General features: G+C 41.3%; 5 protein-coding genes and 1 long non-coding RNA gene across 28 annotated transcripts; 2 read left to right on the plus strand and 4 right to left on the minus strand.

Annotated features, from left to right (window-relative positions):
* Positions 1–10743: 10743 nt before the first annotated feature.
* On the minus strand, positions 10744–80116 carry RALB (RAS like proto-oncogene B). Of its 5 annotated transcripts, none has more exons than XM_070581096.1 (6): positions 80068–80116; positions 74199–74310; positions 26854–27018; positions 18901–19109; positions 15351–15528; positions 10744–12339 (listed from the first exon to the last, which is right to left on the minus strand). In XM_070581096.1, the coding sequence occupies exons 3-6, from the start codon at positions 26965–26967 to the stop codon at positions 12220–12222; spliced, it is 621 nt and encodes a 206-aa protein (XP_070437197.1). In that variant the 5' UTR covers positions 26968–27018; positions 74199–74310; positions 80068–80116; the 3' UTR covers positions 10744–12219. The 5 variants fall into 5 exon arrangements, with proteins under 5 accessions (XP_070437197.1, XP_070437194.1, XP_070437195.1 ...); XM_070581093.1 differs by lacking the exon at positions 80068–80116 and adding an exon at positions 78414–78579; XM_070581094.1 differs by lacking the exons at positions 74199–74310; positions 80068–80116 and adding an exon at positions 78414–78597.
* A 136-nt stretch (positions 80117–80252) lies between these two features.
* TMEM185B (transmembrane protein 185B) lies at positions 80253–86081 on the plus strand. Its single transcript, XM_008541204.2, has one exon. The coding sequence runs from the start codon at positions 80783–80785 to the stop codon at positions 81833–81835; it is 1053 nt and encodes a 350-aa protein (XP_008539426.1). The 5' UTR covers positions 80253–80782; the 3' UTR covers positions 81836–86081.
* A 39108-nt stretch (positions 86082–125189) lies between these two features.
* EPB41L5 (erythrocyte membrane protein band 4.1 like 5) lies at positions 125190–243541 on the minus strand. Of its 14 annotated transcripts, none has more exons than XR_011528659.1 (26): positions 243221–243436; positions 236600–236787; positions 228127–228231; positions 216137–216179; positions 215110–215188; positions 213650–213694; positions 213415–213467; positions 210490–210610; positions 210266–210353; positions 209399–209487; positions 206651–206720; positions 201382–201551; positions 200221–200327; positions 198911–198938; positions 194419–194461; positions 193906–194021; positions 164865–165028; positions 161628–161725; positions 155077–161499; positions 150133–150261; positions 146670–146734; positions 142322–142412; positions 140494–140568; positions 136555–136596; positions 136065–136195; positions 129794–130138 (listed from the first exon to the last, which is right to left on the minus strand). XR_011528659.1 is itself a non-coding variant. In XM_070581100.1 (26 exons), the coding sequence occupies exons 2-26, from the start codon at positions 236777–236779 to the stop codon at positions 130072–130074; spliced, it is 2418 nt and encodes an 805-aa protein (XP_070437201.1). In that variant the 5' UTR covers positions 236780–236787; positions 243221–243436; the 3' UTR covers positions 129794–130071. The 14 variants fall into 14 exon arrangements, 11 of the variants coding, with proteins under 11 accessions (XP_070437202.1, XP_070437204.1, XP_070437203.1 ...); XM_070581100.1 differs by having other exon boundaries at positions 136065–136192; positions 161278–161499; XM_070581098.1 differs by having other exon boundaries at positions 161278–161499.
* An 18644-nt stretch (positions 243542–262185) lies between these two features.
* PTPN4 (protein tyrosine phosphatase non-receptor type 4) lies at positions 262186–482397 on the minus strand. 5 transcript variants are annotated; one of them, XM_070581110.1, is made up of 27 exons: positions 481662–482397; positions 428439–428593; positions 391671–391778; positions 370742–370784; positions 370565–370643; positions 366362–366406; positions 366041–366093; positions 365555–365675; positions 362654–362741; positions 349886–349974; positions 330855–330918; positions 323469–323641; positions 316098–316166; positions 310310–310435; positions 308125–308283; positions 299602–299761; positions 295456–295539; positions 295308–295364; positions 290103–290259; positions 286752–286918; positions 285852–285942; positions 285706–285767; positions 281774–281920; positions 279939–280067; positions 276855–277003; positions 275452–275587; positions 262186–270038 (listed from the first exon to the last, which is right to left on the minus strand). In XM_070581110.1, exons 2-27 carry the CDS (start codon positions 428574–428576, stop codon positions 269952–269954), a joined length of 2781 nt encoding a protein of 926 aa, XP_070437211.1. In that variant the 5' UTR covers positions 428577–428593; positions 481662–482397; the 3' UTR covers positions 262186–269951. The 5 variants fall into 5 exon arrangements, with proteins under 5 accessions (XP_070437211.1, XP_070437210.1, XP_070437212.1 ...); XM_070581109.1 differs by having other exon boundaries at positions 370565–370664; positions 481662–482355; XM_070581111.1 differs by lacking the exon at positions 481662–482397 and adding an exon at positions 452906–453252.
* An 8210-nt stretch (positions 482398–490607) lies between these two features.
* On the minus strand, positions 490608–506859 carry LOC139076751 (uncharacterized). 2 transcript variants are annotated; one of them, XM_070581114.1, is made up of 9 exons: positions 506518–506859; positions 502354–502468; positions 501825–501983; positions 501143–501210; positions 500113–500177; positions 495706–495782; positions 495219–495405; positions 493848–493979; positions 490608–490948 (listed from the first exon to the last, which is right to left on the minus strand). In XM_070581114.1, exons 1-8 carry the CDS (start codon positions 506538–506540, stop codon positions 493897–493899), a joined length of 777 nt encoding a protein of 258 aa, XP_070437215.1. In that variant the 5' UTR covers positions 506541–506859; the 3' UTR covers positions 490608–490948; positions 493848–493896. The 2 variants fall into 2 exon arrangements, with proteins under 2 accessions (XP_070437215.1, XP_070437216.1); XM_070581115.1 differs by lacking the exons at positions 490608–490948; positions 493848–493979; positions 495706–495782; positions 500113–500177 and adding an exon at positions 494243–494491.
* A 1002-nt stretch (positions 506860–507861) lies between these two features.
* LOC139076750 (uncharacterized) lies at positions 507862–512922 on the plus strand. Its single transcript, XR_011528660.1, has 3 exons — positions 507862–508956; positions 510616–510773; positions 512738–512922. It is a non-coding gene; the product is annotated as an uncharacterized lncRNA (long non-coding RNA).
* The last annotated feature ends 59307 nt before the right edge of the window (positions 512923–572229 follow it).

Here is a 572229-nt window from a genome sequence, read left to right on the forward strand (position 1 = left end):
GTGTTAAAACTCATATAGAAAAGTCAGTAAGTGTACTGTTTCCAGTCTTGAAGAGATGGAACATGAGAAAAGCTTAAAGAGCATCCAAAGAATGTCAATTTAAATCATTAAACAAACCGAAGTATCGACTTGCTAGAGGAAGGGAATCCTATGAGGAGCTTACAGATTTTACTGCTATGATTTTTGCCGCTGTGTGAGCTTGAGCAAATTCCTACCCTTCTCTGAGTCTCAGGTTACAGGCCGTGATGCTTTGACTCTGGAATGCCAGGGACCCTTTGGAGCAAGTGTCCAGAGGCACTTAGCTATAGAGGCCACCATGCTCTAAGCTGGGTGACCTTGCCCACTTCTGGCTAGAGCAACCTGGTTGAGAACTGACCCAAAGGAAGCCATCCTGGCCCATGAGGCCTGTCCTACTCTGGAGGGTGACTAGCCCACTGTGGTGACAGAGCCTAAGGTGGCCTCAGTGACCGTCTCCTGGTGTTCACATCTACTTTTGTGTGGTCCCCTCTCCTTGAGTGTGGACAGCACCTGTGACTTGCTTCTGACCCATAGAATACCATCGATGTGATGGGATGTCACGCCTGTGATACACTATGTGGCAATTTACATTCCATTACAACTTGCTGGCCTCGAAGGAGCCAGCTGTCATGTCGTGAACTGCCCATGGAGAGGTCCACATGGCAGGGAACCATGAGAGGCCCTGGAAACTGAGGGCAGCCTTTAGCCAACAGCCAACAACAAGCTGGAACTTTTCACTTCTATAGCTGCAAGGAAATAAATTCTGCCAACAACCCAAGGAAGCTCAGAAGTGGATTCTTCCACTGTTGAGCCTCCAGATGAGAACACAGCCCAGCGGACACTTGACTCGGTTATGCTGCACCCAGACCCTGAAACGCAGAATTTGTGAGATAACAAAAGTATGTTTTTTAAGCCAATAAGTTTGTGCAGCAATAGATAACTAATATACCCACCAATCAAGGGTGTCCAATGTTAGAGGCTGAACCTGAGATGCACAAAGAACCAGTCAGTGCTGGCAGCAACAGAGCAGATGCAGCAGACGCGAGCACAGAGGGACTGAGTCACAGAGAGGAGCTGGTAGCAGGGAAGGGAGCATGTGGTGTCTGGCCCTGAGGGGACTCATGACAGCTTGTTCACCATAGTCATGAGGCATTCTGGACAAGATTCCAGTTCTACACAGGGCTGGCTTTCTCCTAATCCCCCCACCCCCACCCCCATTGACTTCCATCTTCCCCTGAGACCTGCTCATCTCCCTCTGGTCTCTGTCTCAGATGGTGTGCCATCAGCCTTCCAATCACCCACAGCAGAAACCTGGAAATCATCATGGATTCCTCCTCCTTCACCCCTATCCATCACAAAGACTTTCTGGTTTTACCTCTTAAAAGTATCTCAACTCCAAAAGGTTCTCTGTTTCTCCTCGGCCACTGCCGTAGTTCAAACTTTCACCTTCAAATGTCTCAACTAGTCAATTATGATCTCACTTCCTCCAGTCTTATACTCCTTTTAAAATATTGCTAATGGGGATATTATTGTGCACCATTTTACTCAGCATCTACTATAAGCCAATACTGTACCTATATTTATACACACACATGCTCATTAAAGACCCTAAAAAGGAAAGTGTCATTATCCCCATTTTAGAGATGAAAAAATGATGCTCAGAGAGATTTAGGAATTCATCAAAGGGCACAGAGCTTTGTTGCTAAGCCAAGACTTGAGGCCGCTCTACTCAAAACCCACCTTCTTTCCTCAAGCTGCCCCCTACATACAAACAATCCCGATAACTCGGCCTGGCGGGTTCTGTGGTCCTGCCCTAAGGATGAGGCCCTGCAGGCAGCAGGGGGCGAAGGAGGGATCTGACCAGAGGTTTCTTGGACCTCCTTGCACCATACCAGGCACAGCCACGGCCCCCGGTGCCATCTACTCCAAACCTGATCTGACAGGCCACTCCCCAAAGGCGCTTCAAGAACTGAATTGAGGCCCCGCTCCACGATGTGACCTCCAAGGGCTCGCCACCCCTGGCCTCCCCATTCTCCCATCAGGAAGATGGAACCTTTTGTAGTTCCCTAGACACAGCTAGCTGCTTCACTGCTCCTCCTCATTTCACTCAGATTCTCTCTTTGTCTTGAACAAACTTCCTCTTTTCTTTGCCTAGTTCTTTCCTTTTTCATCCTTCAAGAAATCTCATTATCACCTCCTCCAAGAAGGCTTCGTTCCTTTCCAGACAGGGTTATTTATTCCTCCACCATTCTGCATAACACCAAATGCGTACAGCTCACGCAGCATCTTATTGCATGATACTGCACGGCGATGCTAGCATAGCATGTTATGACACGATATGACTCTTGTCAGTGTATGTGTTGGTCCTCCCTCAGGGCTGTGTTCCATTTTGTATCCCCAGTGCTTAGCTGTGAGCTTGGGACAGAGTAGGATGTTGGTTGAAGTGATGCCTTCTGCCCATGAACTAACCAGCAGCAGCAAGAGCACTCATCGCCACAGCACTGGGAGTTTGTAAGCTGATGAGAGCCAAGGCTCATGTTATTTATCATTAAAGCCCTATCATTACCCACTTCCGCACCCACCCAGCACAGGAATTTCCACAAATACCTACTGGATAAATATCTGTCACATAACTGACTCTCCTTTACCTACCCAGGAGCTTGCTAGGCTCACGTCCTCCTACCAGGGAGGAAAGTCCACAATCGTCTCTGACAGCCCCGTTCACTCCCACGTACATTTACTGTAAATGCGCCTAGAGGACATCTAGAAGCCTCTGGATATAAAGCATATCTGGGAGCATTTGGAGCACACCTGACAGAGGTGGAAGAATGACCTCTAGTGGTCCTCGCCGGCTTTGTTGGTCCAGGAAGCACTGGAACACAGAAGAGTATTTTCAGTGGGAAAAGATGCAGCAATTCAAAGACGCTACTGACTAGAAGAGCACGTAATGGTATATGAGGATTCTGGCAATCACAACAGAATAAACAGCCACAGAACTGCACGGTAAATATTAAATATACCTCTTTATTATTGGTAACACCCACCTAGTGTAGCAGTGAATAGTAAGTATTTTATAAAGGTTTTTTTAAACTCTATGAAATTTTCTTTAAAAAAAATCCTCCCTCCGAAGAACCATTATTCTGCAATAAGAGAATCTGAAAGAAATGTCTGTTAAAACCAGGGCTCCAATTCTACAAAAACCGTGCAGATGAACTGTACATAGCAGCACATACACTCTCCAAATATGAACGCTTGGCTTACCCCAACCTGCCTTTTTCCCCAAAGCAATTTGTTATACTGGAAGTTCAGAAGTGATCGAATCAGTCTTATTTGGCTTATTTTCTGATTTGATTGTCTTTGTGGGTTTTTTTGGTGGAAGGAGGATGGCACTTGTTTTTTCTGTTGGTTTTTTTTCCTTCCTTTTTCTCCCCAAAGCCCCCCAATACACAGTTGTGTACTGTTAGCTGTGGGTCTTCTAGTTGTGGCATGTGGGATGCCGCCTCAGCATGGCCTGATGAGCGGTGCCATGTCCGCGCCCACGATCCGATCCGGCAAAACCCTGGGCCACCGCAGCAGAGCGCGAGAACCCAACCACTCGGACCCCGCACTTGTTCTTTTGATGAACAGGTGGAGCAAAAAAACCCCTTTAGATCCTTTTGTTAAACGGAAGTTTCTACCAGAATTATTTTCTCCCTGATTAAGCTCAGAAACAAAGTTCATGATGAACTTGCACGGCAACATTAAAATGTAAGCCAATTTCCTCTAGGTGTTTGCTGAACTGTGTGGTTATAAACCCCAGGCCCTCTGAAATATACTGAGTGTTCTCTTCACCACAACCTAGAGACTCTCTTTCAGGTAACTAACGTGCTCAGTGCGACCTGGGCAGAGCGGCTCTACCACACACTCAGCCCACAATTCAATCCTGGACGCGCCATACGTAATACCTTAGGGAAGCTGCTCTGAGCCTTCGAGTGCAATCAAGGCACAGCAGAGCAAGCCCTACCTCCCTCTAGATTAGACACCTACAAAGTCTACATAATCAATGTAAAAGCAGTATAGCATGCCACGCCCACCAATAACTGTTATGAGTTTCAGGTTCACCAAGATGTGAGTTTCACATATCCAACCATCTTTCTTGCACACCTTATATGGGCAGGCACTCTGCTAGTTAACTCTTACGGTACATGTACGTTACACACACATTTCAAGAAAGGACTTAGAAAGAAACGTCAATTTTTAAAACTTCTTTCCAGTCACAGTTGAGTGATCTCTTACGTCTCTGATATATAAAGTTCCTTCATCCCATAAAAGGGAAAGATTGCTAGAAAGTTGTTGTAAACCCAGCCAGGATATGGAACCCAGGGCTCTCTGTCACCACTTTAGTCAGTTTCCTGTAAAAGGACCTGTGGCATTGGTGTCCTCTTCTAAAGACAAAGCCCTAATGGGGCTTCTCTGTAGAACGTGCTGAGCCACGGGCCCCAAGGAAGCCCCACGGAGACCCTAACCCTGCCCAAGAGGGTGGTCGGTGGGAAAGAGGAGCACAGACAGCGAAGCCAGATGACAAGGAGGGTTCGAAGAAAGGCAAGATAGAGACGCTGAGGAAAGAGAGACAGTATCCAGAGCAGGGGAACATGAAAAGCCTCTGAGGCTGGCACTCGGGGCGGTCATGACGGGCCCAGGGCTGCCGCGCCCCGTGTGGGCATCCACACGGGAGCATCTCTGTAGGGCGGTGGCCCGGAGAGCATGAGTAGAACTTTATCAAAAGTTGGAGGAGAAGATTGCAGACAGGATGAAGTGCATGAGAACAGGCACAGAGTGATGGGGGGACGCGCTTTGCAAAGTTTTGATTTTTACAATCACCTTGTGAGGGCGCCGTAACCATCTCCATTTTAGAGATGTGCCCAGTCACAAAGCTAACACAGGGAAGAGCCAAAATTCAAACGTAGGTATGGCTGATTCCAAGGCTGGGCCAGTCTCCCCTACACCAAGCATGGGGACTGCCTGGGAAGAACGAGAGTGCTGGTGGGCCAGGGCACATGATGAGAGGACATCCAAGGTCGAGATGGGGTGAGGTCACGGGGCGGGGGGTTTGACAGGAGCAGTTCCAGAATTCCTACTGCTGGGGGGGGGGGGGCGGTAAGGGACTTACCTTAAAGGTGCATTTGCGTAGCACTGACGCACCAGGACTGTAACTCAGGTTACACGCTTATTTGAGGCCGTTCCATCAATTGTTTTGAACGCTGGCTAAATCATTTGTACTTACTTCTGCAGACAATGGGCAGGGACACGGTCTGGGGGGCTTTAAGCCAGCTGCTAAGGCAGGGTGCATCCAGTGGACTGGAACGGGGAGAGACCTGAGGGGGAAGACCGCTATGACCACCGGACCACCGATGGATGACTGGCTATCCCCAAAGTGCGTGAGGTCAGGAAAAAAAAACAGAAGTGACGGAGGAGAGGAAAGTTAAAAGTAAAAATTGAAAACCTGTACACTTTGGAGGCTTCCGGGGAGGAGGACAGAGAGGCAGCAAACATTAAGAAGAGGGACGGCTAGCGCATCAAGACAGAAGCTAAGGTGCGAGGATAAGCTGCGGATACTGGAGAAACACACCCCGGCCAGACTTGCCAAGACCCGCGCTCTAGCTCTTGTTTCACTCCGCCTCTTGCTGCTGGTCCTTAAAAGAGCCACCACTTTAAAAAAAACACTTTCAGGGCTCCATCAAGGCTACATGACTTTACATTGGAACTATTTAATTCAGTTTAGCAAACCCTTAAGACCCTCCAATGACTGATGTGCCTCAAAGGATCCCCGAATCGGCAGATTGAGCAGCAGGAGTATGGAGCGTGGCTGGAAACAGTGAGATTAACTAGAGGTCTGTCCAGGAAATAGTCCACCCCACTCCAGAGGCAAGCACATTTCAAAAGGCAGGACAGACAAGAAACTACTGCTTCACATAGCAGGTGGTAAACCCATCCCCCAAGAGATAAAAGACGAAAATACACATGGGATCAAAACAGGCTGAGGGAAAATCCATGACTCCCTCAGCGTTAAAGTCGATGGCAGAAGACACCTGGCCAGAGCCAGGTCTGGCCCAAATGATGAGGTCTGCACTCCTGCAGAACAGGGATTGCCACAGTCCCCAAGCTCAAGATGACCGCTGCACCAGCTCAAATCCACGTTTCACTCCAACCTTTATTCAACATTACTGGGCGACTTGGCCCGTAAGAAGTTCATCAATTTATCCTTTTGCTTCCCGTGCTACACTCACCTTGAGATGCATTCGGTTTAACTACTAAAAGTAATTAAGTTTGTTTTAAAATATAAAGTTGATAGAAGCCAACTTTCCTAAGGATGTTGAAACTCAAAAATGGCCAGATACCTGGCCCTCCTAAATGCCACACGAGGAGACTGGTGCTGCAGTCAGAGAACGAGAGAAGGGCTGGACCATGGAAAAGCAACTCCGCCCAGGCAGGGCTTCACTCCCTGTCGGGGCTGAGCACGGGGCTGGCAGCACCTTCGCAGCCTGGGGGCGAGATCAGTCCTCAGCTCTGCCACGCTGCTGAGCTTCTGAGACACAGTCAAAGGCCACGTTCCACTGTAAGGAATTCCATGTGTGGCAGTAAATCACCCAGCAATACTTCCGACAACACTGTCAGGGTAACTGAGAACATCAAGTTTGGCGGCACACGGCGGAATGAGCGGAAATTACTAGTTAGCTACACTAGGTCAGAACACACCCTGGTGTTTAAATTTGACAAAGATGCGGGAGGGGTGGTATTGGAGGAAGTATCCTTCACAGAGAAGACTAGCCATAAACCCAAGGGCCCACATCAGTTTTAAAATTTTTACTTCTTCCTTTCCAAAAGTATTCAAAAAGTGAAACTTATGTAGGAACTCGTAAAGAGAAGTAGCCTGTATCAGCAAGATGCATTTTAAAAAGCAGCATCGCCAGGGAGCAAGGCAACAGACTGGCTACAGTTGGCAAGTAGGATACTCCTAAACCCGCTAACAGAAAAGTCTATAAACTCACTCACAGCACAGGCAAGTCAACTCAGGTGTCGTGACCCCACTCCTGTGGGCAGCACTGCATCTGTCACCGGGGCTCCTCTCTCTAAAGAAATGGAGTGCCCGGGGAGAACCAAGGAGGCCAGCCTGGCAGGTGCCCCCAGAGCACACCTCTGGTTTAGGCGTTAGGGCACTCCAGCGCCATGGCTGGTTTTCCACATTCACTCTACAGTCAAACCTGATGCTGTACAAGCCCCACTCACAGACAGGGAGCTCCTGGACCATCTCTCTATTTCCTCCTAAGTATACGGCTGGACAGCCAGGGATCACGAGAGGTTTGGGGGAAAGTGCAGCTTAAATAAGAATACAGAACAGAATAAAGAGGAAAACTGAACGAAAATTAAATAAAGGTCACTGTGGGACTAGAACGTTAAAAAGATCTAATATCTTTTGAAAGTCAAGATATTGAGTCCATGAGGCCAAGAAGAGTTGCCATGAAAAAGGAACAACTGGAGACAAAGGAAGCTTTTGTTCACACACACACATAAATAATAAGCTAGAAAATACAACTGATTCCACTAGCGTAAGCTTCACGAGGGCAAAGAATTTCGTCTGTTTTGGTCACTGCTGTATCTTCAGACCCTACACTAGAGCTTGGCAAACCACAGGGGACGAAAAGGGTGGGGCCAGGAGGACGACTGTGAGAGAAAATAAAGACGGAAAAGATGAGGCAGGTATGAAGCTGCAGGGCCAAAAGCTGGTAACAGGAGTTCTGCGAAGAAAGAACAGAAAACAGAAGAGAAGAATTAATCAAAGAAATTTCGGAAATCTGTTTCTAGAGCTGAAGAGATGTGTCTTCACTACAGACTCTACTGAGAGCCAGGCAGGATGACTATGAGAGACCCACATTCAGATCCATCGCCCCGTCACTTGAGACACCACAGAGAAAGAGAAGGTCCTCCCGACTCCAGAGCGAGGGGGAAAGCAGAGCCCCCAGCACAGAGGGCTGACAGTCAGAATAACGCCACCCTTATCAGCAACAACAGATGCCGGAAGACAAAGCCTCCCAAGCTCTGAGGAAAACCATTTTGAACCCATAATTCTATTCCAAGTCAAACTAGAACTAAACAAAGGCCAAAAGTAACAATACTTTCGTACATACTAAGAGACTCTCAAAGTCTCCCTCTAGTGCAGCCTTTCTGAAAATCTACTCTAGAAAAATGAGGGTGAAAACCAAGACAGGAAGATGCACGACTCAGGAAACCGGAATTAGCCCAAGTGTCCCAGGAAACAACACACAGGTCGCAGCAGCGCAGCAGCCCCAGGAAGCAGCCGGCAGCAGCGAGGAGAGCATCTTCGGAAGAAGGATGGACGCAGATCCCAAGCAACAGATGAAAGAGAGAGTGGCATCAGGGACAAGAGAGCACACAATTATTCTCTCCACCAGAAAAAACCAACCAAACCTCAGGAAAACTGGGAAGACGCGGGGGATAGATACCGCACGGGGACGAGTCCGAAGCCGAAGCGAGGGGAAGCGAGTGTGCTTCAGGCGACCGGCGGAAGAGCCTGCAGCCCGGACACCTCGTGCTCCTGTGTGTGGGGACGCCAGGACTGTGGAGAGAGAGACAGGGCCCACCGCACGGTGCAATGGGCCATGTTTACCTAAGTCACAAGAATCCAATCCCTGCAGACTGGTAGTCAACTTTTAGAACTAACCTATAGATAAGCAGGAAAGCTGGAATTATGGTCACAGATGGCACAGTCATGCCATCCACCTTGATAATGTAAAAGTAAAAGGTGTAACAGGAGGGAGAGTTGGCAGAAGGGGGTCAAGATGAAGGGCAGGAGTGTTAATATGCTCGCCTTTCAGAGTGGGGAGCTGAGAGACGCTATCAAGAGTCGATCGAATAATAAGCAGAAGTTTACATGCATAGTTTTAAAAGGTGCAACAGTCACCAAGAGAGGACTAAAACAGTGATATTACTGTCGAAAATGGGGATGGGGTGAGGGGAACAAGTGAGGCAAATCCTCATCTACTACAGCAAGGCATCACTGGGATTGTTAGAAGTTGAAAATCAAGAAATAAGGGCGTAAGAATAGTATTTAGAAATACAAATGATCTGAGAGTAGTTGGATCTGAGAGAATGGTTAACCAGGACTTTTGAGGAACAGACCTGGGCTGGGGAAGAGCAAGACTAAAGAGCTTCCATTACAAGCAATTCTAGACCATAAGAATTGTAAAGCACATGCAGTTACCCTTTCGATTAAATAATCGTAATGAATTTTAAAAATAAAAATATCAAAGTCAAGATTACTACTATAACATTAACTGGATACATTAGTATTTCCCCACTATTAATACTTATCTACCATTAAGCTTCTGTGGTATTTTATCATAATGCAGCTTCTAGACCAACACAGGTGAATTTTTTATTTCAGTAGTCACTTAATTTATATATCTTATTTCACCTAATCTAAGACATTCAGTTTTTCCCACATTTTTATGTCATTGAAATCAGGATGGATTCACTTATTTGGCAGGGTTTTTTTTCCTAGTAGTACATAAACTATGGTGTCCTACAATCAATGGTATCTCAGATTTGATGAAATAGGATGCTTGTAGGAAATTATACATCTAGGTATTTTCTCCCCATGTCACTTTATGAAATCACAGATTGTCACATCTTTTTCTCTTACTCTACCCCTCTCTCCTTATACTCCAGCCATATGCTGGTCTTTGGGGTCTTTTCCTGAACACCTTCGGGCCTCTGGACTAGCTGTCCTCTAGCCTAGAAAGCTCCCGGCGGCCACCTACTGGCTCCCCACGTGGCTGGCTCCCTCAGGTCACACAGTCCAGCTTCACGTCACTCCCTTGGAGAAGCTTGTTGACTACTGAACTGAAACCAGCTCTACCGCCCAGCAACATTTCCTACCACATTCCCCAGTTTTATTTTCATCACAGCACTTAACCCTGACATCGTCATGGAGTTGTCTGTTTCCTCACTCAAGCACAAGCACCAGGAGAGAGGAGCTCTGGCCCCTCATATTCAACACACACCCCAGCACCTGGAACACAGCCTGACACAGGAGGTACTCGAATGTTTCTAGAACAGGTACTTTAGAAAAAGAACCCTGGGCTGAGGGACACAATATCTAATCACTTAGCAAGTTAAATATGTTTCAAATTTATAAATAACATTGCTTTGTTATTTTTCTATGGAAAAGAACCTTATATGTATAAATTGGTTTGTTAGGAAGGTCCATTTCTGATTGCTATCCAGCTAACATAATTTTAGAAATATACTAATAGCATATACCAAGATAATTTCCATAGCATGAAACAAGTCACACCACCTTTAATTTATTTGTGCATATTCCAAATGCACTTGTTCTCGACTGGAACTGATATCAAACAGGTGGCAAACCAAAGTGAAAAGAAAAAGGTTGTTCCAAAAATTTCAGGAGCATGGTTACCTTCAACTTTTTCATTTTTAAGAAGAAAGAGAAGTCATCTCTCCCAAAGGATAGACGAAGTTAAAATTACCATTTGTACTTATAACTTTATTGCCACAGCCCAGTTCAAAGGATTAACTGAAATAAAGTTTGTCTGCTATTGCAGAACATCTAACAAGAAATGAATAATTTACTGTCAATTTCTTTAATCCCTGCATTTCACATGTATGACAAAAGGATAAAATAAAAAGGCTGAAATCCTGAAAAAGTGTATTTGTCTGCTTTTTTTTATTCAAAAAAGCCCATGATTCTTTGGGAGGAGATACAAGATTGCTTTCCAGTCAGACCATAATTTCTGCAATTTCTGTAATAACCTTAAATTCGAAAGGTTCCTGCTCTCCCCACCCCAGTTCACTTTTGGCACCTATAAGTGAAATGTCACTTCTGAAAAATGGGGGGACATGTGCTGAATACTGGGTTTTTATCACAGAACTCCTTTCCTGATGAAAAATTATCTGATTGCTGAATTTAGAATATTGATACAAGAAATAGTAACAATATCTCATCAATAAAAGTCTTTGACCAATTAACTATATGGCTGTCTCAGGAAAAAATTATATTCTAAACAGCAACCAATTCTCGGAGGTAAAGGGGCAACGGCTTATCGCATCCTTCCCCACTCCTAACCCTAAATTTAGAATTACGGGGCAATCCTACGAGAGGTAGCAGATGTCTGGCGCAGGCTCTGGCTTCAGGACTTTGGAACACAACTGTTACTCATCACATTCTTCAGAAGAACCCATGTCACACTGAAACAAACAGAGAAGAGGCCCTCTCAAGCTCCAGGTGCGGAGAGGGGCTGACGGGACCCTGATTTCTAGTGGAGAAGGAGGGCCTACCCACCTGAGGGACAGCTAGCAGAGGATTTAGCCAAAGAGTTTTTCTTTAAAAATTTGATTAGAAAAGCTTGTCACTTATATAGTATACTACTCGAGTCTTCACTTAATCTACTAAAAAGACACTCCTACACAAAAATCAGGATGCTACAGGAGAAAAATAGCCAACAAAGACTAAAATTGGCCAATACTTAAATATGAAGAATACAACTTTCATCTTTCATATGTGAGGAGGGATTGATGAGCTGGTTATTGACCTATCCGGCCCAATTCAAATTTATTTTATTAGCTGTGCTTCAGATCCACAGGGTGTTGCCAAGAAACTTATCAAAAAAAAAAATCTCTGAATTTCTCAGTGTCATTGGAGCTTAATGGGTTTTTCTGAGTTCCACTGTTAAACTGGATAAAGGCTGGGAGGGCCTAACCCCACCCCCTTCTCCCAAAACCTAATAAAATAAGTCATTTTGTATTTCAAAACAAAAGATGGTAATGTTAGAAAACCAGGGGAAAAAATAGCATGTTATGACAGTCCTTTTCCTTTTTAATGAGCACTTGACCATTTCCCACCTACAGCACTGGAAGCGTGAGTGAATTTCTGGCAGGGACGGAGGGAGGCGGGAGGGAGGAGGAAACGCTGAAGCCTCCCCACGGGGCAGCTGGGCCACTGCAAGGACAAGGGCTTCTTTCTTCTGCCAGCCGCTGATTCACAAACACTGTCCCCATTTAAAGAAGAACGCGTGAAGGAAGCTAGGGAGAGCAGGGGACACACCAAGGAGTTGTCTGTGGTCTCCTTGGAAGGAGCCCGCCCTATGTCCTTAGTGGAGACGACCTCATCCATCGCCTTGGCATTCACAGTAAGCAGCATCTCTCTTTAAAACTTTTCTTGTTCTTGCTGCTTTTCTTGCCATTCTTGTCCTTGTTTTCTGACATCTTCTTTGCTCTGATTTCTCTCATTAGGTCAAAGAACACCTGGGGTGGGAAGGAAGGAGTGAAAAACACAGGGAGGAAAAAGCCATTTAATGATTTGATGAAGCAATTCATCAAAGTAGGACATGTAGTTACATTTTAAAGTATAAAGCCCAACATATCTGTATTAACCACATGCCAAAATTTTTCTAAACCAAGTGCCATCAAAAACAAAAGGTGTAGAGCAAATAAAAATAATCAACATTAAAAACATATTATCAGGGCCAGCCCTGTGGCCAAATGGTTGAGTTTGTGTGCTCTGCTGTGGCAGCCCAGGATTTGCTGGTTTGGATCCTGGGCATGGACCTACACACTGCTCATCAAGCCATGCTGTGGCAGCGTCCCACATAGAAGAACTAGGATGACCTACAACTAGATATACAGCTACATCCTGGGCTTTAGGGAGAAGAAAAAAAACCAAAGCAGAAGATTGGCAACAGATGTTAGCTCTGGACCAATCTTCTTCACCAAAAAACAAACAAACAAACAAATATTCTAATTATGCAAAGTAAACATCTCTGCTCACATCACACTGTTGTCAGGTCAAGCTGAGGACAGAAGCATCACACAGTTACTGCCATTCAACAGCTTATTTCAGAATGATAAAATCTCTCGCTATGATAAGTATGATGAAGGCTAAAACATCACAGAACAGATCTCTAAGTGTGTGAAATTTGCAAATGTTGATACTGACAATAGTAATCAGACTTTCTAGTGCTTCCAACCACCAGAAAAGGTTGAGGATGATATGAGTATCTGCTACTGGGTGCTTTATTGTGTACCACTGTACCTTATTTAACTCTCCTATAGACCTGTAAAGGTAGGAACAGCATTCTGCACGACAGCTTGCCCAGCATCACTCCACAACAGTGGACTTGGGAACGAAGTGGGGTGGGGAGAAGAGGGGCGTAAACTAAGCATAACAGAGCATAAACTAAGGCTCCTGCACTATGAAATTGGGGAAATGGAGGAGAGACGTCCTGTCACGCCACCCCTCCCCATGTACACCCCCACTCTGATTCTCAGGAACTACCACTCCTCCCTTCCTTGCGATGTTAGCTGAAAGGAACTTTATCAAGAGCTGGTAAGACTTGTCCTTTGAATGCCAGTGTGTTATTTAGATAGGGATTATCATTTGTCACAATAGTTTGGGTTTTGCCCTCTACCACCAGCAATCATGCCAAAGTACTGATTATGCCCAAGCAGACAAAATATGCCTCCTACAAGGGAGCACTTCAGATTTCTCCTAGGGATGACGGAGATGGACAGCGTGAGACTGAGTGCAAGCTTTATCTTTGGATGTTCCCACGAAACCACAAGCTCCTTTTATTTTCATAGATTCACCTTTTTCCTGACGAAAAGCAAGATCAAGCTTTCTGAATGTGGGATTCCACACGCATTTACCACCAGTTCCAGGCACAGAGAAGGAAGCCATTCAAACTGACCTCAGCACCCCACCCACAACAGCAACAGTGAACAGCTTCAAATGTAACAGGTTTTCATTTTTGTTCTAACGCAAAAGGCAGGAGGGGAAGAATGGAGTGTGTCCAACTTCAAATGATGACAAAGTTGTCCATCAGCTGATCTTACCAACAGCTGCTTTTCGTGTAAATTGTTTACAAGGAATACAATGCTGCCAGTCATAAGATTCTGCTGGCTCCTGTTTGGCCGGTCAGGCTGGTCCAGTGGAGGAAGGGGAGAGGACAAGCTGTGTGCAGCCCCCCAGCCCCACTCCAGCCCACCAAAAATACACCTCGACAGCGCCATGCCCAGAAAGCCTTCCTGATGTTTTCGCAAGAAGTATGTCTGGATTCCCTGTGTTTTCTACAGCTAGGAATAGTGTGATAGAAAGAGAGAGATTTAGAATAGCACAGGAATCAATAGAAAGGTTGAGAAAGAATATGAAGAAAAAATAGCTAACACGTCAACCCACTTCGTGTTGCAGACTACAACTAAACAGACCGATGCTGCCGCAGGCGTGGCCTTGGGGTTCTAAAACAAAGCCCTTCTATACCAACAGTCCAAACGCGACGTCCTTCCAGCATCACGTCAGGCTGGAGTAAAGCTTGGTTACAAATCTCTCCCTCTTCGGGTAAGAAGTAATGGAGAATTATTTCTCCATAAGAAAGAGAAACATAAGCAACAATTTGGGGGACTCAGATGCTGATGCTGCGTAACACAAAGCAGACATATCCGGTGCGCGGTGGCCAGAGCGAGGTGTGTCTAGATCTTACCAGAGCATGGATGATGAGGTGAGAGCTAATGAACGAGGGGAAGCCAGAGGGGAAGCCTCATCTTTAAGGGTGTCTATTTTAGCTGTGTGGCAACCACTCTGAACCTTAATATTTTTTAAAAAGGCCTAACAATAGCAATCACTTGTAGGTGCATTTCCAAATTGTCTATGGTCATCATTGTCAAGGTCATCTTTTCCTTAGCTTCAGAGATTTGAATGAGAAAGTATGCTGGGGATGGTAAGAGAGAGAAAAGAGATCCCTAGAGTTGATTCCAGAGAGGAAACATTATTTAGAGACTAAGTTATAAAGACAGAACACCTTGGCTCTGCCACTGGATACTAAGGTGAAAAGAAATAATCGAACCAATAATTCAGTGAGAGCAAAATCAAGAAACACCATGTTTCTTTGGGGAACCTCCTAAGGACCAGCCCGACCCGGCCAGGCCTGCTCCTGCAGAGCAACAGGCTGTGGAAGATGAGCGAGCACAGGGAAGTACTTACCTCCATCCTCCCAGCTCAGCATTCACAAGCCAATGGCCTCATCCTGCCGTACTTCCAAGGGCCATGCCAACATTAAGCATGCTCTGACAAAGGCTCACGACACAGAGTGAAAGGATCCTGGGTTGTTTTAATCCAGGGTCATACACTGCTTCTCAGTACAATGGCTTAGACATCTGGGAAAATCAGTCCTCCCCTCGTTTCCATGAATGGTTCCCTCAAAACCAAATAGACGAGGCCTGTCTACATTCTCTGTGGAAACTCACAGAGAGCGCGTGCCCACCTTGTCCACGTTGGCCCGTGTTTTAGCCGACGTCTCCACGTACTGTACGCCCCACTCCTCCGCTTTACTCCTAGCCTCCTCGATGGGCACCTGCCTCCGCTCCTCTAAGTCAGACTTGTTTCCCACGACGAGCAATGGAATTTTATCTTCTTCAGCCTTAACGCGGAGGATCTGTTCCCTGAGGCATAACGTCAAAAACAAAGCAGCTAAGAAAGCAGGAATAAGAACGCAATTTGGTTGACTCATCTAAAATATAAGGCTTTCCTAAGGCAGAAGAAGAAACTGCTACACTTAGGGTATGTTCCAAGGAAGCATAAACTAGACCAGCCTTTTCAAAGTCTGGTTCTCGGCTGCCCGCATCAGAATGACCTGGGGCGCTTGTTACAAACGCAAATTTCTGGGCCAGAGCAGCCCTACAGAAGTGAATGTCTGGATAGGAGCCCAGGATTCTGCATTTCAACAGGGTCCCCAATTTATGCTTAGGCACAAAAGAAAAGAACAGGAACCACCTGGAAACCTCTGAGACAAAAACAAGCTAAAAGAAGTATCTCCATACACAAAATGCTTCATCGTGGGATGACTTCTTTGTGAGAATAAAAGCTATGAAATCCAGTATTTTTCATATGGAAGGTGGCAGTCTAGCAGCAGACAATGAAATCGATTCAGTGACTCACAACCAGTAATTTTTTTTCCTCAGTGAAATAGAATATTACAGAATAATCAATAGATTATAGAAACATTAGAGGGAATCTCAAGTGGTAAAGGTAGGTATGGTTTTGTGAGACTTCTGTTTCGATTATCTCTGTCTGTGTGTATGCACCCGCCTCCCAAACACAGTTTCCATTTAGATGCAGCAGGTGTGACGCGCAACAGACTGGGCTCACTTACGTTCAGCAGTAATCGCATTTTAACGTGCGTTATTTTCCTACTACATAGTGAAAAAAAATCCAAGGCCTATGGAAAAGTACTTCAAAAACATATTCTCTGAAACAAACCATTACCTGTAGCACATTAAATTTTACCTCTACTAAAAATAATCAGCTATCTAAAATTATTACTCAAAACCAAATATTAAAAAAATTAAATATTCCACTTCCATTATTTTGGTCCAGTGGGAACATTTCTACTGCTACATTCCAATATATTCCAAAAAGAGACCCCTTCAAAAGTGAATTTTGTGGAGATCTGCATTGATTTTTACGATACAGGGTAACGTTCCATAAAAATAAAAATATTTTAAAATTTTTCCATACAGTCAATTTAAGTACCAGATGTCAAATATTTCCAGAAAAATTAATAAGAAGAAAAGAAAGTAGCTGCTTGGAAACAGCCTCTAAGTAGCTTTGCTATACCCTGCATTTCAACAGGGGTCAAAGATCTTGAAGTTATGTGATCAGTATAAGCTATGAACAAGAAAAACAGAGCTTTCTGCCTCATTACTCTTGCAGAGGCACGTAAAATTACCTCATTAACAAACATATTGACACAAAATGGAGTAGCGAGTTCCGGTCTCTTGTAACAAAACTACGTCTCTAGTTTATGGAATATTGTCCAGGAAAAGTTTCAAGGAAGATAGAGTGTATTAACGCTCGGCGTTATGTTGGGGCCTTTCCATAAATACAGAAATGCTGTTTCAAAACTGCTAATGGGCACAAAGTAAAGTGACTGAGTTTAACCACCAAGGCTCAGATCACCCACCTCCTTGCTTCTGGTCCCAGTGACATGAGAAACCTGGCCGGCTCTGGGCTTTCATCCAAACGTCCAGAGTTCAACAACGAACCGCCCTCGCTGCCCCTTTTAGGCAGTCATCTGCCCCTTTGCTTCTAAGCATCCCTGTTCTCACGTAACAACCAAAACTGTCCTCCGAAAATGAGATGAGACTCCGCTGCCATGAGACTCCCTGAGAACACATGAACATCATCTGTGGGCATGTGGTGAGCCGGGGCGAACGGACGAGGTGGCCTTGTCTCGTCTCTGCAGACGACTGTTCCCCTGCCCAACATTTCCTTTCTCAGTGAGTCATGGGCGATGGGAAATAAAAGGCTCAGGACAGAGAGGAAAAGAAGGTCGTGTGTCCATCTGTCCTCCCCTACGCGCAAGGAGGCACAGAAACAGGGTGGTGTAGATGCAAACACAGTTATGATGCACAGGCTCTAGCCACATACAGGACACTCTGTGTATGTCAGAAAAGTCTGAAAACCCACAGGACTTCTCATAAGGTGTCCTAGTCATTTAACTGATCGACACACACACGATCGAGCCAGAGAATTTCGACCTCCAACCGTCGAAGGCCTGACACTATGAAGCATAACAGCTGAGCACCACCTCGCTCCCTTCCACTCGCTCCCTTCCACTCGCTCCCTTCCACTCGCTCCCTTCCACTCGCTCCCTTCCACTCGCTCAGCCGGCCGAGTCCAGCCCTGGGCTTCCGTGGCGCACTCACTGCCGCCTCCTTCCACACCTCGGCAGGTATTTACCTTCTTCATCTTCACCTTTGGTTGATCATCTTAAATTCTGACCAGAACTTGCTAAAGAATGAAAAAGAATGACTGGTTTTTTTCCTTTTTAGTTCCCTGTTAGACCCTACATCTGGTTCTTAAAGTGAAAAAGTCATCTGGATAGATATGTTTATAAGGAGAGTAGATGAAGAAAGAAAACTGTGTAAGAGAAATGAGCCGGGCACGGGGTAAAAAGACAGACACCCTTCCCATTAGAACTCCCAGAAGGATGCCTAACGGCTTTCTTTATAACGAGATGAACTCAAGGTATCTTTAAGTATCGCATTTTAAAATGAATTATAGCAGTTATTATCTACTCGCTAAGTAATCACCTTGTGCCTACACTGTGAGAAGGCCTGGGGACATGACACTATGGGTAGCCACGTTCCTGCCCTTACAGAATTTACAGCCTAAAGCATCATTTTATTTCATTTCATCAACTGACAAGCGCATTTTCAGATAAAGAAACAGAATCTCCAAAGCTAAGTAAACTTGCCCAGGGTTACAAAACTGCTAAGTGGCAGGACAGGCATTCAGACCCAGCCTGTCTGATTCTAAAGCTGCCTTCTCTCCACTCAACTATGCCACAGTCCTTACAGGAGCAGCCAGTGGTCCCTCTGACTCACATCTTTCAATCTCCTGACGTTTCATAAACCTCAAAACAGATCAAAATTGTTACTTTTCCAGCAAAATTATAAAAAAGATAAAGACAGTTAACTCAATCACTGTCTCTCAGGATTTACACAAAAACTAAATTACAGATTCCTGAGTATATGGAATGGCTTCATTCTCTTATGAGGGACAACAGACTCTTAAGATAATCTATATCCAGAAATGACAAAACAGGGAAGCCCTAAGAGATTATAACAAATGCTGTTATAATGTGCCAAGATTCAAAAAGCCCCAGAAACTTCTTTAGACAGAATTCTTCCTAATAACAAACACAACCCTCTACTGCTATGCTCAGCCCCCAACTCCCGCCAAGCCTGAGACACAGGACAGGAAGGCAAAACGCCTGGCGGGGGCTGGAGGCCCTCTCCCTCCAGACGCACCTGAATTCGGCAGTTGCTGTGAAGGACTCGTGCTCCGTGATGGAGAACACGAGGAGGAAGCCTTCGCCACTCCGGAAGTAGTTGTCGCGAATGGCTGCGTAGTCCTCCTGTCCCGCCGTGTCCAGAATGTCTATCTGCACTTCCTCTCCATCGAGAACCACTTTCTTCCTGTAACTGTCGGCTTTGGTAGGTTCATAGTCTTCTACAAACTGAGGAAGTAAAGAACATTGTCGGCAATTAATGCACTTTCAAGGGGAATAAAATCTGCCAAAAAATAAATTTCAACATATGGGTACTTTGCCTATCATCAACTGATTATTTATTGAGTGCCTATAATTATCACACTGTGTGTAAGGCACTATAAAATAAAAACAACTCCTTATATAATACTTCTGTTCTTTACTGCTCTCGGTTCTACTACTTTTTATTGTGTTTTTAAACAACAAGAGCAGATATTCCCATTTTACAGATGAGGAGCCCAAGCACAGAGCAGAACACCTGGCAAGATTATTGTCAGTATAAAATTTAATACAAACACCAGCAGGGGTGAGAAACAGGAGCTCTTATTCATAGTCAACAGAAGTACAAAATTCATCAGAAAAGTAATTTGGGATGACATACCAAGAGGCTCAAATAACTACAACATGATAAACTCCAAATGGGTTAAAGATTAAATGTAAAAAATAAACCCCTCAAGGACTAGAAGAAAATGTGGGTGAAATTCCTTCATTACCTTGAAGTAGGGAAGGCCTTTTTAACTATGACTCAAAATCCAGAAGCCATGTAAGAAAAAATTGGAATCAATGCAAGTTCCCATCGACTGCTGATCGGATAAAGAAGATGTGATATACACATACAATAGAATACTACTCAGCCATCAAAAAAAGACAAAATCGTCCCATTCGTAACAACATGGATGCACCTGGAGGGTATTATGTTAAGCGAAATAAGCCAGACAGAGAAAAACAAACACTGCATGATTTCACTCATATGTGGAAGATAAACAAACAGACAGACAAAGAGAATAGTTGAGTGGTTACCAGGGGAATGAGGCTAGGAGGTGGGCACAGTGGGGGGAGGGGAGCACTTATATGGTGACAGGCAAGTAATAATGTACAACTGAAATTTCACAATGTTGTAAACTATTACGAACTCAATTAAAAAGAAAAATTAACTCAAAATGTATCAAAAACCTAAATGTAAGAACTAAAACTATAAACTCTTAGAAGAAAACATAGGTATAAATCTTTATGATCTTGGATTTGGCAATGCATTATCAGATATAACATCAAAAGCACAAGCAACAAAAGAAAAAATAGATCAACTAGACTTCATCAAAAGTTAAACCTTTCACGCTTCAAAGGGCACCATCAAGAAAGTGAAAAGACAAGCCACGGAATGGGAGAAAATATTTGTAAATCATATATCTAATAAGGGACATGTACCCAGAATATATAAAGAACACTTAAAACTCAACAATAAAAAGACAAATAACCCAATTAAAAAATAGGCAAAGGATCTGAACAGACATTTTTCCAAAGCAGACACACAAATGGCCAATGAGCATATGAAAAGATGCTTGACATCATTTGTCATTAGGGAAATGCAAATCAAAACCATAATCAGATACCACTTCACACCCACTAGGGTGCTCTAATCAAAGATGGACAATAACAAGTGTTATTGAGGATGTGGAGAAACTAGAACCCTCATACTTTGCTAGTGGGTTTGTAAAATCGGGGAGCTGCCATGGAAAACAGTTTTGCAAGTCCCAAAAAGTTATACATAGAGTTATCATATGACCCAGCAAATTTTATGCCTAGATATTTACCCAAGAAACTTGAAGACATATGTCTACACAAAAACTTGTACACGAATGTTGATAGCAACATTATTCATAATAGCCAAAAAGCAGAAACAATCTGAACATCTGTCAATTGATGAATGGACAAATAAAACATGGCATGTCCAGACAACGGGATATTATTCAGTCATAAAAGGGAATGAAGTACTGATTGATGCTACAACATGGATGAACCCTGACCAATTATGGTCCATAAAAGAAGCCGGACACAAAAGGTCACATATTACATAAGCCTATTTACATGAAATGTCCAGAACAGACAAATCTATGGAAATACAAAACAGATTTGTAGTTATCATGACTGGGGGAGGGGCAATGGAGAGTGACTGCTGACGGGTATGGGGTTTCTTTTTGGGTGATGAAACTGTTCTGGAATTAGATAGAGGTGATGGTTGTACAACTTTGTGAATACATTGAAAATCACTGAATTGTACACTTTACAAGGGTAAATTTTATGGCATACAAATTATATCTCAATTTTTTAAAAAAAAAAGAATGAGGTACTGATTCACACTACCACATGGATGAACTTTCAAAACATTATGCATAGAGTTATCATATGACCCAGCAGAAAGAAGCCAGATACAAAGGTCACATATTGCATCATTCCACTTACAGGAAATGTCCAGAACAGGCAAATCTATACAAACAGAAAGTGGTTATCAGGGATGAGGGGTGGGAGCGGGGGAAGCAGATTTGAGGAATGACGCTAATAGGTAGGGTTTGGGTTTCTTTCGGAGTGATGAAAATATACTAAAATTATATAATGGTGATGGTTGCACATCTGTGTGGATCTACTAAAAATCCTTGAATTATACACTTTAAAAGGGTGAATTTCATGGTATGTGACTTACATCTTAATAAAACTGTAATATAAATTTTTTAAAATTGAATTGAAAATATGGGCCCTTTGAAGAATACTCTGAAAAAGAGCTTTGTATTGCCAATTAACAGCTTCTAGTTCAAATGATTTTAAATCTAAAAATAAAAATACTAAAAGATTTTTAGTATTAGATCCTCATAAATTTGTACCAATAATAGACTTAAAATAGAGAAAATGTGAAAATTTGCTTATGCTTCACAAGTGTCCTTTTAACTCCTCAAAGAGACAAATATACGACTAAAATACCCCACCACCAAGTGCCAGTCTCTGAATACCACCAAAAAGCATCTCAATTGCACATGTCTGAGCTTTCAAGGTTAAAACCAGCAAGAGTTCGTTCCACCGTCTCCTTTGACACCAGAAGTCAGAACGTCCTGATCCGAGCATCTGTCGGTGCAGTGAACAGTGTGCTTATTATCAGAATATTAGATTACAACCCTGATGCGGACATTTTTCCACTAAAAACACGAGATCCCCAAAGTCTTGGTATCTGTTAGGATGAACCGTTCTCCCGGCCTCGCAGGGCTGGCGTGATTCAGTTTCAGATGCTCAAGACACACCAGTCCAAGATGGGCTTCCGCAGCCCCTTCTCACCGAGCCCCGCCCACGCTGACTCCAACGCGCCGCCCGTCTGAAGCCTTGCTGCCAGTCTCCCCATCACCAGCCTCACTTTCCCAGAAATGGCAAACAGTTTAAAAAGTCAAGTGTTTTACGCCAAGAACAAAAAGGTTAAAATCTCCCTCTGATTTTTCCCCAAGTCAGAACTTTGACAAAAATAGAGACTTTTGAGACCATGGCTCCTTCATAATCCAATTTTCATGACAATTCTACCATATAAGCTAACCTGTTTTAACTAAGGGTAAAGCCTTGGACCAGGGACAGTGTGAGTGGCCTGTGAGACTTGAGGCACCGGCACCCCTGGACGGGACTCATCTCCTTGTCCTTGAATCCGGCCGGACCAGCCGCCCTGTGAGGCAGGAGTTACCACACCTGGCCACACGTCAGAATCGCTGGGGGAGCTTCAGAAAATGAGATTCCCAGTTCTCAACTCCAGGAACCTTATTCAGAAGGGGTTTTTTAAAAGATTCCCCAGGAGATCCTACAATCAGCTAGGTTTGGAACCACTGCTAAGGGCTCTTCAAGCTCCAGAATGATGACTCTGGAACTATACTGTCCAATACGGCAGCCACGCTTCAAGCACTCGGTAGACACAGATATTGGACAGCATAGACAGGGAACACTGTCATCATCACAGAAGGTTCTATCAGTCAGCGTTGTTTTAGAAAAACGGTCAAACACTTCCACAAACACACATCGCTCAGCGCCACTCTCTCCTTGCTCTGGTTTTACCGTACCCTTTCTTCAGGAACTGCTGCTCTCTCGTCCTCAAATACATCAGCTCACGAGAAAAACAGACTAAGATCAAACAGAGCTTTCCCTTGCAGCTCTGAAGGAACTAAGAAGAAGAGAAAAACTCTAGATTCTTCTGCATGCATCTCTCTCCCCTCCCTCTTGTCATACACACACATAACAAACATGCACAATAAAAATGAAAACTCCCGACTGGACTCGCCGAGTCCCTCGCGGTGCCAGCGGCTGTGCTGAGCAGGACGGATCCCAGTCTGAAAGCTCTGCCTGCAGTCCAGGGCTTCTCGACAGCAGCACTGCTGACATTTTGCTCTGGATGACTCTCTGTTTTGGGGTCTCTCCTAGGCGCTCTAGGATGTTTAGCAGCACTCCTGGCCTCTACCCACTAGGGGCTGGTAGCATCTGCCCCCAAAGCTGTGACAAACAAAAATACCTCAGACATTGACAACCATTCCCTGGGGGACAAAATGCCCTTGCCCGTCTCCACTAACAAACTGCCCCTCCAGTCCTATCTCCTCCATCTCAATCCCTCTCCTCACCCTCTGTTCTTCCCCAGCCTCTGTTATACAAGAAAAATAAGGAATTGTTAGTAAGTACATGTTATTAAATAAAAACAAACAGACTTCCAAAACAGATTACAAAACTTGCCTCTCTTCTTTTATAAAAAATGTTTTGGGTAAATTAAGCAGATTCTGCTCAATTTCCCCACTCCGGCTCCTAGTGTAAGATAAAGAAAAGCAAGCATCAAAAACAAAAGCTTCTCATTATAAGACATAGGGGTATGACCCAGGAGGAGATCAAGGTTTTGGTGTGCAGCTTGCTCATCTTGGGGTCCCTCTTTAAGAAAAGAACACAAAATTACCCATATAATATTGGATATAAAAGCGAATATCTTGGGGGCCAGCCCCGTGGCCGAGCGATTAAGTTCACGCACTCCGCTTCGGCGGCCCAGGGTTCCCCCCGTTCAGATCCTGGGCACAGACCTAGCACTGCTTATCAGGCTATAATGAGGCAGTGTCCCACACAGCACAACCAGAAGCAGTTACAACTAGAATATACAACTATGTACGTGCGGGGGGCCAGGGAGCGGTATTTGGGGAGAAGAAGCAAAAAAAGGAAGATTGGTAACAGATGTTAGCTCGGGTGCCAATCTTAAAAAAAACGAATATCCTTAATGAGAGAAGAAATCATAGTCCATTATAAATTTTGTGTGAGTGTGAGGAAGATTAGCCCTGAACTAACACTGGTTGCCAATCCTCCTCTTTCTGCTTGAGGAAGATTGTCACTGAGCTAACATCTGTGCCAATCACCCTCTACTTTATGTGGGATGCCACCACAGCGGGGCCTGACAAGTGGTGCTAGGATTGTGCCCGGGATCCAAACCTGCGAATCCTGGACTGCCAAAGCAGAGAATGAGAACCTAACCACTATGCCACCAGGCCAGCCCCATAAATTTTTTTTTTTAAAGATTGGCACGTGAGCTAACATCTATTGCCAATCTTTTTCTTCTTCTCTCCCCAAAGCCCCCCAGTACATAGTTGTATATTCTAGTTGTAGGCCCTTCTGGTTGTGCTATGTGGGACACCACCTCGAACCGGGGAAACCCTGGGCCACTGAAGCAGAGCGAGCGAACTTAACCACTGGGGCCAGCCCCCATAATTTTTTTAAATGGACAAATACTGTGGCGAACACACCTTCAGGTGACCTCAGTCATGCGCTTGTACAGTGCCCTCCCCTTGAATGCAGAGGAACCTGTGACTGGTTCCAACCAACAGAATATGGCAACGCTGAGGAGATGACCACATGATGACATTTCCTTGCGAAAGAATCTGTCTTAGCTAACCAGAGAGACTCTCCTGCTGCCTTGAAGAAGCAGGCTCCCACAGCATGAACTGCCTGGGGAGAGGGCCAGGAGCAGAGGCCTGTGGGTGAGCTCTAGGAGCTGTGGGCCTCCGTCCTCCACCCGCAAGGAACTCAACTCTGCCAGCAACCAGGGAGCCTGGAAGAGGACCCGAGCCCCCGCTGACCTTGCAGCCACAGCGACACCCTGCCTGCAACCTCGTGAAACCCTGAGCAGGAGCCCAGCTAAGCCGTGCCAGACTCCTGACCCCTGGAAACTGCAGATGACAAATGAGCGTTGTTTTAAGCTGCTAAATTTATAGTAATTTGTTACACAGCAATAGAAAACTAATACAAATAACCATTTAACAGCACAAAATCCAGCAAAATAACATATTTTTATTAATTAACTACCTGGTATCACTCGAGAATAGCTTCCTACCTTTGTCGGTCTGCTGTATACTCTTTGATTATCTTGTGATATGCCAAATGATTTTCAAATATTTCCTATAGAGAATTTTAAAAAATTGTGTTTCTTCAAGCATAGTTGATCTAAATTTCTCTTTATTGACAGAAAAGTTTTTTCAGCTTCACAACTACTTGACAGTAAAGAAACTTTTAGGACTATTGGCAAATTTAGGAAACTTCTATTGAGCTTCCCTGTAAGAAGCTGTAAAATCTGGAAGAACTTTCCAGATCCGTCTATAGCTCCATATGTTTTAACCCTTGTTTCTCCTCCACTGCGTGCACACTTTCAGCGCCAGGTGCCAAAGGCCACGTTCAGACCAGGATGCACCCCTGGCCCTACATTTCACATCACAGTGCCAGGCGAGTCAGCACAATGGGCAGTAGGACTATTCCTGGAAGCCATTCCTACACTGGGACAGCCGGTAATAACTTAACCATATGCCAAACTAACTCCAAACTACATAAATACATATCACTAATCCCCAGCTGAACACATCCTTAATTCAACTTCCCTCAGCCAGATCCCAAACATGCCCATGGCCACCCCACCACCACCCAACATAAGAAGAAGTTGGGCGGAGGGAAAGTCTAGTGAAAAGAGATAACAATCTTAACCAGTTGTGGTTACCATATCTTTCTTTCACAAATTTTGTAAGGCATGTGCCCACGGGAGCATGATGTAAGTAAGGGGCCCTGAAGTTTAAGCTCCAGTCGGAACACTCGGCCAGCCATGGCCATACCAGCAAATGGCCACCATGCAGGACACTTGTTGCCACAGGAATCAAGACTGTGTTGTCACAATGGACTCAGCACTGCTGCATTATCCACATTAAGTGATGTAAATTTTGAGCAAGGATGGCGCAAGCTTTACCTTGCTGCATGGGAGAGCTACAGAGAACCACATGTCTATCACTTTAGAAAAGATTAAGTCTCATGACAACTTAGCGCTCCCTTTCAATATCTCCCAAAATTGACTGTCACAAAGCTAAGTATCTGACTTGTTTTTTAGAAATATCTGTATAAAGGTCCCTCCCTCCTCCCCTGCTCCTTTCAGAAAGAAAGCTCTAAGTACAGTCATGTGTCACTTAACGATGGGGATATGTTCTGAGAAATGCATCACTAGGAGATTTCGTCGTTACGCAAACATCCCAGCGTGTACTGACACAAACTTAGACGGGATATCCTACTACACTCCTAGGCTACACGGTACTAATCTTATGGGACCACAGTCATATACGCAGCCCCTTGTTGACAGAAACGTTGTTATGCAGCACATGATTGTTTAACAATGGAGATAATGCAAGCAGGGACCCCTCACACGCTGTCGGAGTTGAAATTACTTATTGAAGATCAGCAATCCAAATCTTATGCTGGTTAGAACCCTATAAAGCTCTTCAGAAACCACCTTAACATAAATTAGTCCCGTGATGCTCTATGCACATGGGGGAATGGGCACGTGAACACAGCTGGGGAAGGGACACTGCTGCCACAGACTCGAGGCTGAAGGCAGCCTGTGCCCGGCGTGTCTTACCTCATCATACATGAACTGAAGCGTCAGGGCCGACTTGCCGACCCCTCCACTGCCGACCATGATCACCTTGTGCAGGGCCAAGGAGCTCTGGCTCTTACTCTTGTTTGTAGCCATCCTGCTGGTTTTCTGAGACTGTGACCCACCGACGAAGACCCAGTTGAAGAGCTGCCAACGAAAAAGACACACTTAGAAGGAGTTTGCTTTCTACCCAAGTGAAATCAAATGCACTCCTCATGCTCCAGAAAAGCCTAACCCAGACATTCCAACAGAGAAGGAATTCTTCTAGGCTCCAGGCAGAGATCAAAGCCCTCCAACAACTCCGAAGTCACTGACCACAGCAGAGCCAGAGCGAAGGCAAGACGAGAGAGAAGAGATGGGTGCAGGCATCCAACGCCCACCCACTGTCCTGGAGAACAACCCCCACTGAAAATCAATACCTCCTCAACGCTGCTTCTCTGAGGTGGAGTGAGCAAGGAGCTCCGAGTCCCAGCTTCCTACACAGACCCCACGGCATCTGGTGCCACAGAGAACACCGGAGCTCCAAGAGCTCGGACTCCATCTGCCTATTCTCACCCCTCTCCTCCCCTTGTACCTCTGCCTCCCAGCACACACACACAGCCCTCCACGTGGACTATGGAGGCCATCTGAAAAAGGCTAAGTATGATGTGGATTAAGGCTGCCCCAGCTAGAGAAGCCCAAGGTGACCTGGCCTACATGCCAAACTATTCGACCCAGTGGACTTTTTTTATGGTATGAATTAGGACCACCCCAGGGAGAGAAGCCCGGGGCATCCTCAGCTATATGCCGATCTATATGGCCAGATTCGTATCTAAAGTTATATGATCGCACAATAACCAGACCCCATCTGCACTGAAATCATTTAATGACTTTTTACATCATCTTTTCTTTTCTCCAGTAAAAATAAGTCACGTACCCATGCCTTATAAAATTAGCCCTAACCCTCAACTCGGGGCAGCAGCAGGAGCTCTGACTGCCCGTGGGTCCTGTCCCCATGCACCAGCTCTGCCTGCCCATGGGTCCTGTCCCCATGCCAGTGGGGGCAGCAGCAGCTGCTCTGCCTGCCCATGGGCCCTGTCCCCATGCCAGCGGGGGCAGCAGAAGCGGCGGCAGCAGAAGGTCTGACTGCCCATGGGTCCTGTCCCCATGCTATTCCACACTATTCTCTAAATAAAAGAGCACTACTGCCAGATCTTGAGAGTCTAAGAAATCTTTCTTTCGACTCCTCGGCTCACCGACCCCGCATCAAGTACATGCGTTTTTTATAATAAGTACCCCTTCATGACACTTGACAGAGTTAAAAGGAGAACTAAATTATTTACTCCAAGAATATTTAAAGTGACGAACTAAAATGAGTTACACTTTTCTAAAATAACAATCTATTAGTCAAAATCAGTTGAACATCATCAGAAGTGAGACAAAATGAGTGGAGCACCCTGGAACTGTGAGAATTATTACAAATAAGTAAATTTAACAGATACCTGGAACTTATTCTAACCCAGGTGCCAATTTTTATTTTAACCGATTTGTATGGAAAAATCTACGTCACATATACCAGAGTAAGGAAAAAGGACATGGCTTGGGTGCCTCATGGGCCCGAGTCTGGCTCTGTCCTGTGAGCTGTGTGGCCTAGAGCTAGTTCAATTTCTCCAAGCCAGTTTTCTTATCCGCAAAAACAAGTAAACCACCTAGCTTGCAGGATTCTTCTGAGGACTGAATGAGACAGCATGTGTGAAAGGCCTAAGCACAGTGCCTAGGACACGGCAAGAACTTCATAAAGGTTGCTTTCCTTCCCATCAAATTTTAAAAGGATTTTTTTTCTAATTACAACGTGACAGGCTCCTATTTCCATTACTGCTGACAAAGTAACTTGAAAACACCCCCACTAGAAAGGTCAATAAATACACAAATCATTGGGCAAAATAAAACAGGCCTGTTCTAACTCAGTGGTTCCTGTCCTGGGCTGCACAATGGAGTCAGCTGGGGAGCTTTAAAAACATCCTGACGCCTGGGTCCCACCCCAGAGATTCTGATGGAATTGGTTTGGGATGCGGCCTGGGCTGAGCGCTTCTAGAAGCTTCCCAGGTGATTATAGTGTACATCCAAGGTTGACGCACAGCTGAGCCCAAAAGAAAGTGAGAAATCCCCATGCTGGGGTGAAAAAAATCAGGGCAGTAGAGCTGACGTTGCTGCAGTTCCGGACAGCTGCTGCTCTCGGTAACGTAGGATTAACAAACACAGGGCTACGAGAGCAGGCACCCAAGCCAGGGGGGCGTTAGAACCAACTGAGAACTGAGAAGCCAAGACCCTTGGAGGAGCACACCTTCAGGAACAGAATGGACTGGAAAAATGTGTCTACCACCAAGGACGATGACAAGGAGGCGTATCTGCCTGAGCCCCGGCTGTAGGGAAGTGCACCGTGAAAACCTGCAACCACAGTGCTCCTCCAAAGCCAAGAAATTAACATTTTTCATGTTAATGGAGTCCCCGGCTAGCCACATCGAGGCAGAGCGCCCAAGAAAACCCCTCTCGGGCTGTCACAGTTAAAGCCCACACCCAGGAGCCCCCAGCGCCACCCCATGAAACACCCGAGGAAAGCCCAGCATCCACAACGAGCGGGGCTTTCCCGACGGCTATCATAAAAAGTATTATTGGGTCATTTTTAACAAAAGCAGATCAAAATGTGAGAAAAACAACATGATCAAAAGACCGGAAGCTCAACAAGAACCACTCTCTGAATGTTTAAATCATTTTTTTAAGTATTTAAAATGAAAAGAAATAAAACCACAGGGGAGGGAAAACTACTGTTTTTTCTCTGCCCATCTTTGGTTCATTGGCCGGGGCCCTGCAAATTAGACCAAGAGAAAGATTAACACGAGAAAAACCAACGGAAGCCTATTAACACATGCATCTCACATATACACAGACCTCTGTCAGCAGCAACTCAAAGCAATGGTTAGAACTTGGGCTTATATAGCTTCTTAACAAAAGAACAATACGTTTCATCGAGAAGTGAGAAGACAAAGGAAAGGGCCTTTGAGCTTCCAGGGCGGCAAAGTGTGAGAAGGTAGATTTATGGGGTAAACTAATGGAACAGGAGGGCTGTTTAGCAAGATTCGCTCCGCAGATTCCTCTGGGGCTCCGGGCTGATGGGTGTCTGGAGTTGTCTCCGGTGATTAAGAACTGGCCGCCCTTCCTGGGAGAGAGGCGGCGGGCAGAGAGCTTTTCTCGTGTCATCACCACGGAAATCAGTTCTGTGCACGGCCCTGGGCTGCCGTGAGTGGAATCCCGTGTCCGCCTGCTCTCCCCCCTTACAGGGGACCATCAGCTTATGTGCTTCTGCCAGGCTTTCTTTCCACACCCCCTTCTCTAATTATCTGCTTTTTAATAAGTGTTCTAAGCAATTAACTAGATAATTAAGCACATTTGAATTGTGACTAAAATAGAATAAATGGGATAAGGAGCAAGCCTCCCCAAAAGGCTTCAGTTTAGGAAAGTGAAACTGCTTTTGGCCTAATTTCTGGTCCACACTTTCCCACAGCGCTGAGGTTAGTGCCCGAGGTTAGACCTCCAGACCATCAACCTGTCACGCGATTCCTCTGAAGCAACTTTGTTTCTATGAATTATTAGTTCTATAAAAATGGAGAAATAATTTTCCAGGTGGGTGGAGCCCTTTCCAACACATGTAGAAATATCTAACTCGGAGCTATTATTTTCAAAAAATAAAGTCAATTCCTCTAGAAGAAACCAGAATAAATGAGTTGAAGACTATTCAACAAATCCACAGATATTTGCTTAAATATCTGTGCTCAAAGCTCAAAGACTGGAATAGCCTTGGTGGATATTTCCAATCCACATAACCGCTTCCATCAACTTGACTGGATGAAGGGAAAAACAGGAGACAGGCAGAAGGGCCAGCCAAGTCCCCGCCCCCCAACCAACCCTGGAACCTAGAAATGCCGACCTGCAGACTTCCATTGTTGGAGATAATAAACTCCTACTTGTTTAAGCCACTGTTAGTCTATTTATCATTGTTATTGTTTTTGTTTACACTTGTACTGAAAGCATCATATGAACCGAGATTTGAAGGAGTTAACTAGTTAAAGAGAGGAGGAGAAATACCAGGAAGAAAAAACAAACAGCAAGGCTTGGGAAGTTAGTGTTGATGATTTAACGTTTATAATAGATATGCCTAGCCATAAACGTGTTCTTAAAAAATAACACATGTAACAATAAACGTGTTCTTAAAAAAATGTTTTCCCCAACATTTTGTTATGAAGAGTTTCAGACTTTCAGAAGAGCACAAAGAACTATACAGGGAGCCCACACGGCCACCACCTGCATTCCTACAGGGAGCCTGTTGCTCCATGCGCTTTATCAGGAACCCTGGCATCTGGCATTCCTCTACCTACCCTCCAAGCCGTCTTATTTTTTGGTTCATCTCCATGTAAGCTGTAGACATCTGTATATTCACCCTGAACTGCGGCACAGACATCCCTTGTTTACAAAGCAACTATACGCCCCCCCACTGCCTCTGCTAACTATTTCAGAGCTCCCTCTAAGGTCTTGCAAACCTCCTAATCTCTTCAATGAACTGTGTGGGTTCACAGCCAATCACGAAAGCCACAACACAGACCTTCCAACTAGGGGAATTTGGGCCCATCACACCAAGTCCTGGCATGGCTCTCCCCTTAAGAGTCAGAAGTCTTTCACAGGGGACTGGAGAAACCTACCAACAGACCCTTTAATATGTCTCGACCTACTGATAGGAACGCTCTGTAGTTTCATTCATTTTTGTCCAAAAAACATTGAAGTACTACTTCGTCATGCCAAGCTGTGGGTCTCTGCCCTTAGAAAACGCAGTCTCCTAAAGAAAGATATGTAAGTAAAACATTTTAAAATAATTTCTCACATGCAATGATAATGATGGCACAAGGTATAATGAAAAGCACAATGAACTCTAGGAAAAGAGAATTATGAAAGGCTTTAAAGTTGAATAAGAGTTCACTCAGCAGATGGGGGTGAAAGAGGGGAGCTTCCCACGCATAACAGAGAGCACGTGCAAAGCAACAAACGCATGAAACATCACAGTGGGTCCAGCTATCACATCTTATTGAAGCAAAAAGTATAGGCTGGGGAAATGACTGGGTGATGAGTCCCACAAAGATAGACACGTTCAAATAAAAATGGGCCTGACATGCCATCTCAAGAAACTTATCCTAGAGAAAATGGGGAGCCACTGCAGCCCAACTTAGCTTAGAAAGCATTGGACGGATAAGAATAAACATATACCCTCCAGTACAGAAAAACAAGACACTCCAAACTAAGAAACCTTCTTAGATGGCATGGCAGAGAGGCAAGAGAGCTGGGAAATGCTTTTTCTATGTAACATTCTATGATACGCTAGTATTAGATAGGGCTCTCTATCACTCGGCATTAATTCAAGTACCAGAATGCATATCCATCTGAGAAGTAAAATTCGGAAAGCAAATCACGGTGTATAACCATGCAAGTGTGTGTTAGGAGAAGGGAGGTGGCCTCTACTGAACGACAGTCCCATAGGCTAATATCGCCATTAGTCCTTTGTCAAATTTCAGCTAGGAGAAAATGAGTTGGTAGGTAGAGTCCAAATGCCAGCTCTGTCTGTATCACAGGGGTGTAATGAAAATCAAACGAGAATTTGAAAATGCAGAGGAAAACTTACTCCTCCAGTCCCCTCATAAAATTCAAGCGTCCTAGTAATACGGTACACAAAAGCACATGGAAAACCATCAAATTCTATGCACCTGCAAAGAACTGCATTTCGCACTCTTTCTCCAGATAGTATGATCCGAAGGTAACCAATAGGCTATCACTAATAGGCCATAATCATAATATTTGAGTTTCTCAAAATATTATCCATGTTTTTAATCCTTTAAATAACAATCAAAAAGGAAAGCAATCCTAAATCTGGGACAATTTAAGCAAGCAAAATAATTAAAGACAGTAATGAAAACAGATCATTGAAATATTAGGAATTCATGAATCCATACCTACAATAAATATTAAACAAGGGAGCAGGGAGGCTCTCGCTTGCCGTAGAACACCCAAGGCAGACTGATAAACTTACAGGGTGCACCTAACTTGGAAAATCAACATTTTGCAATTATCTTTACTAGAAAATTGGTTCAGACAAGAATCATCAATAGATGCTAAAGAGGAGACCTGGGTCAGAAACAGGATATTTGCACAGTGTTAAAGTGTCTCCATTGATTACTTATGAATCAGAATCTGCATTTTATCAAGCAGCACCACACCAAGCGTCAAGGCAAATCCCAATTTTCATACCACTTGCTGTTACAATCCATATTAGGAACAACCCGACCTAAATTAGGGTCATGAGGGATGCTCCCCCAAAAAACAGCACTCTCAGATATGAAGTAACACAGGAAGCAGCAGATTGTAGGGACTGAAAATGCTGAATAATGAAAAAGTAAACTGCGGTGACACTGTCAACTGAGGACACGTCATTTCACTAGCATTGAAAACAACATGGAGTCTTATTTCTTAGCCAACACCAAATAATTATATGACAAAACAGACCAACTAAGGGACTGCATATATGAGTGTGCCAGTGCTTGTAAGAATACATGAGTTGACAGCACCTCCCTTCCTGCATTGACTCCCTACATCACTGTCATTTTAATGACACAATACAATCCCACGGTCATCTGTAAATAGTCTCACAGGCACTCCTTGGGCAAAGAGGTGGTGTCTCATTCACACATGTCTCTCCTGGACCTACAACTCTGACTCACATTGTGTCAGAGACCTAGAAATGCCCAGAGAATGAATAAAGGATGAACGAGTGAACAAAGGGTTTTAGGAAATAAAAATGAGGACACATTTTAAATAATTTTCCATAACATAAACCACGCCACATTTCTATCAATGGTGTTCTATTGTGAACACGGACTCTGGAAGGTAAACCATTAAAGCAGCAGCCATCCCCAGAGGTTCTTTTCATGGTTTAATAATAAATGCTATTAGCTATAAAAATACTAATAATTTTAAAATTCACATGCGCACACACACATGCTCAGGAGCCAATTTGAAGAGACTGGTAAAGATGGACAATTAAAGATCAATAAGATAACTGCCATGGATTGAAATACATCAAATTTGTTCACAACCATACTAAAATAGCACCTTCTTGGTCACCCTTGGAGAAGCAGTGAAACAACTCATTATTTTAAAAATTGGTAAATACAGGGAAAGAATTAAAAGTGCATCTTGCTTCTCCAATACAAACTGTACCACCAGGTGAACCAAATAACAGATGAAGCAAAGTTTCCCTTTACAAAATATTCTGAGAAATCAAACAATAGAATTTGGGCTATCATCATTTTGCAACTCCTCATGAATTAAAAAATTCAGGCACTGAGCATCAGCAGCTGCTAACATTACAAAAAAACGAGACAACCTGACATTCTAAGCATCTTGAAAAAGAAACATACCCATCAATGATGTAGTCTTGCCAAAACAGCTTCTAAATCTAGCTACCAATTTACCAGAGATACAGGAGACAGAGGAGTATGTTGGACGTCACCACAGAGACACACCATCAGCAATATACAAGCTGTAGGAAGCTCAATGGAATCTGCCACCCAGTTTCTTAAACAAATAAATTGCAAGAAAAAAGAGAGAATGAGAGGAAGCCTATAAATTATGAGACCTAAGAGATGTATCAACTGATTGAAACACACAGATCTTATTTGAATCATAATTTGAACACACACACACACGTAAGAAAATTGGGGAGAGTGACATCAGCATCATGGTGGAGTGAGCTATACTGGTGATCTCTCCCCTCCACGACACAATAAAAAAGACATTCATGCTCCAACAGAGGACATCACACAACACAAAAGACGTCTGAGAGACCCATACAGCCACACGTCAGAGGGCAGAGAGGCTGGAGCCCCCCTCTGAGGAGGTGGAACGGAGTAAGAGAAAACTTCGCTCCCTCCCCAAAAGACTACAATCCAGGACTGCAGGAGGCCTCCAAGAGGGAAGGAAGCGGGAGGGAGTGCCTGTTAGCAGGAACATCAAAGATCCCCGAGGTCCCTTGCAGCCTAGGGGAAAGCCCCTACCGAAGTGAAAGATAAGGTGGGGGGTGACTTCATCAAGCCAATGCCCCAAGAGAGCAGATAGTAAGGGCAGAGCAAGAAAACCCTGAGAGCACACAGAAGAAAGCGCCCCTCCCCTCCACCCACCCACACCTGCCCCAGTGCCTGGGATCTTGGATGAAGGCAGAGGGCTCAGAATACATGGCTCTTGACCTCCACCCAGCGGTGACAGGCGGTAACTGGGACCAAATAATACCAGGATGTGAAAGAACACACCACGCCCTCTAGCAATATCAAAAATTATATTAAATCTCCAGACCAGAGAGAAAATGACAAGTACCCAGAAATCAGTCCTGAGGACACAGAAATATGTAACCTAAATGACAGAGAATTCAAAATAGCTATCATCAAAAAACTCAAGTTAAAAGAGAATGTAGAGAAACAATTCCACGAGTTCAGGAGCAGCTTCACCCAAGAGATTGAAACTGTAAAGAAGAACCAACCAGAAATATTGGAGATGAAAGACGCAATGGGAGAGATAAAACATGGATTCCCTGAATGCTCAAGCAGACACCCTAGAGGAGCGAATCAGCAAAATCGAGGACAGACATGATGAAATGCTCCAGATAGAGGAGAGAGAACTAAGACTAAAAAGAAATGAAGAAAGTCTCTGAGAAATATCCAACTCAGTTAGGAAATGCAACATAAGAATTACAGGTATTCAAGAGGGGGAAGAGAACGAGAATGGAGCAGAAAGCTTGTTCAAAGAAGTAATAGCAGAGAACTTCCCAAACTGGGGAAAGGAGAAGGAAATCCATGTAGGAGAGGATATCAGACCTCCTAAATGTGCCAATGTAAAAAGACCTACTACAAGGCATATAGTAGTGAAACTGGCAAAAGAGAAGGAGAAAGAAAAAATACTAAGGTCAGCAAGGCAGAAGAAAATAACCTACAAAGGAACCTCTACCAGGCTTTCGGCGGATTTCTCTGCAGAAACCTTACAGGCTAGGAGAGATTGGAATGACATATTCAAATCTTTGAAGGACAAAAACTTTCAGCCAAGAATACTCTATCCTGCGAAAACATCCTTCAGATATGATGGAGAAATAAAAACTTTCCCAGATAAACAAAAGCTAGGGGAGTTTGTAGCCATGAGACCTCCCCCCACAAGAAATCCTCAAGAAGGCCCTCATACCTGGAAAAAAAAAAAAAGGGAGAAAAGGGTTACAAAACACAGAGTAAGGAAATAAATAGGTAGACAAAATCAGAAAATTGTAGCTATACATCAGAACAGGTTAGCAAACACTCAAACGTAGCATTAAAGATAAAGGGAAGGCAAACACCAAAAACAAAGACAATCTTGTCATTTTATGCACAAACTCACAACACAAGATGGAGTAAGATGTGCCAAAAACAACTTAGGAGGAGAGGAGGAAAGGGACTGAATTGGTTTAGTCTAAGGAAATAAGAGGCCATCAGAAAATGGACTATCTTATCCACAAGATTTTGCATACAAACCTCAAGGTGCCCACTAAACAAAAAAGCAGAACAGAGACATAGAATAAATAAGAAAACAAACAACCCAACATAAAAAAGCAAACTGAGGATCTGCAAACATTGACTGGATTTGATAATATTGGGGAATTATTGTAAAAAAAATTTCCAGGGACTTCATTTAACCTTATTACAAACTAAGTTAACCGACATATGGGATCTGCTTCAAAGTTACCACGGGGAAAGAGAGTGAGTTTGGAGAGAGATGAAATAAGATCAGCCATAAATCGATAGTTGCTGAAGCTGACTGATGGGTATAAGGTAGTTCATACTATTCTCTGTGCATCTGTATATGTTTGACAATTTCCACACTAAACAGTTATAAAAAATAATAAAGACAAAAATATAGGTGCCTGGGTCCCACTGCCCTAGAGATTCCAACTTAGGAGCGTGGAGCCCTGGCACCTTGTTCCTAGGCTGTCCAGATGACTCCAATTCACGACTAGATTGAAAACCATTCCATTAAACTTTAAGCCCTTTGAGAACAGATTCTGTATTTTGTTGACCACTGTCCCACCCATTACCTATTGCATAAAACATACTTAAATATTAATTAAATGAATTAACTAAGGTTGGAGCCATTTTCAGACCTTAACTCTCTAAGAAGTAGAATACTCACCTGGAGAGGCCCATGAATCTACCTTCAAATGGAATGCTTATTTTCTAATAACTACTAGTTGACAGTCTCACAGTTAACAGTATGTCACCACCTTTGTTTTGGCAAGGGCCATGGTACGCTGCTATCCTATGAAAACTGACTCACTTTTCATAATCTGACTCAAAATTATTTTTGTGAGTTTTCCAGTATCCAGATGGAGATGATGAAATATCATCACTCAACTCTCTGACGTCGTCCCTAGAGACGGTCTCTTTATTTTTCACTCAGCCCATCAAGTGAATGCTTTTCCTCTTCACATTTCCCTCCTAACTAGAGAAACTTATTCATCATACAGTCCTCTGTTTATCTTCTGTTCTTCAAACTTAAGTACAATCATTTTCATATCTTCACTCTAGAAATAGGGGAGAACCCTGAGTAAATGAGAAAGAAATTTTTTAAAGGACTGGTTGTCTTGGAAAAGCATAGAATTTTACCAAAGATAGGACAAAATAATGAAGATTTAAAATGATATGCTCACTTCAAATAATGAAATAAATTTAAAGAAACAAAAAAAAGATTCTGATTTGAAAATGCAGTCTTAGATTTTCACAATTTAGAAGAGAACAGAAACTCTAAAGACCAGGAAACAGATTTTTAAAATACTTTATCAAATTCTATCAACACCTAAATTTTAATTTTTACTAAATCAGGTTTGGGAGATTGTTACTACATTTGTAGCAACTTTTTGCAATCCTACCTCAAATAATCCATAAAAAGAAATGGATAAGCCATGTTACATCTAAGTTCCAACTGAAACACTTGTTTTTTGTGGATACACTCACAGAACTGAACTATTAGTTTAGTTTCTTGAGGACAGTCCAGTCACCAATCTTTACATTGAGAAAAAAAGTACTAATTGCTCCATCTTCTCTCAATAAAACCTAGAAACTGAATTCAGGGCAATTTTTTAAAGATTTGCTTAAACACTCCAAATCTTCCATATTACGTGGGGAGAGAAAGTATCTACGGCTGGATTCCGTATCTCCAGATCAAATGCTGTCAAACCCTATTTGTCACCCCTGTACAAGGATGGGCACGCATTTTCATACACTGTTTTATTTCTTGCCATAAATCACTAAAACTTCTCTGCAGCCCTCCCAACTCTCCTCCAAAAGAAAAAAGCAGAAGACTCCTGAAAGTAATAGACATTAAGAACGATAACAGCGAAATGAGTTTAAACAAGATTTCACTAAATAACAAGTTACAGTTTTTCCAAATAGGTAATTTAAGGTACTGTCTGCCGAGCAGCCCTCTCCTAGAAACTGCTCCCGTCTGGCATCCTCATGGTCATTACAGGAGACGGGGTAGGAGGCGGGAGAGAAGACACACCAGGTTAGTATGCGGCTGCATCCCTCAGGGAACTGACCGGTCCCAAGGAGGACACGGGACCCACCCAGGGGCTACAGCCGGGGAGGGCGACCCAGGCGGAGGGGAGAGCGTGGCGGCAGCACCGTGCATGGCTCTTTAGACAGCGCACTGCCCCGTCCAAAATGAAGGGCAGCTCCTCAGCACCAGCTGACTGCTGGGATTTAGGCATGTCAGACTTCTGATTTTTTTAGGAGATGCCAGAAATTCGGATTTTTATGTGAAATCTCCCTTTTTAACTGTTCAGAACTAAATCGATTTTTAAAAGCACTGTGAGCAAACAAAGCATGTCTGCAGGCCACTCATTTTTACAAATTGACAGCTATGTGTTTTGCCAAGTAGTAAAAGCTGATCTACAGCAAGGAGGAGACAGAGCCAGCACATGGAGAGAAACATTCAATAGCCTTGGCAGCCTGAGGGGTGCTGGTTCCAGCTGCTCCTGAGTCCCCGCTGTATACTTGGCCTTCCTTGGCTTGGTTCCTCATTTCTCCTCTGAGTCAATGACATACGCTGGTACCCTCCCAGTAAATCCCCCTTTGTGGTGTGAGCTTGGTTACCTTACGTTTCTATCACTTCCAGCCAAGGGAGTCCCAAGCGACTGCACGTACGGCTTTGAAAATACACACAAAATTCACATCCCAGGAATCAGACCAAGACAGGGCCAGGGGAAAAAATAGAATAACACAAAAATACTTCATTCTGAAAGGATAAAGCATGAACTCTACACCTAGCAACTCTAGCGGAGGGTGCCTCCAGGGAATTCAAATATTCTGCCCCCTTGTTTGGTTAGGACTTGTCCACAATGAAAGAAACCCCAGTTGAAAGTAGTAGCTTAAGCAAAAAAGTTACGGATTGGCTCACACATCCACATGTCCAGGAATACAGCGCGCTGCAGGGGCTCACATGAAGTCTCCCGAATGCAGGGTTTCTCTCCCCATCCCTAGTCTCTGCCTCTCCAACCTCATCTTCCCCACCCACTGCCGCCTCCCGACCCCAAGCCTCTTCACAGTCAACACTCACAAACTGAATTCCTTCTCTGGAGGGTTTCAGCTTCAGGGTCACTTCTTTTTTTCATTTTTTTTTTAAAGATTGGCACCTGAGCTAACATCTGTTGCCAATCTTTTTTTTTTTTTCTGTTCTTCTCCTCCCCAAATCCCCCCAGTACATAGCTGTATATTCTAGTTGTGAGTGCCTCTGTGGCATGTGGGACACCACCTCAGCATGGCTTGATGAGTGGTGCCAGGTCTGCACCCGGGATCTGAACTGATGAAACCCTGGGTTGCTGAAGCACAGTGCATGAACTTAACCATTCCGCCATGGGGCCAGCAGGGTCACTTCTTCAGAGAGGCCTTCCTGGACCTCTGCACCCCCACCAGGCCCCTCTCGAGTGGCTGCATCCAGACCTCTGCTTCTTTCACTGCGCTGATCATGCCTTGCAATTCCTTCCTTTTCTACTTACTGAATTTTTGCTTATTTTTTCCACTACAATCAAAGCTCCATGAGGCAGCTATCAGGTCTGCCTTTTTCCCTCTTGTATCCTTGTACTGTAGGAATATTTCCCTATATTATCATATAAATCAGGCTGCAACCTAAATAACATGAATTTTACCCAAACTATGGTCACCACAAAATCTAGAATAAAGTGTAAATTTAACACTTGGCTTCATCCATATCCTATTTCCATTACGTATGGTCAAAAGCCTAAAAAGTTTAAGCCACTATTTCCTTATCTCAAAAGCAAAGTCTGACAACTGGATAAGAGTAATTTATATATATACTTATATATATACACATGTGCATATGTGTGTGTGTATGTGTGTGTATATATATATTTTGCTGAGGAAGATTTGTCCTGAGCTAACACCCACTGCAAATCTTCCTCTTTCTGTATGTGAGCCACCATCACAGCATGGCCACTGACAGAGGAGTGATGTCAGTCCCTGCCTGGTAACTGAACCCAGGCCACTGAAGCAGAGCACGCTGAACTTAACCACTAGACCACTGGGGCTGCCCCTAATGTATACTTTTTAAGCTTTGCAAATTTGTCACTAAAGAATCCGAATGTCTTAAAATTGTTAATATTTATCTGAACTTATGTGAGGTTATTGTTATTAGTTATGACATAGGCCCTTAAAACACACATTACCAGACCAACCAGCAAAGTAAGTATATTTATTAAGCAGGTCTCAGAGTAAACAAAAAACTGTATGTAGCCTTCCTGGTTTGGTATTTCAATGAAATATGCAAAGTCCCTGCAGTTATACCAGAGATGTTTTTTTAAAATTAGAGCAACCTAGTATTTATAAGAATCTCATCATTTCACCCACCGATTTAAGTAAGGATCTCTGAGGGCTGGCCCTGTGGCAGACTGGCTAAGTTCGCACGCTCTGCTTCATCGGCCCAGGGTTTCACCAGTTCGGATGCTGGGCATGGACATGGCACTGCTCATCAGGCCATGGTGAGGCGGCGTCCCACATGCCACAACTAGAAGGACCCACAACTAAAATATACAACTATGCACGAGGGGGATGGGGGAGGAAGAAGATTGGCAACAGTTGTTAGCAGGTGCCAATCTTAAAATAAATAAATAAGGATCTCTGAGAGGATTTATGATCATTGGGTTAGTAGTCAAGCAGCAATGATTCTTCTGAACGACCATCTCCTGTGTGACTTCGCACTCTCAGAAAGGAGCACGGGCCCTTGCAGAGGACAGCAAATGGAATGGCCAGGTGACAGGAATAACATGCAAGTGGCTCTGGGTCCTGCTGGTGGCCGGGCGACGACTCCGTATCGGTTAGCTCAGTCTCTCAACAGACACACGCTCGCTAGGGCTGCTGCTGAGCCGCTGTTAAATCTATCTACTAAGTGAAGATCCTCCGGCCCGACGTCTCTATTTGGTAAATCTGTATTTTCTTACTGCTTTTCATTAAATGGAGCAGTCCAGTAGTCTCAGTCCTGGCAGGAAACAGCTTGAGTCATCACAGCTCTCCGAGTTTCTCTTTCTATACACTCAGCCTTTCCTACACACACCAACTCAAAGAGGGAAACTCCGTTTTCCCTTCCTCGGGCAGCTGCTATTGTCCTTAGCACCAGGGAATCGGATATTCTCACATTCTCATACGTGTATGACTCAGTTTCCAGGTCTACAAAAATAAGGAAGTTGAATTAAATGATCTAAGTTCCTTTCCAACTTTTTGCTGTTTTTTTCTGAAATCAGATCTGCAAAACAACTTAAATTAGCCCTCCCGTGTGCCTAAGGAAATTTGTTTTAGGTATTTCTGTTCCCTAACGAATATCTTTATCTATTCCCTGCCCCCCTAAAAAAAGTAAATTAACAAAAACAACCTAAATGATCTCAAACAAAAGACAGAAAGCTCTGAAGTCGCTCATCGCAAGCACCCTACCTCTGGTTGTACGTCTAGCACCGTTATTTCTTCTGCCAGGACTGCCCTTCCTCCTGATGCAGGCTCACCGTAATTAACCCTCACCTTCAACGTTTCCTCTCCCACCTTCCCAGATCCCCTCGCCACAGGCGACCCGCCCCGCCCAGTCTAAGTGGGCCCCCATGCCTGTCAACACTGCCCCTGGTGCACTGGGGTAAACCAGTGAATTCCTCCCAGGTGAGGCTCGTCGCTTCCACCACACTGAGAGTGGCCTGATCACCTTCGCGTGCCCAGCGTGCCTGGTGCTCAGGAGATGCTCAAACCTGGAGGATGAAAAACCAAGTTCTCCATTTGGGTTGGGAGGCCTCAAGAGAACAAGCGGTAACTGGTAAACTCTGAAAAGTTAATTCACTTATCTGATGACTTTCCTGATCTACAAAGCGATAAGAAATAGTGGGAGGTAATTTGCAAGCTCTGAATTTTTTTTTTCCATATATAGTTATTTCTGCAATAAAGTCCTTTCCCACCATAGCTCCACTCCCAATGGCATCCGGCGATTTCACTGGCCTTGGAGAGGTCTACCAGCTTACAGACTCGTTCCCTCGACCCGCAAAGGCATCCAGCGATTTCACTGGCCTTGGAGAGGTCTACCAGCTTACAGACTCGTCCCCTCGACCCGCAAAGGCGGCCTGGGAGACAGCAGAGCTACTGCATCTCTCGACAGCTGAAGTCAACTGGGAACTAACATGCATGTTCCTGTTCTGAACGACTTGTCCAAATAAAACCCTGTCTAAAGATGTGCCTCTACTATTTCTATTTCCACAGCATCTACTAGGACATCACACACACTCAAACAGAGCTTGTATAACTTGCAAGGTCACTTAACTAGTCACTGGCAGGGCTGAGATTGGGACCCCAGCAGTCTGTCTTCAGCGTCCACACTCTGAGCCGCTACACTTGGCTGCTGCACTTGGGGATCTGAGTGGGGAAGACCTTCAAATATGGTGTTAAATACTGAAATTTATATCAATGACACAGAACTATGGGTCAGAAAGCTCATTAAAGAGACAGAAATGCATAGGCAACCACAGCACAAGTCCTCAAACAAAGACCCGGGAGGAAATGTACAACAAAAGCGGCTGTTATCTACCCAAAAGAACTGAAAGTGGGACTTAAATAGATATTTGCACACCCATGTTCATAGCAGCATTATTCACGACAGTCAAAAGGTAGAAGCAACCCAAGTGTCCGCTGAAAGACAGACACACAAAATACCACATATCCATATAATGGAATATTACTCAGCCCTAAAAAGGAGGGAAATTCTGATTTAAGCTCCAACATGGATGAACCTTGAGGACATTAGGCTAAGTGAAATAAGCCAGGCACAAAAGGACAAATACTATATGAGTCCACTTAGAAGAGGTACCTGGAATGGTCAAATTCATAGAGATGAAAAGAGGAACGGCGGTTGCCAGGGGCCAGGTTGGCAGAGGACAGGGAGCTAGTGTGTAATGGGCACAGAGTTTCAGAAGGTGATGATAAAAACGTTTTGGAGATGGATAGTGTGGTGATGACACAACAATGTGAATGTACTTAATGCCACTGAAAAGCACGCTTAAAAATGGTTAAAATGGTACATTTTATGTTCTATATTTTACCACAACTTTTTAAAAAAGTAATTATATACCAACTACAGTGTGGGAGAGAAGAAAAAACATTCAACTTGAAGTCTGTAGTCAGCCACTAGGAAGCTAACAACCTTGGGTAAGTTACTTTTCTTGGCCTCAGTGTGATCCATAAAATCCACAGGACATCGATATCCTCTAGGCAATTGTGAAGATTAAACGAGAAAAGTCCTCATACCTGGCTCTCAGTAAGTACTTAACAGGTTTTTGACTATCACTCTGATATTCGAGAAAGAAACTGGGCTGGGAGGCAAACCCAAGCTAAGGCAGGATGAGCTGCCAGCCCTTAAAGAAGGAAGAGATAAGGCAAGGGAGATTTCCTCGCTCAGACTCAGCCCCGGGACAGCCGTGGTGACACCTGTCCAGAGCACTGCATCAGGAAGGAAGAGGACTGGCTTCGGGACCTGGCTCAGCCACTCGATCACTTCATGTCTAGGCAAGTCCCTTCATCCCACTGGGCCTCGATCCTCCACCCGAAAAACAGCGACAATATTTGCCCAGCCTATCTCAAATAGCAACCGGGGAGGAACAAATGGGAAACACACACCAAAGGCTCAGAGAGAGCCTCAGAGAGCATCTTCAACATGGAGACAAAGGTAGGAGTATCATCATCATCAAGAAAGGTCCTTTAGACCCTTCTTTCTTCTCTATCACCCAAAAAGATGCATCGCTCGCCTTCAGAGCCATTACCAATGGGCACTTCAGGACCTGCCCTAACTCTCCCCCAGCAGCTCCTGAACTTTCTCCAACAGAAACGGTCTTTCATTCTCTTCTCTGCTGTGTCAGTGTATGAAGCCTTAGGAACCAGCACCAGGAAGCTGCCACCTCCCAGCCAAGATCTGAGAACCACAGCGCTAAAACAGGATCCACCCCTCCCAGAGAGGGCGGCATACTGCTGAATATCCCTCACCGAGTCACCACCGGAAGGGCGGGCGTCCCCACTTGTCCCTCAGTCCTAGGATCTCACCCCAGCAGAACAGCCTCCATCCCCCAAAATGACTGGCGAACACCAGGTAACTCTTCAAGACACTCCACTTCTTCTAAGACGGTTCCTCTACCTTCTGGCTTCCTCTGAGACTTGAGTGTACCCAGAGGGCACCACATTTTTACTCATGCCCTGTGCCTCAGGGCCAGGAAGAGATAAGTGTCCTTCCTCCCTCGCCACTGTCACTTTCAATCCAGCATTTCCCTCAGTCCAATTATCTCCTCCCTCCGCTTGCAAAAGCCCTATCTTTAAGGCTTGGGTAACACCCTCCTCCCACCTTGCTGCCATCATCTCTGGACCTCCTCACCACTTCCTTCATTTACTGATGGTACTTTCTTCTGGTTCACAGACTTCCTTTCTATCCCATCTTCTGTCATGCTCCTCAGTGACTTCGATGCTTATATGGATGATCTATCCAAGAGGTTGGCCTCTCTCAAGTCCCTGACCTTCTCTTCTCTGAAACCTTTTTCCTTCATTCCACCTAGTACTGCTATAGTCGTACCCTGAACTTGCTCATCCTCAGAAACAGCTATCTCCTCCAACCTTCCAGCCTCTGCCTCCAGCCTCCCCATTCACTTGCTCGAACACCTGCCTAGCGCAATGCTCTGCCTTCTGGAGACTTGCAAGCACAGGCCTTCAGCACTTTATCTCTGTGCATCAACGCCTCTGGGCTCCACTCCCTCCTCCACCTGCTTGGACCCCACAGTCCCACATTATAAGAGCCCTCTTGCAAATACAGTCACCCCCCCTTGCTCCTTTCACTGTTCTTTTCGGCACCTGCACCGAGCAAGCGAATGTTGCTGGAGAGGGAAAGAAAATCATGCAACCAGCCTTATGAAACTTCACATTACATGCATTCAAGATCACAAACTAGAAATGGGCATTCACCCTGCACTTCCTAGAAATCTCACTGCGCTCCTCCCCACGCCTTCCCTATGCTCACTCTCGACAGATGACCTTACCTCATTTTCCCAAACCGAAGCCATCAAGCACAAACTCCCTCACTGCTCCTCCTCCAGACCTACAAACCTACCAGCATCCATGCCCATCTCCTCCTCGAATCCAGGTACATGGGGAGCATGCTCCTGTTCTTAGCAAAGGCCAAGCCCGCCACACAGGTTTTGGACTCCACACCACCCACACCCCCAGCCCAAGAACATCATTCCAAGAACATTATTCTCTTTTTCCTGCATCATTAACCACTTTACCTTTCTACAGGATCATCCCCAACAGCATACAGACATGTTCTATTTAATCTTCATCCTAAACACACACACCCCTTTGATGCCCATACGTCTCTCTAGTTAGTCACACAATTTCTCTATAGCTCTGGTGGTTATCTACACCGGTGCTTCTCAAACTTTAATGTAGATACAAATTACCTGGGAATCTTGTTAAAATGCACTCTCTGATTCAGTAGGTCTGGCTTGGAGCCCAAGATTCTGGACGGCCAACCTACTCCCACATGATGCTCCTGGCCCAAAGACCCCACCCTGAGTAGCGAGGCCCTGGGTTTCCTTCCCTCACATCTTCATTTATGAAATCATTCTAATCTGGCTTCCTCCCACAGCATAACTTCATGGAAACTGGTCTTGTCAAGGTCACCAATAAACTCCATGTTGCAAGCTCCAATAAAAACTTTTCTCTTTCTCCTCTCCCATGCCCTCCCCCTTCTAAAAATGAGAATGTAGCAACTGTGATAAAACTTTGCCTGCAAGGGGGAAGGCCCCTAGTAGGCCAATTCAAAGGTCACTCCCAGCATCTCCCTCCAGATACCGTCCCTCCTGGCACCCAGCACCACACTCTCCCACAGAGCTTGTTCTTTCTCCGGCAGCTCGCTCTCAGCGTCCTTGGCCAGGTCTTCCTCCTTTACCTGGCTTCTACCTGTCAGTACTCCTCAGAGCTCTAGCTTACGCCTTTCTCACCTCTATTACTCTCTCCCTCAGCGAGCTCATCCATTCCAGCAGCTTTTGATGCTGCTCCCAAACTTTTAAAACACAGCCCAGGTCACTCTCCTGACCTCCAGACTCATATTCCTCTACCTAATTGCCACTTCTCCCCATCTGGGTGTCCTGCAAGAATCTCGAACTTAACACTCCCAAAATAGAACTCTTGAGTCTTGCCCACTGAAAATCTGCTCCTTCTCCACTATTGCCCATCTAGCAGTTACTAAAGTAACTAGTCATATCCAAGTTACTACTGAAGCCAAAACCCTGGGAGTCACCTTTGATCCCATGCCTCTCTCTGGACTCAGTGTATGACCAATTCCACCAATTCTGTCTCCAAAACACATTTCAAATCCCTCCGCCTCTTCCATCTCCTCTGCCACACCCTAGTCCCAGCCACCAGCCACTGCACGGCCATGACTTCCCTGCCTTGTCATTGCCACTTTTGCCCCTCTTCAACCTATTTTCCACACAGTACTGAGAATTTTCTAAAAATGCAAGTCAAGTGCGCTTAAAGCCCTTTAATGGCTCACCACAAATATTCACCTGGCCTAGGAGACCCTACGCTGCCCTTTCCCCAGGCAGCTCTACCTTCTCTCAGTCCCGCGAATAGGCCAAGCGCTTTCCTACCTCGGATCCCTTTCACATGCTCTACTCTCTTCTCACATGAAGCAAGAGGAAGCAACCTATAGTCAACAAACTGAAGACCCTTGCGGCTGCCCGGAGCAGAAAGAAAGAGGTGGAGTCTAGTAAGAGATGAAACTAGGGAGGAAAGTAAGGGCCAGATCATTTAAGACCCAGGAGGCCCAGGAGCTTAGGGATTTTGGACTTTCTCACCGAGAGCACCAAAAAGCCATCAAAGCGTTTGAAGCAAATGGGTGACGTAACTAGACTTGCATGTTAAAAAGATCATTCCAGCTATAGTGTGGAAAAAGAGGGGCCCAGAGCAGATGTGGGAGACGCAGCAGGCCAGAGACAATGATGGCCTTAGGGGACAGCAGTGGACACGGGGAAAGTGACTAGATTTTAGAACTATTTGGGAGGTTGTGATACTGTGATTTATAAGAAAGATATATTTGGTCAGACAGATGACCAAAATACATTTCTCCTATGTATTTGGTTTTCGTCTATAGTTTCTGGCTCACAGATCCCAAAACCCTTAGAATTTCCTGGGTTTTCGTTCTTCCTGAGTTCCTGAAAACACTTCAAAACCATAGAGGTGAAATAGGTGTCTTGTTGTTCATAACAAGCTCGTTCCACCACAACTGGATTTATGCTAAGGAGATGACTTTTGGAAAGCACCTAAGGGTGGGGGCTGGCTGCCAGGGCAACCAACCTTGAATAGAGGTTTGCACATTTCAGTCCCATCCCCGATTTCTGAGGAGGGAAGAGGGGCTGGAGGGGAGGGAAGAGAGGCTGGAGGTTGAATCAATCACCAGTGGCCAATGATTAATCAATCAAGGCCAGGTAATGAGGCCTCCATAAAAACCCAAAAGGAGGAGGTTCAGAGAGCTTGCAGGTTGGGGAACCAGAATACTTCCACGTGCCCCCATGCTGGGCCCCAAACTCCACAAGGACACATGCTCTTTTGTTCTGGACCTCGCCTACGTATCTCTTCATCTGGCTGTTGATGCAGATCCTTTAATATCCTTTGTAATAAATCGGTAATCTAGTGAATAAACAGGTTTCCTGAGTTCTGTGAGCCGCTCCAGCAAATTAAGCACCTAAGCAGGGGGTTGTGAGAAGCTCCAATTTACAGCCTGTCGGTCAGAAGTACAGGTAACAACCTGGTCTTGCAACTGGCGTCTGAAAACCAAGGAGAGGGTCATGGGAACCTCCAATCTGTAGCCGGTCAGTCAGAATCACGGGTAACAACCTGGGCTTGCGATTGGCATCCAAAGTGGAGGGCAGTCTTGTGGGACTGAGCCCTTAACCTGGGGATCTGAGGCTGGCTCCAGGTAGTCAGTGCCAGAATTGAGTTGAATTGTAGGACACCCAGCTGGTGTCAAAGAATTATTTGGTGGTATGGGGAAAACTCCCCCCACACACCCCCCACACTGGAATTGGGTGTAGAACCTTTTTAGAAGTTAAAAAGTGGCAGAGGGGCCAGCCCAGTGGCATAGTGGTTAAGTTCGCGCACTCCACTTTGGCGGCCCAAGGTTCACCGGTTTGGATCCTGGGCACAGACCTACACACCACTCATCAAGCCATGCTGTGGTGGCAACCCACATAGAAGAACTAGAATGACCTACAACGAGGATATACAACTATATACCAGGACCTCGGAGAGAAAAAGAAAAAGAGGAAGATTAGCAACAGGTGTTAGCTCAGGGCCAATCTTCCTCACCAAAAAAAGCATACCTTAAAAAAAATGCAGTGGGATTTACTATAGTAGATACAAGCTCTAAAAAGTAAGTGCACCTGCATTTTAAAAAAATGGCAGAACTCACTGAATGAACAGATATAATTTGAGATTTTAAAAAGGCTTAATATGCAAGTAGGAGCAGAGGTACTATGTTGGCTAAAATTCACTCCTAATAACAGGATCAGCTAACCCGCAATAAATGACTGACCAGCAATCCCTTCCTGTTTTTATTGGCGGAGGGGTGTGGAAGGAAGGAGGGGGCTGATGGGAGAGGTAGGATGAAAGAAAAGAAAGAGGCTACCTCATAGATTAGGGCAGCGAACGGGAAAAGGGCCAGAAATAGGAAGAAAGGAAATGCAAATTGTGCTGACTCTAACAACCTTCAACTGGGTTGGGATGCAGAAAAGCGATTCTCAGAAGACTTCATTTTCTGACGTTACAATTTAACATGACTTATGAAATCTCTTGTTATCAATACGCTTGATTCAAAGGCTATCTGTTATACGAAAATACTAGAATCACAGAATTTTTAGAGATGGCAGGAAACTTAGAGGTCATTTAATCAGGCCTCAGGCTCAGGACTCCTCAACTCTTCTCTCCACCTATAGACACTTTAGAAAAAGTTCATCCGGAAGCTAAGAGAATAAAGCCCTTCTACCCAGGTGGATAATTAAAGTGTATTAGGGTTTCAAAAGAGAAACAAGGAATTGCTAGACAAATAAATATTGTTCAAGGACCTAAAATAATTCGGGGAGCGGGGAGGGCTTAGGTCCTCCAAGATTTTTTCAGCTACTTTGCCAATGAGTTTTCTTTTCAAAAATACACAGATGATTAATGACTATTTTTAAGCTGTTCATCAAGGAGATCATTTTGGCAATAAATTTTTACCAATTTGCTTTAGGGTTCAAAAAAAAAAAAACTCAGCTGTTCCATTTGGTTTAGAGACCAGTGAGATTTGAATTTCTAATTTCCAAAGCTACTGCATATTTGGCTAATTAATTCTAGCATCTGACAATGAAGACCCAAAAGAAAGAACATAAAGTTTCAAGTATAATATTAAAAGTTCTAGAAAAGTAAAAACTCCAGCTGCATTTTAATCTCCTACACATACTTCAGTAAGTATATGAAACAAAGATTTTCTTAATAACATCTGGTCTAAACCTTAAAAAGCAGCTCCCCTCCTATAGTCCCCTCCCACATCGTACCAGGTTTGGTCTATGTGTCGGTGGAAGTGATGATATGTCACCAAGATAACACTGTTTCCATCTTGATCATCCTCTTTCTGTCTGTCTCTCTCAGATCACTTGCTCTGGGAGAAAGGTGGCTGCCATGTGAAGAGCCGTATGGACAGGCCCACGTGGTGAGGAACTGAGGCCAACAGCCATGTGAGTGCGCCATTTTGGAAGAAGATTCTCCAAACCCAGTCAAGCCTTCTGATGACTACAACCTCAGGAGAGACCCTGCACCAGGAGCACGCAGCCAAGCTGATCCCAGATACCTGAACTTCAGAAATGTATGATTAATAAATGTGTGTTGTTTTAAGATGCCAAGATTGGGGCGATTTATTGCACAGCCGTAGAAAATTCATTGAAAAGAGAAATTTTAGAGGTAGCCAGCCACAAAGGACCAAACTACTATATTTCCTTCAGCTCATGCCATATCTTAACTAAAATTAAATAGCTTAGAATATTTTGAATCAGACCTAACTTAATATTTTCTATGTCACTTCCCAATCTAGAGGGGCTAAAATGTACTACATATAAATTGCTCACAAAGCGTTAACAAAAGCAACAGCAACAATACACAGTCATGCCTTGCATAATGACATTTCAGTCAGTGACAAACCACATACGACGGTGGTCCCACAAGATTAGCACCATAGAGCCTAGTGTGCAGTAGGCAGTACCATCGAGGTTTGTGTAGGTACACTCTATGATGTTCGCACAAAGACGAAATCACCTAACGAAGCATTTCTCAGAACACATCCCCATCATTAAGCAACATGACTGTATTAGCAATTATCAATTAATAGCACCTTTTCCTGCATTTAGATTTCAATTTAAAAAAAAGCAAAAACTCCTCAAAGATACATCTACGACCATAACAGAGAACACTCAGGAAAATTACAAGCAGTTACCCTTTTTTTAGAGTATCATAAACTTGAAATTGAGAACTCGCTGGCATTTTGTAGTCGCTGTAGTAACCACACATACCTTTCCTCTTTGACACCCAGCTCCCACATTCTCTTCAGCTTTCTTTCTACTCTCACCCATCCAAAAGCTCATACCCTCTTGCCTACTGGCCTACTTTTTGGAAGATCTAAGAGTATGTACACGTATACACCCATATTTGTATTCCTAGGTGCCAAAAGAACTGAGGACCTAAAGGAAACACCTCATGTCAAATCTCCAAGGCCAGATACTTAGCTGGTATTCGCTGGATCAGCAGGTCTGTGCCAAGCAGACAGCTGATGCTCAATAAATGTTAGTTTCTCTCCACCTCCTTACCCACTCCACCTCCCTCTACTTGATTAGGGAAGAGTTCTATTTTCGCTGGTACTCTGATCTCTTTAATTCAGACATCTCAGCAATACGTATTCACTTTAAAAAAAAAATTCAAGCGTCTTGCATATCTACCAGCAGGGGCTATTTGTTTAGAAGTAACGGGAGCCAATGAAAAATGGGACTTTTTCACATCATCTTGAGAAAAGTTACACTGGAAACCTCAGAAGAGTTCACCAAGATCTCTTCCAACAGTGTAGTTCTGGGTTGTTATATTGTCTCCAAATTTAGCTTTCAGAAAAGGTCTCCAATGATGTTTCTAGCTTACATAAATTCCAGGAGTGGATAAGAATTTAGTAACTGAATGCAAAGAGGTATTGTGGGATTGGGTGATGTGGCACAAAGGATTATGTCAACTCTCTAGTTTAAAAATTTCCAGAGTCTGAAGCCATCTTCAGCCAAGGCAGGAACCTTGGAGAATTTAAGGCAAGAATTCAGAACTTTTCCACTGCTTCCACCTTCCACCAAGACCCATTTAGATCCCATTTAAGGCTCTCATCCTTGTTTTCCCATCTTTGTGTGTCTAGGTCCCATATTCCCCAAATATAGCTAATAACTTATACCCCTGCTTTTTTCCCCACAAAATCCTGGGAAGGTTCCACTCCTCAAGCACAGGGAAATCTTGCTGAGATCTCAGATAAGAGCATTTACTGTTCCAATGGGAAAGGAAGGAAAGAGCAGATGTGGTCAGAAGAAAACAGACTAGCTGACACGACTAAAACCATACACCAGGGATGTGTAACCCTGGCCTTATTCCCACTCCTACCTCCATCCCACCCCAACTACTATAAAGAACACCTTAAACACTCCTTATTTAGTTTAATCCTGGCAAGTAGGATAACTATTATCCCCTTTTTACAGCTGTGGACTCCGCCGCACAGAGAGGTGAAAAGCCACGCTCTAAATCACCACTGATCATTTCAGAACCAGCATTAAACCTGGGTCTTCACACCCTGCCCTCCTGTTCTTCCCAATATTCAATGCCACCTTTCATGGTCACCCCATTTCTGAGAACTTCGATATTCTAATTGTATTGCTTCAGGTTTAAGGAACATTAACTTAACCTGTTTCGAGCTGCGACATCCAAGAATCCTGCTGCTTAGGACGTGGGTCATTTACCTATCTAAAAGACACACTACCCCTCTGATACTCAGTGCCCACTATCTATCCCTAAACCTTAACAAAAGGAAAGGAGGTTAGGAAACTAGGACAAAGCAGGAAGGTCACTGTTCTAGAGGGTTGCACTCAAGTCACAGATAACAACTGAACAATCAGCTATGTCTCTTCCATTGGCAATTCTCAATCAGTCCACCGACGCAAGAACTTCTCCCCAGAAGATTCACCTGATAACAACATCAAAGTTCCAACGTTTCCAGTATTCTCTTGAAAATTAGCACAGAAAGGACACTGCTCAAGCAGTCTGGGCACAGCTATGTCTGCCACTAGCAGTTCCGAAGCAACCACGGCAACTTTAGACTCGTCAGAGGGCAAGAGGAGAGGCGCTGCAGCCTGCGCCAGGCAAAGAGTTCAAGTCCACGGTGCTTTCCAGCAGAAGCCACCTTCGGCACCAGCCCCTATCAGAAAGGAACGGGGACCGGGGAGCCAAAAAACTTTACGCTCATTTGCAAGACAGCACCGAAAACAATCAGACCAAACAACTTTTGGAACACGGCCCCCAGTTCAGCCCAAGTCCAAGTTCTTAAGGTACTAATAAGTTTTTGCAACACTTGTGGCCTTTACCCTGCCCACAGCGGCCACTCAGGGACTGAGGAAGTGGACCATCCTCGGGCTGGAGGCCCGAAAGGGCAGGAAGTGGAAGCAGAGGCCATTTGTGGGAAAAGGGAAGGAGCGGCGAGAAGGGAAAGGCTGGGGCGCCGCCCCCATCTCCTCAGCCCGGAGCCAGTCTGGGAGGCCCGGGGGCTTTCTCCAGAGGACCGCCCGGAGCCGGGAGGGGCCGCTGCCCCGGCGTCGCCCTCCGCCAGGCTCGGGCGCGACGTGTCCGGCCGCCGGCCACAGCACGGGGCGGCGCACCCTACTTCCCCAGCCCGCGCCCCACCCCGCCCGGGGGGGCCCTGCCAGGGCGCGGACACCCTTACCTGCGACCTGTCCCGCGCCGCCTTGGCCGTCCGCACCAGGCCCGCAGCTCTTAAACCCGCCCCGCCTTCTCCTTCGCCTGCTCGCGGGGCCGGACCCCAGCCGTCCCCTGCCGATTTGTCATTGAGTAGCCCCGGCTCGCTTCCCCACCCCGAGCGCGCCCCCGGCGTCGCCTAGGCGACCCTGCCTCTCGAGAGCGCGCCCTCTCTTCCGCTCCCGCCCTTCCCTGGAGGCCACGCCCATCGAGAGCCTATTGGCCAATCCAAAGCGGAGCTTCCTGGCCTCGGGAGGCTGGGGGGGAGGCTTCGCCAATGAGAAGCCGCCTCGCGTGGGAGAGGCGGGCTCGGCGTGCCTGCCCCGCCCACCTCCGTTTCCTTCTTTTCTCGGCCGGACGCGCTGCACGTGACCGCTGGTGCAGTGGAGGAGGCTGGAGCTGGGCTGGGGACTCTGGGCGTGGGCGGGCGGAGGGCGCTTCCCGGGTGGATTTAGGTCAGGGCGAGGCCAGAGTAGTGGAAAGCAAAAGGGAAGGACGGACCTGATATAGAGAAACCTGGGAAAATCACGATATAGCACGCGAGTGTCGAAGGGTCCAGACGGCTGTCGGGACTCCGTCCAGGAGCTCCTAAAGCGGGAGCTCCGCCTGCCGCCACGACTCATTTGGCTAATAACATCCCATTAGCAGTAATGGAGTTACTTGACCAATGCCTAGAAACAACTTGACCCAGGTCACATACAACGGCCAGAATCCTAACCCCAGCGGTAGCCTTGCGGCAGAAAGTGCAGTAGGCAAGCTCGTGGCCAACAGACAGGTTTTTCTCCCACAACCTGACTCTGTCATCGTCCTCCAAAGCCCAGAAACTCTATTTTGTATCCAAATAGGGCTTCACCTTGGGTTGATTTTCCTAACTAATCACTCCTTCCTAGAACTGAATCCTCCCCCCGGCCTGCTGCTGTGCCTCCGCAGGATTTGTGGCCCCGTTGACCTCCTCACTCACGTTGTATCGCAATTAATGGTTTAAATGTCCACCTCTGTAATCTCTAGGGAAGGAAACTATCTCTTGTTCAATTTTCTATCCACAGCATCTAGCACCGTGTAATTAATTCTTTCCTTGTTGATAATTATACACTAGGATACATATGTATTATATGAGAGGCTTTGTGTCTTAATTAGATTGCTGTGTCTAGCAACTAACAGGTCCAGGCCCTCCACCAACAGGTGTATCAAAAAAGCACAGAAGCTTTACTTTAGTCTTAAGTAACTGGCTTAACAAAAAACATGTAACCAGAAGAATATCCTAGTGAATAAAGAGAGTGTCTTTTTTCCTATGGAGTAAGGATTAAGTGCACAGGTTTGGAATCAGGAAACATGGCTTCAAAGGAGGGCTCTGCCGTACAACTAGCAGTTAATTAGAAAGTCACTTAGCCTCTGTAGGCCTCAGTTTCCCCAGGCGCCCAATGGGAGCAGTACCTCCACACTGTAGGTGTCAAGATTTAAATGCGATTACCTGTAAAGCTCTCAGTACAGCACTAGGAGCTTGATGAGTTCTCAACAAATGTTAGCTTAAACTGTGATTGCCACCAGACACCAAGATGTACACTCAAGCGTGCTATAACCAACCCAGGGACAGCGTGCCCTCTCAAGGCCTGTTGTATCTGGGAGTGTGCAACACCACCATAGTGCAACCAGTGCTGTGTGCAGCCTGGTGGAAAGGGCCTGCTCTGGTGATGCTGTTTTATGAGTGCAAGTTTAGACAGGAAAGCTGCCTGCAGCGGCCCACCCAAGGGAAATGAGTAGTTCAGGGAACAGGATCAGGGTCACGGACAGACCAGGTTTCCTGTCCGCACAGCCCCAGGACCCACAGCAGGCACAGGAGGTTTTCTCACCTTTCCTGGGCTGTATAACTGCCATTCCTTTGTATTAGTTAACGGGATGTTACGCAGGATACACTGGGCTTTTTGAGAAATGCTACACTCATTCTCTGCCTCCAACCCCCACTGCCTGCCTCTAAACCTCAGCCCCTGTACACTGAGGGATTCTATGAGAACTCCACCAGTAAGATCATCCACTCAGCTCCTGGACATGCCAGGCCCTAGGTGAGTCTGGCAGATGCAGAGGGGAATGGCAGGACCCTTTAGGAGGGGCTGCCTCACCGAGGACACAAGCCCAGGAGCATGCCCCACCAGGGGAAGAGCAGTGGGAGGCCAGCGGCCACGGCTGCCACTGGGATTGCTCATACTAGGTCTCAGGGGATATTCTTGTCTGCTGAGCTTCTCCTGTGGGAATTCTGACTCCCGGCAGAGCCAGGGGCTTAAGCAGCAGGAATACAAAATCCCCAGCAGGACTCTGTAAGGTCCCTCTAACCCACTGCAGCTGTGGAAAGAACATTCTAGACACTCTGCCCTTCAAAAGTATGTACTGAGTATTGTGTGAGTCTGTAGTGCTGTTTGACAGATATTTCCACTTCTCTCTCCTGAGCACTGGGTAGGATTGAACTTCCTGGCTCCCTGTGGTTGTGTGAGGCTGTATGACTAGTTCTAACCAGAGACTTGTGAGCACAAGTGACACATGAATCATTCTTGGGCTGGAGAACTTGTTTGCTAATGCGAAACCCTCCAGAGCTCTTGTCTCTATGGGACAGTCACTGGAATGTTTGGGAGTGTGGCTGCTGCTTCAGCCTGTGACCCTACAATGAGCACAGAGTCCCTGTCAACCTGCGATGACATTTAGCACGACTGAGAAACAAACCTTTGTGGATTGAAGGCGCTAAGATTTGGGAGTTGTTCTTCTCTGCCACCTAGCTTAGCCTGCTCTGACTGCTACACGGCCCAAGTGCACCAAGCTGGGGACACAGTGGTGAACAACTCGGACAAGAGAATAGAAAATAACCCAAGGAACAAACAAGCAACTCAGTAATTACAAATTGTGTCATTACAAATTACTTGAGATGGAGTGGTCAAAAAAGGTCTCTCTTGGAGCTGGCCCTGTGGCGGCGTAGTGGTTAAGTTCACACACTCCGCTTCGGCTGCCAGGGTTCACCAGTTCGGACCCCAGGTGCGGACTTATGCACTGCTTCTCAAGCCATGCTGTGGCAGGCATCTCACATATAAAATGGAGGAAGATGGGCATGGATGTTAGCTAAGGGCCAATCTTCCTCAGCAAAAAGAGGAGGATTGGTGATGGATGTTAGCTCAGGGCTGATCTTCCTCAACAAAAAAAAAGTTCTAGTTAAAAAAAAAAGTTCTCTCTTAGGAGGTAGCATTTAAGCTAGGACCTGCAGGATGAAAAGGAGTCAATCTTGGAAAAAGCTGGCAGTGAGGGGAAAGAGAGGAGAGTCTTCCTGGCAGAGGAGAAGCATGCGCAAATTCCTAAGGCAGAAAAAAGCTTGGTATGCTTGAGAACAGATGGGAGGCTGGACAGTGCTATGAGCAGGAGGGGAGAGCGCGGCCACAGGAGGGTGGAGATGGGGGTGGGAACCAGACTATGTGGGGGCTTCTAGGTTATGATAAGGAGATCAGAATTTATTCCAAGTGTGACGGGAAGCTACTGACAAGGTTCAAGCCAAGAGGGCCACATGCTTTGATTGAGGTTTTAAAAAGACCACTCGGGCTGTTGTGTGGAGAATGGGCTGCAAGGGGCAGATGTGCGAGTGGAGATCAGGAGACCGTCCCTGGAGTCCGAGAAAACGAGTCCACAGGGCCAAGGCTAGAGAGGGGAATCGGCCCTCGGTGACGGGAGATTTGGGGAGACTACAGGAGGAAGGGAACAAGAGAGCTGGTGACTAAACCAGCGGCCCTTCTGCCAGATCCCAGAGGAAGCAGAGGCAAAGCACCAGAGGTGCTGTGACCCCAGGGAGATGGGTGCTCAAGAGCCAGGCAGGAAAGGGGGTGGGTGTGGAGAAAACGGCTGACCAGTTCCTCGAACATCAGCCAGCCCTGGAGACGCGATCCCCTGAGCTGGCAGGTTTATCTAAATAGAGGGTATTATTAGAAAGAGTCTGACGAGCTCCGACATCCCTGTGGGCGTTTGATACTTGGTGACCACCTCGATTAGAAAAGAAAGGAGCTGCCGATCTACAGATGGAAAAATTTAAAAAGCCATTCTTGCCCACTGAAGGTTATGGGAAGAATCTCTTGTAAACAGCAGAACTAGATAGAGCTCATCTTCAGCGCTTTGGTCCTCTTTCTATTCTGTTTCCCCACACTCAGTGCCCAAATGGTCTCTGTCCACCTTCTGCCCTCTCATCCTGTTCTCAGGAACGGGTCTCATAGGCTCATTCACACGCAGGAATAAACAACTAATGACAGCTCAGAGGGAACCCACTTCTTCCTGGGCATTTGTATCATCCACTTGATGAAAACCTAATCCTACACTAGGGGAAGTATGGGGGGTGGGGAGCAGAGATCTTGAATTCCTGCTACTAGAATGGAGTGATTTATCCCTCCTCAGGAGCAGGTTCAAACCCCCAAGTTCTCACTCAAGGCACCAGGTGGGGTAACACATTGCTGGAAACCTCCTCCAGACCCTGGGCAGCCCCATGCCTTCTTTTCCTTGCAGCCTTCTGCTGGCAGCTACCAAGAAAAGCCCCTGGTGTTTACTTACTCCCAAACATATCCAGAATCTTGACCATGGTGCTCAATTTAGTTATTGCCACTGAAAAAGACTTAGTGGGGTTTTGAAAACCACTTTTGCCATGTGTTTTATTGGGAGCTTCTCTTTCCCCACTACCATATTTCTGTGTGGGCACTACAGTCCCAGCCCGCGGGCGGAACTAAGCAGACGGTCCTGGAATTGCTCTGCTGGAAAGAAAGAGGCCCAAGTAAGTAGCTAGCAGATGAGCTTTCCTCTTCCAAAAGAAATTAATCTACCTGAGAAACACATTCGAAAAAAATGATTCATTTCTATTTTAAATTATTGAATTCGCTGGACTTATCTTTCTGCCATCACAGCTTACAAAGAGTTATCTCCCAGAAATAAAATCCAGTCTGTCTTGTCACTGAGTAATAAGTCTTCATCATTATCTCCAGTCCCCGCTCCATGCCGGCTCATGGTCTCCCCTTCCAGCTTTGTGGAACGGCGTGCAGCGTACTTCCGAAAATCTGCACGGTCAACAGCCGCCACAGACCTGGTACTGACCTCCAGATAACCAGATAAAGCCCCTGCACGGTGACAGCTGCAAAGCACTCGACTGTGAGATAAAATGAGATTCCAGTGTCTAGATTCCGTGCGGAGCTCTCCCCAACGTGAAATATTACCCACAGTCTCCTGGGAAGCCGGCCCCATCTGACAGCAAGCAAAGACCCTGTCAGCCCCCACTCCCTCCCCAGCCAGCGTGTCCTCCTGACCTCTCTGCAAGGTCTTCCCTGGACGCTGCCTCCACCACGAATGCAGCCACGCCTGGCCTCCACTACAGAACGCCTCCTCAGCCTCCTTGGTGACTCCGTCGCCCCTCAGACACTGGAGCTCCTAAGGGTCCAGTCCCAGCCACCCGCCCTTCCCTTGGGAACCGCATCTACACTTGCGTCTCACCCATCCAGATCCAGTCCCCAGCCCAGGTGTCGTCCTGATCCGTAGAGTCAGCAGTTCTGGGTGGCAAGGCAGAGACAAAGAGGACACAAAAACTTGAGTTGGGAAGAGGGATAAGGAAAGAAAGAGTATTGGCTGAAGGCCTGCTGCCTTCAGTGCCTGGCACTGTCGGACACTTGCCCTTTGCTCTCGCGTGAGCCCTCACAGCAGTCCCTCAGAGCTGCTATTCCTCACTTTATAGAGAAGGACCCAGGGCCTCAGGGGCCAACAGGTCACAGAGGACTAAGGAGGAGAGCCCAGAGTCAAACCCAGGCCTAGAGCTCAGCCTTGACTTGCTCTGCCCTTGGCCTTGTGCAGCCAGAGCATTCCGATGGCCTCCCACTGTGGTCCAGGGCTCCCAGACTCTATTCACGGCCTGCCTGCCTGGCACTTGAGACTGATTCCAGCTCCCCAGGGAGAGGCTGGGACTACATTTCAGCTCAGCCCTTCTCACTCCTCTCTCTGCCCATCTCTCAAGCCCACGCCCCTCCCACCTTCACCTCTGCCCCAGCAGGTAGGGAAGGGCAGCACCACCCACGACGGGAGCTGGTCCCTCAGCTGACCCCTGCGCAGCCTCTCTCACTCTGCCCTTCCCACCCACACCTGCCAAATCCCTCCCTGGTGATTTTTTTTATCAGCAACATTTTTTAAAATGTGGTGTTTTTTTATGGCCAGTCCATCTCTTCTCTGCATCTGCTCCAGAGAGCAGGCAAGGCCAAAGGGTCGGAGGTCTCAGGAATGCTGGGTGGCCCCTGGGGGATAAGGAAGCCCTGAGCCAGGAGACCCCTGCTTTGGAAAGAAAGCAAAACTGCTATCTGCAGAGTCACACACCCAGGCCCTAGGTCCTCTTCCTGAAGCAAGACCACCAAAACATTAAAATGCACATCTCCAGAGGGGCCGGGGCACAATTCCCTTTCCTGGAATACATTTTTCTGAGAGTGTTAATTCTTTAGAATGGCCGAGAAGACATTTGGCAGACAGGAGCAAAAACAAAGGAGCAGTGAGGTCCTTGTGGCATCTGGGGTGGGAAAGCAGCATCCTCTGCAGGTGCCCATGGAGGCTGGGCTGCCACCAGGAAAGCTCCAGAGGACAGGGTGGCCAAGGTCACACTCAGGCATGGGGGTGCATACAAAGCCTACTTGCACAACCTGTGCAGGTGACAAATCCAGCTTGACACGCAGGGCTGTGAATGGTAGGAAGCAATTTTCTCTCCAGGTAGTTGTGCAGGAGCAGACGCAGGGCGCAGCCCAATGGATAGGCCAGTGGCCAGTGGTCCATTCCTGCTCTCTGCTCCCCCAGGCCTGCTCCTCCCTGCCTGGCCCTCAGACAGGTATGAGGAGAGGCCCAGGGCTCAGGAGGCCCCAGGGACATGTTCGGGCGAGGTGAGGCCGTGGGGAGCCTCTCAGCTGAGACGGGGGTCCACCCCCCTCTGCAGTTCAGGCTGACACCATGCCAGGTCCTGTGCAAGCACTTTACAACATTGTTTCGGCATCCTTCATTGCTGCAGAGTCTAGAGGGAGGGGTGATTTCCCCTTTACAGATAGGTCAGTCAGAGTGGGAGGCAGCCCATGTGGGCCTCACAACAAAATTCAGGCTCTTTATCCCTGTTTCTGCTGCCTTTCCACCCATGGCTGCAAAGCTGTGTGACCTTGGACAAGTTACCACCCATCTCTGGGCCTCGGTTTTCTCTGTACAGTGAGTAAGTCTCAAGTCTACACTGAGCGCCTGCTATGGGCAGGAGCTGTGCCTGGCACCAGCTGTCAGGGAAGAGCACCTCTGAGATCCTGCACTCTCACCCCTCCTGGGGTGGGCACCTGACAAGATGGAGATCCCTTGGGACTCCTGGCCCCTCACTGTTCTTGCCCCCCAGCTCATCGCAGCCTGAAGCCATCTCCAGGAACTTCCTTGGAAGAGTGGCTGGTGTCTAAATGTCGAGGCTAGAGAATCTCTCCCCAGATCACCTGATGCTGAAACACAGGAGATCAGGTCCTTTGGGGAACCAGAAGCTACATTTGATGGCTGTTTTCAGCCACTCACACTTAAAAATGAATTCCTTTAATCCCTCCTAGCAACTGAGATGTTATACATCAAAGTACCTGCTACAATGTATGACCCATAATAAACCCCAACAAATACTTGTTAATGGATGGATGGATGAGTGGGTGGGTGGATGGATGGATGGATGGATGAGTGGGTGGATGGGTAGATGGATAGATGGATGGATGGATGGATGGATGGATGGATGGGTGGGTGGATGGATGGATGGGTGGGTGGGTGGGTGGGTGGGTGGGTGGGTGGATGGGTGGATGGATGGATGGATGAGTGGGTGGATGGATGGATGGATGGATGGATGGATGGATGGGTGGATGGGTGGATGGGTGGATGGATGGATGGATGAGTGGGTGGATGGATGGATGGATAGATGGATGGATGGACGAGTGGGTGGATGGATAGATGGATGGGTGGATGGGTGGATGGGTGGATGGGTGGGTGGGTGGATGGATGGATGGATGGATGGATGAGTGGGTGGATGGGTAGATGGATAGATGGATGGATGGATGGGTGGGTGGATGGATGGATGGATGGATGGGTGGGTGGGTGGGTGGATGTGTGGGTGGATGGGTGGATGGATGGATGGATGAGTGGGTGGATGGATGGATGGATGGATGGATGGATGGATGGGTGGATGGATGGATGGGTGGATGGATGGATGGATGGATGGATGGATGGATGGATGGGTGGATGGGTGGATGAGTGGATGGATGGATGGATGGATGGATGGATGGATGGGTGGATGGGTGGATGGATGGATGGGTGGGTGGGTGGATGGGTGGATGGATGGATGGGTGGATGGATGGATGAGTGGATGGATGAGTGGATGGATGGATGGGTGGATGGGTGGATGGGTGGATGGGTGGGTGGATGGATGGGTGGATGGATGGGTGGATGGATGGGTGGATGGATGGATGGATGGGTGGATGGATGGATGGGTAGATGAACGAGGGAACAGTTGGAGGATTGTGACTAGGAGGCTCAAGGACAAGGGAATGTCATTCACAAACTGGGGATGCCCTGGTGAGGTAGGTCTGAAGTAGTGGACATAGGAGAAGGGGCCGGGCATCCAGAGAGCTGTCTGCCGGGGGGCTGGAGGAGGGTCTCTCCCAGTAGGAGATGGGGAAGGTGCACACAGAGAACAAGATGCCAAATCTGGGATGCAGATCCCAACATGTTGACAGTGCCAGTCTCCCACTGTCAACAGGGGAGGCTCTATAGGGCACACAGAGCAATGTCAGGCAAGCAGCCCATCTTACTCACACCTGGTAATTAGATCCCCTGTTGTCTGTCTGGTCAGCTTACCCTGGCTCAACCCAAGGCTGCCTTGGGTGTCTCAGAAAAGCTGTGATGGGCTGGGCCTGGGCCTTGATGACCAAAGTCTGTGGCAGGCCTGGCTTTGCCTGAGGCCAGCAGGTCCCTGACCTGGAACACCAAGAGCATCCATCCATCTGCCCACCTCTCAGTGGGCAAAGCCCCAGGGCTAGGATTGCCACATCAAATACAGATGCAATATGGTGGATACACCATACTACAAATTGTTCATTGTTGACCTGAAATTCAAATTTAACTGGACTTCTTGTATTTTTATTTGCAAAATCTGATGACCCTACCCAAGCCCAGGGATCTCTGGGTGGGCAAACTTCAGTGGCTCCCACCCTCTGACATCGTCAGATCCCCCAGCAGGCTTGCTGAGAGGGGACGGCTGAGTGGCAGGCCCAAGAACTGGCTCCCGGACAGAGGAGCTCCTCCCAAGGCATGCACGCATGCCCCCAACGAGAACAGCTGGGGGACTCAAGTGGGTGGTATGTGGCAGCGCTACCCCTCAGGGAGGGGGACGGAGGGAGTGCCCCTCCAAGCCCAGCTCCTCTGGACCTCACAGCCCCGCTCCTTCGCCACTGCTCCCTGCAGCCCCTCTCCTAAGGAAGCCTACCAGCCTGGACCCATTCATTCCCTCAGGGTATAAGGAAGGAGCACCTGTTAGGGGCTAGGGTGACAGTGGTGGATCAGCCATGGCCACCAGCTTTATCCAACGCCAGCTCCTCCTCTAAGAAGGCCTCTCGATGACTCAGGCCTCTCTGATCTGTCCATACATTTTCACAACCAGTCACACAGCTCTCTGTATTCTTCTGTTGTCTTGTGTGTAGAGGGCCCCCAGCTGAAATCCTAAGACCCCAGCAGACTGAGTGCCCAATGCTACAGTCCAGAATGACGCAGTGAAACCCCCTCTCACCCAGAACATAAAAATGATTAAATCCTGGCCTGCCATGTCCTAGCTGGGGAGCCTTGAGCAAGACGTGTCACACCTCTAAGCCTCAGTTTCCTTGTTTGCAAGGAGGGAGCCATCTCATGGAGGTTGATGGGGGGCATTAAAGAACAAAATGCAGGGGCCAGCCCGGTGGCATAGTGGTTAGGTTCACATGCTCCACTTCAGTGGCCTGGGTTTGTAAGTTCAGATCCTGGGCATAGACCCAGGCACCACTCATCAGGCCATGCTGTGGCAGCATCCCACATACAAAATAGAGGAAGATTGGCAGAGATGTTAGCTCAGGGACAATCTTCCTCACAAAATAAATAAATAAATAATACAGCACAAAGAGCCTGGTGCCACCCTTGGCCTGTAGGAGACCCTTGGTCCGCGTCTGTTTCCTGTATTTTATTTTTTTATTATTTTTACCTGTGGTAAAATATACATAATATAAAATTCACCATCTCAACCACTTTTAAGTGTACAGTTCAGAGGCATTAGGTACATTCACACTGTCATGCAACCACATTCCATCTCCAGAACTCTTTTCATCCTGCAAAATTGAAACTCCATACCCGTTAAACACTGACTCCCATCCCCTGTCCCCCAGCTCCTGGCAGCCACCGATCTCCTTTCTGTCTCAGTGAATTTGACTGCTCAGATGCCTCATATAAACGGAATCATGCAGTATTTGTCCACTTGTGACTGGCTCATCTCACTTAGCATAACGTCCTCAAGGCTCATCCACACTGTAGCAAGTGTCAGGATTTCCTTCTTTTTTAAGGCTGAATAATATTCCATTGTGTGTATATGCCACGTTTTGCTTATCCATTCCTCAGTCGATGGACACTTGGGTTGTTTCCACCTTTTGGCTGTTGTGAATAATGCTGCTGTGAACATGGGTGTGCAAATATCTCTTTGAGCCTCTGCTTTCAAAGCTTTTGGGTATATGCCCAGGATGGAACTGCTGGATCATATAGTAGTTCTATTTTTAATTTTTTGAGGAACCTCCATACTGTTTCCCATAAAGGCTGCACCATTTTACATTCCCAGCAACATTCTCCACAACCTCCACACACTTATTTTCTGTTCTCTGACAGTAGCCACCCTGACGGATGTGGGGGATTGTGCCCTCTGTTTCTGGACCCTGCTCTCAGCAGGCACTATGTGGATGTTCATCCTGTGAACTGGATCCTGTCCTGGGCTTTCTCCGCTGGTCCTCTGGCTCCCTGGGAGGCAAACAAGGGCTGCTTCTCTCCCTGGGGGGGGGGGGGGGGGGGCGGGCAGGACCTCGGGTCTTGTGGCTCTCGGGGATTATATACAGCTAGGGCCACATTAGTCCACCCTCTGGGACAGGCTCAGGGAGTGGGGGGGAGAGTAGGCACATAACACGGGGTCCTCACCACTGGCTAATCACAGCTCCTGTGGATTTCTCTGCTGGTGTATCACAGCTGACATGCCCTGTGAGCTCTGACAGGGCCAAGGACAAACACAGCCCTGTGACTGATGGAGTCTGGGTCCTGCGGCTGCTGATTCCTTTCCAGCTTTCTGCTCTGACTTTACGCCCGCTCCTAGTTCCCAGCAGAGAGGCCTTCCCTCTTCCCCTGGAGCTCAGCTCTCATTGTCTCACCCAAGAGCAGAGTAGGTGGCAGCCTGAAATCTCACCGTGAGGGAGCCATCTCCAAAGGTCCCCAACACTCACCCATGGTGCCTGGAAGCCGACCTCCCACTGACTCAGCAGCACGCACAAGAGAAGGCACGACCAGAGAGGCTGGGACCTGAAGATGGCAAGCTCTGATGGAGGAAGATCTGGAATGACCTAGGACAAGACTGGGGATGGCAGGCCTCTGTATGACCTGCTGTTCCTCCCATTGAGGGGGATGCTTTAACATGGTTTTGGAGCTACAGAGACCTGGGTTCAAATCACAGCTCCATCAATACATGCTGTGTGACCTCAGGCAAACCTTTCACCTCTCTGAACTTCTTATACCACATCAGCATGACAACACCTGAAGCACAGAGTCACCCTGTGGCTTTTCAGGGCAATCTGGGCCCCACTTACTGCTGCAGGGGGATAACATCCACCTGATTGGCACTGTTTAATACAGAAACTCTCCTCCTTCCATCCCCACCCCCCAGCTGCTGAAATCCCACACACATTTAGACCATCAGTGGCAGGAGCAAAACATGAGATCAAAGGATAACAGCCTGCCTTCTTCTGACATGAGCTGGCTTGTTCTTAAGGGAAAAAACAGCCCCCTCTGCTGCCCCCTCCACTCCACCCTTCCTTTGTGTTTGGGCTTCCAGGGAAACAACCGGGCCATGGTGGTTTCCGTCCAGGATCCTGCCTCCCTCCAGAAATTCCCCAACGGCTGCCAAGCCCATTGATAAGAAAAGGGAACGATTTCCAGAAAGAGGTCAGCACATTTGAGAGACTTGTAATGGAGGCAATGCCTCTCCCATGTGCCGCATGCCCCCCCCCCACCCCGCTGCATACACAGGCACAGGTCACCTGGCCCAGGCTCTCACTAGCACGTGACCTCCTAGAATGCACCGAGGGGCAGATAAACTTCAGTGAGGCTGAGATGGTCGCCTCCTCCCCTGCTTGTTGCTGCTGCCCCTGCCCCCATCCCTGGGCATCAGGACTATGGGGACTGGAGAGACAGGTATGAGGCACCCGCGATACACTCGGACTGGGAGACACAAAGATTCTGGCATTCGACAGCATTCATTTAACGATTACTTCTTGACCCCAAACCAGCTGCCAGGTTTGTGCCGGGTATTGGGATACAACACACCCTGTGGGGCGCAGGGATGGGAGCCTAGAGGAGTCTGAGGCCGTCTTTGCCCACCCTGCCCTCCTCCCAGACCCCATGCTGCTGGTGTTCAAACCCTCCACATGCTCTGCTCACCTGGAACTCAGCTGAGGGAGCAGCGGGAACCCGAACGGAAGAGCAAAGTCCGTGAAGGAGAAACGCCCAGTCGAGGACGAGCGAGGTGTTCAGCCTAGAACTTGATTACAACCACGAATGCGAGGAAGCAGGACCACACGGGGAAAGGAAAGCTGGGAGTTCTGGGGGGGGACCCAGCCATCTTCCTTAGTGGGGCCGAGTTCAAGACAACTCCAAAGAGCGAGTCAGAATTTTCCACCTTTTACTCCCAAAGGGCTCCATGAGGCTGCAGGGGGCAGGGAGGCCTGGACCAGCTCTCTAACTCAGTCAGGGCACCTGCACACAGCACCCCCAGGGTCAGCACCCTCCTCCACCTCCTCCCCTCCGGGATCTGCCTCTCCCCGCCCACTCCACACAGAATCAAGACCCGGCGTTGCCCCTTCACCACTTGCAGTGACTTTGCTGCCTCCGGATAAAGTCCAGCTCTCAGCCTGCCCACAAGGCCCAGGTCGCCAGCCTCCTCCAGCTGCTCAGAAGCCCAGCACCAGCCTCTTCCACCTGCTGCTCCCCCAGTCATTTCACGCCCTCCTCCTCCCACCCCACTGCCTCCCCCCGTGTGCTCTACTCTTTCTCTACTCATCCTTCAAACTCAACCAAGTAGAGGGCCTTCCCTGCCGCCCTACCCGCTCCCCGAGAGGTAAGGTGCCCTCCGGCTTCCTTCTGCCCCAGAGGATGGGGACTGCATCTCACTCTGTATCCCCATGCCTGGCGTAGAGAAGGGAAGGAGTGAAGCATTTATTGAGAAGCTACTGTGTGTGGCCACTTTCAGGAAGGTCATCTCAAATCATGTTCACAACAAATCCACAACACTGTATTGTCCCATTTTACAGGTAAGGAGAATGAGGCCTCAGAAGAAAAGCAGATTTCAGAGGACTTCAGAGCAAAGAGTCATCATAATAGAGTGAAGTAAGCACCCAGATGTGTCCCAGGAGAGGTGGCGCTTGAACTGAGCTTGAAAAATGAAGAGGATTCTGGCAAACACAAAGGAAAGGGAGAGACAAGGAAAAGGAGGGCATTCAAGGAGGGGTGCTGAGAGAAACGAAGGCCCAGAGGTGGCAAAGCCCAAGAAGTGATTGGCAAGGCTAAACAGGGCTGTTTAACAGAGGAATCGGGACATTCTTAGAAAACTCCATCAGCAGCAGAAAGCCTGGAGTGACAGGAAGACACCCGGCCTGCCAGGGAAACAGGGAAGTTTCTGCACAGGGCTGGGCAGCATTTTAGAGAATGGTAATGCTTGCTGACAACCTCCACATAGAGATCCCTTCCCAGGAGGCTGAGGGAGAGACCCCAGAACTCAGCTCCAGAGATGCTCTGGGATGCAAACCCACGGTTACCACCCGTCCACAACTCACCTCTCCTCCTCCTGGGAGCCCTCCAGTGCTGAGTGCTCCTTACCTCGGCTTCCCTCAGCCCCTGCTCTGGTCTCTCTGCGGCTGGGCTCACACACTCAGGGAAGTGTGTGTGTGTGTGTGTGTGTGTGTGTGTAGCTGTGTGCACACGTGCTTGTGCTGGGGCAAACCAAAGGTGGGGCCTGTCTGCCTCTTTCTCTGGGATCTGCACGCGGCTCTGGCTCCCAAAGCTCAGCTCCCGGACTGGCTGCAGCAAAAGGCCCCAGCTCCACAGTCAGCCGGGGGCACACGCCCCTGAATCTAGAGAGTGACACAGAAGTCTTCAAGGAAACAAGGCCCTGGGGAGCCCCGTGCCCCGGTACACCCCCACTGCACTCCAGGGAGGGCACGGCTAAGGGAGGAAGAGGTGTTGTGGGGGGCCCGTCCCCCTGGGCAGCAGCCAGCCCTGCGCTACAGTCACTGCACACAGCCTGGCTCTTCCGTCTTACAAGCGATTGAAGATTTGGCCAAACCACTGGTCAGACACATTTCCCCCCAAGCCCCATATTAATTGGTTTTTGGATTCTACAACCCAAACTGCCGAGCTGGAACTCCTGGGTGTCCCACAAGGGCTTAGATGTGGAGGCCATGACCCTAAAGCCAAAGCTGTCAGACACCTGGGCTGCACCTGCCCGTGCAATGAGCCTGGGAAAGCAGCTCTGCGGGCTGCGCCCGAGATGCCCGGGCTGGCGGGTTTCCGAGCCCAGGGAGACCCTGTGGGACGGGCGCCCGGCCAGCTGCCCTGGTGGCCCCTAATGAGCGGATGTGTTCTGGTTACTGCACCTGAGCTGGAGATCCTGGGGCTGCCTGGGGCTCTGCAGCCTCTGCCCTCCCCCTGCGATGGTTGGGCCCAGCCTGGCCCCAACAGCTCCTTGTCTCATCGGCTCCAGCCTGACAGAAGCAGACAGAGGAGGGCAAAGCTGCTTGCTGCCCCCCTTCTCCATCCCTCCCTCTCTGATCTTCCTCGGGAGAAAGGAGTCGATCAGGGATTTTAGTTATGTATTCTGACATCATGCTTGAAGCATAGAACGTGTTCAGTAAATGGTCCTTTCTCCTCAGCTGGTGGTGGGAGGTCCTGTACTGATGGTTCAAAGCTGGACTCCGGAATCAGACCAGCTGTGCACCCCGGCTCTGCTGCTTTCCAGATGTCTGAGCTTGAGCAAGTCACTAACCATTCTGAGCCTCGTGGTCTTCCTGTGCAAACATGTGGACAATGATAGTAGCCACTTCACGGCCTGCGACAGTGCCTGGCTCACAGTATGTGCCACGTAGTGTTCAACATTATTTATCTTAAGCAAGGAATCCAGCCATGTCCAAACGAGGGACTGGGACAAAATAAAAGCTCAAATCCAGTCTTAGGGGCTGGAGACACTGCACCCCGATCACTGCCTCCACCTCTCATTTCCATCTAGAGATGGGATCCTGGCTCTGAGAAGCAGTAGACAGTCCCACGTGTGACTCCCAGTCCCTCCTCCCTGTGGACCGCGGCAGGAAGTGCCTCTGTCACCCAACGGGAGTTAGTCTTTAGCACAGACCCCAACAGGAAGTAACTTTTTTTTTTTTTTTTAGGATTTTATTTTTCCTTTTTCTCCCCAAAGCCCCCGGGTACATAGCTGTGTATGTTTAGTTGTGAGCCCTTCTAGTTGTGGCATGTGGGACGCTGCCTCAGCGTGGCTCAATGAGCAGTGCCATGTCCGCGCCCAGGATTCGAACCAACGAAGCATTGGGCCGCCTGCAGCGGAGCGCGCGAACTTAACCACTCAGCCATGGGGCCAGCCCCAGGAAGTAACTTTTCCCACCAAAGAGGTAACAAAATCATACTCCCTTCTCCAAAGCTACATACAAAATGCTGATCTTGACAGAGGTTAGAATGCAGCTTCCAGAAGACCTCTGTCCAATCCCAGAGAGAAAGGGATGAGACTGGTGAGGAGGGCTAGCAGCCAGCAGGCAGCATTCCCCACACTCTGTCGAAGGGAAGCAGTGGATGAGACTGAAGACAGCAGACTGCTGTAATAATAGCCCTTCTCTAGACAGGAGAGCAGCTGCCTCTCCGTTACAGAAGTTTCGGAAGGCTTCCCACGCGAGAACTGGTCTGGCGCTTCCCCAGCCCACACTCAGCCAGTCCCCCAGCACAGTGGGTTCTAGCACCACCCCATTGTATAGTAAGAGAAAAGAGAGGTACAGTGGCCAAGCTGTTTGCCCAAGATCTCGCAGCCAGGAAGCAGCAGAGGTGGGATCCAGAGCAGGGCTGCCCCGCATACAATCCAGGCTTTAAATTACAACTCTGCCCTGCAGACAGGCCAGAATCCACCCCCATGGGCGCCAGGCCAGGAAGCAGCCTCACCAGCGGACAGAGAGCAGGACGAGAAAACAGAGGCTGCACAGCCAGGTACGAAGGAGCTGGAAGAAGCAGTGCCTAAGACTATGCCCCTTGCCAGCTCTGCTGAGGGTATTTGCTTTTGGGGAGAAGGACATGAAGCCTGATGCCTGATATGTGCACCTAGAAGCCAGACTTCAGACGTGTGCCCGGGGAGCCAGACCCGACCTGGCTCTAACACCCTGTTCTCTCCACCACGTCTCCTTTGATCCCCATGTCCAAGTGGGGCGATGCAGGAAAGAAATGAACGGGTGATTACATCCAGATGTTTATACTGAAAGATTTGGACAACACAGCAGCCGTTGCAGAACCCTGCTCATGGGAAGTCTGCAAAATCTGCTGGTTGTTTTTGTGCTATCCATGACAGAAACATGATGTCAGTGCTCAGACCAGGGTCACAAGAAAAGGAGAAAAGCCAGCTGCTTAGGAGGGGGTTACCCCTCACCTCTCTGTCGGCCTGGCCACTGGCCTTGTGCAACCTGCGCCTCCTGATTGCAGTGATCTGTGACGGGGGGAGCAGGGCCTCACAGCCACCGCCTGCTCTCCCAGCACCTTGCCACAATCTTACTCCCCTCACTGCCTAAATTGGTACACCAGAAAGGGGGTTCTGATCCTCACCTCCTTTCACTCAAGGGCAATACACACATTTTTTAATAGTTAGAAATTGGGGGGGGCCTGCCTGGTGGCGCAGTGGTTAAGTGCGCACACTCCGCTTTGGTGTCCCAGGATTCACCAGTTCGGATCCCGGGTGCGGACATGGCACCGCTTCACACGCCATGCTGTGGTAGGCGTCCCACATATAAAGTAGAGGAAGATAGGCACGGATGTTAGCTCAGGGCCAGTCTTCCTCAGCAAAAAGAGGAGGACTGGCAGCAGATGTTATCTCAGAGCTAATCTTCCTCAAAAAATAAATTAATTAAATAAAAAGAAATTGGTAATTTAGGAAATAATTCTTTTAAAATAACTTCTAACCAGCCGTGTGGCAGACACCCTGTGGTGTTTTCTTAGTTGTTGTCCAAGCTGAGCATCAGCAGAGACATAATCCGTCTCATTCCCTGCGCCACTGGAGGGACGAGGTGGGAGCACAGGGACCTGGGTTCAAACCCTGGCTTGCAGAGTCGGGTGGGTGCTTGGCCTCTCTGAGCATCAGTCTCCTCCCTGGAAGGTGGGCAAACCCCTCCCCCCACACACCAGGCCAAGTAAAGGGTCGCTCTGCTCCCCCAATCACTGCCATCGTCATCATTCCACTAAACAGTGAAAACTGATTTGTCTCCCCCTTTTGAAGCCCCTTTCGGCCCAAAGGGGAAAACTGGGCCCTCTATTTACTTCTAAAGGTGTTCTGTTTGTTAATTAAAAAAAAAAAATCCTAGGTGTTCTTTGTACCTCTGCTCCCCACACACCATATGATTTATGACGACCCCTTTTGCTGATCCATCTGTTGTGGTGGTGCTGATGGCCGTAAACCATCTTTATGGAGTTTTTAATCACCCACTTAGAAACTGTAAAATAAAACCTCTTTCCTCAACCCCCTGCTCTGTAAAAGCACTCGGAGTTCAACAAATTACCTGTCTTCACGGGGGAAATCTAGTCATGCTGGGCTTGCAATCGGAATTCATTAGGTGAACAGTAATTCACCGCCCCGAAGGCCCCCTAGATAAAGCCGGGAAGTTTATAGCTGTTTTGGGCAATTTGGAAAGAAACCCAGCGACGGTAAATAATTTTTATGTTCTTATGAGAGAAAAGTGTAAGAGCAGCAGGAGACCCGCAGAGTTCCACATTCTCGCCTGGGCAGGAAGCTGCTCTGTGAGAAGGAAGGGCCTGCTCTGTCTAGGTTTTAATCCTATAATGCATCCCCAGCCTCAGAGATGCATTTTCAGATTAGATTCAGCTGATACGTGGGGAGAAAGCATCCTGGTCTCAGAGGTTAGCTGTTTCCTCTCCTTGCAGACGACCTCAGGTGTGGGGCCCCGGAGGCAGCCCGAGATTTATTTCTAGACTTAGTGGTACCAGCTTGTGGTTTCGTCGCATGAGTCAGCACTGGAGAGACCTCGTATCTCTGATGAAAGCAAGAGATGAGCTCCGGACCAGACATACTGATACGACCTCCCACAGCGGCACAGGGCATTGGTTGGGGATAGAAACACAAACTGTGAGGGCTAAAAAGGCTTTTCAGGGGCCACCTGGCTGATGGTTCTGAAACCTGGCTGCATGCTGGAATCATGTGGGGAACTTCAGAAAAATGTGGATTCCAGGCCCCAGCCCCAGGCCTCTGACTTGGTAAGTCTGGGTTGAGGCCCCGGAATCTGCCTGGGTTTAACCAGCAGTACAGCATTCAGACTGCATTTGGAGACCCCTGACCCTTCAGGCCCCCGAACTTATAAGGCAGAACTGGGCCCAGGCTGGAGAGTGAATCAGATGCCAGTCACCTGGTCGTTTACTTTAGTTATATAACTGAAGTTCTCCTCTAGTTACACCCCACCTGACTCCAACACCGATCAGACAGGGACCCCACTTCCCTGCCGGGAATTCTCCTCTCCAGCAGCCGAACGGGGGAGAGGGAGAGAGCAGAGGAGCATGTCCATATGTTGATCACCTGCTAGACGTGCCAGGCCCTACAGCTCTATTACTCACCTCCATCCTGTGAAGCAGACATCACTATCCCCATTGTACAGATGAGAACCTAGCTTCAGAGAGCCTGACTCATTAGGTCAAGGACACACAGCTGGTGAAATGACAGAGCTGGATTTGAAGCCAGGTGGTCCCTTCTTGGGCTCATGCTCTAATAGACCCGGGGTCCTCTCAGCATTGGTCTGGTTCAGAGTTCTGTTACAGCCACAGCACAGCCTCCTCCCCTGATCACCCAGCTGGCCCAGTTGTCACCCTACAGCTTATTTTCAATGCTTCTTTTTTCTAGTTGACTTTTAATTGGTTTCAGCCCAGTGACCTCTGGTTTGCTCTCTGGCTCTTTCAGGGTTGTTCAGTGTTTCCTGTTTGTGCCCTTTGTGTGGCAGACTAATCAGGCCTCAGGGCCGGGGCCCAGGAGACATCTGCCTACAACAGCTGACCGATGAGCGAATGGCTGGACGCACATGTGTGGGCCCAGCATCTGCCCAGACACCCAAATCGATGATCGCCATTGATGCGGCAACGGGTCTGGGGGTTAGAAGAACAGAAAGAAGCTGCCATGGCCACAGGAGCCCAGGAAGCAATGAGCTGAGGCCAGAGAGAGGGGCCGGTCAACCTGGGCCTTGAAGGGCGTGGTGAGGCATTTGGAGTTTGTCCTGAGAAGTGAGAAGCCACTGAAGCTTTGATGCAGGGAGTGCGCACTCCTGTGGCCTGTGTCACCATGTGGTGCCGTGTGTCTCCTGTGCTGCTCAACCGACAGCCCCTTAAAGGCGAGAGCCGCACACTGTTCACAAGGTAACTCCAGGGTGTGGCTCTGAAGGACACTCAGAGACATTTACTTTATTTGTTTGTTTATTAGTGTTTCCTACTTTGTACCAGTCAATGAAAGAATGAAAGGCAACCCAGAGGAAAATTAGGATGAAAATTTCACAACTTGTTCTGCCCCAGTAAACCATCAATCATCCAGGTCGCACTGTCTCTGAATTTACCACAAATCCAGGTGCAAGCAGAACTGAGGATTACCTTTGTACAGAAAAAAAGCTTTTGTTGAGTAAATTAAGAGGGCAAACAAGAGTGGAAAGCTTAATTCACACGTGCAAACTGCTTAAAATATTTTAGTAGCGCCGACTTAAACACAAACCATTGATGCTTGAATTGCCTACAACCCGTTTAACGATATTCTGTAATTCAGGAAGCTTCCCGCCCATACCCCCAAAAAGAATAGTTTGAATTAATAATATTTGGATGCCTCAGTTTAGCAGGTCGTAACATTCTGAGGTGATTGTGATCAACCCCGAATAAACCACTGACCCCACGTGTGCACACTCACACACGTCAAAACCAGCCCGTTTTTAACTGACTTTTAATTTTATGCAGCCCTACACCTGAGAAAACTTGTGGTTTCAGCCTCTTTACCTCGTTAACGTTAATTCTCCACTTTTTTGGAGTTTTCCAGACTGAAATCGCTCGACCAGCTCTGCCAGTTAAAGGCAGATTCGTAGCCAACTTGTGGTGGCACTGACTGTTTCTGCAAAAACACAGAAGAAAGAAAACAAATCAGCCTCTGAAAACACGGGCTTTATTATCAAGGGTCTTCAGAATTTTCATTCCTTCAACTGGTAATGTGATTCTGGGAATTAACCTAAAGAAAGCATCTGAAAGAGAAGGAAGCTGTGCGTACTAAGAAAGACCACAGTGCTGCTTATCTCAGCAAAGAGCAGCAATAATCCCAAGACAGCCACGGAAGGGGTGAGTGAAGCGTCAGACAACCCTGTGAGTAATATCGTGCAGCCATTAAAAAGACACTCGCAACGTGTTCGTGTTAATCTGAGAAATGTTTGTATTTCTAGAACTTCATCACATTTAAGACACTACTGATTATAAGACACGCCACTATTTCAAGAACCACAAAGGAAGAAAAAATACCCGGGATGGGTTGTCTAACAAGAGGCATCTAAGTAAAGCTGGGACCCCAAGGGCTATTCCCTCCATGTAGGGGGAATGATAACAGCCCCGTCAGGCAGAAATTGTGTGTCAGCCTTGGCCCCGGGTGCAGGGGGGGAAGAAAACCGTCCCTGCGAACACGAAGGAGCCCGAGCCCGTCCTCATACAGGATGGAGTCTGAATGTGCACTACAGACATGGTCTGAAAACACCTCAAGCAAATGTGTAACTGAATTTAAGTTTACTGTACAATCCTCTCAAGTGGGCAGTGCCCCCAGGTGACTGTCGGAAGCAAGTAAGACTCCCCTTTGGAAGAGCTGAATTTCAGCACAGGCTGACGGCACCTGTGAAACACCAGCAATCTTATGTGCAAGCTTGAGATGTCCAAATGTGAAAATAAGCAAGCCTCAGAATTAATGCTAAGCAAACAAGCAGAATAAAATGGCATGTGGGCAACAACATGTCTTTGCAGAGATGACCAACTGGAAGGGAATACACTAAAATGTTAACAGTGACTGTCTATAGGTGGAAAGGGCTTTTTTAAAAATGACTCTGCGTTTTACAGATTTTCCTAAAGCGAGCATGTATTTAGCGACCATATAAGAAATAGGAGAAATAAAACAGGGTGACATAAGTAGGGTCGGGGATGACTTCAAGTGGGGTGGTCAAGGAGGACTTCTTGGAGGAGGTGACAACTGAACTGAGACAGGTCCAGCATGGGAGAAGTTGTAGAAACTGTTCACTGTGGCATCCTATGTCAGAACAGGGCCTAGGTCACAAGGCAGATGCTTGGAACATATTTGTTAAATGAATACATGAGTTAAGGAAAAGCTGCTAAGTCTCAAGGGGTCCCAACCAGAGTCTGGCTCTTCAAGGAGGGGTCATTCTCACCGGACTGAGCCCATAAACAGGGCCAGGATACCAGCTGGACCAACAGGAGGGCTCAGTAGAAAGTCTGTAGCCTCCCGTTTAGCAGAGAACCATGGCCAGGGTGTTGGGCCTCATTCTATCCAGTCTCCCCATCTGTGACATGAGGTTAGTGCCTTTGCCACCACAGCCCCTGAAAGTCAGCTTCAGATGACACAGTGCAGCCTGAGGAGCTGGTGGGCTCCCGGAGGTCCTCACTCAGGCCCAGGAACACCTCCCTGCAAACCCGAGACAGACTGGCTTTAGACAGGCTGCCCTGTCTCACGGGGCTGACCTTGCTCCACTGTTCAGCACGGGGAAAAGATGCCACATCAGCTCCAGGCTTCCTGCCCGCCTGTGCTTTCCTGGATCCGCTTATTATGTAGAGGCCTGTGCTGGAAACTGTGGATCCAGAGTAGATGCGGCCCTGCCCTTGGCAGAGTCACAGTGCCCTGGGACAGTCAGATGAGCAAACACAGGATCCCCATCTCCTGTGGGGTAAGCCCTGGGCCGACCACACGGCAGAGAGGACAGGCCCACAGACGAAGGGACACCTCATCTGTGGCCAAGGCAGTAACAACAGCCACCAATGGGATGGGATAATTGAGCATAGTCCGGGTTTTTGTACACTGTTTCATTGTACCCTCACAATTTTCTGAGGTTATCTCCATTTCACAGATGGGGGCTGGCGCTCGGTCACTTGCCAAGGTCACAGAGCTTGGAGACAGCAGTGCCAGGATTCACACCCTGGCCTTGGGGTTCCAGAGTCCATGGGCACACTACCACACTGACGAGTGTGTGTGGGCAGCGGGGGAAGCACGGAGAGTGGGGAGGAGGCTATTGCAGGAAGAGGTGAGCGCCTGCTACGCTTAGGGACTGGGGGCCCAGGGGTAGTGGTGGGTGCTGAGGCTGATGCAAAGGGCCAGGAGCTGTGGCTTCCTCATGAAGAAGCTGATGTGAGCAAATCCATAAATGGGTCCTAAAGGGAAAATATCCCCTGGGCTTTCTGTACAGGTCATCCCCCTGCCCCAAGACCTACTCAGGACATTCAGCAAGGGGATCCCAGTGCTGTCCCCCTGGTCTGTGTATAGAGGGCACTGGGGCAAGGGCTCTCTTTGGAAACCCAGCTCTCCCAGAGCACTGGCCCCTCACGGTCAGGCTCTCCCCTTGCTTAGAGTAGGAGGAGCTGCGCTGGGCCTGACAGCTGGTACTGTGCAGGATTCTAAAGATGTCCAGCATTCCCACCCGTCCACCCTGGTTATTCAATCAAACACTAATCAAGGTACTGCTGTGAAGGGACTTTGCAGATGGCATTAAGGTTACTAATAGGCTGCCCTTAAAATAGAGATGATCCTGGATTATCTGGCTGGGCCCAATGTAATCACATGAGCTCTTAAAAACAGAGAAGGCAGAAGAGAGATGCAGCAAAGCGTCGAGTCTCGGAGAAATTCAACAGCCTGAGAAGGACTCGACCTACCGTTGGTGGCTCTGAAGGAGGCGACAAGCCAGGAGATGCAGGTGGCTGAGAATGACATCCACCTGACAGCTAGCAAGGAAATGGGAGCCTGAGTCCTACAAGCATGCAACTAAATTCTGCCAACAAACTTGGAAGCAGACTCAGCACCGGAGCCTCCGGAGGGAACGCAGCCCGGCCAACACCTTGACCTTGACCTGAGACCCAAGCAGAGCACCAGCCAAGCCACCCTACGCCCAGACCCTGAGTTAGAGAAACTGGGAGATCATAAAGGGGCATTGTCCTAAGTGGCTAAGTTTGTGGCAATTTGTTACACCAGCTATTGGAAACTAGGAACTGATACGTGAGCTATCTGAAAACAGACCACCTGGCTGGGGAGCGGACAGCACAGGGCCTGGGATGCTGGCCATGAGAGGACTGAGTCTAGCGCTGGTTCCACATTGCTCAGCGGAATGAGGAAGGAAGGGAACCAGTGGATCTGGACAAGAGTGTCACACTCATGAGTAGAGTCAAATTAACTCACTCATCCACTCGAGCGACATTTCTCAAGCACTTGCTATGACATAAGCACTGGCTGGGTGTCTGGAACGCAAATCTCATGGGGAGAAAGATGGCCAGACTCAACCCAGTGACATGAGTCCCGTGATAGGAACAAAGCCCCTGATGCTGGGGAAGGTCAGAGAAGGGTCATCAGTCCACCGGGGGGTCAAGAAGGTTTCCCAGGGTCTGAAGCCCTGTCTTGGGTTTTGGCCATCCAGGAAGGAACGAGGGTCAGGGTGTGTGGGCCACCTCTGAGGAGAGAAGAGTAGGGCCATGGAACGCAGAGGCCACGCACAGCACATTCACGGGGAGGTCAGCAGATGGGCAGGAGACCCCAGGAAAGGGACAAGGGACTTGGCCAGCAGGTGGGCCAGGGAGAGCTCAGGAGGGCTCCCAGGTCAGAAAGGGGAGTTAGGAATGAGGATGCTAAGCAGTTGGGACATCTCAGGACCCTACGCACCATGACTCGGGAGAGGCAGGCCTGCCCTGGTGGGCGAGAGCACCCACACCACCACACGCCCTCCGTAAATGAATGAATTTACACTTTGTGTACCAGCCTCATGGGCAGCTCAGTCATCACACCTGGCACACAGCACACAGTCCATGTTAGCTTTCAAGGTAAATGTAAAGACATGAGCAGGTCCCTGAGAGACAGACCCCATCAGAGAAAACAGCAGAGGAGGGTGTCCGAGGTACAGACTGGGGGTCCAGCCTGCAGGCCCGGGAAAGCCAGCTGAGGGGACGGCAGACAGTGGCTCTAGCACAAACCTGGAAGCAGGCTCTGACCTCCCGCAGCAGTGGGGCAGCAGGGCCACAAGGCACCTCAAGACCCCCTTCCTGGATGAGGAGAACCAGGCGCTTGTCTTAAATGAGGAGCTCTAGAGCTGGGAAAACACGCTCTGCAAAGCTGGCAGCAGAGGCCCTGAGGTCATGTGGCCTCAGGGAGGAGACTGGGGAGGATTTCCGACTCTCTGCTCCTGCCTCCCTGCAGAGCTGCAGGCAGGCCCCTCCCCACCTCACCCTTTCCTCTCCCCAGTGTGGTAATATTAATAGCTCCCATTTCTTTAAATACAAAGTGCTTTCCAGGTATTGAGTCATCTAATCCTCAAAACAATCCTATGGGCTTTTATCAGCCCACTTCACAGTCAGACTGATACAGCGCTTTTGAATTTTCAATTTTGTCTTAGCTGAGAAATTCCCTCTTGAAAGGAAAGATTAGAGCAACGGTGAATGACGGAAAGGGGTTGAGGGAGAAAGGCTGGAGCCGCCCTTAGCTGACATTCCCCCACAGTGACTCCCCAGGGGGAGACCCAAGGGGCCCTGAAGGCACATCCTGCAAGATGAGGGTTCAGGGTTGAGCCCTGGGTAGCGGCAGGGCTCACTCAGCTGGGAGTCCCTCTCCCAGGACCACCCAATTGCCCCTCGCTGAGGTGGAAGCCGGTAAAGTCCTAGGGAGATCTTTGAGGGCTGGGACTGTCCACCCCACCCCACGTCTCATGAACATCCTGCTGATGCTGACCTGGGGACACCCAGCTCCTGGGTCTGGACCAGGGCCCTCACTTCTCTCCAAAGAAGCCCTTCCCTGTTACCCCATGGAGACCCTGACAGCAGACCCATTCCTCTGAGGGCCTCCCCTCCCAGAGCCCAGGGTTTGAGTGCCGGTACTCCATACCCACTGCAGGGGACTGTCCCGTGTAGGGCCGGTGGGAGCTGAAAGGCAAGAAGCTTGAGCAACCAGGGCTCTCCTGAGCAGAAGAGTGGAGAACAGAAGGAGGAGTCTTCCAGGGTCTGCCACCCTGGCGAGAGAGGGGCCCTGCTGACCTGCTGGCCCTCGGAGACCACTCAGGCCGGCCCCCAACTTAGCCCAGGAAGCTGAGGCAAAGACAGAAGAGGGTGAATTGACCCAGCTTTCTCAGCTGGTGGGTGGTAGGGCAGGGCCTGGACTAGAACCCCAATTTCTTTAACTCTGGTCCAGTGCCCTTTTCCCAACATTGTCCTGTGAGAATCAGACTGAGGCATTCAAAATGAGGATTAGGGGTTTAAAGTCTAGAGCCCTCAATCTGGGTGTCCATTCTGCGCCTAACCTGCCGGGTGAGCCGGGGCAGGAAGCACCTGCTCCCCGGGGCTTTGCCTAGGGGCTCTGCGGGGTCAACCACCCTCCCCAGCACCCGCCCGCCACTTTTGGGATGAAAGGGGCAGGTGTAAGACCGCCGCCGCGGCCTCAGAGCCTGAGAAGTGGCCGTCGCTCCACCAGGCGGAGTCTAGCCCTGGAAGCCATGTGTTCCAGGCAAAGCCCCCACTTCACCCCATACATCAGAGTACCGGCACCCACTCCCTCGCTCGCAAACTCCCACATTCGCCTGGCCCCGCCTTCGCTCGTGCCCACGCCGTCCTCCCACCGCGCTCACGGCGCTGCAGTCACCTCGGGAGCCAGAGCCCCTGGGTCGGTTGCCGGCGAGGGTGGAGCAACCGCGGCGGACCGCCCCCACCCACCCCGACCCCGCCCTCCCCCTGGGTCCCGCCCCCACCCGCCCCGGCCCCGCGCGCCTCCTGGGCCCCGCCCTCGGCCACGCCCCCAGCCCAGCCTCCCTCCTGGGCCCCTGGCCCCGCCCCAGCGAGGCCCCGCCCCTGGGCCGGCCAGGAGGATGTGAGCTCACTCCCGCCTCCCTGCCCCCGCCGCCGCCGCCAGGAAGCGTTCGCCGAGGTCGTGGCCCGCTCGCTTCCAACGGGCCGGCCAGGAAGTCAGCAGCGCGCCGGGCCCCGGGCCGGAGTCGCCCGCGCCGTCGCTCCCGGCGCCTCAAGCAGGAGCTGCCTTTCAGATGGGTACGGAGTGAAGGCGGGCGGCGGGGCCAAGGCAGCGCCGGGCCCTCGGTCATCGCACCGCCCGGGCCCGCGGGCCGCTGGGAGAGCGCGGGCGCGCACGCCACGCCCACCGCGCGTCCTACCGGGCCACGTGACCACGCACTCACGTGTTCCGGCTTTTGGCGCCGCGGTCGGACCCTCCTCCGGGCCGCCCTCGGCCGCTGCCCAGCGAGAGCCGACATAGGCCGCAGGCCAGGCGCGGGAGGCGGCGGAGACGCGGCGATCGCCGAGTAGGGCCGAGCATCAGGCCCGGGCGCGCGGGCAGCAGCCTCGCCATGAACCCCAGGGGCCTGTTCCAGGACTTCAACCCGAGTAAGTTTCTCATCTACGCCTGCCTGCTGCTCTTCTCGGTGCTGCTGCCCCTCCGCCTGGACGGCATCATCCAGTGGAGCTACTGGGCTGTCTTCGCCCCCATATGGCTGTGGAAGCTCCTGGTCATCGCCGGTGCATCGGTGGGCGCGGGCGTTTGGGCCCGAAACCCTCGCTACCGCGCCGAGGGGGAGGCGTGCGTGGAGTTCAAAGCTATGTTGATCGCCGTGGGCATTCACCTGCTGCTGCTCATGTTCGAAGTCCTGGTCTGCGACAGGGTGGAGAGGGGGACCCACTTCTGGCTGCTCGTCTTCATGCCGCTCTTTTTCGTATCCCCCGTGTCCGTGGCCGCCTGCGTATGGGGCTTCCGACACGATAGATCGCTGGAGCTGGAGCTCTTGTGCTCTGTCAACATCCTGCAGTTCATTTTCATCGCCCTGCGGCTGGACAGGATTATCCACTGGCCGTGGCTAGTGGTGTTCGTGCCTCTGTGGATCCTCATGTCGTTCCTTTGCCTGGTCGTCCTCTATTACATCGTCTGGTCTCTCCTGTTCTTGCGGTCCCTGGATGTGGTTGCGGAACAGCGAAGAACACACGTGACCATGGCCATCAGCTGGATAACGATTGTCGTGCCCTTGCTCACTTTTGAGGTTCTGCTGGTTCACAGATTGGATGGGCACAATACGTTCTCTTATATCTCCATATTTGTCCCCCTTTGGCTTTCATTAATAACGTTAATGGCCACGACATTTAGGCGAAAAGGGGGCAACCATTGGTGGTTTGGTATTCGCAAAGATTTCTGTCAGTTTCTGCTTGAAATTTTCCCATTTTTAAGAGAATATGGGAACATTTCATATGATCTACATCATGAAGATAGTGAAGATGCCGAAGAAACATCGGTTCCAGAAGTTCCTAAAATCGCTCCAATGTTTGGAAAGAAGGCCAGGGTAGTTATAACCCAGAGCCCTGGGAAATATGTTCCCCCACCTCCCAAGCTTAATATTGATATGCCAGATTAAACTTATTTCCTAGAGAGTGCCCACAAGAGGAATAGAAACCACACGCACACACACTCCACCTTACTTCTGCCTCTGTTTGTCCGTCCCAAATCTAGAACTAAAAACAGGCTCTAAACAGGATCATCTCACGCCTCGTTTGAAATTGACGCCTATCGGTAACTCATCAGCATGTGCTGTAGCCGTAGGTTATTTTCATATATGGCTGTGTGTATGTGTGGTGCGTGCACATGTGTGAGAGAACTTGCTTTCCAGGTTGGTGCTTAAGGAGCTAGCTGGGAGCAGGAAGTTGAATTTGTTTTAGTAGGTCTTCAAATGGGATAACTACACAGCTGGAGGTTTTTTAAGGAGCACTATATATATCAAAAGTATTGTTTTAAAAAGTATTTTTATACACTGCTAGCCTAAAATTGTATTTCAGATTGTGCCTGTCGTGACATAATCAATAGCAAATGTAAAGAATTCTCTTTCCCACCACTTGTTTATAAACCTCATAGTTGTTATTTTTAGTGTTCCTACTGTTAAAATAGTTTTTCCTTGGGCTTTGTTGAGACTGGTCTTTAATAGCCTAATAGACGGGTTTTTCTAATGCAGTGACTCCATGCATACATGGTATTTATGTGAATATTTTAGCAATGTGATATGTTATGTTGAATTCTAGTTCTGTGCAGTACAATGCATTATGTTAAAGTATTTTTTTAAGTTTGTATGTGAAGCTGTATGTTTCCCGCAGATGTCCTTAAAGATTGCTTCGAACCTTAATATGTACCTGGTGTGGGATGATACCAAAGTAGTAGGCATGAATATAGGGATTGAAAATCTCAAGGATCTTAACATTCAGGTGTTAAATGACTCGGTCAGCACAGTTTTAAGGTCTCTCTTAGAAGCAGCAGCCACCATCCTTTGGGAACAGGTGACGTGCTCCAGCGTGGTGCCAGGCCATAAAGTGACACTGTTATTTAGCACCTTGAATTTTTCCCACACAGGTAACCGTCTCTTCGGGAACAACCAAAATAAGCAACAAGTGGTTGTCCATTTCTAAGAATCTTAGAACATTAGTTGGCCATAATATAAATATTACTTGTCATTGGAAAGTTCGAGAGAGTGGCTTTAACCAAAAATGGCCCACAGGATCAGGTATTCTTTTAAGGTCCAAACTTTTTGATGTGTCAGCAACAGAGAAATAATAGTTCAGGTTATTTTCTAAATAAGTACAATGTTTCTTTAGGTACTGGAGAGGACAAAAACCAGATCCTGGAAGAAGAACGTTCCTCTGCCTGAGAACAAATAAATATTTTCAAAAGGAGGTTAAAATGAAAAAGAAGATTGGTATTACTGGGGAGAACAGTGGAGGGAATCCATTTTTATTATTAGCAACTTAGTAGAAATGATCTCTCTTGGACTCCATGTGAATTAAGTAAATAGTTTAATTTCCTTGGTGAGGGAGCGTACCAGCAGCAGAATCCAGCCTTGGGCACCTGAAAGCCTAGGGGGGCTGCAGCTCAGTTTAAAGAGCCAGGACGAGCCAAATTCACACACACACACTGCCAGTTTACACCAGCCGTGAGCATGTGGGAAGCAGCCCTGAGCAGCAGTGGGTGTGACATTTATTTCTCAAAGAAGGATTCATTCATTGAGTCTCTCAGATATTTATTGAGGACCTACTCGGAACCAGACATGGTGCTAGGAAGTGCGGTACATTAGAGAGCAACACAAATGTGGCCCCTGCCTGCACACACACAGTGGACAATTAAAAGTGCTCAGGACAGAGCCTACCTGGGGGAGGGAACAAGAGCAGGGTATGCAAAATGCCTGGAAGGAAGCTGCTGGCCTCAGGGTGACCTTCTCTGGGAACTTGAGGCCCCTCGGTTTTCAGGAGCCCGGTGCCCCGAGTCACCCCTCCACCCCCAAATAATATCTCAAAGACATTGACTTACGCTTGAGGAAGATGAGGAGTGGAGGCACAGGCTGCTGGAGGGGTTGAAGGGCGGGTTTCAGGGCAGCAGTGGGATCGCCAGCCTCTCCTGGCTACATTTTCAGGCCAGGGGGCTGTGGGCACCTGGAACAATCCTAACCTGATGGGTCGCTCTCCACGGTCACCCAACCCATCTTATCTCCTCTGCCCCAAGGATTTGGAGAGCCAGCGTCTGAATGTGATTACAAGCTTTCTCACCCAGACAGGTCATCCCCTGTCAGACCTCTTTCCTGCCCCAAGACCATTAAGGAAAAACAGCAGGAATGACAGGTTGTAGAATGTGGTTTAGTCTGTAAAAGTTAATATAAGCTCAGCTGTGCCTTGGGATTTACCTAATTGCCATGCAACTCTGACTGTCCACAGTGTTTAGCGCATGTCAAATTCTGTAACTAGTTTGTTCTATAAGATGATGTATTAGTTTTTGCTGCAAAGCAACCTCAAAAATCTCAGGGGCCTACAATTACAAACTCGCGCTTTGGGGTCTGCAGGTTGGCTGCGGTGACTGTACTCCAGGCCGTGGATCTGATCGAGGTCTGCTCCACAGTGCGTTCCTTAGTCTCTTTTGGGTCCCAGGTGAAGGCATAGCAATCCCTGAGGCCCTTTCTTTCTCATGGCAGAAGCACAAGAGGCCAAACCAAACGCTGCGAGCACAAATAGAACCCCTGCTCACGTGTGACATGTGAAATGTACCTGTTCTGTTGGCCAAAACACAAGGCCACGCCCACCCTCAGTGGGGTGAGCCAGTACACCGCCAAGGCACAGTGACACAGTCTGCACGCATGCTGCAAGGTAGTTTTAAAGCCTGGAAAGGAATCTCAAAACTTGTGGTAGATCGTGAATTTTTCCCCCTCTGCTTTACAAACATTCCATCATTTTTAAAAGTTAATTGTTTAATATTGTAGTAATAATTAGAAGGGAATCTGTTGGGGGAGGCCGGGGGTCTGGAGTGAGATGGGGAAGAGTGTGTCTTGAGACGCATCTGTAAACTGAGGAGAGGCCAAGGAGGCTTCGCGTGGGACAGCTGTGTGACAGTGCCGTCCTCCAAGGCCTTCTCTGGGCAGCTCTGCAGGATGCTAGGAGAGCCCAAGCCTGGGCACAGGGAAACCAGCCAGGCAGGAGGAAGAAGCAGGGTCTAGATAGGCCTCGGCAGCACGCTAGATGAGGGAAGAAGCCGACCCTCCCAGCAAACGTGAGAAGGTGACATTCCTGGCTCAGTAAAGGGAACTTGGGGGATCCAGGGAGCTCGCAGACTGACGGGAAGGCTGACGTCAAGCTCAGCCGGCACGTAGGGGTCAAGAGAAGTTGTGCTGCCAGAAACTCAAGCAAGTTCGTACCGCAGGGACCATTTGGTGTGATGCTCCAGCTGGTTCCCCACCCCTGGCCACGTGACACTGCCACCAAAATAGAAAATGCTACCAGTGTTGCCCCTGCTGCCATGAGTAATTCCTCAACTGTCTCTGCCAGGAGCTCAAGATTAGAGTACCAGAAGGGGGGATATGACTGGGCAAACCTCAAATATGCATCCTTCTGCGGCTTCCAGAACAGGAGAGGAGACTTTGTCTGCCTCCCTTAGCTCTAGCAGGAGGAGGTAGGACTCTGCTAAAACTCACTCAGTAGAGGATTTGCCCGCAAAGGAAGGGTGTTCGGATGCTGGGTTACCAAAGATAATGACAAAGTCACTACACCAAGTCCCTTGGCCATCTGACGTACATTCTTCTTCCCACACTTAGACTTCAGAAGTACTGCTTCCGTCCAGCATAATACAACCGGCCTTGCAACACAGGGTGGCTCCTCCCTTCCCGAAGGAGAGAGGAGATCATCCAAAGCTGCTTCATCGACCACTTCATCCGACTCTTAATTGAGGATATTTGGTGTCTCTTCCTCCTCTCGTTCTGTCGTGGTTCACTCTGTACGTTTTGGAATGTATGGATTAAAGTTCACCACCACAATGTGCCCCCAAAGTGTGGTCCAGGGGCCCCAGGCGTCCGCGAGGTCCTCCCTCCCCACCTGCACCTCCGGGAGAAGCCAATTCACTTGTCATTCTTGACTCAAGACTACGTGCCTGCAGCAGGTTGAACGCAGGAGCAGATGTGGGAAAGCAGCTGCCTTCTATGAAGCCAGACATTCAGAGGTTTGCAAAATGCAAAAGCAAGGCCACTCTTCTACTTCCAATTGTTTTTCTTTTGGAAAATATGGTTATTTTTCATTTAAAAAAAGTTAATATGTAATGGATTTATTGTTTTTAAATGAATTAATAAATATTTTTTAAAGTTATTGGCTTTAATTTCTACCATGGTAAGTGTTACTATAACTCACATAAACAAAGGCTTGCTGGGATCCTCAGCAATTTTTAAGAGTGTTAAATGGATCCCGTGGACCCCTTTGGACTTTGAGGACCGCTGTCCTGTGTCAGTGGGCGAAAGAGGGAGGAAGGCAAATTACAATTGAGTGAAATATAGTAAAGTCCCTATGACACAGAAAGGAAGGAAAAATAGGTCCTCTCCCTTCTGCGACAGATAGCGGGATGGCCTCTCTCCTCTGCGACTCCACGTTCCCGTTGCCCTCCGCTGGCACCTCCCTTACTTGGGTTATTTAACCCAGTGGGTCACTCACACCTTCATTCCTGGGGGCCTGAGCCCTTTGCTGGTCCTGCTGGCATCTTTCATTTAATTTCGGCTAGAGCTAGGAGGGGCCCAGGGAGCTCCTGCATCCTAGCCTTAAGCCTCTTCATCTGGCAGCAACGCCGTTCCCCCCTGACAGTCCATCAGAAGGGCAGCTGTGTTGGCTGGGGTGGTTGGTCCTGACCACCAGGAGGAAGTAGAGATGGACAGTCACTCCCCGAGAGCTCACAGGCCACCTTCTCTCTGTGTTTTCAGGATATCCTGTTTGTTAAACAGATTACTGAGGGGCAGGGCAGGGGGAAGTGGGTTTTGAAACCTCTCTCCACCACAGCAGCTCAGAGCTCTCTGGCTCCCCTCTTGGCCCCTCTGCCTCTGCCCCCACCCTATGTGGCACGGCCCCTCCCCCAGGCTCTCTGGCTCCCCTCTTTGGCCCCTCTGCCCCCACCCCATGTGACATATGCACACACGCACACCCAGGCCTGAGCCACAGCCAGACACCCGGGGGCCTCATGCTTCCTCCTACAACGTGAGCAACATTCTGATGCAGAGTCTGGGGCCACGTGGTCCATCACATCTCTTGTCCCACCCCACATCCTCGCTGGTTCCCTCACAGCCCTGTCACAGGGGCCTGCCCTCCTGGACAGGTGCCTCTCCCCACCCCCACAAGTGTCACCAGCCCTCATTCCTCTTCTCCACACCACGACCCTCCTCCTCTGTCCCCATGTCAGCATGAGCAACTCTAGAGCTGAAACATGCGTGGCTGAGGTCTCATCTCTCGTGGCCACTCTGGCACTCTGACCTGGCCCTTCCAGGCTTTAAGCAAGGGCACTGAGTAGTATGGGAGGTTCAAAGACTCTCCCACCAGCCTGGGACTTTTCCGGGAAGCCAGTCCCCTCACACGCTGAGAACCAGCCACCAATGAGAACAATGGGCCCCCCTCCAGTCTGTGGCAGTGGCCGCAGGCCAGTGCTGATATCCAGTCAGGGCTGCCCCTGACCACCCTGCCAGGCTGCCCTGCCACTCCCTCTGCCACCGCCCCCACCTCCCACTATCCAGCATGTTTAATGACAGGATTCCCTGTTTTCAGAGGAGGGACCCCTGCTGTCCTGGTCGTTAAATATTTTTAACATCACTGAAGGCCCTTTCTCTACTCAAGGGCTGACTTGCCCTTCTCTTGGTTCCAGCTCTGCTTAGCCTCACACTCCACCCTCGACCCCTGACTGGCTCTTGTTCCCTTGCATGGGCCACTGCAGCCTGGTCTCCTGGCTGACCCTGAGGACCAGGCCAGACTCTGCCCGAGTGCAGAAGTGCGTGCTGTGACCCACAGGGGCTCTAGAACAGCAGGTGCACCTCCAAGAGCTGGGCGATCAGGCCACAGCCACCCAGCCCCAAGTCCCTGCCTCAGGAGGCCAAAGAGGGTCGGAACATCCAGTCTGGGACAGTCCCTGATGGCCACCATCCTCCCAAGAGGCTTCAGGCAGAAGTCATGGATGGGGAGGTGGGGTCTTGCCTGGGATGTCCCCGAGGCCCTGCCAACCCAGAGACTCTGCTTGAGGACCCTTGGCAGGTGAGAAGGGGGCATTTCAAAGCAGGCCATATGGGCCACCCAACGATCCACTGATGGCCTGGGCCAGCCCCAGGGGTCCATGGGAGGGAAAGGCCCAGAAAGGGAGAAGGTGCTGCCCTCTCCCTCAGGAGGACAGCATGCCCCCGCAGCACAAGGTCAAGTGACAGTCAGCCATGTGCCAAAAACATACTGTCTCAGTCAGCTCAGGCTGCCGTAACAAAATCCCATAGACTGGGGGACTTCAACAATACAAATTTATTCCTCACAGTTCTGGAGGCTGAAAGTCCAGGATTAGGGTGCCGGCATGGTCAGATTCTGGTGAGAGCTCTCCTCCTGGCTTGCAGACGACCACCTTCTTGCTGTGTCCTCACATGGCAGGGAGAGAGGACACAAGCTCTCTGGTGTCTCTTCTTCCGAGGGTCTTAATCACATCCTGGGGGCCCCACCCTCATGACTTCATCTAAACCTCATCACCTCCCAACGGCCTCATTTCCCAAAACTGTCACATTGAACGTAGGGCTTCAATTATGAATTTGGGGGGACACAATTCTGTCCATAGCATGCACTAAGCACAAAAGACCCAAAGGCAGGAAACCAAGCCTGACCTTCGCTCAACTCACATTCCCTGAGCTCCTACTGTGTACCGAGTGCGGTGGTGTGAGATAAGAGAAAATATATGTGTATTGCTCTCTGACCCCGGTTCCTGGCAGGAGCTCCTAAAACCCTTGTAAATTCCTAAGTGATAAGAGCACTGGGAGCATCTCTTGTTCTAATGAGGTGATGCCGAGTGGGCTCCTGGATGGGGGCTGGTCACCAGAAAGACCAAGCCATGATGAGAAGCTTGGAATTTTCAGCCCACCTCTCATTCTCCAGAGAGCGGGGAGAGGTGGGAAACAGAGTTAATAATTGATCATGCCTAAGTGAAGAAGCCTCCATAAAACCCCATAGCACAGGGGTCAGAGAGCTTCCAGGCAGGTGAACACATCCACGCCAGGAGGGTGACGCACCCCAGCTCCACAGGGACAGCAGCTCCTGCACTCAGGACCCTCCCAGACCTCCCTATGCATCTCGTCATCGGGCTGTCCATCGTACCCTTGATCACACCATTTAGTAAACTGGGAAAGTGTTTCCCTGAGTTCTGTGAGCCTCTTTAGCAAATTAACCAAACCCAAGGAGGGGAGTCGTGGGAACCTCTGATCTACTGCCAGCTGGTCAGAAGCACACGTGATTTGTGATTGGCGTCTGAAGTGGGGAGGGGCGCAGTCTTGTGGAGCTGAGCCCTTAGCTTGCGGGGTCTGATGCTATCTCCGGATAGTAGTATCAGAATTGAGTCGAATTGTAGGACACCCAGCTGGTGTCACAGAGAATTGCTTGGTGTGAGGAAAAGCCTCCACACATTTGGTGACCAGAGCGTCAGGAATGAAGTATCCTGTGTGAGGAGTGAAGGAGACTCAGAGGGAAGAAAGACACGGGTGGACTCAACTGAGGTTTTCCAATACAGGCGCGCTCACCACAAAGGAGACATGGCCACGGCCCTTGAGAAATTCCCAGGCACCCACAGGCCTCCTAGGCATGGGAGGTGATACAAACGCAATGACATGGGTGCTGGGGGAGCAGGGAGGAACTCCCTTAAAGCCAGCAGGGCCTTGGGAGGGCTGCCCCGGGTCGGGGGTATGGGGCAGTGCTTGAGCGTGATTGGGGCCAGCCTGGTGCAGACACAGAGGTGTCCCAGCATGCGCTGGCCCAGGACTGTGGAGAAAGGAGGAGAGCTCAGTCAGGATGCCTGGGCGATAATTAATAGTGACTTAAGCAATAAGCACAGTGCCAGAAATACAGAGGCAGAGTGACCGGTGAGCAGGTCACAATGCATCAAGGAAGGCTGGCCTCCCACCCTCTCTCCTGCCGTTCCCATCCTCAACTGTTGCCGATATCTGCCCAAGGGTCCCCCAACACAGCCGCAGCTGTCACGTATGGATGAGGTGATGGGCAGCAGACGGAAGCAGTAGTTCCCCTGCGTGTCTCTTTTTATCAGGGAGGAAAACCCTTCCCAGAATCTCCAGGGACTCTTCCTTCATCTGACACTTAGAAATCCCACAGGCATGGCTCTCAGAAGTCATCTCCACATCCTAGAGCCAAACACAAAACACAAGGGGTTCTGGGAAAAAGACCTCTGGTCAGGGGCTGGGGACCTGGCTGCCCCATAGGAGCCACGTGACCTGGGACAGGGCACTGACCTCTCTGAGCTTTGGGGGTCCACTTTGTAAGATCACCAAGGTCGTCACCACTGTGAGCAAGGATGACCTGAGACACAGGCAGCCAGTCCGCCTCCCGCGTCCCTGAGTGGGGTTGGACTGCCCTGTGAGTCTCCCACCAAGCACCCCCACTCAGTCCCGGGGCAGCCCCTCCAGTCACACTGGCCCTCAGGCTGCAGCTGCTCTGGCAGTCCGCGTGTGTCAGAGCCCCCTGCACTTTGTGGGCTGGCCGTGGAATGGGCCGTGACCCAGGCCGTGACCCTCACAGGCTTCCCCACACTCTCCGTCCCCTGGCGGGAGAGCAGCTGGCCCGTGCTTTGCTCATGTCCATACCCCGCTCTGCCCGGAGCCCAGCAGGCGATCAACACACTGTTCTGGAGTGAGAGAAGGAAACTTGGTGTGGGCCCTCACCTTGCCTCCCTAGGTGACTCACCAACAGACACACCCCCAAACCTTGGCTGCCAGGCCAAGGAATGGAGGCACAAGCCAGAGGCAGCTCACCTGGGACGTAAGTGTGTTAGTTTCCTGTAGCAGCCAGAACAAAGTACCCCAAACTGGGTGACTTAAAACAGAGATTTCTCCTCTCACACTTCTGGAGGCTGTGTCAAGAGGGCCATGCTTCCCCTGAAGGCTATCGGGAAAGTCTTTCCTTGTCTCTGTCCTAACTTTGGTGGCTTCCAGCCACCCTTGGCATTCTCTGACTTCTAGCTGCGTCACTCCAAGCTCTGTCATTACCTGACCTCCTTCCTTGTGTGTCGACACAGGGCGGCCACTGAGAGTGGCAAAGAGAGGGCAAAGGTTCCGAGGCCATGGGAGGAGATGGGCAAAGGCCAGCCAGAGCCACCAACACATATGTGCCAGGCACAACCAGGGGACCTCACTGTGTGTTTGACCCTGGGGTTGGAGGGCGCATGGAGCTGCAGCAGGCATAGCTCTAGACCCCCAGGGCTTACTGCTTCAACCTCCAAGAGGCCAGCCAGAGGCTGCAAGTTCTGTTCCAGGTCCCAGCAGAAGAACAAAGCCTGGAGCCCTCTCAGCATGTCCTGGACCTCCCACCTCCCTGGACAGAGCAGCCTCTGCTGGAGGGACACGGACCCTTTCAGCCACAGGTAGCTGCAATTGGGGCGGAGGCCTGGGCTGGCCCTCTGACCGCTGACCGCTGAGCCGGGCCTGGAGTCTGGCAGCCCACTCCTCCGGACTGCCCTGTCCACCTGTTGGCCGTGGCTGAGACCTCTCGGCCGCTCCAGCTGCCCCCAGATGTGGGTCCTGGTTGCCCTCCACCCCAAGGGCCAGCACCCTGCCCTCCTTGTCTCTAGAGCAGACACAGGCAGTCACCCTGCAGGCCTGGTGCCTTCGCTTCTTAGCGGCCCTCTCATCCCAGTGGCGCCAAGAGGCCAGGGTTAGCAGAGTGCAGTGATGTGCCCAGGCAGTGCAGTGTGTGTGGGGACCTGGACCCACCCCAGCAGTCCTTCCTACCCCCCTGTCCCCAAGGGGACCCACAGCAGGACTGTCCTGCTTGTCGTGGTGTGCCAGTTGAGCTCATGTCAAAGGCCTAGGAAGAGTGTAGGAAAGTGGTGGCCGGGGACCTGGTGGGGAGGAGAGACTATGCCTGCCCAGACGAACAAGCCCAGGCAGGAAGTCCCTTGGGTCAGCCAGCTGGCTCCTGCTGCCCCCTGTGACTTGTAGGGGCTGGACTGACTTCCTGTCACTCTAGCAAGTTCACCGCCAGCCCTCCCCACTCCAGCCCGGGGTAGAAGCTGAACAGCACTTTCAAGGAAGCCTCCTACGGACTCGAGTGACAAGAGCCCTCCCGGAGCCTCTCAAGCCCCGTCCGTCCGCCCAGGTCCCTGTAATGGCCCGGGCATGAGCGGTGGGAAGGTGCATTAATCCCCATTTGATCCTTCAGTTCTGAGATTGAAGGCCTCTTTCCTCCCGGATCCCCAGGGGACAGCTCCCTTTCTGAAAAACCCACATTGACCAGAATCACTTGTGTGATTTCTGACTTCCCCCAAAGTCGCTCTGGGAGGACGGGCACCCCTGCTTTGGAGAGATTGGCTATTCGGTGAAAATCCACGTCTTTTTCTCCATGAGCTCAGGAAGGACGTGAAGTTTCTGCCTCCCCATTCTAAGTGACTTTTCTGACTGCAGTGTGGATTTCTCAGTTTGGAGATCTTTAATATGATCTTGGAGTGATCCATTATTTTATCTTTTTCAGTTAATTTAGTGTGCCTTTGGTTTCTTTTTTCTTTTTCCAACAGGTTTCAAATAAGTATTTAGCTCAGCCACGTAGACTCATTTCTTTAAACCTGCTCTTGGCTCGTCTTCTAGGAGGCCTCCACCGTAACATCCAGCCCCAGCTCCCCAGCTCCCCACTTTTCTTTCTGGGTCCTGAGTGTGCTCCTCACTCTTCCTTTCCATCCTGTGGCTCCTTCTGCTCCCTGAAGATGGGAATTGTCCTCCAAAGCATCTTCTAGTCTTGTCTACTGTTCTTTCTTTCTACCGATTTTGAAAGCTGTTTTGGTTACAGCTCCTTGAAATGGAATGCGTTTTCATCCATCTTCTCAATCTTTCTGGTAAGGCTAGCCATAAGCTCAATGAGTCTGAATACCTAGATTTTTCATCTTTCAGGTCTTTTCGAAAATTCTCTGTTCTAAACTCAACTAAAAGGTTGGAGTTTTTGAGCTCTTTATTTATTGTCTCCATTGTTTGTGTTTCCTTTAAAAAAAACCAAGAAGTTTATTATCTTACGTGGCTATAAATCCCAAGAGAGGACTGACTTCATAGTCATAGTTCACTGATTCATTGTTGCTGCCTTTGTAGTGGCTTCACCCTCAGCCTGGTCACAAGACGGCCACAGCAGTTCCAGAGGCCAGGTCCAGAGACATTAGTTATGTTCACACTGTTGTGCAACCGTCAAACTATTTCCAAAACCCTGTCATCATCCCAAATAGAAACTCTGTAGCCATCAAGCAGTAACTCCACATTCCCTTCTCTCCCCAACTCCCTGGGAACCTTGATTCTACTTCCTGTCTCTATGAATTTGCCAATTCTAGATATTCCAGATAAGTGGGATCCGATAACATTTATCCCTTTGTGTCTAGCTTATTTCACTTAGCATGTTTTCAGGGTTCATGCATGTTGTAGCATATATCAGAATTTCACTCCTTTCTATGGCTAAATAATATTCCATTGTATGGTTACACCACATTTTGTTTATCCGTTCATCTGTTGATGGGCATTTGGGTTGGGTCCACCTTTTAGCTATTGTGAATACTACTGCAATGAACGCTGGCACACAAGTATCTCTTCAAGTGCCTGTTTACAATTCTTTTGAGTATATAGGTGGGAGAGGAAGTGCTGGATTACATGGTGATTCTATTTTTAGCTTTTTGAGAAATTGCCAAACTATTTTCCGCAGTGGCTGTACCATTTTACATTCCCACTAGCAATGTGTTAGGCTTCTAATGCTCCACATTCTTGTCAACACTTTATTTTTTTTATTATAGCCATCCTAGTAGATGGTATCGTATTGTGGTTTTGACTGCTTCCCTAATGATAAGGATATTGAATATCTTTTCATGTGCTTATTAGACATTTGTATATTTTCTTTGTAGAAATGTCTATTCAAGTCTTTTGCCCATTTTTAAATTAGGTTATCTTTTTATGGTTAAATTTTAGTTTTTCATGCATTCTGGATATTAATCCCTTATCAGCTATGTGATTTGTAAATATTTTCTCCCATTCTGTAGGGTATCTCTTCCTTCTGTTAATGTCCTTTGATGTACAAAAGTTTTTAAATTTGATGAAGTTCAATTTCTCTATTTTTCTTTATTTTTCTTTTTTTGTTGCTCATGCTTTTAGAGTCATATCTAAAACTCCATTGCCAAATCCAAGGTCATGAAGATACATACCTAAGTTTTCTTTTAGGAGTTTTATGGTTTAGTTCTTATATTTAGGTCATTGATCCACTTTGAGTTAATTTTTGTGTGTACTGTGAGGTAGAGATCCAACTTCATTCTTTTCCAGGTGGAAATGCACCTGTCCCAGCATCATTTATTTAAGACTGGCCCTTCCCCATTGAATGGTCTTGGCATCCTTGTCAAATATCAATTGGCCGTGATATATGGGTTGATTTCTAGACTCTCAGTTTTATTTGATTGATCTATATGTCTATCTTTATGCCAGCACCACACTGGTTTGATTGCTATAGCTTTGTCATAAGTTTTGAAATCAATGTGCAAATCCTACAACTTTGTCCTTCTTTTTCAAGACTTTTTTGGCTACACAAAGTCCCTTGTAATTTCTTGTGAATTTGAGGATCAGCTTTTCCATTTATGCAAAAAGAAGCTGTTGGAATTTTGTTGGAGATTGCATTGTAGGTCTCTTTGAGTAGTATTGACATTTTGACAATATTACGTCTCCCTGTCCCTGAACAGATCGTTCCACTTATTTAGGTCTTTTATATCTTGCAACAGTGTTTTTTAGTTTTCAGTGTAGAAATTTTTCATCTTCTTGCTTAACTTTATTCCTATGCTATTGTAAATGGAATTGTGTTGTTAATATCTTTTTTGGATTGCTTTTGCAAGTGTATAGAATCACAATGCATTTTTCTGTGTTGATCTTGTACCCTTCAATTTTGCTGAATTCATTTATTAGCTCTAGTAGCTTTCTTGTGAATACTGTGGGGTTTTCTATATGTTGTATTATGTCATCTGCAAATAGAGATGGTTTAACTTCTTCCAGTTTAATTTGGATACCTTCCACTTCTTTTTCTTCTCTAATTTCTCTGGCTAGAACTTCCAGTATATTACTGCATGGCAGTAGTGAAATGAGCATCCTTGTCTTGTTCTTGATCTTAGGAGGAAATCTTTAAGACTTTTACCATGGAGTATGATGTTAGCTGTGGTTATTTTCTATATGGCCTTTATCATGTTGAGGAAATTCCTTTGTAGTTTTCTGAGTGTTTTTTTAATCATGGAAGGGTGTTGGATTTTGTCAAATGCTTTTTATGTCAATTGAGATGATCATGTGTTTTTTTCTTTTATTCTATTAATGTGTTGAATTACACTGATTTTTTCGATATGGAACCATCCTTGCATTCCTGGGATAAAACCCACCTGCTCGTGGTGTATAATCCTTTTAATACGCTGTTGGATTCAGTTTGCTAGTACTTTGATATGATTTTTGCATCTATATTCATCAGGGATATTGGTTTGTAATTTTCTTTTCCTGTGATGTCTTTATCTAGTTTTGGTATCAGGGTAACATTGGCCTTGTAGAATAAGTTAGGAAGTGTCCCCTTGTCTTCTATATTTTGGAAGAGTTTGAGAAGGACTAGCATTAATTGTCCCTTAAATGTTTGATGGAATTCACCAGAGAAGCCATCTGGTCCTGGGCTTCTCTGTGTTGGGAGAGTTTTGGTTATTTATTCAATCTCCTTACTAGTTACAGATCTATTCAGATTTTCTATGATTTCTTCATGATTCAGTTTTGATAATTGTGTGTTTCTAGGAATTTGCCCATCTCATGTAGGTTATCCAGTTTGTTGGCACATAGTTGTTCATAGCATTCTCTTATAATCCTTTTGATTTCTGTTAGATCAACAGTAATATCCCCAGATTCATTTCTAATTTTAGTTATTTATATTGTCTCTCTTTTTTTCTTAGTCTAGCTCAAGTTTTATCAGTTATGTTGATCTTCCCAAGAACCAACTTTTAGTTTCATTGATTCTCTCTCTTGCTTTTCTGTTCCCAGTTTTATTTATATCTGTTCTACGCTTTATTATTTCCTCACTTCTGCCAGGTTTGGGTTTAGTTTTCCCTTCTTTTTCTAGTGTCTCAAGCTGTAAAGTTAGGTTATTGATTTGAGATCTTTCTTCTTTTTAAATGTAGGCGTTTACAGCTATAAATTTTCCTCTGAGCACTGTTTTTGCTGTATACAACATGTTTTAGTATGTTGTATTTTCCTTTTTATTCATCTCCATGTATTTTCTAATTTCACTTGTGATTTCTTTAAGCATTGGTTGTTTAAGAATGCATTTTAATTTCCACATAGCTGTGAATTTTCCTATTTTTCTTCTGTTATTGATTTCTAGCTTCATTCCATTGTGATAAGAGAGAACACCTTGTATGCTTTCAGTCTTTTTAAATTTATTGAGAATTGTTTTGTAGCCTAATATACAGTATGCCCAGAAGAATATTCCACATGCTTTTTAGAAGAATGTTTATTCTGCTGCCCTTGGGCAGAGTGTTCTATAGATGTCTGTTAGGTCTAGTTGTTTTACAGTGTTGTTCAAGTTCTCTATCTCCGTACCGATCTCCTATCAAGATGTTCTATCAATTATTCACATTTTCAGTCATTATTTCGTCAAATATTCTTTCTGCCCCTTTCTCTCTATCTTCTTCTGGGACTTACACAGTGTATTGAAGTCTCCAACTATTATTGTAGAACCGTCTATTTCTCCCTTTAGTTCTTCATACATTTTGTTTCTTTTCTTTTGGCTTTGTTGCTGGGTGTGTGTATGTTTATAATTGTATTAGCTTCTTGATGCGTTGACCCATTGCTCAATATACAATGTCAATTTTTGTCACTTGTATCAGTTTTGGACTTAAAAAGTCTATTCTACCTGAAGCTAGGATAGCGACCATAGCTCTCTTCTGGTTACTATTTGCACGGAATATCTTTATTCATCAAGTGAATTTCAATCTATTTATGTCTTTGGACCTAAAGTGAATCCCTTGCAGACAGCATATGGTTGGATCATGCTTGAATTTTTTAATCCATTCTGCCAATATGCCTTTTGATTGGAAAATTTAATCCATTTACATATAAAGCAATTATTAATAAGGAAAGACTTCTGCCATTTTGCTACTTGTTTCCAGTCTATCTTATCCATTTTTTATCCTTCATCTCCTCCATTACCGCCTTCTATTGGTTCTTAGTTGGTTATTTGTAGTGAACCATTTTGATTCCTTTCTGATTTCCTTTTTTGCCTATTTTTAGATGTTTTCTTTGTGATTACAGTGAAGATTACATTTAATATCCCAAATTTATAACAATCTACTTTGAATTGATACCGACTTCACTAGCATACACAACCACTGCTCCTACATAGCTCTAGCCTACCCCCCCTTCGTGTTGTTATTGCCACAAACTACCTGTTTATACATTGGGTGCTAAATAACATTGATTTATAACTATTTTTTTCTGTGTTAGTTTTTTTCTATTTCTTTGATATACATGAAAACTTCAGTTCAAATGCTAATTTATTTTAATTTTTTTATTGAGGTAACATTGATTTATAATATTATATAAATTTCAAGTGTACGTCATTGTATTTCAATTTCTGTGAAGACCACATCATGTTCACCACCTGAAGTCTGCCATCCATCACTGCAAACATGTGCCCTTTTATCCCTTTCCCCCCACCCCCTTCCCCTCTGGTAACCTCCAACCTATTCTTTGTGTCTACGTGTTTGTTTGTAGTTGTTTTATCTTCCACATATGAGTAAAATGGTACAGTATTTGGGTTTCTCTGTCTGACTTATTTTGCTTAGCATAATGCCCTTAAGGTCCATCCACATTCTCAAAATGGTAAGAGTTATCCTTTTTGTTGCTGAGTAATATTCCTTTGTTTATATATATATCGTATCATCTTTATCCATTCATCCATTAATGGGCACTTAGGTTGTTTCCAAGTCTTGGCTATTGTGGATACTTCTTAATGCTACAGTGAACATAGGGGTGCAAATATCTTTTCAAATTGTTCTTTATGTGTTCTTTGGATAAATACCCAGAAGTGGTATAGCTGGATCATATAGTAGTTCTAGTCTTAATTTTTTGAGGAATCTCCATACTGTTCTCCATAGTGGCTGCACCAATTTACATTTCCACCAGCAATGTATGAGGGTTCCCTTTTCTCCACATCCTCTCCAATACTCATTTCTTGTCTTTTTAATATTAGACATTTTGACAGACGTAAGGTGATTTCTTGTAGTTTTGATTTGCATTTCCCTAATAATTAGTGATGTTGAACATCTTTTCACATGCCTGTGGGCATCTGTATACCTTCTTTGGAAAAATGTCTGTTCTGTTGCTCTGCCCGTTTTTAAATTGGGTTGTTTGTTTTTTGTTGTTGCGTTGTATGAAATCTTTATATATTTTGGATATTAACCCCTTATAGGCTGTATGATTTGCCAATATCTTCTCCCAACTGGTAGGTTGTCTTTTTGTTTTGTTGATGGTATCCTTTGCTGTGTGGAAGCTTTTTAGTTTGATGTAGTCCCATTTGTTTATTTTTTATTTTGTTTCCCTTGCCTGAGGAGATGTGATATTCAAAATGATACTGCTAAGGCCTATGTTGAAGAGAGTACTGCCTATGTTTTGTTCTAGGAATTTTATGGTTTCAGGTCATACTTTCAAGTCTTTAATCCATTTTGAGTGAATTTTTGTGTATGGTGTAAGATAATGGTCTACTTTCATTCTTTTGCATGTGGTTGTCCGGTTTTCCCAACACCATTTATTGAAGAGACTTTCCTTTCTCCATTACGTTCTTGGCTTCCTTTGTCAAAGGAACGGTCCAGAGATGTGTGGGTTTATTTCTGGGTTCTCGATTCTGTTCCATTGATCTGTGTGTCTGTTTTTGTGCCAGTACCATGCTGTCTTGGTTACTATAGCTTTGTAGTACATTTTGAAGTCAGGGAGTGTAATACTTCCAGCTTTGTTCTTTTTTCTCAGGATTGCTTGGGCTATTTGGAGACTTTTGTTATTCCATATAAATTTTAGGGTTCTTTGTTCTATTTCCATTAAAAAATGTTGTTGGGACTTCCATAGGGATTGCATTGAATCTGTAGATTGCTTTAGGAAGTATAGACATTTTAACTATGTTAATTCTTCCAATCCATGCGCACGGAATATCTTTCCATTTCTTTGTGTCTTCCTCAAGTTCTTTCAATAATGTTTTATAGTTTTCAGTATACAGATCTTTCACTTCTTTAGTTAAATTTATTGCTAGATATTTTATTCTTTTAGTTTCAATTGTAAATGGGATTGTATTCTTGATTTCTCTTTCTGCTAGTTCATTGTTAGTGTATAGAACCACAACTGATTTTTGTATGTTGATTTTGTACCATGCCACTTTTCTGTATGTGTTTATTATTTCTAACAGTTTTTTTGGTGGATTCTTTAGGGTTTTCTATATATAAAACAATGTCATCTGTGTATAGTGACGCTTTTACTTCTTCCTTTCCAGTCTGGATAGCTTTTATTTCTTTTTCTTGCCTGATTGTTCTGGCTAGGACTTCTAATATTATGTTAAATAAAAGTGGCAAAAGTGGTCATCCTTGTCTGGTTCCTGTTCTTAGAGGGATAGCTTTCAGTTTTTTGCCATTGAGTATCATATTAGTTGTGGGTTTGTCATATATGGCCTTTGTTATGTTGAGGTACTTTCCTTCTATACCCATTTTATTCAGAATTTTTGTCATAAATGGATGCTGTATCTTGTCAAATGCTTTCTCTGCATCTATTGAGATGATCATGTGATTTTTATTCTTATCCTGTTAATGTGGTGTATCACGTTGGTTGATTTGCAGATGTTGTACCATCCTTGCATCCCTGGAATAAATCCCACTTTATCATAGTGGATGATCCTTTTAATGTATTGCTGTATTCAGTTCGCTAATATTTTGTTGTGGTTTTTGCATCTGTGTTCATCAGTGATATTGAGCTGTAGTTTTCTTTTTTTGTGTTGTCCTTGTCTGGTTTTGGTATCAGGGTGATGTTGGCCTCATAGAATGAGTTAGGAAGCGTCCCCTCCTCTTCAATTTTTTGGAAGAGTTTGAGAAGTGTGGGTATTAAACCTTCTTTGAATGTTTGGTAGAATTCACCAGGGAAGCTGTCTGGTCCCGGAACTTTGTTTTTTGGGAGATTTTTGATTACTGTTTTGATCTCCTTACTAGTGATTGGACTATTCAGATTCTCTACTTCTTCTTGATTCAGTTTTGGAAGGTTGTATGACTCTATGAATTTATCCATTTCTTCTAGATTATCCAATCTGTCTGTGTATAGCTTTTTGTAGTATTCTCTTATAATCATTTGTATTTCTGTGGTGTCTGTTGTAATTTCTCCTCTTTCATTTCTGATTTTATTTATTTGAGTCATCTCTTTTTTTTCCTTGGTGATACTAGCTAAAGGTTTGTCAATTTTATTTACCTTTTCAAAGAGCCAGCTCTTAGTTTCATTGATCTTTTCTCTTGTCTTGTTAGTCTCTATTTCATTTATTTCTGCTCTGATTTTTATTATTTTCTTCCTTCTACTGATTTTGGGCTTCATTTGTTCTTTTTCTAGTTCCTTTAGGTGTCTTGTTACATTGTTTATTTGAGATTTTTCTTGTTTCTTCAGGTAGACTTGTATTGCTATAAATTGTCCTCTTAGTACCACTTTTGCCGTATCCCATACATTTTAGTATTTCATCTTTTCATTTTCATTTGTCTCCGGGTATTTTTTGCTTTCTCCTTTGATTTTTTCATTGACCCAATAGTTATTCAGTAACCTTTTGCTTAATCTCCACATATTTGTGACTTTTCTAGTTTTCTTCTTGTAGTTGATTTCCAGTTTTATACCATTGTGGTTAGAAAAGATACTTGGTATTATTTCAATCTTACGTTTATTGAGACTTGTTTTGTGAACTAATATGCAATTTATCCTGGAGAATGTTCCATGTGCATTCAAAACAAATGTGCATTCTGCAGCTTTTGGGTGGACTGTTCTGTATATATCTACTAAGTCCATCTGGTCTAATGTGTCATTTACAGCCAATGTTTCCTTATTGATCTCTGTCTGGATGATCTCTCGACTGATGTAAGTGGAGTATTAACGTCCTCTACTATTATTATGTTACTGTCAATGTCTCCTTTTTTTTCTTCTTCTCCCCAAAGACCCCCGTACCTAGTTGTATATTCTAGTTGTAGGTCCTTCTGGCACTGCTACATGAGATGCTGCCTCAGTATGGCTTGATGAGTGGTGCTAGGTCCATGCCCAGGATCTGAACCGGTGAAACCCTGGGCTGCCAAAGCAAAGTGTACAAACTTAACCATCCAGCCACAGGGCCAGTCCCTAAATTCTCCTTTTATATCTGTTAATATTTGCTTTATGTATTTAGGTGCTCCTATGCTGGGCACATAAATATTTTCAAGTGTTGTCTCCTCTTATTGGATCATTCCCTTTATCATTATGTAATGCCTTCTTTGTCTCTCGTTACCGTTTTTGTTTTAAAGTCTATTTTGTCTGCTATAAGTATTGCTACCCCAGCTTTCTTTTCATTTCCATTTGCGTGGAGTATCTTTTTCCATCCCTTCACTTCCAGTTTGTGAATGTCTTTAGGTCTGATGTGTGTCTCTTGTATGCAGCATATAAACGGCTTTTGTGCTTTTATCCATTCAGCCACTCTGTGTCTTTTGATTGGAGCATTTAGTTCATTTACACTTAAAGCAGCTACTGATAAATATATACTTATTGTCATTTTGTTACTTTTTTTCTGGATGTTTTTGTAGTTCTTCCCTGTTCCTTTATTCTTCTATTGTTCTCTTCTTTTGTGGTTTGATGGCTATCGTTAGTGTTATGTTCGGACTCCTTTTTCCTTTTTGTGTGTGTATTTTTTATAGGTTTTTGGTTTGTGGTTACCACAGGGTTCATATGTGATAACCTGCGTAAATAGCAACCTATATTAAATCGATAGTCTCTTAAGTTTGACCTCTTACTAAGAGCCCTACACTGTTACTCTCCCCCCACGTTTTATGTTTTTGGTATTGTATTTTACCTGTTTTATTTTTGTATATCTCTCCACCTCTCATCATAGATAAGATGAGTTTAGTACTTTTGTCTTTTGACCTTCATACTAGTTTTATAGGTTGTTGACCCACTACCTTACCTGTATATTTGCCTTTATCAGTGATATTTTTTCTTTGATTTTCTTATATCTATTTTTGGTCTTTTCTTTCCACTTAAATAAGTCCCTTCAACATTTCTTATAAGGCTGGTTTAGTGGTGATGAACTCCTTTAGTTTTTGCTTGTTTGAAAAGCTCTTTATCTCTCTTTCCATTCTGAATAATAACCTTGCTGGGAAGAATATTGTTAGTTGTAGGTTTTTTTCCCTTCAGCACTTTGAATTTATCATGCTACTCCCTTCTAGTCTGTAAGGTTTCTACTGAAAAGTCAGTTGATAGCATTACGGGGTTTCCTTTGTATGTAACCTGTTTTTCTCTTAAAGATTTTAGTATTCTCTCTTTATCTTGAATTCTTGATATTTTAATTATAACGTGTCTTGGTGTGGGCCTCTTTGGGTTCCTCTTTTTTGGTACTTTCTGTGCTTCCTGTGCCTAGATGTCTGTTTTCTTCCCCAGATTAGGGAAGTTTTCAGCTATTATTTCTTCAAATAAATTCTCTGCCCTTTGTCTCTCTCTTCACCTTCTGGGACATCTATAATGTGGATGTTAGTGCTCTTGATGTTGTCCTAGAGGTCCCTTAGACTGTCCTTATTCTTTTTAATTCTGTTTTCTTTTTTCTATTCAGCTTGGCTGATTTCCTCTACTCTTTCATCCAGCTCACTGATCCATTCTTCTCTGTCATCTACTCTGCTGTCAATTCCTTCTAGTGAATTTTCCATTTCCATTATTGTATTCTTCAGCTGTGATTGGTTCTTTTTATATTTTCTAATTCTTTGTCTAAGTTCTCACTGTGTTCATCTATTCTTCTCCCCAGATCAGTCAGCATCCTTATAACTATTAGTTTCTACTCTTTATCCAGTATATTGTTTATCTCTGTTTCATTTAGTTCTTTTTCTGAGAGTTTGTCCTGTTTCCTTATTTGGAACATATTCCTTTGTCTGCTCATTTTGTCTACTTCTATGCATTAGATAGATCAGCTATGTCTCCCAAACTTGGAAACACAACCTATGTAAGGGATGCATTATGGGGCCCAGCAGCTTGCTCCCTTCTCATCCCCTGTGCCAAATGTCCCAGGAGTGTCCTCTGTCTGGGCTGTGTGTGTCCTTCTGTTGGGTGGGGCTGCTGTTGCCGCAGGTACATGAGTAGGCTAGGCTGGCCCCCAGGCTGACTGATGGTGAGGCTTGGCCATGTGTGGTTGCTACGGGCATTTTATTGGATAGGGAAAGCCCCGGGCACAGCTTGCTGCAAGTTTGGTAGCGCACAACTACTGCAGTTTTGCTAGTAAGTGAGTCAGGCCCCCAGTGTGGCTGGTTACTAGGCCCTGAGGCACACAAGTGCTGCAGGCCCCCTGGCACAGATCCTTGTGGTACTTGATTGTCTCTATTTTGGTGGGTAGAGGGTGGGGCAGGCTTTCCCTGCCCTGTATGGCTGTTTGCGATGGCCAGCAGTACAAATCTGCCACAGGCCCACAAGGCCACCATAGGGCCACATGGCTGCTGCGGGGCCACACAGCCACCGTGGGCTTGCAGGTGAGCAGCGTTGGTCCCTGGGGCAGGCTGCCTGCTAGATGGCTGTGCTTGATCACCTCGGGTGCTCTGGCGGGCAAGATAGACCCCCACAATCAGTCTAGAGGAAGGATTCCAGTAGTACTGCCAGCCTCCATGTCAGCACGACCAAACTGCATCACAATAGTGGCTGCCTCCAACGTCTCAGTCTCTAGGGGGTGGGCCCAGCTGCCGCCTGCCTTTCCAGGATGCATTCCAAGCCTAGTAAATGAGTCTCTTTTACCAATGGACTATGCACTTTTCTATCTGTTTTTGTGCTGGTTTCTGTGTTGAGTGAGTCTGTGTGTGGGCCCTTTAAGAGCGGGTTTTTCTTCCCTTAAAGTTTTATAGTTGGCCTGAGCATGTTCCCCACAGGTTGTCAAAGCCAGGACGGCCAAGCATTATGGGAGCTCATCTCTTGTGCTGGATCTAAGGGCTGGGGCACCCAGTGTGGAGCTCAAAATTCCTGCTCCTCCAGGAAAAGCTCATACCTTGCAGATTGCTCAGGCCATGAAATGCTGTGGCTAGTGTGTGGTTTTTTCCTTAGTGGGGTTGTTTCTGGCTTCTGCCACCCCTCTCTGTGTGGTCCCTTGCTGTGGAGGTTTTTTTCACCCCATTTCCAGATGCTCTCAGAGGAAATTGTTCCACAGGTAGTCATGGTTTTGTTGTGTCCATGGGGGCAGGGGAGCTCAGGATCCTGCTATGCTGCCATCTTCCAAAATCCCATTCTGTTTTCTTGTTGGACCAAAATTTATGGGATGTGCCAAGATTCCAGGAACAGAAGAAGGTGTTGAGCGGCACCAGGAGATGGCATTAAATTTAGCCATAAATGTAAGGGCTCCAGGCCCTCAGCCCGTTAGTGGCCTGCTTCTCTGACTCTACCCTGCTTTTAATAACCCTAAAGCGGCCTCTAGGTGGTCAAGTGAAAGGAAGAGTTGCACATCTCTCACTTTAAATCAAAAGCTAGGAATAATTAATCTTAGTGAGGAAAGCATGTTGAAAGCCAAGATACACCAAAAGCTAGGCCTCTTGTGCCAAACAGTTAGCCAAGTTGTGAATGCAAAGGAAAAGTTCTTGAAGGAAATTAAACGAGCTACTTCCATGAACACACATATGATAAGAAAGTGAAACAGCCTTATTGCTGATATGGAGAAAGTTTTATTGGTCTGGATAGAAGGTCCGACCAGCCACAACATTCCCTTAAGCCAAAGCCTAATCCAGAGCAAGGCCCTGACTCTCTTCAATTCTATGGAGGCTGAGAGAGGGGAGGAAGCTGCAGAAGACAAGTTTGAAGCTGGCAGAGGTTGGTTCATGAGGTTTAAGGAAAGAAGCCGTCTCCATAACATGAAAGTGCAAGGGGAAGCAGCAAGTGCTGATGGAGAAGCTGCAGCAAGTTCTCCAGGAGATCTGGCACAGATAATTCATGAAGGTGGCGTCACTAAACAACAGATTTTCAATGTAGATGAAACAGCCCTATATTGGAAGAAGTTGCCATGTCAGACTGTCACCGCTAGAGAGGAGAAGTCAACACTTGGCTTCAAAGCTTCAAAGGACAGGCTCATTCTCTTGTTAGGGGCTAATGTGGCTGGTGACTTTAAGTTAATGCCAATGCTCATTTACCATTCTGAAAATCCGAGGGCCCTTAAGAATTATGCTAAATCTACTCTGCTCATGCTCTATAAGTGCAACAACATAGCCTGGATGACAGTACATCTGTTCATAACATGGTTCACTGAATATTTTAAGCCCAGAGTTGAGACCTACTGCTCAGAAGAAAAGATTTCTTTCAAAATATTACTGCTCGTTGAGAATGCACCTGTTCGCCGAAGAGCTCTGATGGAGATGTACAGTGAGATTAATGTTGTTTTCATGCCTGCTAACACAACATCCGTTCTGCAGCCCATGGATCAAGGCGTAATATCAATTGTCAAGTCTTATCTATTTAGGAAATATATTTCATAAGGCTAAAGCTGCCATAAATAATGATTCCTCTGATGAATCTGGGCAAAGTAAATTGAAAACCTTCTGGAAAGAATTCGCCATTCTAGATGCCATTCAGAACATTTCTGATTCATGGGAAGAGGTCAAAATATCAACATTAACAGGAGTTGGGAAGAAGTTGATTCCAACCCTCCTGGATGACTTTGAGGGGTTCAAGACTTTGGTGGAGAAAGTAACCGCAGATGTGGTGGAAACATAGCAAGAGCACTAGATTGAGACGTGGAGGCTGAAGATGTGAGCGAATTGCTGCAATCTCATGAAAAAGCTTTAATGGAGGAGGAGTTGCTTCCAATGGATGAGCCAAGAGAGGGCTTCCCTGAGATGGAATCTACTCCTGGTGAAGAAGCTGTGAAGACTGTTGAAAGGACAACACAGATTTAGAATATGACATCAACTCAGTTGATAAAGCACCAACAGGATTTGAGAGGGTTGAATCCAATTTTGAAAGCAGCTCTACGGTGGGTAAAATGCTATCGAACAGCATCACATGCCACAGAGAACTCATTCGTGAAAGGAAGAGTCAATCGATGTGACAAACTGCATTGCTGTCTTGTTTTAAGAAATTGCCACAGCCACCCCAGCCTTCAGCAACCACCGCCCTGACCAGTCAGCTGCCATCAACATTGAAGGAAGACCCTCCACCAGCAAAAAGATTACGACTCACTGAAGGTCAGAGGACGGCTAGCATTTTTTTAGCAATAAAGCATTTTCTAATTAAGGTATGTATATTCTTTTAGATGTAATGTTATTGCACACTTAATAGACTAGAGAATAATGTAAACATAACTTTTATATGCACCAGGAAACCAAAAAATTTGTGTGACTCACTTTATTGCAATATGCACTTTATTGCGGTGGTCTGGAACCAAACCACAATGTCTCCAAGGTATGCTTGTACTTTTATGTTATTGGGTGAAGTGTTTTATGAATGTCAAGTTGATTGATAGTGTTGTCCAAGTTGTCTATATCCTTAGAGATTTTCTGTATACTTGTTCTGTTCTCCGTATAATTGGTAATTATTGAGAGAGGGATTGTTTGTGTTGATCTCAGCCTATTGATAGTGATGCTTATCAGCTAGGAACACCTGGGGGCACTCACCTGGGCCCATACTCCTTGTGGTGAGCCCCCCCAGACATTCCCCACCACCGCCACCAGGGCCAGTGTTGTGTCTGGACCAGCCCTTGTGGTTCTCATTATGATTCTAAGACACGCTTCAGCAACAACCATCAGGGAACTTTGAAAAAACAAGGTTTATTACTCACAGGTCCTGCAGGGTACACAGCATGCCCAGAGCCACACAGCAATGCAGGTAAAGGGAGAGGGAGAGTGGGACCCAGGCTTCTGCCTTTATTGAGGTCAAGAGTGAGGTGCCTAGCGTTTCCTAAATTCACTCTTTATGGGTGAATTTAAATCATGAGAGTGGGAATTAAAGTGTGGGAAGCAAAAAGCAGGGTCACTCAAGCAGTCAGATCTAGGTTACTCAGGGGTCTCTAAAGGGGGAGCTTCGAGGCGGGGCAGTCTGGCTCTTTATCTAATCATTTAGCTGGCAATATGTTTATTCAAGATGGATGTCTTTGAAATGGATGCCACAACAATCAAAAGCTTATTGTCAGCCACTTACACCACAGGGGGATCGAAATCTCTGACTATAATTGAGGATTTGTAAATTTCTTTTTGCATTTCTATTAGTTTTTGCCTCGTGTATTCTGAAGCTCTGTTGTTTGGGGCATACCCACTCAACATTATTACATCTTGTTGGTGAATTCACTCTTTTATCATTACGTATTGTCTGTCTTTGTCCCCGTAATTTTTCTTGTCCTGATTTCAGTGTTTTTTGTTTTATTGAAGTAGAATTCACATAGTATAAAATAAACCATTTTAAAGTGTATGATTCATTGGTATTTAGTACATTCGCAAGGTTGTGCAACCATCACCTCTATCTAGTGCCAACAGTCTCATCGTCCCCAAAGGAGACCACATACCCATTAAGACATCAAGCACATTCCCCCACCCCCAGCTCCTGGTGACCACTGACCTGCTTTCTGTCTCTATGGATTTACCTGATCTGGATCTTTCATGTTAATAGAATCATACAACACATGACCTTTTGTGTCTGGTTTCTTTCAAGTAACATAGTGTTTTCAAGGTTTATCCATGTTGTAGCGTGTATCAGTACTTCATTTCTTCCCGTGAGTGAGAACTGTTGCATTGTACAGATATGCCGCATTTGGTTTATCCATTCATCCACTGACGGACATTGGGCTGTTTCCACCTTTTGGCTGTTGTGAATACTGCTACTGTGAAGCCAAGTTTGCCTTTGGTGCCTTGCGTCTCAGATTATTTTTATTTTCTGGGCCTTAGTATCCTCAGCTGCTTCGAGGTCCTCTGCCACCGTCATCATGTCTGCTCTCCTTTGACAAGGCCCCAGGCTTCCAAGCAGTCTGATCCCCTCCCAGCCTACCCACAGACACACGCAGGCCGGGGAGAGGTTTACTCCTCCAGAGGAGTGGGTCTTGTCTGTCACACTAAGCCTGTATCCCCCAGAAAACAACTGATGAAAGAGGAAGCTTGTTAAGCCAAGTAAATCTCTAACTCTTTTTTGCTTTTTAAGCAATATGACAAGAGAATGAAAATTACACACATTTCTGTAAGCAACTATTTTGACCCTTTAAACTCAAATTCCATAAACTCTGTTTCTCAGAGCTGTTTCCATTCATCCACTTCCAAATGCTCACTTTAGGCCCCCCTAAGTCCCCAGCAAGTGGCAGTGGAATCCTCATACAGTTTGGTGTCACTGACTTTGATTTGTCCTAAGGGGGCCAGTTTTACTCACCATTGTTTTTCTTCCATCAGTGCAAATGCCAGCAAAGTGAAGGGAGAATATATTTCAATATCACTATACAAATAGTTTTGACCTCCCGTATCCCCAGGTTTCCCTGAGCCAAACTTTGAAAACATCTAGATTGAAGCATCTCAAAGCCAGGGACTGAATTGAGATTCTCTCCATATCTTCTTAGCATGTTTCTTAAGCCCGTATGGGCTGGGGCCCCCAGCAAAAGTGCAATAAATAAATGCTGGCTCAAAGGTTGGCATCTCCATGATGCACGTTTTAGGGAACAGCATATGAATGAAGGCTCTGGAGTTTGGGGAGTTAATGGCAAGAGCTCAGAAGCCTAAAGCCAGACAAAAACATTACAAGAAAAGAAAACTATAGACAAATATCCCTTATGAATATTGATGCAAAAATTCTCAACAAAGTACAGAAAGCAAAATTCAGTAGCATATTAAAAGGATTATATACCACAATGCAGCAAAGGCAGTCCTAAGAGGGAAATTCATTGCAATACAGGCTCACCTCAATAAGCAAGAAAAATCTTACATAAACAACCTCAAATGACACCTAACGGAATTAGAAAAAGAAGAACAAACAAAGCCCAAAGTCAGGAGAAGGAGGGAAATAATAAAAATTAGAGCAGAAATAAATGATATTGAAACAAAAAAGACAGTAGAAAGGATCAATGAAACAAAGAGTTGGTTCTTCGAAAAAATTAACAAAATCGACAAATCCTTAGCCAGGCTCACTAAAAAAAGAGAGAGAAGTCTCAAATAAATAAAATTAGAAACGAGAGAGGAGAAATCACAACAGATACCGAAGAAATACAAAGGATCATAAGAGAATACTATGAAAAACTATATGCCAACAAATTGAACAACCTAGAAGAAATGAATAAATTCCTAGGCTCATACAACCTACCCAAACTGAATCAGGAAGAAATAGAGAATCTGAATAGACCAATCACAAGTAAAGAAATAGAAACAGTAATCAAAAGCCTCCCCAAAAATAAGAGTCCAGGACCAGACGGCTTCTCTGGAGAATTCTACCAAACATTCAAAGAAGATTTAATACCTATCCTTCTCAAACTATTCCAGAAAAGAGGAAGATGGAGCACTCCCTAACACAGTCTACGAAGCCAACATCACCCTGATCCCCAAACCTGACAAGGACAACACAAAGAAGGAAAACTACAGGCCAATATCACTGATGAACATAGATGCAAAAATCCTCAGCAAAATTTTCGCAAACCGAATACAGCAATACATCAAAAAGATTATACACCATGATCAAGAGGGATTTATCCCAGGTACACAGGGATGGTTCAACATCTGCAAGTCAATCAACGTGATTCACTACATTAACAAAATGAGAAACAAAAACCACATGATCATCTCAATAGATGCAGAGAAAGCATTCAACAAGATCCAACATCCATTTATGATAAAAACCCTCAATAAAATAGGTATAGAAGGAAAGTACCTCAACATAATAAAGGCCATATGTGACAAACCCACAGCCAACATCATACTCAACGGACAAAAACTGAAACCCATCCCTCTCAGAACAGGAACAAGACAAGGGTGCCCACTTTCACCACTCTTATTCAACATAGCACTGGAAATTTTGGCCAGAGCAATTCGGCAGGAAAAAGAAATAAAAGGAATCCAAATAGGCAATGAAGAAGTAAAACTCTCGCTGTTTGCAGATGACATGATCTTATATATAGAAAACCCCAAAGAATCCATAGGAAAACTATTAGAAACAGTCAACAGCTACAGCAAAGTTGCAGGGTATAAAAGCAACATACATAAATCAGTAGCATTTCTTTTTTTTTTTTTATTTTTTCCTTTTTCTCCCCAAAGCCCCCCGGTACATAGTTGTGTATTCTTCATTGTGGGTTCTTTTATTTGTGGCATGTGGGACGCTGCCTCAGCGTGGTCTGATGAGCAGTGCCATGTCCGCGCCCAGGATTCGAACTAACGAAACACTGGGCCACCTGCTGCAGAGTGCGCGAACTTAACCACTCGGCCACGGGGCCAGCCCCAATCAGTAGCATTTCTATATGCTAACAATGAACTAACAGAAAAAGATCTCAAGAACTCAATCCCACTCATGATCGCAATAAAAAGAATAAAATACCTTGGGATAAATTTAACCAAGAAAGTTAAAGATCTATACAACGAAAACTACAAGACCTTCTTGAAAGAAATCGACGACGACATAAATAGATAGAAAGACATTCCATGCACATGGATTGGAAGAATAAACATAGTTAAAATGTCCATACTACCTAAAGCAACCTACAGATTCAATGCTATCCCAATCAGAATTCCAATGTCATACTTTACAGAAATTGAACAAAGAATCCTAAAATTCATATGGGGCAAGAAAAGACCCCGAATTTCTAAAGCAATCCTGAGAAAAAAGAACAAAACGGGAGGCATCACAATCCCTGACTTCAAAACATACTACAAAGCTACAGTAATCAGAACAGCATGGTACTGGTACAAAAACAGGTGCATGGATCAATGGAACAGAATTGAAAGCCCAGAAATAAAACCACACATCTATGGACAGCTAATCTTCGACAAAGGAGCTGAGGGCCTACAATGGAGGAAAGAAAGTCTCTTCAACAAATGGTGCTGGGAAAACTGGACAGCCACATGTAAAAGAATGAAAATAAACCATTCTTTTTCACCATTCACTAAAATAAACTCAAAATGGATCAAAGACGTAAAGATTAGGCCTGAAACAATAAGCCTTCTAGAAGAGAATATCAGCAGTACACTCTTTGACATCAGCTTCAAAAGAATCTTTTCAGACACCATAACCCCTCACGTGAGGGAAACAATAGAAAGAATAAACAAATGGGACTTCATCAGACTAAAGAGCTTCTTCAAGGCAAGGGAAAACAGGATTGAAACAAAAAAATAGCCCACTAATTGGGAAAAAATATTCACAAGTTATTTATCCGACAAAGGGTTAATCTCCATAATATACAAAGAACTCACACAACTCAACAATAAAAATATCAAACAACCCAATTACAAAATGGGCAGGGGACATGAACAGACATTTCTCCAAAGAAGATATATAGATGGCCAATAGACACATGAAAAGATGCTCATCATCACTAATCATCAGGGAAATGCAAATCAAAACTACACAAAGATATCACCTTACACCTGTTAGAATGGCAAAAATATCCAAAACCAAGAGTGACAAATGTTGGAGAGGCTGTGGAGAAAAGGGAACCCTCATACACTGTTGGTGGGAATGCAAACTGGTGCAGCCACTATGGAAAATAGTATGGAGATTCCTCAAAAAGTTAAGAATAGAAACACCTTATGACCCAGCCATCCCACTACTGGGTATCTATCCTAAGAACCTGAAATCAGCAATTCCAAAAGTCCCATGCACCCCTATGTTCATCGCAGCATTATTCACAATAGCCAAGTCATGGAACCAACCTAAGTGTCCAGCAACAGATGATTGGATAAAGAAGATATGGTATATATATATATATATATATATATATATATATATATATATACACACAATGGAATACTACTCAGCCATAAAAAAGGACAAAGTCGTCCCATTCACAACAACATGGATAGACCTTGAGGGTATTATGTTGAGTGAAATAAGCCAGACAGAGAAAGACAAACTCTGTATGACTCCACTCATAGGTGGTAGTTAACATATGGACAAAGAGAACTGATCGGTGGTTGCCAGGGGAAAGGGGGATGGGGGGAGGGTACTAGGGGTGAAGTGGTGTACCCACAACATGACTAATAATGATGTACAACTGTAATTTCACAAGGATGTTAACTTTCATAACCTTAATTTAAAAAAAAAAGTAAAAGGATTATATGCCACGACCGAGTGGGATTTATTCCTGGGGAAAGGATGGTTCAACATACAAAAATCAGTTAATGTAATACACCACATCAACAAAATGAAAGAAAAAACACATGATCATCTCAATTGTTGCAGAAAAAGCATTTGACAAAACTCAATACCCTTTCGTGATAAAAACACTCAACAATGTAGGAATAGAAAGAAATTGCCTTAATATAATAAAGGCCATGTAAGTAAAACCCACAGCTAACATCACAGTCAGTGGTGAAAGACAGAAAGCTTTTCGTCTTGGTCAGTTCAGCCTGCTATAACAACTCATCATAGACTGGGTGCCTTAAAAAACAAACATTTATTCCTCACAGCTCTGAGCTTGGAGGTCCGAGATCAGGGTGCCCGCATGGTGGGCTCCTGGTGAGGGCCATCTTCCTGCTCGTGCGCTCACCCGGCCTTCCTTGGCGTGTGCAGCAGAGAGAGCTATCTGCGACTCTTCTTCTTTTTATGAGGGCGCTAATCCCACCATGGGGGCTCCACTCCCATGATCTCATCTGGACCTAATCATCCCCTGAAGGCCCCAGCTCCTAACATCATGGCATTGGGAGTTAGGGCTTCAACATGTGAATCTGGGGGACACAGACACGCAGGCCTCAGCACTTTTACTCTAAGACCAAGAAAAGACAAGGATGCCCAGTTTTGCCACTTCTATTCAATACTGGGAGTTCTAGCCAGAGAAGTTAAGCAAGAAAGAGAAATAAAAGGCATTAAATTGGAAGGGAAGAAGTAAAAGTGTCTCTGGATATCCACACGCGAAAGAATGAAGCTGGACCTCTACCTCACACCATATATAGAAATTAACTCCAAATGGATCAGAGACATAAATGTAAGAGCTAAAAGTGTAAAACTCTTTGGAGCAAACATAAGGCAAAATCTTCATGACATTGAATTTGACAATGATTTCTTGGTTATGACACCAAAAGCACAGGCAACACAAGAAAAAATAAATTGGACTTCATCAAAATTAAAAACTTTTGGGGTCCAGCCCCATGGCCTAGTGGTTAAGTTTGGCACACTCCACTTGGGCAGCCAGGGTTCAGTTCCTGGGCACGGACCTACACCACTCGTTGGTGGCCATGCTGTGGCAACAACCCACAAACAAAATAGAGGAAGATTGGCAACAGATGTCAACTCAGGTCAAATCTTCCTCAGTAAAAAAAAGAAAAATTAAAAACTTTGTACATCAAAGGACACTATCAACAGAGTGAAAAGGCATCCCATAGAATGAGAGAAAATATTTGTAAATCATATATCTGATAAGGGATTAAAATCCAGAATATATAAAGAATCCTAAAGTTCAACAACAAAAAAACAAACAATCCAATTTAAAAATGGACAAAGGATTCGAACAGACGTTTCTCCAAAAAGCGTAAAAATGCCCAATAAACACATGAAAAGATGGTCAACATCACTAATCAATAGAGAAGTGAAAATTAAAACCACTTTACACCCATTGGGGTGGCTATTATAAAAAATTAGACAAACAAAAACAGGAAACAGTAACTATCGGTGAGGATGTGGCGAAATTGGAACTCTCGTGCGTTGCCGGTGAGAATATAAAACGGTGCAGCTGCTGTGGAAAATAAAATGGCGGTTCCTCAGAAAGAATGACATGTGCTCCTGCGATCCCACTTCCGAGTGTAGACCCCAAAGATTTGATTGCAGGGACTTGAACAGATATCTGCACAGTGTTCATAGCAGCATCGTTCACAATAGCCAAAAGGTGGAAACAACCCAACTGTCCCTTGATAGGCGAACGGAAAAACAAAATGTGGTAAACACACACGATGGAATATTATTCAGTCTTAAAAAGGAAGGAAATGCTGTCACATGCTGCAAAGTGGGCGAGCCTGGAAGACATTGTGCTAAGTGAAATAAGCCCGTCACAAAAGGACAAATACTGTATGATTCCATTTATGTGAGATACTTAGGGCGGGCAAATTCATAGACAGAAAGCAGCCTGGCTGCGGCCAGGGGCTGGGTTGGGGGCGGGGGGGGGGGGGGGGGCGGGAATGGAGAGTTAGTGTTGACTGGGGATGGAGCAGGAAAATGAAAAAGTTCCGCAGCCGGACGGTGGTGATGGTTGCGCGACAATGTGAATGTGCTTCATGCCACTGAGCTGTACACTGAAAAATGTTTAAAATGGTAAATCTTACGTATACTTTATCCAGCTTTTTAAAATTCTAATTTAAATTTTTTAAACAGTCAAAATTTACATTACTTATGTTATTTATATTTTATATTTCTATTTTAAATTTATATTAGATTACATAAATTTACATTATTTATATTTTACTACATAAATTTTTTTTTAAATAAAAAACTTAAAAGAGCCCATTGGAGAGTCTTCTGGTTCTATGTGTTTTCACCACAGGTGTCTTTGCCGCAAGCAGTTACTGCCACAAAGATTTTCACCGCAAATACTTTCCCTCAAACAACTAATTGGCTGTAAAGGCAATTTTGCCATAAAAGTTTTTTTTTTTTTTAAAAAAAAGGTTGACAGTTTTGGTTTTATTTGGTTACAAACACGCATCCTAGTCTTTGTCCGAAGCTGACGCCTCTCAGTGTAGGGAGAGCATGCGTCACACTGAGCGAGAGACTGGAAGACGGAGTCTAGGTAACAGCCCACCAATTAACATCAGTCCTCGGGGCAGCACTGCCACGAAGCTACACGCTTTTAAATATGCAAATATCTGTATTCGAGCATGTTGTGTTTTCATCTCTCGCAGTCAAGTCTTCCGAATTTTGTCATGACGTTTCACGTTTCACCCTGTCTTTTTCCGTGTCCCTCCTTCGTTAGTCCCGCGCAGTCGCCCTCAACCAGGGAGCAGAGCGCAGCCCGGCCGCGCGGGGGGACAGCGGGGGGCCGTGACGGCCGACGGCAGGGCAGCCGCGCCAGCCGGGCCCCGAGAAGCGCGCAGCGCGGGCCGGCCCTGCACGGGGCTCGACGGGCAGACCCCCGCCCCGCCCCGCCCCCCTCGGGGAGCGGCGGTGACTCGGCTGGGGCCCTCCAGGGAGCACGGCCGAGGGCCCGAGCGGGCGCCGACGGTTCCCGAAGCGGACCCAGAGAGGGCGCCCTCGGCCTCCGCGCCTCGCGGGGGCCGGGACTGGACCGAGCCGGGGCGCCGGCCCCGAGTGCCCGCCCTCCTCTGCCGCTGCGGTCCGGGGCCGCCCCCCACGCTCCAGGGCTCCGGGTTGTGGCGGCGACCGGCGGCGTGTGTCCCTCGAGCACCTCCCGCCGCTCAAGGCTGGGCCCTCGGGGGTCCGCCGCGCTGGTGCGCCCGGGGGTGTTCTCTGGGCCTCAAATGGGGCCCGCGGACCCGGGTGGGAGCGGGAGTCCTGGTTCTGGAAAGCTCGCTGCAGCCGTCACCTCGTGGCAAAAGCATGTCACGACCAGGCGGGCCTGGCTCCCGTCGGGTATAACGCGGGGATCGCTGAAATGGGCGGTGGGAGCGGGAGCGTCCTCGCAAGTCGCGAGGGCAAGGCCGCCAGTTTGCCTTTCGAAGCGGGGCCTGAGCCTGGTTCTCACGGACGATCAGATGCGAACCTGGAGCTCCCTTAGGCTGTGGTGAGCCCTCCTTAACGCTGCCACCCCTTCCTGCCCAGTGACTGCCGCGGTGGCCTTGCCCGTCGGGCTGTCGTGAAACTCTTTGCCGCGGGAACATCCGTGGGCGTGTCCCAGTCCGCACAGGAAGGTCCCAAAGCACACCGTGGGCATGTCCCTGGGGCGGGGCCCCGCTGTCCGCTCCTGGGGGCCGTGTCGACAGTGGGAGGTGGGGCGGGACGCGGCACTCCCGCAGCTTCTCTCCAAACCTAGTCCCGGCGGGCCTCGCAGGGCCTGTCTGTGGACATTCCTGACCCACAGCTTCCCTCGGACAGTGACAGCAGAACTGCTTCCTCTGCGTGGCTGCCAAACAGGCCACCTCCCTGCCCTGGCCCCAGAGTGGACGGCGGGGCCCCAGGACCCTCAGGGCGCCAAGCTCCCCCAGGCCTCGGTCTGTGCGCCCTGGAACGCAGAGCCCAGCCGGCCGGGGAAGGCGGCCTCCCAGCGACTTCCCCTTTGGCTTTGCGGCCAGACGATGGGAAAGGCGCTCCTTGTGTTTCGGAAAGCCTGCCAGAGTTCCCGCCCTCGGGGAGGGCAGCCAGAGGGGCAGCTCAGTGCCCCACTCCACACCCCTGGGTGTCCACACTAAAGAGAAACACAGCCTTCTGAGACCCACCTGCCCCTGTGACTCAGTGACAGAGAGGGACATGCCCACCAGATAACCTAGCAGCCACGGAAGGGAGGTACCTCCCTGCAGTTTCTGCATAGGGGTCATCAAACCCACTTTTGCATTCCAGGGAGTGACCCCGAGCTTCCCCCCCACCAAGTCACAGGGCGTCCCAGGCGTGGGGCTCAGGGTCTGACGCCCGGGGCCCTCAGTGTGCTTGTGCCTTCTGCTGTCGGGCATCCGCTCAGCACCATTCCTGGGTTTGAAAGGGCTCTGTTGTTGAAATTGTTTGCTTCCCTTGTGTCAGCGTGGGTGGCAAGGAGATTTGGGCCCTGGTGGAGACATGGGACGCCCTTGCACAGTATGACCTGGCACCTGGGTGTGTTCCCTCACTACCTGTTGAGTGCCCCACTCAGGAACCAACTGCCCCTTGGGATGGGAGAGGCAAAGTTCCACCGCCTGCCTTCCTGGCCAGACATAACGGCTCCGCTCCTGAGATTGTGGGAACCCAGGACCCAGCAAACAAACAGGTCTGTCTGACAGAGCAGACTGTCTCCGTCTTGGGGACTCATGAGCTTCTCTTGAGACCTGGCTTTGCCCCGAAGCCTGGACTCCTGGGGGCAGATGTGCCCTGCCTGGATGGAGAGGCCTGGAAGCCCAGGTTCTCGCTGCCGCCTCACTTCCCTCTGGGCTTTGGTGGTGGCAGAGGCTTCAGCTCCTGGCCACAGCTCAGGGTACACAGGGCAACGTCAGACGAGGCTTCCGGCTCTGCTCCAGGCACAAGTCCTGTTCTCAGTTCAAAGGTCTCCTCCCAGGGCCTGTGCTCCACAAGGCGGGGCGTCCCCAGGGCAAGAGAGGAGTGCAGGACATAAAGGGGAAAGTGGGAAAGTGACGGGGGTGGTGACCTCCAGGGATGGCCTCGCGCGTTCTTGGGGCGCAGGGCCCTCTCCGAGACCAGGTGAGAGCTCTGGGAGTCCCAGGCAGGGTCTGACTTCAGGTGCTCACGGCACTCCATGCGCCGAGCTGGGTGGTGCTCTGGGCATCCGAGGACGCTGAGGCCGCGCGGGCAGGCAGGGGCCCGAGGGCTGCACTGGCGGTCACAGACGAAATCCGAGAGCCCAGGCCACAGGCCGCCACAGGCTTGGGTGCGATGATGGGACCAAGGTAGGGAAGTGTCACCGCACCCTGGCCAGGCGGGAACGGCCCCACAGAGACCCCTTGGCAGACTGTCTCTGCCCCGCCAGGGCACTGTGGGACCTGCCGTCACTGCTTGGAGGGCGTTCTTGGGACAGTCTCAGGTAGCAGCTCTCTGCCTTTGAGGGAGGATTTGATGTTCTGAAAGAACCAAAAATCATTTAGAGCCAAGTCCAGGGAGCAAAGCCTGGATCCAGCTGTGAAAAGCTGGAGTTGACAAAAATAGGGGTAGATGCCAGTTTTACTTGGGCCTGCGGAGAAGGGAGGAAGGTGCGATGGAGAAGGGAGCTCCAGAATTCTGAGCAGAAGCCAGAAGGAGGCAGGACTGTCAGCGTCGGGTCAGCACAGCCTCCGGGACCACAGAGGGCACCGTCGGCGTGGACTCTCCATGCTGGTGGAGGCTTGTGGGGTCTGCACGCTGACTGGAGAGCCCGGCGCAGAGGGGATGTGCAGCAGTCATCGGCCGAAGTGACAAGACAGACCCGGAGAAGTTGGGAAGAACACATCGGTATGAGTCTCTTTATGAGAAGTTCCAAAGCAGATGAAACCCAGCCCCGCAGTTGGGGAAGATTGACCGTGGGACGGGACCTGGGGTGTGATAACAGGAGCTTCGGCTTGATAGTAAGGTGTCACGCTGTGCTTGCATGCCTGTGCACTCCTTGGTATGTGTGATAGATTCCATAATAAAGAGTTTTTAAAGTCCTTTTCTGTTTAAAAAAATTTGGCCTGAGACTCACAAGTCACACTCATCACCTGCTGGAGAGAGTGTGGCAAGCGAGGACCTGGGGGACTGAGCTGTCTGCAGGCCTGGGCAGCTTTCCCCGAGGGAGGGGGCTTACTGGCTACCACCTGTGTAAACCCAAAGCCGGGGCAGCCGCTTGGGTCTTGGGGAAGAAAGCAGGAGAGTGGCAGCCTGGGGGGTGTGGGAGCGGGGCACAGGGCTGAGGACTGGGGCAGAGGAAGAGCCACAACGCCAGCTCCGGGTGGTAGAGAGAAGACTGGGAGGCTACAAAGATAGGGCCCCTAAGACTCGGCTGCAAAATAGGCGCGCAGTTCCTAGTCCTAACGACCCCTGCCCCGTGCCTGCAGAAAGGGCCAGGGAGGGCCTCCCGTGCCCAGGGACAGCCCTGTCTTGGGAGCTTCCCCTTCCTGGCAGGGAGCTATCTTCTCTCTCCTTAAAGGTGATTAAACTGCCAGGGCACGTCTGGCCAACACCCAATTCCATAATATTCTCTCTCACTTTCCAGCGTTTCCCACACCCTGCAGGGGCCGCTCTCCTGCAAACTGGAAGTGACCCTCGGAGGAGAGAACTTTCCTACTAGCTGGACCCGCCGGGTCTTCTCAGTGCTGCAGCGCCTCCCTGTGGTCACCAAGGACATCACGGCCTAGGAGGTTGCGGGGATTTCCCTGGTTGCTGCCAGCCGTAGGACCCCGCCCCCCAACAGGTGTAGACAGTCTCCGCGGAGCCCTGGAAGCATCTCTGGGCTTCTGCTCTGCTCCCACAACAGCGCTGCGGAGGGGGCTCCATGCAGGTCACTAGACTCACCCCGACTTCCAGGCTCTGCAGGCAGATTCAGAGGTTGGCGTGACACTGCTGAAAGGGTCTCCGTTGAAGATCTCACCAAGCCCTGTCCTCAGATACTTTTTAAGGTCTGGGGCCCAGCATCCAGCCTCAGGAGCAGAGTCGGGCTAGCGTGAAATGAGAGATGCATAGGGTGCAAACTAGAAGGAGGCGCTTACCTGCCGGGTTGTGCAAGTGCAGGCTGGGCACTTGTATGACCCCAGGAGCAAGTGCCTCAATTTAGCACCCTCTGCACCTCACTCACCTCACCCTAAACCCAGCCTGGCTCAGAAGAAAAAGAATCCTGCAAAAGCGTGGGCCTTCGCTCTTACACTGAACTGCAAAGTAGGTCGGCTTTGAGGGGGTTCGCTGAGGCAGGGCTTTCCACCCCATCCCAGGAATGGAGCAGGGGAGAGGGCGGCTTAGATGGCAGGCAGCTGTGGGGTGATGGGAAGTGTCAAGGCAGAGGTGTAAGGGCTCAGGACAAGAGCTCTCAGGACCCTTCTTGAGAAGAGGTAGACAGAGAATTCTGAGGCTAGCCCAAATCAACCAGGACTTCCTAAGGAGCTGGGCCTGTGTTCTGGCTCTGCCTGAGACAGACCACAGCACATCCAGGTTCATACTTTGACTGTGACAAGTACTGTGTCCCCAGACACACTGCTTACTGCCTCCCATTGTCATTAATAGGCTCTTCACTGGTATCTGAGTGATAACAGCCCTCGTGCGGAGGCTGGGACCCCTGAAGGAGGCAACCTACACATTGCAGTGAGCGCTGACACCCCTGGGGCTGAGTCACAGGAGGCGGGCACAGTGCTTCCCTGGGAGGGCTCAGGGGCAGGAAGAGCAGACAGGGGTCTGGGCAAGTGCAGGGCTGGACAGGGTTTCCCAAAGCAGGGCAAGCTCACCCCGGGGCTGTGTGAGATGGCTTTATGTGATATACTGGCAGACCACTTTTCATTTTAATAATTGTGTTTATTTTACTACATATTAGCAAGACAATAACCAGCCCATCACAACTGTGATTTACATTTTAGGATGAAGCTATGTAAAAGCAAGTTGATGAAAAGATAATGTAAGGATAAATACTAAGTAGCTAACACACACATGTGGCAAAATTGTGAAGGTGGTCTGTTAGTACACTGACAAGTTGTCCTGGTGTGCCCAGGACTTTCCTGGTTTTAGCATGGAAAGTCCCATGTCCCAGGACCCCTCTCAGTCCCAGGCAAATCAGGATGACTTGTGACCTGTGTGTGAAGGCCCAAAGTTTGGGACATGCTGAATTCAGGCGCTAGAGTCAAACAGACTTGGTTCAACTCCTGGTCCAACACCAGCTACAGCCAGACTTCCTGGCTCCCTTAAGAGCACAGAAGTTGTGGTAAGGAGTAAATGGGGGACCTCTAAACCAAGGCCTTACAGCCTCCATGGAACAGAGTGGGTGCTTAATCAGTTCAGCATTCCTTCACCTGCGTGCCAGGCAGCGTGCTGGGCGCCCTGAATGCAGCACAGGACAAGCTTATATTATCAGAGAAGACGGTTAACAAGTAATCACAAAAGGTGGTGACAGTGGGAATGGGCTGATATTGGAGTGCACAGGAGGACATCTGGAAGAAGTGACGTGCAACCTGAGCCCTAAACAAGGATCCTCAAGGCAAGGGGCCTGGGGCCACCAAGTTCCCACCAGAACAAGGGAAGGCCCCATCATGAGAGTGAGTGCAGGCTACCCAGTGGAGTGGGAGCAGCACAGCCACCGGCCATGCCATGGAAGCCACCAACGGAGTGTGGATTCTGTGTTGAGGGCACTGGGAAGCCATTAAAGCTTCAACGGAGAGGAGGAACGTGACCTCACTTCTGGCTACAGCTGGAAAACGGCTTCACCTAAGCGAATGCAGGAAACCACCAGGAAGGCAGCTGCAGGAGCGCAAGCCAGACCTGCCTTGGTCAAGGGGTTAGCTGCAGAAACGGAGGCATTTCAGAGATAGACGCCACGGGACGTGAGGGCTGATGGGACATGGGAGGGGAGCGAGAGGAATCAGGGGCAGGTAGATAGTTCGCTGAGATCAGGCCTTGAGAAGCAGCCATTTGGGCATGTGTGGGGTGGGGGGCTTTGTTAGCCACTTTAAGTTTGGCTTAAGATATGCCGAGTCTGAGATGCGTGTCCAGCATCCAAGTGGAGCTGGGAGGGGGTCCAGGAAGAGATCTGGGTCGGAACTAGGGCTTGGGGGGCATCAGCACACAGGCGGATTCTACTGTTAACTCATTTAACCTTCACACCATGAGGCAGGTACTAGTCTCACCCCATTTACAAGGACAAGGCAGAGGGGCTGATGGATGAGCTTCCATTAGGGCATATTTGTATATTATTGTAACTGAGTAAGAAAACATATAAAACAGTTGGCCTAGAGGATTGTGTTCTTTAATATTCTAAGCTGGGAACTCTGTGTGCCTTCAGGCCTTTAGTCAGCATGTGCTGGGCTTCTACCCTGGGCCAGTGCTGCAGACAGCTGGGAGGGGAGCCAGCAGTTGTCCAAGTAAAGCCGCCTCCCTCTCTCTGCCTTCTCCTCTCCCAGTACCTCCTCCAGCCTGACATTCCCAACATCAGTCTAGAGAAGAGGCTTCCAATCTGAGGCTTCCTGGGGGATCAATGAGCACGTGGAATTGTAGGCAAAACTGCCTGAGTGTCCATTTGCCAGAGAGTCCTTAGCCTGAAAGCAGACTAAGAGCCAGGGCATCATTCACAATAGCCAAGATGTGGAGACAACCTAAGTGTCCATCAACAGTGAATGGAGAAAGAAAACATGCTATATATACACAATGGAATATTATTCAGCCACAAAAAAGAAGGAAATCCTGCCATCTGTGACAACGTGGATGGAGTTTGAGGGCATTAGGCTCAGTGAAGTAAGTCAGAGAAAGACAAATGCTGCATGGTCTCACTCACATGTGGAGCCTAAAAAAGCCAAACTCACAGAACAAGACAATAGAATGGTGGTTGCCAGGGGGTGGGGGAAATGGAGAGAGGTTGGTAAAAGGATACAAAATTTCAACTATAAGATGCATAATGGCCAATAAACAAATGAAAAGCAATAGGATATATATAGGAGAGGAAGCCATTTGGTGTAAAACTAATTCAGCCTGACCTTGTTTTGCCAAAAGAGCCTCACATGGCCTGTCGAGCATGCATTGTACCTCTGCTTTAAACATTTACTATGTCCCAAAGACAAGAATGAGGCCCTTAAAGATAAGAATGTAGCTTTCTCCCATATCGGCATTTCTTTAAGGATAAGCATTCTCTTCCTGGAAACTAAGGATTAATTACCGACTTGGTATGCTCAGCTTGTGACCACTGGCCTGCTGACCACTGACCTGCTGTGCCAGCTCAGCATCTCATGACAGTAAAAGAGATACTCCTGTCAATGTGATGTATCCTCTTTGTTCCAAGATGGTATATAACCACTCCGTACCTCCCACTTCTTTGGTGCCCTTCCTTCCTTGGGGAAGGCAGGCCCCGGGCTAGGCCCTCCTCAGACCTGGCTCATAGTAAACTCACCCCAATCTTATCGATTGATTATGGATTATTTGCATCGACATTTCTGAGGATCAGATGTAAAACGTCATTCTTTTAAATGTTAATGATTTTTGTATAGGAAAAAAAAGAACCAGTGGCAAACTGTGTGCGAGCTCCCTGGGGACGAGTGGGACTCTCCCTGTCCTCTGTCTGCCTCTGTTTGCACCCGTCCTCTCGGTTTGCCAGCAAGATGATCCTCTGAGCTCCTGAAGGGATGGACAAGTGGGATTTGGGAGCACGTGGGCAACGTGGGGAGATCCTCCCGAGGCAGGGACTAGTGGCTGCAACCTGGGAAGAGGAGGGGGCTGTTCCAGGACCTCTGGGGCCCTGAAGGATGGTAGAGGTGTGCAGGTCCCTCCAGATCCGGGTTGGGGCCTTCTTTTTGAGAAGGCTTTTGCCTGGAGCCACAGAATCTTGAAACGGATAAGCTGCTCCCGGGGACATTCTGGAACCAGGGAGGAAGGGCCTCAAGGATACAGCAGAAAAAGCGAGACTACCCTTCGTGGCAACTCTGATGTCGAGAGCCAAGACAAGTAGTATGGACGGAAGACAACAAAGGAGAGCGGGGAGACAATGTCCTGGAAGCCAAGAACTGAATTCCTGGCCCTGGCCCTCCGACCTGGGGCAAGTTTCTTTTCCTCTCTGGACCTGTTTCCTGATCGAAGCATTGAGGAGCTGGGACTAGGTTATTTTGAAAATCTATTTCTGCCCCAACATCCTGATTTCCTAGCTTGAGAGCATGAGCTAGCCCTTATTTTTGCGTGGTGCACGTGATGTGTGAAGGGTGCACTACACAGGGCTGGGGAGCACCCCCAGTGCACGTGTGGGCCGGGCCACCCTGCTGTGGACAAAAGGGCTGCTCTGCACCCCTGTAGGTCTCTCCTCCAGGATGGAGGCCCAGAATCTAAGCACGGTGGGGTTGAATGTCTGCTGGGACAGATCACCCTAAGCCATCACACTGCCACCAAACCAACACTGACGTCTTCCCAATCTGAGCTCCGCAGCCACCCTCTTCACCCCTCCTGCCTTTTCTTGGTGCTGACCACAAAAGCCCTCTCTGGGTAGCATGCTGGGTTCTTTTTGTGGTGGTTTCGGCAGCCCAGTATCCATTCTCTTCCCTTTGGGAATCCATGGCCTTGTCAGGTGTCCTGCCCTCCGGGGCCAACATGTGGGCACACGACCCAAGGCGCCAGCCGGAGCTCCCTGCCTGGGGAGCAGCAGGCAGAGGCCAGGCTGTTCCTCCCCTTCACTTCTGCCCGCCTCCCGCCTTCCTGTGGGTTCAGAGGAGTCACCATCTCTCTCCAATGAATCGTTGCGCTTAAGCTAGAGTGACTTTGGGTGCTTACCGCCAAAAAATCTTTTAGGAGAGCTTCCAGCACAGGTGACCGAGCCCAGGTTCCTGCCGCTCCCTGCACATCTTCAAAGAGCCTAAGAAGCTTCTTGTTTTCCAAGGCCCATGGCTGCCTGTCTTGTAGGCAGAAGGGAGAGAAGGGGAGAGGGACAGACGAGACTTCTCAGAAGCCTGGCGGACTTCCGGTGGTGCCGGATGCCTCTGCCCAGCAGAAGTCCTGAAATCAATACGGGCATCACTGCTCTTTGCTGGGACCGCGGGCGGTGGACGCACACCTGGAGAAGGCTGGGGTGGATGGTGGAGGCACACCTGGAGAAGACTCGGGCGGCAGGCGCACACCTGGAGAAGACTGGGGCGGCGGGCGCACACCTGGAGAAGGCTGGGGCGGCGGGAGGCGAAGGAGAGGAGTGGGAGGACATCTCCCTGCCCTCTAGAGGACGCTATGTCGCACACAGAACGCATTATTTCAGAGGAAGGAACAGAGGCGCAGGTGTGTTATGTAGTTCACTCAAGGTCCCGCGGGTGTGAACCAGCAGAGCTGTGCTTCTGCTGTACATGCTGCTCCTGGAACGACCGCTGTGCCTTCCAGAACAGCTGGCCATGACCAATGAGGTCTTTAAACTTCGAAAACGCCTCTACTCTCAAATTTACACCATACCTACTAAAATGAACACTGAAAACCTTGGGGCTGCTTCTCCTCGGCCTCTCATTAACAACAGCTCCACCTAACAGCTACTCTGAAGTAACAATGCTGCTGAGGAGAGAAAAAGGCCAGCAAACAGGTATTACACTTCCAAGAAACTGAAACAGCTCACAAAACATAAATGTCTCACAAAAGCTTTATTTGTGGTCACATCTACAGTTCTCATCTCGGTATACAAACGACTCACAGTTCGGGGCAGTGCTTCTAATACAAGTCATAACACTGTGGGGCTCACTGAATGAGTAGTGCACTTGATATAAAAATAAATTACAATTTAAAAGCTACTGCAAAGCTTTACACATATAAAAAGTAAACACGAAATAGTTAGTGAGGTCCTCATGAAGATAAAAAGAGCAAGGGATCTGTGCTAAAACGCATCGCTGACGAAGAGAAATCCTGGGAAGTCACTGAGTTGTTGTCTCAAGCAATGCGATAAGGAGATTTACGGCTCCTGTCTCTTAGAACTGGAAATCATCACAGCTCTACCAACATGTTAACACAGCAGAGTGAGACTCAGGGCAAGTTTCTATAATCCAAACAAACCCTCACCCTGGGCGCTAATAGGTAGGAAAAGTTGCCAACTTTCCTCTGATCATTCAAGAACCAGAGTGTTTAAATTTTTGAGAGGGAAATAGGACAAATAATATAGAAATGTACGTTGTTCAGTCTGCATAAGATTCCATGTTTCTAAGCAACTAAAAGGCTGAGGGCAAAATTAATCAGAAACGGTGAGACCCACGACTGACCTTGTCCATGTGTGAATGAGGATCTAAAGATGTCAGGTGCCTCCAAGCAACGGGCAACGCTGCAGAACTCTGAACACCTGCCTGCCTCCCAGGGAGCCACTCTCCCCTACAGAGCTGGAGATCGGGACGCGCACCTGTTTCGTGAGGCTTTCTGGAACCCAGCCATGCCGGCTCACTGACTCTGGCCTATGCTGCTTCTGTGCTGCAAAGCAGAGGTGACAGTAAAGTGTTAACTCCCTCTGCTCTTTACAGAAAGTCTGCTGACCCTGCTCTAAAGGAGCAGACAGGAACTGTGCTTCTCAAGACCCTTACTTACAGAAAAATATCAAAGATTTTTCTCCATGTAAGTAACTCCCAAATAATTCAGCTCTAACAAGGTTTCTGACATGATACTGAGCTTTCATCTTGGGCTCATCTAGGAGAAGTCAGAGGCCCCAGTTTCAGCCAGAACCGAGAAGCGTAAGAGAACAAGCAGTCCAGACGCAAGGAACAACCGGGGCTTTCATCCTTAACTGTCCACAGAGCACCCGTGATTGTGCAGGAGCAGATAAAGGTAAAGACAAAACATTAGCAAACTATAAGAAATATTTTTTAAAAGAATTTTTTTGGGGGCCAGCCCCATGGCTGAGCGGTTAAGTTCGTGCGCTCTGCTGCGGCAGCCCAGGGTTTCGCCAGTTCAAATCCTGGGCACGGACATGACACTGCTTGTCAGGCCTTGTTGAGGTGGCGTCCCACATGCCACAACTAGAGGGACCTGCAACTAAGATATACAACTATGTATTGGGGGGGGGTTGGGGAGGTAAAGCAGAAAAAATTTTTTTTCTTAAAATAAACATTTTAGGAAAACTGCTAAGGGCATGTCTAAATTTACCAAGATCAAAGGAACCTAAGCATTCCTCTGTTCAGCAGTGTTTCCTGAAGGACAGGAATGAAAGAACAAGAAGTCCTTCCTGCGGATACAAAGGTGATACAACTGACAGTGAGAAATAGGATCTCACTGATTATGTTACAAGTTCTGAGGAACAGTATAGGGCAGAAAACTGAAACTGCCAATCTTATTTTAAACCAGCAGGCCGCCTCTCCCCTTCCTTCCAGACTGTACAAAGGACTGATCTGAAATTCATCTGCAGCTTGCCCAAGGCCGGCAGCAGACCGTCCACTGCTGAGCGCTGTGCTAAGTGTACTAGAGCTGTGCACACGGCAAACCATCCAAGAGCAGCAGCAGCAACACTGGAGCACAGGCGACAGACCAGTGAGGCGACGGGAGAGGACGGCAGAGGTGCCACCACTTTCAGCGCCCGCCTAACCCGGCTCACAGTCACAAGTTCTATTGTCCTTCTTCCTAACGAGTTCCCAGAGTAAAATCTGGTCCTGGAAATCTGGAAAGAGTAACCACAGGGCAGTTGAGCCTGTGGCTGAAGCAGCCTTCGTTTGTTTTTGCCGCTCTGGGTCTGTTATCTCAGCCGTAAAGCTGCCTCCAATGGAGGACGGCTAACCGCTCTCTAGCTGGAGCACTCAAATAAACCATTGTTCTTGCTTTCTTTTCAAACATGTTCTCATTACTCCTGACTTAATTGACTTGATTAAACGTTGCCAATATTTCTTTTTAGCTATATTGTACCATGGGAACCTCATCTGGATACAGAAAAACTTCCTGCCTAACTGGCTGTCCTTCTGAACAGACAGTAGGGCTATTTAACCTCATCTGAGGATCTGAGCTTTACTTAATTTATCAGATGATTCAGATGTGCAGGCAGATTCTAACCTCTTGTAATGGGGTCCTCTGCCCTGCAGGGCACCAGCCTATAGTGCCTCCACAGCTGTTCCTCCTTTCCCGCTCCTCCCACTTCAGTGAACCCAGTCTGCCCTCGTATCCAGTATCAGCTCCAATGACAGCATCCTTTACCGACTCACAGTGCTTCTCTCTCCTGCTCACAGAGACAGATTCCCCCCTTCCCCATCTGACACATTCTCAGTATCCTCAGCCCTGCCCCTCCCTCCCTCCCATTCTCAATGAGCAGAACAAGATGAGGTTTACATCAGCTCAGAGATGGCACCAGCAGCAGATATGACAGGAAAGTTACACCTAACAGGTCTCTAATCTGTCAGGGCCAAGTCCCTGTTAAAGTATTAATTTCCATGTTTACCACTTCATGTCAGAACATGAGACAAAATTTCCTTTTAGCTTGAGACTTAAGCGAATTTTAAGAAAGTCCCTAGCAATATTCTGAGTGGCAAGAACACAGGTACCTGAAGACACAAAGGTTATAGAATATTCTCAACAACTTAATTCCTAAATTCTAGGAAGTTTAAAAGGAGGATGGTGCTACCTCCTAAACTAGATGGGAAATTCAGGCTTTCCAAGCTAGTAATGCCCTCGCTGCTTTGTGCTTGGAAGCACAACCTAACCTTTCAGTGTATCTAGGGTTGTCAGGACACTGAAAACGTGATGTCCAGTCCAACATGTCCTGGGTCAAGCCCCTGGTTCGGGGTGTCCCGTACAGCTGCTGGAAAATTTGTTTTACAATTAAGAATTGGCAAGAGCTCCACCAGTGAAATCTACTAGCTTAGCACAATGGCTAAGGGGAAGCAGCCAGCAAGAAGTGCCAACTTTCTTTCCTTCAGCAAAATAGTTTTGTGCAAAAGTGGTTTCCAGTCTGCACAGCTCCCTGGGAAACAGCACAGGATTAAAATTCCTCAGCTTTCCAGTCAGACACTTGCGTGTGTTTGCCTGAGCACATGATTATGCTAAAGGGAGCCCAGGATAGTCCAAACCATGGAATTTTAAAGATCATAAAACTGGCTGTTCTTTTACGCTGAGCCGCATACATTAACACTCAATTATACACACATCACAGGGCAGAAAACTAAAAAGCAAATTCCACGAGGAATAGTATAACATCAGTCTTGAATAACAGGGATTAACAGTGGCTTTACCTACATGGTTTCCACGTCGTCCTCACTTCCAACAGCAACTGAGGTCTACCTTATGCATTCTAAAGTTTTAAAGCTAAAACAGTGTTTTTCTGGGTGTTGAGATCGTGAATGGTTATTTTTATACTTTTCTCTATTTTCTATAATGAGTATTTACTACTTTAATGTCCAGAATTTTTCTATACAGACCAAAAGTGATGAGGAAATTCTAGAGAACTTTAACACACAATTTCTAATGTAGTGTGAGATGTGAGCTCTTTCAGTGTGTTGTGTACAGTTTCGGACACAGTAGGTGTTCAAGAAACAAAATGCCCCCACCCCGACTCCCTATTTCTGTCCTGGCATTTTTGTTTTGTTTTCTTCATTTTACAAGCTCAAAATTTATACTAAAAGGAAACGGAGCCTATGTGCAAACAGGTACCGTGTGGAGCACTAAAGCCACAGACACTGTTGTGCTGCTCCGTCAGGGCCTGAGCCTAGAAAGGCCTGCGCCCCCGGCCTGCTCAGGAAGAAGTGTAGGCATCTGTGGGAAACGGCCCAGGGTCTCTCGAACCTACCCTGGCTCCTTCCAGGCTGAAAAGTCACAGAATATGTGTGTGGTGCAAGTCAGTGCTCCCTGTGGGAAGGAAAGGCTGAAAAAATACAATGCCCACTTGATTTCTCTGTAGTTCTTCTCAAGATTTATCTTACCTTTATGTCAACTTGAAGTATTAAGATAGCCAGTCCAGTGAGAAGTCAAAAGAATGGGAGACATTTGAAAACCCTCTGTATTCTAAACTTCTCTTTAGTATTGTAATTATAAAAAAGTTAGCCCTTAATACCTACACATTGTCCTCATTAATTCCCTAAATTCTTTATTTCCAGGTAATGCATGAAAAATGCAGTTTCTCTAACAGGCCTTGAGAGGAAGGACACTCAACCTGATACTAGAGAGAGAGAACAAGGCTGTTGACACCAGAGACAGCCTAGCTACGAAGGCATCCTGAACAATTACAACCACTAGGTGGAGCCAAGGGTTTGAAGGAAACCACAAGGAAAGTAATTCCCTTGTTTCAGGAATTTACAACTTTAATAAAACTATAGAAAGCAAAAGACCAGATACCCTCATTTGGGCAAATATGTAGCATAATTAAACCCTTCCAGTTGGACGGAAAATGTAGCTGTTTTTTCATGGAGTTGAAGTCAAATGTAGGTGAACGTTTTTACCCACAAGTAACAGACAAGCTCCTGAATCCAACATATTCCAGTGGAACCTGATTCCAGGACGGACTGCTGGAGAGTGCTAGGCATTCCAGTTACAGATGGCCAAGAGGCCATCCCTTAGAGCTCAGTCGTCAGTAAACACTTCTGCTTCAAGACGGCTTCTTCGGCCAAGGTTGGAGCAGGGCTGAAAGGAAGAAAGTATGAGAGTTATTCGATGAAACCATCTAGGGTGGGAGCAACATGCATTTCTCCGTAAGTGCCACATGAAACACACTGAGAGAAAATTACATACCTAAATGACTACTTTGTAACACCTAATTTAGCAATGAGGCAGTCCGCAGGAGGCAATTTTCTAGATAACTGATATTTATTTCATCTTGAAATGAGATCTAAAGATACTGATTTCCCCTACTTCCTTGAATAAAATATACCAAACAGTTGCTTAACCATATCTTAATGAGTTGGGATTATTATCAATATCAAGAACAGTACTTTGCTGAGCATGGCAGCAACCTGCTCAAGAAACACCATGGTAAGTAGGCTGCTCTGTGCTTTACAGCCCAGATGGCTGTGTCAGTTCCCACACCAGTAATCTGCTTTGTTAGAGCTGTGTGAAAAATCAAATATGGGCTTTGCATGAGGGCCCAAGAGTCTCTGCCACAGGTAACGAGCATGAACTTAGATGCAAGGATGTAATGACATCTATTTTGGTTTTATAAAAACTTAGTATCAAAATAGATCGTTCAGAGGACATAGACTAAGATGTCAAAAGTACTAACAAGTTTATAAATGAAACACAAGTCAGTTGCACTACTCCTCTCCATTTCTACCAGATAGACTCAAACACTTTCAACTGTCTTTTTCTGGTATTTTCCATGGCTTTTCTCTATCTCTGGTTCTCAAAGTGTGGTCCCGGGAATCTGTTATAAATGCAAATTCTTAGGTACCACCCAGACACACTGAATCAGACACCCTGCGGTTGGAGCCCAGTAATCTGTGTTTCAACAAGTTCTCCAGATGACTCTGATGCACAACTAGCAAAAGTCCTAACTGTTCTAAGTGATGCGTTTCTATAAGGATCTCCTCCTACAGACTGTGAAGGCTTAGCGTTCTCACACCCCACTCACCAGCTCCACAATCCTTCCATCCTATCTTTCAACAGTTACATCAACAATTTTGACCATATTCAGTCTTTGTTGTAATTATATAAACACTTTCGTGATATTTTTTTCTTGCACAATTTTTTTCTCCTGGACTGAAAAACTATCTCATTTTTTGTAGTGACTGCTTGCTCAGTTTCTATACTTATCTCTCATTTATCCCTAACCTTGCAGATAAAACCATGGATCTCTTCTCAGTACGTTCAGACATGTCAAGTAATTTTAAAATTTGGGGTGGGCGATGTGTTTGTATTTTTCTTGCCAATATCCTGCCCAGACTCTAAACCCTCTTCAGATCTGTACAGGGTCCTTTCTAGACCTACTGGGCAGGTGCCACCCTGGAACTTCCCTTCACCTTCCTCCTGGTAAGTTCCTGCACCTCTCTGTTTCCTGGGTCCCATATCATCATCTTTCTTGGATAATCACCTTGTTTTGATGGACCACACAGCTTTCTGAGGAAGACTGCATAGAAGTATATATTTTAGAGAAATTCTACGTCTATTTATTCTAATCTCACACTTCATTGATGGTTTGGAAATAAAACTCTAGGTGAAATATGATCTTCCTCCAGAATCCTGAAGGCATCGTTCCACTATCTTTAGTTTTCAGTAAAGTCTGCTGTCATTCTGATTACGGATCCTGTGTATGTACTCCCCGCTCCCCGAAGACTTACATCCTCTCTTAACTCTATGGTGTTCCTTGGTGCTGTCTACTTTCATTCTCTGTGATGCGTATTCAGAAGGCCCATTTAATCTAAAAAGCTCCAGTACTTCTGTTCTGGGAAATCTCAATTCCTTTCTTTGACAATCTTCTCACTCTTATTTACTCCGTTTTCCTTTCTGGATATCCGATGATTCATACATTACATTTCCAAGACCAATCCTCCAACTTTCCTTTCTCTTCCAGTTTTCATCTTTTTGTTCTACTTTTTGGGAGATTTCCCCAATCTTATCTTCCACACATTCTGTGGATTTTACTTTTAACGTGGTTAATAATTTCTAAGGTTGCTTTGTTTTCTGTTCCTTTTCTTTTCAATTTCCAGTTACTATTGCATGGATGCAGCATCTTCTCTCTCACAATGCTATCCTTTTGTGAAGCTTTTGATACTCACATTGCCTTTACTTCCTCCTTGTTTCTTTTTCCGTCTACCCATTTTGGTCTTAAACATCTGATAATCTCTGGCTCTCTTCACATTTAAGAGGGAAGCACCGGGATGCAGCTTGGAAAGATGTGCAAGATATGGGAAACAGAGGCAAAACTCATTAACTAATGGGCTTCCAGGTAGTTACTAGGCAGATTTCCCGGCATTTTCATCAGGGGATCCACAAACATTAGTTTCTGTGGGCCTTTTCTTTGTGGTTGGTCAGTTTCTCTAGAATGATCCTCTTAATTTCTCACCTGAGACATTATACATGGCTGACAGCATTCTGGAAGCTGAGAGAAGGCAGGCTGGGCATCTCACCCTTCAGCGTGTGGACTTTGAGCTAACCTCCCTGTCTTACTCTAGGCAGAAACTCCCAAATCCAGAGCCTCTGTGGCCCAGCTCCTCCCAAAGGAAGCCTCCAGAATCATGCCAGGATGGGTGGGGAGGTAAGTGTCCAAACGGGTATAAATACTTTCAACCAATCCTCACATTCTCAGCCCCACCTCATACTCCTATCTTCACAAGTATCTGGCACCTCTAATTCCTGAGCCTTTCCAGGGTTCTGCAGTGTGACTTGGCTTGCTTTTTATTTTCTCAGATTCCACTCCCTCCCCTTTTCAGGCTTAGATTTCAGTCTTCTCCTCTCTGCTACGTTGGCTACCACTTATCTGCTTCCAAAATTTGTTAAGTTCTCTCAATAGCTGTTGTCTCCTTTCCTGTACTTTGTCCTTATGGTTTTATGCCTTTAAAATAAAATTTTACAGAAAGAACACCCAAAATAAATTTGACTCTGTAGAGATGCAACCCAGTCATTTTTTTAAAAACATTTTATTGATTATAACATACATAATATTGAAGTGCACAAATCTGAGTTTATAGTTTGATGACTTTTTGCAAATTGAACACACCTTTGTAATCAGCACACAAATCAAGAGACAGAAAATTATTAGCACTCTTCCAGTCACTAACCACCTCAAAGGTAACCATTATTTTCATCTCTAAGAGTTGTGCTTCTTTTTCAACTTTACTTTGCTTACCATTATTATGGTGAGGAGACTCTACAATGATCCCCAATGAGCCCCACCTCCTGGTATTCATACTCTTATGCAATCTCTTCCGCTTATGCATGAGCAGGACCTATAATTTGCTTTAACCAATAGATTATAGCAAAAGGAACAGGGGGTCACGTCTGAGATTAGATTATACAAGATTGTGGCTCTGGCTTGCTAGCAGACTCTCTATTGCCTTCTTGGTTTGCTGGCTTTGATGAAATAAGCAATTATGGTGGAGAGGCCTACATGGCAAAGAGTGAAGGTAGCCTCTGGCCAAGAGCCAGCTAAAACCTGAGGCCCTCAGTCTGATAGCCCTTCAGGAACTTAATTCTGCCAACAACCACGACTGGAGATCCTTCTCCAGTTGAGCATTCAGACGAGGACCTAACCCTGGCCAACATCCTGATGACAGCCTTGTAAGACACTCTGAAGCAGAGGACCCAGCAAAGCTAGGTTGAGACTCCTGACCCACAGGAAATGAAATTATAAATGTGTATTGTTTTAAGCTGCTAAATTTGTGGAAATTTGTTACACAGTAACAGATAAATGATACAATTATGTTTATGCAATTCATCTGTATTGCTACACTGCAGTTGTAGTTCATTAATTTTCATTGCTCTAGTCTAGTACTTATCTAGTTGACTGCTAATAAGCTTTTGGAATGCTTCCAGCTTAGGCTATTATGAACACAGCTGCTATAAACATTCATCTACGTGTCTTTTGATGGACATATATTCGTATCTCTATTGGGTATGCACATAAGAATAAAATCACTGAGTCACTGTGTATGTTTAACTTTAGTAGATATTGCCAAACCTATTTCCAACAAGGTTATTCTAATTTACAGAGTTCCAGTTGCCCCGTATCTTCACCAACCCTTGGTACTCCATGTCTTTTACACTTTAGACATTCTGGTAGTGTGTAGTGGTATCACATGGTGGTTTAAATTGTAGTCCTCAATGACTAGTCAAGTTGCACACCGTCCCGTATGCTTACATGTCATCTGGATATTCTCTTGTGAACTGCCTATTTGAGTATTTTGTCAATTTTTCTATTTAGCTTTTTCTTACTGATTTACAAGAGCTCTTTTTATAATCTGGATGTGAATCCTTTGTCAGAGAGAAAGAGACAGAGGCAGAAACGCGGGGAGGGTGGTGCAAATGTTTTCTCCCACTTTGTGGCTTCCCTTTTTGGGTTCCTGAAATTATATCTCTTGATAAACAGAAGTTTTTGATATAATCCAAGTTATCAAGTTTTTCCTGTATGATTCAAGTTTTTTGTGACCTGTTGAAAAAATCTTTGCCTATTTCAAGGCCACAAGGATGTTCACTTATATTTTCTTCTATAAGCTTCATTATTTGATGCTTCATATTTAGAACTGCAATCCATCTAGAATGGATTTTTGTGTATGATATGAGGTTGGGTCAAGATTAATTTTTTCTCTCATGGATGTTCAACTTGTCCAGCTGATTTACTGGAAGACCTTCTCTCCCCCCAGCACTACTGCATCACTTTTTCATAAATTAGGTAACTGTATATGTGTGGGTTTGTTTCTGTACTCTATTCTGTTCCACTGATTTATTTACTGTTTCTTATTTTCTTTGAGGTATAAGCGACAGATGACATTAGTTTCAGGTATACTACTTGTCATTTTTGATCTGTAATTCCTTTATGACCACTTTGCTTTGGGAAGGAGTGGAGATGAGCTCTTCTTTCATGCGTAATTTTCATGTGGAAGTCCTTAAGAACTAACATTTTATGGTGTAAACTCAATTACAAAGCATTATCACCTGGGCCTCTGCACGTAACCTCTAGTTTCATAGTGGCAATTACTAGACATATAAGTGTTTAGAAAAATAACCTATTACATTTGTATTAACTGCTATTTGACAACTACATGTGAGCTCCCCAAGGAAGGTCCCACATCTGTATGTTCACTGCTATCTTCAGTGCCAGATACAATCAATGCGTGGTACATAACAGACATTCAGTAAGTGTTTGCTGAGGAATAATTTATTACTTCAAAGACTGTGGAGATAAGAGACAACAATTTTAAAGTGAAACTCTAAAATTTCTCTCAAGTTAATCATCTCTAGTAATTTTTTCTCCCTAATTAGGAATTTTTTTCTCTAATTAAGAAAGCATCTACTTCAACTGACCCACATTCTTAACACTAGGAGGATACGAGAAATAGAAGACATAATCAGGGAAAAGTCTGAGGTGAGAATGAAGGAATTATAAATCTTTTGCAAAACAGACACAGTTGTGGCCCTAACAATTAAAATCTGAAGAACTACATGCTGAACAAAAGCTCTTCTGAGGCCAGTTTCTGTCTGGCAAGCAGGACGCGGCAACGGCCGTGTATCAGGTTTCAGCAAAAGCGCCCCCCTGTGATGGCCCACCTCGCCCTGAGCGTGCCTCTCCACCTTACTGATGGACAACATGACAGTGAAGCAGGGAAGGAGAAGATGGAAATCAATTTAAAAGATAGACATTTTTAAAGATAAGCTGTTAACATTTTTAACAAATACTTCATAAAAAAACCATGATACAGTCTACTTCAAAATTTTGTAGAAAATTACAACTGACAAGAAAAAAAAAACTATTCTAAATAATAAACAGAAAAGATTTATCAAGTTTCAATTAAGTTGCATTAAAGAAGGACTGACATTATTGCTTTAAACATAATTAATTTTATTATTTTTTCCTCCTAACAGATGCCTAAGAACTACAACTGAGAAAGAATTTCCTCACCTGGTCACAGCGTCCACCAAGAACGGTGCCGGGGGAGAGACCAGCGAGACCACCTCTCTGTCACCACGTCCCTCCTTCCCTGCCAAGGACGGTCCCTTTCCCACAAGTCCATCAGGAAGGACTGTGCTCTGCTGAGGGAGACACACAGCATGTCTGAGCAGAGGTGACACCACCTACCCAAAGGTCAGTACTTTGGCTCCAAGTCATCTTCTCTAATGATTACAATAATAAGGAAGATGATTTTAATGATCATGGTTGGTTGGTTGTTTTTTACCATCCTTCGCCTTAGATTTTTATTTTTGTTTTTGTCAGCATCCTTAAGCATTTATAAACAGAAAAGTCATATCACCAATTTGAAGCCATTAAGTTCAGTTAAGAGAGCTTTGAGGATGACCCCACATTTCTAAGGAAAAACAAGAGCCTGGTAATCTTTTAAGGCCTCACTCTGAAAGGGTAACCAAAAGAAAAATTGCAAATATCATTAACTTACTGGCACAATCCACCGGGGTATGATCATGGAGGCTGAAGATACCTAAAATAAATTTTATATTGTATTTATTTTTAGAGAAGACTGACTTATTTTTTTACAATTATATTCATAATGCTTTCTTCTACTGTGAAACGCATGGGACGGAGGGAGCAGTTCTTAATGGTCCCCTTGAGCTGACATGGACTTCCAAATCCAAGATCCTTTTCCACAACACAGATGTCATATTTAACCACTTAAGAAACCGTCATAATTTTGAGACTCTCTTTAATCTAAAAATTTACTACTCCAAGAATGCTACTACTTTCAGTTCAGAATGTGACTTTCAGTTCATTAAAGAGGACTCTTCCCCACCCCGGGACCCAGTTTAGCATTTTATTTTCTGAAATTTCAGTTCATTACAAATAATAGCTTGCTTGGCAGCACGCTAAACAATGTATTGTGACTAATTCAAATGAATATCACAAAGGAAGTACACAAAAAAAATCTGTTTACATACAGGTGATTTGCTAATAATCATGCACGCATGTAGAAAACAATAACAAAAACACCCATATTGCTTCTGACTCATAGGGCCTTTGTTACATTCTTTTTAATGTTTAATTTTCTAGATCTTATTTCTATGTGTAGAACTCCCCCTATTTTAGACTTAGACTAGTCCTTGCACTGGTGGCCTTAGATTCTGATAAGAAAAAATTAATATTAGTCCAGGCCTTGACTTATATTAATATTTAATAATAATAATATTCTTCTGGACCACCAAAAGAATAAAAATGCAAACTATGACTTTCCCACCAATATTAAGAAAACACACTTTTACCATAGGAAACAAAACAGAGAAAGAAAGAGAAAAAAATATATATGGTAAAAGTAAACAAAAAAATGGTTTGGCAGGGGGCCAGCCTCGGTGCACAGTGGTTAAGTTCAGTGCACTCTGCTTCGTCAGCCTGGGTTCGTGGGTTCAGATCCTAGCACCAACCTACACCACTCGTCAGCCATACTGTGGCACCAACCCACACACAGAGTACAGGAGGACTGGCATGCATGTTAGTTGAGGGTGAATCTTCTTCAAGCAAAAAGAGGAAGAGTGGCAACAGATGTCAGCTCAGAGCAAATCTTCCTCAACAACAACAACAAAAAATGGTTTGGCAGAAATGAGTCCTATAATAACCATAATTACAGTAAATATGAATGGATTAAACTCAATCAGAGGATAGGGACTCTCAAATAAGATTTAAAAAACAAGATCCAACAAAATGTTGTTCACAAAAGGTCCATTTAAAACCAACAGATACAGAAGGCAATACAAATTTAAAAGAAAGCTAGGGTGTCAATTTTACATCAATCAAAGGGAAATTATGAGAGGAAAAAAGGCAAAGGAAGACACTTTAAAGTGCTAAAAGGAGCTCGAGAAAGTGTAATTACCATGAACATATACGCGTCTCACAGCAACATCATCAAAATACACAAAACAACAAATGACAAATCTAGCAATAGGTGAGAAATGGACTAATCAATAATTGTAGACAGATAGTAAACACACCCTAGAAACTGATAGAATATTTAAGAGAATCAGATTTTAATAAAAGAATTCAGCAAGTTTGCTAGACACAAAATCAAGTTATGAAATCAATAGCAAAAAATTAAATATCATTCACCAAATCAACAAAACTATGAAGTATTTAGGATTTAACCTAACAAAGAAAACAGAAGACTTATAGAGAACATTTAGACACTCAAAAAAAGATGAGAAAATAGAGATATATATCATGTTCATATTTACAAAAATGTCAGTTTGCTCCAAAATAATCTATAAAATTAATATAAACTCCATTAAAGTGCTGAATTTTTTCAGAAAACGAGAGACTTCTTAAAGCCAGTTTAAAATATAATAGGAAAAAAGATCTCATTAATAATAGCACAGAAAGCATAAAGGATCTAAAAATAATGAAAAAAGTATAGACATATTGGGGAGCTATAACTACACAACTTTGACAGGAGATATAGGAATGAGAAAAACACTGTATTCTTGGATAAGGAAACAAACTATCATAAACCTATCAATTGTTTCCTCGAATTTATGAATTTAAGTATTTACAAATAAAAATTCAAAGGATTTTGGAGGGGGTAGCACTTGAAAAAGGCATTCTAAAAGTCATCCACAAGCAAAAATAGCAAAATAGCTGCATCGTGACATGGGGCTGGACCTAGCACATATCAAAACCAATTAAAATGCTACAGTTATCAGAGGAGTGTTACAGTTCTAATAACTGACAAATCTCTAAGTTCAATAGAATAGAGAGCCCATAGGCAGAATCTAAAATGCATAATATTCTAAATTTTTATTTAAAGTAAAGCATTCCAGGGGGCCGGCCCAGTGGCTGAGCGATTGGATTCGAATGGTCCGCTTCAGCGACCCAGGGTTTCACTGGTTCTGATCCTGGGCGCGGACATGGCACTGCTCGTCAGGCCACGGTGAGGAAGCATCCCACATGCCACAACTAGAAGGACCCACAACTAAAATATACAACTATGTATGGGGGGCTTTGGGAGAAAAAGGAAAAATAAAATCTTTAAAAAAAATTAATAAATAAAGCATTCCAAATTTGTAGGGAAGGGAAAACACAGTGATATAAAAATTTTTTAAATCAATTTAATTTTCATCACTGTATCATCTACCCTCTTATGATACAGAATATACATGCAATAAGTGTTATGAATTGGGCCCCAGGGATTCCTTCTCCAGGCTTCAAACCATCTTGCATCAATCTTACAGAAGTTACCTCTTGTGTCTATACTAAGGATTATTACGGCTCCATATTGCCACTATCCCTTTTATTTTCTGCCTATTCACTTTCCCAGACTTGTCATTAATTCTTATCCTTTGGTAAAGTCTCTTTGTTTATTCATCTAAGCTGGTGGTTCCCAAAGGTGGTTCCCAGACCACATCTGCATCACCTGGACCATGTTAGAAATGCAACTTCTCAGGCCCCACCCCACACATACCAAACCAGAAACTCTGAGGGTAGAGCCTAGCAATCTGTGTGTGTGTTTTTGAGGAAGATTAGCCCTGAGCTAATTGCTGCCAATCCTCTTCTTTTTGCTGAGGAAGACTGGCCCTGAGCTAACATCTGTGCCCATCTTCCTCTACTCTTTATACATGGGATGTCTGCCACAGCATGGATTGACAAGTGGTGCCACGTCTGCACCCAGGATCCAAACCGGTGAACCCTGGGCCACCAAAGTGGAACGTGCGCACTTAACGGCTGCACCACCGGGCCAGCCCCGTAATCTGTGTTTTAATACACTGTCCAGGTGATTCTGATACACACCCAAATTTGAGAACTAATGACCTAAGCGAACATCCAGCACCACAGAAAGAACCACCTGTACTTCCAAGCCTTTGGAACGACATCTAATTCCTACAGCAATTCTTGTCACCTGACTCCTAACGCACTAAATGAGTTATTTGTATACCTTTCACCCCAACTAAAAGGAAGTCTCTGGATGAAAGGAGGTGTTTCTTATTTGTATTATGGTCATGTACTTTGCACAGTCTCTCCCATACTGCAATAACAATCAATATGTTCAATGCCAACCATTCTTATGCTCCCACCTTTCTGTAAATTCTTTCAAAAGATTAAGTATGTCCTTATTGTCTTAACTCTTTAGAAGCTGGTTTATCCCCATGTTTCTGCTCATGTTATTTAATATGGTGCTGAATTACAAATATATTAACATGTGGTTATATACAGCAATACACAAATTCAAACTGGTGGAATTTTCCTGCAGAAAGGCAATGCTAAGGGGTTACTGAAATGTAAACTCTTATTAAATGAAAAGTTTTACTAATTTGTTAAAAAAGGCAAAAATTGGAATCTAGCAGGAACATTTTTCAGAACAGAAATTTCTTTCCATCTTGCTGTTTTAAAGCATATTTACCTGAGGTGTGACTGTGTGATCAATTAGATTCTCAGTTAGAGATAAAAGCAAGGCATCCAATTCATCTGTAGCATCCTACAGAAGACAAAGCATCTAAAGTTGTTAAAGGACTCATTAATCATCAGACTAAATTCTTTCCATATCCTCTCAATTTATAATTCTCACCCAGGCCTGGCTGGTGTTAACCTTTAAATGAACAGGGACATTCAGGAATCATGGTTATTAGTGATTCCACCTTGGCTTGGTGGAGAACCTAGACCACAATCAGAACTTGAAAGAGCTAAAGTGTTCTGTGAGTTTTCATATAGCTGTTCCTTTTGGTGAGACAAAACTTGACTAGGGTTAAGCCTGTCCTGGCTCTTGGACTAGAGGAGAGAGGTAAAAGGTTCGGCACAGGAGACAGTGAGTAAAGGAGAGGCCTCAAGTCCAAATGCTTCTTTATCCAGACACAAGAGTGCTTCACTGTTTGCAAAAGAGTACAATATGAATGAGGCCCCATAAACATTAATTAAGACTTTTTATTTAATTAGTATTTGAAGCACCTTATGGAAGATGCAGTTCTGCACTGGAAAGTGTGTGTTTGTGGGGGTAGCAAGAATTTAAAAAGTATAAAAGATAAAATTCCAAACTGGAAATAAGAGAATTAAGTATTTAGGGTGTAGCACATAAGGAAAAAGACCCTTCATTTATACAATTCTATCTATCTGCCTTCAGGCCATGGTAAATCTCCTATTCATGTTCCAACAATCAATTTAATTTTAATCACACACATGAAAAAATTGTTCTCTCTCTTCTCACACCTCCCTCCTTCTAATCCCACCCCCCCACCATGGCCTGGGTGAGTGCCCGCAAAACAGCTTGTGCATATCTCCACCACAACATACTAAAATTCTCTCTCCCAGTGGACTATAAGCAGTCTGAAAGAAGAGGCCATGTTTCATCCATTTTTGAATTTTCAAAGACTAGCATGCTGTCTGGTACATACTATTTATGCAATAAATCTTTGAACTGAATGTCGTTCTCTGTTGTAAAAACATCTCAGGTTCTACTTAACAATTTTCAATTATCAGTCAAAGATGCCAATATATCTTTTTATAATTTTAATTAGCAAAAAGGAAGCTATTGATGACAGGTATTTTAGGCTGTTTTTTTTTTAACCCTAAAGTCTGAAAAGTTATACACCTAAATATTAACTACATGTTGTCTTTAGGTAGTAGGAATACAAGTGATTTTTAATTTTTTCTTTTTACAAAATATTTAGTAAATTTCTACAATAGATGTGCTTACATAATAAAAGAGCAAACTTGTAAATGTTCATTTGCAAGGATAATTTTTCATTTAACTTGCAAATTAGAACATTCCCTGGGCAGTGACCTGAGTTTCTATGACTTCTAAACTGGTGAGGGTGTGGCAAGTGGACACAGGAAAGGCAAGGGCTGCAGTGAGCTGGTTATAGTGCAACACAATGATGGGTTGCTGCTATTTCAAAACATTTCATTTCAATCAATCAATCTTTATTTAGTGCCTACTACACACCGCGAACTGTTAGAGAGACTAGGGAAGCACAGCCAGCATCCAGAAAACAAAAATACAAAGACCCCTCCAAAACAAAAACACCAACAATAACACAAATAATGGAGAGGAAATTCTCAGAAACTCTTGTGAGAGATTTGACAACAGGGTTCTCCCTAGAGAACTGGGGCTCCCTGCTCTTCTCATAGCTGAAGTTCTGGCGTCAATCAGAAATCACCAGATGTCCGTGGTTACACTATAGGATTTAACTCAGTAAGGTCTTTAGAGGAAACTTAAAAAGTGAAAGCACAATTACCTTTAGAACAGAACCATTCTCTGCAGGTGTGGTATGCATCAGAGCAAGAGAATCTTCAAGGAGGGGCACATTACTCTCATTGAATACAGCACTGGGAAGAAAAAGATAAATTCACATCACAGAGGACCTTAAAACAGGCATAGGCAGCATTTTCAAAGAAAGGGCTTAGGAAAGAAGAATAAATTCACAAAGGGGAAGAAGAAATGACAATCTGTGAGGAGCATGACGGCAGCCAGCGCTCACTCATGTGCCTTTGCGAAGCCCTTCCCCATCTATCACATAAGTCTTCACATCCAAGTCAGCCTCACTCACAGGTGGATCAAAATGGTGGACAACTTCACCTTCCTCCTAAATCTCACTGAAAGGACAGAAAAGAAAGACAGAAACACACAAGAGACACATCACTAGACTGATTTTCAAAAGCTGTTATCAAATACACGAATGGGAAAGCTCAGTGGAACAGAAATTATACAGAATATGTGAGATACAGGAGACCGGTCGGGAAACCCAAAGGAGAGGCCGCCATTTAAGGACACAGGCTGGAGAGCTCTGCTGCAGACAGTGGAGGCAACATCTAGAGTACTCCATATGTTACAACAGGACTAGCCAGGAGAGAGGTGCCGAGACTCCGTTACCCATAGGCCTGGCAGTAATGACAGGGGCATCTAACCCCAGATAAGAATAACAAGAATAGGAGCAGTCTTACAGACGGCTTCAACACCAGGGAGGAAAGGGGAAAAACCTACAGCTGACTGTCATCCACCAAGATAACACATCCAGAAGGAAATCCCAGTCCTCTCCAACATCACTGAAAACGTACAAGCAACAGGAGCAGTTCCTGTCCAATCCTACAAGGAGACTAAGAAAAAAAATGAGAAAAATCCTAGATTGGAAAAGTCAGACATAATTAGTGAAGTGGAAGCGAGTACTGTTGCATCCACAACACTGAGGCAAACAGAGGCAAAGAGATGAAAAATAAGAAGAAACAGTTACTGGGCTGGCCCAGTGGCATGGTGGTGAAGTTCGCACGCTCCACTTTAGTGCCTAGGGTTCGTGGGTTTGGATCCCAGGTGCAGACCTCCACACCGCTTGTCAAGCCATGCTGAGTCAATCAATATAAGAAACAGTGAGCATTAAAAGGAGTGAAATGTGGGGCTGGCCCCGTGGCCGAGTGGTTAAGTTCGCGCGCTCCGCTGCAGGCGGCCCAGTGTTTCGTCGGTTCGAATCCTGGGCGCGGACATAGCACTGCTCATCAGACCACGCTGAGGCAGCGTCCCACATGCCACAACTAGAGGAACCCACAACGAAGAATACACAACTATGTACCGGGGGGCTTTGGGGAGAAAAAGGAAAAAATAAAATCTTTAAAAAAAAAAAAAAAAAAAAAAAAAAAAAAGGAGTGAAATGTGCTTTACAATGAATTCTCTCAACCTTTCAAGAAAAGATTAGTCCTGGGTAGTTTACACTGTGTAGAATATGCAAAGAAGCAGATGAAAAGCTTCTGCATCCATTCTGCTCAGCATGTGCCATGACCCAGCACAGCAATTCCAGTCCTAGGAATTCCACACCCTAAAAAAATCCTCACAATATATGTGTATAAGGAGGAACATACACAACATTAATTTGGAATAAATATTTGTCCATTAATAAAAGAACGAATAAATTGTGGCTGACTCATTAATGGCAGTTAAAAAAAAGGAACCAGAAGCCAGTTCTAAATGGTTTAGTGGTTAAAGTTCAGCGCTCTCACCCTTGGGTGGCCCGGGTTCGTTTCCCGGTCGCAGAACCACACCACTCGTCTGTCAGTTACCATGCTGTGGTGGCACCTCACACAGAAGAACTAGAAGGACTTACAACTAGGAGATACAACACACACTGGAGCTTCAGGGAGAAAAAAACATATCTTTCTTTAAAAAAACGAAAAAAAGGGGCTGGCCCCGTGGCCGAGTGGTTAAGTCCGCGCGCTCCGCTGCAGGCGGCCCAGTGTTTCGTTGGTTTGAATCCTGGGCGCGGACATGGCACTGCTCATCAAACCACGCTGAGGCAGCATCCCACATGCCACAACTAGAAGGACCCACAACGAAGAATGTACAACTATGTACTGGGGGCTTTGGGGAGAAAAAGGAAAAAAAATAAAATCTTAAAAAAAAAAAGAAAAAAAAATGAAGGAACCATGGATAATTTTTTAAAATTCAGATATGTCAAAACAAAAACCACTGAATTGTACACTTTAAATGGGTAAATGGAATGGTATTTGAACTGTATGTCAATAAAGCTGTTACTACAAAAACAAATCTCTAAAGAAGAAAAATGTTCAACATCATTAGTCCTTAGGTAAATGAAAATCATAACCACAATGAGATACCACTTCATATTCACTAGGATGGGTATAATTTAAAAAATGGAGAATAATAAGCAGTGGCAAGGATATGGAGAAATTGGAACCCTCATACATTGCTGGTGGGAATGGAAAACACTGTGGCTGTTTTGGAAGACACTTTGGCAGTTCCTCAAAAAGTTAAAGATAGAGTTACCACACGACCCAGTAATACCCTTCTTGGGTATAGATTAAAGAGAAACGAAAGCATGTCTACAAAAATTCTTGTCTGTGAATGTTCATAGCAGCTTTATTCATAACAGCCAAAAAAGAGTAACAACACAAATGTCCATCAATTGACACAAGAATAAACAAAATGTGGTATTATCTATACAATGGACTATTATTCAGTCATAAAAAGGGGTGAAATGACAATACTTGCTACAATATAGATGAACCTTGAAAACATTATGTCAAATGAAAGAAAGCAGATACAAAAAGCCACATAGTGTATAAACCCATTTATATGAACTGTCCAGAGTAGGCAAATCCTATATAGACAGAAGGGAGAATAGTGCTTGCCAGTGCTAGGGAGAAAAGGAGGAAGGCAGAAAGAAGGCAAATAGATATGGTGCTTCTTTTAGGGGTGATGACAATATTATGGAATTAGATAGTGGTAATGGTAGCAAAACTTTGTCAATACACTAAAAAGCAAAGAATTGCATACTTTTAAAGGGTAAATTTTATGGTTTGGGAATTACAACTCAATAAAGAAAGAAAAAAGGTCTAAATCTACTACAGCAAAATGTGAAGATGTGGCAAAGCCTGATACTTGGAACACAGGTATGTATTATATAATTGCCATAGTTTTCTCTATGCCTTAAATATTTCATTTTTTAAAAGGGGATACAGTAATAATAATTTAAAAAGTGTAGAATGGCATGGGGAAAAAAGAGACTAACAGAAAAGGAAAAGGGCCAGAAACAGACCTAAGTTTACATAAGAACTTAGTATATTTTAAGGGATGCACTTCAAATCCTGGGGGTACAACAGATTATTCAAAATGTCAGCAGTCATTTAGAAAAATAAATCTGGAAGTAAGCTGGAGTATATTGTAGGCTCTTTCCAGTTTCAAGAGTTTAATGAAACTAGGCAGTCCCATCCCCACTATCTTCTCTTGACAAAAAAAATTGTGATGAGGTTATTCTAAAAGGCTCAAATAATAATAGAATCTAAAATGTTGTGGGCCAACTGATTTACTGGAATTAAATACAAGGTTAAGTTGTAATTCCAGTTTTACCCTGATCACCACTTAGTATGTTTGTTGAGCACTAACTGTAAAGTCCTATATACAAAGCGTGCTACAGGTTTAAGTACTATATTGATTATAGTATCTGGAACTGATATGAATAAGCAGAAAACTTTTCACCAAGTTTTGAATAATGAGAAAAGAAACAGCATTCACTGATTCAGTAACATTTAGCACCAACTAAGCACAGAACACTGAACACACAGTGATGAACAAAGCAAACTGGCACAGCGCAGGGAATAACAGTCTGGTAAGACAAATAAATGGCGTAATACTCACTAAAGAAAAGAGACGCAGAGGAAACTTGGAAAGAACAGCAAAGAAATTTGACTAATGTGAGAGCCCACAGTGAGAAAGTTTCTAAGAACAAGGCCACTGTGATGACAGGATGGCACTAAAGTTAACTGCCATACCTAAGAGAAGTAATATCCATTCCTCACCAGGTTTCTTATAAGATTAAAAATATCTTTAAAGGTTGTTTTTGCTCTGCAGTTTGAATCAGCTGAAGAATGAGAAGGTAGAGAGACTAATTAGGAGTATCTTCAAATAATCTAAAACTAGGGACTAAGCAGCTACGCAATGGACAGAAGTATGAGTTCAAGCTATCTTTCCAACAGACATCCTGAACCCATGTGGTGACAGACCGAGGAAGAGGACAAAAGACCCCAAAGAAGCTAAGAGGAAAAGAACATCAATTTAATTCAGTCTACCCAGAACGGTACCTGTTGGTGGCAGCATCCTGACCTTTGGCATTTTTATGACTTAATAAGCTACCTTCTCTTGTAACCTAAGAAAATGAAATCATAAAAAAACATTAAATCTTTGTTGAGAATACTAAAGTAACAAGAAATTAACAATTCTTTCCAGTAAGAATGGAAATACCAGTCTGCTTCAGTTCCAGAAAGAGGGAATCAAACCATACCTAGAAGTAGCAGTACTTTACCCAGTGCAATCCTATCCCATGCCCAGATAATACTCCAGGCCTTCACTCTGATATAGTAGTATACAAAGTCACAGGCTTGACCAGACAGCTCTCAATTACTTTAGACATCAAGTTGTGTTAGTCAACATAAATAGAATTCCAAAAGATTCAATGCCAGAATTTTTCAAATTTACATGATAAAAAGAAGAAAGAGGGGCTGGCCCAGGGGCTGAGTGGTTAAGTTCGTGTGCTCTGCTTTGGCAGCCCAGGGTTCACAGGTTCAGATCCCAGGCATGGACCTACACACTACTCATCAAGCCATACTGTGGTGGCGTCCCACACACAAAATAGAGGGAGACTGCCACAGATGTGAGCTCAGCGACAATCTTCCTCAAGCAAAAAGAGGAGGATTGGAAACAGATGTTAGCTCAGGGCCAATCATCTTCACCAAAAATAAAAAAGAAGAAAAAAAAGAAAGAGATGTTGTTTTTTTATTTGGCCTTTTATTTTTCCCCGAAACCAAGAAATATTTTAGGAGGTAATTCTAAAAAATTTTTCTCAAGAGGTTAGTTTTTTCCTCAACTTTACTGAGGTATCATTTACATACAGTAAAACACACACATTTTTAATGTACAGTTTGATGAACTTTGAAAACTACATACAGGTGCATAACCAACACAATAATCAACATATGTAACATCTCCACTACTCCCAGAATGTTCCCTCAAGGCTGCCAATGCAATCCTATCAAAAACCCTTAGACATGGCAGACAATGATCTGTACTTTTTCACAGTTTCATATAAATGGAATCATAATACCTATCTTTTGTGTCTACCTCTTTAGAGTAGCATGACGTTTCTGAGATTCACCCATGGCGTTGTATGTATCATTAATTCATTTCTTTTTATGTGCTGAGTAGCATTCCTGTGTATGAACATGCCACAATTTATCTGTTTACCTATTGATGGACATTTGGGTTGCTTCTCGTTTTTAGCTATTACAAATAAAGCTGCTGGGAACGTTCGTATACCAGTATCTGTGTGAACTTACATTTTCACTTCTTTTGGATAAATACCTAAGAGTAGAACTCCTGGGTTATATGGTATTTCTTTTAATACATTGCCAAACTCTTTCTTCCAGTGCGTATAAAATTTTATATTTTTGGGGACCAGCCCAGTGGCACAGTGGTTAAGTGTGCACGTTCGGCTTCAGCGGCCCGGGGTTCGCTGGTTCGGATCCCGGGTGCGGACACGGCACCGCTTGGCACGGCATGCTGTGGTGGGCATCCCACGTATAAAGTAGAGGAAGATGGGCATGACGTTAGCACAGGGCCAGTTTTCCTCAGCAAAAAAAAAAGAGGAGGATTGGTGGCAGTTAGCTCAGGGCTAATCTTCCTCAAAAAAAAAAAAAAAAATTTTATATTTTTACCAGCAGTGTGCGTTGCAGGACTCTATCACTGCCAACATAGGGATGGTTAGTTTTTAATTTTAGCTATTTCAGTGAATGTGTCTTTTGCCATGAAGTATGATGGTACCTGTAGATTTTTTCGCAGATTTCCTTTATCAGGCTGAAGAAGTTCCATTCTATTCCTAGTTTGCTGTGAGCTTTTATCATGAATAGGCATTGAATTCTGTGAAATGCATTTTCCATATGAATTGAGACAATTTTATTTTTTAACATGGTGAACTATACTGGATTTTGAATGATAAACCAACTTTTTTCCTGAGATAAACCACCTGGTCATGACATACTATCCTTTTTATAAATTGTTGAGTATAATTTGCTTATATTTTGTTAAGGATTTTCGCGTCTCTATTCAAGAAGGGTATTAGTCTATAGTTTCTTTCCTTATAATATCTTTTTCTGGTTTTGGTATTGGGGTAATACTAATCTCATAAAATGAGTTGGGAAGTGCTGCCTCCTATTCTATTTTCTGAAAGAGTTTGTGTAGAATTGCTATGATTTCTTTCTTAAATGTTCAGTAGATTTCAACAATGAAGGCACTGGTCCTGGATTTTCCTTCATGGGACAGTTTTTAACTGTAAAATAAAATCTGTTTAATTTAGGGCTATTAAAGTCAAAAAAGATGCAAAAGTATAACTGAAATATAAGGTAATGACACCAACAATTACTACCACTGCTACGACAACTTGGAGCTTCACATCGGTGACCAACACTCACTAAATGCTCATTATGTGCCAGGTGCTACTCCAGGTCCTTTATATTTATTATTATTATTAATATTATTATTATTAGTAGTAGTAGTATTAATATTATTATTATTCCATCCTTGCAAGCTGCCTTCAGGTAGGTACTGCCATTATCCTTTCTTTAAACATAATTAAACTGAGGTTCAGAGAGATTAACTGACTTGCCAAGTCAAAAGGCTAGTAGGTGGTAGATAAGAAATGGGATTCAAACTCAAGCTGTCTGATTCCAGAATCTATATTGCCATATTTTATATTTATTTGTAAATGTAAATATTATGTTTTCTGTTTATATTGGGGTAAAAGGGTAGATAAAAAGCATAAATAACATTCCTCAAGTGCTCTCAGTCCTGTCACGGCTTGTGCCTGGGGACAGGGCGGTAAAATGTGTCTTCTCAACAGCAGGATACTTTGAAATCCTAGCTGACAACCTGACTTGGTGAGACAGGCTTCTGTCCTGGTTTTAGTTTGGAGGACAAGTTTGAAAGTTAGGCAGAACCCAGGAGAAACTAGAGCATGGATGACATAAACTTCATAGAGGTTGGTCCCTACCCACCGCATCATTTACAATATCACAGCCAACTCTTTCCCCTTATAACAATCACTCCTGTTGCTAATAACATTCTAATTTTGCCAAGTTGGGGGTAGACGTGGGTGAAAAGTAGCAGACTGATAAAGAAAGACCTAAAATCACTGACTTAATATTGACAGGAACCTAAAAATCACTAGATTTTCTGACTATAATAGTGGCAAAGATTAGGGACTCACTTCTATAGGAATTTGACTTTTTTTTCCTTAAACTTCTTACACCGTGGAACGTCTTTACTTTCACTGTTTCATCCCAGGACTGACCCCTCTTAGTGTAGCTTCTATCTAGAGCTGAAGGCACGCTGCATGTTGAGCAGGCTTCTTGGTACTACTCCGTCTCTCCCATCACTAGCTAGGTCACGCTTGCTGAACAGTCACGTATTTTATTGGTACCTCAGGCTCTCTCTGACTCTAAGTCTCAGGCTCTCTTCACCTCACCAGGACCATCTGTATTAAAGGCAGCTTACCTTGTGCACTGCTTCTACTTGAGCCTTCAAAATGTTACTCTTCAAGTCAGGAGGAAGTCTCCTGACATTCAATCCTGGGCTCTCAATGGCATTATTAAGATATTTCTCAGTCAACTTCACCACTTCCTCCTAGATGTTAAAAATATACTGTAAGCAACTCTGACAGGCCATAGTTATATGGAAATAGAAAAGAGACTGACGACGGTTCATATTCAGACAACCAGGAAGTCATGTATCTTAAGCAGTCATATCCTATTCCAGGAATAGTCAGCTCCTCCATGTAGTCTCAAACTAAGGCTCAATAATCACATACGTGAAATACAAACTGCCAGGGACCTCTAGAAATCATCTAGCCCAGTGTCCTGTCTTTCACCAACTGAGTATCTGACTATATCATCCAGGACAAATGCTTGCATTAACCTCTCACGGAGAATGTGTGTCATTTGCTATAATTAATTTCAACTGAGGTTTAGGTTAGGCCCTAAACAAGCTAATCCCTGTAATTCTGGAGCTGTTACCAGATAGACGATTGTGTTTAGGGTTATGTTATACAGCCAAAAAACAGGTCACCCTCAGGTATAGACTAAGGAAAAGGATAAAATAAAGCACAAGTCCAGTCAATGAAGATCATAATTAAAACACCATAAATATTAAGAAAAGAAATAAAGGGGAGGAAGCAAATTAAGAAATGTTTAGGGGCCGGCTCCGTGGCCAAGTGGCTAAGTTCGTGCGCTCTGCTGCGGCGGCCCAGGGTTTGGATCCTGGGCGCGGACATGGCACCGCTCGTCAGGCCATGTTGAGGCGGCGTCCCACATCCCACAACTAGAAGGACGTGCAACTAAGATATACAACTGTGTACTGGGGGGTTTGGGGAGATAAAGCAGAAAAAAGAAAAAAGATTGGCAACAGTTGTTAGCCCAGGTGCCAATCTTTAAAAAAAATAAAAAATGTTTAAATTATCTGCACTACAACTGACATTTTACTTAATTTAAAATGTATGACAATCAATAATAACAACAACAACTATCATTATTACTACTATGGTTGCTATTTAACACTGGTCTAAATAACAAACTCACTCTAAATTTTTCTTAGTCTCAGAAACAGCTTTTGGTCTGTAAAACAGGCTAGCTGCCAAATATGGGATTACATATTACACAGCTCTTTCAGGTCTGAAAAGATTTAATTAATATGCTTATTCTTTTTTTTTTTTAAAGATTTTATTTATTTATTTTTTTTTCCTTTTTCTCCCCAAAGCTCCCAGTACATAGTTGTATATTCTTAGTTGTAGGTCCTTCTAGTTGTAGCATGTGGGACGCCGCCTCAGCATGGTTTGATGAGCAGTGCCATGTCCGCGCCCAGGATTCGAACCAACAAAACACTGGGCCGCCTGCCGCAGAGCACGCGAACTTAACCACTCGACCACGGGGCCGGCCCCTAACATGCTTATTCTAATTTGGTGTTTTTTAGTGTGGTCTCCACACTTCTGCCTCTGGGTGGGACCCCAAAATATGAATGTTTAACAAGCTTCCCCATGTGAATCTGATACATATAAAAGTCTGAAAATCACTACTTTGGAATAGACTCTATTTATGCTTGTGACCTCCTAGTCTTCAGAATGGTTCCTATTAACTGAAAGAAGTCTCTATGTCCTTTTTAAGTCATGGCTAGTTCATACCATATGATCCAGCAATCCTACTTCTGGGTATATATCCTAAGGAAACAAAATGACCATCTCAAACAGATATCTGCTCTCCCATGTTCATTGCAGCATATACACAGTAGCCAAGATACGGAAGCAACTTAAGTGTCCACTGACCAATGAATGAAGAAAATATGGTGTGTGTGTGTGTGTGTATATAATATTATTCATCCTTTAAAAAGAAGGAAACCCTGCCATTTGCAACAACATGGATGAAGCTGGAGGGCATTATGCTATAAGTGAAATAAGTGAGACAGAGAATGACAAATACTGCATGGTATTAGTTAACATGTGGAATCTAAAACAAGTCCAACTCATAGAAACAGAGAGTAGAATGATGGTTGCAAAAGCTGCGGGGGTGAGGAAATAGGGAGAGATCGGTAAAAAAGTACAAATTTTCAGTTATAAGATAAATAAGTTCTGAGGCTCTAATGTATAACAAGGTGACTAGAGTTAATTATACTGTCCTATATGCTTGTGATGAATAAATGAAAAACAGTAAGATATACTGGAGTACATGAGGAAGCCATTTGGTTTAAAACTAATTGGGCCTGACCTTGTTTTTCTAAAAAGGCCTGACATGACCTGTCGAGCATACACTGTACATCTGCTTTAAACATTTACAATGTTCCAACGCTGAGAATGATGTCCTTAAAGACCAGGATGTTGCTTTCCCTCCATATCAGCATCTCTTCATATATAAGCATTTCTTCCCAGAAACTAAGGATTAATTACTGACCTACTAAGCTCATCTTGTGACCACTCATCTGCTGTGCCAGTAAAGCATCTCGTGACTGCAGTAAAAGGGATATTCCTGTCATATCTGATGTACATTCCTTGTTCCAAGATGGCATATACTCAGTCTGTACACCACACTTCTCTGGAGAGCTTCCTTCCTTGGTCAAAGTGTTATCCTGGGCTATAGTTCTTAAAACTGCCTCATATAATAACCAAAGCAAACAAAAAGGTAACGTGAGGTCATGGACGTGTTAATTAATTTGATTGTAGGAATCATTTCACAATGTATATGTCTATCAAATCATCATGTTGTACACTTTAAATATATTACAATATCTCAACAAGGCTGGAAAAAAATCATGGCTAGTTCAATTGCTTTGATATTTTCTTTTCAGAGCCAATTATACTGCACATTTGAGATTATTTATTAATCATTTATATTTGCACATTATAGGATTCTCAGAGCAACCTGCCTCTGATATAAGCAGATATTTCTTTTTCTGCCTACATTAAAAACAAAAACAAGAATTCAACAACCATATCACAGGTAAAAGTAGAAATTGTTACCATCTTTCTGGAAGGCCATTTTGCAAAAGTACCAAAGGCTTTAAAATTATGCCTGTACTTTGACCTCACAATTCCACTTCCCAGGAGAACAATCAAAGATGATCGCAGATATTTATTTATAAGACTGTTTGTCACAGCATTGATTATTACGGTGAAATTTAGCAACAATCTAAATGTCTAACAAGGAACTGGGTAAACACAATGACAACGCATGCAATCTAACTATTGTCTGTAATGTGTCATTGAAATAAAGAAAGATGTTTATAACTGAAGTTTTAAAAGCAGCGCCGGGGCTGGCCCCATGGCCAAATGGTTATGTTCGAGCACTCCACTGTGGCAGCCTAGGATTTTGCCAGTTCAGATCCTGGGTGCAGACCTAGCACTGCTCATCAAGCCATGCTGAGGAGGCGTCCCACATAGCACAGCCAGAAGGACCTACAACTAGAATATACAACTATGTGCTGGGGGGCTTTAGGGAGAAGAAGAACGAAGAAAAAGACGACTGGCAACAGATGTTAGCTCAGGTGCCAATCTTTAAAAAATAAATAAATAAAAGCAGCATCACTGCATTCTTACTTTAAAAATATATCACATTTAAATGTTTGTAAGTATATATCTCTATTTTCTTGATGTTTATTATTTTTTAATTGAGGTTTATAACATTACATAAATTTCAGGTGTACATCATTATATTTCCATTTCTGTGTAGATTACATCATGTTCACCAGCCAACGACTAATTATCATCCATCACTATGCAAGTATATATCTTTAAAATGTTAATTGTAGTTATCTCTTAGTAATGAGACAGTGGAAGATTCATAATTTCCTACTTTTTAAAGATCTGTATTTTCTATAATTATGATGTATGTGTACAACAGAAAACAATTAGTGTGATACAAGTTGAATGTAATAGCTTTAACACATTTTCACTTTATTTTATTATAGCACATAACTCCAGTGGCACCAAGTTACTATGCTGCTGGTATGTCTGCTTTGGATGGTCAAAATGTGGCAAACCGAAGACCAAAATAATTAAAAGGACACCCTGATTCCTGAACACCCCAAATTAGACGTGATCTGAAATGCCTGTCAATACACAAGCTCTACTATAGAGCCGTCTTCCACTGTGAGAGTCAGCTTAGTCAGGAGCTAAAGCTGATCCAAAGTCTACCTCAGTTCTCAACCAGAATGCCATTAGATCCAGACCTGAAACTGCTCTTGAACAGTCTTGGTGAGGAAACGTGAGTATATTTCACTGAGCGTTAATAGAGTCAAACAACCAAGGTAGAGAATTCGTGAAAACAGTAACTCCTCAACCCTCAAATGGTACTTTTCTACACAAAGAGGCCCTAATTCTGAGAGCTCCTTCTTTAAATGCCTCAGAAACCCTGAAACTGTTGAATTAAAAAAAAAATTATAGAAACCTCTTAAGCAAAGTGAAGTTCTCTTTAGTTTTAACCTTAAAGAGATGCAAGGAATTATTTTAAGGTTGCCTATGGTTCACTCTTTTATGAGTCATGGACCTTTTGGAGAGTTTAACAAAATTTGGATCCACTTTCCAGAAAAATGTATAAATGAATCAAAGACAAGAATATGTATTCAATTTCATAGGGTTTAAGGCCCTCCTGTGCATATTCATGGATAGATCCATGATCTACAACTTATGAATTCTGCTTTAGAAGATTAAACACAATTTACCCTTATATTTTTAGTAAACACACACAAAGGTTTTAACCACATTTTATAAACTGTTTCTTCCCCTTAAACTGTTTAATGTATCTAAATGAAGCCAGAAGAATGCCTGAGATCGTGACAAAAGGGATATGAACTTTTAGAGCTAGTCTACTATATAACTAAAAAATGCTAAGACACCAACAGCATAACAGCCTAATTTCCAGAAAGAGAGAATGACTTAAAAATTATTTTTTAAGAAACCTGCACTAGGGGCCGGGCCCATGGCCGAGTGGTTAAGTTCGTGCACTCCGCTTTGGGGGCCCAGGATTTTGCTGGTTCAGATGCTGGGCGTGGACATGGCACCGGTCATCAGGTCACGCTGAGGCGGCGTCCCACATGGCACAACTAGAAGGACCCACAACTGAAAAATATACAACTATGTACTGGGGGATTTGGGGAGGGGAAAACAAAAAGCAGAAAAAAAAGAAACCTGCACGAATGATATTAGTATAATATTAGTAACTATTCTTCAAGCTGAAAAAGTCAAGGCAATGAAGGGTAGTTGAATATGCCAAGCCAAAATATACCACTTTGGCATAAGGACTATTTTGAGCTGAAGGCAACGGAGAAGCAGCAGATGCAAGAAAAACTCTCTATCCTCCCCCTATTTGCCTAAAAGCAAGACATATATTAACAAAAGTGCCCCTCTTCCCCTCTCCCAAGAAGAACAAAGACTAATCCCTGGAGACAATTTCAGGTCCTTATCAATGAAAAGCAAAGACTTAAATCCACATAACAAAACTTACTCTTGTTTACCAGGCTTTCCCCTTGCAACCTTTCCATAGGTGGCCTCCCTTCCACCTCTCTTTCTTTTGACTTTAGCTGAAGATAACACCTAAACTGGAATTCTAAGCCACCACTGAGAGTTACTAGTTTTTCCCCGGGTGCCTCCCTGTATACATGGGGTATACATGCTAATAAATTTCTGTTTTTCTCTTGTTAATCTGCCTTTTGTTACAGGGGTCTCGGCCAAGAACTCAGAAGAGCAGAGGGAAAATTATTTTTCCTCCCTTACAGCAATTATTACCAAATAGGAAACATTTGCCTTTGCATTCATAAAAAGTATTTCTATTTACTAGTTACATGATATACAACAGTTCACTGATCCCTGGAGACGTGTGGCCTTTGCATAGCTATCTGAGTATTTTCTATTTCCCAAAGGGAATTTCGACCTATCATCACACCCTCTGTGTCCCAATTGGGGGTAGAAGGAAAGAAAGTAACTACTTGTAGAATCAAACTAAAATGGAGTCACTTATGTCAGGGACAAAATGGAAATGGTCAAGGCAGGTGCATAAACAAACTTAACCTAACCTTACAGGAATTTACAGCTCTTCTCAGAAATCAGCAGAAGACACCAGCCAATCCTCAAATGCCAACTCCATTCACGCCATCTTTGGACTTCCTTGTTGCCCTGACTCAGTAATCTTGATCCAAATAAGATAACTACCAGGTAACCAATCAGTTGGAAAAACCAAATAACTTTCATATTTATCCCACAAAAACCCCTTGATCTGTCAGCAACTCATTGCTCCCACAGCCTTAAGTTTCCCAGCTTGCAGGTTGAAACTCTTGCTACAAACTCATCTTTCTACTTTGTTTTATTCAGTATGCAGAGTTTGGTTTTTGACATTTTACTTTGTTACACTGTGGGGGACTGGAATTGGCCATCCCAAGACATGTCTCTTTGGCATGAGGATTATTTTGGGCTGGTTACTTTTAAAAATTGCAGACAGGAAAGAAACTCTGAAAAGCAGAATTTACTTACCCTTTATTACCATCTGTAAAGGTGTCTCCCTCTCTGTACCAGGAAGAAGGAGGGATGACCTTATCTCTAGAAACTCCCATCAAGGCAGAAGACAAGGACTTAAATCTGCATAACCTTACCCTTGTTTACTGTACTTTACTGGTGATCTCCCATAACTGACTCCCCCACCCTCAACATCCTCCTTTGTCTTTAGCTGAGGGTGGTATTTAAGATGAGAACTTTCACAATTTTGGCAAGTTGCTCAGTTTGCTTGAGCCTCTCCCATGTATCTATGTTATAAAGCTTTGTTTAATTTTCTCCTGTTATTCTGTCTCATGTGAATTTAATTAGTTTTCCAGCCAGAAGGACCCAGAGTGGGTAGAGGAAATGTCTTCCTCCCCTACAACACCCTTTTATGGTCTGTATAAAAGCAAATCAAAAGGGCAAAATGACAAAGATTACTACAAATCATATGCAGTGGCAACCTGCAGCTAAACTAAATTCCTAAAAATCAAGAGAAGGGGTCAGCAAAGCATAACCTGGAGGTCCATCTGGCCCACCACCTATTTTTGTAAATAAAGTTCAGTGGAACACAGCTCTGCTCATTCCTATATGGCTGCTTTTGTGCTATAATGCCAGAGTTGAGTAGTTTTGACTGAGATTGTATGGTTGGCAACACTAAAATATTTACTATCTGACACTTTACTGAAATAGTCCACCAACTCCTGGTCAAGATAACACAGTTATCATGCCCTACTTTTAATCCTTTACCCTAAAAAGACTAGTTGCTAAAGGCCACACATATCTTAATTGTGCCTCGTGTCCTCACTAACAAATGCATTTAGATTTTGTCACTTGAAGCATTTTTAAAATTTGATAGCTGATCAAAGAACAAGAAAAGAATTATTCCTGAAATGAAATTTGAAGATAAAGAAAACCCTGGAATTGTCTCAGGTAATTAAGAAGAGGAAGGTAATTGAACAATCTATAGATCTTGACACAGAAGAAGCCCTAAAGAATTTTAAACACATAGGTCAAGCACAGAAACGGAGTAAGTTTCCAAAAGGAGGAGGCACCAAGAAAGAGGCAAGAATCCCAACAACAACACTTAGAATCATGGCATCTCGAGGTTGGAAGGAATGATCAGTTCATCTAAACACCAAAATATTCCAAAAGGTCATTAATTTAGTCTTAACCTGAAGAACTTCCCAGGGTGGAAAACTTGCTGCTTCCTTGGAGCATCCCATTCAATTTGCAGGTAATTGTTAGGAAATGCTTTCTCACACAGAGGTGAAATCTGCATACCTCTAACATACTCACGGACCTTACCTGTTCTCTGAGGCTATTAAAAAACAAATTACATTAACTCCTCTTCGATATAATAGCTCTTCAGATATCTAAAGTGCTCTCTCCTGAGATTACTGATCCTCAGAATAGTTTCAAGACCCTTCACCATATAGTTCCTTCTCTTCCTAAACTGCTTTAGTTTTCCTAAATCATTTTTAAAGAGTGGTCTCCAGAAATAAATATAATAATACTGTGTTTGGACCTCCCTTTTAAAATTCTTTCAGGTAACACAACAAAAAAGCTGTTTTAGCAGTCACGCTTCATATTGCATTTACATACTCTTAAAACAATTTTTTACACATTTCTTTTACATTCTATCTCCCTATCCTAATCCTATATTTGTGTCAGACTTGTCACAACATATAATCTTAAATCATCATTCTAGCCTGTCAAAGTCTTCATGGATCCTGATTTTGCCTTTCAAGAACTGTACTTCCCAGATGTTGTCATCTAAAAATTCCATTAGCGTAGGAGATCTGCAATAGGAAGTGGTCACTGGAGAAAGCCATTTGCAGTACTGTGGGGCTTGGTGGGGCAGGTCTAAGTTTCTTGAGAGCCAAGACTTTGTCATTCTTCTGTGGATTCTACAAAATATTTATTGTTATATCTTACAAATAGCAAACAATAAACAGGTTTGTAGAACTGAATCAACAGTGTATCAGGATCTCAAGTGACTCTATCAATCCTGGCTAATGCACATGGTGGGGGTCAGAACCAGCCACCCCAAAATGTGTCTCTTTGGCATGAGGATTATTTTGGGCTGGTTACTTTTAAGAAACTGCAGACAGGGGAGAAGCTCTGAAAAGCAGAAGTTACCCTTTGTAAGAGACATTTACATTTGTAAGGGAACTCTCCACCTGTAAAGATATCTCCCTCCCTGTACCAGAAAGAGGAGGATGACCTTCTCTCTAGAAACTCCTATCAATGGGGAAGACAAGGACTCAAATCTGCATAATAACCTGACTCTTGTTTACTGTGCTTTTCTGGTAATCTCCCATAACGGACTTCTCCCACCCCCAACATCCTCCTTCGTCTTTAGCTGAAGATAGTATTTAAGGTAACAGCCTCTGCCATTTTGGCGAGTTGCTCAGTTTCCCTGGGTCTCTCCCATGTACACGTGTTATAAAGCTTTCTCTGATTTTCTCCTCTTATTCTATCTCACGTCAATTTAATCTGTAGCCCAGCAAGAAGGACCCGGAGGGTAGAGGATTTGTCTTCCTCCCCTACACAGGTCTCACAAGGCATGAGATTCCTCTAACCTGGGTTCTCAAGACATGAGTTTGAAGTCAACTCTGCTGTCAGAAGTGCTAGCTAGTCTGAGCCTAAGATTCTGTGGCTGGCTTAGAGCTTCTCAATCACACAACTCTTACGGCAAATCACTGAAAAACTGCTACTTTGCTTTAGAACAATGTATTTTACTTATAATAGGCTTTTCATCCTAAGATTAGTTAGTAAAGCTGATATTAAGACTAATCTGCAATAGTAGAGGTAGAGAAATCAGACTGTATTAAAAATGTGTCACATAACTAAAACATGCATCAACTTTTACACAACACTCTGCTTGAAAAGAGTTAAAGTAGGCAGTCAGAAGCCCTTTATCAGTGCAACACTGTATTTCCTTGTTATTCCTGCCTGGTATTCAGTACTAAGCCCTTACTAAATATTAGCTATTATTTTTTCTAGCTACATGAATATCAAAATGTTCCCTGAGGTCATCCTGTCCTTTACCTAACTCACTCTTTTACTCCCTTTCCTATCCTGAACCCACACTCCTCATTTTTTCAAGGCTTCAGGACTAACTTAACAGATTCTCTGCTGCAGATGCTCAGTTATATTATAGCAAGATAAGCAGGGAATTTTACAAAAGAAACAGGTAGCTGTTCCATGGATTTCCATGAACTCCCTTCCAGTATAACAGACAGTCACTCCTCTTCTCCTTGCCCCCTCCAAGATTCACCAGGCTTTATTACCCCTTTAGGTTCATTCCATTAAATTTTTGTCAAATTAACTGCTAACCATCTAAAGATTTCAACTACCCTTCTGTCTCTGACCCTGCCTTCCCCCACCTTACAGAGACAGTAAAAGAACTAACAATGTGAAATCAAACAGACCGATATATTTGAAAAATACTGAGGGCTCAAGAAAACGAAAGCCCTTCTGAAATTTAATTAGCTTCTAAAAGATATTTCTAAGAAAAAATATACTAGAAAAAAAGACTTTGGATTCAAAAGGACAGTTTTAACAATGATTATGCAAGAAAGAAGAAAATCACTCTCTACTCCAGACTGGTCTCTGAAGAAATTCCAGTTAGTTATCCAAGAATGAGAGAACACTGGACATCAGCTGTTCCCCTTTCTTCTTTAAAACCAAAATAAAATTCATTCAATAGATCCTTGTTATCGATTGTCTATATATAGGGAAAAAAGGGTGCCTCCAAATCATTACCTAAAATTCACTCTTCCATTTAGTGGGGACATTTGGTAGCTGATAGGATTAATTATTTTTATCTCATTTAAATTATTTTAGTTATCCCTGTAAGTTATTTAATGTAGAAATAAATTTTTTTTAAATTATAGTCAACTAACCGAAGTTTAATTGATTTAATTAGTATGCATCCCCAACCCCCATGCCTAAAGACCTCCAAGGGTACAGGTTGGTGAAAGCTGTGAAAGATAAAGCTGACGTTTCTGAGGTTCTGTTCTCTTCCTTGTTTACACTACAGAGCAGCTCTCTTTCAAACAAATCCTATAATTTCAGAAGGCTTTTGCCAAGTTCTTCAACTAAATCAAGTCCCACCGAACAGAATTAGAGAAAGGATGGGCTGATTCAAGATAAAAGATTTAACAGTCTTAACACTTTTGACTGTGTTTAAAAAAAAATTATGAGGGGCCAGCCCCGTGGCCAAGTCGTTAAGTTCGCATGCTCTACTGCAGTGGCCCAGGGTTTCACCGGTTCGGATCCTGGGCGCAGACATAGCACCGCTCGTCAGGCCACGTTGAGGTGGCGTCCCACATGCCACAACTAGAAGGACCTGCAACTAAGATATACAACTATGTGCCGGGGGGGATGTGGGGAGAGAAAGCAGAAAAAAAAAAAAAAAAGAAAAAGATAAGCAACAGTTGTTAGCTCAGCTGCCAATCCTAAAAAAAAAAAAAAATTATGAGATTACTTTACAGTTCTTAATGTTGCTGCCCAAGTTTCCCTCTTCACTCCTAAACATCTACAATTTCACCTTTTTAAATGAGAAAACAGTTGTATGAGAGGTCGGCACAGACGGATTTCCCAGCAAAGAAAAGAGAAACTATTACCTTTGCAGGCTTTTTTTTTCTTCTTTTTCTTTTTTTGGTGAGGAAGATTGGCCCTGAGCTAACACCTGCTGCTAATCTTCCTCTTTTTTTTCTCCCAAAAGCCCAGTACATAGTTGTATATCCTAGTTGTAAGTCCTTCCAGCTCTTCTCTGTGGGATGCTGCCACAGCATGGCTTGATGAGCAGTGTGTAGGTCCGCATCCAGGATCTGAACTGGCAAACCCTGGGCTGCCAAAGCAGAGCACACAAACTTAACCACTATGCCACTGGACTGGCCCTTTAGCTTTGGAAAGAAAAGATTTCTGGGAGGTCTGGAGATGTAACAGGTACACAAAGGAGAAATCTGAATACCTGGTTGTTGATATTAACATCAATGTTGGGACGAGAGGACAGCAATGGACTGTTTTCCATCTCAAGGTGTTTGAGCTTCTCTGAGGCATCTTTTAATGCTGGAAAAAAATGGCAAAATAGCCTCTTAGTCTGCCAGGCTGACATAGCTGTGGACTTCAAATTTGCTTTTTCCAACACCAGTTACCATCAATTAAAGGTAATAATCCAGACAACCACAGAATAAATATATTTTCTTCCTAAAACCAGTTAACTCTCCACTAATCTGATTAAGAGTTAACCTAAACAGGAACACTGCCCTGTATCTGCACCACTCCTAAAAAGCCCATGGACATGGAATCTTAATAGCACGTGTGGTTAAGAAGGCTTACCAGCCAAGATTGGAAGAAAAGGCAGACAGCACCTGTGACATGATCCTTTCTCCCATAACCACAACCCAAACAGCTCCTGCTGAACCTCAGTACTGTGCTGTTTTCCTTCCTTGGCCCTGACTATACGTGGCCAAAAATGAAACTTAAATGGAGCAAACCAATGAAGGACATGTATTTATTCATTAATTGACTCAACAGATGACATATTGGTAACATCAGGTGTGATGCAGGAGAAGCATTTTGTTTTCATTATGTTCCACCTCGCTGCAAAACACATTACAAATGAAGTCCTTGAAGCACTGAAAACATAATACATTAAACACAATTCAACTTATGAACAATATTTACATTAACCACTCTGTAATAATCTTATTTTGCAGGGACTATTTTGGTACGAGTCTGAATTTTTACACTGTTTCTTGATTGTAAAAAGCTGTTGAATGCCTAAAATTTGTATATAATCAGGTAGGAGAAGGGAGGAAAAAACTATGAAGTCAATTCCTCCTGGTGAAAGGGATCTTCTACAAGTGTCCATCAATTAACTCAGTGGATCACTCCCTTGGCTGCACATTAGAATCGGACGTGGAACTTTTAAGAAATACTGATTTCCAGAGCTGACTCCACAACAGTAAAATCAGACTTTCTGGAGGTAGTTTTCTGGCACTGGTAGTTTTAAAAACTCTCCAGGTGATTTTAAACAACCCAAGCTGAGAATCACTAATTCAATACTTTTCAAAATCTTCCATACTCATTTATTCACTTAATTACCATCTCCTGGTTTTCTTATGCTTCAGATTACTTGGTACTAAATTTTAACATGACGATGCTGAGACCACAAATGCTTCAGCTTATGCTGATAAATTAATACTGCTGGGTTTGGGGTATTTTGGTTGAAATAAAGCCTCTTCTGCTACTTGTTTGGCCGAGGAACATCCTGAGACTGTAGGATAAGACGTTAAAAAAAGTTACTATTTATAACTATTACCTATGTGAATCAGGATTTTGACATTAAAACCGAAAGAAAATACAGAATAAACTGGATACCAAGATTATAAGACCTTAATTCTTACCATCAAAACACTAATTATTTTTATTGACTTTGAGCAAATATTATAAATCTGAACTGAACAAGTCTTACTAATGAAACCCTCACACTACGGCAGAATTTCTCCTGCCACAGCTTTGAACAGTATTTAAGCACTGTCTGAACGCCTTCTGTAACAAGGGGCTCACTCACCAGTAGGTATCTAGTTCTGATTTACCACAGAAACGTTAAAAACACTCTTTCTTATACTGATTCCAAATCTGCTTCTTCATACTTTCAAATTGCTGATCCAAGATTCACCAATAAAGTGAGATAAAATAAATTCTTTGATACGCCAGACTTTCAAACATTTGAAGAGATATTACGTCTCATTTGATCTTTTCTAGGCGTCCCTAGTTCACTCCACATGTTCTCCAAAACCAACACAGATCCCTGGGAAGTAGGCACTAAACCAACGTGGTTTGCTAATACAACACTATTGCAGCACTGAAAGGATTGTTTAAAAACTCTGAATTCAGACAACGGACATAAAATGGAATGTAAACAAAATCAATACTGCCATCTCTATAAAGGAGACTTTTTATTTTAGCCCTGGAAATACTCTCTTAAGTTAGTCTTGCGTCTAGCTGAATCTAAATCCTGATAGCCTTGGTTTGTTGTCTTTCTAGTGACAAAGAGCAACCATTTCTAACAAAAAGTAGAGTCCAGGGCAGGGCTGTGAAAACTGGAAACTAACCAAAAGAAATTATTGCAAAGAAAGTTCATGAGAAATGGTAATGGAAGGTATGAAAACAAGAAACAAACAAACAAAAACCCAATAACTAACTACTACCTTTAAAATAATCAAATTAGAACATTTTTCTGAAATTATTAACATAATAAATCAGTTAATTTTTGTTTCCCTGACCTCAGGTTTGTAAGCACAGTTTAAACATGGTAGATGTCAAACACAACCATGACATATCAGAACATTTGTTTAAGTGTGTATTTGAAAGGGTTACTGAGAGAACAAAAGGACAAATTTTTAACATCAATTACCAATAGTCCTTCAACATGTTCTATTAACCAGAAGCACTGCATAACTTTTCATTAATCCATTTGTAAATTATTAAATAGCACTGCTGTATTCTACGCTCTTCAGAGAGAACAGCGTACTCACTGGCAATTTCACATGAACTGTTAAAGATGACGTCTGATTTGAGCGACAGAAATCAGAATTGCCAAGAGTCACAGGAACATGAGCCACTGTTAAATGAACACACATTACACTGAGATCCAACAGGAAGCTCCTGCTTACAGTTTATGCTTTAATACCAAACTAAACTCACAAATATACAGAGATTTTCAATGGGCAATTTATTGTTTCCTTTTAGTATTTTAAAAAGTTAAGGAAAGCAGCATTCTTTCTGGATTATTCATTTTTGTGGATCTGGGCAACAAAAGTTCTCATCAATAACAAAATGCTTTCTAGGAGCTAATGGAATGTCCAAACATTTACTCAATCCTGTGCCTTAGAAAATCTTTAAGGAAAAATTTTTTCTCTCCATTTTCACTCAAGAAACAAAGTAAAAAGCAAGTCTGAAAATTCATAAATGTTTGATGACTTATGAATAATACAAATGTTTGATCGTCTCAGTTATGTGATCTTAACTATTTCAATGGACCCTTAAGCCACAAAGAGGCAAAAAGCATAACTATTCTACATTAAATTTTAAAATTCAACTACTGCATAAAATATTCTTGGAGCAACTGACGTAAATAGTTCATTTCAAAGGAAAGTAAAATAAAAACGTGTCGTCGACATTATAGAGAACATTTACTTACTCCCACATTCAACTTCGGGTTCCTCTAATCCAGTTTGCCCGGCGGCTATGTTAATATCATCTGGCGCTTGGGACGTCTCCATAGGGTCGGGTGCCCCAATTACATCATCAATGGTTGTTTCCAATAAGTCTGGACTATCTAGCAAATCAATATTCAGAGCCAAGCTATAAAGGCAACAGAAAACTTACTTAGACCAAGAAATTTATCATGAAAAGAACTTAAAATACTAACAAAAACTTGAGCTGAAAAAAAAATTCGTGTAAGTGTTCATAACCCAACTGGTTTATTTATCTGTCAAAACCCTTTGGGCAGATAACTTCTCTTCTAGCCAAGATGGAGTAAAAGGGACTGGATTTAGCTTTCCACCTGAAATAACCTAAGGGGAAAAAAAGAAACTATTTTCAAGACATTTAGACATCAGACAACAAAGAGCAGTGATTTTGAGATTCAGGAAACAAATGAAGTGAGCCCTATGATTGTCTTAAGACAACTTCCATGCCGTGGCACAGAGAGGGTGAAATGAGGCAGAGCACAGAGGGCTCCCTTAGTTGAGAAGATGGCACTGAGGGTCCAGGAAGAGCAAGGCAGTGAGAGTTCACAGGACAGAGTTTCAGCTAGGAGAGAGCAGCACTTCAAGGAGAGGATCCTGGAGGCCTGCAGAGGGTCCCCTCAAGTATTCAGCAGAGTAGTGATCAGAGAAAGTGTGAGGAAGCTCCCCGAGGCTGCAGAAAAAAATTATCCAAAAGGATTTCCTCCCCCTGTTTGGCTGGGGAAAGAACTAGTGGCACTGACACTGGGCCACAGCGTCTGTTTCCACAGACTGTAAAAACACGTAATTCACAGGGCATTGAATACTGAGGAAGGTCTTGCCTCAATAGTGGGGAATAATTAACCCAGGCTGAGCATGGCAATAGACTCACCTAGCTTATCATAAAAGTAAGACCTGAAAGGGTCAACTGTTTCCAAGTAACTGAACTGTGTTCCAAAACAAAGCTCAAGAAGATTTAGAGGAAAACAAAGTTATTTAGCACCCAGAAAAGTAAGTTTCACAACATCAACCATCCACTCAAAAGATTACCTACCAGGAATGCAAAGAGGCAGACAGATACATCCCATACGAAGGAGAATAATCAGTCAATAGAAATTGTTGTTATAATGAGCAGAGAAAGATATTAAAACCGTTATTTCAACTGTATTCTGTATGTTCACAAAGTTAAACAGAGAGGCCAGCCCGATGGCCAAGTGGTTAAGTTCGTGAACTCTGCTTTGGCAGCCTAGGGTTGCGCCAGTTCAGATCGTGGACACAACCTAGTGCTGCTCATCAGGCCATACTGAGGCAGTGTTCCACATAGCAGAGCCAGAAGGACCTACAACTAGAATACACAACTATGTAATGTAACTATGGAAGAAGAAGGAAAAAAAAAAAAGGGAAGATTGGCAACAGATGTTAGCTAAGGTGCCAATCTTCAAAGAAAGGAAAGATTAAGAAAAAAGATAAACAGAGACATGGAACATATAAAAAAGACCCAAATCAGGGCTCACCGGGGGGGTGTAGTGGTTAAGTTCAGGCACTCCACTTTGGCGGCCTGGGGTTTGTGCATTTGGATCCCGGGAGCAGACCTATGCACTGCTCATCAAGCCATGCTGTGGTGGTGTCCCACACACAAAATACAGAAAGATGGCACAGATGTTAGCTCAGGGACAATCTTCCTCAAAAACAAAAGACCCAAATCAAACTTCTAGAGATGAAAACGACGATATTTGAGATGGAAAATAGATCGGATGGGATGGATAGCATATTAGACCTTAAAAAAGATAACTTGAAGGCACAGCAACAGAAACTATCCAAAATAAAATACACAAAGAAAAAGAATCCTCAAAAATAAAATATCAGTTAGCTGTGGGACTTCAAGCAGCCTACTGTATGGATAATTAGAGTCCCAAAGTAAAAGTGGAAAAGAACATACATTTAAGAAAATAATGGCTGAAGTTTTTCCAAATTTGATGAAAAGTATAAATCCACAGATCCAAGAATTTCAATAAACACTCAACATGAAGAAGAAACACTAAATATAAACTACAAACAAGAAACATGAAGAAAACTACACCACAGCACACCATAATTAAACTGCTTAAAACCAATGATAAAAATAAAATCTTAAAAGCAGTCAGATATTATATGTTAAAAGGAATAACAATAAGAATGACAGATTTCTCATCAGAAACAATGCAAACTACAGGACAGTGGAGGAACATCTTAAAAGCACTAAAAGAAAAAATTATCAATCAAAATTTTATATCCAGTAAAAAAAGCTTTACAAAACAAAGGAAGACCTAGGTATATACTAAAGAAAACTGAAAACATCCACCCTCACAAAAATGTGTACACAAGTCTTCAGAGCAACAGTACTTATAAGAGCCAAAAAGTGGAAACCACCCAAATGCCCACCAACTGAGGAATGGATAAATAAAATGTGGTCTATTCACAGAGTGGATTCTAGCCAGCAATAAAAAGGAGTGAAGTACTAACACATGCTACAACATGGACGACCCTTGAAAACATAATGTTAAGGGGAAAAAGCCAGACACAAAATACCACATATTGTATGAGTCTATTTACACGAAATGTCCTTAATAGGAAAATTCATAAAGACAGAAAGTAGATTTGTGGTTGCCAGGCACTGAGGAGGAGTCAGGGAGGAATGAGGATTGACCACTGTGGTGTAGGGTCTGAAATTAAGATTCAATATTAGGTCCTGCCCTGACATCCCTGCATCTCACAGGGCCCCCAAGGCCTAACTGCGAGTTCCGCTGCTCTCACCACATACACCCCTGATCCAGTGGAAAAGGTTCCCCATCCAGCTAGTTCTGCTATCAACTGTATCCCACCAGGTTCATTCTACCAGGTTCTTCACCTAACAAGTTTCACTTCGCTGCCAGCCTGTGAAATTCTTCAAACAAGCCAATCATACCCTCTGGAAGAAACCAGGAGTCACGTCACCCTTATGTAAAGCCCGCCTCCCACAACCATGTTTGCTCACTCTGCTCCCAAGTCAACACCTGTGTGGCCCTGTACGTTGTAGCTATGAGTATATGTGACTAATCAATTGCTATCGATCTCATCTGTCCAGTGTTGGGTGTTGTGTGTTCAGCCATCTTGCAGTATCTAGGGTGGGGAATTCCTCCCTCACCAAAAGGGTGCATAGGAGGTGATCAGAACCACTGCTAATGGGCATGGGATTTCTTTCGAGGGGGCAAAAATGTTCTAAAAGCAAATTCTGACAAAGGTTGCACAATCCTATGAATATACTAAAACAGTGAATTGTCCACTTTAAATGGGTGAATGGTACAGTATGTGAATTATATCTTAATGAGGAAATTTTTTTAAACACAAAAACGTTGTTACAAAAGAATTCATGACTAAAAGATTTGAACTAAAAAAATGTTAAAGGAAGAGCTATAAGCAAAAATAAAATGAACAATGAACAATATATGATGGGGTTTTTAACATTTATAAAGTTAAATGCCTGACAAATGAGATACTGCTATTCACTCACTACAATGGCTATAATCAAAAAGAGAGAAAATAACAAGTGTTGAAGGGGATGTGGAGACACTGGAATCCCCAGGCATTTCCACTCCAGAAAACAGTTTGCCAATTTCCTGAAAAGTTAAAATATAGATTTACCATACAACCCAGCAATTTTCCTCCTAGGAGTCTCTCCAAGAGAAACCGTACCTTATGCCCAGCCAAAGACATGTACAGGAATGTTCATTACACTACTCACAGCAGCCAGAACATGGAACCAACCAAATTTCCACCAACTGTTGAATGGACAAACAAAATGTGGAATACCCATACAATGGACTATTTGACAATTATAAAAGGAACAAACTAGGATACATGGATGAACCTCAAAAACACGCTAGGTGAAAGAAGCCAGACATAAAGACCTGTATATTGTATGATGCCATTTATATGAAATGTCTAGCAAAGGCAAATTTATAGAGACCGAAAGCAGATCAGTGGTTGCCTGAAGGAGTGGAAGCTTAGGAACGTGACTTAAGTGTAAGCCAGCATGAAGGAACTTTTGGGGATGATGAAAATGTTCTAAAACTGGATTGTGGCAATGATTGTACAATTTCACACATTTCTGAACATCACAGAATTGTATATTTACAATAAGAGAATTTTATAATATGTAAAAATGTCTCAATAAACTTGTTCCAAAAACAAAACACCTTAGCCAAATTTAGAAAGTAGGAAGCACAGTTTGGAAAGTTGCAGGATACAAGACCAATATATAAAAATCAATTGTATATCTAGGCACTAGCAATGAACAACAGGAAACTGAAATGAAGAAAACAATTCCATTTAGAAACCCAATGCATTCCAAATTGTAAGTTTTTTAAAGAACAAGACTCTCAACCCAATTCATCTGCTGTAGGAAAGCTCAAAGGTCACAGATTTTTATTTTGTTGATCTAATACTGAGAGCAAAGGAAAGGAAGTGCCATTGTTTAAAAGGCTCCATGCTGTCCTAGAGGAATGAAGGCCATACTTCAATTACATACCTTGCGTCTAGGACTCAAGTAAGAAAAAATTCCTTTGAAAACTGTTAAAAGAGATAGTACGAACAAAGAATTTCTGTGCAAGTCAAGAGATCTGTGCCCCAGTCCTGTCTCTGCAACCACCTACACTTTACCTTGGTTTCCAAAAAGTGTTCTACAGAGCCCAGAGGAGTCCACAGATACATGCGAATGACTTATTTACAGGTATGGAAATGGTGACTTTCTTATGGGCATTTTTATTTGGGATTCCCAGGTGGATTTAATTTGAAGGGTTTCTTAGCTAAAATTCATTTGGGAACCACTGGAGTAAAGGCACTTCAGGCACTTTTCATCTTTAAGACTGTAACAATCTATTAATGTAAAATCATCTCATCAGCTCATTTTCAAGTCTTTTTTTTTTTTTTTTTACTGGTCCAATTGTTATCCTCCCTAAGCATAAATCAGTGTCTCTTGTAGGGCTCTCTCTTTTTTAATAAGGATAATAACATCAAAAGAAGAGCTGGTGATGGTGAGAAGAGATGAAACAAAAATGTTAGCCTGTCAGAATTTGTTGAAGTAGGTTGATGAGCATAATGCATATATTCTACTACATGCATTTTTGAAATTTTCATCATACATTTTTAAAAATATGGATACTAATATTTGTCGGCCAAAAAATGTGAGAACTGTTGGGAGTTCATCTCCTATGGTCCTAACATGGGCACATGGCAGAAAATATTTTTTCAACTACATACCACACGTCTTAGTCTGTACAGACTGGCTTTAACAGAAATACCACAGACTGGGTGGCTTATTAACAACAGACGCTTATTTCTCACAGTTCTAGATGCTGGGGAGTCCAAGATTGGGGACTAGCAGATTCAGTGTCTGGTGATGGCCCACTTTCTAGTTCAATGACCATCATCTTTCCACTGTGTCATCACATGGCTGAAGGAGTGAGGGATCTCCCTGGGGTCTCCGTTATAAGGGCATTAATCCCATTCATGAGGGCTTCTGCCTTCATGACTTAATCACATCCCAAAAGTGTCACCTTCAAACACCATCACATTGGGGATTATGTCTCAATATATAAATTTTAGGGGGACACAGTTGTATAGTCCATTGCATTAAAAAAAAAAAAAAAGATTGAGGGAAGATCCAAGATGGCGCCATGAGTAGTCCTCTTTGTCTCTCCCTCTTTGAGTCTACAATTATTTGGACACTCATTGCTTAACAAAGGATATCCAGATAGCATCTCAGGACGTCTGAGAGACCCATGCGACTATACACTGGAAGGCAGACGGACTTCCCTCTGGGAGGAGGTGGAGATAGGTGAAAACTCTCCGACCCCGACCGAACAGCCTAGTACCTGCAAGCGGCTTTCTTCCAACGGACACCCCCAGAAGAGCAACTCACACCTAGGGCAGGAGCGAGCACACACCAGAGGAGCGACAGTGGAAACAGGTGACCAGAACCCTACCTAAACCCCCCGCAATTACTCCTAAACGCAGAGGGAAACTCTAGAGTTACACACTTGAGCCCGCGGGGAGAGTCTCGCCCCACCATTGGCGGGGAGATCCCGCCTGGTGTCCACGGCGCCCAGAGGGTCCCAGAGAGAATAACAGAGGGCGTAGCAGCCCCCCGGCTGCCACTGCCTGCACGGCCAGGCAAGGGATTGCCGGAGATCTCGGAGAGGACTGGGGCTGGTGGAGCTCCAGAGGCCGGCTCCGCGGCCCGGGGGGGAAGCTCCAGAGTTCCGCCCGGGCAGCAGACAAAACTCTCTGTCTGCCATTAGTGGAGGGGCCACGCCCAGCATTCACCAACACCGGGAGGGTCCCGGAGAGGAGAATATCAGGCAGGGCAGCAGCTGACCAGCTACCACTGAAATCAGGATCTCCGGCTATCCCCCAGTCAGGGCAAAGGGCTCCCCGAGTTCCTGGGGAACAGGACTAAGGCTGGGTGGAGTTCCAGCGTCCCGGCTCCGTAGCCTAGGGGGAAACCCTACAGGCTCACAGCAGCCTCAGCAAAAGCCTCTGCACAGCACTAGTAGAGAGCACCCATCCGGCAGCCACAAGGCTGGAAGACCCCGGGACAAAAGTAGCATAGCTAGGTGAGCTAACCGCAGACTGTAGAAGATGCCAATAGCTCTGCTGTGACCCCATAGTGGACAAGTGAGATTTTGTGGGTGCCGACAGTGATGGAGTGGCAAATATAAGTGATCCTACCCCTGGCCGCTGGAAAAGCCCACCACACCGTTGCATACCCCAAGGAGGGAGCACATCTAGGTGGGCTGCAACAGTAGGCACCAGCAGCCTGAAGCCCCGCCCCTGACGGTCCCCACGGCAGAAAAGGGAATCCAAAGGACCACTGTGACTACGAGGAGGGGCCCAGGCCCAGTTAGCAACTGCGGATAGGGTTCCTGGTTGGTGCAGTATAAACAGCTGCTCCCCCACCACACCAGCAGAAACAAGTGGAAGGAGCAACTAATCTCTATCTCTATGTGGAGGCACAAATCTACAACATCAAGCAATATGAAAAAATACATTAAATCTCCAGAACAGAAGGAAAACAACAAATACACAGACAACAATCCCAAAGAAAATGAAATATATAACCTAAATGACGATGACTTCAAAACAGCCATCATTAAAATACTCAATGAGTTAAGAGAGAATTCAGATAGACAACTCAACGAGTTCAGGAGCTATGTCACAAAAGAGTTTGATACGATAAAGAAGAACCAAACAGAAATACTGGAAATGAAGAACACAACAGAGGAGATTAAGAAAAATCTAGATGCACTGAACACTAGGGCCGATAATATGGAGGAAAGAATTAGCAATTTGGAAGATGGGAATATAGAAATGCTGCAGGCAGAGGAGGAGAGAGAAGTAAGACTAAAAAGAAATGAAGAAACTCTCCGAGAAATATCAGACACAATTAGGAGATGCAACGTAAGGATTATAGGTATACCAGAGGGAGAAGAGAAGGAGAAAGGGGCAGAAAGCCTATTCAAAGAAATAATGGCTGAGAACTTCCCAAATCTGGTGAGAGAGATGGATCTTCAGGTGACAGAAGCCAATAGATCTCCAAACTTTATCAACGCAAGAAGACCAACCCCACGGCATATAGTAGTGAAGCTAGCAAAAGTCGACGACAAGGAGAAAATACTAAGGACAGCCAGGCAAAAGAAACTAACCTACAAAGGAACCCCATCAGGCTATCAGCAGATTTCTCAGCAGAAACTTTACAAGGCTAGAAGAGAGTGGAATGATATATTCAAAAATCTGAAGGACAAAAACCTACAGCCAAGAATTCTCTACCCGGCGAAAATATCCTTCAAATACGATGGAGAAATAAAAACTTTCCCAGATAAACAAAAATTAAGGGAGTTCATTGCCACAAAACCTCCTTTTCAGGAAATCCTCAGGAAAACCCTCATTCCTGAAAAATCAAAAAAAGGAAAGGGGCTACAAAACGAAGAGCAGAGGAGATAAGTAGAAGGACAACAACAGAGAGTAGCAGCTCTTCATCAGAACAGATTAAACCATGGGACGAGAAACAAAGGAAATTGAAGAAAACCGGAAAACAAGACATAAAATGGTAGTGGTAGGCACCCACATCTCAATAATCACTCTAAATGTAAATGGATTGAACTCTCCAATCAAAAGACACAGAGTGGCAGGATGGATCAAAGAACAAGACCCAACAATATGCTGCCTCCAGGAAACACACCTCAGCCCCAAAGACAAACACAGACTCAGAGTGAAGGGATGGAGAACAATACTCGAAGCTAATAATGAACAAAAGAAAGCAGGTGTTGCTATACTAATATCAGACAAGGTAGACTTCAAAGCAAAACAGATAAAGAAAGACAAAGAGGGACAATACATAATGATAAAAGGGACTCTCCACCAAGAAGACATAACACTTATAAATATATACGCACCCAACACAGAAGCACCAAAATTTGTAAAGCAACTCTTAACAGAACTAAAAGAAGACATCAACAACAATACAATAATAGTAGGGGACCTCAACACCCCATTAACACCAATGGAAAGAACATCCAGACAGAAAATCAACAAGGAAATAACAGAATTAAATGACAAATTAGACCAGATGGACTTAATAGATACATATAGAACACTTCATCCAAAAACAGCAGGTTACACATTCTTCTCAAGTGCACAGGGAACATTCTCAAGGATTGACCATATTTTGGGAAACAAAGCAAACATCAATAAATACAAGAGAGTTGAGGGGCTGGCCCCGTGGCCGAGTGGTTGAGTTCACGTGCTCCGCTGCAGGCGACCCAATGTTTTGTTAGTTCGAATCCTGGGCACAGACATGGCACTGCTCATCAAACCACGCTGAGGCAGCGTCCCACATGCCACAACTAGAAGGACCCACAATGAAGAATATACAACTATGTACCGGGGGGCTTTGGGGAGAAAAAGGAAAAAACTAAAATCTTTAAAAAAAAAAAAATACAAGAGAGTTGAAATAATATCAAGCATCTTTTCTGATCATAATGCTATGAAACTAGAAATCACCTACAAGAAAAAAGCAGAGAAAGGTGCAAAAATGTGGAGACTAAACAACACGCTTCTGAACAAACAATGGATTACTGAAGAAATTAAAGAAGATATCAAATATTCTCTGGAGACAAATGAAAATGAGAACACAACATACCAAATCGTTTGGGATGCAGCAAAAGCAGTCCTAAGAGGGAAATTCATCGCAATACAGGCTCACCTCACTAAACAAGAAAAAGCTCACATAAGCAACCTAAAACGACACCTAACAGAACTAGAAAAAGAAGAACAAACAAAGCCCAGAGTCAGTAGAAGGAGGGAAATAATAAAAATAAGAGCAGAAATAAACGATATTGAAACAAAAAAGAGAGTAGAAAGGATCAATGAAACAAAGAGTTGGTTCTTCAAAAAAATTAACAAAATCAACAAACCTTTAGCCAGACTCACCAAGAAAAGAAGAGAGAAATCTCAAATAAATAAAATTAGGAATGAGAGAGGAGAAATCACAACAGATACCAATGAAATACAAGGGATCATAAGAGAATACCATGAAAAACTCTACGCCAACAAATTGAACAACCTGGAAGAAATGGACAACTTCCTAGACTCCTACAACCTCCCCAAACTGAATCAGGAAGAAATGGAGAATCTGAATAGGCCAATCACAAGTAAGGAAATAGAAACTGTAATCAAAAACCTCCCCAAAAATAAGAGTCCAGGACCAGACGGCTTCTCTGGAGAATTCTACCAAACATTCAAAGAAGACTTAATACCTATCGTTCTCAAACTATTCCAGAAAATAGAGGAAGATGGAGTACTCCCTAACACATTCTATGAAGCCAACATCACTCTGATCCCCAAACCTGACAAGGACAACACAAAGAAAGAGAACTACAGGCCAATATCACTGATGAACATAGATGCAAAAATCCTCAACAAAATTCTGGCAAACCTAATACAGCAATACATCAAAAAGATTATACACCATGATCAAGTGGGATTTATACCAGGGACACAGGGATGGTTCAACATCCACAAGTCAATCAACGTGATACACTACATCAACAAAATGAAAAACAAAAACCACATGATCATCTCAATAGATGCAGAGAAAGCATTCGACAAGATCCAACACCCATTTATGATAAAAACCCTCAGTAAAATGGGTATAGAAGGAAAGTACCTCAACATAATAAAGGCCATATATGACAAACCCACAGCCAACATCATACTCAATGGACAAAAATTGAAAGCCATCCCTCTGAGGACAGGAACAAGACAAGGGTGCCCACTTTCACCACTCCTATTCAACATAGTACTGGAAATTTTGGCCAGAGCAATTCGGCAGGAAAAAGAAATAAAAGGAATCCAAATAGGTAATGAAGTAAAACTTTCACTGTTTGCAGACAACATGATCTTATATATAGATAACCCCAAAGAATCCATACAAAAACTATTAGAAATAATCAACAACTACAGCAAAGTAGCAGGGTATAAAATCAACATACATAAATCAGTAGCATTTCTATACACTAACAATGAACTAACAGAAAAAGAACTCAAGAACTCAATCCCATTCACAATCGCAATGAAAAGAATAAAATACCTTGGGATAAACTTAACCAAGGAAGTGAAGGATCTATACAATGAAAACTACAAGACTTTCTTGAAAGAAATTGACGACAACATAAAGAGATGGAAAGACATTCCATGCACATGGATTGGAAGAATAAACACAGTTAAAATGTCCATACTACCTAAAGCAATCTACAGATTCAATGCTATCCCAATCAGAATCCCAAGAACATTCTTCACAGAAATTGAACAAAGAATCCTAAAATTCATATGGGGCAACAAAAGACTGCGAATTGCTAAAGCAATCCTGAGCAAGAAAAACAAAGCTGGCGGAATCACAATCCCCGATTTCAAAACATACTACAAAGTTACAGTGATCAAAACAGCATGGTACTGGTACAAAAACAGGTCCACAGATCAATGGAACAGAATTGAAAGCCCAGAGATAAAACCACACATCTATGGACAGCTAATCTTCGACAAAGGAGCAGAGGGCCTACAATGGAAAAAAGAAAGTCTCTTCAACAAATGGTGCTGGGAAAACTGGACAGCCACATGCAAAAGATTGAAAATTGACCATTCTTTTTCACCACACACCAAAATAAACTCAAAATGGATCAAAGACCTAAAGATTAGGCCTGAAACAATAAGTCTTCTAGAAGAGAATATAGGCAGTACACTCTTTGGCATCAGTTTCAAAAGAATCTTTTCGGACACTATAACTCCTCAGTTGAGGGAAACAATAGAAAGAATAAACAAATGGGACTTCATCAGACTAAAGAGCTTCTTCAAGGGAAGGGAAAATAGGATTGAAACAAAAAAACAGCTCACTAATTGGGAAAAAAGATTTACAAGCCACTTATCCGACAAAGGGTTAATCTCCTTATGGAGATTAACATATACAAAGAACTCACACGGCTTAACAACAAAAAAAACAAATAACCCGATCAAAAAATGGGCAGAGAACATGAACAGACATTTCTCAAAAGAAGATATAAATATGGCCAATAGACACATGAAAAGATGTTCCTCATCGCTAATCATCAGGGAAATGCAAATTAAAATTACACAAAGATATCACCTTACACCCATTAGATTGGCAAAAACATCCAAAACCAAGAGCGACAAATGTTGGAGAGGTTGTGGAGAAAAAGGAACCCTCATACACTGTTGGTGGGAATGCAAACTGGTACAGCCACTATGGAAAACAGTATGGAGATTTCTCAAAAAGTTAAAAATAGAAATACCCTATGACCCAGCCATCCCATTACTGGGTATCTATCCTAAGAACCTGAAATCAGAAATCCCAAGAGTCCCTTGCACCCCTATGTTCATCGCAGCATTATTTACAATAGCCAAGACGTGGAACCAACCTACATGCCCAGAAATTGATGATTGGATAAAGAAGATATGGTATATATACACAATGGAATACTACTCAGGTATAAAAAAAGACAAAATTGGCCCATTCGCAGCAACATGGATGGACCTTGAGGGTATTATGTTAAGCGAAATAAGCCAGTCAGAGAAAGACGAACTCTATATGACTCCACTCACAGGTGGAAGTTAACATATTGACAAGATCTGATCGGTGGTTACCAGAGAAAAGGGGTGAGGGGGGGAGGGCACAAAGGGGGAAGAGGTGTACCCACAACATGACTAACAATAATGTACAACTGAAATCTCACAAGGTTGTAATCTATCATAACATTAATTAAAAAAAAAAGATTGAAAACGTCATAAATCAGAAATGAAATAGGCCATTATAAAAGAATCTTGAATTGTCTCAATTTTTGAAGAATAATGGTTAAAAGGTACCTGTGTTATGAGTTGAACTGTGTGTGCCCCCCGTCCCAATCTGACATGCTGAAGCCCTAACACCCAGTACTTCAGACTGTGATCTTATTTGGAAATAGGATATTTGCAGATGTAATTAGTTATGATGAGATCATACTGGAATAGTGTAGGCATTTATTTTATTTTACTTATTTATTTATTTTTTTGAGGAAGATCAGCCCTGAGCTAACTACTGCCAGTCCTCCTCTTTTCGCTGAGAAAGCCTAGCCCTGAGCTAACATCCGTGCCCATCTTCCTCTACTTTATATGTGGGGTGCCTACCACAGCATGGCTTGCCAAGTGGTGCCATGTCTGCACCCGGGATTCGAACCAGCAAACCCCTGGCCACCGAGAAGTGGAACGTGCGAACTTAACAGCTGCACCACCGGGCTGGCCCTAAGGTAGGCATTTAAAATCCATTGTAACTGATGTCTTCATGAAAGGGGGGAATTTGGACAAAGACACACACAGAAGGAGAGCGCCCAGTGAAGATGAAGGCAGAGATGAGGTGATGCTTCTGCAATCCAAAGACTGTCAGCAAACTACCAGAAGCTAGACGAGATGCATGGAACAGATTCTTCCTCATAACCCTCAGAAGCAAGCAATCCTGCCTACACCTTAATCTCTCAGACTTCTAGCCTCTACAACTGTGAGACAAAATCTCTGTTGTCACTCAGTTGTAAAGGCAGTCCTAGCAAACTAACACGTCTCACGTTCTAAAGATCTGAGCAAGACTTATTAAAAGAGACCCTAAATAGCAACCACATTATTCAGGCCATAAAAGCAAAGACAAGGGGCCGGCCTGGTGGTGCAGCGGTTAAGTTCACACGTTCCGCTTCTCGGCGGCCCAGGGTTCGCCGGTTCGGATCCCAGGTGCGGACATGGCACCGCTTGGCCAAAGCCATGCTGTGGTAGGCGTCCCACGTATAAAGTAGAGGAAGATGGGCATGAATGTTAGCTCAGGGCCAGCCTTCCTCAGCAAAAAGAGGAGGATTGGCAGTAGTTAGCTCAGGGCTAATCTTCCTCAAAAAAATAAATAAATAAATAAATAAAAGAACAGCATCTATTGTAGAGAATATCAGCAGTTTTCTCCTACAACCACTTTCTGTTTAGAAACAAAGCCAAAACATAACAGGATTCATTCATTGCCTGTCTTCCATTACAACCATGGTTATAAAGCCCAAGAGTGAACGATCTTTCCTTGCTTGCTATCACACCCTTGCATTTTAGAACAGGCTGGGGTTATCTGAAGGTCACTTACGTCACACTCTGTGCCGCTGTTACTGGAATAGTTAACATCAGATAAAATACCTCTCCTGACTGAAGCTTGCCCGCAAAACCACGTCAGGATTTATCTCTGTTTTCTGATACTTTGCTACACAGTGACAGAAAACAAAACACAAATAAACCTGGCAGCAGTGCACAATAACCGCTTAAATAAACTTACTGCACCCCCTCATCTTCCCTAGGGAAATATGTAGGTCATTTAAGTGGAACATCTATTGCCCTTTCACCAGGAAAGATTTATTTAACTGCCCCATTGAAATTTGCAAACACATACGGTTTTACAATCTACAAATAAGCAACAGTCATGAGAGAATAAAAAAAGTAAAGTATAATTTCATAAAAGCAAGTAATTCATCCCTGAGCATTCCATCTTCTATACAAATAAATTACAAAATTTAAATACTGTGCACTTTATCTTTTTACTTTCTCTAAAACAGAAATACCTAATCATCCTGGTACAAGAGCTGTTACAAACTGAAGACTATATAACTGTCACTGTGCTTTGTTTTCAATGTGTACAATCTGCCTCACATAGGCAGAGACAAACATATACAATGTAACACAAAATTAAAGGTGGTTGTTTGAAAAGACTAAATAAACAGACACACTTCCAGGAAAAAAAAAAACAAAAAACCAAGAGACAGAATTTCAGATGCTACAGATAAAGAAGTAAGAGAATATACTATTATACTTAATTTTAAAAATGGGCAAAGGATGTGAACGGACATTTCTCCCAAGGCATGCAAATGGTCAATACACATATTAAAAAATACATCCAATTTTAGCCCCCTGAAAATGCAACTCAAAACCACAATAAGACACCACCCTCAAAACAACAAGGAAGAGAGGTTAACAAAATTCCTGGTGGAAACGTCAAACGGTGCAGCCACTTGGGAAAACAATCTGGCAGTTTCTCAAGATGTCAAACATAGTTATCATATGACCTAGCAATTCTACTCCTATGTATATACCCAAAAGAACTGAAAACATGTTAAAAAAAAAAACAAAACCCCGGGGCTGGCCCCGTGGCTGAGTGGTTAAGTTCATGCACTCCGCTGCAGGCGGCCCAGTGTTTCGTTGGTTCGAATCCTGGGTGCGGACATGGCACTGCTCATCAAACCACGCTGAGGCAGCGTCCCACATACCACAACTAGAAGGACCTACAACGAAGAATATACAACTATGTACCGAGGGGCTTTGGGGAGAAAAAGGAAAAAAAATAAAATCTTTAAAAAAAAAAAACCAACCAAAAAACCTGTACATGAATGTTCATAGCAGCATTATTCACAATAGCCAAAAACTGGAAACCCAAAAGTCCATCAACTAACAAATAACAAATAAAATGTTGTGTATTATAGAAGGGAATATATTAAGCCATTAGAAGGAATCAAATACTGATACATGCTACAACATGGATGAACCCTGAAAATACTATGCAAGTGAAAGAAGACACAAAAGGTTACATGGTATGATTCTATTTATAGGAAATTTCCAGAATGAGCAAATCCACAGAGACCGAAAGCAGATTAGTGTTTGTCAGGGCCCAGGGCAGTGGGGGGGGGGGGGGGGGGTGAGAACAGGCAGCAACTGCTAATAGGTAAGGGGTTTCTGGTGGAAATGATGAAAATGTTCTGCAATTATAGTGGTGATGGTTGTACACTTTTGTGAACACACTAAAAACTAAGAAATTGTGCACCTAAGTTTTTAAAAAGGTAGTACATTACATTTTCAGTCTGTGGCTTTTGCCAATGTCCTGTACACATCCATTTCTCAAGAATGTACAAAGGAATATGTAAACCATTGTCTCTTCTATCCATCCCGTTCCTTTTCACGGATACTTACCTGTATAAATTGAAGCAGTTTGTCTTGTGGACAAACTGCAGCATTTTAATTTGTTTTCACTCATTTAAAGTAGTACATGCTAGCTAAGAAAAGCAATCAATGTCTTCCTTTATTCTCACTCTCTGAAAATTTAGTTAATCTATCCAGGTCCATTTTTTGTGTACTTACAAATACGTGTACTTACATGGTTTGATGGGTTTTACAAAAATGGAAACATACCTGAAACACTTCACTTGAGTTTGTAACTCCACAATGCATCACTGACATACTCCAGTAAGAGCACAGGTAGAATTTTCCTCATTCTTTAATAATTACATGGTATGAATGCAGCATATTTTAATTATCCAGTCTTCCATCAATTGACATTCATTCTTCACATTGCCTCTAGAGTTATCTTTCTAAAGTAGACCTGCTATCACACTCCCTTTTACTCTCCACATTCTAGGCCCCACCAAGCTTTACATTGTAGGAAGTCAGGACAGCAGGTAATGGTCTGGGCTCCAGGACCAAGCTGTCTGAGTTTGAAGTCCAGCCTCACCATGTACTAGCAATGCGATGTCAGACAAGTTACATACCCTTATTATGCCTTAATTTCTTCACTGGCCTAAACACCTTACAAACTCCTTTAGGGACTAAATGCTTTGCTGGAATAAATGTTTACTGATATACCTCCAGAACAATGCAGGCACAGTAGCACTCAAATTTCAGCCATCGCTATTAATATACCACCCCATGAATTCTGCACTCATTACTCAAACCCCATTCATCATTCCTCAACTATACCTTGCACTTTGCTACTTTAAAATTTTCTTTTGCCATCACTCTCTTATTTCATAATGAGTTATTCATCCAATGCTCCTGATTCTCTGTGTCCTTCAAAATCTGATGCAAATGTCAGGAAGCCTTCTTTGTTTCAACCTCTTCTACCTTTCTACAACCTTGCATACCTAATGACTTAGCGTTCGCACCAGTTATTTGTAAAAACAACTTGAGTGTAAATTTCTTGAAGCCAGGGACAGCATTTTGATTATTTCTGCATCAAGTGTGTCAAGATGTGCTTGGCATTCATGCAGTCAATCAATCAGCTAGTATTTATGGAGTGCCAAGCCAGGCACTGCTCTGGGTATAGAGGAGTAAACAAAATAAACACTCTCCCTTGACGAAGCTTAGGTTCTATTGAAGAATACAGAGATGACAAACAAGTTAACATAAGAGTCGTAAGGTGAAGTGAGGCGAGAAAAAATAAAGCAGCGTAAGAAGAGTAGGAATGCAGAGGAGGCTGGGGGCCTGTGATTACTCCACAGGGAGGTCAGGAAAGACTTCCCTGTTAAGAAACCTGGAGGCATCAGAAGGAACCATAAGAGATTCAAATGAGGGATATCTAGGCCAAAGTAAAAGTACAAAGATCCTAAGAGGGAACACACTTAGAACGTTAGAGCAAGTCTTTGGAAGCCAGTAAACAAGGTCAAGATTAGCAGAAGAAAAGGAGTCAGAAAAATCATGTTTTTGTCAACACGAGGATTTTGAATTTTAGTTTGTGTGAGATGAGGATCTCTGGAAGGTGTAAGAAGAAATGATGTGATCTGACTTATAATCACCATGGCTGCCAAGGAGATGAGGAGACAGTAGAGGATTGAGGGCATGGCTGGGAGACCAGGTAAAAGGAAAGAAACCATAGCAAATTGAAACACAGTGGGAGCAGGAGAGATAGTGGCGGATTCCAGATATATTTTGAAGAAAGAACTTAAGAATTTACTGACTAACGAGTAAAGACAAAGTGAGGTCAAGGTGATCATTAGGCGCTAAGCTCCAAGCCAGCGTTTCTCAAACCTTAGTGTGCGTCAGAGTCTCCAGGAGGGCACGTTAAACAGACTGTTGGGTCTCACCTCTGGAGTTTCTGACTCAGTAGGTCTGAAGTGGAGCCTGAGCCAAACTGCCTACAGACAGGAAAAACAGAACTGCCCATTACTGAGCTAGCAAAAACTGCAGAGAGAAGAAAAATCAGGAGCTCAATTTTAAACATATTAAAGATGGCCCAATATCACCTCTGTGGTATTTTCCTCCAAAATCCATGGCCAATCATAGGAAAACATCACATCCACCCAAATTGAGGGACATCCTACAAGGTATCTAACCAGTACTCTTCAAAAGGTTGCCAAAGAAATGGAATGCCTCAGTGTCACAGATGGAAGTGGACTAAAGTAAAATAGATCTTGGATCAGATTCTGGAACATTTGTGGAAAGACTGGGAAACCTGAATGAGGTCCACAGTCTAATTAGTGGTATTGTACCAATATTAATTTCTTGTTGTGATAATTATACCATGGTTATGTAGGATGTTAACAGTGGGGGAAGCTAAGGAGGGCGAGTGTGGGAACTCTGCACTGTCTTTGCAACTGTTCTGTAAGCCTAAAACTATTTCAAAATCAAAAGTTTTTAAAACTTCAGATGCCTGTATTAGATATCTAAGTAGAGATATTATATAGGCAGTTGGACATGTAAGTCTGGAAACAAAGAGGTCCAGGCTGATGATATATAAAGTGGGAATCTGCCAGTGTACGGATGGCATTTAAAACCATAACACTAGATGAGATTACCAAGGAAATGAGTTGTTACAAAAAAGGTGCTAAGATAAAGTTTAGGGGGTTAGGGAGATAAGGAGAAACTAACAGGAAACTAAAAATGATGGCTAGTGAGGTTAGAAGACAACAAAAAAGAGTAGTGTCCCTAAGCTAAGTGAAGAAAGCATCTTTTCACTAAGAAGTGAGCAACTGTTTTGAATGCTAATAACTTGACTGCAGCATGACCGTGGGATTAGAAATGTGGAGGTCATTTATAAACCTACAAAAGCTATATTGGCAGAGCAGTAACATAATGCTAGTAGTTCATGCAGAGCTTTTGTATGGATTTAAGCAGTGCCCCTCCTGATGACACTTTACCTTCATCTCCTGCAAAACTGACATAATACACTGACTTTATTTAAACAAGAAATTTAATGCCATCTGCTGGAAAACCACTGTTATAAATATGTGATCACTGTCCTCCTGAAAGTGGCACTCCTGTGCAGTCACAACCCACACAATCATACATAATAGCTTAGACGGCAGAGACAATGTCTGATTAGAACGGGTTGAAGACAGAATGAGAAGAGAAAAAGAGGAGACAGAGAACATAGAAAATTCTTTCAGGGCAGGGAGTTTTGCTATCAGTGGAACAAAGAAATGGAGGAATAGCCAAAAGAGGAGGTGAGTTCAGGGAGGGTTTCTTTTTTTAATGATGTGAGATATCACAGGCTATTTCTGTGCTGACGAGAATACTCCAGTAGAGAGTGAAAACTGACACTACAGAACGAGAGGGGAGAGGGGCCGGCCCTGCAGCCGAATGGTTAAGTTTGTGCGCTCTGCTTCAGCGGCCTGGGGTTTTTGCCGGTTCAGATCCCAGGTGCAGACATGGCACTGCTCATTAGGCCGTGCTGAGGCGATGTCCCACATAGCACAGCCAGAGGCACTCACAACTAGAATATACAACTATGTACTGGGGGGCTTTGGGGAGAAGAAGAAGAAAATAGAAGATTGGCAACAGTTGCTAGCTCAGGCGCCAATCTTAAAAAAAACAAAAAAAAGAGAGAGAGGCTGGCCCGGTGGCGCACCAGTTAAGTTAGCACGTTCTGCTTCGGTGACCTGGGGTTCACCGGTTAGGATCCCAGGTGGGGACACGGCACCACTTGGCACGTCATGCTGTGGTAGGTGTCCCATATATAAAATAGAGGAAGATGGGCATGGATGTTGGCTCAGGGCCAGTCTCCCTCAGCAAAAAGAGGAGGATTGGCAGCAGTTAGCTCAGGGCTAATCTTCCTCAAAAAAAAAAAAAATAGAGAAGGGAGCAACGCTTAAATCACGTTCTTGAGTAGCCGAGTCAAGATCTAGGAGACAACCAGAAGTGGGCCTTAAATAGGAGCATGGACAGTTCATTTACAACAAGAGCAGAGAAAGCAGAATATATAGGACTCAACAGAAATAAGTTAATTGATAAGATGGGGGGACTGTACAGAAGATCTCTTCTGGTTGTTTATTTTCTCAATAAAATAGGAAGCAAGGTCATTAGCGGACAATGTGGAGTGAAGAATGAGAAGATAGTGGTTTGAAAGAGGATAAATTACTGCCAGCACAGTGGGAAAATGAATAGATTAAGGAAACGTGATACGATTTCAGGCAGGATGGAAGGCCCACTTGCGCTCAGTGGCCACAATTTAAAGCGAGACCATTCAATAATGTTGCAATTCACATTTGCCATCTACATGCACAAGAGAGTTGGACGTAACCAGACGTGTACAACAGAGGAAGAGTCAAGAAATTTGAGGGTACACGCAAAGGAGTAACTATAAGTGATTGTGGCTGAGAAGTGAGGAACAAGCTGGTGGGTATTCAACAAATAACGAAGTGAATCAAAAAACAGGTATCAATATAAGACTCCCAAAACCTTTCACTGAAAAACTTGCAATGATTGTTCCAGGCCTCCTCACCAACTCCAAAGTACTCAGACTGACATTCAATGCCTTGCCAACCTACTCAAATACTTTTAACTGCTATTGCTCCATATCTGTGAAGTTCCCATCAAAGTGATAACCAGGACATTCTAAACCTTCCCAGATCTTTCTAAAGACTTCCAAAGGTTTTGCTTATGGTATCCCCAGAAAAATATGTAAGTTGTTAAACATAGGTCTTATCTCCAAACTCCCAGAGAATTTATAAATTAAGTACTCCCTAAAGCTAATGGCTCGGCTACAAAAAGTAGCTTTGTCACAAGAAATTCTTCTGTGTAATGGTATATATTCTAATGGTATTTTACATCCTGGGATATTTTCCATAATTTCCCTGGATACTCCTCTATCTAGTTCCACAAGACAAATTATGCCAGCAATCATCTTCCTATTATCATCTCATCTTTCATTCTTTCCTTTTACTCCACCTCTAATAAATTAAAATATTTTTCACTTAACAATCAGTCATTGGTCAGCAGACCAGACCTTTACTTAGGAATCTGCAACTTCTTACAAATCCTACCCATACACTCGTATGTCTCATTTCTTTTCTATTAAAATTAGTTTAGAACAAAACAAACAAGAATTCCTTCAACAAAATAAATAAGATCTGCAGCTGTGGAACCAGTTTTTAAGAGGAGGAGGTACAGACTGATTACAGCACTAAGGGAGTCTGCAGTCACACTCCTTGGAGAATGTTGTTCTCCGAGACAATCTCCCTTCTCCACGCCAGGAAAAACAAAACGTTGGGCAGGTCTCAGGAACAAAATGTAAAAAGTTCATTCAAGCACCATCACCTAGAATTAAGGCCACAGCTTGTTGTTAGGAACAAAAAGGCTCAGGTAATTATCTAATAATAAAAAATTTGGGAGAACAATCCCTTCAGGACAAACAAGAACACTTGTTCTTCTGCTTCAGTATAAAAATAAAAATATATCGTCAAGCCACAGAAAATTTTCTTCCCTTTCACTAATTTCTTTTGAAATTTTCTCTTCTCTTCACTAATTCTCGAAGAAGGTTAATATTACAATCCTCCCCACCAGCCCAAAAGAGATGAAAGCAACTGAAGTGTATCACACGTCAGCAATAGTCAAGAATTGAAGAAAGATATAAAGTTACGTAACACATTTTCCACTGAAAGTGAAGTACTTCTTGTCCTAATATCTAAACCACCAAGGTTAACATCAACTGAGCAAGAAAAAATTCTCACAACGATTTCATGTGACTAAAGTAAAAGTTAATTTATATAACAGAGGATGATAAATTTTTATGTTCTTCAAAAAAAGGGAGCTGAGGAAGAATACTGTACCTAAATTCACATGGTTCATAATATCTAGAAAGAATGTGACAAATCACATTTTACATATGAGACAGAAGTACAGAGAGAGAGACAGACATAAAGAGAAAGAGAGAAAGACAGAGGTTTCCCCACCACAGAGGTATCTTCAAATTCTATCCTTTACATAAAAGCATCCCACATGCAAGCATTCACAATTCTGGAAGGTATAACTGATGATGTGATATAATTTATATTAAAATATAGGAAGGAAGTATGTGGTAGTAAAAAGATTCAGTGGTTATTAGCACAAGATGATTTTATTTTTACAAATCCATATGACAAGCCCTATATACCAAGGGTACTGAAAGCCTAACATATACAAAATAAAAGCAACGAACTAAGAGTAGGCCCCAACCAAAACAGTTAAATTACCATGTACTCAAACGATTACCACTCCCACCAACAGGCATGCTGTACTAACATGGGACAGCCATCTCCCAACTTTTTCAGTTTACATCTGTGAATATATATGGAAGTAAAAAGGATCAAAGTTGAGGTCTAGTCTTCTCATGCCTGTGAAGCCAGTCATTTCCACAATACTCTTCTTCCTCCTGAAATCCCAAAACATGGTAGTCCTCCACTCCTTACCCTCTTCATCTATTTTCCAGTTTTGGCAAGATAGAAAAATGAAATGTGCGACATCAGGACACATAAATGTGATAAAGCAAGGTTATCAATCAAAACAATTATTAGCATATCAACCAAGAAAATATGCAAAAATCCAGAGAATAAGAGAAACTACCATAACTAAGGCTCAGCTAACTGTCTTACCCTATGAAACAAGCTGCCTCCCTTTTCTCCATTCAGCAGACACTTTGGTTCTATATCTTGACTTATTTATATGGCACCTTTTACATCCTGGGCAATTTTAACAATAAAGATTCACCCAAGTGTTAAAACTAACAACATTTTCTGGGTCAGCACTTTAAATAAATAAAAAAGTCTCCCACCCAAAAAGATTATTTGAATTATACTGATGATATTACAATACTAGAATGTTTGTATACTAGTTGCTTTTTAAAATATAGACAGTATATACACAGCAAGACAAATAAAGTTGTTCTTCTCTGTAAATTCATTTAAAAGTACATCTATGACTACCCTGTCAAACTCACAATTGTTACATTATACTCAGAAACAGGTAAACGCCTTTGAAGTGGTTTTCCTGTCAAGAGAAATAATGACCTTAAGAGCTCATTTGTTTTCATGTGCGAAAGTGTGAAGGTCACTAGCTTTGCTGTATTTCCGTAAATTTCTCTGTCTATAAAAATGCAGTTAAAACACAACCAACCTAACTCAAGATGCTAAAATTAATTATGCTAAATAAAATTAGCCAAAGCACTGACATTGAATCACATGACCCTGCAGTTCTGTGCAGATAAGTCCCTCTAATCAAAAGGAGAGTGACCAAGTAAGGTGCTTCTGGAGGATATGAGTTCCCTCATGTAGGATGTATGATCACTGATCCTTTAGGCATAATAAAGTGCAGAGTATAAAAAGGCTGGTGACTATTTGTTTAATTTAGGTTGAGCTATCTAAGTAAATTCTTCATAGCTCTGGAAACATATATATTCATCTTGAAAATAGCAGCAAGAATATTCACACTATTTGAGATGAGATCCTGAAGCATATAGCTACTTCTATAAAATAGACAAATTTGATTCCACTACCATCCAGTCTTAGCCCTTAGACTTCTCCATCCCCTTTTTGCCCCATCATCCCTCCAACCCAATTTCTATCATCAGTAATTTGAACTATTCTATAACAAGTATTATATAACACAAAACTATTATATAACAAATGAATTATTATATAACAAGATTTTCAAAGAAAGAAAAACCATGACGTGATTCTTCTTTCACTTAAATGTAACAGTATTGATTAACTCATTCTAAGTAAGGAAATTACCACTTTCAAGATAAAGTGAAGATCTTAGTCTTCAACTACAATCCTTCCATTTTTCCCAAAGTTAAGATTCTGCTAAGATACATACGAGGCATTTTATCAGCGGTCTCACCTTTGATTTCAAGATTAATTTTAAAGTGAGAGAAGTCAAACCTTGGGACTTTCTAAAAGACCAGAAAAGCTTTGTCATTATTATGCTTCTTTGGTTTCTACTATAAAAGAATAGGTTCTTAATCATATTCACTCTCATTTTCTTGAATGGCACAAACCAGGGCTTCTTTGCTTTCAAAATGTTATGACTCAAGTTCCTTTCTTTTAAGAAAGAAATCACCATCGACAATACTTGACAATTATAATCTGAGTTATGTAAAGTCTAAAACAACTATGAGGGACATATGTCAGTGGCCATTTTTAAGCATGCTAAATGATGACAGACTGATAGAGGTAGAGAGCTGGGCTATTTAAGACAGGGATCTGTTCATATTTGCAGGATGCACTAAAAAATACTTTGAGCATTCATCCTTCTATATACAATTGTAATAAACTCACAAATTGAAACCTGCCTATAGGTTTCAATCCCTAAATATTACTTAGTTCTGCTTACTTATGTCTTCTATCAACAAACTGTATTGTATTTGCAACCAACAGTCCAGTAACAAAGCCCTCGGAAACCTTTATCTTTGTCTAGCAGAGGAAGAAGACCAACTTCTGAGGTGAGCAGGACAGTAGATGGGTTAACCCGAGTATAATGAAGCTTCATTATCTTGAAGTATTATGAATTCTCAGACTATGAAATATCTTCAAATTACTATTACATGGTTTAAAGTTTAAAAACTGTTAGAATTTTAAAAAACTGTAAAAAGACAAAAGAAATGCTTTCCTTACATCAGTTCCCATTATATCAGAAATGTACTTTTTCCAGCTAATTTGCCCATATGAATTAAACCAAAGAGCTTAGATATTACATTCTGAAGTTCATAAAGGACCAAAACCAGAAATATATCCAATCCACTTAAAAGTGATATAGTTTTGGCTTCAAAATTTTATTTTGAAGGTTGTACAAGACCAGATTATGGGGCTATTGCAAATCTGGGAAATCTATCAGATGTAAGAGATGAAAGAAGAGAGAAAAGTGAAAAGACAAAACTAAATACATTTTCCGTTTTGTACAACCATTCAGCAGTAACGTAACCACTCAGTTAACCACTGGCTGACGAATCATGCAAAAGTAACCATTCAGATTTCTCTCTACATGAATCACATTATTAATGTGATTTCTAGATCTTTTGGTAAATTAAAATATATGTGTTTACTAAAGACTAAAAGTCTCTTTAATTAAAAATTACATTAATTAAAATGATAGTATCTTAGGCACTTAACTGAAATTAAGACATGGGTCACTCTAGAAGTATTAAAAATAGTGTGTAAGAGCTGTTTTATAAAAATATCACCAAGGCTGATACATGGAACCTGGACATGCTTCCGAGTGTGGTTTTAGTGTGTCTGATTCTTTTAACCTCAATCTATTGGGAGGGCATGGGGGTGGGTGATAATGGGGAGCTTGTTCACAAACACAAACCTTCTCCTGAGACATCTTCTGAGTGATGTGTTAACATGTTAAAAGTATGAAAAACCTTTCCAAAATTACAATGATATACATACCCTTTTCAACACAAAAACATTTATCATTATCATTGACGGCATACGGCTTCTTCAGATCCTTTTCCCTTTCAGAGAAGAATTTAATTACAAACGACACTACACAACTAGTAACTTAATATAAAATAACTTCTCCCAATTTCTCCTAATGTGATCAATCCTCTATAAACACTAGAAAACGTATACCATCAAGTTTTATACCATCAACTGTCATGACAAAGAGTCCCAATGCCTAAGAGGCTTAACACTCATATCTCAGTCATGGCTGCATGGCTGGGAAAATGAACATCATGATGGACTCCTGCATTCTTCACATTGTGTTCATGGACAAAGTCAGTGTAGTTTCTATATGCAGGCTGGGGTGGGGACAAGGCCCTTGTGTTCCACTGGTTTCCACCACGTTGACAGCAGTCACTGGCAGCAGAGAGCCTGGATGGTTGGGGAGTGGGAGGGGAGGACAGTTAGTCAATAGAAATAGGAGAAAACATATGTGTTTCAGAGGTAATAAAGGAAAAAGGCGATGAGACCAGCATGCACCACTGCTATGAGTAGTTATCAGCATCTACTCCATGCAATGACAACATTCAAGAATAACAAAGGAGAGGAATCCACAAAGCTACATGTAGTGGAAAACGACAATACGGAAATACATGTAAGTAATAAAGAGTCAGTTAAGCAAATTAAATCAAGTGCAAATTTCACAGAGAACAAGACCCTCTGTATCTGTTCCTGATGTTACTATCAAAATCAAAGGCTGAAACGTTTGAGGTTCTAATAAGAAGAAAAAAAATTTATAATCTATTTAATTTAAATATGTGAAAGGACAATTCTACATAAGGACAAAAGCACACAGAGAAAAGGGCAATTGTGAAAATTATTCCCCGAATTAAGTGATTACACAAAACTGAAATCCAGAAAACAAACCAGAAAGAGCAATAAAAAAAATCTACAGGAGGGCAGGCCAGTGGCATAGTGGTTAAGTTAGCATGCTCCACTTTCTCAGCCCAGGGTTCACCAGTTTGGATCCTGGGTGCGGACCTGCACACCACTCATCAAGCCATGCTGTGGTGGCATCCCACATACAAAATGAAGGAGGACTGGCACAGATGTTAGCTCAGTGACAATCTTCCTCAAGCAAAAAGAGGAGGACTGGCAACAGATGTTAGCTCAGGACCAATCTTCCTCACCAAAAGGAAAAGAAAACTACCTTCAGAGGCCATGTAATTTCACATCAATGTTCCATTAACAATTACAATGGAGATTAACAAATTAACAATGGAGAATCATTGTTCCTTCTATAACTGAAGTTCACAGAACCTCAGAATGAAATTCAACAGGTACAGATACTGAGATTGTAAGCCCTCTCCAAGAAACAGTTTAATAAGCATATCAGATATCTTTTATCACACAGCGGTATAGAATAGGCCTAGAGAACTATGAGTGTGAAACATGCATACAAGCAGCAGGGTTAGAAAAGATGAGAGTCCTCCAGTAGAAAGAAAACACTCGCCAAGGTTCACACACACCAAGGTTTTGTGACATGGCAAAAAGGGCAGCACGTATTTAGAACAGCTACAAAGAAAAAAACCATCCCAATTACAAAAGAGGTCTAAGGATGGATTTTTAAACATAGTATTTTTCTAACTCAACCAAAACATGAATCTTCCACCTTTTTTCCTTAGGGAAACTGAAAAGAAATTAGCTGGAAGGATTTTTCAGGACAAACCTGAAAGACGTTTTTTTTTTTTACAATAAAATCACCTTTTTTCCTTCAACTAAAATATAATTTGTTCATCAGATCTAACCCATAAAATTCATGGCCATCAACATAGGGTCTCTGAAAATTTAGGAAATTAAATTTGGTTTATGTTCTCCCCTATATAGGCAAAATTTTCCAAATATTATTCAGTTTTGTTTTTGTTGTTGTTTATAAACAGTTTATGGATTTAAAATACACAAATTGTTCCTCAAAAGGTGATATTTAAACATTGGATAATTCTAAGTTACCAATATACTAAATCATTCACTGAAATAATGGCATCATTTAGAAGATTCCAGCAAGGAAAAGCTAAAGAATTGAACAGGGTAGGTTTAGAGTAAACTGGTTAAAAGTTATCTGCCAGAAATAGAATACTCCATTATTCTGCCCAACTGTTCAAACCTAGGGAACATTTCTAAATTTTGTTACTTTATTACTGTCTAAGGGAGGACTGTTTTATATTCATTTAAAAGTATTAACAAGAATCAAAGCATGCAAAAACAAAGACTGAAATGCAGAACGCATTTTAAATCAAGGCTGGAGAATTCATTAGCTCCAAGACACATTAGTCCTGAATTCAGTTCCATGCCATGCTGACACACACTGAGGCCACTAGGTTTTAAGGATCACCACTTTACTCCATTTCAGCAAAGGAGGTCTCAGCACAACTATATAAAGGAAAGAGACACAGCTCCAAATTTTTCATTTTTCTTGAGATTCAGAACTCTCAGGTTCAATGTTCTCTCTTTCTAAAAGTTACAGCAAAGGAACTGAGTATTGCCTAATGAATCAAATTAAGCAGATTTAAATATGTACCCATTAAAATTGGAAATCTCAATAAAGATTTAGTATCATAACACACGATGCAAACAAACCAGACTCTCATTCCATATCACTATAAAAGGTAATATGTATGAAGGGATTCTTCAAGTTGAAGGCTCAGAACTATGTTTCCTTGCCAATAGGACTTGGTTGGTGGTAATATCAAGAAGATAAAACATAGCTGCTTCCTGGAGCTGTGTTTTCAGTAAGAAATCCAAGAAACTCTTTTTAATGGCTTAAAAACATGAAATGAAATTCGACATTGAGAAGTCTCACTGTTACACTTTAAGTGTGTGGCCACATGCACAAAGACACAAAGTACTCCCATCACACTTTCAAGTAGAAAGGGAAAAAAAAAGATAAAGGGAAAAACAAGAAAAAAAAATCTCCTCCATCTTAGAAACTAGTCAAGATATTTGGAACTGAAGTAGAAATATTCCCAACCATCAAGAGCAAAGCACCTTGCTGTTAGTTAAGCCAAAATGACAGAGAAAAACAATCACATAGCAAAGACTGAAAATAATCACCAACCACTGTTGACCCACCACCATCAAGGAAGAACCGGTTGCACAGAAAGCTGACCAAAACCTTGAGATCACCACAGAAACTCATTAGATTTCAGGTATTAAACAAACTAAGAGCAAGAGAAAAAGAGAAAACATCCTATGAATTATCAAAGTTCATTTCATAAATAAACACAAAACTTGAACAGATGATGCAACCAACATGACCATTCAATCAAATAATTAATTCCCATGGAGCCCCCCAAGCCACAACCATTTATTTGGGAAAGGAGGAACCCCACTGATTAACCCCAATAAGCCACAAAGTATTCATATTTGTGTACTTATTATTAATCTAAAAAAAGACCTTGGAAATCTAAACAAATGACAATCTTTCCTGTCGTCACATTATCTCTCCATCCCCAAAAATGGAGTATTTCATGCTTTGTTTTATCGGACTATAATCATGTTTCCCTTTTGGCTTTGTCTTCGGTCTTTAATGAAGAAAATACATCCAAAGCAGTAGCATCATGTTATGCGGAATAACATGTAACCAACATATCTTCCTTAGGGATCTGGGAAAAGGTTCAACTGACTGGCACTGAAGTCTTTTTCAACAGAGAACCACCTACCACTCCCAGATCACGCTAACCAAACTAAGGAGAGCTGTCTGATGTTCTGCATTTAAACAAATGCACTCCCTTCTTCATCTATATTCCTTATTTTCCCCATCCCAATATGACTGCTCAATAATATGCTTCTTTTCATCTAACAAATATGAATAATTTGCTTTCAATCATATTTAAAGTACTCTAAGATTATGGCTGGGAATTTGGAATACCATTAAGCAAGCAATATTTTATCTTAGTTTAAGGAGTTAACAAACCATTTCCTGTCACGCTGGTCTGTTCCAGGACTCCTGGGAAGATTCTCTACCTCCACCAGCACAGGACCAGAGGGAATGGAAGGGTTCACAGGCAGAGCAGATTTCACTCCCCAAGGCTTTGGAAACAAATTACAAAATCATGCATTTTGCTAAGATGATAGATCTCTTCACCAATAAATAGAAAATTAAAAAGGAGTACTATTTACATAGTGAATAAATATAATATAAACAAATGCTTGATCTTATATACTAAAGATAATCTAACTGAATATTAATATTTTATTCATTCTACAGGATTTATAGGGACAGAAAATGTTTTATAGAGCACTTCTTCTATTTACATCTCAGAGAATAAAATAACAGAGAGTTTCACGTCATTGACCACTTTACAGGTAAGAAAAAGAAAATGCAAAAAAGCTTTCCCAAGGTTACACCACTATGAAAAATTCAATACTACTGTTTGTCATTATTAACTACAGTGTTCTAGTGGTTAAAAACTTAATATTGTCTTACCTGTTGGGAGCCATTACTTTGAGTTGAAACACTATTATGGACACTGTAATGGGGGAAAAAAAATCTATTAAAAAGTCATATATGAAGCTCTACAGGTTCACATCATAAGACTATACATACACTAATGAAAGTAGTTTATTTTTGAAGACATTACTTGTTTTGTTTCAAATAAAGAAAAAATTACTGTTGGTACCTAAAACTAAGAACGTAAGATACCCAGAAAACATCTGCTTTTATAGGCAAACACTTGCTTTTCTACAGTATGCTCATTTGATATTTCCATATACCTATATTTTAATTATGCTTTAGACATGTACTTCACTACTAATCTCGTTTATTCACAGGACTGTATCTGTCAAAGATCGCAAAACAAAGATAGCAGCACAAATGATTCCTTACATTCAAGGCAGTCAGCACAAACACCCACATAAACTTACCTGTCACTTCTTTTGTACACTCCTACCCTGTCAAGATTTCCTAGTGGAAGCAACAGCTTAGCGTTTTTTAACTCAAAAGACCTTAGTATAAACTTAAAGTTAGAAACTTCTCTGTATACCTTTCCTTCCAAATGAATTTATAAATTTTTCTTTCTTTGGGTGAGGAAGATTAGCCCTGTGCTAACAGCTGTTGCCAATCTTCCTCTTTTTTTGCTTGAGGAAGATTGTTGCTGAGCTAACATCTGTGCCAATCTTCCTCTATTTTTCTTTTTTGAGGAAGATTAGCCCTGAGCTAACATCTGCCACCAATCTTCCTTTTTGCTGAGGAAGATTGGCCCTCAGCTAACATCTGTGCCCATCTTCCTCTACTTTATATGTGGGACACCTGCCACAGCATGGCTTGATAAGTGGTGTGTATGTCTGTGCCTGGGATCCGAACTGGTGAACCCTGGCCACCAAAGCACAGTGCATGAACCCAACCACTATGCCACCGGATCGGCTCCCTATAAATATGTTTTTAAAAATTTATTTTAGGCTGCACTCATCTCCCTTTATGCCCTCAAAAAAGCACTTAAAAAACTCAACCTTTAATACAACAAAATAAATAGAAACAAACCTCAAGGTGGGAGGGAGGAGGGCAAAGGGGGTGACTAGGCACATGTGTGTGGTGACAGATGGTAATCAGTCTTTGGGTGGTGAACATGATGTAATCCACACAGAAATCGAAATGTACTGACATACACTTCAAATTTATAAAATGTTATAAATCAATGTTACCGCAATAAAACATACATTAAAAAAAAAGAAAACAATTATTAAGAAAAACAACCCAAATACATTTTCTGTAGATTAAAAAAAATAAAAAGAAACAAACCTCAGAACAGCTAAAAAAAGAGAACAAATATTCAATGAAATAAGAACTCAAAGATGAGATATTACTACAACAAAATGAGGGGGAAAAGGGGAGTCAGGCGAGCAATGAAGTGGTTAAGTTCGCAGCCTCCGCTTCAGGGGCCTGGGGTTCATGGTTCAGATCCCAGGCACAGACCTACTCACCGCTCATCAAGCCACACTATGGTGGCATCGCACATACAAACTAGAGGAAGACTAGAACAGATGTTAGCTCAGGGCCAGTCATCCTCACCAAAATAAATAAATAAATAAAATAAAAATTAAAAAAATAAACGAAAGGAAAAAAAGTTTACTAACTTCAGACCTTCTAACATAAGCATAATTAGTACCCTGAGGTAAAGAATTCAATGAAAGTAACTGAAAATACGCTCAAAGTTATAAAAAAAATTCCTTGAAAGTGAGAAAATAATCTACAGATTTAATAAGAGCACTGTGTTCCAGGAAAATGAGAAACAGAATTAAATACATTCAATCTCTTATTGTTAAATTACTGATCTTCAAGGATAAAGAAAGAATACTTCAGGAACCCCAAGCAGATCTAAAAGCAAATCCCTGCCACTATCAGGTTGGCACAGACTTCTCCACAGCCACGGCCAAGATGTCATCCCAGTAAAAGGAAACGGGCAAAGCTTCTCACACACTCTGAAGACAACATCCATGAGCCTTCTTAGAAGAATTAAAGCAAAACAAAAACCCAGTGATGATGAAAGACAACTAACTAAGAAAGAACTCACGAATGAAGACGCCTTGCTAAAGACGGTGGGTGATTCTATCTGATTTTTTATTAACTACATAGCTATCACAAGCTGGGCCATCAGAACCTGCGCTACCGTCACCTGGGTTCAAATGTGCAGCACCACCAGCCCTGCTCTCTGAATCTCCGGTTCCTCTTCTCCACGATAACGTTAGGAAGATTAAAGGAATTAATACTAGCAAAGCACAAAGAAGAGTGATAAATAAAACTAACTGACAAAAAAAGTTACAAAAAATATTGCTTAGTGTAGATCTGCTGCCAAGGTAATTGTAAAGAATATATCTATGAGGCATGATTTCTTTCTACTAACCATTTTCCTCTTCCCAGAATACATTATGCTCGTTTAAGTAATCCATAATCCCAAATATTAATGAAATTTTATCCAACCTGCCTGGTATAGAAATTAGACTCACTACTCCATACGATCGCCTGGGTTACTCTCTGAAGCTTTTTCCTTTGACTGGAATAACTTCAACAGGTGATGAATAAAAGATGAATAACAATGTAAGAAAAAAAGTGCTTATAATAAGTGATGTTAATTGAATCATGGCTCTCTGTTTACAAATAATCTGAAATGCAGAAAGCACGATTTTCTCCTAACTACACACATTCTTTCACCTCCACTAATATGAAAGCAGGAACGAACATGTCTCAATACTGACCTAATCCAAGCTTCCCCTTTTAAAGGGCTCCCTGCAACAACTGACCCCTTTTGCTTTTAAACTCCCTCTATCCATCATGTCCTCCACCATTTCTTCTTTTCCTCTCGTGTCTAAGATTCTGTCCACTAAGCCTGCACAAAAAAATACGAATAACTGAAATGTGAACTATCCTTTAAAATGTCACCTCTTCTTAAAATACTTTATATTAGTCAACATTCACAAGGGAGTAGTCAGAGGAGAAGAAATTGTACAAGGAAAATTCCCGACATCAGCCAATTTAAAAACCTGTTATTCAAATAGGCACAGTATAAGGTCAAGAGGCTTTTTAGGTTAAATAGTTGTGCTTTTTCAAACAGTGCTGTTTCCCACGGTTCACTGGAGCAAAACTCTTCAGGCAAACAAACTACAACGGCAAGAATGAAAGGGCAGTCACGCAGTCCAAGCTCAGGTTCCCTCAGGCACTGTCAGCAGCAGTGCTGAATGACCTTCAGCAGAGCTGGGACTCCCTCTCGGAGTTCATTCCTAAAAGTTTATTCCAATAAAAAAATAATGAAGTATCATGACTTAAATATCCCATTTCTTCTGTGTTTTCAAGAGCCAAAAGCATTACTCAAGAAAAGACAACAAAATTTAGTTATTAAAGTTAAATTAATCTTAATTCTAAACATAAAGACTACACAGTCATACTCACTTTCTGGTCAGAAATGTATATTTCAAAAAATTTTTAAAGGAGGACAGACTCTTACAAACAAAGCCTTAATTTTTCAACCACCCGTCAGTACTTGAATACTTTTTCCACATTTCTGCTAACTGCACCAGGTTATCTTCTTGACTTTCAGCTGTAATATTGTCCCAGCCCCTTTCAGGAAAGCAAGACATGATCCATTAAATGAACAAAAAAACCAAATAAAATAATTTTAAAAATACAGAACACTGCTAACAGTTCTAACTTAGATAAAATGGACAAATTCTAGAAAGACACAAACTCCCAAACTGACTCAAGATGAAAAATGAAATCTGAATAGACCTATAACAAGAAATTGAATTAGGAATTTTAAAACTTCACACAAAAAGGAAGTCCAAGCAAGATGGCTTTAATGGTGAATTCTACCATACATATAAAGAATACAAATTGTTTACAGACACCTCCCGAACAAGAGGAAAGAAGGAAACATCTCCCAACTCATTCTGTCAAGCCAGTATTACCCAGACACCAAAACCAGAAGACGACAGTACGAGAAAACCACAGACCAATACTTTTGATGAATAGACACACAAATCCACAACAAAACACCAGTGAACCAAATGCAGCAACATATAATATAGAGAAGGACATACACCATGACCAAGTGGGGTTTATCCCAGATATAAAATTAACTGCTTATCTGTAAATCTACCTTTGTTCTTTGAGCTCATTGTGCGCAAGGACCATAATTGATTCATCTTTATATCCTGAGTCACACGCCAATAACAAATGTTTGTCATTCTCATTATAAATAGCACATCCACCCCCACTCCACTCTTTATTTCTCCAAATTGCTTCATTTTTCTTTGTGTCAATTTTATCTGGCATTACATGTTTATTTGTTCTCTGCAATATCCCCAATGCTTAGGGACAACTTAACATTTTGGTAGGTCTTCAACAAATATCTGTTTAATTAATGACACCAAGTACATAAATTCTAAAATATTCTATATCAATTCCTAAGTTGCAGGACATTGCTCACCTGAGTTCTTCAGGTTTTGCTGTACTTGCTGACAGAAGAAAAAAGAGAACATCTCATTAGTTTCCTCTTACATGGCAAACTGCTTCACCATTCATAAAAGCAAATCTGGACTAATTGTTTTGTAAGCCCTGTTTCCCAACTATAGATTTAAAAACCTTCCTTTCATAGTGTTCTAGGGTTCACATCATTAAAGTCAATAATGACAACTATTTCCATTTTTGAAATAATCAGTAAAATAAGCACGCATCTTTTCTTTTACAACAGATATCTGCCAGCTTCCTCGTGTGACCTGAGCAACAATGAAACGTGGGAAGTAAGGAGTGTTAGGATTTTAAACCACCACATATTGAAGTGGTTCATTATTTGATTCATAGCCATACTAAAAATTATGAATAAAAATCAGTTTTTTAAAAAACTGATACTGCCAAACATCAGGTCATGGCAGTTATTTCTGGACAACTGGTAATGACCCTGACACTACACAAATTTAAAATTCAATCTGTATTTTAATGCAAACTCAGATTCTAAACCAAACATAAGTTTTAGTTTATTTGTCAAAGTAAACTATGCTTTTTTTTTTTTTTTGCTTTTTCTCCCCAAATTCCCCCAGTACATAGTTGTATATTTTAGTTGCACGTTCTTCTAGTTGTGGCATGTAGGACGCCACCTCAGCGTGGCGTGATGAGTGGTGTCATGTCCGTGCCCAGGATCTGAACCGGTGAAACCCTGGGCCACCGAAGCGGAGTGCACCAACTTAACCACTCAGCCCCAGGGCCAGCCCCTATGCTTTTAATTACATAATTAAAGTAACAAATTAGCAGGTAACATTTATGAACTTGGAAATGTCTATGAATGATGTACACTGAAAATTAAATTTAAAAACTGTATTTAACAGAATCCTTAATAATATTATAATATGAAATAAATTTTTACTTAAAATTTATTCAGCATATACCAACGTTGGTAAAAGTCCCAAGGGGATTTGAGAGATTACTATGAATGAGATCTAGAAGTCAAAAAGTGAAGGGAAAATGCTACTCTACAGAACTAAAACAGTTCACGTGAACAAAAACTGAACAACTCAGAATAGTGTCCGAATTGGGATTAACATGAAGTTTTACCCTCAGCAATAATAAAGGCAATTTTTTTCCCTTGTGTTTTATTAAATTGATTATGCCAGAACCAAATTCAATAATACTTTAGTTGACTGGCACAGACTCAAGATTCAGCCAACTTCCTCTCAAGTAAACAATACCAACACAGGAGGAACTGTCAAGGAAGAAAAGTCCTGTGAAACGGTTGCATTTCACCTTTCATTTGTAGAGTTCGTCGAGAATATCGTTTGCTGGGTCTTCTTTCAAAGGATGTTGATCTTCTTGCTTTATTGGTTTTTGTGGTCTGATACTCAGTTTTCCCACTAAAATAAATGAGGCATATTAACAGGAATAAGAGAATTTGAGGCCTCCAGTAATCAGACATAAATGAGAGAAAGTCTACATTGAGGTTCTCCTTAAAAGAGCCATCCTAAAGAAACTACTAATGGAAATCTTGATGTCTCTCTTTACCATATCATTCTTTCACTCATTAGGCTTGTGTGAAATATGCAACACACAAATTATATTGCTTTTTCTTAAGCATGCACATCATCTAAAAATAACTTAAATAAGTTTGGAGTACCTGTGCTTTTATGGAACTTCCTTGCCCTCCCCATCCACACTTCTCAATCAAAGTGTGCAATTAACTCAAGATTCTCATTTACTTTTTCTAATTGTAATATACATTCCAAATCATTTTCCAGAAATATTTAAAACTACCTCACTCTCCTTAATTTCCATTTAAATTCTATGAAGAAAATACCTCTCCACTTTTAATATAAGTAGAAAGAAGCTCTCTTACATGAATCCCACACAATCGACTTGCCACATTATTGATATTATCCATTCCTTCTTTAAATCATACAGACTGATTCTCACCGTATGCTGAAAACTCACAATCAATCTACTCTCAGGTAAACCAAAATATTTGTAATTTATCACCAACAAACAAACAAAATCTATGAGAATAATGAAACCACATTTATAAAGGACCAGAAATGTTATCCAGATTAATTTCCCACTCAGTGCAGGATACCCTTCTACTATGTGGTAGACAGTTATTGGTTAGAGACTCCCTAAACATATAGATACAACTTTTGCTACATGGATTTAAATCAGGGGTTAATTAATACATAAAGTAAATGTCAAGAGGGATATAAAATTAATTACACCATTACAATATTTTCTTGTCTATTCAGGAAATTACAACCAATAACAACAGCACTTTTTCCTTTTATTCTGGCCAATGGAAAACACTGGCAAATCACTTTATTTCTCCATGCCTTAGTTTCCACACCTGTAAAATGAGAGGTTGGCCTAAATTTTTTGGCCTCTATAAATGAATTAAAGCTATAGCAAGCAGCTGTTAACATTAACCTATATCTAAATCGTGATCCTAGTCGAATAAATCCCGATCGATGGGAACCCTTCTGGACGGGGCCTCGGAGGCGGAAGAAGGCATGGTGCTCCACAGCACACTTCCATAAATGTTTGCACGCTTTGGGATGATCCAGTCTAAAGACAAATGTATGCTCCTGCTCTTTGCCCTGAAAAAGAAAAAAGGATGTAAAAATAGGTAATTATTAGATCAAACAGTCCCATCCCATTACTCAGGTACAAATAAAACCACAGCAATACCAAGAATCAAATAATAAAGCATCTGGCTTGCTCCCTGAAACCCAGACACTCTTTATAGCTACCTACATAAAAAGGCAGAGTTGAAGTCAAGCTGTCCATTTTCTTAGCCAATGTAAAAATATTCCTAAGAGGGTCCTCTCTATGTGTGATCTCGTTGCTCAGAGAAACATAAAATGGGCTTTATCTGCCATACTTTGGGATAAATGTACAATTATAATTTAAAAGTTCATATAAGATCTGGCAATATAGTTCAACAGACTTAAAAATGTCTACATTTTTGTCATAGCAACCATAACCACAGGAATCTACCAGTTAACATTCACAGGTACTTTTCTAAAGATTTCACAGGAGCTGCTTCAATGAGTAGATACTATCATTAGCCCCATTTCACAGATAAGGAAACTGAAGCTCAAGAAAATAAGCCCAAGGTCACAAAGCTAGTAAGAGAGGAAACCAGAATTTGAACTTAGTCATTTGGGCTCCAGAGCCTATGTTTGTAATAACTAAGGTACACTGTCTCTCTAAGGAAAAAGATTTTCTAAACACCAAAATTTACACCCAGAGACTTTCTTCACACTCTCATTTATAATATTAGAACTTGGCAAAAAACATTTAGTCCAAAACAAGAGAAATAATCAAGTAAATAATAGTATATTTAAAAACTATACAGAGATAAATGAACAAAAGATGAATGCACTATTGTTTTTTCATACTATAGAATACTATAGTGGGGCCAGCCCAGTGGCATAGCAGTTAAGCCCAACGCACTCCACTTTGGCAACGCAGGTTCAGATCCCAGGCACAGACCTACACACTCATCAAGCCATGCTGTGGCAGCGACCCACACGCAAAGTAGAGGAAGATTGGCACAGATGTTAGCTCAGGGCTAATTTTCCTCAAGCACAAAAAAAAAAAAAAAAGAGGAAGACTAGCAACAGATGCTAGCTCAGAGTTAATCTTCTTCACCAAAGAAAAAGAGAATTTTATATATAGGTTAAAAATCAATGAACTAGATCTACATGGCTATATCCGTTTGGGTAAAATAAGCAAGGGCTGCAAAAAATCCAAATATATACGATCTATGTAAATTTTTAAAACAATTCTACCATGTGTTATGATGTGTTTATATCTGGAAAAAGTTGGAAAGTGTGAGAATGATATCCTCCAAGAACGATGGCCAGTTATGGGGAAGAAAGGTATGAGCTGGGAGATCAGACCTTAGCTGTATCAAATTTATTTTTATTAATTTATCTATTTCTAAAAGATAATTCTGAAGCAACAATGCCAAAAATGTTAAATCTAGATGAGTAAAATGGATACCAGTTTTATAATTTTTTGTACTTTTCAGTATATGTTGAATATTTTCTCATTTAAACTACTTTGTCATGTAAAATGTTTTATAAACTCTATGTAGTTTCTCCATGACCTTGATATAAGCAAAAATTCTTAAATTTCAGGGCTGGCCCCGTGGCCGAGTGGTTAAGTTCGCGCGCTCCGCTGCAGACGGCCCAGTGTTTCGTCGGTTCGAATCCTGGGCGCGGACATGGCACTGCTCGTCAGACCACGCTGAGGCAGCGTCCCACATGCCACAACTAGAGGAACCCACAACGAAGAATACACAACTATGTACCGGGGGGCTTTGGGGAGAAAAAGGAAAAAATAAAATCTTTAAAAAAAATAAAAAAAATTTAAAAAAAAATAAAAAAAAAAAATTCTTAAATTTCAACACACAAAAAGTATTGATGACAAAGAAAAAAATTTATAAAGTGTATTACATTAAAATTGAAACCCTCTACTTATACAAAAGATACTACTAAGGGAGTCAAAAGGCAAGCCAAGGATCAGAAGATACTTGCAACACATATATCTGACAAAGAACTGATATCCAGAATATGTAAAGAACTTCTTCACTGAGAAAAGAAGCTCATTACCCAATAGAAAAGTGAACAAAAGACTTGAACAGGCACTTCATAAAAGAGAGTATCTTAATAGTCAACAAATATACAAATAAGTGCTAAACAGTCATCAGTGGAATGCAAATTAAAACCATAAAATGATTCTACTACCACAATGGATAAAATGAAAAAGAGAACACCAACATTAGCCAAGAAAAGAACAAACGGAACTCTCACACACTGCGGGTGGGAACGTAAACTTGTCTGACACTTTGGAAAACTGATGGTCCTCACAAAAGTCAAACACAGGCGTCTCCTAGTGCTCAGAGCAGCACTCTTCTTAATAGCCAAAAACTAAAAATAACTCAAATATCCGTCAGCAGGATGGATAAGTAAGCGTGGTCTAGTCATAAAATGGAATACTATCTATCAACAAGGACGAGCCCACTACAACCAGTCACCGCAACAGCTGCCGCTCACAACTACCACGCTGAAAGAAAGACGCAGACACCACGAGAACATTCAGTCAGGCTGCACTTACATAAAGTCCAAATACAAGCAAAGTCTAATCTTATTAACAGTGGTAACGTCAGGGGAGTGGTTGCCCTTGAGGACTGGACCTGGTGAGGGCACAGGGAGATCCTACAGCTCGGGTACTATTCCATTTCCTCATCGGGGTGCTGGTCATACAGGCGTAGGTGAAAATTCAACAAGCTGTACACTTATTTTCACACTTATCTGAATTTATGTTATACTTCAATAAAATTTACCAACAAAAACTGCACATAGGAAAAAAACCATGGGAAAATGTATACCTCAAAGTAGGGAAAACCTTTCTATGACACAAAACCCACAAGCCATAAAAGACTGATAAATTCACCTATTTAAAGTGCATGGTAAAAACCATGATAAGCAATATTAAAAGACAACTGTAAGATAAAATATTTACAATTTCTATGACAAAGGTCAAAACCTGTAAGAAAAAAGGCCAACAACCTGAAAGAAAAATGGGCAAAGGATATGAATAGACAGTTTGGAGAAAAGGAAATTCAAATAACTCAAATGTATAAAAAGATGTTCCATATCACTCATAATAACAGAAATAAAAATTAACCTAAAATGAAATTCCATTATCACCTTTCAGATAAAAATGTGTTTACTCCCTCTGAGGAAACAGGTTTGTACACCAATAAATAGTGGAACTCAATAGGATCTCTCTATATCCAGGACAAATGCACATAACCATTTGAAACACCAAATCTACCTCCAGGAAATTATCCTATAGATACTTGCCAATCTACAAATTAATGTATTTACAGTGAATAAATGTCAATTAACTGAGAATTGATTAAATAAATTATGGTACATCCATACACTAGAATATTAAGTAGTTTTATTTTGTTTTCCTTAATAAGAATGAAGAAGTACTTTATGCACAGATATGGAAAAGATTCCAAGTTATAATGTAAAGTTAAAAAAAAGGTAAGTAGAGAATAGTATATAAGCATAATAACTTTTGTATAAAGAACTGATACATACATTTGCTTGTATATATGTATAAAACACCTTCAAAAATACATCCAAGAAGCTACTATTGTATTAGATCAAATCTAAAATGTCATTCGGGATGGCCCAGTGGTGTAATGGTCAACTTTGCACACTCCGCTTTAGCGGCCCAGGGTTTGCCGGTTCAGATCCTGGGTGCAGACCTATAAACCTCCCATCAAGCCATGCTGTGGGAGCATCCTACATAGAGGAACTAGAATGACCTACAACTACAATATACAACTATCTACTGGGACTCTGGGAGGGGAAAAAAACGGGGGTCGGGGGGGACTGGCAACAGATGTTAGTTCAGGGCCTATCTTCCTCACAAAAAGAAGAAGAAAAAAAGTCATTGTTAAGATGCACAATTATTTTATGGCCCAATAAGGACGAGTGTCACCAATTATGACCATGTTTTCTTATCACATAGAATTATAGTTTATTCTTCTTGAAGGATGATCTTTAGATTTAGATACAAGTATCATTTAATCACATATGTGCTCACATAAAAAGGAAAATATTTGTAAAATAAGTTATTTTTACATCTGAAATCTGCCTCTTCTGAATCATTTTCAACTCATTTGTTGATGATATAATGATCATCCCTTGTGCCATCAAAAGATTTCTTTTCAAAATGCTCTATTATTGTCTTGATTTTCTTCCAAAGTGTGTGATAAGGCAATCATTTGCATGTATATCAGCAGTAAAACTTAAAATTTATCACTGTTTCATCTAATTTTGAGAATCTTCTTTTTTCAGTTCTGCTTGGTCATTCTCACACTCCACTGTGCATACCACCAATCTTTGTAACATTCTGCCCAATTTGCTTTTACCTACATTGGTCTATAGTATGTACATGTTTTTTTCAAATTTATTTCTTTGTATGCAGTAAAATTATTTTTATTTTCTCATAATTCTGTGAGTTTTGACAAATGCATAGTCTAGCAACCACCACCAAAATCACGACACAGAATAGTTCTCACTCCCACAATTCCCTGTGCTGCTCCTTTTTAATCAAGCCTCCTCACCCCCCTAAGCTCAAACAATTGGTGATCTGTTTTCCACATCTACAGGTCTGCCTTTCCCAGACTGCCACAGAAATGCACTCAGACAGTCGTATCTTTTGAGTCCGACTTCTTTCACTTAGTGTACACATTTGAGATGCATCCACGTTGCTGTGTTTATCAATTAGGAACTAGATTTAACTGCAAAAAAACCGTAATCCTTATTTTAGTAGGCTTTATTAAAAAATATTACTAGGTCGATCTTTTTGATTAATCTTTTTGATCAGGTACTAAACAGATAAAGTTATTTAAACGTAACTTTTTATACACGAGATTTATTTATCAATGAAGAAACAAGAATAGTCTACATTATCTTTAATCTTAAGGGCAGAAAACTGTATTTTTAGGATGGTGTGACTTGAAGCAGGAAATTTTTTAATTAAATTATTAATTGTACTAAGTTCTATGGCTCTGTAAAACAACAAGGAACATTTCCTCTTTTAGAGACTTAAGTTATCACATAACATAGTCATTGTTAAATAAATAATGCAATACAATTCCTACCTGATCATCATCTTCTACAACCACCAGGGTTAATTTATTCTTCTTAAAATCCAATCTGGTTATCTTGGGCCTATAACAATATAAGAATAACAAATAAATGTCCTCTAAATTAAAAAAAAAAATTTTATTGTTACATTAAGCATATTAATCACCGAACTTCTGCATTGCAAATTGATTAAGAGGGTAAACATAAACTGCACTGCCCATCAAAAAAGCCTCCAATCTAAAAAATAGTTAAGATGACAGAAAAAAACATATTTCAAATGCAATACTTCTAGCAAAATTGATGCTGCAAATATATCAGGCATTAAAAATGTTAAGGAAAAAAGAAAATGAAGCAATTCGTATATATATTTCACAGGCCCCCAACTATGGTGTAAGAGATTCTCCAGGCCCAGCATTAAAGCAGCAGCACAGGAAGTGGATACAGGAAAGACTACCAAGCCTTCTAAAAGGCATAAAGACACACAAATGAGCGATCAGGGCCTTCAACTCTATTCTCTATAGCAATCTTGGTTTGAAGAAATACATCTTTAGCTAAAAAATTTTTTTCTTTAAAAATCTCACTTTATGGCCCATTTTCCAAGTCTATCTCCTACCTCTACTAAAATTCTAAACAATCTACACCACATTATAACTCTGTACTTCTATAAACTGTGAATGTCAAAACAATGCAACTCTCACTAATTTTTAAACATAATTGTAAAACATACCTTGTTTCCAAGAGCTGTACTAAACCAATAAGTAACTAAGTGTACTAGGTGGAGGAGGAGCAAAGATCTAGCACTTATTTAAGTGTAACAAATACTTACATAATGCGCACTAAGTGTCAGGTACTCTTCTAAATGTTTTACATGTATTAATTCAACTGAGTCTCACAACAATTGTATGAGGTGGTATACAAATGCTTTCTTTATCTCCCCGCCTCAGCATTCTCCGGCCATGAAGCCTGTTCCAACTGCCCACAGGGCAAGCTGGAACAGTCAGAGAATCAACACTCAAGGACTGGGTAAATAAACACTCCAGCTCCCTCACCCATCGAGGGAGAATTATAAAGGTGTTCCACTCAAGCCTCTCCAAGAGTCCCTAGCAGGGACACCTCAATGCAAAAATAAATCAAATAAAATCAACTTTTTGAGGAGAAATCATTTTCAACCTAAAATCCCATTCTCAGCCTAATTATCAAGAAAGCAAAGCAGAAGAATAAACTGTGTTAAGGCACCCAAGGATTCAAATAATTTACCTCTTACATCCTCTTCATAGGCAGTTACTTGAGGATATACATCAGTAAAAACAAAAGCAAAGAAAGAGGAAAATATAGGAAGACAACAAAGGATCTTAGCTGAGAAAACAGGAAAAGGAAGTCCCAAGACAAAAGCTGTAGAGCAGCCTGGAGAGCAAACAGTTCCAAGTGGAAAAGAAGAATCATTGAATGCAACCCCCAAGAATTCGAAAGAGCTTACGGAGAAGACAAAAGCAGGTAACTAAAAAGGGATGTAAAGGGATGTGTGGGGTGCATGAGACTGAGGGTGAGTAAAGAACTTGAGAAAAAACAAAAAGCTATACAGAGAGGAAATGCAAGCCTGTTTGTGAGTTCAAGGATTTCAGGGCTGATCAAGAGAAAGACAGGACCATGAGACAGCAGTATTGCACAATGAGCTTTATTCAGAGGTGTTTAGGCAGGGTTGCATGAGAGGGGAAGTCCTTCACAGGAGACCTTCCAGAGGTGGCAGCATAGGGCCACCACAAAGAAGAGGGCACAGGAACGCCCAGGAGAGAGGAGGCTTCTATGTCTGGTGGATGGCATTCAGCAGCAAGGGGGGAGTCTGGGTTAGAGAGCTCTGAAGGGCATTAGTGGTTTGGGGTCTTTTATTGCTACAGGACTTGCGTCATCTATGGCTAACAGACATGGGGTGCAATTTGTAGTGGGATATGCAAAACAGGCAGGCTCTAAATGGCTTAAAATATACTCACGGGCTATATTTAAAGTAAGTGGATGTGTAAGCATTTGAGTTTGGCACTGGCGGGCTTTGAGTTCAAAGTCCTAATGTGCTGTGAGGACGTAAACAACATAGGGGCCGAGACACAGCGGCCGTCTTCGGCTCACGTATATGACACCAGTACACTAAGTTCTGCGCCTGTTCCGACACAGACATCATACTGTAAACACTCTTTCCGGATTTTCAGATTTTAGAACCAACCAGATAAAACATGAAGAACTTAATTATAGTTATGAAGTCCAAGAAAAATCCATCCTTGATGTAAAAGTAAAATGCAAATTTAATTTAAAAGTATGGATGATAGAAGTTGAGACACAGAAAGAGAAGCACAGCTTTAAAAGGGGGGGGTTAAAACAGGGGGTAAAAGTGTTAATATCTTCCTCTTACACAATATAGAGTAGAGAGCAACTGAGATTGTGGAACAAGAAATACTAAAAATAGTGACACAACTACATGACAGGACAGAGTGCCCATGTGAACATTTAATAACTATAGAAATATTTCTATTAAGACCTATTCTGATATTCCTTGAGACTAACGGAAAATATGGATAGAAAAGTTTTGAAAAATTGTCTCTTGGTGGGGGGGACTAAAGATAGGAGTCTGAAAGGAAACAGTTGCTTTTCATTTACAAGCTTTTCAGAACTATTTGATTTCCAAACTCAATGTCACGTAATAACTTGATACAAATGTTTTTACTCATTAAAAAAACAAAACAACAAGTATCTTTGACATTAACTCTGCTTACCAAAAAAATAAGCCAATTTTGGTCTCTCCTTCAAAAACAAGGACTCCTGTTGGGGTTAGTCCCAAGCTATAGTCATTCCCATCTCTAGCCTAATTTAAAGGACAGCAAAATGTGTTAGCTTTATTTGCATAAAACAGGTTTCACATTTTCACACAACTGTTTAATTATATTTTCAGATTGAATGATATTAATTATATAGAGACTCATATGCAAGGTATTTTCAACAATTAGAGTACCCCAAAATAACATTCTCAGGAAGATTTACACATACATTTAGTTCAGTGCAACACTAGAGTCTGAAGATGTGTCTCCAGTGAAAATAGGTATGTACAGTTCCACTACAAAGAATGCTCTTTCCAGGCTCTTTCCATATTCTACTAACCACTTAAATCACAAATTCTGAAAAAGCCTGCCTTTCTGGGAAAACTTAGCTATTTAAACTAGAAATAACTTAAATCACTACACAAGCTATACTTACAGATTATCAAAGTCCTCTCGAGCTATAAGTTTTCAACTTAGTTTCCTAAATTATTTTTATTTTTACAGAGCCTACTCAGGTTAAGTGATATAAGATGATATAAACATGAAATGAAAGAACAAGTGGTTTGAAAAACAACAAAAAAGAGAAGAACAGCTTAAAAGAACAGACCTAGCTTTCTGGAGATTCTGATTGTTCCTCTTCTTTCTTATAATGAAACGATATGAGATTCTCATCATTCAGTACTTAATCTCAATGTCTATAACACATCCAAAATATCCCATGCTAAACTATGCAGACTCCATATCCTCCCTCAGACTGAAAGATTCCAGTCACCTTGAATCTTGAAGGAATAAATTTTTTAAAAAGCATCACAACACAGTGCTCACCTTGACCACATGCATATCAACCCCATACATTTCTAGCCATTTGGCTTTATTCAGATAATTGGTTTCAGCTTGTGCTGGTGTCTGACTTCTGAAATTTAAAAAACAGTAATTTTTAAAATAATAAATGTCAAATGAATTCTATACCAAGTATAGAAATAGAAAAAACCAAATATGAAGTCATTACTGTCATTATGTTAAAGGAAGTGTGATCAGATATCAAGTACCTGCATTCCTTCCATTTCTCAAACACAGCCAGCTCCATCTCTTCAGTCTGAACGGGCACGAACCTGAACTCAGACACAAGGTCAGGGCCGTGCTCAGCAAGATCACAGTCACCAAGCTCAGCTACAAACAGAAGTTCCACAACATTATATTTTGTTAATGAGCTTATTCCCTGCTGAATCTTTCTTCAAAACTCATTTTACTAATAAAAATTGCTAAGAAGATTACAAAAGATTCTTTTTTAAACTACCAGGAATTCAGAACACCCAGACCTTTCCCAAAAATAAATCTAGCTTAGTCTTATGACTCATTTGTTTGTACACAAATCACACATTTGTGATTAGTGGTGCGCTTTCAATTAAATGTCTTTCTCTTAATTTATTCATAGCTTATAATGCTTAGCTTCTGAAAACCTCTTTCCAGACTTCCACAGAGAAATATCTTTTGATCTTATAATGAAGAATTTATTTAGCAATCTTTAAAAAACAATTAGCTGGCAATTATCAAGAATCTAAAAATGCACAGAACATGACATCATATACCACTGTAAGATATCATCTCTGTCCCTCCTGGAATTTTAAATTATCAATCCTAAAAAGATAACTGAAAAAAAAATTAATAAAGAATACTTGAGGAAGGAAAGCAGGAGGAAAAGAACTGGACAATGCGCAAACACGTACTCATCTGTGGCTACCTCTGAACTGTGCGTTTAGGGAAGAAGAGAAAACAACAATTCTAATTTTCTATACTTAAGAAATTTTTCCTTTAAAAGAATATTTTACTAATAAAAAATTAAAATATTTCCATTTTGATTAAAAAAATCCAGCTGCACAGAGAAAAAGTACATGAGAACTATCTTGCGATAATAATAAAAATGGTAACAACATTATTTATTGAGCACCTACTCTACACAATGGACATATTACAGATATACTGTCATTTAACTTCACAACAAGCTTGGAAAATATTTATTATCATGCCCACTTTATTGTGAAGAAATTGCTCTCTTGTCTGAACCACAATATCTTGAAGAAGCACCACAGCAAATCTGCTATGTAACGTTGCTCAGGATATATACTAAAACAGTAAAGAAGGGGCTGGGCCAGCGGCATAGTGGTTAAGTCTGTGCACTCCGCTTCAGCAGCCCGGGGTTTGCAAGTTTGGATCCCAGTGCAGACCTACACATTGCTCATCAAGCCACACTGTGGTGGCATCTCACATACAAAATACAGGAAGACTGCCATAGATGTTAGCTCAGTGACAATCTTCCTCATCAACAACAACAAAAATAAGTAAAGAAAAATTGAACGAGAGTGTGAGAAAAAGGTAATAAAAATTATTCTGATAAAATATAAAATCATAAATGAGAAACAAGGAGCTCATTTTATAAAGATGACAGTAATACTTCAGCAACTTTATTCTTAAAGACCTTAAGAATTAGGAGGATCTGGTAAACTATTAGACATGGGACAAAGTGATTCATTAGATAAAACATGAAGTTTGGAGGAATCATAAAAATAATGGTGCCGTGGGTGAAAGAGAAAGTAGGGAAGAGCTTTTATTTAGGAAAATAATATGACACGTAAGGTTAAGAGATAACAGAAAAGAGCCACAAGCATGAATCAAACCAACAATTATTAAGTAAGCACTTCTTTGAATAGTGTTTTGTTATATACACAAAAATGCATAAAAATCATATTTCCAAGAAGCATATACTTTAGCTGTCATCAAACTAACAGAGAGACAGAATATATGAGGCAATAAATGGTGTAAGACAGATACTGAAAATGACAGCTTTTCAGTATATCTGAGTTTTAGAATTAACCACCTCATACAGGAATAAAATGTAAAAGTCTACTTTCAAGAAAATATGCATGCAATTATATACTTCTGATTATTACAACGCTAGAGGCACAACATTTCCAAGCTTGTATCTAGCTTGGAATACATATTTTCTGCACATGAGAAAACAAGTTTTAATTTGTAGACAGGCTAGAACAGTAGATGGAGGCAGGTAGATAATTTACACTAGTGGCAAATTTTTGGAGGACAGAAATTTCCTCCAATCACCAATCCCTCTATCAACAGGAAAGTATGCTTTCTTAAATAGCAGAAGCACAAAAGCAGCAAAAATATTAGGTTTACCATAAAATGTAAAAATTTAGTCTTATTAATATCTAGACAATGGCAAATACATACTACGGATCTTAGAGGAATTGGGGATAAATATGGAATCACCAGAAAAGGTATAAATTAATATCTTGATTAATCATTCAATATTTTTATTTTTATTCTAGTATATAGAGAAACTCCAAGAGAATCTTTCTTTCTATTTTGTGAAGAAGGAAAGAAATTATATTCTTACTAAAATGTCAATTTTTCAGAAGAAAATATCTGAGTTTAAGAGTATCTGATCAGTGTAACAAGGAGGTATAAAAGAATAAGTTTTTCATTAATCCTATTTATTGGAAAACACTCTTTTTATTCGTAACATAATCACCAGGAATTTTTAAAAACACTCTAAGTATTTCTCTCACGGATTCATTTATAAGACTACCACTAAAGAAAGCAAACCATGTGGCTATTTCAACAATTTACTCATATATCACTGTGTTCTTTTTAAGAAAAAAAAATTTGCTGAGGGCCCAAATATAACATTTATTATGAAGTAGACTGCAATTTTTGCTTGAAAATAAACAAAACTAGAAGTGGAAAGGGGGCAAATAAAGTGACAGGGAAGAAAAAGAAGGCAATGTTCTAAAACAAGTGAAAGTAAAAGTCAGAGTCAGATACTGATACAAATTTACACAAAAACAGTAGTGATTCTTTTCTTGTATATTACTTTGAATCTTTTTAAATTCTTTAACTAAAAGCACACAATAAAAAAGTACACTTTACTCTTGACAGTCAACATAAGAATTGCTTACCTTGCAGATTATAAGCTGCCAACTGAACTGCTGTATCAAAAGGACACTCTAATCTGAGAACAAAGCACAAATTTGTTAGACAAGTCAATTTCACAACCTTAATTTTAAGATAAATGGAAATAATACATATTTTATGTTGACCATTTCTTTTTCATAATTAACTATAAACTTATTTTTCAAAATCATTTTCAACTACTCAAGAAAACGTGGTTTACCTTAAATAACTAGTACTCACTTTCCACTGAGAATATCTTGCTTTAACTGAAGAACAAATAAATACCTAAGAAAAATAAAAGTCACAAATTTAATAGAATAAATTTACTATCAGAAATAATTCCTTCTGAATAAAGAAGAAACTTTTTTTCTTTTTTTTTAGTGAGAAAGATTGGCCCTGAGCTAACATCTGTGCCAATCTTTCTCCATTTTTTGTATGTGGGATGCTGCCACAGCATGGGTTGATGAGCAGTGTGTAGGTCCGTGCCCGAGATCTGCACCCACGAACCCCAGGCCACCAAAGCGGAGCACAAAAACTTAACAACTACTCCACCAGGCCAGCCCCAAAACATTCTTAATTACAGAATTTTACCCACAATAGTCTATAAAGAAGAAAAGAACATAAAGAGGCAATAAGCATCAGAAGGATGGTAGCATGTCCACAAGATAACAGCAGAACACAGAGTATAGTACGGGCACCAAAGGTTTAAAGCAAATCATGGAGAATGAGCTCTGTGATCTAACTTAATTTGACAACACAGCCACCTCATATGTGAAGGGACACAGGCACGTACATAACGAAGGATAACAGCTATAATCTCATTGGCAGAGTGTTCAAGTCAAAACCCTTCTAAAGGGACTTAGCAACTCAATTTTTTACTTAATAAATAGTATGTGTGCAAGAGTCATGGATTTACAATATAGAGTCAATGAATAAATACCAAGGAGGCAGGACAAAATAAAAATAAGTGTGTATGATCTACTTAAAGTTTACCCAAAACTATTCAAACCAAATCAGGATCTAACATGTTTCATTAATCAATGGCACCCGAATAGGTAAAGAAAGTCAGGAGCCAACTTGAATAAATTCCCAGCAGCCAAAGATAGATCATTTTGAACATGAATAAACATAATATGGAAAAGTATTGAAACACTTCAGTTCTGTTTAATATCCATGAGTTGATAATGACACTTAAAAAAAAGAAGTCACTAGTTAGCTCTGGAGGATGCTAGGGAATCAACTCTTCATTTTGAAAACTGATAAAAGAAAAGAATCCTACACATAAAAAACAGTGCCCCCTGGGGCTGGCCCCGTGACCGAGTGGTTAACTTCATGTGCTCCGCTTCGGCGGGCCAGGGTTTCGCTGGTTAGGATCTTGGGCACGGACATGGCACCGCTCATCAAGCCATGCTGAGGCGGCGTCCCACATGCCACAACTAGAAGGACCAGCAACTAAAAATACATAACTATGTACCAGGGAGCTTAGGGGAGAAAAAGGAAAAATAAAATCTTAAAAAACAAAACAAAAAAAAAAACACTGCCCCAAAACGAAATTATTGTCTAAGGTCTTGTTACCGGGGCAAGGAATCCATTTCACCAGCTGTCTATAAACTGGAAAGAACTAAAAAGACAATCTTCCAACATCCTAAGCTAGCCTGATCAAAACTTCACCCATGTACAACTCTAGGTGGTGGACTTACCGGGTTAGTTCTTCACGAAGATTATTTGGTTCTGAGGAATAAAATTTAACTCGAAGATGCAGACAATAGGGTGAGCCAACTGCCATTAAAAAAAACCAAACTTTAATTTTTTATGTAACTAAATAGTAAGGGATTTTCAGCCAGTAAATCTGTCAAAATCTACTGAAGTGGAGATAGAAAATAACAGGTTACTGTGGCAATATTTCAGGTTACCTCATAGGCTTAATTAAACCTAAGATGAAAAGATCAATCAGTGGACATTTTAAATGTCCCATCATATAGTACTATTGCAATCTTCTGTCCTCCCAAGAACAGACAGTGCTAGATTAATTCCAACAGTTCAGGGCCAAATGCACCACATAAAAGTCTCAACCATGCTATGTAACAACCCTAAAAACCCGCCCGGCTGTGTTTCTTGAAAGCATCAGGAATGCATATGACGTGGCAAACCCTCCCACATACTGTTCAATTCACTTCATCTACTTCACTAAACCCTATACTCTCAGTGGTCCCATTATTTTGTAAAGGCAAGAGCTGACGTACCCTGAAATCTCTGATTCTACAGATGACAGACTAGATTATGGATTGGACATGGGTATTTTCCCCTGACCACTGCCAGGAATAATACTGACATTTTATGTGAACTGCTTCATTTCATTACTCTTAATTTTAAACAGTTACAACCTTAAAGTCTCAAAATATTTTCTAAACTAGCAGATGCCTAATAGGAAGATTCTAATATAGGTAATTAATAAATAAAAGTTAAGCATCTCACAAGAACTCAATCTCACTCACAAGCTGCAAGGCTTTCTCCTGGAAACAAACTGCAAGGCATCTGAATCTAGATTTCCATTAATCCTACATAACTTAGGGGGTGGGTTTATATATCAGACTGAAATTATTTTCGTAAAGTAGAGATGCTAATAAATTCATCTGAAAAATGATTTATGTTTTTACTATTAAGAATCAGAGTTTCTAATATCTAATTACACATAATAATTTAATTTACATTTTTTTCACCACTTACTTTTTACTTGCTTTTTGATGCTTTTTGTACCATCCAACCAATGCTGAAAACAAAAAAATTCAGATGTTAAGCAGGTGATAGAACTTAACTTTTTTTTTTGGAGGAAGATTAGCCCTGAGCTAACATCCGCCGCCAATCCGCCTCTTTTTTATATGTGGGATGCCTGCCACAGCATGGCTTGATAAGCAGTGTGTAGGTTCTCACCCAGGATCTGAACCAGCAAACCCGAGGCTGCCAAAGTGGAATGAGTGAACTTAACCGCTGCACAACTGGGCCGGCCCCAGAACTTCACATTTTAATTACTAAAAGCTAATTCTCATCCTGCTTTTGTTGATAACCACAAAGAAATATTTCACAAGAGAAAAACAAAAGTGAGAGTGAAAACAAGAGGGGGGAGGTTACCTGCCCAATATCCACAGCAAGCTTATGACACTTTGCTTATGAGCAAAAAAGACCTAAAACCAGATACACGACTTTTTAAAACATTTCCTCTGTTCCCTCAGTAACAAAGATGATATTCTAGACTTTGCCCTTAGTTTTCCTCACTGTTCCCCATAAAATGACTCTTTCAAAACTGTTAAAATTAGAAGAAAAGTAACCTCATATTCCAGTGCCTGGTTTATTCTTGTAATAAAAACGTAAGATTTATTAACAGATCATAACCAAAATACAAGTGAAATAATGTCACTTAAATTTTACAAAATTGATACTACTCCGAAGTAGTACTCTTTGAAAGAGCCTGCACAATAACATTAGATCTCTCTCATAACCAAGGCCCTATCTATTACACGGAGCAGTCTTTGCTCCTTTGCTTTACAAACAAAAAATGTTAAAATTGTGACTAGCAGACTTCACGCTTCAAGAGTAAACAGGCTTTTCATTTCTGTAACCTCTCCAATCTGAAATGCCCATAACACAAACAGACCTAAGAAGCAATTCCAGAGCTTCCACTGATAAACAATTCCCAGCTCACTTCTCATTATTAATCCCCCTACAGGACCAAGTCCTAACAGTGACAGGATGCACTCACCCAGCTAAGATATACTGACTATGCTCTCTCCAGCATGCTTACAATTCCAAGCACCCTAACCGAAAGGAGTGCCCTCGTGCCAGTTAACAGAGCTAAGGAATCCAGTTTCAGAAATCCAGATAGGCAAAGAGTGGGTAAACAAGGCTGCATTGTTAACAGACTTGTAACTGTTTGCTTTTCTTGCCAATTATTTGCTGAGCCTCTTCTCTCCACTCTCTCCCAAGATCCAAAAGAGAAATTCACAGAACTAGCAGTGTGCCAGCATAGCACAATGTGCCAGCATAGTACTTGTGCTTGTTGAAATAGGATGCTCAGTAAACATTTCAAAAGGCAATTAAATACTATGCAGTATTTCTCTGGATTCCAAGTGTGTAGGCTACTTAGTCATCTCTCATCTTTCAATAAATTCAGTTGGACATCAACTTTTAAGCATATTTCAGTCTAGCAACTGTTCCATTTTACACATCCCTCCATTAAGAGAATGCTAGGCCAGCCAGTGAGCAGAACACAATTCAATCTATTAGCAGAGAAGATTTCAACGTGGACAGCAAAAAGTCCACTCATCAGGCCAAGCCCAGCAACCAAATATCCAAAAATCCCAAACTTAATTGTGCTAAATACCCACTCCAGCCTGATGCCAATCATATACTGGGTATAAGATAAAATCAGTTTTCACTCCCCACTGGGAGTTGTCCTATCTTCAGGTTTTATCTACTATACTCCAATAAATTAACAAATGTATGGCTGGTCCCCTGGATAGCCTCATGTAGCTAGGTTAAGGAAATTCTTGATACACCACAGTGAGTGCAAATGAGCACAACTCTTCCAGGAGGCAATCTGATCATGCCTTAAAAATAACTGTGTCTTTGACTCAGCAATTCCACAACTAGAAATCATTATGGATGTATGCAGATTTACTTACAAGGAGTTACATCAAAGAAAATTAAAACAATCTATGTATCTAACAATAGTGAACTGGGCAAAATACTTAATGTATTTAATTATTTATTAAATATTTTAAATAAATATTAATTAATTAAATATGATAGAACACCACAGCAACTTTAAAAAAAGGGTAGCAAATACTTAAGGATCTGGAAGAGTGTTTACAATATATTGTTAAATTTTAAAAGGCAGGTTACAAAATAGAATTGTTCTGTCCAAATGTAAAAATTTGAATATATAAACATGCATTATCTGAGCTAGCCCTGGTGCCCTAGCGGTTAAGTTCAGCACACTCTACTTCATGGCCCAGGTTCAGTTCCCAGGTGTGGACCTACACCACTCGTCTGTCAGTGGTCATGCTGTGGTGGTGACCCACACATAAAAAGAGGAAGATTGGCAGATGTTAGCTCAGGGCAAATCTTCCTCAGGAAAAAAAAAATGCATTTTCTTTTGGACAGAGACAATCTATAACAAAACAGTAACAGAGATGTTATCTCTAGGTGGGTGAGATTATTGGCGATAATTTTTCTTCCTCGTGCTTTCCTATATTTTCAACTTGCTCCACAATGAGCACATATTACTTAAAACAATAATCATGGACCCCTTTATTTTAATATTTTATATTAGTAATATATTCACATGGTATAATTTTTTGGTAATATTAAAAGATTATGGTGAACAGTCCCTCCAAGCCCTGCAATAGGCCACCCCCATGTACCCAATTTCTATCACCACATGCAACCCCTAACCCCAAGATGCTACTGGTTTCTGATTCCTCCCAAAGTTTCTTCAAACAGAGAAGGAAAAAAAAATGTGTGTGTGTGTGTTGGTGAAGAGTAAAAGACATTAACAATGGACTGAAAATCAACAGGCTAAATATAAATTTTGATAGAATAAACTTTGAGGCATATAAAGAAGGAAACATTAATATAAGATAGACCACTTACTATTTCAAGAACCATCTACAGTCTTCCGTAGACAGTCTTAACTTAAATTATTTCGTGTTTAAGAACATCTAGGGCTAGTCTCATACACATACTTTTAATCGCTAATTTGTACCCTACTATTCTAAGAAGCACATTGAACATAAAATCATCCCAGTGAGATAAAGGACCAGAGGTTTCTTCCAAGTAGGCTTTTTAGTCTCTTTTCTACCTGCATGTTAATAATAGCTACTAATATCTGCGCTCTCTTAAGACGACCCAAAACTCAAAGCATTGAGTATATTTTAAAATGAAATTTAGGAGCTGGGGGAGTTCTGGGTGACGTTCTTCTGGGGAAGAGTTCATGTTTGCATATTCTCAAGTCTGTTTTCTTTCATCTCCTCCACATTCCAAGCCCAGCGACTGGAAAATTCAGAGCTCAGAGACAGGCACTGATAGTATTTTCCTTGAATCAGGGTTTTTAGGAGCTGAGTTTAAATTACACTAGAAGATAAAGGTGAGAGAATGCAGATACAGATTCTTGGATGCTTAGCGTGAAACTAATATGGTTCTCTTTCCCCATTCGTACCTGAAGGAGGAAACAAACTCCCTTCTAATTTCCTACTTCTAAGTTTGGTTGATAAATTTAGAAACCAAAGGATGTGGAAAGCCACATTTCTTTCTATCTTATTGAGCTGGGCATGAAGGAACAATTAAGAACTCGTGTCGGGGCCAGCCCGGTGGCACAGCAGTTAAGTTCCCACATTTTGCTTCTCGGCGGCCCGGGGTTCGCCAGTTTGGATCCCAGGTGCGGACATGGCACCACTTGGCAATAAGCCATGCTGTGGTAGGTCCCCCACGTATAAAGTAGAGGAAGATGGGCATGGATGTTAGCTCAGGGCCAGTCTTCCTCAGCAAAAAGAGGAGGATGGGCAGTAGTTAGCTCAGGGCTAATCTTCCTAAAAAATAAAAAAAAGAAAAAAAAAAGAACTCATGTGTCTTAAAATATAAATAATATGTAATCACAAATACAACTGACATCACTAAACCAAGGAATTATCTAGGGAGTTGCCAAAACATTAACATATACACACCCTCATCCCCGGCCTTATAGCCAAATACTGTGTAAATAGCTCTTCAAATGAATGATTCCTGACTTCTAACCATCTACACGGCTCTACTACAGAAATGCACCACAACTTTTGCTCAAAGAGCAAAGAGCTTAAAGCAGAGAAATGTTAACCACCTCTCAAAACAACTGCCTCTGCAAAAAATAAGCATAGAGGCTTATGATCCAAAGTAAAGGATTGCTTTAAAGCAAATTTTAATATTTTAAACAATTGACAAATGTTAAAAAAAAATCTATGCTACGAAAATGAAGAATCAATACATTGCATTGCTATAATCTAACTGAAAACTCTTCAATTTAGTCTAAATTTCATTATAAACTCTTCCTGGGTGACTACTTTTTTGGTGTTAACAGTCTGTGTTATAAGACATTTCAAGTGAAGACTAAGACGAACCATTAAAATATATTTTCCACCATGCCTTTCTGTGTATTATTAGTATGCCCTCTTAGGATTCTTAAAAGTCAAACTCATAACGGAAACGTAGTTGAGTCAGGTGGGTTATACATTCAATCTCCAGAGACAGAGCAGATAATCTATTTTGGAAATACAGTTTTTTGCAGGTCCTCCTTGTTTAGCAAATATATGTTTGCATGTATATTAGAATATACATATCTATTTTACATAGACATTATTTATTTCCATATATTTTTCACTCCCCACTACTGTACTGAATCTTACTGTTTGTGTCAAGTTCTCAGTTGAATCCCAGAGCACAGTTCAATCATCTGCCAACAGTGTTAATTCTACCTCCTCCTTTCCAACCGTCATAACTTTAAAACTGCTTTTGCTGGTACATCTATTATGAAACTAAATAGCAGTGGTAATAATGGGCCTCTTTGTCACCTTCCTGTCTTTAGTAGGATCGCTTCTATTGTTTCTGTATTAATCTAGGGTTTGGGTTTTTTTTTTTTTTCATAACGAAAAATCGGTATAGAAAGAGAGCAGAGCCACTGAGCAACCACCAAGTCTCTTCTTCATGGGTGCCACCTGTTGAGCCACCCATCTGCTCAGCACCCACCACCACCGCTGGAGATGGGCACACCTTCCAAAGCTTGGCTAGATCTACACAGAAAGAAGGTCAATTGTGTATAGGCCAGAGTCCATTAGGTTTATTCAAGGTGTCCTGGGGCTAGGAAGAAAGGGCTTAACAGGCCACCAAAAACCACACGATGAGAATTCTAAACTAGAGTATTCGCTGCACAATCTCAGATGAGTGAGGGTCAGCAAGCCAAACTGACACCTCACATTATGCCTACAGTAGCTGAATTGCTGAATTCTAAAAGTGGAACAAGAACTGCCTCTTCCCTTGGCTCAAGGATCTTAGATGCGCTATCCAGGGGATCCACTGCTGCAGCCTCCAGGTATGCATTTGTCAAACTTTTACCCAATGTTCCACTAGACAATGAAGTGTTTTCTAGCCCTCAGCTTTAGATCTAACATCCTTGTTTCCATTTCCACTGAATGCTGTCTTTAAACTAAAGGCGATAAACTTCAACTAATCAAGTTATTCATCTTATTTTCTTCTGTGGTAAAGATTTCAGTTTTGATCTTTTTTTGAAAGTAGTTTCACTTAAGTATGTGATAAAGCAGTAACAGCACAAATGGTTAGTTAACCTGTTCAGAATTGGCACACATCCCATCAACACACATTCCATTGCCAAAAGCAAGTCACATGGCCAAATATGGCGCCAAGAGAGCAAGAAAGTATAATCCTGTTACAGTGAAGGCAGGAAACAATCTCACGATATACCACATATGATGAATTATATCAACTGATATTGAATCATCCTTGCAGCTCTAAGAATAAACTCTACCTCACCATAATACATTATTTATACTTTTAATAGGCTGAATACAGTCTGTTGATATTATATTTAGGATTTTTACACAGAGAATAAGGGAAGTTTAAAATATATATAAAGAGAATATAAGCTATCAAATCAATTTAAGAAAAAAGCAAAAAAATAATTATCACTGACATGTTAAGAATTCTTTTTCTTGGGGCCGGCCCAGTGGCGCAGCGGTTAAGTTCGCACATTCCGCTTCTTGGCAGCCTGGGGTTCGCCAGTTAGGATCCCGGGTGCGGACATGGCACCGCTTGGCACGCCATGCTGTGGTAGGCGCCCCACGTATAAAGTAGAGGAAGATGGGCACAGATGTTAGCTCAGGGCCAGTCTTCCTCAGCAAAAAGAGGAGGATTGGGAGCAGTTAGCTCAGGGCCAATCTTCCTCAAAAAAAGAAAGAAAGAAAAAATTCTTTTTCTTTCTTTTCCAAATACTAGGAGAAATACTACCTATGTTTCTCTTTTCTGAAACAAGACATAAGTGTCTACAGTCTAGGTAACTCATTCTTTAAAAACTTGATTGGACCATTTAAAATTCTAAGCTCTAAATACAAAGTCTGAAAAACTTCACCAAGCAGAGATCAAACATATAGGTCAGAGGATTAAATCTTGGTCCTGAGACATATTTTGTTTGGCCCACACTATATTTTTCTTATTCTTTTAAAAAAATTTATTATTATGAAATATTCACAGGAAGTTGCAATGATAATAGGGAGAGGTCCGGTGTACCGTCCCCCACCTTCCCCCAATGCTTACATGTTACATAACTATAGCATAGTATTAAAATCAGGAAAGTGACAATGATACAATGTGTAAATGTAGTTCTATGCCATTTTATCACACATTTACATTCCTGTAACTAATGCCACAATCAAGATAAAAGAAATATTCCATTATCACAAAGAGTTCTACCATATTACTCCTTTACAGTCACACCCACACCCTATCTCCAATATCATTAAACCTCGGCAACCATAAATTTGATCTCTATCTCTAGAGTTTTGTCTTTTCAAGAATGTTATATGAATGGAATCATACAGTATGTGACCTTTTGAGACTGGCATTTTTCACTCAGCATAATGCCCTTGAAATCCATCCAAGTTGTGTGTATTGACAAATTTTTCTTTTTTGTAGAATGAATGTATGACAGTTTGTTTGATCATTAACTTACTGTAGGATATTCTGGATTTTTCAAGGTTTTTGCTATCACAAATAAAGTTGCTATCAACAATCACGCACAGGTTTTTCTGAGGAAAGAAGTCTTCATTTCTCTGGGATAAATGGCTATGCATACAATTGCTGAGTCACATGGTAAGTGTATGTTTAATTTTTTTAAGAAACTGCCAGATGGGGCCAGCCCAGTGGCGTAGTGGTTAAGTTTGCACACTCTGCTTTAGGGACCCAGGGTTCACAGCTTCAGATCCTGGGCACGGACCTAGCACCATTCATCAAGCCATGCTGTGACAGCATCCCACATAAAATAGACAAAGACTGGCACAGATGTTAGCTCAGCGACAATCTTCCTCAAGCAAAAAGAGGACGACTGGCCACATATGTTAGCTCAGGGCCAATCTTCCTCACCAAAAACAAAGAAACTGCCAGACTATTTTCTACTTATACACCATACCCCAATACATACCATACTACCATACACCAATGTATGAGAGATCCAGTTTCTCCACATCCTCACCAGCATTTGGAGTTGTCACTATTTTTCATTTTAGCTGTTTTTAATAGATGTCTAATAATGACATCTCATCAAGGTCTTAAATATCTCTTCATGTCTTTTATCCATTTTCTAACTGGACTGCTTGTTTCCTAACTGTTGAATTTAGGAATTCTTTACATAGGCCAGATATAAATTCCTTGTCAGATATGTGGTTTGCAAATATTTTCTCCCAGTCTGTAGCTTGGCTTTTTAACCTCTGAACAGGGTCTTTCTCAGAGTAAAAGGCTGTAATTTTGATAAGGTCCATTTTATCAATTTTCAAAAAATGGATGTTTTTGTTTTATTTTTGAGGAAGATTAGCCCTGAGCTAACTACTGCCAAGCCTCCTCTTTTTGCTGAGGACGACTGGCCCTGAGCTAACATCTGTGCCCATCTTCCTCTACTTTATACGTGGGATGCCTACCACAGCATGGCTTCCCAAGCGGTGCCATGTCCACATCCAGGATGCGAACCAGCGAACCCCGGGCACTTAACCACTGCACCACTGGGCCAGCCCAAAAAATGGATCATGTTTTTGGTGTCATGTCTAATAACTCTTCTCCAAGCCCTAGGTCACAAAGACTTTCCCCTGTGTATTTTTCTCTAAGTTTATAGTCTTACATTTTATGTTTATGTTCGTTATCTATTTTTGTACAAATACAAGGTTTAGGTCAAGGCTCACTGGTTTTACCTGATATCCAATTGCTCCAGCACCATTACTGAGACTACCCTTCTTCCACTGAATTACCCTGGCATCTCTGTCAAAAATCAGTTGGCCACACTTGTGTAGGGCTATTTCCAGGTTCCTATTTTGTTCCATTGATCTACATGTCTATTGCTCTGCCAATACCACCCAGTCTTGAGTACAGATTTATTTTATAACTCTTGAAGCTGGGTAAAGTGACTCCTCCCACTTTACTCCCCTATTTCAAAACTGTTTTTAGCTATTCTAGTTCCTTTGCCTTTCCATATAAATTTTAAAATAATCATGTCTATATTTACAAAAGATTTTGCTGGAATTCTGACACAAATTGCATGAAATCTGTATATTAGTTAGGGGAGAACTCATCTTTACTTTGTTGAGTCTTCTAATCCACGCACACAGTATGTCTCTCATTTAGCTCTTTTTTGATTTCATCAGCCACACTTTTTAAAAGAAATTTAAGCACGTTTTTTTTAAAAAATGGAATATTTAACCTAAAACTCTAGATTTCCAGCTTTTCTTTAAAGACCTGAAGATGAACCCAGCAATGTTATTCGGCAACAAATGGCTGGAGCTAGGTAGTTCTTGCTCTTCTCTCTCGTTTTTGGAGGGAAAATGATAGGCTCCCTAGTTCACCACCATTCCTCTACCAATCCTTTCTGATCTTCAACAGTCTGTCACATGTCAGCTATGATTTATCATCATGCTGTATTTCTCTATATCTATCTCTATCGAAAATGGGAAAAGAAAACATATCAAGCATACAGCATTTTCTACCCTGCCTCATCCCCTTTGGAATCTACAATTACAACAACATGGTAAATATGACAAAGAGATATGGAAATCACTGGGTTAACTTAGTTTAAATAGATGATCCTGGCCAAAAAATCCACTTGATCTATCAAGTTCACTACCTTCACCAATAAAGTGAACTATTTGTAAACTATCAATTTTGTTTCACTCTGGTGTTAAATCTGGCCACAAATAACTGAAAATCTTCTCTATGTTTACTGACATAATAAAATTGTTATGCAAATAAGTGAGTCAGCACTTTGAGGATATTTAAAGTGCTATCTAGAGTTCATTTTTAATAGCCTTCATTTACCAATTATTCTTCTTCCAGCTCAACTCATATAGAGTAAATTAGTGACAGCAAAAATAGAAACTAAGTACAAGTAAACCTATACAAATCTAACCTTAATGCCTAGATTTCTGGGCATTGGCAGGGATAAACTAGAACTAAAAAGAGTAGGGATTAAAAGTTCTAATGCTGGCTTTATCAAAAACTTATGACCAAAAGGAAGGCACTATGTGTATCAAATGATGGGGAAAAATATCACTATAGAATCTAGTAATTCAGAAATTGTTGATATTAGCAAAGAACAATTAATACAACTTAGCAATGGCTATATGTCTATTTCTTTCCACAAACTTTTTTTTTTTAGATTGGCCCTGAGCTAACATCCTCCCTTTTTTTTCGCCCCAAAGCCCCAGTACATAGCTGTATGTCCTACTTCTAAGTCCTTCTAGTTCTTCTACATAGCATGCTGTCACAGCAGAGCTTGATGAGTGGTGTGTAGGGGCACAACCAGGAACCGAACTGGTAAAACCCAGGTCGACGAAGCAGAGCACATGAACTTAACTACTAAGCCACTGGGCCAGTCTCCCACAATCTCTTAACTATCTTTTCTTCCTCTTTTTGCTTGAGGAAGATTGTCCCTGAGCTAACACCTGTGCCAATCCTCTTGTATTCTGTATGTGGGATGCCACCACAGCATATCTTGATGAATGGTATATAGATCCGTGCCTGGGATTTGAACCCATGAATCCCGGGCCACCGAAGGGAAGCATGTGAACTAAACCACTATGCCACGGGGCCAGCTGCTTAAATATCTTAAGAAACGGAAAGAAACTACCTGAAATTTAACATTGGTATACTTCTACCTCTTTCCCCTACAACTCCTCAAAAAACAGGAAGCTATGGATTATCTATCCCTAAAATCACTCTTCACTGATTGTAAGACTTTAACTCCATTATTCTAGAGATACAGTTGAATGATATTAAACTCAACAATCAACCAAGCCTTCATCAAATTAAGGAGCAAACCAGAATTGAATTCAATAAATGTTTTGTGTGTCTACTACATGCTGGGCAACAGAGCTAAGTAAGACTCATTCTCTGCTTTTAGTAGGTTTAATCTAATAGAAGAGAGATAATACTAAAAAGAAAAATTTAAAAAGACCTCCTATATAAACTCTACCCAGAGATCAGAACTCTGAAATCGTGGGAAACAGCTTGGGAAATTTTTTCAGGTATATGTATGCGCATATATCCAAATTTTTTAAAAACAGAAAAATTCAATTATACCATTTTGTAACTTTTCAGAGTTTACATCATTTCATGTCAACTAATATACTTAAAAAAAAAAACAGCATTTTTAATGAGGTACAGAGTATTCCATCAGAACACGTGCCAAATTTTACCTAACGAATATCCTGTTGCTGAATGCTCACACTTAAGTTTTTCTTAACTGGGGGGGTGGGGGATGGAAATCCAGGGGAAAGAGTTACAGCTAACATCATTAACAGTTGTAAATTCAACCAACATGCTCTATAAAGAATGCCAGCTAAGGTATTCATCTCCAAAAGATGTGGGTTTTTAAAGTATCTTATAGAGGTATTCCAGTTCACTAATTAATCACACCAAAACAAACAAACAAAGCCCCACTCTAAAATGAACCTGAGAATTCTTATTGTAGATATTGTTCCTACAGGTCTAGATACGCCCATTGTGTCTAAACACACACACACACACACTCCATCACAGACTTCCAGAAAACAGGGCTTCATGTCTTGATATCTTTAGCTCTGTCCCCTCCCTCTCCCTGCTACTGTGAATGTCCTATTCCAGGCCTTCATATGACTTTAATCCCCAAAGTGTTTGCAATGACTCTTTCCGACTTTCATCTCTGCCCACTCTAAATAATCCTACACATATTTCTATAAAAAACTTTCTGAAGCAAAATATAACCTCACTGCTTGAAAAATTCCTAATCCCAATTATTAGAGAATAAATATTGCCCATTTATTATTTAATACTTTCAGTATTCAGTTGAATGATATGGTCACTAATCCACCTTCCAATCTTATCTACTTTCTGTCAAATACCCTCCTGTCAAATCCTAGTGTAGTACTCAGTTCTTTGGAAAGCCTCCAACTTCCTACCCTATTACATATGCTGTTATCTCACTCCACATACACACATCACAGAACATCTCTTTATAGATACAGAATCCCAGACCTGGAAGGGATCTTACAGATATCCTAGTCCTCTCAGCCTTGATTTAAATTAGAAACTTCTATCACTTAACCAAGAGCCACAAAACTCCCAATCTAGCACTCTTTCCATTACAGAGTGGTTCTCAAACTCTAGTCTGCTGAACAACCAACCAAGTGGTTATTAAAAACACAGATTTCCAAGTCTCATCCGCAAAGTTCATGCTCTAGTAATATAGTTTAGGGCCAGAACTCACTTTTTTTTTTAACAAGCACTTCAGGTTATTCTGAAGTAAGGGGTCAAAGTTTCAGACCATAAGAAGAAAACTACAGGAAAAACAGACTGCAGTAAGAATATGTAGCCTTTAGCATATCATCTGAAATTTTCCATTTCTGCCCCCATATTGGAACCTCCAAAAAACAGCTACTCACTGCTACTTGTGCGGAATCCATAAATCTCAATCCAAAATAGTCACTTTCAATTAGGTCCAAGTGGTACATAATCTGATCAAACAGCTCTTGTCCTTTGGCTTTTTTCTGAAATAGTAAGAAAACATATTAATCAATAAGTGGCTCACAAGATCAACAAGCCTGAATTGAAGATGGTCTTAGTTATATAAGACCTCTTAAAAAAGCATTACTGGCAATACCCAAAGTATAACCATGTAGCAGGCAATAGGTAAGATATTACAGCTTCCCAATAAACCATTTAAGGCAAAAAGAGAATTTGTGATCTATACACGCTTTCCTGGAGAGTGTTACTTCCTATCAACCAACAAATACTACTTTGTACCTAATGCTCTGTGTAAGCAAAACTCTTATTTTGTCTTGTCAATTTTTAGAGTCCCTACTTTAAAGGAGCTTTATAATGTAATTGGAAAACGAAAACTTAAGTAAAAATCAAGTGGAATTAACTACACTTGTCAACAGATTTTAGACAAGAGATAGTCACAGAGATTAGAACCATCAGTGAAGACTTACAGAAAATCAGTTTTACGCCAGAAAAGAATGTAAGGTAGGAAATAGCAAAAACAAAAATGGCAGGTGGGAGGGAATATGAGACAATGAGAAAAAGCACTGTCATCAACGCAGAAGATACCAAACTGGACGGGGTAATAGCGAAGAAACTTTATGGAAAAAGCAGTTCTCAAAGTGTGGTCTCAGGACTCCTGAGGGCTCCCCATATCCTTCTAAAAACTCCACAAGGTCCTAGGATTCTCCTCACGTACCTCAACCAAAACAACACACTGCAACACAGTGAACGCAGAAGCAGGAAAGAGTTAGTTTTAAGTATGCTGTATTAAACCAGACATTAAAGAGGTTTACGAAAGTGCAGAAAACAATGCTACCATTCTCACTAAATTCTTTGTTGTTTAGTAAAATAGTTATTTTCCATAAAAATCTTGCTTATGTTAACACACAAGGGGTATATTATCACTGCTTTTAAATTAGCCAATAGATAAATATTTTTTAAATTTTTCAGTTTTAATTTCTAATATGGTAACTATCAAGAGATATAACCCACATAAGCAAAAGCACTGTTGGGATCTCCAATTTTTAACAATTTTCATATATACGCTATCCATGCCCCTCCTCCCTATATAATTTTAAACCATGATTTAGGGTACTTCTTGTAAAAAAAAAAAAAAAGTATATATACGTATATAGATTTTTTTCTTACTGAATCATCAGGTTCTGCCTTTTAACTGACAACTTGGTTTCAACTTGTCGTTTGCTTTTTCTGCGCTTCTTCTGACATCCTTTCTTTTTGATAAATAAAATTGTTATCCACATATCCCTTTATCAAGACAACAACTTTACCAGGCCCTCATGTCCCTGATCTCCCCTCCACCCAATCCTCATCACATTTTATGGATATACTTCCTGTATTTCTTTTCTTTGGTCATGCCTAATTCTTTTAAGACAATTTTTACTTTGGAATTTGATCATTCTTTACACGTCTCACATGTGTACATTACACATATCTAGTAGCTTCTGCTACATCTGTTTCTCCACTCATTTGAGTTCTTCCTCCAGAAATGTTCTCCATGTGAGACTTAGTATGCTAATCTTCAAAGGTCTTCTATGTCCAATAATTTTTTTTTGAAGAAGGAGAAGATTAGCCCTGAGCTAACTACTGCCAATCCTCCTCTTTTTGCTGAGGAAGACTGGCCCTGAGCTAACATCCATGCCCATCTTCCTCTACTTTATACGTGGGGCGCCTACCACAACATGGCTTTTGCCAAGCAGTGCCATGTCCACACCTGGGATCAGAACTGGCAAACCCTGGGCTGCCAAGAAGCAGAACATGCGAACTTAACCTCTGTGCCACCAGGATGGGCCCTCTGCAAGAATAGTCTAACCATGTTCTTATACTTGAATGACACTTGGTTGGATATCAACTTCAAGGTTCAAAGTTATTTCCTTTCAATACTTTCAATACTCAAAATATATTACTCTATCATCTTCTTGCAATCCATGCTGCTGTTGTAAAGTGTGATGGCACTTTTAATCTTGTAATTAATTTTAATCTTGGTAGAAGAGAAAAAAAAGAAGACTGGCAACAGATGTTAGCTCAGGTGCCAATCTAAAAAAAAAATTATACACAATTAGCTTGGACACAGTAAATATGAGTGCTATTCTTGCACTATAAACAAAATGCTAAAGAAATGAAGTTAAGTCTGCCTGAAAGTACTGAAGGCTTCAAAGGAATCTGCATTTGAAATTGGGCTTGGAAGAGTTAACAGAACTCTGCGACCCTAAGAAAAAAACACAATGAACAGTTATGAAATCTTGACAGGGTATGGTGGAGTTGAGGAAACAGACAAGAGACAGGGAGGAGGAAGAAGACAAAGTGGCAGAAGCTGCCAATGTGATTCTTCCTAAAACTGCAAAACAGACACCGCTCTGATCTTTAAAATCCTTTAATTATTCCTCTTCCTCTACAGACTAAAGTGCAAATTCTGGGGCATAAAATAGAGTCTTTCCAACATGTTCCTTGCTTACTATTACAACCTCATCTCCTGTCACTCCAGCATTTTTACCCCCTAATAAATTTCCCCAAAAAGTCATGCTTCTGAGCCTTAGCAAAATGCAGTTCTTTCTGCTTAGAATGTCCTTTGGGTCTCTAAAGGACTCTTGACTCTGGCTTCTCAAGAATCAAGACATCTGCATTACCTTCCAATAGTCCTGACAGAATGAATCCTCCTTCCTCTCTGTACTACCTTATAATGTCAGTTAGGACAGAGTCTACGCGAAAGTATAGAGCTGTAAAATAGTCTACCACGTTTGGGCAATAAGAAGAAGGTCCAGTGTGGCCAGAGTACATGGAAAATGGATGTGAGATCCTTGATTCCAGGGGCACTGTCTTATTTACTTTTGTATACTCTTTCACTTTGCAGCTACTGAAAACGAACCAAGTGGAAAAGGAAACGTGAAAACAGATCTGTAGAGCTCTGGTTCACTAAACATTCCATTTTCAGCTGCATCTAGACCAGCACTTGCTACTTAAACTATTCTTTTCTTTCTTTCTAACAAATTATCCTATGTCACACCTCTTTCAGGCCCAGTTCTCACTTCACATTCTCTTTTCTGAAGACTAAGACCATCAATAGTATCTTTCCATCAGCATTCCATCTTTTTCAGAATAAGATAGCAGTCTTCCTAGAATGTTCCTCCTACCATCTCCACCTGTGTATATGAAACCAATTCCTAAGGAACATTCTTTCTATTCATTCAAACAAACTCAGATCTCCCTTATGCAGTCATTCTTTAGCTGCTATGTTATTTCCTTCCTGCCTTTTACTGCCAAATCTCATGGCAATCCCCCATTTTCCCTTCATGCACTTCCTCCAACAACTAAACAATATTTATTAAGCACCCACTGGGTATAAGGGACTATAAGAAGTCCATCCAATAAGTCTTTTAAACCCTCTAAAATCTGGCTTCCAAACACATCATCCCACTGAAGCTCTTTTCTCCACTTCATCTTTTACCCCTTTCTCCATAACAGCTAACCACCATCTCATGATCTTCCACACAATCTATATTACCCCCTCTACCACAGTTAAAACTATATTGTGCTCATTTCTAATCTTCACCGTATCCCTGTACTAAGCATTCATTCTGCTACAATCTCCCTGCCACTACTAGTCTGCAGTCCCATCATTTTGCACTTTCATTACTGTACACTCTCCAAGTTGCTTTTTATCCCTGACAATGAATCAAACATACCACCTTTACATTAAACCTCTATGTCATTTTTATCATATCTCTTGACCACTAAAAAAACCTTAAGTGGAATAAAACACAAATATACAAAAATTCATGCATTCTTTTTCTAAACAGCTTTGAGATATAATTTGCATACCATACCATTCACCTGTTAAAAGTGTACAATTGAAAAGTGTATGTTCTGACCGTCATATCCTCGGGTTCCACATCCACTGATTTAACTAACGACAGATGGAAAGGCCTACAATGATTGTGTCTGTACTGAACATGTACAGATCTTTTTTCGTCATTATTCTCAACAATACAGTATAACAACCATTTACATAGCATTTACATTGTATTAGGTAGTATAAGTAATCTAGAGATGATTTAAAGCACACAGGAGAATGTGTGTAGGTCACGTGCAAATACTACGCCATTTTATATAAGAGACTTGACCACCTGTGGATTTTGGTTCCTGGGGGAGGAGGGTCCTGGAACCAATCCCCCGCAGATACCAAGGGACAACTGTATTCACAGATACGTACAACCATCACAATTACTTTTAGAAGATCTTCATCGCCTCACAAAGAAACCTTGAATCCTTCAGCTATTGTGCCCAACCACCCTTCCCACTGTCCTCTCAGCCCCTATCCCTCTGCGCTAAGCAACCACTAATCTACTTTTTTTACCTATGGATTTCTCTATTCTGGACTTTCACATGAATGGGATCATATACTATGTGGTCTTGTGTGACTGGCTTCTTTCACCTACCATAATGCTTACAAAGTTCATCTATGTAGCATGTACCAGTACTTCGTTTCCTTTACGGCCAAATAATATTCAACTATATGGATATAACATTTTGTTTACCCATTCATCTGCTCACAGCCATCTGGGTTATTTCTCTCTTTTGACTATTAAGAATAATGCTATTATGAACATCTGTGTACAAGCTTTTGCATAAACCTCTCTTTCCAGTTCTCTTCGGTATATACCTAGAAGTGGAATTGCTGGGTCACAGGGTAACTATGTTTAACCACTCGAGGAACTGCCAGACTGTTTCCCAAAGCAGCTGCACCACTTTCCATTCCTGCTGAAAAAGGAACTGTAAGACTGTTCAGATTTCTCTACATCCTCACCAGCACTTAACATTGTCTCACATTTTTATTTTAGCCTTCCTAGTTGGTATGAAGTAGTATCTCACAGTGGTTGTGATTTGCATTTTTCTGAGAACTACTAACGTCAAGCATCTTTTCATGTGCTTATTGGTCATCTGTATATCTCATTTGGAGAAAAGTCTATTCAGATTCTTTGCCCATTTTTAAATTGGGTTGTCTTTTTATCATCGAGTTGTAAGAGTTCTTTATATATTCTAGACACAGGTGCTTATCAGATATAAAATTTGCAAATACTTTCTCCCATTCGGTGGGAGAGTCTTTCAACTTTCTTGATGGTGTCCTTTAGGTGCACAAGTTTTTAATTTTGATAAAGTCCAATTTATTTATTTTTTCTTTTGTTGTTCATGTTTTTGGTGTCATATCTAAGAAACTGGTGCCAAATCCAAGGTCATGAAGATTTATCCTCTTATTTTCTTCTAAAAGTTTTACAGTTTTAGCTGTTACGTTTAGGTCTTTGATCCATTTTGAGTCAATTTTTGTATAAAGTGTGAGGTAAGGTTCCAACTTCATTCTTTTGCACGTGACTATCCTCCAGTTTTCCCAGGACCACCTGTTGAAAGGCTAATTTTTCCCCCACTGAATGGTTCTGGCACCCTTGTCAAAAATCAACTGACCATAGATGAGCGGGTTTATTTCTTAGTTCTCTATTCTGCTCCATTGATCTATGTGTCTGACCTTGTGCCAGGAGCACATCATTTTGATTACCATCGCTTTACAGTAAGGCTTAAAACTGGCAAGTGTGAGTCCTATTCCTTTGCTCTTTTTCAATGCTGTTTTGGCTACTGTAGGTCCCTTGCAATTCCATATAGATTTTAAAATCAGCTTGTCAATTTGTACAAATAAGTCAGCTGGTATTCTAGTGGGGATGACGTTCAATCTGTAGATCAGTTTGGAGTGTACTCTCATCTTAATATTAAATCTTTCAATTAGTGAACAAGGGATGTTTTCCCATTTATTTAAAGGTACAACTATACATGGTCTATAGAATTTAACTACATACATATCTATGGAACTTAAAATCCTCAGCATATTAGCAAAGTAGGTATATCAAAAATTACTATCAGTTAATCAAATATTTCCTACTAATTTAAAGGAAGATGCAGAGTTTTACAAGACAGGCTGTTTATTAAACAATGCTAAACTCAAAAATCAATCAAAGGAGTTACTGTGGCATTTCGAAAGAGAAAATTTAAAAATCAGATAGTTAGAAATTTCTCCCTGATGCCTTTATCACTCACTGAAAGGCATTCTCACTGTATTTAGTTCTTTAAAACAAAAAAAAGAGGTAGAAAGTATTTAAATTCTGCCCCCAGTTCTGAGAGGAAAAGAGAGCAGAAGGAAGAAAATGACCATTACTACTTGGTATATATTAATTTGAAGTCTACAGATTTAAATTACTCTATTTAATCACAGATAATCCCTTACATATTGCCTGAGCAACCATCCTAGTTCCACGCGGGCTTACTATGATCACTAGTGACCCTAATCCTAATGGGAAATGAATTACATGCTTCATTCAATTCCAAAATCAATTCTAAACCTTCTTTCAGAATCATACTAGACTGGTTGAGACGTTAAATCAGAAAAAGAGAAAATCTTTTCTTTTTAGAAATTAACATTCCTCTGGTCTATTTTTTTTTCTTTAGTAAGGCAGGTTAGCTGGCAGACCAATGCCCATTTTTTATCCATGCAAGCATGAGGAGTTAGTTTACTAACTCTAGAATTTCACCTGCAGAGCTGAAAAGGCAATTGTTCTATCTCTCCAAACAGTCAAATCTAAAACTCTTGGTTTCTTCACTGCAATTGTCTGCATGAGCGGTCAGGTAGCATTTCTGGCCTTGATCAAGTATCACATACACCCTTACTGAGCATACTAAGCATAGGAAACTATTTTATACCAGTCACTAGCCATTTGTTCCACTACTTTAAAACTTAGTGCTATTTCTCCTCCACACACACTGCCTCTTAAAAAAGCTCCTTTACAAACTCTACTTTCCTAGTATCCACCTCTCCATCAACAACCTTGAGATTTCATACTTTAAACATTAGGTAATAAGAAACTTCTTTCCGGTCTCTTACACAGCAATCTCAAGCTTTTCACTACATACCTAATGACATTTTAATGGAATAGTAGACAAAACTCTTAAGGTACTTATCAAATAAGTAATGAACATGAAAACTATCCTCACAAAGTATCACATATTAGAAAGTCTCACAAACCCTCAAGAAGCCCTTAACGGAAGAAAATTTAAATGCCTTAAAGTTTTCCAGAATCAAAAACCCTAAAAATGTCCAGTCTAATGTACAAAGATAATAAATACTCATAACGATGACTTCTGAACACTTGAAGAAATCCTGCATCTCTGATTAATTTTATCACATTCCATTATTTTAAAAATGTGTAAGGGATCTAGTACATTCTAAATTATTCAATTAATCAGAATATCCATTTAAACAAACTCTTCAATTCCTTAATCTCTCACTCTGAGTCTAAGGCCTTCCAGAGCCTAGCCAACCACGTACGATAGCAGCACTCAGGCTATCACCGCACACAAAGAGACCCTATTGCATTTTGGGTACGTGAACATGTGCTAAAAAAAGTTTGTGAAGAGAGAAGACAGTGTGGAATATCCAGTGATGCTTACACCAAGTTGCACCTTTTACAGCTTAATTATGTAAATCTTTTAATGCAAAATGAAGACATACGAAAGAGACTTGGTCTCAGTAAATAGCTCAGAAAGAAACTCAATTCCCTCAAAACCATATAGTACCTCCTCCTCCCCTCAAAAAAGGGCTTGTAAGGAATAAGTCAACCTCTTTCAAATATGTTGGATTGTTTCACACTGCATTATGCCTAGGTATTTGTAACCACAAAAAAAAAACTACCCAAAATTTGAAAAGAATTACAACAAACTGTCCTGAAATAAAGACTACAGTGTACAAAAAACCTCCCCTGCAAACTACTTTGGGAACAAAGAGATAGGCAGTCAGAGCTGAGAGGTATGAAGAAAGTCTTTTTTCTTACTTTGTTTCATTAAAATTTCTGCAAGTACACCAAACTGTTGAGGAAGTATTTGTTTTCAGAAAAGTGAGGAGTGTTTTGAAAATTAAGGAAAAGTACAGAGAACTAAAAGTCTTACAGTATACATATAAGTATCATTATTGGTCCCAAAGATTTTCCTTGTTTTAATAACTGCTCTACAAGGATTGTGAGAAATCCACTAAAGTACACTACGCACTGCCATCATAAAGAACATATATAAACACAGACACAAATGACTTGTGCCAATAACTGCCCTACCATTTAAATGTTTTAGGTAACTGCCACTAATCCCAGAGAAATACTACCATTCCAGGTACCTAAGGTTACCTGATGCACGTACCTGTCTGTTACGATGCCTGATCCATACTAACCCATATTACCTAATCCCCCAGTAAGTTATCATCAGAAGGCTCAAACGAAGAAAGTCATCTCATACAGAATTTCCAAAAGGTCAGCAAGACCTACATACCGGCAAGTCCACACTGACATCAGTCCCATCCAGGAGGGACACCCGACACGTGATGATGGACTTCGAATCTCCAGCTGCAGGAATGTGGGTGGCAGCTCGCTGAGCTTCTCGGAGTCGTTCCTTCTCAGCATGTTTACGCATTGACCGACGCCCAAGCGTTCTACGCAAGAAACTCAGCATTTTTGTCTCTATAAAACCAGACAGAAAAAGATATCAGAAGACTCTCCACAATCTGCAGTCAGACAAATGGTATTACTTAGAAAAGTCCTGTGGACATTAGCAGATACGCTATTAAAAAGGGCTCCTGGTCAAGTAAATTTGAAAAAACGTAATTAAAACTGGCTACTTTAATTCAAAATTTTTAAAGACTTTTACATAAAATAGAGCTATGAGGGGCTGGCCCCGTGGCTGAGTGGTTAAGTTCGCGCGCTCTGCTGCAGGCAGCCCAGTGTTTCGTTGGTTCGAATCCTGGGCGCGGACATGGCACTGCTCATCAAACCACGCTGAGGCAGCGTCCCACATGCCACAACTAAAAGGACGCACAACGAAGAATACACAACTATGTACTGGGGGGCTTTGGGGAGAAAAAGGAAAAAAATAAAATCTTTAAAAAAATAAAAATAAAAAAAATAGAGCTATGGCTTAGAGCATTTCTAAACTTACTGGACTATTTTAGAAGGAGATGGTCTGGGAGGACAGGGCAAAGATTTATGAAGTTCATCAGGTCTTTTGGGTCAAGGAATTCTATGTACAATAGCTGTATATCCCCACAAACATGAGGAGATGATGTCACACACTAAGGTATCCTTTGACGATCATAACAATCCTAAGTAGTTCCATTTTTTTTTCTGAGCATTCATGATAAGAATACAAAAATAATCATTTATTTCAGCTACAATACAAATATAATTCAAATACTTTAAGTTTTTATCAGCTGATTCTACTATCACTTACATATTTTAAATTGCTACCCAATTCTTTATAAAAGTCAAATTACTTTAGTGCTATTTCTTTCCTTATCTCTATTAAGAACATAAAGGTTAATCAAAATAATTAGGGGCTGGCCCCATGGCCGAGTGGTTAAGTTCGTGCGCTCCACTTCGGCAGCCCAGGGTTTTGCCGGTTTGGATCTTGGGCGCGGACGTGGCACCACTCATTAGGTCATGTTGAGGCGGCGTCCCACATGCCACAACTAGAAGGACCCACAACTAAAATATACAACTATGTACTGGGGGACTTTTGGGAGAAAAAGGAAAAATAAAATCTTAAAAAAAAAATTAAAACAGGTATTAGGAATTTTTAAAATATAGCACACATAAAATGGAAACACCATAAGAACCACCTTGCTAACCTAACGTCACACAACTAAGAGAGTTTGAGAAAAAAAAGTACATACTATGTAAGTAAGCCAACAGATAAACAAAAAGACAATTATTAATTCCTGAGAAAACAAGAAGGTGTGCAGAAAAGAAAAAGTAATCACAGTATACTACACGACTCAGCTAATAGTTTAAATAGTCATAATACTATAAACACTAAATAGTGATCTCACCATAACTATAAAGTAACTACAATTGAGAGGAGGTGTATAGTAGAGGTAGGTGTGGACAGACAGCTAATTCCTCATCTTGCCTAGTGGGAATTCAGATAATTCCTAAACACATAATTCCTAAAACTAAAAATAAAAAAATAGCAATAAGAGAATGTTATTTAAAATGTGAAAGTGGCTGCCTTGAGGAGGGAGCAGAATTCAGGAGAGTGCTGTTTTTCAAAAGAAGCCTTCAGATTAGACAACTCTTTCAACTACAAACATTTATAAACTCGATAAAAATAAAAGCTAATTTTAAATACGATCACATCAAAAAATAAGTGCCTATAAGTTGAAGATTATCATAAACACAAGTGTGAATATTATAAGTATGGACATTCCTACATAACTGGGTAAACTGGCAAAGCCATGATATTTGTCATTTGTACATTCATCTGTTCAAAATCCCAAGGAAATAACTAAAATTTTAGATAGCTTTCCAGTTTACAAAGCACTCATACATAACATCTGGGCCCAGTCTCTTTCTCTCCAGGTCTCTTTTCAGGCATTGCTCCCTTTGTACCTTGCTCTCCTGTCTCATCTCAGCTGCCCATGAAAAGTCATACTTGTTATCCCAGACTTGTAACGCCCTTATGTCAGAGAATCCATACTTATTCCTTTTAACTCAACTCCACCTATATCTGCCGAGAAACATTCTATGATACCCAAAGTTAGTCGCTCCTATCATCACACTTCCATTGAACCTTGAAAATATTTTACTGCTTCACTAATCAGACCTTAATTCTTCATGTACATGTCTGTATCCTTGGTTGTAAGCTCCTTGAGGACACAATTCCCACTTTGAATAGCTAGCTATCGAGCACATTTCATCATCAAGTACCATAAATGTTTAGTAAATAATTTTAACTTCTTAGAAAAACTCCCCAAAGCATTGTCTTATTTTGATGAGTAAACCATTTCAAACCATTGCCCAAGTCCATTATTTAATAAATAGTGAAGACAGGGGTTCAAATTCTGATTTTCCGACTCCAAATCTTGGTCTCTTTCTACATCATAGAACTATTCATGTAAAACTCACATTTTAGAGACAAGAAATAAATTATCAAAGATTACAGCTAAAAAGAAGCTGAGAGAAAATACAAACACAAAATGTACATGATGAATTTTTTTAAAACTTAATTCAACTTATTCAACAAACAAATTGCAAGGTGGGAAAAAGAGTTCAGAGGAAACTACAGATTAAAAGAGACAAAATACATATCACTCAATCACAATATGTGGACGTATTTTAGACTCTAACTCAAACTTTTGTTTTAAGTTGTCAGACGTTGTGGGAAGCTGGGTGAAAGGCATATGCTAACTCTGTACTAGTGCTGGAACGTCTACATAAGTCTAAAGTTATTTCAAAATCAAAAAGTTTCAGAAGTCACACATTTGTTGGTATACATACAATAGATAAGAAGTCTTGTGTGACCAGCTGACGTTTTAAACTAGATGCATTTGTAAACATGATAAAAACAAAGGCTGAAATACCAAAATAAATACCAACATATTAAAAAATAATTCAGCAGCTATAAATTGAGGATTATACCCTCATTTCATAAGTATGCATACTCCTATGTAATTAAGTGAACTAGCAAAGCCATGATAATTGTCATCTGAACTTCCTAAGGACATAAATTATACATACACACATTTGACTGACTGGATCGTTAAAAGAGTCCTTCTCTCAGATACATCTTTTAAGATACATACTGAAATATTTATAGAAGAAATGATGTGATGACTAGTATTTGCATCAAAATAATACAAGGAAGGGAATTAAGTGGGGATAAAGGTGAAACTAACTGGCCAGAAAATTGGCCAGTAACTGAAGCTGCCTGATGGGTACACGGGGGTTCATTACACTCTCCTGATTACTTTTTCGTACATGCAATTTTTCCATATTGGGGGAAAAAAAGGCTTTTCAAGAGAAAAAAATGTTCAAAATGCACTACAACTTTGCAGTTCCTAGGAAGCAAATGAATTATAAAACAAGTTTTCTGACTTAGATTTATCCTACACCTTGAAAATAAAGACTCAGTATACAAGTAGAGTTAACCTCCTAAGGAACAACACAGCTTCTTTCACATTTAGAATTTTAAGAACTATGCATTTTGAACTATAAAACCCAGTGCCACAAATAACAAGTTCTTTTTACAAAAATATGAAAGCAATTTACATGAAAATAAATTTCAGATGGATTAAAGATTTTAAATGAAAGAAAATGAGAAAGTCTTAGAAGGAAACAATAGTATATTAAAGGGCTTTTAAAATTTGCAAAAAGAATTTTTTGAAGGATTAATATGCAGTTTAATAAAGAACTATCACAAATCATTAAGATAAACAACACAACAGAAAAAACTGGGCAAGATATGAAGAAAAAGTTCTAAAAAATAATACGTAATGAAAATACTCATTAAAAAGATGTTCAACCTCACCAGTAACCAAGGAAATCCAAATTAAAAAATAAGATATTGTCTGTCATTTAAAAGACTTAAGATAGCCAGTGTCGAAAAGCCATCGCCCTCATACAATGCCCTCCTTGAAAGAGGATTTGACCACACTATCAAAAATTTCCAGGGCCCCCAACCCCAGTGGCCGAGGGGTTAAGTTCCTGTGCCCTGCTTCAGTGGCCCAGGGTTTCACTGGTTCGGATCCTGGGCGTGGACATGGCAGCGCTCGTCAGGCCATGCTGAGGTGGCATCCCACATAGCACAACCAGAGGGACCTACAGTTAGAATATACAACTATGTACTGGGGGGCTTTGGAGAGAAGAAAAACAGAAAAAAACCATTTTAATGTGCATACCCTTTCACTCAGACTATTTCTGGTAGGTTATCCTAAAGAATTAGTCCCACAACTGCTCCAAGTTGTAAAAAACAAGGATTTTCAGGGCATAACTGACTTAAAAATTTAAATATATCCATCAACATGCAAGTAGTTAAGCAAATTTTGGTACATACAATGGCATACAACACAGCTATTTTTAAAATACAGTTGACAGACACTGACAAAATTTATAAGTGAAAAATGAAATCAGAGAAAAATGAATACAGTTTTATCCCAAACTGGGGTGGGATATATACGTACACATACTTATATTTTAGACACACACACACAAGGACTAGAAGGACATGAAGACTGTTACAGGAGGTTATCTCTGGAAAGGATCATGTCGAGGTACCTACATCTTCTATATAAGTACCTATGAACATGTCGTAAGAGTTTTTAAAAATTTATTGTTAAAAAAAGTTTTCCCATATTCACTCTTTTTCCACCTCTACCCCCAATGCCACTCTCCAGGCTGCAGCAGTGGGTTTTTAGCAATCACAAATCTGATCCCTGTTGAAAAATCTTTAACGGCCTTGCTCCCTGACCCAGCTCCTCCCACCCGCCTGACCCTTCCTGCAGACCTCTCCCAGCTGCTCACTCTGCTCTCCTACCCCTTCTGCTCAGCCCAAGAATCTTTTTCACTGCAGGCCTTCTTGTTTTTTTCTGCATTAGCTGACCATCCCTCTGGAATGCTCTTTTCCCACTTCACCTCTCCCCCACCCTCTCCCACTTCCTCAGAAAAGCATTCCCCCAGACTCCTGAATCCACATTAAGTGCTCCTTTTAGTACCTTAGCCTTTTCTTTATCACCCTTAAGGAAACTGTCATTAAACAGCCAATAGTTTGTTTATTTCTTTTTTGCTAGGTCCTTCCCCAACTAGGACTCAAGCCCTAGCACCTATTCTGACTTCTTCACGACTATGACCTAGCCAGCACAGCAATCTGCATATTAAGCGCTCAATGAAGAATTTACTTTGACACTAAAATGATACAGTGGAATTTTTGGATGGTTGGTTTATATGGGTTTTTTTTAAAAAACTGGTTTTTAATCTGTGACTTCTAATTTTTTGGCAATGAAATAACAAGAAGGGTTTCCCTTACAGCCATAAAAACATAAAGAGAAATAATCCGTTTACTACTCAAATTAACTGAAGTTTTTTCAATACATATCTAAAATTCAAAAGTTCGTCATGAAATCTATCTACTCTCACACAGAACCGGTGGCCGCAATCTTTGGTAAGCAATAGTTTTTTCATAAAGCAATATGCCAACCTACAATAAGTGCCATAAAGATATTAATATGTGTTATCCCAGTAATCCCGATACACAAAATGTAAGGGAATAACTCAAGAGAAATTACACACACCATTTTCTAATGAAGTTTATCCACAAAAAAAAGAAAACTCTCCTAACTAGTTTATCTGTACAAATAATCCACTATGTTAGCTAGGGTTCAGCAACGTGTTAGTTATGTTAGAAAGGCAGTTATGGGTTATTTTTTCCCGAATTCTTAAAAAAAATACTTTGGATATTAATTTAAGAAGCTGTCAAACGGTTTAAAAGACTTGGGTCTTCTTGCTCTTAAGTAAAATTCACAAGACTCAGTAACCATGAAGACAGTGGCAGGTACAATTAATGTTTACACGCGCAGGAACCCATCATTAACACGCCCCCTGCCTCCGCCCGCGGCGGGGAGGCCCCCGCAGACCCCGTCGCCGCGGGGCACACACCTGCCTCGCGCAATTTCCGAGTGGCTCAAGTTTTAGTCAAACGCAAACGAGCCCCAAAAGGACACTCGGGCTTTTGTTCCGAGGCCGTGACATGGGCTCGAGCGGCGTTCCCCCCTGGGCCCGCCCCGTCCACCTCGCCGGCTAACCCGCCCGGCCGGAGCGAAGGGCGACCCCGGGGGGCCGGCCCGGGCGGCGGGGGCGCAGGCACGCGGGAACCGGCTTCGCCCCTGGCGCCCGCTCCGGCCGCGCCGCCCGGTATCGCCCGAAACTCGGAGGCCCAGCCCATTGGCCGCCGCCGCCCCTCCCCTCGCGCGGGTTTAATGTTTTGCCGGCAGCCGGGACGCGGGGGGCGGCGGAGGGTCGGGGCGAGGCCGCCGCGGGAGGAGGGTCCCGGGGCCGCGAGGGCGGCGAGGCGCGGGGGGAGTCGGGGGCCGGCTGCGCGGCCGGAGCCGCCGGGCCCCGCGCTTACCTGGGCTGGGGGCGGCGGTGCGGCGACGAAGGGGGCGCGGGGCGCCGGCGACCCGACCGGAGACGGCCCGAGCGAGGCTGCGGGGTGCAGCTCCTCAGGAGACGCGGAGAAATGGCGGCCCGCGACGCGCCCACCTCACGTTAATCCCCCGGGGCCCCAGCCGCCCGCGGCCCGCCCCTAAAAGCCCCCTCTAAGCTCCGCCCTCGAGGGCGGGGCGCTCCGCTCTTAAATGGGCAACGACACCGCCCCGGAAATCGCCGGACTGGGCGAGACTTGGGTTAAACCGGCGATGCCCGGGGAGGCCGACCTGCAACCAGCACCTGCGGCCCGGAGTCGGCAGCGGATTTAAAGGGGTGCTGCCGAAACCCAGCTCTCGCTGCTGACCTCCGCCCTCGGACGGGGTGCGCGCCCGCAGGGGGCCCCAAAATTAGTCGTGTCACAAAGGCAGCTTAGCTCTGTGGGAGCCCAGCATCAGGTGCTGCTAGATTCATTCACCCATCCGTTCAAGAAACTAATTCATTCAGCAAAGATTTACTGCCCTGCTGTTCCAGGAACTTTCAATCTAGTGAGGAGGAAGGCGGTAACAAATGTGTGTTAAACAGAGATTGTATCGGGAAGAAAAATAAAGAAGGGAGCGGGAAACAGGAGATTTCTATTTAATACAATGTGGTCAGGGAGATCCTCTGTGACAAAGGGACATTTCATCCATTCTTTCTACAGATAATTTATGGAAGTGCCTACTATGGGCCAGGCTGTGTTTTAGACAGTGGAGATACAAAGGATAACCAAAACAAACAAAAATCCCTCCTGCAGCTTAAGTGCTAGCAGGAGAAACAGGAAATAAATGAGGTAAATTAGTAAAATTAAATAAATAAAAGTAAATGCTATCTTTGTGCCATGAGTGGATGCCGACTCCTAGCGCCCCTGTGCACGGCAGAGTGGAACCGTGCCCGACTTGTCGCGCCATCCTCTCCCCTCCCTGCGCTCTATCAGACAGCGCTCTGCTGCTGTTCACAGGCTTGTCAAGGCCAGTTTTTCGGAAGTAGGTGGCCAGGTCCTTCTTCCTGGCCTGTCTGGTCTGGAAGCTCCGCTGAACCCTGTCCGCCATGGTGACCCTGCTGGTATTGGAAATACAGGTGGCCTAGCTTCAGCATCCCAGCAGCACGCAGCCGCCACAGTGTGACAACCGACAGACCTCAGACGGGGCGTGTGGCTCCCTGAGCGGAAAGGAGCCGGGCCTCGGCGGTGAGAGCGCCGAATCTCGACCACTAGACCCCGGGGCTGGCCAAATGCCATGGCAGGCATTGTTAAGTGATGAAGAGAAAAATAAACACAGGGAATAGAGAGAGGGAATGGGGGGCCGGTAATTTAGGTAGACTGGCTAGGTAAGGAGGAGGCGGGTCTCAATAAGAAGGTGGCCTTTTGAGAGAAGACCCGAAGGAGGCGAAGGAGGCGAAGGAGGGCCCCGTGGAGGAGCGGCAGAGGGGCAGGCAAAGGCCCTGCGAGGTGCCCCCGGGCCTGCTCGGAGAGCCAGTGTGGCCGGAGGTGAGGGGGCTAAGGGGAGCGTCCTGGGGGGTCAGTCAGAGGGGAGACGCGCGTCAGGGGAGGGCCGCGGGCGGGCGCCCTGGTCACAACGCCCAGCGCTGCGCGGGGTCAGGGAGTGTCGGCGGAGGACCCTGCTGGCTGAAAGAAGAGGCAAACATCATCGCCCCTTTTGGAGATTTGGCACCGCCTGTTCCTCCACCAGCCCCAGACTTCATAGGGGGCGTGGCAGGGACAGCTGGACCCTGCTCCCCCGGCGTCGGCTGGGCAGCTCCCCCGGGGCGCGCGGCGTCCCAGCTGCGGCGGCCGAGCCAACAGCGAGCTCCGCGGGGCCGCGCTCCAGCCGGGCGGTCGGGCGGGCTCAGCCCTCGCCAAGAGGGAACACTGCAGCTCCAAAGCCTGGTAAGGGAAATGCCCAGAAGTCACAGTGTCGCTTCTGTTGCCAGTTACTGGTCCACGCAAGTCACAAGGCCAAACCAGTTTCAAGAGGGACGGGAACCAGATTCCACCTTTTTTTTTTTTTCCTCCCTTAATAGTCTTAGAGAAATTTTCTTTCTCTACTTTTTAAGAATAGCCTATTGAAGTATGTCACGTATGATACAATTCGCCCATTTAAAGCGTACACTTCAATGACTTTTAGTACATTCACAAAGTTGTGCAACCATTACTACAGTCTGATGGTAGAACATTTTCATCGTCTCTCATGGGAGAGCAGCCTGGCATGGAGGGATGGGAGGAATTGTTGGGGGTCATCTTTGCATCCTTAGCTCAATAAAAAAGCCGTGATGATGCTATGAGATGGAGGGAAGTGGAGGACACGTAGATGAAACAAGAAAGGGCCATGGGTTCAAGCTGGGTAAGTAGGTACATTAAACTATCTTGTCTGTTTTATGTATAGGATTAAGTTTTTTCCATAATAAAAAGCTTTTTAAAAAAATACTATCTGGGCCATATACACCTTGGAAAACTTTTGTGTCTCCCCAGGGGTCTGATTACCCCAGTTTGAAAACTGTACAGTCTTGTGTGCCATCCCCTTGGCCTCAGGGCTGTCTCCCTCCAAGTATTACCCAGGGTTTGCACCTTTGAAAGCTATAGTGTACGTTTTCTGTTTACTGACCAATAATGGAAGCATTTTCTGTCCATACTTATAAACCTACGTCACTGTCCTAAACTGTTGCATCCACCAGTGTGGAGAAAGCATACTCTTCTCCCCTTCTGTTCAGCTGTTTTCCTACCTCCTGTCAAGGGTGGGGTTGAGGGAGGCTGTGGATGAGGTGAGAGATACAGGTTGAGAAAGGTGATTACAGGCTGAAGGAAATATAAAGACGTGGGGGAGGAAGACGGGCACATAAGGACCTAAGTCACAGTAAGTTGTTTGTGCTCTAATCATGGAAAGATTATTCCTAATGACAATGAACACTTTCCGAAATCTTCTCTCCCGGGGATCAGGGCCCTCTGCAACATCCCTCTGTCGTGGTAAATCAGCCCACTAATCGGCTCCCCCCAGAGATGGAGAAGTCTCTCTCCTTGAACGCAGCCAAATTAAGTAAAAATGTATTTGGCTGCAAATAATAGAGAATATAATTAACTGTACTTAAATAAGGAGTTTATTTTTCTCACATAAATAATCTAGAGATAGGTGGCTGCCTAACGTGGGTTCAGCTCCTCAACAATACTGTAAGGATCCTAAATTCTTACTCTTTCTGTTCTGCCATCCTTAGCAGGTCGAGTCTCATTTTTATGCTTCTAGCCTACAGACCACAACAGGGCTGCAGCATCTCCAGCTGTCTTATCTGAATTTGAGAAATGAAAGGAAAGGGGGAAAAGACCTTCTCTTCTTGAAGCCTTGTCTTTTAATTCATGGAGGGAAGTCCTACCACCCCCGTCTCATTGGCTCGAACTAGATGACCTGCCCATACTTAGGCAAATTACTGACCCTAGGAAAGGGAATACTGTGATAGGTTTAGACCAATCATCATTCGCTCTCAGAGTCTGGGGGGGGGATCTGCTCTCTCTGAGATCAAGGGTTCTCCACTAACTTCTTGAACTAATCCAATCTCTGGTAGCAGGAAAGAGGGGCTGTTGCTGGGAAGAATGACTGTGGGTCGGCTATACAGGGTGCCTACCACGATGACCCTCTTTTGGTGGAATAGTCCTGGCTCATGGAAAGATTTTCCTTTATTGAACTAACACCCTCACCCTAGACCTCCACTTCTATCCCAGGTCCTGGTTTGCTTCCTGGAGCCACACAGAAAGGGATAGATCCAGGTTTTGTGGGTTCTGAAAATCATACAATTTGTCGGGGGGGGGGGGGAGCTCTTTAGGTGAAATAACATATTTAAGGAATCAGAATTCGGTGCAGGTCGGGGGCCAGGCCGCCCTGTGGCCGAGTGGTTAAGTTCACGGCTCAGCTTCAGAGTCCAGGGTTTCCGTGTTCTAATCCTGGGTGCAGTACAGGGCACCGCTCGTAAGGCCACGCAGAGGTGGCGTCCCACATGCCACAAGTGGAAGGACCCACAACTGAAAATACACAACTATGTACCAGGGGGCTTTGGGGAGAAAAAGGAAAAACAAAACCTTTAAAAAAAAGAATTAGGTGCAGGTCTTGGAAGGGGCCCACACAAATAAGCAGCCCTAAAGCTTAAATCTGATTATCTTCATGGTAAATCCACTTCTGCCCCCAAGAAGAAATGTAATCCCTCTTTCACATCACAACCCTTCAAATAACTGAGGACATTTGTCCAAGTCTGCAAAATCTTCTCCTCTTGTTCTGATTGCCAAGCTCTTTGCTGTCTTGGTCAGCTTCTCGGAATTGGTCCACACTGGTGGGGCCATTCATGCCAAGGTATTCTGAGCAGAGTGGAGCAGAGTGTCAATGAGATTCAGTCCTCCTAGACACTGAAGGAGTCCTGCATTCCAGAAGCCTCCATCAAAAAGAAAATACCCTCAGGAGAGTGGGTATCATGAAGAATTTGTTTATCAGACACTGGATTGAAGAGAGCACTACCTATTCAAAAAGTGCACACAATAAAATGAATCAAAAAACAAAACCAGTCACCAGGAAACACCACTCAAAGAAAGATTTTTTTTTTTTGCTGAGGAAGATCCAAGCTAACATCTGTTGCCAATCTTCCTCTTTTTGCTTAAGGAAGATTGTTGCTGAGCTGACATCTGTGCCAATCTTCCTCTGTTTTGTATGTGGGTCACTGCCACAGCATGGTCACTGATGAGTGGTGTAGGTCCGTGCCTGGGAACTGAACCCAGGCCACTGAAGCGGAGTGCACCAAACTTAACCACTAGGCCATGGGGCCAGCCCCAGAGAGAGAATTTTATTAGCATATTACAAAGAGTCTAGGCTTTAGTTTAGAAGCTAAAAGATCTAAAACAACTTTAAATTCTGTCAAATGAGGATGAGACCACCTTTCTCACAGGGTAGTTATGAGCGTTACAGAAAAAAAGTGATCTGAAAATGTTTTCCAAAGTACACAACACTACATAGAAGGTAAGATAAATTTTACAAACCAAGGAACAAAAATACCTGGGTGCTGATAATAGAAGATGAGGGTCTCCTAAAATCGGGCCATGGCCTGGGCCTAATTTTGTACAATTTGGTAGTTCCTTTCACCCAGCTAAATCTTTCCTGCACCAGAATCTCACGTTTGAAAGTCCCGCCTTCCTCTCTTTGCAAGTATTCCTGGAAGGAGTAAGACTTTAAACAAATTCATGCCATATAGGCTAACTGAACAACACCTTAAAGGAACTGGGGGTCGCCGGGGTAGAGGTATGTAGAGAGGGGACGTGGAAGGGTGAATTGAAGACAAGTCACTTCTTTCTCCAAAGTACTCAGGCTTTCACTACTACTGGAGACTCAGGGCAAAAGCCTCAGCATTCATCTTCCGTGAATCCATATTTCATGCATCGCTTTGTTCAGAATTATCTGAAACAGAGCCCTACTGATCTGGTGGCCTATGTTCATTCTTTAAATTGATAGGAAGAAAACTTCAGAAAACCTTGGATGGGTCCAGGCAAGTTCATTACATTGGGTAATAGAGAGAAGGAAGTGAAAACATTTTGCAAATTAGGTTTGCCCAGTGTGAAACCACAATGAGACTCAGTAAAAGGGAAAGGAAGGAGCCGAGCCTCAGTGCTTCCAGAAGTTAATGTTCATGAGTCACCTGGAGATCTGTTAAAAGATTTAAATCTCGGGTGGGGCCCACAAGCTTGCAGTTTGTTCATACTGCTCATTAGTGGGCTACATTTTGAGTAAGGACATCTTTAGATGACCTGTGACTATTGCCTGACATCAGGGCCTGTGAAGGTATTAGGATACCATATAGTAGAAAGGTCAGTGGTGACTGCCCTGTCACTAACTCACTTGGACAAGGATTCATCTTTTCTGGCATCAGTTTTATCATCTGTAAAATGAGGTAATTAGAACACGCGATTCCTGAGATCTCTTCCAGATCTTAAAATCTGTGATTCTATACCTATTCCAGTATCTAAGAGGATTTCATTTAATTTTACGTAAATCAAATACACACAAAAAATCTGAGTTTAGATGTATTTTAAAGTTAGAGTTTTCTTAAAAAATAAACCCAAGAATATACAATGGAGAAAGGAAAGTCTCTTCAATAAGTGGTGTTGGGAAAACTGCACAGCCACATGCAAAAGAATGAAAGTAGACCATTATCTTACACCATACACAAAAATTAACTCAAAATGGATTAATGACTTGAATGTAAAACCTGAAACCATAAAACTCTTAAAAGAAGATATAGGTAGTACTCTTTGATATCAGTTTTAGTATCTTTTTGAATACCATGTCTACTCAGGCAAGGGAAACAAAAGAAAAAATAAATAAATGGGACTACATCAGATTAAAAAGCTTCTGCACAGCAAAGAAAACTATCAACAAAACGAAAAGATAATCCACCAACAGGGAGAAAATGTTTGCAAATCATACATCTGACAAAGGGTTAATTTCCAAAATATATGAAGAACTCATACAACTCAACAGTAAAAAAATGAACAACTCAATCAAAAAATGGGCAGAGGATATGAACAGACATTTTTCCAAAGAAGATATACAGATGGCCAACAGGCACATGAAAAGATGTTCAACATCACTAAGTATTAGGGAAATGTAAATCAAAACTACAATGAGATATCACCTCACACCATCAGAATGGCTATGATTAGCAAGACAAGAAATAACAAATGTTGGAGAGGGTGTGGAGAAAAGGGAGCCCTCACATACTGCTGGTGGGAATGCAAACTGATGCAGCCACTATGGAAAACAGTATGGAGATTTCTCAAAAAATTAAAAAATAGAATTACCATATAATCCAGCTATCCTACTACTGGATATTTATCCAAAGAACATGAAATCAACAATTCAGAGATTTATGCACCCCTATGTTCATTGCAGCATTGTTCACAATAGCCAAGACGTGGAAGAAACCCAAGTGCCCATCGACTGATGAATGGATCAAGAAGATGTGATGTATATATATACAACAGAATACTACTCAGCCATAAAAAAAGACAAAAGCATGCCATTTGCAACAACATGGACGGACCTTGAGGGTATTCTGCTAAGCAAAATAAATCAGAGAAAGACAAATACTGTATGATTTCACTCATATGTGGAAGATAAACACATAGATAAAGAGAACAGATTAGGGTTATCAGAGGAGACGGGATTGGAGTGGGGCGACAGGGATAAAGGGGCACATATGTATAGTGACAGACAAAAACTAGACTCTTGCTGGTGAACATAATGCTGTCTATACAGAAACTGAAATATAATAATGTAACCTGAAATTTACATAATGTTATAAGCCAATATGACCTCAATAAAAAAAATAAATTAAAAGAAAGAAATAAATAAACCAAACCTCATGTTTCCATTAGAGAATTTTATCATATTTTAAATGCCTATTTTCCAAAATGTGATTTAAAAATCTGAGGTCGGGGGCCAGCCCAGTGGTGTAGCAGTGAAGTTTGCACATTCTGCTTTGGCGGCCCGGGGTTCACCGGTTCGGATCCTGGGTGTAGACCTACACACCACTTGTCAAGCCACACTGCGGCGGCATCCCACATATAAAGTAGAGGAAGATGGGCACGGATGTTAGCTCAGGGCCAGTCTTCCTCAGCAAAAAGAGGAAGAGGATTGGTGGTGGATGTTAGCTCAGGGCTAATCTTCCTCAAAAAAAAAAAAAAAAATCTTAGGTCAGGTTAAAGTAATGACAATGATTTTTCAAATAATTTCAAACACATAAACTGGTACCATTCCTTTTCTTGGGAAGGGGGAAATTTTCCCCTTCCCTTCTTGGTTCTTTTGGCTGATCAAATAATTAAAATGACATAAGACAGTTTAAAAGGGAAAAATCAAGTTTAATTAGGTACCCACAGGAAATCCACATTAATATAAGAGATTTCAAAGACAGTCAGGCAAAATGAGGTATATATGTCATTCTGGACTAAAAGAAATGGGGCAAGGGTCTGGGATTTCAAAGGGAAGGAAGGCAATTCATGGAAAGAATGAAAAGAGTAAGTGTTTGATAAGCAAATGTTTGCTGGGCCATCCAAGAATAATGGGACACAGAGAGGACTTAGATTAAATGGGCCTTGCTAGGTTCCTCCCCGTCTACCACACCTAGTTCATGTTAGACTATAGTCACCCATAGTGATGTCTCCTTTCTGGAACAGGACCTCTATCTAAATTCTTTTAAAGACTTTATTTTTTTCCTTTTTCTCCCCAAAGCCCCCAGGTACACAGTTGTATATTCTTCGTTGTGGGTCCCTCTAGTTGTGGCATGTGGGATGCTGCCTCAGCGTGGTTTGATGAGCAGTGCCATGTCTGCACCCAGGATTTGAACCAACGAAACACTGGGCTGCCTGCAGCGGAGTGCGCGAACTTAACTACTTGGCCACGGGGCCAGCCCCTATCTACATTCTTTTAGGCAGTTAAGGGGAAGGTCAAAGTTCTCCCTGAGTCTTTTTTTTTTCTTAAAAATAATCAGCCTAAAATAATCTTTATGCCAAAGACACATATTTTGGGGTACAAATTCTGCTCCCCTACACTTTAAAAATGACTTCTGTCAAAGAATTTTGAATTTGGTTGTAGAATCAGACAGACCTGCTCTAGTCTCTGCACCCCCATTTGATAGCTACCTAACTTCTGGAAGGAAACGTCAACTCTGAGTTTCAATTTTCTTATCTATAAAATGAGGCTATAGTTGTGAGGATCAAATGCCATGGTGGGAAATGTGCAGTTGAGGGACAGTATAGCCTATTCTCAGTTCTGCTAACGCCTAAGAAAGCAGTGGGAGGCTGGTGAGAGATGAAGCTGGGTATTTAGGCAGGAACCACTTCACAGGTCTCTGGCTTTTCTCAGTGGTAGTAAATCTTGATCCTCTGAGGGTGGACGTGGTTCCTTGCAACAGCCAAAAGTCAATCAGAATACAATTGGGGGAATGTGTTGAAAAACAAGGCGTCTAAAAGTAAGGTAAGTGAAAATGGCAGAGTAAGAACCTCTAAAAATTCTCTCATCCAGAAAAGCAACAAAATACTCTAAAAATAGTCAGAATCAACTCTTTCTTCAGAACTCTGGATATTAGCCAAGGGCTTGCAACAATCCAGAGGGTGTTTATTCAAGAAAAATAGCTGACTTTTGGTAAGAGCAGTGAGTTTTGTGGCATTTTAACTTGTTCTATTCTCATCTCCTTCTTCTCAGTTCCACTGCAGCCTTAAAACTCAGCAACTAGCAGCCACTTGAAGGAGCAGAACAGTCAGAGCTCCTTCAAAACTCCATGCTTAGAGAATTGTTGCTATGTCACTTGTCTAGTGATTCACTGGAGGACCTCATTCACAAGGTGTTTTTATTTGACCTGACTCAGAGCTCACTCAGGGCAAACAGTTTTTTTTCCTGGAGGTGTTTGCTGAAAACAAACAGAGGCAATTGTTTAACATTATGGATGTCTTAGACAGGGGATAACAGTTGGAGTAAACAACAGGCCAATAAAAAAAAGCTGAAAATGAAAAGCTGGGAATGAGATATCTGTAGAGGTCTTTGAAAAACTCTGACATATTTCTGGAATCTAAAAGGCCTCTTGCATGCATGGGACTATGTGCATACCCAGTTCTAAGAACACGTTCAGGAAAGTTCTGAGAAGGCTCTCAACTCTGGCTAACCTTGAGACTCTATTCAATCAGGAAGTGAAGGCTAAGACAGAGTTGTAAACTGCCTGGCAGAGTGCTAAAGATGAGCCACAACACACACACACACAGCCCCTGCACAAAGATTGGAGACTTATTAGTTCCAGGCATTTGAGGAACTCTCCATCCAGTCATTAGGTGATCACTAAGCTAACTTGAACAAAGATGTCAGTAGCTATGTATGATTAAAAATATATATATAGACTTCACAGCACTAGTTCAGGAAAGTAATTAAACAAACAAACAACAACAACAATAAAAAACCCTGGAAAGACAGAGAATCTGATTTTCAGAGTTGTCAGATTATATCTTTTAAGATGTCCAATTTTCAAGAAAAAATGTGAGACAAGCAAAGAAACTATGGCCCTTACACAGGACAAAAAGCAGTCAATATGGCTGTCCCTGAGGAAATCCAGCCATTGGACTTACAAGGCAAAGATTTTAAATTAGCTATTTTTAAATATGTTCAAAGAATCAAAGGAAACCATACCTAAAAAAGGAAACTATTAGACTGATATCTCACCAAATAGAGAATATTAATAAATAAATAGAAATACAAAAAAGAAAGAAATAGTGATTCTAAATTTGAAAAGTACACTAACTGAAATGAGGAATTCACTGGAGTGATTTGAGTCGGCAGAAGAAAGAACCAGTGAACTTGAAGATAGGTCAATTGACATTATTCACTTTGAACAATAGAAAAGAAGAAGAATGAAGAACAATACACAGATTCTCAGAGACATGTAGGACACTGTTATGAGTTGAACTGTGTCCCACAAAAGATATATTGCACTTCTAAACCCCAGTATCTATACATGTGACCTTATTTGGAAATAAGGTCTCTGAATATGTAATCAAATTAAGATGAGGCCATTAGAGTAGGCCCTAATCCAATGAGACTAGCATCCTTATAAGAAAGAGAAATTTGGACAAAGAGACAGATGCCCACAGAAGAAAGACAATGTAGACACAAACAGGGAGAAGATGGCCATATGATGACAGAGGCAGAGATTAAATTGACGAACCCAGAAGTGAAGGAATGCCCAGGATTGCCATTGAACATCAGAATCTAAAATAGGTGAGGAAGTATTCCTGCCTAATATTGGATTTGTTTAGTACCAGTTAGGATTCCATTTTACATCCACTCTTGGCATTTTAAAGAAATCATCAAAAATTTATTAGGAGCCTACTATATGTCAGGCACTGTTTTAGGGCACTTGGGGATATAGCAACGAGCAACACAGCATCCCCACCCTTCTGGAGCTAACTTTATGGGGGGGAATTAGACCATAGGCAAAATAAATAAGTAAAATATATATGTCAGGTGCACAAGTGAAACAGGAGAAGAGTGCTGATGAAACAGATGAAGAGTGCTGGGGGGAGGTGGCTGGCAAATTTTTTTTTTAATTAATAGGGTTTTTTTTGAGCAGTTTGAACTTTACAGAAAATTTGAGGACAAAGTACAGACAGTTCCCATATAGCCCCTTACCTCTCCTCCCCGCCCCATACCCAGAGTTTCCCCTATTATTAACGTCTTGCATTAGTGCAGTACATTTGTTACAATTGATAAGCCAGTATTTGCACGTTATTATGAACTAAAGTCCGTAGTTTACTTTAGGGTTCACTCCACTTGTCATACGTTCTATGGGTTGACAATTGTATAGTAACATGCATCCACCATTACAACATCATACAAAATAGGTTCACTGTTCTAAACGTCCTATATAGCTCAACCTATTCATCCCTCACTCCTCCCAAAACATTGATTTTTTTTCTTTTGAGGAAGATTAGCCCTGAGCTAACATCTGCTGCCAATTCTCCTCTTTTTGCTGAGGAAGACTGGCCCTGAGCTAACATCCGTGCCCATCTTCCTCTACTTTATATGTGGGACGCCTACCACAGCATGGTGTGCCAAGCAGTGCCATGTCCACACCTGGCATCTGAACTAGCGAACCCGGGGCTGCCGAAGAGGACCGTGAGCACTTAGCCGCTGCACCACCAGGCCGGCCCCCCGCTGATGGTTTTTACTGTCTCTATAGTCGTGCTTTCTCCAGAATGTCTTACAGTTGGAATCATACCATACATAGCCTTTTCAGATTGTCTTCTCTTACTTAGCAATATGCATTTAAGTTTCTTCCATTGTCTTAGTCAGTTCAGGCTGTTGTAACAAAAATACCATAGTCTGGGTGGTTTAAACGACAAATATTTCTCACAATTCTGGAGGCTGGGAACTCTGAGATCAAAGCACCAGCAGATCTGGTGTCGGGTGAGAGCCTGCTTCCTAGGTCTAGCCAACTGCTTTCTGAGTCTATCCTCAAATGGCTGAGAGAGTGAGCTGGTCCCTTTTGCTTCTTGGAAGGATGCTAATCCCATCATGGGGGCTCCACCCACATGACCTTATCTAAACCTAATTGCCTCCAAAGGACCCACCTCCTAATACCATCTCCTTGGGGATAGGGTTTCAACACATGAATTTGGGGGACACATACATGCAATTGGTAACATTCATGTCTTCTAAGTGGCTTGATAGCTCATTTCTTTTATTGCTGAATAATATTCGATTGCATGGATATACCACAGTTTATCCATTCACCTATTGAGGGACATCTTGGTTGCTTCCAAGTTTTGGCAATTATGAGTAAAGCTGCTAGAAACATTTGTGTACAGGTTTTTGTGTGGACATAAGTTTTCAGCTCATTAGGGTAAATATCAAGGATTGCAATATTGCTGGATTTTACAGTAAGAGTGTGTTTAATTTTGTACAAAAATGCCAAAATGTCTTTCAAAGTGGCTTCCCGTTTTGAATTTCTACCAGCAATGAGTGAGCGCTCCTGCTGCTCCACGTCCTCACCAGCATTTGCTGTCAGCTTTGGATTTTAGTCATTCTTAATAAGTGTATACGGGTATCTCATTGACTTAATTTGAAATTCCCTAGTGACATATTATGTGGAGCTTTTCATATGCTTACTTGCCATCTGTAGATATTCTTTGGATGTCTGTTCAGATATTTTGCCCATTTTTAATTTGGTTGTTTGTTTTCTCATTGTTGAGTTTTAAGAGTTCTTTGTATATTTTGAATACCACTTCTTTAACAAATATATGTTTTGCAAACATTTTCCCCCAGTCTGTGGCTTATCTTTGTGTTCTTTTAATGGTTCCCTTTGCAGAACAGAAGTGTTTAAAAAAAACTTTTTTTAATTTTAAGATTTTATTTTTCCTTTTTCTCCCCAAATCCCCCCAGTACATAGTTGTATATTTTTAGTTGTGGGTCTTTCGAGTTGTGGCATGTGGGACGCCACCTCAGTGTGGCCTGATGAGTGGTGCCATGTCCACACCCAGGATCCAAACCGGCAAAACCCTGGGCCACCGAAGTGGAGTGTGTGAACTTAACCACTCGGCCACAGGGCTGGCCCCAGAATAGAAGTTTTTAATTTTAATGAAGTTCAATTATAAATGTTTTTGCTTTCATGGATTGTGCTTTTGGTGTTGTATCTAAAAGGTCAATGCCAAACCCAAGGTCACCCAGATTTTCTTCTCTGTCATCTTCCGGGAGTTTGATAGTTTTGCATTTCATATTTAGGTCTATAATCACTTTTGTATTAATTTTTGTGAGAGGTGTGTTTTAATGGGTTTTATCAGCCTATTAAAACATTATTATTATAAACCTATTATATACATTATTATTCAGGTACAGTAAGACCAACAGATCAGAAGATGATTGCCATTTGAAAGACAGAGTTCCAAGAAACTTTATCAGAGTTAACTAGCCCAGACATGCTCTGTAGATTTTATGGCCCCTTCCAGCTGCTACAAGTTGATAACTTTGTTCTTTTGAGTTCTTTAGGAATGTGATGACCCCCGGGCAGAGAGTCTGTGTGACAACCATCATCAATGACAACTGAAAGATCAGGATATAGGGTGTTGCTTCAGTCTCTGATGGACATCCAGTGAAACAAAAGACCATCAGGAACTAAGACCAGATGCCTCCCCCACCCAGAGACCAGCCCCGTACATAACTGGCCTGTAGTCTTTGTTCTGTAAGTTGGTTTTTTCGGACATTAATCCACCATCTTCTCCCTTGCTAGCAAGTTATAATGAAAAACCCTTTGTCTCCCACCCCCTTGCCTGTTGACTATTGGCATGTCTTTCGGCGGGCAGACAAACCCCGTCTTGGGTGGTAACAGCTAACATCTGTGCCAATCTTCCTCTACTTCATATGTGGGTCGCTGCCACAGCATGGCCAATGAGTGGTCTAGGTCTGTGTCCCGGATCTGAACTCACAAACTGAGGCTTCCGAATTGGAGTGTGTGAACTTAACCACTAGGCCATGTGGCTAACCCCTAGATTCATCTTTGTTTTTTTTTTTTGCATGTGGCTATCTAATTTTTCCAGCACCATTTGTTGAAAAGCTTATTATGTCTCCTTTGCTCCTTTGTCAGAGATCAGTTGACTCTGTGTGGATTTATTTCTGTGCTCTCCATGCTGTTCCATTGATCTGTTTGTCTATTCTTTCACCAATACCACACTGCCTTTATTCCTGTAAATTTATAGTAAGGCTTGAAGTTGGGCAGTGTTGGTCCTCAACTTTGTTCCTCTCCTTCAATATTGTGTTGGCTATTTTGTGTCTTTTGCCTTTCATAGAAACTTTAGAGTTAGTTTTCAATATCCATAAAATAACATGCTGAGATTTTATTTTGATTGCATTGAAACTTAGATCAAATTGGGAAGAACTGAAACCCTCACTATGCTGAATATTCCTATCCATGAACATGGAATGACTCTCCATTTATTTGGATCTTCTTTGACTTCTTTCATCAGTTTTGTAGCTGTCCTCATATAGATTTTTTAGATATCTTGTTAGATATATACCTAAGGCATTTTTGTGTGTATGTGTGCTTATATAAATGATATTATGTTTTTAATTTCAAAATTCAATTGTTCATTGCTGGCATGTAAGAAAGCAACTGACTTTTCTATACTAACCTTGTGTCCTATAAACTTGCTATGATTGCTTATTAATTCTAGGAGTTTTTTGGTTGACTCTTTGGAATTTTCTTTATAGACAATCATGTCATCTGTGGAGAAAGGCAGTTTTATTTCTTCCTTTCCAATCTGTATACCTTTTATTCCCTTTTCTTGTCTTATTACTTTAGCTACAACTTCCAATATGATGTTGCATATGAGGGGCAAGACGGGACATCCTTGCCTTCTTCATCTTAGCAGAAGAGCATCTAGTTTCTCACCATTATGATATTAGCTGTAGATATTTTGTGATTGTTCTTTATTAAATTGACAAAGTTCCCCTCTATTCCTAGTTTTCTGAGAATTTTTTTTTTTATCATGAATAGGTGTTAGATTTAGTTAAATGCTTTTTCTTAATCTACTGATCATATGATTTTTCTTTTCTTACTTGTTGATTTGAAAGACTCCATTAACGAATTTTTGAATGTTGAAACAGCCCTGTATACCTAGAATAAACCCCACCTGATCATGGTGTATAATTCTTTTTGTACAGTGTTTCACTCAATTGGCTAATAATTAGTTGAGGGGTTTTTTTGGTGAAGGAGATTGGCCCTGAGCTAACATCTGTTGCCAATCTTCCTCTTTTCACTTGAGGAAGATTGGCCCTGAGCTAACATCTGTGCTGATCTTTCCTCTATTCTGTATGTGGGTTGCTGCCACAGCATGGCTTGATGAGTGGTGGACGTCCATCCCTGGGATCTGAACCTGTGAACCTGGGCTGCCGAAGCAGAGCATGCCGAACTTAGCCACTATGCCACCCAGCCCTTTCATTTCTAATATTAGCATTTGTCTCGTCTCTCTTTTTTCCTAGTTAACCTGGCTAGAGGTTTATCAATTTGATTGATCTTTCAAACAACCAACTTTTGGTTTTGTGGATTTTCTCTATTGATTTCCTGTTTTCAATTTCATTGATTTCTGCTGTAAGTTTTATTATTTTTTTCCTCTTTTTTCTTTATTCTGGCTTTCAGCAATTTGATTATGAAATGCCTTAGTAGTGGTATGAGTGTGTGTGTTTATCCTCCTCACAGTTCACTGAGCATATACAATATGAGGGCTGATATTTTTCATCAAATTTGGAAAAATTTCTGCCAGTATACCTTAAAATATTTTTGTTCTTCTTCTTCCCCTTCTTTCTGGGAGCCCACTTATTCATATGTTAGATCCCTTGATATTATCCCATGAGTCACTAAGGATCTGTCCATTATTTTTCTTTTTTCTCTGTGCTTTATTTTTTATAGATTCTATTGCTGTTTTCAAGTTTACTGATCTTTTCTTCTGTAGTATTTAAACTGCTATTGGATCCATGTGAAATTTTATTTCATATATTGTATTTTTCTTGCGTAAAAGTTCCATTTTGTTCTTGTTTGTCTATTTGTTAGAGGGTAATTTATTATTTTTTTAAAGATTGGCACCTGAGCTAACATCTGTTGCCAATCTTTCTTTCTTCTTTTTCTTCTTCTCCCCAAAGTCCCCCAGTACAATAGTTGTATATTCTTGGTTGTAGGTCCCTCTGGTTGTGCTGTGGGATGCTGCCTCAGCATGGCCTGATAAGCAGTGCCGTGTCTGCACACAGGATCCAAATTGACGAAACCCTGGGCTGCTGAAGCAGAGTGTGCAAACCTAACCACTTGGCCACGGGGCCAGCCCCTAATTTATTATTTTTAATCATGGTAAAATATACATGACAGAAAATTTAGCATTTTAACCATTTTTAAGTGTACAATTTTGTGGCATTAAGTACATTCACAATGTTGTGTAACTTTCACACTATTTCCAGAACTTGTCATCACTCCAAACAGAAACTTTGTACCCGTTAAACAATAACTCATTTTCCCTTCTTCCCAGGCCCTGGCAACCTCTAATCTACTCTTACCACATATAAGAATTTGACTACTCCAGGTACCTCGTATAAGTGGAATCATGCAATATTTGCCCTGTTCTGTCTGGCTTATCTTACTTAAAATGCTTTCACCATTCCTTCATGCTGTAGCATGTATCAGAATTTCATTCCTTTTTAAGGCTGAATAATATTTCATTGGGGGTATATATTATATTTTGTTTAACCATTCATCTGTTGTTTTACAGTTAACGTGTTTCCACCTTTCGGCTATTGTGAATAATGCTGCTATGAACATTATTGTAAAGTATCTGTTTTAAGTTGTTTTCAGTCCATCTGAGTATACATCTAGCAGTGGAATTGCCAAGTCATATAGCAATTCTATGTTTAACTTTTTGAGGAACTGCAAGACTGTCTTTCACAGAGGCTACACTAATTTACATTCCCATCGGCAATGCATGAGGGTCGAAATTTTTCCAAATCCTCACTAATACCTCTTATTTTCTTTTTTTTTTAAAATTAAAGCCACCTGGATGTGTATGAAGTGGTATCTCATTGTGGTTTTGGTTGGCATTTCCCCAATGGCTAGTGATGTAAGCATCTTTTCATGTATTTATTGGCCATATGTATATTTTCTTTGGAGAAATGTCAATTTTTGTTCTTTGCCCATTTTTGAACTTTTAAAATTGCTTTTGTTTTAGTTCTAGGAGTTCTTGATATATTCTCTATACAAATCCATTATCAGATACATGACTTGCAAAATTTTCTTCCATTCTGTGGATTTTTTCACTCTTGCCAGTGTCTTTGGTGCACAAAAGTTTTTAATTTCAATGAAGTCCATTTTTTTTTGTTGTTGTTGGTCATGCTTTTGGCGTCATATCCAAGAAATCATTGCCAAATCTAATGTTATAAAGATTTTTCCCTAAATTTCCTTCCAAGAGTTTTATAGTTTTAGCTCTTTAGGTTTTTTTAATCCTTCTCAATTTTTGCCATTCTTTTGCCAATGGATGTCTAGTTTAACACTTTGTCAAAAAGACTGTTCTTTGCCCATTGAATGGTCCTGCCGCCCTTGTAGAAAATAATTTTGTGACCATATATGTGAGGACTTATTTCTGGGATCTCTATTCTATTCCCTTAGAGAACAAGAAATACAAGGGATCAATAAAGATATGAAAATCCACTTAACCTCCTTACAGAAGAAATGCATGCCAAATATTTCACTTATGGGATGAGCAAATAAAGGCTGATATCAGTTCTAATAAGAATGCAGGGAAAGACATTAAGTTTCTTATGCTTTGGTGGAAGCATAAACTGGTATAATCTCTGCAATTAGACAATATTTATTGAAATTTAAAAATGCAGGTGCCTTATGACCTACCAATCCTACTGCTGGAAATTTACCCCACACATATACTGGCAATGATTAATGAAAATATTTGCATGAGGATTTCATTTGAGTATTGCTTGTACAGTATAAACTGGAAACAAGCTAAGTGTGCATCAGGAAACTAAATTATGGATATCCATATGATGGAGTAGAAAGCTAAGTGATTAAAAAGAATGAAGTAGCCCTGAATATGCTGATATGGAAATATTTCCAAGATGATAGAGCAAGCTGCAGAATATATTGTACAATCCCTTTGACATTAACAAAATGTCTATGTACACAGAAATGCAAGCACACACATTTCCTCCTCCCAGATGAAAATACAAGAAATTTGACAGAGGTTGCTATTGGTTTGAGGGCATTATTCTTGGGGGTGGGGTATGGGGAAGGGGCTTTCAGAACTTCTCTTGGATCTTCCTTATACTGTGTGAATTTTTATTATCATGTCCATAAGAACAGAGTCATGGTATAATCAAAAATCTTTACTTTTGCCATCTTGCTTTGTTTATTTTTAGATATGAAATTACTTAAATATTAGTATTTTCTCTAAGAACTTATTTTCTTTCAGATGAAAAATGGCATTCCTAACTGCACTTGGGGAAGATACGAGACAAGCTGACTTCAGGCACAGAAAGAAAGGTCCTTTATTTTGCCTAACAAGGTCTTACATCAGGCATACCAGAACAGAGGGACTGGTGCTGGGGGAGGAGAGCAATCGAGCAGTGGCCACAGTGAAGGAGGAGCTTCTTAAGACACTCTTTAATGTTCTAAATCCCTTTTAGTTCCTTACTTACCTGCCCCGACAAATACAGCCACTATGTGAGCCAGTAATTCTAGAAATAAATTTTGCACTTAGAGTTCTCCTGGTCCCTTCTGATCACCCATTCATGAACATAATCATTGTTTGAAAAGCTCCCCCCAAAAAACACCCATCAAATGATCTTCAAAACTCCTGTATTTAAATTACTAAAGCACATCTTTATTTTGCAAGTGAACAATTAAGTCACAGCTAGAGTTTTTTCACGTTTGTACCTGAACAACCATTTCTCAATCAAAATGAAATGTGGCCAACATAGTATATGTAATAGCATTTCACATAACATAGGTCGCTCTTAGGACTAAAACAGTTTCAATGCAAACCAACATTTTTATCCTGTTTGCTGTTAGTATTCAAAGATTTTTTTACATGAATTGCAGGAATGCTAATGTTTCACTTAATCAAGACAAATACACAAGGCCTCTCAAGCACACAGCAAGCTGCACTGGCAAATGCATAGTGATGATTTCAAATTACCCAGTGTTGACCAAATTCAAGCTTACACATTTTAAATAAACCCTCAGCTTCTTTGCCTCTTAATTATGGGAACAAACCATATGGAAAGAGATATTTGTGTGAAATAGGGGAAAAAGTTCAAAAATTAAGGAGCTAATTCCATTTTGCTATTAGGTCAGTACAATCAAACGTGAAATGGCAGAAAACGTAAAATTCTATTTTAATTAGGAAATAAACTAGATTTTTAACTAAGTGACTTTTTGCCCTTCATATGTACACGTAGCACCTGTTACAAGAAAAAAAAAATCCCAAAGTAAAACACCCTCTACATAGAAATAATTATTTTTAAAACTACTACTTAAAAATATCACTGATGAGTGTATATAGTAAACTGTCCTGACGTTAAGCCTACACTGTAGAAAATAAAGACTAGCTTTTCTTATTTGAAAAGATGACAATACAGACTCTAACCGCAACATCCTGATGCTGCAGGAACACTGGGTGGGACAGTTCTCACTTTTTGAGCAGATATATTCTATTGATAGAAAACAAAAACAGCTTAATGTAAACTGCTTTTAGTCTCTTAAATCCTGCCCCTTGACACGTATATAAAGTGTCAGGATCTTGCCCCCTTCAGCTTACTAGTAGTACAGTACTGACTTACGCCCCAGGTACAATTCAAAACTAAACAAACGAACTTCCAAGTATTCATATAATGGTACAAAATTGCAGAGCAGAAATGATCATCGTAAACCAAACTTGTTTGAGGGTAGCTGAGGGAACTGAGTCCAGCAAGACAGTCTGCCAGGTAGCCTTTATTGTACTAAATAAACTACAGAAAAGTGGCAAAGCTCAAGTCACACCAGCTACCTTTTAAATATCAAATGATCAAGAGATCATCGTAAAGCATTTAAACTTGGGTCCAATCCAATTAATTCTACATATTAATCCATTAAATTTTTTCCATATTTACAAAACTCGTAGATTTTACTTTTAAATGTATAAATTAAGTCAGTAGTAAGCATGAAATAAAGTGCTAGTATTTGAAATTCAAAAAATCAATGTCAGCACTGAAATTTGACCTACTCTACAGTATACAAGAAAAAAGGAATAATCTTATCAACTCACTGAAAGTTGGGAAAAGATAGGTGCCAGAGAATCCCACATTTGGGCTGAAATTTTCTTGCCCAGGAAGGCAAATAATTGGAGCACTACAATTCAGGAATAACAACTAGAAAATTTCTTTTAAAATAAAAGGTAAAATGGGCTCAACTGTGATTACAGTGGATTTGGGGAAACCACATATCACTCTCCATTTGGGTCTAAGATTGTAAGCAGGGCTGAGTTTCCTTGATGGCTTTGAGGTTATCACAAGTAATTATGTTAAATTTTGGAAACTCCCAGGGTTGACGGGGCCTGATACTAAGCTTATAACAATTGTTAACAAGAGTTAACGAAGGAAGGTATCACCTTCTAGTTGTTCAGAGTATTTACTTCACAAAGACTCTACTGTAAAGGGATACCAATGATTTTTTACAAGTTGGAGGGAAGGAAGCAGGGGTCAAAATAATGAAGGCCCCAATGAGTGAAGTTTAATGAGTGATAAATAATGAATACCACCTTTTCAAGAAACTGTTGAACAAATTAATCATGCCTAAAGATGTTGGTTTAAATGCAGGGTTTTCGGTTGTTTTTTTGTTCGGCTGCATTAATAAACCCTTAAGCATATAAGACACCAGTGCTACAAGTCAGAGTTGGGCTCAGCGGTCCTAGCTGTCCAAGATCTTGAGAATAAAAAGGCAAAACGATCTGTCAGGGGCCTCTGCACGTATTCACTGTGCTGAGTCTCAGGCACGGTTTTCTGGCTTCAGATAGCACTTTCACAATGATGTCCTCATTTGTAGCTTCCAGGGACAAAGCCTGAGAACTTTCCTCCATGATAAACACACACAGCAGAATGTTCACCCTCACATAAAAACACCCTTCCACACTCCAGAGAAGTCTAGAATTCAATTATTTTATACTTAAAAACAGTATGCACAAATTTTCTTGAAATTCTCTATTCTAGAGCTAAAACAAGGCAAAATGAAGAACAACGTACATTATATGTGAAATATGCTTCAATAACAATTGCTTGTTTATAAAGAAAATTACATTTTTCTTCTAAAATTGCATTATGTATAATGAAATACACTCTCCTTTCCTGCTTTTCAATCCCTCGCTGACTTTTTTTTAAAACAGAATATCGTCAGAACTAAATCATAATTCTAATAACATTTGAAAGATACATTCATTTTCTTTACAGCATGAAAGACATACAAATATCATCTTTTCCTTTTTAAACGAAGTAAAAGTTATGTTTCAATCTTTTGTCCATACAAAAATATTTTCTCTATCATTTACACAATAGATAGGAAAATTGTACAGTGTTTAACTAAAACATTTATGAGCATAACAAGGTTTTCAAACATTTCCATTCTTGTATTGGAAATTTTAAAAGGTTTCAAGAAGTAAAACATCTGACCTTTCTCCTAAAACTGTAGCCTTTAATTTGCAATATTGCTAATTATCTTTCACTGTGTAAATTAAAAAATTGGTTTACTTATTTATGCACTGAACCACATCTAGTCAATGTTGATAGATTGCATCCCAGTGGATACTACTTCTGGCTGCACATTTAGCTTGGATTACTAAAATAAAAATAACAACGACCATAAAACTTTAGAAATCAACAAACTGCAGCAGAAAAACATACAAATAAATAGCAGCAAATTTAGATATGGAAATAGAAATAACTATTTGGTGTCGACCTACGACAACTTCATCAAGATTATAAAAATAAAATGTCTAATTTCTGGCTGAAAGAGGGCTTGTCTGTCTTTGATAACGGTGAAAGGCCTACTGTAGTAATTGCTATGAAGAATGAAGTCTGCTCTAACAAAAACTGTGGTGATGATGGCTGCAGGCATTGTAAAGTATATTGAAGCAAAAAAAATACAACTTAGGGATTCATTTCATGGACTCTTTATAAAATTGCTGAAATTATCTATTAGTTGTTAGCCCTCAAAATTTTTATTACGTAAATTCCTTTGTATCTGTATAATTTTCTAAGAATTTTCTAAAACAGTTGTGTTGTGTGATCACAACTTGTGAACACACCAATAAATCTTTGCCAACAGATCAGTAATTCTGATATTTGATAAAATTAATCCAGTGGTTTTCAATAACATAGCTATCTTTCTGGCAGGAAACAAGACACACGAAAAATGGTTGCAGAAATTGTAGTTGGCTAGCTGAAGCACATGTGAGAAGTAAGCAATGTTGATATAAGGTAGTTACACTTTGTTGATGTAGCAGCTTTTACATAAAAGCAAGCTGTGGCATAATTTATCTTTGTCTTGTCAGAGTATCAACAGATGTTCATTCCAACAAATATTTACCATATGTATTTACTCTAATCGACTTAAATGCAAATTCACCTGAACTACAAAATTACTACAAAATAAAAGAAATGTAAACATATTCCACATTATTGTGGTATAAATAATTTTTATGAATTCAAAACTACTTTGGCAACCTTACCACCAGAATATTTTAAATATTCTAAACACAGATATTAAATAGAACATTGTTAAAAATTCTTGTTTCTTTCTCCCTTCCTGATAAGATTATAAAACAAGTAATGCTTTAATTCTATTAATGTTCACATTATAAACATAAATTATTTGATTTAAGTGGACATATATTCTAAATCTTAGTTCTATGTTTTAAGCGCTTTTAAAAATTAGTCTTCTAACTTGCATTTCAGAATGTTTCATACTGCATATACATCAGCCTAAATATCACAAAAGCTTATGTTCTATCAAGGAAGCAAGATTAGCAAACTGAGTTGGGTGCTAGTTAGGATCACTTTTTAAAGCCTACTTATTTTCTAAATTAAGTGACATCGTCTAAAGTCCTCATAGTTACTAAGTGAAAACACTGCCTGAGTATAATTCTTGAACCGAAATAGACTAAAGTTCACAAGAATGTATGATATTCACATACGTTGTCAAAAATAGGAGAAAGTGAGATTAGATAAAATCTTTCAGGTTCCTTTCAGCTCTCAAGTTATAGTACTTCTAGTGGAGATGGGAGACTTTTGCTCAAATATCTGATTAGACCTGATCAGCCCTGCCAACAAATTATAAACAACTCTGTAATTAATATAATCCTTTACCTCTGTTTGCGAGCATTTGCCTTTGTGAAACACACAAATATGTGAACACACAAAAGTATCTCTATGTTTATATATCAGTACTTGAAGCCTTCAAGCAACTGTCTTAAGGGCTTAACATACCTTTATACATTTGAAGTGTTTATATATAAGTTTTCTCTTTACTCTTAATCAAAATGACCAACTCCCCACCCCTCAACTTGTGTTAGCAGGCTATACAAAAGAAATTCTTTCTTAACGCTGTTCTGTCTCTATTTTAGACGGATGCACTGGTTTAACAAGTACTACCAATTCTGCTTGTGAATGTAAAGTCTATTCCAAAATATTCCACATTCTATGCACACAGTGCTGACGCAAATCAGGTGCTCAATAAAACATTTGAAATGAACATAGTAAAATCATCCTAAATCAGAGAGTTAAGATTTTCACAAACATTTCCTGGCACTGACAAAAGCCCCATGATTCACCAATATCTATTTCCACTTGTGAGAATAACAGAGAGCACTGATTTCTTGAGTGTGTGTGGGGAGCAGGGGTGCAGTTTGGTTGCAGGAGGGGGAGAGTAGTTTAGATACAAGAAATTTGGCATTTTAAACACACAATATTACACTGATATGAATGGAATCTAGAACTACTTGGCAAATGAAAGCTAGGATTATTTCTAGAGCCCTATTTAGACTGATAAACAGGTTAAAGAATTCTCAGGTGTAATGGATAAAGTCTTATCTGTGGTGTGTGTACAGGGAAGCATAATTAGCATACATTCTAATAAGTTGTGAAGGATAGTTTCTTTTAAATTTAAGATCCTAATAAATCTTTAGTGCCTTTATAAAAGGATCTTTTCTGTACATAAAAATACTGACAGAGGGTAGCTCCCAGATGAAAAATTCATATATGAGAAATTTAAACATAAGTCTAAACTTCTAATATATTATCATTTAAAGACAGGCATTAATGATTAAAAAAGGCAGCAGTGCTCATTGCCAACAAATTGTTAGAGTTGCTCTCAGAAGTGTAAACAAAGCCCTAAATTAAAGAACATGCCAACCATCACACTTCTCTGCTTCTATCTGTATGACTGTATCTTTTTAATCTATGGCTGTCATGTTCTGTCTATATAGTTAGAACAGGCAGATTTTTAAAATGCAGGTGAAACACAACTGCCGAAAGCAGTTATTAATCATGTAGACCCCCAACATGATTTACCTTTTCATGATGTCACACAGCAGCCTCAATTACATTTATCTGTTGGTAGAAAACGGAATGTTCAAATAAGACTACTTATTTACTATCTTATATTGTCTTGACTGTGAAACCCAGAAATAGATAAGAGAATCTCTTTGATATAATGGTTATGTTTACTTTTCTCTTTAAAAAAACCCAACACTATTTTAATGCAATAATTTATTTGGTATCTTGGTTATTAATGTTTAGGACTTAACTTCCTAAAACTTATGATTATGAATTTTGAATATTCAAAACAACATCATTTAGATTATACTCAAGATTTTAAAATGTACCTTTTTTTCTTCTCATACTAAACGGCATTTCAAAATATCTACCATTCAACTCTAAATTTTATCAAGACTATACAGAAATATTCAGAAACCACTAGTAAATGAATCTATTTTAGCCATAATCCATATAAAATAATTGTGTTATATAACACTTCAATAAGTGAGCAACTTTCCACTTATATTAAAACAGGGCAATTTTAAAGTTCTCTCTCTCTGTAGACTTAAAAATAAAACAACCTGAAGAGGAGAATGTACACACCCTTAAAGGGAGTCAGACCCTCCACCAGGCCAGACGGTCCAAACTCTCCACAGTAACATGCTGATAACTTCAAAAGCATCTATCAACTGGAGTAATTTAATTGTACACAAAAATGACAAGAAAACCCTCACTTCAGTTATTGAGGGATTACATTTAGAAATAAGTCAACAACGTTTCATTCCTCGTTTGAAGTATCCCAACCAATAGACCAGTGTGAACAAAGCTTGATATGAACTGAAATTAATGCTGAAGGGTAATCATTTAGTTAGCGATAGAAATAAATCACAATTAATTGCTCTAACTTTAGCTTAGAGTATCAATACATTTAACTTTAATGTGCATATTAGATGCCATTTCTAAAGTTAGGGATAAAATAAATATGAAGTTTGAAGAATAAAGCCTGTTTTGACTTGAGCTGCTAAACTGTAAGCCTTGTCCCTCAGGAAAGGAATGTGACTGTGAACAATTCCACAGCAGCAGAGCGCTCACTCGGTAGAAGACAAATTATCTTTGCTTCCTGTGGCAAAATACAGGAATGAAGAAATAGAATTTCCTTATCCTTCTTTGACTGCATAACTCTCAATACATGGAGCTATTTTTTAGAACGTGAACTGATTCAAAATGCTTAAAAATGTAAATGTACAATATACATACACACCTCCTAGTGGGGTCAAATGAGTGCCTTTTCATTAGACATACAAAGACGTCTCAAGGCACTTAAGGGGTTAAGACACAATGCATGCATTCCTTTACATCAAGTATGTGAAATCACATGATTTGGAATAAGCCAACGTTATGATAAATATAAGTTACATTATTAAATTCAAGAAAATTTGTAGATTCATATTTATACTTTCTGTAAGATGCTGGTAAATGGACAATGTGCAGCATTTCCTGGGAAAAGCAAATTCCACCTTTCTTCTTGCGAACAGCAGGCCTCTACAGGGGAGTGTAGGGAAAGACGTGCTGCATCCATAGGCAGTGTACTGGCTAAATATTGAGAATGATATTGCTAAAATTTTAAAAATAAAATCTGGTAATCAGTATAGTAAGTACATGAATCACTGGAAAACACCAGAGCTGACTCCTGATGTTGACTTCTTTTTGCTTTCAAGATACAGGTTTATCAATAGAGATGATAATTCTGAGCCTTGTCTGTGGCAATTCTCCCAGAAGCGGACTGCATGGCGCCACCACAGAATTGCATAAATTACCCTGAACACACTCAGTTAGTCACTATTTGTTCGGAGCAAAGCATGAAAGTCTTCACACACATCAATTACAGATTTTGAGAGAGGGACTTTTTTTAAACATAAAGTGCAACAGTGCTGAAGTTTTCAGTTTTTGTTAGTTCTTCATTGTTTTTGTTTAGATGCCATTTTCCTGCAAGCAGTATTATGGCACAGTGAATATAATGGAAAGTGGTTTTCCAACACGTATCCCAGACTTTTTGCTTTCTTATTTATTTGATGATGATGTTAAGGGTTTAACAAATCCTTCTTCATAAACTTTCAAAATAGCTTCACATACAAATCTGTATTGACTCTGAAAAATAAAATATAAAAAATAGAATTGATCACAAAAAGCAGAAAGCAAGAAAAATGACAAACATCTCTCTTGGCTTGCTTATAAAAAAATGAAAGTAAAACTGCACAGAGGTATCACTTCTCATCAACAGACTGGCAAAAAATAAAAAAGCCTGACAATATTCTGTTGGCAAAACTCAGTCATATATTGCTAACCAAGATGTAAAATACAACTCCTATGGATGGGAATTTGGCAGCATCTAACAAAATTACATCAATTTATCTACTGACCCAGCAATCCCACTTCTAGGAATGTATCCAAAAGATAAACTTTTAGGAAAAAAATTGAAAACATATCTTCATAAATGAGGCTATTCACTGCTGGATTATTTATAGTAACAAAAAAGTAGAAACAATCCAAATTGCCATCAGAAAGGGACTGAGTCATCCGTGGTACATCCTCACAGTGGAATAATATGTAGTGGTGGGGGGAGGGGGAGGGCGGGTGGAATAAAAGTCTATAGACTACTACAGAATGATGGCAGGATGTTTTGTCAAGTAAAAAGAGCAAGGTAGAGAAAAGTGCATACAACATATTATCTTTATAAAAGAAAGAGCGGGGAATACAAATATTTATGTATCTGCCTCAATGTACATGTTAAAAAAAAAAGGCCCAGCCCAGTGGCATAGCAGTGAAGTTCACAAATTCCACTTTGGTGGCCCGGGGTTCACCAGTCTGGATCCCGGGCATGGACCTACACACTGCTAGTCAAGCCATGCTGTGGCAGGCGTCCCACATATAAAGTAGAGGAAGATGGGCATAGATGTTAGCTCAGGTCTTCCTCAGCAAAAAGAGGAGGATTGGCGGTGGTAGATGTTAGCTCAGGGCTAATCTTCCTCAAAAAAAAAAAAAAAAAAAAAGCAGCAAGGGAAGGAAAAATCATTAAAACTGGTTTCCTCTAAAGGGAAGAAGGGAATAGGGCGCATGAGACAGAGAGACTAGACTTGACTGAATATACTTCCTTCTTTTATATTTTACTTTGAAATCATATAAATATACCCCATAATTAGAACATTAATTTAAAAAATCTCTATAAATTAAAATGGAGAGTTGTTGTTTAATGGGTATAGAGTTTTAGTTTTGCAAGATGAAAACATTCTAGAGATTGTTTACACATCAGTGTGAATATAATATAAACACTGTTAAATTGTACACTTAAAAATGGTTAAGATGGTAAATTTTATGTTATGTACTTTACCACAATTAAAAATAAAAAATCCACTATGTGTGAATATAGATACAAAAACCTCAAGAAAATATTAGCAAATCAAATCGAGCAACATAAAAAAGAATCACACCATGTACAAGTAAGGTTCACCCCAGAAATGCAATGTTAGTTTAACATCCAAAATCAATTAGTGTAATACCATCATTAACAGAACAGAAGACGAAAACCACATGATCATCTCAATAGATACAGAAAAGGCATCTGACAAAAGGATACCTTTTCATGATGAAACACTCAACAAACTAAGTAACAGAGGAAACTTCCTCAATCTGATAAAGGGTATTTATAAAAAAACCCATGGGTAACATGACACTTAGTGGTGAAAAACTGACAGTTGTCCCACCAAGATCAGGAACAAGACAAGAAATGTCTGGTTTCACTACTTTATTTAACATTATACTGGAGGGTCTAGCCAGGACACTTGGGCAAGAAAAAGAGAAAAGCAGCAGATTATCTCTAATTGCAGATGACATGATTTTGGATACAAGCACACCTTGTTTGATTGTGCTTCACTTTACTGTGCTTTTCAGATCTGCATTTTTTACAAGACCCTCTACCAGCAAAAAGATTATAACTCACTGAAGGTTCACATGATGGTTAGCATTTTTTAGCAATAAAGTGTTTCTAAATTAAGGTATGTACATTGACTTTTAAACATAATGCTATCGCACACTTAACGGACTACAGTACAGCGTAAACATAACTTTTACATGCACTAGGAAACCAAAAAATTCGTGTGACTCGCTTTATTGCAGTGGACTGGAACTGAACTCACAATATCTCCAACGTATGTCCGCATAGAGAATTCTAAGGAAGCCACTTTCATACACAAAAAACTACGAGTTAATAAATGATTTCAGTAAGGTTGCAGGATATATGATCAATATACAAAATCAACTTTATTTCTATACCCAAGCAATGAATAGTCTCAAAATGAAATTAAGAAAACAATTGCACTTACAAGAGCATCAAATAGACTAAAAAATTTAAGAATAAACTTAATAAAAGAAGTCAAAGACTTGCACATTGAAAACTACAAAACATCATCGAAAGAAATTAAAGACCCCCGTTAGATTGGCAAAAACATCCAAAACCAAGAACGACAAATGTTGGAGAGGTTGTGGAGAAAGAGGAACCCTCATACACTGTTGGTGGGAATGCAAACTGGTACAGCCACTATGGAAAACAGTATGGAGATTTCTCAAAAAGTTAAAAATAGAAATACCCTATGACCCAGCCATCCCATTACTGGGTATCTATCCTAAGAACCTGATATCAGATATCTCAAGAGTCCGTTGCACCCCTATGTTCATCGCAGCATTATTTACAATAGCCAAGACGTGGAACCAGCCTACATGCCCAGAAACTGATGATTGGATAAAGAAGATGTGGTATATATACACAATGGAATACTACTCAGCCATAAAAAAAGACGAAATTGGCCCATTCACAACAATGTGGATGGACCTCGAGGGCATTATGTTAAGCGAAATAAGTCAGTCAGAGAAAGACGAACTCTATATGACTCCACTCATAGGTGGAAATTAGTATATTGAGAAGGAGATCTGATCGGTGGTTACCAGGGAAAAGGGGGGGTGGGGGGAGGGTACGGAGGGGGAAGCGGTGTACCCACAACATGACTAACAAAAATGTACAACTGAAATCTCACAAGGTTGTAATCTATCATAACATTAATAAAAAAAAAAAAAAAAAAAAAGAAATTAAAGACTAGCATAAGAATAGACATACAAATCAACGGAACAGAATTTAAAGTCCAGAAATAAACCCTTACATTTGCGGTCAACTGATTTTTGAAAAGGGATCCAGAGACAATTAATGGGGAAAGAATAGTCTTTACAACAATGGGACCAGGACAACTGGATATCCACATGCAGAAGAATGAAACTGGAATCCTACCTCAACTCAAAATGGATTAGACACCTATATGCGAGAGCTAAAATATAAATGTGTTGGGAAAAACAGGAGTAAATCTTTGTGACCTTGAGTTAGACAATGATTTCTTAGATATAACACCGAAAACATGTTACCAAAAAAAAAAGATAAACTGGACTTCATCAAAATTAAAAACTTCTGTGTTTCAAATGACATAATCAAGAAACTGAAAGGACAGCATGGAAGAAAACATAGATCTGTAAGGGACTTGTATTCAGAAAATATGAAGAACTCATACAACCCAACAACAAAATGACAAAAAACCAAACTGAAAAAAGGGCAAAAGATTTGAACACACAGTTCTCCAAAGAAGATATAGTAATAATGGCCAATAAGTACACGAAAAGATGTTTGATATCACTAGTTATTAGGGAAATGCAAATCCAAACCACAGTGAGGTACAACTTTATATTCATAAAACAGCTAAAACAAAAAAAGATAGGTAGTAACAAGTGTTGATAATGATGTGGAGAAAATGGAACCCTCTTACACTGCCAGTGGAACTGCCAAAAGGTACAGCCGCTTTGAAAATAGCCTGGCTGTTCCTCAAAAGGTTAAACAGAATTACCACATGACCTAGCAAATCCACTTCTGGGTATGTACCATAGAAAAATGAAAACCTGTTGACATAAAAACATATACACAAGTATTTATGGCACCATTTTTCATAATAGCCAAAATGTGGAAACAATCCAAATGACCATCAACAGATGAATGGATAAACAAAATGTGGTATATATCCATACCATGGAATATTATTCAGCCAAAAAAAAAAAAAAGGAATGAAATACTCACACAGGCTACAGAATGGATAGTCACTTAAATATTATGCTAACTAAAAGAAGCCAATTACAAAAGACCAGACTATATGATTCCATTCAATGAAAGGTCCAAAATAGGTAAACTTATAGAGACAGAAAGTAGATTAGTGGTATCCTAGGGCTGGGTCCTGGGGAGGCTGGGGAAGGTATGAGGGCAAATGGGTATGGAGTTTCTTTTTGGGGTGATGAAAATGTTCTAAAATTAGACAGCAGTGATGGTTGCAAAACTGTGATATACTAAAACCCACTGAACTGTAAACTTTAAAAGGGTGAATTTTATGGTATGTGAATTCTATTTCAATGAAACTGTTCTAAAATAAAAAAAGACGATTTATATGAGACAACTGGAAATTTGAATACTGGCTATTTGGTAATAGTAAGAAATTATTGTTAAATTATACTTAGGTGTGATAATGGTATTGTAGTTTTGTTTAGAAGGAAAAACACTCCTTATCTTTTAGAGATATACACTAAAATATTTATAGACGAAATGGTATGATGTCTAGGATTTGATTCGAATACAGGGAGAGTAAGTGGTAGTATAGGTGAAACAATATGGCAAATGTTGGGTCTGAGTACTCAACATAGTGTCCATTATATTATATTGTCTATTTTTGTGTTTCAAATTTTCTGTGATTAAAAGCTAAAAATGGCACACACTTATTAGATCACATAGGTCAATTCACTTCAGTAACCTTAATGCCACCAACAAGGCTAAGATTTGACAATGACTTAATATAAAAAATAATCTTAACATTAACTCTAAAATTTCATGATTCCCCTTTTGATTCCTGGAACATAATTCAGTGTCAGTGTACAATACAATAAGTCAGTGACTTAATCGCTATGATATTTTTGTTTTTGTTGTTGCAATTTAAGTTCTTATGTAAAAAAAGAAATGCCATTTCACCACAGCTGTTCCACTGAAAGCAGGTCTATCAAGATTCTCCAGTTCACTGACACCGTTGTGCACAGCATTCCACTTGACTAAGTAACACGAGGCGAGTTCCTCTGAACCTGTTTAAACACTCAAGAGTTAACATGCTAGCGTGGTGTTGACAAACATTTTCTGTAAAAGACCAGACAGTAAATATTTTAGGTTTTGTAGACCATATGGTGCCTGTTGGAACTTCTGAACTCTATTATAGTGTGAATGTAAACAAATGAGCATGGCTGTATTCCAAGAAAACTATTTACAAAAGCAAGTGGCGGATCAGATTTGGCTCATGGGCAGTATTTGCTGACCCCTGTGCTAGGGATTGTTAGCTCCTGGCAGGAAATTAAAAAGATAAAAATATGGTATGGAATATATATCGATAAAAATCATCACGTTGAGAATACGCAATTGTACATGAAGTACAGTACTTACAGGTGTTTGGATCATCATGGCTCGTTGATCTCTCATTGTTCTTACAATGTCTAGTGGATAGACTGGTTGATTGCATTCAATGAGACACATGGCTGTTTCCATAGTAATAAGAACCCCGGTTCTTCCAATCCCGGCACTAAAATAGATAAATATGGGGCAAAGTCTTACTGATACTACTCTGGTAAACAACTTGTGGCTTTTGTGCAGAAAATTAAAGTAGTGAATCATAACATAGTAGAAGAACAATTTGATTTTAACGGTTGATAATACAAAAGTAGCAAGCCAACTAGAAAATATTTTGAAAATTGAAAAAATCTTCACACTTAATACAGATTAAATGGTTTGCATCCACCCGTTCCCCCATTGTTAGTCGTAAAAATACTATTTTAAAAGAGTTACGTTTTAGTTTTTGAAATCTGAACAAGGTATAGACGCTTATTGGAGCAACCCCCCTTTAAAATGTGAAATAATGGAATTACAATAATAAATCATTAACAAATGCACAAAATATTTTACACTCTCAAATCAGTTTTTAAAACCAAATTTAATTTTAATTAAGCTTTACTATTGAGATAGTCAAGAACAACTTTTTGAAGCATTCTCTGTGAATAGGGCTATATTAGCTATGGGGAACTTGGGATATGAAATGGCCAAATGTGTTCACCATTCCTGCCATTTTGCCTCTCAATATTTGGTCTACAATCTGTTTTGATAATTTGAAAGACTGCTCTTAATAAGTGCTGGAAAGTTTAAGGATAGATACCTCAATACATCCTCTGACTAAATCATTTAATAACAGAGGTGGCCAGGATGGGGAGAACATAATTTTTGTCTTCAAATCTCTGGGTCAGTGACAGTGAAGGCTGGAGTCATTGTATTCAGTCCTTTGAAGGCAGAAGGGGGCCTGAGTCTGAAAGGAAGGGAGAGCAGCCTACCACTGTTCAGCTGAAGCTCTTGGAAGCGGCACATCGTGTGATGGTATTGGGTGGGGCCATTCCAAGAGAGGTGAAAGTACTTGCCCACTGTCCCCAGAGGGGCCACAGGCCCGGAAGGAGTACCGTGCTGGGAGGGGGAAATCTAAACCTGAGGATGAAACCTAAAAGCCTACAATATTGTATTTCACCAAATATAAGATACCATCAATTGTAAGACATCCCAATTTCAGAGATGTTAAACTATGAAAAAGACAATCTTCTAAGAATGAGTGCAATAAAGGATTATTTTTACTTCTTATGACAAAATTTCTGCCAATCACATGTTGGAACGTACCTTTGCTTTCTACGTTCAGAGCACAGCTTTGAGTTCTAATTATCATAGTTACAATCACAACTGAAGGACAAAATAAAATATGTATTTCCTTTTAAAAATGACATATCTAGCCAGATGTTCGATCATAAGAATACCTGCAATGAACAACAATAGGTTCTTCCTTGCCAGCCCTCTTACTTCGTACGTGACAGACAAAATCCAGAAAGTCACTTGAATCATCAGGGACTCCATGGTCAGGCCAGGCTATGTACTGGATCTGAGTAAGCTGACGACTCTCATTTTTCTAAGTGTAAAGAAAAATTATTTACCTTGACTTAGGAATATCTTTAAAATATAAATAAATATTCGTCTTTTTTTCTTTAAAGATTTTATTTTTCGTTTTTCTCCCCAAAGCACCCTGATACATAGTTGTATATTCTTAGTTGTGGGTCCTTCTAGTTGTGCCATGTGGGACGCTGCCTCAGCATGGCTTGATGAGCAGTGCCATGTCCACACGCAGGATCCGAACCGGCGAAACCCTGGGCCACCGAGGCAGAGCACGTGAACTTAACCACTCAGCCATGGGGCCGGACCCAAGAAATCATTTTATAGAAACAGTTATATCCATTTAAGCTCCAGCTACCTGGATCATTACTGTTCCTATAACTCAATTTCTATATTTGTAAAATATTTTAAAGATGATAATCAAGTAAACAAGCAAAAACAAGATCCAGAGAAATGTTTAAAAAAAAAAAGCTAAAGAACTGTTAGTGAGCAAAACTGGTAAAGGGAAAAAATGTTTTTATGAACAAAGTTAAGTTAATCCTAAAAAACACAAGTGAAATTATGGAAATTAGGAAAATAAATTCTCAAAATAAATGTAGACTAAAAACTGGAGATCATAAAAACACTAAGTCAAACCAGGGCTTAATTCTTTTTTGGAGTCAGGATTGGTATAATGGAGAAAATAAGATATTGGAATTATATATCGCCATTCAAATTTTCACTCTGCTAGTTAAGGCACTTAATATTTCAGAGCCTCACTTTGTTCAACTGACAAATGAAATAACACCTATACCTAAAAGAGACAGTCTTATGTTGAAAGGGTTCTATGAGAGGACCTATAAGCCACCCAGTTAGCTGTTTGGAATTATATGCTCAAGAAATGGGAGCTATAGACATTCAACACTATAAAATCTATCTATTGTCATTTACATTAAAGGAAGAATCCAGAAAAGACCATGAAAGAAAAAGGTAATTAAGAAATGGACTAATGGAAAAATTTCTGAAGAGACTTCAGTATAATTTGATAGTTAATCTTTCAGAATTCTGTAATTCTGTAAAATGAACTAAAGATATCTAATATAGACTACCTTTATTAATATTAACATAAGAATTTAATGCTACTAATAAATCTACAAGAACAGGTAATGTAAAATAATACTCTACTAAATTTTGGGGCAGTGTCTGTCTGTCCGTCAGTCCATCCATCCACGTACGTATTTATGGTGGCAAACTTATATTCCTATTTATGTTTGGCTCAAACTTCAGAAACTAATTTGTGTTTTCAGAAACTAATTTGAAACTAAAGCATAGTTCTGAGGCACTCAGGGTTTGCAAAGAAAAGCTACTACAGTATATAAAACTGCCATGGATAATCTATAGGTGAAGTACAATAAAGAGACTACGCCAAAGATAGAAATAATATTTTATGGAACCATATACAGCCCGTCTTTCACATCTATTTGGGAAAATGAAGAACTCTCTTATTGGCTTGCCTTGTTACATTAGACCATGAGCTACACAGTCTAGGTCCCTAAACCCTACATTCATTCTGATGGACTCTCTAGGCCATTAAGATTTTGAAACTTTCTATTTAATTTTTTATTTTATGTAACTTTAGCTTTATTGCATGTCAGATTCCATTAATATAAATCAGCACAACTTCTAGCTCCTTTCCTTTTGGTCAGTAAGGCTCTGTCTTGCTGGGCTCCTTTAATCAAACTCAGGGAGGTGGGTGGAGGGCGGGAAGGGATATGGAGTTCTCGTTTCTTAACCATTGATGGGACAGGCCTGGGACTTCGTAATGTCAACAAAAATCCCTGGAATACAAGAATTTAGTTAACAAAGCTTTACTGTTTATACATTACCAGAGAGATGCTGCCTTTGGCAGCAAACTGTAAGTTTGCTCCGGGAGAACAAAGGGAGGGGGGCTGCCTTTTATAGAAAAAGTTTCTGCCCAGGCTCCCGCTCAGGTGTGCTTATGCAAATAAGTCCTGATTGGTTGGCACTGGCCACAGTTTTACTGGTTAGGTCCAGGTGCCTGTTAGGGACTTTTGTAAAATCAGAAACTTTGGCAGAGTCAAAAGCTTAAGAGTGCATTCTGTGGCTTTTCCAAGAACAGGGTATGCGACTGTATCCTGGTCCCGTCATGGCCACTCGACTCCATTCTGTTTTTAGGTTCCAGTTAGCTACAGAGTCCATCTTATTCTCAGGGTTCTCTTTTTAAAATTTCATTTTGTTCCACACTAGCAATCTTCTAGTCCCCTTCAAAACCAAAGGTGGCCAGCAGGGGAATACCCAGCTGCAGATAGTGCAAGTGGGGTGCACTGTCTCCAGCAGTCTGACAGGACTGGCAGCGTGCTGCCCTCCACACACATCTCCCAACTGGGTTAGTGAGGCAACATTTATTAATCAGTTTCCATTTCTGGCTCTCGATTTGGAAGCCAAGGGGAGTGACCCAGGTGGCAGTCAGAAAAACTAGCAATTGGGAAACTGTAATTTACCTGCTGTCAGAAGGTCCTGCCCAGAGGTTTTCCTACTTAATACTGAGGAGACTGTGAAACTGCTCTCCTCTCCTCTTTTAAAAAAGGGGAATAATTTAATAGCTTTCAATTGTTCTTTCCATCTCCACAGACGTACTTTACTGATATAACTTGGAGGAAGAAATCTTTATAGCAAAACACACCCCTGGTATAATTTTTATGAATAGGCAGAGTATTAAGAGTAATAAGTATTATTTGCTAGATTCCTTTTTTTACTGACCACTCATATTTACCTCTAGAGATGGGAAATAGATTTATTTTAGTAGGAGAATATACTTCATAAGATTCAAAAGCATCCTAATTAATTTTTAAATATTTCCTAGTAACCAGGAATCAGACGAAAAACATTTTTAGCTTCCAAAGCCTTCACCTTGAATATAACAGATCTAATAAATGGATATCCTGCCTTCCTACCTCTTGGTTAAATAGTGTCATCTTCCTGAAGATACATGCAGTGTTTCCTTCTTCTGAATGGCAGGTGACTTGGTAGCATCCATAGGATGAACTTCCTGTGGGTTCTGGCCAATACTGGTGACACTTAACCTGACATCAATAGATTTAAGAAACATATATAATTTAGGTTCTCCAATTTTTTAAATGTTTTAATTTTAAAGAACTTCCAAACTTAACAGAAAAGTTAAAAGAATAATTTAATGAACTCTCATATACTCTTCACCTAGATCTGCCAACTATTAACATTTCTTCTTTGCCAATTTTTTTCTCACTGAATCAATTACTACCACGAGGGTGGCAAAATGGTGCACTAATTTTGATACTTTTTAAATTTAACAATGAGAAGGAATCCTCAACCAAAATGCCAAATGCAATCCATTTATTTTCATAGTTAGGGTTTTTTTTTTTTTTTGGTGAGGAAGATTGGCCCAGAGTTAACATTTCTTGACAATCTTCCTCTTTTTGCTTCAGGAAGATTGTCTCTGAGCTAATATCTGTGCCAATCTTCCTCCATTTTGTATGTGGGACACCACCACAGCATGGCTTGATGAGCAGTGCCATAGGTCCATGCCCAGGATCCCAACCTGTGAACCCCAGGCTGCTGAAGTGGAGCACACGCACGTAACCACTACGCCACCAGGTGAGCCCCAGTTAGGATTTTTTTAAAAACAGGTTTACCAACATGTTAATTCATATGCCATACAATTCACTCATTTAAAGTACACAATACAATTATCCTCACAGAGCTGTGTAACCATCACCACCATCATTTTTAGAACATTTTCATCACTCCCAAAAGAAATCCCATATGCTTTAGTAATTGCTGTGCATTCCTCTATCCCACCCTCCTTCCCCAACTCCAGACCTGGGCAACTGCTAACCTACTTTCTGTCCTCTGATGGATTTGCTTATTCTGGATATTTCATATAATGGAATCACACCTATGTGGTTTTTGGTGACTGGCTTTGTTCACTCAGCATAATATTTTCTAAGTTCATCTGTGTTGTAGCATGTGTCGTTTTTCCATTCCTTTTTATTACCAAATAATATTCAACGGTATGAATATACTAAATTTTATTTGGTGCATATGCACTGTTTGTACTTTTTGGCTATTATGAATATACTCCTATGACCGTTTGTGTACAAGTTTTTATGTGGACATATGTTTTCAATTCTCTTGGGTATACAGGAGTGAAACTGCCGAGTTATAGTAACTCTATGTTTAGCCTTTCGAGGAACTGACAGACTGTTTTCCAAAGTCGCTACATCATTTTACAAACCCACCAGCAGTAAAAGGAGGGTTCCGTTCTTCCACATCCTCACCAACACTTGTCATTATCTGTCATTTTTATTTTAGCCATCCTACTGGATATAACATGGTATCTCATTGTGGTTTTGATTTGCATTTCCCTGATGACTAATGACGCCAAGCATCTTTTCATGACTTTATTGGCCATTTGAATACCTTCTTTGGAGAACCATTTATTAAGATCCTTTGGCCATTTTTACATTGGGTATTTGTTGTTGAATTGTATGAGTTCTTTATATATTCTAAATACAAATCTCTTATCAAATGTATATATTAATCCATTTAAATATAACAATGATATTAATAATGGCTAACACATCACATTTATTATGTTAATCATAGTTTTAAGCACATAACCACGATGATTTTAATCATAACACCACAAGAAAGGAAGTTTACAAAAAAACCTAAATCAACATGAATATTTTGACTATACACGTAATTTGAAAATAGCCCAAGCAATATTTAAGATTCAAGTATGACTTACTCTGCCACGTTCAACTTGTGTGGTCAACATTACAACCATGGAGGAGCCTTGTTCCCAAGTCATCTGCCAAAAATCTGTACAGGTGTGGGGTAATGGCCCTTGACAAGCAATGTACTGATTTATAATGCTAGAAGAAGGGATTTCCATCTAAAAAGAAAACGACACAAAAATAAAATCTTTTGCATTATTACTTTTTACTATGATCAAGCATATGAAAATCATCTACTAAATGATAACTGAATACAACTAATCTCAATAAATTGAAAAGTCAGTAAAACAAATCCTTATCAACACTTTCTTATTTTATCTGTTGAAGAAATTTCTTGGAAATGTCTAGGAGTTATATTTACCTTTCAATTAATGGAAATAGGAATTTAAATATTTTCCAAAGCACTACTATGGTTTTAAGAGCAGTTTTACAGAGAACCCTATTTCAGAGGCAGAAACTTAGTACAGAAATAAAAAATATTTGTCTCTAAACACTGGTAAAATTTGTGAGGAACAAAAATTATGCCATTTGTTTTCGTTTAGATTTTACATATAACATAAAAAGACACTAGAAAAATGTTTTAAATTCATTATCTTCAGAAAGAAGTAAGATCATGAGTATCTGGGGAAGAAGAGAAGTCATCATCCTACTACATTTCGAGATTGAATTAAAAACAGGAAAAGGTGACATATTCACATGGTAACTGGAAGAAAACCAAAGGGTGAATAGACTAAGAAGTCTCCCTCCCATCCCAGCCTGGTTTATGCCCAGGAGGGCAATTCTTCTTTCTAATTTCCAATATATCCTTTCAGAGATATTCTATATATAACACACAAATGTACACGCAATACTATCTTCCTTTTTTTCTGTAAAATGGTAGCATATAATGTTGTTCTGCATCTTTTCCACTTTATCTTTGAGATCATGTCAGATTAGTACATAAAATTTCATTCTTTTCAATGGCTCCACTATATAAATATATCATAATTTATTTAGCAGACGTTTAAGTTGCTGCTAATCTATTTGCTACCATAAACAAGGCTGCACTGAAAACTTTTGTAAACCTAACATTTTTGTGCACATGAAGAAATATATTTGTACGGGCAACAGGAAGAAATGAGAATGCTGGATCAAAGTGTACGTGCACTTAAAACTTTGACAGATAGTGCCAAAATGTTCTCCAAAGAGGTTGTACGATTTATACTCCCACCAATAATGTAAGAGGAATGCTTGTTCCCTGATAATCTCCTTAATACATCCATAATCCCTTATCCACAGTTCTGAAACTCCCAAAGCTCTGAAGTCTAAGTTTGTCTCTTTTTTTCGTACACCTGACCAAATGAGACCTGACTGGACTCATTTGACAGCAATATCTGACCCAAATTGATCTAAGACTATTTAAAGTCTTTATTAGTCCCACTTAGTGGAAATATCCATAGTTTGCTGTTGAATATCAATACATTCATTACAGGATAAAGTCCCACAGCTTATGGAGGACGTTACTTATTACAGTACAGGGTTTATGCACTGAATAACCTCTCAAAAATACAAAAAATTCTGAATCCCAAAGCATACGTAATCCCTAGTTTTCACATAAAGGATGTAGACTTGTATATGGTATTATCAAACTATTTTCCCCTCCCCAAAGCCTCAGTACATAGCTATACACCCTAGTCGGAGGCCATTCTAGTTCCTCTATGTGGGATGCTGCCACACCATGGCTTGATGAGTGGTGCATAGCTCTGTGCTCAGGACCTGAACCGGCGAACCCTGGGCCACCAAAGTGGAGTGTGCAAACTTAACCACTCGGCCAGAGGGCTGGCCTCCAAACTTTTTGACACTTCAATCTAATAGGTGAAAAATGGTGATTCCTTGCAGCTTTTTTTGAGGAAGATTAGCCCTCAGCTAACATCTGCTGCCAATCCTCCTCTTTGTGCTGAGGAAGACTGGCCCTGAGCTAACATCCATGCCCATCTTCCTCCACTTTATAGGTGGGACGCCTACCACAGCATGGCTGGCTAAGTGGTGCCATGTCCGCACCCGGGATCTGAGCCGGCGAACCCCAGGCCGCCAAAGGGGAACGTGCAAACTCAACTGCTGCGTCACCGGGCCGGCCCCTCCTTGCAGTTTTGATTTACATTTTTTTTGTGAATTAAGTTGAGCGTATCATTCACTTAACTGTTTGGTTACTGTTGTCCTCATTATTCATGGATTCTGTATTTGCAAATTTGCCTACTTGCTAAAATTTATTTGTAACCCCAAAATACTTGCAGGGCTTTTGTGGCTATTTACAGACATGTCCAAAGAGGTAAAAAATTTGAGTCACCCAATGTGCACATTTCCAGCTAATGTTGAATAAAATGCTGTTTTGTCTTCTTGTTTCTGCTCATATTGTAAACAAGTGTCCCTTCTGTGGACTGTTTAGTCCATGTTTTTTGAATTTGGGGACTGGTTGTTGGTGATTTCACTGTTTAAAATGGTGTCCAAGGGGAGTGCTGAAGTGCTGTGTAGGGCTCCTAAGTGCAAGGAGGCCATGATGTGCCTTATGGAGAAAACACGTATGTTAGATAAGCTTCCATCCAGCATGAGTTCTGGTGCTGCTAGCCTGGGTTCAATATGAATGAATCAACAATGTATATTAAATAAGGTATCTTTAAACAAACAAGGTTATGTACTGATCAGTTGACAAAAATGTTACAACTAGAGGCTTAGAGGAACCTAATCCTCTATTTCCCCTTGGAGCAATGATTCAGTATTTGAAAATTCAGTGTTCATAATAAACTATAACTACCACAAAGAACAAGATGACTGTATTTACAAAAAAGTGATATATTTGGACTTTGAAAAAAATAACCTGGGGGTTAGTGTTTATATGAAACGAGACTGGCCATTTGTCGACAGTTCTCCAGCTAGGTAACAGGTTTATGGCAGGAGGGCTCTTCATACAATTCTTTCTACTTTTGTATAGATTTCAAAGTGGCTGTAAATATTTTTTAAATGTCATTTGTATTTCCTTTTCTATGAATTGTCTTTGCATGTTTTCCATTATTTTCATTGGACTGTTATTTATTTTTCTTATTCATTTATAAAGCTCTTTGTATACACCGAAGAAATAAGCCCTTTGTAGTATTTTTTAAATTCAGTTTGTCATTTGATTTTAGAATTTTTAAGCATCGCCCAAAATTAAAATGTTTATAGTAAACTTTATATATAAAATCTTTTCTTTATAGCTTAGACATGTGTCTAAGCCTAGAAAAATCTTTGCCTTTCTGAGATTTTAAAAAATAATCACATATTTCCTCCAAGTACTTTCATGATTCCATTTTTTACATTTATATTTTGATATATCTAAAATGTATGTTGGCATCAAGAAGGGGTAGGTGAAGTATTTATAGATAAATGACATAATGTATGGATCTATTTCAAAACAATCTGGATGTGAGGTATAGGTGAAACAAAGCTGGCCATGAGTTGACAACTGTTGAAGCTGAGTGATGTGTATATTCATTTTACTTTTTCCTCTACTTTCGTATTTTTGAAATTTTCTGTATTACAAAGTTAAGGAAAAAAGTAAGTAATAATCCTTTTCTCCCACCAGAAGGGAGCAAAAACCTCCGTACAAAGATATGTTCTAGACAGTTGACCTAACCAATTCACTAGATAATCTGTTTTATCTTCAATGATTTAAAAGGCTGTTTCTATCATAAACAAAATTCTAGTACTTAGTTTATTTCTGGACTAGAGTATTCTATTCCACTGCTCTATGTGTGTATTAACACGCCAGTACCAAACAACTTTTTAAAAATTGTATAATATTTTTCAATTGTCTGAAAGTTTTAATATTCTTTCAAGGTTAGGCTTTTAACAAAAAGGGATAAATCTCAGATGTTTACAGTGGCCCCTCTTATTCCAAATGACAAAGGCATAATAAAAATAAACTTACATTTATATAATTTGCATTGATATAGTCTTCATTACCCTTTAAAATGACCCGTGTAGCATCATCTGAAAAAATTCAAAAGAAAGAATATTTTAATAAATTTATGTTAAAAAGATGAAACTTAACATAAAGAGATTGTAGATACTTACAAGGCGAAATATCTCTGTATCTATTTTTGGAAATGTTCTGAGGTAATTTGGCACAAGACATTGTCATTCCAGGTTTTTTCCGATATAGTTGCTAAAAAAAAAAAAGTATAAGACGAGTCCAGCAAGTCATCAAGAGTTTCTGTTTTGATTTCAGACTTGTTTCTACGCTAACAAGAAACAGGTGTTTTCCTTTGAACATCTTAGCTATACAACAACATACCTGAGGTTAGCAGCGTACTGAACCAGATTTGTAAAGCTGAATTCTGCATAATTTCTGACATGAATTATAGATCACATTTTGAAAAACGGTAAAACAAGTGAAAACAATTTTGCTTACAGTAAAAGTTTTGAATAACAAACCTGCAGAAAACATTTAGCTTTCATCTCATTTGGAGATGTTTAGAGTATATGAACCAAGAACTTTTTAAAAGAAAAACTGACATGCCCCAAATGTTTTATAGTCACTTATCTGTAACATATACTTCAGAACAACAAATATTGATGACGGCCAACTACACTGACAAAGATTAGGGAAGGAGTAAATATGAGAAGGTACAAAAGTGATTTTCCTTTAACTCAGGATTTCTACAATAGCCTATTTTCCATCTGTCACCTTTCATAAAAACAGAAATTTTAACTGCAGGAAAAAATTTAGTTTGATGACATACGTATAAAATCTCCCTATTCCTCTCTTTTAAATAGACATCTATGTATATGACCACAGCTAGTATTTTGGGAGCAATTTTAAAAACTTTGCATGTTAGAACTCTTTTATGTCCAACATTTATCAGAATACCATTTTAATTTATAAATTATAACTGACAGTAGATCAGGCAGTTAAGAAACCATGAAATCAATTAGAAAATGTGGGCAAACATCTTTCCATACAGTATTACTTACATCAAATTGTGTCAGAACCGTCCCAGTGATGAGCCCCTCAGCTAGCTGGCTCATTGACTCCCGCAGGGAATGGTCATCCTGATGGACGTTATCCAGTGGAGTTTTCTCAGGAATGTACTGGAAGTCTGGCTCATTTTCTAGCTTTTCTTCCACTACATCATATACAGCTAAAAAACCAAAACCAAAACCAAAAAAGCCACATGGAAATTGTAATGAATTGGTGAAAAGAATTTACTAAAAATGTTCTTTAGTATTCATAATTCATCAGATCTGAGTCTGCTGCCACCGTGTAGAGACAGAATGTGGCTGTGGAGTTGAAGAACTTTGCTGTACCTTTAGGGAAAAGAAGAGTTCTTGGAAATATTGTTGAAAATGTCTATAACTTGAAGAGACATTAAGAAAAAGAGGAGCTGTCGAGAAGCAGCTCTGAACAGACCTGCCCTTAATTTGTGGGACCTAGGGCAAGAGTACAAACAGACATACACGTCTTGATATGAAAAGTCACAAAGAAATTGAATAGAGTGCTAAACAAAATATGTTTTAACCTCTTTCCTTGACATACCTACAAAACAACCTGGGAGGCCATATTTCAAATGAGAACTCTATGCAAGACTTCATGGTCATATAATGTAAGGAGAGCCAGACCCTAGACTCTGGCCTATAGCTCACCCTGCTTCTCTTCCCACCCTCAGCTCCACTCATTAACATGGAGGCCTATGAACATATGCGTGAACCTCCCAGCCCATACGTAAGCTTGTTCTACACCTCTCTGCAAATTGCTGCCTCTCAGTCACCCTGTTAGCCTAGGAGTACATATACCACGTGATCCACCCTCGGGAGTATGGACCTGGGAAAAATGGCCACACAGGTCCAGGCAGTGGACTCAGAATTACTTGAACAGAGAATTGAGGGTTATAAAAAAGTGGTCTAGAAAGGAAGGTGATGGCTTCACAATGCCCCCTTGGTCCTGAAAAGTCCTGACCCCCATGGGGAGAGGTAAAGCTGAAGGAGAGCCAGCGTACAGCCCTCTAGAGGGTGGGGCCAAGTTAGGGGCCTCTTTTGCCCTTGTCTAGGAGAGCTTTTCCTGGTCAGATATGTATGCACTTTTAAGAAGAATAAATTTCTGAAATGAAGAATGAAAAGACAAAAATGTATGAATGTATTTTGCCTAAGGAGAAATAAGATTTAAAGTGGAAAAGACTAGAAAAACAAAGAGCTTGTTTTTCTAGTTTTCTACTATTTTTGGCAAATATAATTAAAATTTTGACTATATGTTATTTTAAACAAAAATCGACATGAGAGACCCACACTGAAAGCAACTGGAGGCTCTAGTCCAGATTTTGACAATAAAACAATATTAGAAAGATCTTTTGCCAAGAAGTAAGCCCTAGGTGGGATCCTCTCCTAATTTAAAATATAAATGAGGTAATTTGGAATTGCAAAAAGGCATGGCTTTTCCATTATAGGGACTTTTGATCATATTCTGGCTCCGTACTAGTCATGAATTTGTGAGCAGATAACTGAATGTCTTGGTGCCTAAGTGCCTTCAAATATAAGATTGAGATCATTCATCAATCTCATTGGATAGCTGAAAGAATAAATGAGAATATACAAAAGAGCCCAGGTGCATGGAAACCATTTAATGACTGTTAATATTATTATAATTATTAAGTTCTTTAGGATCTGTTATCAAGAGAAAACAGAATAAATTGAGAGAATATTATTCTTAGTATAAAATTAAAGCTGTTTTATGTGACAAAAATTCCTAATAATTAATCACCTAAGTATCTGGTCTAAATGAACGAGCTCCTTGAAAAGTAAAAAGAGAATGCCTTGCTCAAGTCCTTTTAAGAAGAAAGCCAATTCTAGACCATAAATGCAGAAAAAACACAAAGTAGAGAAGATAAAACGAGTATTTTCTTTTATTCATTAAAATAAATGAATTTATTTTTGTATACAAGAGGCAAAAATGAGTTTTTTTTAAAGATTTTATTTTCTCTTTTTCTCTCCAAAGCCCCCCAGTACATAGGTATATACTTTAGCTGTGGGTCCTTCTAGTTGTGGCATGGCCTGATGAGCAGTGCCACGTCCACATCCAGGATCCGAACTGGTGAAACCCTGGGCTGCCGAAGTGGAATGCGCGAACTTAACCACTCAGCCACAGGGCTGGCCCCTGTATTTTTTTAAAGGAATTTTCTTGCGCAATTTTGCTGGGTTGGGTGTGTGTGTGGGAATATGCAGAGTTCTAACTACATTTTACTTTCCTAGGTTATATATTCAAGAACTGGCAACATGACATTAACCAATAATTACTCTTGTGGATAAAACTATGATTAATAAACTGTTCAGAACAAAACTAGATGTCTAATGCTGGGATATAAGCATTTAAAATTTTTTTCTCGGAGGAGAGTGATAGAGTGTTGAGGGAACTTGAAACAATGCTGAATAAACACAAGCTAAAGGATCTGGGATCGTTACACTGGAGAAAGGGAGGGGGTATCTGGTAAAAATTAGCTATTGTTGAAAAACTGAAGGAAGAGGGATTGAACTTATTCTGCAAAGCACAGAGTGACAGAATTAGGAACAATGGCACTGAAGGAAGATGGATGTTTAGTTCACTTAATAGTTCAAGCCATCCAAAGGGGGACGGACTGCTTCAGGAGCCACTGAGTGCTCCACACGGGCAGGACGTTCTTGAGGCTGTTGAAGAGAAAATTCAAGTAACCAGCAAAGGAGCCAGAGCTTATGGTATTAAGGTTTCTCCAAATCTGGGACTCTGACTATGAATTAAGAAGCCAGCTGTCCAGATGAGGAGATGACATCATTAGGCTAGTGAGCATTATCTACAGAAAACACAGACAGGAATAAGAAAATTAACTACAGCTTGTTTCGGTGTTTTCTAAAAGTGAAACAGAGTTCAAAAGTTACTCATTCATTCAACAAGTTTTTTTATGAAGTCACTACTACGACCACTACCACCACAACCGCAGCTGGGGGAGAGGGAGCCATTTTAGCTACGGCAGTCAGGAGAGAAGGACTTCCTGAGGACATTTGAGCAGACACCTGGATAAAGTGAGGGTATAAGTCATACAAAAATCAAGAACAGAGTTTTAGGCAGAGAAACACCAAGAAAATTGGCATACAAGAGAGGAGAGTGAGCAAGGCTGAGTTAGGTATGCAAAAGGGCCAAGAATCTGGATTTTATTCCAAGTGTTAATGGAAGCCACTGTGCTCTGAGTAGGAAACTGAAATGACACAACTTACGTTTTAAAAAGCCCACTCTGGCTGCTGTGTCTAGTAGTAAACAACAATGAATTATGAAAAATATCCAGTGCTACAAAGAGGACTTACCGTTAGGTCGAACTAGAAGTACGAGTTCCCCAGAATCTCTCTCACAGCTAGCTTTAATAAACAGGACAACCTGATCATGAGTATGTTCTGCAATGTCCTGACCATTGATCAGTACAACTTGGTCCCCTTCATTCAATCGAGGGACACAGAGGTCAGCCTGTAATGTAATGCAAATAAGGTTTCAGATCTGCACATGGCTTTCTGAAAGGAAAGCACAGGAATTTATTTTTATAGATTCCACAGCAGGAGAACTAAAACTACATACAGAATAGCATCTATCCATTCATCTAGCAAAAAAAAAAGTAGAAATCTAGCTTTCCCATGACGATACCCATTTTTTTTTCTTCTTCATTCAACTTTTTCCCTGATGCCCTATTATATGGCTAGACATCCAGATAAGACTAATGATTTCAAAGTGCATAGATACAGGCAGCCCTTGCTTTGCACTGTCCAGATGAACACAAATTTCAGTTATCACAGTTTAGTTAAATAACACCAGTCTCCTGACAATATGGTTCAAATTTCAGTTACCACAATATATTAACTGTGAATAATCGCATAAAGTCAAACTGTGCCGCTAGCTTGTCTAAAAATCACTACATAAATAATAGACACACATCATGATCAGTGACCGATCACATCACGTCTTTCAAAGTCTCTTGGTGATTTGCTGCTGTGCATCTGTTACTCAGTTCATGCAGAGAGAGCAAAGCATGTACTTTTGTTGTCTCTTTGTCTGCCAGTGATAAACCTATGTAAAAAATGAATAATCGAAAGACGGAATTGGCCAAAAAAGTTAAAAGTGCAGTAAAGAAACAAAAAGTGATACTGCTAGAAGTGAAATTCAAATTGAACATAAATAGAAGAAATAGCTGACCATGGAAATATTGACACTACTACTGTTTGAGAGACTCTAGATGTGCAGGAAAAGAAATTTAATGAAGGTGAACTTAACATAAAAGATGACAGTGGCTGTGACTAGAAGGATGAAGAAGATGTCCTGGAGCAAGTGATGCTGGCAAGACACTTATTAAAAGAACTCTTGGAGATATTTTATAAGAAAATACAAAGGACAAAATATTGGGAGTGGATTCAAATTTAGAAAGGATTATGACAATTTGCCAAGGCAAGAAAAAATGCTCACTTTGTATTTTAAGTTATATGACAAGAAGGAGACAGGCACTGTTCAAACTACTTGTGGTAAATCTTCACAAAGAAATAAAGCACTTTAATTCCCGATGTTTCTAATGTTTTGAATTACAGGATACTAAATCAGTATTAGTTTTAGTATTTTTCATTTCCCTATACATTTACAAGAGAAAGTAAGAGAGATTTTAAGGTTTTAATAAAAAAATCCCCATTGATTATTAAGATCACTATGCACAGTTTCAGCTTGTGAGAACTGTCCGTATTTTACTGAGAAAACAAGTAATTAAGCTAAAAGTGACAAACAGAAAAATGGACAGCATGTTTCAGGAACAGAGCAATGAGAACACATGTAAGTCAAGTTTGAAGGATGATAGGTTACAGAGAGAAGGAAATGACGGGGTTGGACCTTACAAAAAAGGGAACTTCCTCTGGCAAAGGCTTAAAGAAATGAAAACACAACTACTCAAATTCATTACAAACACAAGGTCAATAAAATCCAACAAGGTATTGTCAATAGAGGAAAGAGCACTGGTCTAGCAGCCAAGTTCTTCCTCTGCTGCTTATAAACTGTGTCATCTTAGACGCTGGAAACTCTGAAAATGGAGCACATATCTGCTCTAATTATTTCATTGGGTTGTGAAGATAAAAATGAGATAATTCAATGTGAACCATTAACATTTGGAAAATTCACATTTAAGGTTATAACCATTCTCTCTAGTTGCTTCTTTCTTTACTTCTTGTAGTGGAGTAGATGCCATTCAGTAATTCCTCTGCACTAGCAGCATGATGCTTTTGTGCACCAATTTGATCCCAAGTTTTTGTAAATGCCTTTCAGGTACCCAAAGAATCGTAAATTGGGAGGTGTTAAGGGTACTGGGAGAAATGTAAAGGGCTATAGCAGAATGAGTTCTCTTCTCACCTTACTTTATGAATAATGCAGTTGGTGGAAAGAGGAGGTAGTCTACACGTTAAGGAGAGGATAGCTAGGAATTCCTCTTACTGTACCTTGCATACATCTACTGATACTTCCAGTTCAGAGATTGTGGCTAACAGGGTGGTATATTTTCCAACAGGCTACAATACGCAGATTTTTTTTTACCCATTATCACTGCAGGGAACTTTCTTGTACTTAATTTGCTTTTTGTAAGGCATGTTTACAGTTTTTAATTTTCATTTCATTCTGATTTGCAAAGTCTAGATAAATTGTATACTAAAATGAATTTTGTTGGAGCAACAGCTATTGCCTCAAAGGTGATCAGATAGGAAGAAAAATACGACTTCAATTGGGAATTATTTTATCCATTTCAAAAGGTGTCCAATATAAAAAATGACATTAAAATATCTGAAACCCTGTCCTTTCCTCCCAATCACCTAAAATGACTTTTCCAACTGGAAGACTGTAATGGTCTCTAAATTAATAAAATAATATAAAATGATAAATTTCTAGAGTTTTAATTTGCTCTAAATTCAGCCAATATTTACGGAACACAGTTCTACATGGCAGAAAGGAAAAATCACCAATAATGTGTATAGCTTAAAAAGAAAATTTAGAGTCTCAAAATTCTGTTTGGAAATGAATCTGTCTATATAAAGTTTCCTGAACATCCTTGACTTTAACTGAAAACTACCCACATTCACTGTTCAGAAAATCAGTATTTCTTTTGTGTCATTCACTGACTATTACAACTGGAAAACAAATAAAAAAAGGTTTATAATCTTTTCTAATTATAAGCATGTTTCCTAAAACATGCTCATTGTCATGATTCAGACAATTAAAAAAAGGGAATATAGACATGATAAATACCCAAATACCAGTAATTTCAATACCAAGACAAAACACTGCTAATATTTTTAGCATGTTTCCAGACTTTTAAAATGCACACAACTCACATAAAAAGAAAAAAAACTGGATCAAACATAACATGTGGAATTACAATATGCATTTTCCATATCATCTTACGAACATTTTCCATACTTCTATAGAGCCACATCATTCATCATTTCAATTGCTGCAAAGCCAACGCATAATTGCACCAACTCTAATGATGTACATTTTGATGTTCCTTCCAATTTTTAACTGTTTTAAACAATACTATAGCGAACATGCTTCTGTATCCTTTGTTCCCTAGTCCAATTGTTTCATTACAGGTAATTCCTAAAAGTGCAACTGTCAGGTTGAAAGATAGCTTATTTTTGATTTTAAAAAATTTTAGTTTAAATTTTTGTTTTTAGCAAAGTTATACATCACACAATTTAAAGAGCTGAGTAGGTCTATAAGATTATTAAGATAAGAAACCATTTCTTGTATTCCTCCCTACCATCTCCGCCTCTCTAGAGGGAACAAATTCTTTCAACATTTTAACTACATCTTTTGTATTTACCTCAGTGTCTCTAAATATTCCCATTTTGTTTCTTCTCAGTTTTCTATTTTAGACATTATCTAACTCTCTACTTGATAGATGAGAATTTAGCAGTCCATCTCCTCATCTACAGTCCCAAACAGTTACATACTTCCCATTAAATATATACTAAATAATTTTGGACTATTTTCCTCCTCTTTGTCCCCACCCTTTACATGCATAGTAGGTTCAAGACTCATTTCATACCTCATACCCCTGTCCCACACCCTCTGACCACAAGTGATTTGTTTAAAAGATGACATCTGATCCAAGCTGGATCTATGAAGGGTTTACTTGCCAGGAGTCTGTAATTTGGACTGAGAGTTGGGTTGCTGAGCTGGCAATATAAAAAACTGGAAGTTACTGCTAACCATATCCTAACACATGGACTTAGGAGAATAGTGGTAGCTATTCAATTTCTATTTAGCAGAGATTTAGGACTCACAATCTTATTTGAAGGTAGAGTGTGTGTGTGGTGGTGATGTTACAGGACTTGGCTTGAAGCTTCCACCAAGTACACTGTTTTTATTTAGACTGTGTTGTGTTTGGAGTGACTTGAGAGAAGTGGCTGATTCAGTGTACAAATTGGTTTGCTCTGAGAAAGAAGAATGGAACACTGACATAAAAAGAAACAGAGATACAAAATATAGAGTCTTGATTTTTAAAATTCTTTCTAGAGGTCTAACTGCATTCCTGTCCTTGGATTTTGTGAGATGCCTCTATTGCTATATGATAAATTTTGTACTTATGCTTAAGCCAGGGATATTCCAGGAGTATCCTGTTATTTGCAACCAACAAACTCCTTAAAAAACCAGAACCAAAACTACCTATCATGATATCCTTGACCAATCTTGACCGCGATCTTCAAAACAACTTTGAGGTTGCTGCAAAGCACCAAAAAAAAGCATAACTGCCCTTTTTCTCTCAGGCTGCTGGTTCATACATTTCCCAGGACAGAGAGAGAGTTAAATGACAAAGGGAGCTGACTGAAAAGTCCTGGAAGACCATTTAGGTAAAGTAGGCAGCAACATAAATGGGAATTTGAAAGCAATATTTGCTACATATAAGAGCAATAAAGATAATGCACCCACAAAACTAATTAAGAATTGTCCTTATGATGAGCAGACAGTTCATGAATGCTGAAGCTGGAGGGGGGGTTCATCACAATGGGTACAAATAATGTTTTCTCTACTTTTGTTTACAATGTGTATAAATAAAAAGTTTTAAAGTGTCCTTATAGGGAAAAAAAATCACTAGTACCATTTCTATTTGAAGCAAAAATTTTAAACAGAAAGGCAAATGGCATGTAGGTAAAGAATTCTAAATCAAAAAGCAAGCAAACAAGAAAGCAAAACAAAAATTATACCTCTGCCATTTTGCTATTTAAAGTAGTTATTTTGATAGAATCTATTAATACTTTAGAAGGCTTGGAAGTCATAAATAGCTTCTTTGTAAAAACAAAGATTTTAAAAACTCTTATATAGACAGGGAATAAATAAAAACTAACTTCCTGGCAATTTAAGAGATTTAGCCAACAACGTGATAGTTGACAAATTAACAGAAATGATTAAATTTCTTCTTTTATTTAAATGAATAAAAATAAAATAAGTATATATTCTTGAAAACAGGATTGACTTGCAAGATTTAGATAACTCACAGGTGTTCCTGGCGCTACTCGGGACACGATCACAGGCATCTTCTGATCATATCCTCCCTTAAACAGAGCAAGTCAATTATTAGTCAAATATTACCAAAATAGGAACATCTTAATTTAAAAACTGAGGACAATATAAATTCTAGATTACCTTTACATTGAATCCGAACCTTCCATTTTCATCAGGTTTCATTCTGATGAGAACAAGATTATCATGTGGAACACCACCATTAGGCTTAAAAAGACAAAAATAAAGAGCTTGTGATTTTCTTCACTTATAATCTATCCTTCAGATATACATGAAGCATGTCTTTTGTATGTTGCTATTATCTGTAGCACAGGAATCATAATTTAAGTTAAAATGTTAATTCAGGAAAGTAAATTTTGACTAATAACCTGCAGTTACGCCAACTAGATACATTCTCTCATGTCTCCTTGCCACTGCACGCTAGACTGTAAGTGTCAAGAGGAGCAGGGGCTTTGCTAATTAATTAGCCACAGCATCCCTAGAACCTGGCTCAAAGCTTTGCACACAGCAAGCGCTTGTAAGTCTTACATGAATTCACATTACTCTTTTTTTTTTTAAAAGATTTTTTTATTTTTTCTTTTTCTCTCCAAAGCACCCCAGTACACAGTTATGTACTTTTAGCTGTGGGTCCTTCTAGTTGTGGCATGTGGGACGCTGCCTCAGCATGGTCTGATGAGAGGTGCCATTTCTGTGCCCAGGATCCAAACCGGCAAAACCCTGGGCTGCTGAGACAGAGCACGCAGATTTAACCACTCAGCCATGCGGCCGGCCCCACTCCTTCTGTTTTTTTAAACCAGCTTTATTGAGATATAATTCACATACTACACACTTCTATACACATACTATTCACTCAAAGTGTATAATTCAATAATTATTACCATAGTCACAAAGTTGTATAAACATCACTACTATTTAATTTTAGAACATTTTCATCACCTCCAAAAGAAACTCTGTATCTATTAGCAGTCATTCTTCACTCTTTTGCCCTTAAGTTCTATTCAACCACTAATCTATTTTCTGTCTCTATAGATTAGACTGTTCTGGACATTTCACATATATGGAACCATATGACATATATGGTCATTTGTTACTGGCTTCTTTCACTCAACACGTTTTATGCTTGCTCTTTGAGGAAAAGTATATGGCTAATTCTTACTTATCCTTCCAGACACAGCTCAGAGATGATCACTTCTGGGAAGTCTTCCCTTAACTCCACAGCTGCCTTAGTTATTTTTATATACTTGCTAATTCCCTATAATCACTTCTAATTATAGAACTTATATTGCCTTCAAATTGTCTTCCTATTTGCTCTAAATCCCATCCCCTCTTCCATATTCAAGGATATTGCTATAGCAATTCTCTACCCTCCTGCATTATCCATTTCCCCCATCCTTCTGGGAAATAGTACTTCTCCCATTTAAAAAAAAGAACTCTCGGGGCTGGCCTGGTGGTTAAGTTTGGCATGCTCTGCTTTGGCTGCCCAGGTTCACAGGTTCAGATCCCAGGCATGGACCTACACCACTCATCAGCCATGCTGTGGTGGCAACCCACACACAAAGTAGACGAAGACTGGCCACAGATGTTAGCTCAGGGAGAATCTTCCTCAAGTAAAAAGAGGAAGATTGGTGACAGATGTTAGCTCAGGGCAAATCTTCCTCAGCTAAAAAAAAAAAAAAAGAGAGAGAGAGAGAGAGAAAAAGAAAGAAAGAAAAAGAAAAAAGAAAAAGAACTCTCTCTGGACTCCACCTCCCCATCCAGCCATCCAGCCATCCAGCCATCCAGCTCCTGCACCATTTCCCTCCTTCCTCTTGCTGAGGAACTTCTTGAAAGAGTTGTCCACATTTGCTGTCTGTTTCCTCAAATCCCATCCTCTTACAGTCAGGTTTTCACCCCCAGTACTCCATCAAAACTATTCTAATTAAGACCACCAAAGATTTTCACATTGCTAAATTCAGTGTTCAATTCTCAGTCTTCATCTTACTTGACTTACTAGCAGCATTTGACAAAGTTGGTTATTCTTTCTGTGACTTTCTTCCTATCAGCCAGCTCACTAGGTTTCTTCCTACCTTTCTGTCTGCATTGTCTCAAGTCTCCTTTGCTAGTTTCCTTCATCTTCCTTTTAATTTGGAGGACCGAAGGCTCAATTTCTAGAATCTCTTATTTAGCTATCTACACACACCCCACTTCCTTGGTGATTTCTTCTTCTCTCATGGTCTTAAATGCTCTTTACATGCCATCAACTCTCAATGTTATAACTCTAGCTTGGACCTCTCCCCTCAACACCAGAATCATTTCTCCAAATGGATCTCTAATAGACAGATATCTCAAACTTAACATGTCCCAAATTGAGCTCCTGATATTCCTCTCATACCTGCTCTACTTGTAGCCTTTCACATCTCAGTAAATGGCAACTTCATCCTTCTAGTTGTTCAGGCCCAAAACCTTGCTTTTATCCTTGATTTCTCTCTTTCTCTAGTACTCCACACCCAATCCATCAGCATATTTTGTTAGCTCTACCCTAAAATTATATCCAGAATACAGCCAGGTCTTATTCCTTCCACTGCCACTACCCTGGTCCAAATCACCATTGCTTGCTTGGAATACTGCAAAACCTCACAACCAGTACTGTACTTCTACCCTGCTTTCAGTTTTTCAATACAACAGCCAGAGTGATACTGTTAAAACTTAAGTGGCATCATGTTATTTCTTTCCTCAGATATGTCCATTTGTTTCCTAACTCACGGAAGGCTAAAACAAGAAATGTTTACAAGACAGCCTTTACAGGCCTTCTCCTGTACCTGTTTCCTCCTCTTTGGCTTATTCTGCTCTAGCTACACTGATTCCCTTGGCGTTCTTTGACCATATCAATCATACTCCTGTCTTTGTATCTGCTATTCCCTCAGCTTACCTGCTCTTCCTCTAGATATCTACATGGCTTATCACTAAGTCCATGTCTGGCTTCCACTATCTAAAATTGTAACACTCTACTCTTGAAACTCCCTGGCTCCTTCCTGCTTTATTTTTCTCCCTAGCATTTATACTACTTAATATGCTATATATATAAATTATTTACCTTGTTAACTGTTTGTTTCACTTCTATCCCAAGAATGTAAGTTCCCTGAAGGCAGAGTTTGCTTTTTTTTTCTATTTTATTTCATTACATCCCCAGAGCCTATATCAATGCATGGCACATAGCAGGTATTCAATAAGTAATTTTGCATGAATGGAAAAACAAACTAGACTGTAGATTATTTAACAGCAGGGACCATGTCTTACTTGTCTTTGTATTCCCACTACCCACCAAAGTATCTAGCACACAGAAAGACCTCAGTAACTACAAACCAATGAATGAACGCATGAATGAGTAAAACCTAAGAATCACCACACTGGTAGCACTAGGGTTGTCATTCCCTTTTGATTAAGGATTCTGATCTCTCGTTGATGTACCTACAGTGGTGGAGCACTAAGTGTGGGAAAACAGAGTGGCTGCTTCTTGCTTTTCAACTTAGATAATGTGGGAGGACTATGGGTGAACACATGAGAGGGCTACAAGTGCAATGGCCACCAGAAACTTCTGACACTGCCAAGACCTGCCATGGGGTCTCCTGTCCCTGCATCTTATTTCATTCCCTGATGTCCCTTTAAGTTTCCTGAAACGTCCCATATCTCTGTCTGTCCTTATACTTCATGAACACAGTGTATTCTTAAAAAATACTGACAACCTCACTTTTGGTTTATTTATGTCTACTTGAGAAAGCAATGAAAATTCATAAATCAGGGGATTCTAACAATTTACCATTTTTTTGTGGTAAAAGCATGTTGCCTAAGGCAAAAAAATCTTTTATTTATTTTCAGTCTTTTCATTCTCAAAACAATTCATAAATGTATTTTGTAGAGGAGAGTGATCATATACTCCAGGGACCTGTACTCAATTTCAAAAGGTTGATGAAAATGATAAAGTCTCTATACTCAGTGAATTACATAATGACGTTAATGGTATTTAATGGATCATTAGCATTTGTTCTGGAAATGTGTGTTTTGCAAGACTAAAATCAACATAAATTTGTTAAGAATTAACTTCTAGAGCAATGAACACTTTATAAATGATGATAAAAGGAAATTCCATAATTGGGTTATATCATGGGCAAACATTTGACGAAAAAGAGAAAGTATATAATTTACAGATAAAATATGCCACTGTAAAAAGAAATTTCATTTCTGATTAAAAAATTTCAAGGAAATGTGAGAATATTTGAAGAAGCTACTTACAGTAGATTTTTCAGGGGAAGATGGAACATCAAATGTTTCATTAATATGGTTTTCTAGATCTTGTTGAGAATGTGAATAATGAATTTGGTTCCAACTGTTTTTCTTCGATTGTTTGGGTGGTAAAGCTGGAGGCTGCCCATCTCCAGGTGTCTCTTGTGATCTAGAAAGGAAAAAAGGGAAAAGAATGAATATTTTGGAAGTTGTCTTAGAGAACTGTTATTTTAAAAGCTAGGGTCAAGGAACTGAGACATTTACAATCTCTAGTAGGAGACAAGCTTTAAACACCATATTTTTGCAAGTGTTACTGTTTAATGAAATTCTTAACTTTGAAAATTTAAGTAGTGAATTTAATTTCCTGCTTTATCGAAGCTATAAACAATTCTACATAAAATAAAATATACTGCCAGGGTATTTCTATGAAGATATATATTAATCTACTATTAACAATGCACACACCCTTCCAAAAACCTTTTTGAAATTATTTCAGTGGAATCACATGGATAGCCAGGGAATAAGGCAGGCAAAGAAAAATCGGAACTGAGAGTTGAGCTGCTCCATAGATAAAACACCTGGTACAGTCTAGAGAACTTAAGTGATTGGCCCAACTTGTTTAGAGATAAAACACGAATGAAAGTAATGAATTCAAATGTTGCAACAAGGACTAGAATCTGAGTAAGAGTGCTGAGATCACTGAAGAGACAAAACTGGATGAGACATTGTTAGAGTATATGATTTGAGGAGAGGAAGCAAAAATCCAGTTAACAGTAGAGAACATAAACCTCAATCTGTGGCAGCAGGAATTGATATAAAAAGAGCTGGGTATGATGGGGAAGCTTCAAAGTAAGAAGTGTAGTTTAAAGAACACGCACAGTATATGTAATAACATTACTTGACAGTTTTTCACAAAGGCCAGAAGGGGGAACCAGCAATTCAACTTGGACCTAGGAAGCATGCAGCCATGGAAGTTGTGGAGTTGAGGAAATACACAAGGGGAAAATAGTTCTTGAGTAGAGCACTGACCATCATTGGGGTCATTATTTACCTCTGAGGTGGCAGGAGGTCCCTTGGGGGAAATAAACAAATTGCTGTCCCACCGCCTAATGATAGGTAAGAGAGTTGACTGCTACTGTGTCAAGCTGCACAGCTGCTGCCGTAGTACTGAGGCACCGATTTCACCCAGTTTCTGCTTATTTTTGTTGACTAACAACAGATGCCTAAGATGCAAACTGTAAGGTCTTGAGGAAGCAGAACTGTATTAGATTATATTATTGTCCAAAAATTGTTCTCCACCCTTCCCTGGTTGACATCAGGCTTGGCCATATGACTTACTACGGCCAATGAAATGTAAGCAGAAGTGGTATGCATCACTTTTGAAAGGAAGCTTTAAGAAACAGCTTGTGATTCATTATGTTTCTCTTCATCCTTGGCCATGAGACAAGCCATATCCCGAATAGGGGCTGCTGTCAATCTAGGTCCTAGGAATATGACGCGGAGCAGAGCCACAGTCAATCCATGATATACATATAATAAAAGAAAGAAAGAAGCTTTGCTGTTGTTAAGTCACTGTAAATTGGGGTAATTTGCCACTGCAGCATACTTTAGCCCTAGATACTGATTCAGAGATTACTGCCAGAGTGGCTCTTGGACACATGCTTCTCCCTTGGTAGGGAAGCTGTGAACTTATTTAGAGGCTTGCTGCTAGATACCGGGTAGACATGGGTAGTGAAACTAAAAATTTGATTAGTGCCAAGGATGTCAGCCAGGGTTAATAATGAATGGAGTAACTGTATGGTCCTCCAGGGAGCTTTTCCTAAGAGAGAATATAGTCCTTCTGAAATTTAATAATCTAGTATAAAATATAATCACTAAACAAGTAGGTAAACAATAATGCCTACTCAGCCCAGGTTTCTACATAGAAGTCTTCAGGGCACAAAATGCTCTAAATTCTGAGAAGTCTATAAAGACTGCATCAGAGAGCATACCTATCCTTTTCAACAAAAGCTTCTTTGAGGTCTACCTTGATGGCCAGGGATACAGGTCCCAAACATACTAGTTTTTCTTCTGCTAGTTTCAACTGACAAGAACCCAAGCCTCTAAGATTCAACACATTCAAGTGCTGCTGGTCCAGGAAAATGTTCCCACAGGTTAGAATAGAGACATGTACCTCAACCACGGCCTGCTGCAAGGGATTAGGACAGATAAAGATGGACATCCTTTGGTAGAGCCTCACAGATGTGACATTTCTAAAAAGCAGTATCAAAAGCCTTCACGATTTTACAAAAACCAAAAGTCACTGGACTCCATTTATATCAATCAATAGGTCTCATCCCTTACTTAGGGTTAAGTGTAACCACTTAGGCAAGGTAAACAGAAACTTTTTTCTCGTTTTGCATACAGTTGTCACATTCAGGAAGCATTTAACCTAAAATCTAAAGGTATGTAGCGAAGAGTATAAGGTTGAGATGAGATGGAAATGGAGTCAGAGCAACCGTCTTTATTCCCGGTCTGGCTAACAGTCTAAAGAAGTGCCAAAGTATACCACGGGGACAAACAAGTCTAATCTGCAGTGCAATATCTAAGTAAGCCAAACCTGGTGGGTACACGTGTAACAGTGGCAATGCTCAGCTACAAGAGAGGGACAGTACTGACATCATGGGACATTTTGCTAAAACTGCTGAATCTGAATTTCTGGGGTTAAAAATTAGGTATGTATTAGTCAAAAAAGCTCCAGAAGTGATTTTTTTTTTTTTTTTAAGATTTTATTTTTTTCCTTTTTTTTTTTTTCTCCCCAAAGCCCCCTGGTACATAGTTGTATATTCTTCGTTGTGGGTCCTTCTAGTTGTGGCATGTGGGACGCCGCCTCAGCGTGGTCTGATGAGTAGTGCCATGTCCGTGCCCAGGATTCGAACCAACGAAACACTGGGCCGCCTGCAGCGGAGCGCACGAACTTAACCACTCGGCCACGGGGCCAGCCCCCCAGAAGTGATTTTTATTATGCACTTCCAATTAGAAATCACTGTCCCAGAAGAGTGGTTGCAAATTCATGGCTTGTGGGCTAATTCTGGCCAACATACATTTGGCCCATCCATTGTTTTTGTAAAATGTTGAGTTAATTGATTACATTTCATACATTTACATTTTAACAAATCTAGATTTCCAGAATGAAAAACCTGGAAGCTCTGGAAAGCATGGACCTGCATTACAAGTTGTCAACCAATGGACAAAGCCAAGTTGTAGCTGCTGCATTTAGTCACCAGCATTCCAATCTACACAAATCCCACCCAGCGTTACCTGTCAGATTCCAGTTGGTATTTGAGCATAACCTCTCCTTTAAACATTCAAAGTCTGCAGGAAGACACAAACAAGAAGAGAGCCCAAGCATATAGGCTCAGGGCGGGATTTAAGCGAAATTCTAAGGAAAAGGTGAGGAGAACAGAGTGTAGACAGAGGATTAGCCAAGATGTAACAGAGGAAAGGACAATATAATTTTGGATTTCAGGACAAGGGTTACCTTGCCTTCTCTCACTGTTTTATGTAACTTTCTTGTTAAAGTAACTTTCAAAAGAGTGGTGCACAGGCTCTCCAGATGCCTGAATGCTGTAGAGTAACGGTTAGGCTGGTCTGGGGAACTTTTACAAACTATGCGCTCTTCCAATAATCTCGGTAAGTGTTTCTTCCCTCTCCCTGTTTCCAGAGATGGATGGCAGGTAAGTATACTGCAGCTATAGCAGCCCAGGGACCTGCAATTAGTCTTGCTGTGACAAGTACAGCCTCTGACACAATGCATCCTCTGAGTCCCCATGGCTTGATACCTCCTTCCATCTGTACTCTCTCTGGTTCTTTGATTTCCTAGTCCTAGAGCAGCCTAGTATTTGCAGGATCCATAAGATATTGCTAGACTTGATCAAGACTAGCAGGGGAATTGGGTTAAGCTGTGTCTTGATGAAGTTATCAGTGTCAGTAGCTCAGAAGGGCAGAGGGAAGGCAAATCCTTGAGGACTAAGCAAAAGGAATTGATGAGGTATGGACAAAGCTGTGGTTACTCATTAGATGAGACTAGGATGGGACAGTCCAGGAAAGAATGGCTCAGGAGAATGGATTTAATATTTGAGGATTATAAAGTCTGCATAGAGTCTCTCGTGATTAGGGACCTAAGGAAAAATTGAGAATTTGAGGAATTTCTCATTGTGTTCAGCCAGACATCCATATTTCAAACATGCAGAAAGATGAATGGTTGATAATATCCTTAAAAGCTGCCAGTATATATCCCAAAAAATTAACTGAAAGAAGTTACATAATTATTATAGTTAACATCGACTAAGCACTTTTTCTTCTGCTGAACTATGCATCTCATTACATGCTCACAGCAATCCTATGAGGTAGATATTATCATCCTGTTTTTACACGTGAGGAAATCGAGGCTTGCAGAGATAAAACAACTCACTCAAGGTCACACAATGAGAAGTGATAGAACCAAGTTTTAAACCTAGTCTGATTGCAGAGATTGTGCCCTTAACATATCTTATAGTTGCAGCTCAAGAAATAACTGCAAAAAGCAGGAGCAAAGTTATTTTAATCAGGGGTTTCCAAACTTTCTGTAGTAGCAGACTTTTTTCTTCAAATGAAATGCTTCTCAGAAGCCAATTTATAAAATGGACAAAGCTAAGCAACTCTTCTACCTGCCGGGATCTGAAGCCTCAACATAACTTATCGGAGCATATCTTGAACACAACTATTTTCTGTTCTTCTACTTTGGTTACAAGTGGTAATACTGCTATATTTTAAATTCTAATAGAAACTACTTAAATGAAAAGAATGCAAGATCAGTAGGGATCAGGGCTCTAACAATATCCATATTTACTTTGACAACACATTTCTAACTCAATAATTTTAATATATTTAATAATTTGCCTAAAATGATCCAAATGGGGACAGTTGGGAACCAGGGCTCAAAACACATACTGTTCAAAATTTACCTACATAAAAAATTCTGTGGACAAATTACTACCTGTGTTAACTTTTGGATGTTAAAAAAGAGAAAGGGGAGATAGGAATATACTTCTAAAGACATTTCAATGCCCAATTTTCATATTCGTTTTTTTTTTTTAACCACAAATAATTTGCTTATCTTAAACTTTAGACGTTTTGGAAAACGTTAAGGGAAGAGCAAATAATGAAAATGTTACGCTTAAGAGCATTTTGCTCTTAACAGAGCAATATACTATAACATAGTAGCAAAAGATGTGTTAAAACTGTCAAGCCAGTCAGGTGGGCACTTTCCTGATTCACTTCAGTTCAGTCAGCTTTAGATTTCCTCGTGAATGACTCAACAACAGCAGTGAAAGCAGCCTGTTCTGCAGTCAGAGTAGCCTCTGCTGCTGCCTTTAGCAATCTGCATCATAATGAAAAATAAAATCTCAACCACCCAACTCACACGCTTGGGCTTTTATGTTCCTTTTCTTTACCTCAGGCACATGGTAAACACCACAGTAAGAACGACAGATCTTCATCACTATAAATTTTGCCATTTATAAAATGCTAAATAAACATTGTTTTAAACATTTCCAGGTCTATACAAAAGTTGTGATTATTCGGTAGAAATACCAAGTGTCCCTGTTACATATTAGTAAGAGCGTATTAACATTTGTAGTACGAATTTATTAAAATAAACACCTGTTAAGTGTTTTAAAATTAATTTAGGGCTATTCTTTACCTTAGAAAATCACAAGCAGTCTAGTTTTCCAAGAAGCATTTAAAGAAATGAAGGAAATGGTAGACTGTGCTTTCAATTACCCCTGCCAAAAATGGTAACTTTATTCTGAGCAGTACAAACAACCATCTTATTTGTTTCCACAATAAACACATCTGCGATTTAGCAGCGTTTTCTCCTTCAGAAGCAGGCGACCTTACCCAGTGATTGGAGTCACAACTCAGGTTTCACCTTAAAGCCCCTCTCCTCACTCAAAAAACAGGGAACTGGCAAGATGATCTCAAGATCTATTTCAATATGTGTTGAAATGCTCTGCGCTTAATTCAACATATTGTTTGAATTCCTTTCACATTTGGTCAGCGTAGAAGTAAAGTCTATGGATTCTATGTTGCAAAATACTTTCTCTAAATTGCAAAATCAATCAATCAACAAAGCCTTGTCCAGGACACAAAGTTCTGATGGCTGGCTCAGGTAAGGAAGACCTGTTTTAGTTCTGCAAATTGGGACAAAGTACTGTAAGTGTGGCTTTCTCATCACAAAACAGGGATTATGTATCTTTTCTATTTCACTGAGTTCTCCGGAATAGAACAGTGAGATAATTTATGAAAAAGCCAGTTGTAAACAACGAATGGAAGTTAGTTTACCATTAAGTTTGTCTTTTCAGATCTCTCTCACTATTCTTAAGGTTAAAACTGGCTGAATTTCAAACACAGTGCTATATTCGAAACTGAATACAAACATGTAAGCCTCATAAAACACACGTCTAAGGAGAAACCCCCAAGCTTCTGAAGTTCTTGGGGATCTGGGAGGGGGAGCAAACACTGTTTGGTTCCCATCTATCCTGGACTTGCTTCTCCACTTCAGGTAAGGAAATCAGAACACAGGTATTTCAAGGAGGTAAGTGATTTTTTGGGTTTGTGAATCTGTAAAATTTACATATGGAAATACTCAATGGTATGTGTATGTGTATGTGTGTCTCTCTATGAAAAGGGCCCTTGAGAAATAGATTAAGATAACTTGGTTAGGCCCCGGGAGTTAAGACTGTTTTATTCTGTATAAGATAGGCTTTTGAGATTCCAATACATGGTTTATTTTTATGTGCAGAAACTATGTCATTTTTAAATTCAATCAATTAACATTTCAATCATATTCTTAATTACTCTACTTTTTAAGGTTTCAGAATTAGAAAATACATGATTATTAAAAAATGAAACAAAAAGTTTAGAATTCTAATTTTTTCTTTTTTTAAAGGCTTTGTCTTCAGGGGCCGGCCCAGTGGTACAGTGGTTAAGTGTGCATGTTCTGCTTTGGCAGCCCAGGGTTCGCTGGTTGGATCCCGGGTGCAGACATGGCACTGCTTGGCACGCCATGCTGTGGTAGGCGTCCCACATATAAAGTAGAGGAAGATGGGCATGGATGTGAGCTCAGGGCCAGTCTTCCTCAGCAAAAAGAGGAGAATTGGCAGCACATGTTAGCTCAGGGCTAATCTTCCCCCCCAAAAATTAAAGGCCCTGTCTTCAGGGAGCTAATTTTTTTTTTTAAAGAGTGGAACCTGATGTCAACTTTTTTGTTTTTTGGCTTTTTCTTCCCAAATCTCCCCAGTATATAGTTTTATATTTTAGTTGTGGGTCCTTCTAGTTGTGGCATGTGGGATGCCGCCTCAGCGTGGCCTGATGAATGGTGCCATGTCCATGCCCAGGATCTGAACTGGCAGAACCCTGGGCCACCGAAGTAGAGGGTGCGAACTTAACCACTTGGCCACAGGGCTGGCCCCTAGAATTATAATTTTTAAAGTAATAAAATATTAAATTTCCATCAATCCTATCTCCTGTCAACTCATTTTCCACAGGTGTCACATTCTTTTTAATATATACACACAATCAAAATGTTTTACCAAGATATGTTACCAAGACTAAGCTTCCACTCATCTTAATAAGCTCAGCTACCCTTCCCTGGTTGGGCCTACAGTGAGGACAACCATGGCTCTTATGTAGCTTGTGACATTTCCCGGAGCACCTACAACTAACTGCTGGGCTGATTACTCCATCTACTCTTCCATCCATCACTCTCAGACCTACCCTTTCTTTAACCCTGCTCACATTCATTATATTTTATACACCTTTTTCCTTAACAACTAATTAATTTTTTTCCCATCTGTGTATCCTGTCTTTTACTTTTTTTCTAATTCTTGCACTGTATTTTTACTTGCACATGAACTAACTGCATTATATAAACCAATAAATCAAGATATTGCATATTAATGTGAGGGTAAGCATGTTGTGCATTAATTCATGGGGTACAAATACTGAATTATTAAGTTGAATTTACGTATCAGTTTGCAATATGAGATAGGAATGAATTTTAGAAATGATGCATGCAAACTTTCTGTAACATTTTCAGTGTAATGGTCATCTTACTTAGTTCTCCATTGCTACTCAATTTTCCCAACCCTGCCTATTCATCCCTTTGGTTCCCTTCCTGAAAAATTTTAAGAAAATTCTACCTTTCACTACCTTACTGCCTGACTGCAGTGCTACAGTATCTGCAGAAATATTTAAATGTACGCACAAAAAGTTCAAGAACATACTGAGTCAACAAAATAATAACAGTGATTTGTTGCGGGGGAGGGGTGCTGGGGGAAAGCACCCGGAACTCTCAGGGCCAAATAAGCACATTTACAAATATTTAAATTTTAAAAATCTTGCATAAATAAAATTTTGTATCAAATCCCCTAATTTGTCAGATTATTTCAAATGAAACAATTTCGGGCATTATTATTTATAAGAAGCAAGCTAAATGAGAAAAGGTCTTACGGTGACGATTCCAGAACGATACTATTAGCTTGCGTTGAAGATGGAGATCTGTGATTCACAAATACTTCGCTTGGGGAAGCATGAACCACATGGTCTACCAAATGACCAACTGAAGACGGTCGTAACCGGGTTCCCTCTTGAGTGAATGCAGAATTCCGACTACATGAAGAGGAAGAAAAACTGAGTGAAAATACGCTTTAATTCAATTTTCTCCAGTTTCTTAATTATATGATTGCATTAGAAAGTGGGCGAGTGTTTTTAAGACTAATCACGTTGACTAAGCAGAGTCTCTGACACACTGTCTTCACAGTGTGGTGTAAACAGAAAGAACACAGAATAGGAAGTTAGAGATCTGAGCTACAGTCAACAATCAGCCACAGGGATTTTACCTATTCGATCGTCTGTTATCTCTACCAAACTTACTGTTTCTAGGTTTTAGTCAGGACAACTTTGTGTCTTAATCAGCATTTATAAAATAAAGGAATAGAATAAATGATTCAGTAATAGCTTCTGGTCTGAATTATTTTTTGATCCTTATAAAAGTTTCCATTTATAGGACTTTCTTCAAATCTTAGGAATAAATACTGAATAACACATTTCCCTCCTCATAAGTTACATGAATTATTATTGTCATTACTATTATTAATTATGACAGCTAACATCTGAGCACTTATGTGCCAGGCATTGTTCTGAGCAGTTTACATATATCACCTCATTTAACCTTCACAACACTACAAGAAAGACACTGTGAATATAAATGTAATTTTGTAGATGAGGAAAATGGGACAAAGAGATTGACTGACCTGCTCAAAGTCCAAACATACAGTGACTCCAGGGCCAATGTTCTTAGCTACCACACAGTATTTTCTCTTTAGAATTTAGAACAAAACAATTTTTTTCAGATCATACTTAAAATTGTTTCATTAACCAGAAAATTTAATCAGGACTACTGCTAATTAATTAATTCAGTCAACTGGCTTAAATTTCTTGTGTCTTCTATGACTTGCTATAATTGTTTAGTGGTACTGGTATCAAATGGAGAAATGGCTGGCTAGAAAAGGGACCAGAAAAAGAAGGTTCTGGATTTTCTTCAAACAAGCGGATTAACCTTTGAATGTATGCAGTCTTTTATAAAGAAAGATGATTTATCAATTTCCAATTAGCAAGATAGAAACTTTTGAGTCTATTTTTTTTTAGTAGTAAGGAAGAAACCTAGGTGTTATTAGGTAACATTTTGTGAACCAAAGCATTTATGTATACTCTTTACTTCCAATATGGTAGAACTTTATTCTTGGGCTGACAAACGCACACCAGTGACATAATTTTTAGAATTTAGAGCACATTTATTGGATATTAATGTGTATAAAATATTTCTAAAGGAAGACTTCTTCAAATATTATATTCCATATCAAAATTCAAATATTTTGTGTTTCAATCTTTTGGGTTAACAAGGTCTGTCAAAATGCCGACATACATTTGTTTACCATTATCCTAATTACTTACATATATTACATACAACACATTTGTTAACATTATAAAATTAAGATAACATCATTGGCTAGTACAAGTTTATTATCTTATTATAATTACACCAAAGCACACAGTTTTTGTGAAAAATGCTAGAATGAAGTACATACACAGTAAGTGGTGTATAACACAGTGCTTCTCAGCATAGCTTTGGCTAAACTTGTGGGAAATGACATTGGAAGTCCATTTTTCTAGACCACAGAGAGTGGTAGAGCAGTGGGTTGGGGTAGAAGCTTAAGTAAGAGAATCACAATCACTTAGCATTTTCAACAATCTATACTCCCCTAGAAATTCTACTGGAGATCTACATGTAAAAGGAATATACCAGCAACAATCATATTCCCAGATTTAAGTCTATGAATAGATCTTGATTAATTGACTTATTGGCTAGGGATCCTTACTGTCAGAAAGTCAACTCTGTAGGAAAGTGAGCATCCTTGTTCAATGCTCTAGTCCCTCATTCGCTGAGGCCATTCCATACCACTTATGCAATGAGCTGCACACTAAGAGGAAATAATGCTCTGGAGCAACAAAAACCATGTTTGACCAAAAGATTTAAATATAAAGATTTACGTATTTTGATCTTCAGGCAATGGAAATATATAGCAAATAATTTAGAAATTAGCAAAATGTATACCTGATGTTAGACTGTACTTACTGATTAGGAGTTCCAGGTGGAGATCGCGACGGAAGGCTTTGTGTTTCTAACCTGTCATCAGATATTGAATTTCTGCTTACTACTTCCCAATCCATTAACTTCCGTGCCAAGGGCTTACTTGGAGATCTGTAGAAATAATTTAACACATAAAAATTTTATTTCCATACCCCAAACTAGGAACCAAATCTTAGAATTTGTCTTAATAGATCATATTCTAGATGGATAAACATAAAGAGTTTACTGTTAATGCATTTGGAGGCTATTTACAAAATAATTTCCTAAGAAAATAAATTTGCTTTATATGAAGAAGGAAGGAAAGATAGGATAGGCAAAGTGAAAGAGAGAATAGGAAAGAAGAGAAAAAGAAAAGAAACAAGAAAAGGAAGGAGAAAGAAAAAAAGCAAGGGAGCAGTTAGTTAACAAAAGTTTTCTCAGGTATTATCAGCATTATAGATACTGCCTACTCCTATTCCAGAGTTTCTCAAATTCTAGCTTATCTTGGGATGTATCAAACAATTTCTAGCATATTATCTCCTGAATGTCCTTACATCTAAACTCTGATCCTCTGCCTCAATGAGGACAGGGAAAAAATGATAATTATTTATATGACATTTTATTTATAATTTTTTCCTTTTTATATATAGTAAGCCAGTGGATTGCTTTTCTTTAAAAAAAAGACATTTGGGAGGTTAACTATTCTGTCTTTTGGTGGGGGGTGGGTAGAAGAATCTTTTATTATCTATCTACATACTGTCAGCTATCATAGGGATAAAGAAGAGAACTAAGTGATCTTTTCAGAAAAGATATTGATCTTTGCAGAGATCAGAAACCCTCAGAATTTTAGGTGCGTCAACAACTAAAGTCTTTTTTATATATAAATTCAGATAGTGGTCAAAATTCATGGAAAATATATGACATCTATTTGAATGCTTAGCTTTTTGACATGCAGAGTAACACGGAAGGTAATATAATGAATTAAACTATTTATATAAAAATACACAATAACTCATCTTGTAAATTGACAGTTCCATATTTCAGTAATAAATTCACTGAAGCATATAGGAATAGACTGAACTAAAAAGCGTGGTCACATTTCAGTAATAAATTCACTGAAGCATATAGGAACAGACTGAACTAAAAAGCGTGGTAACAATGACCAAGAGTACTCCATAGAATTTATGTACATAGTGGGAAGCATTAAAATAATGATGAGTAGGAACCCTGAATCGTAGTTTTGATCTTCCATTAGACAAATGACTTTAAGTTTCAACATCTAAATATCTAAATCTACTAGTACAATGTATGATCCTAAGGTCCTTCCCTACCTCCTGAATTTTATGATTTATGAGTATCTAAATTTTCAGTGCAATTTAGTCTATTAATTTTACTAAACCACAAGTAACTTAAATTATTTATGAATCGAAATCACACAAGCGCCCTATCATTTCAGGTATTCATAGCCAAAACCTTTACAGTTTGGCCCAGTGACATCTCCTTAATTTAAGAACATTCAATATTTTCTAAAAGAGTTACAATGTTATCAATTAAGGAAAAAAGGCATCGATTCAGATTTCATTTTTCATAAGTGAATTCAGAGTAATTTAAGCATGAACATTTTCTATTATCCTGAGTTTAAACTGCAGGATTTTCTGAATTGAAGACAACTCAGGACACCATTTAATCCAGCTCCCTCACACGGCCGTGCAAATATTCTAATCAGTCACAATAAAATGAAAATAAAGTATATTACCTCAGGCATTAGATTTTTTAAATGAAGCTTATTAAAAGAAACCTTAGTATGGCTCTTCTATTAACACTAATTCTTAATGTTAATAGACTATTCTTTCTCTTATATTTAGACTACTAAATGTAAACTGTAAGAGTTCACTAACCACAGCCAGGAGACCAACTACTTTCATTTTTTAAGAGAGGGAAAAAGTCATTTGAAGGAGGAAAAAATAAAGTCATACTCACCTAGTATAAAGCGTCAGAACACTTTACTGTTGTTAATAAACTAAACAGGTTGGAAATGCTTTGCATTTAAAACTAAATTTTAGGTACTTTATTATATTAACAGTTTTAACCTCAGAGACCCACCCACTCAAGCTTGCTGTCTATGTTTCCTGTTGAGTGTGGAAATTTCAGAGAAAAAAATACCACACTTCATCAGTGTGTCTGCAATGTGGTAAATTTATTTTCTGACCATGGTACCTTATTTTTCTGTTGCATGGGAACATTCTTTTGCTTTCTCTTAGATATTATATGGCAACTGAAAAAGTATGAAAGCAATTCAAAGAGTTGACATATCAGAAAAATAAAGTAAATTAACTTATTTATTACTGCTGGGAAAAAAGACCTCACATGAAAAGTTCAAGAAGTCTTTTCTTTCTATTTATACTGCCAACTAAAATTCCAAGTGGACAAGAACTGTGGAATTCTCTACTACTTTAACAGAATAACTTAATTCAATAATTGCTAAAATCTTTATTATAGAGTATTTTGGTAGATACGCATCAGGTCATCACAATAAGATTCTGATATATTATAAAAAACAACCCCAGAAAAGCTTAGTATTTCACAGCTAACAGGATCATTAAAACAGTCCTATTAAAACTTTGTCACAGCTGATGACTTAGTTCAAGGAGGATTCATACAATACCAGCATAACAAAAGAAACAAGGCAGTTATTTGGGGCTTACCATATTGGAATTTTAGCTCTAGTAGTCACTGAATAATGCATGTTTGTTTTATAAAAGAGCCTGTTAAATAATTTCAGGTCCATAGAGATGTAGGCAGTGGGCCCCTGGGGGCTGGCAGAGCCACCCATACTTTCTGGAGTGTCTCTTCTCCCACCTGCCACCTGAACATTCTTTCCTTAAATAAAGATCTACCCCTTGCCACAAAAACAAAACAAAACAAAAAACAATTTCACATTTTAATAATGCATATACAAAACGAAGAACTAAGATGCAGGTATATTTGTATATTTCCCAAAATTTGATATGATCAAAATGCTAAAACATTAACACTTATAAAGAAAGTCATTTGCATGATATTAACATTAATATACAAATGCACCTATGATTTGGTATTCACATTAAGACATCATACTACAAGATAACTAATTATCAAATCAATTCAATATTATATCAAGCAAGAAAAAAGTTAAGTTTGCTGTTACGAAAAGAAGAAAAAGGTGTTAAGTATTTTGTTATGGTGTAGTTTTAACAGCAAAGAATCAGAAAAATATTTATTTTGATATGAAAAAGTCTGAAAGAAGTGATGAAATTAAGTTATAGTACTAAAAACTAGAACAAATATATTTTAAATTACAGCAATGAAGTTGATAAGAAGTGCTTAGTGCTTTCTAACTGGAATCAAGGCTATCTAAGATTGTGAAAGGGAGGATTCTGAATTAATTTCAGTAGCTGTGTCTATTAGGGTAGGCATCTCTGTGTTCTGTCTTTTTTCCTCCCTTCTGAAATAACCTATCCACCGATTTATATTTAACAGAGAATAGACACTATATCCATCATAAACGTAGATGCCAAACATATGTACTCTTTACTTTAAGGACTTATCCTCTCCAAGCCATTTTTTTTTTTATAAAGATTTTAGTTTTTTCCTTTTTCTCCCCAAAGCCCCCTGGTACATAGTTGTGTATTCTTTGTTGTGGGTCCTTCTTGTCGTGGCATGTGGGACGCTGCCTCAGCGTGGTTTGATGAGCAGTGCCATGTGCGTGCCCAGGATTTGAACCAATGAAACACTGGGCCACCTGCAGCAGAGCGCGCGAACTTAACTGCTCGGCCACGGGGCCAGGCCCTCTCCAAGCCATTTTTACTGAATTTAAAAAACATCTACCACGTCAGAGAGATTAAAAGAGCTGGAGCTATGGCAGTGAACCAAGCAGACACAACTGCCCTCATAGAGCTTACACTCTGCTGAGGGAGACAGACAAAAAACAAGACCATCTCTCACATTTCCGAGACAGGAAAGGAGTCAACATTCACCTATCTCATAGCAAAAACTGCTCTGCAGAGGTTAAAAGTGTGGGTAAGAACCTGGAATGCCTAGGTTAGAATCTTGCTTACATCCCTTACTATCTATACAATCTCAGGCAAGTTATTCAAACTTGCTGTGCTTAGTTTTCTCATCTGTAATGGAATTTACCTCATTGAGTCATAGTGATTGTGAGCTAATATACTAAAATTGCCTGGCAAAGAGAAGTACAAAACAAATGTTAGCCACTATTACATTACATTAGATCTGGTCAACCTCTTTCCACTCACATCCCCGTACAGTTGATCCTATCACAGTAGCCAGAGTAATTTCCCCCAACCCCCATATTTTTATTATGGAACATTTTAAACATAAATAAAGCAGAGAGAATAGTTTAATAAACTCTGCGTACTCAGGACCCAAGTTCAACAATTATCTTCATGGTCAATCTTGTTTCATCTCTACCACTTACTAACCCTCTCACCCCAATTACTTTGAAGCAAATCCTAGAAATCATATGATATTTGTAAATACTTCAGTTTATCACTCTAAAATATAAGAACTCTACCAGATTTTTAAAAATGCATGAGTTTATATCCCTTTCATGCTTTTAGCCCCCACTGGCTTCCACTTAAAACCCAAAGTCCTTAACCAATTCTAACTTAAGGTCATAGAAGTTCTGGCTGCTGCCTACCTCCCCAACCATCAACTCTACCATTCTTGCTCGCTTTGGTCTATTATCAGTCTACTCTTCCTGACACATGGCTCAATCCTTTACTTATATTAGATATCTGTGGCATCACTTAGAATTTAAGCTCCACGGGGCCAAGATGTCTATCTTGTTCTTCATTGTATTCCTAGGGCCTGAAACAATGCTCAGCAGAGTAGGTCTTCAATAAATATTTGCTGCCACCGATTTGGTCATTCTTCCTCCTTCAGAGCTCTACATCTGAATATTTAATAATCTATTAGATAATTCTGTTAGAGTGTTGCTCAGGCATCTCAAACTAGACCTGTGCCAATTTAACTCCTTTTTCCATTACAAATTTGTTCTTTCTACTGTATCCCGTCTATTTTATGTCACTCAAATCTGACAGTATTTCCAGATACTACTGTCTGTAACACTTCCATCCAATTGGTCAACAACTTCTGCTAGTTCTACCTACAAAATGTTCCCCAAATTTGTTCCGTATTCTCCATTTCATTGCCAATGTTTTAGATCAGGCCTTCATTATTTCCACTTGGATTACTGCAGTAACCTTCTGACTGGTCTCTGAGTACCCAGTCTTTACTTCTAATCCATTCTTTATCCTTGCCCATAAAATTATTTTCTAAAACATAAATCTGATCATGTCATTTCACTTGTTAAAAAGCAAACTGGCTACAACAGATTGTAAAAAAATGAAGATAACTAAATGGCACCCAAATAAAAACCAACTTACTTCTTAACAATATGATACGGAAACGGGCTGGATAATGTACGAAAAGAATCATTATTTTTCTGAAAAATATTAAAAAAGGGAAACAAAGCTTCCAACAAAATGCGGTATTAATAATATAATATTTGATTCAGCCTACAGAGCTACAAAGCTTGGCACAAGGTTAATTTAACTCATGCAAAAAAAAAAAAAGAATAAATTAGACAAACTATTTCATTATCCCCTCAACATAATTTATAGTTTAACTAAAGAAAGGATCAGGTGATGATTCTGTAATCGTGTCTGGAAAAAGAGTTTTAATAATTTTTTCTGTTAAAAAAAATTCAAATACTGAAATAGAAGTGGCTTACCTTGCAAATACCCTGTCTTTATTTGCCTTTTCTTTGCCATACTGAACTGACTGGACTTCAGTTCTCCCACTGAAATACATGAATATGCACAATAATAAAATCTTAAAGAAAATTATAAGATAAAATGACTATACACAACATGATTATATTACAATTTCATAAGAGACAAAATTTTTTAGCAGAGAAAAGGGAGAAGAAGTTAAGAAAGAAAGACTGGACTACATTCCAATTCTACCTGAATGGCTGAAGCTTAATTACAGTTCTTCCATTTATGAACAAAGATGTGTTCCATAGACACTTCATTTTCAGATACTTCTTTATTTGAGAGTGAGTATGAGAAATAATTTTGCATGAGAGGAATTCTTCTCTGCTAAGCCCTGGAAAGGCATTCCCTCTAGACTCAGAGATAGGTTGCTATGTCCCAGCTCATCTAAGCCCTGCCCTTACTCTATAGGCCTGTGGTTTAGCTAGTGTCTCTACTGTTCCTTAGGAAGGGCCCGAAACATCTTGATCTTGAAGAACTGTTCTTTCCTTGGGCAAGATTTTCTTCCTTGTCTATTGGTAATGATCATAGATATGAAGACTGGTTACATCCTCAAATCCTTCCATGTCCAGACACAGGCAACTCCGGATTTTTGTATATAGGAAGGAACTAAGAACAGAAATATGGTTGTGAGTTGGGCACTATAGGGAATTTGTCTTGAAGCTGATTTGTCTAGCAAGCACATTGTTTATGCACGGGAACTGATCCTCCTCCGTGGTACACCAATGTGTTCAGACCAAATTTGTTAATAAAAACTTGGTTCTCAGATAATTGGTTACTTGACATGTCACATTATTTAAGGGTGGATGAACATAAATATCTAGTATATCAAACACAACCACTTACATATGTAGATATCTAATACATATAAAAGCAGCCAAATATAGGTTTCTAAAGCTAAGCAAGCAATTTTAAGACCATCTTCTATGGAAAAGTATAGATAAATGTGAATACAGCATGTCTGTTGAAGTTTCAATGGAAAAGTCAGAAACATTACCATGATTTTTAAACTTACCCAACTTGAAGTTTCTTAAGAAAATATATTTCCTCTAAGAAGGATAAACTATACTTGCAATTATGAACAAGGTAACAAATTAAGGTTCACCACTGTTTTGTATTTCCACATTAGAACAATGACTTTAATCGCCTGGATGTTTTGGAACAGAGATAATACAAGTGTGTGTATGAGGTGGTTGGTAGAGACAGTAACAAATTCTTTGATATTCTGCATTCCATATCTCAGTCTAAATAATATTACATTTTAAGTATTACAATAGTTGTAATATTCATAACCATTGCTTATTCTGAGGAGAAAAAACCTATTTATTTAATGCATACCATTAGGGATAGGACCGTGTCCAAATAAACATCTGACATGCTGCCATTACTACTTCACTTACAAAATTATTAATCATTTTGATTATTAAAAAGTGCTTTGGATATGTTTTTAAAGTTCTCAAGGACTACAAAGACAAAACTTCAAAACTATAAACATATATGGTTTACTTATATACACTAATTTAATTTAATGTTAGTTGAGCTGTCATAGGTCTCAATCCTGTCCTTCTGTGCTCTGCTAAGTTTTGTAGGAGGCTGTGAGTCAACAAACTCTATCTTCTAGGTTCCTTTGCAAGTTGACTCTCTGCTAGGTTCTGTATTTTTTCTGGTGGGAGATCAGAAAGCAGAGCAAGTCAAAAGCAGGAGACTGACAGATGCTGCTAGCTGCTATAACAATAGTGGGGCCAGGACACAGGGAGAAACAGGACCTTATAGACGGTACCATCCCTGATCAAAGCAGATCCAGAACTGAAGTGACAGTGGCTGTAACATAATGCAGTGGCAGGTCTAGGCTTGCGGACTCCAGCCCAGAAGGAATACAAGCTTCTGATTCTTAAGCATTACCCATTCTTCCTGTTTGCTTCTCCAAAACTCTACTTCTCCTTTTGCTTTTCCAGCCTTTCTAACATCTGTTTAACCAATTCCCTCAATTAAATTGCTTTTATTTGAAAAATCAAAGGGGCTTTCTATTTCCCTGACTGATGCATTAATTTTCCAATGAAGAGGACTCAAACGGTTGGATTAATAAGTTGAATTTCATAATAAAAATATAAAGATAAAATTGAAATATGAGGGAGTAATTAAAAGTTTGTATTTCATATTATCTATAATATTATTCTTCAGGGGTTTAGTATTGTTATTAGAACAAAATGCAAAACTGTACCATAACCTAAGAACACTAAATTCTGACAGGAAGATACTTATCTTTAGAATAATGAGAAAATACCAACTGGTAAAAAAATACATATAAGCTTATTATAAAGAATTCAAGCAAGATAGAAAAGCATAACAAAAAGAGGGGAAAAAAACCCCAAATTTAGTAGGAGTCTAACCCCTAAGATATAATCTCCATATGAGCAGGTAAAAATCATTCTGAAACTACATACACATAGAAAAGGCTCCAAATATAGACATAATTCTATTACAATGTGATTATGCTACATATGCCACTTTTAATGAAAACGACACTATACTGATTTTCCCTGAACTAAAAGAAAAAGACCACCATTCATTAAAAAAAAAAAGAGAGAGAGAGAGAAAACATTAGGAAAACCTTAAGGAGTTGGTTATTAATGTTTTCATTTTTGTTAATGTGGAATCTCCTACTTCCACTAGTCCCTTCTTTCCTCTTCTTTCCTTAGTTATATTATTACTTTTACTTTGTCAAAGTTTATACCATTTTAATTCTATTCTATAATCATACTTCTCACATTGTCAAGGATTAGTTCTATATTGAAAGGATTTGCTTTTACTGAAATTCTTCTTGAGTCATTTTGATTTATCCCTTGAATGGCTTAATTTTACTATTAAAAGATTTTTTTCAAGATGAGCTCACAGATGCTATATTCCCTGAGGTTTTGTATATTTAATTATGTCTATCAATCGACTTTAGACTTGAAAGGCAACTTGGCTAAGTTTAATAGCTTTTGGTCACTTTTTTTTCTTTAAGACTTAGTATATGACAAAGGTGGCCCATAAGCTATATATAAGTCTGAAGAAAAATTTTATTTGATATTCACAGAATTTGAAAATATATAATGCAAACTGATAAGCCTTTAGCTCAAGGCTGGTCAGGGAAAAAAGAGAGAAATCACAAGTTACTAATATCAACAATGAGAGAAATGACATTACTAGAGATTCTAGAGATATTAAAAAGATAATAAGGAAACATTATAAACTTTATGCCAAAAAATTCAACAACTTAGACAAAACAGATAAACTTCTTGAAAAAATGTAACTACCAAAGCTTGCTCAGGAAGACAGAGAAAACCTGAACTGCTTTATATCTATTAAAGAATTTGAACATGTTGTTCAAAGCTTCCTATAAATAAAACCTTTCCCCCAGATGGATTAATCCGTAAATCCTATTAAATTCAAAAGGAAATAAAACCACTACTGCAGAAACTCTTCTAGAAAATTGAAAATGAGGGAATACTTCCCAACTCATTCAATGAGGCCTAAACTACCCTGATATCAAAACCCAACAATTACATCACAAGAAAACTGCAGAGCAATATCCTTCATGAACATAGATGTAAAAATTCTAAACAAGATTTTCACAAATCAAATAAAATAATACATAAAAAGAGTAATAGATCACGACCAAGTAGGGCTCATCCCAGGAATGCAGGGTGGTTTAACACTTGAAACTCAGTCAATGTAATTCCTCATATAAACAAACCAAAAAGAAAAACCATATAATCATTACAACAGTTGCATAAAAAGTATTTGACAAAAACCAATATTCTAACCTAATAAAAGCTTCCAGCAAATGAGAAATAGAAGGAACTCCCTCAACATGCACGATATAGGCATCTAGGAAAAGCCTACGACTAACATCATACTTAAGAGTGAAAGGCTGAATGCCCTCCCCTAAGATAAAGAACAAGACAAGGATATCTGTTCTCACCACTACTATTCAACACTGTACTGGAGGTTCTAGCTGGGGCAATAGGAAAAGGAAAAGAAAAAAATCAGAACAGAAAGGAAGAATTACAATTGTCTTTATTCTCTAGGTAGAAACTCTGCTGGAAGCTACAAAAAAGCTCCTAGAATAAGTGAGGTGAGCAAAGTTTCAGGAAACAAGATCAACATAAAAAAATCAATTGCATTTCTATCTAATAGCGATGGACAATCTGAAATTAAAATGAAAAAAGGCCATTTATAATAGCATCAAAATATGAAATAATTAAGGATAAATTCAAGAAAAATGTAAAACACCTGTACTCTGAAAACTATAAACACTGCTGAGAGAAATAAAAGATGACTTAAGTAAATAAAAAGATACACTACCAGAAAACTCAGTATTTTTAAGATGTCAATTCTCCCGACATTGATCTATAGTTTCAGCACAATCTCAATTAAAATCCTAGAATTCTCTCCTGTATAAGTTGATCAGCTAATTTTAAAATTCAGATGGAAATGAAAAGGCCTTATAACATTCGAAACAACTTTAAAAAAGAACAAAGTTGGAGGACGACTACTACCGGAGTTTAAGACTTATTATAAGTCCACAATTAAGTCTACACGAATACAGACACTTGATTTCCAACAAAGGTGCAAAGGCAACTCAGTGAAGAAAGGGTAATCTTTTCAACAAATGGTGTTAGAATAACTGTATATCTATATGCAAAAAACTGAATTTTAATCCACACTTCACAGCATATACAAAAATTATTTCCAAAGGGATCACAGACTCAAATTAAGAGCCAAAACCACAAAACTCTCAGAAGAAAGTAGAGGAATAAATCTTTGTGACCTTGGGTTAGGCAAAGATTTATCCATAAAAGAACAAATTGGTAAACTGAACTTTACCAAAATTGTGCTCTTCAGAAGACACTAGTAAAACGAAGATAATGACAGGCATTGATGAGAATGTGATGGAACCAGAACTCTCCTACACTGCTGGTGGGTACGTAAAATGGTACAAACTGCTTTGAAAGAACGATTGGCAGTTTCTTGCAAAGTTAAACATACATCTACCATATGATTTGGCCACTCCACTCCTAAGTATTTAATGAAGGGAAATTAAAGCAAACGTCCATTCAAATACTTCCACATGAATGTTCACAGCAGCTTTATTTGTAATAGCCCAAACCTGGAAACAACACAAACTGGGCAACAACCCACTTGATATCCATAACAAAGTGAATGGATAAACAAATTATGGTATATTTATATTCCACAATAAAAAGACATGAACTATCAATACAGGCAACAACATGGATGAATTTCAGAATAACTTTGCTGAGGAAAAGAGGCCACACTAAGAATATATATATATATAATATATATGCTTCAATTGATATAAAATCCCAGAAAATTCAAACCAATTTATAGAGACAGAAAGCAGACCAATGGTTGCATGGGGACAAAGCAGCATGGGAGAAAGGGGTTAGAGAGGGGTATGAGAGAGATTTTTGGGGTAGATATGCTTGATATCTTGATTGTGGTGATGTATTCATGGATGTATCTCTCTCTCCAAACATTAAATCTTAAACTTTAAATATGGTGGTTTATTGCATGTCAATTATACCTTAATAAAGCTGTTAAAAATGTACAATCTGTCAGCCCCCAATAGCCTGAATGGCAGGTGTTGCTCCCCTCCCCACCAATATTTTTTCTTATTAGATTGTTCTTGAGCTTGGAGCTTGTTTTTATTATTATCTATGGTTGAAATTTCATTCTGTTTCAGTGGTGATTTTCTCCCAAATTGGTTTCTTTAACCGTCTTTTTTATTTATACTCCTCATGACTAGATTTTCTGTTTGCTGTGGTATAGTTTGGGTAAATTCCCTTTTTTTTCTCATCCTATCTGAGACCTGTTTGAATTATAGTTGAAGGCTGGTAACTACATTCTATTAATTTCTTTGTTGCCCAAGTGAAATGGTGTGTGTATATTTATGTGTATGTCATATTTTCAAAGACAGAGGGAAGAAAGAGCTCTGATTAAGTGTAGCCCTTGTATATAACCCTGGTGGTCACTTAGTTAGGAATTAAGTTTACTGAGGGAATACTGTTATGGTCTGTACTGTTCTTTCATTGGAGATTTCTTCCGTCCCTGCTGAGATTTATTACCAATAGATAAAGCTTTTTGATTTTTCCTTGACTTTCACCATTGGTCTAATACTCTATTTACCTTTAAATTCATAAGTACTACCACCTTACTTTTCCCGAAATTGCTTTTAGGAAGGTAACAGGGGAGTTAAACAAGAACCACGTTAAGAATCTGCTGTGCTTTGTTGGTGGTCAATATTTTCCTAATTCTATTTAAGTGTTGCTACTGAAATTTTTGGGCTACCTTTACTACTTTTCTTTGGGTGGGGGGGGGGGGCATGCATTTTTAATAGAATATCCTGTACTAAGCTTTATGCTGTAATTTTTTTCTGAGATTACAAACTGGGCATTTATAAATGTTTGAGGTTTACAATATATATCTTTTCTGGGCCATATCTAAATATTTTCCTCATGAATATATAACATGAGTTAATCTAACAGATAATGGTAAAAGGTTTTATTTATTGAAGATGGAAAATCTTATTTTGTGAAGCAGAAACAAACAAAAATAAATAACACTTGTTTTACCAGAAGATCATGAATGGCTTTTTCTATGTGACTCTTACCAGATTCCATTTAAAAACTAGTTTTCATGGGTCTTTCAAGAATTCCATAGGCAAAACTAATTAGAGCTTCTTCATATTTATAGTTATCCCCCAAAGACTGCTGTCTTCAGGAGAAAATAAAAGCTATCAAGAATAAATAATAAGACAACTTTAGGAAAAGGAACTTGGGGTTATTGTTCAATGACCAAATCTGATTTTGCACAATAGCTGTTTTGAACTCTTTACAATAAAGGGTTTGACAACTCATACACAAAAAAAGCAACGTAACTGTAAGCTCATGCAGAAGAGATCTTGGTTTTTACAAATCAAAGTTTCTTAGAACAAAGAAAAGTTTTATTGTAAATATTTAACAAAGACACCAATGGAAATGATAACATGTCTAGAATGTAAATAATTAAATATGGTTGATTTGCTTTAGAAATTAATGACCTGGAATATAGTCAATGGAAGAGGTTTCTCAAGTCTAGTTATATCACAAGAACCGACAGAACATTTTGCCAACAGAGACAAAGGGGCCACACTCCAGGGAGATTTTTGACTTAGTAGGTATGTATGAGTAACCAAGATTCCATGGTTCAATAAACTAGACCCTTATTTTAAACGGAGGAAAAATCCAACAATAAAGCATTAATGCATAAGCAATACTTACCAATACCGGAATTTTGAACCTAATGTAAAATAATGGGCAAAAAAATTCTTTTGAGGTGGAAGTGGTCTGTCCAAACGAAAGAATGTGTGATGTTCTACACATGCTTTCCACAAATTTTTGCATGCTCTGTAATTCACCATATTAAATCCCAATAATGTTTCTCTAGATTCATGCTGTAATAAATGACAAAATGCAGAGAATACCAGGAAAAGGTCAGGATCTAATGCTCCATTTAATTCACTCTTTACAGATAAATATTCTAGTCAGTAATATTACATCTCGTAGGAACTTTTACTTTAGAACATAGTTAGAAATAAGTTTAGAAACTGATATACATCTGTTTTAAAAAATCAGTAGCTATAATTCTGTTTCAAAATATAATCCTGGCCCATATACTAAACTTTAAGATTATCACATCTTTCAATATCTCTAAATTTATAAATCTGTGCAGACCGCAAATAAGTAAATAAGAATATTCAGCACTTCTGAACACTTTATGAAACTCAAATTTTAAAATAAGGAGCAATAGAAATTACTCAGATGGAGAAAGTCAATACCACATGATTTCACTCATAAGTGGAAGATAAAAACAACAACAACAAACAAACATAGATACAGAAGAGGGGAGGAGGGAAGGCAAAAGGAATAAAAGGGCACGTGTGCGGTGACAGATGGTAATTAATCTTTGGGTGGTGAACATGATGTAGTGTACACAGAAATCAAAATATAATGATGTAGACATGAAGTTTATATAACATTATAAATCAATGTTTATCTCAATAAAAAAATAGAGCAATAGGATAGAAGCATTTCTTTAATTTTTCTCTAAAAGTCTGGCATAAGTTACTATTTAAATAAACAGTTTCATTGAAGTAAACTATGTATCACAAGGCATACATGTCATAGTGTACAGCTCTGATTTTCACATTATGAATGCAATCATTTAACCTCCAACCAGAAAAAGAAATATATTGTTACTAGCACCTCTGGAGTATCTTTTCTCTCCCCTTTCTAGAAGACTACCTCCCCAAAGGTAATTACTCGTCTGACTTTTATCACCGTAGATTGGTTATGCTTGTTTTTGAATTTTATATACAAAGAATCATACATATGTGTCTCTAGGTTTGACTTCTTGTGTTCAATATTATATTTCTATATTCATCTATATAGTTGTGAAGCACTAATTCGCTCATTTTCATCCTACATAGTATTCTATCATATGAATATACCACAGTTTATTTATCCATTTATTGTTGACAGACATTTGATGTTACCAGTTTGAGGATGTAAACATACTGCTGCCATGTATGTCCTGTATGTTGTCTGATGCACATTTCTGCTGTTGGATCATAAGATACACACATGTTCACCTTTAGTAGATAATGCCAACAGTGTTCCAAGATGGTTAGATCAATATGTATTCCCTTCTACCAGCAGTGTGTGCTCTACATGCTCTCCAATGACTGGTTTAGCAATCTTTTCATTAAACTATTCTGGTGGATGTGTAAAAGTATCACATTTTGGTTACAATTTGCATTTTCTTGATGATTTATGAGGTTCAACACCTTTTCATGTTACTGGCCATGTGGATATTCTCATTTCTGAAGTGTCTGTTCAAGTCAGTAGCATATTTTTGGATTGGGTTAGATATACAACCAAGGATGTGCGGGGGGTGTGTGTGTGCGCGCGCGCACGTGCATGTGTATTATAAACATATTCTGTGCTCTTTCACTCAATGATGTCTATTGATGAATACAGTTCTTAATTTTAACATAGAGCAATTATTGACATTTTAAGGTTAATTTTCCTTCTATGGTCTGTTAAATCTTTGCCTATCAAAAGGTCATGAAGATATTTTCCATAATTAAAATACAGTAAAATGGCCATGTATAAGTATTAAACTACTATGTTAGAAGATAATATGCTTAAAATATCACCTCTCAATCACCAGAGAATTCCTAATTATGTTTGACAGCTGCTTGCTATGCACTAACAAATACAGTTCACATGTTATACCACATACCATAAACAATGCAAAATGACAGAGAATGTCTTACAAAGAGTATGAATGCAGTAATGCTCCTACGTGGAAGTAAAATCTAAGATGCATGTAAGTCATGTCGTTCTGTGTCCCTCATACCCCGTGAAGTGAAGGTGGGCACCCAGGTTTGAGATTGCTGTCTGGGGTGGAGGGGGCACAGCCACACTTGGCGCTCATCCCCCAGGGATTTCTCTCCGTACAGTGGCAGAGCTGATGGGGTACAAACCTCAGGACCTGATTGAGAAGACTCTGTACCACCACGTGCACGGTTACAGCAACTTCCACCTGCGCTGCACTCACCACCTGTGTAAGATGCCACAACGCTCAGCACTGGGACAACTCCAGCGCATCCTGGATCACCCCAGGGCGGGGCGTGACTTTAGTCTACAGCCTGTGGATGGGTGGGAACCCTCTGAGTACGGTGGTATTTGAGGCCCTGCTGGTGGCTGCTCCAACCCTGGGCCCCAACTTGTTTCTCTAACATCTGCAGGCAGCTCGCACAAGGCGAGGGCGAGTTTCTGGACGGAATCCTCCTGGGAGGGGTCTCATTCTCCTATTCATATGCTTCGCCCTACGCAGACCTCACTAAAGACGGAAACAAAAAGTGAAGCTAGCCCGCTTGGCTCATGTGCATTGACGCCCTTGGCTTTTCATACAGTTTTGCTTTGAGCTGAAATCTCTCGGGAAAGGGAACATGAGCAAAGGAGTTCAGCTGCCTAGACCCCACCTTCTCAGTTAGAAAACAGTATTGGGGAATCCTTCCAATTTAAGTGTTTCCTCCCTTGCTAATGGTGAGGGACCAGAGGATTCGAAGCAAATTAACAAGACAATCAATTCACTTTGGGATAAATTCATCCTGTCTGGCACGATTATTAGGGCTCACAGGGGACCTGCACTCCTACCCCCAGGGATTGCATTTGGGGCTGATCCAGAGTGAGCTCATTCACACCAGTTGCCTTCTGCCTCTCCATCAGTGCTGGTGAAGGGGTAGGCAACCACCAAGTACTACAGGTTGCTGGCAAAGCATGGTTGCTGGGTCTGGGTGCAGAGCTATGCGACCATCATGCACAACCAGCCGCTCGTCCAGGCCACACTATTGTCAGCGTCAACTAAATTCTCATGTGAGTGCAAGCCTGCCACCTCTCTGCCCCTCCACGCGATGCTGGTCTCCATGAGGGTGGAGGTGGTGGGCACAGTTGGGTTAGTTGAGTCTGGGGACCACTGGGGACGCTGATTTTGACGCTGGGTGCTGGCTGTGCTGTGAGGTGGCAGCCTGAGCACTTTCATCTTTAGAAAGAGGCTTCCTTTGTTATATTCTGGAGAAAGATTTAGCAGTTTTTCCATTCACAGTCTATACATGCTTTCTACTCTCTCTTAACCTTTTAAGTGAACTCTCCATCAAATAAAACTTAATTCAGCAGAAAGAAAAAAAAAAAACAGAGGAAAGGATCCGATATACGGAGTCATTTATGGTTAATAAACAGGACAGCTGTTTCACTTTTTCAAATCCGGGTTAGAAGTCTTTAATTTTAACCAGAGTCTCCAAACAAAGTTAAGAGTTCTGAGAGAGGGATTCTTTCCCTGAACCACAAAGGGGGTTTAAGTGACCAACAGGGTCTGACTTTAACTTCCAGAAAGCAAAGGGACTCGAGCTACTACTGCCAGTCTTGGCTGGCACCCAGGCCCCGCATGCTGTGTAACAGAATCACTGGGTGAGGAGCCGGCCTCCTGGTGTCACCTGTGGTGCGGCTGGCTGGGCAGCTGCGGTGGCCACATTTGAGCCTTATTCTTTCCAGAAACAATAACTGTTTACTGGTTGCTGGTGTGGCCCTGCAGGCTGATCATGTGGCCTGGTGTATAGCTGGTAAAGAAAGCACGTTCTGTATAACGTGTGCTAAAGCTGAATGGCTGGCTCAGGGTTGAAGGCTTTATGAAGAACTCTTTTGTGTGTGCAGTTCTTTTTTTGCAGAGGTGCAATTTCTTGTGCTTTTAGGAGACCTCAGGAGTTAGTTACTTTGGAAGCAGTGACATCCAAGGAACTTAGCAGAAATGCTATTTTGACATTAGGAAGTTGGTTAAGGGGTGCTATTTGGAATCAGACTACACTATAGGTGATGAGGACTAGATTCATGCTGTGTCTTTTATTTATTTATTTTTTTGTGAGCAAGATTGGCCCTGAGCTAACATCTGTACTAATCTTCCTCTATTTTATCTGGGATGCTGCTGCAGCGTGGTTTGATGAGCGGTGCTAGGTCCACGCCTGGTATCTGAACTGGTGAACTCCAGGACGCCAAAGCAGAACACAGGAACTTAACTACTATGTCACTGGGCCAGCCCCCATGCCATGTTCTTTTAAATTGCTGAATTAAATACGTAGTAGTTGGAAATGTTATGCTTGGCAATAAGACTATTTACTTTGTGCCCTGTTTTTTTTTCTTTTTTGGATGCTATTACTGTCTTTCCAAGAGGATTCACACTGATTTTTCAGTAAGACATCCATTGCCTAACGTGAGGCCCACCTGTATGCCTCTGTTTAAGGTTAACTGAGTTTTTTTTTTTTTGACTAATTACAATCCATCACCACACAAATGTGCCTAATCACCCTGTTCACCTTCCTCCCTCTCCACTTCCTCTCTGGTAACCACCAATCCAATTTCCATCTCTATGTGACTGTTGTTGTTTTTATCTTCTACTCATGAGTGAGATCATACAGTATTTGACTTTCTCCCTCTGACTTATTTCATATAGCACAATACCCTCAAGGTCCACCCATGTTGTCACAAATGGCCGGATTTCATTGTTTCTTATGGCTGAGTAGTATTCCCTTGGTGTATATATATTACATCTTTATCCATTCGTCCCTTGATGGGCACCTAGGTTGCTTCCAAGTCTTGGCTATCATGAATAATGCTGCAATGAACATAGTGGTGTGTGTTATCTTTATGCATTCGTGTTTTCATGTTCTTTGGATAAATATCCAGCAGTGGAATAGCTGGATCGTATGGTAGTTCTATTCTTAATTTTTTGAGGAATCTCCATACTGTCTTCCATAGTGGCTGCACCAGCTTGAAATCCCACCAGCAATATATGAGTTCCCTTCTCTCTATATCCTCTTCAATACTTGTTTCTTGTCTTGTTAATTAAAGGCATTCTGATAGGAGTGAGGTGATATCTCATTGTAGTTTTGATTCGCATTTCCCTGACAGTTAATGATGATTTGCATTTCCCTGATAGTTAATGATGCTGAACATCCTTTCATGTGCCTGTTGGCCATATGTCTATCTTCTTTAGAGAAATGTCTGTTCAGATCTTTTGCCCATTTTTAAATTTTATTTTCTCCCTTTTTGAGACTTTCCATACTTCAAAAAGCCTATATATGATTTTGACATTCTACCAATTGTATTTGGAATGAACAAAATTTTTCCCTACACATTTTGTAAATAATAGACACAAAATGTTGTATTCAGATATAAGTAGTCTATTAAGTTTGAGTATTTAAAAATAGAGATGTTTCAGAAAGAAAACATTAACAAAGCAACATTATGCAGAGTATGTCTGTGTAGTCTTTAATCAATTGTTAGTTGACTTTTGTTGCTGATGTTACCTGCAGCTAAACACATTCCTAATGATACACCACCTCAGAGAATGGCTGTGAGGATTAAACGATATAAAAATGGTTGGTATATTACCATGCACTTGGTAAGACCTCAATAAACGTTCGATAATATAACTATTATTATTACTACTAATAAGAATAGTACTAAAATGGGAAGAAATTAGAAAAGTTGACTTCTACACTACCTTCTACCAATATAATTAAAGTAAAATACTTATTTCTTCTCTAGTTTCTAGGTAAGATTTATCATGTTTCATCCCTCTAAATATTTACTAAAACATGCACAAGAATGGTCATTAGCAGTATTAGTCATAATAGCCACAAGCTGGACATGGCCAAACTGTCCACAAACATAAGAACGAATAAAAAGGGGCCTGCTGGTGGAGCAGTGGTTAAGTTCGTGTGCTCTGCTTTGGTGGCCCAAGGTTTGCCGATTTGGATAGCGGATGCGGACCTACTTGCTGCTTATCAAGCCATGCTGTGTTAGGTGTCCCTACATATAAAATAGAGGAAGATGGGCACAGATCTTAGCTCAGGGCCAGTCTTCCGCAGCAAAAAGAGGAGGACTGGCCGTGGATGTTGGCTCAGGGCTAATCTTCCTCGGATTAAAAAAAAAAAAAAGAACGAAAAACTAATTTATGGTATATTCCTTCAGTAGAATACCACACAGCAATGGAACAAACTACTGCTATGTGTAACAACTTGGATGATTTTCACAACGTTAAGGGAAAAAAGGCAGACAAAAAGAGAACATTCTATATAGTTTAATTTTTTAAAGTTCAAAAATAAGCCAACTAATCTATGATAATACAAATGAGAATAATGTTTACCTTTTGGGAGGGTTAAGGACTGCAAAGTGGGCATCAGGTCCATTAGGAATAATACCAGTTTCTGGGATGGTAGTAACGTTCTACACATTGACATTGTATTTTATATACTTATCAAGCACTATACTCACTGTCTGTATACTATTCTATTTCAATAAAACCTCTCTTGAAAAAAAATTCTGTATTTTGTGAGCATAAATGATCATAGTCACTGAGTAGATTAATATCCTTAAATAAAATGCAGCTGATTCAAATACATTTCAAAGGTTTCAAATACATTTTACATACACTTCATCTTGAAATCTGCACTAATTTGTCAAGATTTCTAAGAAATAATGTAAGTGAAAGGATAAGGTTAGTTTAACTTGATGAAACAGATAAAATCAATTACAACATGAAATTCTTTCCAACAATGTACTCTCCATGATAACTCAATGTGTTGTATTTAGTAAGTAAAACGGACATTATCACTCCAAGACAAGGGGGAAATGTACTACACGTTCATGAACTAGAAACAAAACTAAACACTCAGGTTCCCTGAAATGAAATGAACTTATATATGTAAGGAAGTGCTGTAGATTTAGTAGAAAGAAGAAAAAGGACATATAAAATGTTCAGTTACCAACCTATGTGAATGGGCCCTAAGGACTGACAATGAACAGCACGATTGAGGTCAGTTTCTCAGTTTAAGAGATAGCAAGTTGGGTATTTAGAAGAGCTTTAAATCAGAACCACAGAAACACTGGGGAAATAAATACACTGTGTCATAAAATGTGAATTATTTAACTCAGTTGGCAGCTAGCAACAGCATTAATAACACTTTTACTTGCACTAAAAGTTGTCATGAATGACTAGTCATTTCTTAAGATTTCATTTATATTAATAATTAGATCAACACTCACCAGTTCTTTTCTAAGTTGAATAAAAAACTGTTTGCACTTAAAAGAAATTTTTACAATCTTCAACCTAGATAGAAAAGAGAATGAATTGGAGTATTTAAAATATTGGATAAAGAGGGAAATATTTGTAACAAATTAAGAAAATAATTTAAAAGATAATCTTTTAACTGTATGTTCAGCAACATGTAAACATTTAATCATATATACATACACACATTACATAAAGAATCTAAAGTTTTGGGTGCTTTGGAAAAATAACTATAATCTATTTGGTCAACTGAGGAAAGGTTTATCAGGATATTTGCTGTACACTATATATTTCCCAATTTTATAGCTATAGAAATAAATAAAAACACACGTCACAAATTAAAATTTCAAGAAATACCAATAACATAGTTATTTACTCTTTAAAACTAGAAGTAGGTTTTTGGTTCTGCATGTAAGGAGCTTGGAAATCACCACTCTATCCTAATAACAAGTAAAAATAACAAGTCAATAGACTGAAAAAAAATCAACAATTCTTCTTGGATCCACAAGAAAGGGGAGGGCACAGGGAAAACTGCTGCACCCCTAAGACTTGAGAGACCAACAGGTGAATACAGGGACTTGTAGCTTACCAGAGCCGAGATTCACGAGCAGAGGCTGCCAGAGGAACCAGAGCAGGGGTAGGAAACCTGAACTGTAATCTACGAATCATCGGAGCTCAGTGTGTACAACTCAAAGAGTTGAAAACTCCAGGGGGACTCCTTCACAGCGGGGCCCCCACAATATTGTGAGATTTACCTCCAGAAGCTCAACCAGATTTCCACAGTAAATACCAGGGAAAAATACCCTTGGGTTTCTGGGAGTGGAGGGGGAAAAGGAACTATTTGGAAATAAGCCAGAGCACTCTGTTCTTAGTAAGGTCTGACTTTAGGGGAAATTAGTTAACCAGAGCATAACCTGCTGGGGCATTATCAGAGCCTAACTAACGTGGGGAAGGGAAATACCCACCCACAGCCTACTCTAGCCATCCTGTCCCAAATAAGGGGGGTGGGGGACTGAAAAACACTTGTGAAGCTAACAGTCCAGGGGCACAAGCTCACTAAAACACGAAGAGCCAATCATAGGACTACAGAATGCTTCCCCTCCACTGACATCACCACCACATTACTAAAGGCCTATTTACAGCAGTTTCTTTTACTAAGATATCATGTCTGCGAATCAAGAAAACAATTACATGGCATACCAAAGGCAAAAACACAATGTGAAGAGACAGAGCAGCATCAGAACCAGACACGGAAGGAATGTTGGAATTATCAGACCAGAAATTTAAAACACTATGATTAATATGCTAAGGGCTCTAATGAACAAAGTAGAAAGCATGCAAGAACAGATGGGCAATGCAAGCAGAGAGACAGAAATACTAAGGAAGAACCAAAAAGAAATGCTACAGGTAAAAAACACTGTAAAAGAAATGAAGAATGGGGCTGGCCCAGTGGTGTAGAGGTTAAGTTCATGTGCTCTGCTTCAGTGGCCTAGGGTTTGGATCCCGGGTGCAGACCTGCACAGCACTTATCAGGCCATGCTGTGGCAGTATCCCACATACAAAGTGGAGGGAGACTGCCAACAGATGTTAGCTGAGGGCCAATCTTCCTCATCAAAAAAAAAAAAAAAAGAGAGAGAGAGAGAGAAAGAGAAAGAGAAACAAAGAATACCTTTCATGAGCTTATTAAGACTGGACACAGCTGAGGACAGAATCTCTAAGGTAGAGGATATAATAATAGAATCCTCAAAAACCGAAAAACAAAGAGAAGACTAAAAAAGGGACATAATATCCAACAACTGTGCAACAACTACAAAAGCTGCAACATAGAGTAACATATGGTAATGGGAATACCAGAATGAGAAGAAAGAGAATAAGTGATATAAGAAATATTTGAACAATAATGACTAAGGAAATTTCCCAAAGTAATGTCAAACACCAAACCACAGATCAAGAAAGCTCAGAGAACACAAGTGGGATACATGCCTAAAAAACTACACCTAGACATATCATTTTAAAATTACAGAAAATCAAAGATAAAGAAAAAATCTTGAAAGAAATGAGAGGATAAAACATCTTACCTATAGAGGAACAAAGATTAGAGTTATGGCCAAGTTCTCAGAAATGATGAAATGGTAAGAGAGAAGAGTGTAGTATTTAACGTGTTGAGAGAAAAAAACCCATCAACTTAGAATTTTGCATTCTGTGAAACTATCCTTCAAAAATGAAGGAGAAATAAAGACTCTCTCAGACAAACAGAAATAGAGAATATTTGTTTCCAGTAGACCTGCCTCACAAGAAATGTTAACAGAAGGAAAATTACACAGGTCGGAAAGTTGGATGAACATAAAGAAAGGAAGAGCACTGAAGGAGGAAGTGAAGGTAAAATGAAAACTTTATTTTTCGTATTCTTAATTGATATAACAGATAACAGTTTGCTCAAAATAATGAAAGCAACAATGCAATTACGTATGATTATGTAAATATAAAATGGATATACACACAATTATCTACTTATGTTTGCTTATCTATAAGTGAAATGAATGACAGCAACGATACAAGAGACAGGAGGAAGAAATTAATGTTATCTTATTATAAGGTACACACACTATCTGTGACATGGTACATTATTATTTGAAGGTAGACTTGGATTAACTTTAAACGCATATTGCAAACTCTAAACCACTAAGTAAAAAACAGAAGTATAACCGATAGAAGGAAGAGAAAATGGAATACAAAACACTCAATTAAAACCAAAAATGGCAGAAAAAGAGTGAAACACAAAAACAGAAACAAAGAGCAAAGGCAAAAAACAGAAAACAGTAATGAATATGGCAGGTATTAATACAAACATCAAAACCCTTTGGAATGTCAACAGTGTAAATGCCTCAATTGTGTAAATGCAGCAATCAAAAGACAGATACTGTCAGAGTGCATCAAAAAAAAGACCCAACTATATGTTGTCTACAAGAAAACTACTTGAAACTTAAAAATACATATAGGTTAAAAGTAAGGGATGGAGAAAAATATACCATGCTAACACTAATCAAAGGAAAGCAGGAGTACCTGGGGATGGAATGTACAGCATGGTAATTATAGTTAAAAATACTGTATTGTATATTTGAAAATTGCTAAGAGAGTAGAATTTAAAAGTTCTAATCACAAGAAGAAAAATGAACTATGTGTAGTGATGGATGTTAACTAGACTCACTGTGGTGATCATTTAGCAATATACACAAATATTGAATCACTATGTTGTACACCTCAAACTAATATCATGTTAATTATATCTCAGTAAAAAATAAAAAGAAAGCAAGAAAGCAAGAGTAGCTCTAATAATTTCAGAAAGAACAGACTTCAAAGCAAAGAAAGTTAGAAGGATAAAGAGGGGCATTACATAATAATAAAGGGGTCAATTCTCCAATACATTAAAAATTTTTAATGTATATGTGTCTAACAAAAGAGCATCAAACTACAAGAGGAAAAAACTGACAGAAATACAGATGAATCCACTATCACAATTAGAGACTTCAATACCCCTCTACCAGAAAAGACAAATTCAGTATGCAGAAAATCAGTAAGGACACAGTTGAACTCAACATCACCATCAATCAAATGGATAAAATTGACAGCTATAGACTGCTTCACACAACAGGAGAAGAGACATTTTTCTCAAGCTCATATGGAACATTCACAAAAACAGACTACACTCTCAGCCATAAAACACACCTTAGCAATTTTAAAAATTGTACATCACATAACGTCTGTTTTCAGAACACAATGGAATTAACATAGAAATCAATAACAGAAGGAATACAAGAAAATCTCAAAATATGTGGAGATTAAACAACATGCCTATAAGTAAAATACGAGTCAAAGAAGAAATTTCAAGAGAAATGAAAACTTATTTGAACTAAATGAAAATGAATATACAACATATCAAAACTTGTGACATGCAGCAAAGGCAGTGCTCTGCTTAGCAGAGCTTAGAACTATATAACACTGAATACATATATAAGAAACGAAGACCAAATATCAATAATTTAATTTCCACCTTAGAAAACTAGGGAAAAAACCTGAATCCAAAGTATGAAAAAAAAAGAAATAAAAATAATAAGTAGGGTGTAAATCAGTGAAAATGAAAACAGGAGATCAATAGAGACTATCTATGAAACCAAAAGGTAGTTCTCTGTAAAGATAGCTACACTAAGAAAAAAAGAAAGAGTACACAAATTACTAATATCAGAAATGAAAGAGCAGCCATCACTACAAATCCCAGTAAAATTAAAAGCATACTAAAGGAATACTATGAAAAAATCCATGTCCACAAATTTGACCATCTCAATGAAAGGGACCAATTCTTTAAAAGACACAATCTGCCAAAACTCACACAGGAAGAAATATATGATCTGGATAGGCCTCTATCTATAATAGAAGTTTAATTAATAATTAATAATCTTCCCCCAAAAAGTACACCAGACCCAGATGCGTTCACTGGTGAAGTGTACCAAAAATCTAAGGCAGCTATTATATCAATTCTCTACAATTTTCCCTCTTTTTTTGGATGAGGAAGATTCACTTTGAGCTAACATCTGTTGCCAATATTCCTCTTCTTTGTTTCTTGAGGTAGATTAGCCCTGAGCTAACATCTGTGCCAGTCTTCCTCTATTTTGTATGTGGGTGGACGCCACAACATGGCTTGATGAGTGGTATAGGTGCACACCTGGGATTTGAAGCCGTGAACCTAGGCCACCGAAGTGGAACATGCCAGACTTAACCACTATGTCATGGGGCCAGCTCCTACAATCTCTTAAAGAGAACAAAGGCAGAGGGAATACTTCTGAAGTCCTTCTATGAGGCCAGTATTACCTTAAAACCAAAACCAGACAAAGATACACAAAAAAGAAAACTATAGAATATTTATGACCACAGATTCAAAAATCTTGAAACAATTATTAGCAAATCAAATCTAACAATGTATAAAAAGAATTATACATCAGGACCAGGTGGGATTTATCCAAGAAATGCAAGGCACTTTGAACATCAAAAATTAACAAATGTGGGGGCTGGCCCCGTGGCCGAGTGGTTAAGTTCACGCGCTCCGCTGCAGGCAGCCCAGTGTTTCGTTGGTTCAAATCCTGGGCGCAGACATGGCACTGCTCATCAAACCACGCTGAGGCAGCGTCCTACATGCCGCAACTAGAAGGACCCACAATGAATATAAACTATGTACCGCAGGGCTTTGGGGAGAAAAAGGAAAAAAATAAAAAAATCTTCAAAAATTAACAAATGTGAACCAACACATTGAAAGACTAAAAAGGAAAAAAAAATTACATGATCATATCACTACACACATTTGACAAAATACAATACCCATTCTTGATAAAAACTCTCAGTAAAGTAGGAATAGAGGAAAACTTTCTCAACTTGATAAAGACTTTCTACAAAAAACCTATACCTAACATCATACTGAATGATGAGAAAATATAAGCTTTCGCACTAAGATCAGATAAAAAGCAAGAGTGTCCTCTCTCACCACTCGTTTTCAACATCAGAAAGGAAGTCCTTGCTAATGCAATGAGGCAAAAAAAGAGAATGAAAGATGTTCATATTGGGAAGGAAGACATATTTGTTCACAGATGATACGATCATCTATGTAGAAAACTCAGAAGAACTGACAGAAAAACTCCTGAAACTAATAAGTGATTACAGCAAGGTTGCAGGATACAAGGTTAAGAATACAAACGTCAACCACTTTCCTATATACTAACAATGAACAACTGGAATTTAAAATTAAAAACACAAACCATTTATATTAGCACCTCTAAAATGAAATAGTTAAGTACAAATCTAAAAAATGTGTACTAGAACTATATGAGGAAAATTACAAACCTTTGACAAATGAATCAATGAAGAAACAAATGTAAAGATATTCCATGTTTATGTATTTGAAGAATCAATATTGTCAAGATGTCAATTCTTTCCACTTTGATCTCAGATTCAATGCAATCTCAATGAAAATCCAATCAACTTATTTTGTGGATATTTATGAACTGATTCTACAGTTTATAAAGAGAAGCAAAAGACCCAGAAGAGCCAACATAATACTGAAGGAGAACAACAAAGTTGGAGGACTGATGCTATCCAAATTAAAGACTTACTGTAAAGCTACAGTAATTCAAGACAGAGTGTCAGGCCTACCTCAACAAAGAAGAAAAATCCCAAATAGACAATCTAAAAGTGCACCTAAAGCTACTGGAAAAAGAACAACAAACAAAGCCCAAAATCAGCAGAAGGAAGGAAATAATAAAAATCAGAGCAGAAATAAACGAAATAGAGACTAAAAAAACAACAGAAAAAATTAAGGAAACCAAGAACTGGTTCTTCGAAAAGATAAACAAAATTGACAAACCCTTAGCTAGACTCACCAAGAAAAAAAGAGAGAAGGCTCAAATAAAATCAGAAACGAAAAAGGAGAGATTACAATCGACACCTCAGAAATACAAAAGATAATAAGAGAATACTATGAAAAGCTATACGCCAACAAATTGGATAATCTAGAAGAAATGGATAAATTCTTAGAAACATACAACCTTCCAAAACTGGAACAAGAAGATGTAGAACATTTGAATAGACCGATCACCAGTGAGGAGATTGAAACAGCAATTAAAAACCTCCCAAAAAATAAAAGTTCAGGACCAGATGGCTTCCCTGGTGAATTCTACTAAACATTCAAAGAAGACTTAATACCTATCCTTCTCAAACTCTTCCAAACAATTGAAGAGGAGGGGAGCCTTCCTAACTCCTTCTATGAAGCAAACATTATCCTGATAGCAAAACCAGACAAGGACAACACAAAAAAAGAAAATTACAGGCCAATATCACTGATGAACATCGATGCAAAAATCCTTAACAAAATACTAGCAAATCGAATACAACAATACATTAAAAAGATCATACATCATGATCAAGTGGGTTTCATTCCAGGGATGCAGGGATGGTTCAACATCTGCAAATTTATCAACGTGATACACCACATTAACAAAATGAAGAATAAAAATCACATGATCATCTCAATAGATGCAGAGAAAGTATTTGACAAGATACAGCATCCATTTATGATAAAAACTCTAAATAAATTGGATATAGAAGGAAAATACCTCAACATAACAAAGGCCATATATGACAAACCCACAGCAAACATCATTCTCAATGGAGAAAAACTGAAAGCTATCCCTCTAAGAACAGGAACCAGACAAGGATGCCCACTGTCACCACTCTTATTTAACATAGTATTGGAAGTCCTGGCCAAAGCAATCAGGCAAGAAAAAGAAATAAAAGGGATCCACATTGGAAAAGAAGAAGTGAAACTGTCACTCTTTGCAGATGACATGATCTTATATCTATAAAACCCTAAAGAGTCCACTAAAAAACTTTTAGAAATAATTAAGGAATGCAGTCAAGTTGCGGGATACAAAATCAATGTACAAAAATCCGTTGCGTTTCTATACACTAACAACGAAGTAGCAGAAAGAGAAATTAAGACTATAATCCCATTTACAATTGCAACAAAAAGAATAAAATACCTAGGAATAAACTTAACGAAAGAGGTGAAAGATCTGTACACCGAAAACTATAAAACATTGTTGAAAGAAATTGAAGACGACACAAAGAAATGGAAAGATATTCCGTGCTCTTGGATTGGAAGAATTAACATTGTTAAAATGTCCATACTTCCTAAAGCAATCTACAGATTCAACGCAATCCCTATCAGAGTTCCAACAACATTTTTTACAGAAATAGAACAAAGAATCCTAAAATTTATATGGAACAACAAAAGACCCCAAATAGCCAAAGGATTCCTGAGAAAAAAGAACAAAACTGGAGGTATCACACTCCCCAATTTCAAATTATACTACAAAGCCATAGTAATCAAAACAGGATGGTACTGGCACAAAAACAGACACACAGATCAACAGAACAAAATTGAGAGCCCAGAAGTAAACCCACACGTTTACGGACGGCTAATATTAGACAAGGGAGCCAAGAGCATAGGATGGAGAAAGGAGAAACTCTCCAATAAATCATGTTGGGAAAACTGGACAGCCACATGCAAAAGAATGAAAGTAGACCATTCCCTTACACCATGCACAAAAATCAACTCAAAATGGATTAAAGACTGGAATGTAAGACCCGAAACCATGGGACTTCTAGAAGAAAACATAGGCAGTACGCTCTATGACATTGGTCTGAGCAGCATATTTTCAAGTCCCATGTCTGACCGGGAAAGGGAAACAAAAGAAAAAATGAACAAATGGGACTACATCAAACTAAAAAGTTTCTGCACAGCAAAGGAAACCATCAACAAAACGAAAAGACAACCTAACAATTGGGAAAAGATATTTGCAAACCACATATCAGATAAGGGGTTAATATCTAAAATATACAAAGAACTCATACAGCTCAACAACAAAAAAACCAACAATCCAATTAGAAAATGCGCAAAAGATCTGAACAGAGATTTCTCCAAAGAAGAAATATAGATGGCCACCAGGCATATGAAAAGATGCTCAACATCATTAGCTATCAGGGAAATGCAAATCAAAACTACAATGAGGTATCACCTCACTCCAGTCAGAATGGCTAAAATTAACAAGACAGGAAACAAGTGTTGGAGAGGGTGTGGAGAGAAGGGAACCCTTGTTCACTGCTGGTGGCAGTGCAAACTGGTGCAGCCACTATGGAAAGCAGTTTGGAGTATCCTCAGAAAATTAAGGATAGATCTACCATATGATCCAGCTATTCCACTGCTGGGTATTTATCCAAAGAACTTGAAAACACAAAGGCATAAAGATACTTGCACCCCTATGTTCATTGCAGCATTATACACAATAGCCAAGACTTGGAAGCAACCTAGGTGCCCATCAAGGGACGAATGGATAAAGAAGATGCGGTATTTATACACGATGGACTACTACTCAGCCATGAGAAATGATGAAATCCAGCCATTTGTGACAACATGGATGGACCTTGAGGGTATTATGCTGAGTGAAATAAGTCAAAGGGAGAAAGTCAAATACCATATGATCTCACTCATAAGTAGAAGATAAAAACGACAAAAAAAAAAAACAACAAACACACAGCGTTGGAGATTGGACTGGTGGTTACCATTGGGGAAGGGGGGAGGGCAAAAGGGGTCATTAGGGTCACATGTGAGGGGATGCACTATAATTAGTGTTCGGGTGGTGAACATGATGTAAAGTATCCAGAATTTGAAATATGATGTACATTCGAAAAAAATAAAAATTAAAAAAAAATTAAAAAGACAGTGGTATTGGTGACACAACTGACAAAACAGATCAATGAAACAAAAATGAAAACCTAGAAACAGACCCCCATAAATACAGCCAAATGATCTTTGAGAGGAGCAAAGGCAATACAATGGAGCAAAGACAGTCTCTCCAACAAATGGTGCTAGAACAACTGGACACCTGCACGCAAAACAATGAAATTAGACAAAGACTTTGCACCCTTCAAAAATTAACTGAAAATGAATCAGAGACCTAATCGTAAAATGCAAAACTACAGAACACCCAGAAGATAACATATGAGAAAATCTAGATGACTTTGGGTATGGTGATGCCTTTTTAGATATAACACCAAAAACATGATCCATAAAACAAATTGATAAGCTGGATTTCACTGAAATTAAAAACTTCTGCTCTGTAAAAAACAGTATCAAGCAAATTAGAAGAAAAGCCACACACTAGGAGAAAACATTTATAAAAGAGAAATATGACAAAAAACTCTTATCCAAAATATACAAAGAACTGTCAAAACTTGACAATAAAACAAAACAACTTGATAAAAAATGGACTAAAGACCTTAACAGACACTTCACCAAAGAAGATATGCAAAAGGCAAATAAGCACAGGGAAAGATACTCCACATCATATGTCATCAGGGAAATACAAATTAAAACAATGAGATACCACTACATACCTATGGAATGGCCCAAATCTAGAACAGTGGTACAATCAAATGCTAGTGGCAATGGGGAGCAAAAGGAATGCTCATTCATTGTGGTGGGAATACAAAATGGCATATCCACTTTGGAAGGCAGTTTGGCAATTTCTTACAAAACTAAACTCACTTGGTACCATATGATTCAGGAATTGCACTCCTTGCTATTTACTCAAAAGAAGTGGGAAGCTATGTCCACACAAAAACCTGCAACGTGGGTATTAACAACAGTTTTATTAATAACTGCCAAAACTTACAAGCAACCAAGATGTCCTTCCATAGGTGAATGGATGAATAAACTGTGGTACATGCAGACAACAGAATATTATTCAGCTCAGAAGGAAATGATGTATCAAGACATGAAAAGTCATAGAGGAAACTTAAATGAGTATTACCAAGTGAAAGAAGTCAATCAGAAAAGGCTAAAACTGTAGGATTCCAACTATATGACATTCTGGAAAAGGCAAAACTATGGAGAAAATAGAGATAAGTGGTAACAGGGGTAAGCAGGGAGATGATTAGGCAGAGCACAGAGGATTCTTAAGGCACTGGAACTACTCTGTACGGTATTATAATGCTGGATAGATTTTATTAGATATTTGTCCAAACCCATAGAGTACATAATACCAAGGGTGAACCCCAACATAAACTACAGACTCTGAGTGATTATGAAGAGTCAATGTAGGTTCACCCTTGGTAAAAAATGCACAATTACAATGAATAATGCTGTTAATGAGGCAGGCTGTTCATGTGTGGGGGCAGGGGATATATGGAAATATCCATACCTTTCTCCAAATTTGGCTGTGAATCTAAAACTGCCATAAAAAAACAAAGTCTTAAATAATCAAACAAAAACTATAGGCAATATTTGAAGAAAAAAATAAGATTTCAAGGTTTCATGCAATGACCCTAAAAATATTTTGCAGTAAGTTAGAAAAGCATAATGATTTTTTAAATTTACCTTTCTTCTTCTTCTTTTGTTTTTAAAGATTGGCACCTGAGCAAACAACTGTTGGCAATCTTTTTTTCTTTTTCTTCTTCTTTTCCCCAAAGCACACCCCCCCAGTACATAGTTGTATATTCTAATTGTGAGTGCCATTGGCTGTGCCATGTGGGACACCGCCTAAGCATGGCTTGATGAACGGTGCTATGTCTGCGTCCAGGATTCGAACCAGTGAAACCTTGGGCAGCTGAAGTGGAGCACATGAACTTAACCACTTGGCCACACGGCTGGGCCCCTTTCTTCTTATATACAACTCATATACTGCTATAAGAGGGGAATTCTCAAAGCTTCATTAGTGTAATCAATATCAGCAAAATAGATTTGCCTCCTTTTATTAACCTTATAGTAAGTAATACTCAGGGTTTTTTTTTTTAACCTTCAGACCTTTTTTAACCTTGAAGCCAAGAGATTCTATCTTGAATCTTGGAGTGACATGAGCATCATGATGGGAGCACGCTCTTCCTTTAGACCCTCCCCCCAAGACAGAACGAAAAGGACACTCATAAATGAACAAAGGACATTCACACAACACAACAGACATCTGAGAGATCTACGCAGCCATATGTCTGAAGGTGGAAGTGCTAGACCCCTCAGCAGGCAGTGGAAAGAGGTAAAGGGATCTCCTCTCCCTTCCTGAATGGCAGCAATCCAGGGAGCAGGACCATGTGCAGATCTGAGAGGACGGGGGGAAAGGGCAGTGGTACGCAGGAACACCCTCACTCTTGGAGTTGCCTCCCAGCCCATGGGAAAGCTCCACAATAAGGAGGCTAAGCAATCAGAGCATGAGGGGGCATCTTCACCAAGCCAAGCAGCCAAGAAGGGCAGACAGCGAGCACAGAGGGGGAGCACCCCCAGGATCATACATGTGAAAGAAGGCGCCCATTCCCCTGCCTGGCAGACCTGTTGGCCAGGTACATGTGAAAAGCAGCAGTGGCCAGTGGACAAAGACAGACAGGCCCTGCCAGCATAGATTCCAAAGGACAGGAACAGCTTCCAGGGATCACAACAGGCTCAGAATACACAGCTCCTGCCGTACACCCCCAAGTCAGTGGCAGCAGGTGGAATCTGTGATCAGATACCACCACCAAATGATGGCACAAATCCACTTCATCAAACAGTATGAAGAGATATATCAAGACTACAGACCAGAAGGAAAATGACAAGCACGCAAAAATCAATCCTGCAGGCATAGAAATTTACAATCTAAATGACAGAGTATTCAAAATAGCTAACATAAAACAATTCAATGAAAAGAAAACTCAGAAAGACAGTTCAATGAAATCAGGAACAAAATCAATGAACAAATGGAATTCTTCATAAAAAGATTGAAACTCTAATAAAAAGCCAATCAGAAATGTTGGAGATGAAAAACACCATAAATGAGATAAAGAAACATCCAGGGTTTGTCAATAACACAGCTGATTTATGGAGAATAGAATTAGAAATTTAGAGGACAGAAATATAGAAAAGCTTCAGATGGAAGAGGAGAGAGAACTAAGACTAAAAAGAAATGAAGACATTCTCGGAAAAATATCCAACTCAATTAGGAAATGTAGCATAAGGATTATAGGTATTCCAGAGGGAGAGGAGAGGGAGCAAGGGGCAGAAAGTCTGTTCAAACAAATATTAGCTGAGAACTTCCCAAACCTGTGGAAAAGCTGGAATTACAAGTAAATTAAGCCAACAGAACTCCTAATTACATAAATGTAAAAAGACCTCCAAAGCACATAGTAGTAAAACTGGGAAAAGTCCACCTCAAAGAAAAAATATTAAGGGCAGCAAGACAGAAGAAGAAAACTTACAATGGAACCTCTATCAGGCTTTCAGCAGTTTTCTGAGGAGAAACCTTACCAGGTAGGAGAGAGAGGAATGATATATTCAAAATTCTAAAATAGAAAAACTTTCAGCCAAGAATACTATATCCAGGGAAAATATCCTTCAGATATGATGGAGAAAAAAACTTTCCCAGATAAACGAAAGCTGAGGGAATTCAGTTCCACAAGAGACGCCCCTACAAGAAATGATCAAGAAAGCCCTCATACCAGGAAAAAAAAAGAGAAAGGGTTTACAAAGCCTTGAGCAGGGAGATAAATTGGCAGACAAAATCCGAAAATTGCAGCTCTCTATCATAACAGGTTAGCAAACACTTGATTATAACATTAAAGATAAAGGGAAGGAAAACATCAAAAATAAATATAATCTTGTCATTTTAACCACAAACTCACAACACAAGATATAATAAGTTGTGACAAACCTAACTTATAAGGGCAAGAGAAAAGGGATGGAATCAGCTTAGAATAAGGAAATAAGAGGCTATCAGAAAATGGATTATCTCCTCTATGAGACCTTTTGTAAAAACTCATGGTAACCACTAAACAAGCAGAACAGAAATACAAATGACAGATAAAAAGAAAACTGAGAAAATCATCAAAGAATTACCAAACTGAATTGGTATTCCAAAATACATGGGAGAAGAAACAAAGGAAATACAGAACAACTGGAAAACGAGTGATAAAATGGCAGCATTAAGCCCTCATATATCAATAATCACTATAAATGTAAATGGCTTGAACTCTCCAATCAAAAGACACAGAGTGGCAGGATGGATTTAACACAAGACCTGGGGCCAGTCTGGTGGCACAGTGGTTAGGTTTGCATGTTCCACTTTGGTGACCCAAGGTTCACTGGGTCAGATCCTTGGTACGGACATACACACCACTTATCAAGCCATGCTGTGGAGGCATCCCACATACAAAATGAAGAAGATTGTTACAGATGTTAGATCAGCAACAATCTTCCTCAAGCAAAAAGAGGAAGACTGGCATCAGATGTTGGCACAGGGTCAATCTTCCTCACCAAAAGAACCCCCTAAAACCAAAAACAAATAAAAACCCAAGACCCAGCAATATGCTGCCTCCAGGAAACACATCTCAGCTGTAAAGATAAACAGAGGATGACAGTGAAGGGATGGAAGGCAATACTCCAAGCTAATGGCAAACAAAAGAAAGCAGGGCTTGCCATACATATATCAGACAAAGTAGATTTCAAGACAAAAAAGACAATGAGAGACAAAGAGGGGAAGGATATAATGATAAATGAGACACTCTACTAAGAAGACATAACACTTATAGATATTCACGCACCTAACACAGGAGCACCAAAGTACATAAAGCAACTATGAACAAACCTAAAAGGAGATATTAACAACACAATAATAGGAGGGGACATTAACACACCACTTACATCAATGGATAGATCACCCAGTCAGAAAGTCAACAAGGAAATAGCAGATTTAAACAAAAAATTAGACAAGATGGACATAATAGATATACATACAAAATCCATCACAAAACAGCAGAATACATTCTTCTCAAGTGCACATGGAACAGTCTCAAAGATAGGACAACAAAGCAAGCCTCAATAAATTTAAGAAAATTGAAACAATAACAAGCATCTTTTCCGATTACAATGCTATAAAGCTAGAAATTAATTACAAGGAAAAAGCTGAGAAAGGGACAAAGATGCGGAGACTAAACAACATACTATTGAACAAGCAATGATCATTGAAGAAATTAAAGGAGAAATAAAAAAATATCTGGAGACAAATGAAAATGATAACATACCATACCAACACACATGGGATGCAGCAAAAGCCATATTAAGAGGGAAATTTATTGCAATAGAGGCTCACCTTAACAAACAAGAAAAATCCCAAATAAGCAATCTCAAATTACACCTAACTGAATTAGAAAAAGAACATACAAAGCCCAAAGTCAGCAGAAGGAGAGAAATAATAAAAATCAGAGCAGAAATAAATGCTATTGAAACAAAAAAAGCAGTAGAAAGGATCAATGAAACAAAGAGCTGGTTCTTTGAGAAGATAAATAAAACTGACAAACCCCCAGCCAGACTTACAAAGGAAGAAAAGAGAGAAACCTCAGATAAAAAAGTTAGAAATGAAAGATGAGAAATAACAACAGACACCACAGAAATACAACGGATTATAAGAGAATACTACAATAAACTATATGCCAACAAAATGGACAACCTAGAGGAAATGCATAAACTTTTAGACTCTTACAACCTTCCAAAGCTGAATCAAGAAGAAACAGACAATCTGAATAGACTAATCACAAGGAAAGAGATTAAAACAGTAAGCAAAAGCATCCCAAAGAATAAAACCCCTGGACCAGACAGCTTTCCTGGGGAATTCTACCAAACTTTCAGAGAGGATTTGATACCTATACTTTTCAAGCTATTCCAAAACATTAGGGAAGATGGAACACTTCGTAACACATTCTACAATGCCAACATCACGCTGATATCAAAGCCTGACAAGGACAACACGAAAAAGGAAAACTACAGGCCAATATTGCTGTTGAACATAGATGCAAAAATCCTCAATAAAATTTTGGCTACCCGAATTCAGCAATACATCAAAAGGATCATACATCATGATCAATTGGTATTCACACCAGGGACACAAGGGATGGTTCAACAACTGCAAATCAATCAACGTGATACACCATATCAACAAACGGAGGAATAAAAACCACACGATCATCTCAGTAGATGCAGACAATGCATTTGACAAGATCCAACAGCCATTTATAATTAAAACTCTGAACAAAATGGGGATAGAAGGAAATTATCTCAACATAATAAAGGCCATATATGACAAACCCACAGCCGACATCATACACAATGGGCAAAAACTGAATGCCATCCCTCTGAGAACAGGAACAAGACAAGGATGCCCACCATCACCACTCTTACACAGCATAGTACTGGAGGTTTTGGCCAGAGCAATTAGGCAAGAGAAAGGCATGAAAGGAATGCAAACAGGGAGTGAAGGAATGAAACTCGCTGTTTGCAGACGACATGATCTTATATATAGAAAACCCTAAAGAATCCATCAGAAAACTAATAGAATAATTAACGACTACAGTAAAGTTGCAAGGTACAAAATCAACTTATAAAAATCAGTTGCTTTTCTATACTCTAATAATGAACTTACAGAAAGAGAACTCAAGAATACAATTCCATGTACAATTGCAACTAAAAGAATAAAGTACCTAGGAATAAATTTAACCAAGGAGGTGAAGGATTTATACAATGAAAACTATAAGACATTACTGAGGGAAATTGATAATGACATAAAGAGATGGAAAGAGATTCCCATGCACATGGATTGGAAGAATAAACATAGTTATAATGTCCATACTACCCAAAGCAATCTACAGATTCAATACAATCCCAATAGAAATCCCAATGACATTCTTCATGGAAACAGAACGAAGAATTCTAAAATTCATATGGGGCAACCAAAGACCCCGAATAGCCAAAGCAATGCCGAGAAAAAAGAACAAAGCTGGAGGCATCACAATCCCTGACTTCAAAATGTACTATAAAGCCCTAGTGATCAAAATAGCACAGTACTGGTACAAAAACAGGCACAGAGATCAATGGAACAGAACTGAAAGCCCAGAAATAAAACCACACATCTATGGATAGCTAATCTTTGGCAAAAGTGCGAAGAACACCCAATGGAGAAAAGACAGTCTCTTCAATAAATGGTGTTGGGAAAACTGGACAGCCACATGCAAAAAAAGGAACAATGTAGACCATTATCTCACACCATACACAAAAATAAACTAAAAATGGATCAAAGACTTGAAGATAAATCCTGAAACCATAAAACTCCTGGAAGATAATATAGGTAATACACTCTTTGACATCCAACTTAATAGGACCTTTTCGAATACCATGTCTTCTCAGACAAGGGAAACAAAAGAAAAAATAAACAAGTGGGAGTTCATCAGACTAAAGAGCTTCTGCAAGGTGAAAGAAACTAGGATCAAAATAGACAACCCACCAATTGGGAGAAAATATTTGCAAATCTGACAAGGGGTTAATCTCCATAATATATAAAGAATATATAAGGAACTCACACAAATGAACAATTAAAAAAACAAACAGCCTGATCAAAAAACGGGCAGAGGATATGAACAGACATTTTTTCCAAAGAAGATATACAGATGGCCAATAAACACATGACAAGAGTTCAACATCACTAATCATCAGGGAAATGCAAATCAAAACTACACAAGATACCACCTTACACCTATAAAATTGGCTATAATCACTAAGACTAAAAATAACAAACGTTGGAGAGGGTGTGGAGAAAAGGGAACCCTCATCCATTGATGGTGGGAATGCAAACTAGTGCAGCCACCATAGAAAACAGTATGGAGATTCCTCAAAAAACTAAAAATAGAACTACCATACGACCCAGCTATCCCACTACTGGGTATCTATCCAAACAACTTGAAATCAACAATCCAAAGTAACATATGCACCCCTATGTTCACCGCAGCACAATACTGACAATTAGCTAAGACATTGAAACAATCCAAATGCCCATCAACTGATGATTGGATAAAGAAGATGTGGTGTATATATATACAATGGCATACTACTCAGCCACAAAAAAGACAAAATCATCCCATTTACAACAACATGGAAGGACCTGTAGGGAATTATGCTAAGTGAAATAAGCCAGACTGACGAACACCAGATGATTTCACTCATATGTAGAATATGAACAAACATATAGACAAAGAAAACAGTTTAGTGGTTACTGGGGGTGAGGGGTGGTCACAGCGGGGGAAGGGGAGCACTTATGTGGTGATAGTGAAGAAATAACATACAACTTAAATCTCACAATGATGTAAACTATTATGAACTCAGTAAAAAAATATATATATATTTTACAAAAGACTGTAATTTTGATGTAGTTCATTTCACCAATTTTTTATTTTATGGTTCATGTTTTTGTGAGCCTATCTAGGAAATTTATCTTTATTTTTTTAACAAAGTTGTGCAAATTTTCTAAAATAACTGCTTCTGTCATTTATATTTCTATTAAAGTGTTGTTCAAGTGACTAATTACAAAATCTCATTAAACAAAAATCAGGACCAAATCTTTTAGGAGATAAAAGAGAAACAAATTAATACAATATATTTCTTTTTTATCTCTTTCTTCCCCTGAAGAAAATCATTGCATTTATTGTAAAAGAACTGAGTTAGTTATATTATATATAGCCAAGATATAGGATCAATGTGATTTTTACAATTTTCAAGTTATCCCCTTAAAGGGAAGTAGCAAATGCTACTTTTCCTTTTTCCTCATTCTGGGATGCAGAAGTGATGGTGGTGAGTTACTCTGGACAATGAGGACAAAGAGAACATGCTAAGGACAGCAGAGTAATAAGACAAAAGAAACATGAGTTTTAAACCCCATGGAGCCACTATACTTTCCTAGTACCAATTTAAACTACGGTAATAGTGGGTCTTTGTTGAAGCAACCATGCCCACGTTCCAAATAATAAATGAGCACCCCAGTGAATGCCTTTAATGAAATACTGTATTTAAAGCAATTAGCATGGGGCAAGACACAGAATAAACATGATAATATTAGCTATTATCCTATAGTACAAATTTAGAGATTCTCTAAGATAAAAAAATTTGTAAAGTAGTATTTTCTATAAGTTAAACAATTTTTTTTTTGAGGAAGACTAGCCCGGAATTAGCATCCACTGTCCATCTTCCTCTTTTTGCTGAGGAAGATTGGCCCTGAGCTAACATCTGTGCCCATATTCCTCTACTTTATATGTGGGACGCCTGCCACAGCATGGCTTGATAAGCGGTACATAGGTCTGTGCCTGAGATCCAAACCAGCAAACCCTGGGCTGCTGAAGTGGAGCACGCAAACTTAACTGCTACGCCACTGGGCTGGCCCCTAAGCTAAACAATTTTTGAAATAAATAATTCAACTTTTTGGGTATCTTTTGGTAGATTCCAAGTAAGTGGGATAAAGTTGCATGACAACATCAATACAGTTCAACAGCCAATTTCTTTAATATGAATTATTATATTTTCTAATATAATGGTAAAAGCAAAAATACTGATATAAGTTCTTACCATGGAAAGGTGTTCATTCGTACCCTGTTCTTATAAATCAGAATTCCTCCTGACATCACTCCAATCATAATTTCATTGTTACTTTGATCCTTCAAAAAAAGAAAATGACAAGATCTACATTACTTGGGTTTGGTTGTTAAAGATATATTTAAAAAATAGAATTAGGTTTTTTATTTTACACAATGTGACTTTTTTAAAGGCAACACATAATTGCATAACATTTACAAACCCATATGGTAATTTTTACCTCACAAAAATAAATGACCTACTTCAAATCAAACTAAAACTTTGCATTAGTAAAATCCATTAATCTAAAGCAAAAATGATCGAGGATTTCCCACAGTTTATAACTGGGACTGACTTTGAGATAAAAAAATCAAAGGTCTTCTCATCTTGTAGAACGATGAGTTAGTATTCATCCAATTCTAAAACTATTAGGATCCAATCACTGTATAAATATGGCGCTAGAATTGTAAAAGTCAATAAAACACGGAGTTCAGGGGTTGGTGAAGGGCAACCTGTAATAAAACAATATTTCCAATATAATGAGAAGTCCTATAACTAATATAATACAATAAAAATATGATGGGAGTATAGGGTGGGGAACAATTGCTGGAGAGCTGGAAGACTCCAGAGAAGAAAATTCAAATTGTGCTTTGACAAATGAGTTTTCATACTAACTGATCCAACTTGAATAGCTAACCTGCATTAATGAGAAAATGTATAGAATTACAATACTTTTCTCAGATGCTAATCAACCTTGAAACAGTTTTGCTTCTTGACTTGAAATATTCTACAGTTAAACTAATATAGCAATAATGCTTTTACCCAGCACTTATTTGCTCAGAAGACAGAAGTGATGAAATATAATCAAGATTTTATAATTGTCTCCTTAGAAAAACTGCTTTAAAATGTACTTTCAGTAATTTATAATTAAATAAAACCTTATTACATTAACCTATTAGGTAGGATAATATATAATAATTGGCCAAATACAAGTGTATTACTAATTTGTCTGGCTGCTCACTTTGTTTAGCAATAACCAGCACCACTGTACACTATTATCAGAGTCTTAAATCATTTTTTAGAGGACATCAATTAGAAGTTTGGACCAAGACGGAAGATTGAGACTAAAAGATAGATTTAATACATGCTCCCTTTACTCCTTCTGCTCCTAATCTCATAAAACATCAGAGAAGATATGTGAAAACAGAAAGAATCTATAACACTTGAAAGCAATTCATAACACTTGAAGGTATGTAATCAGGCATTTTGAGGAATCTAAAAGACATAAAGAGGGTAAAATCAGAGTATGGAGAGAAAAAAAGAAAGAATTACAGAAAACTACAGCCCAAACTACACACAAAAGAGCAAGTTCCACGTGGAGGTAGAAGAGAAGCAAAGCCAAGAGATACAAGGCCAGAGACAGTGGATAAAAGACATAAAGGGAAACAAACTACTGTCAGGGTGACGGAGCAGCTCAGGTAATTAGCTCCCAGTAATCCTACAACCCTGCCGCGTCCGGGATGAGATGGAGGACACAGAAGTGTGTGCAGCCTTTCTTAGTTGACTTTTGAGGGTAATACGCTTACACTTAGCCAGTCATACTAGAGAGAATATGTTTCATATTCTTTGATTATAAAAATTTGTGACCAGCTTATACCTATGGAACTAAGAGTAAATGATGACTAAAAGGGAGAGATTAGTGTATGCAGTGGCTATATGATTTGACAATGTACATTTAGAGCAATCGTTGAAAGAAAAAATATCAAGGGAACAGAGGATAATATTTACAAAAAAAATTTTTAACTGTAATAATTGATATGGTGATGTTACTGTTTTAAGTGTAGTGTGGGATAAAAACAAATAATTATGGGATATTCTAATTCTAGAATCCCTTGAGTCCTCTAGAATCAAAATATTCTGTTTATCTCAATACACATATATAGAGACAAATATAGATTCCAACTCTATACACTTAAGAGTCCTAGAAACAATGACCAAACCAATAAGAATGAGCATTCTTAACACAGATTGAGATTTTGAAATACCATTTTCCATTGAAAGAAACCAGGGCTGGGGCCGGCCCTGTGGCCTAGTGGTTAAGTTTGGCACGTTCTGCTTCAGTGGCCCAGGTTTGGTTCCCAGGCATGGACCTACACCACTTGTCGGTGGCCATGCTGTGGCAGCAGCTCACATACAAAATAGAGGAAGACTGGCATAGATGTTAGCTCAGGGCAAATTTCCCTCAGCAAAAAATAAATAAAAATTAAAAAAGAAACCAGGGCTTCTTGAAGAAAGAAAGAAACAAATAAAACATCTTAAAATACTCGACAGCATATTAAAGACTACAAATGTCATGTCAAAAGGTCTTAAGGGCTAGGAGTCTTAAAGAAGATTCCAAGTGGCCAGAGATGCTACAAGTTGAGTTTCAATAAGAAAAAGAAATATAATATATTGAAACCTATCAGAAATGTTTAATCCATGAATTCATGATATTATTTAAAAAATATATTTGTATAACTTCTTAGGACGGCAGGGAACCAATTCATTACCTTGGAAACAGGGCAAATAAAAAGAAAGAATCAAACGCTTTCCCTGCCTCCCCTATGTGAACTGTATCACTGGGTAAACAGATAATAAAAGGGGAGTGACTCCTATAAAATTATTCCAGTGAATACATAAAAACAAAAAGATAAAATTTGGATATTTCTATTTTGCAGCCTCCAATGAATAAGTATCCAGGCACTGAGCATCAACGACTGCTAACATAAAAAAAAAAGTGAAAACTGGACATTATGTGCCTCCTGATAAAAGAACACAACAAAGAGCACAATCCCCAAACTGATCATGCTTCTAGACGAAGTTGCCGATCTACAAGAAATACACAGGACAGCAGAACATGTTGACGTGCACCATGAATATGTGATCAGCAGATTCAGACTGTGAGAAACCACAGCTGCCACAGTCCAGTTCCTTAACAAGAAAATTCTAAGGAAGAGTAAGGAAAGGAGGGATTAAAAGAGATTTAAAATTATCTAAAACAAACACAAAAAGCAAGACCAAGCTATAGTATCTAGGAAGGCACACTTGGATGATAAAACCAAAAAAAGATACAACGCAGGAAGGGGTTGTTAGTGAGACAAGGTACAAAGAGGTTTCTGGAATGGCGGGCTAAATTCTACTGCTTGACCTGGGTGGTAGCTGCACATGTTCACTAAGATATACATCCTTGATCTGTGTTTTGTTTTACAATAAGTTAAAAACAGCACTGTAAGATGATGAGATCTAGGATGAATATGAATAGACATTCCAATATTTCCCACCCGTACCTCAATTGTTCATTTCACGATCCTCTGTAGGCCCCTAACCCCTGGTTCCTTTGGAGACCACTACTGTATACACAAACTAATTAGCCAAGACTACTTAAATATTCTAGCCTCTCTACTGTCACTTGATAACAGGACACTAACACAAATCCACTAAAATTTTATGGTGCTGTGGATAGGAGCAACATTAATTTTAAGTGCTATGGGGTAGCTATTAAAATAATTTTCTTAATCATCTGTAATTATAAAAAAATGTCAAAACAATATAGAACTATTAAGTAAGAAGTAAAAGAGCACTCCTCACCTTCTCTGGCTCACTCCCCAGAGACAGATACTATTAACACTTTGGTGTATATTCTTCTAGATCTTTACAGTTATATAAAATATAAATACATATTATATAAAACGATACAATTTCCTTAATCAACAAAAACTGGGATATATTATTCTGCAATTTTTCTTTTACACTTAGCATTTTGTAGACACCTTTTCGTATCAATACATATACTTCTAATTCATCAATTTTAACTGTTGCATATTATTCAAAAATACGGATTTATCACAATTTCTTAACCATTTCTCTGTTGATTCATTTAGAGTATTTCCAATTTTTTAGTATTAGAAACAATGCTGTAATAAAATCCTTGAACACATTATTTAAAGCATCTCTATAAATACATAAATATATTTTTAAAGATTTTATTTTTCCTTTTTCTCCCCAAAGCGCTGCAGTACACAGCTGTGTACTTTTAGTTGTGGTTCCTTCTAGTTGTGGCATATGGGACGCCACCTCAGCATGGCTTGATGAGCCATGCCATGTCCGTGCCCAGGATCTGAACTGGTGAAACCCTGGGCTGCCGAAGCAGAGCTTGCGTACTTAACCACTTGGCAACCTGGCCGCCGCCAATGAATATTTTAAAGGATGGAGTCTGAGTAATGGAAGTGACCAAAGATTATATTCATATTAGTATTTGTACTCCGAAAGGATAATACCAAGTTATATTTCAACAATGTGTCAGAATGTCCATTTTCTACACTCTGACCAAAAATGGATATTTTTAATCCTTTGAATTTTTGCTAATCTGATAAAATTGTATCTTCTTGTTGTTTTCATCGTTATGTTTTAGGGTATTAGGGAAAATCAACAATTTTTCATAATATTGGTCATTTGTATTTCTCCTGTTAAATGCTCATCTCTGTTTTTCCTATATTTTTAATTATATGTTTTAAAAAATTATTCCTTTGTGGTAACTCTTTAACAGATATGAATATTAAAAATATTTTCTGTACTATATGTTGAAATTATTTTCTCTTTTACCTTTTAGCTTTAGATTTTTTCCCCATATATCATTAGTTTAATTTTGTGTGTGTGTGTGTGGAAGATTAGACCTTTGCTAACTACTGCCAGTTCTCTTCTTTTTTGCTGAGGAAGCCTGGCCCTGAGCTAACATCCGTGCCCATCTTCCTCTACTTTATATGTGGTGATGCCTACCACACACAGCATGGCGTGCCAAGTGGTGCCATATCCGCACCTGGGATTTGAACCTGCGAACCCCGGGCTGCCGAGAAGCGGAACATGTGAATTTAACCGCTGCGCCACCAGGCTGGCCCATAAAATTTTTATGTTTGTAAACTTCCAATGTAGCCAGGCATAAAGTTAGGCATAATATACATTCAGTAATGATTAAAAAGAAATGTTTGTGTGCTTTACATAGGCGTAACAGATTATGTAAACTCAAATTATTAAGTGAAAATGAATACAAGTAATGATCTACTGACACTTTCATAAAGATGCCTGATACAAAAAAAATCCAAAAAGAAAAACCAAAAAAAGCTACGTTTAGACAGGTCATGATGAGTGATAGTACACAGCAAAATTATGGGAAATCACTGTGTAATCTGAATACTCGAGGGTAACAGAGGTAAAGTCATATATATAGCTCCATTCTGAGAGAAGAGATCCTTTCCTCTGTTTCAAGGGACTATATTTTTTAATTATTTGATTATTCTAACCAATCTGGCAAAAAATCTTCAAACACATGCAGGTTAAAAACAAGGTTTTGGAAGAAGCTATAAATTCATTCTTAAATAAAGAAACAGACATATGATCAAATTACTTAACTTCTCTGTGTTTCATTTTCCTCATGTGTAAAGTGGAGATGATAATACTTTTTCCTCACAGGGCTGTTGTAAGGATTAAATGAGATTAATATACATAAAGCCTTAAGACAGGTGTCAAGAACTTAGTAAATGTTATATAGGTATTTCCTGTTATTATTATCCGTGTCCTGTACAGCTAAATCTCTCAAAATTACTGTCCTCACAGTCCTTCTTAAATACTTTCTAAATAGCCTCTGCCCTTACCTCCAAAACTGCAAAACTGCTCTTACAAAGTCAGCAATGACTTCCAAACTTGTAACTCAGTTCCCATTTGACATAGTTGATCATAACTGATTCACTTGGCTTCAAAACCATGTTTTTGAAAGGCTTTCTTTCCATCTAGATGGCTGCATCTTCGTGGTCTCCTTTCTAGGTTCCTCCTCATCTCTCTCACCTCTAAACTTTCAAGTATTACAGCTCTGAGGACCTCTTCTCTTCAATATCTACTAGATAGTTCCCTCAGTGCTCTTGTTGGCTCATCTCATAGCTTTAAACGTTATCTACAACGTGACAATTCCCAAATGTATACCTATAGTCCAGATCTCTCCTCTGAACTCCAGTTCCACATATAATCATTGCCACTTAATGACAAGGATACGTTCAGAGAAATGTGTCTTTAGGCGATTTTGTCATTGTGTGACCATCGGACTGTACTTAAACCTAGATGGTATAGCCTACTGCACACCTAGGCTACATGTTACTAATCTTATGGGACCAGCATCGTATATATGGTCCATCGTTGACTGAAACATCATTATGTGGACCGTGACTGTACTGAACTGCCTACCCTTCTTCATTTGGATTTGTAGAAGTCTTATAAAATTTAATGTGTCTGAAGACTAATTCCTGACCCACCTCCTCCCAAATCTGTTTCCCTCTCGTCTTCCCCAACTTAGTGAATAGTTACTCCATCTTTCTAGTTGTTCAGGCCAAAAACTTTGGAATCATTCCTGAACCATTTTTCTCTCACATCCTATAGCCAATGCACCAGTAAATGCTGTCACTTCCACATTCAAAATATATACAGAATCTGCTTACTTTTCACCACCCAACTGCTACAACCACCATCATCCCTCACCTAGAACACTGTACCAGTCTCTTAGCTGGTCTCTTCCCTTAGTGCCTTAAAGAATACTCTCAAAACAGCAGCCATTGCTATCTCTTAAAAATGTAAATCACACCATGTCTTTTATCTCAAGCCCCTTAATGGCCTTGTTTATAATTAAAAGCCAAAGTCTTTAAAATGTCTTCTAAGGCCTGGTCCTCCTTAACCTGGATAGTCTCCTCTCCTGGCTCTCACTGCACCAGCCACACTGGTCTCTCTGCTGTTCCTTGAACTGCTAAGCACGCTATTTCATGGCCTTCCATTGCTGGTTCCTCTGCATGATGCCTTCAGGTCTGTCTATCTTCTCCATGAGGCCTTCTCTGATACCTCAGTTTTGGTTGTCTCAATCCCCCTTCTCAGCCTAATTTTTCTCCATAACATATATCACTATCTGATATATTACCTATTTAATTAACCATTAAAAACTGAGTATAACGTGGATATAATAAAATGGACAAATCAAAAATTTACATACATGCATATACATAGGTATATACACTTCTATGTAACCACCACAAACCAATAATGCATTTTCAAAATCCCAGAAGGCTCTTTCCTGTGGTTCCTAGCTAATAACACTGCTCCAGAGGTGACTGCTCTTTTGAGTTCTGTCGGTATAGGCTAGTATCTTGCCTGTTACTGAACTATACTTCCACAGAATTACACAGTACATATTCTGATGTACTCAAGTATCTGTTTATACTCTGTCTTGCCCACCAGAATGCAAGCTTCATGAGGGTTGGATTTTATCTACTTTACTCACTGCTGTATCCACGGTGTCTATAAACAGGACTTGGAACATAGAAGGTGTTCAATAAATATTCACTGAGTGAATGAATAATCAAAATAGCATCATTAAGCTTTCCTTTTCTTGAAACTTTGAAGGGCAAAAGTTATTTTTCAGTAGGATTATCTTCATCATTATTACAAATACCTATGGAAATAAGACATTCACAATTAAGCCTAAAACTTGGGAAGAACTGTTTCAGGGTTAATTTAGAGCATCCTATATCTAACTAAAAACCTGAAGGCAAGCCTTCTGTGATTACATTTAGATAACTAGGAATCAGTTTCTTAGGCAAACACAGAGTTCACATTATACTAACATCCTTATAAAACAGATACTGAACTCGAGGATTCATAGCATAGATATCTTATAGCTCTATATGTTCTTTTATTCTATTTTCAGTTTAACAAATATTGATTGATTTTCTAGTAAAGATGATAAGTGTTTAGTGAGCTCTCAAACCACTCATTTAACAAGTTAAAACACTTTAATTAGGCCACCAATTACTCCTGAGACAATGCTTTTTCCATTTTAAGAAGTCAGGAAGTCTTTACAAAAATTTAAATTTAGCTCCCACAATGTTCCTTGGTAATAATTTAATAAGTTCAAATTATTTTATATTTTTTTATTTTTTTAAAAAGATTTTATTTTTTTTTCCTTCTTCTCCCCAGAGCCCCCTGGAACATAGTTGTGTATTTTTGTTGTGGGTCCTTCTAGTTGTGGCAGGTAGGATGCCGCCTCAGCATGGCTTGATGAGTGGTGCCATGTCCGCGCTTAGGATTTGAACTGGCGAAACCCTGGGCCACCGAAGTGGAGTGCACGAACTTAATCACTCAGCCACAGGGCCAGCCCCTCAAATTATTTTATATTTTCGAGATTACTTTGATACCTATTATTTCATAAACTGATCCCAACCACAAACTTAGGGGTAACCAATTGTTATTCTTTCCAGGTGAGTGTCGGAGAGCAAAACATAGAGACTGTTGCATAAAAATAAAGATAGTATTTGTACCCATGGCTTATTGAGGAGTGTATTTCTTAATTTCCAAATATTTGGAGGATTTTTAAAGTTACCTTTTTGTTATTGTTTTTAGCTTAACTGCACTGTGGTGAGAAATTATATTCCCTGTGTTTGAAAACAATGCTAAGTTGTTGAATAAATTATTCTATATGTATCAATTAAGTCAAGTTTGCTGACTGTATCATTAAAATCTTCTATGTCTTACTGATTCTTAGATTACCTGTTCTATCAGTAACTGAATAAGGGAAATTAGAATCTACTTTCTTTCGCTCTGTGAAAGACATGGTTAAGAGAATAAAAGGGCAAATCAAAGAGCAGGAGAAAATATTTGTAAATCACACATCCACCAAAAAACCCACATCTAGAATACATGAAGACTTCTCAAAACACAAGAGTAAAAAAAGAAACAACCAAACTAAATAACGGCCAAAACACTTGAATAGACATCATCAAAGAAGCTGTGATGCTCAACAACATTAGAGACATGCAAAGTAAAACCATGATGAGATAAAACACAACTATCAGAAAAGCTTTAAAAGAAACAAAACAAAATGGATACTACCACATGCTAAAAAGGATGTGAAACATTCGGAATTTGCAAATATTGCTGGTGGGAATACAAAGTGGTTCAGTCATTCAAGAAACAGTTTGGCAGTTTCATATAAAGCTAACACTATATGACCCAGCATTCCCACTCGGGTTTTTACCCTACAAAAATGAGAACTTACATTCACACAAAAACCTGTAAATGAATGTTTGCAGTAGGTCTATTAACGAAAAAAAGGAAACAAAAAGTACTGGAAACAACCCAGATGTCCTTCAATGGATGAATGGATAAATAAACCATGGTACAGCTATATAATGGAATACTATTCAGCAATAAAAAGGAATGAACTATTGAAATATACAATGAAGGAGATAAATCTCAAATGCATTACAGTCAGTAAAAAAAGCCAGTGTCCAAAGGTTACATACTGTAGGATTCCATTTGTAAGACATCTCGGAAAAGGCAAAACTGTAGAGTTGGAGAAGAGACCATTGGCTGCCAGGGATTAGGGATAAGTAGAAGGGTGGATTACAAAGGGGCAGCATGAGCAAGATTTTTGGAGGTGATGAAATTGTTTTATATTCTGACTGTCATGGTGGTTACATGAATCTATATGTGTCAACATTCATAAAAATGAACATTAAAAAAATCCATTTACTATATTTTACTTTAAAAAACAAAATACTCCCGTGCTCCCACTCCTTTCCCTCAAATCTTTTTTTTTCCTTTTTATCCTGAAATTATCATTGTTTACTTCTACAATTCACTTTTCCCGTATTCATACAATCTTTTCGACATACTAAATGTTTTCTCAAATATGCCATGTTCTCTCTTGATTTCAAGTCTTCATTCATGCTGATGGCTCTACAGTGAAGACCACTCTCTTGGCTAATTCTTATTCATACTTCTGGCTTCAGTAAATTACAGTGGTCCCTCCTTACCCGTGGTTTCACTTTCCACAGTTTCAGTTACTGCAGTCAACCACAGTCCAAAATTATTAAATGGAATATGCCAGAAACAAATACTTAGTAAGTTTTAAATTGCCTGCTGTTGTGAGTAGCAGGATGAAATCTCGCACCAACCTTTTCCATATGTCTAGGATGTGAATCATTCCTTTGTCCAGCGAATCTACACTATATATGCTACCTGCCTGTTAGTCACTTAGTAACCATCTGGGTTATCAGATCGACTGTCGTGGTATCACAGTGCTGGTGTTCAAGTCACCCTTATTTTACTTGATAATGGCCCCAAAGCACAAGAGTAGAGATGCTGGCAATTCGGTTATGCCAAAGAGAAGCCGTAAAGTGTTTCCTCTAAGTGAAAAGGTGAAAGTTCTTGTCTTAACCAGGAAAGAAAAAAAATCCTATGCCAAGGTTGCTAAGATCTACAGTAACTTTATTACAGTATAATGTTATAATTGTTCTATTATTAGTTATTGTTGTTAATCCTTTATTGTGCCTAATTTATAAATTAAACTTTATCATAGGTATGAATCTACAGGAAAAAACAGTATAGGAGTTTGGGACTATCCGTGGTTTCAGGCACCCACTGTGAGGGTCTTGGAACACATGCCCGCCTATAAGTGGCGACTACGGTACTTCTTCTAAGAAGCCTTCCCTTCTTAGATGGAGTAGATGTTTCTGCCATATGCTCCTAAAGCATTCTCTACTTTCCCTTCATATCCTCACGTTTGTTAATACATGTCCCATTTGTTTCTCTCCCACTAACCTGTGAGCTCCACGAGGGCAGGGATAATTGGTGTTTTGTTCACTGAGTAATCCTTAGTGCCAACACTGTGCAAGGCACAGAACAGATCCCCCACAATGAATTCTCTATGACTTATTTGTATTTTGCTGATTGCTATAAATAATTTGGTTCTACTCTCTTGATATATTCAACCTGCATTCTGTGGGCAGAGTGAAAACATTTAACCTTGCTTTTCAAAATAAAATATTATTTCAAATGCAATTTTGCTTGTGATATTCAGTTAAAACTTAAGTATTTTCTTTACGTATCCTTTCTCCTCTACTTTTTGTCCTTTTTGTTCCTGATGCTGCAAAACTTCCCTTCACATTCACTGAACATTTACATATCTTAAGTTCTCTGTATCCACGGACAACAAAACATCCTTTCTCGCCTTTTTTTGTCTGTACAAAATATGCTTCTACATTAACTCTGACCATTTAAAATTTAAATTCCTTTAATCTAATACTCTACATTTATGGCTTTCTGAAAAAGAGTTTTTAAAATCTAATAATTCAAACAACAACAAAAAATTCTACCTTTATCAAATCAACAAACAACAATAAGGTTAATTATGTGTCAGATCCAGCCATGTCACTTAAATTAAAAAAGGAAAGTCTAACCTTCTTTGTATTTCATTGATAGCATTCAATGATAGCAGATAGCAGTCTAAACTACCTTTACAAAGTTGCTAAGGGCTAAAATGACTGAATTTAGTGGTCTTTTTATTGTTAACCATAGTTTAGTTCACATATTCAAAGTTCCATTAGTTTTAAACTTTATTATAATAAAAAAATCTAGTTGCAGAAATACTGACCACTATGTTACATTTTTGAGGATCCTGATCAAAAGTAATAGCTGTCAAATAGAGAGGGAAGGTAAAGGAACACATTTTAAAGAAAACAAAAAGTTCAAGAGAGACTTACCCACACATTTTAAATGGAATCAGATAAACAGATTTCCAAGTCACAAACACTTAAAATTGCCAGATATAGTCATGTGAGGAAAGCAAGTCATTTGGTTTTTTAAAGGAGAGACTGACATAAGCTTTGTGAAATGTAAGAACTAACTCTCTCTAGAACATGGCAAGGTAAGGCCCTAAATGATTTAAACCATTACATGGAGTAGAACTTCCAGTTTTCAAACCACTTTCTGTCTGTCTGTCTGTGTATACCTGTATATTGAAATAAATTCACGATAACTATCTAAGGAAAACTTAACTCCCTTTCAGGCTGCTATCCTTACCAGTCTCAGCAGTTTGTTCCAAGAGAATATAAAACCTATCACCAACTCAACTGATGATTACCTATAATTCTACTCTTCACTGGTTATGGAGAACAGCTGTAATCTAGGTACTTCTAAAGGAATATAACCTCTTGATAAAGAAATCATGAGAAGGAATCTAAGTGAGGAGATACACCAATGAACGACAGCCACTCACAAATATGCTTATGGCAGGAAGATAAAAGTCTTTTGGAAGCAGGAAACTTTGACGACGAAAAAAGCTAGTGTTGCATAAGAGAAGCCAATGATCATAAATTCCATCTTAATAAAGGGATTAGAGGTTGGAGGGGGAGAGATAACCAAAATATGTTAATATGCTTCAGCTTGTGCTTTACAAATAAAATTTTATGATGATGTCACTGAATGATGAAAATAAAATTAGTGAAGTAAAACAGGCCTCAGTGAGGTGAAAGCATCTTTTATGATAACAATTATCATAAAAGTTAAATATATAAAAAATTACTTTTCCTGTGACTTCATCTTTATTTTGTAAAATAAAAATTATAAAGGTACTGTCTCTGATGGTCTGCAAAAATTATTTTTGTAACATAAAACAATGCCTTGAAGAAAAATAACATGAAAATTCCACTTCAACCATTCTTCTCAACAGGTATTGAATCTTAAGTGATTATAAAAATACTTATCTTCAGAGGGAATTTTCAGTGCAACTCTGTCAGCAGCACTCATTAATTATTCTATTTGTTGCACAATCCTATCAGGGTATTAAAAAAATTTTGATACTGAGTAATGGAGCCTAACTCAACACCATCAAAGAAAGTTTTCTTCACTTACCCTTGCATAGTGGAATTCAACTCCATAGAGTTCTAAGGTACGTGCTGTGTTCAGGTAATTAAATTCTGCTTCTGCAGGAGATAAGCCTCTGTAAAGACATCATTAGGTTAAAAATTATATCAATCACAAATATGGCCAAATTAGAAAAGGGTTATTTATCTGGAAAAATTTCAGCATTCTAATTAAATCTTTCATTTTTTTTTTTAAAGATTTTATTTTCCTTTTTCTCCCCAAAGACCCCCAGGACATAGCTGTGTATTTTTAGTTGTGGGTCCTTCTAGTTGTGGCATGTGGGATGCCACCTCAGCATGGCTTGATGAGCGGTGCCATGTCTGTGCCCAGGATCTGAATCGGTGAAACCCTGGGCCGCTGAAGCGGAGCACGTGAACTTGACTACTCGGCCACTGGGCCGGCCCCTAATTAAATCTGTTATAAAACACCATGTATGACTACTACTTTTAGTTCTGTATAGTAACATCTAACTTATCTGAAGGGTACATTTTCAGTAACAGAAATTACTATTTTGTAGAATTATTTTCTTATTTTCCAGAAATATAAGAATGACCAAGATTTTAAAGTCCCTAGCTGTGCCTTTGGCTGTTACAAAGTCACTCACTCTTAGACACAACTTAAAAGAAATGTTTTTCAAAATTGGGTCCATACACCATGTATGCATTTAATTCACACAGTGTACTTCTGAAACAACTAGATTCTGAGGCACCCTCCAGAGCAACGCTTCTCAGAGTATGGTGCACAGACAGGTGTTCACTCAAAACAAGGACAGAAATGGAGAGAGTGAGAGTCTTTTATAGCACTCTGGCAAAGTAATTTTATGTCTGTTCAAGCTAACAATAAAAAAAAGAACTTTTAATTTTTTATGTTTTCATTTAATTTTCCATTTTACTTTTCTAGTAATTCATTTCCACTATGTTTTTAAGAAGTATTGTTCCATGACACATTGGGAAAAATTAGCCTTTATCACAGATAGTTTCAGAAGTACTGTTCGATAGAGTCTAATATAGAATGGATGGAATCCAAATTATTTAAATTTAAGAAATATCCCAGGTGATTCTTACGAACACAAGTTTGAGAACTACTGCTCTAAATGCAAAGCCTTTAAAAACAGATTTACTCCTACGTTATATACAGTTCTAACCACCTTCGTTATCTTACATTATCAGATTACAGTAGAGCAAAAGCAGCAAGTTACAAAAGCAAAGATATGAAACTTTCATTCACTACTGATGCTAGAAAAGGGAGGCAACAGCCTGCCAATGCATGATCATAAAAATGGGATTCCTCAAAAAAATCAGATATACTTTAGTTTTCTGTAAAATTCAACTATGTTAAATAAATACTCTACCTCCTGTCCTGCCTCCCCAGTTAAATGGATGATTCTAGCTTTTCTTTGTTTAAAGATCTGAGGAATCATTTCTTTAAACCAAATATAAATATACAATCTGTACTTTTTCTACAAACTATTCCTTATAGAAGAGACTTTTCATTAATGGTAAATTTTTTAAAAATCTGGTTTATCTTCAAATCTTCCATTCAGATACGCTATGTATAGAATTTTTACTATAAATGGCATTTACTTTTAGACCAAAATAGCTCCCTCACCTCTTTAGGCCAGGCTACTAAAGTTCTCATTCATTAGTCTTATTCTAGATCAGGGGTCAGCAAACTTCTAGCAGAAAGCGGGGGACAGTAAACACCTTAGGCTTTCAAGTCATATGGTCTCTGTTGCTACACTCAACTCTGCTCTCCTGTGAAAGCCGCCAGACAACATGTAGACGAATGAGGGAATCTGTGTTCCAATAAGTTTTCATTTACAGACACTGAAAGTGGAATTTCTCAAAATTTCACATCACAAAATGTTATTCTTCTATTGATTTTTTTTCCAACCATTTAAAATGTACAAACCATTCTTAACCCATGGGCTATACAAAAAATAGGCAGCAGGCTGTAATTTACCAACCTGTTTTAAATTATGGGCCATTATCAAATGAAAGTAAGCTTCTTTAATAATAAGAGTTAATACTTCTTCAGTGCTTACTATGTGTTAGGCACCGTTCTGAGTACTTTGTATAGATAAACTCACTTAATCCCTACAATAACTCCACAAGTAGACACTTTCATTATCCTCAATTTACATACAAGGAAACAGAGAAGCAGAGACAGAGCAATTTGCCCAAGGTTATAAGATAGTAAGTAACCTTACCAGAATTTCAAACCAGGCAGTCTGACTCTCTAGTTCAGACTCTTAGCCAATATGCAACACTGCCTTAGTTCCTACACGAGTATTCTGAATTGTATGTTCAAACAAAACTGAACTCTGAACCTATTCAAAGTAATAAATCTTTTCTCAAAAAAAAATTATGTCACAGAAAATCAGGCACACAAAATATCAAAGTTGAATACTGTTATGAGTGAAAAAAATGCCATTTTTAAAGAACTATTTTTATTTACTTAGTATTACATAAAGTTCCTTGCCTCGGCTAATTACCAAACAGAAATGATTCCCTTCACTTAGCTAAAAACTGAGAATTGCTAAGTAGATTGATCTGTATATTATATCTGTATACTATTAATATTTTAAAATTCCTTCTTAAAGAACTAGCAACTTTATATAATAGCAAATAAATTTCTGTTTACACACAGCTTTATGGTTCTTTATAGAAATGAAAACAAGACTCATATATTCTATGAAATAAGCAACAAATCTTTTTTTCAGTACAGATCACCTACATTTCTTTACATCAATTATACTATTTTACATAATAGTAACTGTTGTATATTAAGTAAACACAACAATCACATTACAAATAATTTTAAACATTTCTCTAGAAAAGATGCCATTAAGAAGTTTACCAAATAAGCAGAAAATAAACACATCCTTACGTATGTTGCTGATGTAATTTTGTAACTTCTTTTTCGAAATCTTGAGGTTGATTAGGAATGAAAGAATAATCTGAGAGGTAGCCTGGCAAGTTTTCTGACTGATTATAGTCTCCAAGTTCAGCTAATAAATGGAAAGAAAATATTCACACTTTAATAAACACATTTTTCAATTTTTATAGCCAAATGAGCAATGTCAGGAATTCCATTATTTCTGGAAGTAACATATTTATGTTTCTACTGTTACCATTTAAGCAATTTGTAACTATGCATTTAACATTCTTCTAGGTCTCAAACAACTTCAAAAAAATTTTTTTTCAGGAATCAAAGTAATTGCTAACAACTTGGATGTTTCATTACATTTCCGTTGCAGACACTTTTTCCAAATAGTAACATATGTCTTAAGAATTCATACATAAAAGGCAATGTACTGTCAACACAAACCATGCAGTCATATGCTATTTGACCCCAAAGTGGGCTGATACTTACACTGAACAGCAAATGAAGCCAAAAGGGCAGCAGTATTATAAGGACAGGGCAACCTAATAACACAAAATAGAAACTAAGTTACCCAAAGTTAAACACAATAATTTCAAAGCACTATAATTTACATTTATACTATTCACACTTGAAGTTTCCATGTGACTTAGATTTTAACCATTAACTAATGAACTTATCTGATGAAAGAAATTCAGGCTACAGGCAACACTTTTCAGTACATAATTTGTTTGCAATGACCATGAATTACTTAAATAACATAGAATTATATGTATTTTTAAAGCCCATTACCAAAAAGTTAATATAGCCCACCTTCCAGTAAGAATGTCTTGCTTAATTTGCAAAAAATACTGGTACCTTAAAAAAAAGAAAAAATGAGACAGTTAGCATGTACTGGAATTATAACATTTAGTTTAAAAACTGTATACTTACAGTAACAAATAAAATTGAAATATTTAAGTATTTGCTTCTATAACCTACATATCAGCACGTGAAGATATTTTTAAAATAAGCTTTCACAAATTCATGAATCTCAATCTTTAAAATTCTTTGATAAATGAAATTTTGTACTTCAAATATCTTGTTTCCACTAGCTTCTATTATAAAACTCCCCAAGATTTTTAAGAGTTACATGCCCAAGGGAGAAGATGAGGTAGAAACACTCAGAGGTTTGGTATATGCAGAAAGTGGAACTGGGAAGCACAGAAAACTTGAGTCAGACACATAGGAGAGCTGACAGTAGCAACGTAGTAGAGGTCAATTAAAGAAAACCATTCTTTCTGCTGAGATAGGAAGCCAGCTGCAGGGACAGGCCTAGGTGTGTGGGTCCTCTTATCATTAGACAACAGGAAGCTGCTAATTGTAGAAAAGCACCTTGCCATCTTCATTTAAGTTAAGAAAGATCTCTTTGATCAGAAACAAAACCGACTATTTTTCCTATTTTCCCTACTATTGCTCTACTATGAGAATTGCCAAGCACCAAATTTCCTTTAAAAGAAACAAAAATATAAGTATCCTATAACAAGAATGCTGAGGTTGCTTACAAGATGGCATTGTCCTTATCTCCCCACTAGTGTGTAAATTCATTCCTTCACACATGTATCAACACTTGAGCAAAGTCACCTGTGCCGTATGATATTGGCAGACGACCAAATTTTGTGGCTCTAAATGTTTAAACAGGGAATTTTAAGACTTACTTAAACCCACCAAAAAAAAGTATACATATTCCAAGAGTCAAAAACCATTAAAAATTCTAGTTGTTTGGCTGAGTAAAGTCATTAAAGAGCACCATGACAATATTTAAATCACCAAAAAAATGTAACTAAGGTTTTCAGAGAATCAGATATTCATTAGAAATTTTTTTTAAAGTTGATACAAATACCCTGGCTTCATATATTAACAAAGTACATAAACTCCCTGTGAGTAATATATATATTACAAATATTACCTACTTACTCAATCCAAGACAACATATTTCTATCTGATCTACTTGGTTTCATAACTAAAAGTTAAAGGTTCCTGGTGGAAAACAATCTTTTAGTTAGATTGAAAGGTCATGTATCCCCTTGACATAATACTGTTAATCCTACACAAATAATACCTATTCTTGCCAAATTTTATTGATATACCAAGCAGTAAGGAGTGATAGAGTGGAAACAGAATTCAAGTCCTAAGCTAAACCAGCCTGGGATCTTTGGCAAATTACTTAAAATTTGGTTGAGCCTTATTTTCTAAGTTTGCAAAAAGGAAGTAATGTCACTTGCCTAGCATATGTATCTCAGGGGCCCTAAACAGAGTGATAAAAGCCCAATTTTTAAAGATAATTAAGACCTTTAGGATAAAATAATAACGACTGAGGTAAATATGGAAATGACATGTTTGATCTGTAAAAATAATATAACTTTTCTAATCCAGACGGTAACTAATACCGTGAACTAAGCACTTGTTGTTCACTGTGTACACATAGGCATTAAAAAGATGAAAGAAACATCATTTGTAGTCTCATGACTCCTGAGAAAACTCCAATTCTAATGATGCCAGCACCTGCTAATACTAAATCAGAGCTGATGAAAACTGAGTCCATTCTTTTTTTACCATTAATCTAAAATGGAATTTTACACCAACACCTCAAGGTAAGGAGGTGTAGCAGATTTCCTGTTTTGGGGAGGAGTTTAAAGTAGTCCTTAAAATTTAGCAATTGTGGCTGAGGGTGTCTTATTACGAATCATGACTATCGCGGTAAGGCTACCCAAGCACTGAAGTTTTAAAGGAGTAGTTCTTAACCCTGGTGCATATCAGGATTACCTGGGAAGCTTGTACTGCCTATGCACAGACCTATTAAAACAGATTATCTAGGGGTGTGAGCAAGGCATCAGCATGTTTGAAATCTGCCCCAAGAGACTCTAATTTGTAATCAGGGTAGAGAATCACTGATGTACACTACGGTAATAAAACAAAAACCAGCCACTTCCCCCATTTTACCAAATAGCATTGAGATTCTAGGACATTCCATTATAAAGAATTTTTACTTATTTTTATTTTTTTTAGGAAGATTAGCACTGAGCTAACATGTGCTGCCAATCCTCCTCTTTTTACTGAGCTAACATCTGTGCCCATCTCCCTCCACTTTATATATGGGACGCCTACCACAGCATGGCTTGCCAAGCGGTACCATATCTGCATCCGGGATCTCAACTGGCGAACCCTGGGCCACAGAAGCAGACCGTGTGAACTTAACTGCTGCGCCACCAGGCCAGCCCCAAGAATTTTTAAAATAATATATCTAGTGAAAACAAAGATAATCTCCTAGACTGATGGACTGAGCACAAATTCCTTGATTACTACCAAACTTGATTTTACTTTCTTCTACTTCAGGAAGATGTTTTGACTAAATTATCAGTGAGACACATTTATTACTTCATTATGTTTTCAACACAGGCTATAAAAGAATCAACACATTCAAGCTCCATTAAGAAATTGAAAAACAGTTTTTTGAGTGAACTAAGTTATGAATATGGCTCTACAATTGACAGTATGTTAACCGCTTATGCTAATAAACTTTTCATAAACATTAAACATTAGAAATCCAATTTAAAATGATTGGTCTTTTACTGACAAATATTTCTTATACATTTAAAACTCTGATTACATAAAACACACTATGGAACACATTGTTACTTGATTTCAAGTTATATATACCAGGAAGTAATAAAATGCATTTTGCTTTATAATTCACAAATTTCCTTAATTCAGAGTAGTTTCTTTGAAGTCCACCCAAAATTAGGGAAAGTTTTACTATACTAAGAATTACTTACTAAAAGACTCTATTTTGATTATTTAACAACTACAACAAAACCTGACTAAGAGCTACAATATTAAACTAAAGGGTATTAAGTCACACAACTTTGCTTTTCAGGATAAACTAGCTTGGATACTATCAGTTTCAAATGTCAGGACTGCCTAATCCAGGGTCTATGTTCTTTGAGTTCTCCTGTTATAAAAAAAAGTAACACTCTGCCCCCCAACAAATAGAAGAGGACTCTCAAGAATGTCAATTTAATTTTTCTTACTTGGTCTACTGAAAACCCTACTTTACAAAACACTTGACGATTGGCAGGTACAGCTATATATCTTTATTCTTCTGTTTCTTCACTTCAGCATAGTATTCTAAATAATAATCAATACATTAACATCTAACAGGCTATCCACAAGTAGCTTTACATGAGATTTTTAATTTGGCACCTATCTTTTAGAGTAATTCTGAATATAGTCACTGACCTATATTCTTATATCTGAGATTTTTATGGAAGGTATAAAATGCTAATTTTTATTGTCTTTTTAAAAAAATCTTTAACCCTAATTCTGTCTTTCAAGCAATATACAAGGTTATCATTCAGGTTATTTAAATAATGCCAGTTATCACACTGTGATTATTCCCCACTATTTCTACTATAACAGTTCACCTAACATTCATGGCCAGTAAAGGGGTATTTAAAGGCCTGAACATGCTAGTGCCCTCTCTGCCAACATCCTTTACAAAAAGGTACCTGTTGACTATTACTCCTACACATAACAGTTATATGTTTTATAAATTGCATGTTCTCCTCAATGGAACAAAAACATACGGAGAATATGCTTTTACATGAAAGAAAAAAGGCAGGCACTTTCTCACTATGTAGCATCCCCTGCATACAACCACAGCATCATCTGACTACCTCAATTAACTACAGCGGTGCTTCTTAATCATTTTTCACAAGTAGGAAATTTTAATATTTATATGGCTCAGGAGGCTGCTTGTGGCTGGATGGGGTGGCCCTGGGGTTCCAATCTCCTAAGGTCCTCCCAGCCAACCAAGAGGGGAGGAAACTGTTATCCTGAAATATCTATAACCCATTTTGCATGCTGGCTGGGAAGCTCAGAAGTACAGCATGGTAATCTATTTTTGCCCAATTAATTTCAAAACTTCATAACAGTTTTGACAATATGTTCAAGAAAAATATGTTCCAAAAAACCCACCTTGTATATTCTTCTTGTAACTTGTTGGGGTCACTTACAAAAAATTTGACTCTAAAATTCAAACTGTAAGGAGATCCTCCTAGAATTAATAAAAGCAGTTCTAATTAATCAGATTATATTAATCCTTTATCTTTATAAAGTATACTTGCAAAACATCAAGTAAATATGTATGCTCACTCTTTAGCTGCTTCCTTATTGGTTTGTTTGGATCCAGCCACCTCTGAAAAATAAATAAATAAGACTGATTTCTTTTTTCCTTGAGGAACTAATTCATCAATTCTTGAAAATCTGTTCCATTTGAAGATTAAGGCTAAAAGTTACATTTTTGAAAAGGCCTAGGTAGGAAAAAAATCATTAACTTACAGATGTTCATATCAAATATAACAAAATTATGATAGAAAGTACTGAATGTATTGTGGTAGATTAAGATTTTGATTTCAATTTCCCATCAAATTACGCAGTATGCAATAACCTCTATTCAAAAGTAAAAAATGCTTAATAATCACAGCAATGTGAAGTGATTTCTGTTAACCATATTATGCAACAGTCTGGCAAGTTTTAAAATTCTTTTTATCTTTCATAAAAGTATGCTTGGCCTTATGCTTTCATTCAGACAAAATTTAGCTACACACCATGAAATCTACTCTTAAGAAAAATTTTGTAACTTCTACCTTACTCCTTGAAAAATAAAATAAACTACCCTCCTCCTCCCCCCAAAAACCATACTAATTTTGTAAGAGATAATGTTTAGTTCTGGGAAGGACTGCTATTTGTGTGTGAGAATTTTAAGTAGTCTCAACACTTCTCAATGCCAGTTAAGCTCTATTTCAGGGAAACTATAGCTGAATTCAGAAAATATTTCAACTGCCAACATGTTTCAGTTAAAAAACTTAAAGAACCCAAAATGAGGTAATAGATGTGACAGTATTTTCAAAGCACTACACAAATATAAGCTTATGTATCATTATTTATAAACCTTACTCCTACCATCCATACTTGATTCCATGCAGCACAGAGAAACAGATTTTAATAACAAATGGCTGGGAGTAATCTATGAATCTTTCCTTTCCATTATCCAAAATACAAATCCAGCTGATTCTACCTTCCAACTGTACCCAGAATTTACCAATTCTTCTCCATCTACTCTGCCACCATCTTTATCTCTGGTTCAGCTCTGGCCATAGCCTCTTAATCACTGTTCCTACTTCTTTTTTTACCATCTTCTTCTTCGTCCTCCATCCAGAAGCTAGAATAGTCTTTTAAAACATAATGCCACTCCTTTACTTAGTATCTCTTGATAATTTCTCAATGCAAGGTCCAAAGTCCTTACTATGGCTTGCATGGTCTCTTCTTACCTCTTCTACCTCCATTTACTAAGCTCGAGCCATAATGGCCTCCTTTCTGTTTCTCAAAGATGACATCCTGGGACCTTCAGTTCCAAGCTTCCTTGTGCACAGAATGTCCTTCTCCAGCTTTCCCATGTCTGATTCCTTTCAGTACTTGTAAGTCTCAGCTTAAATGCTACCTCCTCAGAAATGCCTTCCTTGATCCTATCAAAAGTATGTCACAAAGTTCTTATTTACTTATTTTCTATAAATAGGCAAGGAACATTAAATTCCTTCATAATATTTTCTTAACTGTAATACGTTTGTTTTACCTTTTTACTGCCTATCTCCTTCATTCCCTCACGAACTCCATGAGGTAAGGGATAAAATCTGATTCATTTTTAAAAGTCAGCACCTAGCACAGGGCTTGGCATACAATATCTATTAAAAATATTTGGTCAGGGACTAACTACACCTGCTGAATGACTCAGGTGGGGGGAGGGGCGGGGAGATCTGTTTCTGTGCCAATAATCAGCTGTTTTTCACCCGTACTTAACACATTTGTTTCCCCTATATATGCACCCATTTACTCATATTCCCACCCACCCAACTATTAATCTAGTGATTTTGTTCTTCATATTTTCTGGAAAAAGTTATAAATTACATTCATTTTAATGCTTGTCTAAAATCAAAATTTGGGATCAGTTAATCTATCCAAAATTTGGCTTCCTCATTCAATTCCCCTTCAAAATATTCTGATATCAGATACAAACACATTTACATACACAAATAGATGTGTTAAGCTGACATAGCTTAGAAGGAGTACAATGATAAGCACTGAGAAATTTAATAGACCTCACCAATGCTGTCACTGAGATAGGACTTAGGTTCTTGGTTTAAACCATGAAGATGGAGCAATATTATAACGAACACTACTGGACAGTGAAAGTGTTCATAGTACAAACACATCGTTAAGTCAAAAGAAAAACAAAGCGGGAAAAAAAGATAACATATAAAAAAACTCCACAAATTAATAAGAAAAAGACCATCACTAATAGAAAAACAGGCAATGGATAAGAATAGAAAGTACATAGGAAAGGAAATATAAATGACATTTAAGTACATGAAAAGATATTCAATCTTGATCATAATTAGAGACATAAAAGTAATCTACATTAGGCTAACATTTTTCAGCAATAACACTGGCAAAGATGAAAACTTTTAATGACATATTGCAATGGCAAGAATGTGAGGAAAGGAGGCACTTATACAAAGCTTGGGAGAATACAAATTGTACCATCTCAGTGGAGGACAACTTACCATTATTTATCAAAATATAAAAATGCATGTGACCACAGACCAGCAATATTTTTACATAGCATTTTTTATTGAGATATATTTTGTACAGTATAAAATTCACCATTTAAAAATGTACACTTTAGTGTACTTTAGTATATTCACTATGATGTGCAACCAGCGACAGGAAATAATGTCAGAATATTTGCATCACTCCAAAAAGAAATCCCATAACTATTAGCAGTCAGTCCCAATGCCCTCCTACCCACAGCCCCTAGCAACTACTAATCTACTTACTGTCTCTGTGGATTTGCCTATTTTGGACATTTCATATGAATGAAATCATACAATAGGTGGTCTTTTCTGTCTAGCTTCTTTCACTTAGCATAATGTTTTCAAGGTTCATCCATGTTGTAGCATGTAACTACTTCATTCCATTTTATAGCAGACATTTGGGTTGTTTCTATCTTTTGGGTATTGTGAATACTACTACCATGAACATTTGTGTACAAGTTTTTGTGTGAACACGTTTCAATTCTTTCAGGTATATGCCTAGAAATGGTATTTTTTGGTCATATGCTAACTCTATATTTAATTTTTTAAGGAGCTATCAAATTTATTTCCATAGTGGCTGCAATATTTTACATTCCCATCATCTATGTATGAGGGCTCCAATTTCTTTGTATCTTCATAAATACTCCTTGTTGTCTGCCTTTTTAATTACAGACATCCTACTAGGTGTGAACTGGTATGTCATTCCTTTTTTGCTGAATTGCTAATTGTATACATATACCACTTTTGGTTTATCCATTCATCAGTTCATGAACATTTGAGTTCTACTTTTTAGCTATCATGAATAATGCCGTTATGAACATCTGAGTACTAATTTTTGTGTGTGGACATGTTTTCCATTCTCTTGGGTACATACCTAAGATTGGAACTGCTTATAGTAACTTTTTTGCTGCATCTTGAGAACAAGTATTGTAAGCCCTCTGATTTTGTTCTTATATAAATGGACGTTGACATTACATCACTACCTATATTTAGTCACACACTATAATTTGCTGTGCCAAAAATTGTTTTACCAATTGAATTATTGTGCTATATCTGAGATAAGAGTCTTAATTGTTTGTAATGCAATATATATGAATTTAAAATGTGGTATTTTATTAGAAACAATATCTAGTAAGTATTAATAGCTAATCGGGAGGTTCTGGTTCAAGATGGTGATGTAGAAGGATCCTAAACTCAACTCCTTCCACAGACACACCAAATCTAAAAGCTACATATGGAATAATTTCCTCTGAAAAAAACCCAAAAACTAGCTGAGCAACTCCTACACATCAGGCGAATGAGAAAACAAAAATCCACATCAAAGTGGGTAGGAGGGGCTGAGAGACAGCCTCATCATAAACCCCACACCTGCTGTGGCAACCCACAATGGAGGGAACTCAAAACCCCGAGCATCTCCCTGAAGAACGAAGGGTTTGAACCCCACAACTCAACTTTTAAGATTTGCACCTGGGTGACAAGCCCCCAAAACCTCTAGCTCTGAAAGCCAGTGGGGCTTCTGACCATGAGATCCACAAGGCTATTGTGAACTGAGAAACAGTTCTTAAAGAGCTTGCTGGGACTCACCCACCCCGGGGGTGGAGCAGAGGCAGCCGACTAAACATCCAGACTTTCAGTGAGAGGCTTATTTGCTTATCTTAAAGCATGTGCCTGAGAAGAAGACATCTAATTTAACACACATCTAGGGGCTTACTCAAATACTCTCCAAAGATGGAGACCAGAAGCACCATCTTTGTGCGCTCCCTCTGCTTCACACTAAGTTGCTAGTATCTGCTGGAAAGGAACTTGTATATTCCTTGTATGGTGCCCTGATTTTTGCAGCTGCCACCCAGGAGACACCTGTAGATAGCCTGGCTCTGGTGGCCAGCGGGGCACAAGCATGCTGGTCCCACAAGACTAACAAATGGAGGAAGAGTTCTTAACCGGCTAGTAGCGTCAGGCACAGCAGAGAGGCAACAGATTGAAGCACCCGGTCTTTCTGTAAGAGAGGCCTATTAGCTTATCTTCATGGCTGCCCCAGAGGAACAGGCTTCTAATTAAATACACATCAAAGGGCCAACTGTAATTCTCTCCAGAGACCTCAGAGGGCAAACGCTATCTTCTAGTTCTTCCTTTGCTGCACTCCAGATCACTAGTGTCTCGAGAGGAGAGCGTGAATATGTGTCTGGTGCCCAATTTTTGTGGCTGCCTCCTAGGGGACATCCCCTGATCACCTGGTTCTGGTGGCCAGTGTGGCTTGCATTCATGGGTCCTACGGGATTGTAAAAAACGGAAAAACAGTTCTGGCTGGCTACCATTCCCATGGCTTAGCCCAGAGACAGCAGACTGAAATACACCTGGCCTATTGTGTTGGAGCAGTCACCTGAGGGTCAGACTTCTGGTTTGGCATACATCCAAGAACCTATTTAGGTGCCCTCTGGGGAAGGAGGCCAGCGGTTGCCATCTTTGTGCTCTCCCTCTGCCCTGACCCAGGTCATCAGTGGGAGCCACTAAAAATAAAACAGGCTGCTTGGACAACCACAAAGGTTTGGGAGACAACCAAGAGCTAGGGCAGGGTTGAATGACAAGGTTCATCTCCTATACAAGGCCACTCCTTCAAGACTGGGAGAGGTAGCTGTTTTATCCAATGCATAGAAACCAATACAGTGAGTCAAGAAAAATGAACAAACAAAGGAATATGTTCCAAATGAAAGAACAACATAAAACCTCAAAAAAAGACCTTAATCAAACAGGGATCAATGATTTACCAGACAAAGAGTTCAAAATAACAATCATAAAGATGCTCACAGAGCTTGGGAGAAGAATGGATGGACAAAGTGAGACTTTCAAGAAAAAGACAGAAAACATGGGAAAACACCAAACAGAAGTCACAGAACTGAAGAAGACAATAACTGAACTAAAAAGTAAAATAGAGGTATCCAACAGCAGACTAGATCAAGCAGAAGAAAAGATCAGTGAAACAGAAGACAGGGCAGTGAAACTCACCCACTCAGAGCAGCAAAAAGAAAAACAAATGAAAAAGAGTAAAGATAGCTTAAGGAACTTATGGGATAATATCAAGTGGACCAACATTCACAGTATAGGGGTCCTAGAAGTAGGAGAGAGAGAGAAAGGGGCAGAAATCTTATTTGAAGAAGTAATGGCTGAAAATACGCCTAACCTGGGGAAGAAAACAGACAACTAGATGCAAGAATTCCAGAGAGTTCCAAACAAGATAAACCCAAGGAGATCCATACTAAGACATATTATAATTCAAGTGTCAACAGTTAAAGACAAAGAGAAAATCTTAAAAGCAGCAAAAGAAAAACAACTTGTTACATAAAACAGAACCCCCATAAGACAATACACAGACTTTTACTGGAAACTTTGCAGGCCAGAAGCGAGTGGCACAATATATTCAAAGTGCTGAAGAAAAAAACTGTCAACCAAGAATACTCTATCTGACAAAGCTGTCCTTCAGATCTGAAGATGGATAAAGAGTTTTCCAGACAAGCCAAAACTAAAGGAGTTCATCAACATTAAATTGGTCTTACAAGAAATGTTACAGGGACTTCTTTAAACTGAAACAAAGGGCGCTAATTAGTAACAGGAAAACATGAAAGCACAAGTCTCGTTGGTAAAGGAAAATAAATAGAAAAATTCAGAATAATCTATTGCTGTAAATGTGGTGGGTTAATCACTTATAAAGCTAGTATGGAGGTTAAAAGCATAACTAGTAAAAATAACTGCAATAATTTGTTAATGGATACACGAGGTAAAAAGATGTAAACTGTGACACCAAAAACATAAAATGTGGGGAGAAGAGTAAAAATGTGGAGGTTTAGAATGTGCTCAAACTTAAGTTATCAACTTAAAATAGACTGTTATAAATGTAAGTTGTTTTATGTAATCTTCACAGTAACCACAAAGCAAAAACTTACAGTAGATACACAAAAGACAAAGAGAAAGGAATCTAAGCATACCACTACAGAAAATCATCAACTCACAAATGAAGAAAACTACTAACGAAATAGCAAAAATTACATACCTATCAATAATTGTTTTAAATGTAAATGGACTAAATTCTCCAACCAAAAGATACAGAGTGGCTGAATGGACAAAAAAACAAGACCCAACTATATACTACCTACAAGTGACTCACTTCAGAGGTAAGGACATGTACAGACTGAAAGTAAAGGGATGGGAAAAGATATTCTATGCAAAACAAAACCAAAAGAAAGCTGGGTAGCTATACTTATAAAAGATAAAATAGATCTTAAGACCAAGACTGTAATGAGAGACAAAGAAAGTCACTATATGATGATAAAGGGGTCAATTCAACAAGAGGATATAACATTTGTAAAGATTTAGGCACCTAACACAGTAGAACCTAAATATAGCAAGCAAATATTAAGAGATCTAAAAGGACAAATAAAATAGACAGCAATACAATAATAGTAGGGGACTTTAATGCCCACTTTCAACAATAGGTAGATCATCCAGGCAGAATATACTCATATTCTGGGAAACATTGGCCTTGAAGAAGAGATAACAAGTTGCTGAGGATGTGGAGAAAAAAGAACTTTTGTGTACTCTTGGTGGGAATGTAAACCAGTGCAGCCACTATAGAAATCAGTATGGATGCTCCTCAAAAAATTAAAAATAGAACTTGTGCATGATCCAGCAATTCCACTTCTGGTATGCATAAGACAGAAACAAACACAATGACTTGAAAAGAAATATGCATTCCCCACCATGTTCACTGCAGCATTATTTACAATAGTCAAGACACGGAAGTAACCTAAGTGTCCATCAATGAATGGGTAAAGAAAACGTGGGACACACATTAAATGGAATATTATTCAGCCATAAAAAAGAAGGGAATTTTGCCATTTGTGACAACATGGATGGATCTGGAAGGCATTATGTTAAGTGAAATAAGTCAGAGAGAGAGAGGTAAACACCTATGACCTCACTCGCATATGGAACCTAAAACAAAAACAAAACAAAACAAAGCAAAAAACAAGGAACAGACTGATGGCTGCCAGAGGTGGGGGGTAGGGCATGGATGAAATGGGTGAAGGGGATCAAAAGGTACAAACTTCTACTTATGAAATAAGTCTTAGGGATGTAACGTACAGCATGGTGACAATATTTAATGTTTTATATTAATGATAGTGTATTATATATTTGAAAGTTGCTAACAGTAAATCTTAAAAGTTGTCACCTCAAGAAAAAGAATTTGTGTGGTGATGCATGTTAACTAGACTTACTGTAGTGATCATTTCACAATATATACAAATATTGAATCATTATACTGTATACCTGAAACTAATGTTATATGTCAATTATAACCCAATGAAAAAATAGCAAATAGGGATGGCTATTTCATCAACTCTATCCATTCATGAAGAAGTTTTAAATAGGCATGGAGTTCTGTTTATGGTCTTCTTAAAACCAACTGCTCATTCTTTTCCCCTGGTAGAATTTCTTGTTAATTCTGCAAAATATTTCGCATTTGCAAGTTAGTTTTATATCTTCTAACATGCAGTATTTAAAAAAAAAAAGGTTATGTGACTGATTAAACTTGTTAGCTGTGTTATTAAAACATTCTATGTTCTTGTATTATTATGTTTGCTGCATCCATTAATGTTAAAAGCATTAAGTCTTCCACAGCATTTACTGTATGTATCCTAACCAGTGAGCTTTTTATTGTGACAACTATCTATCTATCTATCTATCTATCTATATATATCTATATCTATCTATCTATATATTTTAAGGCTTTTTTTGGAAAGGTATGCTTTTTGGTGAGGAGGATTGGCCCTGAGCTAACATCTGTTGCAAATCTTCCTCTTTTTTTGCCTCCCCAAAGCCCCAGTAAATACTTGTATATTCTAGTTGTACATCCTTCTAGTTCTTCTATGTGGGATGCAGCCTCAGAATGGCTTGACAAGCTGTGCTAGGTCCAGCCCAAGATCCAAACTGGTGAAACCCGGGCTCCTGAAGTGGAGTGCACAAACTTAACCACTACACCACCAGGCCAGCCTCTATGACAATTATATCTTTAATTTCCAGAATCTTTCACTGTTCCCTTTGCATGGATGCAATATCCTCTCTAATCATGCCAATGTAAATTATAGGCCTTTTGTTTGTTGATAAATTAATATTTATCAATCACTTACTATTTTCCAAGTACTGTCCTAAGCACTTTGTATGTAAAAATTTATTTCATCTCCAAATTACCCCACGATTGGCACTACTATTTCCACTTTTACAGACTGCTAATTTCTACAAGTGTAAAATTTACTCAGTTGAGTGCATCTCTTTCAGTGTTGGCTTTCCTCAAAAGATGATGTCTATTTTGTTAAGTGCTTATTTTTATGGCTGAAATTCCCTGAAAGCTTCTTTATGAATCCCTTATGTGTCTGCCTACTTGTGGAGAAGAGACAGGATTCATGATTCTTTCTTCATCTATACCTTGCAATTGTTTAAATATAAGGTGTCCCAGCGTGTGACTCTTTGGATTTATCCTACGTGGAAGTCAGTGGGCTTCTCGTATTTACACATGCATGGTTTTGCTCAGATTTGGGGAGATTTTTCCTCATTATTTCTTCAAATAATTGCTCTGCCTCTTTCTCACTCTCTCTTCCTTCTGGGACTCCCATAATGCATGTATTGGTGTTCTTATGCTGTCACATAAGTCCCTTTGGCTCTGTTATCTTTTTTCATTCTTTTACCTTTTCACTCCTCGTACTCAATAATTTCAATTTTTTGACAGGTCAGTCATTTGACCTGTCTTGAAGTTCGTTGATTCATTCTTCTGTTTGTTTGGGTCTGTTGCTGAACCCCTCTAGGGAGTTTCTCAATTCAGTTATTGTCTTTTTCAGCTCCAGAATTTCTGTTTGGTTCTTTTTTTTATATAACTACTATCTCTTTGTTGATATTCTCATTTTGTCCCTATATCACTTTCCTGATTTATTTCTTTGTTTTTCCCTCCAGCTCTTTGAATATTTTTAAGACAGCTGTTTTAAAGTCTCTGTCTAGTAAGTTTGATGCATGAGTTTCTTCAGGGACTGTTTCTGGAGATTTAATTTGTTCCCTTGTACTTCTAGTGATCTTTTGTTGAAAACTGGACACTGAACTAACAGCCATCTCTCACACTCTTTGCAGACCAGTGTGGAAGATCTTCAATAATTAGTGAGCACCTGAGCCTTAGGATCAGCCCAGCATGAAAGCTGAAAGTCTTCTGAGGTCTTTTCTGGGTATCTGTTCTCTCTGGGCCTGTGTGTATATGTGTATTTTAACCCATTTCCCCTATCTGCTTTTAAATGACTGATTTCCTAAGGAGTTTCACCTCAGCTACTTCTAAAGTCTTAGATATTCTATTGAATTTCTCTCATTGTAGTTCCTTGTACTCAGGTGTCTATGTCTGCAGTCCCCCTGCAGTTTTCATGTGCAGTTTCAATGGCTTCTGCCATTGGTTTTTGCGGCTTCCACTGTGAGATCCAAACTATTGTCCAAGCCAACTGAGACCAAAAACAGTCCCTCAGGTAGCCAAGAGACAAACCTGAATGTTGCAAGCAAGTTCCACCCTGATTCTACTGTCCCAAGAGAGGGAACTAAGAATTTGGCTGCTTCCCCCTGACCACAATGTGCATGCTATGGAAGGGTAGAGCAAGTACAATAAAATACCACAAAATTTCCTACTGTTTTGAATGTGGCTTTTTCTTAATTGTTTGCTTAGTTGTTGTAGATCTTTGATTGGTTTCCAGAGCTCCTATATGGTTACTTTTGTCAGTCTATAGTTGTTTTTTTGATGTTTCTGTGAGGGAAGAAGGCCCTGCTCTTTCCTAGTCTGCCATCTTGCACACAAAGTTTTATTTCTTAAGCTGGGTTGTTTCTTTTTTCACATTTCCTATATTTTCTGTATGTTTGAAATATTTCACAATAAAACTTGGAGTGGTGGGGTTATAAATAAGAAAGAATACTTTACACTTGTTTGAAGACTTCATCTTAAGGGAAAACAAAGCAAAAGGGGAAATAAAAAGGATTTTATGATAAAGATATTATTCTGAGTCAATCTCTATAAAAAAGAAACAAGAAACATTTAAATAATGGATTATTTTCAAAGCCTTAAAACTATATGCATACAACTTCCTAATATACTGCAACACTAAAGAATACAGATATAAAAGAAACAGCACTTTTTTGAAATTCATCCAAAGCACTAACGTAGCAACTGAGAGTGCTTTTCAACTTCTCAGAGGAAGTCCATCAGATGGGATACGAGAAGATGAATCAAGGCCAAAGATCATTTCATCTCTTTTGATTCTATTTCTGTATATGTGTGTTGGGAAAAATTTCAAGAGAATAATTTGAGCTTCCTTTTAGTAAAGACCATACTGTAACCCAATGACCACAGAAAGCTAAAGGGGTTACTTACTACTTACCAATCATGTGCTCAATTAGTACTTTTTTCCAAGATCACTGTTCCAAGTGTACATACTATAAAAAATATTCTTTTTCTCTATCATAGCAAGTTCAAAAACTGGGAAAAAACTAGATTTGTATACACATATTGGCAATCCTATAAATCACAATTTTTAAAATGAACTGAAAGATGCAGAAGTTTGTTTTTAATTCACCAATTAAAAATCCTATGAAAAAACCCTCTATCCTATGGAAAAATTATCAAATGATCTTCTTTGTCTTTACTAACCTTATTTTAGTGATAATATGACCTATTTTTTATAATATGTCTTAAATTCATACTAAAGGGCATTTTTTATTACAATGAAAAAGTCAAACTATTTTGGAATAGACAATAGAGAGAAAGAACAGGAGAGAAAGAAAGGGAAGGAGAGAGAGAGAGACAAAGAGAGAAAATACAACAAATACACTTAACTAGACGTATGTGCACAAGACTAAGGAACAAATACTAACAATTATGATGGAATATCAAATGGGTAACAAACTGGAAATATCAGCATGGTTTAAAAAAATTTTCTTTTAATAAGTTTGTTAATTAACTCCAAAGTGTTCAGTGTTCCTACTGTAAACTGCCTTAGTTCTTTTTAAGAAAGTAGCATCTGCCCAAATATATAGCCATATTTTTACCTCCTGATTCCTCTTGTGCCAGTACTGTGCCAAGTACTGGGGTGATACCAACCTAAAGAGCAGCCTCAAGAATTTGTAAGTCATGAAACATATCAGCTCAAGAAAGCATTTTAACTGCCAAAGGGATATAAGAGAAAGATGTAAACTACACCTGGGGGCAGTGGTGGTGAGCAAAAGCTTTAGAGAGAAAGTGACTTTTACTTCAAGTCTTAAAAAATGTGAAGTTAGAGAGGAAAGGTGATGGGTTGAGGGGTGAGAGATGCAAGTCAAGGCAGAGGTAAGACACTTCAGGATGAGAAAGCATTTATACACAAGATAGCATAGATCAAGTGGCCTGCATATCCAATCTGTAAAATGGTCCATTTTCCAACCATTTTCAGAAACCTAGCTGCCATTACTTGTCTTGAGGGTAGCTATACATACTGTGATATTAACTTTTTCTTTGTTTTATAAATCAATCCTATTTCTTGTTAAAAATCAGGTTAGAAAATTGGGATAAAGGGAAACATCAGCAATTTTTTTATTTCATTTGAATTGAGCATCTTTCACATAAAAGAATCTGGAAAGGCACCATGTGCAGGCTTAACTTTCTTCTTGGCCTTTAGTCCCACTAAAAATCCAACCATACAAGTAAATAAAAGAGGCTCAATAGCAGAGCAGAAAGAAAAGGGGAGAAAAATTCAGATTTGATCCCAACTTTGTCTCTCAATAGTTATGCTACCCTGGGTAGATTTTTAAAAACCACCACAAAAACAATGCCAGAGAACTCATGGGCCCTGAAATGAATCCTGACGTGAACACTTTCCCACTACAGTTCCCTTTCAACCTCTCAAGAGTCTCTTTCTTCATCAGTAAAATTAGGTGACCAAACCAAACGGGTGGCTGTGAATATTGGTCAATGAGTATCAGACAAAGGGAACTTTTCCTAAAATACTTAGGTTTGCATAGATCAAGTACCATGAATCCCTAGGCATGAAGTATCAACATTTCTTAAGCTTCTCAAAAGATTTGGAAAAACAGCCAAGTTTGGATGAATGATCTCTTACCCTTTTTTTTCAATAATAAAATTATTATGAAAACACCTGAAAACAACATCAAAGTAAAATATTCAAGTCACACACACGGCATAAAATGTAAAAGTTCTTTATCATGGTTCTCCCAATTCCACTCTCTCCTCCTCAGAGATAACCAGCGTTCACGTATTAGTAAATGCTGTGGTATATACACTGTACAATGATTTTTATATATCAATGATTTTAATATATTTATTGGGTATGTTTTTATCTTTTCTTTAATTTTATTATTTTAAATTTTATTTATTTTTAACTAATTATTTACTTAACATGTTTTGTGGTCTTCCATGTCAGCACAAATACTTCAATCTTTTTAATGGATGCACATTTGCTTTGAGTGGAAGTCCCATACTTTACTGAACTATTCTCCTATGGATATGTATTTATGTTTTTCCATTACTATTTCCTATTACAAATGATGCTGCAAGAGAAACCGTTGCATATAGTAAAGCTTAAGTTTTGATACATGCTGCCATCTGCCTTAAAAAAAGACTTTTTCACTTTACATCCTTACCAAGTGTCTGAGAATCCACTCTTCCCCAAACCTTTACCAGATATAGGTATTATGAATCTTTACATTTTTGCTAATTTAGTATGCAAAGAATGTTATCTCATTGTAATTTTATCTGGCTTATCTCTGATTTAGCAGGGCAACTGAACATCTTGTCCTATGTTTGTCATTCATACTTTGCTCTATTGGGTTATCTGACTTTTAATTATTATTTGTAGAAGTTCTTTTACATAATCTATTACATATGTTGTTAAGTATTTTCCTCCAGTTGGTGGCTTGTATTTTTACTTTCAGTAGAGTGTCTCTCACTGTACATTCCAAATGTTATGCAGTGGAATCTGTCAGCACTTCTTTTATAAGTGCTTGGACTATTCCTGCCTGGGATGATTATACCAAGTAAATATTATAAACTATTATTACAGATTTTTATATAACAGTTGTATACTATTGTGTTATATTTAAATTTACACTGGAATTTATTTTTGTATATGGTATCAATTAGGAATCTAAAAAGTACTTTTTTCCAGCTTCGACCAATTGTTCACCTTTTCTTATTTGAAATGCCACTATTATAATAATCTATTCTTGAACGGTTTCATCTACCCCATTTGTTTATGTCTATTTAACCCCACACTATTTAAGTACTATAGCATATTATATTTTTATATCTCTTAGGACAAGTTGTTTATCTAAATATTATATATCTGGCTATTTTTAATCCATATTCTCTTCCAGATGAACTTGAAGATCATATTGTCAATTCTATCAAAAAAGCTCGGTTCAGGTTCTAACTAGCAACTGCATTGAATTCACCAATAAAATTAGTAGTATTGAGATCTTTACAGCACTGAGTCTTCCTCATCATGAAAATGTTACTTCTCCATTTATTCATGTCTTCTATTCTATCTTCCTGTAACGTTTTATAGTTTTTTTCATATAGGTTTTGACACCTCTAGTGTCAAAAGTTTAATGGATTTAGGTTTCTAAAGAAAACTTAATTTGCTATTTTGTTAGATTACTCCCCTAACTGACATACAAAAAGTTATCGATGCGTTTGTTGAACTTTAAGTCTTACTAGTCGTAAAAAGTGTTCCAAATGATTCACTTGGACTCTCAAGATAATTATATTGTTAAGAAAAAAATGAGTTCTCTCTACTTCCCCCCAAACATGCAAACTGCTTTATTTCAGGAGGGAACTGTACCTACTGCCCTCTCTTCAACTAGAGAAAGAGGAAAAGAGAAGGCTCAGTAACCTAGCTGCCTCAAATAGTTCCTCACTTAATCATTTTGATAACAGTACTGAATTACCCTGAAACATTCCCATCTCCAGAAAATTCCTCTCCTACGCTCTTTTTTCAGTAGGGTTTCTTCTGTTTGATTCTTCCACTCTGCCTTGTCAGCACTGAATCTTCTATGAAATCCCTCAAATTTCTTGCCTGCTCATGGCACTCATTTTTATTTTGTGTGTCTGTGTGTGCACGCACGTGCAATACTTGACACTGGAAAGCAACCGAAAGCAGGCAGAAATAAGAGTTAAGTCTACTCTTGAAAAACAGAAAAACTGCAAGATTTATTCATTTGCAGTTTTTTGCCTGAGGGCAATCTCAAACCCTACACAAGGCAGGGGACAGCCTTACTGACTTGAGGTGTCCTTGGAGAGAGTTCAAGTAGGAGTGGCAGGACACCCAGAAACTTGAAGAGGAAATCCTGAAAGGGAAGAAGCAGCAGACAGGATTAGCTCTAAAATACATATATAAAGGCCACCTCAACTCCAGCTGACAATTAAACTTTTGCATGCAGAGGAAGACCCCAAAGCCCCAGAAAAAAGCAGCTGTTGGAAACTTAAAGAAATGAATGGAAATAACTATTCGCCCAAAGGGAAACAGAATATGGACTGTGGGCCCAGCCAGACTGACTAGACTCATTTGCAATATAGAGACTAAGTTGTGACAAATATATACAGGTCGTAACCACCACCATCACAATCAAGATCTCTCTATCATCCTAAAATGTTCCCTGTGCCCCTTTGCATTCAGTCCTCAAGCCCTCAGGTAACCACTGATCTGCTTTCAGTCTCTGTATAGCAGTTTTGATTGTTCTACAATTTAATATAAATGGAATAATGATTTATATCATACAGCATTTCACTGTTTAAAAATACGATTATTTTTCATGAATTCGCTTACTGCTGGATGTTAAAGTTAATTCAAGTTTGAGCTATTATGAATAGACCTACTGTGATCATTTGTGTACAAGGTTTCACATAACATATTCTCATTTCTCTTGGATAAATACCTAAAAGTGGGGTTGCTGGGTATATAGTAAATCTATGTTTAATTTTGCAAGAAACTGTCAAACTACTTTCCAAAGTGGTTGTATCCTTTTAAAGTCCTACCAGCAATTCTGAATAGTTGCTCCCTATCCTTGCCAACGCGGTACTGTGAGACTCTTTAATCTTAACTTCCTAGTGACACCTCATTGTGCTTTTTTTTTTTTTATTAAAGATTTTTATTTTTCCTTTTTCTCCCCAAAGCCCCCCAGTACATAGTTGTATATTCTTCGTTGTGGGTCCTTCTAGTTGTGGCATGTGGGACGCTGCCTCAGCGTGGTTTGATGAGCAGTGCCATGTCCGCGCCCAGGATTCGAACCAACGAAACACTGGGCCGCCTGCAGCGGAGCGTGCGAACTTAACCACTCGGCCACGGGGCCAGCCCCCCTCATTGTGCTTTTATTCTACATTTCCCCCAAGCACCTTAAGTGCTTAGTAGATGTCTTTATCAGAGTGAGAATGTTCCTTTCTTTTCCAAGTTTGTTGAGACTTTTCATTATGAATGGGTGTTGAATTTTATTCTACGTAAATTATGCCTCAATTACACAATTTTTTTTTAAAACCCTACAGCTAACAGCATACTTAATAGTGAACACCCAATACTTTCCTCCTAAGACAGGGAACAAGGCTAGGTAGTTTACTCCTATCACTTCTATTCATTATTATCCTGGTAGTCTTAGTATGTAATAATGAATGAAAAAATAATGCAAAAAATCCAAAAGAATAAAGATTGGAAAGGAAGAAGTGAAACAGTCCCTAGTCACATATGACATGATTTACACAAAAAATTCTAAGGAATCACTGAAAAACCACTAGAAGTAATAAGTGACTTTAGCAACGTCTTAGGATACAAGGTTAATATAAAATTAATTGTGTACCCTGGGGTTTATCTCAGGAATACAAAGTTAGCTTAAAATTTGAAAATAACTGTAATTTACCATATGTTTACATAATAATCTATGTAGAAAATCATATGGAATTTACAAAAACTGACTAGAATTACTAAGTGAGTTTAGGAGGACTGCATAATACAAAGTCAATATACAAAATAAACTGTATTTCTATATGCTAGCAATAAACAATTGGTAACTAAAAAATAAAACCAACAATACTATTTGCTCTGCATGGTTCTTCTGTCTATGAAGTTGCCAAAGACAGAATGTGAGATAATAACCCTGACTTCTCTCTTTCTCTCGTGAACCTACTCTACCTTAATCAAATCAACAAGTCCTGTTGACTTTATCACCTAAATAGCTCAAGCACTTACCCACTTTTCTTCATCCCTCATAGTCAATCATCATCTTTCCTAGTAGCTTCATTATTGCAACAATCTCTCAACTGTCTCTAGTTTGCAACTCTATGTGCCACTCACTACTACCCGGTAACCAAAGCGGTATGTTTAAAACAGAAGTCTGTTATTTGTGTAAATAAACCCTTAGGTGAGTATAATCTTACCATAGACTAAAAGGCACTTCATGATCTGACATACTTTACTCAAACCTCACCTTTGACCCATCTTCTCCTCTTGCACTATATTCTCTTAATAGTAAAAAAATTTTTCAGTTCCTCAAATGCAACATTCATCTCTCTTCACTCTGGAACTTTCCACATGATGCTGCTTCTCTCTGAAACATTTCTCTGCACCCCAGATCCCTGTCATTCCCTTCCCAAATGGAACAGGGTTAAAAGAGACCAAAAGCAAAAATCTAACATTTTGCAGGTTACCAAAGAGGTTTATACAATAGGTAATAAGAGCCTGAATTAATGTATTGCAGTAGAAACAGATGAAAGGAATACGAGAGAAATACTGACATATGTGAAATAATAGCAAGCATTTTAGCAATCATATTGTACTAAAATATGGCTTGTTGAAATAAGTCATCCTCTATGTAGCTTTTCATATATTTCCTCAAACCTGATGAAGTAATTCAAGAACTCTGAGTTAAGTAAAAGGAATCTTCAAAGGATAAACCAAGCTATTCTCTATGAATTATTCTTGCTTCAGTAGTCTTAATTAACAGCCTACTGGATTAGAACAGTGATTTTCAAAATGTGGTTCCTTTGACTAGCAGCATAAGCATTCCAGGGAACTAGTTTGAAATGCAAATTCTTGAGCTCCACACCAGATTTTCTGAATCAGAAACTCTAGGCATAGGGCCCAAAATCCGTATTTTTAAGAAGCCTTCAGGTAATTCTGATATAACTTCAAGTCTGAAAGCTAAAAGACTAGGGAATATGAAAACAGTACTAAACCAGTAAAATATCATAACCACAACACAAAGTATCAAAAGGACGAAACTGCAGGAAAAATAAGTCAACAGTAATAGAGAAATCGACTCTTATTCACTTTAGGGGAAAAATAAAATAAAAAAGTAAATGCACGTGAATAATATAATCTCCAGGCTCTGATGAACATCATGCTGATAAAGGCCACAAAGGAACAGCCAACTTTAAGTGCTTATAAAATTAAAGAAATTATGCATAATAAATTATAACCATGTCATTACTCATTACTTCGCTTGCTCAAACAATGACTAAATACTACTATTATACAAGACATTATGCTAACAGCTAAAGCTGTAATAAACAGTTTTTAAATGAAAGCAGGAGAAAATTCAACAAGTCAAAGCTTTTCTTTAAGAAATTTTGTTTGTTGCAATGGCACTCATTACCAAGGAAAATTCTAAAGAAAAGGATAGTCAACTAAGATTCTAATATTTGTTACGTATAAGACCACAATAAAACGCTGGGTGCTTTTTTAGTGTATCGGTTATAAGTCCAATTAAATTAATTTCAATGTCTATGTACCTAAGACAATGTTAGTTCTGATCCTCTAACTCATACATATAACATACATATGCAACATATATGAGCACATATACATATATACATATATATAACATAGACAAGCTTTAAGATGAAAAACTCTGAACTAAGGACTGATAAGGATTAATCCTTTTAGAATAGTGTCAAATTCCTTTTCATCCCTGCTGGTAATTTCATTGTATGGTACCTCCTCTCCTCAGTATGTTCATTTTTATGAGTCATGTGCATCTACGTCATCATCTCTTGGGAAGCAACAGTTTTCGGTAGGAAGAGTATATAGGCTTTGGAATCAGGTACAAGTTCAAATCTTTTCTCAGCTACTTAATTATCTCTGTCATTAAATAAGTTTTGTAAATAAGTTTTGTAAGCCTCAGTTTTTCATCTTTAAAAGAACTTTAATGATACTTTCATAAGATTATTCTGAGAATTTGGTTTACTAACAAGTCCTCAATTGACGTTGCATAAATGTTACTCCCTTACTCCTTTCTCCTTTTAAGAATGGCATCCCTTTCCCTCAGTCCATTAATTATCCTCAAAGTCTTGATATATTTCATATTGGCAACCAGAAATGGGAAAATACTTACAAAATCTGTGCTCTAAAGGTCCTTCTTTGGACATATTTTTGGTATTTCACAGACTCTTCTGAACATTTAAACACAGAAATTGTTGTGTTGTGGAAAAGAGTTGCATGGGGAGTTAGGAGATCCAAGTCTTGTTTCACTGATGCCAGCAAGTAGCTCGGGCTTTATCTCCTTGGACTGGGAGATAATTTCTCATGAAAAATAAGGTTATTAGACAAGATAATCTCTAAGGCTTCTTTTGGGTCTTTAAAATTCTAATTTTTTAGGAAGAATTATTTTGGATCATTACCAATTGGACACTTGGACCTGGGAATATATCTTATTTGGGAAGGAATGCTCAAGATAGAAAAGTAAGACCAGGTAGGAGATAGCAGAAAGATCAACCCAGCTCAAAATAGCTCTGCTTCCCCACATTCATCCTGCTGTTATTGTTTTAGAATAGAAATGTCTTCTTGCATACAAATTTATGCGACAGAATTTTTATCTCTTGTAATTTATGTAATCTCAATATTAGTCTTTCTGGAATACTTTCTCAGGAATAATGGTTTTTCATACTTACGGCAGTGACCATGGTGCTAAGTAGCTGGTCTCTTTCTCCTTTGTTGTCTTGTCACTTCTCCAATCAATCTAAAGACAGCCTTATAGCTAGAGGGTCTGCTGTGAGTGTCAGCAAGATAATCTAAGGATTATCTATTTTTTATTTCAATGTTGCACATAGTGAAGTGTGGTGGACACCTTTCAGGTATTTCCCTGGCTAACAATTTATCTTTCTGGGAAAGGCTACATTACTGACATTTCTACTCACTTCCATTCTCACGTCTGTTTATTTACCAAGAAATAACTACTCCACTAGGCCCCTGGAGAAGCTCACGTCATCTGGTGAAGGCATCAAAGTATGAGGAAAGTTTGTTTTTATTTTAGTTCAGCACAAAAGTATTTATTTCCACTGACACTAGCTGGGCCTTGCTTTGTTTTAGCCACAACATCCTCCTAGTTTTTCATACAAAATCAGTAATGAAGAAAAAGCAATATCGAACATTTTGTATTTACTTCTCACTAATCATTCATTCAGAGACCTAGGATCCTGAATATGAGAGAGAGCACACACACAAGAAATACAGCGAGAAACTCTACTTTTCTCACAAGAGTTATTTGTATTTTCTATAGCCATTCTATTAATATGGCCTTACAAACTGATTTCTAAAACACTGATCCAGAATCATTTCTTCAACCTTCCAATTTTTCTAAACTATACAAAACACTTCCTTCAAAATAGTCATTCTCTTATACTAATCAAAAGCATACTGTATTGTTTTGTAAAAGACTCTCACTGTATAACCACATAAATTTACAAAGAATTAAACATTGCTGTTATTCATCACATGCTATCTTCTATTTCTATGATCTTATCTTTCCAATAAAAAGAATCATGACTGCAACCACTGAAAAATTAGTACCAATCTAAGGAACTTAATGCCCAAGAATTGTAGAGCTCTGAAATTTAATCTCTATCTCAATTTTTTGGAAAATTTACACAACAAATTAAGAATTTTGGTTAGAAACAGCTCACCATGAATGCCATGAAAAACTAATTTTATCTTAATGCAGGCTAATTTACATAAGACTTAAGATACAACAATATTTTTAAATATTTTACTTCAACATTTTAGTATTAAGTTAATATTTGAACCTTTATGCCCAATTTTCTCTCTTTACGTCAAGAAGCATAGATTTGCTTCTCAGTTGTTTAAGACACATAAAGAAAGAAATCAGTGCTAGATTTACAGATTGACTTATAATTACGAAAACCTTAAGGGAATAAACTGACAGATGAAAACATCAAGAAAATGAGGAACAAAGGCAAAAGAATTACTTCTAATAAAATTAATTTAAAAACTCACTAAATCAGTGAACACTATAAATCAGAAAAGACTTTGTATTCTGAAAAGAGAGAAAAACTAAAATGAAAATGAAAGACAACAGCTTAAACTTACTGGGTTATCTGTGGAATCATCAGCCAACTGTAAACCAAAATAGTCACGCTCAGTCAAATCCAGATGCTTGAAGACTATATCCAAAAGAACTTGCCCCTGATCATGTTTCTGGAAGAAAAATAAAAGGAAATCAACACTGACAGGCTATAGACTTTCATATTTTTAATCTCTTGGACTTTTCTCCTCTTCCACTAAATTGGCAACTGTTTCCCCACCAACAACGTGGTTGGGAATAGAGACTTCACATGTGACACAGTACTTAAAAAACAGTGTGACTTTAGGCAAACTGGTTCAAAGAGTACAAAATAAATATGAAGATAGAAGGAAAACTTTTGATTAAAAATGCCTTCTGCTTTCAGGCTATCACCACAGTATTTCTGTAATTTTATATTGTTGCTACCTTAACTCATGTATATATCCATATCATTTGTCTTATTGCTTTTATTCTACCATTTAAGTTATGACTAGAAAGTGATGTATTTGACTAAATACAATTTAAAATTTGTGTGTGTAAAATAAATAGTGCCACAAAAAGGGAAACAAAAAAGGTGAAAATTACCTGCAACAAACTGATAAAGAATTAATACTTTAATTATAAAAGTGTTCACAGAACTTTAGAAAAATATCTCACTTTAACCTCACACCAATTCTATCATTTAGGCATTACTTATTATCCTATTGCTTTAGTAAGAATAACTGTAACTTCCGTAAGTTGCATATCTGCAAAGTTGTGGTACAAAGGGCATGACTAGATAATTCCCTAAAAAATAAATGTAACTAACACATAAATACATAAAGAAATGATCAACATGTTCAGTAACAGAAGAAATCAAAGTGGAACACTATAATGACATGCCATGAGCAAACAATAATCCAAAAAGTAAAATCCAACAAGTAGGACAAAAATTACTTATTGCTGCTAACATTGCAGATAGATATAATCTGTTGGGAAAGCAATTTGGAAATATTACACAAGAGCAATAACAATACTGACTACTTCTGGCATCCTAACCTGAGCGAAAAATAAAATCCAATATTGGGGGAAATAGCTATACATACCAATATGTTCACTGCAGTATTAAGACAAATATTAGAAAAACATGTTAGTAAACAGTGGTATATTTTACAATTAAGTTTTCCTTTCATTAGCTACAGTAGTTTGGTAAGCTTCCAGGTATAAGTTAGAATCAAAACTCAGAGCTGAAACAATAAGGACACATATTTTCTCATATGATGAAAAGTACAGGGGTATAACAGACTTCAGAACTGGCTAATTCAGCAAATGAGAGATGTAACCAAGTACGAGGTTTCTTTCCATCTCTCTTATTCACATTCCTGGTGTTGGCTGCATTTGTAGGCTGTTAGCAAGATGGTAACAGAAATTTTAAGATTCATACCCATACCATGACAATGTTCAAAAGAACAACCTTCCTTGTAAGGTTATCTTACAAAGAGCTTCCCATCACGTCTTATTGGCCAGACTGGGTGAAATGGCTATTTGCAAAACTCATTAATGGCGAGAAGCACGTGCTTCAAACAGTGCTTCACAACAGAGGTCCCCATTCCAATAACCCGTGAACAGTTTTTATACTGATGCAACTCACCTCCCTCACCCCTCTCCCATTCTCATTAAACTGCTCCAGGATAGAGGTCAAGCATTAGTTTTTTAAAAAAGCTACTAAGATGAGTCTAAGGTACTCTTCTATGGACAAGACGAAGTAGATGCATTTCTCCCTATACCTCCAGCTAAGTGAAACTAAAAAAAAAGACAAGCAAACATTAAAAATAAGAAAACTCTGAAAGGTGAAAAGAAGGTGGCAGCCTGGCTCCATTTCTTTTTATTGAGGTAAAATTCTTATAATATAAAATTAACCATTTTAGAGTGTGCAATTCAGTGGCATTTAGGACATTCACAATATTGTCCAACCATCACTTTTATCTAGTTCCAAAACATTTTCATCACCCCAAAAGAATACCATATCAATTAAAAATATTCCTTTTTCCCCTTTCCCTCAGGCCCTGGCAACCACTAATCTGCTTTCTGTCTCTGTGGATCTACCTATTCTGGATATTTCATATGTATGGAATGGAACAATATGCGACCTTTTGTATTTGGCTTCTTTCACTCGCTATGTTTTCAGAGTTCTTCTATGTTGTACAATGTAGCCACACTTAATTTCCCTTTTATGGTTAAATAATCCATTATATGGATATATCACAATTTGTTCATCAGTTGATGAACATTTGGAATGTTTCCACCTTTTGGGTACTGCAAATAATGCTGCCATGAACTCTGGTGTACAAGTATCTGCCTTCAATTCTTTGGGCATATATACAGAAGTGGAATTGATGGATCATATGGAAATTCTGTTTAACTTTTTGAGGAACCATCAAACTCCTTTCCACAGTGGCTGTATCATTTTACATTCCCACCAGCAACACACGAGGGTTCCAATTTTCCATATCCTAGCCAACATCTGTTATTTTCTATTCTTTTGATTAAAGCCATCCCAGTGGATATCAAGTGGTACTTCATTGTGGTTTTGATTTGTATTTCCAAAATAACTAATGACATCGGGCATTTTTTCATGTGCTTCCTAGTCATTTGTCTATCATTGGAGAAATGTCTAATCAAGTCCTTTGCCCATTTTTTAAAGTTGGGTTGATAATCCTTTTTGTTGTTGAGTTCTAAGAGTTCTATTTATATTCTGGATGCTAGACCCCTGTTGGATATATAATTTGCAAATATTTTCTCCCATTTTGTAGGCTATCTTTTCATTCTTGATCATATATTTGGATATACAAAACTTGTTAATTTTTGTAAAGCCCAATTTACTCATTCTTTTCTTTTGCTGTTTGTGCTTTTGGTGTCATATCTAAGAATTCACTGCCAAATCTAAGGTCATGAAGAATTACCCATGTATTTTCTTCTAAAAATTATATAGTTTAAGCTCTTACATGCAGTTCTTTAGCAAACTTTTTGAGTTTATTTTTGTATACAGTAGGTATATACCTAGTAGGGATGCAATTTCATTCTTTTGCGTGTGGATGTCCAACTGTCCAAGCACCATATGTTGAAGAAGCTATTCTTTCCCCACTGAAGGCTCTTGGTAAAATCTGTTGACCATAAATGTATGGGTTTATTTACAGACTCTCAATCATGGGTTTTCTTTTCACCTCCCATATACGATAGACTTGGTGCTAGAGAATCCTACAACACAGAAATGCCAATAGGCGCTGATGTAAAGAGGCCAAGAGAAGCCTGCTTTCTCTAGCCAAATGATTAGGAAAAGGGTATTTAGCAAGAGAGAAATCTGATAATGCTGACCCTACTCCTGCCAAACCCAATGGAAAAAACTGAGCCTGTCCCTAGCAGTGCCATGGAAATCAAGTAGGGAACCTAGAGCTCCAGTGCCTCCTGATACTAGCTGGCAGCAAGTGGGAAGTCTTGTCTTTTACTCTCTGCCAACTAACAGCAAGCTGCAATACACAGTATCTCTCTCCTGAGGTATCAGTAGACGTTGAGTGCACAGTCTGAATTTCCACCTCAGCCTGGTGGTAACAGGCAGGGCTTGGAAGCCCCCATTGGGATGCTGACAGTAGAAGCTGAGAGTGAAGCCTTGACTTCCACTACCACCACCACCCAGCTGTAGCAAGTGGGATCTGCCAACCAGAGAGAGGGAGGAAGATTTGGGAGAGGAGGTAGATTAGACAAGAGATAACCCTTGAAAGGAAATCTTTGATACCCATAAGAACCACATGTGAAAGTGACCAAAATTACAAGAGCAAAAGGTTTAAAAACTCAACTACAGTGTGGAATACAGGCATGGTTTTCAGTCAGGTCTCTGGATAACACATGAAGTAGACCAGAATAGTAATGCAAAAGGTTCTGGAAACCAAATTATCACTAGAATCACAACCTATAAAAGCAGGTCAGGACCAAATATGCTATCAGGGTGACTCCCTGTTACAAAAAAGATTGAATATGAATATGATCTAAAGTCTAATAATATATTGCCCAAAATGTCCAGGATACTCTCTAAACTCACTCATCATACAGAGAGCCAGGAAAATCTCAACTTGAATGAGAAAAATAATGAACAGGTGCCAACATGGCCATGACTCAGATGTTGGAATTACCTGACAAGAATTTTGAAGCAGCCATCATAAAAATGTTTCAACCACTATGAATGCTAAGAAGAAAACTGAAAAAAGTAGAATTTCTCTAATAAAACAGAAGACATAAAAGAGCCAAATGAAAAATATGTAACTGAAAAGATACAGTAATAGGGCCAGCCCCAGTGGCCTAGTGGTTAAGTTCAGTGTGTTCTGCTTTGGTGGCCCAAGTTCAGTTCCTGGGTGCAGACCTAAACCATGCATCTGTCAGTGGTCATGCTGTGGGAGCGGCTCATGTACATAAAGAAAAGAGTAAGACTGGCAACAGATGCTACCTCAGGGTGAATCTTCCTCAGCAAAACCAAAACAAAATACAAAAAAAAAAACCCACAACAGTAATAGAAATAAAATAAAAACTGACCAGATATGCTCAATAAAAATGAGACAGAAAACAATCAAGGAATTTCAAGACAGAGCTATATAAATTACCCAATCTAAACAGCACATAGAAAACAGACTGAAGAAAATGACCTAACCCTCAGAGACCTGTGGGACAATGGGAAAAAAAAAAAAAAATACATATATATATACACATACATATATAGATATATAAAACAATCATGTTACACTAGAATCTCTAAAAAAAGAGAAAGAGTTTCAAGATGATAAAATATTTGAGGAAATATTAGCTGAAATTTTCACAAAAGCACAGATTTAAGAATCCAAGTGAACCGCAATCAAAATGAATCCAAACAAATCCACCCTGAGACACGTCATTATCAAATTACTGAAAACAAAAGAAAAAAGAAAGAACCTTGAAGAAGAATCTTGAAAAATCTAGAAAAAGAATTAGATGCTTACCTAAAGGGAATATGAATTCAAATTAAAACAGATTTCTCATCTGCAACCATAAGGCCAGAGGAAGTGGCACCACAATTCCCAGGTGCTGAAAGAAAAGAAGTGTCAACCCAGAATTCTCTACTAAGAGAAAATATTCTATAGGAATGAAGGGTAAATAATAACATTCTCAGAAAAAAGAAAACTTAAGGGAATTTATCACCAATAGACTATGACTAAAAAGAATGCCTTAAAAAATTTCTCCACCCAGAAAGGAAATAATAATACAAGGAAACTTGGAAAAACAGAAAAGAACAACAAAGGAATGGGAGAAATTGGGGAAAATATAAAAGCCTATGCTTGTCTTTAGCATTAAATTACGTCTGATGGTTAAAGCAGAAATTTTAACATTATCTGATATGCTGGCCAACGTATGTAAAGAAAAAATTTTAAGACAGTTATAAAGAGGGGAAGGTAAAAGTTTCTATACTTCACTCGAGGTGGTAAAATGTTGTTACCAATATACTATGATAATTTATGTATGTAAAATGTACTAACAAGACCAACTACCCAAAAAACTCAACAATACATCCACTAACAGGATCGAACTGACATTTACAGGACACTCTACTCAACAACAGAATACCCATTCTTTTCAACATTCACAAGACAGACCATATCTTGGGTCATAAAAAAAAAAAACTTACCAAAATGAAAACATAGAAGTAAAAATGAAAAACAGTAACATAAAGAAAAATTTAGAAATGAAACACCAAGAAATTAAAGAACACATTTATAAGTAACCCACAAGATAAAGAGGAGTCAGGGAAATAAAAAATACAATAAAATAAAATTTTTAAAAAATGCAACATATCAAAATTTGGCTGTGGGATACAGCCAAAGCAGAGATGAAAGGAAAATTTACAGAGTTAAATGTTTACATTAGAAAAAAAACGAAAGGTCTCAAAACAATAGTCTAAACTCCTTAAAAAAAAACTAGAAAAAGCAAATAAACAGAAGAAAACAAGTAACACACGTAAGAGCAAAAATCTATGGAAATCTGGTTCTTTGAAAAGATCAATAAAATTTAAAAACTTCTAGCAAGAGTAATAAAGAAAAAAGAGAGAGGAGACACAAATTACCAATTACATTAAAACTGAGAATATCAGTACACACTCCAAATATCTTTACAAGGTAAGTAGTCATACATATAAATCTGACAACTTGGATGAAATGCACTAACTCTTCAAACGATCAAAAACCTACTAAAATTCACCTAATACGAAATAGATACTTTGAATAGCTGTATAATTATTTTTGCAAATGAAATAATACTTAAAAAAAATCTCCCCCCAAAAGAAATTTCCTAGCTTGATGATTTCACTGGAGAATTCCAAGAAACACTTAAATGAGAATTAAGAATAATTCTACTCATCCTATCTCCAGAAAATCAGCTCACTCTATGAAGCCAGTATAACCCTGATATCAAAGCCAGACAAAGACAGTACAAAAAAAGAAAGCTATAGACAAATATTCCTTATGAACATAGGTGCAAAATTCCTCAACAAAATATTAGCAGATGGAATTGAGCAATATCTCAAAAGGATTATACACAATGACGAAGTAGGATTTTCCAGAGATGCAAGGCTGGTTCAATGCTCAAAAATCAATCAGGTAATCATGCTAAGAAAGAAGCTCCATGAACCTGCTCCCCAGCAAAACAACTACTGCTGGTGAAAATAATTAAAAAACAAACAAAAACAAAAAAGCCAAGAATTTAAAGTCTCATGGAATTGTCCTAAGAGCATACAACAAATCAAATAGCATTTTTTCAAGAAATTCTACTAAATTTCAGTAAGAACAAGGAAAGTCTGTGGCACTTAAGCCATGACCCACTTCCTTTCTCCTCTTCCCAGGCCAACACTATGCAAGCTCCACTCCAGGTAAGTATGGCAAAAATGGAAATTCCTTATCCTCAGATCTTAGCCAAAGGATACAGTATCTCTGCAGAAGGGGCTGGCCACCAGCATTTCTCATGCATCACAACTCCTTGCTACCAATTTTAAATCACAGGATAGGTGACTAGGAAGTTGGGGGCCTCCACCCAGGCCTTACTCATAGGGCAGACACAGTACCTCAATCATAGGAAGTAAAAAATACTGAAGCCACATAGTAGATGAGATTGCCCAGGGTCAGAATGAAGAGTAAGAAAATAGCTCATGGAGAAGCTTAACATGTACGAAAATCCCCAGTAGGTAGAACAGTGACTGCCAAAGAAGGCAATGGGTAAATATTTGGTTAGTTGAGTAAGTGAATGAGTAAATGATAAAGTGGCCTAAATTTTAAAGTTTATGTTACTTGTAGTCCCTTTGCAGGCATTCCTAGTCCTTCAGTTTTTCTTGCTTCACAAGATACTTAGAGAGCAAGGCATTTGGAAATAGTTTTCTCTAAAGATGACGAGACCATCCCTAACAGAATTTACTTAGGTTTATCACTAGAATTTTAAGTCAATTACAACTGCCAGGCAAAAGTGAGATTTTTGCTGGCAGGACAAGCACAAGGACAGATGTGTTAGACAAGTTTGTAGAAAACACTAAGCAGCAGCTCTAGAGACCTATGGCAGGAAGAATACTTCGGAGCGTAGTACGGTAAAACGGAAACAGCAAATAGGCCAAGTCCCTACTTGGCTAGTTAGTATGTAGCCTTGAGTGGATTCTGTTTCCATCTAGGCCAGTTTCACCAACTCTAACCTATGGGATAGGCTAAACCAGAGTTAAAAACTATCCTATGCAGTGCCTAGGGCTTAGTGAGCAGACTTAGCTTTAGGGGCTGATGCACTCGGGGCAGAAAATTGCAAGATGGCCAAATTTGGGCTTCCTGCTTCAACCACAGCAACTATAACTGATCCATTATACTCACCCCCACGCACACATATATAAACGTGTGTCTGTGTGTGAGTGTACATCTTCACTGGGAAAAAAGGGATTCCATATTTTAAATGTCTGAAAACAACTAGATTAGATGATCTCTGAGGTTCCTCCTGGCTCTAAGATTCCTTATTTCCTAAGACGCCCTTCTGAAGATGGAAAGAAGGAAAATTTTCACACAAGAAAAAAAGACAATTATGTAGTAGGTTAGGTAAGTCATAAAGACCGAAAGGCTTTGGACTTTGATTACCTTCCTGGATGATGAATACCCCATAGGAATAGATTCTCATTAGGGTTTAGAGAAAGGAGAGATTCTTAAGAAACAACATAAACTTCAAGAGATAACAAACACAGTGATTTTGATAAACAAGGTTACTTACTGATGGACAATGTAAGAGTTAGTAGTGGCTTAAGAAAGTGGCAATAGGTTTTTTCTTCCTGCATGAAACTAATTCATAAAACAGGAAGAGGGGAAACCAAATAATATGGTACTCCAGATATAAAGTATGGTTTCTACAGATGAAAAACTGACAACTTTTTCTATATGCAAGTCAGTGGAAAAGTTTTAACATAAAGTGAAAGAGCACCCAAAAATAAGAGTTATGGCTTACAAAGTTAATAATAACAGCCAATATTTACTGAATACTTCCTACGCCAGACACTGTTGTAAGTGTACATGTATGGCCTCATTTAATTACCATAACAACCCTATATGATAGGTGCTATTAAGACTCTTTAAAGATGAGGAAACTGAGGCACAGAGAAGAAACACTGGTTTCTAAAAATCACACAGGTAGTAACTGGCAGGGTTTACATTCTACCCCAGGTTATCTAGCTCAAGAGTCCATGCTTATAGCCAGTATACAATACTTTGCTTCAAAGAATTATTTTGCTATTAACAATGACTTCTATTTCCAGCAGCACAGGAGATGATAAACTCTAGAAAAATCCTTCAAAATGCAATTAAATTACTAGGTTAAAATACTTCCAAAAAATTTGTTTTAATCAGCTACTAAGCTACTATGAAAAAAGGTAGAAACAAAGATCTGAAGCAAAGCGAAATCAAGAAGCCTAGCTACTCAGAAATGCTCAAGGCAGTTTCTAGCCCTTAAGTTTTCTAGCTTCTACTGTGACCACAGGATACATTTAGGAATCAGAAGTGATCCCAGGTCTGTTCAGGTTCGAAATACAAGAGACCCACAACCTTTAAATTGGCTATACTCACAGAGTAAAAGTAAAGAAGGAAAAAATCATGCTGTGCAGAATGGCAAAGAAAAGCAAAGAAATTAAAAAAGAAAAAAACAAAACTTGCCTATCTGGCCAGAATAAATGTTATGATGTGCTCTGAGAACCCCAAGTCAAAAAATGAAAGTGGTCCTGGGATGATGGTGCCCTCAGGTGATTGGCAAAAAAAATAAAAATCTTCTCTGGAGGAAATCAATTTTCACTCACAACTCAGAGATGGGCAAACAGGCTATAAAAAATAGGACCCAACTGTATGCTATCTCCAAGAAACTCCAAATATAAACATACAGGTAAGTTGAAAGTAAATCATGAAAAAGATAAATCATAAAAAAAGAAATCATGAAAAAGATAAATCAAAAGAAAGGAGGAATGCCCATATTAATATCAGATAAAACAGACTTGAAAGGAAAAAAAATTTTCAAGAGACAAAAAGGACATTACAGAATGACAAAAAGGCCAATCCACCAACAAGACATAGCAATCCTAAATGTGTATGCACAAGATAATCTTGAAAAAGAAGAACAAATGTTGGAAAACTCACACTGCCCAATTTCAAAACTTACTGTGAAACTACAGATATTAATACAACGTGATACTCACCATAAGGATAGACACTGAAATAGAAAATAATTGAATTGAATTGAAGAGTCTAGAAATAAACTTACATTTACTGTAGATTGGTTTGTGACAGGGTGTCAAGACAATTCAAATGGGAATGAATTGTCTTTTCAAAAAATGAGGTTGAGACAATTAGATATATACACGCAAAAGAATGAAACTAGACCCCTAACTCACAACATTAAAAAAAAAAGAACTCCAAATGGACCACAACTTAAAATTAACAACTAGAACTATAAAAGTCTTAGAGGAGAGAGCCGGTGTCAAGATGGCGGCATAAGAGGACTCTGAACTCACCTCCTCCCACAGACACAACAACTTTACAACTACTCTTGGAACAAATATCCCTGAGAGAGAACCAGTAACTGGATAAAAATAACCTCCACAACAAAGGACAGTGTTGAGTGAAGTGGAAGAGACAGAAATTCCTTTCTGGAGAGAAAGAAGCCACCCTCTAGCTGTGGCGCTTCACAGCTGGCAGGGAGCAATCTTAATGTTTCATACGTTAAGCCTTTCGTGGAGGAGTGGAAGCTGAGCAGGAGAGCTTTACCACAGTAAACAGCTTTTGGACTCAGCACAACCAAGACAAGTGTCATAATACCTGGCTCTGTTGGCTATTAACAACAACAGGAATACAAGAAAAACTACTGAATGTAAGGGAAAGAAAAGCCTGCTCTTATACAGCCCACACACAAAACCACCCATTTCAGAAAGCAACCAAAAACCACCAGAAAGAAAAGCACACAGTCCACATTATAATTAAACATCAGGAATTAAAGATAAAGAGAGAATCCTAAAAGCTGCAAGAGCAAGGCAACAAGTTACACACAAAGGAAACCCCATAAGGCTATTAGCCAACTGCTCAGCAGAAACCTTACAGGCTAGAAGTGTGGCATGATATATTTGAAGCGCCAAAAGGAAAAAACCTACAGCCAAGAACACTCTATCTGGCAAGGTTATCATTCAAAATGGAAGGAGAGATAAAGAGTTTTCCAGATAAGCAAAAACTAAAGGAGTTTATCACCAAGAAACCAGCCTTACAAGACATGCTAAAGGGACTTGTTTAAGTGGAAAAGACAAGACCACAAATAGGAATAAGAAAATTATCAAAAAACAAACAATAAAATCACTGGTAAAGGTAAATATACAGTAAAGGTAGCAGATCAACCACCTATGAAGATAATATGAAGGGCAAAAGACAAAAGGACTAAAATTATCTATTTCCATGGTAAGATGGTAACACACACACAAAAGGTTAGATATGATCTCAAATACATAAAACATGGGAGGAGGGGAGTATAAAAGAGTAGAGCTTTTAGGAAGAGGTCAAACTTAAGAGACCATCAACTTGATATAGAATGCTATATACTAAAGTTATTATATCTGAACCTCGTGGTAATCATAAACTGGAAACCTATAATAAATACACAAAAAATTAACAAAAAGGAACTCACACATAATACTAAAGAAAGCCATTAAACCACAAGGGAAGAGAGAACAAGAGAAGAGGAAAGAAACAGAGAACTACTAAAACATGCAGAAAAAAAGTATCAAAATGACAATAAGTACATACTTATCAATAGCTACTTTAAATGTCAACAGACAAAATGCTCCAATTATAAGGAACAGGGTGGCCTATTGGATAGAAAAAACAAGACCCATATATATCCTGCATACAAGAGACACACTTTAGACCTAAACACACTCAGAAAGTGAAAGTGAAGGGATGGAAAAAGATACTCCATAAAAATGTCAAAGAAAAGAAAGCTGGGGTAGCAATACTCATATCAGAGAAAATAGACTTTAAAACAAAAACCAACAAGAGAGAAAGAAGGTCACTATATAATGATAAAGGGAACAATCCAACAAGAGTATATAACACTTGTAAATATCTACACACCCAACATAGGAGCACCTAAATATATAAAACAATTACTAACAGACATAGGAGAAATAGACAGCCACACAAGCAGAGGACCAATGGAGAGATCATCCAGACAGAAGATCTATAAGGAAACACTGGCTTTAAATGATATATTAGGCCAGATGGATATAAACACACATACAGAACACTCCATCCAAAAACCACAGAATACACATTCTTTTTGAATGCATGTGGAAAATTCTCAGGATAGATCACATATTAGGCCACAAAACAAGTCTCAATAAATTTAAGAAAATGGAAATGATACCAAGCATCCTTTCTGAACACAGAAGTATGAAACTAGAAATCAACTACAGGAAGAAAATCAGAAAAGGTACAAATATGTAAAGGTTAAACAAAATGCTACTGAATGATTGGGACAATCAAGATATCAAAGGGAAAATCAAAAAATACCTAGAGACAAATGAAAATGAAAATCTGACAGTCCAAAATTTATGGGATACAGCAAAAGTGGTTCTAAGAACAAAGTTTATAGCAATACAGGCCTATCTCAACAAACAAGAAAAATCTCAAGTAAACAATCTAACAGAGCACCTCTAAAGGGACTGGAAAAGGAAGAAAAGAGCCCAAAATCAGTAGAAGGAAGGAAATAATAAAAAGCAGAGCAGAAATAAATGAAATAGAGACAAAAGTACAAGAGAAAAAAATCAATGAAACCAAGAGCTGGTTCTTTGCAAAGATAAGCAAAATTGACAAACCTTTAGCCAGACTTACGAAAAAAAGAAGGGAGAAGGCTCAAATAAATAAAATCGCAAATGAAAGAGGAGAAATTACAATGGACACCTCAGAAATACAAAAGATTATAACAGAATACAAAGAAAAGCTATATGCCAACAAACTGGATAATCTAGAAGAAATGGATAAATTCTTAGAATCATATAATCTTCCAAAACTGAATCAAGAAGAAACAGACAATTTGAATAGACCAATCACCAGTAAGAGAACTAACAATCAAAAACCTCCCAAAAAATAAAAGTCCAGGACCAGATGGCTTCCCTGGGGAATACTACCAATCATTCAAACACTTAAACATCTATCTTTCTCAAACTCTCCCAAAAAATGGAAGAGGAGAGGAAGCTTCCTAACTCATTCTATGAAGCCAATATTATCCTGATATCAAAACCAGACAAGGACAACATAAGAAAACAAAATTGCAGGCCAATATCACTGATGAACATTGACGCAAAAATCCTCAACAAAATACTAGCAAATCAAATACAACAATACATTAAAAAGATCATAGACCATGATCATGTGGGATTTATTCTAGAGATGCAGGGATGGTTCAACATCTCCAAATCAATCAATGTGATACACCACATTAACAAAAAAATTAATAAAAATCACATAATCATCTCAAGAGAAGCAGAGAAAGTATTTGTCAAGATACAGCATAAAAACTCTGAATAAAATAGGTATAGAAAGAAAGTACTTCAACATAATAAAGGCTAGGTATGACAAACACACAGCTAATATCGTTCTCAATGGAGATAAACTGAAAGTTATCCCTCTAAGAACAGGGACCAGACAAGGAGGTCCACTTGCTCCACTCTTATTTAACAAAGATATGAAGTCCTAGCCAGAGTAATCAGGCAAGAAAAAGAAATAGAAGGGATCCAAACTGGAAAGGAAGAAGTAAAACTGTCACTATTTGCAGATGACATGATTTGATATATACAAAACCCTAAAGAATCCACCAGAAACTTTTAGAAGTAATAAGTGAATATGGTAAAGTTGAAGGATACAAAATCAACATACAAAAATCAGTTGCGTTTCTATACACTAACAATGAAGTAGCAGCAAGAGAAATTAAGAATACAATCCCATTTACAGTTGCAACAAAAAAAGAATACAACACCTAGGAATAAATTTAACCAAAGAGGTAAAAGATCTGTACACTGAAAACTATAAAACTTGAAAGAAATTGAAGAGACAAAGAAATGGAAAGATAGTCTGTGCTCTTGGATTGGAGGAATTAACATAGTTAACATGTCCAAACTTTCTAAGGCAATCTAGGGATTTAATACAATCCTTGTTAGACTTCCAATGACATTTTTCAGCGAAATAGAACAAAGAATCCTAAAACGTATATGGAACAACAAAAGACCCCTAACAGTCAAAGCAATCCTGGGAAAAAAAGTAAAAAGCTGGAGGTATCACACTCTCTGATTTCAGAATACATTACAAAGCTAGAAAGTAATCAAAACAACAGGGTACTGGCACAAAAACAGACACACAGATCAATGGAACAGAACTGAGAGCCCAGAAATAAACCCACACATCTATGGACAGTTAATTTTCAACAGGGAAGCCAAGAACATACAAGGGAGAAAGAAAAGCCTCTTCAATAAATGGTATTGGGAAAAATGGACAGCCACATGCAAAAGAATGAAAGTAGATGATTATCTTTCACCATATACAGAAATTAACTCAAAATGTATTAAAGACTTAAACATAAGACCTGAAACCATGAAACTTCTAGAAGGAAACATAACTGCTATACCACACTGTTTATTGACAAGAAGAACCAAAAACAGATGTGAAAGCCCTGAGGAAATACAGCAACAATATGAAAAATCAGTACAACTTGACAGATATTAATGCAAAGCTACAACTAAGAGCCCTATTCCAGTAAAATTATCCAATGCAGTATTAACTTGGATACAGTTTCTGCAGAAACATATCCTAAATATTATTCAAAACTATTAAAAACAAAAGCATATTCATGGGGTATCTAGGTTAAGAAAATTGAAAGATGGAGAAACATATTGACAAGCAGGAGAATTTCTAATATGAGAAGATTAGTCAAGTGTCACTTTTCAGAAACAAGTATGTGAGCAGGAAAGTTCCCATACAACTACCAAAGAAAAACATGCTTTGTTGTAAACACAGCTAAAAAAGATACATATTCAACTCCTTGTGCAGACCAATATAAAATAAGCACACCAGAAACTACTTTTCCCACTGATTCCAACTAAAAACTCCAGACAAAAATACAAAAAGCAGTTATACTTAAGAAATCCAAAAAGTGAATTATAGCTGGCAGTATTCAGAGGAAAAATCACAATGTGAAGTATGGTGAGTTTTCTATATATTTTTTTTCCTTTTCTTTTCCCTACCTTTCTTTTCTTTTTGTTTTTTTGAGGAAGACTAGCCCTGAGCTAACTACTGCCAATCCTCCTCTTTTTGCTGAGGAAGATTGGCCCTGAGCTAACATCCATGCCCATCTTCCTCTATTTTATATGTGGGATGCCTCTCACAGCATGGCTTTTGTCAAGCGTTGCCATGTCTGCACCCAGGATCTGAACCGGCAAACCCCAGGCCGCCAAGAAGCAGAATGTGTGAACTTAACTGCTGCACCACCAGGCATGCCCCTTCCTTACCTTTCTTACCCTCTGCCCTTTGACCAAAGATGGATTGAATTAGGGAACTGCACAGTGGGCAAAGGAAGGAAAAGAAACAAGGGAAACCCAATTTTCTGCTAAGAGAACGAGGAAAGGAGCCCTGTGAACTGCAGAGTGTGTGGGGGGAATACCGCTTTTGTTTTCTCTCCACCAGCCTTGCCCCAGGGATAGCCCCAGTCATGGAATGGCACGGCCATGGTGATGATACAGTGGAAATTAACAGCCCAAGACAACACTCATCTTTCTGCACAGAAGAATCAGAAAAAAAGAGTCCTAGGTTTTTAAAGAACAGGGAGTAATCTCTAGGTGATTTTTTTTTCACTTTTCCCTCACCACTGCACTCTAAAGTAGGTCCAATCCTGCAGGTCTGCACACCACAGAAGGCTCAAACTCTGAGAAAACCTCAGCCTCATGGCCAGAGTAACCATGAAAAGTCGCCAATGGGAGCCACAAAGTGTGGAGAAAAGCCTGGAGAGTATAAATCAACACAAGTCCTGGGCTTATGCCAAAGCTGTGCATATGCTGAATACACCCAAAGAAGCACCGCAATGACTCTGAGAGCTGAACTACAATATGAGCCTCAAACTAACCCTTCAATGCTTCATGCAAGGTCAGAGCCAAAAAGCACAGCAAAGGCTTTGAAAATTGAACTGATGTTGGAACCACTGCCCAGAAGACGTGAGACAGAATTTGAGCACAAGGTTAATTTCCTGCTAAAATAACAATAACAACAACAACAAAATCAACACTACATAATGGATTTTAATATGACACAGACAACATAAAATTTCAAAATGTCCAGGATGCAAAAAAATACTTGATATATTAAGAACCAGGAAAATCTGAACAATTTTCAAGGGAAAAGAGTCAACTGAAGAACACCTTCAGACGACTCAGACGTTGGAATTATCAGGCAAAGACTTCAACAGTTATTATAACCATCCTTCATGAGTAAGGAAGGTGAACACTCTTAAAATGAAGGACTACATAGTAATTCTTAGCAAAAACCAGAAACTGTAAAAAGAATAAAATGGAAATTTTAGAACTGAAAAATACAGTGTCTCAAAAAACTCACTGAATGGGCTAAACAACAAAATGAAGATAACTAGTGAGTCAGTCAGTTGGAAGGTGAATAAAATATCTAATCTCAAATAAAGTTTATAAAAACTAAACACAGATTCAGGGACCTATGGGACAAAATAAAAAATTCACATTATTGGAGTTCCTGAAGGAGAGGAGACATTGGCACAGAAAAAATATTTGAAGAAATAATGACTGAAAAAAATTTGGTGAAAGAAATGGATTTAAAGATGTGAAAATTTCAGTTAAATAAAACCATGCCCAAACCCATCAAAATCAAAGAACTGAAAAAATTAAAATAAATTTTAAAGAATTGTAAAGGAAGCCAAAAAACCCAACACATCTCATATAGGGAAACAATTATTTGAATGAATGCAGAGTTTGAATCAGAAACTATGGAAGTCACAAAACAGCTGAACTACATAGTTAAAGTACTGAAAGAAAAAAGCTATCAACCTAGAATTCTACACTCATTGAAAATATCCTGCAAGTATGAAGGCAACTCATAACACTTTTACATAAGGGAAAATCAGAGAATTTATTGGGGGAAGACTTGTTCTGAAAGAAATGCTAAAGAAATTCTTCACTGAATGGAAATGAAGCCAGAGGGCAATCCAGAATTTCAAGCAAAAAGAATAGTAAATATCTAGGTAAAAATAACAGACTATTTTCTCCTGCTAATTTACTTTGAATAGCCATTACTGCTGAGAGCAAAACTTACAACATGTCGGGAGAGTTTTTATTCTATGTAAAAATACATATGACAATCATAATCACAAAGGGGAGAGGGAACAGGGACCTAGGGAGGGAAGTGTCCAGGTTTATTTGAAGCAGTAAAATATTAACTCTAAGTAGACTGCACAAAGCAGGCATATATATTTTGATTCCTAGAACAACCATGAAAAAGCAACAAGCAAAAGAGGCCAAGAGATACATTGAAATGCAATGCTAAAAACATTCAAATATCCAAAGAAAGGAAGAAAGGAGGAAGAAGGAAACAAAAAACAGAGAGGACAAACAAAAAAATTTAAAAATGGAAGGATTAAAGTAAATGAATTGAACAATTTCATAAAATTTAAACTAAAACACCTTGACTATCAAATTGCATTTTTTTTAAGGAAGATTAGCCCTGAGCTAACATCTGCCACCAATCCTCCTCTTTTTGCTGAGGAAGATTGGCCCTGAGCTAACATGTGTGCCCATCTTCCTCTATTTTATATGTGGGATGCCTACCACAGCATGGCTTGATAAGCGGTGTGCAGGTCCATGCCAGGGATTGGAACCAGTGAACCCCAGGCCGCCAAAACGGAGTGTGTGAACTTAACCAATATGCCACCAGGTCAACCCTAAGTCCAAGTGTATTTTTTTAAAAAGACCCAACTATATACACTGTCTACCAGAAACCCACTTAAATATAAAAATGTACACAGATTAATATAAAAAATAATGAAGAGATACAGCATGCAAACACTACTCAAATGGAAGAAGGAATGTACTGTCAGACAAAATAGATGTCAGAAAAAGAAAAATTACCAGAGATAAAGAAGGATATTACATAACGATAAAAGAGTCACATCGCCAAAAAGAAATAACAGTCATAAATGGATAACACAACAGAAGTAGGACAATTACACAAGGTGGAACTAATATAACTAAAAAGAGAAATACACAAATGCTCAATTATACAATTATAGTTGAAGATGTCAGTACTCTTTCTTGAATAAATGATAGAGCAAAGGAGAAAATGAGTAAGGATGTAAAAACACTATGAATCAACTTAATCTAATTTACACATTTACAGACCTCTCCACACACAAAGAGTAGAATATACATTCTTTTCAAGTGCACGTTACACTCAACAAGATACGCCATAAACCTTACCAAATCTAGAATAAACTATAAATTAAAGCTTATCAAATTTAAAAGAACTGAAATCATACATGGTATGTTCTATCAGACATAATGAAATTGAAATAGAGTTAATAAGAGAAAAGATATCTGAAAAATCCTCAAATATCTGGAAACTAAATAACATATACGTAAATAACCTGTGGGGCAAAAAGAAAGTCTCAGGGAAATCAGAAAATTTTTTGAATTGAATAAATATGAAAAGACAACAAATGACACTTTGTAGGATACAGCTAAATCAGTGCGTAGAGACATTTATAGCATTAAATGCTTATATTAGAAAATAAGAACTATCTCAAGTCAATAATTTATGCTTCTACCTTGAAAAATTGAGTAAATTAAACCAAAGCAAGAGAAGAAAATAATAATACATCAATGAAATTGAAAAGAGATAAACCTTTGACCAAATTCAACTGAATCAAGAGCTAGTTATTTGAAAAGATCAATAAAATTGATAACCTTTTAACCAGAGTGAAAAAGGAAAAAAAAGGAGAGAGAGAGAGAGAACATCCAAATTTCCAGTATCAGAAATGAAAGAGCAGACACCAATACATACCCTACAGATAATAAAGGAACACCATAAACAACTTTTACGCTCCTAAGTTGACAGCTTAGACGAAATGAAACAATCACTTAGAAGACACAAATTATTAAAACTCACTCTAGAAAAGAACATCTAATTTTAATAGTCCTAATTCTATTAAAGAAGTTGAATTTGCAAAGACCTTTCAACAAAGAAAACTCAAGGAACAGATGATTTCACTGGCAAATTCTACTGAACATTAAGGAAGAAATAATATCAATTCTACACAATCTTTTCCAGGAAACAGAAGAGGAGGGAACATTTCCCAGCTCCTAGTAGGAGACTAGCATTAAACTGATACCAAAAAACAGAAAAAAAAATACCAAAACATTACAAGAATATAAAGGTACATATCAACATCTCCTTTTAACACAGACACAAAAATCCTCAACAAAATATTAGCAAATCAAATTCAGCAATATATAAAATGGATAATACATCATGGCCAAGTGGTCTTTAGTCAGGAACGTAAGGTCGATTCAACAATCAAAAATTTATCACTGCAGGGGCTGACCCCGTGGCCGAGTGGTTAAGTTCGCGTGCTCCGCTGCAGGCGGCCCAGTGTTTCGTTGGTTCGAATCCTGGGTGCGGACATGGCACTGCTCATCAAACCACACTGAGGTAGCGTCCCACATGCCACAACTAGAAGGACCCACAACGAAGAACATACAACTATGTACCGGAGGGGCTTTGGGGAGAAAAAGGAAAAAATAAAATCTTAAAAAAAAAAAAATTTATCACTGCAGCTCACCATGTTAAAAAGAACTAAAGACGAAAAACCAACGATTAAGAAGAAAAAACATTTCACAAAATTCAACAGGCAGTCATGACAAAAACTTTCGGTAAACAAGGCATAGAAGAGAACTTCCTTAAACTGATAAAGAGGATATACAAAATAACTACAGCGATCACCATATTTAATGATAAAAGACTAAATGCTCTCCACCTATATTAAGAACACGACAAAAATTTCCACTCTCACCACTCCTATTCACCTCTTATTGTAGTCAGTGCAATAAGGTAAGAAAACGAAATAAAAGGTATGCAGATATAGAGTGGCTGAATGAATTAAAAAACCAGACCTATTTATATGCTGCCTACAAGAGACTCACGTCACACACATACTGTAAGTAAAGGTATGGAAAAGCATATTCCATCCAAATGGAAACCAAAAGAAAGCTGGGGCAGCTACAGTTGTATCAGATAAAATAAACTTTAAAACAAAGACTGTAATAAGAGACAAAAAAGGGCATTAGATAATTCTAAAGGGGTCATTCCAATCAGGGGATATAACATTTCTAACTATTTATGCACTGAACATAAAAGCACCTAAATATATAAAGCAAATATTAACGGACCTAAGGGAGAAGCAGACTGCAATATAGTAACAGTAGCAGACTTTAATACCCCGCTTACATCAATGGATACATCATCCAGACAGAAAATCAATATGGAAACTTCGGCCTTAAACAATACATGAGACCAGAAGGACTTAACAGATACATACAGAACATTCCATCCAAAACCGAGAGAACACACATTCTTCTCAAGTCCACACAGAACATTCACCAAAACAGATCATACGTTAGGCCACAAAACAAGCCTTAAGAAATCTGAAAAGACTGAAACCATAAAAAACATCACTTCTGACCAAATGGTATAAAACTAGAAGTCAGTTACACGAAGAAAACTGGAAAATTCACAAATAAGTGGAGATTAAACAACATGCTACTGAACAACCAGTGGGTCAATGAAGAAATCAAAAGAGAAATCAAAATATACCTTAAGACAAAAAACGAAATACAACATACCAAAATCTATGGGATGGTGCAAAAACATTTCTAGGAGGGAAGTTCGTAGTGATAAATGCCTACATTGAGAAACAAAGGGGCCGGCTCTGTGGCCGAGTGGTTAAGTATGCAAGCTCCGCTTTGGCAGCCCAGGGTTTCACCAGTTTGGATCCTGGGCATGGACATGGTACTGCTCATCAAGCCACACTGAGGTGGCGTACCACACGCCACAGCTAGAAGGACCCATAACTAAGAATACACAGCTATGTACCAGGGGGATTTGGGGAGAAAAAGGAAAAATTTTTAAAAATTAAAAAAAAATATAAAGAAACAAAAAAAATCTCAAATAAACAACCTAACATTACACCTCAAGGAACTAGAAAAAAGAACAAATGAAGCCCACAGTTAGCAGAAGAAAGGAAATAACAAAGATCAGAACAGAAATAAATGAAATAGAGACTAAAACGACAATAAAAATATCAATGAAACCAACACCTGGTTCATTGAAAAGATAAACAAAATTGACAAACCTTTAGCTAGACACACCAAGAAAAAGAGAGCACTGAGGTGAATAAAACCAGAAACGAAAGGGGAGATGTTGCAACTGATACCACAGCAATATAAGAGATAAGACACTATTATGACAATTACATATCAATAAATTGGACAACCTAGATGAAATGGAAAATTCTTAGAAACATAACGTTCCAAGACTGAATCATGAAGAAAGAGAAAATCTGAACAGACCAATTATTAGTGAGAAGATTAAATCAGTAATCAAAAACCTCCCAACAAGCAAAAGTCCAGGACCAGACAGCTGCACCACTGAATTTTACCAAGTACTGTAAGAAGAATTAATATCAATTCTCAAAATCTTCCGAAAAATAGAAGAGGAGGGAACAATTCCAAACTCATTTTATGAGGCCAGCATCACTGTGATACCAAAACCAGACAAGGACACCACAAGAAAAGAAAATTATAGGCCAACATCCCTGATGAACATAGACGCAAAAATCCTCAACAAAATACTAGCAAATTGAGGAAAGGGGTGGAGCAAAATGGCGGGGTGAGCTGACCTGGGATTCTCTCTCCTCCAAAATACAACAAAGGATTGGAAAAACTGAATTTCAGAGAATAAATCTAATGCCAACACATTAGAGACCTACAATACCAAGAAGGCGGAGATCATAAACCTTGCTGAGGCCTCGGAGGTGCTGGAACTGGTAGGACAGAACGTCACTCCCCCGCCAGAGTCTGCAATCTCTGCTGCGCGGTCCGGGAAGGAGCGGGGCAGGGGCCGCGAGACCAGGAGACCATCCAGGACTCCTGCGGCTGGTTCAGTGGAAACCCGCTGACGGGGGAACGCTTCCATGCACGGGGATCCCATAAACCCAGGGCCTCAGGAGACCAGAGAACAGAACTGATCCGAATCCAGATCAGGGCGTGAGAATAGCAGCCCCTCCCTCCCGGCAAAGCCACTGGGCGCAGCCATCTTGCCCGAAGCCAGAGAGCTCAGAACATGAGGCTCTCGACCCCCATCTAGTGGCGACAGGCTGTAACTGCAACCGAATTCTACCACCATGCGAAAAAACCGCTCCTCTACCATCTAGCAATTTATAAAAGCCCCAGACCAGAAGGAAACCAATAAAAACAGAATTAAGTCCTGAGGACTTGGAATTAGGTAAACTAAGTGATAAAGAGTTCAGAGCACCTATAATCAAAAAACTCAATGAGGTAGAGAGAAAGATAGAGAAACAAGCCAGTGAGTTCTGGAGTTACTTCACAAAAGAGATTGAAATTATAAAGAAGAATCAAACAGAATTACTAGAGATGAAAAACACAATGGACCAGATAAAACAGAATATGGATTCCCTGAATGCCCGTTTAGACACCACAGAAGAGCAAACTAACATAATTGAAGATAGACAGGCTGAATGGCTCCAAACAGAGGAAGAAAGAGAACTAAGAATTAAGAAAAACAAGGAAAATCTCTCAGAGATAGTGGATTCAATGAGGAGTAAGAACTTAAGGATCATAGGAATTCCCGAGAATGTGGAAAAGGAAAATGGAGCAGAAAGTGTGCTTAATGAAATTATAGAAGAGAACTTCCCAAATCTAGGGATTGACGGAGAAATGTGTGTAGAAGAAGCTTTCAGACCTCCTAGATTTGTCAATGTAAAAACACCTACTGCAAGGCACATAGTAGTACAAATGCCAAGAAGGAGAGATAAAGAAAGAATACTCAGGGAAGCAAGAAAAAAGAAGAGAATAACCTACAAAGGAGCTCCTCTCAGACTTTCAGCAGATTTCTCTACAGAAACCTTACAAGTTAGGAGAGAATGGAGTGACATATTCAAAGCTTTAAATGATAAAAATCTTCAGCCAAGAATATTCTATCCAGCAAGAATTTCCTTCAGATATGAGGGAGAAATTAAATCTTTTCCAGATAAACAAAAGTTCAGGGAATTTGTAACTAACAGCCCTCCACTACAAGAAATCCTCAAGAAGGCTCTCATACCTGAAAAAAGAAAAAAGGGAGAAAGGGGTCACAAACCACAGAGTAGGGAGACCGATGGATAGAACCAGAAGAGGATAGCAAATATTCAACTATAGCATTAGGGTAAAGGTAAGGAAACTACCAAAACAAGGACGATCTTATCACTCTAACTACAAATTCATAACACGAGTTGGAATAAGAAATGAAAATAATTATTTAGGAGGCCAAGAGCAAAGGGTGTAAATCAGTATAGGCCAAGTAAGTAAGAGACCACCAGAGAATAGACTATATTATACACGAAATTCTAAATACAAACTTCAGGGTAGACACTAAACTAAAAAACAGAACAGACTCACAAAACATAAATAAGGAAAAATCTAAGAAACTCAGCATAAGAAATTGCAGTATTAAATGGGTAGGCGAAAGCACAGAGGAAAAGAAACACAGGAAAACATGATAATGAGCGACAGATTGACAGCATTAAGTCCACATGCATCAATAATCACTCTCAATGTAAACGGATTGAAGTCTCCAATAAAAAGACACAGAGTGGCAAAATGGATTAAAGAACAAGATCCAACAATTTGTTGCCTCCAGGAAACACACCTCAGCCCCAAGGACAAACACAGGCTCAGAGTGAAGGGGTGGAGGACAATACTTCAAGCTAATAGCAAGGAAAAAAAGGCAGGTGTTGCAATTCTCATATCAGACTAAGTGGATTTCAAGATAAGACAGGTAAAGAGAGACACAGAGGGACAATATATAATGATCAAAGGGACACTTCATCAAGAAGAAATAATGCTTATAAATATCTATGCACCCAACACAGGAGCACCAAGATTCATAAAGCAACTATTAACAGACCTAAAGGAAGATGTTAAAAACAACACAATAATAGAAGGGGACCTAAGCACCCTACTCACATCAATGGACAGATCATCCAGACAGAAAATCAACAAGGAAATAGTGGAGCTGAATGAAAAACTAAAACAATTGGACTTAATAGACATATATAGATCACTTCACCCTAAAAGAGCTGAATACACATTCTGCTCAAGTGCACATGGAACATTCTCAAGGATAGACCATATATGTTGGGAAACAAGGCAAGCCTCTACAAATTTAAAAAATTGAAATAATAAGCATCTTCTCTGATCATAATGCTATAAGGCTAGAAATTAATTACAAGAAAAAAGCTGAGAAAGGCACAAAGATGTGGAGACTAAACAACACACTACTGAACAAGCAATGGATCATTGAAGAAATTAAAGAAGAAATCAAAAAATACCTGGAAACAAATGAAAATAAGATGCCACACCAACTCATATGGGATACAGCAAAAGCTGTATTAAGAGGAAAATTCATCACAATACAGGCACATCTTAACAAACATGAAAAATCCCAAATAAGCAATCTTAAATTACACCTAACTGAACTAGAGAAAAAAGAACAAATAAAGCCGAAAGTCAGTAGGAGAGAAATAATAAAAATCAGAGCAGAAATAAATACTGTTGAAACGAAAAAGGCAGTAGAAAGGATCAATGAAACAAAGAGCTGGTTTTTTGAGAAGATAAATAAAACTGACAAACCCCTAGCCAGACTTACAAAGAAAAAAAGGGAGAAAGCTCAAATAAACAAAATCAGAAATGAAAGAGGAGAAATAACAATAGACTCTGCAGAAATACAAGGGATTATAAGAGAATACTACAAAAAACTATATGCCAACAGAATGGATAACCTAGAGGAAATGGATAAATTCTTGGATTCCTACAATCTCCCAAAGCTCACTCAAGAAGAGGCAGACAATTTGAACAGACCAATCACAAGGAAAGAGATTGAAACAGCAATCAAAAACATCCCAAAGAATAAAACCCCAGGACTAGATGGCTTTCTTGAGGAATTCTACCAAACTTTCAGAGAGGATATAATACCTAGCCTTTTCAAGCTATTCCAAAATATTAGGGAAGATGGAACACTTCCTAACACATTCTATGAGGCCAACATCACGCTGATACCAAAACCTGACAAGGACACCACGAAAAAAAAGAGAACTACAGGCCAATATCACTGATGAACGTAGATGCAAAAGTTCTAAACAAAATTTTGGCAACCAGAATTCAGCAATTCATCAAAAGGATCATACATCAGGATCAGGTGGGATTCACACCAGGGACACAGGGATGGTTCAACATCCGCAAATCAATCAACGTGATACACCACATCAACAAACTGAGGAATAAAAACCACATGATCATCTCAATAGATGCAGAAAAGGCATTTGACAAGATCCAACAGTCATTTATGATAAAAACTCTGAACAAAATGGGCATAGAAGGAAACTACCTCAACATAATAAAGGCCATATATGACAAACCCATAGCCAACACCATACTCAATGGGCAAAAACTGAACGCCATCCCCCTGAAAACAGGAACGAGACAAGGATGCCCTCTATCACCACTCTTATTTAACATAAGTACTAGAGGTCCTGGCCAGAGCAATCAGGCAAGAAAAAAGAATAAAAGGAATCCAAATAGGGAGGGAAGAAGTGAAACTCTTGCTGTTTGCAGACGACATGATCTTATATATAGAAAACCCCAAAGAATCCATTGGAAAACTCTTAGAAGTAATCAACAACTACCGCAAAGTTGCAGGGTACAAAATCAATTTGCATAAATCAGTAGCATTTCTATATTCTAATAATAAACTAACAGAAAAAGAACTCAAGAACACAATACCATTCACAATTGCAAGAAAAAGAATAAAATACTCAGGGTAAATTTAACTAAGCAAGTGAAGGACCTATATAATGAAAATTGCAAGGCCTGTCTGAGAGAATTGGATGATGACATAAGGAGATCGAAAGACATTCCATGTACATGGATTGGAAGAATAAACATAGTTAAAATGTCCATTCTACCTAAAGCAATCTACAGATTCAACGCCATCCCAATCAGAATCCCAATGACATTCTTTACAGAATTAGAACAAAGAATCCTAAAATTCACATGGGGCACCAAAAGACCCCGAGTTTCTAAAGCAATTCTGAGAAAAAAGAACAAAATGGGAGGCATCACAATCCCTGACTTCAAAACATACTACAAAGTCACAGTAATCAAAACAGCATGGTACTGGTACGAAAACAGGTGCACAGATCAATGGAACAGAATTGAAAGCCCAGAAATAAAACCACACATCTATGGACAGCTTATCTTTGACAAAGGAGCTGAGGGCATACAATGGAGAAAAGAAAGTCTTTTCAACAAATGGTGCTGGGAAAACTGGAAAGCCACATGTAAAAGAATGAAAATTGACCATTCTTTTTCACCATTCACCAAAATAAACTCAAAATGGATCAAAGACCTAAAGCTGAGACCTGAACCATAAGGCTTCTAGAAGAAAACATAGGCAGTACACTCTTTGACATCAGTATTAAAAGGATCTTTTCAGACACCATGTCTTCTCAGACAAGGGCAACAATAGAAAGAATAAACAAATGGGACTTCATCAGACTAAAGAGCTTCTTCAAGGCAAAGGAAAACAGGATTGAAACAAAAAAACAACCCACTAACTGGGAAAAAATATTCACAAGTCATATATCTGACAAAGGCTTAATATCCATAATATAGAAAGAACTCTCACAACTCAACAGCAAAAAATCAAACAACCCGATCACAAAATGGGCTGGAGACATGAACAAACAACCCAATCAAAAAATGGGCTGGAGATGTGAACAGACATTTCTCCAAAGAAGATATACTGATGGCCAACAGGCACATGAAAAGATGCTCATCATCGCTGATCATCAGGGAAATGCAAATCAAAACTACAGTAAGATATCACCTTACACCCATTAGAATGACAAAAATATCTAAAACTAATAGTAACAAATGTTGGAGAGGTTGTGGAGAAAAAGGAACCCTCATACACTGCTGGTGGGAATGCAACCTGGTGCAGCCACTATGGAAAACAGTATGGAGATTCCTCACAAAATTAAAAATACAACTACCATACGATCCAGCCATCCCACTACTGGGTATTTATCCAAAGAGCTTGAAGTCAGCAATCCCAAAAGTCCTATGTACCCCAATGTTCATTGCAGCATTATTTACAATAGCCAAGACATGGAAGCAACCTAAGTGCCCATCAACAGATGAATGGATCAAGAAGATGTGGTACATATATACAATGGAATACTACTCAGCTGCAAAACAGAAGAAAATCATTCCATTTGCAATAACATGGATGGACCTTGAGGGAATTATGTTAAGTGAAATAAGCCAGCTGGAGAAGGATAATCTGTGTATGACTTCACTCATATGAGGAATTTAAAAATGTGGACTAAGAGAACAGTTTAGTGGATACCAGGGGAAAGGTGGGGTGGGGGGTGGGCACAAAGGGTGAAGGGGTGCACCTACAACACAAATGACAAACATTAATGTACAACTGAAATTTCACAAGATTGTAACCTATCATTAATTCAATAAAAAAAAATAGTAGCAAATTGAATTCAAGAATACATTAAAAAGATTATATACCATGCTCAAGTGGGATTTATTCCAGGGATATAAGGATGGTTAAACAGCACAAAATCAATCAATGTGACACACCATATTAACAAATTGAAGGACAGTAATTATACGATCATCTTAACAGATGCAGAAAAAGCACGTGACAAAATTCAACACACATTTATAATAAAAACTCTCAACAAAGTAGGTATAGAAGGAATATACCTCAACATAATAAAGACCATATATGATAAACCCACAGCTGACATCATACTCAATGGTGAAAAGCTGAAAGCTTTTTCTCTAAGATCAGGAACAAGGCAAGGATGCACATTTGTGCCACTTTTATTCAACACAGTACAAGTTCTAGCCAGAGCAATTAGGCAAGAAAAGGAAATAAAAGGCACCCAAGTTCAAAAGGAAGAAGTAAAACTGTCACTATTTGCAGATGACATGATATTATATATAGAAAACCCTGAAGACTCCACCAAAAAACTGTCAGAACTAATAAATGATCAGAAAAGGTGAGAATAAGGCATGAGGGTGACATTTGGAAGGAAAATGGCTGAAAATTCATGTAGGGAGCAATTATATCCCTCAGTTCCCAATTCCGTCCATCAGAGCAAATGACTGTATACCTCCCTTGAAGTATTCCAAGGTAAAGTGAAGTGGTTTCAAACCTAGGGACACCAGGCATACAGGGGAATAGAAGAGTGTCATAATGGGAACCAGTGGATTTTGTGAATAATCTACAGAACTTCCAAAACAGGATGATGGTGAAGAGTGAGTCTAGTGGAACACCAAGTATACAGAGCAACCAATCCAAAAGGCAGCACATAAGAATGTACTTAGAGATTTTTCTAAGGAGATGCATTTGATAGAATATGTGTTATGAAGAATATATTGAGAAGATTCAGACTATTATTAAAGAGTTTGAGGTAATTAATAATATATATAGGAAACTAAGCAAAAAAAAAAAGGGCGAGAGAAAGAGGGAAAGGGGGAAAGACAATTACCAACTCTGTGAAAATCAACAAGTTTGGCACAAAAGAAAATAGCAACTATAATGTGCTATGTGGCTTAGCTGTGAACATGCACACATGCACAATAACATACACGTTGAATACTAATATAAACACATTACATAAGTCAATTATATTGATAGGATGAGGATTGGGGGTTAGTTAGATGTGAAAGAGAACTAAATTCTCAACTTTTTAAGTGAGAAATCAGTAGACAATTCCTAAAACTGAAAAATTAAGTAGTAGCAACAGAAATATGGTATTTAGAGATATATAGGCAAATACCAAATGATTCTACAAAAAGAATTAAGTTAGTTGTTCCTAGGGAAGTGCAGTCACGGCAGGTGCAGAAAACTGCTGCTATTCTGTAATACACTTTGTATTACAGGTAGAACTATTTGACTCTTTAAATACACATATAATTTGAAAAGATAAAAACTAAAAAACTACAGAAAGAAAACAAAGTATATTTTTAAAAAGAGGCAATGAAAATTCTAGAAAGAGCAAAATATAATCATAGTACAGTAATTGGCTTAGCAGTGAATTAACTTGCATAATCAGATAATTTTCATAATCACGAAAAGGTAAACAATGACACCAATTAAGGCAGAAACTAATTACCTATGCCATATCCATTTTCTCTCATTTCCTTAAAATAAAACTCCACTGTTGTTTGGGGTAGTAACAAGAATATCTAAAATATCCTGCCTTGCATCCCAAATGAGAGCATGTGACTAAACTTTAGCCAATAAGACATAGCCGAAAGCTGCAGGACAGAACTTCCAAGCAAAGTTCCTTAAGATTGGGAAAGAAAACTAGCATGTGCCGTTTTTGCTTCTCCATTCTCCCCAACCACCTGCCTGAAAAAACTGACATGATTGCTAGAGCTCTAAAAGCTATCTTGGATCATGAAGTGATCTTATCAACAACCACGCTCTCAGGAGAGTGAAGGACAAACAAGGAGCCTGGTTCCCTGATGACTGTGGAGCTGTTATCCCATTCCTGGACTGTCAATCTCTACAATTCTTTCATGTGAGAGAAAAATGAACCTTAGCTCATTCAAGTGACTGTTATTTCCCGTTTCTTTTACTAGAAGCCAAATATAATTCTGATAGAAGATAGAAAGTTAAATAGTAGAGAGACAGACAGATTTAACTAAAAATTATGACATAAAAATTTTAGCAGGGGGAGTGAGGGTACAAAATGAACTAAGAATATCAAATCCTTTCTTGCATAATAGGAAGTCAACAGATAATGTCCAAAACAGAAAATATAAACCAACATAGAAAAAAGAAAAGAGTGGGAGCATTTCATTAAGCTTTCATCATATGCTTCGTGGTTTTGCTTTTTAAAACTATTTAAAATTGTACATTATTACTTAGACAAAAACTAAGAACCAAAATATTAAGTACTGAATAATTTAATCTGCCACCACAAAAATGTAGCACTAATGTATAGTGAAGAAATAACCTTTTTCAAAGAGGCGTCTAGCCTTTGCCTTGGGCTACTGGAGGTGATCTATAGGCCCCTAGAATGTCCTACCTGATAGGAGTGTCCTTGTTTGCCTGAGGGCTTTGGTCCCTGGACAGTCTAACAATGTGATTTATGATGGGGGCTTTGGGCCACATCACATCAGTTCTGATCTCCAGGGGAAGTGGAGACTCAGGGTATTAGCCTGACCTCTGGGAGAGAATAGAGATCAGGTCAGTCACACAGGGAGCATGTGATCAAGTCCCAGTAAAAAGGTTGGACACGAAAAGCTCAGGGGAACATCCCTGGTTGGAAACACTGGGCATACTGTCACACACAGTGGCCCAGAGGAGGTAATGTCATCCATGACTCCATGGTGAGAAGACTAGAAGTTCTCTGTTTAGACTCCTCCTTGACTCAGCCCAATGCATCTCCTCCCTTGGCTGATTTTAATCTGTATCCTTTCCCTATAATAAACTGTAATCGTGAGTATAACAGCTTTTGATCAGTTCTGTGAGTCCTTCTAACAAATTAGCAAAACTCAGGGTGGGTTTAGGAATCTCTCAAACTTCAACTGGTGTCAGAAGTGAGGGCAGTCTGGTGGACACTGTGCCCTCTCAACTCTGTGCTTTGGCCAACTCCGGGTAACTAAAGAGGAAGGAGAGGAAAGAAGATAAAGAAAGAGGGCAAAAAGGATGTTACATTTCTAGAGCACCTACTAGAATCCCTACTGAGTGTTTTATATACATTCATTTAATCCTGACAACCCTAATATAACAGATGATATTATTTCCACTTTATATATAAGGAAATTACATGTAAAGGTCAAGTAGTGGAACAGTGCCATAGAGCAAGTGCTTAGCAGGTCCAGGACACAAATCTAGCTTTTTGGATTCCAAGGCTCATGTACCTCTCACTACATTATGCTGCCTCCCTAAACCACAATGCTTCCCATATCAGTTATTCATGGAGTGCTTAGAGTCTTAATTTTGACATCACTATATGCTTAAATGTTCTGTCTGTGATAGTCTAATACCTAGAATCCAGGACCTGATCTATGAAGTTCTTTGTAAAACTAGCACAGTTCCCACTCCAATTATTCTTGACAAAGGAAAATAAAAGTCACTTCACAGTAATTCAAAGTTAAGTGATACAAAAAAAACATAGTGAATTCAAAGTTATAAATTAACTTAGTACTAAAATTAAGTACCTATTGAATTTATTAAGTGCTTATCTACCTCCAGACTTCTTTAACATGGGGAAAAAAAGTTAACTGCAAAAGAAACAGGAAAAATTACAAACTCTGAAGTTTATTACAAACAAATCAAAGGAAGCATCAAAAAGAAATTCCTGCACATTCAGAAAAATGTTTGTCATAACAATATTACTAATCCCTCATGCATTACAGCTGTTGCTTTTCTTTGTGGAAACTAAACAAATTGCTTTATTAAAAATTATATGAGGAAATCAAAAGGTGAATAGACAAGTAAGAGTCATAAAACCAGTCACTGGGAAAAACATTTAAGAGGAAGACATACTACTGTACTGCATTTCCAAATAGGAGCAAAAAAGAGTTCTGGGATAAGTAAAGATTTTTAAAAGTAATTTCCTATATGTGCACATACAAGATCACGGTTGTTTTACTTTAGACTTTTGGAAGCACATTTATTTTAAGTCTTATTATCAAAAAGGTTGTGAAATAAATAAGGGCAAAGACTCAAATAAGGCTAAATGGATGCTACCTTTAAATACAAAACCAAATTTGAAATATATAGATACTGAACTATCTCATTTGAGTTAGGAATAACATTCTAAATGGGTACAAAGATAAGAAGTAATTTCCTTTCTAGAGTATTGTGATCAGCAGAGTCCAACTACCAAACCAAAATCAGCCTCTGGGCAGAGGGTCACCCTGGGCACCAGGGCTTCCTCCAGGAGATTCTTGGGTCCATAGGAGACTCAGAACAAAGAATTACCCGGATGAGGAGGACTGGCAGTGGGGCATCAGAAAGTGAATCACGGAGCTTATGTGATAACAACTATATTTCTTTCTGTGGTCACCCAACACCATTCCAATGAACACTGAATGCCTGTTCGCAAGTTTTGGCAGGGAAACAGCTATGTCATATATCCCTTCCCAAAGAAAAGGTTGTTTCTATCTAAGAAGGTATTCACCTTCAGGAGAGACACACATAGAGCAAGAGAAAGTAGGCCCGAAGCTAACCACCTAGTTTCATCAAATCAACCATGGCAATTTGTTGTGTGTCTAGTGGCCTAGACAGACAGCCCTTATATTCAGTACAATACAAAAAGCCAGTATGATGGCAAAGATACTTAAATGATTATTCTCTCAAAGAATACGAAACACGTCATAAGGCAGCGCATTACCAGTCCTGTGTTCCATGCACACTATGAATATGGTAGTTAAGAGATGAACACTGTGGGGGGCTGGCCCAGTGGCACAATGGTTAAGTTTGGACACCCTGCTTCAGCAGCCCAGGGTTTGCTGGTTGAGATTCTGGGTGCAGACCTAACACACCGCTCATCCGTGCTGTGGTGGCATCCCACACAGAAGGACTAGAAGGATTTACAACTAGGATATACAACTATGTACTGGGACTTTGCGGAGGGGGGGAAGGAAAATTGGCAACAGATGTTAGCTTCAGGCCAATCTTCCTCACCAAAAAAAAAAATGATAGAAAGAGGGAGAGAGATACAAATTGTGGGATAAAATATTTATGAATTATTTTTAAGATGCTGGATATGTAAACAACAAACACAAAATTGTTACATAATTAAGTGTTAAGAATTGATCAGTCAAGGCAAGTTTCTCTGATATACATATAAAATAAATATATAAAACCCAGAAACCCAGAAAAACAATCCGAATGATACAAAAGGCAGACAGTAAAAAATTAAACCTCCCTCTCATCTCTGACCTCTAATATGTCAGCTACCCTTCAAGTAGCAAGGGAGACAGTGCTCGGAGGACATTCCTAGGTACGGATGAAGGCAGGACACAGGTGTATGATATGAAGAGGTCAGGGTAAGATGCCTGCAATCACTAGGGGGACATATTGGCAGACTGTACTCTCCCAAAAAGTCCATAGCAGTATTTTGGATTTCACATGATCTTTTAGAACCTTTCCACTTTCCACCAAGAGACAGTCTATTTCCGTTTGATCCTGAGTATGACTTTGTCATAGCCTTGACAAATAGAATACGGTGGAGGTCACATTATATGACTCCCAAGGACAGATCAGAAAAGGCAACAGGTCTACAGCCTAGCTCCCTCTCTCTCTAAGAATGCTCACCTTTGGAATGCAGCCACCGTGCCGTGAGGAAGTCCAGGGCAGCACACAGAGAGGTCACATATGGGTGTTTAAGCCCCAGCTAAGGTCTCAGGTAACAGTCATATGAGTGAATAAGCTTTTAAATGATTCTAGCCTCCAGCCTTTGAGTCTTCCCACTGAGGCCCAACACATGGAGCAGATACAAGCCATCCCTATGTGAATTCCTGACTCAAAGGATCCCTGAAGACAATAAACATGCCACTAAGTTTTGGGGTAGTTTCTTATGCAGTGCTTACAGTTGGAACAGGCTGGTTCTCCCCAACTCTTCCTTATCACAGAAGCTACTGCTAAACAGTTGTACTGTTTAGTGCTGTACTGTAAAATTAAAGCCAAAAAATTAGGAAAAAAATCCTCAAAGGTTGGTGAAATCAATCCATGTAGTATGGATACTATACATTTTAAAGTACTTAATGGAAACATGTTTTTGGTGAATTGATGATGAATTCCAGGCATGAGGAAGACAACACACTCCACAGGCTGGCTACAGTGAAATAAATGGCTGTGCCAAAGCCACAGTGAAAAGAGAACTGGAAACCGAAGCATCACCAATGGACTTATCTCACTCCTATGTCTACAAAAAAAGAGAAAGAGAAAGAAGCACTAGTGAAGTTATATCAACTCCTTCATTACATCATTTCCTCTCAGGAAAATACACAGAAAAGGCTTTGATGAGATGAATACCAGATGGGGGAGAAAAAAAAAAAGCAGACTCTAGCAACAACGAATATTTCATCTGTGGTACAGAAAGCTTTTAGGGGAAGCAATGACTCCAACAGCTAACACTTTACAAATCACTGCTTGGTAATATCCAGAGGAAACTGAGCGGTTCTCCTTCCCAGTGAACAGAGAGATGCTGGGGAACCTAGCAGCCGCCCACAATGGGGACTATTGAGACTTAATGAACATAAGACAACAAACATCAGAGGATCAAACTCCCCTATTGGTTTGCAAGCTATCACATACCACTGCAAAGGTTGTCAACTGCATAACTGTGGAGCCATTCACATAGATTAAAATATGCAGCATCTACACAAAAGTACAAGGCAACTTGGACATTCGGAATGACTTGGGTCCAACCGCCCTGGGGAATAAATATGTGGCACTTCCAACAGTCAATCTCTCATACTATCCCTCTTAAGTAAGTTTTCTGATGACCTGAAGTAATGGGAGAGAAAGTTTCTAGTATCATAGTACTTATTATTCTAGTAATATGCTCAACTCTATTAGAACTGATATTTAAATATATATATAAATAAATACAAACATACATTAAAAATATATTAAATATATGTCTTTCTAAAAGAGTAATTAGATAGCACATTGATTACAACATACTATTATCAACTCAAGTGCCAACAGGAGAATTATGCTTAGATGGGAAACACAGAAAATCCTTCTACAATATTTTGAAACAAACACAGAACTGTAAGTTAAAATGAAAACTAAATATTAACTAATATTAAGTTAAAACAAGAATTATTAAGTTTAACCCCTCCCAAAAAGCATCCTAATGAGTAACAGGAAAAAAGGCCTATTTTTCTTATATCAATTCTCTAATTCATAAGAGTTTCCATTAACTAGAAATTTTTATGAAGCAGAATTCCCTTCATTGAATATTACCTCTGCTTGACAACCTATGCTCCAACTATCTATTAATAAATGACAGAAAACAAAAGAACTAAAATTCTAACTTTCTTAAAAAGCACATTAGTTGGGTATGTTAGATAATATCCTTAAAGGTACTACTCTGCAGCCCCTTTTCCAATGTGAAGTGACTTCGAATTGGGATAAAAAAGATAAATTAGTGATCCTGCTATACAGTAATACATATAGAAAATTTTAAGCTGAAGAAACTGGCAAATAAAGATTAATATTTCATTTTTTCCAGCTTTATTAAGATATAATTGAAATATAATATTGCATAAGTTTAAGGTGTACAACATGATGATTTGATACATGGATATACTGTGAGACGATTATCACAATAAGGTTAGCTAGCACACCCATCACCTCACATGATTACCTTTTTGTATGTGTGGTGAGAACATTTAAGATTTATTCTCTTAGTAACTTTCAAGTATAATATACAGTATTGTTGACTGCAGTCAACACGGTGTACATTAGATCCCCAGAATTTATCTGTCCTATAACTGGAAGTTTGTACCCTTTGATCAGTATCTCTCCATTTTCCTCACTCCCCAGATCCTGGCAACCACCATTCTATTCTCTGTTTCTATGAGTTCAGCTTTTTTAGATTCCACATATGAATGAAATCATACAATATTTGTCTTTTCTCTGTCTGATTTACTTCAGTTAGCATAATGCTAAGGTCCATCTATGCTGTCACAAATGGCAGGACTTCAGAAGATTAATAATTATATTACTTAAAGATTTCAAAGTATAGAAATACCCAGGAAACACAGCAGAAACAGATGCAGGTGTTATCCTGGAGAGTAGAAAGAAGGAATGAGGAATTCCAGTTTGAATATGGGCCCTGTGTTAGATACTATTATTTTCATAATGTTGAAATTTTGGATATGACAATGCTACTGTGGTAACTCATGAGATTCTTAGGCTGCTGAAGTAACTTACATGAGATTTATACCACTTACTTTCAGAAGGTTCAGAAACAACACACAGAGAGAAAAAGCAAGTTAAAGCAAATGTGTAAAATGGTAGCAACACGTCAATCTAGGTAAAAGGTATGTGGGTATTCATTTTGCTATTCTTTCACCTTTTCTATAGATTTGAAATTTTTTAAATAGAACAGAGGAATGCACCCTTGTATATCTCAAGACGTGTACAGGAATGTTCACGGCAATATTACTGATAAGAGCCCAAAGTAGAAACAATCCAAATATACACCAACAGTAAACTGAACAGGTAAATGGTGATAAACAAACAGATACGTAAATTGTGGTACAGTCATACAAAGAGTACTATACAGCAATGAAAATGAAACAACTATTATTAACATACTACGTGGGTAAAACTCACAAATAATGTTGAGCAAACAAAGTTAGACACTAACAGGATGAACAAATATTTGTTGAATAAATATTTCAGACAAGATTCAGGTAAAATCAGGGCTGTCATTTAGCTCTATTTGGCAAAAGTTTTATTCACAGACAGTAAGTACAAGTAAGAGTACAATGGAAATGTATAAATTATTTAGGAAAACAAATTCCTTTCAAGCATCTCCAAGCACATTTATAAAAAACACCCATATACTACTACTGATCTGTACCACTAGTCATAATGCACTGCTAGTTTGTCAACGTTTTAAAAGATCCAGTTTGAATTAGAACTTGTACTTCACAGTTAAAAACCTGTACTAGAAAGACTTTCTTCATTGAAAAAGGCTTTTCAAATTGTACTACAATTAAACAACTTTAGTTTTAAAATATAATCTAAATTCAGACATAACCAGAAATTATTTTTTTAAAGACATAAAATACTTACATTAACTTTGAAAGCTTGTACAGTGTTATCCAGAAGAAGAATGTTGCAAACCACCTCTGTGTGCTGTCTGTCTCGGGCCAACTCGGATGCTCGTACATTGTAGGTTCTGCCAGCAGGCAATCGGAAACGTGAGGTCATTACTGTCCACACGAGGTCTAAGCAGGAAAAAGAGATTGACTAAATAAAAAGACAGCTGAAGATAGAAGGTAGTTTAGAACACAAAAGTTACTATATATTTTTCAACCAACGCTTAAGTAAAAAGCAGTTACAAATTTTGAAACACCTGGATAAGGATTTGTAGGTATAAAAGAAAGATATCATATACAGTTCATCATCTAAACTAAAATCACAAACTGCCTGGAAGAGGAGCTTTATTTTGAACCGTTCCATTGAGAAGACAACACACAAATTTTTCAGCAAGTCATATTCCAATTCAAAATATATAAATTCAGGAGTAGCCAAAAAGAGGGAAGAAGAATCTGCCACCTCAGGAGGTGGACATTACTCCCTGATGCAAGCATTAAACACACCAGAGAACGGCAACAGGAGGGAGATTATTTAACCTTGAAGAGCCCTTCCCTTTATTAAAGATTAAGATTTGGGAAAAACATGGGTATTTGGGTTTTTTTTAAATACAACAAAACCCTTCATTTTAGCAATCCTCAAATTCAAACTAATTCTAATAGGATTATTATTATTATTCTAAAGAAAACAAAAACAAAATAAAAAACTTCAGGCTACAGATCTTTGGCTCTCAATTTTTAACCTAAGAGGGAAAAAATAAAGAACAGCTATCACAATGATATCAGCAACACTTGATGTTAAAAGACAATGAAGATGTAGCTTCGAACTTCTGAAAGAAAATTATTTGAAACACAGAATTATATATCAAAAAAATTAGCATTCATGTGGGAGAATGAAGCTAAAGACATTTCCAGAAATTCAAAGATTCAAAGTTTAAAATCCATAAAACTTCCCTCTTAAAGACAATTAGATAAAGGAAACAAACTACACTAGAAACAAATGCAAGTATATAGGATGTTTTTAATATGAGTAAGCGATAAGTAGTAAGACATTTGAATGAGTAAACCAAAAATAGTAAAATGAAACAGCAATTCAAATTGGTGGTATTCAGTAATTACAGTTGACATCGTAGACTGTTCATGTCAAGACGATTAAAGCTAAAAGTAAAAGTTAACATTACGTAAGTATCAAAAACCGTATAGAGGAAAGCAGCTTCAGAACATTGACAGAGAAGAACTAGTCAAGTAAGTTCACCAATTAAAAGACAGTGATTGGTAGTTTCCCGTTGCACCTGTAAGGAGCCTGCAAGTCCCCACTCCACTTTAACAAGTAAAAATCAGAACAGCTCTTCTTGGATCAGCAACTCTTCTTAGCTCGGTAAGAGAGGACACAGGGCAAATCGCTGCCGCCAAGACTGGAGAGAGAGGCAAATACGAAGTGTCACAGCTTACCAGAGCAGAGACTCACAAGCAGAAACCACCATGGGCTAGTGCACGAGTAGGAAAACCTGAATTGTAACTGAGCAAATTGCTGGAGGCTCAGATTCCCACAGTAAACATCAGAGGAAAACACTCTTGAGCTTCCTGCAGCTGGGGAGGAGGTGCGGGGAGGAAGGATTAGGAAACATACAGAGCACTAAGTTCTTCTTAACAAGGCCTGCCCTCAGGAGAAACTAGTTAACCAGAGCCTAAGTGACCTGGGGCAAGGAAAATACCCAACGGCCAGCTGACTTGACCCTTCCCAACAGCGAAAGGAAATACCCACCTCCAGCCCACTCTAGCTATCCTGTCTCACCTAAGGGGACTGAAAAAAACTGAGAAACACTTGTGAAGTTCACAGTCCAGAGGCACAGGCTCACTAAAACACCGAGACCTAACCATAGGACTACAAAACGCTTCCCCTCCCCCGACATTACTAAAGGCCTATTTACAGCAGCTCCTCTTAGCAGGATATCACGTCTGCCTAACAAGGAAAATCTACAACACATATCAAAAGGCAAAAAACACAGTGAGAAGAGACAGAACAAGCATCAGAACCAGACACGGAAGGGATGTTGGAATTATCAGACAGGGAATTTAAAACAACTATAATTAATATGCTAAAGGTTCTAATGAATAAAATAGCACTCAAGAATAGATGGGCAATATAAGCACAGAGATGGAAATCCTAAGAAAGAACCAAAACGAAACATTACAGGTGAAAAACACTGTAACAGGTATGAAGAATACCTTTGATGGGCTTATTAGTAGATGGGACACAGCAAAGACTCTCTGAGCTGGAGATACATCAATAGAATCCTCAAAAACTGAAAAGCAAGGAGAACAAAGATTGAAAAAAACAGAATATCAAGGACTGTGGGACAAATACAAAAGGTGTAAGATACATGTAATGGGAATGCTAGAAGAAGAGAGAAAGGAACAGAAAAAATATTTGAAAACGATGACTGAGAATTTCCCCAGATTAATGTCAGACATCCAATCAAAACCTATCTTTCAAAAGAAAGAGAAATAAAGACTTTCTCAGAGTGAAAAAAAAAAAAAAGAAGAGGGAATTTGTTGCCAGTGGATCTGCCTTGCAAGATACGTTAACAGAAGTTCTTTAGAGAGAAGGAAAATAATACAGGTCAAAACTCAGCTCTACATAAAGTAAGGAACACCACCAAAAAACGAATGTGAGGGCCGGCCTGATGGTGTAGCGGTTAAGTTTGCGAGCTCTGCTTCAGCGGCCTAGGGTTCGCAGGTTCAGATCCCAGGCACAGACCTAGCACCATTTGTCAAGCCAAGGTGTGGCAGCATCCTACATTAAATAGAGGAAGATTGGCACAGATGTTAGCTGAGCAACAATCTTCCTCAAGCAAAAAGAGGAAAATCGGCAACAGATGTTAGCTCAGGACCACTCTTCCTCACAAAAAAAAAAAAAAAAAAGGACTAAGTGAAGGTAAATTAAAAACTTTTTTCTTAATTTTTCATTCTTTAAACATTTATTGAGCACCTACTATAAACCAGACAATGCGCTGAAATATGCTGTTAACAAAACAAAGCAGCTTCTTAAAACAAGGAACTTACAGTGTAGTGTTAAAGGCAACTATTAAGCAAATAACCCCACAAATAAATCATCACAGACTATGACAAATGCTATTTATCATAAGAAAAGTTACGGCAAGCTGTGAGAGGATCTCAGCTGGGGGACTGATATGTTCTTAGACTGCAGGTGAGCCTTCCCCATGGAAGAGACATCTGAGACATCTCTTAGCTTGTCTAAAAGAGAAGATAATTACTAGAGCCCCAACTGAGCAAAATATCAAACATTTCAAGGGGGCTCTACCGATCATCTTCCATCTTACATATAAACTTTCATAAAGTCATTAAAAGAGAATATATGCACAAAGGAAAACTACTCATTTTAAGAACTCTTTAATTAGTTACCTCCTTAGTAACTACTCACCAAAGTCTAGTTTATGTTATTTCAGACAACTCTCTAACTGGTGTCTAGGAAATGCTAATGAGATTATTGTGCTTTAAATATTAGAGTTTTATTGTGAACATTTACCTACACAGTGAAATACAAACAGCAGATTATTTTGAAAACCAATTATTAACACTAAGCAAACATTTTACTGGGTCTTATCCCCATTTTTGGCAAAAACAAACAAACAAAACAAGGAATATCTTTTCCAGATATGAAGTTTTTTGGAGAATTCAGTCACATGTTTTTAGAGACTATTTAGCCAAATCTACCCTTGGACAACATACTTAGATAAACCCATCCTGAAAGTAACCCATCTACTTGGTTCCATCTTTAAACAGGTTTAGTAGATTATAAACAAAGTTAAAAGTCACTGTTCTTTAGAGACCAGGGAAACCTAAACTTGGCTATCCTAAACATGGAATATTATAACAAAAAGAACTAATAAGACGGTAGGACATTATAATTAATATATGTAAACGTTCTTATAATAAAATGTACCTACCCTCTAGCCTCAAATTCTCATGTTCCTTATACTTATGTTCACGTATAAAAGTTTTTACTTCTTCCCTGTGGTAGTACTTATATATGTATTTTAAATTACACAATAAAATTTAACCTCAAGTAGCTATTATTGCTAAAATGCTCTTCTCAAACTCACGTCACTAACAATAATGGACAGAAAATATTAAACGTTTAAATGAAAGTATTTAAGATAATGTAAATTAACTTTAAAAGAATGAAGAAATTTGTGTTGCTAAGCCCAAATACAGAAATGCACTATTTGTTTTAAATATGGTTTTAACACTCTTAAATACAGACTGTCACAAGATGTTAGCATCCTATAATTTACAATAAAACCTTATTAATTTGGACTCTGCCAACAGAGAGCTTTAAACAATTTATTTGATTATCTGGTTTGACGTTACCCTCTAAACCTTGAGGAAAAAATAAATTTATCAAACAGTAATCTTCAAATTCTTAAAAACTTTTCTTGGAAAAAAAAACTTAAACTAAGTTCTGCACTCAGGTACATGCAAAATACCCTTTCATTAAAAATATATTTGGGGGGCCAGCCCCATGGCCGAGTGGTTAAGTTCAAGTGCTCTGCTTCAGTGGCCCACGGTTTCATGGGTTCGGATCCTGGGAGGAGCGCTAGCACTGCTCATCAAGCCACGCTGAGGCAGCGCCCCACACAGCACAACTCGAAGGACATGCAACTAGAATATACAACTATGTACTGGTGGTCTTTGGGGAGAAGAAAAGAAAAAAAAAGGTTGGCAACAGATGTTAGCTCAGGGTCAAACTTTAAAAAAAAACAAACAACATTCGAAATAATTTTTAAATAGATTACCAGTAGAGTCATTCACATATGCATTCAGTCATTCAACAAAACTTTGTTAAACTGTGCTAGGCAATGATCTGGATCTCAGTATATACATTAATGAAAAAAAGCCCCACAAATCCCCATCCTTGTGGAACTTAACATTCTAGCATGAAATATTTTATTTTCCTACTGCCCTCTTGCAAGTGTCCTTCATAAGAGACAGTGTACTGATAGAGACCATAAATGCCAAGCAGGCAGAGATTGCTTCTAACATAATTACCATTATGTTTCTCTCCACCACCTTCAACTCCATACCTTATAGGATGCTGGGTACTGAATAAATATTCCTTAAATGAAGGAATGAAAATAACAATTCTTTAATTGTTAAGAAATCAAGTATATTTTTTGAGCCATCCTTCTGGTCTTGTACATTTTAGAAGCACAGGTCTGAAATATTTAAGTTAAAGTCTTAAAATTGTTCCTACTACTTAGTTTTTCTATTACTAAGTTACTTTCTTGGAAAAGTTATACTTAAAGACTGCAGACCTAAAGCAAAAGTGAACTGTCTAATCAGCTCTTGAGATTTCCCCACATATTAACATAATACTTTTAGTACGAAGATACCAAATATATTAACCTTTCTTGCCATATTTACTTTCATTTCATAAAGCAATAATTCTGCTTGACTTCTGGAGAATTTTACTACTTGAAAATTGTAACTCTGTGAAAGAATATGCTAAATCTTCATGATGTTTTAGAAAGGGAAAGAAAGTCAAATAAAATTCTCCATCACATCACTTCCTTTTTCATCTAAATGTCTGAGTAAAATTGATATATGTGTATACATAACTGCTGTCAGTGGAAAAAAGCCCATCTCTCTTTAAAGAAAAGAATATGAACTGAGATCTATAAAAATGTTCACTCCTTTAAATATACTCAATGCACTAATAAAATTCTAAATATTCTAAAAGTTCTAAAGTTATGATAAATCCTTTTAAGTTCACAGACATTAAAAATTTATACACGTTAAATAAAAACAGCTGAACATAAATGGTGATATTCAAACAATAAAAATTATGGACTAATACAGTAAGAGACAGAAAAAGTATTTGGGCAAATTCACACAGTGATTGGTGAATTAAAATTTGGAGATAAAATTGTTTCATATTTATAACTCTATTAATGTTAATACAATGTTTTCTGTTTAGGAAAAATAAGCACATTCTTTCCAACTTTCTTTTAACTCCAAAGGTCAAAATGACAGTTTGCTTTTTCAATTACCATAAATACAGATTAAAGGGTTCAGGCTGTCACAGAAAGAGGCAAATGACATGACTACAGCAGTGGCAAGACAGCACAAGAAAGAATGGGTGGCAGAGAATGAAAACAGAGGACAGACAGATCTTCTTGACCCGATAAAGGACATCTGTGGAAAACACAGTTCACATCATACTTATTGTTGAAAAACTGAATTCTTTCCACCTAATATTAGGAACAAAACAAGGATGTCCATCGGCTCTCACTTCTACTCAGAATTGTACTGGAGGTGCAAGCCAGGCCAATTAGGCAAGAAAAAGAAATACGAGTCATTGAGATTTCAAAGAAAGAAGGACAACTATCAATATCTGCAGATGATATAACCATCTACATAGAGAATCTGAGGGAATCTATTAAAAAACAGCTACCAGAACTAATAAGTGAGTTTAGCGAGGCAGGATACAAGATCAATATGTAAAAATTAATTGTATTTCTATAAACTAGCAACGATCAGAAATTATAATTTTAATATAATTTACAATAGCATTAAAACTGAAAACTTCAAGACTGCTGAGAGAACTTAAAGAAGAAAAAAATAAATGAGGAGATATACTGTGTTCATACATTGGATGATCTGTAGATTTAATGCAATCAATAAAAATCATAGCAGGCTTTTTTGCAGAAACCGACAAACTGATTCTAAAATTCATATGAAAATGAGAAAGACTTAAATTGAAAACAGTTGTTTTCAAAGTTGAAAACAACTTTGAAAAAGAAAAATTAGGGGACTAAATGTACTGATTTCAAGACTTATGATAAAGCTACAGAAACCAAGACAGTGTTGTATTGATATTAAGATAGACAAACAGAGGAATGAACACAATACAGTCCAGAATGAGACCTACACATATACACACAACTAATTTTGACAAACATATAAAGGCAATTCAGTAGAGAAAGGGTAGTCAGTTCAACAGATGGAGGAAAACAAGTGGATATCGATATGCAAAAAAATATGAACTTCAATCCAAACCTTGCACTGTATGCAAAAATTACCTCAAAACGGGTCACAGATCTATGCAGAATCTAAAACAATAAAACTGCTTAAAGGAAACATAGGAGAAATCCTTGGTGACCTTGGATTAGGCAAATAATTCTTAGAAACACCACCCACCATAAGCACAATCCTTAAATCCTTGATATACTGGACCTCATCAAAATGAAAACATCTGCTTTTCAAAAGACACTGTTAAGAGAATGAAAAGACTAGCCAGAGAGTGGGAGCATATATCTGATAAAGAACTTGTATCCAGAATATAAAGAACTCTCAAAACTCAATAATAAGAAAACAAACAACCCAATTTAAAAAATGAGCAAAAGATTTGAATAGATACTTCACCAAAGAAGATGTGCAGATGGCAAATAACCACACAAAAAAGATGCTCAACATCATTAGATGTTAGGTAGCGCAAATTAAAACCATAATATGATATTACCACATACCTATCAGAATGGCTAAAATAAAAAACAGTGACAATACCAAACGCTGATAAGCACCAGGAGAAAACGGATCTCTCATTCATTGCTGGTAGAAATATAAAATGTTACAATATTGGTAAATAGTTTGGCAATTTCTTACAAATTTGAACTTACTCCAACTTCATGAGCTATCCATTTCATTTCTAGGTAACAAATGCGTACTTCCATACAAAGACTTGTGCATGAATGTTCACAGCAACTTTATTTGTTACAGCCAAAAACTGGAAACAAAACAAGTGTTTATTAATAGGTAAATGGATTTATTCACATGTGGTACATATTTATTCACCTGTGGTATATTAATGAAATGAAATACTAGTAGTTAATAAACTAGTGATACATGCAAGAACATGAACAAATCTCAAAATAATTATGCTGAGAGAAAAAAGCTAGATTTAAAAAAGTACATACTACATGATTCCATTTATATAAAATTCCAGAAAACACAAACTAATCTTTGGTGACAAACAGCAGATCTGCAGTTGCCTGGGGATGAAAGTAGGGTGTGGTGGTATGGGGCACGGAATTACACTGGGGCACAAGGGAACTTTTGAGAGTAATGAATATGTTCATTATATCGATTGTAGTGGTGGTTTTATGGATGTATAAATATGTCAAGACTTATCAAATACTGTATTTTAAACATATACAGTTTATTATATGCCATTTGATCTCAATAAAGTTGTTAAAAAACATAAATGGCCAAACCACTTCAGAGGCAAAATATATAGAGAATTTTGACATTCTGGTTCATAACCTCCTGGTTATATAACAAGATTCAATTTAATTTAACACAATGCATTTTTTGGCCATTTTTCTTCATCATGTTAACATAGCTGATTTCTTCTACTAACGGCAAATGCTCATAGCGCAAAGTAAGAATTTTAATATTCACTTTGAACCTTAGATGCTGTAAGAGTTCAGATAGAAAGATTGTTCTATACACTATAACCATAAGACCCATTGTTAAGAAAAGAAAGATGAGGGGTCAGCCCTGTGGCCGAGTGCTTCACTTCAGCAGCCCAGGGTTTCACTAGTTCAGATCCTTGGCACAGACCTAGCACCACTCGTCAGACCATGCCGAGGTGGCGTCCCACATAGCAGAGCCAGAAAGACCTACAACTAGAATATACAACTGTGTACTGGGGGGCTTTGGGGAGAAGAAAAAAACAGAAAAGAAAAGAAAAGAAAGACGATAACCAGAAGTACGTTTATTCTACTTAAACTCTATCTCACTTGCTTCATCTGTAAAATGGGCAAAGTAGTAACACTCACCTCAAAGGGGTTTTGTAGGGATTACTATATAACACGATAAAACACAAACTGACTAATTTTCTAATGGTTAATTTACTCCCAAAGAATAATTTATATACTGATATTACATAGTTCTACATAATATAGTTCAAATATAAAAGAAATCATTTTTATGTTTTCAACTTAGAAATCCTTGTGAAATAAAAGAGTATAATTTAAAACCACATCACAATTTCCATATCATAAATCAAAACCTATTAATGTCATCCTAATTCACACATGCAGGAACGTCACTGAAAATAAAATATATTTGTATAATCAAAGCAGCAAAAGGAAATAAGGAATAAAAATTAACTCGGAAACTAGCCCCATGGTTCTTAAAGTAGTAGTTCCTAGAAAAGATAACATATTTCATGTTACTATTACATAAACTTTACTTATATCAATTAGCTACACTAATTGCTAACTGCTCTATATAAAATGTTCATCCAATTAAGGAAGCACTGAATTGGGTTCAGATTCACATTAAGCATAAACCAGAGCATGGAAAAATCTCAGGGATCAATTATTTGAAAGTAATTAAATTTAACTACATTATGTTGGATTCAAATCTTTTTATTTCCATCAATCTGATGTCTTAAACAGGTAAAAATATTTAAACATCTTTTAAAGGCAAATTTCTCGTTTAATTTGTTCTAATTTTTAAAAACAGCAAAGACAAGATGGAGGAAGCATTTCTAGAATGGCAGAGGAAGGACCTCTGAAAATCCACTCCTCCATAAAAGGAGAAAGAATACTGGCAAACTGTCAAAACCAACTTTTTCAAAACTCTGGAAATTAATAAAAGGATCACAATACTCCAAAGAACTTTAATTCAAAACAAACAGCTGAACCTTGGTAAGGATAGCAAGCTTTGTGGCATTTTAACTCAATACTACTTCATTGCAATAATATGCAGATCTGGAATATCAGGAGCACTATCACTTAACCAGTGAAGTCTATCAAATGCATTTGTTCCTTTGTAAGACTGTAAGCTCCTGCGAGGCAGAAGTCATGTTTGCCTTTGTATTTCTCTCAGCATCTGGGACTAAGCTCTGTACTCAGTACATTTTAGCATTTGAAGAAAGGCTAAAATGACCTCCCATCAGCAATTAGTTGGGGCCATGACGGAAGTTTAAAGCCCATAAAAGTCCCAAACTAACCCACCAGTGCACCATGTGTCATCTACTACATAAAGGTATAGCAAAGTATCCCTTCAAATGTATAGGAGTTAAACTAAGGTGACAATAACAGCACTCAACAGAAGTGTCATCCAGGACTGTGTCAGTGGTGCTTCTCATTCAAAGCTATTTGTGGTAAATAGCCAGCTTTTTCAATTTCCATTCAAGATTATGACAGATTGTATTTTCTGAAAACAGCAGTAAAAACAGTTCTGGAGTTTTGCCACCCCATCAAGAGGTGGAGTCTAGGTCCCATACTCCATGAATCTGGGAACACCTTGGTGGCTGCCTCATGGAGTAAGAGTACAGCAGAAATGACACATTGACTGCTGAGACTAGGTCATAAAAGGACATACAGCTTTCACTTGACTTTGTCTAAAGACAAGTACCCTGGGAACCCAACCGCCAATCTCTAAGGAAGCCCAGGCCACATGTGGAAAGGAACCCAGGTCCCCAACCTCAGCCCTGGCAGAGCTCCCAGCTGACAGCCAGCAGCAACTTGCCAGCTCTGTGAGTGAACCAGCTTCAGTCAAGCCACCTCAGCTGCCCCCACCTGGAGCAGAGACCAGTCTTCCCTGCCAAGTTCTGGCCAAAGGACAGATCTGTGAGCCAAATAAATGACTGCTGGCATCTGAAACCACCAAGTCTGGGGATGGTATGTTACACAGCAGCAGGTACGACTAGGACACATACCAATGTAGTACTTTTGTAAAAAGAAAGTGACTAGAAAATAAAATTTTAAAAGATATACAGAATACAAGCTTCAAGTTTTTATTAGTAGATTTAACAGAAATCAAATTCTCTACCAATTGTTATGACAGTTTCTAAACACTTACTCTCACTTACTGTACTTATCCCCTCACAGGCCGAGGACCAGTGCACAGACAATCCTTTGAGTAGCACTATTTTATGTTACAGGAAGAGAAGCATAATTTAACTGGAATGGTATTAAAACATCTAAAAAATATGGCAAGGAAAGAAAGTGCTCAACTAAGCAAACATTTAAAAACCGTGGGAATCCCTTATACTAAGCTAATCCGCTTAAGAGGAAAGGTGTCCAGTTTTAAAGGGTGACACACAAGAGATTTGTTCCAGGATTGGAATATTAACATCTTCATAGGACTTTCTATCCACAAGTCTGATGTAAACAAAGAACAAGCAATTCTTTGTTTATGTCTTTTTTTGCATCCTCAGGAATGTAATTTTTTTATCATAGTGAGTTTGCATAATTATTATTAAATTTATTAGTAAAAATTAAAAAAAAAGAATAAAGGTGTCCTGATTAAACACCATGAAGACAGATGGATCAGTCTATCCAAACGGGAGACATCACACTTCAGAAGCCCACATCTAGCTCTCCCTTACTTTGGTGTCATATTCACCATAAAAGCATCTGATCTCTCTCTCTCACGTATGCGCACACACACAGAGCAAATATGACAAAAATTTTAACAACTTTTTCTTCTCGTTTTCTTGACATATAATTAACAGGTAACACTGTGTAAATTTAACGTATACAACATGATGATTTGATACATGTATATATTGCAAAATGATTACCATAATAAGGTTTATTAATACATCCATCATCTAACACAATTACATTTTTTTCATGGTAAGAACATTTAAGGTTTACTGTCTTAGCAACTTTCAAGTACTTAATACAGTACTGTTAACCATAATCATCATCCCAAATACAGATCCCCAGAACTCATTCATTTTATAACTAGAAGTTTGTTCTCTCTGACTAACCTCTCCCCATTTCCCCGACTCCCCAGCCCCTGGCAACCACCTTTCTACTCTCTGTTTCTACAAGTTCGTCTTTTTTTTAGATTCGGCATATAAGTCAGATCATACAGTTATTTGTCTTTCTCTGACTTATTTCACTCAGCATAATGCCCTCAAGGTCCACCCATCTTATCACAAATGGCAGGTGTCTTTTTGATGGCTGAATAATATTTCATTATGTGTGTATATATATGTATACACACACACCACATCTTCTTTATCCATTCATCCATCAATGGACACTTAGGTTGTTTCCATGTCTTGGCTATTGTGAATAATATTGTGAATTACTGTGAATAATGCTGCAATGAACATGGGGTGCAGATATCTCTTTGAGATAGTGATTTCATTTCCTTCAGATATATACCTAGAAGTGAGATTGCTGGATCATACAGTAGCTCCATTTTTAAATTTCTGCAGAAGCTCCATACTGTTTTCCATAGCAGACATACCAATGTACATTCCCATTGACAGTGCACTAGGGTTCCCTTTTGTACACATTCTTGCCAACACTTGTTATCCTCTTGTCTTTTTGATAACAGCCATTCTGACGGATGTGAAGTGATATCTCATGGTGGTTTTGATTTGCATTTCTCTGGTGATTAGTGATGTGGAGCATCTTTTCACGTACTAGTTGGTCATTTGTATGTTTTCTTTGGGAAAATGTCTATTTGGGTCCTCTGCCCATTTTTAAAATTGGATTATTTTTTTGTTACTGAGTTCCTTATATATTCTGGATATTAACTCCTTATCTGATATATAGTTTGCAAATATTTTCTCCCTTTCCATAGCCTATCTCTTCCTTTGATTGTTTCTTCTGTTGTGCAGAAGCTTTTTAGTTTGATGTAGTCCCAGTTATATTTTCTTTTGCTGCTTGTGCTTTTAGTGTCAAATCCAAAAAATTGGTGCCAAGACCAACATTAAGAGCTTTTCTCTATGTTTTCCTCTAGAATTTTATGGTTTCAGGTCTTACATTTAAGTCTTTAACCCATTTTGAGTTAATTTTTGTTAAGAGTGTAAGATAATTTATTGAAAAAGACTATCTTTTCCCCATTGAGTATTCTTGGCTCCCTTGTCAATTATTAGTTAACTGTATATGCATGGGTTTATTTTTGTGCTCTTGATTCTATTTCATTGTTCTATGTGTTTGTTTTTATGCCAGTACCATTCTGTTTTGATTCCTATAGCTTTGTTGTATAGTTTGAAATCAACAAGTATAATGCCTCCAGCTTTGTTGTTCTTTCTCAAGATTACTTTGGCTATTTGGGGTCTTTTGTGATTCCAGAAGAATTTTAGGGTTGTTTTTCCTACTTCTGTGAAAAATGCCACTGGAATTTTGACAAGGATTGCACTGAATCCATAGATGGCTTTGAGCAGTATGGGCATTTTAACAATATTAATTCTTCTGATCCAAGAATATAAAATATCTTTCCATTTGTGTCTTCTTCAATTTTTGATCAATATCTTATAGTGAAAACTATAAGTGTAAAGATCGTTCACCTCCTTGATTTAATTTACTCCTAAGTAATTTATTTTATTGTTTCTGATGCTATTGTAAATGAGATTTTCTTTCTTTTTCACATATTTCATTGTTAGTGCATAGAAATGCAACTGATTTTTGCATGTTGATTTTGTATCCTGCAACTCAACTTGTCCATTAGTTTTAACAGTTTATTGCTGAAGTCTGCAGGGTTTCCTATATATAAGGTCATCTCATCTGCAAACAGAGACAATCTTACTTCTTCTTTTCCAATTTGGCTGCCTTTTCTTTCTTTTTCTTGCCCAGTTGCTCTGGCTAGGACTTCCAGTACTATGTGAAAGTGGACACCCTTGTCTTGTTCCTGATTTCAGAAGAAAAGCTTTCAGCTTTTCACCGTTGAATATGATGTTAGCTGCAGGTTTGTCATATGGCCTTTATTATGTTGAGGTATGTTCCTTCTATACCCAATTTGAGAGCTTTCGGCTCTCATCTTCTTTCATCATGAAAGGGTATTGAATTTTGCCAAGTACTTTTTCTCCATCTATTGAGAGGATCATGTAAGTTTTATCCTTCATTTTATTAATATGGTGTATCACAATGATTGATTTGCACATGTTGAACCATCCTTGCATTCCAGGGATAAATTCAACTTGATCATGGTATAATCCTTTTAATGAGCTGTTGAATTCTGTTTGTTGAGAATTTTTGCATCTATATTCATCAGTGATATTGGCCTATACTTTTTGTATAGTCTCCTTACCTGGCTTTGGTATCAGAATATTCCTGACTTCGGAGAATGCATGTGAGAGACTTCCTCCTCTTTATTTTTTTTGGAAGAGTTTGAGATGGGTTAGCATTAATTCTTCTCTAAGTGTTTGACAGAATTCACCAATAAAGCCATCTGGTCCTGGAGTTTTCTGTGTTGGGAGGTTTCTGATTACTGATTCAATCTCCTTACCTGTTATTGTCTGCTCAGGTTTTCTATTTCTTCATGATTCAATCTTGGTATGGTGGACATTTCTGAAAATTTACCCATTACTTATAGATTACCCAATTTCTTGGTATATATACCAATATGTAACTGTTCATAGTAGCCTCTTATGATTCTTTTTATTTCTGTGGTGTCAGGGGTAATGTCTCCTCTTTCATTTATAATTTTGAGTTCACTTTTTTCCCACTGGTTAGTCTAGATAAAGGTTTGTCAATTTTGTTTATCTTTTCAAAAAACTCTTGGTGCTGGCCCCATGGCCGAGTGGTTAAGTTTGCATGCTCCACTTTGGCAGCCCAGGGTTTTCGTGGTTCAGATCCTGGGCACGGACCTAGCATCACTCACGAAGCCATGCTGAGGTGGCATCCCATATGCCACAACTAGAAGGACCCACAACTAAAAATATAGAACTATGTACCAAGGGGCTTTGCAGAGAAGAAGAAAAACTAAAATCTTAAAAAAAACAACTCTTAGTTTCACTAATTTTCTTCTATTGTCTTTCTAGTCTCTATGTCATTTCTTTCAGCTCTAATCTTTATTATTTCCTTCCTTCTGCTAACATTGGGCTTCGTCTGTTCTTTTTCTAATTCCCTGAGGTGTAAAGTTAGGTGGTTTATTTGAGATCTTTCTTTTTTCTTAATGTAGGCATTTATTGCTAAAAAATGTTAACTTTTATTTCTTGGTGGTGAGTATACAAGTGCTCACTGTAGTATTACTCTCTTAATTCTTCTGTTAATTCTTTTAATTTTTTTATTATGAAAGTTTTCATAATAAAGTTGAGAGAAATAAATAAAATTAAAATACAAAAGTTTCATTAAATGGACATGGATATACTGTTTACATCATCCATGGAACCCAGAATAACATAAAATGTACATTACATTTAACACTTAAAATGTACAGTACATTTAACAATTCTACTATACCATCAGTTTGACCTGAAATTAGCATATTACTGTTAATAAAGCATTTCAGCAATAATTTTACTTTTATACCTATTAGTCATACAGTTTTTAAGGATGGTCTATGTTTCTCACACTACGTATGCATCAGAATCACTTGAGAAGCTTTTGAAAAATGTAGATTTCTGGGACTCAACTCCAGAAATTCTGAGGAAATAACACATTTAACAAGTCCTACAAGTGACACTGATGAGAGTGGTCCATGGCCCACAGTTTAAGAAACAATAATATAAAGCATCGATTCTCATTTGGGGGTGATTTTGTCCTCCAGGGAACATCTGACAATAGATTTTTGGCAAAGAGATTTTTGGTTGTCACAACTATGGAGGAGAATGCTACTGGCATCTAGTGGGTAGAAGCCAGGGATGCTGCTAAACATCATTCAATGCACAGGACAGCATCTTCCTCCCTCTGCCCTGACCCTCAACACAACAAAGAATTGTTTGGCCGAGATTGCCAACATTGCTGAAGCTGGAAAACGCTGACTTAGATAGTCTTTTTCTTTTTTTAAAGTAAATTATAAAAGGAAGTTTAGTGATATCTTTTTTGCTCAGTCCAGTAAAGGAAGTAGAAGAAAACTGAAAAGATGAGGAAATCAGAGTGACACTACTAGAAACTTTGACTTATGCTGCTTCTTTTTTTAATGACACAGACACTTTCTTCATCAAGAAGTAGGGAATTTATGTTACCTCTCTTGAATGGGGGGAGACTTGAGACCTGTGACTGTTTTGATCAAAAGAATACAGTAGATGTGATGCTATATGACTTCTGAGACACCTTGCTCTCCTGGAACACTCACTCTCAGGATACTTCCTTTCAAAATCCAGCTCATCTGCTGTGAGAAGTCCAAGCCATAAGGAATGACCACACAAAGATGCTCTGATCAACAGTCCTTGCTGAGCCCATCCTTTAGTCCTTAGACATTTAAAGAAGCAATCTTGGAAGTGGATCCTCCAGCATCAAGAGTTCCAATCCTCAGGTAATCTGAGTTGACTAACAGACACTGTGGAGCAGAAAAGGGCCATCACTCCTGTGCCCTGCCTGAATTCCTCTCTCAGAGTCTGTAACTGTAATAAAATGGTGATTGTTTTATGCTACTAAATGTTGGGGTGGTTTGTTACACAGCAATAATAAGTGGAACATCTTACACTCTGTCATTTAACTCTTAAAACAATTAAAGTCAGTTATTTTAATCTCCTCAAAAGGATTAAGTGGTTTGCCCAAGGTTGCACAAGCAAAAGTGATAGAGTGACATGTGAATCCAGATCTGTCTAAGCTCAAAGACAATACTATTTCTACCACATCATAATGAAATGATTTCTACTTCCTCATGCTAAAATATTCTTATTAATTGTTCTTCTCAAAGCATCTAAATTAACTGAAGACATCATTGAAAAAGAATCATCACTATCTGTGAGTTTTGCAAAGCTTCAATCTGATCCATTGCACTCATTCTATTCTTTGAACACTCTCTCCAGAAAATCTGAATGGGAAAAGAAATCACAACCACATATACTGAGATGTGTGTTACAGTAAGGGCAGAGAGAATAACACTGCTCACATGCATCAATGATATTAGCAGAAAGAGGATTACAGGTGGGCTGAGAATGAACAGCAAAGTTTTGTTGTTTTATTTTGTTTAGCATAGCCTATTCTCTTTTTTCCTTAAAGATTAGCACTGTGGGGCCGTCCTGGTGGTGCAGTGGTTAAATGAGCACTTTCTGCTGCAGTGGCCCAGGGTTCACCAGTTCGGATCCTGGGTGTGGACATGGTATCGCTTGGCAAGCCATGCTGTGGTAGGCATCCCACATATAAAGAAGAGGATGATGGGCATGGTTGTTGGCTCAGGGCCAGCCTTCCTCAGCAAAAAGAGGAGGACTGGCAGTAGTTAGCTGAGGGCTAATCTTCCTCAAAAACTCAAAAAAATTCAAGTATTTCTATGTTACTATGCTACACTCATATGAAGTTTAGCAAGAAAGGGTGTCATAGCCTAAGGCAGAAGTCTCACTCTTTTTTAACAACTGCTGCTACATTAGCAAACCTGGTCAGCCACTGATTCACCATAAATTGTACCATTCCAAGTGTTACTATCTAGCTCTGGTTTACTTTGGGATAGTCACTTTATCTTTCTGAGCCCCAATTTCTTCATCTATAAAATGTAAAACTTTATGTGATCTATAATCTGCACTGTCCTATACAGTAACCATGCCACAAATAAAAACTGAGCATTTCAAATGTGGGCCATATGACTCACAAATTTTTCTAAATTAAGTTAAATTTAATCAGCCACATTTGGCCAGCAGCTGACCTATTAAGCAGCGCAAGATTACATGATCTCTAAATTCCCTTCTAATCCTAAAACTCAACCATTTCTAATTTCCAATTTTTTTTTTTTTTTTTTATTAATGTTATGATAGATTACAACCTTGTGAGATTTCAGTTGTACATTTTTGTTAGTCATGTTGTGGGTACACCGCTTCCCCCTCCGTACCCTCCCCCCACCCCCCCTTTTCCCTGGTAACCACCGATCAGATCTCCTTCTCAATATACTAATTTCCACCTATGAGTGGAGTCATATAGAGTTCGTCTTTCTCTGACTGACTTATTTCGCTTAACATAATGCCCTCGAGGTCCATCCACATTGTTGTGAATGGGCCAATTTCGTCTTTTTTTATGGCTGAGTAGTATTCCATTGTGTATATATACCACATCTTCTTTATCCAATCATCAGTTTCTGGGCATGTAGGCTGGTTCCACGTCTTGGCTATTGTAAATAATGCTGCGATGAACATAGGGGTGCAACGGACTCTTGAGATATCTGATATCAGGTTCTTAGGATAGATACCCAGTAATGGGATGGCTGGGTCATAGGGTATTTCTATTTTTAACTTTTTGAGAAATCTCCATACTGTTTTCCATAGTGGCTGTACCAGTTTGCATTCCCACCAACAGTGTATGAGGGTTCCTCTTTCTCCACAACCTCTCCAACATTTGTCGTTCTTGGTTTTGGATGTTTTTGCCAATCTAACGGGGGTAAGGTGATATCTTAGTGTAGTTTTGATTTGCATTTCCCTGATGATTAGCGATGATGAACATCTTTTCATGTGTCTATTGGCCATATTCATATCTTCTTTTGAGAAGTGTCTGTTCATGTCCTCTGCCCATTTTTTGATCGGGTTGTTTGTTTTTTTGTTGTTAAGCAGTGTGAGTTCTTTGTATATTATGGAGATTAACCCTTTGTCGGATAAGTGGCTTGTAAATATTTTTTCCCAATTAGTGAGCTGTTTTTTTGTTTCAATCCTGTTTTCCCTTGCCTTGAAGAAGCTCTTTAGTCTGATGAAGTCCCATTTGTTTATTCTTTCTATTGTTTCCCTCAACTGAGGAGTTACAGTGTCCGAAAAGATTCTTTTGAAACTGATGTCAAAGAGTGTACTGCCTATATTCTCTTCCAAAAGACTTATTGTCTCAGGCCTAATCTTTAGGTCTTTGATCCATTTTGAGTTTATTTTGGTGTGTGGTGAAAAAGAATGGTCAATTTTCAATCTTTTGCATGTGGCTGTCCAGTTTTCCCAGCACCATTTGTTGAAGAGACTTTCTTTTCTCCATTGTAGGCCCTCTGCTCCTTTGTCGAAGATTAGCTGTCCATAGATGTGTGGTTTTATCTCTGGGCTTTCAATTCTGTTCCATTGATCTGTGGACCTGTTTTTGTACTAGTACCATGCTGTTTTGATCACTGTAGCTTTGTAGTATGTTTTGAAATCGGGGATTGTGATTCCGCCGGCTTTGTTTTTCTTGCTCAGGATTGCTTTAGCAATTCGCGGTCTTTTGTTGCCCCATATGAATTTTAGGATTGTTTGTTCAATTTCTGTGAAAAACGTTCTTGGGATTCTGATTGGGATAGCATTGAATCTGTATATTGCTTTAGGTAGTATGGACATTTTAACTATGTTTATTCTTCCAATCCATGTGCAAGGGATGTCTTTCCATCTCTTTATGTCATCGCCTATTTCTTTCAAGAAAGTCTTGTAGTTTTCATTGTATAGATCCTTCACTTCCTTGGTTAAGTTTATCCCAAGGTATTTTATTCTTTTCGTTGCGATTGTGAATGGGATAGAGTTCTTGAGTTCTTTTTCTGTTAGTTTATTGTTAGTGTATAGAAATGCTACTGATTTATGCACGTTAATTTTATACCCTGCTACTTTGCTGTAGTTGTTGATTATTTCTAATAGTTTTTCTGTGGATTCTTTGGGGTTTTCTATGTATAAGATCATGTCGTCTGCAAACAACGAGAGTTTTACTTCTTCGTTACCTATTTGGATTCCTTTTATTTCTTTTTCCTGCCGAATTGCTCTGGCCAGCACCTCCAGAACTATGTTGAATAGGAGTGGTGAAAGTGGGCACCCTTGTCTTGTTCCTGTCCTCAGAGGGATGGCTTTCAGCTTTTGTCCATTGAGTATGATGTTGGCTGTGGGTCTATCATATATGGCCTTTATTATGTTGAGGTACTTTCCTTCTATACCCATTTTACTGAGGGTTTTTATCATAAATGGGTGTTGGATCTTGTCGAATGCTTTCTCTGCCTCTATTGAGATGATCATGTGGTTTTTGGTTTTCATTTTGTTAATGTAGTGTATCACGTTGATTGACTTGCGGATGTTGAACCATCCCTGTGTCCCTGGTATAAATCCCACTTGATCATGGTGTATAATCTTTTTGATGTATTGCTGTAATCGGTTTGCCAAAATTTTGTTGAGGATTTTTGCATCTATGTTCATCAGTGATATCGGCCTGTAGTTCTCCTTCTTTGTGTTGTCCTTGTCAGGTTTGGGGATCAGAGTGATGTTGGCTTCATAGAATGTGTTAGGGAGTTCTCCATCTTTCTCAATTTTCTGGAACAGTTTGAGGAGAATAGGTATTAAGTCTTCTTTGAATGTTTGGTAGAATTCTCCAGAGAAGCCGTCTGGTCCTGGACTCTTGTTTTTGGGGAGGTTTTTGATTACCGTTTCTATTTCCTTACTTGTGATTGGTCTATTCAGATTCTCCATTTCTTCCTGATTCAGTTTGGGGAGATTGTAGGAGTCTAGGAATTTGTCCATTTCTTCCAGGTTGTTCAATTTGTTGGCATATAGTTTTTCATAGTATTCTCTTATGATCTCTTGTATTTCATTGGTATCTGTTGTGATTTCTCCTCTGTCATTCCTGATTTTATTAATTTGCGATTTCTCTCTTCTTTTCTTGGTGAGTCTGGCTAGGGGTTTGTCAATTTTGTTAATTCTTTCGAAGAACCAACTCTTTGTTTCATTGATCCTTTCTATTGTCTTTTTTGTTTCAATATCGTTTATTTCTGCTCTTATTTTTATTATTTCCCTCCTTCTACTGACTCTGGGCCTTGTTTGTTCTTCTTTTTCTAGTTCTGTTAGGTGTCGTTTGAGGTTGCTTACGTGAGCTTTTTCTTGTTTAGTGAGGTGAGCCTGTATTGCGATGAATTTCCCTCTTAGGACTGCTTTTGCTGCATCCCAAATGATTTGGTATGTCGTGTTCTCATTTTCATTTGTCTCCAGATAATATTTGATTTCTTCTTTAATTTCTTCAATGATCCATTGTTTGTTGAGAAGCGTGTTGTTTAGTCTCCACATTTTTGCACCTTTCTCTGCTTTTTTCTTGTAGTTGATTTCTAGTTTAATAGCGTTATGATCAGAAAAGATGCTTGATATTATTTCAACTCTCTTGTATTTATTGATGTTTGCTTTGGTTCCCAAAATATGGTCAATCCTTGAGAATGTTCCATGTGCACTTGAGAAGAATGTGTAACCTGCTGTTTTTGGATGAAGTGTTCTATATATATCTATTAAGTCCATCTGGTCTAATTTTTCATTTAATTCTATTATTTCCTTATTGATTTTCTGTCTGGATGTTCTGTCCATTGGTGTTAATGGTGTGTTGAGGTCCCCTACTATTATTGTATTGTTGTTGATGTCTTCTTTTAGTTCTATTAAGAGTTGCTTTACAAATTTTGGTGCTCCTGTGTTGGGTGCGTATATATTTATAAGTGTTATGTCTTCTTGGTGGAGAGTCCCTTTTATCATTATATACTGTCCCTCTTTGTCTTTCTTTATCTGTTTTGCTTTGAAATCTACCTTGTCTGATATTAGTATAGCGACACCTGCTTTCTTTTGTTCATTATTAGCTTGGAGTATTGTTCTCCATCCCTTCACTCTGAGTCTGTGTTTGTCTTTGGGGCTGAGGTGTGTTTCCTGGAGGCAGCATATTGTTGGATCTTGTTCTTTGATCCATCCTGCCACTCTGTGTCTTTTGATTGGGGAGTTCAATCCATTTACATTTAGAGTGATTATTGAGACGTGGGGGCCTACCACTACCATTTTGTGTCTTGTTTTCCGGTTTTCTTCAGTTTCCTTTGTTTCTCGTCCCATGGTTTAATCTGTTCTGATGTAGAGCTGCTACTCTCTGTTGTTGTCCTTCTACTTATCTCCTCTGCTCTTGGTTTTGTAGCCCCTTTCCTTTTTTGGATTTTTCAGGAATGAGGGTTTTCCTGAGGATTTCCTGGAGAGGAGGTTTTGTGGCAATGAACTCCCTTAATTTTTGCTTATCTGGGAAAGTTTTTATTTCTCCATCGTATTTGAAGGATATTTTCGCTGGGTAGAGAATTCTCGGCTGTAGGTTTTTGTCCTTCAGATTTTTGAATATATCATTCCACTCTCTTCTAGCCTGTAGAGTTTCTGCTGAGAAATCTGCTGATAGCCTGATGGGGGTTCCTTTGTAGGTTAGTTTCTTTTGCCTGGCTGTCCTTAATATTTTCTCCTTGTCGTTGACTTTTGCTAGCTTCACTACTATATGCCGTGGAGTTGGTCTTCTTGCATTGATAAAGTTTGGAGATCTATTGGCTTCTGTCACCTGAAGATCCATCTCCCTCACCAGATTTGGGAAGTTCTCAGCCATTATTTCTTTGAATAGGTTTTCTGCCCCTTTCTCCTTCTCTTCTCCCTCTGGTATACCTATAATCCTTACGTTGCATCTCCTAATTGTGTCTGATAATTCTCGGAGAGTTTCTTCATTTCTTTTAAGTCTTGCTTCTCTCTCCTCCTCTGCCTGCAACAATTCTATATTGCCATCTTCCAAATTGCTAATTCTTTCCTCCATATTATCGGCCCTACTGTTCAGAGCATCTAGATTTTTCTTAATCTCCTCTATTGTGTTCTTCATTTCCAGTATTTCTGTTTGGTTCTTCTTTATCGTATCAAACTCTTTTGTGACATAGCTCCTGAACTCGTTGAGTTGTCGGTCAGAATTCTCTCTTAACTCAGTGAGTATTTTAATGATGGCTGTTTTGAAGTCATCATCATTTAGGTTATATATCTCATTTTCTTTGGGATTGTTTTCTGTGTATTTGTTACTTTCTTTCTGTTCTGGAGATTTAATGTATTTTTTCATATTGCTTGATGATGTTGATTTGTGCCTCCGCATGGAGATAGAGTTTAGTTGCTCCTTTCACTTGTTTCAGCTGCTGCGGTGGGGGGAGCAGCTGTTTATACTTCACCAACCAGGAACCCTGTCCGTAGTTGCTAACTGGGCCTGGGCCCCTCTTCGTAGCCACAGTGGCCCTTTGGATTCCCTCCTCTGCCGTGGGGGCCGTCACGGGGGGCTTCAGGCTGCAGGTGCCTACTGTTGTTGCCCACCTAGATGCGCTCTCTCCTTGGGGTCTGCAACGGTGTTATGGGCTTTTCCAGCGGCCAGGGGTGGGATCACTTTTATTTGTCGCTCGGTTGCTGTCGGCACCCACCAAATCTCACTTGTCCTCTATGGGTCGCAGGAGAGCTATTGGCATCTTCTACAGTCTGTGGTTAGTACACCTAGCTATGCTGCTTTTGCCCTGGGGTCTTCCAGCCTTGTGGCTGGCGGCTGGGTGCCTTCTACTGGTGCTGTGCAGAGGCTTTCCCTAAGGCTTCTGTGAGCCTGTAGGGTTTCCCCCTAGGCTACTAAGCTGGGTCTCTGGAACTCTCTCCAGCCCCAGTCCTCTCCGAGATCTCCGGCAATCCCTAGCCTCACCGGGTGGGCAACGGCAGCTGGGGGTCGCCCCGCCCTCTGGGCTTCTCTCCGGGCCTCTGCCGGGAGCTCTGAATGCTCACCGTGGCCCCTCTGCTACCGGCAGACAGAGAGTTTTGTCTGCTGCCTGGCGGAGCTCCGGCGCTTCCCCTCCGGGTCGCCGGACCCGCCTTTGAAAGTTCCCCCGCCCCGGTCCTCTCCGAGATCTCCGGCAATCCCTAGTCCCACGGGGCGGGCAACGGCAGCTGGGGGACGCCCCGCCCTCTGGGCTTCTGTCTGAGCCTCTGCCGGGAGCCCTGAATGCTGGGCGTGGCCCCTCTGCTAATGGCAGACAGAGAGTTTTGTCTGCTGCCCGGGCGGAGCTCCGGCGCTTCTCCACCGGGTCGCCGGACCCGCCTTTGAAAGTTCCCCCGCCCCGGTCCTCTCCGAGATCTCCGGCAATCCCTAGTCCCACGGGGCGGGCAACGGCAGCTGGGGGTCGCCCCGCCCTCTGGGCTTCTCTCCGGGCCTCTGCCGGGAGCCCTGAGTGCTCAGCGTGGCCCCTCTGCTACCGGGAGACAGAGAGTTTTGTCTGCTGCCTGGGGGAGCTCCGGCACTTCCCCTCCGGGTCGCCGATCCGGCCTTTGAAAGTTCCCCCGCCCCGGTCCTCTCCGAGATCTCCGGCAATCCCTAGTCCCCCGGGGCTGGCAACGGCAGCTGGGGTTCGCCCCGCCCTCTGGGCTTCTCTCCGGGCCTCTGCCGGGAGCCCTGAGTGCTCAGCGTGGCCCCTCTGCTACCGGGAGACAGAGAGTTTTGTCTGCTGCCTGGCGGAGCTCCGGCGCTTCCCCACCGGGTCGCCAGACCCGCCTTTGAAAGTTCCCCCGCCCCGGTCCTCTCCGAGATCTCCGGCAATCCCTAGTCCCACGGGGCGGGCAACGGCAGCTGGGAGACCTCCGTGCCCTCCGTGTCTCTCTCTGGGACCCTCCGGGCGCCCCGAGCACCAGGCCGGGTCTCCCTGCCAACGGCGGGGAGAGACTCTCCCCGCGGGCTCAGGTGTGCAACTCCAAAGTTTCCCTCTGCATTTAGGAGTAATTGCGGGGGGTTTAAGTAGGGTTCTGGTCACCTGTTTCCACCGTCGCTCCTCTGTTGTGTTCTCGCTCCTGCCCTAGATGTGTGTGGATCCTCTGGGGGCGTCCGTTGGAAGAAAGCCGCTTGCGGGTACTAGGCTGCCCGTCGGGGTCGGAGAGTTTTCACCTATTTCCACATCCTCCCGGAGGAAAGTCCGTCCGCCTTCCGATGTATAGTCGCGTGGGTGTCTCAGACGTCCTGAGATGCTGTCTGGATATCCTTTGTCAAGCGATAAGTGTCCAAATAATTGTAGACTCGAAGGGCGAGAGACAAAGAGGACTACTCACGGCGCCATCTTGGAATTCCTCTCTAATTTCCAATTTTTAACAATTCCCTTTCTCTCTAAAATGGAATAAACAAATTAACTGTAAATCAAACAGTTAACTGTAATCAAACACAACCACACAGGAAAAAAATGATCCTAGCAACTGTTGAACACAATATTCTTGACTAGGGTTGACAAACTTTTTGTGAAAGGAGCCAGACAGAAGATAGTTTAGGTGTTACGGGCCATACAATCTCTGTATCGTATTACTCAATTCTTCCTCTGTAGCACAAAAGCAGCCATAAACAAAATGTAAATGAACGAGTGTGGCTGTGTTCCAATAAAACTACGGATACTGAAATTCAAATTTCATTTAAAAATGTAAAAATCAAGGGCTGGCCCCAGGGCCTAGTGGTTAAGTTTGGCGCACTCTGCTTTGGCGGCCTGGGTTTGGTTCCCAGGTGTGGAACTACGTCACTCCTTGGCCACCAGGCTGAGGCAGCAACCCACATACAAAATACAGGAAGACTAGCACAAATGTTAGCTCAGGGCAAATCTTCCTTAAGCAAAAAGAGGAAGACTGGCAACAGATGTTAGCTCAGGGCTAATGTTAGCTCTACTTCAGCAAAAAAAAAAAAAAAAAAAACACGTAAAAGTCAGTCTCAGTTCATGGGTCATACAAAAACAAGTGGCAAGTCACATTTGACCAGCAGACCAGTCTGCTGACACCTGCTCATGAGTATATAACCACAGCAGGATATAGTGTAAGGATAAAATCAAAAGAAATGTAAAAACAACCTGAACTTTTACTTAGTAAGTTTTCTGTTGGAAGTGGTATGATGCAGCATTCCAAAACTATTTTGTGTATATCACGTGATTGAACAAATGAATAAATATGTTAAAGTTGTTGGGAACCAAGGGTCTCACTATAAGAGACAGGAGGTCAGATATGGCAGGGTAGAAGGTCATAGAGTTAGACTAGAATTAGAGATATTGCTATGATCTCATTTTTTAGAAAAATATATATTTGCTATCTCTGTCCACTATTAGGACCTAGAGGCAAAAATACTCCAATAACACTGAACATACCTCATGCCCTATATTCCACACTAAAAGGAATGAGGACTCCTTAGAGACATGGCTGATTCCAGAGCTGGGGCAAGGAAAATACAAGGTCGGGCTAATTATCTTGTGCCGGTAAGTAAAGAAGTCCTCAATATCTCATGGGAACAAGTTCAAGAGCATGAGAGGTAGTTTAAAGGGGCTCCCACCAGCCAAATGAGACAGTTAAAGTTTCAAAACAAATAATAACAAGAATAGATAACATTCTGAATAAAACAAGAATCTCTAGATCTAACCTGATACTATTTAAGTGAGGGAGAGGAATAACTCTTCTTCATAGAACAATGTCAAATGATAAATGTAGAAGGATAGGAGAAATAAAAAATTGCCATTGGACAACTACCATAACTGATTCAGACAAGAATCATTAATGAATGCTAAAATCACTGGGTGAAAGTTTGTTATAGAACAAGATACACACATAATTTCAAAGTATCATCCCACAGATGACTTACTAATCACAGAGGAAAAGCTATCTTTAAAATGGAGAAATCTGTCAAATCTCGCCTTAACCAAATGATCAGATTTAACATCACCAATTAGACACCATAATGTTATAGACAATGAACACAACACCTATGTAGTATTCCTCCCAAAAATGTTTAACCTTGGGGCCTGACTGGTAGCATAGCGGTTAAGTTCGTGTGCTCCACTTCAGCAGCCCAGGGTTCACCTGTTCAGATCCCGGGCGCAGACTTACGCACTGCTTATCAAGCCATGCTGTGGCAGGCATCTCATATATAAAATAGAGGAAGAAGGGCACAGACCTTAGCTCAGGGCCAATCTTCCTCAAAAAAAAAGAAAAGAAAAAGTTTAACCTGAGTCTAATTATGAATAAACTAAAATAATCAGATAAATCCAAATTGAGGGACATTCTACAAAACAACTGGCCTGGATTCTTCAAAAATGTGAGGCGGATGAGGAAGAAGGGGGAAGAAGAAGTTATAGAATAAGGCTGGGGAAGTGCTGGAGGTTAAAAAAGACCTAACAGCCATATGCAATGGGTAGTCCTTGATCCAATCATGGATCAAAAAATGGTATAAAGAACTTGTTTGGACAACTGGAGAAACTGGCATATGCACTGTATGTCAGATTACAGTACTGTGTCACTGCTAAATTTCCAGAGTGTGATCATGTGGTTACACAGGAGAATGTGTTTATTCCTAAAAGACGCATGTTTGCCTGCTGAAGTATTTAGGGGTAAAGTGTTAGGATCACGGTGTCTGCAATCTTCAAATAGTTCAGGAATTTTTAAAGTATACACACAGAGAGAGATAAAGTAGCAAAATGTTAGCAATTGGTAAACATATATGAAGGGCACAAGGTGTTCAATATACTCATAGGTTTGAAATTTTTCAAAATAAAAAATTGTGAGGAAAGAGCTAAAAAAAATATTCCTTCCAAATTCTGTTTTTATTCTTAACAAAGCAGATACAATAAAACTTTTGTTACCCAAAATCATCAAGCAATTAACCACTCACAAAGTTTTCTGGATAACTGACACTCCTCTACCACTTATTTTAAACGGAATGTTCTCAAACAAACCACATGCTCCACTAAAATCTTAATTTATTATACAATGCCTTGGATGCGACTATAAATTAAAATGCTGGTAGTGTAAGATACTGGACTGAAAAACGTAGCTTGTTGCTATTAGACTATATTCAGTGAAGGCTCCTCAACCCTTCTGAACCGAACTTGGCAATATAAAACTGAATGGGCCAAATTCTCCTCAGACAGCACTATCAAAACTATGAGCTATAAAGCTGATACTGTAGAAGGAAAAAAAATCAAATGTAGCAACACTTTTGCTCTAAAAACTCTCTCTCTATATTTAATATACCAAACACATCTGTCTAGTAGTTATTATGCAGTAACTTATACAAGAAGCTTTTTACTTAAGAAATAGTATACGACAACCAAAAACTACCCCAGAAAGTCATGGACAAATCAATCATCTAAGACATGAATACACAGCACTGGACCTTCACCGCCAACTCACTGATGTACAGGTGGCCTTTTTCAAATGTCCTTTTTATGTCCTCTATTCAACGGTTACTGACCTGGTAAGAATGCTGAATTACAATATCAATATAAATTTGATAATCATTATAAACTATAGACTAAACACAGGACTCTAATTAGAACCATTTCTTGCATCAAATTTATTTACCCACTAAGGCCCACAAAGAATTACAGTCTGTGCCTTCACTACACTTTTTATTCATGTAAACATGTCAGCAGCCCCTAGTGGCTAGACACAGTACTAGGGGCTACAGCTATAAATAGGGACACATCTAGATCGCCGCCCTCAAGGAGCTCACATCTAGCTGGAGAAAGAGATTTTAAATAATTCAGTCAAATAATATACTAAAACAGAGTGAAACAAACTGGTTTAGTGAGTCAAAGAACTACTGTCACTTTCTCCTGTCTGCAGATCACTGCCTAAACATGAAAAACAACTTCAGCAGCCGCTAGTTCTTTCACTCTCTCCCTTCTACTTTCTAAATTTCTGTTCTTTAGTCTCTTCTATATGAGATTCCAACAGGAAAGCTGATGTTTCCTAAGTGCCACTGGCTAATGAAGACGTTCTATTTCTTCCTGTCCAAGAGGGCAAGCCGTGGAGCGGACGTGTCCTCATTCAGGCTTCAGTGCTCCTTTCTTCTTCAGCAAAAATTATTTTCTTTCAGTTAAGGGTTTAGTGTACAGCATTTTTTACATGAAAAAAAAGAATGCTGGCTTCTAGAGTTTTTACCCTTCTTTTAGAAAGCAAGTGTTTCATATAAGCAGTTTTCTTTGTAACTGAACACAAAAAAAATAAGAGTTTATAGCACCTAAATGTTTAACAAAATGTTCTAAACCACAGGTGGAGATCCAGTGGCTATGAAATCAACTTACTGGATCAAAACCAATACTTTTTTTTTAACAAAATAGAACAGAATAAAATAGAAGCTTTCGAGAGCATGATGTAAAACGTATCTCTTACTGTGATTTAAAGTCTAAATAGCAGGAGAGCCAATGACTTTATATCGGCTCATAATATCCATCCAATCCTATTACCTCATACCTATTTGCAGGAGTCCTTACATCTGTTGCAAAGAACTGATTATCAGTCTTTCACAAAGTTTGATTAAAAGAAGAGAAGGGGCTTGGCAGAGGCCAAAACTAAAGAAATACAAACTCTTAGTATACATGGGAAGTAATACTGCTCAATAGTTAAGACTGTGGCTCAGGAATCAGACTGTTTTAAGGTAAAAATCCTTACCACCTTTACGATGTTGGACAGTTATTAAACCACTCTGTGCCTCAGTTTCCTCGCCTACCACATGAGTTGATCTGAGGATTAAATGAGATAATACATGAGAAGACCTTAGCACAGTGCCTGACACTTAAAAGTACCTCATGTGTGTCAGCAGTTATTATCGTCATATTAGGTACTACCTCTCTAAATATTCAAACCTGACTTTAGGAAAAATTCGAAAACACATATTATGCTTTTATTAAAATATTCTAGTTATACTAGAATTACAACAGAGTACTGATTATTAAATGCCTCAGAAACCTGAGAATGTCCAAGAAACACCAGTAATCCAGTTGGATGGAAAAAATCTATCAGGGGAACAGCAACAAAGTTGGAAAGACATCTGCGACTGTACTGTGGAGCAGGTGCAGTAATCTGGGCATCAGTGGCATACTCCAGGGGTCAGCAAACCTTGGCCCATAGGCCAAATCTGCTGTCTGTTTTTTGGCCACGAGTTAAGAATGGTTTTTACAACGACCGTTGGCAATTGATCTCATGACAGGGAACACTAACTTTGAACGCCACTTAAGTGAAATGTTAGCCCATAAAAAAGAATTCCATTCTTCTCATTAGTAGACCAATACAACAAAATATTATATTCAATTATTATATTTTTATTTCATCAATAAAAATGTGTGAAGTTTTTAAAAAATAAAAGTCTCAAATCAGTGTCTATATGTTAGATAGTAAGACAAGTGTTCCTCTTTACTTCTCCCTAATTCTTCCCTCCTTCAACATATCTCATAACGAGCTAGATAGGGAGAAGCAACACAAACACATCAACTAACAAAACAAGATAAAAGCCCCTGCCTCCATGGAGTGTCTGTGCTTCCACGCTTGGGGATCTTAGAACCCCATATAAGGAACTGCTGACCTACACAATTATTCCGTAAACAATTATGCTAGCACAGACCAAAAAACATAAAACAGCCACTTGCAAGGTGGGTCACAATATCAGAATCACCTGGGAGAACTTTTCCAAATCACAAAATCCTTCCCAGTGAAGATTTTCCCATTTCCCCAGTAGCTTCTACAGTAAGCCACCGTAACTGATCACAGTGTGTCTTGGGCGGGAAAAGGTAAGAAAAGATGGAAATGAAAATCAACCAAGTACAGAGATTTTTAAAATTCCAATGTAAATAAAGCAATTTAGAAATCCTTGGAGTTTGTGAAAATATTTTACACCCACACAATAAGAAATATCTAAAAAAGAAACAGACAAAAAGAACACCAACAATTACTTTAAAAACTGACATTTCCCAAATAATTTTAATTTCCTTGGAAAAGTCATTCATTCTATTCACTCAGAGTATAGTCATTATTAATTGGCACACATTCCATGTGAGGCACTGTGCATACCAGGGACTACCAGGAGTGAGGTTTGGAGAGGTAGACAGGGACAGAACCTGAGTTTAGATTTTATCTTACAGGCGGATGGAGAGGCAATAAAATGTTCTGACCAGGAGTGTAATGTGATTGGATGTCCATGTTAAGTCACTGGCTACAGTGCAGAGGAGGACTGAAAAGGGCAAGAACAAGGGCAGAATGCACTTTAAGGAAAGTATTGTAAAAGTCCAGATGAGACATAATGAGCTTTTTCATTTAAATCATCCCCAAAAGTTTCAGAAGCTTTGTCCAAGCTTCATATTGCCAAACTGAAGCTCAGGTGGTGCTAGGGCTACAACAGGGAAAATCAGGGGAGAAAGGGAAACTCAATGGTGATGATGAGAGGTGATCCAGACAGGCAGTGAGAAAGTGGAATCCACAGCCGATAGAAGCAGGCGACAGGCTGTGATCCAAGCAAACGGGGCCTTAGTTGCAGAGGTCAGATGAGCAAGCAGTATCCCAGCAATCGGGAAAAGCACAATAGGGAAACACGTCTGATCTCATGGTTCTTGATCAAAGGCTTACAGCAGACAGTAGAGAGCTCCAGCTCAAGACCAGAGTCCAGGAATTCAAAAATAGACAGAAAATAGGACAGCAGCAGCAAAGACACAGATTTCCAACTCAAATTAACCTACTTTCACAACCTGAATCTGCCATTTTCTAGCTGTGAAAGTCTGGACAACTCAGCTTTTTGAGCCTGACCTTCTTCATCTATAAGAAGGGGTTAACACTACCTACTCCACAGGGTTGCTGGGAGAAAAAATGAGATAGCACACCTTAAAACATCCAGTAGAGTTCAACAAATATTAGTTTCATCCCTTTCTCTTTTTCTTCCATTTCTCACCTAAGCTATGCAAATAATGAAGTCTTCTGCTTGGCCACAAAGTCTGAAAGGCTTATCCTACTAGGCGTCAGAGGACTTAGGTGAAGAAAGTAAGGCAGGTCGTTAATGCAAAATGTCTCACGGGAGCAGTAGTTCGTACAGAAGAGAAGAAAGTAAATGGGTTACACAAATAAAATTGCCTAAAAAACTGAAGTAGAGTAAAAGTTTAAATAAGCAGAATTAGTTACTCTAATAGTATATCCACACAATAGAAGATGTCACTATATACAAAAAGAAAGAAAGAAAAAAGGGGGAGCTTTCTGCATATTGAAGTCAAAGGATCTCCAAGGGACATTCTAAACTTAAAAATTATCACATAAAAAATAACATATGGGGCTGGCCCCGTGGCCGAGTGGTTAAGTTAACGCGCTCCACTTTGGCAGCTCAGGGTTTCACCAGTTCAGATCCTGGGCACAGACATGGCACCACTCATCCACATGCCAGAACTAGATAGACCCACAACGAAAAATATACAACTATGTACTGGGGGGCTTTGGGGAGAAAAAGGAAAAAGAAAAAAATCTTTAAAAGAAAATTAATACAATATGCTACCTGCTACACAGAGAGGCGGGGGGGAACAGTAATCTGTATTTATATTTTGTTTCTATTTGCATAAATACTGGTAAGATATACAAAAAATAAAAGTGGTTACCTATAGAGAGCAAGGAAGGGAGGGATAGACAGAGATGAGTCATACTGAGACGTCTCAATATATATACTTTTCATATTATTTTGAAATTTCAACCAAGTAGCTATATTACCAATTTAAAAAAAGAAATAAAATTTAAATAAATTTTAAAAATACTCGAGAAGTCTGAATGTTCTGATAATATATTCTGCTACACTTATTAATTAGGACCTATCTGTACCTATTTTAGCTATACACTAACATACAGTTAACTATGATTAACTTGTACACAATTCTTAACTGTCTAACAGATTTTAAGTTTCTCCAAAGAAAGAAGTATAATCTCCTTGAGGATAAAGATCATGTCTTGTTCATTCTGTAAGTTCCACTGCCAAGCACAGTGCCTAGTGCCTGGCTGGTACTCAAAGAATACATTAAATTGACCCTGGATGGTCTAAATGCTTCCTTGTGAAGTCACCTCCAATTCTGGATATAATCTCTAATTTTATTGCTGGTGACTTGTCTATAAACAAGAATACACTTAAAATACATGACTTTATAAAAATGAGAAAAGCTCTTAATTAACAATTGTTTAACAAAAGGCAACATATAAGTTTAACTAGTAATAAAAATAAGCTATGTACTGGGGGGCTTTGTGGGAGAAGAAAAAAAATAAAGAAGAATGGCAAAAGATGTTAACTCAGGTGCCAGTCTTTAAAAAATACAAAAAATAAATAAGATTAACAATGACCCCAGAATTACTCCAAAGACCCATCATCAGATGGCAATCATTTGAAATGGGGGCAGGGAGCTAGCCCAGACACCTATCAAAGTTCATTCTGGACATTTCTTTGATAATAGATGTTGCTACATAGTTTCACTTACTCATCTTTCAAAACACCACTATAGTTTCTTTCTCTTAACCCCCAAAATGTTAAGATGTATATAAACTTCAAAAAAGAAAAAAAAGATACACTTCTTGATTCTGTCCCCTATTCTTCCATGACCCAAGAGATCTTCCTTCTTCCCTTTATGACCAAATTTCCTAGAATTGTCTAGTCTATATCCACTGTACGTCTAGTTTCCTCAATTTAGTTTCCTATCACACCTCTCTACTGTAACTCTTCTGCTAAAACAATAAATCTCAAATTTAGCATACCTCAGAATAACCACAGCAGCATTTAAGCAGATTTCCCATGTGACCACCTCCCCTTTCCTCACTCACAGTCTTAAGAATCTATAAGGTGTGAGATGACACCTGGGGAATTGATATTCTTAATCACTGTCTCATTTGACTCTGACACAGGTGGCCTGCCTGAACACACTTGAAAACCAACTTGCTAAGGTCATCAATAACTTTCCAATAGTCAAATTCAAAGCACTTTTGTTACGTCTTTCAGCAACACCTGACACCTCCCTGAAACTCCTTCCTTCATCAGCTTCTACCACACAACTAGACTCTCCTCTCTCTCTCACCACCATTCAGTCTTCTTCACTGACTTCTTCACTTCTGAGAGCCTTTAACCATTAAATGATGGCTGTTGCAGACTCTGTCAATGACCCTCTTCTTAACTTTACACACACTTCAGAAGCAGTAAGTCAGATCCAATTCTTCAACTACCACCTGTACCAACCCTAATTCTTGCTACTTTGAATTTCAGACTGTTTTCAGGTAGTCAGAGGCTATGCAGAATAGGAGGGGGAAAAAAAGATGCTTCAGCATCACAGAAATCTGAATTGAAAATATTTTCTCTGCCATTTATGTACTAACATGCTCAAAGTCATACACTTCTCTGAAATTTCAGCTTTGTTCTCCTTTAAAACTGGAGATAGACTGATGTCATCGTCATGGTAGAGTGAGCACTTCCCTTAGACTATCCCCTCTAAGGTACAATGAAAAGGACATTCATAAATCAACAGAGAACAGTCACACAACACAACAGACATCTGAGAGGCCCATGCAGCCATGTCTCTGCAGGTGGAGGAGCTGGATGCTCTGGGAGGCAGTGGAAGGAGGTAAGGGGATACCATCTCCCTCCCCTAATGGCAGCGACCAAGGGCAGGGACCATGCCAGGCTCTGAGTGGAGAAGGGGGAGGGGCAGCTCTCCACAGGAACATCTTACCTCTCCAAAGTGCCACTCAGCTGTGGAAAAGCTCCACACAGAAAAGGCTAAGCTACTGTGGGGGTGTCTTCATCAAACCAACACCCCGGGAGGGCAGACAGCAAGGGCAGAATGAGAACACCCCTGTGATCCGGCATGTGAAAGAAAGCTCCCCTACCCTTGCCTGGTGTACCAGCTCAGCCGGTCGGCCAGAGCAAGGGAACCCCAAGAGAGCATCTCTGCATATGTTAGCAAAGCTGCAGCTATTGCATAAGGGCAATTGCATATGGGCCCTGTCAGCACAGATTCCAAAGGACAGGCACACCTGCCAGAGGTCACAGTGGGCTCAGAATACACAGGTCCTGCCCCCCTCCCAGTGGCAGCAAGTGGAATCTGCAACAAGGTACTACCAATATGCAAAGGCACAAATCAACCCCATCAAATAATATGGGAATGTATAATACTCCAAACCAGAAGGAGAATTGCAAGCACCCAGAAAACAATCCTGCAGGCACAAAAATTTACAATCTAAATGACAGAGAATTCAAAATAGCTGTCATAAAAAAAACTCAACGACCAACAAGAAAACTCAGACAGTTCAATGAAATCAGGCATAAAATTAATGAACAGAGACAATTCTTTACAAAAGAAATTGAAACTGGTGACGTCAGCAACATGGCGCATTGAGCTCACCCGGGACTCTCTCCCCTCCAAATTACAACCAAAAATAGCAACTGCTTTGCAACCAAAAAAAACTCCTAATAACAGAAATCATCAGGGACCCATAGGAGCTGAACGACAGAGGGCGGAAAGGCTGGAGCCGCCCTCGGGGAAGCTGGAACAGGTTAAGAGAGAACTTCGCTCCCTCCCCTAGAGACTGGGAACGCTGAGGCAGGTGAGGGAAGGAGCGTGGGAGGGGCCACAGGTCCGCAGGATCCAGGACTCCTACCGCCCGTGCAGCTGAAACCCTCTAACGGGGGAAAGCTTTCGCGTGGGGGAACCCCATCAAGCCAGGGCCCTGGGAAACCACAGAGCAAGAGCTGACCGGAATCCAGGTCTGCGCACGAGAGAAAGTGACCCCCTCCCCCAACACCCACTGGGCACCGCCATCATGGCTGAAGGCAGAGGGCTCAGAACACACGGCTCTCGACCCCCATCTAGTGGTGACAGGCTGTAACTGAAACCGAATAATAGCATCATGAGCAAAAACCACTCTTCTAACCTTCAGCAATTTACAAAAGCTCCAGTCCAAAATGAAAACAATAAACAACACAAAAGTATGTCCTGAGGACTTGCAAATAGGTAAACTAAGTGACAATGAATTCAAAATAGCTATCGTCAAAAAAGCTCAATGAGATAAGAGGAAATATAGAGAAACAAGTCAACAAGTTCTGCAGTTACTTCGCAAAAGAGATTGAAACTATAAAAAACAATCAATCAAAAATACTAGAGATTAAAAGTACAATGGATCAGATAAGACAGAATACAGATTCCCTGAATGCCCGCGTAGACACCACAGAGGAGCAAATTAGCATAATTGAAGATAGACAGGCTGAAAGGCTCCAGAGGAAGAAAGACAACTAAGAACTTAAAAAACTAAAGAAAATCTCCGAGAAATAGCGGACTCAATGAGAAAATGCCACTTAAGAATATTCAGAATTCCTGAGGGCATGGAAAAGGAAAATGGAGCAGAAAGTGTGCTCAACGAACTAACAGAAGAAAACTTCCCAACTCTAGGGATTGGGAGAGAAATGTGTGTGGAGTAAGCTTTCAGATCGCCTAGATTTGTCAATGTAAAAAGACCTACTGCTAGGCATATAGTAGTAAAAGTGGCAAGAACGAATGAGAAAGAAAGAATACTCAAGGGAGCAAGGCAGAAGAAAATAACCTACAAAGGAACTCCTATCAAACTTTCAGCAGATTTCTCTACAGAAATCTTACAAGCTAGAAGAGATTGAAATGACATATTCAAAACTCTAAAGGATAAAAATCTTCAGCCAAGAATACTCTATCCAGCAAAAACATCCTTCAGATATGGGGGAGAAATTAAATCTTTTACAGACAGACAAAAGCTAAGGGACTTCATAGCCACAAGACCTCCACTTCAAGAAATCCTTAAGAGGGCTCTCATACCTGAAAAAAGAAAAAAGGGAGAAAGGGGTCACAAAACAAAGAGTAGTGAGATAAACAGAATCAGAACAGGATAGCAAATATTCAACTATAGCATTAGGATAAAGGGAAGTAAATCACTAAAGCAAAAACAATCTTATCATTCTAACCACAAACTCACAACACAGTTGGACTAAGGGATGAAAATAATAACGTAGGGGTGAAGGAGAAAAGGGACTGAATCAGTCTAGGCTAAGTAGACTAGAAAATGGACTGTGTTATACATGAGATTCTGAATACAAACGTAGGGTAGCCACTAAACTAAAAAACAGGACAGAGACACAAAACATAAAATAAGGAAAAAAATCTAAGAAACCCAGCATAAAAAATTGCAGAAGTCAATGGCTAGGCTAAAACACACAGGACAAGAAACAAAGGAAACACAGGAAAACGAGCAACAGAATGACAGCATTAAGCGCTCATGCATCAAGACTCACCCTCAACGAAAACAGATTGAACTCTCCAATAAAAAGACACAGAGTGGCAAAATGGATTAAAGAACAAGATCCAACAATTTGTTGCCTCCAGCAAACACACCTAACCTCCAAGGACAAACACAGGCTCAGAGTGAAGGGGTGGAAGACAATACTCCAAGCTAATAGCAAACAAAAGAAAGTAGGTGTCACAATGCTTATAGCACACAAAACAGACTTCAATAAGGCAGGTAAAGAGAGACGTAGAGAGCCAATATATAATGATCAAAGGGACACTTCATCAAGAAGAAATAATGCTTATAAATATCTATGCACCCAACACAGGAGCACCAAAGTTCATAAAGCAACTATTAACAAACCTAAAAGAAGATATCAAAATTAACACAATAACAGGAGGGGACCTCAACACCCCACTCATATCAATGGACAGATCATCCACGCAGACAACCAACAAAGAAACAGTGGAGCTAACGAAAAGCTAAAACAGTTGGACTTAATAGACATATATAGAACATTCCATCCAAAAACAGGAGAATACACGTTCCTCTCAAGTGCACGTGGAACATTCTCAAGGATAGACCATATGTTGGGAAACAAGGCAAGCCTCTACAAATTTAAAAAAATTGAAATAATAACACGCATCTTTTCCGATCATAATGCTATAAAGCTAGAAATTAATTACAAGAAAAAAGCTGAGAAAGGGACAAAGATGTGGAGACTAAACAATATGCTATTGAACAAGCAATGGATCGTTGAAGAAATTAAAGAAGAAATAAAAAAATTTCTGGAGACAAATGAAAGTGATAACATGCCATACCAACTCATATGGGATACAGCAAAAGCTGTATTAAGAGGAAAATTAATCACAATACAGGCACATCTTAACAAACAAGAAAAATCTCAAATAATCAATCTTAAACTACACCTAACTGTATTAGAGAAAGAAGAACAAACAAAGCCCAAAGTCAGCAGTAGGAGAGAAATAATAAAAATCAGAGCAGAAATACATGCCATTGAGACAAAAAAAGGCAGTAGAAAGGATCAATGAAGCAAACAGCTGGTTCTTTGAGAAAATAAATAAAACTGAAAAACCCCTAGCCAGACTTACAATGAATAAAAGACAAAGCTCAAATAAACAAAATCAGAAATGAAACAGAAGAAATAACAACAGACTCCGCAGAAATACAACGGAATACAAGAGAATTCTACGAAAAACCACATGCCAAAAAAATGGATAACCTAGAGGAAATGGATAAATACTTAGACTCCTACAATCTCCCAAAGCTCACTCAAGAAGAAGCAGACAATTTGAACAGACCAATCATAAGGAAAGAGATTGAAACAGCAATCAAAAGCATCCCAAAGAATGAAACCCCAGGACCAGATGGCTTTCCTGGGGAATTCTACCAAACTTTCAGAGAGGATTTAATACCTATCCTTTTCAAGCTATTCCAAAAAATTAGGCACCATGGAACACTTCCTAACACGTTCTACGAGGCCAAAATCATGCTGATACCAAAGCCTGACAAGGACAGCATGTAAAAGGAGAACTACAGGCCAATATCACTGATGAACATAAATGCAAAAATTCTCAACAAAATTTTGACAATCCGAAATCAGCAATTCATCAAAAAGATCACACATCATGATCAAGTGGGATTCATACCAGGGACACAGGGATGGTTCAACATCCACAAATCAAGCAATGTGATACACCACATCAACAAACTGGGGAATAAAAACCACATGATCATCTCAATAGATGCAGAGAAAGCATCTGACAAGATCCAACAGCCATTTATGATAAAAACTGAACAAAATGGGCATAAAAGAGAACTACATCAACATAATAAAAGCTACATATGACAACCCAACAGCCAATATCATACTCAATGGGCAAAAACTGAGCACAATCCCCCTGAAAACAGGAACGAGACAAGGATGGCCTCTATCACCACTCATATCCAACATAGTGCTGGGGATTTTGGCCAGAGCAATTAGGCAAGAAAAAAGAATAAAAGGAATCCAAATAGGGAGGGAAGAAGTGAAACTCTTGCTGTTTTCAGACAACATAATCTTATATATAGAAAACCCCAAAGAATCCATTGGAAAACTTTTAGAAGTAATCAACAACCACAGCAAACTTGCAGGGTATAAAATCAATTTAAATAAATCAGTAGGATTTCTATACTCTAATAATGAGCTAACAGAAGAAGAACTCAAGAACACAATACCATTCACAATCGCAACAAAAAGAATAAAACGCCTCTGGGTAAATTCAACTAAGGAAGTGAAAGACCTATACAACAAAAACTACAAGGCTTTCCTGAAAGAAATGGATGACGACATAAAGAGATGGAAAGACATTCCATGTACATGGATTGGAAGAATAAACATAGTTAAAGTATCCATTCTACCTAAAGTAATCTACAGATTGAACGCCATCCCAATCAGAATCCCAATGACATTCTTACAGAAATAGAACAAAGAATCCTAAAATCCATATGGGGCAACAAAAGACCCTGAATTGCTAAAGCAATCCTGAGAAAAAACAACAATGCTGGAGGCGTCACAATCCCTGACTTCAAAACATACTACAAAGCTGCAGTAATCAAAACAGAATGGTACTGGGACAAAAACAGGTGTACAGATCAATGGAACAGAATTGAAAGCCCAGAAATAAAACCACACATCTATGGACAGCTAATCTTCGACAAAGGACCTGAGGGTATACAATGGAGAAAAGAAAGTCTTTTCAACAAATGGTGCTGGGAAAACTGGAAAGCCACATGTAAAAGAATGAAAATTGACCATTCTTTTTCACCATTCACCAAAATAAACTCAAAATGGATCAAAGACCTAAAGCTGAGACCTGAGACCATAAGGCTCCTAGAAGAAAATGTAGGCAGTACACTCTTTCACATCAGTATTAAAAGGATATTTTCAGACACCATGTCTTCTCAGACAAGGGAAACAATAGAATAAACAAATGGGACTTCATCAGACTAAAGAGCTTCTTCAAGGCAAAGGAAAACAGGATTGAATGAAAAAAATAACACACTAACTAGGAAAAAATATTTGCAAGTAATATATCCGACAAAGGCTTAATATCCATAATATATAAAGAACTCACACAACTCAACAACAAAAAATCAAACAATCTGATCAAAAAATGGGCAGGAGACATGAACAGACATTTCTCCAAGAAGATATACGATGGCCAACAGGCACACGAAAAGATGTTCATCATCGCCGATCATGAGGGAAATGCAAATCAAAACTACACTAAGATATCACCTTACACCCATTAGAATGGCAAAAATAACTAAAACAAATAGTAACAAATGTTGGAGAGGTTGTGGAGAAAAAGGAACCCTCATGCACTCCTGGTGGGAATGCAAACTGGTGCAGCGACTAGGGAAAACAGTATGGAGATTTCTCAAAAAATTAAAAATAGAACTAGCATACGATCCAGCTATCACACTACTGGGTATCTATCCAAAGAGCTTGAAGTCAGCAATTCCAGAAGTCCCATCCACCGCAATGTTCACTGCAGCATTATTTACAATACCCAAGATGCGGAAGCAACCTAAGTGCCCATCAACAGATGACTGGATAAAGAAGGTGTGGTATATAGATACAATGGAATAATACTCAGGCATAAAAAAGAACAAAATCGTCCCATTTGCAACAACATGGATGGACCTTGAGAGAATAATGTTCAGCGAAATAAGCCAGACAGAAAAGGACAATCTCTGTATGACTCCACTCATATGAGAAATTTAAAAATGTAGAGAAAGAAAACAGATTAGTGGCTACCAGGGGAAAGGTGGGGTGGGGTTGGGAACAAAGGGTGAAGGGGTGCACCTACAACACAACTGACAGACAATAATGTAAAACCGAAACTTCACAAGATTGTAACCTATCATTAACTCAATTAGAAAAAAAAGAAATTGAAACTACAAAGAAAAACCAATCAGAAATGTTTGAGATGAAAAACACAAAGAATAAAATAAAGCAAAAGCTGGAGTCCTTGAATAACTGAGTTGATATTAAGGGAGGACACAATTAGCAATTTGGAGGACAGCAATACAGAAATGCTTCCAACGGAGGAAGAGGGAACTATGGCTAAAAAGGAATGAAGAAATTCTCAGAGGAATATCCGAGTCAACTAAGAAATGCAACATAAGTATTACAGGTATTCCAGAGGGAGAAGAGAGGAAGAAAGGAGCAGAAAGCTTGTTCAAAGAAATAATAGGTGAGTGGCCGGCCCGGTGGCGCAGCGATTAAGTCTTCACATTCCACTTTGGTGGCCTGGGGTTCGCTGGTTTGATTCCTGGGTGCCGACATGGCACTGCTTGGCAAGCCATGCTGTGGTATGCATCCCACATATAAAGTAGAGGAAGACGGGCATGGATGTTAGCTCAGAGCCAGTCTTCCTCAGCAAAAAGAGGAGGATTGGCAGCAGATGTTATCTCAGGGCTAATCTTCCTCAAAAAAAAAAAAAAAAAAAGAAAGAAAGAAATAATAGGGAAGTACTTCCCAAACCTGGGGAAGGAGCTGGAATTAAAAATAAAAGAAGCTAATAGAACTCCTATATAAAAAGACCTTCTCCAAGGCATATACTAGTAAAACTGGCAAAAGTCCATGACAAAGAAAAAACATTAAGGGCCACAAGACAGAAAAAAACAACTTACAAAGGAACCCCTATCAGGCTTTCAGTGGCTTTCTCAGCAGAAACCTTAGAGGCTAGGAGAGAGTGGAATGATATGTTCAAAATTCTGAAAGATAATGGCTTTCAGCAAAGGATACTCTATCTAGTGAAAACATCCTTCAGATATGAGGGCGAAATAAAAACTTTGCCAGATAAACAAAAGCTGAGGGAGTTCATCTCCACAAAACTACCCTACAAGAAATGATCACGAAGGCCCTCCTACCTAAAAAAAAAAGGGGGGGGGGGGAGTTTACAAAACCTCAAGCAAGGAAATAAACAGGCAGACAAAATAAGAAAATGGTAACTATCAGAACAAGTTAGCAAACACTTAATTGTAACATTAAAGATAAACAGAAGGAAAACATCAAAAATAACTATACTCTCATTTTAACCACAAACTCAAAGCACAAAATGGAGTAAGTTGTGACAAAAATAACTTAGAAGGGGAAGAGGAGAGGAATGGAATCTGCTTAGACTAAGGGAAAAAGAGGCTATCAGAAAATGGACAATCTCATCTATGCAATTTTTTATACAAACTTCACGGTAACCACTAAAAATGCAATCAGAACAAAGACACAAATGATAAAAAAAAAAAGACAAAACTGAGAAAACCATCAGACAGAACTACAAACTGAATGGGTAGTCCAAAATAAACGTTACAAGAAACAATGGAAATACAGAACAACCAGAAAACAAGTGATAAAATGGCAGCATTGAGCCCTCATATAGCAATAATCACTCTAAATATAAATGGATCGAATTCTCCAATCAAAAGACAGAGAGCAGCCGGACAGATTAAAAGGAAAAAGACCCAACAATATGCTGCCTCCAGGAAACACATCTCAGCTGTAAAGACAAACACACTCTCAGAGTGAAGGGATGAAAAACAATACTCCAAGCTAATGGTAAACAACAGAAAGCAGGTCTTGCCATACTAATATCAGACAAAGTCAACTTCAAGATAAAGAAGACAATGAGAGACAAAGGGGGCAGTACATAATAATAAAAGGGACACTCCATCAAAACAATATAACACTTATAAATATATATGTACCCAACAGAGGATCACCAAAGTACATAAAGCAACTATTAACAAACCTAAAAGGAGATATTAATAACAACACAATAATAGTAGAGAACCTTAAGATTCCACTTACATCAATGGATAGAACATCAGGACAGAAAGTCAACAAGGATGCAGTGGAACTGAACAAAAAACTAGACCAGATGGACTTAGTAGATATATATAGAACACGCCATCCCCAAACAGAAGAATACACATTCTTCTCAAGTGCACATGGAACATTCTTAAAGACGGACCATATGTTGGGAAACAAGAAGATTGAAATCACATGAAGCATCTTTTGTGACCATAATGCTATGAAACTAGAAAAGCTGGCAAAATGACAAATAAGTGGAGACTAAACAACATGCTACTATACAACAAATGGACCGTTGAAAAAATTACAGGAGAAATCAAAAAACATCCGGCGACAGATGAAAATGAAAATACACCATACCAACTCACACAGGATGCAGCAAAAGCCGTCCTAAGAGGGAAATACATAGCAATAAATGTCCAGCTTAACAAACAAGAAAAATCTCAAAGTAGCAATCTTAAACTACACCTAACAGAATTAGAAAAAGAAGAACAAAGTTCAAAGTCAACAGAAGGAGGAAAATAATAAAAATTAAGGCAGAAATAAATGAAACTGAAACCAAAAAAAAAAAAAAAAAGAGTAGAAAGGATCAATGAAACTAAGAGCTGGTTCTTTGAGAGGATAAACAAAATTGACAAACTTTACCCAGACTCACTAAGGAATAGAGATAGAAGGCTCAAATAAATAAAATTAGAAATGAAAGAGGAGAAATTACAAAAAATACCACAAAAATACAAAGGATTATAAAAGAATACTATGAAAAACTATATGCCAAGAAATTGGATAACCTAGGAAAAATGGATAAATACGTAGACTCACACAACCTCCCAAAACTGAATCAAGAAGAAACAGAGAATCTGAATAGACCAATCACAAAGAGATTGAAACAGTAATCAAAAACCTCACAAAAAACAAAAGTCCAGGACTAGATGGCTTCTCTGGAGAATTCTACCAAACAAAGAAAATTTAATACCTACCCTTCTCAAAATATTCCAAAAAGTTGAAGGAGACGGAACACTTCCTAACACACTTTATGAAGCCAACATCACCTTCATCCCAAAGCCAGACAAGGACAACACAAAGAAGGAAAATTACAGGCCAATATCACTGATGAACACAGATGCAAAAATCCTCAACAAAACATGAGCAAACTGAGTACAGCAACGCATTAAAAACATTATATACCATGATCAAGTGGGACTTATACCAGGAACACAGGAATGGTTCAACATCTACAAAACAATCCATGTGATACACCACATTAACAAAATGAGGAACAAAAACCACATAATCATCTCAACTGATGCAGAGAAAGCATTTGACAAGATCCAATATCCATTTATGATAAAAGCCCTCAATAAAATGGGTATAGAAGGAAAGTACCTCAACATAATAAAGCCCAGATATGATAAACCCACGGCCAACATCATATTCAACAGCGGAAAACTGTAACCCACCCCTGCAAGAAGAGGAAGATGACAAGGGTGCCCACTCTCACCACTCTTAGTCAAAACACAGTACTGGAGGTTTTGGCTGAGCAATTAGGCAAGAAACAGAAATAAAGGGTATCCAAATTGGCAATGAAGAAGTGAAACTCTCACTGTTTGCAGATGACATGATTTTATATAAAGAAAACCCTAAAGAATCTACCAGAAAACTATTAAAAATAATCAACTACAGTAAAGTTGCAGGGTACAAAATCAATTTACAAAAATCAGTGGTATTTCTATATATTAACAACAAACAAACAGAAAGAGAATTCAAGAATACAATCCCACATACAATATTGATAAAAAGAATAAAATATCTAGGAATAAATTTAACCAAGGAGGTGAAACACCCATAAAATGAAAACTATAAGACGTTATTGAGGGCCAGGCCTGTGGCTGAATGGTTAAGTTTGCACACTCCACTTCGGTGGCCCAGGGTTTTGTCAGTTCGGATCCTGGGAGCAGACATGACACTACTCATCAGGCCATGCTGAGGCAGCATGGACTTGACTGCATGCCCTGAGGACCCCAAACCATAGGCCTCAGAGGTGGCAGGCAAGGGATAACTAGCCTGGGATTGGGAGACTGGCACATACAAGGAGACTGAGCAAATAAGTAAATATAATGAGGAAAATGGGAGCCAATTTCTCACTGCTGGAAAAGGGATTTTCAAATACACAAAGAAGGAAGCTAGAAAGACCCCTGAAGTGTTGTACTGGAATTGGATGTATTAATGTGAACTTTTTAAATACATACACATAGTTAGATACAGAAAGAAATACAGATGTGCACATATATACATGTATTTCCTAGTTCTGTCCACCCTAGAAGTGATGACATCCTAGCAGAAATGAGCACACTAAGCATCCAAATCTTGGTTTCTAAATACTTCTTCCACTAAAAGAAATCAAGATTCCTAGAAAAATACGTGGTTCCAGAGCTGGGGCAGGAAAAGTACAAAATGAGTCTGAACAACTTGTTGTGCCAGAAAGTAAAGAAATAGTCAAAGGACGGGGATGTGTCAAAAGCCACAGGAGCTATCTTGAAGGGGCTCCCACTAGCCAAATCTAGGACAATTTGCCCACCAAAATAAAATTTTATATGATAATAACTAACAAAACCCACTAAAGAGGAACAGAAATCCATGAGTACATATTGAAGTAAATGAATGAATGAATAAATGCATTAGGAAGAAGAGAAACATCTGTTTTCAATAGGAAATCAACTAATAAATGCAGATGGCAACCTTTATAGTACTGTTTGACTCAGGCAGGAGTCATCAGTAGACCCAAAAGCTGCTGGGCAGAGTTTGAGGAGGAACAGCATATTGGCACAGTCTTGGAAATCTTCCCACAAAAGAGTTACCAATTACAAAAGGAAAAATGATGACTTTATGGTAGAGAAACCTAGCAGACATGAACTTAACAAAGTGTTCAAGGTCAAACACCACCAGTGATGGGACAATACTGTATGCCACCGAGTGACACTAAGAAAAGCACACCATTTCTATGGTATTCCTGCCAATAATGCATTCATTCTGCACATGAGCAACAACCGGATGAACCAAAGTTAAGGGACATCCACAGAATAAAAAAAGTCAAGGTCATAAAACAAGAGAAATATTGACAAACTGTTCCAAACTGAAGAAGACTAAAGAGACATGACGATTACATGCAATGTGTGATCCTGAATTGGATCCTGGACCAAAAAGGAGAGACACTTTCGAGACAGTTGGAAAAATCTGAATCTGGGGATGTGAAGACACTGTTTTATCAATGTTGATTTCCTGGTTTGGAAGTTATGTAAGAGCCCGTCCATGTTTTGGTAAAACACACTATATGACTTAGGACTGATAGACATCATGTCTGCAACTTGCTCTCAAATGGTTCAGAAAAAGTCTAATGAAAGTAGAAATGGTGCATTCCTCTGAAATGGCTGGAAGTAGGGATGAAAATGAGGGATCAGAAATGATACTAGGTAGTTTCACTGAAATTTCAGAATCCAGTAAGATACAGCAGAAAGAGGGAAAGGATCAAAGACAACATCAAGGTTCCTTCTTTGGGGATCTGCAAGGGAAGGCCTCACTGAGTCCACTACAGTGAGCCAAGCATAACAAGACACTGCAGGCTGATCTTGTGTACACACACAGTATATATGTAGTACAATGTTAAAAACTGGCTAAAGTTCATGTTTAGGGACGGGGGCTTATGGGAAATCTCTGCACCTTCCCCTCAATTTTGCTGTGAATCCAGAAGTGCTCTAAAAAAGTAAATCTTACTAAAAAAAATTTTTTTAAGCTGCAAGACTAGTTCATGGAAAAGGAAATTGGTTGAAGGAGATTAGTGAGCTCTCTGTGCTGTTACTGCAGCTTTTCTGTAGGTTTCAAATTATTTCAAAATAAATAAATTTTAAAAATTCAATGAGAACTCATGACAAACTTGGTGCCTAGCAAAAATGCCTGGCTCACTACAGGTACAGGACAAAAATTATTTGGCCTTCCCTTCCCAGTTGCCCAAAGAAGAAAGCTTAGCATTATCATCAACTCTTTTCCTCTTTCCCTTATATCAAATGGACTCTCAGTTCCAGAGAAACTACCTAATCAGTTGTCAGTTCTAGTCCCAGATCCTCATCTTTATGTCCCCCTTTCTCCATTTCTGGCTCTTATTATCTCTCACCTGGACCACCGCAAGAACATCCTAACTGGTCTCCCTCTGCTCCATTTCTAACCACATCTTTGTACCAATCTTACATCCTCGCGTCATTACCTAGAAGTCAAGAGGTACCTTTCAAAATTCACATCTAATCTTATCATTCCCTTATTTAAATATGTGTAATTGCTCCCCAATGTAAATACTAATTTCCCAAGAGGCAGACTAAACACTTGTGTAGGGCACTAGCAGTGCAGGAGCACCACAAAGATATTTCTCTCTCACACACAAACACACACAACAATAAAGTAATAAATATTGGGGGGAGGGGAAGGGAAGAGAGGGGAGGAAAGAGGGAAATTCTGACTTGACCTCTTCTGTGCTTCCTTTAGGACTTGGTATAGGTTTTATTTCTGATTACATAATGGGAATGCCAGGAGTGAGTGGGGACCACAAACTTTCCAATACTTAGAGCCTCTAAAACAGTGCTTTTCCCAATCCTTTTCCCAACTTGGCACCAAAGAAAATAGTGATTCTTTTTAGCAAACTGGGACAACCCAAGGAGACTATTCAAGGTCAAAAGAAACCACTGTGGGGGATCCAATATGCCCCAGTTCCTTAGGCTGACAGCACAATGGCCAACCATTCATGGCACACCAGTGGGGAAGCTCTATTCTAAAGGTCTTAATATGAGCCCAGACAAGGATCCTCACAAGGTTTCATCTCTTACCATGGTCAACACACACGTACAGGCACACAGATTCACACACAAAATCAGACACCAACACTTATCCCATAGACAAAGACAGACACATACAAGACAACTTGCATTTCTCCAAACACACTATGCATCCTTTCATACTTCTTTTTGTACACGCTGTTCTCTCTACCCAGATCAATTCCAATCCATCCTTCAAGACACTGTTCAAATGTCACTTCTCATTTCCCCAAGATCTTATTACACTTGTCACTCTGAATTCTGTTTGTTGACATGTGTTACCACCCTAGAATTTGAGCTCAAGGAAAAGAATCATGTCTCATTTACCTGTACACCACTGATCCCTATAACAGCATTCAAATGTTTAATTAACATATAAATGAATGTTCACTACATCATTCCCCAATAAACCAAATTTTTTCAAAATACATTAATTAAAACAACGAGGTACAATTTTACAACCCAATTAGTATTTTTTTCCAAAACAAGAACACCCACTGTTCTCTTTAAAGAGAGAGATCTGGCACAGGAATATTCAGACCACCAGACCATTATCCCAGTCCTACGATACTCACTGCAGATTTCAACAGTGGAAAGTTTAGAACAACCAAAATGTTTAACAAAAGGTAAATGACTAAATCAATCACCTGGCTGATAAATCATCTGAACGTCTAAGCAATTGTTTAAATTATACTCATGACAATGGAAACGGGAAAATAATATCAGCTACTGTTTACTGATCATCTCTTTTATTTAAAGAATCATGCTGGATGTTTTATATATATTATCCTAATCCTCACAATTCAAGGCCAAGTATTATTTTCCTAATTTCACAGACAAGGAAGTAGGCTCAGAGGTTATATAATTCATCCAAGTTTTTTGAGACCAGATTCCAACTCAGATCTGACTCCCAAGTCTGTCACCTTTTCCCTACATTGCACTGCCTCTATTACACAATGCTTCCAATATATCAAACTCAAAATTCTATCTATACCACACAACTTTATAAAAAAATCCAGACAGTTGCCAGAAAGGAAACAAAAATATCTATTAGAGTGGTGATTGAGGGTGAATGCTGTTATAGTATTTATCATTTTTTCAAATTAGTAACTTTTTAAAGTAGAATTGCTGAGCAATGTACTAAACTCATGAGGCAATACAAAGGAAACAACTCTCATTTTCCATTTTTTTACATTTTCATTAAGAACACAGAGTAGGTAATATATAAAAACTTAAGAAAGATGTACTCAACTAACTGTACCTAAACAATCATATATTAACCCCAGGGTTCCTATTACGAGGATTCAAAACCTGATCATTGTAACTGTTAATCAGCCTTCTTCCAGAAAAAGGTGAATTCTGAGGAAGACTTAAAGAGGACACACGTGGATTTGAAGGCAAGAATGTTGTAAGTGAGGAAAGAAGGGCAGAGGCAGAAACAAGAATGTTTTCTTTTCAAGCAAAAATGAGAGAGTTAGTGAGATGTGGTTGGTGGAAAGCCTTCAAGGCCAAGCAGATACGTTTGGAATTAATTTGATAAGCAGCAGGAACTGTAATTCTGAAATGGGAAGGTGGCATGCTGAAATACAGTCTTTAAAGATCCAAACTTTGTTCCAAGGTAAAATACTGCCTTTGGTTACACAAAGCCTTTGCCAAACAATTAGGGGGAAATAATCCATTATCCTTTATGTGTGCTTTACACATATGCTTCTCAAAAGAAAAACTGACTAAACAAGCAGCTTTATAAGAGGCAAGTATATGGGGGGGGGGTACTTTCGGATATAATGCTTGTGAATATTAAATACCACTGTACATTTTAGTAAGAAGCATAGAACTTTAGAGCAAGAAAGGATGCTGGAGATAATCTTTTATTGACAACCTCTTCATTTTCACAACGGATTAAATTGAGGCTCAAGAACTAAAGAACTTGCCTAACATCACATATAAGCGAGTGGAAGAATTCAATACTAAAACTAGATTTTCCAGGCAGCAGGATCTAAAGCCATGCTGTCCAATATTGCAGCTACTAGCAACACCTGGTTATTTAAATTTAAACTGGTTAAAATCAAATACAATTTTAAATTCGTTCCTCGGGCACAATAGTCACATTTTGAGTGCTCCATGCCACACATGGTTAATGGCTACCATACCTGACAGTGCAGAAAGAGAGTATTTCCATCACCGCAGAAAGTTTAATTGTACGGCATGATCCAAAGAATAAGCTTCAGAGTCAGATGGACCTAGTGTGAATCCTGCTCAGTAGCAGTGTGATCCCAGACAAGTTATTTAATTTCTCTTTGCCCCCATTTCGTGGGGAGAGGAGAAGCAGGGGATCAGTAACACCTACCTCACAAAGGGATCTTGAGGATGATGTGGAGTAACGGGAAAATCCCCTTTACACTGTCTGGCACATAACAGACAATAAACACTTCCCTTCTGGATCCTTTTTTCTTTCTACTCCTCTATATAACCCTCCCGTTAAAAGGTACAAACACAGTAACTCTCCCAAATTACTATCTTCCCCTCAAGATAATCCACAGCACCTCATTTTCATTCTATTCCTACAGATTTCTTCTAATACTTGTACCTCTCTTCTAGTGTTTCTACTTAGGAGTAATGAAATGAAAAATGAATGTGCGGGGAAATGCCTCTAACGAAATGAAAGAGAATGTAATAAATTTCCCATTTCCTATCCTATTTTAAACAGGACTATACTGACTGATCATGCAAAGGAAAGGAAATAAATTACACTGTTCCTAGATACTGTACTTCCACACCCATAAAGAAGATTCTACAGTACTTCTACACTACATTCCTTCTCACCATTTGTACTAACTGAATATTAAATAAAGAAATAACACCTTCCTCCTACAGTACTTTCCCAGGAAACAATAACAAGGATTTCTAGAATGCTAAACTAATCTTCGAGGTTTCACAGCTTAATCTAGTAAATGGACAAATTTAACAAATCTAGACTACAGCATATTAAAAACTTCATAACATGCACGTTATTACCCAAAAAACCAATAAAATTCAACTCAGTTTGTAACCAGTGAATTTCTGCCAATATTATATTTTATTTAGGAGCAACAATTCATATTTAGCTACATTAAATCACATAGACTTGCCATTTCTAGTGAGGGCACCAATTTTATATTCCTAATAACTAACATAAAGAATTAAAGCAGAACTTTTAAACATTTGTCTTTAAACATGCCCCAAACAAGATTTCTACATATTTTTTAGAGCTGTCTTGTTTAAAACTGACCATATTAACTCTCAAAAGGTGAAAAAAAAAGTTCTCAATAACAGCGTCTCCTTAAAATTATCTAGTAGTCTCTTACTTTGTTCCTTAAAGATAATTTACTCAAAAACATGACCACTGATGTCCCTTATAGTGTTTAGAATAAGTCGTAAATAAATACTAAATAGACAACACAGCACACTGTACTGTCACTTTACAACTGAAATTAATTACGTTTAATAGAAAAACTAAAATATTTTGAGTATACAAATCAGAGTTTAATAATAGTCTATGGGGGCGGTCACATAAGTAAAAAAAAAAAAAAGAAAGAAAAAAGTTTTATTATTGTCCCACATAAAGTACTTTATACATTTTAAAAAGTTAGGCTTCTATGCCTGAACTGATGAAATCTAATTTGTGAGAGTCTATAATTTTTTAAAGTCTTTCAATAATAATGAAGTGTACATTGGTCACAGTAGAATAGCTCAAATGAATTTTCCTGAGGCTGCATTCTAAGTACATCTGACCCAGAAAGTATTTTTAGCAAATGTGTTCAATCAATGCTGGTTTTATGCCTAGCCTAAATTAGAAATTGGGTGTCACGAATTTAAAGTAACAATGTTACTAGGGACATTTTTAAAGACATTTAATTAGAACATAAGAAAAATCTACAAGTTTGAAACAATTCAATACCCACAGCCTAGAAGCTAAGCAGGTTAGAAAAACAGGTAATATGAAAGTCACATCCTCATCCATTGCTGCTTTTGAGGAACCTACAATTTTCTAACTTAATAAACTTTAACCTACTCAATTAATGTTAATAAAAACTGTAAAACAGTGATGGCCCCTTGCGTTTTCAAAATCTCTTACCAAATGTTTAAAACAGATTAGCTAAACCATAAATATTCCCGTGTACAAAAAAGACCATGTTTCTTATAAACCACTCAAGATCATGAATATTATGGGACCATGTACAAGTTTGAACGCAAAACAGTAACAAAGATACGTGTGCCATAAAAAAAAAGATACAGAAAAATCGCTTTTGTGGTAACTGGAGCATAAATTTATTCTGACAAAAAATAGTGGGGTCTACAAAATGACTGCAACTCTCTTTTACCACGAGTTAGTGAAGAAGTTCCATGCAACACACCAACTTTTGCCTACAAAAAGTCTTTTTACAAAAAATCTATAGGTTGAATTTATATTCATCAAATGCAAGATTTAACTGATATATCTAGCTCTGTTCCATTAAGCACACTTTGGGCTCTGAATAATCACATACTTTAAGGTCATCTTCTCCCCTCTTCAAAAAATGAAAATCTTTTTCTCTGTCACTTTAGGGTTAAAAAATCAGGACAAAAAAATGTGCTGGCTTGGGGCTGGCCCCGTGGCCGAGTGGTTAAGTCTGTGCGCTCCGCTGCAGGCGGCCCAGTGTTTCGTTGGTTCGAATCCTGGGCACGGACATGGCACTGCTCATCAAACCACGCTGAGGCAGCGTCCCACATGCTACAACTAGAAGGACCCACAACGAAGAATATACAACTATGTACTGGGGGGCTTTGGGGAGAAAAAGGAAAAAATAAAAAAAAAATGTGCTGGCTTTTACCGTTCCACAGTCTTCTTTTTACTCAAATCGTCTTTTACAAGTTGGATACACTGGCTTGGGGCGGGGTGGGGGGGGGGGGGGGCCGGGTTCCACCATAAACATGTTTTAAACTGTACTGTTTCAATTGGGCCCCAAAGCCGGTCACAGAAACCTAACATTACTCCATTCTCTGATTCGAAAAGCAGGTTATATATTGCAAATACACAGGTTCTCCTAGAACAAGCGCTTGAAAATCCTACAAATCGTCCTTCAACATAGTGGTGTCACTAAATAATGCAACGCCAGACATGAAACCTCCCATTCTAAGTTTCGCAGAAACATCTATACATAAATCCGTGCAACTGTAAACTGTTCCATTTTAAGGAAAACTTGGGACATGCATCGGTACGACTACTTAGCTGCATCTCAACTTTTTTTGGCCCAACCACAGGTTCTTAAATGCAAGTATACACCGGCAGAATCCTAAGAGGCTGAAAACTTTAATGGCAGGGTCAGCCTGCTCGAAGAGCACGCAGGAAGCGCTCATAGGAGCCAATTAAAAAAAATTTAAAAAGGAACCCCACCAGCAATGAAAACTCAAGATTCTCAAGCCTCACCTCGAGTCTAGGTACCGCGGAACATCCCATCTCCGCACCCACGACCGCCCGCCCTTCTTTCGCTCACCCGTAGCGGAGATTCCAACTGTGTCCCCAGGAGCCCCGGGAGCAGAGGTCCCGGGAAGGGGAGAAGGGTGGTCGGAGCATCATCTCTTCCCTCCTTTTTCATCCACCCTGTACCTCGGCTGCCCGACCGGCTCCCTCCCCCAGCCCACACGCCCCAGGAGCAGCCCCGCGTCCCACGCGCAGGGCCGAGAGGCCGGCGGGGACCGCGAACCTCTTACCTCCGTGTCACAGCCGCGTCCTCTCGGCTGGAGAAGAGCCTCGCGGCCCCGCGCTGCTCCACGGTCCCTCAGCGCCCCGCCAGCAGCCGCCGCCGCAGCGGCCGCGCCACGGCCCCGAGCCGCCAGCAGCGCCTCATGCTGCGGGGCCGCCGCGGGCCGCACCGCCGGGAGCGGGGAGGCGGCAGCCGGCGCGCCCGCGGGATGAGCTAATCCACACCCGCAAAGCGCCGCGGGGAGGGCAGGCCCGGCCGAACCTCCGAGCCCTCAGCCAAGACCGGGGTCTCCCTCCCCGGCTCCGGGCCGGAGTCCGCCCCTGGGCCCCGGAGTCCTGAGAGAACAATGTGGGCGCCGCGAGGCGCGGGAAAGCGCGCGGCGGGGCGGGCGAGCCGGGACAGCGTCTGTTTCCGAGAGCGCAGGCGGAGCTCAAGCCCCGCCGCCGCCGCCTCCTCCTCTTCCTCCTCCTCCTCCTCCCCCGTCACCTCCTCCTCCCCCCTCAAGCACACCCGGTCTCCCAGGCCACCGCATAGCAACCGAACATGGCGGCTGCGCAGACGCCGCCAGTCAGCAGTCCGGAGCCGCGGCGGCCGCAACAGGAGGCGATCTCGCGAGAGACGAAGGCGCACCCCTTCCCCGCGAGCGCAGGCTGCAGAGGTTGCTCCAGCGCGAGCGGGGGGGGCTTGGGGGGGGGACGCGCAGGTGCGACGGAGGCGGACCTGGGTAGGTGGGGAGGCAGGGCGGGAGGAGAGGGCGGGTCGCTGTGGCTCCGCCCCATGGCCTCGCGGCGATTGGTCACTTGAACTGCGACCCCTGCTGGACCTACTGACCTAAGAGACCGGACGGAGGGGCGAGAAACCTAAGTTTTAAAGGGGAAAAGCAGACCTCTTGGCTCCAGGTCGTTCCAACTTCAGTGCTAATAGAGGATGTAGGTTTTAGGATGCAGTTTTGAATCATTTCCTCTCCTAAATATAGACTCTAAAACAAAGAACAAACAGCGTTCAGTCATAAAACAAACGTTTGGGTGCCTTGTGTGTGCCAGGAACGGTGTGTGCGTTTTAAAATTGAATTATTCATTCTAGCAACGCATATGAATTTGGTGTTATCACGCCAGGGTATTTAGCCAGGTGCATTCTAATATTTTATTGATGATGCAAACTTATTGGTGAGAAGACAAATGACTACAAACTGGGCGATCTCAGCTGAAATGATGTGAGGAGGGATTTAGGGACCCTCACACATCCTTTTTGCGTTCATTTTTGTCAGTGCCCCTTCCTGTCGCCTGGCGCCTTCTTGCTCTTCCTTGCTCTTAGCTTCAGCACCCTGCCAAAGCCAGCCTTCACACAAACGTTCCTTCAAAAATCACTGTCCCTCCAAGCCCACAAAATGCTGTTTATTAATCAGGGGGGTTTGGCAAGATGAAATCTTGCAAATGCATACACATCTGTGAAAGAGCAAGCTCTATTGACCCTTTTCTCCCTCGCACCCCTTTTAATTTTTCCATTTCGAAAAGACAACTTGTGAGTCCGTATTTTTCCAGCTTTACGTCTTCTAGGTACTTTCCTTCTCAGAGCTTAATTCCAGCCAGTGCTCCTTCATCCTTCCCTAAATATGCTTTCCTGCCTCCAGCTCTCCATTTTTGTTCCTGCTATTTCCTCCGCTAAAATGCTCTTCGCTTCATCTGCACCTGTCAACATCCAGTCATCCTCCAACCGCAGATTGCATGGGACTTCCGCCAGAAGTAAGAGGTGATTTCTTCCTCCTTTGATGTTGGGAGTTCTAGGTTTATACCTCCCTTTTTCTCACCACAATGCACATTTTGTTACATGATACTTATCCCTGTGTGGGTCTTATCGCCACTCCTACATGGTAAGCTACTTGAGGGCAAGGACCTTGTCTTAGTCATCTTTGTATCCCCTATAATGCCTGGTGACACTGCCTGGTACCAAAAAAGTTTGTTGAAAGGATGAAATGCTTAACTCTCTAATTGATGTGATTTGGGGAAGGTACTTGAGACAGAGTGGGCTCTTCCTCAGCTTCATATCTGCTAGGTTGCTCTGTCTCTGGGTGATATTGCTCTGGTCTAGATTTGTCCTTGTTGATGCCTTGTGGGCTTTGTAACCAATCCTCCAACTACTCTTGCTCTCTCCAGACCTTCCCCCTCCAGCCCATTCTTCCCAGCCCCATCTTTAAACCATAGGGACCTTTTATACAAATATAAATCTGACTTGTAAATATAGCTGGAGTCTCAACATTGGAGGGGCTGCAGGGGTACACCCCTTGTTTGGGGAAACTCCACAGGATGAGCCGCTTAGACAAAGAATGGAAGCCTCATATCCATCTACTATTCCTTAGGAAAACTGCGAAGTCACTTTTTAAAAATTGAGATATAATTCACATACCATAAAATTCACCCTTTTGCAGTGTACAATTCAGTACTTTTTAGTATATTTGCAAAGTTGTGCAGCCATCACCACTATCTAATTCCAGAACATTTTCGTCACCCCAAAAAGGAATCCCGTACCATTAGCAGTCACTCTCCGTTCCCTCCTCTCCTTAGCCCCTGACAACCACTACTTTGCTTTCTGTCTTTATGGATTTGCCTACTCTGGACAGTTCATATAAATAGAATCATATGTATTACAAATTCTTTAGAAAAATATGTAAATTTTTGCTCTTATTTAAATAATAATCATTTAAAAAATTAATATATCTATTCTGGATCATTTTGATGACCACCTTGTAACCAAACACTGCAACTTGATTTTGTATTTGGCACCGACAACTATAACCTTAATTTTCTTAGGGTAACAAGAAAAGAAAGAATACTTCTTGTGGAGATGACCGCTTTCTGGTTAAGTAAAGGTCAAGTCCTCATGGCACACTGTAGAGAAGTTTCACAGAAGTTCAAATAGAGAAGAATGTTGGGATAATTAAGTCAATTATAAGCATGTCTAAAAAAGCCTGTACCACGGCAGTGAGTTCCATGGTCTTATCACAAGGGACAATTTGATTTCAGCAAAACAACATCATCCACCACATTACATACATAATATTAACTGAATTTTTAATTTGATTGACTTAATTTGCAAAATTATTTTAGTTTTATAGATGTAGAAGAGCTGTGAGAATAAGGACTTTATACCTAATATTATGTTTACACCTAAGAAAGATTATTTAAATAATTTGATTTAACATTTTGAGAGTTAGCAAGATGTTTTTTCATAATCATAAAACTTCTAGAAGAAAACATAGGCAGCATGCTCTTCGACATCAATCTTAGCAGCGTATTTCCAAATACCATGTCTGACCAGGCAAGGGAAACAAAAGAAAAGATAAACAAATGGGACTACATCAAACTAAAAAGCTTCTGCACAGCAAAGGACACCATCAACAAAATGAAAAGACAACCTAACAATTGGGAGAAGATATTTGCAAACCATGAATCTGATAAGGGGTTAATATCCAAAATATATAAAGAACTCATACATCTCAACAACAAAAAAACAAACAACTCAATTAAAAAATGGGCAAAAATCTTGGGCCAGTCCTGTGGCTGAGTGGTTGGGTTCGTGCGCTGTGCTTCGGCAGCCCAGGGTTTCGCCGGTTTGGATCCTGGGCACGGACATGGCACTGCTCATCAAGCCATGATAGGCGGCATCCCACATGTCACAACTAGAAGGACCCACAACTAAAAATATACAACTATGTACCAGGGGACTTCGGGGAGAAAAAAGGAAAATAAAATCTTTACCAAAAAAAATGGGCAAAAATCTGGACATTTTTCCAAAGAAGATCTACAGATGGCCAACAGGCACGTGAAAAGATGTTCAACATCACTAATTATTAGGGAACTGCAAATCAAAACTACAATGAGATACCAACTCACGCTGGTCAGAATGACTATAACTAACAAGACAAGAAGTAGCAAGTGTTGGGGTGAATGTGGAGAAACGGGAATTCTCATACACTTCTGGTGGGAGTGCAAACTGTTGCAGCCACTATGGAAAACAGTATGGAGATTCCTCAAAAAATTAAGAATAGATCTACCATATGATCTAGCTATTCTGCTGCTGGGTACTTATCCAAAGAACATGAAAATACAAATGATAAAGATACATGCACCCCATGTTCACTGCAGCATTATTCACAATAGCCAAGGCTTGAAAACAACCTAAGTACCCATCAAGGGACGAATGGATAAAGAAGATGTAGTATATATGCATGAAGGAATACTCCTCAGCTTTAAGAAAAGATGAAATCTTGCCATTTGCAACAACATGGATGGACCTTGAGGGTATTATGCTAAGTGAAATAAGTCAGACAGACAAAGTCAAATACTGTATGATCTCACTCACGAATAGAAGATAAAAAAAACAACAACAAACACAAACACATAGATACAGAGATTAGACTGGTGGTTACCAGAGGGGAAGGAGGGAGGGAGGAGGGTGAAAGGGGCGACTGGGCACATGTGTATGGTGATTGATGGTAATTAGTCTTTGGGGGGTAAACATGATTAGTCTACACAGAAATCAAGCTATAATGATGTACACATGAAATTTGTATAATGTCATAAACCATTGTTACCTCAATTAAAAAAAGCAAAAAAAGGAAAGTGTCCTCAAACATTACCAGATATTGGCAGACACCACTGTTGACTGTGATTTTGTCCCTTGTCTGCAGCCTGCCCTTGGCTGTGCTTTGGGAGGGTAGAACAAGGGTTGTATCCACACTTGGAGGGTGTTGGCAGGGGAGGACTGGCCTTTTTGCCTATGTGGTTGGCATTAGGGCCTCTCCCAACCCCGGGTAGCTACAGCCAGGAGGGGACAGGCGTTTGTTCTAGGCCGTGCACCCAAGCTAGCCTGCCTGGGCCTTGGCACTGAACTCTGGCAGCGGCAAGGCAGCAGAGAAGGAGCTCTGACCAGGCAAGGTGGCTGCCTGATGAGCCAACCCCCCATCAGCAACTGGGGAAGACCTCTTTGGAAGAAATGAGTAACACTGGGGTCACTGGGGATATCTAGGGAGGAGAACCCCAAGGGAAAGCTGGACTAAGCTTGCTAAGTAGAGCTCAGAGTGGTATGAATCTTAACATTAGCAAACACATCACTGAAAGTGACTTGATTTTGTTGCCTAAGCTGGTGAGATGGGGCCTATAGGGTCCACAGGCTTTCAAACTCCTGGTCATGGACATGTGACCTTAATTGTATTATCTGTCCTCCTTAGCTGCACAATTAAGGAGGAATGTCATCTTTTTACCTGTCTGAATCTTCAGGTATAACTCAAAGCAAAGCAAAGCAAAACAAACAAATTTAAAGAGTTTAAACCTTTAAAGACGTGTCATACATTTTTCCAACAAGTTCAGAATTCTGGGGCTTGGGCTTCCTTTAATCATAGAGCTACTTAAAAAAAAAAAAAATATATATATATATATATATACGGGGCTGGCCCAGTGGATCAGCAGTTAAGTGTGCACGTTCTGCTTCGGCGGCCCGGGTCCGCCGGTTCAGATCCTGGGTGCGGACACGGCACGGCTTGGCAAGCCATGCTGTGGCAGGCATCCCACATATAAAGTAGAGGAGGATTCGCGGCAGATGTTAGCTCAGGGCTAATCTTCCTCAAAAAAATTATATATAATATATATTTGTTTTTCTAATTAGATAGTATTTATCTCTGAGGCAGTTGGCCCAGATTTGGTCACTCAACATGGCCTCTCCCTCTTCACTTGCCAGCAATTCTTTTTCTTTCATCTTTTCTTCCTTCTTCCCTCCCTCCCTTCCTTTCTTCCTTCCTTTCTATAGCAGCAGAAGACCTAAGTTAGCAGTCCCTGGGATTAAGAACTATACCAAAAAATGTAAAATTTTTAAAAATCAAAGACTGCCTCTTACTTCCAGTCTCACTTCCCAAAGGTAAGCACTATTAACAACTTCTTGTGTATACTTCCAGAATTTTCTCTGCATATGTAAGCTAAACGTATATCTTTTTTCCCTACATCCAAGGGATTATACCACATATAATATATTTCACTTACAAATGTCCTTAGCACGACAGATATATGTCATTCTTTCTAAGGGCTGTACCATAATGTATATAATCTTCTCTAATAAATGGGCATTTAGCAGTTTCCAGGTCCTTGCTATTATATACAATGCTGTAAAGAACATTTTTGTTGTAAAGCTTTGTACTCATAACAAAGTATTTCCTTAAGATAAATTTCTGGAAATGTAATTGCTGGATTGAAGTGTATGGGCATGTTTAGTTTTGATAAATGTTGCCAAACTGACTACCAATTGCACCCACTAACTGTGTGTGAGTTCCTATTATCCGCTCTGCCTTAGCGTTTCTGGGTTTTATGTTTTCCTCAATCCAAAAAAAAAAGGAAAAAGAAAACTCTGTTTTCTTCTAGTACTTTCAGGTTTTGGGGTTTTTAAAAATTCTTAATCTATGACTCATGTGGAAATAATTCTTGTGTAAGGAGATAGGGATCCAGCTTTTTTTTTAAATGGCTATCCAGTTGACCCAATATCACCTTATTGAATAATCCATTACACACACACACAATTGTTTGCTGAATCGCTTCAATCAGATACCAAATTCTAAATTTTGATTTGGGAATTTTTTAGTTTATTCCATAGAGCAATCTATTCCATCTCTGTCTTTGTTTCCTATGGCTGCTGTAACAAATCACCACAACTTTAGTGGCTTAAAACAACACAAATTTATTATATTACTGTTCTAGACGTAAGAAGTGCCAAACGGATCGACAGGCTCCGATCCTTCTGGAGGCTCCAGGGCAGAATCTCTTTCCTTGTCTTTTCCTGCTTCTAGAGTCCTCCTGCCTTTACTTGGCTCATGGCCCTTCCTTCCATCTTCCGACCCAGCAGCCTAGCTTCTTCACATCTCTCTGTGTCCCGTCACCTTCTCCGTCTTCCGGCACTCCCTTACCTCCCTCTTAGAAGGACCCTGTGATTACATTGGGCTCACCTGCACAATCCAGGATAATCTCCCCATCGCAAGATCCTTGATTTAATCACATCTGCAAAGTCCCTTTTGTCAGGCAGGATAACATACTCACATCATCACCCTGTGGAGGAGGGTGTGGACACTTTTGGAGGCCATTATTCCGCGTGCCGTAGTTTCTACTACCAAGCTTTTCAGCTACTAGAATTTCTAATAGGTTTTAATATCTGAAAGAGTTCATTTCTCCTAATGACTTCTTTTTCCAAGATGAACATATTTTTAATTACGTGAATTTAAAATACGTGAGCCCCAGATTGTAACTGAAATATCAAATTACATTGACAGCATAGATAGTGAGCCTAGTGTGGGATCTATATATTATCTGAAAAAATATGATCTGTAGATACATGTGAATATAATCTGTATATGTAAGTACATTCTTAGGACACTGATTATCCATATTATAAGCCACTTAACCTGTGTCTAAGTCTTAACTTAAATATTAGTGTAAATTAGTCCTCATAATTTTCATTCATTTAAAAAACTATATATTGCTCACTTAGTATTTGCTAGGCACCAAGAAAACAAGAAGCAGCCCTTGCCCTCAAGGCAAGTATTTTTCATTCTTAGGTTATGACTTATTAGTGGATTTGGAATCAGTTTGGTGGATCAGGGCTAGTATTTTGAAAAGAAGAAATGCACTAGAATAGACTAGAAAATATCAGAGAGCACCACACAAAGTGAAGATCGACATGGTACTGTGAAACCTTGACTTTAGTTACGTGTTGGTGCGTTTGTGTGCACGTGGGTTGTGATATAAAATGTCTTTCTTCCCTTGGATGTGGTGGCCAAAAAAGTTTGAGAGCCTCTAGTCTAGGGGAGAATTAATACGTAAATAAACAATCCAAATTAGCATGAGAGGTGCTTTCACAGATTAAACTGTAAACTCCATTAGGCCAGGAACCGTGGCTGTTTCACTCACCCTTGTTTCAGCACAGCCTGACCCAATGTCTGGTATACAATCAGCCCTCAGTTATTGCTCTCCGACAAGTGAGTGAACAAGGTGGGCCTGAGGTGTCCGAGAAGGCAGTAGGAGCAGATCAAACGACTGGCATGTTTGGTGCCTTAGGTTTTGCATGGCTTCCGTTGGGAGTCATGGACTGTGGGGACAAGGTTTGGGGAGGAAAATGACATGATTCAGAACTGAAGGCTGGGCAAAGCCTTTGAGAGGGAAGCTGGGGGACCTTGAGTGACATCTAGTGGCTTCTTTCACCAAATGGGAGGCACAGCCTGAGGAATCTCCCATTAGGTGGAGTATTATTGGATATGCTGTTTGCTTCAAGAAAGAAGAAAGAATGATTGGCTCCATCCCTGCACAGGGTGTGATCGTGCCTTTATCTGCAGATGGATACTGGGAGTTTGTTGGTCTGTGCTCTTTTTATGTGTTGGTTTTGCCCACAGGGGCTTTAACACGGGATTAGAATACCTTGATTAATCTTCGTGCCTTTGTACCCTGTTACTCAGCACCTGGCGCCGCATTGTCAGGTGTGCAATAAACAACTGCTGTTGGCTGGCTGACGTGTTTTAGTCATTCATTCAACTTGGGGTCATTGATTGGATACCACTCGGGGTTCTCATCCCTGGCCACACATCAGAAACACCTAGAGTTTTTAATAAATCCACAAGCCTTTGCCCCGCCCTGATCTCACCTCCATTCTCCCTTAATTGGCCAGGGTCAGGGTCTACAGATGACATAGATGAAGACTTGTGTAGACTCCAGAGGTGAGTCTGTGGTGCGGCAGGGCTGAGACCCGCAGGTCCCGTTTGCACAGGCGCTGAACAGAGCACAACAGCAGCGGGGAACGGGGATCCCTGCCTCTGGGTCAGTGCCTCTCCAACGACCTGGGGGAGGACCCATCTGCCATGGACAAATCTCTGTAAAATGCGCATAAACATAAATTACTAGAAAATTAAATGAAAAGACAAAGACATGAAATACACACTCCAATTTTTATCAGATTCAACAGAAATCAGTCAATTACAAAGTCTTGTAATTGGCTAACCAGGTTTTCCATTTCTAGTTCCTAGCTTCTTTAGATTCTTCTAATACCAATAGTTGCTCTGAAGATTCTCAAAGTAACACAGTCTAGAACACTCTCCTTCTTATCTGGGCATCAGGTTATGGAGAGAGGGAGAGAGAGGCAGGCAGAGAGCAGGGCAAGCCTTAAACCCGAGGCTTAAATTTTTCGTGTGCCTTCTTTTTAATGGTAGTCTGACTAAAGAACCGTCAAACAGATGTGTGTGTCTTCCTTACAGACAGACTCAGGTGTCCCCTGTGTGCAAAAAAAGACACTAGAGTAAATAAAAATCACATGTAAAGGGAATTTTCAATTAGAGGAACTTGAAAGTTCTGTTGAGCATAAAGATTTAATCCAGTAGGAATTTATAGTTAAAATCAAATTTGTAATTAATTGAAGCAATTTGGAAACAGGTTAAAAAAAAAAAACCCCAGACTATTTGACGAGTCAGTCTCAGAGAATGCTGCTTTCCTTTGTTGGGCCTCCAGAGAGGCATCGGTGGCATCAGCCTGTGTCTGATGTGTCTGATATGGGAAGCAGGCTGCCAATAAAAGTTTGCAGGCATTTTCTATTTACAATGATCCATTTTTTGAGAACTGGGGAAAACTTATTCTAAAAGCCTCGCTGGGGGAGGGAGGAGAAGAACACGGGTTGGGGGGGGGGGGGTAGAACAAGTATGCTCACAGGCTGGAAATAACCCACAGAATCAAGAGTTTCCAAGGTGCTACAGAGCCAGATTAAGGAAGTTAAAAATCACAGCAGTTGTACCTACTCGCTGAAACTGACGCACATCCTCGCACAAACGTACACTTAAATTAAGGACACTGGGTTGAATTGTCAAGAATCCCTCACCCCAACCCCAGGACTTAAAAAAACCAACTTCGATGCTGAACAACAGAGGATAGGATAGGTTAATTTGGTTATGGTTCATCCTGCACACATAGGATATTATTCAAGCTTTTAAAAATTGTGTTTATAATAAGTTTTACTGACATGGAAAAATGCTTATTATATAATATTAATTTAAAAAACCAAGATGCGAAATTAATATACGTAGTATGAGCTCTGCTTAAAAGTGACACACACAGGGAGGGATGAAGAGATGGGTAGTGAAGCTATTCTGTATGATACTGTAACGGTGGATGTGTGTCATCACACACCTGTCAAAATTCATGGAATATACTGCACAAAGAGTGAACCCTAGAGTCAGCTTGGACTTTAGTAAACAATAATGTATCAATATCGTCTCATCAATTGTAACAAATATGCCACACTAATGCATAGTGTTAATAACACGCAAAACTGAGGGAGGAGAAGGATGGAGGGGAGAGAGGGCACGTGGGAACTCTGTGTACTCTCTGCTCAATTTTTCTGTAAACTAAAACTGCTCTGGAAAATAAAGTCTATTAATTAAAAAGAAATACATGCATAGGTGAAAAAGACTGGAGGGACATACAGTAAATGTCAGCCAGATGGTGTAATCCTACAAGATGCTGATTAAACAAATAGACGCTCAGGGGATGGACTCAGATTGTCTTGGATCACGTTCTGTCTCCTCTGCTCATCACTTAGGTGAGTTACTTCAGCTCTCTGTGGTTCTGTTTCCCCATCCATTATTACGGGGACTATGACATCACTTACCTCATATGGTGTGTTGTGAGCATTATATTAGTTAACACATACGCTGTGCTTAAAACAGTGCTTAGAACATAATGTTATCATCTCTGGAGGAATGGAATTGTGGTGATTCTAATTTATAACCTATATTTACTAATATTTCTCCAATAAATATATATTATTTTGATACTTCTGGAAAACTATATATGCATGTATAAGTTATATATATGGAAAAATATACGTGTTTATGTATTTTGTATTAGTTATCTATTGTTGCTTGACATAAAACAACCAAAACATTTATTATCTCATAGCTTCTGTGGGTCAGGAATCTGAGAGGGGGCTGCTGTCATCTGGCACTGCAGGCTTGATGGGGCTGGAGGATCCATTTCCAAGATGGCTCATCCACATGGCTGGCTGGTTGGGGTGGGCTGTTGGCAGGAGGCCTCAGTTCCTTAACACGTGAAACTCTCCATAGAGCTATTTGAGAGTCCTCATGACACGAGGGCTGGCTTCCCCCAGAATGAGTGACCTCAGAGAGAGCAAGGCAGGAGCCTCCATGATTTTTACGGCCTAGCCTCAGAAGTCACTCACCATCGTTTCCACAGTATCCTTTTGGTTGCGCAGGTCAGGCCTATTATGTGTAGGAGGGACTACACAAGGGTGTAAATACCCAGAGGATTGGGGCCCATCTTGGAGGCTGGCTACCACATGTATATATATGTGTATGTCTGTGTATGTCTATGTGTCTCCATACGGATGTGACTAGGTATATATGGATGTGTGTGTGGATGTGTGTTTGTGTATTTTTCTGCCAGCTGAAGCCTTACCCTGGCATCTCTGCATGCACGTTCTTGCATGAAGCAACCCCTGGCTCTCAACTCCTTTCTGGCTGCCTGTTATTTGGTCTTGGCAACTTCTTCCTTTCTTTTCGTTCTTTCCTTCCTTCTTTCTTTCTCTCCTTCCTTTTTTGCCTCTCTCCCTCTACCCGTCCTTTCTTCAAGAGGTACTTATTGTGTACCTATTAAGTGCCAGTGAATCACCTCTGTCTACCCCTCTGACCCTATTCTCCTCTCCTGTTCCCTGCCCTCCTTTTGGTCCCCAACACCAGACCCTGTGTACCTGGGCAGCTCAGCTTTCACAAGAGCATCTAAAGCTTCCATCTCCAGGCCTGCCTATTTCCAGATGTCCCCGAGCTCTGGTCCCTATCATACTCTCCTCCCCATCGCCAAGTCCACTCCCCTTCTGTGCTGGCCTGTGTAGTCCTGGGGAAAGCCTAGGCTGGTTGCAGATCCCTTGTCAAGCTAATGCACTGGTCCTCCTTGTCCCAGCTAACAGGCAGCTGACTCTCCTGTGGCACTCAGCATAATAGTTGGGAAATCAGAGAAAAACACACCCAGAACAGCTCAAGGGGGACCAATTAGCTTCCTGAAAACCCAACGTAGACCAAAGAGCCTAATATTGGATTCTGAGGTTTTAATTTCCCTACAACTATAAACCTCCAAAGATTAATAAACACTCAGCTTGGATAGCTTACCAGAGTCATTAACAACAGACCACTAATCAATACATGGTCTGTAAGACACTTAGAGGCTCACAAAGAGGAACAGCTGAGGCCTATGGTTCAGCTTCAGCCCCCTTCCCAGGCCAGCAGAGGGGCTCCTGAGACCTAATGTGTAGGCAGAGAAGAAGCAAAAATGAATAAAAGAGTCCAAGAGAGACTGAGATGGTCCCCTCTGTGCTCCCTCGACCCCATGTATCTATCCTTCTTGTAGCAGCTACTACACTATATTGTAATTGTCAGCAAACTTGCCACTTCCCCTCCTAGATTGGCAGCAACTTGTTGATGGAGATTATAGTTTGCGCACTGTTGATATCCAAGCATGCTCGGTGCAGAGTTGCAGATTCTGGGAAGGTGTCCCCAGTCTGCTGTTTTTCTTATTTTGGGATAATGCGTATAATTATTGTTTGGGGGTGTGGAAGAGGAAGGAAAGAGTAGATTGCTGCTACTTTAAAAATATTTGAAACCACTGTGGAAGACATTGTCTTAGGTTTCTTCTAGACTTAGCTCTCAGAATCTACAAGAGGAAGGAGAGTAGAGAGTGTTAAATGGCACAGCCATGGGAGAGCATGTAGTAGGATGCCCAGCACACGGTAGGCCTCCGTAGGGTGAATCTGAACCTGAAAGAGAGAAATAAGAGGGATACCTTTGACAGAATGCTCAAAATACAATGGCTTACACAAGGAGGGGTTCAATTCCCTCTCCTGTGAAAGACTGAAGGGAGCCTGGCAGTCCTGGGATGGCGCGGTGGCCCTGTGCCATTAAGTCCTCAGGGACCCAGGCTCTTTCCGGCTCCCTGCTCTGCCATCACTAGAGTTTGGCTCTCGTCTTCATGGTCTAAATTGGTGACCAGAGTTCCAGCACAACCATATTTCAGGCAGCCACTGGAAGAAGGGACAAAGAAAAGGGGCAAAGCCAGGTGCCTGCAGTTTGAAAGAAGGTTTCCTAAAGCTGGCACACGTCACTTCATCGTTGGCTGGTGATTAGTCTCGTGGCCACACCTAGATGCAAGGGTCCTAGGAAGTGAGGACTTCCTTCCATGGCTGCCATGTTCCCAGCTACACTGTGGCTCTTCTTCACTTCTAATGCGGGGAGATGGGGAGACTGGCAGCTGGGAGAAAAGCAGCAGCATCTGCCGCAAGGGAGAAGGACAGATTGCCTGTAATTGAGGCCTCAGGGTCCCCCTCTCTCCAGCGCTTCTCTTTCTCACTCTCAGGTATGTTTGCACTGTGTGTTATAGCTGGCAAAATGTTTTCACATACATGATCCATTTTTAATTTATTGCATTTAGATTATACCAATATTAAAATGATATATGCTCCTCTTTAAAAAAAAATTTTTTATTACATATAAGGCACATATGTCCACTGATGACCATTCCCAAGCTTGGGTCTTCCCCACCTCCCAGGAGTCGGCTATTGGCATCAGTGCGGCGTGGGTTCTGCCAAGTCTCTGCCAGGGATGCCTTGAGGAGCTGCTGCTGGCCTTGGGAAGATGCCTGCAATCCCTGTAGAAGGGGCTCCACACCCTGTGCCTGGCATTCAAAGACAGTTACTTCAACTGTTGGACAACAATCCCCCACACCTGCTCCTTGCTGCCCGCTCCCAGCCCTCCTGGTCTTCATCAAATCTTCACGTGGCAACTGTCAGGACAGCACGTGCCCATGGCCCCATATTAACCCGTGCTCTGAGCCTCCTTTTCTGAGCACTGCCCCCACCACCTGGATGCTGGGCTGTCCTCCTTGGGAAGGACAGTGTCTGCATGACCGCAGGAACATGCACATTCAGTACTTGCCATGTGCCAGGCACTGCTCTCTGCTGTTCAAAAGTCTTACCTCCTTTGCTCTTCTCGACCACGCAGCTAAGAAGCACAGCTTTACTAAGTGCCGCACCCTGGTCCTGTCTGGAAACACTAGTGTGTGGAAGAAGGTTGGGCTTTGGAGTAAGGCACACTTATTTCTTGTATGCTCTTAGGCAAATTGCTCAACTTCTACAATGGATTATTGACACCTACAAAGTTGGGGTAGGCATTAAAAGAAGTAACAGATACAAAACACTTAGCCCAGTGCCTGGCACGTAGTGTCACCAACTCATGGCAATCCCCCCTTATGCAGATCCAAAGTAATTCAGTCCTGTCTGCTGCGAGAGCAGGGTATGTCAAGGCCCTGCCTGATGCTCCAAGTGACTGCAAAGTGCCTGGGCGGAGAGGAGCTGGCCCTCCAGGCACTCGCCCTTCAACTGTGGTTTTACTACTCGCTACTACCGCGTACAATTGGGTCTCTGCCATAAGCTTTATTTTGGGGTTTTTTTGCGTGTTTTTTTGGTGCTTTAAGTATATCATGGCAGTAAATTGAAATTTTTTCCAAGGCTGTGTCTTGTTTCTGTTTTGGGCTTGCAACATTTGGAATTATCATACATGTCAGAATCTTTCCGTATATGAATGTTTTATACGCTTAGGTAGTAAGGAAGGGAAAGAAGGAGTTTACAGAATCACAGATTCTAGTCTTATTGGGAAAAGAGTAGGAGCAACATCATCCAAAAGAGGAGAACTGGAACTATGTCTTCGTTTGGTTTACGGAAGAGGGAGCATGTGCCATTAAAAGGTATGATGACTATAAGGCATGTCTTTTTTTTTTTTTTAACAAGCCTACCAGAATCTACACACTTAAATTAGTATAGTCCTCCAACTTAGTTATTTTAGGAAGCTGCATGTTTTCCCAACAACTTGACTGTTTCTCAAATACTGTCAATCCCCATCTTATTTCATCTCTACTGCCCAGGCTCCTGTATGGAGGATGCTGCTATCGGTCACTTGTAAGTACTCTGCCACCCCAACCCTATTCCGAACCAACCCTGATTGAAGCAGGAGGTAAACCAGGACCTCTAGCCTCGCCAGCTGGACTGAGCATTTGGCTTAGTTGTGTGCCTTCTCTCTGCCAGGCACCGTGCCAGGACCTGGGCTCACAGAGATGGACACAACACAATGCCTGCCCCAAAGGACTTTGTAGACTGGTGCAGAAGGGGTTGAGCTAAAAGCCTGTACACCTCTTCTCCCTCTCTGTACAAGGGATAAAATTTCCAAGTGTTCATCAAGTGGAGACCAAGTAGCGGGAGACCTGTTTGTAGTGACATAAGGCACACACTCCAGTTCCTGTGATCCACCTTTAAAGTTGTCCTGGAGCACCTCTGATTGTTGAAAGATGGGCTAAAATCCAACCCAAGAAAAACTAAGTAAATACTATGAGTGTGGAGCACTTGCTCCAGCCAGAAGTCAAGTTGACCCAAACGGGCAGCCACAAGTGTCCCTGTGTTAAGACTCCTGCAAAATGAAGGCAATGTGAAATGGCGGTTTTGAGAAGAGCAAGCCTGTCAAAGTCTCTTTGAAGCAATTTCCAAACCACCTATTTACAGAAGGATAGATTTAACTTTGGTCTGAATTATTTTGATATCAATGACATCAAACCAATTAGTTCCTGGATCAAATCAGTGGAGAAAGAACTTTCAGATTATTGAGAAGTTGGTTTTTTGTGGTTGAGGACACCCTATTCTCTTTACACCAACATTCTAAAAATTAGTCCTTAGATTTTTATGTCCCCCAAAATGATTTGTAGCACATTTACTAAGATCTCTGGTGCATATAGCTAAAATAAATGGATTAATTTAAGTGGTCTCTGGTCATGAAGAGGTAGGGTTGCATAGTGGTTAACAGTGTGGTTTCTGGGGCTACCCTGCCAGGATTCAAACCCCCTCTCTGACATTCACTATCTGTGTGATATTGGGCAAGCTGCTCCTTATGGGTAGAATGGTATCCCCCCCAAATTCATATGTTAAAGTCTTAACCTGCAGTACCTCAGAATGTGATCATATTTGGAAGTCGGGTCTTTAAAGAAGTAATGAAGTTAAAATGAGATCATTAGGGCGGGCCCTGATCCAGTAGGACTGGTGTCCTTATAGAAGAAATTGGACACAGACACTCACAGAGGAAGGATCATGTGAGGACACAGCAAGAAGGTCACCTTCTGCAAGCCAAGGAGAGAGGCCTCAGGAGAAACCAGCTCTGTTGACCCCTCATCTCAGACTTCCAGCCTCTAGGACTGTGAGAAAATAAATTTCTGTGGTTTAAGCCACTCAGTCTGCAGTATTTTGTTATGGAAGCCCTATAATACACTACTCAAACTCTCTGTGCTCATTTCTCCATCCATAAAATGGGAGTAATAAGACTCACCTCAAAGGCTTGTAAAGAAGATCAAGGGAACTGAGAAACACAAAGCCCCTGGGACCGTCCTGGCACAGAGCAAGACCGCTCCCTAAGCAGCAGCTGCCAGCATTGATGGGACACTCCCTGTGGGCCATGCCTGTCACACACACCACTGAATCTACACCCCCGACTCCCCTCTGAGCAAGTATTAGTGTCCCCATTTTGCAGATAAGGAAACAAATTTAGTGGTTTCCTCAAGCCTAATCACATTTAATAGTGGCCTCCCGCAATGGAGCTATAAAAGCCCAAAATACAAAAATGCAGGTCACTCAAGTCATTGAGGATAAAGCAGTGTGATGTCAGCAGCCGGCATGGAGAGAGCATCAGCCAAGAAGCGGACAGGACAGGAAGAGGGATAGAGAGGTGGCTGCCTCTGCATTTGTAGGCCATGAACTTTGTGTTGGCAGCAAAGAGCCACAAAAAGAGATGTGAACTTCTGCCTGTTTTGTAAAGACCACTACGACGAGAGTGGAGGATAGGCTGGGGGGTAAGTTAAGCATAAAGGTGGGGAGATCAGCGTCAGACCCTCGTAATAACCCAGAGTGTTATGATAAGTGTTTGAGCCAGGTTGGAAATTGTGGATACAAAAAACCAGAGATACTTGAGATATTAAATACATAGAAATAAGATGACTCAATCATTTATTATGTGACCCAGGTGGGACCCGGGTTTCTGGCTTGGCCAAGTGTCTGGATGGGTAGTAGTGCCCGTCACCAAGATCAGGAGCACAAGATCAAGGGAGTAGGTTCAAAAGAGATGACGATGAGTCCCGTTTAGAAGAAATTGGACTTGAGGTACCTGTGAAATTCTAGGTAGAACCATCCAAAAGTCAATTAAACATACAGATCTTCGGCTCAGATCTCCAGCCTGTACCAGAGTACAGGTGGTGGCTCAGGTCAATAAGGACAGTGTCTGGAGAGAGAAAAGAAGTAAAGAATCCTGGGGAGTGAGGCTGACATTTGGAATAGGCCCCTGCAGTAGACCGGATGGGGCGAGGAGAGAGTAGGGTCACAGGCCCTGAGGGAGGACAGCCCGTCAAGACTGTGGGAGGGGGTGACTGTGCCATGTGCCACAGAGCTGAGTAAGCTGTGGGTGGAAAAGTGTGCCAGGGATTGGAGTTTAATATTCATTCATGACCTTTGCCAGTCAGTTTCAAGGAAGAGGTGGGGGTGGAAGGCAGACGACGGTGAGTTGAAGAAGGAGTGGGAAGTAGAGGCAGAGTAAAGACACAAGGAGCTTAGTTGATTGAGACAAGTGACAGAAATAGAGAGGGAGGACAGGGTCGAGGGGAAGCTTTAGTTAGAACGTAGTACTAACAATACTATGTCACGGGATTCGAGTCTCCATGGGAGTCAATTAATATTCTCTTTAAAAAATCATAGTTAATAAGCCCTAACCCAAGGTAACCCTTTGGTAAATGGATAGTCCATCCTTCACTAGCTCCCCACCGGTTTTGGAGTGTCCTGAAAGGTTGTGACAGCTCCATCGACTGCCTACTCAACAGGTGCTGTCTTCTTCTTGCTAATAGACCCCAATTTTATGGTGTGTCAATTTCCCCAGCCCCATAGTATAAGTTGTGATCATTCTCAGACAATTAATAAGATGCTGTTTTCCTTTTGTCAGTAACTGGTCTGGGGTGTGTGTGATGACCCAGTCCTAGCCCACGAGATGTTGGAGGAAACTGGCTGAAGCCTTCTGGGAAAGGCTTCCCCCTCTCCTCCTACCCCTAAAAAGGAGAGGAAAATGAGGACAAGGCCCTTTTTCCACCCTTTGCCTTGCATGTTTAGGACATAAAAATACTTGTAAGGAAGTCCAACAAAGTTCTGATTTTTCCAATAATGATTCTTTTGATGCATTCTTAGAAAATTCAAATTTAAAATTATTTCAAAAAACAAGTTTTTAGATGTCCCTGAATTGCAGGTATCCTAAGCAGACTTTGGGTTAGCTTATTAGACAATCTAACCCTGATCTTGAGCATTATTACCTGACTTGTATGAGCCTCGGTTTCCTCCTTGGTATCCCAGAGGTGAGACTCGCCACTGGATGAGCCTGTGGTGAGAACTGAGTGCGTGTAAGTTTGTAGCACAGAAGTGGTAGTGCCCGGCTCCTATTTTCATGTGGGTTCTTTACACACGCCTTCACCCCCCACTCCTATACCCTCACTAGGAGAGACTAGGAATGGCCAGGGCCATGGGTACATTGCTGAGAGCCAGCCGCCTCCCTAAGGGCCCCCAGGGACCCGGATCCCACCCTTCGCAGCTCCAGGCCACCCCTTGGCTGCCAGCTGCATGACAGTTTTCTTCCAGCTCAACCACAGCCTGCTGACTTGGGCACATCCCCCTACAGCCTGCCTGACTGACCACGTTCCCCAAACTGTCCCGGACTGTTAGCCTGTTGAGCCCACAGGCAGAGGGCCCAGGCCTTGTACCCGCTCCTGCACCGGGCCTGTGGCAGCCCCATTTTCCCAGCCCTTGCCAGACTCTTCCCAGCTTCTGGCCCTGCCCACTGCCCAGTCAGCCAGATTTTCCTGGGCCTCACCCTGGGTCTGTGTTACAGCAGGTATCAGGGAACAGGCCCCACTTTCTGACCAGTAAGCCGCAAAATGAACCCTGTGACCTGAAGGTAACATCAACTGAATACGTAACTTTAGCTGCTTTGATACTCCTTAGGGGAAGAGGACGTAGCACCTCTGTCTGTCTTTCATCCTCAGCTTATTTCTAAGTGCTGAGTGACGAGGAGAAGGTGTAATTTGGACTAAGACAAAGATGAAATTCCCAGCTTCAGCACTTAATAACAATTTTAATTTGAGCAACTTCTTTAACCTTTTTTTTATCATAACGATAATAATGATACCTAATATTTATGAATCACTTACCACTTATATCTCTGCTAAACACCTTATAATATATTATTCCAATCCATTAGTTACCTAATGAAGGAGATTTCATTATTCCCCCATTTACAGATGAGGAGCCTGAGACAGAGAGAGTTAAGTAACTTGCCAAAAGTCGCACCTAGTGGCTGGAGGAGCTGGATCTGCTTGATTCTGGAGTCCAGACTCTTTGGGACTCAACTTCAGTATCTGTGAAATGTGCAGGATAGTAACAACCTCAAAGAGCTGATCGAGAATATGAGACATAACGTCTCCAAGGTCCCTAACAGACGCTGCGCAATGCTAGTTCCCTCCTGCTGTCTTCCCTCCTAAAGGAATCGACACAGACCATTAAGACAGCGGGTTCTCAGTGAAGGTCTGTCCCCACCCGAGATAAGCCGATCTGCAGCGAGGAATTGCCTTTGTTACTTTGGGGATCCTTCATCAGTCCTTCTGGAAGAGTTCTTGCAGAGGTCAGTCCCTTGTCAATTCAGTACGTTGGACATGCAGAAGCACTATAGGCTGTGTTTACGTTCCAGCGCTTCTGACACCAAATGTGTGTGTTTTTCCCCAACACCAACCTACTCTCCACCTCTCCGGACACCAGTTGGGTGTCCTACAATTTAACTCAATTCGGACACTAACAACCTGGAGTTAGTGTCAGACCCCACAGGTTAAGGGCTCAGTCCCCTCGCTTCAGATGCCGTTTGCAAGTCACCAGCCTCCTATACTTCTGGCTGATCGGCTATAAATAGGGCGTTCCCACAACTCCATCGATAACTTGCTAGAATGGGTCATAGAACTCAGGAAAATAGTTTACTTACTGTTAGTGGTTTATTATAAAGGTTACAACTTGGGACCAGCCGAATGGAAGAGATGCACAGGATAAGGCGTGGTGTGAGGCGTGGAGCTCCCATGCCCTCTCTGGGCATGCCACCTTCCCAGCACCTCCATGTGTTCACTAGCCCAGAAGCTCTCTGCACCTTGTGATTTAGGGGCATTTATGAAGGTTTCTTCATGTAGGCATGACTGACTAAATCACTGACCATTGATGATTAACTTAATCTCCAGCCCTTCTCCCCTCCCTAGAGGTCCAAGGATGGGGCTGAAATTTCCAAACTTCTAATCACATGGTTGTTTTTCAGGCCTCCATCTTGCAGCTGTCTAGGAGCCCCCCAGCCAAGAGTCATCTCATTAGTATAGCAAAGGCACCCTCATCACTCAAGAGATTCCAAGGATTTTAGAAGCTCTTGTACCAGGAACCGGGGCAAAGACCAAATGTATATTTATTATATCACAATGTCACTCTCCAACACTGCCGTTGGGAACAACGTCTACCGAAAACCTACTTACTCTTGGAGGACAGCCAGCATCAGTGGGAGCGGGACAGACTGAGTAGCCAGGTCTGCTGGGAGGAGGGGAACTTGGATACCAATCTTGTGTGAAGATCCTCAGAGTTGACTCAAGTCTGTAATTTAGAACCACACACAAAAGTTACTTTTTTGAGAAAGACTCAAAGTTACTGAAATGAAACTTCTTTCCTTCTATAATGTGAGAGCAAAGTGCTCCCAGACCCACCCGCACTGGTTTCCTCCACCTTCTCCAACAATCATTTAGAAGTTTGTTCCCGTCCACTCTCTCCTCAGTCACATCTTTCCTGGCATCATTAAGAACAGCGTAATTTGAAATGGGTTTTTTTTTCTTTCTCTTTTGGTCTGCATAAATGGTCTGTGGGTTTATTTCATTCCAGATGTTTTCTCCCAATCTGTCTTTCCTAAGAAATCCAGAATTATTTTTAAACATAATTTGGGGGCTTCCAAATAAAACAAATATCCTAATTGCCTGTGGGTTGTGAAGTTACAAGTCCTTTCTTGGTGGTAGGGAGAGCAGAAGAACAGGGCTGGCTCTGGGGACAAAGTGAGGCCTCTGAGCCTGACCCTGTGGCTGGCCTGTCTTCCCTGTCTCTCTTTTCCACTTCTTGGGCATTGTTATGGACTGAATATTTGTGTGTCCCTCCCAGATTCATATGTTGAAGGCCTGATCCCCAGTGTGACTGTATTTGGAGATGGGGCCCCTAAGGAGGTAATTAAGGCACGATGAAGTCATAAGAGTGGGGCCCTGATCCCATAAGATTAGTGGCCTTATGAGAAGAGACACAAGAGACCTTGCTGTCTCTCTCCATGCACACTCAAAGGAAAGGCCACGTGAAGACGCAGCATTCTTCTTCTACAAGCCAGGAGGAGAGCTGTCACCAGAAACTGAACACTGCAGGCCCTTGATCTGGGACTTGCAGCCTCCAGAGTGTGAGAAGATACGTTTCTGTTGTTTAAGCTGTGTAGTCTGTGTATTCTGTTGTGGCAGCTGAGCTGACTAAAACAGGCATCAACCCCAGTGCCCTCTGGCTGCCCCTGGGACACCCTCCTTGAGCAACTCACTTCTGTCCCATGAGACACACCACACAGGTCTTCTGCTGAATTTTGTCAGCATCTTTTTTCCCCAGGAGCTAATCTGATAGAGTGACTCATACTGAGATAACACCAAAACACACCGCCTCTCCTCCTTAATACATTAATGGGAACTTAATGCCTTAACCCAGTGTTTCTCAACTCTGGCCACACAGGAGAATCTCCACGCCCCACCCACCCCAGATCCGGGGATAATGCCCTGGAAACTGGATTTTTTAAAAAGTAGTTTCTATTTCTTATTATAAAGGTAACACGTGCTCCTAGCTTTTGTTGCTATTCCTGTAAACATTACAGAGACATTTTAAGTGAAAGGTGAAGTCTCCCTTCTTGCTATCCCAGTCCCACTCCTCGGGAGCAGATGCTGTTCAGGCTTTTACGTGTCTCTTCAGAAGTTGTCTCTGTGCATTTTGCCGCATCCCAAATGTTTATTTTTACACAAATGTGATCAAATGATCACACTTGCTTTTTTTCCCCCAGTGAATCTTGGAGAACTTTCCACATCACTACAGACTGAGTGACCTCATTCTTCCTAAGATTTGCATCACACCGCACCAGGTGGGTGGCCTCCCATCTTGGCCCACAGGAAGCTCAGGTGGTTGTGGAGGGTCTGCTGGAGGGGTGGCTCCTCCGTGAAAGGGAGGCCGGGTCAGTGCTGTCTAGGACGTCCTCTAACTTCAAGAACCATGGGTCTTCTGGTGCATTTCTTCAGCATCCTTTTTGTCTGGGAGCTAATCTGAATGGTTTCTGTAAGGTAACACCATAGTGCCACAGTGCGAAGATGCCACCAGAGCGTAGCGCTCTTCTGCAGGAATACATGTGAGAAAGCCTGTGTGATTGCGGGATAATGTACACTTCCAAGAAGAACTCCAGAGGCACCCTGGCTGTCTGAAATGCTTCATTCACTTGAGTGTGGGCCCCAGGACACTCCAGGGGACTGCGGGCGGTGAGGTTGACCTGGATGGTTCCTCAATAGGAACAGAGGAAAGAGCAGGCACATCCCGGGACATCGTTCTCAGAATGAACCTGTGACTTCACAGGGACAAAAAGACTAGAGAAAGTGTGTAATTTGATTTATTAGATAATTAAACTAATAATCTAGTTTCCCACTGTGTAGAGGGGTTTCCCTCTGAATTTTTGAACTATTTCATTGTCCTTTCCCATGTGTCAATGTGGAAGAAAACCTCCCTCCAGTTCTGGTTCTGTCACTACCTTGGCATGTGATGTTAGAAAAGTCTTTCAATCTAACTTGGTACCAGTTTCCTTATCTATAAAGTGAGATGAGTATGGGGCCAGGCCGGTGGCACAGTGGTTAAGTTCACACGTTCCGCTTTGGCAGACCAGGGTTCGGATCCTGGGTGCGACCTATGAACCGCTTGTCAGGCCATGCTGTGGCAGGTGTCCCACATAAAGTAGAGGAAGATGGGCCCGGATGTTAGCTCAAGGCCAGTCTTTCTCGGCAAAAAGAGGAGGATGGGTGGCAGATGCTAGCTCAGGGCTAATCTTCCTGAAAAAATAAATAAATGAATAAAAAATGAAAAATAAAATGTGGTGAGTACAGTAGACAATTTTTAAGGTGATTTCTGGCTTTAAAATTCTAGGTTCCGTGACTGTGACCATACATAAACCATGAAGGAATTTTTTAAAAATCACAACGGCATTCAGTTATTTGGAGAACAGGTGGTGGAATCCCGATACCCAGCTGGATGCTTCCCATTTACACTGTTGTTTTCCTGACTTGAGTAGCTCCTTTCCTTTTGAACCTCTCTGTAAGTACGGAGATTTAGAGCATTTGACCTTGATGGTTTGAGCCTACTTTCTTCCAGAATTACCACCATCCTGCCACTTATTTCACAAGGATATTGTTTAACTTAATGCATCATCATAATAATTGTGTCTTAGATGTACATGAGCTTTCACAGCGCACCATGAATGGTATTTTAGAAAGCACGTGGGTTTTTCAGGAAGAGATATGTGGGTTTGAATTTGCCTTGTAGCAGCAGGAATTTGGTCGCAAATAGAAACTTTCTGGTTAACTTAAGCATAAGAGGAATTTATGTGGGGAGCAATGGGTAATTCACAGAGGCCCCGAGTGGTGGAAGGCGCTGGCTGGGGCAGGACCCAGGAGACGAGGCTGGTCAAGAAGCTGCCTCGGGAGGTGGGAGGTGGGAGGCAGGAGGCGCCGACTTGGGGGGTGTGGAGAACTTGTCACTGCACGACTGGGCCACCTCATATAGTCCCTAACTGACCTTGTGCCTTGGCTTGTCTCCCTCAAGGGTCAAATTTTGAGCAACCAGAGAGTAGGAGGGGGGAATATCTTCCCTTTCAGCTTGGTTTCCACAGTGGGAGGTGGAACCATCCTGCCACTTATCCTGACGTTCCTCCCAAGTGAGAAGTATGGCCACAATCGGACATCCATACGCTAAGGAAAAGAACCGTGGTTCTCACCTTGCACCATATACGGAGAGTAAGTCAAGTTGGACCACTGACCTAAATGCAAGATTGAAAACTACAAAACTTCTGGAAGAAAGCATACAATAGTATATCCATACATGAAGCAGCTAAAATGACAAGCCTTCACCACATGGCTCTACCATCTACTACTACCAGCTGAAGGACCTTGGTGAAATGAGGACAGGGACAACACCATCTCTGGGGCCATCTCTACGGATTCAGTGGGAACATATGTAAGACCGCAGCCCAGGGCCTGACGCTGGTGCCCCCCTCACCCCGCCACCCCATGTAGCAATGTTCCCCTGAGCCTAACCTGAAGCTCGGGCATCCCGGGATTCCTGGGCATGTCTGGGGGGTTGGCAGCACTCCCAGTCTCCCAGTGTCATTCTGCCGGGCGGGGAAGGGGTCTGAGAGGGGCCAGATCATTTTGACACCTCTTGGTTTTTGCAGCAGCTTTAAGAACCCTGCCATTCAGCTTCCCCTGGGGGTAGAGGTAGTTGCACAGAGGGTCTCTCAGGCAGCGACTTGAGAGAGAAGCTTACGTGGGGTTTCTCCCAAGACACTCCCAGGAGTTCCCAAAAACACCTCTGGTGAGGCTTACTGTGGAGGAGTGCTGCAGGCCATGTCAGCAGGTGGGAGGCATGAGCCGTGACATCTGTTAATGGGGATTCATCTGTCCTTCTGGCTGCTGGTGCCTGCGAGAACACAGGATGCACATACATCCTCTCATTGGATTCCCATTACATCCGTTTGAGGTGGGCAGAGCAAGTACTGGTAGGCCCATTTTTTTCCCTGGAGGAAGAAACTAGGTGGCCAGACTAGAGGAGACTTGCTGAGGCCACTTAGCTTGGCCCGTGGGCTTGTTTTCCTGATCCGGAGCCCAGCATCCTCTCTACCATCCAACACTTCTTCCTTTGTTCGTACCTCCATTATTAGAACACCTGGATATTCTTAGCTAACAATGGATGACATAAATAAACACGCGGCCATTTCCCCACATTTCCGCACGGATCCACTGCAGAGGGCAGAGCCCTTTCTCTGAACACACTGCACAAAAAGGCATTTCACAGAGTGGAAAGAGAGCTTCAGCGTTAATCATCACGGAGTGGCGGAAACTGGCTTTGCAGGGGCTGGAATGCACTTCAGGGTAGATGGGCAGCCCTGCTCGCTGTCAGGGGACCCCCTAGGGATGGAAAGTCAGGGCTGCCACTGTAGGGCTGGGACAGAGAGCTTCTGCTGAGCCAGGGAACAGGTGTTTGGACTCAGTCCCCCAGGGAGAGCGCCGTCTGCTGCCATCCCTGTAGAACCTGGACGGAAGCTCCGAGCGCTTTGTTAGTAGGCCAGCATCCTGCCCTGGCCCTGAGGCTGAGGCCGGGGCGGGGGGGGGGGGGTGACTGCCTGTAAGACTGGTCTGGAATTCTCCATGCCTTTACTGAGCCAAGGAGGAGGATCAAAATAGACCCTGGAGGGCAGGCCCGGTGGCACAGTGGTTAAGTGCACACGTTCCGCTTTGGCGGCCCGGGGTTCGCCGGTTCGGGTCCCGGGTACGGACATAGCACCACTTGACAAGCCATGCTGTGGTAGGCATCCCACATATAAAGTGGAGGAAGAAGGGCACAGATGTTAGCTCAGGGCCAGCCTTCCTCAGCAAAAAGAGGAGGAGTGGCAGCAGATGTTAGCTCAGGGCTAATCTTCCTCAAAAAAAAAAAAAAAAAAAGACCCTGGAAGAAAGAAGAGGTCAGAGGCTAGGAGAAGCCGCTTCTTATGTCAGGCTGGAAGGTATAGTAGAATTGGGGTCCGGGGGTAGTGTCAAGAGCCAATAGGGATAAGGGTTAAGGTGAAGAGCCCCTCTTGTCAAACTCTCATACCCAGCCCACTGTAGACAATCAATGACTCTTTGTTGAAGTCATCACTTGAATAGTTCAGCAACCAAGGACAGTCTTTTGGGGGTGCGGGCGGCTCCTAACAGGAGCTGCAGTGGGCACAGCAGGGCAGGGAGGTCTATGTGGCTGAGGCCCTTTGGAGCCCCACAAACCCCAGTGTCAAGGCTTCTCTGACTCCCAGCCAAAGCGGCCTCCCCCTCCGCTGCTTTTTACTCTGCCATAGGGGCAATCAGACCTCCCACAAAGTGTGTAAATCCCCACGAAGTAGCAAGCCTCCCGTTGTCAGCCCAAAAGGGAAAAGTAGACAGCTATCTAATGCTTTGAAATTTCAGCTCACAAACAGGCTAGAAAGCATGTTTTAAATGAAGAGAGAGAAGAGAAAGAAAGAAAGTTGAATTTTCTCATTTACTGAAAAAATTAATGGGTTGACTTTCATTGATTTGTTTAGATGTTAACCTTCAGAAAACAATCTTTACACATAGAAGCAGCGTGTTCAGTTAATAACTTGGAACACACGTTTATGACTCGTGGAAGACGGTGACTATTTTGGCCTAATGATGTGTGCTCAGTTTGAGGTCCAGAAACTCTGTTTATCTGGTGTGTGACCTTGGTTGCCTGGTCCCTTGCTGGGAGGTGACAGAAGCAGACTGAAGTGCCAGTTCCAGCGCCCCCATCTCGACTGCTTGACTCTCAGGCACCCGTCTCTCTGACCCAGTGGGAATAGAGGCTCTAACGGCTTCGTGAGCCCTCGGGGATGCCCTCTTGGCTGACTGGGGCCAATTTCCTTCCTCTCAACTCTCCTCGCCTTCTTCATTTCGATGTCACCACGTCCCTTGCGATCCTGTCAGCCAGGCCCACCCCAGAAGAGGGATTCTCGGGCAGTTGGCCTCAGTTTCCTTTTTCCCCTCCCTTCTTCCTTCCACGTGAAATGACATGGACAGGCTCCAAATCCCTTCCTGCTCTCATTGCCCGAGGGCCTAGTGAAGGTGCCAGTGAGATATCTGGGCAGTGGCTCGTCTCTGAAACCACTGAGGGAGGAAGGCGGTGACTCCACGTGCTCTGGCCAGACAGCTTTTCTCTATAGGAAGAGTTGAGATGGCTTTCTGGACAAAGTTGGAAAGCCAAAAGAGCCAGCCAGGGAGCCACGGAGAATAAAGGTAGGTATTCCAGGACCCCCTTGCCGTCTGGGGCATGCCTATCAGACTCAGGGCTGTTTGCGAAGTGGATTTGTCATCCTGTTCTCTCAGGTTTGCAAGCAACTCATTGTTCTCAGAAAAGAGCAGCTTCTGGGGAAGCTCTCAGCATCTGGGTGTGACAACTTCAGGAAGTTAGCTTTCGGCATCAGGCACGGGCCTTCCACTAACAAGGAAGGGGAAGTCATTCCTGGCGGGGTATTAGTTTTCTATTGCTGCTGTCACAAATTTAGCAGCTTCAAACAACAGAATTTATGACCATACAGCTCTGTGGGTCAGAGCCTGACATGGGTCCCCACATGGCCGCAGAGTCCTGTTCTTTTCTGGAGACTTGAGGGGAGGATCCATTTTCTTGTTCATGCAGTTGGCAGAATGCCATTCCTGGAGGCTGTAGGACTGAAGTCTCCATTTCCTCGCTGGCTGTCAGCTGGGGGTTATCCTTTGTGACTAGAGGCCTCTCTCTGGTTCTTGTGCATAGCCCCCTACGTCTCAGAACCAGCAACAGGGCTCCTCCTCACGCTGCCATCTCCCTGGTCTTTCTTCCTTTGTCACATCTCTCCCTCTGACCACAGCTGGGAATGGCTCTCCATTTTTAAGGACTCATGTGATTAGGGTGGGCTCACCCAGATAACCAAAGGATAATCTCCTCATCTCAAAGTCCGTAACTTAACCACGTCTGCAAAGTCCCTTTGCTGAGTAAGGTAACATTCGTAGGTTCTGAGGGTCAGGGCATGGACATCTTTGAGGGGCTGACATTCTGCCTCCCATGGTCAAAGTTAGGCTACATGATCTGTTGACCTTCTACTAGATGTTACACTGGGACAGTAAACCTTTATCAGGTGACTCACACCTCCTGTGTGTGTTGAGAGAACACACAGAGTTGTGGGAACTACAGGGAGCCAGTGCCAGCTGGCCATTGTGCAGAGTAAGATTTGGATGCGTCTGTCTAGGGCATTTTGAGTCAAGCCATCAGATTCACTGAGTAATCAATGTTCACACGCCTTTGTGAAATGCAATTATGTAGGCTAGCTCATAAAGTGTTTTTTTTACAAGATCTGACACAAATGGAACCCACACAGCCTGCTTTTCCTGTTCTAATTTTGACAGGCATAGTAGGACCCTTCTGGAACTTCATCTACTGTCAACTTCCCATCCCCGTCCACCAGCGTGCTGTGGTCCCTTTTAGCCCCTCACCCACAGGCTGAACCCACAAGGGCAGTGCTGCGAGGCCCTGAGCCCCTCCCCTGCAGTGCCCACCTCCTTCCACCTTCCTCAAAGGCCCAGAGCACCTCCCACATGTCCTTCCAGACCCTCTCTGCTCAAAGTGCATGTGAGGACATCAGCTGAGGCCTTGGGAAATGCAGAAGCTCAGGCCAACCCAGATCCACTGAAGCCAAATCTGTGTTTTAATTCAATCCCAGGGAATCATAGGCACTTCAAAGTTTGAGCGGCACTGGGTGAGACCCTGCTAGGTGGCTCCTCCTCCTTGAAGCCCTTCCTGATTGCCTCAGACCCAGCTAAATATGCTCTTCCCACAGCTCCCATTGTGCCCCATTTGGACTTCTTTCATAAGAAAAGAATATATATAACTGGATGTTAAAAGAGACTTTTCCTGTTATCTAGAAATTTCAGCAGAAGCCTCAAAGGCAGAGAACAAAATAGTCAGTGTCAAGAAGCCCCCCCATCTACACAAGGTGCTGAGACTCCACGCAGGACAAGCTCAGAAAGTGGGACACTCCTCCATCTGCATTAGCCCTTTCCCAGTCCCAGCCTTTCAACAGGTCAGCGGGGTTTCTGTGGAGAGGGTTGACTGAGGGCTGTGTGTTCCCACGCCACGTGCCCTTCCCTGGGGAGGGGAGAAAGGTGCACCACCGCACCTCAAGGTGAGCTAGAAGAGCTTCAGGGGAGCTTTCTTTGTGCCTTTAAATGTTTGGGGGAAACATCAGGACTGGTCTGAGCAGTCAGGGTGGCGCTGCGCCAACGCTGCCCTGTCCCAGAGGGAAAGTTGCTTGATTCCCGTGGACCAAATGTGGGTCGCGAGGTGAGGAGACCGCCCGGAGCCTCCTCGAAAGGAACCCCATCCACAAGGGCTGCGGGGGTTGGGGGTGGGGGTAAAGGGCCCCAGCAGAGAGATGGACCCCTGGAAAGCCAGAGGCTGAAGGGACCCCACAGAGAGATGGACCCTGGAAAGCCAGAGGCTGAAGGGACCCCACAGAGAGATGGACCCCTGGAAAGTCAGAGGCAAAGGGACCCAGAAGAGAGATGGACCCTGGAAAGCCAGAGGCTGAAGGGACCTCACAGAGAGATGGACCCCTGGAAAGCCAGAGGCAAAGGGACCCAGCAGAGAGACGGACCCTGGAAAGCCGTAGGCTGAAGGGACCCCACAGAGAGATAGACCCTGGGAAGCCAGAGGCTGAAGGGCTACCACAATCCCCCTCTCCAGCACACACACCCCAACCTCGTAACGAAAATTGTAGCTGGGATGGGGTTGCCAGATTTAATGAATACAAAATACAAGACGGCCATTTCAATTTCAATTTCAGATGAGCAATGGATAAGTTTTTGGTATAACTATGGCACACAAAGTATTTGAGATATACTAAAAATTTATTTATTGTTTATCTGAGCTTCAAATTTAGCTGGGCATTCTGCACTCTATCTGGCAACCCTGGTTGGAAGCTTTACAGCAGAAATCTTGCGGCTTCTCCAGGAAACCTACAGCAGTGCCCCAAACAGAAGTTAGCTATTGAGCCCCAACGTCAGGTCACTACTGAAGCAATCAAATAAGGGCCTTTCTCTCCTCTATCCTTGTTCCTTTCCCCTTCCCTTCATCCCCCACTTCTCATCCGTAACCGTAACCCAGCTAGTGAGCAGGAGATGGAAGAAGGGAGGGTGCAGGAGGAGATGACCACACCCACACCCTCCGCCACTGGAGGAAGGAGACACTTTCATGTAAACGAAATTGAGCATTTTGCTTATTATCCAGACCAGACTGTTGAACAACTCCTGTTCTTGTGACTTAAAGGGACCTGTGTGTGATGCCTGCCTAAGGCATCAGGCAGCGGAGGGGAAGGAAGCGAATCCCGGAGCCACGTTGAAAAGAAGCAGCTGAAAGAAGAGACTCGCTTTATGATTGCACCCTGCTGGGTGGAGCTGGGTCACAAACTGATTTCTTGTTGGTGCATCTATTTCTCTCACTAGTGTCCTATTATGCATCTGTGTCCCCAGTGCCTGGCGTAGGTAGTAGATGCTCAGAAATGTTTGAGTGTTGAATGTCGAAAGCTTCAGGGACTTGACCCATTTTTTCACCTACAGAACCTGCAGAGAGAGTTTTTCTGGCATCGTGTAATCTTTCCCAAAGGTGTGTTGGCAGTGGTAAGACTTCTCGTTACAAAACACGCCAGGTAGGGTGACGGAGACAAGCTGAACTAGGTGTGGAACCTTCTCTAAGAATGTTTGCAGGCGCTTATGTTCACAGCAGGGGCAGATCCAGGTTTCTGGGGACCTGAGGCTGATACAAACTGGGACTCCTTCTAAGAAAAAGGATATCAAATTATGAGACAAGATTAGGCGTACGTGTGAATATTAATTTAAGGGAAATCGCAACAAATTACAAATTTTAAAAGGCTGAGAAATACAAACATTGCAAAAAAGCAGAAAAATCACATAGTGTTTGTGTGGTTAACTATCGGATACACCACTGTAACACGTTTTTCTCTACCTTTCTTGGCTGGTGTCCTGGCAGGAGCGGCCTATGATGAGTCCATGTTACCCTCGTTGATGTCAGCATTTGGCGATCCAGTCACCAAGAATACAAGCCTGTTTTCAATAGACTCACGTGATTCACTCTTCTTCATTAGATTGGGTATTCAATTTATTTATGCTCAAAGTGTATCTTTTCCTCTTAATGAAGTACTGCTTTTGGTACTATCTGGTTCTTATAATCTTTCTCTCTTCTTTTGTCATTATTTATATTTTCTTAATTGTGATTTTTCTATGTGATTCTTTTCCTTGATTTCATGCTTTTGTCCATCAGATTTTTTTTAGCATCTGTTGTGGTAGAACAAAGACTTTTTGACATTTTGGAGTTTCTTCTAGTGCTTTTATCTTTTAATTTTTATCTGAAGCTCCCACTAAGATGCTTCTTTCTTGATACATTTGAATTTTGTATAATCAATAATTCTGAAAGAATATACAACGTTAATCAGAAATAAAAGCACTCTCAAGAGCCATTCAAACGCATTTAAAAATCGCCGAAACATTGTATTGTTACATGTTGCGTAATCAAATCCCTCTTCTGCCACGTGGACCGGTGTATTGTTAAGTATGTGTGAGGGTTTTGGCCCCGTGGAACACTTGCTTCTGTATCTCCGGTGATTTGGTGCCCAGTTTCATCCAGAGCCACCAGACTTCACCATAACAGGATCACGTGCTCTCAGGACGATCTGTTCGGTGGGGACAGGGAACCCGTGAAAGGCATCACATGAGCAGGGGAATGCTCCTTCTTCGCAGAGAAAAGTGGATAAGCAGCGACTCCAGACCAAGTCTTGATGTGAGCTGGAAAGCAGCATGTATTGAAAGCCTTAAAAATATTTATATCCCCCTCAAACACACACACATTCCCATACTTTGACCTAGTAACTTGACTTTGGGGTGTTAATCTTAAGGAAATACTCCTAAAAATGAAAAAAAAATTATTATGCACAAAGATGTTAATAATATTTTCTTAAAAAAACCTATTTGGAATAACCTGCTCAGACAGTAAATGGCTGGTTATCTAAATCATGAAACATCAGCTTGATGGTTATTATTCTTCTTAAAGTTTATGGAAGCTTTGTTCAAAATAGTTCTCACATAATGTAAGCAAAAAAAGCAAGATATAAAATTATATGCACATTTTCATTTCAGCTAGATTGTCATAATCCCTATGCTCGGAAAAATCGTGGAATATACATTATTTTGAAATGTATATTCTATACTTATGTACACTACACATATCATGAACATCCTTCCATATTAATAAATATAGATTTATGATATCATTTTCATAGCTGCATGGTATTCCATTGTATGCATGAACCCAAATTTAATCAATCTCTTATTTTAAGACATTTAGATTGTTTCCAATCTTTTCCTGGTTTAAGTATACTGCAATGAATAATCTTGCACATTAATCTTTAGCCAGTTCTCCAATTATTTCCTCAGAAACGATTCCTAGAAGTGGAATTGCTGGGTCAAAGGCATGTTCAGGGCTTTTGAAACCGATTGCCAAATGACCTTCCAGAGAGACTGTAAACCTCCACTCCAGCGGCCGTGTGGGAGTGGACGCCCTGCCCCTGGCGCCTTTGCAACACTGACTCATTAATTTGCTGTAAAATTGAGAAAATAACTTAAGGGAATATTCCTGCAATAAATTAGAAACTTATTAAAGTTTTTATTCCACAATCCTAGCTTCTTATAATAATGTTGATAGCGGCTAACATTTATTAACCTGTGCTAACCTGTGCAGCTACTAGGTTCCGACACTATGTTACATGAGTTAACTTTTGTAATCCTCTGGGTAGTTCCATGAGGTAGGTACCTTATCAACCTATTTCACATGTGAGGGAAGTGAGGCACAGAGGAGCTAAATAATCTGCTCAGGAAAACACAGCCCAAGGTAATGAAAGGAGGAGCTAAGATTTGAACCCTGGGCCGCAGCCTACACTAAGCCGCACAGGTTCACTCTTGAGGACCCTGACGAGATGTCCTTAAGCTCCCGGTGGGACCGTCCAGCTCAGGGTTCGCCATGGCACTGGAAGTTCCTCTAGTCCATAGTTGAGGATGGGTTTCAGTTTTGGCAGAGGTGTCAAAGAGAGCCATTTAGAAGATGCCAAGAATCTACAGCCTAGCGCGAGGCAGACGCTCTCTGCAGGACCTGCTAAGAGCGGACAAAGCTGGCCCGCTGGTCACCCCAGGCTGGGGTCATGAGACAGTGGTTTCTCTGGAGGGAGCTGGGCAGCACGATGAGGTGACAGTTTCTTCTGGTTTGCCTGGGGCTATCCTGGTTTTAGCGCAGAAAGCCCTTCATCCTGGGAAATCCCACAGTTCTGGGCCAACTGGACAGTCAGGCGCCATGCCCTTGGGGAAAGGTTCTGGCACTTCCCTTTCCCCTCAAGACAAGTGTGAGAGGCTTTGAGGGTCCACTCTGGAGCCATAGGCCCAGGACAGAGCTGACGCCCGTGCATCAGACACCCAGAGGACCCCGTGCCAGGCGCATGCTCTGTCCTCTCCCTGTGGGCCTGACCTCAGCAGGTCTAAACCCGGCTCACGAGTATGGGGTCTCGGGGCGGAGCCAGGACAGAGAAGAAGCCAACCACAGAGACACTCACCCCTCCCACGGCCGCTTCTGAGCTAGAAGTAGGCATCAGCTTGTGGGAGGGAGGGACAGAAACTTAAAATCTAACACAGTTTAGTTTATGACTCTGGCTGGGACATTTTTAGTCAGTGAAATGAGACTTGAAAGGGCCCAGAAGCAAGATGGGGGATTTGGGGATAGTCCCTGGGGATGGGGAAAGATGATTGCGGAGGGCGGGCGGTCTGCTTTACGATTGCTGGCTGCTGGGTCCAGCACTTTCAATAACAGGGTTACCGGAACAGCCACTGTGGGCCCCACCCGGTGCCTGGTTCCTCTTGCCAGGGGTGAAACCACAACTGCTGCCACTGCTACTGCCCAAGGGGCAGGGATGGGGGCTCAGAACCCAGGGCCTCCTCACGGCCTCCCGCCTATTGGCTAGGGCAGGAGCCTTACCCGCTCCAGTACCTGCCTCCCCAAGTGGAGCATCCCAGCTCTCTAAACGGCCAGAGCCCACCCTTCCCTTCCCACAAGCAATCACCGTGAGAAATGGTGCTGGTTATACACACACGACACTTGAACGGGTCCTTTTGTGCATTGTCTTTTTTTGTCCTTATAACTTACCTGTGAGGTGTTATAATCACCCTCATTTTGCAGAGTTTCAGAGAGGTTAAGGAACTAGCCCCAGCTATTAACCAGCAGAGGTGACTTGAAACCAGTTCCATCTCCATCCAAAGCCCGTGCCCAGTGCCCGGTTCTGTTGAGCTTCCTATCTCTTCCCTGGGAGGGACATCCCTCTGCTGGGGCCTGGGCGCTGGCTGTGTTTCCACTATTCCCACTGGAGACTTGGAACGCGCATTTGCATGGAAACAACATGATGAAAGTTTCCTTCAACTGCACGGTGGTTACTTATTGGGTAAGTCGACCTTAGTGACCTGGCCTGGGGTTCCAACCATACTGCACCCTGTGATTTCTGGGGAAGAAAACACATCCTGCGTTCTAAACAGCAAATTCCAAACACGCTGTTGGAACACAGCTCACTTGTGAGTTCGGGAATGTCTGCCTGTAAATCATTTTATTCTGAGTGGCAAGAAAATAAGCTGGGCTCTTGGCTTTCACTATTTGGGCTGTTGGTTTAAAAGGGGACAGAGGCAGTGGGGCCTCTCCACAGCTTGTCCTTCTGCAAGGGCATCGCCTTCATGAATTATTAGAGCTCTTGTAAGAGTCTGTGAACGCGGTCTGATGGGAAAGGCTATGGTGCAGTGAGTCCAGGCTGGAGCAGGAGTCAGGTGGTGTGGGTCCAGTCCTGCCCGCGTCCTTCCCCAGTTGTGGAACCTCGGTGAGTCACTTTACGTCTCCAGGCCTCTGCTTCTCAATCTGTAAAGTAAGGGGGTGATGCTAGAGGACCCCGAGGTTCTCTTCCTGTTCTCAGATCCGAGGAAACACAAACAGCCTCAGGGGTGGAATTTCAAACGAGGGGTCTGCTCAGAGACCGTGTTTCTTTCTTTTACTTCTCTTTGTGATTTTTTTTTTTTTTTGTCTCTTAGTAGAGGTATTCTGCTTAAGCAAGGGCAAAAGAGAAAAAGGGAAAGTCAGGTTCTTTTGCGTTAAATGGAGCGTTTAATGATGGATAAGCAAAAAGATGCGTGATGGGCCTTTTTCTCACGTTGGATGTTTGGCTAATAGATCAGCAGATCCTGGCATCCGAGTGACACCCTGCATTGACGAGGGCGGAACTTGGCTCTCCCGCCCTTCCAGCTGCGAGAGCTTGAAAGGGAAGCTCCGGGGGAATGTCTTTCATTTGCCCCTGGAAGCCGGGAGGCGTTCAGCTCGCGTTGCCGGCTGCGCAATGTGGGCTTGCCTCTAAATGAAGCATTTCTGCCTGGGCGCCTTTCAGGCCTCAGGATTCCCCTTGGCACCCCCAACCCCTTGGAACAAAACCCAATGTGAAGCCTGGGTGCTCCTCAGGCAAGCCTGGGAAAGAATTCGCTTAATAATGGCAGAAAGGCCTTGCTATGTCTTCGGTGGCTTTTTTTTTTCTTTCTGCTTTTTCTCCCCAAATCCCCCCAGTATATAGTTGTATATTTTAGTTGTGCGTCCTTGTAGTTGTAGTACGTGGGACACCACCTCAACGTGGCCTGATGAGCGGTGCCATGTGTGCGCCCGGGATCCGAACCAGAGAAAACCTGAGCCGCTGTAGCGGAGTGCGTGAACTTAACCACTCGGCCACGGGGCTGGCCCCTTCAGTGGCTTTTTTTAAAGCTAGGATTTGGTTTGTCTACTTGTTTGGTTTTGCCTTATCTCTTTCAAGAAAAGTGACTTACAGCAACGACACTTACCACAGAATGCTCCTCGGAAAACAAAAACAAAAATAGAGGTAGAGATTCAGGCCCAAGGAAAACAGGGATAGAAAATCAAGATGGGGTAAAAGAAGGGCACAGAGGTGTGGACTGTGACGGCCGAAGAGTTATTCTACTTGAGAGTAAAGTTTGGCTTGCTGACGTTTTCCCAGTGTGCAAGCAAGAGCGAGCTACACGGACAGCTGCATAATTCCTCAGAGTAGGGAGAAGGAAAGGGTTGCAGTTACTCAGAAGAATGTTCTCCTGTCCACTCATTTCACAAACATCTATTAACTGCTCACCCTGCGCCGGGCACTCTCTGAGGCAATCCAAGGTGAGAGGGCGGCACGCGGCCCCGGAGAGCTCAGAGTCTGAGGGAGGCCGGACGAAGGAATGATGCGTGTCAGACACTGTGCACATGATCATGCACCTCCTACGTACCGGGTGCTATGTGTTTAGTTATCACCTACCATATGCCCCACACTATACATTTTTGATTAATGTTCATATTACAAACACTCACTCAGGTGGACACTGTTAACTCCTTTTTACAGATAAGAAAATAGACTCAGTGTCTGTTCCCACAGCTGGGAAAAATTGAAGGTGGGATTCAAATCAAAGGCCTTTTCTATATGGTGCTGTACTGTCGGTGGTCTCCCTAACATCCATTATTCATCCCTTCTCTTTCCTAACAGAGCCTCAACTTTGTTTAACTATTTACCACTCCTCAGAAAAATAGCTTATGTGGGCTGAGGGATGATGGCCCCCTTTTCAACCCTTGGGGGCAGGAGGGAAGACTGATTAATCTAAACCAATCACAGTGACCCCACGGCAGTGACTGATTTGAGAATCTGGGCTTAGACCAACCAATATATGACATTCTCCTGGTGACTATCTTAGGTCTAGGATGACAGCAGTGGGCACAATAAGATTGGAGGGAAGATCATCTGTTTTGGGGGATAAGTTTTTCCCCCTTACTTGCTGAAAATAAACTAGCAGGCATCTTGCTCTTGGCAGCCCCTTTGTGACTGGGGCGAGCTGACCATTCTGATACCAAGGGTTCTGACACCAACGGGTGTGCTGCAGTACGAGTCCCCAGGCACAGACACACATCGCACCTGGAGTGAGTGCAGACCCCGCAAGTTAAAGGGCACAGTCCCCAACAAGACTGCCCCCACTTTAGATGCTAGCAGCAAGGGAGGTCCCAGCCACTCGCATTTCTGATGAATTGGCTGCAAATCCACAACACCCTTCTGCTTCAATAACTTGCTAAAATGACTCAGAGAACTTAGGAAAGCACTGTCCTTACGACTATGGTTTCACTGTAAAGGATGCGAATCAGGAGCACAGGGCAAGGTCTGGAAGGTCCCAAACACGGAGCGTCTGTGGAATCAGGTGCATCATCCTCCCAGCCCATCACTGTGTTCCCCAACTACGAAGCTCTTCTGAACTTGAACTTCAACATCTAGAGTTTTTATCAGGGTTTCCTTATGTAGGCACGATTGATTAAACATTGGCCACACGATTGAACTCAGTCTCCAGCTCTCCTCCCATCCTTGGAGGTGGGGCCGGGTCAAAACCCCAACCCTCTAATCACATGGTGGTCTTTCTGACCAGGCCCACCCTGAACCATCTCATTAGCATCAACTCAGGTGTGTTCCAAGGGGCCCACGAATAATAAAGACACTCCTATCACTCAAGAAATCACAAGGTTTGAGAAGCTCTGTGCCAGGAACCCAGACAAAGGCCAGACCCATCTCTTTGATACAACGGTGACCTTCAGAGAGCCTTACGGAGGGAACAAAGCTGCAGGCCTGATTAAACTCACTGGAACCCACCATCCTTTGGACTTTCTGAAATATGAGGACGTTTCTGTCACTTGCAGCTAATTGGTCTTATATTTCTTATTATGCTTTGAGCTGGAGGAAACAGAAAACCCAACTAAAAGTAACTTAAACAATAAGAACTTTTATTATTCCACATAAGGAAAAGTCTGGAAGTAAACAGTTCTAGAGTTCTCATTTTCACTCTGGGTTAGGACGAAGGCAGGGGAGGTAAATTTTGCCTAGGGTGCAACATTTAAGGGGATGCAAAAAAATTCAGTAATTAAGATAATAGTATTTAATGCAACATTGTAAAAAATGAAAATTAATGCAGAAATTCACGATGGACAAAATATCAGAATTTTAAATAAAGATGGGATCAGTATTACCGATTTTTTCTTTTGCCTCAGGCTTCACTATTGTTCAGCATGGCATTGTTACTGCTCCTGTCTTTATGAGAATTTTTGATATTTGCTCCTTGTGGATTTTTTGCCTTAACTTTCGTTTTAAAAATATTGCATTAAATATTGTTTATCTTGATTACTGAGATTTTTGACAACCCCTTAACTTTTGCACCCTAGGCAAGTGCTTCACTCATCTCACCCTCATCCCAGTCCTGTTTTCATATTCCCCCCTCAGAATGTTGACTTTAGACCTCAGATACTTCCCTTCGTTGTTACAAATGACTGCTCCAATTCCAGGAACAATGCTATCAGAGAGCAACAAAGGAATGTTTTCTTCTGTGCATCTTTTTCATAAACAAGAAAAACTTTCCCAGAAGCCCCCCCCACCCCAGACTTTCCTTATTGGCTGGAATTGTAGGACAGGCTCACGTCTGAACTGACCTCTAACCAGGGTGAGGGAAGACCCACGCTTGGCTTAGAGCAATCCAGGTCTGCGCCTGGGGAGAGCGTCGCCTTCCCTTGCACACGGCCTTGTGGAGGTTGGACGCCTAATCAAGCTCAGAGCTTGACCTCAAAGAATACATGCTGTGTTGGTCAGCTCGAGCTGCCTTAACAAAGTACCACAGACTGCCTGGCTTAAACGATGGAGACCTGTTTTCTCACAGTTCTGGAGGCTGGAAGTCCAAGGTAAAGGTTCTGGCTGGTTTGGTTTCCAGTGAGGACTCTCTTCCTGGCTTGCAGACAGCCACCTTCTCTCTAGTTCTCACATGGTCTTTCCTAGGCGTGCTGCTGGGAGGTGGAGAGGAGAGGGAGGGAGACGCAGAGGGAGAGGGAGAGCTCTCTGATGTCTCTTCTCATACACGGCCACACTGGGGGTTAGAGAGGCAACATATTGGTTTGGGAGGGACCCAAACATTCAGTCCGAATAAATATATATAAATATATATTTATATATATGCTATATAAAGTTCAAAAACAAGCCACACTCCTATAATGTTAGAAATCAGGGGAGGTGTCACCTTTGTTATTATTATGGGATGGAGTAGTGATTGGGAGGGGGCACAAGGCAGCTTCTGGGATACAAGTAATGTTGCATTGCTTCATCTGGGTTGTTGCTACATGGGTGTGTCACCATCAAGCTGTATGCTTACAGTTTCTGCATTTTTCTGTGTGTAAATTACACTCCTGCTACTCGAAGTGTGGTCCATGGCCAAGCAGCATCCACATCACCTGGGAGCTTGTTAGAGACACAGAATCTCGGGTCCCACCTGCTGACTGCCAGGTGATGCGCTCACATGGAAGCTTGGGAGACGCGATATTATACATCAGTTTTAAAACTGCTTTTAACGGAAAATATCAGAGCTTTGCCAACAGTGAAGAAGGTGGAGGGAGAATGGATTTGGGCAGAAAACAAACAGCAATGGTTTTCTATCTGACCCATGTGCTGCCTCTCACGCTGAATGAGAACCTCTTCACAGAAGCAGGCTAGTCTGGCTCCACAGGGCTCACAAAGTGGTGCTGACCAATGCGGGGTCGGTGAGCTGAGGAGTCGAAAGAAAGATTTCTTGGACTCTCAAGATCTGGCAGTAGTGCTCTTTTATTTAGAGAATAGTGTGGAATAGCAAGGGGACAGGGCCCATGGGCAGTCAGAGCTGGTGCTGCTGCTGCCCCCGCTACTGCTGCCCCCGCTGCTACTGCCGCGGGCATGGGGACAGGACCCATGGGCAGTCAGAGCTGCTGCTGGCATGGGGAGCTGCTGCTGCCGTGAGCACGGGGACAGGACCTATGGGCAGGCAGAGCTGCTGCTGGCATGGGGAGCTGCTGCTGCCACGGGCATGGGGATAGGACCCACGGGCAGTCAGAGCTGCTGCTGCTGCTGCCCCAAGTTGAGGGTTAGGGCTAATTTTATAAGGCATGGGTATGTGAGTCATCTCTTTACAAGACAAAGGAAAGAACATGAAAAAAAGTTAAAATGGTATCAGTGCTGGTGGGGTCTGGTCCTTGGGTGATCCCATGACTTTTAGACAAGAATCAAATCGGATTAAGTAAAGGTCAGAAGCCACCACCCTACATCAGTTACATGAGATTGCCAGACAGCAACCAACCCAAGTTCTTGCCTTCCCCATTAAGAGTTTCTAGGGACAGGGTCACCTCTCTTCTTCTTCCTGGCACAGAGAGGGAGGCACCTTTTACAGATAGAGATTTACCTTACAAATGTAAATGTGTCCCAACAAGGGGAAGTTCCATTCCCCAGAGCCTCCCTCCCTGTCCCAGTTTATCAAAAGCAATCAGCCCCAAACAATCCCGATGCCAAAGAGACATATCCTGGGGTGGCCAATTTCAGGTCCCTACAAGGTCATCCCCCCTTCCTTCACAAATGCAAATATCTCTCAAAGAGCAAGCAAATTCCAGTCCTCAGAGCCTGCTTCTCATCTGCAGTTTTAAAAGTAACCAGCCTAAAATCCTTATCACTGACCATTCCTGATCAGTGGCAATTTTTTCTGCTATTTCCCTCTCTCTCTTTACCTATTCTTCGCTTCCCTCTGTCAGTCTGTTCAGGCTGCTATAACAAAACTACCTCAGACTGGGTGGCTTAAGTAACCAACATTTATTTCTCACAGTTCTGGAGGCCAGAAGTCTAAGGTTAAGGTGCTGGCAGATTCGGTGTCTGATGAGAGCCCGCTTCCGGTTCATAAAGGGCCATCTTCTCCCTGCGTCCTCACACGGTGGAAGGGGCAAGGTAGCTCTCTGGGGTCTCTTTTATAAGGCACTAATCCCATTCATGTGGGCTCCACCCTCATGACTAATCACCTCCCAAAGGCCCCGCCTCCTAACACCATCACTTTGGAGGGACGCCGATGTCAGCCTACAGCACCTTCCTTTCCCCTTCACAATCTGTTCTTTTGTACCCTTTCAGGGCTTGACAGCAACAAGGGGCTCAAATCATACTGGATGCTGACTTGGTCTTGTGCCAAGGACAGCGTGGAAGTGGGGAGTGAAACGTCAATTTCCTTTGAAACGTGACCCCATTTCTTTGAAAGTAGCAAAGAATTCTCCAGAGACTTTGGAGAAATGGTAAGAAAATCTTACCTTCAATGAGAAACAGTGAACGCCAAAAGTCCCATGTAACCTGTCTGTCCTATTGACTGTAACCAGGTCCCTGCCAGCCTCAGCTGGAGCCATCAGATTGAAAACAGAGCCCCACTCCCTGGTCAAATTGCTCATCTCAGGGCCTGTGGGATGGCGGAATCCATGGAGGGTATGTGGCGCCACACGTGGCTAAATCTTGTACCCATATGAATGGAGAGAAAACTACTTGAAATCTACAACAGCCTAACGGTGAGTCCAGAAATGCTGCTTGTTAAGGGATGTTGGTTCTGCAAGAATATATGTTTTGCCAGAAGGAACATAAACTGGGATTCTAAACTCCAGAAACATGGGCAATTTAGGAACTGTGCACTTTATTCTTTTGCTCTGATTTAGGATAAAAATTCTGCTTGTGATTTCTGCCTACAATTTGAGTTCTCTCAGCCCCATTTGGGCCCCTACTTGTTGGTGCTGAAGAGGCCCTAGCATAGGGCAGAAGGAAATAGCTCAGAGGGGTGGTGAGGCAGGCAGGAGCACAGAAAGAGGCTTCGATTAATGTGTACCAGGCACATCCTCCTTTTAAAGTCTCAGGTCAGGGGCAAAGGTCGGCAACTGAGTACCTGAGGAAGGGTCAAGGGAGCTGTGGCTTGTGACCAGACCAAAGGCTTATCACCACCCAGGGCCGAGTTAAAGCTCCTGAGTAAGCCGGGCCTACACAGGGAAGTGAGGGAGTGGCCCCTGATAACTCTGAGCAGGGCTGGCTTCATGGACATGCAACCCGTGCAGTCACACAGGGCTCCTTGCTCAGAGGATCTCTGTCATTGTCTCAAATTCTTAATACATTTGGACAAGGGGACCCACATATTCACTTTGCACTGGGCTCTACTAATTATGTAGCCCGTCCTGAACATGAGAACGGCCAGCAAGGGGAGATGTCTTACGTTTGCTCCCTACCCGGAGGCCCACGCTGCCCCACGAAGATCCAGTTCAGCTTGTGCTGGGTCTTCCTGCCCCCAGAAGTGCCTTTTTGTTCTCCAGCTCACTGCTTCCTGCCTTCTCTGTGTCTTGTTTTCAATCTCTTGCTTTCCACCCCTAGTTTCCCCTGTGCTGATGTAACAAATTATCACAAACTTAGAAGCTTAACAACACAAAGTCATTTTCTTACAGTTCTGTAGGTTAGAAGTCCCACATGGGTCTCAGGGAGCTAAAATCAAGGTGTCTTCTAGAGACTCTGAGGGGAGAATCCATTTCTTTGCCTTTTCCAGCTTCTAGAGGCCAGCCACAGTTGTTGGCAAATAGCCCCTCCCTCCATCTTCAAAGCCAGCAAGGGCGGGTGAGTCCTCACATTTCATCACCCTGGCTTCCCTCTTCCACTTTCCAGGACCCCTGGCGTTATGGGGGGCTCTCCTGCATAATCTCCCTATCTTAAGGTCATTGATTATCGACCTTAACTCCCCTTTGCCATGCAACCTAACACACTCACAGTTCTGGGTATTAGGATGTGGGCCTCCTGGGTTGGGGGGGGCGGGGTCACCATTCTTCCGACAACACCATTTTTCCTTCTTTCCCCAACCTGGGGTCTCAGGTATCTTATCCCTTGGCATGCTTTTTGCCCGGGGCTTTTCTTTAAAGCTCCTTCATACTAACTGTAAAGAGAAACTGATGCAAAAAGAAAAAAGAGAAAAAAAGGAGGGAGGGAGGAGAGGGAAGAGGCAACGTTTTGACAGCTCCTCAATTTATGACTTTACATTTTGCGCCTTCCTTCACTGCCCGCCCACGCCCCCCAGCACTGCTGTGCCTAACACGTTTGCAGCTCAACAAAAATGTTAAAGTTTGAACACAAATTACTTGTGAGAAAGTGGTAGGAATTCTATTCACTGGGCAGGCACAATAATCGAGGCCCTAGAAAGGCCTTATAGGAGGAGATTCTGAGGGAGACCCTTGAGTAACTGCGTTTCCCCCTTCCACTTCTGAGTGTGAAATCTACGCCCTGGATCAGACAATAGCTTAAGACCCTTCCATTTCCCTGGAGAGTCTTCCTTCCATTCCTCCTTCCCAGGTCAGAACCTGGCTCCTCCGGGCTGAGGAGCCCGGGGTGGGCGGAATGCAACCAGTGTGCTCCTTGCGCCGCCTTCTCCACGGTTGCCAACGTTGCAGACGAGGACTCTTGGGCAGATTGCTCAGAGCATCCCGGCGGGAAAGCCTTGCCAGCTGGTCTCGTAACCACGTCTTTTCAGTAAATTTCTCTCAAGCATATGTATACACACAAATACGCCTTCTGTTGAAGGCAATGAAATCATCTTTCACCATGGAGGCTGGGGAAAACGTGCTGAACCATGAAACTGAAGCAATGCTGTCACTTCTGAGTAGTTTTTTCATGGAATAAAGACCCTGCTACTAGAGCAGGACTCAAATACTCGGCAGGTCAGAGTGGCCACTGTAAGCGTAATGCTGAGTGTGGAAGTCCTGCTGGGATGTGCTAAAGTCCCTCCGTGTGTGTGTGTGTGTGTGTGTGTGTGTGTGTGTGTGAGCGAGCGAAGGAGGCCCCCTATCAGCCTCACAGCATCCCCATCTGACTTCCTTCCTTCACAGCACGGACCACTTTTGGAAATCACCTCACTGGTTCGTTTGCGCGTTGTCTGTCTCTCCGCAGGAACGTGGGCTCCGCGATCTGTTTTGTTCATGGTGCATCCCCGGTGCCTGGGGCCTAGCGGCTCAGTCCTGTCACAGGCCTGGCTGCCGGGAAAGCATGACTTTGTTCTGGACCAGCGGTCATTGTGCCTGCCTTGCCCACAGGGGGACAGCACCTGCGGTGGGGCCGCTGCAAGGGCCCTGGGCAGCAACTTCTGACCTGCCAGCTGCTCCCTCTTGGGAGTCTGCCCCCAGACACAGGAAAGGCTTTGCCAGTTAGTGGTCACCCTGCAGGAGACCTGGGGTGAGCCTGAGTCACAGGGCAGCAGAGGAAGTTGGGGCTGCCAGGGCTGGGAGACAGTGAGGAGGAAGACGAGAATCCGCCCTTCGGGGGCACACAGACCACCCAGTGACAACAGGCAACAAGCTGCTTACGACTCAGTGTGATGGGTGCCCTCAAAGGAGTCAGCTTCGGCTGCTGAGGAACACAGAGGTACCAACGGCTCTGCATTCTGGGGCCACCTAGGTGGCTTCCAGAGGAGAGGCCCTTGAGGAGGAACTTGAAGAAGGAGGGAGAGTTTGCCAGGAGCAAGCGGACTCGTGTGAAGGGATCTGGGTCAAATCCCACCACCGCCACTGTGCGAGATTCGCAAGCTCGTGGTTTCTTCCTCTGTGGAAGAGTGACGACAGCCCCACGTGCTAGGCTCATGGGATTCACAGCAGTGGAGCCAAAGGGCCGGCCCTGGCGTTCAGTCACAGGCAGCTCTCTTTCCGAGCATGGGGAGGTGCGCACTTCCTGCCCTCTCTCTGCTTTCCGTCCCCTCCTACTGCCTTGTCTGGGTTCAAACCCTCCTGGCCGGGGTTTGCACCTAGGCTCTTGCCTGCGCCAACTTCATGGTTAAGTCCCTGGGGCCTCTGCCAGGCTCTACGTGGACCCTGCCCAGCATGCCCCCTGACCAGCAGCCCAGGCCTGCCTTTGTTGGCTGCACCTGGATCTCAGCAGCTTGCAGGCTCTGCTGGCTCGGCCTGTCCAGCTCCGCTCCTGACCAGGCTGGGTCTGAGGAGCAGGGCAGAGCGGCAGGTTGGAGAAGGGAGCATTTGAGTGGCAGCCCACGATGAAACCTCCAGCTGCCAGTTTCTGCTGCGTTGGGGAAGTCACCCACACTCTGTCCCCACCTTCCTTCTTCCCGATGCTCCTCCCAAACTCTGGAAGGAGGATTTATGAGCTCACGTCTCAGAAACGCTTTGAAAAGAGAAGCACTGAGCTTTTCTCCACAGCCCTCAATTTACTTTTTTCAGCATCCTCTCTGGGTTGTCAAGTCTCTGTAGCTATTTTTATAAGTAGCAATCTCTGGCTGCTTCCATTTTTACCCAGGAAACCTCCACTCCAGCTGGACCTGGCTACCACCCTAGAGGAGAGCAGCCACGGGGCAGAGCTGGCCCTCATTTCTCCTGAGCAGCCACTTCTTTCCGGATCCCTTCCACTACTGCAGAGCCCCCACTCACTGTCCCTTGTATGCTTCCAATGTCACCCCGTCTCCCTGTTGCCAAGCTGAGATCTATCCCAATTATTCTCCTCTTCACACAGTGCGCACGGTCCCCAATATGGCGCCAACCTCCTCCGTGATCCAGCTGCTGCTCATGGCTCAGCCGCATCCCTTGCCTTGTCCCCTACCACTCCCTGGTCTCAAGCATCCTAAGCTACCTGTCGTTGCCTACAGTGCCAGGCTCAGCACGTTGGGCCAGGAGAGAAGCCAGTTCACAGAAAATGGAGGCTGGGTCTGGTGGTGGGCCTGGCCCAGCGTGGAAGGGGGAGCAGGCTCCTTGACAGACTGATGTGATTTTCTCTCCAATTCTCCCCACCAGAGAAAACCACTATCTTAAATTTGGTGTCTGGTATCTCTAGGAAAGGTTTTATGCTTTGGTTGTGTGCGTAGAGATATCTAAAGAATATACAATACTTTTGTGTGTTTTAGACTTTATGTAAATGCTAACTTGCTGCACATATCTGTATGAGATTTACCTGTTGGGGTTTTAGTCATCTATTCAACCAACTAAACCTGCTTTCTCACAGCTTCCAGTCGTATCTTTCCATCGTGGTCTTCACAGGGGTCCTGTTGACTAGACATCCAAACAGGGGAGCGGCGGGGGCAGTCTAGGCTGCAGGAGCCTATTTATCGCTGACATTCTTGGGAACCGCTGGTGCAGGCTGGTAACAAAAAGCTGACGGACTTTTAATGGTGTCTTGGTCGGCTGGGGCTGCTGGAACAAAACACCACAGACCTGGGGGGGGGGTGGTGCTTAGGCAGCAGACGTTTATTTAGCAGTGTTCTGGAGGCTAGAAGCCCAAGATCGATGTGCCAGCAGATTCAGTTCCTGGCGAAGTTCGCCTTCCTGGCTTGTGGAGGCTGTGGGTAACCTGGGGACCTACTATTAGTGATTGGCACCTGCCGTGTGGCGGGGAGCAGGCTTGTGGGACTGAGCCCTGTGGGATCGGACACTGTCTCCAGGTAGAGAGTGCCAGAACTGAGTTACATTGTAGGACATCCTGCCGGTGCCGTGGAGAATTGCTTGGTGGGGGAAAGACCTCCACACATTTGGCGACCAGCAGTGTCAGAAGGGAAGTGTTCCCTGGGAAGGGAAAGGAGGCACACGGGGCAAAGAAAGACCCGGTGGGGAAGAACTGGGCTCTCCCCTGCACAGGAGAGGAGAAAGCTGAGTGTTTCCGGTTGTCCCTCCCAAGGCCCTGTCTCCAAATCCCATCGCCTTGGGGGTTAGGGCTTCAACACACGAATTTGGGGCGGGGGGGACACAATTCAGTTCACAGCAAATGGTTTTATTATTTGTTTTTAGACTCTCTGCAGACGATGCAGCCTTGTTGCCTCAGCAGGGAGAACCACTTCCCCTCCTCGCACCCTTGGTGCGCCACTGCTACCAACACAGTCCCCTTTAAAAACTCGTAGAGAAGGGACGCTTCCAGAGAAGACGTTCAGACCCCCCTCTGCCCTTCCTCCTCCCACAGCTGTCAGACTGCCCCGCCCAGGCCTTGGCCTCCAGGGTCCTCCCCTCCTTGAGTGCCCTTTGGGGCTCCTCTTCCCTGTTCACAATGGGGTGGGGTGGGCAACCACGTGTCTTTCAAAGCCCAGCTCCAGCTTCACTTTCTAAGTGACAGCCTTTCGAGGTGTCTCCAGGGGAGGGACCTCCGTCTCCGTGGAACCGGTCAGGCCCTCCTTACACCAGCTTCCGGCAGCCTGCCCCGGACTCCACTTCCAGGAGGAGCGCGTGCTTTGGAGTCAGACAAACCCGCCCCCAAATCCAGCTCAGCTGCTTATTAGCAAATTACTTCTGCAATCCTCAGAGTCCTCATCTGTAAAATGGGGAAGAATAATAGCCATCTTGTAGTATAACGGTGACATTAAATGGGACATAATATCCTTCTGTCCCCAAACTGGAGGGCAGGGTGAGAGAGGGGGAAAGGTATAATCAGAACACCAAAAGTCCTATTTGTAATTAACTTGGGCCTCACTTATATGAAATTTGATAAAACGTGGACATGAGTCGGCTGAAGGATTTCCTTAGCAGATCTAACGTAGAATTTAGCAGGAGGTAAGCAGCAGAGGCGCCAAGAGGCCAGGGGAGAACCAGCTCCTACTGGCCTCTAGGCCACCCGTGTAGCATAGACAAAATTTTGATAGTGTTGAACTTTGATGATTGCTAGCCAATCATTTATTTATGTATGTAACTGAAGTAAGACAGCTGATCCTTCTAAAGATATTTCATAATCCAGATTCCTCGCTTTCATCGTCACCGTCAATGAGCACTCCTTACATGGCCACCATTCAAAGGATACTGCTGGTCATCTCCCAGGATGGTGAGTGAGGCTCGACCTCTTTACTAAACAATAATATAATGTCTTACCTTTGCACAGTCTTTTCACAGATCATTCATTTAATCCTCACGGCAGACCCGTGAGAGTTTCCTTGTCAGGTGCTTTGCAAACCTCAGTGCTGTAGAACAGCAAGAGTTGACTCCTTGCTCATGGCCTGCAGTCGCCTGTGGGGCATCTGGACCAGGCTGGACTGCAGGGGGCCTTGGGGCTCTGCACCCCGCTGACGCTGCTGGTTGGGTTGATGCCTGCTCCATGCTTCTCTGCTCCTCCTTGGGCCAGTTGGTGTCCAGGGCATGTTCTCCTCATGGCGAGTGGCAGGGCCACGAGAGCGTGATCAGATGTGTGATGCCTCTTGAGGCCTTGGCTAGGAGCTGTCCCTCTGTCACTTCTACCCACATGCCATGGGACAAAACAAATCCACGATGGTGTTAGTCTGCTCAGGCTGCCATCACAAAACAGCACAGACTGGGGGGTTTAGACAACGGACATTTATGTCCTCACGATTCTGGAGGTTGGTGGGGTCCAAGATCACCATGTCAGGAGGTTTGATTTCTCCTGAGGCCTCTGGCCCTGGCTTGCAGATGGCTGCCTTCTTGCTGTGTCCTCACATGGAGCCTTGTTCAGGACTGTCAACTTCCCCTGACATTCTTGTTTCTGCCCAGAGGGGTGACTTACTGGTGAAAGCTGCGGCTCCATCTCACGTGTTAGCGACAGCCTGTGCCAGGCGCTTCATGAATATCACTCTGTCAACACCTGCAATCACCCAGCCAGAGGGTGTGATTGCTCTCTTCTTATAGATGAGAAAACAGGGACTCAGATTAAGCAACTTACTTCACAGTTTGAACGCCATGGGGCACAAACATGAAAAGGTTTTATTTTTTCCTCCAAATCTTTTAGAGATTTATACCAAATCTCCTTTCATAATCCCTGGTAAAATCTTGAGCTGATCTCATAGCTTTTTGGTTGCTTTCAGGCATTAAAAAAATCCCCCTGTCCAGTGTAGTTCCTTTCAAACCTTAATCTTGAACCGGATGGAATGCCCACTGCCTGCCTTCTCCCCACCAGCCTGCCTCCAGCCCGGAGCCCTGCCCCTCCTCGCTCGCTCTGTGGTTGCCGCCCCCCTTCCCCCCGTCCCCCCTCCCCCCCCCTGCCTGGGGACTTGGAGGGGGAGGGGGAGCGGGGAAGGATCTTTCTGCTTCACTGGGCGTTGGATTGCAGCTTCTTCTTCTGTGGGTTTTGTGGGTTCTCTATTGCTATTCTCAGGATGGCAGGTGTCCAGATGCCACCTCCTAAGAGTAACAACGTTGGGCCCCTCCCTGTCCTCTCCTCAGCTCACTCTGACAGCCACAGTCCCTTCACGTGGGGCTGGCTGTCTTGGGGGGAAGTGCTGGTAGGACAGCCCAAGAAATCTGGTGCCCTGGGAACTCATGGTGCTGCTTAGGCACACAGGCCACTCCACGCAGCCTCTCTGTCTTGCCCCAAAGCCTGTCTCCAACGTGGGAATACACTTCCTGCAGGCACCTCCCATCTCACAGGGTGACTCTCCTGCAGGGCCTCCCTTGACTGAGGAGGGGAGAGCCAAAATACTCCCCAGGACGGCGCTCCCCCAACACGAGTCTCATCTCCCACTGGCACGGTCTGAGATGGCGGAAAGGCCGGGTGTGGTGGGGTCGGGCGGAGCTGAGGTGGGACGTTAATCCTGTTAGTGTCACGTACTTATTTTTACTGGAGGGAAATTCACATAACACAAAATTAACTATTTGAAAGTAAACAATTCAGCGGTATTTAGTACATTCACAACGTTGTGCAACCACCATGTTGATCTAGTTCCAAAACTCCTTCACCCCAAAATAAACACCCACCCCCACGGCTGGTCACTCCCCAGCCCTCCTCCCCAGCCCTGGCTCCGCCAGTCCGCCGTCTCTCTCTGGGCTGACGGGGGGGGGGGGGGGGGGGGGGGGGGGCGCATTTGGACGTTTGCCTTCTGGGACTGCTTTCCTGAAGATTAGCTGCCTGACTCTCGGCTGTCACCAAAGGCTTTGGGACCTAGTGGCTCAAACACTCCCTGAGAATTCAAAGGGATTAAAGTACGAGCTGGGATTTTTAGCCAGAAACCACTAGTCCTTTGCTTTCACCAGCTCTCTCTAAAGAGCCACAATTGCGCTCAGCTCCCGTCGTTAAAAATCAGATCCCGGCCGTGGTCTGTCCATCAGGCAACAGCCATTTAGGGAGCATTTTCCATGTCATATAGTGTCAGATGCTGCAGGAAAATGGAAAGAGAACTACATGGTCCAGTGGAAAACCCACCACAAGTGGATCCCCACTCGGCTGCCAGCTGACTGTGTGTCCTTAGACCTTATTTAGCCTCCCTGGACCTCCATTTTCTCTCTCTAAAATGGGTGGTGACATACTACTTAGGCAGTTTGTAAAACTATAAAAAAGAAAAATCAAGGCTTAGATGAGACCACCTTCAAGATTCCTTTGTGGCTGAAAATCATTAAAAGGCTTAATTTTTGCCTCTACGTACGTCTCTTTGCTTCCATTGTGTTTTTGCCTCCACACAACGAAGCAAACAAAACAAACAAATGTAGAAAAAACTAAAAAGAGTTGAGTGAAGCGCCAAGCTGTGGTGCAGCGATGCCGAGTCTGGAGGAGCCCAGAGACAGGAGGCGGTCCGTGCCCTGCGAGGGATGCTGAAGAAGCAGTTCGTGTAAGAAGCGGGCTCAGCAGGGCGAGTGGGGACCGGGACGGCCGTGCTCCCAGGCTCGAGCGTGCGCGCGGGCGACATCTCGTGGGGGGAGACTGTTCAGGGTCAAAAGACCCTCAGGAAACAGGTCCACCCCATGCAGCGCGCGGAGCTGGTTTAAATCCTGAGCCAACTGTATAACAGACGTCTTCGGAACAGATGGAGAATGTGACTGTGGAGTGGGTGCTAGACCACCGTAGGGACTTCTGCTCATTTTGTTAGGGGCGTTAATACGTGAACGTAGGTGGGAAGAATTTAAATATGCTTGTTATGTGAGAAACCCTCATTTTTCAGAGATACATACTGAAATCATTCAGCAACATCATGACGTCTGGGATGTTTTGCCCACAAAAATAAGACTAGATGAAGCCAGTGTGGCGGAGCGGCAGTCACCGTGCAATCTAAGGGACGGCGTCCGCGTGCGTGTAGAACTGTTTCTGTGAGTCAGGATCTACCCAGCAGGAAGACCACCTGCGTATTTAAAGCAGAGGGACTTGAGGCAGAGTGCTGGTTACACAGGAGCTGGAGACCGAGGAGGCCACAGGAACCTGGGGACAGTGTCAGGCACCGCCAGCCCCGGGCAGAGGCGCAGGAAAGAAGGCGCGGTCCCCGGAGCCCGGGCCGGGCCGCCCAGGGGAGCCGCCACGCAGGCCTCTGTGGGCGCCGGAGCCCCGGCCGCAGCCGCGGTGCAGACTCCGCCCCGCCGGAAGGGAGGGACGCCCGCTGCTCCCACCCGCCGGGCTCCCGCCGCGCCCGCTCTGCGCCAGGCCCAAGCTAGAGCAAGCGAGGCCGTCGGGGGCCGTCCGCCGCCACGCAGAGCGGAGTAGGGGACGGGCAGGTGGGCCGGATCCCACCGCCAACAGGTCCAGGGCCTGCGCGGCGCTCTCTCTGCGTTCGTGCCGCATTTTTAAAAAGGAGGGAAAAGCGATCTCCACCCAAAGCAGGGTTTGCGCACTGACATCCGATCCCCCAAGGCTCGCCACGGAGACCCCCTGCCCCCACCAGCGCTCTGGATAGAAGGCCCCTTGGGACAGAGGAAACCTCAGTTCCGTTTTACTGCAGCTGCTTGTTGCTCAGATAACGCCTTTCTGACAAGTAAGTCAAGAGCATCTCTCTGTCAGCACTGCCTGTGGACAAGGACCCAGAAAGAACCAGCTGCTGCCACTGCAGGACCATCACCCTTGAGAGGCGTGGGGATTCGGCCCGAGGCCCCCCCAGTGGTCCCGCTGGCGACCCACCCCAAATCCATTTCCCATCTTCCTACCAACACAATCTCGATTTTGTTGCCTCTGGCAATGCGCCCAGCTAAAAATTTACTTCTGCAGTTCTGGAGTTACTGGTGGTCATGTGATCAAGTTGTGGCCCACATGAGGCAGGTGGAAGTCCTCGGGAAGGGTGATCTTTCCAGAATAAAAAAACAAGTCTCTTTGCTCTCCCTGCTTCTTCCTGGGTGAATACAGATGCAATGCCTGGTGAGGTAGCAGCAATCTGGTGACCATAAGGACTAAAGTCAGATGCTGGAGCAAGAAGGAACCTGGGATAATGTGATGATACATCTTTGAGCAGCTGCACCAGCCCTGAACTGCCTACCCCTGCGCTTCTTGTTAGGTGATTAAAGCCCTTGCTTAAGTCACTCTTTGTTGGGTTTTGTGTGATTTGCAGTTGAACACATACTTTGACTCAAAGCAAAGAAATATGCTTTTACTCAACAGAAGGAAAAGAAGGAAGTAAATAAGGCAGCTACTGAGGAAGAGGCTAGCAGCACTGTCTCTATGCCCAGTGTCAGGCACACAGCAGATGTTCAAGAAACAGATGCCCATAACTGTGTAGGTAGATGTGGACTGCGTGTGGCCACCAGAGCAGTGCTCCTGAGGAGGGTAAAGGCTTCTGGCTGTGAGGCCACTTCCTCCACCCCCTCAAAGGAAGCCAGCAGCAGACATGACCAGGACAGCTGACGTCATCACAGTTATCTGAGGATAAGGATTCTCCTGAACATCCTGGTAAAAATGCAAGTAATGCACAAGGAAGGACAATGCACAGGTTTATTCACCACCCAACAGATAAGAGGACTCGGAGGGGACAGGTGTGGTACACACACTCCAAGGCGACCCCTAAGAGTCACACCCTGTGTAGTCCTCCCCTGAGTGTGGGAGGAATCTGGGACTCGCTTCTAAGGAACAGGATATGGCAAAGGTGATGCACTGTCACTCCCCTAATAAAATTGCAATACATGGCAAAGGTGATCATATAAGTGTGTGTACACACACGCGCACACACACACACACTCACACGCACACTGCTCTGACTGCAGTGAGAACAAGATTCTTTTGTGCTGACTTTGAAGAAGGAAGTTGTCATGTTGTGAGAGGGCCACTTGGCAAGGAGCTGTGGGCAGCCTCTAGGAGCCGAGAGAGGCTCTTGCTGACAGCCAGCAAGAGAACAGGGACCTTAGTCCTCCATCTAAGGGGATGAATTCTGCAACAACCTGAACGAGCCTGTGAGATCCTGAGGATGGTCAGCAGCATGTGCCCAGGCTCTGAGACCCACCCCAGTCACGACCCCAGATAAGAACGCAGCCCCACCAGCACCTTGATCACAGCCTGTGGGTCCCTGAGCAGTGGACCCAGCTAGCATGTGCCCAGAAACTCTGAGATATATAATAAGTGTGTGTTGTTTTAAACCACTTTGTGGAAATTTCTTAGACAGCAATAAAAAACGAATATAAAGGGATAGAAAACAAAGACCCTTTGGTGAAAGAGAGGAGGCTGTGAAGGGTCTTCCTGGGACCCAGCCCAGGGAGGGTAGATCCGGGGAGAACACTCATTTGTTCACTCACTGAGCGGCCACAGTACAACTCACCAAGGGCCACTCCCGTGTGCCAGGCACGAGGTCACAACATGAAGCTTTGTCTCTCCCACCCCAGTTCTTCGCCATGTGGCCACAGCAGCCACCTTCCCACTGCACACAGGGGGGACGGGAGGGAAACGGAGTCACATGTGTTGAGTCCCCATGACGACCTGGGCACAGGGCCAGACACTTTACCTGCACTGACTATCAGTCATCACCGTGACCCATAAGCTGTGTATTAACATAATCATTTCATAGATTAAAAAACCCAGGTCACACAGTGGCAGAGCTGGGATTCTAAGAAATTAAGGCAGCTCCTCCCATGTGCAGCTGGGTGAGAATTTGGCTTAGACAGAAATCAGGTCATCTGAGCTCCCGTGGCCTACTTTATCAAGCCACAGCTTCTTCCTCCTCTTCTTATCAGAAGCACATTCTTAAAAGAGCTAAACTGTTATGCATTAAAAAAAAATACAATCTAGGAGTAACTTACAGCAACTTTTAAAAGCAATAAATGTCTCGTGCGCCTTTTTCCCTCTTCCCTGGTCAGCATGGTCTTCCCCTCCATAAAGATGTGATTAGAGAGCTCCTTCAAATGCTTTCCAAATTCGAGTCTGGTGTCGACACCCCTCTCGGCTGCACTTCACTGCACGGCCTGAGGATTTGGTGAAATAACGCAGACAGAGCATCGGGCCTTTTTCCTACACAAAGCTTTGCCATCTTCTCTTTTCACTTAACACATGTACTCGTCAGAGTCCTGGCAGGAAACACACTCACTCCGATGGTTCAAATGAAGAGTCGTTCAGTGAAGGACGATTTACAGAGACGTGGACAAGTTCAAGGGAACCAACGAGGGACGCCGAGGCACTCAGGAGCTGGCCGCAGCCGAGCTGTTACACCCTCAAGGCCAAAAGGGCAAGGGGAGAAAACAGCAGTACCAGAGCCCAGAGAGGGCTACAGCTTTAGCAGGGGGCTGCCCAGTGGAGCCGTAGTCCTGGAGGTGCTGAGGCAAGGAGAGAGTGGAGTTTACACACCGGGCCTCTCTCCTCCCACCCTCCCATGTCCTGTTGGGCTCTCCCATTGGCTGAACCCAACTCACAGCCAGAAGGAAGGGAGTGGGGATGAAGCAGTCTCCTGGGGTCAACTTTCCGGGGTGCAGAGCAGGGTGGCAATGACTCCGGAAGGGCAATGGAGAAGAATTAGCTCATTATATTGTGAGCACTATCTCACGTCAGTAGCTATCCCTTGAAGACAGTGTTCTTAATGGCTAAACACAGTTCACCACAGGGTGAGCTACAGTTTATTAGTATTATTAGCAGTAGTAATATTAGAGGATACTTAGATTGGTCTCTGTTCAATGGCTGCAACAGGTATCTTTGCCCATAATTGTTTTTCTACACCCGCAATTTTAAGTGACTCGGTTGACAGGGGTCTCTCCACAGCTCATGGGCTTGGAGAGTCCAGGTGATGGAGGCCCAGCCCACCCCCAGCCATCTCAGGGTCCCTGGAAACCACCGTGGGGGGCGGGCCACCAACTCTCACCTTTCTTTGCCCAGTTACAGTCGAGAGAAGGCTTGGGCAGCGCCTGAAAGAACTGTTCTCCAGAAAATGCAGGGCTGGGCCCAGGTAGGGGGGGCAGATGGCCGCCCAGCGGTGGGCCCGCCGCTCACGAGGGTGCCCACTCCCTGGCAGGCGATTCAATGAGGCGGCGCTCTCAGCATCCTGGGCGTCCACTGGCTGTGCTCCCCGGGGTTCCTGGCTTCGGCCTGTGGCAAACTCGCTCCCCCTGCTGGCCAGCCAGGGCATCTGCGGGAAATAGTGCCCAGCCTGGCTCCTGCCTGTCTCTGCACTAGCCACCCTGAGGATGGTCATCAGCACGTGCCCCGCTCTGGGAGAGCCCCCTGAAACGTTCCCATAAGGCTTTGAGCATTCAGGGATGATTGGATTCACCTCCCTGAGATAGAGAACTGTCTTGGTTAGACCAGGATCTCTTGACACTGGTGGAAATTTAAACTGGCGTACATGTCAGGAACTTTAAAATTTTTGATTCAGCCTCACCTCCTCCAGGAAGCCTTCCATGACCACTCCACCAGCCCCCCCAGTGTAATCTATGTGGCCCTCTTCCCTGCAACTATAGCATTTTTGCTTGTCTCTGACTCAGGTGACCAAGAAAAGTAACTTTTATTTTGCTCTAATTTTTTACATTTCTATTTTGAACTCCAGTTCCACCAAGAAATAGTAGTAACTTGATTTCAAGTTTCTCCCTGCCTTTTCCCTAGGATTATGTCCTAGAGGGAAGAGGAGGGACAGGGAATTATGAAGGGCCAAAAGTAGGGACGTGCAGCCCCAGGTCTCTTAGTCATCTGTCCTCGCGGGCACCTGCTGAGATGCTCCTGGGCAGCAGCCAGGGAGTCCCCACCGAGGCCCCGCGTTCCCGATTTCAGGCTCCTTCACTGGGTACATGTGGGTTCCTGGGACTCTCTCTGTGGCCCCATCGCTTTACAGGGGCACCAAACTTTTTGAAGGAGCAGCTAAAGAAAAGAAAACGCCAAGCTCTTTTCAACTCCTCCCCTCCCCTGGTGCCTCCCAGGGAAATGAGGCCGGATCCCCTCGGCTCTCACATCCCCTCGCCCCACCTGGAGTCCTGCCCCAGCCCAGGGGCTCAGCTCACCAAGCAGGGCCCAGGGCCCACCCTGCCTCTCCTGCCCTCCAGCTCCTCCCGTCCCGCCGCCGCAGCCCAGGGACTCAGCCTGGGCAGGAAACCGAGCTCTCACTCCCCAGCGGTTTCCTCCCTCCCACATCTTTTGTCCATGCCCAAGTGACTCTCTTCCCCAAAAGGTCCAGAAGGGCTTTTGAAGAACAAAAGCCAGGAAGCCACTGATTTTTTTTCTGCTTACTGCTCTCATACATCTTCCCGTCTTCCCGGAGGCAAGGAGCACAGCGGTTTCAATGGGGAGAAGAAACGAAAAAGGGAAAAGGGGGTGGGGGATGGAGAAGAAATCGTCTAATTCTTCAAAAATATCGTGGCCCCGTACACAACTGATCTGTGCCTCCTCCTCCTCACAGGAGGGGTAGGGGGGAGGAGGGAGGAAGAAGGAAGGAGCTGGGGGGAGTAGGGAGGAGGCAGCACCCCAGCCAACGTGTGCCATCAGTAAAGATGGTAAGACAGACAGAAAAGCAAGGAGGTGAAAGACAGAGACAGTGAGAAGCAGAGAGAAAACACACAGGGAGAGAAATGGACCAGGAGAAAGTGCCTTTTGTGAAATGAGCACCGGACTAGGAGCTGGGAGACCTGTGTACAGGGGGACCTTTGTGAAAGATGACACGAGTGGAGCCATATTAAAGTAGAGCCGGGGCAGCCATTTTAGAGGAATCACCTTGTACGTCCTGTTTTCTTTATCTTCCAAACTGGACCAAACCACCAACACTCCAAGAAGTCAGTAAGGACAAGAATATCCTGTTTGTGAGGACTGATAAACTCGACTTTGCCGATGACCGAATCGCTAGCCAATCACTGAAGTACGAACCCGGCCCGACCTCGTCTCACACCAATGAACTCCTCCTTCATATAACGCACCTCTCCTCCCTTTTTCCCGTAAAAACCCTGAGCCCCTCTCCTGTAAGCAGGACACTATTTGGGTTTCTACCTGAATCCATGCTCCTTGAATTGCAATTCTTTGATCCCAAATAAACGTATTGCCTCTTAAACTGGTTTCTGTTTTGTCGGTTGCCACCTTTGCAATGGTGCCTCAGTCCTGGCCTGGTCTTAACAGGGAGTCTGGGAGCCAGAGGAGAGAGAAGAGACCATCGTCTTTGCAGCTGATTCTGCCCTGTGAAACTCAGCCAGTGCTGGGTGTGACTGTGGGCAAGCACTTCACCCTTCTAGAAGGCAGGTGCTCATCTGTGAAGCAAACATAAGAATTTCCACATTGTAGTGTTGTTGTGAGGATGACATGTGGCTAGACGTAAAGGGACCCACATGCTACCTGTCTGGCACATGGAGATGTGCATTCTCCCCAGGTGGACAAGCCATGGCTTTAAATGTCTGGGACAGCCAGTGACAGTGCCCCGGGAACTCAGGTCCCAGCACAAGGTCAGTCATGCGTTACTTAATAATGAGAATACATTTGGAGAGATGCATCATTAGGCGATTTTGTCGTTGTGCGAACATCATAGAGAGCACTTACACAAACCTAGATGGCATAGCCCACTACACACCTGGACTGTGTGCTGCTAATCTTACGGGATCACTGTAGTATATGCAGTTTGTTGCTGACCGAAATGTCGTTATGCGGTGCATGACCGTAAACTGAAGATACACGATGCTTGGCTTGGAAGTTGCGGGCCTGCAGACTCCCTCCGGCTCCCTCTGGTTCTAGCTTCCTTTTATTCTCCCCCTAACTTCCATGGCCTGAGTACACTGCTTCCTGTCCCCATCTCCTTTTTCACTGACCCCCCAAGTCCTGTCACCAGAACCAGGGAGCCAACAACCACCTTCCTTTACCCCTGCTGTTCAGCCAGAATTTCTTGAGATCTTCTCACGCAGCAGCAATAACGTCAGGGGCTTGTGTACAAGGGAGTGAAATAGACACGATGGGGGACAAAGAAACCAGGAAATCACCTGACAGAGTGACTCAACACCATGGCAGAGGGAGCCAGGGAGCTGCAGCAGCACAGACAGGGAGCAGAGGGGGCGAGTTTCCTAGGGAAGCGAGGTCCGAAGAAGCCAGACGAAGGGGCTCCGGGTACTGCAGGCAGAGGCGCCCGCACGTGCAAACCTCTGGAGGTGGGAAAGAACAGGCTGCAGTTCCATGAAGCTGATCCCTACACCGAGGCATGAGGTGCGGGGAGCAGAGGCGGAGGCGAACCGGCCCTCCGCCTGTTGGAGGTCCCGTGCATGTTCCATGGCAGCACCTCTCAAAGGCAGCACTCCCAAGGGCTACGCCTTCCGGTCTCCCGGGGAGGCCCCAGGGCACCTCGACGTCAGCCCCAGCCTGCGGACGGTCAGTACACGCCTGTGTGTGGCCAGAGGCCACCGTGAGAAGTCCTCTCCAGGCAGGCTGCTTCCCACGGCCGAGAGACGGTGGTTCCAACAGCAGAGTGAAGAGGAGGAAAGCTTTTCTGTGAAGGCGGAGAAACCTCAGTCCTTCCTCTGAGGCCCCACACAGTCCAGACCCTCCCCACCTCTCTCATTTCCTCTCCGCCTCTCCCTCCCCCTCCCCTGCTCCAACCTGCCAGGCAGGCTCCTGCCCCAGGGCCTTTGCCTTCTCCTGACTTTCACTTGGCTCCCTCCCTCACTCTGTTCAGGTCTGTGCTCCAGTGCCACCGCCTCAGTGTCAGCCTGCCTTGGCCACGCTGTTTAGGAAAGCAGCCACTCCCCTCACCCAGCACTTTCGATCCCTTGTCCCACAGCAGCTGTTGTCCTCGTTGTACCTGCTCGACATTATTACTTCTTCCTTGTGTGTTGTCTGTGTGGCTCACTGGAACATAAAGGCAGGGATTTTTATCCATTGCTGTTTCCAGGGCCTAGAACAGAGCCTGGTACATAGTAGGTGCTCAATAAATGTGTGCTGATGAACAAAGGTTGATGGTAATCGTGTGGCAGATACGTGCTAAGCTGCCCCCCTTTTGGTCACCGTGAGGTCAGCTGTCACTAGCAATCAATGGTTTCCCCAGCTCCAGTCCTCCTGGCATGTACAGTGACCTCAACAACGACCTCGACAGCTGTGCATCCAGCCACAGCCCAGGCGGCCCTTGGGTCAGACCTGATCTCTGAGGACTGACCTCTGCCCACAGGCTCGTGAACAGCTGGGATTTCTGGACTCTGTCCCCACCCAGGCTGCCCCTTCCTCTGCATGTGTTTATTCCTCTGGGCCTCCTGGGCGAGCCCTGTGGATGCTCGGTGGATGCAGGATGAGGAGGCACAGGCCTCCAGCCCCTCTCACTGGCCCTGCTGGCCCCCCCAGACTCGGGCACCTGCAGCCCCTTGTTCAGCAATCAAGCGGCCTAGGCTTCAGGCCGGGCCAGGCACCGTAGGAAGGTATGGCTGCAGAACCAGTCCCTCCTTTTATAAACCAGGATGCCGACGCTGCCCAGGGTCACAGGCTGGCTGGGGGCAAAGCCAGGACTCAAAGCAAGACGCAGGCCCAAGGCCGTGGCCCTTTTTGCTACACCTCACGTGAACTCTGTAAACCCACTCTCTTCTAAGGTGGCACAGGATAGCGCGTGCCATTCACCTCACCAGGGCTGTAAAATTCAGAAACCACCCCGTATGAAAGTGTCTGTGAACCAACAAACGCATCTCGGGATCTGGACTTTTCCCCAGAGCCTCGCGCTGTGACTGGACACACGGGCGCTCAGTAAATGCTTCGGATGGGGATGGGGCGTCCTCCCCTCCCAGTGCTTCCCCCCCCCCCGCCCCTCTGCTCCGCTCCACCTGCCCTGCTCACCCAGAGCTCCGGTACCCAGCCAGGTAGCCCCCAAGGAGGGCAGGCCCACCCCTGGAGACGTTGGCAGCCTGGGTGGGAGAGACCGACAGGGAACCAGACAGGATGGTGTGCAAGTGCACGCAGAGCATGCTGGGCTGCCATGGGAACAGGGGCTTGTAACCAAGGATGAAAACAGCTCTTACCTCGGGTGTTGCCTTCAGCTTTTGAGACACTGGTGTGAAGGGGGTGGGGACAGAAAATTAAGAAACAAGTTTCCCAGTCCCATTCTGTTCCCATTCCAGGGCCATCACCAACCTGAGCTTATGCTCTTTCAATGGAAAAGAGAAGGAAGACACAAAGACACTCGCACACACCCACGGACACGGCGTTTCCGGTGGCTCCATGTTGCATGGTCAAATCCTGATGCCTGTTTCTCAGAAAGGCTCTGTGGCCTCTGCGGACACCAGCCGGGAGGGCTGGGCATTGAGAGGCCACAAGACCGCTGCCAGCTAGCAAGTTCTCACCTCCCGGTCACGAGCCTCCGTGATGCGCTGCCAGTTTTGTGCCCAAATCCCACGACTCGTCTCAGGGGAGAGTCCAGCCCTTGTGAGGTGTGGCTCTTCACTGCGCCCGGCAGCAGGAGGGTGTGAACGATGTGGTGGTGACAAACAGCCCCAAATCTGTGCCTACACCCACAAAGGCTGTCACTCTCACTCCCTGTCTGTCACGGGCTGGCAGTCTCCGCTCCATGCCAGCCTCACTTGGGGACCCAACCTCTGGAGGCCACAGGGAAAGGGAAGATGGAGACACTGGTTCTCGGATGCTTTCACGGGGAAGTGGTCCCTCTCACCCGTCAAATCCACTGGCCAGAGCCGGTCACGGGGCCACGCCTCCCTCCAAGGGGGTACAGTCAGTGGGGACAGAACCTGGTGTACAGCAACATTTACACAAGTGGCAAAGAGCACAAGGTGCTCCTACCATGAACTCCGCTCACCTCTGAGGGCCTCGAGGCTTCCTCGGGCCCCACCGTGGAGGACCACCCTTCCTGCCCCTCTGGTTCCACTGTCCAAGGGAGAGTGCGCTGGGGCTGGGACTCTAAATGCCACCTGAGGTGTGGAGTGTGTGTGTGGTGTGTAGTGTATTATGGTGTGCATGTGGAAAGTAGGTATATGTGGGGGCTGTGTGTGTCCTCTGTGGCTCCAGCTGCTGGGCAGAGCTCATGTGGGTGGGACACGTGGTCCCTGTGGAGATCTCTGTGTCAGGAATGGCTGAGGCCTCTTCCCTTAGAAGTGGGTATTTGAAGAACAGTCACCTAAACGTGGGCTCTCCCGAACGGCGAGACTCTGGAACTTCAGGGCACACGTCACCTCCGGGGGAAGCTGTGAGCAGGGCAGCGCCCGGTCCTGGCCCAGACGGGCTGACGCCTTGCTTCTCCCGGACCTGCATGGAACAGAGCCCCAGGCAGTGCAGGAGCTTCCAGCTCTGGCAGCGGATCTAACTTCACCCTCCACTGTCCCTCCGCGGAGGAAGTGTTGGGAAGAGCCCACTTCTCAGAGCGAGACCTCAGGCCAGATCACACCCCCACACTGACGACACCTCAGTGACTGACACACTCCAGCTGTGGCTCCCAGGTGCCCTGGGTGCAACTGCTTCAAATCTGTCCACCAAGAACGCCCCACAGGGGCTGCTCCCGGGGTCTGCAGGAAGCTTCGTGCTTCACAAAGGGATGCAGCCGCCTCAGTTGTAGAAGCCCCGGGTGGTCCCTACTTCCCCAGCGAGGCTGCAGCTTTGAGAGAGAAAATAGCACGGACTTCGCATCAAGCTCCAGGGTCCCATCCTGGCCCCAGCAGACAAAGCTGTGTGTCCATGCGCAAGTTACTTAACCTGTCTGAGCAGCTGCTTCCCACCTAGACTGGGGACTACTGCCTGCCTTTCTTTTGGGGGTGTTACGGCAATTAAATGAGATAATGTAGGAGACAGCCTGGCACAGAGCGGCTGCTCCCGATGTGGGAGCTGTGATATTGTTCCATGGAGGGAACTCCACGTGCGACTGGGCAGACAGGCCAAGGGGAAGCCTCCCACTGAGGGCCTGGGGAAGTCTGAGAGCTCCGCCCCTCGAGGAGCACCAAAAGGCAGCCCCGCCCCCACTACTGAGGGCAGCCTCACCAGCCCAGTCAGGGGCACATGGGCCCAGCACTTTCACGAGGTGCTGCGAGCCAGCGGCTGCCTCACCCCAGTGGCTCCCTCCAGGGGCCCAGGGCACCTGCTCACTGGCACCGTGGTCGTCTCCAGGCCTCTGGCCCCTGTCCTCTCCTGGGCTGTCTGTTCCCCCTTCCTCAGGCCGACGGAACCTCTGAGTAGTTAGCACGTCTCCCCTTGCTCAGCTGAGGATCTGATCACGAGGCCAAACAAAATCGACTCACATGGACGCGAGCACGTTCCTGGCAGCTGCGCTGGCTCAGGCAGCAGATGGCTCCTGACGTTCGTCTGGCTGGCAGGGGCTGGCAGGGACGGCCTCGGGTGCGGGATCCAGAAGGGGTGGAACAGGAGTGGAGACAGAAAGAGCTGTGGCTCTGCTGTTAGGAGGAGGCACCGGCAGGGAGGACCCGACTCCCGTGGGACCCTGAGGGCTGTGGCTCTGCAGCCTGGGACTCCGGATGAGTGTCCTCTGCAGAGGCTGAGTCCAGACCTCAAGGCTGGGACATCTTTCCTCTCCAGTGACCAGCACAGGACATCAGTGGGCCAGCTGGTTGGTCCAGACCTGGGGATGGATGCTGAGCGTGGCCTCCAGCTGCCGCTGGGAGCAACGTCAGAACCTTATCTAGAAGGAACAAGACCGGTGTTCAGAGGCGCTGCCACAGCAGCATCTCCCCTGTGGGCCCCTGAGAAATGCGGGCTGAGCTGACCCTCACAGGCAGAGCCTCTGGGATCTGCCCACTTGTCACATTCCTCCCCTGCCGTCACACTCAATCATGTGTTCAGCAAAGGCTTCCTGACACTGATGCTCTCCAGTCCTGGGAATGAGGGAGGGTGCGTGGCCTTGCTGCTGCCCAGAGAGAGGTCCCGGCCGGTGGGGAGTCAGACAGGAGAATGATACTCTGCCGCAGGGCTTGAAAACGCCATGTAGGGCAGACCTGCCAACTCTGACTCACATAACGGTCCCCGGAGACGTCTCCAAAAGTGTCACACGAGCCACTTCCCAGTAACTGCGCCTTGTGAGTGAAAATGCACTCGCCCTCCTCAGGCTACCACTCTGCACCAGGCACTGTTCGAAGGGCTCTACAAATACCAACTTACTAAATTCTTAAAGCCACCCCAGGAGGCAGGCATTGTCACCACTGCCACTTACAGATGCGGAAACTGAGAGGGAGGGAGGGTGAGTAATGTGCCCCGGGCAGCAAGTTGCAGAGCCAGGATCTTACCCAGGTGGTCTGGCTCCGAGGCCAAAGGCTGCCGGAGAGGCACCTACAGATTTGCCCCCGGCCAGGGGCTCCTAGTCTGCCGGAACCCTGGTTCCACTTTCTTTCCCACTTCAGCAAATCCACCAAGACAGACCTGCTTCAGGCCTGCAGCCTGTTCACAGCAGTGGGACCCAGAAGGGTTCTGCCAGGTTGAGCTCTGACCAGGACCAGCTGAGGGGACTTCTGCTGGGGGACCGGGAAGGTGAGGGAGTCCCTCTGTGGGGAAAAGGGCTGGGACCTCCATCTTTTTGCATGTGGATGATGCTGGGAAAATTCAACACTGACCCTGACTTGAGGTCTTGGAAAACTGAGCCAGTGAGCAGAGAAACAGTGTGCACCTGCTTGTGCTGTGGGAGGCAAGCAGAATTACGGCCGTGCCATGCACTGTCCACGCCTGACCAGCCGGTCAGTGTCCAGGCGTGGGACCCTGGCAGCCTTTTTGGACGGCAACAGTAGTCTATAAACACAGAGGGTCCGATCATAAAGCAATGACACTGCTGTCCGTGTGGAGTGTGCATGCCGCCCCTGCCCCCTCTATGTGGGCTCTGGCTCCAGTTTGTCCCTTGGGCCTGGGCTCCAGCTCCACAGTTGGTCCCTTGGGCCTGGGCTCCGGCTCCACAGTTGGTCCCTTGGGCCTGGGCTCCGGCTCCACAGTTGGTCCCTTGGGCCTGGGCTCCGGCTCCACAGTTGGTCCCTTGGGCCTGGGCTCCGGCTCCACAGTTGGTCCCTTGGGCCTGGGCTCCGGCTCCACAGTTGGTCCCTTGGGCCTGGGCTCCGGCTCCACAGTTGGTCCCTTGGGCCTGGGCTCCGGCTCCACAGTTGGTCCCTTGGGCGGGGCCCCAGCTGATGCCCTCCAGCCCTTCATAAGGCCTGCAGGCCCGGCAGCAGCAACCGATTCTTGCAGAATCCTGTGCAGTAGGCGGGTCAGGGGTAGGGTAGAGGGGGTGACAGCAGGAGTCTGGACCTATTGACACGGTTTGCCTTTGACTTGTGGCAGGGAGACAGGCCTCTGGGCGGACAAGGCTCCAGGAGGCTGGGACTGGAAGAAGCCCAGGACTAGGGCGGCTTGAGGCCCGGTGGCTCCAGGCCGTGTGAAAGACACCCTGTGCTCCCCAGGCTGCTGGAGCTCAGCGCGCAGAGGCAGGGGGCAGGGGGGTGGCGGCGTGCACCTGCACCCGGGGAAGGACAGGGCGGGATGGGCCCTGGACCTTGGCTACTCGCCTCCACTGGCCTTTGCTCTGAATAATCCGCGGCTGCTTTAAAGGCCACTCTGCAGTTCTTCTCTCTCATTCTGCCTCAGGCTGGGAGCTCTCAAGCATCCCAGCGGGCTGAAAGGCTTCAGTCGCCATCAACAACGACACAGCCTCCTTTCCAAGGAGGCACAGTCACCAGGGGAGGGACGTCCCAGGAGACAGAGCGTCTCTGAACTCCACAGCAGTGAGAGGAAAGGGCAAAGGACGTGCCCCAGACTCTCAGCTACCCAGATGGAACCGGGAGACATTCCTGACACTTGACCTCTGACATTCCCCTCCCACAGCCCCAGACTCAGTCCACCACCAAATGCCGTCAATACTACCTCCTAGATGTGGCCCGTCCTGCTCCTGCCCGTCTCCACTGCCACCACCAAGTTCAGGCCACCATCATCTCTGCTGCCTTACCACAATGTCCCCTCCCCCACCAAACTGGTCACTCTGCCCCCTCAACCCATTGTCCACACTGAAGTCACGTTCTGAAATCAAGCATGCCCACGTCCTGCTCTTGCTGCATTCTCAAAGGCTCCCACAGTGGCCAGAGTGAGTCTAGACGCCTCACCACGCCCACAAGGCCCCGGGTGCTCCGGGCCCCTCCAGGCCCTTCGGCCTCCTCTCCCACACCCTCTCTTGCACTCCGTGCCAGCCATGCTGAGTGTTGTTCTCTGACACCTGGCCCAGTTATCAACTGCGAATCCATCCTTCACCGCCTGCTCTGAGAACATGGAGACGGACCCTCTGAACATTTCTCTCCAGCCGGCATGGGCTGATTGTTGTCTGTGGAGGGCGCTGGCGGGACACTGGCGCGGGACTGGAGTTTTCTCTTCTTGGCTCCAGTGCACTCCTCTTGTCAGGCTCTCGCAGGGCAGTTTCTCCCACAGTGGGCTCCTCCAGAGCACTGTCTCCCAGGGTCCAGAGGCTGCAGTGTGCCCGCCCTGGCAGTGCCCTGAAACCCCTTCAGAGGCTTCGCAGTGGAGCGCCACTGCTGAGGCCCCTCCCCCAGCATGGGCCACTTCCCCTTCAGAGCAGACCACCACTACTGAGGCCCCTCCTGGTGGGCCACTTCCCCAGCATTCCCTCAGGCGGCTTTGTACCAAGTTCTGAGGTGGGGTACCTGCTGTGGATGGCTTCCTTGTTACCCTCGACGGGGGACTTCCAGCAAGTTCCACCAGTGTGGCACCTGACTGAGCCTCCCCGCGGGCACACCTCCACTGAGGTCCGCATCCGAGCCCCGGCAGGGCAGCTGCTCCTTCCAGCTGGTCTTCATGCACGCAGAGCTCTCCTGATTTCTTACACACTCCTCCCGCTTCCCTCCAACCCCGTTATAATAGTGTAATAATTCCTCACAGAGTAATAATTCTTCATATTAAACTTCCTCTGTTCCAATCACTGTGGGCTTCCGTCTGCAGGCTGGACCCTGACTGACACAAAACCACACAGACTGCCTCAGTTCTGCCTCACCTCTGTGCCTTGCTCTCCCCACCTGTAAAATGGGGATGCGAGGATCGTTGTGTGGATTACATGAATTAATATCGGTAAAGGTTTTGGCATATCGGGGTTACAGAGGTCGTTGATGTTATTAACATTAGCTTCTTTCAGCTCACACTCAGGGTTCCAGCAACAGGGTCCCCTCTTCCGGGAAGGCCTTCCTGACCACCTCCCATCCCAGGCTGGGATGGGGGCATCCCCTGTGCTCCCGCACTGATCTGGCCCTCATGCCCTCGCTGCACCAACCTCACTGTGTTGTCCCTGTGGGTGTCCTGTCAGATAGTCGCTTCCGAGGGACCAACAGCTTCATGAGGGCAGGGGTGTGCCCCAGGACCTCACATTGCACCCGACTGAGTGAGGGCATAACCGTGTCAGTCCAGGTGCTCTGGGAAACAGACACAAAAGCAGGTGACACGAGAGAGAGATGTGCTGGGGGAAATGCCTGCACGGGACAAAGTGGGAGGGAACCCGAGAAGGTGGGAGAGCCTTCTCACCACGACGCAGGCCTGACACTGCGAGGCAGAGCAGGAAAGAAGGAGGATCTGGAAGGAAGGGTCCCAGGCTTTGGAGTAGTTCCAAGAAGATCTTCCCAGGCCACTGGGGAGTCCTCGAGCCCCTCACTGGAGGGGGTCCTGCCTCACTGGAAGGGTCTGCATTAGGACTGCCACCACGATCAGTCATTGGCTGAAGGCAGCCTGTGGGAGGCACGGCCTGAGCGCAAACGTGCTGGTGGATCTAGAGAAACAACAGCTGGGGCTGTCAGTCAGTTCTGCTCCTGTGGCAGATCTGAGCAGCACATTTTCATGGCCGCCACAGGAACTGACAGACAGAAGGTTGGCCACACCCCAAGGACACAGGGCCAAAGGCAGTGATGCCAGAATCCGTCACCTTGATGCAGGGGGAGGGAGTGGGACCATGGACCCCCTGAGTAAGTCTTCATATATATATACAAATATGTATAGTGGTGAGCCCTTATTTATATTGAGTGAATAAATTCCTTCTATATTTCACCATAACAGAATTACTTCCTGTTATGAAATTTTGAATTTCAGAAATTTTGTAAATTTACTTTCAATTATTACCACATCTTCATTATTGCAATCATCATGCAAGTAGTACTCATATTTTTTTTTGTTTGGTATTTATAACTAATAGCTCTACACGTTTCTACCACAGTCTTCATAATTACACTTTTTAGTGCCTGAACGATATTCGACAAAGGGATGTACCACAATTTCCTAAGTCATTGCTATTCAACATTTCCATTATTTCTGTTTGTTTTTTTTTTGTATTATAGCTAATGCTCTTATGTACCTTTGGGCATGTACTATTGCCTGTTGGGTTATAGCTTGAGGATACATTTCTAGATTTGAAGTTACTGGATCAAAAAATACAGTTTTGTGATTGCATCAAGTTTTGCCAAATTGCTTTCTAAAAAATTATGTAATTAATAATGTGTACTAGTTATCTGTTATTGCATAAAAAATTACCATAAAACTAAGTAGCTTAATACAACCCACGTTTACTGTCTCGCTGTTTTTGTGGGTCAGGGGTCTGGGCACGGCTTAACTGTGTCCTTCGCTTCAGGTCTATCAGAGGCCGCAGGGAAGGTGTCGGCTGAGGCTGGGGTCTCCTCTGAAAGCTTGACAGGGGAAGGATTCTCTTCTAAGCTCACACGGTGGTTGTCAGGATTCAGTTCCTCGTGGGCTGTTGGACTGAGGGCCTCAGTTCTTAGCTCGCTGTTGGTCAGGGCCCACCCTTAGCTCCTTGTCATGTGGGCCTCTCCAACGTGGCAACTTGCTTCATCAACGCATACATCCAAGAAGGTGACAGTCTGCTAGCAAGACAGAAGTCACAATCTTTTGTAACTTCATCACAGAAGTGACATCCCCTTTATGTTGCTGTACTCTACTGTTTTGAATCACGGGAACAAGGGGAGAGGATGACAAGGCCAAGAATACCAGGAGCAGGGATCATTGGGGCCATCTTGGAGGTTGCCTACTACAAATGTCACCAAGACTATACGCTTGGCCCAATCTTACCACAACCTCACTTACACTGAATGTTCCAGTATTTAAAAACTACCAGCAGAGTAGGTGTAAATCACTATCTCCCATTTTAATGCCCTCTTCTCCAGCCTGGGATCTCCCCCTGGGGTCACTTGGGTCCTTTGCTCTCAGTTGCTGCCAAGAAATTTCCCAAAAGGTGAAAACTGATAGCAACCAAAAGCAGTGGCCTACCCGCGCCTTTGAAAAGCTGTGCGCGTAGACCCGTGTTCAGCAGGAGTGAGCTCCCGGCAGGGCTCCCGCCTCAAGGAATTGCTGGTATTTGGGCAGCAGCTCCAAGGCCTGAACACCCGGGCACCTGGACCACTTAAAAGCACTAAAATTAGGAACCCAATCCTCTCATACAGCTTACTACACACCTGTACTGGGCTTCACATTTCGCAAACTTTATTTCAGTTTCATTGTCAAAACAAGGCTGTAACATACCTATCAATATCCCCATTTTACAGATAGGAAAAGCAGGGTCAGAGATGTGACGTCACTTGTTCAAGGTCACTCTGCTCCAGTGACAGGACGCGGATTTGAACCCATAGCTGGCTGCCCAGTCTGTGCTCTCTCTGCCTCCTACGGTGCCCGTGTTCTCAGTGGGCCTTCCAGGGCTCCGTAACACTACGCCCTTCTGCGCCATTCCCACCTTAGCACTAACACTGATTGAGGGGGTGCCCCTTCCTCTTCACTTAGCTGAAAGGGGTCTCTCCTGGCAGTTCCAGAAGGCTCTGCTCAGTGACCATTTTTTCCTGATACAAGAGGTGAGCCTGGAAATTCACCTCTAACCCGTATGGGGAGAAAGGCTGTGGAGGCCACAGTACGGGTTTGCATCATGAAACCCTGAGCGTAAAGAGGACTGGATAAATGTAGGGTTTACAAATGGGATCTGGAACCAGACTGCCAGCGACAAATTCAGGTTCTGCTACTTACAAAGTTTTATGATTTGGGGCAAATTTCTTCACCTTTTTGTGCTATTTCCTTGCCGTAAAATTGAAATAATATTACGAACTATGTGTTCCAATTTGGAGATAAGTGAAAAACTGCCTCTAAGAATCCAGCACAGTGTCTGGTGCACAATCAAGGCTCTACACACATTACTGGAGGGACGTGGGGGTACGAGGGAGCCCGAGGCCGCACCGGGGGAGGAGCCCTGCATCGATCTGAGACCAGTCTGTGATGCACGCACACAGGGTATTGGGGTCCACGTGTGTGCCCAGCTCCAGGCATGGCTGCACGGCATCTTGCACTGTGGACACTGGCTGGTGGGGATGGAGGCAGTGGGGCCTGTCTAGGGCCAAGGATGGGCAGAGCCAATGGCAGCACGTGACTCAGGGACTCCCCTCCTCACATTCTGGCTATGTGAATGCGTGTGGTATTGGGGGGCTGACGCAGCCCCCTGTAAGTCAGCCTAGTTCTGGGTCTGTCATGATTGTTCTGGCTGTCGGGCACCACATTCACACCCAGAGAACCAAGAACAAGTGGGGGCTACGATTCAACAGAACAATGTTCTCTAGGGATCCAGGGCCGAGTGCCGACGACTGAGGTGTGCAGCAGGCACCTAGAAGGGAAGGTGCAAGGCAACACTTACAGGGTCGCTTCCTGCCACCTGGCCCATCTGTGAAGCCCGAGGGCATGTTTCTTAATCTTTCTGGGATCAAACCCTGAATCTGTGTGCAGGGGCACAATATATCACAAAATTTTGAGGGTCACCTTCCTCCTAAAGCTCTTGGGGTCTCTGGTGGCCTGAGTAGTAATCTATGCCCTGTATGAAATGACCAGAAGTGTCCTGGTTTCCCCATTGAAGTCAGCAATCATGGAAGATCGGGGCCGGGCCCTGCCCTTGAAAAGCCCCAAGCTGGGAAGACAGGACAAGGTCACATCCGATTTATACTGGCCTCGCCCAGGGCAGTCAGCCAGCCTTACTGTCATGGCTCAGAGACTCTAGGGAACTGATATTGTCTGTCACAGCTAACAACCCTGTTCATTTATTACATCATGGAGAGCCTTAGTCCAGAGCTATAAACAGACACACACCCCACCCTTGTAGAGAGCACATCTCAGCAGTGCAGACGCTAAGCCGCGAACTCCACAGTAACCTAGTTACTTAATTACAGTTAGCAGTAAGGGCTGGAGAGGTGCAGGGTGCAAAGGATGGGGAAGGCAGTTAAGTAACCAGAGAGCTCATGAGGCCAGAATCAAGAGAGTCGGTGGGGGTGTGGGCACATGGGACATGCAGGCCAATTGGGGAGGCCAGCAGGCCTAGGCTCAGAGATGCGACTTTAGCCAAAATCAAGGGGATGACCACAAAGGGTTTTAAGCAGGAGAGAACCCAGTCATACCTGGGTATGCACGGGTATTGCACGGCCTGGGGAGGGCAAGGATGGAGCTCAGAGCTGCTGGGCAAGGAATCGCCCAGGCTGGGCGCGGGTTTAGCCACGAGGTGGGGTGGTGGGGCGGGGGAGGCCTGCCGAACCCAAAGCAGGTTCTCAGCAAGAGCTGCTGCCTGCCTGCCTGCAAGGGGAGGGGCTGCAGATGGTCAGGGTGGCTGGGCCTGAGCCAGATCTCAGGACAAGCAGAACACATGAAGGGGAGGGGTGGCGTGCAGGGTGCAGGCTCTGTGAGCCAAGGTTTGGAGGCAGCCACGTAAAAGCACGTGTGGGGACGGGAACAGCTTGAGTGGAGCCAAAGTTTGTCACCTAGAGAAGAGGAGCCAAGTAAGCCATTCCAGGGGATCGCTCCCTGACTAGGGCTCCCTCACCTTACCATTTTGGCAGATCAGCAGGAAGGCCTGGTGCCACCGTCTCGGCTCCTGCAATCTCGAGAATGGTTGGGGAGGGGTGAGAAAGTGGAGCTTACCAAATCCAGACCCCAAATGACACTTCTCCAGCTACGATCAGACAGTCCCATGTGGTAGCAGCCTCGAGTGGACGGCGGCGCCGCGGGGGTCAGCAGGAGGCCTGTGGCAGAGCCCATGTCCGCCTGACTGCCGGTCCGTGTCCTTTCCTGTCTGGAACCGCCTTCGCCTGCGGGGCTCTGAGCTTTATTATCACGTTCGCCGCCCGCCATGTGATCCTCACTGTACAGCCCACAGAGCAGCGACACATCTGTCGCCTCACCTTCCCTGAAGCTCCATGAGTGCGAAGATCAGGGATGGACGTGCCTGCGCCCAAGCCCAGCGCGCCGCTTACTGGGACCCAGCCAGGCCCATTCCTTTGCGGGTGGTCCCTGCCTGCGTCCCCGGAAGGGCGGAGTTGCGTGGGTGGAACAGAGACAGTCTGGCCCGGGAAGCCTAAAATATGTACTGTCCGGCCCTCTACGAAAAAAGACTGCGGACTCTCGAAGTAGATTATCCCCATTTTACAGATGAGGAACCTGAGGCATCACGCTTGGGCAGGGTACCCAGCTCCTGTGTCCCCAGCTAGCCCTGGAACAAGATGGGACGCCTCTCCCTGTGCATTTCCCATTACGGCTCCTGCTTATTACAAATTCTGCCAAGTGCATCTGGCCTCTGTGTCAGGCTTTCTCTTCATTCCAGCCCCCAGGGGAGGAGAAAAGTACGGCTCACCTCCCGGGTGGAAAGGTGAGGATGTAAGGAGCCCCAGAAGGTGTGGGCATTGGGGTGGGGCTTTGGAAGGTTAGCAGCCTGTGGACCAGTGTGTCTCCAGACAAATCAGCTGCTCAGCCCTGGCTGCAGGGCTCCCAACACAAAGAGACCGGCTGCAGTGGGTCAGTCAGGATCACACCTGAGTCACAGGTAATCCGCTGGTAGAGCATCCTATGGGGGCACCTTGGGGTCAGCATTCCCTGTCCTTGGGCTTGGCCCAGCAGTGCCTTGTGGAGTCTGGGCTGGTCAGGCAGAGAGGACCCTGCTGTCACTAGGGGAGAAGCTAGGCCTTGAGTTGCTGCCCCCCAGCCCTGGGCCAGTCCCTCAGCCCAGAATCAGCGCTTAGGGAGGCTGCAGCCCAGGCAAAGAGACCTTCCTTAGGAAGCAGGGGGACTTTGAGTGAAGGATGTCACCTCTCTGGACCTCAGTTTCCTTGTCTCTAAAGTCAGGATAATAATATCTGTCTCGAAGGGCCCTGTTATCCTCTAGTCCTAGAACCTGCCTAGACGCTCTCATTTGCATAACTAAGGGGGGGATGACACTTCAACTCACTTGCCCCTGAACAGGACTTGGGGTTTCCTTTCAGTCTTGGCCGTGAAAGGCACCCTGCCTGTCACAAAGGGCTTCCCGGATCAGATGCGAATCTGGCGATGGTGAGGAGCAGGGATGCTGGAGCCAGACTGCTGGGTGAAGTCCCGGCTCCAGCCCTTACTAGCTGTGTGACCTTGGGCAGGTTAAGCTCTCTGGGCCTCGAGTTCTCACCTGTAAAATGTGGATGGGAGTACTCCCTCCCTCCTGGGGTTGTTGCGGGGATTCAGGGAGTCATGTATGCACAGTGCCCAGCAGAGTTTGTGCCGGATAGCAATTAACCGTTATTGTTAAGATCTGTTCTGCTTCTGAGACTCCAACTTTGGCTGCTCAGTTGTCTATGTAAATACTGTTACACAATGTTTTAATATGTGATCCCAGCCAGATCCAGAATGTGAGATACTCTACAAGGCAAATGATGTGCTTTCTCTAACAAATCAATGGCATGAAAAACAAGGAGAGAAAGGAGACATAAAATAAAACAGACTTGAAAGACATAGCAGTTTAATGCAATATGCGCCTTTTGTTGGGCTCCTGAATCAGGAGTTAGTTCACTAACTGTAAAAAAGACATATTTGAGACAACTTGGGAAATCTGAATATGAACTGAGTACTAGGTGTTATTAATGAATTATTTTGTTAGGTGGGATGAAGCATAATGTCTCTGTACATGAGAAGACCAAAAAGTCTTCTTGCATGCTGAAGTATTTACAGGTGCAGACGTGATGTCTGCTGTTAGTTCAAAACATTCCAGCCAAAACAGAACAAGCAAAAAGCAGGGGCTTAGATGAAACGACATGACAAAATGTTGGTAGTTGTTGAAGCATCATGACAAATTCAGGGGAGGTCATTATACTATGCTTTACTTTTTTGTAGGTTTGGAAATTTCCATAATAAAAAGGTTTTTAAATATGTGTCTTTAAAAAGTAGGGTGACCAACTGGACTTCCTCAAATTCAAAACATTTGCACATCAAAGAAGATTATCAAAAAAGTGAAAAGACAGTTGACCTAATGCCAGAGAATATTTGCAAATCATAGATATGATAAGGGTCTAATATTCAGAATATATCAAGAACCCCTAACAGGGGCTGGCCCCGTGGCCGAGTGGTTAAGTTTGCACGCTGTGCTTCGGTGGCCCAGGGCCTGTGAATCGTGGGCACGGACATGGCACCGCTCATCAGGCCATGCTGAGGTGGCATCTCACATGCCACAACTAGAAGGACTCACAACTAAAAATACACAACCCTGTACCGGGGGGCTTTGGGGAGAAAAAGAAAAAATAAAATCTTAAAAAAAAAGAACCCCTAACAACTAACAACAAAAAGAAATAATCCAATTAAAAAATGGGCAAACAACTTGATAGACATTTCTCCAAAGAAGATACACAAATGGCCAACAAGCACATGAAAAGATGCTCAGTGTCATTAGTTATCAGGGAAATACAAGTCAAATGCACAATAGGATGCCAGTTCACAACCACTAGGACGGCCATAAAAACGAAACAAAGCAAAGCAACGCACAGAGAATAACAAGCGCGAGGACGTGGAGAAGCTGAGCCTCTCAAACGTTACCGGGGGAATGTAAAGTGGTTCAGCCACTGTAGAGAGCTGTTTGGAGCTCCTCACAGAGCTGAACGTAGAACGACCATGTGATCCAGCCATTTCACTCCCAGGAAGAAAGCCCCAAAGCGTTGAGAGCAGGGACTCAAACAGAAACTTGTACGCAAATGTTCATGTAATCACAATAACCAAAAGGTGGAAACAACCCAAATGTCCATCAGTTGATGGATGGAGAAACAGAATATGGCATATTCCACACGATGGGACATTATTTGGTCATGAAAAGGAATGTAGTGCTGATACATGCCCCACATGGACGACCTTGAACACATGCTAAGTGAAAGAAGCCCATCACAAAAGGCCATGTTTTGTATGATTCGCTTTTGTAAAATGTGCAGAAAAGCAAATCCACTGAGACCGAAAGCAGATGAGCGGTTGTCAAGGGGTGGGGGAGGGGGAGGAGGAGTGACTGCTAACGGTGCGGGTTCCTTCAGGAGTGATGCGCGCGAGCTGGAACTAGGTGGCCGTGCTGGCTGCACCGTATTGTGAGTACACTCAGAACCACTGAATTGCACACTTTAAAATGGTGAATTTTACCTCAACAAAAAATGTGTATTAAGAAAAAGTATGTTGCCCACCCCACTGCAGAGCTGGTAGAACATTTATCACTCATTCAACTAAAGCACCCCATAGGGTTAGCGTTCAGGGATGGGGAGCGGGAACCCACGGGATAGGCAGGTGTTTTGCTTAAGCCTGGGCTTCCAAAAAGAGTATGTGGTCATCTCCATCGTGTGCTTGAGGACACGACCACCCCCACCCACTCCTCCCTCAGCACTCCCGGGGTGTCCGTTCACTTGTTCATGCAGCTCCTGCCCCGTGCCAAGTGCTGGGGTAACACACGGATAAGAAAGAGCCGCGGCCCTCAAGCAGCTTCCAAGTCAAGAAAGCAAAACCACAAACAAACCCACGTGGGCAGACAGCTCTCCCCTCCTCCTGTGGTGGGGCCACCATGGAGAGAATGCACGTCGTCCTCAGGGAGGTGCCCTTGTGTCTAGGCTCAGGAAGACTCATAGGAACTCACTGGCAGGACAAGGGGGCAGGTGGGGGCGCTTTCCCTGCAGAAACTGGGTCTCTTGTTTCAGGAGCCGGCGAGGCTTCTCAGCCGGATCCCTTCTGAGTGTGAGAGTGAACGGGGCATAAAGGGTGAGGGGGAGCAGCCATGACAAGAAAGGAAAGGCCCTGGAGAGAGGCCCCTCGGGGGACTTGGGGTTCATGGGGAAGGCTCTCTGAGCTGAGGCCTGCACAGTCCCAAAGCCTCCTTACAAAGCCCTTAGGTGAGGCCGGAGGGTGGCCAGCGTCCAGCACCATTGGCCCAGGCTCCCCAGGCTGCTGTCTGTTGGCACTTTGCTGCTGCCGTCTGGTTTGTTCTCTTGCTCCTTCTCCTCCTCTGCTGGGATTCTCCTTCTTTTCAGGAATGCCCTGCTCCGAGTCTGGGAGGGGCAGGCCTGGCCAAGGTGGGCCAGATAGGCCGGGGGCAAGGGCCTGCTCCTGCCGTGGAGCTGCTGTCCTCCTCCTGCCAGCTGGCCCTGACCAGGGACAGTGCCCAGGAGTGACTGGGGGGTTGTGAACCAGGCCCTTGTGAACTAGGCCCACAAATGTGTCCACGAATGGTGCTTCTGGGCTGTTGGCTGGCTAGGCATTTTAGGGGCAAAAGTGAAGGCCCTGGGCAAGCTCCAGTGGCCTAGTGGTTAAAATTTGGCATGCTCTGTGCCATACCAACTCATATGGGATACAGCAAAAGCTGTATTAAGAGGATACAGGCACATCTTAACAAACAAGAAAAATCCCAAATAAGCAACCTTAAAGCACAGCTAACTGAACTAGAGAAAAAAGAACAAATGAAGCCCAAAGTCAGCAGAAGGAGAGAAATAATAAAAATCAGAGCAGAAATAAATACTATTGAAACGAAAAAGGCAGTAGAAAGGATCAATGAGACAAAGAGCTGGTTTTTTGAGAAGATAAATAAAATTGACAAACCCCTAGCCAGACTTACAAAGAAAAAAAGGGAGAAAGCTCAAATAAACAAAATCAGAAATGAGCGAGGAGAAATAGCAACAGACTCTGCAGAAATACAAGGGATTATAAGAGAATACTACAAAAAACTACATGCCAACAGAATGGATAACCTAGAGGAAATGGATAAATTCTTGGACTCCTACAATCTCCCAAAGCTCACTCAAGAAGAGGCAGACAATTTGAACAGACCAATCACAAGGAAAGAGATTGAAACAGCAATCAAAAACATCCCAAAGAATAAAACCCCAGGACCAGATGGCTTTCCTGGGGAATTCTACCAAACTTTCAGAGAGGATTTAATACCTATCCTTTTCAAGCTATTCCAAAAACTTAGGGAAGATGGAACACTTCCTAACACATTCTATGAGGCCAACATCACGCTGATACCAAAACCTGACAAGGACACCATGAAGAAAGAGAACTACAGGCCAATATCACTGATGAACATAGATGCAAAAATTCTAAACAAAATTTTGGCAACCAGAATTCAGCAATTCATCAAAAGAATCATACATCAGGATCAGGTGGGATTCATACCAGGGACACAGGGATGGTTCAACATCCGCAAATCAATCAACGTGATACACCACATCAACAAACTGAGGAATAAAAACCACATGATCATCTCAATAGAGGCAGAGAAGGCATTTGACAAGATCCAACAGCCATTTATGATAAAAACTCTGAACAAAATGGGCATAGAAGGAAACTACCTCAACATAATAAAGGCCATATACGACAAACCCATAGCCAACATCATACTCAATGGGCAAAAACTGAACCCCATCCCCCTGAAAACAGGAACGAGACAAGGATGCCCTCTATCACCACTCTTATTTAACACAGTACTGGAGGTCCTGGCCAGAGCAATCAGGCAAGAAAAAGGAATAAAAGGAATCCAAATAGGGAGGGAAGAAGTGAACATATGAGGAATTTAAAACTATGGACCAAGAACAGTTTAGTGGATACCAGGGGAAAGGTGGGGTGGGGGGGGTGGGCACAAAGGTTGAAGTGGTGCATCTACAACATGACTGACAAACATTAATGTACAATTGAAATTTCACAAGATTGTAACCTATCAATAACTCAAAAAAAAAAAAAATTTGGCATGCTCTGCTTCAGTGGTCTGGGTTTGGTTCCTGGGCACAGAGCCACACCATTTATCTGTTAGTGGCCATGCTGTGGCAGCAGCTCACATTGAAGAAAAAAAAAAAGAAGGAAGATTGGCAACAGATGTTAGCTCATGGCCAATCTTCTTCAGCAAAAGAAAGAAAGTGAAGGCCCTGGACCTGCTCACCTGGGCTGTGACTACTTACCACCCTTCCTTTCTGCTACTGATGTGTTTGGTGAAACTTATGGTAAAAGTTTGCTTATTTAGTCAACACATTTATTTAAGCTTCTCATTTATTTAGCAACATAAGAAAGTAAGATAATTTCCAGCAGGGCAAGGCTACTAAGGAAATACAGCTGTAGGGAAGGGCATTCTTTCGCTAAGGTGGCTAGGCAAGGCCTCTCTGAAGAGGGGGTTTTTGGGCTGAGTCCTGAGTGATGGGAGAGATTGGATGGAGATCTGTGTGAAAGAGGTCCTCAGCAGAGAAGATGGTTAGTTCCAAGGCCCAAGGACAGGAATGAGACAGTGTGTTTGAGGAGCAGAAAGTCCAGTGTGGCTGGAAGACAGTGTGGTGAGAGGAGAAGCCAGGAGGGGAGGGGGAGAGGTAGGCAGGGGCTAGATCACTGGGCTCTGGCAGCCCGAGAGAGGCCCTTGCATTTTATTCTAACGGCAGTGGCCGGTCCTTGGTGACCTCGGCAGGAGCTGTTTGTGGAAGGTGAGCAGGGTAGTTTGACAGGATGAGAGAGAGTGGGAGGAAGTGAGGGCAGGGAGCACAGCAGCCCTCGCTGTGAAGAATGGCTCTGAGAAGGGTTTGGGTTTGTTCTCTAAGTTGTGCTTGTATGATGATTATCTCACTGAGGAATACTGTTATTGAGATGATCTCATTGAGAGAGACAAATTGATGATGCCAGAGAGAGGGGTCGCCGCAGGAAGGATTCCCTGGGTGGGTGAGAGGGGACGGGGTCCAGGGCATGAGTGGGAGAGGAGAGAAATCAGGCAGTTCTTCACTGTAACAAGAGGAAGCTGCAGTCAAACCATCACGTGTACACTTAGACGTACACGATGTTGTATGTCAATTATATCTCAATAAAGCTGGAAAACACAGGGGGAGGCTGTGGTCAAGGGCCCAGGCTGGTGATTTTATGAGGGAAGATGAGGTGGTTCTTATCTGACTGCTTCTTTGTTCTCGGTGACATATGGAGTGAGGTCATCAGCTGAGAGTGTAGTGAGGGGGGGGCGGTGAAGAAAGCAGAAAAGATGTGAACTTTCCATTTGAAGAGGGAGAAAGAATCCCCAGGAAAATCTAATGGTTGTTGGACAGCATCGAGTGCCCGTTTGAGATCTGGGTCAAAGACGCAGTGCGAGACTAGTTAGTGCGGTCGTGTGATTTTCTCCAACAATGTTCAGGCGCTCAGGTGCAGGGATGGGTGGATGGGTAGCTGAAGGGTTTAACCAGAGCTGGAGTTTGGCAGTCAAGTACAGAGTGAGGAGAAACGGGCAAAGGAGGTGAGAACGTTTGCAAAGGAGGAGGATAGTGAGGGCCTGGGGGTGATCTATGTGCTTAACACTTAGATGGTGCGTACCACGTGTCCAGCACTGTTTCTAAGCACTTTACAGAGGGAATAAGTGGCAAGATCATTGGCCCAGTGGAACGTAAGGATTGTTGGAATGGGGTCACGAGAGTAAGCCAAGCAAAAGCATAAGGAGGTGGTGATTAGAGGGTGGGAGGCTTGAAATGGACACTCCAGAGGTGGCATCAATATTGGTGATGGCAAGTCAAGAGTATGACTGTGGAAGTCCATGGCTGAGGTGGGGTGGAAGAGATTATTAAGAATTGAGAATTGTATTAATCATGTTTTTTATTTTCTACATTTTATGACAATTTAGGGGCCTTGCTATTCACGGAGAGACTGCCCCTCCCAGGACTAGCTAATTCCTAGAGACAGCAGAGGACTCCCCCCCACCACCCCAAGCACACCTTTCATATGCAAACCAATCAGTCCAGAGCCCACACCCCCAACTGCCTCCTTTACCTAACCCTCACAGCCAAGCCAGTCTGTCCCCTCCTCTAAATGACCCCAGGGTCAAGTATGGCAAACTAGAGACCACCCCCATAGCCCCGCCAAAATTATTCAAACTATCCAATCCTAAACGCGCTTAAACTCCCCTCCCCTGCCTTGCCATTCCTTCCCTTGGAAACCACAGTTAAAGCTCTGGGCCATGTTTTCCACTCGCTCCTTCTGCTTCTTAACGGACCGTGGAAGTTCCCCATGTGGTCCTGCATGGCATGGCGGCCCCCTCCTCTAAATGCTTCTTTCAACGGTACTGACCTTTCTATGTTGTTCCTTAATCACCTCTATAAATTAAATCCCAGGTACAATAAAAAACGGAGGCTCGGTTACAAGAGGCCAAGATGTTGGGTGGATTGTCTCTGCCAATGTTGAAGTTGGCAAGAGTGGTGAAAGGGAAGGGGTAAAGAATACAGGGATCCGGGTACTAAAATAAGTCAAGAATGAGAGAGAGCGACCAGGAGGTGGGTTGGTAACAGCAGCAAGGATCGGGAGTGTACTGGAACCGTCTGATGGAGTGCATTTCAAAGAAGCCGGGCTTTGTGAAGGAGAAAATGGCCACGGGGAGCAAAGAGGACACCTATTCTACCCTGATTTCCAGGGAGCACAGGGAAGAAAATGGCTTCACTTGAGGCGGCTAGGGTGTCCTCAGGGAAGAGAGCCAAGCTTCGGGAAGAGCAAGCCAGGGAAGGGAATGTTCAGAGGAGGTGACAGTGTGGGGAATTCGGTGATGGTTGATCAAGCATTCTAAAGGTCGCAGTGAGGTTTGGGAGGCCTGCGAGTGGTGGGTGACTGGGACTAGATTAGGGGAGAAACAGGAAATAAATACAGGGACAGGCACCCAGGGAATGATGGCTTACAGGGCATCTGATGGTGGTGGTTTTTCATTGTGGTAAAATATACATATCTACCGTCTTGACTTTTTGGACTGAAGTATACTAAATACATTCATAATGTTGTGCAAACATCACCACTCTCCACCTCCATAACTTTCCATCCTGTAAAACTGAAACTCTGTACCCATTAAACAGTAACTCCCCACTTCCTGCGCCCACCCCGAGCCCCTGGCAACCACTATTCTACATTCTTGTCTCTATAATTTTGACTATTCTAAGTATCTCCGATAAATGGAATCATACAGTATTTCTCTTTTTGTGACTGGCTTATTTTACTTAGCATAATGTCCTCAAGATTCTTCCATGTTGTAGCATATATCAGAATTTCCTTCCTTTTTACGGCTGAATAATATTCCATTGTATGTATTTACCACGTTTTGCTTATCCATTCATCTGCTGATGGACACTTGGGTTGCTTCCACCTTTTAGCTACTGTGAATGATGCTGCTGTGAACCTGAGTGTGCAAATATCTCTTCAAGACCCTGCTTTCAATTCTCTCGGGTGTATGCCCAGAAGTGGAATTGCTGAATCACATGGTAATTCTATTTTTAATTTTTTGAGGATCCAGCATACTGTTTTCCACAGAGGCTGTACTGTTTTCATTCTCACCAACAGTGCACAAGGGTTCCGATTTCTCCACATCTTCGTCAACACTTGTTATTTTCTGTTCTTTTGATAGTAGCCATCCTAATGGGTGTGAGTAGTTTTGAAATGCATCTACCTGAAAATTAGTGACATCGAGCATCTTCTCATGTGCTTATTGGACATTTGTACATCTTCTTTGGAGAAATGTTTATTCAAGTCCTTTGCTCATTTTTGAGTTGGGTTTGTGTGTGTGTGTGTGGTTGAGTTTGAGGAGTTCTCAGTATACTCTGGATAGTAATCCCTTATCTGATATATGATTTGCACATATTTTCTCCTGTTCTGTGGGTTGCCTTTTTACTCTGTGGATAGTGTCTTTTGATGCACAAAATTTTAAATTTTCATGAAGTCCAATTTGTCTATTTTTTCTTTTATTTCCAGTGCAAAATCTAAAACATCATTGCCAAATCCAGAGTCGTGATGTTTTTGCCCTATGTTTTCTTCTAAGAGTTGTCTAGTTTTAGGTCTTAAATTTAGGTCTTTGATCCATTTTGAGTTAATTTTCTATATATGGTGTTAGGTAAGGGTCCTATTTCATTCTTTTGCATGTGGATATCCAGTATTCCCAGCAACATTTGTTGAAAAAACTGTCATTTCCTCACTGAATGGTCTAAGCACCCTGTCAAAAATCATTTGACCATACGCAAGGATTATTTCTGGACTGTCTTTTCTGTTCCATTGGTCTGTATGTCTGTCTTTATGCCAGTACCACATTGTTTTGATTACTGTAGCTTTGTAATAAGTTTGAAATCAGAAAGTGTGATTTCATACTTTCCTTCAGCTTTGTTCTTTTTCAGGATTGTTTTGGCTGTTCAGGGTCCCTTGAGATTCCATACAAATTTTAGGATAGATTTTTCTATTTCTTCAAAAAACATCATTGGGATTTTGATAAGGATTGCATTGAATGTGTAGATTGCTTTCAGTACTATTGACATCAACAATATTCAGTCTTCCAATCCGTGAACATGGATGTGTTTCCATTTATTTGTCTTCTTCAATTTCTTTCAGTGAGATTTTGTAGTTTTCATTATATCTCTTTGTTCAAGATCATTCTTAAGTATTTCATTCTTTTTATTGCTATTGTAAATGGAATGTTTTCATAATTTCCTTTTCAGATTATGCATTGTTAGTGTAGAGCAACTGATTTTTGTGTGTTGACTTTGTATCGTGCTAGTTTGCTGAATTCATTTACTCGCTTTAACTGGATTTGTGTGGAATCTTTAGGGTTTTCTACACATAAGATCATATCATCTGTGAACAGAAATAATTTTACTTCTTCCTTTCCAATTTAGGTACCTTTTATTTCTTTTCCTTCCCTAATTGCTCTGGCTAGAACTTCTATTACCAAATTGAATAGAACTGGTGGGAGTAGGCACTCTTGTCCTGTTCCAGATTGTAGGGAAAAAGATTTCAGTCTTTTACCAGTGAGTATGATGTTTGCTGGGGTTTTTCATATATGGCCTTTATTATGTTCAGGCAATTTCCTTCTCTTCCAAGTTTGTTGCGTGTTTTTTTCATGAAATGGTGTTGAATTTTGTCAATTGCTTTTCCTGCCTCAATTGAGATGATCACGTGGTTTTTATCCTCCATTCTGTTAATGTGGTGTGTTACAGTGATCAAATTTTGTATGTTGAACCATCCTTGCATTGAGGAGTAAATCACACTTGGTCTAATCCCTTTAACATGCTGCTGATTTTGCTTTGCTAGTATTTTTAAAGGACTTTTGCATCAAGGTTCATAAGGGATATTGGCCTGAAGTTTTCTTTTCTTTTTTTTTTGAGGAAGATGAGCCCTGAGCTAACTACTGCCAATCCTCCTCTTTTTGGCTAAGGAAATCTGGTCCTGAGCTAACATCTGTGCCCATCTTCCTCTACTTTATATGTGGGATGCCTACCACAGCATGGTGTGCCAAGCGATGCCATGTCTGCACCCAGGATCGTTCAGATCGAACCCTGGGCCGCTGAGAAGCGGAATGTGCGAACTTAACCAGGCTGGCCCCATGAAGTTTTCTTTTCTTGTAGTGACTTTTGTCTGGCATTTGTATCAGGGTAGTGCTGGTCCATGGAATGAGTTAGGAAGTGTTCCCTCCTCTTCAATTTTTTGGAAAAGTTTTAGAAGGATTGGTATTAGTTCTTCTTTAAATATTTGGTAGAATTTATCAGTGAAGCCATCAGTTCCAGGGCTGTTCTTTGTTGGGAGATTTTTGATTACTGATTCAATCTCCTTACTTGTTACAGGTCTTTTCAGATTTTTTATTTCTTCCTAGAAAATTTTCTGAGGGGGCTTTTGGGCATGAAAGGAATACTCAGGAGTTATGTTTTTTTTCGTGAGGAAGACCGGCCCTGAGCTAACATCTGTTGTTAATCTTCCTCTTTTTGCTTGAGGAAGATTGTCGTTGAGCTAACATCATGCCAATCTTCCTCTATTTTGTATGCAGGACTCCACCACAGCATGGCTTGATGAGCAGTGTGTAGGTCTGTGCCCGGGATCCGAACCTGCCAACCCCAGGCTGCCGAACCAGAGCATATGAACTTAACCACTAAGCCACTGGGCTGGCCCTGAGAGTTATGTTTTAATTACTATTCAGTTGATTAAAAGTATCAAGTTTAAATATCCCGTCTTCTAAGCCTAAAATCTCAATTTACAAATATAATTATTTTATTACTAAATCCATTATTTTTTGTATAAAAATAAGAATTTTTTCTACATGTTCTTTGATTAACTTTCAATTAACCATGGGTTTAACAGAGTAACTCCTCCTTAATTATACCACACCACTTCTGTACTTAATTGATCAAATTCCCTTAGACGTTTCAAACCAGACTTTCAAATTGAATTTAGGTGATTCTCTTAAATACACCAACACCCCCCCTCCCCAGTAGTCTTTTAAATCTAATAGGCAAAATCTTCCTAGACCATTTAGCATCTCTTGTAAATCTAGTAAAAGAGACTCAGAAATGTAACACAATCTCTTACCTGTTTGGCACATCTTAAATTGAAGTACATATTTAGCAGTGGAATGAAACTTGTTATTACGATAACCTAACCAACACCAAAGTATCAATTCAGGTAGATTCTTTTATTCATCCTGACATTACAAACATGCTCTCCCAACCTAGGGGCACAGAACCATCATCTCAGGCCACTTCACACTGAGGTGCTGTGGGTTGAACTCTTGGTGGGATATTCTTGCCCAGGACGGGGGTCCAGAATGGTTTCCAGGGTGATTCATCATGAGTTGGTGTCTATTAGGCTCAGTCACTGTGGAGGTAACTGGACTTTCCAAACCTATATCTTTCCTTTTTTTTGTAAGAGTGAAATCTTACACAATTTCTCATTTTGTTGCCTGAGTAGAGCTGATGAGATTCTGCATCCCCTACCAGGACTGCAATGAACCTTTTAGCTATTTGATTAGAAATTATGAAGTTTTGATGATGATTAAAACATATATAGTATGCATATAGTTTGGCTTTGTCAACGTACTGTAAACAACATTGAAACTTTTACACGCCTTTTTTTTTTTTCTTAAAGATTTTATTTTTCCTTTTTCTCCCCAAAGTCCCCCAGTACATAGTTGTGTATTAGCTGTGGGTCCTTCTAGTTGTGGCATGTGGGATGCTGCCTCAGCATGACCTGATGAACGGTGCCATGTCCGCGCCCAGCATCTGAACTGATGAATCCCTGGGCCGCCAAAGCAGAGCACGTGAACTTAACCTCTCGGCCACAGGGCTGGACCCAAAATTTGTGATTTTTTTAAAGTTAATTTTTATTGAGTTTTGATAGGTTACAATCTTGTGAAATTTCAGTTGTACATTATTGTTTGTCAATCATGTTGTAGGTGCACCCCTTCACCTTTTGTTCCCATCCCCAAAACCCCCTTTCCCTGGTAGCCACTAATCTGTTCTCTTTGTCCACGTGTTTAAAATTCTCATATGAGTGGAGTCATACAGAGATTGTCCTTCTCTATCTGGCTTATTTCACTTAACATAATTCCCTCAAGGTCCATCCATGTTGTGAATGGGATGATTTTATTCTTTTTTATGGCTAAGTAGTATTCCATTATATATATATACCATATCTTCTTTATCCAATCATCAGTTGATGGGCACTTAGGTTGCTTCCACATCTTGGCTATTGTAAATAATGCTGCAATGAACATAGGGGTGCATGGGACTTTTGGAATTGCTGACTCCAAGCTCGTTGGATAGATACCCAGTAGTGGGATGGCTGGGTCATATGGTATTTCTATTTTTAATTTTTTGAGAAATCTCCATACTGTTTTCCATAGTGGCTGCACCAGTTTGCATTGCCACCAGCAGTGTATGAGGGATCCTTTTTCTCCACAACCTCTCCAACATTTGTTACTTTTTGTCTTGGTTATTTTTGCCATTCTAAAGGGTGTAAGGTGATACCTTAGTGTAGTTTTGATTTGCATTTCCCTGATGATCAGTGATGATGAACATCTTTTCATGTGCCTATTGGCCATTGTATATCTTCTTTAGAGAAATGTCTGTTCATGTCTCCTGCCCATTTTTTGATCGGGTTGTTTGACTTTTTGTTGTTGAGTTCTTTATATATTATGGAGATTAGCCCTTTGTCAGATATATGATTTGCAAATATTTTTTTCCCAATTAATGGCTTGGTTTTTTGTTTCAATCCTCTTTTCCCTTGCCTTGAAGAAACTCTTTAGTCTGATGAAGTCCCATTTGTTTATTCTTTCTATTGTTTCCCTTGTCTGAGAAGACATGGTGTCCGAAAGGATCCTTTTAATACTGATGTCAAAGAGTGTACTGCCTACATTTTCTTCTAGAAGCCTTATGGTTTCAGGTCTCAGCTTTAGGTCTTTGGTCCATTTTGAGTTTATTTTGGTGAATGGTGAAAATGAATGGTCAATTTTCATTCTTTTACATGTGGCTTTCCAGTTTTCCCAGCACCATTTGTTGAAGAGACTTTCTTTTCTCCATTGTAGGCCCTCAGCTCCTTTGTGGAAGGTTAGCTGTCCATAGATGTGTGGTTTTATTTCTGGGCTTTCAATTCTGTTCCATTGATCTGTACACCTGTTTTTGTCCCAGTACCATGCTGTTTTGATTACTGCAGCTTTGTAGTATGCTTTGAAGTCAGGGATTGTGATGCCTCCAGCTTTGTTGTTTATTCTCAGGATTGCTTTAGCAATTTGGGGTCTTTTGTGCCCCATATGAATTTTGGGATTCTTTGTTCTATTTCTGTAAAGAATGTCATTGGGATTCTGATTGGGATTGTGTTGAATCTGTAGATTGCTTTAGGTAGTATGGACATTTTAACTATGTTTATTCTTCCAATCCATGTAGATGGAACGTCTTTCCAACTCTTTATGTCGTCATCCATTTCTTTCAGGAAAGCCTTGTGGTTTTCATTGTATAGGTCTTTCACTTCCTTAGTTAAATTCACCCTGAGGTATTTTATTCTTTTTGTTGTGATTGTGAATGGTATTGTGTTCTTGAGTTCTTTTTCTGTTAGTTCGTTATTGGAGTATAGAAATGCTACCAATTTATGTAAGTTGATTTTATACCCTGCAACTTTGCTGTAGTTGTTGATTACTTCTAAAAGTTTTCCAATGGATTCTTTGGGGTTTTCTATATATAGGATCATGTCGTCTGCAAACAGCGAGAGTTTCACTTCTTCCCCCCATTTGGATTCCTTTTATTCCTTTCTCTTGCCCAATTGCTCTGGCCAGGACCTCCAGTACTATGTTGAATAAGAGTGGTGACAGAGGGCATCCTCGTCTTGTTCCTGTTTTCAGGGGGATGGCGCTCAGTTTTTGCCCATTGAGTATGATGTTGGCTGTGGGTTTGTCATATGTAGCCTTTATTATGTTGAGGTAATTTCCTTGTATCCCTGTTTTGTTCAGAGTTTTTTTTTTTTTTATCATAAATGGCTGTTGGATCTTGTCAAATGCCTTCTCTGCATCTATTGAGATGATCATGTGGTTTTTATTCCTCAATTTGTTGATGTGGTGTACCACATTAATTGATTTGCGAATGTTGAACCATCCCTGTGTCCCTGGTATGAATCCCACTTGATCATGATGTATGATCCTTTTGATGTATTGCTGAATTCGAGTTGCCAAAATTTTGTTGAGAATTTCTGCATCTTCTTCATCAGCGACATTGGCCTGTAGTTCTCCTTTTTCGTGCTGTCCTTGTCAGGCTTTGGTATCAGCGTGATGTTGGCCTCACAGGACGTGTTAGGAAGTGTTCCATCTTCCCTAACTTTTTGGAATAGCTTGAAAAGTATAGGTATTAAATCCTCTTTGAAAGTTTGGTAGAATTCCCCAGGAAAGCCATCGGGTCCTGGGGTTTTATTCTTGGGATGCTTTTGATTGCTGTTTCAATCTCTTTCCTTGCGATTGGTCTGTTCAGATTGTCTGCTTCTTCTTGACTTAGCTTTGGGAGATTGTAAGAGTCTAAGTATTTATCCATTTCTTCTAGGTTATCCATTTTGTTGGCATATAGTTTTTCGTAGTATTCTCTTATATTCCGTTGTATTTCTGTGGGGTCTGTTGTTATTTCCCCTCTTTCATTTCTGATTTTGTTTATTTGAGCTTTCTCTCTTTTTTTCTTTGTAAGTCTGGCTAGGGGTTTGTCAATTTTATTTATCTTCTCAAAGAACCAGCTCTTTGTTTCATTGATCCTTTGTACTGCCTTTTTTTGTTTCAATAGCATTTATTTCTGCTCTGATTTTTATTATTTCTCTCCTTCGGCTGACTTTGGGCTTTGTTTGTTCTTCCTCTAATTCAGTTAGATGTAATTTGAGATTGCCTATTTGCGATTTTTCTTGTTTGTTAAGGTGTGCCTGTATTGCCATGAATTTCCTTCTTAATACGTCTTTTGCTGTATCCCATATGAGTTGGTATGGCATATTATCATTTTCACTTGTCTCCAGATATTTTTTTATTTCTTCTTTAATTTCTTCAACGATCCATTGCTTGTTCAGTAGCATATTGTTTAGTCTCCACATCTTTGTCCCCTTCTCAGCTTTTTTCTTGTAATTAATTTCTAGATTTATAGCATTATGATCAGAGAAGATGCTTGTTATTATTTCAATTTTTAAAAAATTTATAGAGGCTTGCCTTTTTTCCTGACATATGGTCTATCCTTGAGAATGTTCCCTGCACACTTGAGAAGAATGTGTATTCTTTTTGGATGGAGTGTTCTATATATGTTTATTAAGTCCAACTGTTTTAGCTTTTCATTTAATTCCACTGTTTCCTTGTTGATTTTCTGTCTGGATCATCTGTCCAATGATGTGAGTGGGGTGTTGAGGTCCCCTACTATTATTGTGTTAATTTTGATATTTTTTTTAGGTTTGTTAATAGTTGCTTTATGAACTTCAGTGCTCCTGTGTTGGGTGCATAGATATTTATAAGTGTTATTTCTTCTTGATGTAGTGTCCCTTTGATCATTATATACTGACCATCTATGTCTTTCTTTACCTGCCTTATCTTGAAATCTACTTTGTCTGATAGAAGTATTGTGACACCTGCTTTCTTTTGTTTGCCATTAGCTTGGATTATCGTCTTCCACTCCTTCACTCTTAGCCTGTATTTGTCATTGGAGCTGAGGTGTGTTTCCTGGAGGCAACAGATTGTTGGATCTTGTTCTTTAATCCATCTTGCCACTCTGTGTCTTTTTATTTGAGAGTTCAATCCGTTTTCATTGAGGGTGATTATTGATGCATGAGGGCTTAATGCTGTCATTCTGTCACTCCTTTTCCAGTTTTCCTGCCTTTCCATTGTTTTTCATCCTGTGTGTTTTGGCCTACCCATTGACTCCTGCAGTTTCTTATGCTGGGTTTCTTAGCTTTTTCCTTGTTTATTCTTTGTGTCTCTGTTCTGTTTTTTAGTTTAGTGGCTACCCTGAAGTTTGTATTCAGAATCTCATGCATAACATAGTCCATTTTTTGGTGGCCTCTTATTTCCTTAGCCTAAACTGATCCAGTCCCTTTCCTCCTCCCCTCCTAAGTTATTATTTTCATCTCTTATTCCAACTTGTGTTGTGAGTTTGTGGTTAAAGTGACAAGATTGTCTTTGTTTTTGGTGTTCTCCTTCCCTTTATCCTAGTGCTATAGTTGAATGTTTGCTATCTTCTTCTGATTCTATCTGTCTCCTTACTGTGTTTTGTGATCGCTTTCTCCCTTTTTTTCTTTTTTCAGGTATGAGGGCCTTCTTGAGGATTTCTTGTGTGTGTGTGGAGGGGGGGAGTCTGTGGCTACGAAGTCCCTTAGCTTTTGTTTTTCTGGGAAAGATTTAATTTCTCCCTCATATCTGAAGGATGTTTTTGCTGGATAGAGTATTCTTGGCTGAAGACTTTTATCTTCTAAAGTTTTGAATATGTCATTCCAATCTCTCCTTGCTTGTAAGGTTTCTGCAGAGAAATCTGCTGAAAGTCTGATAGGGATTCCTTTGTAGGTTATTTTCTTCTGCCTTGCTGTCCTGAGTATTCTTTCTTTGTCATTCACTTTTTCCATTTTTACTACTATGTGCCTAGCAGTAGGTCTTTTTACATTGACATATCTAGGAGATCTGAAAGCTTCCTTCACACACATTTCTCTCTCATTCCCTAGATTTGGGAAGTTCTCTGCTATTATTTCTTTGAGCATGCTTTCTGCTCCATTCTCCTTTTCTTCGCCCTCGAGGATAGCTACAATTCTTATATTGCATTTCCTCATTGAGTCGGCTATTTCTCAGAGATTTTCTTCATTTATTTTTAGTCTTAGTTCTCTCTCTTCCTCTGTCAGGAGCCATTCAACCTGTCTATCTTCGATTATGCTGATTTGCTCCTCTATGGCATCCACATGGGTATTCAGGGAATCCATATTATGTTTTATTTCTTCCATTGTATTTTTCATCTCTAGTATTTCTGATTGACTCTTCTTTATAGTTTCAATCTTTTTGTGAAGTAACTCCAGAACTCCTTGACTTGTTTCTTTATATTTTCCTTTACCTCATTGAATTTTTTGACCATAGCTATTCTGAATTCATTGTCCTTTAGTTTACTTATTTCTGAGTCCTCAGGACATCATTCTGGGTGCTTGTTTTCCCTCTGGTCTGGAGCTTTTATGAATTGTTTGATGCTAGAACGGTTTTTCGGCATAGTGATATTATTCTGTTTCAGTTACAGCCTGTCGCCACTAGATGTGGGTTGAGAGCTGTGTATTCTGAGCCCTCCGCCTTCAGCCAAGATGGTGTGGCACAGCACAGGTTGGAGAGTTGGGGGGTGCTTTCTCTTTTGCGGAGATCCAGTTTCCCGGCCAGCTCTTGCTATCTGGTCTCCTGGGGTCTTGGCTTGATGAGGTCACCCCACACGAAAGCTTTCACCGCATTAGAGGGCATCTGTCTGGTCTGCAAGGACCCTAGGGAGTCCTGGGTGATCCTGCTGATGCGCGGCCCCTCCCCCACTCCTTCCCTCATGGACCTTCCCATGGCAGTGATCCCAGTCTTTAGGGGAGGGAGTGAAGTTCTCTCTTACCCCATTCCTGCTCCTCTGAGGGGGGCTTCAGCCTCTCCGCCCTCTGTTGTTTGGCTGCTGTGTGTCTCTGAGGATTCCTGTGCTATTAGGATATTTTTTGTTGGAATATGATTGCTCCTTTTTGTTGTATGTTGGAGGGGAGAGAGTCCCAGGCAAGGTCACTCTGCCATGACGCTGACATCACTTGTACATGCCTTTTCTTCTTTTCTTTTTGGCATGACTCCTAGACTCTGCAGAGAACTACTGTCTTCTTTCTAATGCCAAGATTGTTACAGCTTGCTCAGTGGGAGCCCTTTTAAACCTGTTCCTTTATCTTTTAAAATTGCCCTCGATGGTTTGGAAGCATACTTTCATTCTGACAACAAATTGATGCTCCAGGCCCACCTTTATTATCCTTGCTCTGAGAT

This window comes from Equus przewalskii, chromosome 17, assembly GCF_037783145.1.
Source record: "Equus przewalskii isolate Varuska chromosome 17, EquPr2, whole genome shotgun sequence".
Taxonomy (NCBI): domain Eukaryota; kingdom Metazoa; phylum Chordata; class Mammalia; order Perissodactyla; family Equidae; genus Equus; species Equus przewalskii.

Bases quoted from the DNA above. Each gene is read 5' to 3' on its own strand.
- RALB (XM_070581096.1), bottom strand. From the start codon at position 26,967: ATGGCTACAAACAAGAGTAAGAGCCAGAGCTCCTTGGCCCTGCACAAG. The intron at 19,110-26,853 runs GTAAGACACGCC...TTACTTCCTCAG, and splicing joins TTCAGTTCATGTATGATGAG to TTTGTAGAAGACTATGAACC. The intron at 12,340-15,350 runs GTGGGCACGCGC...TTCCCACCCCAG, and splicing joins CACGGGCCAACGTGGACAAG to GTGTTCTTTGACCTAATGAG.
- TMEM185B (XM_008541204.2), top strand. From the start codon at position 80,783: ATGAACCCCAGGGGCCTGTTCCAGGACTTCAACCCGAGTAAGTTTCTC.
- EPB41L5 (XM_070581098.1), bottom strand. From the start codon at position 236,779: ATGCTGAGTTTCTTGCGTAGAACGCTTGGGCGTCGGTCAATGCGTAAA. The intron at 150,262-161,277 runs GTAATAGTTTCT...TTTAACATCTAG, and splicing joins GAAAAAAAAAGCCTGCAAAG to GAGGAAGTGGTGAAGTTGAC. The intron at 136,597-140,493 runs GTAAATATGCTT...AATTTATTTTAG, and splicing joins ATCACACAGTCACACCTCAG to GTATCTTCAGCCTCCATGAT.
- PTPN4 (XM_070581109.1), bottom strand. From the start codon at position 428,576: ATGACCTCACGTTTCCGATTGCCTGCTGGCAGAACCTACAATGTACGA. The intron at 330,919-349,885 runs GTAAGAACTTAT...TTTTCTATCTAG, and splicing joins CGAATGAACACCTTTCCATG to GTTGAAGATTGTAAAAATTT. The intron at 299,762-308,124 runs GTAAGACCTTTT...TTTCCTTTCTAG, and splicing joins ATCGTTCTGGAATCGTCACC to ATCACAAGAGACACCTGGAG.
- LOC139076751 (XM_070581114.1), bottom strand. From the start codon at position 506,540: ATGGCCTGCAGCACTCCTCCACA. The intron at 501,984-502,353 runs GTAAGTAGGTTT...CTAAATCACAAG, and splicing joins ATGCTGGCTGTCCTCCAAGA to GTGCAGAGAGCTTCTGGGCT. The intron at 495,406-495,705 runs GTAAGACTTTTG...TTTGAATGCCAG, and splicing joins GGTCGAGAAGAGCAAAGGAG to GCACAGGGTGTGGAGCCCCT.